Here is a 576,716-nt window from a genome sequence, read left to right as displayed (position 1 = left end):
TCCCTGGAGAACTCTATGCCTCTCTACATACCTCTCTCTTACTTACTGTATTTCAGAAGTCATGTTTTCCTTTCCTGGTAGGATAGATTTGCAAGCTCCTTGGACATAACTGTTCTTGGATTATTTTCACTGCTTGGTAAATATTTGTTGTATCAACAGGTCAACTAACCTCCTAAAAGAAGTCAACAAGTCATAGAGAAATGGAGAAGCCAGTGATTTAGAACATTGTGGTCTAACCTTCCTAATTTAGTATTTCAGTTTATGCTGAGAGGAAGCTGATGTGACTATCCTACTATTTTTTCTTAAATTTGGCTTTGAAGAGAGATTTGAATCTTAAAAATTCAATGCTTAATGATTTTGTTCATGAGTACTTGGGTAACATTGATTTAAACACAGGATTCAGGTTTTAAATAAGATGAATAAAAATTCTAATACATCATTAGTTACAAAAATGAACATTTATTTAGAATAAGAAAAGAATAACAAGTCACATTTGTAAAAAGCTGATAATCACCATATATATCACAAAATCTATATAAATATAATATTTATATTAACTACTTGATATGCCTTTTTAATACTTCTGCATTTTCTTGCACACATTTCTTATTCACTTTCTTAATTATCGACAATTTGTAATTTCATTTTGTATACAGTGAATTAAAAGATAATTTTTTCTCTGAAATTGTTGATCAGACTTTTTAAAAAAATTACTGATAGTTTGCAAAAGCTTCTTTCAGCTTTACAACTCATTTGTAACGTCAGGCAGGTTTTTAGGATTATTATATTATCAGGGCATTTTAACTTTTCTTATGCAGTGATACGTTTTAAATAGCCATGCAGTTGACAACTCTCTTCTTTTTTAGATAATTTCAACTTTTATTTTAAATTCAGGGGGTACACATGCAAGTTTCTTACCTGGGTATACTGGGTGATGCTGAGGTTTGGCGTACAATTGATTCTATTACCCAGGTACTAAGCATAATACCCAATAGCTATTTTTTAACCCTTGGCCCCTCTCCCTACCTCTAGTAATCCCCAGTGTCTATTGTCATAGTATGACTCATACTATGTCCATGAGTATCCATTGTTTAGTTCCCACTTATAAGTGAGAACATGTGGTATTTGGTTTTCTGCTCTGGCATTAATTTGCGTAGGAGAATGGCCTCTAGCTACATTCATGTTGCTGAAAAAGACATGATCTTTTTTATAACTGCATAGTATTCTGTGGTATATATGTACCACATTTTCTTTATCCAGTCCACCATTGATGGGCACCTAGGTTGATTCCATGTCTTTGCTATTGTGAATAGTGCTGCAATGAACATATAAGTACCTATGCCTTTTGGTAGAATTATTTATTTTCTTTTGGATATATACTCAGTAGTGGGATGACTAGGTGGAATGGTAGTTCTGAGTTCTTTGAGAAACCTCCAAACTGCTGTCTACAGTGGCTGAACTAATTTACATTTCCAGCAAAAGTGTACAAGCATTTCCTTTTTCCCGCAGCCTTGCCAGCTATTGTTTTTTGACTTGTTAATAATAGCCATTCTGACTGGTGTGAGATGGTGTCTCATTGTGGCTTCAATTTGCATTTCTCTGATGATTATTGATGTTGAACATCTTTTCGTGTTTGTTGAATGCTTGTCTGTTCATGTGTTTTGCACATTTTTAAATGGGATTATTTGTTTTTTGCTTGTTTATTTGTTTAGGTTCCTTATAGATTCTGGATATTAGACCTTTGTTGGGTGCATAGTTTGCACATATTTTCTCCTATTCAGTGGGTTGTCTTTTTACTCTGTTGATAGTGTCTTTTACAATGCAGAAGCTCTTTAGTTAATTAGGTCCTACTTATCAATTTTTGTTTTTGTTGCATTTGCTTTTGAGGACTTACTCATAAGTTGTTTCCTAAGACCAATGTCCAGAATGATGTTTCCTAGGTTTTCTTCCAGTATTCTTATAGCTTGAGGTCTTACATTTAAATCTTTTACCCATTTTGAGTTAATTTTTGTATATTATGAAAGATAGGGGTCCAGTTTTATTTTTCTTTCTATGACTAGTTGTATATTCTAGCACCATTTATTGAATAGGGATCCCTTTCCCCATTGCTTATTTTTGTTGACTTTGTTGAGGATCAAATGGCTATAGGCGTGTGACTTTATTGCTGGGTTCACTATTCTGTTCCATTGGTCTTTGTGGAAATTGACAACTCATTAGCCAGTTTATCATCAAAATCCTCATTGAAATGATCTTCATTACCACTAGTATTTTATTTCAAATCAGCAAGAAGATATTTAAATATTTTTCGAATATGTTCATGTGATTTACTCTTCATCATTAGCTATATTATTAGACAATCCAAAAGTCTGCTTATTCTCTTTCAAATGTATCATCACATCTTAATGAGTTAATTTTGGTATGATTTGAAAATGTTTTTGTTATAATTTGCTTATTGATAGAATAACTTTTATCCATTTTATATAGGAGTTAATTGGGAAAGTTATTTTATGATGAGTTTGTAATTGTATACTCTGAATTATCAAATATATTCTTAACAGGCATGAAATTCTCCCTTGACTTGGGGTCCATAAAACTGGAATCCCACTGCTTCTGCTTTTACATGTCTGATGGTCAGAACATCAGATTTCATATGTTTCAAATCATATTTTATCTCCAACACATTTATGCTTCTGGTGCCAGGCTGCATAGAACATGCTTATCTAGTGATACAGTGTTTTGCTCCACACCTTCCTCTTATGACACTTGCTAAGTGAGAGCAGTGGGTGGTAATGATATTCCTGGAATCCATTCTTCCAGCAGAACAGCTATCAGTAATTTAACCATATACAGAGTTGTCTGTAATCCATATAAATATATCCAGTTAGCCCAAGTTAAATGTCTCCCCAACTCAACTTTCCCTTAGCCAGATTGTCAAGGCCACCACCCTTCCAATGCCTGCTACAAGGGGAAGACAGGCAGAAGAGACGGTAGTTTTCACCAATCATGATTAAAATGTCTTTTTTCAAATTGTACAAAAGCATATGACCATACACCCGGGCAAGGAAGTGCCCTGAAGTTTAAGCCTGATTAGCATCACAGTAAATCTGCTTATAACAGGAGTGAGCGAGCAAGCGAGATAGAGAGAATAGAAACTACACTTTAAATTATTGGTTTGTTAATTTCCTCCATGGTTGAAATAACTCCAAAATATGTATGGGATAAGGGTATGAGTGTGGTGGGTGGAAAGGGCAGATTTTGTAAGTGTCTTTTTTCTGTACTGCTATAACAGAATACCACAGACTGGGTAATTTATAAAGAATAGAAATTAATTTCTTAGCATTCTGGAAGCTGGGAAGTCCAAGATCAAGGCACCAGAAGGTTTGACATCTGGTAAGGGCCCAATAACCACTTCCAAGATGGCGCCTTGCATTCTCCAGAGGCAGGAAGCAATGCTGTTCTTCGCATGGCAGAAGAGCCAAGAGGGGGCAAGAGAGAAAGAGGGGGTAGGGGGCCAAATTCAGCTTTTGATAATGAACACACTTTCAAGATAATGACATTAATCTCTTCATGAGGGCAGAGCCCCCATGGCCTAATCACCTCTTAACAGTCTCACCTCTAAATACTGTTTCGACATGACTTTTGGAGGGAACAAACATTCAAACCATAGCAGTAAGGAGGTATTCAAAATTCCCTTAAATATACTGTAGGTCTCCTTAAGTTTGCCAGTGTGAGCCTTGACCTAGCTTTGGGCTCAAATGTAAGTACACTTTTACTTTTCATTTTTAGTCATTAATTGTTCCCTGAGAAATATCAGCAAACCTTTATGGACTAGCAAAACAGCAATTCTCAGTTCGGTGTCCTTGGTTTTGTGGAGAGATGTTTCACCTTATACATTCAGGGACAGTTCCACTGATGCTTTATTTCTTAGCAGCCACTCCATGAGTTGTCCCAAAAGGGACTGAGTCAGTCTTGTATCTCAGCTGGCTGAAGGGTCGGTTTTAGATAAAAAGTTCACAGCAAGCTATCAAATTTAAGAGGGCCCAGCCGCTTCATTGGCTCCAGGATCATCTGATTGGGGAAAGTGAAGAGGTTTAAAGTGCTATTAAATTGATGAAATTCTGTTTAACAGGCTACAGTAATCATGTTTATTCCATCTGGTACCAGTTCCAGAAAGAGAAGTTCATGATGTCACCTGTGAACTCTCATTTCTATGTGCCAGCCTTCCCAAAAGAACATTAAGATCATCTGAATATGAGGAACAGTTGGAACTAAATTCTTTTATGTAAACAAAAAAATCTAGAAACTTTATCTTCTCAGTTAGAACAGAGTACTGATTAAGCCCAGACACAAGTCACTTACCACTTTGTGAAATTTAGGTCTATAATATTCATTGAATCCTTTAATACTATCTTCTGTATTTAAGTGAACTGTTATTTATTTGAGGATGAAAATTAGGAAATTACTTTAGATCTCTAGTCATAAGTGAGGAAACTGAAGCTTTTATTTTACTGAGTCTTTTGGGATAAAAATTAAGTAGTTACTCATTCCTTGGGGGAAAGTATGGTGTGTAATACTCATTTTTCACACTCAGCAGCTCACAAAAATGAAAAAAGCAATCAACAAGTAATTTTGAAAGAAAACATTAAACATTCTCCAGACTTTAATCACACGAGGATGGATAGAGGATGAGAGTTGGGATTTATTTTCAACTTTTCCCCAAAATGTCAATAACAAATCATAAAACACACATACACATACACATACATTTCACATTCCCTACTTCTAAAACCAATGCCATCTGGATCTGGTCCTCCCTTTCCATTTCAGTAACAGTGATGTACTTTTCCCCAGGCTGCCCCCAATTTCATCACCTCCTCTGATGCCTGGTTGTCTTTGTCCTTCATTTGAGTCCCTCCCATCATTTGCATGTATATCATTGGTCCCTACAGTGGCACTGGCTCATGTCATCTGTCCCTTATCTTCTATTGTGTAGTCTATTCCTTCATCCCATCAAAGCTCATCTGCTAGGAGTCTTGTTTGCCTGATTATCCCAGTACCTCTTCCGGATGTTTTTCCAAGCTTTACTCATCTCCTTGTGATCAGGGTTCATTCTATTTTTAGATAGCCACTCAAAGTCCACTTCTTTAAGGAGACAATATGATATAGAGAAAACACCTTATGACTAGGAATCAGGTGGCCGCAATTTTATGCCTGGTCCTCTTGAAAAGGTGCTTTCTGATCTGTGTCAGTCACTTAGCCTCTCTTCACCTCATTTTTATGTGCACTAAATAGAGATCTGTTCATTGAACAGCAAAATTAAATTGTTTTCAGACATTATCCTGGGCACCGGGGCCCCAAAGAACAATAAAACATGGATCTTGTCCTTAAAGAACTTTCAGTTCAGTGGGGGAACAGAGAAGAAAATGGACAGTTGCAAATACAAGATGACAAAAACTCAACTTTAGAAGAAAGTAATTAGGAAAGGGAGCTAGAGGATGTAGTTTAGCATCTCCAAGCTCTTATTTTTTCATCTGCAAAGTGGGGGTCTGTCCCACCTGTGTCACCATCCTCAAAGTATTGTTCTGGAAATCAAAGAAAAGGGCTTCAAATGCTTGAAAGAACCCTAAAATCTAAGACTGTTGTTCCTTAGTGGTTGGAAGAGCAATTGTGAATTCTCCTTGATTAATATCTTTTATAACCATGAAATTCCTGTAGTGCTCTTTCACTTATCACTTCAAAATTTGTGTATTTTCACTTCTCCATAATGTTATGGAGAATGTATACTGTGGTACAGGGGTTTTTCAGACTGGCTGTACATCAGGATTGCTGGATAAGAGTTGGCAGGCTGTGAGGGGAGGGTTGGAATTGGAAATATCACTTGTATACATCCCATTTAGTGTAGTGCCACACAGAAAAATAATACCTTGTATAAAGTTACAAAAACCTCATTCACTTAAGTGGATATTTTTTGATCCTCACAACAACCTCACTATGTTTGCAACATACACGAAAAAAAATTAACATCCCAAGTCACAGATGGAAAAGTGTAGGATCAGAGTATATAGTATTCCCTTAAAGTGGCCCAGCAATGAAAAAAATAGGTGACCTGGGCAAGAAGCCAAGGCTTCTCGTCCCCAGTCCGGGGTTCATTATATCACAGAGAAAGACATATCATGAATAACACCAACGCATGGACTTCTACCATTAGTCTAGTTGAAGAATACATTAATGTAGAGCAAACTGTTTCTCAGGCTTTGAAGACTGATGTCCTAATTTAAGAAAGAACAACCATACACTCTGTTTCTGCATGGCAGGCTATATGCCATGACTAACTCTACCAGTTGACACAACTAAATGCTGGGAAAATACAATAAATGTGCTTTTTTTATGATATGCTGAGCCGTCATGAAAAGCATGAAAGCAGAAATCCTGAGAGGTCAGCCTGTGCCAAACCAGCTTTCACATTGATAGTTTCTGCTAAATTCTGTGTTGAACAACTTTATGCCAGTAAATACAAAAACTTCAATGAAATGGTTATTCTTTTTAAAATCCATTTTTAAATTGACTAAACAAGAAAGTGAAAACTTGAATAATCCTATAACAATTAAAAATATCAGAAGTTAACCTTGCCACAAAAAATACAATAACGTGACATATGACTTTACAGGTGAATCCTGCTGACATTTGCCTTATGGTTCCCATTACCCACCCTCTTTATATTGTAGCTTCTTGTATATTATATCTACATACATTTTTAGAATTCCGTCTGTACTTATATGGTCCCAGATATAAGGAGCTTGGAAAATGTCACTCTGTCCTAACAAGGGAAAACCTGAAAAAAATCAATAACTCTTCTTATCTGTCAGAGAAATGAGGTCAGAGGGCAAACCACTGCCCTGTGGTTTGGAGAAAAATACAGGTGCATACACAGAATCACAAGTTTTTGCAGCAGAAACCCATGAGCAGAAACCTCCATGGGAGCTAGTATCAGGGCAAGAAAACCTGAAGTGTAGTTAACTAGTTCCTGGAGGCCCAGAGTGGATAGGTCTGAGAGTTAAAAACTCCAGAAGACCCAGTCATAAGGGAGTCTCCACACTTTCGTGAGTTTTCCCTTCAGGAGCTTGACCATGTTCTCAAGTGAATATTTAAGGAAAATCCTTTCATGTTTCCAACAGTGGGAGAGGAAATCAAACCATTTTGGAATATGCCAGAGCGTCCTATCCTTCTTAACAAGGCCTTCCTTCAAGTGAAACTATTTTCCAGAGCATAAACTATTGGAGTTTTAACAGAGCCTAACAAACTTGAAAGATGGGAAATACCTGATGTCAGTCCACACAGTCAATCCTGTTTCACCAAAGGAGTGGAGGTGGGGAGCTAAGAAGGACTTGTGAATTTGCAGTTCAGATGCAGGCTGACTGCAGCACTGAGACCTAATCATAGGACTATAGAATGCCTTCTGTGCCCTCCCTTGCCCCACAACCTTAGCACCACATTACTAAAGGCCTGTTTACCACGATTCTTTTTACCCAGTACATCATATCCAGCTACCAAGAAAAACTTACAAGTCATACTAAACGGCCAAAAATACTGTTTGAAAAGACATTTCAAGCATCAGAACCAGAGTCAGATATGGCATCGTTGTTAGAATTATTAGAATGGGAATTTAAAACAACTCTAGTATGCTAAGGGTTCTGCACTGGATCAAATAAACAGCATGCAAGAACAAATGGGCAATGTAAACAGAGTGATGAAAATTCTAAGAAAGAATTAAGAAGTGCTAGAGATCACTGTAAAAGAAATGACGATGCCTTTGATGGGCTCATTGGTAGATTGGACATGGCTGAGGAAAGAATTTCTGAGCTTGAGGATATGTCAATAGAAACTTCCCAAACAGAAAACCCAAGAAAAAAAAAAAACTGGAACGAATATCCAAGAAATGTTAGACATCTACAAAGATGTAACTTACACATAATGGGAATACCAGAAAGAGAAAAAAGAAACAAATATTTGAAGCAATCATGACTGAGAATGTTTTCAAATTAATGTCAGGCATCAAATCACAGAGCCAGGAAGTTCAGAGAACATCAAAGTGGGTAAATACTAAAAATCCACACCTAGGTATATGAGTTTCAAACTGCAGAAAATCAAAGATAAAGAAAATTCTTGAAAGAGGCTAGAGGGGAAAAACCCTACCTATTAAGGAGAAAAGAATCCTATCCACTTCTCAGAAAACTAAGGAAGAAGAGTGGAGTAAAGTATTTAGTGCTGAAAGAAAAACTCACTAGCTTAGAACTCTGTACCCTGCAAAATGATCCTTCAAAAATGAAAAGGAAATAAAGACTTTCTCAGACAAACAAAACTGAGGGAATTTGTTGTCAGCAGACCAGCCTTGCAAGAAATGTTAAAAGAAGTGATTCAGAGAAAAGGAAAATAATATAGGTTAGAAATTTGGATCTACATAAAGAAAAGCATCAGAGAAAGAGTAAGTGAAAGTAAAATAAAAATTTTTATCTTTCTTAGTTTTGATTGATCTAACAGATAACAGTTTATTCAAAATAATAAACAATGTATTTAAAATATATATATGTATAAGTGAAATGAAATGTATATTGAATACATATATACACACACGTAGTGAAATGAATGACAACAATGATACAAGAGATGGGATGGAAGAATTAGGATTATTTGTTGTTATAAGGTATTTGCACTACCTATGAAAAAGTATAGTGTTATTTGAAAGTGGACTTGGATTAGTTGTAAATGTATATTGTAGATACACTAAGGTAACCTCTAAAAAGTTACATATATGTTATATAACTTTATATTATGTATGTACATATATAAAGAAAGGATAGAGAATGGAATCATATAAAATACTCAGTGAAACCACGGAAGGAAGAAAAAGAGTGAAAGAGAAAAGTAGGAACAAAAACGGGGGGTGGGTAAGAAATAGAAAACAGTAACAAATATGATAGATCTTAATCCAGTAATGTTAATAGTCACTTTGGGTTTTTTCATTTTAATTTTTGCTTTTTGTCTTTTCTTTTTTTATTTTTATAGATTTAGGGAGTAAAGTGCAGTTTTGTTACATGGATCTATCGCATAGTGAATGAAGTCTGGACTTTTAGTGTAACCGTCACCCAAGTAGTATACATCATATCCCATGTATAATTTCTCATCCCTCACCCCTCTCCCAACCCTCCACCTTTTGGAGTCTCCAGTGTCGATTATTCCACTTGCTATGTCCATGTGTACACATATTTAGCTTTTGCTTGTAAGTGAGAGCATGTCGTATTTGACTTTCTGTTTCTGGGTTATATCACTTGAGATAATGACCTCCAGCTCATTCAGTGTTGCAAAAAAAACATGACTTCATTCTTTTTTTAATAAATGAGTAGTATTCCATAGTGTGTGTATATATATATATATATACTATATTTTCTTTATCCCATCATCCATTGATGGACAACTGCGATCAATAATCACTTTCAATGCTAATGATCTAAATACACCAATTAAAAGATACATTGTCATAATGAATCAAAAAACAAGACCCAACTATATCTTGTCAACAAGAAATTCATTTTAAATATAAAGACACATATAGATTAAAAGAGAAGGGAATAGAGAAAGATATACCATAACACTAATCAAAAGAAAGAAGAAGTCGATGTATTAATTTCAGACAAAGACTTCAGAGAAAGGTAAGTTATCAGGGATAAAGAGGGGCCTTACATAGCGATAAAGAGATCAGTTCTCCAAGAAGACATAAGAACCTGTAACATGTACACCTAACAGTACATCAAAATATGTGAGGCAAAAACTGATAGAAATTCAAGGAGAAAATAGATGAATTCGCTATTATAATTGGAGACTTAACACCCCTCCATCCGAAATGGAAAGATATAGTAGGCAGAAAATCAATAAGGATAGTTGAATTCAACAACACCATCAATCACTGGATATAGTTGATATCTGTCAACGATTCCACCCAACAACAGCAGAATACACATTCTTCTCAAGCTTATGTGGAACATTTACCAAGATACACCACATCATAGGACATAAAACACACCTTAACAAATTTAAAAAAATGAAAATCTTACAGTGTCTACTCTTAGAATACAATGGAATTAAACTAGAAACCAGTGACAGAAAGATGGCTACAAAATCTCAAAATACTTGGATATTAAACAATGCACTATAAAGTAACACATAGATCAACGAGGAAATCCCAAGAGAAATTTTAAAAATATTTTCACCTAAATGAAAATGAAAATACAACTAATTAAAATTTGCACATGCAGCAATAAGAGTTTATAGAGGGAAATTTATAGCATTGAATGCATATATTAGAAAAGAAAGGCCTAAAATCTATATTCTGTTTCCACTTTAGAAAATATGAAAAAGAAGAGCAAATTAAATACAAAGTCAGTAGAAAAAAAAGAAATAGAAATTAAAGCAGAAATTAATGAAATCACAAACAGGAAATAGAGAAAATAAATGAGGGAACAGCATGATTCTTTGAAAAGATCAGTACAATCAGTAAGCCTCTGCCCATGCCAAGTATTTTAAAAAGAGAGAACACAAATTACTGCTATCAAAAATGAAAGAGGGTCATCACTACATCCCATAAATGATAAAAGCATAATAAAAGAATATTGTGAACAACTCTATGCCCACAAATTTGATAATGTAAATTAAATGGATCAGTTTCTTGAAAGACACAATCTGCTGAAACTCAAACAAGAAGAAATAGACAATTTGAATATGCCTATATGTATTTAAAAATACATATGAATCAATAGTTAATAACTTTCTAAAATAGAAAGCATCAGGTCTTGATGGGTTCACTGGTGCATTCTACTAAACATTAGGTTTATTATACATTAGTGCCTGGAATGGAACATTTGTGGGGCAGAATTTATAGAGGAACTCTCTGTACTTTTCACTCAATTTTTGCTATGAACCTAAAATTGCTCTTTAAAAGCCTATTTTTTTAAAACAAAATAAAGGTTTATTTTTTTAAAACCTGAGAATGTTGTAATTTTTGTTCTTAGCTTGCAAACATTTTAAAGAACTCAAGAGAAAAGAGGACTATTATTTTTACCAAGATATTTCCCATTTCTCTTGCTCTCCCTACATTCCTGCTGCCTCAAGTTTCTTTTGGATATTATCTCATTTCTGAAGAATTTCCTTTAGTAATTCTTTTAGAGAAGATCTGTTGACAACAAATTCTTTTAGTTTTACTCCAACTGAGAATGTCTTTATTGCACCTTTATTCCTTAATGATCTTTTTGCTGGGTATAGATTTTTGAGTTGACAATTCAAATTGTTCCTTTATAGGTAATGTGTGGTTTTCCTCTGGCTGCTTTAAATATATTTTGTCTTTAGTTTTCTGCAGTTTGATTTTGATGTCTTGGCTTTACCTTGCTTGGAGTTTACTAAACCTCTTGAATGTGTAGCTGTATGTCTTTTGCCAAATTTGAGAAGTTTTCAGCCATTATTTCTTCAAATATTATTTCAGACTGCTTTCTTTCTTTTTTTCTCCTAGGATTCAAAAACCACGAATATTGAACTTTTTGTTATGGTCTTGCAGATCCCCGAGGCTCTATTCCCCTTTTTCATTCTTTTTTTTTCTCTCTCTGATGTCCATATTGAATAATTCTTATTGAATTATTTTTCAGTTCCCCGACTTTTCTATTGTCTTCATTCTGGTATTCAGTGAGTTTAACATTTGGTTGTTGTGTTTTTTTCAGTTCTAAAATTTCCATCTATATGTTCTACTTATTTGCTGAGACTTTCTATTTAATTTTTTTAGTATTTTAATTATTTTTCTTATTTACTGACTTCCTATTTTTTCATTCCTTTCAAGTGTGTTCTAGATTGTTTACTGGAACATTTTTATAATCACTGCTTAAAATCTTTGTCAGGTAATTTTAATCTCTGTGTCATCTTGGACTTAGAATCCATTACTGTTTCCCTATGCAAGTTGAGACTGTCCTGGTTCTTCATATGCTGAGTCAGTTTAAATTGTATCTGGACATTTAAAATATTATGTTATGAGATCTTGAGTCTTCTTTAAACGCTTTGAAGATGTTGACTTACTAATTTAAAAAAACAAATAATCCCAACTTTATGCACATTCTTATAGATTAGAAAAAGAGAATACTCTCTAACTAGTAGAATCTGATATCAAAATCATGCTAAGAAAATATGTCAAAGAAATATAAGCCAATGTCAAACATGAAGTTAGATGCAAAAAATCTAAACAAAATATTAACAAATTGAATGCAGCAATATATTAAATATAAATTATATCCAATTTTTATTTACCATAGGAATGCAAGGTTGGCCCAAAAATACAGATTGGCTAAAATTAGAAAATTGATTAACCCATGATCTTCAGATGAAAGGATAACATTATACAATTAATACAATATTAAACATATTCAAAAGTTATTGCCTTTAAGCAACATTAATTAATGATTTGAAAATTAGCAAATTAAGAATAGATTTGTTAATGTGCTTAAAGGCACCTACAAAAGCCTACACAAATACTATACTTATGACAGCCTAATGCATTCCTTTTGAGATCAGAAACATTTTCACCATTCCTATTCAATTTTTTACAGGAGGTACCAGCCAAGAGCAAGAAAAGAAAAAGATATAAAAGATATGTGGATTAGAAAGGAAGGTTCAAAACTCTCATTATTTGAAAATAATATGATTGTCTATGTAGAAAGTTCCCACTCAAATTACAGGTTAACTATTAGAATTGTTAAGAGTAAGTTTGCTTGGTACTGAACTAATATGCAAACATGAATTTTATGTTTATGCAATAGCAATTAGAATTTAGAAAAGACATTATAATTTTAAAAAGACAGCACTTAAAATGTCAATGAAAATATAAGGTGCCTAAAATAAACTTCACAAAAGATATATAAGCACTTTATGTAGATATACATTAAACTTACATGAATGGAGAAAGAAAATGTATCTTTTTGTTTATTTTTATGTATTAGCTTTTATTTTAAAATCAATAGATACATGTGCAGGTTTGTTAGAAAGGTATATTGCATCATGCTGTGGTTTGGAGTATGAATGAATCCATCACCCAGGTAATGAGCATAGAACCCAATAAGTAGGTTTTTTCAACCCTTACCCTCATCCCTCCCTCTCCTGTCTTGTGCTTCCCAGTGTTTATCATCATTCTTATGGACTGGTGACTGGTGAAGGGTTTTTACTGCTGAAGCCCAGGTGTAAAAACAGGAATTGATGCCTCCTTCTTCAAATGTGCAAACATCAATGCATGGCCACAAGGATCACAAATAATCAGGGAAACCTGACACTGTCCAAGGAGTAAAATAAAGCACCAGTAACTAGCTCTAAAGAAATGGGGCTTTATTAAGTGCCTGAGAAATAATTCAAATTAATCATCTTAAAGAAGCTCAGTGAACTGCAAGAAAACACAGTAGACAACTAAACAAAATTGGGAAAACAATGCATGAAGAAAATAAAGTGTTCAACAAAGGGATAAAAACCACAAAAAAGAACCAAACAGAAATTCTAGTGCTAAAGAATACAATGAATGAACTGAAAACTTCAAGAGTGCTTCAATAGGAGACTCAATTGAGCAGAGGAAAGAATCAGAGAGCCCAAAGACAAGTCACTTGAGATTACACAGTTAGAAGAACAAAAAGATAAAATAATGTAGACAACCTATATTGTGGGATATAATAAAGCCAACTAATATATGCATTATGGAAGTTCTTCAAAATTGAAGGGGAGATAAGGATGTTCCCAGACAAACAAAGGCTGTGGGAGTTCATCACTACTAGATCTACCTTACAAGAAATGTTAAAGAGAGTTCTTCAAGTTTAAATGAAAGGACACATGCTGGGCATGGTGTCTCATGCCTGTAATCCCAACACTTTAGGAGGCCAAGGCAGGATGATTGCTTTAGGCCAGGAATTAGAGACCAGCCTGGGCAACATAGTGAGACTTTGTCTTTACAAATTTTTTTGTTTAATAATTAGCTGGGCATAATGTCACATGCCTGTACTCCTAGCTACTCTGGAGGCTGACATAGGAGGATCACTTGAGCCTAGGAAGTTGAGGCAGCAGTGAGCTGTGATCACATCACTGCACTCCAGCCTGGGTGAAAGAGCAGAAACTTGTCTCAAAAAAAAAAAAAAAAAGACATTAACTAACAACATGAAAACCTATGAAAGTATAAAACTCACTATATAGATGGGAATGTAGTTAAATTGAGACTACACTAATACCATCATGGTGGTACATAAATCACGTTGACCTCTAGTATTAAAATTAAAAGACAAATGTAATAAAAATAACTATACTTAACAATAATTTGGTAATAGATACACATTATCTACAAAATGTAAATTATGGCCGGGCACAGTGGCTCACACCTGTAATCCCAACACTTTGGGAGGCTGAGGTTGGAGGATCACTTAAGCCCAGGAGTTCCAGACCAGTCTGGGCAACATATCAAGACCCCCATCTCTATTTTTTTTAAATGTAAATTATGACATTAATAACATAATGTGAGTGAGAAGTTTAAATTTAGATTTATCATATGTAAGTGAAGTTCTTTTCAGCTTAAAATAGACTTATAACTATAAAATGTTTTACATAATCCTCATGGTGACCACATACACACATACACACACACACACACACACAGACCTGTAGTGGGTACACAAAAGAGAAAGGGAGAGAAAGCTTACCACTATGAAAAAAATTATCAAATTACAAAGAAGACAGCGAGAGAGGAAGAATAGAACAAAAGAACTACAAAACAATTAACAAAATGGCAATAGAAGTCCTTACTTCTCATTAATTACATTAAATATAAATAGATTAAATTCTTCAATCAAAAGACAGAGTGGCTGAATGTATTAGAAAACAAGACACAACCATATGCAGCATAGAAGAGACTCACTTTAGCTTTAAAAATACAGATAGCCTGAGAATGAAGGAATGAAAAAAGATATTTCATGAAAACTGTAGACAAAAGAGAGCAGGGGTGTCTATACTTACATCAGACAAAATAGACTTTAGTCAAAAAATGTCACAAGAAACGAAGGTAATTATGTACTGATAAAGTGGTCAGTTCATCAAGAAGATATAACAGTTGTAAATATATATTTGCCCAATGTTGGAACACCTAAATACATAAAGAAAATATTAATAGAACTGAAGGATGAAACAAATAGTAACACAGTAGTAGTAAGGGACTTCAGACCCCACTCTCCACAATGGATAAATCATCCAGGCAGAAAATCAATAAGAAAAACAGCTGACCTGAACAACACTAGTGACCAAGTAGATCTAACAGACATATGTATAACATTCCATTCAACAGAGCAGAACACATGATATTTTTGAATGCACATGGAACATTACCCAGGATAGATCATATGTTAGGTCACAAAACAAGTCTTAACAAATTCAAGAAGATTGGCATAATATTAAGTATCTTCTTTTACCTCAATGCTATGAAACTATAATAACAGGAAAATTGGAAAATTCACAAATATGTTGAAATTAAACAAAATACTCCTGAACAACCACTGGGTCAAAGAAGAAAGCAAAAAGGAAATCCAAAAGTATCTTGAGACCAGTGAAAACAGAAGCACAACACAGACAAAACTTATGGCATATAGCAAAAGCAGTTCTAAGAGGAAAGTTTATAGCAATAAATGCCCACATCAAAAAATATGAAAGATTTTAAATAAATAACCTAGTGTTACACCTCAAAGAATTAGAAAAGGAAGAACAAACTAAGACCAAAGTCAGCATAGGAATGAAATAATAAAGATGAGAGCAGAAATTAATAGAGACTAGAAAAATAATGGAAAAGATCAATGAAGAGTTGCACTTTTGAAAAACAAACAAAATAATGCAAACCTTTAGCTAGAGTAAGAAAAAAAGAAGATGCAAATAAAATTATAAATGAAAGACGAGACATTACAACCTCTACCACAGAAATCGAAAAGATCTTAAGAGACTAATATAAAAACTATAGGCCAGCAAATTGGATTACCCAGAGGAAAGGTACAAAGTCCTAGAAACATACAACTTACCAAGACTGAATTATGAAGAAATATAAAATCTGAATAGATTAATAATCTTGTGTATAGTAGATCCTTTAGACTCCTTAAAAAATGGTTAAATAAGCCCTTAAGACTCCTTTTAAAAACTATTAAAAGCAATAAATTGAGTAAAGTTGCAGGATGAAAATCAACATATAAAAATCTGTAGCATTTCTATACACTAACAAGAAACTACCTGAAAAAGAAATCCAGAAAAAAATCCCATTTACAATAGTAAAAAATATCAGGAATAAATTTAGCCAAGGAGGTGAAAGATCTATACACTGAAAACTATAGAGCATTGATGAAAAAAAGGAAAAAAACACAAATGAAAAAATATCCTGTCTTTTTGAATTGGAAGAATTAATATTGTTAAAATGTCCATACTGTCAAAAGTGGTCTATAGATTCAATACAATCCCGTCAAAATTCCAATGACGTTTTTCACAGAAATAGAAAAATCAATTCTCAAATTTGTTTGCAACCACAAAAGACTCTAACTAGCCAAAGCAGTCTTGAGCAAAAAGATCAAAGCTGGAGGCATCACACTACCTGATTTTAAAATATACTACAAAGCTATAGTAATCAAAACAGCATTGTACTGCAATAAATACAGAAACACTGACCAATGGAACATAACAGAGTCCAGAAATAATTCCATATGTTTACAGTCAATTGATCTTTAACAAAGGTATTAAGAATACACAATGGAAAAAATAAATGGTGCTGAGAAACCTGGGCATCCATATGCAGAAGAATGAAAAATTGCCCATTATCTCACATCATATACAAAAACAAATGAAAAAAGACTTAAAAGTAAGATGTGAAACTGCAAACTACTAGTAGAAAACATAAGGAAAAGCTTCTTAACATTGATCTGGGCAGTGATTATTTGGACATGACCCCAAAAGCACAGACAACAAAAGCAAAAATAGACAAAGGGGATTTCATTAAACTTAAAAGCTCTGCACAGCAAAGGAAACAATCAAGAGTAAACAGACAACCTATGGAATGGGGAAAATATTTGTGAGCCATATATCTAATGAATATCTAAAATATATAAGGGAAACAAAAAACTCAACAGCAAGGAAACAAAGAATCTGATTGAAAAATGGGCAAAGGATCTGATAGACATTTCTCAAAAGAAGACATACAAATGGCCAACAGGCATGTGAATAAATGCTCAACATCATTAATCATCAGGAAAATAAACCACAATGAGATATCACCTCACGCCTGTTAGAATGACTATGATCAAAAAGACAAAAGTGCTGGCGAGAATGTGGGGTAAAAGGAATCCTTGCACATTGTTGGAAATGTAAATTAGTGCAGCCATTAGTGTAAAGAAAGCAGTATGGAGATTCCTCAAAAAATTAAAAATAAAACTACTATATCATCCAGCAATTGAACCATATCCAAAGGAAATGAAATGAGTATGTCAAAGAGATACCTGTATTCCCATGTTTATTGCACCATTATTCACCATAGCCAAGGTATGGAATTAACCTAACCTGGATAAAGAAAATGTGGTAGTACATACAGTGGAATACTATTTAGCCTTTAAAAAGAAGGAAATCCTGTCATTTGTGAAAATGTGGATAAACCTAGAGGACATTATGCTATGTGAACTTAGCCAGGCATGGAAAGACAAGTACTACAATGGGCTGGGTGCAGTGGCTCACACCTGTAATTCCAGCACTTTGGGGGGCCAAGGCAGAGGGATCACATGAGGCTAGGAGTTTGAGACTAGCCTGGCCAACATAGTGAAACACCATCTCTACTAAAAATACAAAATTTAGCTGAGTGTGGTGGCACGCACCTGTAATCGCAGCTACTCCAGACGCTGATGTAGGAGAATCACTTGAGCCCAGGAGGCAGAGGTTGCAGTGAGCTGAGATAGCGCCATTGCACTCCAGCCTTGGTGCTGGAGACTCAGTCTCAAAAAAAAAAAAAAAAGAAAGAAAGAAAAATACTACATGACCTCACTTATTTGTGGAATGTAAGAAAGTCAGACTCATAGAAGCAGAAAGTAGAATGGTGGCTCTCAGGTTCTAGTTTGTTAGTTTGTGGGGTTGAGATGAAGAAGGGGAGGTGTTGGTCAAAGCATACCAAGTTTCAGTTAAACATTGTGACTATAGTTAGTAATAATGTATACTTGAAAATTGTTAAGTGAGTAGATCCTAAATACTTTCACCACACAAAAAATGAAAAGTATGTGAAATACTAGATATGTTAATTAGCATTTCACAGCATATACACATTTGATATCAAAGTATCACTTTATATACCATAAATATATACAATTTTTATTTGTCATTTATACTTTAATAAAGCTTGAGAAAATACATACATAAAATACAATTTACATGAAAGAGCAAAGGCCTCAAAACAGCCATTCTTGAAAACTTTGCTCCACCAGATATCAAGTCTAATTGTAAAGCTAAAACATAGTATGGTATTAATGTAGGGATATACTAATAGACCAATGCATCATAATAATGTGTCCAGAAACAGAATGTCCAAATATGACAGAGATAATATTGCAGATCAGTGGGTAAAAATAGTTTTCAATAAATGTTGCTGAAGCAATTGGATAACCATATTGAGAAAAATGAAATTAGACCCATACTTCAACCATACAGAAAAGTCAATTTTGGTTGGATTAAATACTTAAATGTGAAAGACGAAACAACAAATATTTTAGGAACACATGTAGGAGAATGTCTTTATGACCTCAGTGTAGTGAAGGATTCCTTAATTTCATCATAGCCTAAAAGAAAAATACTGATTGTCTTAAAATTAAGACTTATAGTCATCAAAAGACACTATAAGAGGAGATAAAAATCGTGCCATAAAGTGGAAGAAAATATTTCCAGTGCATATAACTGGCAAAGAATTAGTATTTAGAGTGTCTAAGGAAACTCCAGCAGTTTGATAAGAAAGCAACATCTTAATATGAGCAAAAACATACATGGATGGCTTACAGAAGATAAACAATTAATATGCTAAAATTGGAAAAAAGACTTAATCTCATTAGTAATTGAGGAAATGCAAATTAAAATACAATATGTTTTTGCATCTACCAGATAGGAGAAAAAGGAGAAGTCTACAAATACCAGTTGGAAGGGACACAGAACAGAAAATACCCACATCCATTGAACCTGTTGGCTCAGCTCAGCTGTTTTGGCCAAGAGTTTGGCATTTGTTAGTAAAGTTGCACGTGCACATAACCTATCACCAGGAATTACATTCCTAGATATATACCTTAGAGAAACTCTTGCCCAATGGGAATTTTGAGAATGCTCATAAAAGCATGATTAAAAAAAGAAAAACCGAAAACCCCAAACCATCTAAAAAGTCATCAGCTGTAGATTTGACCAATTTCAATATATTCTTACTATGGGGTACTACACAGCAACAAAAGTTAATTAAAGCTACAAGGATTAACATGGATGAATCTCAGAGACAAAAGCAAATTATAGAATGTATATATTATGATTCTGTTTATGAAAGTTTGAAATCAGGCAAACATAACAACATATTGTTTTAGGATGTATACCTAGATGGCAAACTGTAAGGCAAAGATTAACAAAATTTTTAAATTGAGGTTACTTCTTGGAAGTTGAGGAGAAAGAAAATACCACTGGGGAGGGGCCAGAAGGCCTGTTTTATTTCCTAAGCTGGTTGGTGAGCAAATCTTTCATTCATTCTATTATTTAAAAAAAAAATTCATGTAAGTCTTACCCTTTTGGCTGTTTAATTTATTTTACCATAAAAAATTTAAAAACAGAAAATGACATGCCTCTAATTTCCCTCATGATTCTGATAAATTTCAGCCCTTGAGAGAGATGTGCCCAATTTGCAAATCTCTGTGAATCTTGGCCAAAAGTGTTTTTTGTCAGACTGTATTTCCCTTGGTTTAAGAAAACAATGGCTATTTTAGTTTTCTAAATGTAAAATTATATATAATACTATACTGAATATGACTTTTGTAACTATAAATACTTATCCTTGTCTGTTTAGATTTCTATTTCTTTTCCACCCACCACCTACCACCCACCTCTACCCTCAACCCTTGAATATTACCACACAGTGGCCACATTAGAAGCCAAGGATTGCTAGTGGGCAGAAAATTTTGCAGCTGTTAACTTCTGAGCTAACAATCCCATCTGTATCTCCTCATCCTATAAACATTCTGTTTGGCAGTACTGTTGAGATCTATTTCTCCTCTTTTACTTTCTAATTAACTTTCCATGTGTTTTCTTTAAATTCACCACCAGCTTGGCATAAAGTAATTTGCTTCACCAGGTGGTGTTTCACACATTCCAGATGTTAATATAGGTCTTAACCCTGTATCAGCTTCATGAGTAACAACAGTACAATAGTACTTTATGACAGCCACCAAATGAGTTGCAGAATATAGTTGATAAAGGATAATTGCAAATAGAGAAACCATGTAATTGATTATCCAAACTGTAACATTTTGGGGGAGTTAAAGAGGGGACTATTAATAATTATGCTGAAATAACAGGTGTAAACTAGAATAGTCCTGGGGTGTAGGTCATCCTGATTATAGAGGAAGCTAGCTCAGTGAGCACCCAGCCGAAGGCACATCGGGTCTGGTACAGGTTATCCTTTCAACGATTAAAACATCATAAACAGTAATCACCCTGGGTTAAGAAATATGTACGACCATAATTGTAGTACTGAACCAGTACTCTCGGTAGATGTGTCTGCTAGGCTCCATTGACACCAACCAATGATGTACCCGTTTACTGATAAGGAGTTTTACTGGAAATTCATGTGAAGCAACAAGTGCCCAACTATTCTATGCGGGAAAGGTCATTTTGTATGTTTTGTCATTTTTTTGTTTGATTACCACCTGAAGAAGCACAAAATTATAGTACCTTGGGTCCTATTCTATATGGGCTCAAAATCTAGAAATATGACAAGAAGAATGAAAATTTTATCTGGAGATGAAACAGAAATGAGTTGTACAGGTTTATAAATAATAATAAAATTATGAAAGTGAGACTTTATTGTGTTCCTACTATGTTCCAGGCACTGAATTCTACTCATAGCACCTACTCATCTTAACAGCCCTATGAAGAAGGTATTATTTCTATTGTCCACATGAGGAAACTGCCAAGAAATTTGCCCAGGGTTACATAGGTGGAAGACTTAAGGAAATAAATTTAAGTCTGTTTGATTTAAAAACCTGTCTTCTATCTACTATGACTACTGATTCTCTGGATTTTTTCTTTTATTATGTAGATTACCAGCTGTATCACTGCTGGTGCAAGGGTCAGGCACCCTTTGCACATTCCTAAGGTGACTCTTAGGTTTCCTCTAAACAACTGCTATTGTGATTAATACATTAATTTCAGGAAGCACCTTACCATAATGTTTATGTCTGTTAGCAATGGAGCCTAACAGATCCAATTCTCCTACTTAGGTGGGTAATGCTGACATTTATTTTTCCTCATAAAGACACGCTCATAAGATATGCTTAACTGTTTACTTAGCCACAGTTAAGGATTAGCAGTTGTTTATAACTTATCTTAGCAATTAGAATAAATATATAATCATCTTAGTTAAGCTCTCATAACATTTCTAAGTTGTCACACTAAATTATATGTCTGAAAATTAAAAAGAGAAATCACTAGGATGGTGGGTAGTCTAGTTTAACTAGACTAGTTATGAATATATATCCATTTTGGAAGTGATATGGTTTGGATTTGTGTCCCCACCTAAATTCACATTGAACTGTAATTCTCAGTGTTGGAGGAGAGGGGCCCGGTGGGAGGTGATTGGAACATGGGGGTGGACTTCCCCCTTGCTGTGCTCATGATAGTGAGTAAGTTCTCACAAGATCTGGTTGTTTAAAAGTGTGTAGCACTTCTCCTTTCTCCCTCTTTCTCCTGCTCTGGCCATGTAAGACATGCCTGCTTCCCCTTCACCTTCCACCATGATTCTAAGTTTTCTGAGGCCTCCCCAGCCCTGCTTCCTGTACTGTCTGCAGAACTGTGAAGTCAATTAAACCTCTTTTCTTTATAAATTATCCAGTCTCAGATGGTTCTTTATAGCAATGCAAGAACAGATTAATGCAGAAAATTGGTACCAGGAATGGGGCATTGCCATAAAGGTACCTGAAAATGTGGAAGCAACTTTGGAACTGGGTAACAGGCAGAGGTTGGAACAGTTTGGAGGGCTCAGAAGAAGACAAAAAGGTAACAGAAAGTTTGGAACTTCCTAGAGACTTGTTAAAGTTGTGACCAAAATGCTGATAGTGACATGAACAATAAAGTCCAGACTGAGGTGGTCTCAGATAGAGGTGAGTGAACCAAAGGTCACTTTTGTTATGCATTAGCAAAGAGGTTGGAGGCATTGTGCCCCTGCCCTAGAAATATGTGGCACTTTGAACTTGAGGGTGATGATTTAGGGTATCTAGCAGAAGAAATTTCTAAGCAGCAAAGCATTAAAGATGTTGCCTGGCTGCTTCTAACAGTATATGGTCATGTGCATGAGCAAAGAGATGTTCTGAAACTAGAACTTATATTTAAAAGGGAAGCAGAGTGTGAAAGTTTGGAAAATTTGCAGCCTGACCATGTGGTAGAAAGCAGAACCCATTTTCTGGGGAGGAATTCAGGCTGGCTGCAGAAATGTGCATAAGTAAAGAGGAGCCAAATGTTTCTAGCCAAGACAATGGGGAAAATGCCTGGAAGGCATTTCAGAGAACTTTATGGTAGCCCCTCCCATCATAGGCCCGGAGGGTTAGGAGGGAAGAATGGTATTGTGGGCTGGGGCCAGTTTTCCACTGTCCTGCACAACCTCAGGACACTGCTCCCAGGATCCCAGCCACTCCAGCCCCAGCTGTGGCTAAAAGGGCCCCAGATACATCTAAGCCGCTGCTCCAGAGGGTGCAAGCTGTAAGCCTTGGTTTCCACATGATGTTAGGCCTGCAGGTGCATAAAGGGCAAGAGTTGAGGCTTGGGAGCCTCTGCCTAGATTTTACAGGATGTATGGGAACATTTGGATGTTCAGGCAGAAGTCTGCTGCAGGAGCAGCGCCCTTATGCAAAACCTCTACTAGGGCAGTGTGGAGGGAAAAATGTGGGCTTGGAGCCCCCACAAAAAGTCCCCTGTGGGGCACTGCCTAGTAGAGCTGTGAGAAGAGGTCCACCATCCTCCAGACCCCAGAATGGTAGATCCACTGACAGCTTGTACCATGTACCTGGAAAAGCCACAGGCACTCAATTCCAGCCTGTGAAAGCAGCCAAGGGGGCTGTACCCTGAAGAGCCACATAGGCAGAGATGGCCAAAGTCTTGGGAGCCCACCCCGTGCATCAGTTTGGCCTGGATATGAGACACTTGATATTATACTACAAAACCAATAGTGATCAAGTAAGTTGCTGTAGTTTGTTTTAGGATTTCTCTAAATAAATATTTACACCACACAGGCTGGGCATGGTGGCTCATGCCTGTAATCCCAGCACTTTGGGAGGCCGAGGCAGGTGGATCACTTGAGCCCAGGAGTTTGAGACCAGCCTGAGCAACATGGTGAAACCCCATCTGTACAAAAAAATAAAAGAATTAGCTGGATGTGGTGGTGCATGCCTATGATCCCAGCTATTTGGCAAGCTGAAGAGGTCAAGGCTGCAGTGAGCTGTGATTGTGCCACTACATTCCAGCCTGGGAAACTGAATGAGACTCTGTCTCAAAAAAAAAATGAAACTTGCAATTTAAAAACGTCTCAGATGGTAAATTCACTGGCGAATTTTATCAAAGATTTAATGAAGACATATCAATCCTACACAAACTTTTTCAGAAAACATGTCAGAGGAAACATTTCTACCTTTTTTTAAAAGCCAGCATCATCCTGATACCCAATCAGACAAAAACAGTATTTAGGAAACAATGGCAATAGCAAAACACACAAACAGAAGAATAAAAAACACTAGAGACCAATGTCCCTCATGAATACAGATGCAAAATCTTGACTAACACATTTCCAAGTAGGAGCCAGCAATATATGAAAAGGATAACACATCATAACCAGGTGGGGTTTACCTCCAAATTGCAATGTTGGTTTAACATTCTGAAATCAATCAAGATAATTCACATTCTGTATTAACAGAATATGGGAGAAGAACACTAAGATTATCTCAGTAGATGCAGCAGGAGCATTTGATGAAATTCAGTACCTAGATTGCTTAAGTAGAAGTAGAAGAGAACTCCTTGAAGGTGATAAAGGGCATTTATGAAAACCTAGAATCAACAACATACTTACCGGTGAAAGACTGAGCTCTTTACTTTCAAGAGTGGGAATCAGGAAAGAATGTGTCTGTTCTGCCTTCTATTCAGCGATGTACTAGAGATGCTATCCAGTACAATGAGGCCAACAGGTGGTACACAGAAATTGGAAAGGAATAAATAGAACTGTCTTTATTCCCAGATAATGTCATCCTCAGAAACTAGAATTTAGAATTTCAAATTCTTATAGAATAACTGAATTTAGCAAAGTTGCAGAATACAAGCTTAATATAAACAATTGATAATATCCATATATTACCAACAAACAATTGGAAAGTAAAATTGCAGTACTCTTGCCTGCTTTCAGAACAGGAAAGACACAAACAACACAGTTAAATGCAATGTAACAAGCGCTTCACAGTAGTGCACCCAGAGAACCATGAGCATGAGGGGCTCCCTAGTTAGCCCGGGACAGGTACTGGAATGGGAATTCAAGGAAGAAAAAGGGATGAACTCTGGTGCAACTGAGTCATTGTCCTTACACAAGTCCTTATTGAGTGCTCATTTGTGCAACCTGTTGAATAGAGCCTGTACGCAAGGAGAAAAGTAAACACTGACCTCTAGGACTTAGCACATTAAAGTCCCCATACAGGGGCAAAAACACAAATGAGGAGAATGTACATTTTGTGTGAATTAGGGAGTTAGTTTCCAGAGCTAAAGAATGTCATTTACATAATTGCTCTTAAATCCTGCATGGGGGGTTCTTGCTAAAATACTCATGTGTGAGCTCATTTAAAAAATGATTTAACAATTTTTGTTTCCTTTGTTTTTTGTTTGTTTGTTTTTTTAATTCTAAGTGACAGTGGAAAGGGCAAAGGGACTCAGGGATAGACTTGGGTGGCAATCTTAGCTCTGCCGTTCGATCGCTATGTGACGTCAGCCAGTGAGGGACTCTTCCTGAACCTCTGTTCTTAGCATATGTGAAATGAGTACAAAAATGCCTCCCTCAGCCCTTTGTGTGCTGACTAAATTGTGCTGAAATGTATAAATCGTTCGGTATGATGCTTGACACATAGTAGGAGCGCAAGTGATACTCTTTTGCTTCTTTCCCTTTTAGGTATTTTGAAATGTTAGTCACTGAACTTCGTCAGAAATAAGGTACTTAAACTTCACAGGTCAAATATTCACTGTGACATATCCTGATTCAACGTTAAAATTACATTTCTGTGAAACCATGTATTCAGCTCAATGCTCTTAAATCAATACAATCTTTCTTAAATGTATCAGCAAATTAAATTTCAATAATTACACTTGCTACTGTGGTTACCTCTGAGTTCCTCTAAAACTCCTCTGTATTTTATTGCTGTGTAAATATTTAAAAGACTTTAAAAGGCTAATTTCAGATTTGGGCCTTCTCTTGTCAACAGTTTATATTTTGAGACCTTTCATACGGTTTGGATTCTTATTTGTGAAACCTAGCACAGCTCCCACGTTGTTACTATTTACATTTTTTTGTAATGTGCCACAGGTTTATAAAACTTTCCATTTGAATTTTTGATGTGATTAGCTGCTTTTAATTACATCTAAAGATCCCTTGTCAAATAATGATTAAACACACAGAAACGAGACATAAGCAAAGCAAAACAGATCCACATGAAAACCACTTCAAGCCATGTAACAAAAGCAAATCCATTTAATTTACACATATATGGAGGATTTATTTCAAATTGAAACAGAACAAAAAATAAATGAGGTGCGAAAAGCATGTAAGAGAAATTTAAAGTGTACAAGTTCAAATTTTTCTTTTTTCAAATCAGAGCATAATTGATTCTTCTGGGGAGATTTTTTGGAGTAAAAAATTAAACTCATATATAATTATGGTTCACAGTAAATTGCACTTACTGCCTGTTGAGCGAACTCAACTGGATTACTAAACCACAATGCCTCCTACCTCTGTGTCCGTTAAGGATCAAACTCTCTCCTCGTGAGTTCAGTAAGGCCCTAAATACGTAAGCACACTGCATGTTTTCTATGAGTTAGATTTGTCAGGCAGCCAGTCCCCTGTTGAAGAGTCTTCAGCAGATCCTCACAGCTTTCAGTATCAAGTTCAAATTCACACCCGCAGTGGAGCCAAGTTCCTTCATGACCCCTCTTCCTCTGGCTTCCTCGCTGGGCATCCCTACCTGCCCATGCACACCTTTCCCTCTGGTGACATTACACTCCTCTGGATGCAGAGGCATGGTTTCCTGCCTTCTGCACTCACTCATTTATGCATTCTTTCAGCCATTCAGACATTCATCTCATAAATATGTATTGTCTACTATGTGCCAGGCACTGTGCTTAGTGGTGGGGATACAATAGTCAGCCCAAAATAAGCCCTCTCCCTGCCCTCATGGGGTGACAGCCAAGTGGGGGGAAATAGACTTTACTCAATGAATTCCACAGACAACTACAAAATGACCATTCTGAGGAGTGCTACCGAGGCAAAGCACAGGCGGTGATGCAGGCCCCTGCAAAGTGCAGGGACTTGATTTTTGTTGGAAAGTGGGGAAAGCTTTTCTGAGGAAGTGACTGAGGCCCTGAGACCAGGAGGCTGATCAGAGTGTGCAGAGTGGTAAGTTGGAGGAAAGGCGAGAAGGCCGTGTGTCTTGTCCACAGAGAGGAGGGAAGCATAAGCATGGCGAACTGCACTGTCCCAGGGAGACCCTCAGCCCATGCCGGCCCTGCAGGCGACTTAAGGATGGTGATATTTATCCCAGTAGCGTTCCGTGCCAGCGGGCTCTTCCTTCTCTCTGGATCCTCCTCTCCCATCATCTTCATCCCTCGAGGCTCAGCTCTAGTGTCCCCTTCTCTGGAAAGGTTTTAATGACCTTGTCCTCTCCAAAGGGTGAAATGTCCCCTCTCTGGCCTCATGGCCTGTTGATCTTTGCATCCTTAGCTCCTTTCACAGGCTCCCACACGCAGCAGGCATCATGAAGTGGAGGAACACGTGTGTAGAAAGCAGGGCCAAGCATGATTTCGAGGCTTGGTTTGCTGAGCATGCATGGACACAACTTGGCCATCTGAGTCCAATTTTCAGAGGCCTTCCCAGTGGTGGCCCGGACTCATCTGGTAGCAGTGCAGAGGCCCCTTGCCTCAAAAACCCCTCCCTTTAAATCCAAACCAAATTCCAGCTCGATACAATTTCAGATAGTAAGGAAACACTGGATGTGTGGTGGAAACGTGTGGTTTGTACAGAGGAACTCAACCTTGACGTGCTCCACACTGTCGGGGCCAGGCCTGTTCCCATCCTTGTTCCCTGCTTGGTGTTCCCATGGTGGGGATTATGAAGAGAGCCTGGAGAGGGAGGCTGTGCTTTTTGGGGATGTTCCAGTGGGCAACGGTGGACCCAAAATGGGGAATCACAGCCGCTAATTAGTTCGTAGAATGGAACAAATTCCCTCTCATCACAGAAAGGTATTGTATTTCGTGTTGAGGGAAAGGAGAGATTTGCCTACAAATTAGGCTGGAAACTGTAGGGAAGAAATTGTTTGTGGGCCAGACCCGCGTGCCAGGAATGTAATGGAATATGGCATAAGGAGAACGGGGTAGGTGCTCTCATAAATGGGTTTTCCTTAGTGTTTCCCTTCTGTCCTTCCGAAGTGCTTAGTTCCTGCTGTCCTCGGTGTTACTTGGCACTCACCCTGCCTGGACAATCGTAAACCCTTTTGCTCAGCGATTGCTTCCCAGCAGCAGCAGCAGCGCCCCCTGAGAAATGTTCACTCTTCAGTGTTCCACCGACCCTATGGGGGGAGATCGCTGCTTTCCACTTATTTCAAAATCATGGTGTGAATGGAAAGGCTTTGTTTGACATTATCTTCTGTTTGTACAATGAGCCACAAGTGAGCACCGCCTTGGCGCGCACCCACCTCGCCCCGGCCTCTGTCCCCTCCAGCCCCGCTCCACCGGCGCCCTCGCCCCGCTCGCGGCTGCTGGGTGGCTTGCTCCTTCGTTCTGGTGGACTTGCGACTTTGCCTTGTCCTCTCTCTGGGTTCGCCGGATCCTGTGTTTTCCTCGTCCCAGAATGACCCATTCGGGGTTCGGTGTTTGGCTTCAGAACGACCACTGCCCAGCCCCGGGGACTCCAGGCCCCAGCACCTCCCGTCCCACCCCTCCCGCCAGTCTCCGCAGTAGAGGAAGACAAATGACTAGGGGCCTCCGTGTGTTGGCTTTAATGTACACAGCGTATAACAAGGCCACACTACTCAAACATTCTTAGTTTTTTTTTTAAAAAAAGGAAATACAGAGATAGATGTAAATGAAGCGTTGGACTGAGTTGTGGTTGCTTTTGGGGTGAGTTTGAATGAGGGGATGGCTGGAGGCTGTTGAAACCAAGTCTTCATTTTAGCCTTAAGGAAGAATTTCTTTGGTTTGTGACAAAGGATCAAGGAAACCTTTCAGCTGGGTGAGTGGTCGGCAGTCTACCCTTTCTAAAGCTTGGTGTGACCCAATCAGGCGGCCCAAACTAGGATTAAACAAACCAAACAAGGCCTGTGAATTAAGACAATCTGCTTTGGGGAATCCACTTGCCCCAAATACTTAATCCCTGAAAGAGCCGCTTGCGTGCCCGAAGCATTGTCCTCACACAGCATTCCTTTCTTTACACTTCTTACTTCTGATTTGATTGAATTGTTTGTTCCTATAAGGCAAAGTGGAAATGTAGTCACCGGTTTTACTAGAAAATAGTTCTATATGTTTGGTTTTGTTTTGTTTTGGAAAATATTCTAAGAAAAGACTTTAAAAAAAACTTTAAAAAGCACTCGATTGTATTTTCTTCTGAGAAAACTGCCAGATATGTTTGGAAAGCAGGGCTACATGTTGGAACTATTTCTTGGGGAAAATCATATTACTCAGCTGACAGGTTTTGAAGGTTGGGAATGCATGAACACCATGAACAATTGCTTTGTATGGTGAAGTTGGTAAAGTTAACTTTTTTCTTTTTTTTTTTTTTTTGAGATTTGCAAATCCTTGGGATAGGGATAGGAGAGGAGCTCTTTACCAGGTAAATGCCAAAATACAGTTCTCCTGTGATCTTTACGGGTTTTACTACAGGTAGTGGCTTCCCACGATCTCTGGAATAGCTTCCTCATAAACTATTAAAGGCATACTTGCAGTATTCCTTTCTGTAGACTTTACAGGTTCTGAGGAAAAATTATTTTCCTCTTGTAAAAACTGTGTTCCTGTAATTATCTTGGGTTATATGGTTTTGAGGTCAATAAAAGGGAGACTTTTTGCCTGCAGCCTACGTTTCCTCCGTGTGAGTTGGAGTTTGTCACTTGGACCTCAGAACTGTTTCCTTATCCAACCCTCTTTGCTCTCTGCCAACCCTGCCCGCAGAGTCTTCCCCTACTCGTGAAAATAGTGCTGCACCTAATGCCATGGCCCCTCTCTTCACAATTCAGATCTGCGACCTAAGGACTGTTTTGGGAATCCGTAGCTGGCTCGAGCCCTGCACAGCCTCCCGCTGGTCCCCAGCAGTCTGGCCCACCCGCCTCAGGAAGCTGCACAGAACATCTTCCTCACGCAGTCCCCTCTCCCATGGAGATCCGCGAGTGGAAACCTGCAGACTCCCTGCTCTCCCAAGTCCCTGCCTTCCCCAGGAGTGCCTAAGCCTTGGTAGGGAGGTGGATGGATACAAGGCTCAATTTTGGCTAAAGCGCTCTGCCAAAAAAGAAGAGGACAAGACCCAACAGAGCCTGAAGGCTCCTGTCCTTGCAGTATGTGAGTCAGGGGAGGTGGTGCATGGAGCTTGCTTGGACTCTGCAGTGGGCAACCTGAGGTCAGAATTGCAGCTCAGCAGTCACACTGTTAAGCTCTCTGAGCCTCATTTTCCTGTCTGTGAAGCAGAAATAATAATGCCTATTCACGTGGTTGTTTTTAGGTTTAAATTGAATAATAAGTGTAAAATACTTTGCATCCTTCCCGGCACATAGTAGGAATCACATAAGAGCATTTCTAGACCTTTCCACAGACATCCTGTCAGATGCCCCTACCCTCAGTGCTATCTTACCTTGGTCCTATTACCCCAGGTGTGAGTTTCTGTCCAGGCCCAGGCTGTCACATAAAACAGATTCAGTGCACATTTATAGGTAACGGCTAAAGAAACAACCACAAAGCCCTGCTGGGGAGCCCCTGAGCTGAGGATGTGTAAGCATGCGGTGTGTATGTGGACAGGGCTGGGTGTGAATAAAGGCTGGAGTAAGACTCGGTAAGAACTTGAAAGCTGTCAGGCTGAAGGAGGAAGAGTAGGCCCCACAGTGGGTTAAATGACATCAAGAAGAGATGCTCCAGCCACAGGCTTAGTCCCGAGTGTGGGGTTAGAGATGGGCAGTGGACTCCTCACACATCCCTGCTCAGAGGTGCCGGTGCCTGTCATGGGCAGTTGAAATTCTCTTTTGGTGTCCTTGGCCTTCCCCACTCGCAGTGGCTCTCTTTGAAACCATCGGTACCCAGTGTCCTTCCTTTTCCCCCAGTTTAATCCTGTGCTCAGAATTAGATGCTGTGATCTGTGTGAGGGACATGGCATGGATATGGTAGCTGTGGGTGTTGGATGCCTCCTCTGCCATTACTCCTTCCATCTCTCTCTGCTCACAGACCCCAGGACTGGACAGAGGATCGAGGCCTGGACCCTAAGAATACCCCACTCCCTGAGCCAGCATCTCCAGTTGATGGAGGGACCAAAAAGCTAAGTGGGGTCAATCAGACACCTTCCCTGGGAAGGTTAAAACTGGGACAGGCCAATGGAGAAGGTCCTTCTGTCTTTGGTCTGTGATGCGAGGAACACAGGGATCTTTCCTGGTGTGTGGAGAAAGAGGAGCCCAGAGCCGTGCTGAGCCAGGGGGGTGCCAGGGAGAGGCTGCCAGGCCTGGGCCCTGGAACCTGCCCCCCCAAGGCCCTGGAACCAGCCTGCTCCATGCAGTGTGGCTCTTCCAGTCTGTGAGCTACTCAGTGCCCTTTCAACAAACCCCACCTTGTTTTGCTTTAATCAGTTTGCATTTTCTGTTGCTTCTTTCTGGAAAAATCCTCTGTGCTTTGACTGACTCCAAGGTCTTCCTCCTTGAGGTGGATTTCTTAGTCACTATTAGGTATCCAAATATAGGAGAGTGTAAGGCGTTTTTCTTTCAACTATGTATTTTAATGAATTACATTCAGGAAATAAGTAGGAAATTAAATTCATTGAAAGACTATTGGTCTGTATGTACTTTTTCAGTCTAACATGCTCAAAGTGTAGGTAGCAAGCAGCTATAATACAGACATTTTATTTTTTAAAGGGCAAAGACAATACTAATTTAATTTTAGGTCATTCCAGATGGAGTTTAAGTCAACATGCCAATGACTGGAGACCTGACAGAAATTAAATGTTGGTTATTGCATCCCAGTTTCAGATTATGACCCAATCAAGGGTCACTTGAGGATATCCAAAAGGGTGGGAAGATTACAATAATTTAAAAAACACAAAAAAGTGGTTTCTACCTCTGAGCTATACATATTTATTGGGTTGGAGGAAAGGGATAATTTTCTGAAGGGAAGGGGCACTGCAGAAGAAGAGGCAGCTCTGGAAGCCAGCCAAAGGCAACAGCAAGAAGGCAGCCCTGGCTGAGGGCAGGTTTCTGAGCAGAGTGGACACCAGACAGGAGTTTGTAGATGGTCCATTGGGTAGAGCGTAGGGTAGAAAAGTAGGTTTCATCCTATATGACAATTTTTGACAGATAATGAAGACTATGGGGAGAATTGTGTCCAGAAATAGTCTGAGGCTGAATGTGGGCTTAATGGGGCAGCCATGATTATTTATCAGTGGCATGTAGTCTGAGCAGAGACGATTCTGGTGCTCCCACATGGATCAAGTATATCCCATCTCCAATTCAGTCTCCAAAGCAGTGGGAGTAAACAATTCCACCTCACCACAACGGAGCCATACTTGATGAGTGCCCACTAGTTACATGAAATTGGGCAGGGAGGAATTTATGTTAGCCTACGTACAAGTCTGACCAGAACTCACGTCAGCATTGCCATGAGAAATCAATATATTGCTGGGTGTTGGCAAATGTTGAGTTTAGATGACTCTTCCTGTAAAGGATAGAAACGTTGTTTTTAAAACTTCAATTTAGGCTGATGAGAAAATACTATAGAATGAAGGAACAAGAACAACATCTTGAAGATTTAAAAAATGGTCTATAAACTCTGGAAGGAAATTTTTAGAAAAATGATTGAGGCACCAGCAATTAGCCTAAGCAAACAAAAAACAAAACAAAACAAAAACACAGTCTCTGAAAAAAAACACACTCAAAGGAGAGTTCAAACTGACATTAAGAGACAATGGAATAAGATGACATTTACTTATTTTATTTTCCTTTAGGTTTATTTGGTCTTTTTCTACCTTCTTTTAGCTGAATTAGTTCTTTTGTATTCAATTTTTTTTATTTTCTAATACATATAGTTAAGATGATAAAATTTTCTCTGAGTACCAATTTGGTTGCATTCCATAATGTTTTCAAATAATTTTTTATTTTGAATTTTTGTGGGTACATAGTAGGTGTATGTATTTATGGTATACATGCTTGCAAACCTTCCATAACTTTTGCTATGCTGCATTGAAAGTATTGTGATATTGCAGGTTTGATTTCCTCCTGTGTGCAAGGTATTTAAAAGGAAGTATTAAATACATTCTAAATGAAGGGGACTTTTTCCTCTATGTTTTGAATATTACTTTCTAGTTCTATTGCATTATGATCAGGAAATGAGCCCTCTGTGACTTTTACTTTCATAATTCATGAAGGTTTTTTCCTTGAGGATCATTACATCACCATTTTTTGGTAAATATTCTGAAATCTTACATTTGTAGATTTGTGAGAGATTAGGTTAAAGTTTTCCACGATGACATTGGATTTGTTAATATCTCCTTATCCTTCCAAAATTTTTACTTTATATGCTACTATTTAGGTGAATAAAGATTCACAAAAATGTTTCCACCTTCTATCAATGTCATCTCCCTTTGTCATGTTTAATATTTTCATTTTGAGTTATATTTTGGTGATACTAATATATTAAATCTAGTTCTTTTTTTGAAAACATTCACCTGGTGTATTATTCCTCATCTCTTCATTTTAAATCATTCTTAATAATTTTGTTGTAACTGTATTTTTTTCTTTTTTGAGACAGGATCTCCCTCTGTTGCCCAGGCTGGAGTGCAGTGGTGTGATATTGACTCACTGTGATCTTGACCTCCTGGGTTCAAGCAATCCTCCTGCTTCAGCCCCCCAAGTAGCTGAGACTACAGGTGTGTGCCACCATGCCCAGCTGATTTTTATATTTTTAATTAATGGGTTTGTATTTTGAGTTCATGCATTTCGTCATGTTACCCAGGCTGGTCTTGAACTCCTGTGGTCAAGCGATCCACCTGCCTCAGGCTCCCAAAGTGCTAAGATTACAGACCTGAACCACCGTGCTCAGCTTAAATGTATCTCTTTGAAATATCAACATAGATTATCTTCCATTCCCTCAGTCTGTATCTCTTTCAACAGGAGAAAATTTGTAATTTTTTTTACTGTGGAAAATTTCAAACATACACTAAAGAAGAGAACTGTGAATGTGTCACTCTGCTTCAAAAACAATCAATTCTCACCAATTTGGATTTTTTGCAGCAAGATTTTTTTTAAAGTTTAGGAAAATTTATGGCAGAGCTTTTCGTTTATTTGGCAGATGGGAATGATTTAGCTGAAAGAAAAACTGATGATAATACTTAAAGTATTTTTTATATTATGCTTCTACTTAGGCATAATTTCCTGACAAATGTTTGAAGTGCTGGTCATATTATCAATACATTTTTAGGTTTACATATGAATTTTTCTAATTTCTTTATTTATTGCTTTTACTTGTATCCCATGCATTCCTCTTTTGGATCTCTGTTTTGGATTTTTTTTCCTAGAAGATATCTTCTAATAATTCTTAGAAGCAAGAACAGAAAAGTTCTTGTTTGATAAACTTTCAGTGAATAATATTTTCCCTATTAGTAGAATTTTAGTTTAAAATAACTGTTTTTTCCTGGTAAAAATGCTATTTAGAACAACATAATTTTCCCTCTTAACTTTGAAGTCATTACTTTTTGTCTTCTTGCATCTGGGGTTACTTCTTTCATTGTAGGTAAACTGTTTTTCTTATTAGTTTTGGGGTGCCCAGTAATTAATTTGTAAGCAAAGTTGTTTGTAATGTATTAAACCAACAGAGAGAAATTCATAGTGCTGATTTGCCTGATTTTAAATATTTACTTGAAGACATGCCCACCAAGGCATGAATTAAGCAATAATTCAGAAATAAGGGATTCATGATCTACAGATTTCTCCCCTCACTGAGTTCTGAGCCCCCTAAATGAGGCCTCCACATGGGTTATTTGTTGTCTGAGGGATTCTACTCCTGTGGGAAGAGCTTTGGTCCCATGGGGTCTCAAGCAAACATTTTTGTTCTATCTTTATTCCTTTTCCACTTGTGAGGAATGTATGTTTCAAGCTCTGTCCTTCACCCCCAAAATTCAGAAGTGTCTTTTCTTGTTTAATAATTGCTTAAAGCAATAATTGTGCCATTCTGTTCTAATGCTTCTAACATTGGCTAAATATTTTGCAAAGGGAGCAAGGGGGTATGGCTGGGGAGAGGGAGGAGGGGGAAAGAGAGAGAGAGAAAATCCCATGCCATTAGCTCCTTCCACTAGGGTTTCCCTCTTTCCATTTATTGCTTCAGAAGCGCTTCATTATTTTCCTTCTGTTTCCTTCTGTTTTGAAATAATGCCCCTTCTGTCTCACTTTTCATGGAGAATTTGTCCTCTTTCCAATTGGCTGAAGCTAAAAACTGAAAATAATGGAAGGGCTAAAGTTATATTTTCAGTTTCTGGTATTAAGGGTGTGAATAAGTAAGAAAGAAAATACAATCTAGATTTGTTTTGAATGAGATGGATGCAGTTTTTACTTCTTCCCTAGTAGACTATCAGAGGGAGACAGAACTGAGAGCCACGAAATGAGGCCTCAAACCCGGAATAACAATAATTGTGTTATGTTGTCTACTCCAGACTCAGTGCATCCCATTCCAGGATCCATACTGCTATTTTCATAACACTCTAAATGATTTCACATCTGTAAGTAATTAGTTGCAAAATAATCTGTCTTGGGACTGTGGGTGAGAGAAGGGTTGGGCAATAGAAGTTCCAACTGTGGTCTAACAATGTGTAAATCATGTATTCCTTCCTTCTGCTTTGTCTGCCTATCAACTGTAAATACATTACACTGGTAAAGGCTGGTCCTGCAAAACATAGCCCTTTGAGAAGCTCAGTATTGATGTGATCCGCCATAATGGCACCACCAGCTTCACAGTTTACAAAGCCCCATCCCTGATATTATCAGAATTCTTTTTCACAGCAACACTGAGAGACAGGCGAGGGTGAGGTTTCCATCTAATGTGTGAGGAACCTGTGGCGAAGTCAGTAGATGACATGATTTGTTTTGTTGTTTTCTTGCAAACATTTTCTTAACAGTTCATTAACTATAGTAACGCACATACGGAGGAGTGCAGGAAATTATAATGTCAGAGATTGATGAATTGTCACAAAGGGAACACTCTCATGGAATCAATACCCAGGTCAAGAAACAGAACAGTGTAACACTTTCGTGCCCCCTTCCAGTCACCACCCCCAAGGGTGACCACCATGCTGACTCCTAAATAGGTGACAGGATTATTCAAGTTAATTTTGTATGGCATGTGGACCAGGACCTTGCAACACACAGATGTGTTATAGAGGTCTGCTTGATGCATTTAGGAATACATCTTTACATGAAATGCAAGGCACATGAGGAATCAATAAGGGATGAAAATTGCCCAATGTGAAGAAAGCTCATCTGAGGGGACTAAATAACACTCTCCAGTGGATGGAGGCTGAATGTGTGTGTGGAATATTATAGGAAATTTTATCCATTGCTATCAAGAACTGATGAAAAGTTTACATAGAAAAAGGAAAATATGTTTCTTTCATTTTTAGAAAGTTGTGGACGAGGAGAAATCCATTTCTTTCTGTGGACATTTTAAACTTTAGGCTGTAAGTGCTTATTGAAAGATAACTTTGGTTTAATCTTAACCAGAGGCAAGGATTTGTGATTTTTCAAGTGTTTGCTTTCCCACCCTGTGCCTGGCTGAGCATTTCTGTCCATTTCCATGGGAAGACTGCATTGTGTTCCTTTAAGGGAAATGATGTTTCGCTGCAAAAGGGAGGCTGTGTCTATTTTACTTCTTTCCCTAGGAGATGAGTGTGTCGCCAGACATGAAGGCTTTGCCTGTGAATGTGCTGCCTCTCTCTGGGATGGGCAGAGCTGAAGACCAACAGTAATTGCTCCAGCTGGTATCTGCATCAGGTGGATTTTGAGGCTTACTCTCCCGTGTCCTCAGCACTATTCTCATGTAAGTTTTTTCCACTGTCTGGAGAATTAGAAATCTACAGGCAACCCACGACTTGTTTGAAATGGCTGGGGCTCCAGCACATGGAGGAGTAGACTAAGCCTCTGCGACCGACGGTCAGTGCTGCCTTTGAATGGAACCCTTCTAGACTTTGGTGAACAAGGTCTGTGTGGATGTGGCCTCCACTAGAAAAGACTTTCTTGGCCGGGTGCAATTAATCCCAGCACTTTGGGAGGCTAAGCCAGGTGGATCACCTGAGGTCAGGAGTTTGAGACCAGCCTGGCCTACATGGTGAAACCCCATATCTACTGAAAAATACGAAACATTAGCTGGGCGTGGTGGCGGGCACCTATAATCCCAGGTACTTGGGAGGCTGAGGCAGGAGAATCGCTTGAACCCAGGAGGTGGAGGTTGCAGTAAGCCAAGATTGTACCATTGCACTCCAGCCTGGGCGACAAGACCGAAACTCTATCTGAAAAAAAAAAGAAAAAGAAAAGGCTTTCTTTCTCTTTGGAGTCAGTGTTGTCCCTCTGCTCCACCTCAGACCCACTGAGCTCTGAACAGAGGTACGTTGACATGAAAAGAGACTGCCAACATTTTAAATTGCATCCATTAAGAGATGAATTATTCTCTTAATCGTTTGTTTCACTCCTCAAATAATTAAAAAGCTTTTAATTCAATGAAGACTTGAAAAATAGGTAAGCTTATAATTTTACAAAAAATGTGATCAGAGAAGTAAGAAGAACACCCAGGAAACTTTCTAGAGGATATTGAGAATGACCTAGTGAGGCCTCATTCATCTCTCATTTCTGCACTACAAGGATGCTGCCCAGTTTGGGCTCTTTAATCTGTTTTAGAAGTGCTTGGACTATCTTTTTTTCTCTTATCAAAAAGTTTAAGTTAGAGTGTGGGTTAGAATCTTTTTTAAAAAGCTGACATTTCTTCCCTTAGAAAACTGGCATTCTTCTCTACACAGATGTACCTGCTTACAGAGATATACTATTTTTATTCACTTTTTCATCTTTACCCTACAGATACATAAAAATGTAGATAACGAATAAAATCTGCAGGGTAATGTTATGAGGTCAGTTCTAAAATGAATGAACAGAAGGAGAAGGGCATGTTTATTACTCGGATTTTATTATACTATGTATTGCAAATAGCTTTGCCCAAGTTGGGAAGGGAACACAGCAGGTCTTGATGCTGCTGCTAACCTAGTTGTTACTTTGTCCCTAGATTCCTGGGTGTGGCATCTCTGTGCCAATCTGAAAACATAAGAGAGTTCGAAGAAAAGCATAGACTCAAATGCAATAATCACTTGGGGTAAATATTCTAAACATTTTTTTAACAAGCCATTGTTTAATCACCATGAAATATGGTCACTTATCTCCAAAGGGAAATATTTAGAATACAAACCTCTCTTGCTGTCACGTGGTATACATGGAAATGCAGTGATGTTTCCATTCAAGAAGGGCCCGGATCAAGCCTTTCCTGAACGACAGGAAATGGAACCTGGACACCCTGTTACACCTTAGACCATCACACTCTCTTTCATCTCTGAAGAAGAAAAGGAAGATTTAAACTTCAAGACATTTATTTATAGCATTTGAATTATAAACGTGAGTTATTTAGCAGACATTTTGAAAAATGTACAGAAAAGTAGCTAAATAAAATAACAAAATCTCCTTAACCTCATGACTCTTGCATTAAACAAACAATAAATACAGTTTTAATGGAAGCCTGGCTCAATTAAATTGTATGTTTACAGTTCTCTGAGTTGAGAACCCAGCCCTGGGTTGCCAGTGTCCAGAGCAGTGGAGACATCACCAGTCCCAGAAGTCCCTGATGTCCCTTCAAGTCACGACTCTGTCCCCTCCCCCAGGTAATCAATCACCAGCCTGCCTCCTCTTCTAACATCTTTAAATAATTTTCACTATTTTTTTAATTTCTTTTAATTTTGAAAAATTTCAAACTAGGAAAACTGAAATAACAGTACAATGAACACTCACATTTTCTTTACCCAGATCCACTGATTGCTAACATTTTGCCATATTTTCTTATTTCTCTGAACCATTCTAAAGTTGTGAACATCACGTTTTCCCCCAAATGCTTTATGAGTTATCACCTAAAAACAAAGACTTTCTCCTGCATAACCCCAATACCATTATCACCCTCATAAAATTAATCATTGATGAAGCAATGCAGTTATAATAATAGTCAGATTTCCCCAATCATTTCAAAAATTTTATAGTTTTTTTAAAAACTACATATGATATGATTAGTCATCTACTATAATTTAATTGCTTGACTTCATTTAGTCTCCTTTAATCTGGAATAGTCTTTCTGCTCTCTCTTTGTTTTTTAATAATGGCATTTTTCATGTCCAGGCTGTTTGTGTAAAATAGCCTTCAATTTGAATTTGGCTGTTTCTGAATGACTCAATTCAGATTAAATATTTTGGCCAAAATACCCCTAGTGATGCCATGGGTTACATTTCCTGAGGCAGGGTGTTTTTTTCTCTCATACCTCCAAGTTTGCTTGTTATTTAATTAAGACTGGGGTGTTCACATTTTCTCATGCTTCATTATTGTTTGGGGAGGAAGAATATTCATCAGCTAAAAGGTTTTTTATGATCTGCTTTCACCTTCTAGTCACTTTGTATGGATATGTTGCTATTTACCCTTCGTTTTGAGATGTTTTCTTTCCTGGATCAGCCAGCAATGACTGTCACATGTAGACAGAGGTGAGGAGGTGAGGACCGGGTGATACATGAGGTTTCTGAATTCAAGAGATTCTTCTGTTTGTTTGTGAAGTGCAATTTCCTTAAAAATTGTCCCCCTTTTGGGGAGTGGCAGTTTGCCTTCTGATTTTGTAATTCTCTTGTTTTTCCAGTACTTTAATTTCCAGTTCTTTCTTGTTTTTCTTCAACATCAAATCTCTGAAGGCCTCCCTTTCCAGTTAATCCTTTTCCTACGGAACCCCTGGCTTCCCAAGATGCCTACCTCTGTTCCTGCAGACTTTCAGTCACCTTCCTTGTGATTCTCAGTAGCCAGCGCCCTAATCTGCCGTGTCTCACAACTGTATTCAATGTTTTCCCATTCGGGATGAGACATTCTTTCTCTGGGGGGTGTTTTCTATACCTACTCCCCTGCTTTCCTTTCTTCTTTTCTGCACTTGTTCTTCTGAATTTGGTCATTTATTTACCTGTTTGGACATAATTTGAAGTTTGGAGTATTCTCTGTTCCATAGTTATGCTACAGGCATGTGTTCTTGGTGGTTTTACTTGTTCATTTTGTTGATCTATTTGGTTTTCTGGAATATTTATGAAGAGATTCAGAATATAGACTATTTGTTTCCTTTTGAGTTTTATTTCCTTTCCGCCTTTTTTTCATTATAATTTTACATCATTGTCATCAAGTGTCTATTCAATTTGTTTCTTTTTAACTTAATATCATTTTAATTTTCCCAATTTCCTGTAGGTGCTATCATTATTTGTCAATGGGCCCATAATCTTTTTCCAAGTGGGGATGCCATGCTATATTTTATTACTTTTCTATTGTTGGATATTTACATTGGAAAAGGATGATTACAAGTGTGTTTGGCATGAAGAGATTTAGCTCAGGCCGTTTTGAGGGATGAGCACTTGGCCCAGGATAAGCATAGAATAAATCTGTGGAATCAGTGATTCAAAAGAAAAATAAAACTGAACAACATTGCCCAAATGTGAAGAAAACTGAAGTGTCTTTTAAAATGTCCAGTTAAAACATATAAATCCCATATCCTAAAGGAATTTCATTAACTGTTTAGGACTTCACTTGGGGCCCACCAGAAATAAATGCTCTGGGATTGTCAGATTAAATAAAGTTGATAACTAAGGTGTTTGTTGGAGTCAAAATGCAACAACTGTGTCTTAGAGTGAAGGTCATGAAGAAGAACTTCAATCTGAGGGTAACTTTTATTTGGGGTGACTCCTGAGGATAAGTAGCCGTGTGACCTTGTCAGTTTGTTCTCCCTCCATCTCATGGGTGGTGACGACTGAACCAGAGAAATGAATGGGGCTTGTAGCGCTGGATGTGGTCAGTCTCCATAAATCATTTCTTCCATTGTCTGAATACATTTGGGCATCCACAGTAGTTTATTTCCAAAGTATATAAAGAAGCAGAGGCCAAGGGTGTAATCTTGGAGCTATTTAAATAGAGTAGTTCCAGTCCAGACATGCAGCTGTTCCCAATTATTAGTCCATATATTCTAGGTGCCAGGGAAAACCCACAAGGGTGTCACTAAATTGAATTTTAAAGTGACCTCCTGTTCAGATGAAAATCTCCTAGCTGTGGTTTTTTCCCTAAAGACTGGTCTCCTATTGAACGAGTTAGCAACACTCTTGTTATGAATGAATCATTGCTACTGCCTATAGAGGAAATCTGGATTGTTCCATAGGGGTTTCAAGGAACGTGAACTTACCTTCCAGGGAACCCTTTGTAAATGCTGCTAGCCAAAATCCTGAACACAAGGACAAGTTGGAAATCTTCAAAAAGGGCAAACTCTGATGAGGGGGCGTGGTTTTAATATTTTAAAGGCATGTGAGTTGTGTCAAAACATGATTCCAAGGAGTGCCCTGATTCCTGGCACACCATTTGAGAGTCCCTGTAGGCACACAGGACTTGTGGCTCATTCTACTTAGGGAAGCAGATATTTCTCTCTCTGAAGCTTATCACAGATGACAAGAGTAGCTCCTGCCAGAGCAGTCCCTGAAAAGTAAGATCCCTTGGAGACGCAAAGGCCATCTTCTAACACAAAACCTTACCATGGGACTCCCAAGTGTCCCTTCCACCTGATTTCATCAACTCCTGAGCCAAAGAGCAAAAGCTCTGCAGTCACATTGTCTGGGATTACACCTTGGCTTTATCACTTATGTAGTGTGACCCTCAGGCAAGCTGGTTAGCCTTTTTTTTTTTAATCCCCATTGTTCTATCTGTAAAATGGAGATAATAAAGTACTAACTTAATAGGGTTGTGAAAATTTAATGAGGTTATCCATTTAAAGGGCTTATCAAATGTTCATGGCCAGTTTTCTCCTCCTTCCCCTCTCCATCATCACTGACCATTGTCATCCCTCACAAGGGAAATACACATGAAATTAAAACCCTGCTTTTCTTTATCTGACTCCCTTTATTGAAGTTAATCCATTTGCTGAACAGGGACTATTTAATTTATTCAAGGCAAACTATTTTCCTTTTTCTCCTTCCACATGTGTAGAGATTAGAGGGAGATGCCCGGGCCACTGTTTCACAATCCACAAAGCTAAGGGTATCGTTTGTTAAGCCAATGGAAACATCTCCTGGGGTCAGTGGCCGAGCCAGAATGTCACCCGCACAGTTTTCGAAACTGACCTTAGGTCAGTGAAAAATTCCTCATTGTACGCACTTTCCTTAGGCAATTTCAAGAATTAAAGCTTGAGAAAAACACATTTGGTGAATATCAATGTAAAACATGAAAGTGATGTATATAATTCTACATGCCTCAGAGAGATATAGCAATAGAATATTTATTTCACAAATACGAACAAGGCCCATTTAATTAGTTGTCAGAGCTAGTGAGTTTATGTCTTAAAGCACATATGAAAGCTCTTTGAACAGCAGCACAGGGAGTTTATTTAGTTGTTCTGTTTTACTGTGGTGAGGTGCCAAGCTGACTCCAGAGAAATCTTGCCATGTGGTGCCTAAGAGTCTAAGTCCTAAATTGAATGCCTCGGCTGCTCTCCGTCCTTCCCCTGTCAAGAGTAAGAAAGCAACCTCAAGAGAAGTGAGCCTTTTATTTCACACAAGTGAATTTCTGATAGTTGATGTTTATGATTGTTTTTACATTATAATTTTTATGACTTATTTTACTTATTTTCTGTAAGTTTCCTCGATTATATGTCCCTGAGTTCAGTTTTCCCCCTTTATTCCCTCAGAGCTAACTGTGTTTGATATGCAGCATTTGATATGCTATCCTTTATTATACAGAAGCCCTTTGATCTCTACAGAGGAAAGGCGCCATATAAATGCAGAAATCCATTATAATCATACAGAAGAGTGGCTTTATGGGTGAAGTCCAGCTTAGCAAAGCTGTTGGATGGAAGAGTGTACTAGACTGTGGAATGCTAATGCCAAAGTGTCTACTCAGATGGTGGCTGGTTTCAGGAGTTTATTTTTCAAGTATGCTTTCTTACTGAAGTAAACATACATACAAAAAAGTACACACATCGTAAGTATTCAGCCTGATGAATTTCAGCATACTGAATACACCCGTGTAACCAGCACCCACAGCCAGAAATAGAACACTGCACTATCCCTCATGCCCCTTCTCATTCCCTACACCCCCTAAGGTCACCACTGTTCTGACTTCTATCACCATAGATTATTTTCACTTGATTTTGAACTTCATATAGCTCAAATCACACAGAATATACTCTTTAGGACCTGGCCTTCTGTTCTCAGCACAGTGTGAGTGATGTTCATCTGTGCCGCAATTCTTCAGGTCTTTTTGTTATGTGAGATTTTACTGTACAAGTATACTATTTAACCATTCTCCTACTGAAAGATATTTTAGTTGTTTCCAATTTTTGGCTTACATATAGTGCCACTATTAATAACATTTTTTTATATGTCTTTTGATGAACATATGTATGTATTTATTTTGGATAGGTACATACGAGTGGAATTCCTGGGCCATCAAGTGCATATGCACATGCTTGACGTTGGGAGATATTGCCAAACACTTTTCAAAAATGGTTGTACCAATGTTTGCTCCCATCAGTGGTGTGTGAGTGCTCTGATTGCTCCATAACCTTACTGAGGGACACCAGATTATCTGCCTGCCCCCATTTGCCTCTTTGGCATAGAGATTATTTTGAGCTAAAGGCCATTGAGAACAAGCAGATGCTGGAAAAGCTCTTAAAACAGGGCACGAGTTTTTCTGTTGTAAAGCAAATTTACATTTATAAAGAAAATTCCATTTGTAGAAATGTCTTCCTCTCCCATACCGGGAAGAGGAAGATTCTTAACAACTCTTATCAATGGAGAAGGAGCCGACTTAAATCCACTTAGCACACTTTATTGAACAACCCTTGTTTACCATACTTTTCCCAGTCATCTTCCTGTAACTTGTCTCCCCTATCAAGAAGCCCCAAGCCTCTTTTCCTTTGTTTTGGCCTAAGATGGTGTATAAACCCAAGTTCTAACCACCCTTGGGACTCATCACTGGGCACTCCCATGTGTAAACCCCATGCACATGCAAATAAACCTCTGTTTGTTTTTCTGTTGTTCATCTGTCTTTAGCCAGTCTAATAATTTACAGCACCCCACTGGAGAACCTGAGATGGTTCCAGGAAGAGATTTTTTTTGTTTTGTTTTCTACACTACTCACATTGGCGTTGCCAGTCTTTTAAGTTTTAACCATTCTGATGGATGTGTAGGGGAGAAGCAGTAATATCTTTTCCTCACCCATTGCAAGGCTCATGGCTGAGACCCCTGTAATAAAAACAGATTAACATGAGAAAAGCATAACAAGTTTATTTAAGTTTTACATAACACAGAAGCATCCAGAAACGAAGCCCCAAAGAAGTAAAGAAAGCTGTGTATTTTTATGGATGGTCAGGCAGAAGTATGACTGGAGAAAAAAGGGTATGATCTACTGGCAACAAACGGGGGAACATAGTGAGGCCTGTTTGTTCAGATTCTTCTCTGTGTCTTCATTTCTTACAGGGAAGACTGATGGAATGAGGCTCTTGTAACTTACTTTAGAGGAAGGTTGAATGATTCTTTTATGGTCTCCTTCAGGGGAGAATGGCTAGAGAAAGTCGGAGAGAACTGCCTGCTTTTGCTGATTTCTCAAATGCCGACATGCCATAATTTGGGGATAGCATGCCCTGATCCATCTCATTGTGGTTTTAATTTTCACTTTTTTGATAACTAATGATGCTGGTCACCTTTACATATGTTTACTGGCCATTTGTATATTTCCTTTTGTAAAGTGCCCATTCAAGTCTGTTATCTATTTTACTGTAAAGTTGCCTTTTCCTTATTTGGTTTATGAGAGTTTTTAAATTTATTCTTGTGGGAAGTCCTTTGTCAGGTATGCTATCTGTATCATAGATAACTCTTATCCTTCCTGTGGCTTGGATTTTACTTTCTTAATAGTGTCTTCTGATAACACAAATTCTTAATTTTAATATATTCCAATTTATATATATTTTTCCTGAAGGAAAAATTATTTAATGCTTTTGTGACCCATTAAGAAATTTTTTCCTACTCCAAGTTGTGGAGCTATTCTTCTATGTTTTCATCCATAAGAGCTATTGTTTTGTGTTTTATATTTAGATCTATAAACCCTTTGGAATTGAATTTATGTACATGGTTTGGGATGGGGGTCAATATTCACCTTTATTTCTACGTAGATTTGCAATTGCTCCAGCGTCGTTTATTGAAATTATCACACTTTCTCCACTGAAATTTACTTTTGAAGCAAGTTCAAAGTCAGAATCTATAGTAGGGAGATGACTCTCTTATGCATAGGTTTTCAGATTGTTATGCATAGGCCATGGAATGTGTTTAAAATATAGATGCCTAGGCCATCCCCAGGGACTCTGATTCACTGCTGATGATTCTCATGCCTTGAGGCTTGGCCCATGCTCTGAGGATTGGTGCTTCACTCAGGACCACCCTCAGTCAAGCAGACTGCATTTCTCTGCCTCATTCATCTATGTATAGACACTGTGTCCCCTGTAGATTATTGTGGCAGCTACAATCAGTTTAAAAATTAATTTTGGGGGACTCTATTTATCCTACCAACTCAAATATTTTGCTCAATTAATATTCTCTCATTCCATTAGTCATTCATCAGTACCTATCAGTTAGTTATTGACTTGAATTTCATGTGGGCATTCCACCACTTCACTTGCCACCCCATTCTGTTACTTAACAAAGTCTACTGCAAAGCACATCCATTAAGACAACTTGATTGTCTCCTTGTATAGCTTGCCCCATTGTCATTTTGTCCTTCTCTTAGGATCTGCCACATTCAATTAGACTTTATTGAACACCTACCCTTTGCCAAGCATATAATCAACTTTTTATCCTTAAGGTTCTTACAGTCCCTGGTAGAAGTGTGGGCACTGACCAACTTCCTGACACATGAGTGCAGTGAAACGTGATGCATGCCATAAATGGCAGCGGTGTGTGCTTGCTCAGAGGAGAAAGCAATTACCCCTCCTTGTAGAAGGTCAGGGATGCCTCAGCAGTGGTGGCTGAACTGGGTCTTAAAGAGTATATAGGAATTCAGTGAAGGATAAGTGGATGAGGGTATTTCAGGTAGAGGAAAAAGACATAAAACAGCTCAGCACGGTCGAGGAACTGCAGATGATTCTGCATGCGTGCATCCCCTCAGTAACTCAAAAGCCCATGTAAATTGGGAGGCAGGAGCACTGTCCCACTGAGTTTCAAGCAAAAGCCATTCCAAACTGCCAGATAAAATTCCAATTTAAATTAGTGAAATTTGTGGTGAGACAGCCTGTGCACTGCAGATGCCTGTGGTCCTAGAAGATGAAGTCTATTTCCTTTTGAAAGACATACATGTAGATCAACATGGAAGGAGTAGCCCTTGACCATCAGTGTATGACTCCATTGCATGGTGCTTGCTGCAGAATTGCCTTGCCTGTCAGATGACACAGCCAGTGCTGAGGTGAGCTGGTATTACCCCCACCCTCCTTTGCCAGAAGTACAGATGATGAGGGGGAGCCCCCTTACTGACCCTTGCTGGGGATGGATGGATGGTGAAGGCTTCTGACAACAGCCACCTTTCCCAATGAGGTCATAAGGACCTCAGTGCTATATGATGGGGAAGGATATGGTTATTTTTGTACCATGGATAATAAAAGGGGAAAACCCTGCTAATTTGATGTAAAAAAGATTCAAAGTCATAAATATCCCAAACTGAAAGCAAACCCCAGAAAGACTAGTTTTGAAATTGGAGGTAATTAATTCCTCATGCGATGTGCTGAAATTCAACCCAGACATCCCTTTTTTTTTATTTCTTTCAGACAGTTTACAGTCCAGTGGAAAGTAAATCCATGCAATCCCTTGGTGTGGTACAGTTTTACTATGTGTCTCTTTTTATTATTTTGCTCATTTTGATCACTTTTTACGTGAACATGCATATAATGAATTCAGCTCCTCTTGTACATGAGATTTATTTTACCCCAAGGATCTCTCCTCTCTCCATCGGTAGTCAAATTGTTAGTGCATTTCTCCATAAAAGAAAAGATCTGCAGACTAGAGCATCGAAGGTGAATGACAACATTAATTTGAAATTTGGATTTATTTTTAACTCAGAAAAAATGCTGCTGTTTTGCAAATCATACTTGAGTTTAAAGTCAAATAATAAGGTTTAAACTCCATATTCAGGGAATTGTAAACCTCCATATTGCCCTGACCTTTGAGGGTCTTGTTCTTAAACTCTCTTCTATAGTGAAGTCGAAAATCTTATAATTCCCAAATGTGGTGCTCATATTCTCAACTCCATACCTTTGCTTTATTCATCCTCCAAGCCTGGCATAGCCTTACAGCCATTCTTTTTTTTTTTTTTTTTTTTTTTTTTTTTGTCAGTTGGATTGTCCACTGCAATTAAGCTGTGCAAGAGCAAAATAAATTTTTTTTGTTTGTTTGGTTTTTTTCTCTATAACTATCTCATGCTCTGCAGGAGCCTCTACCCTTCTAGGTAATAGGAAAGAAAAAGACAACTAAGTACGTAATCCACCTTCAATCTTAGCCCGAGTAGTAATTTTTCTAGAGTCTCTGTAGGTAAACCTGTCTTTGATGATGGTTGTTCAGCCTCTCTAATTTCCATTTCCTGTCGCCTGCTTGTCTTTAGATAGTGGCTGGCTGTGTGGAGTGGACACAGCGCTTGCTCTCATGAGCCGGTCCCTGGATCTACATCAAGATGGTGCCTGGATCTATGGATGGACTCTGGTCCTACCTTGGCCCCTGCTGCACCGAAGCTCCTGGCATTTCCAGGGAGCCTTGCCCCTGTGTGTTTTATTGGCCTGTTTCTCTGATGTCTGCAGCTGACAAACATATCACCTGGTCTTTCTCAGCTGGACGGCTCCTCTTTGTTGATGCAATGCCTCCTGGTCTTGCACCCACTCCCCGACTCAGATACTCTGCTTGAGCTCTTCCAGGAGATCAGTGTGCTCTGCCAGGTCCCAGGGCAGACCTGCTGGCTCTCAGCTTGGCACTGAGGAAGCCTCTGAAGTAAACACTAGCCCTCCCCACCTGCTACATGCTCTGCCCTCTCCCCTTTGCCCTGTTGCCTCATGTCTCAGTCATTTCTGGTTCCTCGTTACCTAGCAGAATGTCTGGCACTTTTGCTCAGTAAGATGCTTTTGAAATTGAACTGGATTGTGAATTCCTTTCAGTGAGTGGTCCATGCTTTATTTGGCAAATAGATGCCAATGACTACTATTTTCTCGAAATTTTATAAAGTTAATTATCGATACACCCAAAGCAGAGGGATCTTCTGATCCCCAAAGCCTGGCTTTCAGTGTTGTTTTAACCCTTCTAAAATCTCAAGTTTCTCTAATAAAAACCACGATAGTCTGAAATGCTGGAATTTGGAATTTATGCCTTCCTAGAGTGCTGATACCCAAATTTTAAGGAATGTGGGGAAAAAAAGGAAATAAAAAGTCCCCCAGAGGTTGCTGGAGTTTTTAGTTTTATTTGAACATATTTGGTGGGAGAAAGAAATGAGAGTTTGTGATTTACTTTCTTTCTGATTTCTTCTTTGCTGTTTTTTTTTTTTTTATTTCATCTGAGCACCTATAGAAAAGTTTCCTTAGAGCACTCCTATGTGGGCAAGTACCCAGTTTGAAAGCCAGGCCAAGGAGGTATCTTGACCATTTGAGCAGAAAGTCCTGAGGAAATGAACTTTCTCCTGTTGAGCTGTGTCAGGATGGAAAGGTGTGATTACTTTCCCCGCCTATCATCAGGGTCACGGCTGACACTGCTATAACAAAAGACAGATTAACAAGAGAAAAGCATAACAAATTTATTGAGAGCCTTTAGAAATGAAGACGCAAAACCCCAGGGAAAACTGTTTTTTATGCTTAGGTTCCATGAAGAATGGATAGCCATGTAGAACTGTGATGGGACAAAAGGTGTGACCTCATGGCAATAGACCAAGGGGGGAACTCCAGCAAGGCCTGTCAGTTCAGATTCTTCCTGGCCTTTCTGTGTAGCATTCCTTCCTCCTGGGGATGGGGCAGGACCGAAGGGAGAAGGAAGAGAGTGACCTTGGTAGGTTTTCTGGCTTACTTTTGGGGAGAGGGGTTCTAGTTTTTATGACTCCACCTTGGGGAGGAGGAATTCTGGTTTCTGTGATTCACTTCAGAGGAAGAAGAGGGATGGGAGACAGGAGGATGGAGAAAGTCAGAGGGACCTTGCTTGTGAGACTTTTCTGATGTCTTTCAGTTTAAAGTACTTAGCACACCAAAGAGCTGTCTTTGGGAGTATTGTGCTCTGAGTCCCAGCATTTGTAAGGCCAGATGGGAGAGGAGTGCTGGCTCATTAACTCACACAACTGTTTCTTGAGAGTCCTGTGTGTGTCTGGTGCTGTTTGATGCTCTAAGCAAAGGTTATCTTCAGAGAGAGTGACTGTCCAAGATGCTGATGCCACTCGGGATGATGAAGGGAGGTTGCAATGGGAGAAGGACACAAACAGCCCCCAGATGTTTGCTCAGAGGCCCCCACTTAGACCTCAGAAGATTGTCAAGGGGTAATCTTGTGGCACAGAAGGCAAGAGACAAGTGCGTTGGTAACACTGTGCATGTCTTAGCTAAGTGTCTATTTTTACAGAGGTTTCCCTTAAAAGTTTCCTTTTCTGGCATTCTTTGTCAAGAGAATGTACTCTTTTCCTTCACTGCTGTCTTTGTGACTTAAAGCTGTGGATGGTTTAACATTTTGAAGTTCAATTATAGATAGGAAACCAATGTTGAAACTGGAAACTGATCTAGAGGAATCCTTTTGATTCAGATGTGCTATGTCCCTTTTAAATTTGTGTAAGTTTCTAGTAAGGGAGGTAAAGCATGATTTATCGTCATCACTGGGATTTCAGGACAGGTTTGGACATTCAAAATAATGTTCAAAAGTAACGAAGTCCTCTTATAACAACAATGTCTTCCTGATTCTGTTTGTTTTAGGAGTAATTTTTAATAATGATATTCTTTCTTGATTTTATAGCAGGTTAAGTGGCTTTAAATATGAACACATTTATTCTTTTTCAGCATAGCATTTCAAAGTTTAAAGTGAGCTGAGTTGTTAAAACTTCCAGTTTTTGTATGCTTAAATTTTTATAACTATAGCGAAGCAGGAAAATATAAAAATTTGGGTTCAATTTTCTTCCTGTGTATTATTATTTTCTCATATTATTTCCATTCGAAATGGTAAATTTGATTGGAAGTTCACATATGTGTGTGTGTGTGTTAGGACCTTTTGAGGAAGAAAATGAAAATTGGTAGGATGGTGGAAAGATGGGGGCAAGAGGACAAGAGGATAGGATCTTTCTTACAGAGCAAGGAAGTAGGTGATTTAATTTGCTTCACAGTTGGTGTGCTGATAAAAAGGGGTTACTATTCATGAAATAGTAGATCTTTTGTATACATTTCAGCTTTATTATTTCAATTATCTAAATGCACATGGTAAATGACACTGATTCATGTGCTTTGTGTGGGCAGGAGTTCAAAGGCCTCATCAGCAAAAGATCTGGGAACTGAGAGGGAACAGCCCCCACACTCACCCTGCTACACGTTGACTCTGTAATAAATTCGCTTCATCAAGCAACTCCATAACTTTTATGCGGAGAAATTAGGAGACTCAATTAACATCATTATCTTCCTCCTTTGGGGCCCACTTTAAAGCTTGGCAAACCTAAAAATGGCCTAGAAGGAATAGAATTTGGTGCTAACAGAGCGCTGCTGTTGTAAGGGGCACAGAGTTTCAGTGAAAGCTCAGACCCAAAGCATAAATTATGATCACTTTAAGTGTAAGGGAGTAGAATTGTTTTTTGTTTTTTTTTTTTGAGACGTAGTCTCGCGCGCTCTCACCCAGGCTGGAGTGCAGTGGCGCGATCTCGGCTCACTGCAAGCTCCGCCTCCCGGGTTCACGCCATTTTCCTGCCTCAGCCTCTCCGAGTAGCTGGGACTACAGGCGCCCGCTACCACGCCCGGCTAATTTTTTTGTATTTTTAGTAGAGACGGGGTTTCACCGTGGTCTCGATCTCCTGACCTCGTGATCCGCCCGTCTCGGCCTCCCAAAGTGCTGGGATTACAAGCGTGAGCCACCGCGCCCGGCAGGGAGTAGAATTGGTTTGTTTCAAGGAGGAAGGATATGGCAAAGCTGTGTGGAAGGCTTGAATTGCACATGGAGAGCCCTGAATCACCATTCCTGTCTGCCCCAGACTGTGTGGCCGGCTGTTCTCTTTTCTGGACCTCAGGAGATAGGGCTTGGTAGAGCTTCTAAACTCAATCTACTTCCAGCCCAGAAAGGCCGTTTGTACAGGTAGGTGCATTCTGTAATGCTGTAGTGCAACCACCTCAGCCTCAGATTTTATTTTCTTTGCAGTTTTGCTTAACCCGAGGGAACTTCATGGGGCTCCTACTGTGAAGTGTTCGTTCCATCAACACTGAGGGCCAACATCACATGCTGATAGCTAGTGGGCCAGTCAGCGCTGGTGGGGACCAGCCCTTCTCCTCACTCAGATTTACTGTTCTTCAGGCTTTATTATAATGCCATTATTGGCATTTCCAGTGGCCTCTGGGATACAGAACCCATGGGTCAGAGTTCAGTCCTGTCTCCTCACTCTGAGCAACATGAAGCAATTTAATTCCCAGCAGGCATCATGTCTGCTCATGACGAACAGCATGGCAGATGACTGATGTGGAACTGGTACCTACATCATTCAATTGTCTATCTTCAAACAGATTTTAAACCCTGTTAGAAGAATGTAAATTTGAATTTTAGCAGTTTCATTCCAGACTATTTTATTTTTTTGAATTTTTTCCCTATTATTTTAAATCGCAAAGCAAATAAACCATCAGTCTGAGATTTTGCTAAAAATGTTTTGGCATTTTGAGATTGTTTTTTTCAATAAAGTTAGGAGACGTTCTTTGCCAAAACAGACACTGAGGTTTGTTGTGAAAGTCATTAAAATATAATTTAAGCCTAGTGCTGTTTTGAGTCATTTGGAATTGTTTGCACTTTTTCTCCAATGGTCCAGTTTCAAATTTAATAAACTTGGAAAACTAGGTTGCCATCACCTATATGATCCTGAAAAATACTTTTGAAAGAAGTAATATCTCGCATATCCTATACAAATAGACCACAAATTTGGGCTCGTAATTTGATGATTTAATAGAAAAATCATTGTATTTTAAGTAACAATTAATCTAAGTAAATACTCTGGTTGCCCATTGGTAAGTAGGTAGCAAGGAATATAAAATGCTAAGAGGTAAAAACATACCATGAGCCTCAGTATTGCCAAGGACAGAAATCAAACATAGCAAACTCTTGATTCTGCAAATGATGATCTCATACTGTCTCCTTTTAAAACTTTTCTTTGCACTTGATTCTTCAAAGAGTGGGAGGAAGTATATATTTGTAGACGAGAATAAACATCTAAATAAAATCTAAAAAGTGCAAAAGCAAGAGAATACAGGAATGTTGTATATTGATTCAGGTCTAACAAATACAAAACCAGTCATTGGTGAGGAAAGGATTTTGGCATGGTCTTTAGAATTCTTTTAAATATATGTTTCTATAAAGTTGGCTGTAGAAAACGTTTTCCTGTGGAACATAGTGTTAGAGGTGTACATTTTCAAAAGAGAAGGAAGGAAATAGTCCCACTATGCAATAAAAATCAGTGTTGAGATTGAAGCGACTTTTATAAATCCCACGTTTTAGGATATACATTATACTTTCCTGCCTAATCGTTCTAACAGTCAAATATGTAGCAATGCAGGCACTGCATGGAAAATGAAAATAAATTACAATCAGTTACATCCTCCCAAGGCTAAATCTTCAGATTGCCTCGAGTTTGACATGAGAGAGAATTTTGCTAAATTTAGCCTTTAAGGTAAATAAATGGCCCTTGTGGAGATTTCTAGCTTTTAGTTGCCTTTTGGTTCTAGTAGGAGCCATCTTGGGCTCCCTTGGTGCTACTGAATTGTGTCTTCATCGGTCAGTGGGATCTGTTGTGACTTCCTTTTTTAAGAGTCTACTTGTTACTGTAATCTCAGGTTTCTGAACAGTGGGTTTCCCTTGTTAAGCAGGGGTCGTTGCACGAAGAAAATGGCTACTCATATTTTCTCATTCTCTCCTTCACTCCCAGGAAACAGGAAAGAGTGGTAGAGTCTCATCCATTCAGCAAATATTTGTTGAGCATCTGTAGGTGCCAGGTATGGTGCTAGGTGCTAGCACATACTCCTGGCACTCACAGAGCTTTCTGGAAAATATAACAGGCTAATAGTCTCTCCCAGGCTAAAAATCTTTCTTTTCAGAACACTGAAAAATACATATTCTCAATGTAAGTGGCCTAATAGCATAAGTAATGCTGTATTACTGACTGACCTTTAGCTATTTGTGCAGTGGATTGATACTAAACTAAGTGTATTTATTTTGGCCTATTCACTATATAATCTAACTAAGACATCTTTTACATTTAAAATCGGAGACAATTTAATGGAACTGACTAGTCTACAGCTGACTGGATATGTGCTCTGTCACGTTAGCTGCTGTCTTGAGAGTTTCAGTACCCACTGTAGGTCACAGTGAGGGGGTGTCATCTCTGTCCCCTGATACGAGAGTCACTGACACACATGGACTCTATAATGTGGTAATAAAGGGTAATGGGGATTTCTTCTGTGATGTAGACTTTTGGGCACTTCCAAATTAAGTGTCAGAATCCTTAACATGCTTTGGAGAAAGGCATATGAGCCAATAAATTAATTGTAAAAGGGATAATAACAGACCCACTTTATTCGGTGGATGTGAGTGTGACTGAGAGGACATATACCCAGGGCCTGGCTGGGGTGAGAGCTCAGGGGAAGGCCCAGGGTGGTGAGGCCTGCAGCTTTTGAAATTTGGGGGGATCCCATAAGAAAAAGAAAAAATACAAAAATCTGAATTAAAAATATAATAGATCTCAACAAATTCAAAAATGTTAAAAGCCAACCATTGTCACAAACATCATAACATCCAGAATGATATAATATTTGTATTAACTGCTGGATATCCAACCTCATTAATACATTTTCCCTATATTTTTGAGCTACGCATTCTTTGACTACCTCTTCACATGACAATTTGTGTTCGATTTTCTGTGGAGTGAATAAGAAGATAATTTTGTTTTTCCTCTGGCATGGTTGATGAGATTAACTTTTTTTTGCTATTGATAATTTTCAAAAGTTTCTTTCTGCTTCACGAATTGCTATTAGGAATGTCTTGTTAAATTTTAGAATTATTGTCAAATTTAGGAAAGCCTCTGTCAAAGCTGTTTTAGGGATCTCGAAGTGTTCTTGCACAGTAATGAAACCTAAGTATTTGAATTGACAGCACTCCTTAAACAGTTTGTCATTCACATCCTTGTTTCAGTGGAGCATTATAAGGTTTTTTGTTGCTGTTGTTGTTGTTGTTTCGAGATGGAGTCTCATTCTGTCACCCAGGCTGGAGTGCAGTGGCAAGATCTCAGCTCACTGCAACCTCTGGCTTTCGGGTTCAAGCAGTCCTCCCGCCTCAGCCTCCCAAGTAGCTGGGATTACAGGCATGCACCACCATGCCCAGCTAATTTTTGTGTTTTTAGTAGAGACGAAGTTTCACCATGTTGGCCAGGCTGGTCTCGGACTCATGACTCAAGTGACCTGCCTGCCTCAGCCTCCCACAGTGCTGGGATTACAGGTGTGAGCCACCGTGCCCAGCCAAAGAATTGTAAGTTTTATGTGATCTTCATCCATAGCAGTAATTTCATGTCAAACAGCAAAAATTTACAAAAAAGTGCCAGGCGCGGTGGCTCACACCTGTAATACTAGCACTTTGGGAGGCCAAGGTGGGTGGATTGCCTGAGCTCCAGAGTTCCAGATCAGCTTGGGCAATACAGTGAAACCCCTTCTCTACTAAAATACAGAAAATTAGCTGGGCGTGGCAGTGTGCACCTGTAATCCCAGCTACTCGGGAGGCTGAGGCAGGAGAATCGCTAGAACCCAGGAAGCAGAGGTTGCCATGAGCCAAAATTGCACTACTGCACTCCAGCCTGGGCGACAGAGTGAGACTCCAGCCTGGGTGATAGAGCGAGACTCTGTCTCAAAAAAAAAAAAAAAAAAGTAAAACTCTTTCTGTATTTATATGAATCCATTCTTCTTGTTAGATGGAATATCAAATCTACAAACTTCTTCATGACTTCTCTGCAATATACATCTCTCCTTCTTAAGGAATTACTGATTTTTGCGTGCTTTGAAAATGTTTTGGTTACAGTTTGCTTTCTTTCTTCTTAGAGACAGGGTCTTGCTCTGTCACCCAGGCTGGAGTGCAGTGCCACTATCTTGGCTCACTGCATCCTTGACCTCCCGGACTCAAGCAATCATCCTACCTTAGCTTCCTGAGTAGCTGGGACCCCAGGCACATGTCACCATGCCTGGGTTTTTTTAAAAATTTTTTTGTTGAGACAGAGTCTCACTATGTTACCCAAGCTGGTCTTGAACTCCTGGACTCAAGCGATCCTCTGGCCTCGGCCTCCCAAAGTGTTGGGATTACAGACGTGAGCCACCGTGCCTGGACCAATTTGTTTCTTTATGTCAAAATTGTTTCTGTTGATTCCATCCAAAAATAAATGAGATGTCCTTATCTGGTGCATTTATAATTTATATGGTGCATATTAAAACTTTCACTTTGATCAGCATTGTTGAGAAATGAAATTCTCTTATACATCTGATTGGAAGAACTTTCTGCTGAGTAGTTTCTGGCTCCATATATTTTAAACCTTGTTTCTCCTCCACTACCCACATATTTTATGTGCCAAGTGCCTTGGGCTCGTTCCCATCACACATAACCCCTCTGGCCTTGCACCTTCATCTTACACAGGTGAATCAATAGAGATCTGTGGAAGTTTTCCCGGAAAAACTTCCTACCAGGATATCTGGGAACTTAATTGTGCATGGAAGTAACCATGAACCACAAAACTATATTCCACTATAAACCCCAAACCAAATGTATTCAATGTCCCCCTAGGCCAGTGGTTCTCAACGACTGGGAATTTTGCCCCACCACTGCCTCAGGTATTTTTGGAAATGTCTAGAGACATTTTTGGTTGTCATGACCGTTTTGGATGGTGTTGGTACTGCTGAAATCGAGCAGGTAGAGGCCAGGGAGCCTGGAAACATCCTGTAGTGCACAGGGTAGCTCCAATAGAAAGGAGGATCCAGCCCCAAATGCCAAGAGTGCCAAGGCTGAGGAACCCTGACTGGAGGGGTCCCCCAAAGGCCACAGCCACTCCAGTGCCCCCCGACGTGAGCAGAGCTGTGATGGAGGTAAAAGTGGAAGTGACTGCAGTTATCATTGATTACAGTTAAAATAGTTTGCTTTTGCAAATATTGGGAAACAGCAACCACGCAGACATGAACACCTTTCTGGGGGTTAGGGGCTTTGAAGGGGCCAGTGGAAGTGAGGTGCCCTGAAGCTTCAGCTTCATTCGTTTTATAGTAATAACGTTTTAAGCCTCTTTGGTGCTTTACGTTGGATTCTTTCTCCCTTCCCTACATCCTCCAAAGATACAATGTGAGTTGTGCAGATATGATGGTAAAAGCCCACTAAGCACTGAGCTGGGAGACTTTGCCCTTTTCCCAACTGCATAACGATCTGCTGCAGGTGGGAGAGGCCACAGCTGGTCTTCCCTTTTCACTTGAAGTCCTGACCTCTCCCAGTTTTCTCACAGGCCCTTCTTCTGGGGGATGGTGCTGGTTTCTTTGCTGAGATGTTGGCCTGTTGTGTTTTCCTTCACCATGTGTTTCCCCAAATGTATTGTCTTTATTATGTCTGAATCCACAGTAGCTCTTTAAAATAATGCTTTTCCCTTCTGTTGATAAAAGCAGTTGTGCATATGGAAGAAATTTAGAAAGTGCAGAAAATATAAAGAAAATAAAAGCATCCTGTAAATCATTAAAATTAGTATCACTGATTAACAATTTGATGTATGTATTTCCTTCTAATCATTTTCTGGGATGTGTGTGTGTGTGTGTGTATTGTATCAAGTTTTCTGTCCTTTATCTCTTGTTCTATTTAACATATATCATACTTTCTCTGTCATTAAATATTTTTTGATACAGATATTTTTTCATGACTATATAATATTCTACCTTATGACTATATCATAATTTATAGAAACATTTCTCTTGTTAGATGTTATATTTACTCCCTGCCCCCCACATTTATAAATAATGCTGTAATGAACATCCTTGTACCTAATGCTGTGACCACATCTTGATTATTTTCTTAAAATGAATTCCAAGAATTGGACTTCTGGGCCAAATATTGAACATTTAAGGTACTTGATCCCAATAACAAAATTAGCTTCCAGGCTACAATGTAATTTAAATTTGATTCCTGAAGTCATCTTGGTGTTAAGAGGAGGAATGTAAACCCATGATGTTTAATGAGAAAATCAGATCTCCACTGAAATAGCCATGATTATGTACAACATATTTAAACTTTCCCGCCAGGAACATGTAACGTTTGTTCTGAAGGTGGCTTTAGACACTGCGTCATTTTATGTGAGCCTAAGCTGAAGCCTCCAGAGGCAAAGTACTCACCTGAGGTTGCACAGTGGATTGGTGCAGGGATGAGATGAGAACCACTGATGCTAATGTCAGCAGAATATTGCTTGATTTTAAAATTGATCACACTCTATATTTTGTGTGGTTTTTAACTTTATCTGTTTGAACATAGCAATCCCATAAAATAGGCAAGGCAAGAGTTATGATGGCCATTTTACAAATGGGAAAACTGAGGCCCCCAGACCCTGAGAGTTTTTTGTGTAGCCCTACAGGTAGTGTGGTTGAGCCTGCAGGCAGGCTTGAATCCTCTGTTCCGTGATGCCAGCATCTGTTGTTTTTTTGACTTTTTCATAATCACCATTCTGATTGGCATGAGATGATATCTCATTGCGGTTTTGATTTGCATTTCTCTAATGATCAGTGATGTTGAGCTTTTTTTCATATTTATGTTGGCTGCACAAATGTCTTCTTTTGAGAAATGTCTATTCACATCCTTTTCCTACTTTGTAATGGGGTTGTTTTTTTGTAAATTGGTTTAAGTTCCTTGTAGATTCTGGATATTAGACCTTTGTCAGATGGATAGATTGCAAAAATTTTCTCCCATTCTGTTCACTCTGATGATAGTTTATTTTGCTGTGCAGAAGGTTTTAGTTTAATTAGATCCCATTTGTCAATTTTTACTTTTCCATGGTATTTTTTTAAAAATCCTCAAATGAGTCCAGTGTGCGGTCAGGGAACAGAACATGGCACTACACCTGAGATAGCATAAGAACTCACCTCTCCTGCCACCTCTGATCATTTTATAGTCTTGCCTGGAGCCTCGTGTTAAGGATTCTGATGCCTTCTTATCTTAGTGAGAAAGTGAGCTGGGACTCATTTTCTATAATGTCTGCCATGAACTAGGCGGGGAGGGACATCAAAACTGTCCTTGCTATCTTGGCATTACATCATATTGCCATTCCATTTAGTTTCTAGAAAGTATATTCTCACTAAAGACACATAAAGACAGGGCACAAATAGGGTTAGTGTGAGAGTATGACTGACAACCAGTCATGAAAGTTCTAAAGCAACTTGCTATGGCCTGCTAAGAATTTCAGGAATATTTTCCTAGCAGTGGTTATCTTTAAGACAAACATGGATCAGGCACAGTATTGCCAGGTTATATTTTGGGGTATCTCTCCACAGAACTCATGAACTGACCTTTTATTTTGCTAGGCTTGGAATTGGTTCTGAAACCTTCCAAGATATATTCTAAACAAAATGGAAAAGTAAAGACAGAAAGCTGAGTGTGGCTTTTGGGGACTTGTATTAGTTTGCTAGGGTGATCATAATAAAATATCAGAGACTTGTGGCTTCAACAACAGGACTTTTCTCACAGTTCTGGAAGCCCAATGTCAAGGTGTCAGCAGAGCTGGTTTCTTCTGAGGCCTCTTTCCTCAGCTTGCAGATGTCTGTCTTCTCACCGTGTCCTCACGTGGGCTTTCCTCTGTTTGTATGCAACCCTGGTATCTCTTTGTGTGTATGAATTTCTTCTTCTTATAGGGATACCAGTCAGATTGGATTACAGCTCACCCTAATTAACTAATTTTAACTCACCTCTTTAAAGATCCTATTTCTATATACATTCCCATTCTGAGCCACTGAGGTTTAGGGCTTCAATATGCGAATTTTAGGGAGACATAGTTCAGCCTACAATAGGCCCTTGTGAAGTGTTGAAAACTAATGCCTGCCCTTGTTTATTAGGGGCTCAGGCTTTGGGTTAGGATGGTCTCAACCAGGGGCAATTGATCTCCCCACAGGACATTTGGCAATGTCTGGAGATATATTTGTTTGTCATAATCAGGATTAGGGGTTGCTAATAACATCTAGTGAATAGAGACCAGGGATGCTTCTAAATATTCTACAATGCACAGGACAGCCCCTCTGCCCCCAATAACAAAGAATTATCAGGGCCAAAGTGTCCCTTGACATTTTGCTGAGGTGGAGAAATCCTGGGCTAAATAGACTTCAATTTGAATCCCTGTGATGATACCTAATACAGGTGTGACTTTATAACATACTCCATCTTTATGAACACCCTCATCTGTAAAGTCCTCACAATGGGTTAAATGAGATAATCTATTACAGCTTTTAGCACATAGCCTGACTCCTGGGAAGCTCTCAACAACCTTTAAGTGCATTATAGATTTCTCACCCGCAGATGCCTCACTTGAGAGCTCAGGTTGGAATGAGCATTAGGAAGTATCCAGCACGAGGAAAGAGGGACGACCCATCCGGGCACAGGGAGGTAATTGGGGCCACAAGAAGGCAAAGGCCACGACCTACAGAAATATATTGAATTCCGTATCTTCTTTGGATGTTTTCCAGTTTTAAATAAGTCTACTTCATTGGGTGAAATATGGCTTGAATTAGGGACAGCCCTTTCTCTGAATGTAAAAGCTTACATCATGCATTTCCAGTATCTGTGCAGCTTGCTGCCTCTTCCTTGAAATCATTTAGAGAGAGGGTTGTTGGGCACATCAGATTTCTTGCTCACTGTGTCAGGTCCAGAAGGTCCTGGAGGAAAAGGGAGAGACAGAGGAGTAGAAAACATTTGTTCAAGCGGTGAGGACTGTTTGACACACACACAACATCCCCGGAGTTTTCTGTTAATTAAAAAAGTCATCAGAATGCATTTCCATGTGAGATTCTATGTTGCATTTGTACAGAAAGAGTGACTTGAACTATAAAGTAGCTTTGTCCTCTTTCATTAACTTCCTTCACCCTACAAAGTGTGAACCAGCAGCATTTGCTTCCTGGGGGTGGGGTTGAGGGGAGCTAGTGAGAAAGGCAGAATCTCGGGCTCCACTCGAGGACCTGGGGAGGCAGGACCTGCATTCCAATAAGTTGGCAAGTGATACCTCTGCAGGGAGAGAAGAGCTGCTCTAGGCTGTGCACGATTTCTCTCTCCCCCTTTACTGGAATCTTTTCTATCACTCTTGTTTAATGGTTTCATGGATTTCTTACACTTGTGTTTCTTATTGTGGGCCACCTCAAATCCTTTTTGGGCCTTGATGTTGTATAATATTTAGTAAATGTTAAGAACCAACTGTCCTCCAAACCAGGGTTTGATAGTCCAGGCATTTTCATATGTATTAGAGAAAACATTTTAAGAACAGCTTTATGAAGGAGAAAGAGGAGCCAGAAGTAGTTTTAACTCAAATTTAGGGTTAATAAGTAACCACTATTAATTGAGCACCTACTGTGTGTTAGCCCTGGATATGCAAACTCACTCAGTCCTCACAAAATTCTATGAAGTGGGTGTTTTTATCTCCATTTTGTAGGTTAGGAATGGAGGCTCAGGAAGGTCATATGCCTTGAATGAGGGGGGCATTGCTAAGCAGTGGCTTCAAGGGCTTCCCTAGCTCCTATCACCAGCACCAAAACACCCGCTAAAAATTAATCTAATAAGTAATTATATAATTGAGATAGTTTTGCATACAATTGTGCATAATAAATAAAATTGTGCTTGCTATACAAACGTGCTTCAAGACACTCCCTCTCTTTGGACTTGCTCATTCTCCCACTGCCCTTCCAAAGGGAACCCTTCGAGTGAAGCTGCACCCAGGGCCACTTAGCTCCACCACAGTGATGCCAAAGTTTCGGCTGGAAACTAAGGAAGTGAAAGTTCTAAGTTGCTTGCCAAGTGTTTTATATTTTTTTTAATTTTTAAAATTTTTGTACTTACTAAATTCGAACAAGTGTCAGTAGCCAAATGCCTTAAAATCAGGAAGGGCTTGGGAAGTTTTCTACAGCATTATGGGAGACCTTCCAAGGATGCCCTCAACTTGCTAGTCTGTAGTCCTCTCCCGTCTGGTTCCTTTAAACAGGAATTGATTGTCTATCCTGAAGCATGTTGCTCCCCTTTGATTCTAATTTTAAAAGCCCATATGTCACTGGTGTATGGGCCTATCATCTTTCCATCATGCTCTGGGCAGGGTGGAGGGTCCAGCATGAGTTTCTGTGACTAAAGGAGGACTTACAAGACCTAGAGTAGAAGTCAAGATCTGTAACTGTGGAGCTGTGGCGAGGAATTGCAAGAAAAGCCTGGGCTGTAGGGTCAACCAAGTTAGAATCTTGGTTTTGACACCTGCTGGAAACCAGCGCTTGGGCAAGTGAGCTCATCTCATTGAACGTTTCGTTTCTGGATAATGAACATCTCAGGCTTTTTAAAATTTCGAAATATTTAATTGATGAATAAGAATTGAATATATTCAAGGTGTACAATGTGATGATTTTATATAAGTATGTATTGTATAATGATTATCACTTTCAAAATAATTATAACATTCTTCACCACCCATGATGTACATTAGATCCCAGAACTTATTCATCTTATAACTGAAGGTTTGTACAGTTTAATCAACATCTCCCCATTTCCCTCATCCCCAGCCTTTAGCAACCACTATTTTACTCTCTCCTTCTATGAGTTTGAGTTTTTTAGATTCCACATGTGAGATAATGCAGTATTTGTCTTTCTATGTCTGGCTTATTTCACTTAGCATAATGTCCTCTAGGTTCACCCACGTTGTAACAAATGGCAGGATTTCCTTCATTTATATGGCTGAATAATATTTCATTGTGTATATGTACCACAATTTCCTTATCCATCATCCACTGATGGACACTTAGGTTGTTACCATATCTTGGTTATTGTGAATAATGCTTCTATGAACATGGGAGTGCATATATCTCTTTGAAATACTGATTTCATTTTCTTTGGATACATACCCAGTAGTGGGGTTTCTGGATCATATGATGGTAGTTCTATTTTTAACTTTTTGAGAATCTCCACACTGTTTTGCATAAGTAGTTGTACTAATTTAGGACCCACTAGCAGTGTACAGTGCTCCCTTTTCCTGCATCCTTGCTAGCCCTTGTTATTTCTTGTCTTTTTGACAGTGGATTCCTAACAGGAGTGAGGTGATATCTCATTGTAGTTTTGATTCTCATTTCCCTGATGATTAGTGATTTGAGCATTTTTTTTCATGCACTTATTGACTTCTTTGGAAAAATGTCTATTCAAGTCCTTTGCCTATGTTTTAATTGGGTTGTTTCTCAAGCTTACTGTGTAGAATTATGATAAAGGATCTGATACATAGTACAGGCTTAGTAAATGGTAGTTCTGATTACACCAATGATCATGACAAGGAGAAGTGAAATATCATCTGAATATGGAAATATTAAATGACTAAGGTTGTTCATCTCTAGAGGGAGTGGGTCCTTAGAAACAGTGTGAAACAAACAGAGGTTTTCATGCAGAGCTGGTGCCTGCTTTTTCTGTATTCTGATACACTGAGTGTGGAGACCATGGATTCTGTCCAAATGTAGCGAATAAGAAAATGTGCCTAGATGTTAGACAGGCTGGGTTCAATCTGGGTCAACTCCATCCTAGCTCTATGATTCTCAGTTTATTTGATTCTCAGTTTATTCATTGTAAAATGGGGATAATAATCCTATGAGACTCGAGTTTTTGTAAGGACTGTGCTTAACACATGTACTTTAAGTGCTGTTCTTTGAATTTGCATTTAAATACATGGCCAGCACTCCCAGATCGGATTAGTTGCTGCAGAATGGCCTACAGAAAGATCTTACAGAGGTCTCTCTTGAAGACGGCATTTCATGAGCAGTACAGGTTGTCAGTGTGGAATGATTCAGAGGGATTCCTGTTACACCAGATTTCCTACGGACTCAGACACAGAGAAGGAACACCCATGGACAGCCTAGTGTCCTATGGAGACACAATGCCTTTTGCATGAGCCTCAACTGCAGAGCTTCTCAGCAGGACAGTTGCTAAGAAAATTGGTCATCTACTTTCTAATTTTGCCTGCTGCCATATTGCCAGTCCAGGTAATTTCCATATTCAATATTAAAAGGTGGATACTTCCACATTGGTCTTCACTTTGAAAGCATGTTGTTTCTTCATGTTTTACCAACCTGTGTGATCAGAGTTTTTTATGCAGGAAACTTTAGGGTGGGCTATTGCAAAACAACCCCTGTGAATACCCATGTATCATATAAACAGTGTGATTCTGTGCTTTCTGCCTTCCCATTTGTGTTTGATACAGGAATAGAAATAAGACCTTCATGATGATAGCTTAATATTTTCCCTCTTTGCACCTTGGCTTATTATCCGTCTGAAGTTTTATATATATATAATTTGTGTGTGTGTGTGTGTGTGTGTGTGTGTGTGTGTGTGTGTGTGGAGCAGGGGGTGTGGGTACTGTGATTTTCTCTAGTGCTGACCAGTTAAGGACCAAGCTTTCCGTTGGGGAGGTGAATGAGCAGAAAAAAAATGAACTTGGAATCACGTAACATCCTATTTTTCTGAAAATAGTTTTGGAATAAGAAACAAGAAAAGGAGAATGCAGAAAATATGATCTGTTACCTCAGATTGTTTCTAAAACAAATGCTTTCACAAAGTAGGGATAAACTCTTTTTTCTACTCTGTAATTGCTCTGACCTGTGTAAACCCGGTGGGCACTTTCAGCTGGGCTGGAATGTCAGAGAATTCCCAGTTTGTCTAGGTTACAAGATATTGTCTTCATTTCTGTTGTTTTTCTGCATAAAGGCCATTCATTCGTTATTCATGAACTGGTTCAGTCATTCATTCAACAATACTATTCAGCATCTAATGTGGAGATATGAAGGAATTGTTAACCCTGTTTGAAGAAATTCATGCTTACTGGGACAACAGACACATATGTCCATGATTTACAGTGAGGGGTCATTACAATGAGCACAGCTTTAGGAGCACTGAGCAGGGATCTCCAACTGGTTTGGGACTCTCATGGAAACCTACCAAGAGAGGAGAATTGAGCTGACCCTTGAGGAATGATAAAGAATTTTCCATTAGGCCAGGTGCGGTGGCTTATGCCTATAATCCTAGCACTTTGGGAGGCCAAGGCGAGCGGATCACCTGAGGTCAAGAGTTTAAGACCAGCCCAGCCAACATGGCGAAACCCCATCTCTACTAAAAATACAAAAATTAACTGGTGTGGTGGCACACGCCTGTAATCTCAGCTACTTGGGAGGCTGAGGCAGGAGAATCACTTGAACCCAGGAGGCAGAGATTGCAGCGAGCTAAGATTGCACCACTGCACTCCAGCCTGGGCGACAGAGCAAGACTCTGTCAAAAAGAAAAAAGAAAAAAAAAGAATTATCTGCTAGATCTTGGTGTAGTAAATGAGAAAAGAAAAGGATTTGAGGGAGAGGAAAGAGCATGGGCAAAGAGACAGGTAAGAAAGTGTGGTGGTTTAGTGGAACAGGAAAAGGAAGGCAAAGTATTTTCAGAAGGCAGTGGGGTGCCATTGAGTATCATTAATTAAATGCTGTTTAGTGCTACAAAAGAAAGGAATGAAAGAAATACTGTCTTATAACTCCTTGGTAGATCCATGTTTCCACCAATTTCAAGACATGTTTTCATATGTGTTTAATCCCGTCTTGAGAAGGGTCTATTGTTCTCCGTTCTCCAGGAAATGCTCCATAGTCAAAACATCACTTGACATTCCATCCTCTGGCAACAAGCAGGACGGCTGAAGCTATACTTTGTCTTGTAGTTATGATCCATGACAATTACATTACCAAGAATAACAGTCTTTAGAGCAAGATCAACAAATTTATCACTAGCGTTTAAATCAACACCCAGTCACTTAAGTAAATATCCGCTTTGCTAAATTACTTTCTCTGTCAGTGTCGGGGAGGAAAGGAGTGCTTGAGAGCTTTTGTTTGAGGTTAGAAATGAAGACCCGAGGGATGGGCAAAATGAAAGATAAATTTCTCAAATAGTTAAAATAGCAATGTCATGAAGTAAGTGGAGTATTTCTGAGCATCTATGTGAAAGTGTTTGGCTCCAAGCTGTGAATGAGTGTCCCAGTCACCTGGAGGCAGAAATCAGGAGACTAAGTTAAAAAGCACAACAAAACCTATTCTGGTACACATCTGTTTGGAGCAGTTGGGTGTGTTGTAAATGTCTCGCAGGTGGCTTTTTAAGCTCCCCATAATCTCTAATGCGTCTGCTTTATTTTCTTACAATGTGGGTAGGTAATGCTCCTCTCAGGCTTGGCAGAGGGTATTGTTGATAAGGTATAACCAATGAGGCTGAAAGGTCTTGTATGTGGCAGTTTTCTCTGTCTGCTGAAATGGTCTGCCCTTTAATAAAAGTAATAGCCAACATTATGTGATGGGGTACTAGGCATCAACCCTATGAGACAGGCATTGTCATCCCCATTTTGGGATGAAAAAACATAGTTCAAATGAGTTTAACTTGCCAAGCTCACGTAGCTCCTGAGTGGTAGGGCTAGGTTTGAACCCAAGCAGTCTGACATGCAAACCATGTTTCTACCTCAAGCACTGTCTCCCTGTGGTATCTGGACTTGTAGCATAGGATTTCTGTCCCAACCTCTTAAATTCCTAGATTAGGTTTCTCAGAGCACACTCTCAGAGCACATTGAAACAAGGGTTACCCAATGAGAAAGAGAGAGGCAGAGAGAAAAATAGAAAACTTGTAAGACTTTTGCCTAAAATATTGTGGCCGTAATACAAAGCTTCCGGAATCTTCCACTATAAACAAGGTGGTTTTGAGCAAGTCACTTAACCTCTCTGGTTCTGCATCTATAAGTGGAATGTGATCAGATGTTCCCTATGGTTTTGTCCAGTCTTCCCATCTATAAATCTAATTTATTCAACGAACAGAGAAAGAGAGGTGGTGGTGGTAAGGAACATAGGGCTAGACATCACAAATACTATCTAATTTAGTTTTAGGGTTTATATTACAGAACTATGTTAATTGGGGCTCTTCAGGCTGCAATTATGAAAATCTATCCTGACCTAAGCAAGCTTATATTCAAGCTAGGGGATTTTATTGATTTCATGTTGGTGGCACATCATGAGTTCTAAGAACTTGGGAGGCAGCTGAGCTTCAGAAAAGGATCCTGCAACTGGGACACTGAGAGCCTCCAAATCTCTGTCCTCTTGACCTCTCCTCTCTGCTTCCCCTGGGCAATTAATTGTAGTCAAATGGTCTGTTCTTTCTTGAGGAACAGTCTTTCCCATTTACCTATCCAGGTGGCAGAAAATGACTCTTTCGTAGATCTGATAGAAAATGTGTAGAGACTGATTTCCCTAGCTTGGATCCCATTGGACCAGAGGGTGGGGGCATATAGTAGGGACAAGGTGGCTCTCATGCACCTTTGAGGGTAGAGAGGAGCCATCACCTGGTATTAAGCCAGGTTGAATCATTCCAGAGGCTGAGAACCATGGCTCCCACTTATACGAGGTGGTGGCTGAGATGAAGAGATGTTGAAGGACTTAGACATACTCAGACAGCAGTAACTGAATGGATTAAGAATGAAACACAGATCTTGGCTTTTCGTTCTGTCTACTTGAATATATTGAATTAGATCTCATTAGGGAATCTAATGACTCATTTGAATAGATTCTATAACCACTTTGAGAGGTAATTCTGTACACAAGGAGAAGGAATCTAAGTGAATGACTCCCCCTACCCTCCCAAAGAGATAAATCTTTTCTTATGAACATTTAATTGGTCAAAAACAAATTAAATTGAAATTGTTTCCCTATGCAGTAAGCTTCCATTCAAACTCTAACATTATAAAACTGTCAGTAAAGCTTTTTATCAATTTTATAAGTGAGCAATCCATAGATTCCACGTTTCTTATAAATCTTAAATCTCACACCTCAGTCCTCAGGCTGGGGCTACAAGGTATCATTGCAGCTTCCTTGAAGCACCTTATGTTTCTACCAGTAGGATGTGATCTTGCTTGAGGGTCCCAGGCACTTGGGATTGTGGAAGAATTTTCTTTGTGTGAAGCTGAGGTCAAACATGCTCTGTCACGCTTGATGGAGTTGTTTATGGACTACTTCCTTTCAACCCCAACCAGCAGGCCCATGGCTGCATTTCACAAGCTATTAAAAACACGAGCACTCTCCTTTTTTGTGTGTGGTGTGTGTGGCATCTGACCATTTACTTTGAATACTACATATTTGGAAAAGCATTCAACAGAGAAAATGATGGCTTTTGGGGGATTCTGACTGTGCCCTGAGTAAACTAGACCTATAATCTGAAACATATTCACATTATGCAGGAATGAGGACCATGGTCTCTTGCCATGGTTTTTTTTTTTTTCAATACTTGAAAGCTTCATTTCTCTGTTTTTGGGGAATTATGTTTTGATTTCTGTTTTCCATAGACAGTAGCAGACACTCACCTCCCTTAATCATTCATGACCTTCCCTCGCTGTTTTTATTTTGGCTCCAAAGAGTTTCACTTCCTTCAAAAATACCCTCCAGAGCATACAGGATTTTTCTCAGTAGCATTTAAACCAATACAATCTTTTGTTAAACTACATTCTTACACTTTATGAAACACTTTCAGGAGCAGTTTATCATTTGATCCTCTCCTAAACCCTGTGAAATAGTTATTGTTCTCCTCTGCATCTTACAGATGAGGAAACTGAACTTCAGAGAGTTCCTGAAGGTCACACAAGGTGGGATTAGTGCCCAGGGCTCTTTCTGCAGAGCCTGTTGTCTTTAATTTTTCTTTCCTTCCTTCCCTCCCTCCCTCCCTCCCTCCCTTCCTTCCTTCCTTCCTTCCTTCCTTCCTTTCTTTCCTCCCTTCCTCGCTTCTTCCTTTCCTCTCTTTCTTTCATAATAATTTAGTACCAATAATATGGCAAATATGTCCCTGCCTCTAGAGGCCTAGCGGTTCATGGAAATCCAGTGGGATGTGTGAGGCCTTCCGGGAGGATTAGTGCATTGGTCTTGGTTGAGGAGGCCATAGCTAACTGTGACTGTGCCTGAGAGCACGATGCTTGATGTGCTGCAGGCTATTCATGCTACCTTGAGCACTCATTCATGCATTGCGCTAGGCCTGTTGTTTTCCCAGGTGAAAACCAAGCTGATGGCTACAGAACCTAGTGGGAGAGACTCTTTTACCCTTCTATTTGACTCAACTGACAGGGTCTTAACCACAATATCGTGCTGATGTCAAAAGATACACTATGCTTCTATTTTTCTTTGCTTTTCCTTTGAGCTTATTTTCAGTGACTACTGATTTTATTTCTCACTAGAAGGACAATTCTGTCGGCCTCCTCTATGTTCTAGCCAGGGGTCAGCAAACATTCTTTAAAGGGAGGGCTTCAGGTGCAGGGTGAAGTGAGTGAGGCACTTGCTTTGGGTGCAAACTACAAGGAGGGGGTCAAAAATTCAGTCAACAAGATAAAGAATATGTTACTGCAGTATTTTAAATAATCAAAATTAACACAAAATCCAAGACGAAGAAAATATCAAGATTTTAAATATGGACCAGACACTTGCAGTGCCCTTCAGAGCCATGCAGGAATGTGAGGCAAAAGGAACAACCAGGGATACTGCCCCTCAGTTAGAGTGTTGGAATCCTACTTAGGATTTTGTCTTTATTTGGCTTCATCATTCTCCAAAGACCTCAAAACTGTCCTTATGCTCTTCCCCAGCAGAACTCCCTGGGAAATCTCTTTTCTTATACAGGAGCTTGCCTTGCTGCTTCTGGCTACTTCCAAATTTGGAAAACCCAACTTTTGATTTCCAAGGAGACTTCAGAGTCTGGAAAATGTCTCTGAGGATTTCCTACAGCAAGTGGCCATTCCGAAGAGCTGGGCAGACAGGAATATCTGTGGCTTCCTGGGTCTTACACGCCTGCTTGCTATCTCATTATACCCCTGGCTGTGGCAAAAGGGAGCAGGTGTTTGGGGATCTCTTTCTCTATGAATTATTGTTTGATCCCAGAGCCACAATTAAAAAGTATGCTTCATTCTCAGTACTATGCTTGATCTATTTTGGATTAATGATAAATATGTTTGGTTTATTGATAACATCTTTTTTATAGATTTTGAAATGCATTGTAGATATTAACTGGCAAAATAAGGTGAGGGAGGAGATGAGGCTTCCCTCTTTGATGTTATGTGGCAGATTCATATGTTGGCTTGGGTCCTCTTTCTATTAGTTGTTAATTAGATAAAAGGAGAGAGAGAGTTGTTGGGCACCGGATGCCATGGAGCAGTTGTCCAGGGTGTCCATAATGTTGTTTTCACAAAACTGTAGTAAGCTGGGGGTTCCAGGCCAGGTGAACCAAGGGCTACATGATATACAAAAGTGAGGAGATTCCTGTAGATTCACTTTATATGAATCAATAGCTTTCTGGGAATAGCTCTTTCCAGCCATGCCCTCTGTGTGTCCTGGCAGTGGGTTCCCATGAACCCACTATGAAAGGTTAACAGAGCCAAGAACATGGTCTCTTTCATGTATCTGTTGCCCCTGAACTAACCTGGATGCCTCATTTTCGAGATGGAAATCCATTCCAGGCAAGGCGAACTCAAGGGGCAAGGACAGACCTTGCAGTCCTTTCTGTCTTTGGTCTCTGGGGCTGGGCTTCTCCAGCACCACTTGGCAGATAAAGAGTGACCACTTTGTTCACACCGTGATAATCTTAACATTTTGCCTACTTGGGCAACCTATGGTCTTATAGCTGCTTAGAGAGTTTCAGCTGGCATTCCATATAGAGTGACCACATTTTCTGAATCCAAACTTGTTTGAACCATAGTTGATGAGCTATAATCATATGTTGGAAGAGAGTACATTAAATCAGGAGTCTCTAGGAAATTTAATATTAATCTATGTATCTTTGATAAATGTATGGATTTGAAAATTACCAATTTTTATTCCTATACTAGTACTATATCAGTTTTATAAATAACAGCGATATATGGTTTTCTGGAAGACCAAGAATGGTAACGAAAAATAGATGCTGTATACACACATATGCGTAATCATGTTAATACAGAATTTATGTTGGGGGGGATAATGAGAGTTGTTCTGTAGGGGGAAAAATGAGAGTTATTATTTGGTCCGGGAATATTAAATTCAGTAACTTCTTGTTATTGAAGTTAACTGTTTTTGAGTTATGTTTTCAGAGCTATATCTGATTGAGTTTACAAAGGGGACCAGCACATAAATGTGCACTCTTAATACTTCCAGGAGACTCTTTATTCTCTAAAATGTAACAGTGCAGACTGAGCCGAGTGAATAAGATACTCCCCAAGGTCAAGAGGGCTTGAAAGACCAATCCAGGGAATGCCCTTAAGTTTTAGATGAGAGTCCCCCAAAGACTAACACACCTGTGAGAGAAACAGAGTCACCAGCAGAGGGAAGGGCCTCCTTGCAGGCCCTGGCCAGCTAAAAACAACAGCACAATAGTTGCTCTCACAAATTGAAAAAAAAGAACAAGAAGACAAAAGGTATCTATTCTCTCAAGCTCACAGTAGCGGTTTCTGCCATTCTTTGTCATACCTCTGTGATTTGAAAAATAAAACCAGTGCTATCTTGTGAGAAGCCACGCCTTCCTGTCCCCTGGTTTCTCTATCTGCCCTTTTTTCCTTCTCTATTTGTTAGAATAAATGTCCTTTTCAAGTTTTTCTCTGTATGTGTGTGCGACCTTCTTAAGGATGACTCCCACAAACTGCCCACAGATTAAACAAAAGATGACTTTTTCTTTGAGCCTATTTTTGGGCACAGATATATAAGCTGATTTGTATCCCATGCCTGCCTGATTCAAAATGCACAGCAAACAAGGAAAGAGAAGCTGAAGGGCAGATCCTAAACTCGAGCCAGCAGCCCCTCAGCCCCAGTGCACTAACTTATTACGACTGAGAGTTAGGACTGGGTGAGGTGAGCTGCCAGAATTGGGCAAATCAAAGCTATGAGCAAATCTACACACAAGGCATCATCTTCTGTGCACTAGACAGGAGAGGTGATTTGTTGGAGGTGACCGTGTTTGTTTCACGTTTTGAAAGCTCATGGGAGGGTGATGCAGGAACCAATCAATATCCTTGAGATGGATTTCAAGTTGGGAGAAGCAGCGCTGGTTCCTAGGTTTCCTCCCACTTAGTGGGGTCAGCTCAGAAAAAGACTGATGCATTTGGAGAGATCGCAGCCTTTACAGAGAAATAAGTGACCTTTAGTCTTCATTCACTGCTTTTAACATGAGCTTCCCTTCCAGTTAATAGTTTTTCAGAAACCTTAATAATGTGTTTGAGAGTCTTTTCCTCCATTGGGAGGCAGTGCTTCATGCTGGATAGAAGCTTTTAATAGACAGAATAAATATCAAAATTTGTTTAGACATTTACTATCTACGTGACCTTGAGTGAACTATTTAGTTTCTCTGAGCCTACATTTTCCCATCCCATCTATAAAATGGGCAGGGTAATGTCCTTTTCATAGGATTGTGGTAAGGATTAAAGGAGCTAATATATACAATATGAATGACATTGATTCATTCTCTCATACTTCTCCCTTACCTGCCCCCAGTTTAAATGTTTCTAAGTGATGATTTTTAAAAAAGATAATCTGACTAATCAAATAATAATGAATTTCCAAGTGAGGTTTGCTTACTAGCATTATAAACAAACTTACATACTTAATTTTTTAAGAGAGGAGAAAAAAGAATGAAAGAAACTAAGCCACAAATCCAACTTACTTTGTTTTAAAATATTCCTGTTTTAATTTAAGTGTTTATATCTGGCTTTGTCTGTTTTAGTTAAGAGCTTCATCTCTCTGGCAAGCACATGCTGTCATACTGAATATATACTGTGTTTTGTATTCACATCCTTTAGATAGCTAAAACGTTAGAGAAATGAACTGCTGCAGATTAAAATACCTTGCCTGTTTTAAAAATCTTCTTTCTGATTTGCTAAATCAAGAAGGGGGGCCGAAAAACACAGGAACAGCATGGAGATTTTTGGCAGAGAAACCCCTATTCCAGTTTGAAACCACATACAAAGAAGACACATGTCCGAGATACTCCCTGTTTGTGCCTGGTCTTTGCTGCAAAGAAAGGTGTTGTTCGGAATCCAGTGTACTTTTTGGGGGTCATATTTGCCAGAAGAGTCAACTCTTGATGGTTCAGGATCAGGAATATGTGAAATATTTGTGAAATTAATCTAGAATCTCAGTCTTATTTTAACTACTGATTTTGATTTCCCCTAATATCAATTTTTTAAACTGCTAAAGGAAAATGAAATACTAGACATGAGATTTTTTTTTTCTCTTTATTTTCACCCAACAAACCATTTGGAATCAGGTATAAAGGGTATCAATCAGGAAAAAACAAAGGGCCAGGAGACAGAGCCCAGCAAGGAAGAGCCATCCCAGGGAGCCTGGGAGTCAGTGGGCCTGGATGCACCTCCCAGTTCTGCCTCTTACTAGCCAGCAGTGTGTTAACACCTCATCTGGTTTGCTCAAGGTAACATGACCATCACAAAAGCAACAGAAACAGATTATTTACTTTCAGATTAACTTGTGAAAATGACAAGTTGAATATTGTCATTTCAGTATTCAAGTTGAATATTGTCATTTCAGTATTCAAGTTGAATATTGTCATTTCAATATTCAAGTTGAATATTGTCACAAGTTGAAAGATGAACTTGTGAAAATGACAGTTGGTTGAATATTGGTATTTTCTGCCTCCAATTGTTGCATTTGTTATTTGCAACTTTTAATGCACCTTAAAAGCATTTTTGTTTTGTTTTAAAAACATTTGTTTTAACGCACCTTACAGGCATTTTTGTTTTGTTTTAAAAGCCTTTGTTTACAAATTTGTGTTTTGTGACTTCTGGGATGATTTAACAACTTTTAATGTACCTTAATACTTTCTCTGTTAGCTTTTGAGATTTAAAAACTATTTCTAATGCAATTTTAGCCATTTATGAAAATTGACAATATTAATAAAAGGTAAAAGATAATAGAAATAGAAGATAAAATAAAGCCAAAAGAACTATAAAGAGAAATCAATAGCGGTAAAGCTGTGAGTAATGCCTATTTTTGCCTCGTTAGTCATTATTTCCACAAAATTTATTGCACAATGTCTTATTTCATTTTTACTTTTTGCGTGCAATTTTTCTTGGATATTCCTTAGTTGGTCACCAAAATGTTATTTTTTTAATTGGAATGTAGAATAAAAAGTTGATAAATATTTGCCTAGACAGTTTGTCATTATTTGCTCATCCCAGTAGACATTGTTGTACCTTTTACTCACATTTGCTAATATGCATTTATGTAGTGCAGATCCTTTGTTTCACAGTTACTAATAAGGCAGAAGTGGTGTGACTGTTGCAAAATATGTTTATACTTTTTCAAAAGCAAGATACTTAGAAAGGGGTAAACTATCTAAACAAAAATTAATTAAAATTAAAAATTATAATTAAAAATCAGAAAAGTCATACCAAGATACACAGACATCATCAATATGTGAATTAATGATCAGAAACAAGTAATTTTGGACCATTTTACTTTCAGTTAGTTCATGTAGAGCTGGAGATAAAAATGTAAAGCAAAAATTATTGCCAGACAGAGTAGACAGAACTGGCTAAAGGTAAATCAAATATGTAAAAAATCAAAGATCTGAAAAGTGAACCAAAATCCAGAAATACCCATAATATTTTGGGTTGCTCTCCAAATAAAAAAACCTGCAAAAATGCATAAAAATTTACAAAGAGTGCCAAAACAGCTTAATATGCACCAAGATGACTAATACAAACACAAAAACCTATATATCTGGAAATACTCATTTTTACCTAATTAATCATTTGACTAATTTTTTATTTCAACCCGATTTATTTTAAATTTATGTATAGTCATAATTTTCTACTTTGTAAGATGGTGAATAAGGATAAAAATAAAAGTTTGTAAAGTGGCTCAAAATACACCCTTAATAAAGCATAACTCTCCATATTTTTTTAGAAGCTAAAGAAACTGGATGGCATGCCAAAAAAGTATAACAAAAAAGTGTAACAACTGAAATAAACTTCAGGATGTTGAGAGTTTCTACAAATCATCTTTCATTCTGCATGTCTGATGTTTGCATACTTAATGAAACTGTGTCTTTGGCAGAAAGAGAAATACACATAGAGTTGATTCAATTCTAAGACTCATTGATTTACTTGTCAATTTATGCAAAGAATATTTAGTAAGCCTTGTTAAAGGAAGTGTAACCAAAGGCTCAGGAGCTTCAAGGCTGTCTCCATATTCTCTCCCTAGTCATCCTGTTGTTGGCTTGTGGTGACCAGCACTACTACTGTGTCCTACAGAACCTGGCATTACGGGCAACAGTATCAGAATTTGGGATTAAATTTATATTTAGTGATATACACATCAGCTATGCCAAGTAATATATCATGACTCTTTTTCCTGTTATTTAAGAAGTTTTTGTTCTTTCTATAGTTAATAATTATTTCATTTGCCACTCCAAAAACAACTGTCACTCTCTGGGCCTGTTGCCCAGGTGTCACCTGTTGCATCATCTGTTTTCCCGATCCCATTTCTCCTCTTTTGGCTTTACTCCCTCATTTTGGTGAATTGTATCCTCTGGTAACATTTGGGGAAAAAAAGTCCATGGGTAAAACACTTTCTTGAGACTTGTATGTCTTAAATTATCTTTATTTCTTTTTTGCACTTGATTTATGGTTTGCCAAGATACAGGATTCTTAAAATTTTTTTTCACCCAGCATATTCAGGCCTAAAATTGCTTCTAATACTGGTATTAAAAAGCCTGATGTCACTGTGTTTCCTAGTCCTTTGTATGTGTCTGTTTTCCTTTCTGGAAGCTTTTAAGATCTCTTTATTGCTAGTATCCTGGCAAATTCATGAAAATATGCCTTGATGGGTACTTTTTTGTTTATTGCACTGGGCACTCAGTAAGCCCTTCCAATCTGGAGTCTGGGAAATTTTTCTTGTATTATTTCTTTGTAATTTTCTTTCTGTCATCTTCTCTATTCTCTCTTTCTGGGATTTCCCCTTCTGGAAATTAGACTTCCTGAATAAAGTCTCTATCTCATCTTTTCTATGATGTATCTTTTTTATTTTTTTATTCTACTCTTGGGGAGACTTTTTTACCTGACATTTTAATTTTTTGCTGACTAAAAATATTTAGCTATTTTTAATATTCAAGAAGTCTTTATTCCCTGTTTATTCCCCTTACATAGCAACCTGTTCTTGTTTCAATATTTCTTTGAAATTTCCTTCCTAGAGAATCTCTGAATTCCCTTATATTTATTTGTTTTGTGTCTCTCTCATTCCTCTTGGAAGCTTTTCTCAAATGTCTAGTGATTCTTGGCTGCCTTTTAATATGTAAAAAGTAGCCTACCAAAAAGTTGATTGTAATTGTGTATAGGTGTTGCTTCCCTGTAATGGGATCTAGTTGCTAACTGATCTTTCATATGTGACTCAAATGTATCTATAGATCTTTTCAATGGTATGGTACCTCTGAAGAGAATCCTCCAATTTCCTTCCTAAGGCTTTTAAGTTTGGCTGCTGGTGTTGAGAGGTGGGTGGGAAAGGGAGCTTGGAGTAAACACTGTTCAATATTTAGTCTGATGTCCTCCTGAGTGTCTGTGTCTTTGTTTCAGGAGTCTCTTGAGTTCCCTTTCTCCAGAGACCATACCACCTACCTCCAGTGGGGGAAGGGTTGTCAGCAGGTAAAGATGGAACCTCGAGTTATAACTGACTCTAACACAGACTTAAATAATCCCTGTTTTCAGCCTCTCTCCTTACCCATGCCATCTTGGTGTTTCTGGTGTCTGAATATTTCCAGAGTTTAACATGGTGACTTAGCTTTCTTCTCATTGATAGTGCCATTGAGGCATTATTTTGACCCTCCTGCACCCTGTTGGTCCATCTTGTTTCTGCATTTGTATATTACAGCATAAGGTTATAGGTGTCTCCTAATGCTATTGAAGATAGCTTCAATAGCAAGTTTGTGTTTCTGTTTCTCATCCTACTTACAGTCTGGGGTAATTTTGGAGAAAATAAGGAGACAGAAATGTCTTTACTGTCTTGAAATGTGAAGATGTTGATACTAACTTTTACATCAGATTACCTTAGGAATGGAACATTGTACTCTGTGGCTAAATAAAATAACACCTGGATATTAAAGAAACCCAGAAAGCCTTCTTTTTCTTTTTACAATAATTGGGTTTGATTTTCTTGGAAGTTTGAACTCCTGCTTACTATTGACTGTATGTTTAGTTGCCTTAGACCATCAACATCAAACGTTAGCTAAAGGTGCCAGGCATTTCTGGGAGGAGAATTGATGATAAGGGAAACAGAGCCTCCTCTTTGAAGAGGCTTTCACTGTGTGGGTCTCTCTCTTTGAGATCAGTGCCCTCATGCTACTTGTGATAATTTATAAGAGTTAAACTCTCTTCATCTTTCCTTCTAATCTCTTAATCTGGTGCAAAAGAAAAATGATTGCCTGTATAATTATTTCAGAATGTGAATTCTGACTCTGCCTTATGAACTATGTGAACTTGGGCAAGTTAAACCATTCTGGAACCTCAGTTTCTTCTCCCTTCAGTCAGGAAAAATAATACCAGAGCTACTGATGATATTAAATGAATCAAGAAATTAATCCATTTATTTATTGAACAAATGTATTAGTCCATTCTCACACTGCTAATAAAGACATCCCCGAGACTGGGCAATTTATAAACAAAAGAGGTTTAATTGACTCACAATTCAGCATGGCTGGGGAGGCCTCAGGAAACTTACAATCATGGCAGAAAGGAAAGCAAACACATCCTTCTTCACATGGCAGAAGGAAGAAGTGCTGAGCAAAGGGGGAAACCCCTTAGAAAACCATCACTCACTATCACAAGAACAGCATGGATGAGGTGAACCATCCCCATGGTTCAATTATCTCCACTTAGTCCCGCCCTTGACACGTGGGGATTATTACAATTCAAGGTGAGATTTGGGTGGAGACACAGAGCCAAATCATATCAACAAACATTTCTTGAACTCCCTTCAAGTGCCAGGCATAATACTTGATGCAAAGATGAATAGGCCAAACATTCCTGATGACAGTTCAACAGAGGAGGGAGGCCCAGGAGCAGATTATTAGGGTCTAGAGTGGTGAATGCTGGGATAGAGAGATGCATTATGGGAGTACAGGTGATGAGTACCTAACCCCACCCTGGAGGGTGGTGGCATGTCAGGGAATGTTCTCCAGAGGGTGATGCTTGGAACTTGAATGCCCGATCTTAAAAGAAGGTCGGGCATTACCTCAGTGAAGAGGAAGGAAAAGAATATTCCACATCATGGGGACAGTATAAACAAAGATTTACAGAGGCCAGATTCAACATTGTTTATATTGGAAGGTAAACATGATTTTGTGTTAATGACTTGCCTAACGAGGTCTCTGACACTGCAGAAATATTAGTCACATCCTCCCTTCAGCCCCTAAATGTGGTCTTCCTAAAAATTCAAGGGGGCCGGGTGCGGTGGCTCACGCCTGTAATCCCAGCACTTTTGGAGGCCGAGGCGGGCAGATCACTTGAGGTCAGGAGTTTGAGACTAGCCTGGCCAACATGGTGAAATCCCATCTCTACTAAAAATATAAAAACTAGCTGGGCGTTTGTAATCCCAGTTACTCAGGAGGCTGAGACAGGAGAATTGCCTGAACCCGGGAGGCAGAATTTACAATGAGCTGAGATCATGCCGTTGCACTCCAGCTTGGGCAACAGAGCGAGACTCCATCTCAAAAAAAAAAAAATTCAAGGAGTCAAGATGTAGAGATATCCATCATATGAGTCAGGTATAGCCCCTGTGGGATGTGTGTGTGTGTGTGTCTGTGTGTACAGAGATATGTGTATATGTGTGTAGATGGGCTTGTGTTCTGTCATCTTTGGTTGATTTTATATTGGGTTTCATTAGAAAGCCAGTTTTTTTCCTCTTAGCAGTTTCAGTTTGACCTCTGTCATTAGTATATTAGATTAGGGTATAATCTAATATGCAGGTGTATATTATACACACAAAATATATGCTAATGTGGTCTATTAGGTTACACTCTGCTGCACTTCTCTATGTACTCTCTATATAATTCTCTATAAACCGCTGTCATGTTCTATGAAAATCCTTGGGCTCAGACTGGTACTACACAGGCGACTTTTTCTTAGCAGTGAGCTGGGTTTGCCTATTCCTGAATTCCCTGAAAAGGTATTCCTGCCAAGGGCTGCGATGGAATTGAGACATAACCCCCTCATTTGAGGCACACAGGGAATTCTAGCTCAATATGAAAACTCTGCTGCTGAGGTTAACGTGGATTTTTAAAATTATATTGTTCATGAATGGGGATGGATTAATCACCTATAAGTTCTCAGTACTCTCTCTTAGAGTCAGAGGTGAGCCGACATGGACACACACATATTGCTCCATTAGTGTTTTTGGCTGTCCTTGTATTTTCCGTGAACAACATAGTGTGGCTTGGTCACTGCTGAGTTCAGCTAATTTCAGAATATTGGGAAGCATTTTTTCCTATTAGGTGTAGAGATAAAATGATGATGAAAATCATAAAGATTAGTAGGACCTACATAATGGTTGTCCCTTGGGAAGGTGGATTCTGGTGCCAAGGCTGTCTTTAGATCCTGAAGCATGGTTTATTGAATATCCTCAATTGCTTTCATCCTTTTAGGGGTAAAGGTAAATTCCACCATGGAGGCCTCCCAATCATGTCTTGTGAAAGAAGCATGAAATATAATTTTAATTTATCCATGAGGTGTCACTAAGAAGTCATGAGAAGCATTTTCTTGGATGCCTTGCAAAAATGGTTCTGAAGGTAGTTTAGAAAGAAGTTTCAGAAAATATCTTTTTAGCATTAATTGAATCACTCAAGTTTATTCACTTGCTTGTTTAGTCATCAGTTATTTATCGAGGGCCTATTATTATTCTAATGCAATATTAGGTGCTTGGAATAAAGAAGGTGAATAAGACACAGTTAGTTCAGCTTTTTTTTTTTTTTTTTTTTTTTTTTTGAGAGGGAGTCTCGCTCTGTCACCCAGGCTGGAGTGCAGTGGCATGATCTCAGCTCACTGCAACCTCCACCTCCTGGGTTCTAGCAATTCTCCTGCCTCAGCCTCCTGAATAACTGGGACTACAGGCGTATGCCACCACACCCGGCTAATTTTTTTGTATTTTAGTAGAGACGGGGTTTCACTGTGTTGCCCAGGCTGGTCTTGAATTCCTCAGCTTAGGCAATCCACTTGCCTCAGCCTCCCAACGTGCTAGGATTACAGGCGTGAGCCACCGCACCCGGCCACTATTTAGCTCTGTTCTTTGATGAGTGCTCAATCCACTTTGGGTGGGGGAAATGGAGGAGACAGAAGAAATACATGAAATACATCACATAAGATATGAAGTGCTATGGGTTAGATATATTATTATATCATATATATTACATACTGTTCAATAGTGACCAGTTCCTGGGTTGTTAGGGTAGACTGAACAAAAAAATTAAGGATTTCCTTCCAAGCTGACTCCCCTAAAGAATTAGACTCTGTTAGGAATATCTAAGTTCTGTTTTTTTTTATACAGCATCATGACTTTATAGATGTATTTACAGTGACATAATCTGTACTGGATATTACATTTTAAGTGGTATACTGATGGAAAGAAAGATTTCTGGATAAATTAGAAGAGAAAGTCATTTGTTCCATTTCTTTTAGAAAGAGTAAATTCTATGGTTATTTTCCTAGGACAAAAATGAACATAAAAATTATTTTCAGATTGTTCAAATAAGAGTTGCAACTGCTATTATGATATTTATCTGTACCCATAAATACTTTAAATCCACTGTCAAACGCAGATTGTCAAAAGACTAATAGTGATGGTCCTTGAAGCTTTTTTTTCTTGTAGCAAAGAATTCACCAGTTGAGACTAACAGGAAAAAAGAGCAATAGAAATGACTGAAAAGCACATTTTATTGCAGATTTTTTAGGGAAATTCTATTTTATTACTTTGGGGTAAAATAGAGAAGCAACCCATTTGCCAAGTATAAATTAGTTAAAAACAAATTTAAACAAGTTAAAAACAGGTATCAATTTATTATTTACTTTGGTTGTTCTTGTTTTCATTAATTTCTTTCTACACAACTTTCTTGCATGGAGATAAAGGTTATCCCAACCTAAAATAAATGTGACTGAATTCATAATTTATTCATCATTCATAACATTTTGGAGGTGAAATATTGCCTCCTAGCCAACACCAGAATTGGTTTCAGCTAGTGTTAAGCTCTGAGGGGTTTAAAAAAAGACACACGAAGCCTAGATCCTTCTGTAAAGAGTGGGAATTCTAGCTGGAGAGTCAAGAATTCATGGGAGTCCCAGCAATTTAGTGATACTGCCAGATTCATGTTAAAAGCTTGCAGTATTCCTGCGGCTCTCTCATGAATAAACTCTTGGAATATTGAAACCGTGAGAAATATTTCAAGGTTGGCTTAAGTTAATATGATGTATGCATTTATTAACTAAGAAGTACAGCCCTAACCTTTGCCAGGCACTGAGTTAAGTTCTTGCCCTCATGGAGCTCACGTGCTAGGAGTTGGAAGAAATGGTTGTGTAAGGTGTGGTTTATGCTCCTTGTTGATGAGGCAACATGCATTAAAATTCAGTTTCGGGAGCTAGGCGCTGTGGCTCATGCCTGGAATCTTAGCCCTTTTGGAGGCCGAGGTGGGCGGATCGCTTGAGCCCAGGAGTTCGAGATCAAGCCTGGGGAACATAGTGAAATCTTGTCTCTACAAAATCAATCAATCAATCAATCTATCTACCTACCTACCTACCTACCTACCTACCTACCTACCTACCTATATTCAGTTTCAGAAAAGCATGAGTTTTAGAGCAAAGGCTGCAGGAGAGGTAAGCATAATAACGCTGAAGCTCTAAAACTGGACCCAATTTTTCGTGATGATTGGTTTCAATCTGGAAATCTCCCAGGATGACAGGACAGCTAAATTTCCATGTCACAAAAGCGTGTGACCGCTGCTCTGAAGTGCTCCAGACAGGTTATCAAGTTTCAGGGCTACGCTCCGGCCTGAGGAGTGTTTCTAATGACATGTTTTCACATATGTTTTCCTGACAGCTGTATATTTTGCCCATTGTTTATACACATGCTGTATAGGAAAAAAAAATACGCTTGACAGGAAAATTAACTGACAGACTCAGAGCCTGAAATCTAGTGAGAGATGTGGGTCAGAGGGGTTAAGCAAGTTCGTCTTCAACATTAAGGAAAAAGTTTCCTCAGATGTGTTCTTCAGCGCATAGGCTTAGTCTGTGCACAAGCCCACCACCAGCGCAAGCCTCGCATTCTTTGCAAGCCCTGAACAATAGCTGCTCTAAGAAGATGACATCACATTGCATGTTTTTGCTCAGGAGAAGACATATTTGTGAATGGGTTGGCCTGCAGCAGTTTTCTGCCAGTTTAGTCCAATGATTGACAAGTACAAATAGCTCCTCTAGTGGCAGCGCAATTGGGCATCCTGGCTGCTGTGTGTGGCGCACGCAGCCCGGGCCTGAGTGAGGTGTTCAGGAGGCAGGAGATCGCTGAGGCTGATTCTGCAGGGTATTCTCCTTTTGTTCCTGTTAGAACTCTCTCTTACCATCTGTCAGAAAGACAAGCTTTCTATTGAGAAAGATTACGCCAGGTCCCACTCGGTAAGCACTGAGGTAGTAACCTAACACTCTTGTGACGTACTTTGGGCTTAGCTGGCCGATTCCTCATTGAATGATGTTTGGTAAATCTCAAGAGGCGGAAAGAAGTGCAGAATACTCCCAGAGTCAGCCTGTAACTGAGCTCTGCTCGGAGCAAACCTAGACGAAAATCCCGAGTTGTGAAACTGTCTTTTTCTTGGCAAACACTCCTCAGACGTCAAAGGTAGCAAAGTAGAAACAAGAGAATGGGCCTGGAAGCCCAGGGCATCTGGAAGGCTTGCTAGCAGATACTGAGGCAATGCCAGGCCATGCTTAAAAGGATTTTGTTGCAATCCCCCCTATAGTTTTATTTTTCGTTTAAAAGGCAGATCCAACATTTCGATCCCTTCTTGGTCACATAAGTCACCACCTCTGCCTTGTCTGGGATCTTCTCTCATGGTCACAGATTAATGCATAGGAAAAAGAAGTGATCATGAGGTGGCTTTCTGTTGGAGTTTGTCTGTTTTCTGCATGTTTGGCCTCTGACATAATTACCTTTCCTAATGTAATAAACATATGGAATTACTTTTTCTAAGCATGACTGAGGGGTCAGAGTTTATGTTCCCTTTAATAAGATTATGAAACTTCTTAAAGTTGAGAGAGAATCTCCCTCATGTGATAAAAAGTTTTTGTAGGTGTCTTTTTTTTAATGCAAAGTCTTGAACACATGTTTTGATTCTCATTACAATACCTGTGTATAATTTTAACTATTCTTCATTTGATAGTTTGCATCCGTAGGAGACATTACAGCATGTGCTAGTCCCAGCTCCCCATTTTAAAGATGGGGAACTTTGGCCGGGTGTGGTGGCTCATGCCTGTAATCCCAGCACTTTGGGAGGCCGAGGCGGGCCGATCACAAGGTCAGGAGATGGAGACCATCCTGTCTAACACGGTGAAACCCCATTTCTACTAAAAATACAAAAAATTAGCTGGGTCTGGCAGCGTGCGCCTGTAGTCCCAGCTACTCGGGAGGCTGAGGCAGGAGGATGGCGTGAACCCGGGAGGCGGAGCTTGCAGTGAGCCGAGATCGTGCCACTGCCCTCCAGCCTGGGTGACAGAGCGAGACTCTGTCTTAAAAAAAAAAAAAAAAAGGTGGGGAACTTTATTTGCAAATATTCTGGCTGTTGTTTTTAGATTTTTCTTTTACTCCAAACATCTAGATATAATTATATATTTTAAAATATATGTAAACATACAAGATAAAAGCAACCTTTCAAATTAATTTTAGTAGAATGGCATATAAATTCCAAATATGTGCATAGAAATCACAGCCTGTAATAACAGCTGATTTGAAGGTGGATTTTTTTGGCGGTATAATAGAATTCTTTGCCTTATAAAATAACTCTCCATAGAGTTGATTTAAGTAGCATTCCCACCCAGTATGTTTAACAGAGGATTATGAATATAAAAAATTCCTAAGCACTTTGATGTACACTTAGCTTCTTAAGAACATGCCTACTGGGTGAAGTAAGGCATCTCTATATTTGTCTTTCATTAAGTGGATATTTTTAAATGCATTTTCTACGTGCAGAATCCTGGACTAAGTGCTAAGCATGCTATCACGACATACCCTTGTCTTTGAGTCTTGTGGGGGAGACTGACATGTAAGCTGGATGACATGTTCAGCAGGATAAGGGCTATGGTAAATTATGCCCAGGGTTGTGGAAGCACTGTGTTGTCTAACTTTCTCCTGAAGTACAAGAAGAGAGTTGGAAAAGTCTTCAGCAGAGGTGTGACAGAACAAACTTCTGTTTTACATGGAGTGTTGTAGACTACATCATGTCCCCCCTCAAAAATATGATCACATCCTAATCCCCAGAACCCATGAATATGTGACTTAACATGGTAAAAGGGGTTTTGTGGATGTGATTAAGCCAAGGATCCTGAGATAAGGCGATGTTGTGGAAGCACAAAGACGGGGCATCTAAATCAGGATAGAGGGGAAAGGTGGGCTTCTTGCGAGTAGTGATACTTGAAGGATGAGGAGTTAACCAGCTGAGAAAGGAGAAAGCACATTCTAGTGAGAGAAAACAGCATACAGGAAGCCTCCTTAAGATACGGCACACCATGGCACTGTCTGGGACCTTCATGTATGATCAAGAAGGTGAGCTTGGGAGACTGATAGAAGACAATAATAATCTCTCTTGGCTGTATTCCTGTTCACTGGATACCCTTTCCCAATCTCCTTGGTTGGTTCCTATTTTTCTCCCTAAGTTCTTAACTTCAGAGTTTACAAGACTACAGTCCTTGGTCCTCTCCTCTTTCTGCAGTCATGCCTTAGTGATTTCATTCAGTCTCGAGACCTTCTACCACATCAGGACACAGGGATCCTCCTTTCTGGAGGACACAGCAACAAGGTGCCATCTTGGAAGCAGAGAGCAGCCTGCACCAGACAACCAGACTTCCTGGCATTGTGATCTTAAACTTCCCAGCCAACAGACTGTGAGGAAATAAATTTCTGTTCTTTATAAATTATCCAGTCTCGAGTGTTTTGTTATAACAGCATAAAACATACTAAGACAAATTTGACTAAGACAGAGCCATGCTAACAGCTCTCAAATATAGATATTCTAGCCTAAATACCCTTCCAAACTCAAAACATGCATACCAAATTATCTTTTCAACATTTCTATTTGTGTACCTAATAGACCCTTCAAATTCAAAATGTCCAAGGGACATGGATGGAGCTGGAAGCCATTATCCTCAGCAAACTAACAGAGAAACAGAAAAAAACAAACACTGCATATTCTCAATTATAAGTGGGAGCTGAATAATGAGAACACGTGGACACAAGGAGAGGAACAACGCACCCTGGGGCCTGTTGTGGGGTGGAATGGGAGAAAGAGAGCATTAGAAAAAATAGCTAATGCATACTGGGCTTAATACCTAGGTGATGGGTTGATAGGTGCAGCAAACCACCAAGGCACACATTTACCTATGTAACAAAGCTGCACATCCTGCACATGTACCCCAGAACTTAAAATAAAAATTCTAATTAAAATAATTCAAACTGTTCAAAGCTAAACTGTTAGTTTACCCCTGTGTGGTCTGCTCTCCCAACAGCCCTTCCACCCCAGTTGATGGCCACTCCATTCTGCCAGTTGCTCAGATCAGAATACTATGAGTTACTTTTGTTTATTGACGTGAAATTCACAGAACATTAAATTCACCATTTTAATTAAAGTGTACAACCCAGTGGCTTTTAGTACATTCATAATGTTGTGCAAGCATCACCACTATCTAACTCCAGAACTTTTTCATCACTCCAAAAACTAATCCCTTTACCCGTTAGCAATCATTTTGTGTTCTGTTCATCCCCCTGGCCATGGCAAGCACTAATCTACTTTCCATAGCCTTAGATTTGCCTATTTTGGACATTTCATATAAATGGAATTATATAATGTGTGGCCTTTTGTGTCTGGCTTCTTTCACTTAGTATCATGTTTTCAGTGTTCATCTATATTGTAGAGCAAGAGTATTTTTCACTTCTCTCTCTAACATCTCACATCCAATCCAACAAGAAATTCTATTGGATCTATCTTCAAAATGTATCTGGAATCTGAGCCCTTTCAGTTCCTCTGCTGTGACCACCCTGGTGTGAGGTATTACCATATCTTTTTAAAATTTTCAACTTTTATTTTAGATTCAGGGGTACATATGCAAGTTTGTCACATGGTGTATTGCTCCGTTTTCATGCTGCTGATAAAGACGTACCCGAGACTGCAGAATTTATGAAGAAAAAGAGGTTTGACTCACAGTTTCACATGGTTAGGGGGCCCTCACCATCATGGCGGAAGGTAAAAGGCACGTCTTACATGGCAGCAGACAAGAGAGAATGAGAACCAAGTGAAAGGGAAAACCCCTTATAAAATCATGGGATCTCATAAGACTTATTCGCTATCATGAGAACAGTATGGGGAAAACCACCTCCATGATTCAATTATCTCCCACTGGGTCCCTCCCACAACATGTGGGAATTATGGGAGCTACAGTTCAAGATGAGATTTGAGTGGGGACACAACCAAATCATATCACATGGGTACATTACCTGATGCTGAGGTTTGGGGTATGATTGATCTTTCTGCATTGTAACCACAGCTTCCTACCTGTCTCCCTGACTTCAGCCTCACCTCCCTGCAGTGGATTCCCAACACAGCAGTCAACCCAAGTCAGGTCATGCCGCTCATCTGCTCCAAACCCCACAGTGGCTCCCCATTTCATTCAGAGTAAAAGCCAGAGTCTCTACTGTGTCCTAAAAAGCCCTGGGAACCCTCATCACATTCCAAAAAGTTGATTTAAGTAGCATCTTCCACTCAGACTGACCTATTCTTGTCCTTGCTCACTGAACCACAGAGGTTTTCCTGCTGCTCCTGCAATGCACCATCGTCCTCTCCTAAGGATTTTGCTTTTCCTTCTGCCCAGAATGCTACCCACTCATCCCCTTCAGTCTCTGGCTCGTGGGTCACCTACTCAGTGGGATACACTGACCTCCTTCTTCCACATTTGAAATTGCACCAATATCCTCCCACTCCAGCATCCCAGTCTTCCTTACCTTGCTCCTGTAAACTTCTCTAAAATGTGTACCACTGTCTAACTTGTGCTATTATTTATTTCTTTGTTTCTTCTGTGTATATCTCCCATCAGCATGTGAACTCTACAAGAGTGGAAACCTTTGTCTCTTTTTTATTGATGTATCCCAAGTGGATAGAACAATGCTTGGCACATAGTAGCTGCCTAACAAATAGATGACTTGACTAAATCAATAATAGTAATATGATATAGTATTTGTATAACTAACTACCATTTATTACCTTTTCTATGTACCAGGGACTGAGTTTAGGGCTATACTTACATGATTTATCTCATTTAATCCTCACCAATAACTCTGTCGGACAGATGGTCACTTCTCTCACTTCTAGATGAGAAAACAAAAGTTAGGTCAAGTAACTTGTCCAAGATTTCATTGCTCATAAAAACTCAGAGCTGCTGGACTTTGAATCTGTGGTCTTAACAGCAACTTTGAACTACTAGAGAAGTAGGAAGAGTGGGTTATTGAAGGGCACTGTGTTATCTAACTTTCTTCTGAAGTACAGTAAGAAGAGAGTTGGAAAAATCTTCAGCAGAGGTGTGACAGAAAATACTTATGTTTTACATAGAGTGTGGTAGACTACATCATGTCCCCCCTCAAAAATGATCACATTTTCATCCCCAGAACCCGTGAATATGTGACTTAATGTGGTGAGAGAGGTTTTGCAGATGTGATTAAGCCAAGGATCCTGAGATACGGCGATTACCCTGGTTTATCCAAGTGGCCCAGTATAATCCTAAGAGGGAGGCAGGAGGGTCCGAGTGGGAGAGAGAAGACAAGAACAGAAGCAGAGGTTGCAGTAGCATGCTTTGAGGATGGGGGAAGGAGCCATAAGCCCAGGAATGTGAGTAGCCTCTAGAAGCTGAAAAAGGCCAGGAAACTTGCTTTCCCTCAGAATCTCCAGAAAAAGTGCAGCCCTGCTAACACCTTGATTTTTGCCCCTGAAGCCGATTTTGGGTTTCTGACCTCCAGAACTGGAAGATAATAAATTAAGTTGTTTTAAGTCATTACATTTGTGGTAATTTGTTATAGCAGCCATAGGAAACTAATAAATTGACCACCCCCATTTGTTAATTGAGAATTAATTGAGAATTGATAAAGATGAGGTTTATCCCCAAACCAAGGATTAGATGACTTACGATGTGCAACTGCAGTTATCTTAATTTAGTCACTCTTTGTGCATCTATATCAAGTCTCTTCTATGTGCTAAGGATACAAAGATGAATTAGACATGTTCCCTGTGCTGTCAAGGGGCTGGAATAGTTTCAGATGTTTGTGCCGTCATCAGTACCCATTAATGAGTTAGCTGTAGGAACTGGGTTATTTTAAAATGTGTTGAACTAGAAGATGCTAAGTTTGCACCGGCCCATTTTTTGAAGGCAGTTTTTCCTCCCATGTGATTCCTACCTCCCCTTCCCTGGTGGGCCCAGGTTCACAGCGGAATGTGCAGAGCCTGGTTCTTCAAACTGCCTCTCACCTCAAGGTTTTCTGACTGCCTCTCTGATCACCACTCGAATCACCACTTGGCGACTTTAAGCCAAGAAGAGCTGATAACACCACTTTTAACAAAACTGAACTATGCCCATTGCATCTGCAGCTGCTCATACAAGCTTTGAAAAGTTAGGCCAGATAGAAAAGCCCTCCAGGAAAGAACTTATTTGGAAGAAATTTCAGGCTGGTGTTACTTTGTAGGAAGGGAAAAATGTCAGAGGAGGAAGCCTATGAACCCATTCAACACAACTGGCTTCAGGTGTAATGTTTCAAGTGAACTGAGAGCGATTGTGCCAAGGTCTTTGGGTCCAACATCTAATGTTAAAAAAGAAAAGAGAAGGAATGAAAGTCTGTCTTTCAGCATGAGCAAGGCTCTTTTAAAAATAATAAAACATAGTTTGAGGAGGTGGCTATGACAAGACTGTGACACATAATTTAGCAGGTCTTCAAAGCAGTAACAGAGAGGGCAAGCTATGGTGATTAACAGCAGAAGCAGGGAAAGCAGGAATAGTGTGAGGAGGAAGGAAGCTTGACAGCACAAAGCTTAGGGGAATGGGGTGGTGTGGGAGTGAAGGATGAGTTTGTGATGGATAGGACTCTAGAATACCGAAAGATAGGGTGAGGTTTAGATATCCTACAAGGCAGAGAATGCCACTGAAAGATTTTGCAATTTTTATCCATTACGTTGCATTTGGCTTAATGCATCCACAACTTGATCCCATGTGCCAGCTATTCAGAGTCAGAAGAGAAATTCTTTTCATCCATCTCCGGATTTAAATGGTAAGGGAACATGAGTCATCTTCCTCATGGCCCATGGAAGAAGCACGTTTCATACTGCATTCTCACCACTGTGTAGATCCTCCTCCAACAAAAACTGTTTTCTTCAGAAAAAGAAACAAAACAAGAGCTCATCTCCTCCCTGGACAGACAGAGTCTGGCTCAGTAAGAGTGGCTTGTAGAGCTCAGGACAGTGGTACTAAAGGTTAGGAGGGGCCACCAGAGTTTGATGGGAGGGTGGGGGGGGGTGATGGTGCCAAGGGGCTTCACTCACCATCTTTTGGTTGTACATCTACCCTTGACACCATCCCCCATGGAGCAGGAGGGGGGTTCATCTGCACTGCAATGGGCTAGTGCATTCAATAATAATAGCTGTCTTTTTTTCTCCCAAGGTGAAGGCTGGATCATACAGCCCCAGAATTATGTACGTATAGAACCAAACAGATGAGAGCTGATGGGTACTTGGAGTTTTTCTGATAAAAATCCCATCAAATAAGAAAGTAATTCTTCTTTCTTTTGCATTCTAAAAACTGTCACCAAATTAGGACTAAGTTGGACTCACATTGTCCTGGGATCCTGGGACACCTCCCTGAACTTCTTCCCATTGAGGTCTTGAATTTGAATGCAAGGTGGCTCAAGAGGACACGTGAAGACAGTACTTTGGAAGGCAGTTAATTCAGGGCTGCCAGAAGTCCGGCCATGTGCTAAGCTACTCAGAGATAGGAACCAAATAAAGGCAACTTTTCGCCTCTTGGCAGCATTTATAGTTGATAAGGAGTTAACCTAAGTTTGTTTGTTGCCTCCTGACCCAGTCCCAACTCGTGAAAGAATTTTTCACAAAAGCAAATTTAGAGAAAACAGAGTTGTGTTAATAAAATAACAGTCCCTTTAGACTTGGGTCATCTTGAGGATTCAATTTCAGGAGTGCTTTGTTGTAAACACATTTCTAAGATTTCCTAATGCCAGCTGATAGAGTCCTTGTGGGAGAAACCAAATGTGCCCAAATAAAATAGCAGTAAATGCCATAGAGAAACTCTTATAGGAGAGAAACTACTGCAAAAAGATACACACTTTTTTTTCCCAACAGCTTTGTCCAGAGATTGAGCAAAGCTAGTTCAAAATAAAGGAAGACAAAATTTAAACAGTCATACTTTTGGCTTAAAAAGGCTCAAAGTATCTAATCTTTTCATCTTCACAAGGGAGTCACCTGTGGTCTGTGCATTTTGATATGTCACTTGTGTGTGCCCAGCAAAGGACTTACGTAAACAGCTGGAACCTGTCCGCATGGCAGGTAGCAGTCTCAGTGCAACTCAAGACCCTTCTTGCTTCTTCCCTCTATGGTCTCCTCAGAAAAAATGGAGGATGGCTGTGCCTCTTTATTCAGGAGGGACAATTAGGTGGTCACAGACTCTTTTGTATTTTATTTTTTGTAGAGACAGGATCTTACCATATTGCCCAAGCTGGTCTTGAACTCTTGGGCTCAAGTGATCCTCCCGCCTTAGCCTCCCAAAGTGTTGGGATTACAGGCATGAGCCACCGCACCTGGCCAGCTGACTCTTGAGTTAAGATGGTCCATTTTTATCCAATTTTAATTCTGCAAATACTTACTAAACTCCTTTCCTTTAACACATGTTTACTGTATTATTCTTTGCACTGTGGCTGTAGTGATTAAGCATGGTCTCTTTTGTCAAGGATTTCAGTCTGTTGAATGAGCCACGTCAGGAACACAAAATGTTCGGGAGTTCAGGTAAAGGCAGACAATTCATTCTGGTAGTGGGGAGCAGAGGAAGGGTTCCCAGAAAAGGATCCAGAGAAGACCACACCAGGGCTAAGTCAAATACTCTGAATGGTACATAAATGAGATAAAATAAGCCCTAAACCTTAGTACCCAGTGGGAAACATTTGTCTGTCTTACTAAGCAAGGTATTGTAACTCAAACAGAAATGTGTTTGAATGTTATTTCATTGGTTCCCCAATCCCAATCCTGTGTCTTCCTCCTTTTAGTTCAGAGAGTTAGATACCCACTAAGAACAGGTTAGGCATCTCAAGAGTCAGGGTGCCATCTTGTAATTCATGACTACAGTGGTTTGAGAGTTTATTTGCTTAGGGGAAAAAATTTGCAAGGTGATTATAGACACAATACTACCTATTTGTATAAGAATCTTAGAAAGTGTGTTAATGGGCATGACAGTTTTTGGCTAATACTCAACTCATCCTTTCAGTGGCTGGAGCCAACCTCTTCTAGGCAACATTTCAGAGCCATACCCACCATTATGGGTTGAAGTGTGTCTCCCCCAAGTTTGTATGTTAGAGTCCTTATCCCAAAACGTGACTTTATTTGGGTCATTGCAGATGTAATCAGTTGAGGTCTTACTGGAGTAGGGTGGGCTCCTGATCCAATATGACCTCTATCGTTACAGCAAGGTGAAATTTTAGCCGAGTGCAGTGGTGTGCACCTGTAGTCCCAGCAACTTGGGAGGCTGAGGTGGGAGGATCACTTGAACCAGAGTCCAAGACCAGCCTGGGCAACAGAGTGAGACCGTGTCTCAAGATCATATATATATATATATGATCATATCTATATTTATATATATCTATCATATATCATATATATCATATATCTATCATATCTATCATATATCTATCATATATCATACATATATATCATATATGATATGATATGATTTCATATATATATATGTATATATGAAATCTGGACAAAGACACTCATAGAGGGAAGGCAATGTGAAGAGACACAGGAAGAAAAGGCCACCTACAAGCCAAGGAGAGAGGCCTGGGACAGATCCTTCCCTAAGGACCCTTAGGGTCCTTAGAAGGAATCAACCCTGCGGACACAATAAGTTCAGACTTCTAGCCTCCAGAACTGCAAGGCAGCACATTTCTCTTGTTTAAGCCACCAATTTGTGGTACTTTGTTACAGCAGCCCTAGAAAACTAATATACTGGCATCGTGGCTTCAGTAGAGGGAATGGGTCTATGTAAGCGTTGCTTCATTCTATGAGAGCTGCTCACTTTCCACCATGCTGCCAGGAGGGGCCTCGAGACTTTTCCCCAGAGATGCCTAACATGGGCTGTGAATGCACATGGCCCAACATGGGGACCTTTTATTTTTGAAAAATTGTGTTGGAAGAGAGTAAGAACTTGCAGATTAGCTTTCTTTTATTTTGTGGAATGTTGGACAGGGAAGAAAAAGAGAAAGAAACAGCCCCAGGGCACTTTAATAATACTTACTTTTAACCAGCAGTTAAAAGAATTCACAGGTTATTGAGAAGGTATTTTTGAGAATTTCCTTTTCAAATCACCAAAAAACCCAAATAACCCCCAAATCTTGACTTTGTTTTCTTGAAGATTTAGTAGCAGTCTCTGATGTTTATCTCAACTCCCTCACTTATTTTTTTAGTTTCTCTCTGAATTTCAGCCTTTAATGATCAGTATTCTTTAATTTCATGCTTGTTTCTGGATACTCAATAGGCACAGAATTTACTTTCCCTCATCGGCAAAGTCATGCATATTTTTCTAAGGGACAGATTATAATAGGATTCTGCTTTTTGTTTTATGATGTGATAAGCTATTGTTAGTAAAGACTATGCGTCCTATAATCTGAATTTTGAATATGACCTATTAGGAACTAAAAAGGAAAAGAAATATGGTGTCTAGATTGAGTATTGCAATAGGAAACTCTGAGTTCAAGTGCAAGCCCTGATACTTCCTACCTCTGAAACTTTAAACTAATCACATAATATCACTGAACGCTGTTCGAAGCTACAACATGGTAGTCTCCTCCATGTATTGATTCTGAGAATTAAAATTAAATGATGGGCTGAGTGCGGTGGCTCATGCCTGTAATCCCAGCACTTTAGGAGGCTGAGGCAGGCAGATCATGAGGTCTGGAGTTCAAGACCATGCTGGCCAACACGGTGAAACCCCGTCTCTACTAAAAATACAAAAATTAGCAAGGCATGGTGGCATGTGCCTGTAATCCCAGCTATTCGGGAGGCTGAGGCAGGAGAATTTCTTGAACCTGGGAGATGGCGGTTGCAGTGAGCTGAGATCGTGCCACTGCACTCCAGCCTGGCGACAGAGTGAGATTCAGTCTCAAAAAAAAAAAAAAAATTAAATGATGTACATTAAATTATCTGGCATGCTCACACCTAGGTAACACGCTAAATATATTAATAGCTATTGGGAATTTGTTCAACTGAGAGCTTCGTTGGAGCAATAAACGGATGTTATTTGCATTCTAGTTGTTCTGTTTTTAAAAAGCATGTTCCTCCTTAAACTTGAAAACTGCTTAAAATTAAGTTAAAAAGACCTAACCCATATCTATTTTCTAAAGCATCTTGTTTCAGGAAGTCATTTAATATTTACTGAAGGTTTACTATGTACCAGAAAGAGTTTATTATCTATTATCTCATTTGGTCCTTACCACAACCTAAAGAGAGAGACAGCATCATTATTCTCATGATGAAACTGAAACGTACAGAATAAAGCTAAGTACAAAGTTCCCAGCCAGAAAAGGGAGAACTTGCTAGGAAAATTCAAACTAGGGTGGTATGATGCTGAGACCAAGCTTTAAACCTCTGCACCAGGTTGCCTCTCTATAGTAGAAAAATTATCCAAACCAACACTGCCCTCTCACTCTGTAGAGGATGGCCTATGGGTAGAATTTTTTTTTTTTTTTATTGAAAGCGATAACCAGTGGAAAGGTTTAGATTTATTATTACTGCAGCATAAAGAATGAAGGAATCTCAGAGATCACTGCTGTCTTTAATCTCCTCTTGGAAGAAAAACCTTGGAAAAGGATAAATGAAAGTGAACTATGCCCAGCCTTGGGCGAGAAATGGTTTCCCACATCTGAGATGACTCACATCTTAACCCTTTTACTCCAGTTTCTCTCTTCGTATGTATCCTGTGATACACTCTCTGGAAGATGGCTCTGCAGTAAATACCGGACCAACACACGCAGGCATTATCCATTTTAGAGGAGACACGCACTCTGCTTTTAAGTGGTCACTTTCCCCAAGCTTCCCACATTTCTTTTCCCCTGAGAATACATCATCTACCGTGAAGTTGGTCAGGAAGCAGACCCATTTCACACAATAAAAACGGCAGGTTGATTTTGTGGATTTTTGCTACACCAGCTACAATCATTGATCCTAGGTATTCGGGACTCCTATGAAATCCTTCTGGTACTACGGCAGTGTTTAAGTGACACCGGTTTTGTAAAGCGGCATATGCAGCGTTGATCCCTGCCTGATAATTAGGAGCTTGTTCTCTTAATTTTGTCTCATCAATGTTGTTCATTTTGCCTCAGATACGTTTTTCTCCCTAAGATCATCTCCACAAACCCCAGTGCTGAGAAGAATGAATCCCACTAAGACCTAATAAATCTGACAGAAAAATGTGGGGTTAGAGATCCGCACAGACCATGAGGACTGTCACATTAAAGGCTCCTGGGGATTTTGTTTACGACTTTTTTTTTCCTCCTTCTAATGCTTGGTCTCTTGCTTCCATAAATTGTGCAGGCTGGCTTTTCATTAACTCAGAGAGCTGAAATAATTCTTTGTAAAGAATTCTTTAGTCACACATGATTCAAAAGTTCACCAAGATCAAAGCCAGCCTGCTTTGTGGCGGGCCCAGCACCGTATATTTCATGTAAATGGTGTGGCTTGGTGCATTCTCAGCTGGAGTTGTTCCAATTTCACATCCCTTCTGCAGATAATGGGACCCTCTGATACTGTCCCCGGCACAAGGGGCTGCTCTGTGCCTGATCCCGTCTCCCTTAGAAGCCTGTACAGATGCTGTCTGTATGGGCCAGTGAAGTCATTCTGACATCCCCCTCAATATTATCTGAAATTTTATGAAGCATGGGAGTCATTCTTGGCCCTAGGGGGTCTGGGATGGTGGGGCGGGGGAACTGGTGAGTGGAGCACAGAAATGCTTCATTGTTCAATTTTTCTCTGTCTCTCTTATTTTTCCTTCAGGAGGGTGGGATGTATTAAAGAGGCCCAAAGGTGAGATTAAAGTAAACCAAGAACAACAAGAACAGACAGTCTTCCTTCTTGCGGCTATTGCTTTCTTGTTCTTTGTCTGTCTTATGTCCTTACATTTTTCATTTAAGATATACGGGCCCAAGAGGAAATGATGTGTGAGAGACGTGGGAGAAAGAGCTTGACAGTCAAGCTGTAACAATAACAGCTCTGGAATAATAGAGGGCCTTTCAAGGGGCTGGCTACTTCCATCACCCACCCACCCCCTCCCCAAGCATGGGCAGAAGCACAGAGCCATTAAGAGACGTGCCACACACACAGGCGGAAGCAGAATAGAAAGGCATGAAGAAAAGTAAATCCTTCATGATGCAGAGAGGGAGAAGGCTGTCTGGCAGGTATACCCCAGAGGCTCTTGGTGACTGTTTTCTGTGTGCCTGTTGGTCACTGTATTGATTGACTGATTGCCTTCTAAGTCAGTTTCAAGATGAGGCCATGGGATGCATGAGTACCTTGTCCCATGGGTGGTTGGCCATGGCTGTGATGTCTGGGCTTGGAGAAGGCCCAGAGGTGGAGGACAAAGATGAGAAATGACTGAGAGGCAAGGGATGTACCTGAGACAAGGAGAGAGAACACTCAAGGAGGAGAGGTGGGAAGTCTCCAGTTTTCTGCAAGTAACATGGGCATCGCCACTTAGCACATCTCAGGGTGTTGAGTGCAATTGGCAGTTCCAGTTCCATTTGGTAATCTGGGTAATTTCCCAAAGACTTCATCAGTCCAGGTAACATGACCTTTCCATTCTACCACAAAATTCAAACCATAACAAAAAAGTCAGATTCTGGTTCAGCCTTTCCTCCATCTTTCCTGACCTGGGGCTGATTGTGTAAAACCTTCCTGCCTTGGCTTTCCTATCTCCATTGTGCAGATATAGTAGTTACCTTAGCTTATTTCATCGGAATGTTAATGAATGCAATAATATAGGAAGTAATTCAAACTTGTAGAAAAATGCTGTGTTTGCCAACATGGTGGAAATACTGAGAATGAAATTTGATGAACAAAGACTGGTTTTCTGTTACTCAACGTTAGCTCATACATCACAGAAGTTGCAAGTCAGCCTCCGCTCCCTCTTCTGTAAGGAGCAAAGTAGATTTTCAAAAATGGAAGCATCTGGTTAAATATTAAATAGAAGAGTCATTCTTCTGAGGTCTTGCATTGCCAGCACTTAGGTAGCAGTTAAGTCAGATGGCCGTTGACTTTGACGGCCATGCATTTATGGTGATGTATAAATAATAACTGACAGCAACCCTGTGGCAATCTTTCCACCAGTCTTGCCCCTCTTTGCACTTCCTTCAGAGGTTTATGCACCCACACACTTTGCCTGACCATCGTAATAGCTATTGTCTTCTCCCCTCCCCATTTCTTTCAACAGATGTGTCCATTTTTTAGTTAATGCAAAGGAAATGACAGCTTTTAAAGGTAGTCTTTCACAGTGGGAAAGAGCTGCATTAACTAAAAACCTTTTAGTTGCACAATTTTTATATTCAGACTCTCCTCCCTAGACATTGCTTCCCCATGTCTGCATTTCCCTTTAAGCTTACTGGTTATTAGAAGGGATTGCTTTGGGGCTGCAAAGGAGGAGTTCACAGCAGCAGCAGCAACAGCTGAGAAACTTTAGCTCTAGGTTCCTTGGCCAGGGAATAGCTGCATTGAAAGCCTTTGACAAAGTAATATTTGTGTGTTCAAAAAACGTTTTATGGAAACGTTTGTTGTGCCAACCTGTGCTTAAAATGCTAATGGTATTTGCCTAGGCCATCAGCCAAATAAAAACAGATTCATACATATAAAGTAGAAGGACACTTGAAATAATAACTTACACTTTCAGATTGTCTCAAAGTGTGATCAGCATGTGAGTTAACGAGACTGTGAGATCCGCAGGGCCACTGCGGGGAAAAGCTTCAGCCATGAACTGACCCCAAATGAATCCATCTAGGAGTGAAATCTTGCATGTTTGCAGTGTGGGAAAATCTCCTGTGACAGTTTTCAACTGGTGTTGCTGTGGGAGAATCCACACAGGAGCAATGATTCTCAGGTATTTGGAATGTGGAAAAAGCTTTCCAGGAAATGGAGAATGTCAGCTCAATGTACCAACTCATGAGTAAGTGAGAAGACCCAAGGATGCAGTTCATGTGGGAAAGATTCTGGAAGGCAGTTGGTCACCCTGAACCCACCTGGCATGGAAGGGTTCACATATTAGCCAGAGGATGCATCCCACAGGACATATTCAATGGAAAACATTACCATAAAGACAAGCCTCCTTCCCTGCCCCATGCCTTGATGCCTAAGTACTGAGAATGCACAGAGTAATTTGAGAATTCTAAAGCACGCTGTAGAAATTTACAAATGTGGGAAAACCAGCCACTGGCCCAAGTTGTTCAACTGTCAGTTCCATCATGGCAGAAGCCTTGTCACCCATTGGAAAGAAACCCTCTACAAGGGTTACACCCCTGTTGGTATCCATACTTAGGATTAAGAAAGAGCCTTGTGATAGATAGCTTTCTACTCTACCCTCCTCCCCATTTCTGAGCAAAATCTTCCATGTCCTCCTAAAATGCTCCCTGCAAAGGAGAGCAGAGGGCCTTTCCACATTGCAAACACACACCCTGTTTTATATTAGGAAACTCTGCAATGTCTCCATACTCCTCTGAGTGGAACTGAGAATTACTGAAAAGACAAGATCATTAGTGAAACATTTTGAGCATCAACTATGTGCCAGGCATTCTGCCAGTTCTGGGGAATATGACAGTTTTCAAGACAGACAATGTCTGCATTTTTCTCTGTTGAGCAATCCATGTCAACAATGAAGATAAACTCCATCAGAGCAACCTGCCAGCACCTGAATAGGAGATTTTGTTCTTGAGTATTTCCTACAAGTTCTACCAGCAGACGAAATCTTCCCCCACCTAGTCAAATTTTCCTCTTCCCTCTTGCCTAGACCAGTGGTTCTCAATGTTCACTTTCATTGGAATCACCTGTGGAGGTTTAAAATGCGTGGATGCTCATCTTCCTGAAATTTTGATGTAATTGGTCTGAGGTATGAGTTGGAATGGGGATTTTTAAAAAATCCCCAAGTGAATCCAATGAGCAGTCAATGTTAAGCACCAAGACTAGACTCACATTGTTCTCCCCCTGGCTGTTTCCAAATATCAGGCTGTAGCCCATCTAGCCCCTGGCAGTGTCTTCTCCGTTCTGACCTGTGATGCATCCTCTCACCCGGCTTCTGCCCAGCGTGTGGGTGCCCCATATGTTTGCCAAATGAACTGGACTGAAACAAGATCTTCTAATACTAAGCGTGATCTAGTTTCTCTAGAAGACTGCAGGTGTCAGGAAAACATTGTGGGTAGCTGTATTAGGTTTCCATTGCTGCCACAGTGAGTTACTACCAATTTAGCATCTGAAAATAATACCAATTTATTGTCTTGCAGTTGTGTGAGTTAGAAGTGTGAATTGGTCTCACAAGCTAAATCAAGGTGTGGGCAGGGCTGCACAAGGAGGCAGGGGCACTTGTGGAAAAAGTGCTTCCAGGTTCATTCAGGTGGTTGTAGGACTGAGGTCCTTGCTTCATTCCCGGCTGTTGATCAGGGTCATTGTCAGCTTCCAGAGGCCGCCTGCATTATTTGAGTCATTGCCCTTTTCCTCTTTCTTCAAAGCCAGCAGTATGGGTTGAGTCTTTCTCATGTTTCAAATCTCTCTAACCACCCATTAGCTCATCTGTCCCCTACCTCCCTCTTCCACCACCTCCTTCTTGTTCCCTCTTTTGCCTTCCTCTTCTGCTTCTCAGGACCCAAGTGATTGCATAGGGTCCAACTGGATGATTCAGGATAATATCCCTATTTTAAAATCAGCTGACCAGTAACCTTAATTCCATCTGCAAAGTCCCTTCATAGCATCACCTAGATTTGTGTTGAATTGAATGACTGGTGGGTAAAATTCTTGGGGACATCTTTAGAATTCTGCCTACTACAGTAGTGATTTTTAGAGAGATCAGGGATCTGATCTCTCTAAAATTTACTGTCCCTTTGTGGACAGTAAGTTTCTAGAGGTCAGGGCTAGGGTCAACTGCAGTAGATGAATGTTTTGAAATTATTATTTTAGTTGTGGCCGTAGATGTCTACAGATGACAGACCCTGTGGCTAATAGAGCAGATCTGGGGAGAATAGACTCGTGTTTATCCTGGGCTTTACAGTTTACAAACAGCTTTTTTAGAATTGGCTTAGATGTTTGAATACCGGGCTCTATGCAGAGGGCAGGCAGCGGGATCTGAGAGGTGCCTCAGGAATTGCTGAGGGGTGGGGAGTGTTTAAATACCAGAGGGGTTAAACTGGCAGGCACACTCCTCCTCAGCCCTCAATCTACTTTGATGTGTTTTGGATAATGGACTCCAATACAAAAGACTTCCGAGGATACATCAGAAAATCAATTTTTTTGCTCTAGTGCAATCTCATTTTGACCCTCAAATTCTATGCTCCAGCTTGATTATTTTTTAAAGACATCAGACATGGCACTGAACATCTTGGGATTTTCCCAAAAATCATAGTATGTTACCATGAAGTGTATTCAAAATGATGTGCCTATGCTGAATGCAACTGCAAAAGAATTTCCCACACACATAGATAACTGTGTGTGTGTGTGTGTGTGTGTGTGTGTGTGTGTGTTTCTGTGTGGAGACCTCCTTAATATAAGCCTGAGTCCCATATAGGAGTCTACTTTGAAGGGGATGAGACTCATTTGGATGGGTATACTTTTCTATATTTGTTAGGAAAAAAGTCACCTAATTTTTACCATCACGACTCATATTTAGGTTTTGATAGATTTAATAAAGGCCTTAAGATCACTGGAAAAAGGACAAAGAGGAAATGGAAAATACTCTGGATCCATGGCATGTTATCAACCAAAATGTTAAAGTTGTACATTGCTAAGCTTTCAGACTTTTCTCTTGCATTTGGAAAAGGGTGGGTTTTCCTTCTGGCTGCAGAATTTACAGTATTATTGAGGCTAGCTGTTATTTCAGTGAGAACTCTGCTCTCTATAAGAAAAGCATTAGCAGTGAGAAGTTAGTGAAGTAGTTGATTTGGGGGTATTTCCTGGAGAGAAAATAACACTTTTTTTTCCCCTTGAAGTGTCTTTTCTTCCCTTGAAGTGTTCCTCGTGTGGTATTGCTTTATTTGGGGGGCGGGGTGCTGGAGAAGGAGGGGTAACTCGATTGTGGGGGGATGTCAGGCCAGGGAAATGGATGGAAGAAGAGCTGGCTTAGGATGCTGCTTCTAGTCCCCCTCCCCTCACCGTGCACACACAGACATATGCACATTAGTGGTCAGTTTAGCTGCAATATTCACAGCACATTTGCTGGGGTTCAATTGATCACTCCACATAAGAGATAAGAGTCAGCACGGATGTGGTGTGGAGAGGCCAGGGGCTTGGGGGCTTCCGCTCTCACACATCTTCAAGCCCCATTTTGAAATGGTTTGAATTAATGACACTTATTCAGACAGACAAAGGAGGTAAATGGAAATATTAGACAAGGCTTTGCACCTACTTTGCTCAACATTTCCCGTTACCTTGAGTGCTGGAAACGCTCCACATGAGCGTTTTGCCCAGCCTGACCCAGGAGCCACATGAGCTCACATGCTGCTGGCGGACTAAAGCCAAGGACCCTATTAGCAGAAGTTCACTAGACCAGTCTCAGGGACCTGAGCCCCTGTCCTCCAGCATCAGGGCTGCCCTCTTTGGGAGTGCCAATCCTCTCACTGATTTTACCATTTTTGTGATATTTTGCTGGCAGTGCAGGGAGTAAGGGCACCATTGAAAAACTCATACCAAGTGGCATTTGAGGTTGCTGGCTGGACTGCCAAGCACCACCAAGCCAACAAAGCAAGGGCTAGGAGTCAGAGCTCAGCTTGAATCCTCACTTTGCCATTCGCTATCTATCTGTGTGACTTTCGTCAAGCCACTTATACACTCTGAGTTCATCAGCCACACAGGATCCTGTGAGGTTTCACTGAGACAAGCTGCATCAAATGCATGTAGGAGCATGTGCTCCCGAGTCCTTCTGCCTTTGTCCTCCTGGTCCACCTCTGCTTCCTTACCAGATAAGCTGGAGCACAGGTCGTGGGACCCTACAGGGAAGCAGAATCACTAGAGCTACTTGATCTGGCAGGATATGCTCATTTGCAGAGTTTGAACTTGACATCGATGGCCTGCAAAGCCATCCTTTAGCCAAGCCTGGGAATTTGTTCCCAGGGAAGCAGCTGGCTTTGTTTTTTTTTTTTTTTTTTTTTTGTTTTTTCCCTGCTGGGCTGTGAAAAGCTATTCCATTTCACCCTTCTTCCACAGGTAAGGGGCAGGAGTCCCCAGGGTAGGCAGGTGGGGAACAAAGGATGGCAGTACAGATTGAGTGGATGCAGGACCCCTTTGTTTCATGGCCTGCTGTGTGAAGGGGGTGAATGGGAGGCAAAGGCCTGCCAATGAGTAGATCAGTTTCACCCTGTCTGCTCCTAGGACTTGCTGTGGGAAACTGCTCTGGTTTCCTGTGTGACACCTCTCTTGCCTATTTTGTGTACACTGGGGAGTAGAATAGAGCATGATCGGGAGTTGGATGGTCCAGATTCCAATCCAGGCCTCTTGTAGTTCCTGGCTGTATGATCTTGGGCAAGTTACTCAATCACTCTGTGCTTAAGTTTTCACATCTGCTAAATCGAGATAGTAATACAATACCTGCCTCAGTGTGGTTGCAGAGATTACATGAGAAGTATTTAACTTAGTAAGTATTCAATATGTGTTGACATTTTTTATTTGCTATTTATCTGTGGCATCATGTCTCCTTAGATTCTAATTTATGCAATTAAAAAATGCATATAGTAGACTTTCTATGCAAATTGATAGTTTTGCAATATCAACAGGTTATTGATTTGGTTCCAGCACCCATTGTCAGGACTGTGAATGAACGAATCTGCTAAGCCTTGATTCCCCAAGACCTGCTCTGTTCACATGTCAGGTGAACCTTTGGCTGACTTTCCCAAGACTGAGCTATAAAACTCCTTTTACAGATTGAAAGATTTTTATTCTGAAAATATTATTTTCACTTTCCTTTCCACAGGGGGTTTACTCTTCTCTAGTGGGCCAATCTGAGTTTTCTTTCAGATTCCATGTTTTTAGTGTAAATGTTCTAAGGGGAAAAGTATATGGTCAGATGAAAGAGCACAGGCTGAGTTCTGGGTGTGTGTATGTTAGTGGAGGTTTTCAAATGCAAATATTTGATAAAAATATGTGGTTTTGTTTATTTTATGTATATCTATATATTAGAAATGTTAACTTGAACTGAACCGTTTAACACGCTTAATCTGAGGCAGATGGAATGGTCAGTGAATTATTTTTGTAAACCACTTCTGTTGGCATTCAGAGCTTCCTTTCGTATTGATTCCATTCTGGCCAACCACTCGAGGTTTCACCAAAATAAGCTGGTGCCAGACTCCACTTCAATGACATACGTGTTTGTTCCCCTGAAACACAACACAATTGCAGATTTCTCCAGCCCATAGAACTGCTTTTGTAACTAATTAGACCAGACAGGGTGCTGCGGAGAAACCACGGACACATCACTGCATCCTGATGGATATTCATAAGGGCTGTTCCTTTAACAAAGTGAACAATTGCCCAAATAATTATTTCCTGCTGTGGACTCCCTCTTTTTTTAATGCTTTGTTTGTTAAATCCTATTTTTCTTCCTACTTTCCTGTTGACTGCAGCTAAATTGAATTTGGTCCAACCCATCTCACACCGGGTCAGCAAAAAATGCTTCACTCTGTTGGGGGAAAGGAGTTAACCCTTTGAATGCTGCCTTGGTAAAGGTAAATGAGGAATGAGATAGAAATTGAATATGTTATATTAGGATCATGACCATTTTTGGTGAAGAAAGTTTGTCATGTTTCATGTTGCTACTCAGAATACAGAGTTATGGAAAGGTGAGTAAAGTATCACAAAGAAGGAGGGTATCTTTGACCAAAGGCCTTCTCTAGAAATGTGGTATATATTTCATGGGAAGGGCAGGTTGTCAGCAAAGTTTAGGACAACTAGAGTAATCACCCTTGGGTAGCAAAATTAATAGAGTGGCCTGAATTAAAAAGGGGAGGGAAGGGCAGCTTTAATTCATATCACATCTTAAAGCAATTAGTGGTGGGAGTACACTTCTCATTTGTGGTTTTTCAGTGCTTGAAGACTGAGAGGTGTTGTGTTGCTGAGATCATATGGCTGGGTCTGTTCAGTGCACAAGATCCCTCGTTGTCAAACCTAGGAAAGAGAAACAGCTGTGAGAAATGTTCTGGCCAACATCAGCAAGTGTGATTTTGTTGGGTGTGTTGCAGCTCCTGTCCTCTATTGTGTGAAAACTGTCCCCATCCGGTAAGAGTTTATGGGACTTGCTGTAAGCAGAGATGGTGTCAGAGGCTGTACTTGGCTGTCAGTCCCAGCTGGCCCAGAAATGTAGCTGATGTTTCTGCAGGTGGAATGTCTTGGTCAAAGCATTTTCCTTTTTGATGGAGAGTCTCAGATTTCCCTCCTTAGGTATTGCATGAAATTTTACTTCCACTTGCAATATATGAGGCTACCTGTTTCCCCTAGTCACTCCACAAAAGCACGTAATCACACTTTAACATTTTTGCCAATATATATTTTAAAAATGGTCTCTCAGTTTTGTTTTAATATGAATTTCTCTTATAAGTGAGATAAACATCTGTTCATATGTTCCTGAGCCATATGCAATTTATTTCTGAACTATATCATCATATCTTTTGCTAACTTTTCCACTGGATTTTTTTCTCTGTATTTACATAAGCTCTTTTAATATATCTTATACACATGTAAGGATATTAGCCCTTGATTGTGTAAATCGCACATTTTTCCCAATTTGTTGTCAAACTTTAGACATTGCTTATAGTGTTTTTTTTGCTGTGCAAAGTTTTTTTAATATATAAAGTTTATGTGGTAGAATTCATCTGTCCTTTTTTATGGCTTTTGGCTGTTAAGTCATAGTTACAAAAGCTTTCATTTTCTACTCTGAAGGTAAAGAAAAGAATTTTCCTATATTTTCTACAAAAATGGCAAATGATAAAGGAAAATAAGTAGAGGAAAAATTTTAAATAATAAAATCTGTTTGGTACAACTGTATACAAATAAATTTGACATTTAGATGAAATGGACAACTTTCCAGAAAAATATAACTTTCCAAAACTGACTCCAGAAGAGAAAGAAAATCCAAACCAATATATTACCACAGAAGAAATAGGGGAAGTTTTCAGAGTAATCTGCTACATAAGCATGAGGCCTGGATGATTTCACAGGGGAATTATATCACATATATAAAGAAAAAAAATAACCCCATAACATAGAAAAAGCATGGCACATAGAAGAATAAGGAAAACTTCCAATTTTTACAAAGAAAGTGCATTACATTGATATCAAAACCAAGAAAGATTGCAAAATGGAGTTTTCTTTCTTTCTTTCTTTTTTTTTTTTTTTTTTTGATATGGAGTCTCACTCTGTCACCCAAGCTGGAGTGCAGTGGCGTGATTTCGGCTCACTGCAACCTCCGCCTCCTGGGTTCAAGCGATTCTCCTGCCTCAGCCTCCCAAGTAGCTGGGATTACAGGTGCCCACCACCACGCCTGGCTAATTTTTGTATTTTTAGTAGAGACGGGGGTTTCACCATGTTGGCCAGGATGGTCTCGATCTCCTGACCTCATGATCCACCCGCATCAGCCTCCCAAAGTGCTGAGATTATAGGAGGGAGCCACCGCACCTGGCCACAGTTATCTTTCTAATAAATATTTATTTTAAAATCCTAAATTAAATATTAGAAAATATGATTCAACAACACATTGAAACAATAATATATCATATCTAAGTAGGTATTCTAGGAATGCAAGATTGTTTCAATATTAAGAAATCTATAAATAAATTTATTATGTCAATCTAAGAAAAACTGTTTATTTTCATAGATGCTGAAAGATCATTTGACATAGTCTCATATCCATTCTTGATAAAACATTCAATACATTAATAACAGATACTTTATTGACATCTATTATTATTTCAGGTCCAAATCCAGTATAAACCATGCTTAATGTTAACAGCATTACCAGTAAATTCAGGAATATTATATAGATATCACTGTTCTTTTTATCATTTTACTAGAAACACAAACTGATAGAATCAGAAAAGGGAAAATGTGATAGCTACAAAAATTGGAAAGAAGGAAATGTAACTATTGTTATTTGTAAAAGATAAATTATTTATCTGTAAAACCCAAAAGTGTCACCTGAAAAAGTTAAAAATGAGAAAATTCAGCAATATATTAGACTGCAAATTAATAAAGATAAAAATCGATTATATATATAAAATAACAATCAGAAAGTATAATGAAAAATTCCCATGTTTAATAGTACCAAAAGGGATAAACTTCTTAGGAATAAGCTTCATAAAGATAACAAAAAAAAAAGATATGAAGGAAACTTCAAAATCACTTCTGAAGAGAGCATGAGTATGTTCACACACACACACACACACGAACACAGGAAATATCTACCCATTCTTGGTTAGGGAGACAACACCATAAAGTTATCAATTTTCACTAATTAGAAATTTAACATGATTATAACAAAAAAGAGCCCACTGGTTTTATTAAAAAAATACTGAGATAACTATAAAGCAAGAAAAGCAGGAAAAATTCAGAAAAAATAAGCCAATGGAGTGAGGTGTCCTATCATATATTAAATTATATTGTAACTGCTCAGCATTGACGTGTGCATGAATAAGCAGACAGAAGAATGGGACAAAATGAAAGGTCCAAAAATAAAGGAATGTATGGGAATTTAATATATGCAAAATTTAATACATGCAACATATGGGAATTTAATATATGGGAGGAAGCACGTACTACTCAATAAATGGTGTTGGGACAAATTATAAAATGGGTAGCCAAGTGGGAAGAGATATATTTATATCTACACCTCATGTCATATACAAGAATAACTTTCAAACAGGTCAAAATTTAAATGTAAAAATGTATTATATAACTGGTATTTATTGTTTTTTGCTCAATGGTAAGTATATTGTGAACATAGGGCCATGTCAAGAAATAAGTTCCATACTTCTGCCATTTCATTTTTAATATTTGCATAGTACTTCACTTAATACATTATCATAATTTGTTTAACTGCTGTTGATAGACATTCTAGGATGTTTACAATTTTTTACTTTTATACACAAAGCTTAAATGACTGCTTATGACTATTTGGGGATTAGTTAACAGAGCAACACAACAAATTTCTCAAAACTGAATTTTAGTTCTATTAGTGTTCTACAGCTGCTGTAAGAAATTACCACAAATGTGGTTGCTTAAAACAACAGGAATGTATTCTCTCACGGCTCTGGAGGCCAGAAGTCCCACATCACTACCACTGGACCAGAATCAAGGTGGAGGTGGGGCCACACTCACTCTGGAGGATCTAGCCTCTTCCTCTCGTCTGCCAGCTTCTGGTGGCTTCTGGCATTCCTTGGCAGGTGACCACAGCTCTCTGATCTCTACCTCTGTGATCACATTGCTTTCTCTTCTGTGATCAAATAATCCAGGATAATCTCTCCATCTCAAGATCCTTAACCTAATCACATCTGCATGGTCCTTTTTTTAAAAAAAAGAATTAATATAAGGTAACATTCACAGGTTCCAGGAATTACAACTCAGAACTCTTAAATGTTTTCTTTAATTCTTGAGGAGGGGCCATTCTTCATCCTATGACAGTTACCTATGTTCTTGGACATTTGAAGATTGTTCCAACCATGGAGAAATTATCAGCAGTGTTAATTTCTTTGCGGATTCTAAACTCTTGCTAAATTACTGGGTTCCTTCTTACTTCTTACCTCCCCTCCCCTTTGCCTCAAGCTTCCCTAATTCCTGCTCATCCAGGATACACGTTAGGTATTCCTTGGTCTTGCTGTAGGTCACATGCTCATGCCCCCAGAGCTATTTTTCCAAGGGCATATCATAATGTTCTGTTTCTGTCTTTCCTGAAAGGGTTTCTCTTTGGTGTTAAACAGACACATGTTCCTCTCAGCCTCAGCTGGTGTGGCTATGGAGTTGATCTTCGCCACCACACTACATGCCACACTCTGGTACTTCTTCAGTTGTTTCTCTTGCAGTTTCTAAACAATTGTATTATTTACAATAACAATAGCACCGTCTCCCCCTTTCTCCAACCCGTATACTTCAGGTCTTGGAAACTTTAACAGAAAGAAAAAATAAAAACTGCTTACAGATCGCATGTCCCCTGCAAAGTCCCAAATCCTGGGCTTTGTTTTTCATGCTAGGCAGTCCTTATCTACTTATCATTCACACTTTGTTTGGCCTCTGCAAAGCTAGGAACCAGGGAGCCCTGTGACCCTGGGGAACTGAGAGCTTTGCTGGAAATCCTGCTGATTAGACCATGGGTGTTGGGATCTGCTGTCAGCTTCCTACTTACTCTGCATCCCATCTTGGCAGCCTCCACATTTGTCAGCAGGGATGTTTGTTTAATAGGTCAATGACACAGTCCCCAGCCCTGGGACAGCTTCTGAGAATACATTAGCAGGAAATTCAGTGGCAAATCCAGTCCAAGATGTGGTGAGGTGCAGGCCCATGTCACCCTGACTTTCTTTGTAAACCCTTCCAGTATCTGTATAGAAACTTCCTTTATTTCTTTACTTCTTAACTCACTGTGATCCAATGTAAAGAACCTAAGGTTTGGTGTCAGACAAGCTCGTATTTACATCCCTGATCTTCCATTGATACAGATATAATTTTGTCCAAATTACACAATCTAGTAATTGAGCCTCAGTTTCCCAGTGAGGGAAATGGGCCCAATAAAATTGTGACATAGGTTGCTGTGAGGACTCAAGGAGACAATGGATGGCACACATCTAGCACAATTCCTTCCTGTTGAAGGAAGCACCTCAACACATATCCCCCTTTTTTCGTGCTCAACCTTAAGCATTACTTTTTATTCTGTATTCTTCCCCATAAAGTTCAAAGCCTCTCTCTTAGACTATACTCATAACCTGCCAGTCAGGCCATAAGTGAAGGGGGTAGAGATGGACTAAAATTTGAAAGTATATAAATTTTTTTAAATGTGCCTAAGAATTCATCACTTATGGATTTGTCTTAAAAAATAATAACTGAGAACAAGGAGACATACACAAGAATAGTAAGTTATAAGTACTTACGTATAAGTATATACTTAGGTAGCAACATTATGTTAATAGTTGATATTTCTATTTATTTAGTCAGATACTACACCAAAGGCCATAATGCATTTTCTCATTTAATTCAACCTTTTTTTTTAAAGGCAACAAAACATCATACACACAATATTCTCATCCTTCTCCTTCAAACACAATTTTGAAGTTGATAAGTATCTTTTACAGCCATTTTATGACTTTGCTGCATATCCATGAACCATATGTAGTGGACAAAATAATAACGTTTTCTGTGTTTTTAAGATTTATACAGATGCTATTATGCTATACATTTTCTTCTCCAACCTGATCTTTGGCATCAACAGTGTATTTGAGAGATTTATCCATATAGATCTAGTTTATTCATTTAAACTACGATATAATATTCCACTAGATAAAAAACACTCCTATTTATCAATCCATTCTTCTATTAATGAAAAATTAGCTTATTTCCAAATTTATACTCTTCCAGGCAGTTATTCAATTACTATTCTTGTGTATGTTTGTTCCCGGATTATTATTTTTAAGATAAATCCCTAAGTCATGAACTACTGGGCACATTTTAAAGACTTTTGTTATCTACCAACAAATTTTACTCCATTCTCCACCACCTTCATTTATGGTCCTATTAGCAGTTTATGAGAAAGTCTATTTCTCCACATCATTGCTAATGTTATATATTGTAATTCATTTTAATTTTTGCTGATCTAATAGATAAAAACAAATTAAAAACAAAAAGCTAGCATCTCATTTTTGTTGTTGTTGTTGTTGTTTTTATTTTTTTTTTGAGACAGAGTCTCACTCTGTCGCCCAGGCTGGAGTGCAGTGGCATGATCTCAGCTCATTGCCAGTTCCACCTCCCAGGTTCATGCTATTCTCCTGCCTCAGCCTCCCAAGTAGCTGGGACTACAGGTGCCTGCCACAGTGCCTGGCTAATTTTTTGTGTTTTTAATAGAGACGGGGTTTCACTGTGTTAGCCAGGATGGTCTCGATCTCCTGACCTCGTGATCTGCCCACCTCGGCCTCCCAAAGTGCTGGGATTACAGGCGTGAGCCACCGCACCCGGCCACATCTCATGGTTTTAATGTCAATGTCTTTGATAAGGATGGGACTGAATGTCTATCCATGTACTTATTGGCCATTTGTGGTTTTTGTTTTGTGCATTGCTTATTCACATCTGTCCTGTTATCTTTACAAATATGTTGTCCAATTTGCCATTAACTTTTTGGCTTGATGGTGATTTTTATCTTACAAAACTTTTAACTTTAAAAAAAATGGTCAAATATATCAATATTTTCAACTGGAACTTTTAATTTTTTTAGTCACTGAGCTCTGTTCAATTATTATAAACTCTGCAATTAGACCTGCTATGGGAAAGACACCAAGGGTCACAAATAATAGCCCGTTATGGCCTCAAAAGGAATTTATAATTTAGTTGTGGGACAAGATACTCAAAACTATAGTCAATAACACAAGCTGTCTATGATGAGTGTCAACACTTGGCACAAAAAATAGGTGATTTCACTTTGGCTGTCAGGAAACAGAGCAAGCAGCACAAGTGAACGCTGAATCACAGTGACCAGATCGCTTAGGCGACTCCTGGAAATGCGGAATATTAGGCATGGAATTGGCCTGTGACCCACCTAATCCAATCCCTCCATTTAAAATAAAAACACACATTTTCAGAGGTGACTGCCCCCACACCCAGCAGCAGCACCAGCCCCCGCCAGGTGCTCTCCTAAGTGCTCTCAAGGTGCCTGAGTCCATCTCCTCCCCAGGCTCTTTCTGCTGCAGCCCTAGCACTGGGAGAGGCTGCCATGTGAGCTGCCACGGAGATCCCAGCGACACCTGCACTAGATCTCTGGCTGCTAGGTCTGGGGGCCCTGGCTGTCTGGCCCTGCTCCTGCTGCTCCTCTTCCTCCTGCTCTTCCTCCTCCTCCTGCTCCTCTTCCTCTCCTCTCCCTCCTGCTCCTCCTCCTTCTGTTCCTCCTATTGCTCCTGCTCCTCTTCCTCCTCCTCCTGCTCCTCTTCCTCCTCCTGCTCCTTCTCCTCCTGCTACTCCTCCTTCTCTTTCTCCTCCTCTTGCTCCTCGTCCTCCTGCTCCTCGTCCTCCTGCTCCTCTTCCTTCTGCTCCTTGTCCTCTTCTTGCTCCTCTTCCTCCTCCTGCTCCTCCTCCTCCTGCTTCTCCTCCTCCTGCTCCTCCTCCTTCTGCTCCTCTTCCTCCTCCTGCTCCTCCTTCTCTTTCTCCTCCTCCTCCTGCTCCTTCTCCTTCTCTTTCTCCTCCTCCTGCTCCTCGTCCTCCTGCTCCTCTTCCTTCTGCTCCTCCTCCCCCACCTCTTCTTCCTCCTCCTGACCCTTGTTCTCCTGCTTCTCCTCCTTCTGCTCCTCCTCTTCCTCCTGCTCCTCTTCCTCCTCCTGCTCCTCCTCCTCTTTCTCCTCCTCCTTTTGCTCCTGCTTATCCTCCTCCTCCTGCTCCTCCTCCTGCCCCTCCTGTTCTTCCTCCTCCTCCTCCTTTTGCTCCTCCTGCTCGTCCTCCTGCTTCTCCTGCTCCTGCTCCTCCTGCTTCTCCTCCTGCAGCTCCTCCTCCTCCTGTCCTCGCTTTTTCTTCATCTTTATCTTCTTTTCTTCTTCCCTCTCTTTTTCTTTTGAAATCACTATGGACCACAATAAGTTGTCACAGTAGTGCAGAGGTCCCGAGTACCTATCATCCAGCTTCCCCCAATGATGACTTCTTACATCATGAAGCAAGGACATTGATTGGCTCCAGATCATCAACTGGATTACAGCTCTTACTCATGTTTCACCAGTGTTCACATCCACTCATTTTTGTATGTTTTTGTATCTAATTCCATGATGTTTTATCGCATATATAGGTTCGTGTAATTACCACCACATCAAGTTCCAGAGCTATGCTGTCACTATGGGAGAAGGCACCTTGTATTCCTCCTTGTAGTCACACCCTCCTCCTCTTTTCTATGCATTAGCAACCACTCCCCTGAACTCCGTCTCTACAGCAATGCCATTTTGAAAATGCTATATCAATGGAATCATGCAGTGTGTAACCTTTTAAGATGGGCTTTTCTTCATTTAGCATAATTCCCTTGAGCTCCATCCAAGTTGTTGCATGTATCAACAGTTCGTTCCTTTTTTGTTGCTGAGTAGTATTCCATGGTATGGATGCACCACACTTTGTGTTACCATTCACCAGTTGAAATTTGGGTTGTTTTCAGGTTTTAGATATTTATGTATATAAAGCTGCATGAGTCATATAACTGGTTGAATAAATTTAAATGAATATCAGTCATGCAGATCTTTTAGAAATGAGCTCTCTCAACCTTAGTTAATAGAATAATATACACATTTCAAGGAGAGGTCTTTCCTACCTACATACTTCGGAGGTTTCTTAAAGGGGTGTCTGAAAAACTGACCATCTCCAGTTCACTCCTCTGATATCTTCCAATGATTTCCAGACTTATATTTAGGAAGACCAAGGCTGGTCCTTTTCTGTTAGAAGTCACCTGTCTGAAAAAATTCTAGCTACCAAAATTTGTCATCTGCTAAGTTCATTTTCACCTTGGAGCCATTGTAAATCTCCACCTTGTCCTATTGCCTTCGGACCACTCTCTGACATTATGATCCTCACTGATTTGTTCCCTTGTTTGTTGACTGCCCCATGAGAGCTTCATAAGAGCTAGACTTTGCCTTGTTCTCTGCTATTCCCTAGTTTACAATTGAAGGGCCAGACATGGAACAGGTGTATGATAATGTTTGTGAATATATGTGTTAATGAATTCTATCTTCAATACAGAAAAGAGATTTTAAAAGCTCTTCCCGAAAGATTGGATTTAAGTAAATATAAATAGAGCTTGCCAAATAAATAGAGTGAAGGGAAACCATTCCAGGGCTTGGACTTAGAAAGCCTGAGTCAGAACTTCAGCTCTGCCTCTTAGTGTCTCGGTATCTGTAGGAACTGATCTAATTTCTTTGCCAAAGTCATCTCATTTGCAACATCACCTTCTTCCCAGGATAATTGTGAGGCTCAAGTAAGTCAGTTTGTGTGAATGTACTTTGTAAGACACTAAAGTGCTGTACAAATCTAAGGGATTCTTATTGCCGTGGTTATCACCTCCTCCTTCTCTCTCCTCCTTCCCTCCTTCTCCTTCATCATCATTTTCACCATCATCATGACCATCTGCACCCTTGGAAGGATAAAAAACATCCAGGCAACTGCAAATATGAAATCATGGCATTCTATGACACTCCAGCCAGTAGAGGGCAACAGTTCCTACCTGCTAAGTCCAATGTCTTTAAACATCAAGTTGAAATATGCATGGCAACTTATGATCATTTATATGTCTTTATTTTTAAAGGAAACATGCTCATCCACCCTAATCATCCATCCATTCAGCAATTCCTTCCTAATATTCTTGTTCAGTACATTCCCTTAGCACAAACCTCTTAGAAATGTCTGGCTGCTGTGAAAGAAAGTTATTTTATTTACTTATTATTTCAATGGGATTTGCATTCTTGTCCTCCCTTCCTGGTTGCCTGGGTGAGATGCAGTGCAAAATTTGGCTCAGGAATGATGATACAAGCATGCCTTCTCTTTTGAATATTTGTATTCTTGATGCTGGCATTAGAAGATAGTGTAATTGCTTGTGTTTGATTAGGTTCTCTGAGAATTCTCTCACTCTTTGAGGTGATTCCTATATTCCCTCTTTGCTAGACTGTCACTGTGTGTATTTCACCCTAGGACTGGTGGAGAGAGTTGTTAAGCTGACCTCTGGAGTCTGTCTGGTACAGTCTGACTTCCCCACAGTGTGAATCAGCAGGCAGGTCATTGGTGTAGGGACAGACAGACTGGGAAGTTGCTGAGGGGCTTTACTCCAGAAAGTAAGGGCAGCTGGGTTTTTTTCTTTTCTGTCTCTGGTTCTTGAATCAGGATGGATTTTTTATATACTGCTTAACCCTGCTGCTAGGGGACCCACTAGGGTAAAGCAGCACCCCTACCTCAGGAAAAGCAGAAAGAAAGAGATACACAGGTAGCCCAGTTTTTTCCATTTAACAAAAGCCAGTTGGGGAATAATCAAACATTAACATTTGCTTACTCACTTTAAAGAGGATAGTGTTTGCTTCATCATAGGGTAGAGAGGGGTGGCTACGCAGTCCTGGCATACTTTTTTTTTTTTTTTTTGAGATGGAGACTCACTCTGTTGCCAGGCTGGAGTGCAATGGCGTGATCTCAGCTCACTGCAACCTCCACCTCCTGGGTTCAATCAATTCTCCTGCCTCAGCCTCCTGAGTAGCTGGGATTACAGGCATGTGCTAGCACGCCCGGCTAATTTTTTTGTCTTTTTAGTAGAGACGGGGTTTCACCATATTGGTCAGGCTGGTCTCGAACTCCTGACCTTGTGATCTGCCCACCTTGGCCTCCCAAAGTGCTGGGATTACAGACATGAGCCACCGCGCTCGGCCAATACTTCTTTTTTTTTAATGGAACTCTATTAACCTTAGCTTCACACCAGCCCCTTGTATTAAGGAGAACACCATGATATTTAAACAAGAATGTTTACACATTTGAGTATCAGTCATTCACTCACTTATCCCATGTCTATAGAAAGCCTACTATACCCTGGAGTTAGAGATTCAAAATGAGAAAAAACCAGGACCCTTCCTTGGAGTAACTCCCAGTCTCTGGGGGATGCCAATGTAAGTCATTAATGTTTACAGAGGAGCAGGTGGTGTAACCGTAACCCAGCCAAGAGCACAGGGCCATTGCAGCTCAGTGGAAATGGTGGTTTGCTCTACCAGCCAGAGGCTTCTAAGGAGACACCACTGGAGCTGTGTCTATGCAGTATGAGGCATGTTTGGGGGTGAATTTTTATCTTGTTTTACCCCCTAAACAATCTTGGCTCATATCTATAGGAATGCTGACTGGGAAGGATATAGTAAATTCTGATTATCATTCCTCATCCAAGTCTCACCCAGTTTCACATGGTGTATGTTGTGATTAGGTTTGGCAGTAGTGAGTTGGTGACCACTTTGTGATGTGCTGGCATATACTTCCTGAGAGTTAAGGATGGGAAGCCAGATCTTTAGTTTAGGGCACCTTTGGTTATTTCTTGGCCAAGCCGAGAAATAACAAACTTTTTTTTTTTTTTTTTTAAGTAGAGACCATACTCACTTCTCCCCAAGACAGGGCATGCCTCTTAATATTTTGCCATGATGGCTTTGGGGCCACTAAGAAAAAGTGCTGATGTAGGGAGAGGACACTGCAAGCTTCAGATCGAAGGGGTCCTGCCCCAGGGAAAAAACCTCAACTTTTCCACTGAAGCTCTATGTGACTGTAGGTCATTTATCTTGACTTCTCTGGAGCCATAATATCCTGTATACTGATTTGGTCCTTTTGCAAAGCATCGCCTTCTCAGTCATGATTCCCAGGATATCCCTAAGAAAGTTTTAAAGGCAAAGGCCTTCTTGCACCTTGCATCCTCTGTAACTCTTAGCCTGCTCTATGGAGTAGTGGGTATTGGGCTGCTACTCCTTAGTGGGGAAAGCAAACAGGCTGACACATCAGCAGAGTGACCAAAGCTGCATACCCTCCAAGATGTGATCCAGCCTGGAGCAGAGCCTGGTCCCAGGGACTGCACGGCCCACACTCCTAGACTCGGAACATTTCAGACTCATGCTGACTTGGCTCTGGAGCTGGCTGTAGCCAGCTGGGACACTGAACCATTTGCTTGTTCTGCTGACAGCCCTGAAGAACTGGAGCCCTTTGCCTGTGGGCGAAGTCTAAATTTAGCCCCAAAGAAGTTGCCTTCCCATTTTGCTGGAGAAAAGCTCTTTTCACGGGAATGGGCCTCTGCTTTGATTAAGTGGGAGGACCCACATCTGGGAATACATAAACTTTATTGTCCTTGGATGACAAAACGGTTTCCTTGCCTACTGGTTTTCCGCCTTTTTAGCCTGGGGTGTGATCATCTGTGCTTATGACTGTGTTGGCCGGGGCAAGTCATTTGGCTGTGGCCAGGGCTCCCGACCCTGAGCCTAAGCTGGAGTCAACACCTGGGGATGTTGTCTTGTCCCCACTTCACCTCCTGAGGCCCAGCTCTGTAAGTGCAGATGTGACAGAGAGCAGGAGTCTGGGTCTCTGTGAATGATCCTGGGAGAACATGAGGCCCAGGTTTGTACCCCCTTGGACCAGATCCTGGGATGGCAAGAGGCCTGAGACATCCCAGGGCTTTTCCGTAAGGCTTCAGGGTCCAAGGTCCCAGTGCACACCCTGAGCCCATGCTAGAGTGAACACAAGAGTTCCATCTTGAAAAGACACCAGCCCTAAGGGGTTCATTGGGAAAGGCTTCTAGAACCCCTCCTGGCCCAGAATAGGCCCCTTCAGTGATTCCCCACCCTAGAACCCCCCTGCCATTTTCATCTTGTTTGAATACTTTGGGGAGTTGTTGAGTGAATATTCTCTTAAAAGTCAGTTCTCCTAGGGCACGTTCAGATCCCTTTGGATCAATGTTTCCTTTGTTGTTCAATGATGCAGAATCTGGTTACCTTGTCCATGTAAGAACTTCTCAAATGTAGGGCAAAGAGCACTGGACCTGGATTCAGAACAACTGGGTTGCTGGGTGGTCTGGCTTTATTTCTTATTAGTGGTATGACATTGGGCAAGGTACCTTCTCCGAACATCTGTTTCCTTGTCTGGAAAATGGCAATAATAAGACCATATTCACAGCTTTGCTGTCAGCAACAAGTGAGAAGATGTCACACATTTTCAAATGCTCTTTGTAAAAGTAGATTGCATTCTTTACTAAGTAATCTTGGCTGGTAGCAAATGTTTGCTTGGATTTGACTAGTTCCTTCCACCACATGGAAATCTCTTTTCTTTCAAAGAGTCCCCTGAAGGAACACTGGGCGCTTATTAGATCAAGGGAACTCCTGCTTTGTTTGGACCTTCTGTTTCCACTTTTGTTTGCTCTCTTGAATCTCACTTTGTTTTCCAAAGAATGATGGTGAGGAGGACCAAGATGTCATAACCTTTTGGATTGGTTCAGCAGATGTTTTGCTGAATATCCATAAGCAGATTCTATCTGGCCTATCTTTATAGTTCAGCTTCTTGATCTGTAGAATGAATACCACACCCATAAGCAGGTCTTGAGAAATGATGTAGTGGGAACTCAGAGAGGCAAACTGTAATCATTTCAATGCTGTGGTCATTATCCAAGTCTGGCATATTTTCTGATCAGAACCTAGCATTTGGCCATGTTTCCATGCTCTTCTGCACAGCACTCAACAGTAAATATGCAGTATCAAATTTTCCCATTTAGTAAGAATTCATGGGATAGAAAGCAATTAGGCTAGGTCTAAAAGAAATTAGGCTCTGGACAAGGAAGAATTGGAGGGATACCCTCTTGCCGCAATTTTCCAGGATGCCCTGGACATCCTCCAGAAGTCATTAGTATGGAAAGATCTCAGGAACATTTTATAAGCTAGTGAAACAATGCTTGAGGGGTGATAGATTCTTTAGAATTTATCTGCATGGCTGACGTCACCCTCTCAGCACAGGGAGCCAAACTGTCTCGATTGTCTGTGGCCCGTTTCTGAAATTATTTCCCAGTAGTTAATCCCAAGTGACCCTTAAGACCACTTCCCTGTCAGAAATTGTTGGTTTGCAATGAGAAGTGGCCCTTTCTGGGCCAATAAAGCTCCTCCTTCCAGCTGAAATAGAAGGGAAATTGATGGCTTCTCTGGCTGAGGACTTCTCCCCTGCAGACCCATGACTGGACTGCCCAAGCTTCCTAGTTTAAGTCTTTTTGCTTCAGCTAGTTGTAGTGACTGCCACCCTCACTAGCTGTATCCCTGCACGGGGGGTCAGCGTGATTTTTGGCTCCCTGCTTACAGGACTGGAATGTGGCTTCCTTCAGCAGTAGACAGGGAAGCAGCTTGATGTCTCTAGAAGCTTGTTTAGTCTCCAGCTTTGTGGTAGTTGACGATGTCACATCATCTTTTCTAAGTTTTAATTATTGCAAAATGGTGTTTATTTTTATTTGGGGATTTGGAGGGAAAAGAGAGGGCAAGGAAGAAGGAAACCAATGAATATTTACTGAGCACTTACTATACACCAGGCACTGTGCTTAAACATTTTAATGTACACGATCACTTAGTTCTTAAAACAACTCTCTAAGCTAGGACATTACAAATCTCACGTTATGGGCCTGGAAACTAAGGTTTGGAGAGATAAAAATAAAATGAAGAGTTATGCCATGCAATAGACTGAATGTGTATGTCCCTACAAAATGCATATGTTGAAACCCTAACCCCAAAACTGATGGTATTAGGAGGTACAGTCTTTGGGAGGTGATTAGGTCATGAGGAAGAAGCCTTCATGATTGGGCTTTATAAAGTGAGTGATCTTGTCCCTTCTACCATGGGAGGACAAAGCAGACAGGTGCCTTCTATGAATCAGAAAGGAGGCCTTTACCAGACATGGAATTGGCGAGTGCTTTGGCCTTGAACTTCCCAGCTTGCAGAACTATGAGAAATAAATTTCTGTTGTTTATAAGCCACCCAGCTTATGGTGTGTTGTTACAGCAGCCTGAGTGAGCTAAGGCATATGGCTTTGCTTGGATGGGGGGTTGGCTTCTCAATAGAGGTGGTGTCATGTTGTGCTGGGAAGATCGGGACAATGATTCCAATGGCACAGTACCAGCGACCCACTAAGATCCTACTTGACAGGTCTAGTTCTATCAAGAAGCCAACATGAGGCAACCCAAAAGCGTGATGGAGTTTTCTAGGCAAACCACTCTCCCACTTAACCCCGTTGCCCCAAACATTGCCATTCCTTGCCTCTGTGACAGGGTGACTCTTCAGAGACCACCGGCTCTCAGAAGCTGCTACAGATCCCCAGTGCTGGGAGCCAGCAGTGTTCCCAGATCTTTATGTTGTCCAGACCAGCCTCGGCAACCAGGCCCCACTCTCCAGCTGGCCAAGCCCTGGGAGTGACTCATCCGGCCCCTGACACTGTGTCTCAGCACGCCCTTCTGCCTGCTGCTGCCTCAGTGTGACCACAGCTGCCTCAGGGGATGGCAGAGGCTGGCTCCTGACCCAGGCTGCTGGCAGGGAGTGTTCTGGAGGCTGCGTGCTCAGCCGGCATGTCCCCCTCATTCCGCCAGCCCTGCCCACCTTCCTCGCCTGCAGCTCAATCCCCATGACTGAGGGTGTGGAAGAGGATTCGTTTTTCCACAAGCCCGTGACTGAGCTGGGACAGGAGGGATCTGCAGTCCCCCTTCTCTCAGAGACAGCAAAGATTTTTATCCCCCAGAGACAAGAATCCCCTGGCTGTAAGGTGGTAAGCCTGGGGAGCGGCTGCCGCCGGCTGTCCTCAGGAAAGGTCTGCCACTCTTTGACCTGCTGTTGACCTGAACTCCAGGGACAGCCACTCCCCTGCCATTTGCTCCTGCAGACAGTGGGACAGATGACGTCATGGCACTTTTTGGAGTGCTGAAGTGAAGTTTTGACAAATTCCAAGGGACATCAAAGTGCAGAACAACAGCCAATACATCATAGCCTGTCACCAGGGCCCCCACCCCTGATTATCACATTAGATCAGCCGGTGGGCACATTTCAGCTGAAACTCAACAGACGCCTACTAGAACTCACAGTTTCTCCTTCCAGAGTTCAACAAATATGGCAATGGTTACATTTTAAAATCTGTGTTTTCTATTCTACATTCAGTTTCTCTCTCTCTCTCTCTCTCACACACACACACACACACACACACGTTACTAACTAAAAAACAGAAGCATGCTGCTAGAGAATACCAGATAACTAGGATTATGTCATGCAGTAGAACAGAATGCTGATTTGGATTCTAATCCTAGCTCTGCCACTTAATAGCTCGATATATTTAGCAAGTTAGTTAACACCTCTGAGCCTCAATTTTCTCAGGGTAAAATAAGCACAATAACGTTTCTATTTCCAAAATTGTGAGCATTGATTGGGAGAGCAGTTCAACCGTAGTTCTTGCCTGGTAACTGTGGACAATGTTTGTTAGTCATAAAGTTTTGTATTTATTTCTTGGTGTGTTTATTGTGTGTTCCTTTTTGAGCATAAGAAAGAGAAGACATTATTTTCTCCTCTAGGTTTGCCGAGAAGTGCTTGTGGGTGAGCTGAGGGTAGAGCATCTATGGCTTGGGTTTCAGGCTATGGAGGAAATATCTGCTGGGCTGCTATTTCCCTGCGTAAGTTCTCATTGGGGGAGGGAGCAGAAGGTAATTTCAGAAAGAGCTTGTGCTGATCTTTCGAACTGTTTCTCCCAAACTCTGGAGTATCTAAAGAAAGCAGGGTTATCTGCCAGAATGTATCAGAAAGATAGAAGGCATGTGAATTCTACACTAACAATAGGGCATAAGAAATTTCATGTTTCTTTTATCACTTTAAGCTAAATTTGATATGCTATTGTAGCCATCCTGCCACGATGGTAGGAAATTCAGTTGCAGACTTTCCTGAAATGCCCCTTCCTCTCAGTTCCTGTGGACATTCACCCAGATCATTTGGATAGAGTCCTCTGGTCTTCGGTCCATAGGGGTGACTACTGATGTGCTAATTTGCTAAGTCCTCATGCTCCTGGGAGGCTGGTGGCTCCACCATTCCTTGGCAGAACTTTGCCATTGCTATGATTTCTCCCTGAGGCCCTGTTGCCTCCCAAGGGTTGCCAGAGAAGGAGAGCCTCCACACCTGGGATCACAGCTCCCTTCCCTTCCAGTCCCGGGGAGGCACTAGAATCCTTTGAAGGCTCCCTTTTCTATCAGGACTGTCTCCTTCTCCACCTTTTGGAGAAGATGAAGGGTAATCTCCCTTGAGAGAGCCTGTGGAGACACAATGATGGCCTCTGTTCTTTAGGAGTGGGGAAAAGATAAGTTATCTAGGTTAACTAGGATTAACTATTCTGTTACTGAGCTGGGTGACAAGATGGGATTGGGGAATTTGTTTGGAGAGTCAGTGAGGACATGCAGGAGACAGATTTAAAGAATCACATGTGAAATGGACAGGGCTCTGATCCCTCTAAAATATCTGTTGCTTTCCTTCTTCCACTTCGACCCCTATCCCCCATAATTCTTCTGTCGTTTTTTGGAGACGGAGTCTCATTCTGTCACCAGCCTGGAGGGCAGTGGCGCGATCTCAACTCACTGCAACCTCTGCCTCCTGGGTTCAAGAGATTCTCCTGCCTTGGCCTCCCAAATAGCTGGGACTACAGGTGTGTGCCACCACGCCCAGCTAATTTTTGTATTTTTATTAGAGATGGGGTTTCACCAGGTTGGCCAGGATGGTCTCGATATGTGGACCTCGTGATCTGCCCGCCTCAGCCTCTCGAAGTGCTGGGATTACAGGCGTGAGCCATCGCGCTCAGCCAATTCTTCTATCTTTAAAAGGTAACCCAGGTTGGGAGGGAAGGCTGGGAGCACAGCAGAAGACAGAACTGCTTTGTTGAGCCCCAGAACCAGCAGCAGATACTCCCTGCCAATCACATGGCACTCACGTCTTTGTGTAAATTTAGAAGGTGCTTGCCCAGGAACAATCTGGCTTGACTTTCACAGCCATCCTGCAAGCTAAGTGGGGCAGTCATTAACCCCATTTTCCAGATAAGGAAGCTGAAGCTCACATTGATTAAAAGATTTGCCCAAAGTAACCAAGCTGTTGAGGGGCAGAGCAGCAGGACACAGCATCCAGGTCTCTTGACTTTTGCTTCAAGAGCCCACAGCCACACTCGGTGCTTAGATGAGGCTTTGGCTCATCAGTGATTTGTGATGTTTGCCTTTGCCAAAGAGGAGGATGGCTGAAGAGCCAGTGCCCTGGCATTCCGGACTCTTGCCAGTAGATTTTGTCTGACTCTTGCTCTGATGCTATTCTTTGTTATTTTCAGGAAGGGGAGCTAGATGTAGAATACATTTCTTTTTCTTGGTAACGTGAACAGCAAGAAGCAAGTAGAGTACATTTCTTATGAGAGAATATGCTCGGGACTTTGATTCATATCTGGTGGGTCCCAAAAGACCAGGTTACTGCAGATTTAAGACCATGTTGCAAATTCGGCATGCATTCAATAGGACTACCTTAGTAAGGGGAGTAATTTTATAAAATTATCAATTCAGTCTCAAAGAATAATAGCAGGAAATGCATTTCTGACTATTTAGAAGTGACTCATTATGGGACTATTTGAAAACTATATATCATTTTTATCAGTAAATAGAATTGCCTATAGTCAATGTTATCTCTTCACATCCAGGGATTCTAAGATCCGGTTACCCATTTCCCTCAAAACAGCAGACAGCAAAGCCAGGGAAATGAAAACCCACCAAACTTTCTGCAAGGCTGACACCACCCCTAAACCTGACACCACCCCTAAACCCCACCGCAAACTGATAACACCACACCCTCCTCTGCAATATAACAGAGGGGCAGATAAGATGAAAATTTTCATTCCAATTAGCAATCATTTCCAGTCAGTGAAACGGCAAATCAGAAGAGGTTCCACAACCAGAAAATCTTGGATGGAGTTTCACCGTCAGGAGTAAAGCAGAAAAACTAAAGAGTGCCCCAGATAGCCTTTTTTTAGGGGGCTGTGTCAGATAGGTGCTTTTGAATATTTAAAACAAAGGATGACTAAGAGTTCTGCAGTCATTTCCCAGTTAAATATCGGATGGTATAAAATATTTTTATAGAAAGTACAGGCCAGGTGCGATGATGGCTCACACCTATAATCCCCACATTTTGGAAGACCGAGGTGGGCAGATCACTTGAGGCCGGGTGTTCAAGACCGGTCTGGCCAACATGGCGAAACCCTGTCTCTATTAAAAATACAAAAATTAGCCGGGCGTGGTGATGCGCACCCATAATCCCAGCTAGGTCAGGAGGCTGAGGCATGAGAATTGCTTGAACCCGGGAGGCAGAGGTTGCAGTGAGACGAGATCGCACCACTGCACCTCCAGCCTGGGCGACACAGTGACACTCTATCTCAAAAAGAAAAAGAATTCATAATCCATTTTTCATTAGCTGGCATTTGGCCTCACCAAGGTGAAGCAGGAAAATGAAATTCTATCTGTATCAGCCAGATTCTCTCAGACATAGGTATTCACTGCATGAGGGACCCTGGTCTCCAAATTGTTGAGCATACTAGACTCTAGTGAATGCCCTTCCGAAAGGGCCATCATGCAGCAGGCCTTCCCATCGGAGAACTGTGGTCCCAGCCAAGGCAGCTTTCAGGGCTTGCTCCACCACTCTAGGGAGGCGGCCCAGATCTGTCTCTCCCAAACAATGCCTGGGTTTGACACTTCCTGAGAAAGCAGAGATTGTTCCCTTTGTATGCCATGGCTCTGGAATGCAGCTCTTCCTGTAAGGAAGACAATGGTCTTTATGGGAAGGCTAGGACTTTGAACAGATTTGAACAGCGGAGCTGGGTGCTAGCTTTGCTGCTGAGGGAAATGGTGGGCACAGAACCCCCACGGTGGGCAAGCTGGGGCGTGGGTGTGCCTGTGGGCTGGCAGGTGACTCTGCCTGGAGCATCGCAGGGGTGGGGAGGAGATCAAGGAGGTAAGAAACGTAGTCTAGGGGGAGGGGCCTAGAGTTTTGAACACCAGACTTAGGAATCTGGGACATAGGTACTGGCCTTTGCCATTCAAAGTGTGGTCCTGGGACCAACAGCATCCTTGGACTTGAAAACTTGTTAGACACACAGAAGCCCGGGCTCATCCCAGGCCTGCCGAATCACAACCTGCATTTTAACAGGACCCCCAGGAAATTTCTATCCTCCTTCAAGCACTGCTCTAGGCTAAGAGGAAGCAAGAACAATTTTTAGAGCTGGGGATAAAGTGATGGGAGGAGTACTTGGGAATGAGACCATTGGAGTGCTTAGAGAACACTCACTTGGGAGCCTCGCAACAATGAGTGAAGGAAGGGGGCGGGGGGTGCGAGGGAGACAGGTTCCCCCGCCAGGCCCCCCCCCCCCCGCCACCGCAAGCCACAAGGCCCGAGGCACACCTCCCGCCCTGCCTCCACCTCAGGTCGCAGGAATCTTGTTGGTGATCCATCCAGACGTTGTGTGTTCTGGAAGTGGACATTGCGGCTCTGTGTTTTTGAAGTCAGATTTCATTGCTGTGGTTTCTATGCCTGACCCCTTGAAGTTCTTGCTCCTGTTGCCACAGGGAGCCGGGAGAGCACAGAGCGCTGCTCCCGGTGCCCTGCAGCCACACAAACATGCTTCTGCTCCTGGCGGAGCCAGAGCTGCTGGGAAAGACATTTCGGAAGTTTCCTGTGGCTGCAACAAATTGTTCAAATCTGCACTGGAGCACCGCTGTGACCTGTCTTTCTCCATCTTAGGGCAACCAGCTCCTGAAACTGGAAACTCCCCAGCACCTCCTCACCCTACCCCGCAGGCTCTCCTTGTGGGGGTGGGGCGGGGGGAGTTGTCTGGAATGCCTAGCCTCTCCGTCCAAGCATGGCAGCCTTGCCCCATGGGTGGCGCAGACTCAGTTTTCCATGCACCTTGCCCCAGGGAGGAGGTGGGGGTTCCTTCCATAGAGATGGTGAAGAATAAGGGAGGTAGTGATCGTCTCTGGGATCCAGTTAGATCTGCATTTGCAGGCAGAAAGAGGCTGGGGCACATGGAGAGAGTGATCAACTGGAAGATTCTAGGGTCCTCAATTTTGAAAGGTGACATGATACCCTGGAAAGGGCATGAACTTAGTTGTCAGTTCGTCCTTGCCTTTTCCAATCAATGCTGTGTGGCCACGGCAAATTAATGAACATCTCGGAGTTTCGGTCTCCTGTCTAAAATGAGGTGATAATAGCTTCTTGAAGGTTGTGAGGCCCTGAGCATGCTGCCTGGCACATAGATGGCTAATCAATATTTTCCTACCCTTCCCTTCTCTGAAGTTGCTACCTCTCTTCTCCTGGGGTCTTGCAAATAAACTTCTGAATTAAATAGTTCCTGCCTGGTAATTTGTATCAACTGAGGGAAGACAAGTCTGGAATATGACTTTTTTTTTTTTTTTTGAGGCGGAGTCTCGTTCTGCTGCCCATTTTGAGATTGAGGGCTACATTTAAAAATAAATGTAACCATTGGCTGAAACCAGACCGCTTTCTGGAAGGGAGTCTTTTGGGGCTTCCTTCAATGAACAGACTGGAGTGTAATTAGTTATTTGATAGCAAATGGGTTCTCTCAGGACATAAATACAATTTAAAGCAGTTTGTTCTAGTGTCTACGGTTTCAACATTGCCCACTGAATTCATGTTTCTACTCTTAACTTGCCAAGTAAACCCATAGTTTGTTAGTTCAAACACTAATCTCTGATCAGTCCCATTTATTCTAAATTTGTTTTCACATAATGCTTCCACAACTCAAGGTATTTTCTATTCTTTGCTCTCTGGAGACTGAGAGGTTATCAGTTGTGGAAAGCCTTCCAGGAAGTTTTCCTCTAATGTAGTCCTGGGGAATACAGAAGCCGCCTCGAATGAATGGTCGGACTCACCTTTTCCCAGGACCATAAAAATATATATTTTTGTTTCCTACTCTAAACACAGTGTAACTCACTCCTCGTTTTTCCTGGGAGATTGTGGTAACATGGAGAGGCCTGGGGGGTCTCTGGGATAAAGCAGCTTGTAAAACGACTATAGGGGGATTCCAGATCTGACTTAATCAACATTTCTCAAGATCCGTAGACCAATAAAACTGTTTGCTTTCTTACCACAGTTCCACCAGCTGATTTATTTCTCTTACTTGGCTGAAGCTGTCGCTGCTCAAAGCAGTTCATTTGTCAGGTCGAGAGAATTACAATTCACAGGACCTCTTGCTAGTGCTATCTCAGTTTATAAATTTCACGAATCACAATTTATTGCGGTGCACCCCACAGAGTCTCCTATTAATAAATTGTGGCTCATCAGCAAAAGCACGTGTCTATGGCTCCCATGGACATAGGCTTAGGGTCCTGGAGCGGCTGCACAAGCTGCATGTGGCCAACACACAAATGTAGCTGGGCCGGCTCCCGCAGCCTCTGTCTGAGTCTCCCTTTACTTGCAATGACTCTCTGCATGGCCTGGTTTCTTGTTTTCACCTCTGCAGGGATGCCATGTAAAGGAGGCCAGACACCACCTGTGTATGTTTGTGTTGTGGTGGGGAGGGCCGGGCCATAGGAAGAACTTAACTCCTTCCAAAATCTACAGATTTTCCCCTAATAGATTTCATCAACCTGTGGGTACAAACAGAGTTGCATTAATAATGCAAACCTTTTGTTCACTGACTCTTTTCCTTCCCAGCCACCAGCACCTCAGCTAGAGCTTTCTGGAAGTCCTTGGGGTTTTTCACATGCTCTCGGAAGCAAGGCCAGTAGTGACTTGCCCAAGTAGTCAGGTTGGCTCCTCCAAGGCATCTTCCATTTCCTTCCTTCCCCCTGTGCTGGCCTCTTCTGCTGGGTGTGTGCAGTTCCCACGGGGCATGCTATGTCTTCTATTCTCTCTGTCTGCTACTGATACCTAAGTCCTGACTAGGGGCTGCACTTTGTTCCCCCAAATCCATATGTGAAATCCTAGCCCTCAGTACCTCGGAGTGTGACTGTATTTGCAGAGATGGCCTTTAACATGTAATTAAGGTAAAAGGAGGTTGTTAGGCTGGGCCTTAATCCCATATAACTGATGTTCTTATAAGGAGAGGAAATTTGGGCCCAGACACACACAAAGGGAAAGATCATATGAAGACACAGGGAGAAGACGTTCACCTGCTAGCCAGGGACAGGGGCCTCAGAAGGAACCAACCCTACCTTGGAAGAAGTCGACACGCTGATCTCAGACGTCCAGCCTTCAGAATGGTGAGAAAATATATTTCTGTTGTTGAAGTCACACAGTCTGGTACTTTGTCATGGTCATCCCAGACAAGAAATGTCATGCTACCAAGAAATGTCTGGCACCTTCATGACGACCAAGCTGGGTACCAGTGGATGTCAAGTCAGGGATGACAGCTTGCAGCTTCTGCTGATGTTTGCCCTCGGAGAGGAGCCCCCAAACCCCGCTGTTTGTGCCAATATCATTCAGTGTTTGTGGAGTAGCCCAGGGGTCTCCAACCCCGGGGCCATGTATCGGTACCAGTCTGTGGTCTGTGGCCTGTTGGGAACAGCAGGAAGTGAGTGGCGGGTGGGCAAGCCTTCCTGCCTGAGCTCCCTCTCCTCCAGATCAGCTCACTGCCGCATTAGATTCTCATAGGAGTGCGAATCCTATTGTGAACTGTGCATGTGAGGGATCTAGGGTGCATGCTCCTTATGAGAGTCTAATGTCTAATGATCTGAGGTGGAACAGTTTCATCCAGAAACCATTGCCCCCTTCCCCCCTAGTCTGGAAAAATTGTTGCCTTCCCTCCCCGCATGCGCACTGTGCTCTAGTATCTCTGGAGTAGATATCTTCTGGGATAATTCCCAGAAGCTATCATGACTTTTAGTTAGAGTGAGAGGCTGGGGTCACTCAGGGCACGCGGGAATCACAGTGATCCTATGTAGTGGCAGCTGGAGCCGTGGAGGAGATGGACACTGATTGGAGATGCCACTGCAGGCTGAGAGAGGAGAGAAGAAGTTCCCTGACTGCTCTCTTCCTCCCACCCTCAGACTCTTGTCAGTGTCTCCTTGGCTGAGCCCTGCTGGGATCTGGAACAGCTGGGGAAACACAGCCTGCAGGGGTCAGCCCCTGCCATAGACAGCAGAGCAGGAAATGGATGAGGAGTGGCTCTCGGGGCAAACAGGCCCAGGACTAGGGTTCCTTTCATAGCTGTCTGTTAGTTTCTTGTGGCTGCTGCAGCAAATGACTAGACCCTTGGATGGCTGAAACAGCAGACATTTATTCCCACAGTTCTGGAGGCCAGACTTTCAAAATCAAGGCATTAGCAGGGCCGTGCTTCCTTTAGAGGCTCCAGGGAAGGTCCTTCTATGCCTCCTTCAGGCTCTGCTGACTCCAGGTGCGCCTTGGCTGGGGCTGCATCACTCCAATCCCTGCCGCCTCCTGCCCGTGGCCTTCTCCTTTCCTCTGTGTGTCTCTCCTCTGTGTGGCATCTTTCTCTATGTGTCATTGGACTTAGGGCCCACTCAGATTGCGAAGATCCCTTATCCAAACAAGGCCACATTCACAGCTTTTAGAGCTTAGGATGTGGGCGTATCTTTCACCATTTCACCCACTGCAACCTCCTTAATTTTGTTCAAGCTGTTCCTTCAACCTAGTGTCCCCTACCCTCCTCCTTCTAGAAAAATCCTTCAAGTCTCCTCTCAAGTGTCACCTTCAGCATGAAACCTTGCCTGGACTACATGATCAGACCCACTTACCATCTCTCCTGGGCCCCCGTAGTTCCTCATCCCTGTGCATGGCACTTATTGCCTTGATAGTCCACTGGCAGCTCCTCAAGGGCAGAGCAGGGCCTGTGGCTTCTGCTCCAAGGGCCAATGTCACATCTCAGTTCCTTTCTCCCATGAGGACCAAGGCCCTTTTGTCTGGGTTCCAGTCTTCTCTTCTTGTTTTGGGTCAAAACAGCTTCCTTACACCCTCCTGAGCCTCACGTGGCTCTGCCCTGCATCTGCTGGACACTCACTAGGCACCTCATAAGTCTGAGATTTGTCTCCAGTTTGCCTGAAACCCCCTGCTTCCTGGACCTACATCACACATGGCTGCCCAGAGCAGTCCTCATTAAGAAGTACTGCTGTTGATGAAGTCTTGTCAGAAACAAGCATGGTCAGGACCAGAAGTGGGGAAAGAAACATTCGATTTAGATTGTCACAGTACTTCTGGTAGAGGAATTTGATCTGGAATCGGGATAAAGAATGGGGCTATACCCTAAAAATTCATTTAAAGCTGGTAGGTGCTTTTCTTTAGCAAGCAGTTATTGTATTTTGTAAGTATTTTAAAAGCCTCCTAAGGTCCTGTAGAGATAAGCTTTGTTTACCTGGAACACTTGGGAAATGGAGAGCACTATTCTTTTAATTTTATGGTAACCAAAACCCCCTTTTGGGTTTTAATTCCTGATGCAATTTTGCCTTAACTACATATATCTTTTCTGTTTTAGGAAGCAGAGCAAATGGAATGCACGCTTTTTGCTCATGCAATAGAGGACGAGGGGTGTAGCTTTGGAAATTGAGCTGAGTAATCTTGGGTCATGACCTTAATAAAATATTAACCAGGTGCAGTTGCTCTTGCCTGTAATCCCAGCTCTTTGGGAGGCTGAGGCAGGATGATTGCTTGAGTCAGGAGTTCAAGACCAGCCTGGGCAATATATATACATATACATCATATACATATAAATATACAAAAGTTAGTAAGGCATGGTGGCTATAGTCCCAGCTACTTGGGAAGTTGAGGCAGGAGGATTGCTTCAGCCTGGAAGGTTGAGAATGCAGTGAGCCATAATTGTGTCACTGCATTTCAGCATGGGCAGCAGAGAGAGACACTGTCAAAAAAAAAAAAATCCTTTTTTTTTTTGAGACAGTGTCTCATTCTTGTTGCCCAGGCTGGAGTGCAATGGCACGATCTCGGCTCACTGCAACCTCTGCCTCCCGGGTTCAAGCAATTCTGCTGCCTGGGCCTCCTGAGTAGCTGGGATTACAGGCATGCACCACCTTGCCCGACTAATTTTGTATTTTTAGTAGAGACGGCGTTTCTCCATGTTGGTCAGTCTGGTCTTGAACTCCAAACCTCAGGTGACCCGCCCACCTCGGCCTCTCAGAGTGCGGCGATTACAGGTGTGAGCCACCGTGCCTGGCCAAAAAAATCCTTTTTATCGACTTGTTTTTTGGAGCATTTATTTTTTTCTCCAAAAGTGGAGGACAGAAAACAGCCAATTAAGCGAAGGTTTCTTTTGCTGATGTCTAATTTTGGCTTTTCTTCTGAAGTGTTAATAATAATTTCTGAGCAGTAATCAATTGCGTCTCTATAGAGGACAGACAGTATTATAAATATTGCCATAAGAAAATGTTTTGGCCACTTTTCTGTGTTTCCATTTGGCTACTGGTAGTGTTAGGGCTGTGTGTGTGTGTGTGTGTGTGTGTGTGTGTGTGTGTGTGAGACTGTGCAGGTGCAACTGAGTTAGCCTAAGGTGAATAAACCCTACAATGGACTGAATGGGAAAAGCAGTGGATTAAATGTCAGAAAGCCAGGACTTTTTATCCTTCTCTTTATTACCCACCAGTGCTATAACCTTTGGCAAGCACATTTAGCATATCTGTTTTCTCATCTAAAAATGGGAGTAGTTCTTATCTCAACCTGCCTTATGGGATTACCATGGGAATGCAATCACATGATGTGAAAATGCTTCATCAAGAAAGCACCATACAGACTTCCTATGGCATTACTACGACACCGAGTTCTGGGAAGAAAAAGGGAGGGTTTTCTAGAGGACCACTCTTGGTCATTCGTCTTGTTGCCATTTTCCTTCCCAATACCAATCCTGCTTTTGTCTCACTTGGTTTGTGCGTTGGGCTAATCACCTACAGGCTACATCATGGCCTCATCTCCAGCCTTGCTCCTCCCCTCCCTTGCCTCTTCTTTCTACAGCCAGTCCTGTGCTGCCAGCTGGCTCCTCCCTGGTACACGGCCATTTGTTATGTTCCAGGAAGAAGCTAAACTCTGCTCCCTTTCACCCAACATAAAACCTTGATGTCTCCCTTCTGTCAAAAAAAAAAAAAAAAAAAAAAAGAGGATTAGACGCCAGAGAGACACTATATATAGTTTTTCTTTGACTGCTGGAAAAGATAAGTGTCTGACAAGAGACAGGAATTGTTTGCCTATAAATTGAGTGCCAGCAGGTTTATCGCTGACCGCTGTAGATTATGTTGAGCAGAGTAATCAGAAGGAAGAATGGGAGGCTACAATAACACCGCGATAGCGGCGATTTGGACTCCACAATCAAACCCTCCTTGACTTATGCACCCTGGGTGGAAAGTACTTATGTTACAAAACAACAGGAGGTCCTGGCCCCGAGTTACTTATGTGTCTCACGGGCAGTGAGGCGGTTCCTCGCCAGTTAGATTGGTAAGCTCCTTGGCTGGGTCCGATGTCACCTGAGAGGGCTGGACGGGATGGTGGGGATGGAAAGGGCTTCCTCCCACAGGGCATGGCACTGGCCCAGAGCCAGAATCCAGAGGGCTGCTGAGAAGGGCAGTAAATGCCTGGTGCAGAATAATATTTGGGCAGGGTGTTTCCTGAACCATGGGTGGCTGGTCGTTTTCTATGCTTCCCTCCTCCTGCAATCCTGGATGCTGCAGGTGATAAATAACTTCTTCAGTCCTAGTGGCGCCCAGTGTCTTCTTGGAGGACCTGAGTTGGCCCCCAGATGAGGTCTCCGTGAGGGCTACAAATCACATTGGTGGAGCCCGAAGGGCTCATGACAACTTCCGTGGATTCTAAGGCCTTTCTGCTTGGTTGGTGTGCTCTTATGGTGCTGTGGTCTAAGACGTGAGGTCCCCTCCTAAACAGTCCTGTGGATGGCGGGGAGGCACTGGCATGGCCAGGGAGCTGCGATGGCTCTCTGACTGTGGAGCTCAGTGACGTTAATGCTCTGCCAGCAAGCGTGCATCAGCTCCAGGAGACTCCTGCTCCCCCAGTTTGGCAGTGGATTTGCTTTCTTGATAAATCACCCTCATGAACAAATGGATTTGGCCCAGATAAGTGTCTCTTGATCATGTGTGCTACTCCCATTATGCCTCATTTGTGACTCCAGTGGGCTCACAAAAGGGACAGACTCAGTCCCTAGTAAAATGGATGGTCTGCGTTTGCCATGGGATTCTGCGGGGTGAACAGCCTCAGTACTGTTAAGACAAGACATGGTGTCAGAAGGAGGAGCCCATGATAGGTGCCTCTTCCAAAAGCCAAAGAGTTGAATTCGGTGCTCACAAACTTCCCAGGTGCTCCTCACTGTCTTTGAAATGAAGCCTCACCTCCCTCTCTGAAGAGGCATCTAGGCCTCAGCCTGTCTTTCCAGCCTCATCTCTTGCTACTCCCTGCCTAGGCATGCACCCCTCCAGCACTGTCCACATTCTTTCAGTTCCTCAGCAGTTCAGTGTCTGTGCTCATGGACATCACTCATGCTACTCCCCTTTGGCTCAAACAACTTCCTTTCTGGTGAGCTTCTACTCATCCTTCAAAACCTAACTCTAGGGCACCCTTATTCTAACTTTGGGGTCCATCCATCCTCCTCACTGACACTCAGAACTACAATGAAATATTTCCTTGTCTGTGCTCTTCAGGGCAGGTTGCTTATCTCTCTAGGGTACGGTTTATCATCTGGCACACTAGGCATTCGTTCAAGGCCTGTTTTCCCCACTGAATACTGGACTCCTCCAGGGCTGAGATCTTGCTTGTTTAACTTTACACACTCAATAACCAACCATGTTAGAACCTCAATTTCCTCTGATAAAATAATGCACCTGTAACAAATATGACAAAGCCAAGTGGCAATTATTGCTTACTCACTGGACACCTATGAGGGTAAAGTGAGATAATTCACAGAAAAGCATGATCCTCTTCGACAGCACCTTATGGTACATTACGAATAAGAGTAAGATGGAGTGGCAGTAAGATGGGTGGAGATATGATTTGGCTGTGTCCCCACCAAAATCTCATCTTGAATTGTTCCCGTAAGCCCCACATGTTGTGGGAGGTACCAGTGGGAGGTAATTGAATCATGGGATAAGTTACCCTCATGCTGTTTTTGTGATAGTGAGTGAGTTCTCACGAAATCTGATGGTTTTAGAAGTGGCTTTCCCCCCTTTTGCTCAACACTTCTCTCTTGCCTGATGCGGTGTAAAACATGCCTTTCGCCTTCTGCCGTGAATATGAGGCCTCCCCAGCCAGGTGGAATTGTGAGTCCATTAAACCTCTTTTTCTTTATAAATTACCCACTCTTGGGTATGTCTTTATCAGCAGTGTGAAAACGGACTAAACAGGTGGAGATGTGGATTGAGAGCAGGGGAGAGAAGGCTGAAGATGCATCTTCTGGGAATAATCCTGTGCCTTTATTTTGATTGTTTATTTTATCTTTCATCAGAATTTCTTAACTTTTATTTTCACTACCAATAGTGTAATTGCTTGGCTGCATGTCATTGCTTATTGGAGCAACATTGAATTGACAATCAAGACACCCAGATTCAAATCCAGCTGTGCCATAAATCATAAATCATCTTTGTTAGGGTTTCCTTACTTGTGAAGCGGGTGATTCGGCCCAGTACCGTCTTGCTGACTAAACAGTTTTGCAGATAATGAGACAATCAACTGAAGAGTAGTAGGTAGATCCCACCACTTGCCAAGCATTTTGCTGGGATCTTTACATAGGTTATTTCTGAAGCTCACTCTTGGCTATGTGGTAGACTCCATCATTATCCTCATTTTACTGGAGAGGGCTCCAAGGTACAGTGGGTCTCCAATGGTGAGGCGTTGCCTCAGTAGCAGAAACTGTGAAACTGTCTTCCACAGTGGTGGTATCAGTTTGCATTCCCACCGGCAGTGAAGCAGCATTCCTGTTGGCCCACATCTTTGCCAGCATTGGTGTCAGTGTTTTGGATTTCAGCCATTCTGATAAGTGTGAAGTGGTATCTCGTTGTTGTGCATCAGGGTGTGTAGCAGGGTGTAATTTAGGCTGAACTCTAAGTCCAGAGTCAGGCAGCTATTCTCTGCCTATTGTACATTACTTGTATTTTGGATATAAGGATGCACAATTTTCTGCTACTTTTAGGCATCATGAAAGGGCCCATGATCTCTGCAAAAACTTGAAATACCTAAATGTCATGTGGTTGCCAAGTTTTGTTCATCTAATTTCGTCAATAGAACTTTCCTCTAAATGGTCTAGGAAGTCTGTGTCTAGTTTATGCTCCCCACTACTGCCAATGTGATCTTTTTCAAATAGAATCTGATCATGAGTATCCCCTCTTGAGAGCCTTCAGGCCCTCCATCAAAACTCCAATCAAAACTAAGATTTTAAATGAGAATTTCAAGGCCCCTTATGATTCAGCTCTCACATACATCTACTGCTTCTTTCACTTTTCTCTCCCCAACACCACCTCAACCCCCACCCTGCTGGTGCCACCAATGGACAAGCTGGAAGTAGCAGTGCTTCCTCTAAACCCAATATCCATACAGTGTGTGGGCTCAGTTAACTAGGCATGGATTCTCCTTATCTAAAGGATTTCCCCATGGACTTTCTTTCTCAGCCTGGCAAGCTGTTTTATTATTGTACACCTTGTTAAGATATTATTTCTTCTTCAAAGATTTATCCAACTCTGAAAGAAATTTCTAACTATTCTCTCTTTGTGGTAGGCATGGCTAGTTGCCCAATCCACATTTCTCCCATCTCTTCTTTCTCATTTTCTGCATTAGTCTTGAGTTAATCCATTGCTACTTAACAAATTAGCCCCAAACTTCATTAAAACCGCAGCAATCACTTATGATCTCATGCCATTTCTGAGAGTTATGAATTGCTATGCTGTGAACGTTTGTGTCTTCCCAAAATTCATATGTTGAAATTCTAACCCCCAATGTGATGGTATTAGGAGGTGAGGCCTTTTGGAGTTGATTAGGTCATGAGGGTGGAGCCATCATGAATGGGATTAGTGCCGTTATGAAAGAGACCCTCTTGCCCCTTGTGTCATGTGAAAATGCAGCAAAAAAAATGGCTGTCTATGAACCAGGAAGAAGGCCCTTACCAGACACTGAATCTGCTGGCACTTTGATCTTGGACTTCCCAGCTTCTAGAACTATGCTAAATAAACTTCTGTTGTTTATAAGCTACCTGGTCTATGGTATTTTTGTAATAGCAGCCCAAAACAGACTAATACAGAAATCCATGAGGGGGTTAGTTGGGTGATTGTGGCTGAGAGTCTCATGACATTGCATTGGGTTACAACTGGGGCTGTAGTTATCTGAAGGCTTGATGGGGCTGGAGGAACTGCTTCTAAAGTGGCTTGAGCACACAGCTGATGTGTTCGTGCTGGTGGCTGACAGAAAGCCTCAGTTCCTCACCACATGGACCTCTCCATACAGCTGATGGAGTGTCTTCACCACATGGTGGCTGGCTTGTCCCAGATCTTCCTTTTTCAGTGATCTCCAATTTTGTTCAGTGCAGCAATGTGCCCACTTTATAAAATTGAATTCCCAGCTCACTTGTGCCTGGTGGCCCCATGACATCATTCTAGCCGATGAGGTGTATGTGGATGTCTATTGGGTGGAGCTTCCTGAACAGCTCTTAATTTCCTGGTTAAAAGAGACAGTCTCACTTGGTACATGCCTTTTGACCTTCACTGTTAGCTGTTTTTCATGCCCACAACCCACATTCGATGTCTGGATGTGCAAGCAGTCATCTTATAGGCATAAAGATGAAAGTCACAAATGAGGGATGGTGTGGGGGGAATGATAAAGGGAGTTTGAGACCTGATGGCTTAATGGAGCTTCTGGTGCTACCTCCCTGGACTGACTACATAGCTCTGCACTTTCTGTTATTTGGGAAAAATGACTCCTATTTGGTTATGTCACTGTTTCTTGTTACGTGCACCTGGACACAATCCTAGCCCCAATACATTCTTCTGTCATCTTCTGACTTCTATAATTACACAGTACATCACACTGAATTTTCATTCCTTATTTACGTGGATTTCTCCTCAACTTTTTAGTGAACTATTTGAGGGCAAACATTGGGTCAGATTTAGCCTTGTACAGTACATTTTTATTAAATTGATGAGTTTATATTTAAAATTAACCTTTAATAAATTCTTTGAACATTTCCCTCAGAGAATAAGCTCAATCATACTATTGGTGATCAGCAAATCTTGTCTCATCCTGAGCTTCTTTCCCACCAGTGCCAAGACCTGGGTCATAGAAGAGAGACATCAAAGGCAGACGAGGGGGTGGGGAAGGAAAGACCTGTTTGATGTGAAAATAGAGGGAGGGGTCTTTCCTGGGTTGACTACAAAGAAGCATTTCTTCTGTGAAAGTGGCTGCTGGCTCACCAGGTCATTATTTTTGCCATTCACCTTGCATGGGTCAGAGGACTTGAAGATAGATTCCCGCAGCCAGAGAGTCTACAATCATCGCAAACATGACTCTAACCTGTCACTGCCCCCTGCCCCCTTTTAAGGCCTCTGCCTCAAAGGATAAGAAGGGAAGAGCCAAAGTTGATTCCAGGGTGATGAGGTGACTAGGAGGATGGCTTGTCATTAAAAGAAATAGGTGGTCAGGGGTGGGGGGCAGAGACACACAATACAGTGGGGTTTCTTCCACATCCCAGTGGTGCTGGGCAGCAGGCCAGCAGGGAGGTGGCTCGGACAGTTGTCAAGATGGAAGTGATCCCTGGAAATGTGGGGAAGAAGGGATCCCCCAAGGGCATTTTCTACCCAGGTAAAGCAAGGAGAGAAAGAGGAGAGGGCCAGAACTCTGGGAAATCTCTAAACTTGGGCGAATCAAGAGAAACAAATGGGATTTTTAGGGCAGTGGAATGATACGATTCTGTAGTGGTGGATGCCACTTTATACATTTGTCAAAACCAAAAGAATGGACAAGACAAAGAGTGCACCATAATGTAAACTGTGGGCTTTAATAATATTGTATCAGTATTAGCTCATCTCTTATAACAAACGTACTATGCTAACACAAGATATTAATAATGGGGAAGTTGGCAGGGGTAGGGGGGAGTTATGTGGAAACTCTCTCTACTTTCTGCTCAATTTTTCTGTAAACCTAAAACTGCTCTAAAAAATGAGGTCTATTAATTTAAGAAAACCCACAAAAAATAGAGAAAGAAAAACGGAAAGGAGGAAAACAAAACGAGTTCAGTCTTGGATGCCAAAGGAGAAGAAGAGGAGAAAGGCAAAGGAAGATTAGGGACAGACATCAAGTCAGGAATCAGAATAGCCTCTATCAAGCCATTTACTATGTGTGACCTTGGGGAATCCACTTATTACATCTGTTATGTCTGGGATTCATTATTACTCTCCTTATCTGTGTAATAACTATGTAAGATACTAGAGTGTTTCCCCAAACTTGGTAAACATACCAAAATCAGTCGGTGGTTTTGAAGATACTGGAATGTGACCTTCAAAATAATATTGAATCACACGGTAAGAAAGTAATCTGCTTTTCAGTTCAATTTCAGTCCGAATTTGGTGAAATAGAAAGTTTCAATTTGATGTTAGTATAACTGTAATGCCTTTGCAATAATTAACTGCTGAGCTCAATTTTTATTGTGATAAATAAAATATATACAATATAAAATACATATAATATAAAAATCACCACTTTAACCATTTTTAAGTGTACAGTTCAATAGCATGAAGTACATTCACATTGTTGTACAATTATTATCATTATCTCCACAACTTTTTTTTATTTTTTATTTTTTGAGACAGGGTCTCACTCTCCTACCCAGGCTGGAGTGCAGTAGTGTGATCATAGCTCGCTGCAGCTTTGAACTCCTGGCAATCCTTCCATCTCAGCCTCTCAAAGTGCTGGGATTACAGGCATAAGCCACTGTGCCTGGCCTATCTCCAGAACTTTTTAATGAACCCCAACTGAAACTCTATATCCATTAAATAATCATTCTCCATTCCCCCGCTTCCCCAGCCCCAGACAACCACCATTAATACTTTCTGTCTCCATTACTTTGACTACTCTAGGTATCACATATAAGTAGAATTGTATAATACTTGCCCTTTTATATCTGGCTTCTTTCACTTCACATAATATCTTCAAGTTAATCTGTGTCGCAGCATGTGTCAGAATTTCCTATCATTTTAAGGCTGAATAATATTCCATTGTACAGATTGACCACATTTTGCTTATTCATTCAACTATCCAGAACACTTGGGTTATTTCTGTCTTTGGATTTTGTGAATAATGCTACTATGAACATGGGCATACAAATATCTCTTCAAGGCCCTGCTTTTGATTTCTTTGTGTACATGTCCAGAAGTGAAATTGGTGGATCAAATGGTAGTTCTACGCTTAATTTTTTGAGGACCCTCCGTACTGTTTTTCACAATGCCTGCAGCATCCTCATTTTAAGATAAAATGTGACTGGACTGTGGGCTCTAAGCCTTGTCAGGAAATCGTTTCTGGCTAGACTTACAAAGGAAATGCTGGAAACGTGGTCACTCAAGCGTGGCCCCCACTACGTCTTCCCAATGCCCCATTCTTTGCCTCTCCTATGGGCCATTAAAGAAATCTGTGGGCACCTGGGTGTGAGGCTCCACTGGGATCCTTATGGGGGGCACTGGGGTGGAGCTTCCTCCTCATGGGTTGGACAGTGGTTAGAAAGCAGTGTCTGGGACTAGGTCCTGGGGAAAGTCTGGCATTTGGGGACAGGGGAAGGGTTGATATTGACCCTTGTGAGTGAGACAGGCCTCTATGGACCTTGAAGGGCCAGGAGGAAGCCCAGTAGGTGGGGCGAGCCTTCCTCTTCTGGGTGGGAGCAGTGGGGGAAACCAGAGAGCTGACTTTCTCCAGGGGCTCAGGAGTTCACCTTCAGCCACAGGCCAGAGTCTCTGACTTTAAAATTGAACAACACTGTTTTGTTTTCACTGAATTTCTTTATACTAGTGCCCTTATTTAAGACCAATGATATTGATTATTAATAAGAACATATACATTTTTCTTTCAAAACAAATTTGTTAAAATAGGTGAGTCTATTTAAGAAAAATGCTTAGTAAATAACTGAGGGGCAAAAGGATACGGCAAACCTTGGGAAGGTGGTATGCTCATCTAGCCTGAAGTTTGGGACTGAGATATTACATGCTTTTTTCAGAGTCATGAGGTTCAAATGACAAAACGTGTGTGAAAGTGTTTCATGAGCTATAAAGCACCCTTTGGGTGTAACACAGCATCATTTTCATGACAGATGCTGCCGGTGGTCCAGTAGAGTGGTGCGGGCAGGCAGTAGGACTGGAGAGTAAGGGGGCGGTGGGGAATGAGGAGGACCAGGGTAGGCAGGAGGTTAATGGGTTTGGTGGTGAAGGGAAGACAGACCTGAACTTTTTTTTTTTTTTTTTAAGAATGGGGACATTGAGTGTGATCTCTCACATGGCGGGGAAGCAGCAGAATCTCATCTGACAGCACACTTGGGCAGCAGTGATGGCCTGGTGGGGCAGTAGAGGTGGGATTATGGGCAAGACTGGGAAGGGTGTGCTCCTTTCTCAGAGGCCAGAGCTCGCTGGTCTGGCAGTGGTAGAGAGGGGAGAGGCTGGCCTGCCAATGGGTGTCCTCAGGGAAGCAGGAAGTGAGTGGGTGTGGGCAGGTCTGCAGTTCACTCTGGATGGAAGGAAGGCTGCCGGGAGTAGGAACCTAGGGCAGCATTCTTCACACCCTTTGTGCAGAGCATCTCCTGGGCAGAGGTTTCAGAATGCAGATTCCTGGGCTCTCCCCTCTGTCTCTACTTGTGAATGTCTAATGGCAGGCCTGGGAACTGTGTCTGTAACATACACTCAGAGAGGATGATGCTGGAGAACAATTAGGAGATCCAGTGAAGACACCAAGGGGAGCAAAAGAGACTGTCAGCACTTTGGTTGGAGCTAGAGTTCATCAAGGCATTATTCCATGTATTTCACCTGGTTTTCACTCATTTGACAGGGATCTATTGTGCTTTGGTGTGTCCAGTACTGTGGGAAACACAAATAAACGAGGGAGAGCGGTGGGGAGAGTGAGAGTGGTGAAGCCCCAGCAGCTGTTCCAGGCGCTGTTTCTCCCTGGCAGAAGCTGGATTCATGGCTGGTGCTGGTACTGAGGGGTGGTTTGATTTTGAGGAGCATAAATGCCTGGCCTTTGGTATCTAGAGAGATGAAGGGTACAGTTTCAGCCTGGACATTCAGTTTTCCCTGCGAAATCTAGGTAGACAATGACTTGAGTTCTTAAGTACACAAGGAGCAGTCCAGGGTCCTGGGTGTTGGATGATTTCTATAATGCCAGCTGGCATTTTTGCTCCGTTAGTGTGCCACAGATGGGGGAGTCATTGGTGAGCGCCACTGAGGGCAGGCCTTATTCTGTTTCCTTTCTTGGGACAACATTGACTCCTCTGGTTTAAGCTGACAGAGACTTCTCCTGGAGTTGGTGCTAGCCATCTTCCAGATGAGATTAAAACCTAAAATGCACATTTAGTTTGTCTTAAAAGTGTCTTACAAGCAACTTGTCTGCTGAGCTCTGTGTGCTGCAATCATGGCAAGAAATGGAATCTCGGGTTTCAGGCAGGGGCAAGTGATACAGTTTAGAGTTAGTGTTGAGGCTTGAAGACTGTAGGGTTACAACATTCAGTTGGATGTGATTCAGAGCAAGTTCGGACAGCCTTTCTCTCAGAAATTGACGCAAGGCTGCTCTCTATTTACCGGAAGGCTTGCAGGCGGTTGACTGCTAATGTGCTCATACAGAATCCGGGCAACAACACCTCTTGCCCCCTCTAGACTGTCACTAAGTACACACTCCAATGCTTGTCATGCTGGCTTGGTTTCCTCTGTTCTACTGAGGACTTGGTTGTCCTTCCTCAATCTTTCCCTTCATGCCACACATGGTATGACTCTTACCAACCTTCTCCTTAGCTATACCACATCAACTATTCAACTGCAGTAGCTGTTGGGCAATTGGAGACTGTCTTTTCTTTGCCTTCCTGGGAAGAGGCCATGATGGTTCCACGTCAGCGGCCCTGAGGTGGGAGGGGCCTGTTGCTTTCGCCGGGGACCGTGGTACCACCATAACCTTGGTGGGTTTGATGCAACACGAGGAGGTGGATGATGGAACAGGCGCCCCTAGATTGGGTCCTCTGCTGTGGGGGAGGGGTCATTAAAAGATCTGCTTTAGGAGAATAACTCTAGGCTGGGGCAGGGTCCCAGCAGAATGTGATTTCTGCTTCTAAAGGTACCCAGAGGTACCAATTTCACTCTGAAAGGAGCCAGTTCTTGCTCTGCTCCAATTTGCTTTTTAGTCTTTTGGGTTGAGACAAATCTGTTCAACAGAGCCCCCTTGTGGAGAGAGACAATGTACAACTGTCTATCAAAGGTCCTGAGAAGGCCTGTAGCAAAGAAGCCCACTGCCTTTAATTCGGCATTTCCCAATATTGTTAAGCCATAGAACCTGCTTTTCTAAATTTTGCTATGTACTCCTGGGGGAACTAGTGTTCCACAAAGTACCCTCTAGGAAACACTGTTCTAAGAATTTAATAATTCCAAAACCTCCCTTGCCCTTAAAAAAAAAAAAAAATCTTATATCTGGGGTATATACCCTGGTGACTGGTAATCATAATCGTAAAATGAAAAAGTTAGAAGGGCCCGCTTTTCCTTTCTTTAGAAACAGAAGAAAAAATGAGTACATAATTAGCATATGCTAACTGCTATAACAGACAACTCCCTGAATTTTGATGATCTTAAACTACATACATTTATCTCTCTACCATGTCACAGCTCAGTGCAGTTAGTAGGGAGCCCTCCCCTGTGCAGTTATTCAGGGTTTCATTCTTCTCCCACTGTGTGGCTTTGCCATGTCTAGAGTGGGACTTCAAGGTCACTTTGCTGTGGTCCAGCTGGCAGATGGGGGAAGAGAGAGAGTAAAGAAGACACACCCGCTGAATTCCTTGGGCCCAGCAGTGACATAGCCAGCCCTACATACATGGTATGGTGAGACCCTCTGTGGTGCTCCACCTAGATACAGGCATGCCAGGAAAGGCAGCTTAGTCTTGTGTCCAGAAAACTGAAACATGCATGGCGAACATCTGAGTCCTCTCTGCCACTATGAGATAAGACATTGAGTTGAGGTGTCTGAATCCTAGTCTCGGTGGAGGCAGAGGGAAGGGACCCGAGAGATGGTGAAGACAGAGAGAAAGGCAGGACCAGGAGCCTGGAGCAAAAGGAAAAGGACACCCAGGAGCCAGCCTAGGAGAGGCAGAGCCAAAGACTCCAGGGGCTCCATGAATACAAGGTGCCATCCTGAGGCTCTGAGAAGGGATTGGATGCTTTTAAAGAAGCATGGGCGTCGGGTGTGGTGGCTCACACCCGTAATCCCAGCACTTTGGGAGGCTGAATCAGGCAGATCATGAGGTCAAGAGTTTGAGACCAGCTGACCAACACAGTGAAACCCTGTCTCTACTAAAAATACAAATAAAAAAATTAACTGAGCATGGTGGCAGGCTCCTGTAATCCCACCTACTCAGGAGGCTGAGGCAGGAGAATTGCTTGAACCTGGGAGGTGGAGGTTGCAGTGAGCTGAGATCGTGCCACTGTGCTCCAGCCCAGGTGACAGAGTGAGACACTGTCTCAAAAAAAAAAAAAAAAAAAAAAAAAAAAAAAGCATGGAAGAAAAGAAGGAAAAGGACATGGGTGAACACAAATTCCAGAAGCACGTAAGGGTAGCAGCTGTCTGTAGGTAACTTCCATACTAGGGAATCATTCTCGTTTTCTTTATAGTATATTGAAATAATATACATTTACTTGAGGGGAAAAAAGCATTTCTTTTGAAGTAGGAACAAGTCAGGAAAGAATTTACTTTTAATAGCTTTACTTTAGTAAAGTATTTTTGTTCCACTGGTCCAGGGCATCTCAACTTGTATGCCACCAATGGTCTTCCCACACCTTAGGGAATGGGATGGGGTGGGAATAGAATCCCTCAACAATTTCCTCTGGCTCTGGAATCTCCTCCATTTTCCTGAGTGAGTCATACCAACATCATCATTTTCTGTGTGTACCATAACGCACAAAACTCGGGGAAGCTCCACGTTAGCTCACTATCAGTGTCTGCCAAGGTATGGGGTGGTACCCACCGTAAAACTCCACAATCAACCCATCAATTACCATATTTTATCTCTTTACACCCTGTGTTGCATAAATGCCCAAGAAGCAAGAAGCAATCCAGTTAGAAATAGTTGCAGAAAATATGACAAAGGAAAAATAAAGATTGGAAAGACAACAAGGAGACGAGAGAGGTCGGGTTGGTACCCAAGAAGGCATGTGGAATAGACTTGAGTGAACTGCACATTCCACAGCATCAATGAGATAAAAATAAACTGGATATTCAGAAGCAGCCTATTCCACTCACTAAAAGAGGTCCTAGAAAAAGACATCTTTCATGATGATCCAAACCCTCCATAACATTCTTATAGTGAATACAAACACACACTTTGTGGGACTCTTCTTCAGAGTGTTCTTCAGTGTACGTTCAGGGCAAAACTCCAAAGTTCAGGCTGGGAAAAGTAGTTTGGGAAGAGGTGAAGGTGGGGCCAGGAATGCATCTGTGTGAGATGATGTTCAACATCCCAGGGAATCCATAAAATGTAAATAAAAATGCAATGCTACTTTCCAGCTGTCAGATTGGCAAAGATTACAGAGACTAATTCCAAAGAGGAATAATGCCTCATACCTGTGAGGATGTATAAAAACTGGCACTTCTGATATTACTAAATTGATACAACCTTCTCGCATAGCAGTTTGGCTGTGTAAAAACACATCAAGGCAAGTATGGCCTTGAGGAAGACTCTAGAAAATTAACTGAAGGATATAATCGTGGGTGTGTCCAAAGATGTACTTACAAAGATGTTCATCATTGCGTTGTTTCTAATGTCTAAAAATGAGAAAATAGGGGATTGAAGAAATTGTTGTTTACCTATGAAGTAGGATAGACATTAAAAATCATGTTGAAGAAAACAATGTAAAAATAAACCATGTTGGATGATTTTTTACTGACATGGAAATCCATTTATAACTGAACAGATGAGACAAGCATATTACTATGCAATATAATTTTATTTTTTAAAGAAAATGCACACAAGTGTACACACACACATCCTAGAATTATATACATTAAAATGTACATAGTGGTTTTCTTCGTAAGGTGATATTTTGAGTAATATACGATACACAGTTTTTCATTTTCTCTGTTTTTCCTTGCGTTTATTTTCCAAATTTTTGACACTAAGAAATAAAAATCCATTTTTATTTTTTCTTCATGATTATTTATTTTTAACTGACAAAAATTATACACAGACAGTCCTCAATTTATGATGGTTCAACTTATGATTTTTGACTTTCTGATGGTGGGAACACAAGGTGAGTTCAGTAAAAACAGTGTTTTGGGTACCATTCTGTTTTTCACGTTCAGTATGGTATTTAATAAATTACTTGAGATATTCAACACTTTCTTATAAAAAGATCTTTGTGTGAGATGATTTTGCCCAACTCTAGGCTAATGTAAGTGCTCCGAGCACGTTTAAGGCAGGCTTGGCTAAGCTATGGTAAAACTCCATTTTTAAAGTGAGGGATAGGGGCTAATCATTTTTATACCATTCAGAGTCTCTTCAAAATGATGATAGAGAGCAGAGGAGCAAATTCTCTATACTATGCCATCCTCCCTGGGCAAGGGACATGAACCACGCTGTCCCCAGAAGCATGTCTCACATTGATGCAATGCCATCGCCTCTGTAATAGTTTGGGGTGGAATTATCCATTTCGGTTATTATACCTAATAGAAATCACAATAGTAAGAAAGTGGTTCGCTTACCATAGAAATCACTTTCAAGCAACTAACCCATCCACCATCCCCTCTGTTCTGGGAATATGTCATCTTTTCCTCTTCCATCCAACTTTAGCAGCTTCCTCCCATGGTTACATCCTGATCCTTGTCAGTTCCAGGAACTTCTCCATAGAAAACAAACATCCCACTCTTGAACTTGGCCTCTTGTCCTCTCCAGCCATCTATTCAACACCCCTTCCATCTTTGATTGCTCTTAGAATTAATTGGGACCTTTGACCAGCTCCCCATATATACATTTTCTCATTATCCATCACCTGCCTCCTGTCTTTATTGTTCAGTTCAGATTTCATAAAACTAATCCTTTACATATTAAATTCCTATGCATTTCTGTCTTTCCAAAATGGAATTAGCAAGACTCCAACCCTGGATCAATCCATCCTCTACCTTCTCATGGCGTCTGAAAATCACCGGAGGAAATCTGCACAACTGTGTCAATTTTTAACATCATAAATTCTGAAATAACAATGCTAACTGGGATCCCGATGGAGTACAGCAAACTTACTTCATTTTTCCAGAGAGCTCACTCTTCCCTCCCTTGCCAAGGTGCCTCCATTCCCTGTATGCTCTCTAAAAGTTGGTTCCACTGGAACCCTCCCTCAGTTTCAGCCTCATAGTGGAGCTGCCAGATGGAGCCTGCTGCTGAGCCTAGGCTCTCACTTGCCCCTACGTTCATCCTCCACTTCTTGCTCCTAACCACACTGGAGGAACTGTGCTCAGATCTCTCTCTGCTGCCTTCTTGGGGCCTCCTTCAGGTAGGAAGGCCCTCTCCTCCTTCATCTTAGCTTCTCCCCTTTATTACATCCCTTTCAGGATTCAAACACACCCTCAAGTCTTAAAGAAAAAAAGAACAACAGATCAGCAAACAAACCCAGCATCAAAATCTATTCAAGAGCCCAGTGTCCCAGGCCCTTTTCGTGGAACTGGCTGAGCTCCAAGACAAGAATCCATCTGATGAAAGCCTCACTCCATGGGATCCAGAGCAGCTGGAGGAATGCGTCCCATGGCCTCACTGCACCGGGCAGCCACTGCGGCCATGTTGCCTGGTGGAACAGCTCATCCCAGCTTTGACAAACCTGACTCATCCCACCAAAGGTGGAATGCGACTGTTCCCTTGCCACGGTGGGGCTTATTCGTGAGTCGGGCACCTAAGGAGAGTTTCCAGGATAATTCTGGAGAGGAGTATTGGAAAGGGTGAGAGAAGTCTGAAGGTTTCTTAGAAAAGGACCAGAAGCATCTTCCTGGGTAGGAGACACACACGAGTTTTACAACAGTCGGACAACAGCCATCTTTGGGAAGGGGACACCCCCTCAGCAGGATGCTGCAAAGGGAGAGTTCTGAAGGCAGAATCTATAAAAAGATTCAGTCCATATAAGCTTGGTGAGTGCTTCTCAAAGTGTAGCCCATGGGCCACCTACTTCAGAATCTCCTGGGGACATCTGGCAAAAACTTTTTGGGATTCTTAGACCCCATTCTATTGAATCACAATCTTTGGGGAGTGTCTGTAAAATCTGCATTAAAAATTTCAACTTTTGGCCAGGCTGGGTGGCTCACGCCTGTAATCCCAGCACTTTGAGAGGCCGAGGCGGGCAGATCACGAGGTCAGGAGATGGAGACCATCCTGGCCAACATGGTGAAACCCCGTCTCTACTAAAAATACAAAAAATTAGCTGGGCGTGGTGGCGGGCGCCTGTAGTCCCAGCTACTCGGGAGGCTGAGGCAGGAGAATGGCGTGAACCCAGGAGGCGGAGCTTGCAGTGAGCCGAAATCGCTCCACTGCACTCCAGCCTGGGTGACAGAGCAAGACTCCATCTCAAAAAAATAAATAAATAAAATAGATAAAATAAAATAAAATAAATAAAGTTTTTTTTTCAACTTTTATTTTTGACTCAGGGGGTACATGTGCAGGCTTGTTACAGGGGTATATTGCATGATGCTGAGGTTTGGGATATGAATGATTCCATCACTCAAGTAGTGAGCATTGTACCTAACAGGAAGTTTTCCAGCCCACGTTCCCCTTCCTCCCTCCCCCTTCTAGTAGTCTCCACTTTCTATTGTTCCCATCTTTATGTTCATGTGTCCTCAATGCTTAGGTCCCACTTATAAGTGAAAACATGTGGTATTTGGTTTTCTGTTCCTGTATTCATTTGCTCAGGATCATAGTCTCCAGCTGCATTCACATTGCTGCAGAGGACCTGATTTCATTCTTGTTTATGGTTGTGTAGTATTCCATGGTGTATATGTACTATATTTCCTTTATCTAATCCATATTTGATGGGCACTTAGATGGATTCCATGACTTCACTATTGTGAATAGTGCTGTGATGAACATATAAGTGTGTGTGTCTTTTTGGTAGAAAAGTTTATTTTCTTTTGGGTATATACCCAGTAATGGGATTGATGGGTCAAGTGGTAGTTCTTTTTTAAGCTCTGAGAAAACTACAAACTACCTTCCACAGTAGCTGGCCTAACTTACATTCCCACCAGCAGTGTTTAAGTGTTCCCTTTTCTTTGCAACCTCCCCAGCCTCTGCTATTTTTTGACTTTTTGATAATAGCCATGCTGACTGGGGTGAGATAGAATTTCACTGTGGTTTTGATTTGCATTTCTGTTATGATTAGTGACAATGAGCATTTTTAAAAATATGTTTGTTGGCCACTTGTATGTCTTCTTTTGAGAAGTAACTGTTCATGTCCTTTGCCCATCTTCTTTTTTTTTTTTTTTCTTTTCTGAGATGGAGTCTTGCTCTGTAGCTCAGGCTGGAGAGCAGAGGTGTGATCTCAGCTCACTGCAACCTCTGCCTCCTGGGTTCAAGCGATTCTATTGCTCCGCCTCCCATGAAGCTGGGATTACAGGTGTGCACAACCATGCCTGGCTACTTTTTGTATTTTTAGTAGAGATGGAGTTTCACTGGATGTTGACCAGGCTGGTCTCGAACTCCTGACCTCAAGTGATCGACCCACCTTGGCCTCCCAAAATGCTGAGATTACAGGTGTGAGCTACTGCTCCCAGCCTTGCCCGTCTTTTAATGAGGTCATTTGTTTTTTGCTTGCTGATTGAAATTCCTTACACATTCTGGATAGTAGTCCTTTATTGGATGCATAGTCTGCAAATATTTTCTCTCATCGTGCAGGTTGTCTGTTTACTTTGTTGCTATTTTCTTTTGTTGTGCAGAGCTCTTTAGTATAATTAGGTCCCACTGTTGTTTTTTTGTTTTTCTTACAATTGCTTTTGGGGACTTAGCCATAAGTTCTTTGCCAAGGCTGATGTTGAGTAGGTGAAATCTGCATTATTAACAGTTCCCTAAATTACTCTTATGTGTACAAAGCAGCCTAGACCTTGAGAGATGATTAAATGATCTTCAGAAATTCCATTATCCTCAGAATAACATTCTGTTCTTTTTTGGAAGACAATAAAAAAGTGGAGAAGCTCAGCCTTACCTACTTCTCTCCCTGAGAACTACTAGGGGAGACCTGGGAGCGTATCCTCCAAATGCATGGGCCCCCCTTGCTCTTTGATATCTGATGTTCTGGGAGAACACGTATAGGTTCTGACAATGTTTAAAACCTCCTAGTAGGGGCACAACAGTCCCTGATAACACACACACGTGCACGCGCACACACACACACACATGCACGGATTCTAAACATGCAAAAAATTCCTGTAAGGCCTGGTAGATATGATGTCAGAAAGAAAAACCATTGCAATATCTTTTGTGTACTATGTCACAGAACTGCAGCCAGGGAAGGGGTTAACACGTTATTCTCTGCAGGTAAATTTCCTCTCTCTCTCTCTTTCTCAATCCATTCTTTAAAGGGCTGAGTAAGTCATTGGTGGAGCTGGGTGGGATAGCAGGCAGAGGGAGGGTATTCAGGTTGCATTTTAGGGGAAGCTGCAAGGACAGTCGGGGCAGAGCCATGCTGGGGCAGGAGGGTCCGCAGAGCTACCCAAGGGGAAGAAGGACATTGATCCAGCTGCCTCTGTCTGTGGAGTAGCTTCTCACCATGTTCCCTTCTCTATCAGCATTTGTCTTCTCCGGACATTAAAAAAACAAACCCAAATATGGTCAAATAGAAGAAAAGGAAGGCAAAGAAAAGGAGGAGGAGGAAAAGGAAAATGAAAGAGAAAAGAAAAAAGAAATTCTTTTAAAAGAAAAAGGAGCTACAAAGTTACAAGGTGAATAAAATTAAAACACTGCCAGAACGGCCAGAAAAAAAAAATGTAAGGAAAACACAGTATTAGTTGAAAATAAAATTTAAAATGCTTGTAAGATAAGGTACATGTGATAAATGAGTGATATTTAAAATAAAAGATAAGAGGCTTGAGGTTAATAAGATAAAAGTTTAAAAGCATAAACATAGAGGAGGTAAAATATTAAATAAAAGGCTCATAGATGAAAAGCTGAAAATGTAAAACCACAGTTACATGCTATATTATGATGTTTTATTAAACCACAGGACCACATAGATGATGGTGGGCTCATAAGATTGTAATACAGTATTTTTACTGTATCTTTTCTGTGTTTAGATATCTTATACACAAATACTCACTGTTGTGTTACAGTTGCCTACAGTATTCAGTACAGGACCATGCTGTACAGGTCTGTAGTCTAGGAGCACTAGGCCATACCACATAGCCTCGGTGTATAGGAGGCCCTGCCATCTAGGTTATGTAATGCACTCTGTGATGGTCACAACAACGAAATCACCTAAGGACACATTTCTCTGAATATATCCCCATCATTAAGCAATGTGTGACTGTAGATGGGATTAGCAATTAAGTTCAGGAATTCAGAATTAAAAAGACTAGGATAAAGATATTAAAACTCTAAGATTTCAAGTGTCCTTTAGAGTTGGGTGCTTCAGGAAAATAACAGGTTTCCTGGTGACTCCTGCAGATTTTCTGTGGCTTCTGTGAAGGCTGAATCCTGGAACCTCCCCACTGCCCTGCAGCCATGGTGGCAATAGACGCTTTCCTGCTTGCAAGTCTTCCCTCCTTCCTTCCTTTCTTCCTCCCTCCCTCCCTCCCTCCCTCCCTCCCTTCCTTCCTTCTCTCCTTCCCTCCCTCCTTCCCTCCTTCTTTCTCTTTCTTTCTTTTTTCTTTTCTTTCTTTCTTTCTTCTTTCTTTCTCTTTCTTTCTTTCTTTTTCTTTCTTTCTTTTTCTTTTTCTTATTTCTTCTTTTTTTCTTTTTTTTCTTTCTAGATAAAGTTTTGCTCTGTTGCCCAGGCTTGAGTGCAGTGGCTCAATTTCGGCTAACTGCAACCTCCACCTCCCGGGTTCAAGCAATTCTCCCGCCTCAGCCTTGCTAGTAGCTGGGATTACAGGCATGTGCCACCACGCCCGGCTAATTTTTGTATTTTTTTAATTTTTAGTAGAGACGGGGTTTCGCCATGTTGGCCAGGCTGGTCTCGAACTCCTAACCTCAAGTGATCTGCCTGCCTTGGCCTCTCAAAGTGCTGGGATTACAGGTGTGAGCCACTGCACCTAACCAAGTTTCTTTCTTACCTGTGCCTCCATCATTGGTGTTTGGTTTGGATTAAGAATGTAAGGTTGAGATCCAGAAAAATAACTGAATAGAGCCTATCTCTTTAGCCTATTATCCGCCTCCGTGTGCCTGGGAGTTGAGCCACATCAAGCCACCCGTCAGGACACAGACCTCCCTCTTGCCTCTTTGCCCACTGGGTCCCAATCCCTTTGCTTGGAATGCCATTCCTCCCTTCTTTTGCTGGCTGGGTTTTACCTACCTGATAAACCTTAGCTCAAGAATCATTTCCCTTGGAAGCCTTTTCCGAGTCTCACCACCGCGCTCTCCCACCCCCAGTTTAGTTTATTTTTCAGCCACATTGCAGAATAATTGTTGATTTGCTTGTCTGCCTTCTCCAGAATACCAAAGGTCGGGGACCACTGTATACTAATGGAAAAACAGCAACAGCAATAAAGCACGATCTATCCATTTTCTCATCACATCTTCAACAACCCCACGAAGCAGGCTCTGATAGCCACATTTTATAGATGAAGAAACAAAAACTTAGTTATTTATTTCCTTGACAAATCGGAACTGACTTTCCACTATGTGCCTGGTATACAGGGGTTAACTAATCTGCCCAAGGCTACCCATTTAGGAAGTTGCAAAGCCATTCATTGAGCTCAGGCCTATCAGATTCTAAGCCTGTGCTCTCGCCAGGATGCTTTTTCTCCTCAGCACATAGTAGGCCTCAGTAGATACTTGTTGAAGAAGCAAATGGCTACATATGAGAGTAAAGGCCCTGGAAACCCAGCCCTCTTTCTCGGAGACCCTCCTCTAGCAATGGGCTCTGACAGTGCTACTTGGAGGCACTGCAGTTGTGTCTTTTGATCTTCCATGCATCCTTCTAAAGGAGGTACTGTGTTTTAGGAAGATCCCAAAGGTAAACACACAGGTTGCAATAAAGCTTTCCTGAGAATCTTCTTTTGAAAAAGCAAACAGGACACAGACTCCAGAGTTTTCAAATTATTGTGATTTCTAGGATTCGTTTTTATGGTTTGGGAGTGGAATGTATGGCTTAAGCAAACACAATTAAATCCAAATTACCCGTGGCCATGTAGCCACTGGCTGTCTTTCCGTGTGGGAAAAGACAGGGCTTTGTAGGGCTAGAAAATATCTGAAAAAAATATGAAGTGACTCTGTCTTTTTTTCTTTCCCTTTTGCAAATGTTCTTTTAAAACACACCAAATTCCTAAGGAAGTTGCTGTTTTATCTGTTTTTTTTTTTTTTGATTTGTTAGTGTCCTAGAGCATGAAATCTTATTTAAAAGGCACTGTTCTTTCTTGAGATGGATGCCCATGATTTTCATTCTTACTTTCTAAGTCCAAAAATGAAATGCAGTTTGCCTCATTGGGAGCATTTCTGTATTCTTAAAATGTGCTGGTGTTTTTCCTGCTAAAGAGGCTTCAGAAGCAGTGCGTAGGCAATTTGCTGTGATTCATAGTGAATTTATTTATATGGAGAAAGTTGAAAGCAGCCTCCAAATTTTAAACACAGTGTGCCCTTTGGTACTTCGTGTATGTGCCAAAGTGTCATCTCCATATGACTGGTGCAGGCCATTTGAATAAAGTTCCAGATGGAAATCATTGTTCAAATTATTCCTTTCCCATCATCTAAATACAAATAGCAAAAATGGAAAGCCGTTTTCCATTGCTTCCCAAACAATAATAATAATAATAATAGTATGAAAAAATCCTGACAGATACCTTCAGATAGTATGGTATTATAATGACCGTAACTGCTATAATGGGACTCTTTTACAGATGGCAGCCGAGCCTGATCAAACCGTTCATTAGTCCTTCTAAAAACTGTCATATACATTCTCTTCTTTATGGTTCAAAACACAAAAGGCCCTTTGTGCCTTTAGAGACGTAGCTGCAATTTCAAATAAAAAGAGCAGCACATTAGCTGCCATTATGCATGAGCCATATCATCAGCATAAAAATGAATTTGTAATATTTTGCCACATGTGATGTATTATTGCCGGGCTATGTAAACAATACTGGGTCTGAAATTGAGCCTTGGGGACTCCCTTTACAACCGACAAATTGAGAAACAAGGCCATCAACTCTCACACATTGCATCCGGTGAGTTAAATAACTCAGCCAAGATCCATTTCCAGCCCAGTCTGAGATAATCTCTGTCCTGTAATAATAAATCATAGTCAAAGGCGTCGGATGCCCCAGGCAGATCTATAAACCCGTAAACAAGGCTATGCTCCACAATTTTGATCACTCTTAAAAGCTCAAGCCAAATCATTCATGGGTTTAATCTCAGCGTTGGTCACAATTACATTCACGGCTCCTGTCTGCCCATGAAAAACAGCAGGGTTGCTGTTTAGAAATAGATCAAGGTAGCAGCTTTCTCTCTTTGTTGATTTTTTGGCTTTCCCCTCTGTACTCACGAATTCAGTGAAAGCTGGCGTCTGCACTGGGGATCAGCCACAGAGAGCATGGGACAAGTTCTATTTATTCCAGAGGAAGGAGGCAGAGGAAGATTGCATGGTAAAGCCGGGTTGCTGAGCAAATGATTCCATTGTTGTAGAACCTGGAACCAGAGTTTTGGGCAGAAATGGCCTGGGGAATGGTGAATTTGCTCAGTTGTGCCTCCTAACTGCGTTTTTTCACTTTGCGTTGGTGGCTTATGTTCATGGTTTCATAGGTTTAACTGTCTGATTGGTGGCTACTTTGGGCACAATGGGATTGTTAACACTTGTTGGTTGTATAGGGTCAAAGCTTATACATGGATGAGAATTGACTGCTCAGACCAAGTGTTTGGCAATTCTCAGTCTGTATGTTGTTCTTTAACTTGCTCTAAAATTCACAATAGAGTAAATCTATTCCTCTTCTTGAGCTTTACTTATTTTTGGAATTAATTATAGTTGGCCCTCATTATCCACAGTTTAGCTTTCCCGAGTTTCTGTTACCTCAACTGTGGTCTAAAAATAGGTGAGTACAGTACATTAAGATATTTAGAGAAACAGAGAGAGAGAGAGAGAGAGAAAGACCGTATTAATATAAATTTTATTACAGTATATTATTACAGTGTCCAATTTCACTATTGTTAATTTTTTCCTGTGCCTAATTTATAAATTTATCATAGGCATGTATGTATAGGCGGAAACAGTATCTATAGGGTTCAGTACTATCCAAGGTTTCAGGCATCCGCTGGGGGTCTTGGAATGTACTCTCCACAGATAAAGGGAGACTTCTGTTCACACAAGAGCTGAACAGCCAAAACTGGGGAGATTGGTAGGGGTTACCGAAGAGAGAATTTGGAGTTCAAAGTAAGATGCATAACTCCTTTTATGATTAATATTGGCAGGAGAGGGAATTAGCGTTTGTTAAACACATACTCAGTTCAAGGCACTGTGCTGCCTGACTTGGAAATGTTATCTCACTTAATCCTCACAGTAATCCTGTTGGGTGATATAATCATTATTTAAGAAAGAGGGGGCTGGGCGTGGTGGCTCATGCCTGTAATTTGTTTTACACTTTGGGAGGCCAAGGTGGGCGGATCACAAGGTCAGGAGTTCGAGAACAGCCTAGCCAATATAGTGAAACCCTGTCTCTATTAAAAATACAAAAACTAGCCGAGCGTGGTAGCACGCGCCTGTAGTCCCAGTTACCTGGGAAGCTGAGGCAGAAGAATCGCTTGAACCCGGGAGGTGGAGGTTGCAGTGAGTTGAGATCGTGCCACTGCACTCCAGCCTGGGCTACAGAGCGAGACTCTATCTCAAAAAAAGTAAAAGAAAAAAAGAAAGAGGAAAACCAAGACTCAGAGGGGCGAGGTAACTTGCTCAAGCACACATAGCTAGGTGAGTGACAGAGCTGAGAGTTGAAACTAGGTTAGGGTGACTGTCAACCCACAGTCTTTCTCCTGTGCCTCACTGCCTCCCAAGAGTGAGATCTCAAATTTATGTGACATCTCTGACTTAAGGCTGGGTAGGCAAATAGGATTTTATGTCAAAGTTGCTGGATTAGTAGTAGTGCCTGGAATGCTGTGTGGAGAAAGATTGTCGTTGGGTGAAATTCTCCAGTTGATGAATGGTGTTGGCCACGTGTTTGGCTGGGGAGGCCAGCAGGCGGCAGGCCGGCTGAGCGTATGCTGGGTTGGCCTCAGATTACCAGGAGGCATAGTCCATCTTCAAGCAGAATTGTGCCTGTGTGTTGGGTAACAATGTATACCCACAATAGTTATACGTTGGTAGGAATATTATTCATAACCTGTTAGGAAGAAAATTCTATTAAAAAAAGCCTCCTAATTGCCACTCTGGAAAGTATCAAGCTGTGGTCCATCAGCATTTCAGGGGCTTATATTCTTGTGAGTAAAACACACTTGAAGGCACCCTGGCAATACCTAGGGTATCCTGCCCTTAAAGCATCCTATGTAGAGAGTAATTATTTTCTATCTTTGTTGCAGTAACAATAGGGGAATGAAACCTAAATGAATGATCTAAACAAAAACTCCTCCAACCACGAGGTGGCGCTATAATCTATTACTCGATTTATAAATGCTTCGGGGATTGCTTGCTGACTACTCTATTTTCTTTGCTTTTTGTTCCTGTTTTACTTGCTTACTTTTTAAAAATTTATTTTTAATTGAAAAATAAAAATTGTATCTATTTATTGTGTACATGTTACTTTGAAATATGTATACACTGTGGAATGCCTAAATTGAGCTAATTATCATATGCATTACCTCACACACTTTTTATCTTTTGCGTGGTGAGAACATTGAAAATCTACTCTCTAGGCAAATTTGCAAGAATACAATACAATACAATACAATACAATACAATACAATACATTGTTATTAACTATAGTCATCATATTGTACAATGGGTCTGTAGAACTAATTCCTGCCATCTAACTGAAATTTTGTACTCTATTTTTCTTTTCACACTCATTTTAGTTCTTTCCTTCATTTCTCCAACCCTTCTCAAAACAAACTAACGAGCCAATGGTCCAACAAGGAAATATCTCCTCCAAGTACCTTTTTTATTGTTATTATTTCCTCATAGTCCCCATATTTTAAATGCCTTAATCTAGCAAACAAACCTCAATTAGTAACAATAATTCATTTGGGGGTTTTCATTAATCAAAGACTATCAGAGCTTCTCCTCAGAATATGTGTTGTCAGGTAAGTTATGTTTCTCCAGCTAAAAATTAAAGACATTTAGTATTTTAGATAGCATGCCTATGTAATTTTATCAAGGATATAGCTATAGATCCTACTGGTTTTTTTCAAGTAATGGAAATTGTTCACCAATACTCATTACTGCCTTTAAAGACTTCTGGGAGGGGTGTCTTTAAACTCTTTTTGAGAACCAAATTCATTCCTGGGTCCCTGGGTAGAAATTTTGTAAATATCAGGATGGTGAGGCTGCCTCTCCAAAAGCAATACCTACTGGTTCTCTTTCTTGGTCAAGTTTGCTCACAAATTCGAACTCCTTGCCCAGGATTTAATTCTCCATTTCAGAGAATTTAATCCTGAATAACACTTACACCTGAATAGCATCTTTAATTCTAGGTTCTTGTATGATTAGTTGGTAATAGTAAAAGAGACTAGACTCATGAAATTAGGGATCGCTCACAGTTGTAACAATTAGACCACACTTCCTCCCAGATACAAGTTTTAAGACCATCAATTAAATATAAACAGGTTTTCTGGCTGTAGGATTTTAGCTTTTGTGTCATTTCCAGTTAGCCTAGAACCCAGCAGTCCAGATGTGCCTGAGAGAGGAAGAGATGGTAGACCACATGTTGCTCAAAACCTTGGAGACAAGTTTGGTTCTAGCATGAGCCAAAGTTTTACTAGATTAGGAATTTTTATAGGCTATGTCCTTCAATTCGTCTACATAATTGCCCACTGCCTAGTGAGCACTGTAGCTCAAGGACCAATGGCATCCAACACCTTAGAAATAAAATTCTTGAGTCCAAAGACAAAGCATGCTATTGTTTGGCTCCTTCCACTGCCATGGGAAGACTTTCGTTATTGGACTAAACTTAGAAGAAGTGAAAGTTTTATGATAAAAGCAATTCTAAGCCAGTCTTTGCATAATGAGCCAATCCCAGCAGTCACCTAATAATATTTTCCTCCCTGAACTCTACCTTTGAATTAACATCTTCCTAATCATGTGCCCCAAACTGTTTCTAGTGAATTCAGGAAGAGAGCAAAGTGCAACTATATCTGATGTATCACCCAAGTGGTCCAGAGGTAGATGGCTCGATTGATAAAAACCCAACATAAATTCACAGATTTCAGTCATATTATATTTATGATCAACTGCGACCCACAACGTGAAAAGTGCGTGAATTGGTGAAGTTTGGTGGTCTTCAAAAAGGAAGGGAGGCCCTCAGCTCCCCCATAATGGTGCTGAATGTGGCAGGAATGTAGCTAGGTGTCTGCCAGCTGCCATCCAGGCATAATCCAGGTGGGAGGCCCATCTTGGTACAGAACGTAGGAACACATCTATAGTTCTGTGGCTTTCCTTCCCCAGAGCTGTGTCTGGCCTGAATGTAAAGATGTTTGGAGAAGATGACAAATCCAGCCCATGACCCTGGCCTTAGTCCAGTTCCTCTGACCCCCCTAAATCAGGTCTCAGAGCAACTTGGAGCTTAATGCAGAGGAAGATAATTCTTCTGACTGTGGAAAATATTAGCTAAATAGATGACAAAGATCAGTTGTAAAATCTGTCTAAGAAATGAATTGGATCAGTTCTGTCTGCCTAAGGTGGTATGGATGTTAATTAGCCTTACAAGCCTGTTTCTTTACATATAAAATGGGGATTATAGTGGTACCTATATAATCTTCACAATGGTGGTTGTGCAGATGAAGTGAGTAGTGCAGGTAATGTACTGTGCCATGTTGTTGTAAGTGGTCAGTAACCAATAATATAAAGGGGGACTCCCTTTCTATCCTAGGGGTGAGACATTCTAGCCAACTGTTATTGAGTTCAAGAAGAGTCTCTTTCTCTTGTTCTCTCTCTCTCTCTGTACACACACACACACACACACACACACACACACCCGGGGGGGTATTAAACAAAGTGTTCCTTTAAAGATGTATTGTGGTTAATCTGTTAGGGCTTGGTGAAAGAGCCTCTCTGTTTGGACAACCCCTAAGTTCATAATGGCCGTAAAGGACTGAAGGATGGAGACTGAAATGGGGAACCAGTTTCTCATTGTACTGAAATGTATCATTTTTGGGATTCTTGTTAGGAGACAATGTCTTCAGTTTCATCATGCACATTTGTTGTGAGTCCAGCCAAATATGGCCACATACAAAGACCATAATACAGCAAGGTGATAATTTTCTAGCACTATGCTAAATGTTACATACATGTGATATCATGTAACTTTTCACTGAGACCCTAAGAAGTAGCTACTATTTGTCTACCCATTTTACCAATAAGAAAATTGAGACTCAGAAAGCTTAAATTGTTTGGCCAAGCTCACAAAAGCAACATGTGCAGAGCTAGGATTTGAACTCAGATCTGTGAGAACCCCAAGCTCTTACCACTCCCTTTTCTTCACTGCCTCCCATCTGCCTCATTCATGTGAATGGCATAAAGATACTCCAGTATTGACTAGGCTTGGAGCTTCAGAATGGGGGCCTGCAGAAATGTCTGGAGACATTTTTAGTTGTCACAGGTTGAGAACTCTGCCCTGATAGTATACAGGGGAAGCTCTGTGGTGTAGTGTAGTAAACAACAGGCTTATAAATGTTAGATCATCGATAGAGTGTGTATCTCATCCCCCAACTCTGCAGGGGAGGTCTGATTACCACCTTTAGCACATAGGAAACTGAAGCTCAGAAAAGATAAGTCACTTCCTCAAGATCACATGGTTAGCAATCATTGGAGCTGGAAATGATACTAAGGACTGCTGATTCCAAAGTAGAGATTTTCTCCTTTATCACAACGATCCCTGGGCTATTGTTTTTCTCATCAAATTTAGACTTTTAGTTTACCTAAACATTGTTTAGCTTGCTCGGTGGTTCTCAAGTGATAACATGCATCGGATTTGCAGGAGGACTTGTGGAAGCAGATTGCTAGGCTTCACCATAGAATTTCTGATGGGGCCCTGGTGGGGCCCGTGAATTTGCTTTTCTATCAAGCTCCTGGGGGATGCTGATGCTGCTGGACCAGGGCCACACTGACAACCACTGAGTTAAGTCTCAAATGTGTTTTCTTTCTTCTTCTCTTCTGAGTCTTCTCCTGCCTCCTTTTTGCTTCTCCTCCCCCAACTGTCTGGGGACATGAAGAGTGCTGAATTTGCAGCCTGGCTCCTATGGACAGGCTAAGGCTGACAGGCTGGTGAAATATTAGTGCAACATGTGAAACCTACAGCCTTCCGAAGGCTCACTGCAGAGCGCAACCGATTACATGCGTCACTGGTCCAAGTGTTCCTTACAGTCTCCTGGGAGTGAATTAAAATCCTTTGCTGGTGACATAGGGGGGTGGACTTGTTCTGGGTCTGGTCTAATCTGGGTCAGAGAGCATGGGCTGATCTGTCATCCGAAACACTGAAACCTCTCCTAGGCGTCTCCTGGGGGATGATGGCTGCCCTCTGTGCTGGAGGCAAACGGGAGGAGGTACAGATGGAGGCCTGTCCCTTGTCCCTTTGTCTGGCAGCTGCTCTCCTCACAGGGTGGTTGCTGCAGGCAGCAGTAGGTGGTCTGCGTAAGGGGCTGGGAAACCAGGCTTCCCACAGCCCTGGGGGTTCCCTCCAATTTATTACCTCTGAATGCTTGGAACATCTGATGTGCCAGAGGTCCAGGAATTTGTGATGAATGTACAATGAAGACATATGCTGTGCTCAAACTAGCAAAAGAGGCCAAGGAGGGGAATCTGGAAACTAGTATTTATTGAGACTGATCATGTGCCAGGCATTGTGTTAGACGCTTTACAATCATCTCGTTTAATCCTCATAACAGTCTTGCAAGTTAGATGTTCTTACTCATGTGAAGAGAATGGGGTTTCAAGAAGCTAAATAACTTGCCTGAGCCCATCAGCCTTGAAAATGGAGAAGCGAGGATTTCAGCCCAAGGTAGTCTGACCCTAGCAGCCGTTATCTTTCCATTTAATGAGAGAGAGAGAGAGAGAGAGAGAAAGAGAGAGAGAGAGAACTTGAAGGCTTGAGGTTCAGAGGAGGTGAGGATGCCTTATGACTTGTGATTTACTGGGCAATTACTAGGCCAGTTTTGACTTTAGCCAACCTTCGTCCAGTAATTTTGAAAGAGCATGTCTTCCTTCTTTTGCTTGGTGCAGAGAAATTTAGAACAAAGGGAAATAATGCATTAGTACATGCTGTAAGAAGTTTGCTTCCGTCGTTAGGCAAGTGACTTGTGGAGTGAATATTCCCCTTAGAGCTGTAGGGGGCACAGTGAATCCCAAAGCAATTGAAGGAATTTTAGAAGCAGGATAGTACAGGACATTAGGACATCGAGGCCTGATCAGGGGAGCGATGCAATTTGTTCTCCTCTCAACCAAAGTTTACCATCTCTTCTTAGTAGATAAAAATGGAATGCCACTGCTTTTTTTCTTTTTATGAGTAGGAAAAACAAATCAACATGCTCCCTATTGTTTCCCTGACTTGTGAAAATAAAATCCGAACGTATATTTGTGATTTCATCCAGCCCAGAAGACCATGAAAGAAACATGAGCCTGAGGAATTTGTTAACCCACTCTCTCTGTGGTCTGCAATGCCTGGGTTTTAATTGCAAGTAGGAAGGGCGCTTGAATTGGCAAGACTTTTTTAGTATTCATTCATCTTGAGCAAATTGTGACATCCATGGGGTGGGGAGAACCAAGCATTTAAACTACTTTTTGGCATAATTGGCCTTGACCTTCATAGTATCATAATATGCTTAGTGGTATATGCAACAGACCTGACTTCCAGAGCCTATCATTTGAAATCAGACCCAATCCACAACGTCAGTAATGATACCTTTCTTTATTCAATGCCTGTAAGGCATTTTCAGTGGCATTATCTCACAGAATCCTTAGAACAACTCTATTAAGAAGATATTTTCATCTTCAATTTATAGATTAAGGACACCAAACCTTGAAAAGATCACACAGTTTGTCAGGAGCAAAGTCTCAACTCAGACCTAAGCTGCTAAGTCCTATTTGAGTGCTTGTTTACTATATTCTTATTTACCTCTTTGTTCTGTAAATTTGACTTTGGTCTTTCAACTTAGTGATTAGATTTTGTTTAAAATAGCTTTTCCCTGATATAAAATGAACAAGTAAAACAGTAAGAGAAAAACAGTAAGAGAAATAGAAAGAACTCTGTCCCTTTAAGACAATCACTATCGATATTGTGCTGTGCTTTTCCCTAAGCGTGTTGAATCAGCAACTTTTCATTTTGATCGAGTATAAGTTGTGTATGTATCTTTCAGTTTTATTTCCCCAGGAGCACGCAGCACAGTATCTGGAGTCTTAAAGTTGCTCTGAGGAGGTCTGTGGAATGGATAGAGGAAGGATGAACTCATGCGTCCATAGGCTTGTATGGGGGCACCAAAGAGTTAGAAGAAATTGTCCCTGCCCTTGAAATCCTTGCCATCTAAACATGGGAAGACCAGGCACTTATTCCTGTGGCAAGTTTTTGGAACAACTAACAAAAACATAAGGAAATACTTACACCCGAAGTTAATAATGTGGTGTGTGTCATATGCCAGTGCTGGGATTGAGCAGCATAAATCAAGACTAGTCAGGTGAGAGCTCCTGGAAGAAACAGTATTTAGTTAAATGTTGAGAGAAACGATGTTTGTGGTTGACAGAGAAGTGTATGGCTGTCTCTGGTCTTTTCCAAAATGATAAACTACAGAAAAGTATCTGTGTCACTATTACTTGAAAACTGGAAATTTCTTATATTCCAGCAATTTTCCTTTGGTGTTTGCATTTCTGGAGTGAGAGCACAGTTCACCTAGTAGGCCAAGGAAATCTATTCTTTTAGTCCATTTATCGAAAATATAAAAGTGGGGCCAGGCACAGTGGCTCAAGTCTGTAATCCCAGCACTTTTGGAGGCTGAGGCAGGCAGATCACCTGAGGTCAGGAGTTTGAGACCAGCCTAGCCAATATGGTGAAACCTTGTCTCTACTAAAAATACAAAAGTTAGCCTGGCGTGGTGGTGGGGGCCTGTAATCCCAACTACTCAGGAGGCTGAGGCAGGAGAATCACTTGAACCTGGGAGGCAGAGGTTGCAGTGAGCTGAGATCATGCCATTGCACTCTAGCCTCGGTGACAAGAGTGAAACTCCATCTCAAAAAAAAAAAAAAAAAAAAAAAACCAGAAAATATAAAAGTGGCTCATGTTTCTGAAGAGTGTTACTTTCTAATCACTTGGAGAAATACAAAAGGAAACGAAAGTGGCTGCGTTACTATTGGCTTTGGGAAAAAGAAATACTGCAAGCTAAATAATTTACAGATTAAATATCTGAGTGTTAAGGAAGAGGTCAGCTTTGTTGCTTTTAGAAGAATGATTTACGGTTCTACTTAGCTTTTAAAGTCCTGCTGTGACATTTGGGAACATGCTTTTCCATTGATAAGTAATACCGTAGTGTGATAGATGAGGGAACAATAGCATGAGTTTGGCCAAATCGCTATTCGTAATGTTTGTTTAACAGATAAAGAAGTCAGGTGACATTTTCCATCGGTGTGTTGTGCAATGCTGCAAAACTAACAGCTCCAAGATTTAGCGTAGAAAATGAGAAATTCCCAGGGAAACTCTGGGTTGGCAGTTTGGAAAGACCATCCACCATCAGTTGGAGTCCTTCAATTCCTCTTCCTCTGGTTTTCATGATTCAGTGGAAAGAGCATGGACTTTGAAGTCAGATCTGTGTTTAAATCTTAGCTCTATCATTTTCTAGAAGTGGGGATTTGGAGATGTTACTTAACCTCCACAAGCCTGTTTTCTTATCTTCTAAGTGAAGTTACTAATAGCCATGTCAGAGGATTGTTGAGAGAATGAAAACAGTTACTTGTGTAGAGTGACTAACACAAAACTCGGTGCCTAGTAGTCACTAATATATCCATTCATTCAACAACTATTTGGCATTGTGCTAGAGGCTGGGGAATACGAGAACGATTAAAGCGGTCTGTGTCCTTGTAGATTTAACAGTTTAGTAAGAAAGGGAGATGAAAAATAAAAGTAAACAAATATATATAATCATGATAAATGTAGCCAAATGTCATAAAGGGAGTAAAGGCTGAGATGGAGAATATTTGGGGTAAAAGTGAAATGACTTCACATAGGGTAGGACAGGGAATGCCTTTCTGGGCAGATGACTTTAAGCAGAGACCTAAAGCATGAGAAAGAGCCAGTTGAAAAAAATTGGGGGTAAAGCATTCTAAGCAAAAGGGATTGCATGTGCAGCAGCCCTGAGGCAGGAAATGGCTTGGAATGTTCCAGGAGCTGAGCAGATGAATGGTTGCAAAAGGTGAACCACTAGGGATGAACCTGGACAGCAAAGAAGCAAAGATCTAGAGATGAGGTGGGAGAGATCAGCAGGATGGATCTCGCGTGACCTTGGTAGAGAGTTTGAATTTTATTCTAAGTACCATTTCATCATTGGTTTTCTTCCCTCTCCATCATAATTGCAACAAGCATCTAGCACCAAGAACCTGCTGGCTGTCATCCAGTTTTGCAGAAATTCTAAGGAATACACTCCAAGGATTAGGGAATAAATATCAAGGTGGCAGAAAAGCACATTCTGCTGTGAGGGTAAGGCCCTGGAGTCTTCAGTGAGGGGCTACTTCTTCAGTATTTGTGGCACTAACTCGCAACGGGTCAGAGCTGCAGGGGCCTGGAACTCCCCTAATCTTACCCCCCTGATTTGATAGACAGGGCAAGGGATCTGTATAAAGCATGGTGTTAAGGGAACTAGGAGAAAGATTTAAGTGCTTACTTATTGATAATCTTCCGTTTTCTAGAAAGGTTGCTGGATACTTTCCTGTTAAACTTCTTTAATCTTCATAACTATCTATAAGTTAGTCATTGTAGCCAGGCTTTGTGTGTGAGAAAACTGAATAAATTGGCTAAGAAAATGACCAATTAGTGCAACTGCTTTGAAAAATTATGGTTTTATTCTGTTACATTGAATATTCACATGCCCTTACAACCCCAAATTTCCAATTCTTGGTATATTTCCAAAGGAAATTTTTATAAAGGAGTACTAGGAAATACACATATAAGGATGTTCAAGATAGTATTGTTCTTAATAAAGAACTGGAAATTATCCAAATAGCTATCCTCAGGAAAATGTGTGGAGAGCTTATGGTAAAATCACATGATAGAGTATTACACAACTGTGAAGTGGAGTGAACTACAGCTACCCACAATAATATGAATGTCATTCAATATGATATTAAATTAAAACAAGTCCCACAAGACTTAGAACATTTCACTCTTCTTCTACAGTTCACAAAAACCCCACAAAACTATATAATTTAGGCATATATATACATGTAATCAAACTGTTTAAAGCAAAGGAGTGATAACCATAAACTTCTGGATACTGATTGCTGCTGTGTGGGGAGGCAGGAGGTAGGATAATAGAGGAACATATAGGTAAATAACGTTTAAGTTCTTGAGTAGAGCAGTGGGTGTATGGACATTGATGGCACTGTAACTGAAAGAATAAATGAATGAGTAATGAATGAATGAAATAAAAATTCAACCTACCTGGACCAATGATGACAATGTATTATGAACTGAAAATAATGAATGATTCAGCTCTGCAATTGAAGCCCATTAAAAGAAAAAAAGAAAAAAATGACTTATAAGTCTTTGTATTATGCTCTGATGCTTAAGCAGTAAAAATAACTATCTGATAATTTATTAGCACAGCTCTGAGCTATTCAGTTGGTAGCTTCATTGTGTGACAGTAGCCACCACTACTCATATACCCATAACCCTAACACAATATTTTGGATTTATATTGTCTATTGTATAAATTTGTGCTCTTCAAATTTTTCTAATCATGCACCCAATCAGAGAAAAAATTTAGGGCATCCACTCCTAATATCTGTGAATTTGTGTACATCTACCCTTATCAATATATCTATATATTTTTCTTTGTTTTAAGGTAAAATGAAATACAAATAGAAGTTTGAATAATTTCTTCTTATACTTCAGTGGATTATCTTGTGCATTCCACTTTGGGGATATCTATAGATAACTAAATCATATTATGCAAATAATTTACTTTTCTATTTCAAAGTCTCTCCCCAACCCCTGGCATTTATTTTCTGGAGTGAATTGGTGTGATCTTGGCTCACTGCAACCTCCGCCCCCACGGGGTTCAAGCAATTCTCCTGCCTCAGCCTCCCAATAGCTGGGATTACAGGCGTCTCTGCCACCACGCCCAGCTAATGTTTGTATTTGTAGTAGAGACAGGGATTTCACCATGTTGGCCAGGCTGGTCTCGAACTCCTGATCTCTGGCGATCTGCCCACCTTGGCCTCCCAAAATGCTAGGAATACAGGCATGAGCCACCACATCTGGCATCTTTTCTTATTTGATGTTCATGATATTCCTGAGAGGCAAGAAGGCAGGCAGTGTTATTCTCATTGCACCAATGGGAAAAGAGAAGCCCAGATAATTCTTGGCTCTTCCACAACATTAGCAAGAGAGTGGCAAAGCTTGTAATAGAAACAGAACTCTCTGCCCCTCCCTAGGGCTCTTCCCACTGTACCTGGCAGCTTCTAGTCTAACATCTTAACAGAGTTATATGATTCTTAAGGTCAGACCAACCTGGCTTCAAATTCCAGCTCTGTTATGTGCCTTCAGATGAGTTATTAAATCTCTCTGAACCTTCATTTTCCCACCTGTAAAATGGATATAATAATATCGGCCTCACATGGTGGTTGTAAGAACTTAAAATAAGACCAAATAGATTACAATCTAATAGAGAGGACAAGATCGTCAATAAGTGTGTTTTCCTTTCCTTCTTATTTTTGCTTCCCTCTTCCATTATATTGGCATTACTGACTTAGTAAGTTTTGAAAGGTAGAGAGAGGAAGTGGTCATGGTAAACAGCCATGAAATATATTTTTGAGTATTTGATTTTCAATGCAGAAAGTCCTAGTAACAATATTAATCTTGTCTGTAAATCTCTCTCATATTTAGATACTAAATTGGCTCTACATGGGCTGTTTTGCAAAGCAAAAGAGATCAAGGATGCTTTAAAGCAGTGTGGTCCACACAGACCTTGTGTCTCTTTGGCTTTTTGGTGTTAAATATGATGCCACGTTTCATGAGTGCATCCATTCTTCAACTAAGCTCCAACTCTTTACATCGTAATATGATGTTTTTCCTCCTTATCTCTATTTGAAGGAGTGGAAAATAATTTTTGCATCTGAACAACTGTGTGTACCAGGATCTGGGGGACCAGCTAACCTGGGCACCAGAGAATCATGAAATTCATATGTTGGCCTTGTCTGTGAATACAGTTCCGATACACAAGATATAATAACACATCTTCACTGAGCTGACCTACTGAATGCCTGCACGTGTTTCTAATTTGTGTGGGATTGTTCTCTCAGTAGATTCCATTCTCCCTTAAAAAACACGCACGTACAAACACAAAACTTGTTTTAAATGAAACAGACACCTTAAGAATCTTAACAAGTAGAGTTGACCTTTGAACATAATTCTACAAAACTGCAATGTGCTTCCCAAGTGTTGCCAGGAGGCCTCGGAGAGATCGATGGATGACAACCCCACTTCCTGCACTTCTGTAGGCACAGATATTAGATCCAGAGGGGAACAAATTCCATGAGACCCAGGGCAAGGGTGACGTGGCCAAAATCAAGTGGCGCTGCCTTTCCCACTGTGCCAGGCTGTCATCAAGAGCCCTTCTTTCAAGTTTCAAGGAAACTTGCACCATGCACTTCCTCTCATCTGACAGTAGCAAGGCCTTTCAGGGCAGAGACCATGGAGTGTGGCCCTTCTGTGAAAACAGAACATCTATGTACAGTAACATATGCATTCGTACACAGGTGCATACTTAGCCACATGTAGCCATCCATGCATGCATGTTCTCATTGAGTAAGAGTCCAGGTTTATTGCAATGCCACAGATAGATTTTAGGGAATAAGATAATAGAACAAAACAAAACATACTAACTCTACCATGAGGGCAATTTAACATTTTGCTGAAGAGACATTGATATCTTAAAATAGCTTGGGTCATCTTTTGGCCATCCTTTCTCATGGTATTGTCCAAGGGCAAAAGTACTCCTTAAGGGAATCCACTTGTCCAGGATTGGCAGATCCATAGACAGAAGTGGAGTAGTGGCTTCTGGGGGCTGGGGGCAGCAGAGAATGTGGAGGGACTACTTAATGGGTATAGGATTGCTTTTTAGGGTGATGAAAATATTCTGCAATTAGATTGTGGTGATAGTTGCACAACATTGTGAATGTACTAAAAGCCCCTGAATGGTATGCTTCAAAATGGTTAAAATGGCAAGTTTCATATTTTGTAACTTTTTCCTCAATCCAAGAAAAAAGAGGTAAGATGAACTAAGAGCATTGAACCATGGACAAACGTCGGCTCTCTCAAGTGCTAGGGAATGGTGGGGATGCCGCCTGCATCCTGGAGATTGCTAAGAGGGCCTCCTGAGGCCTGGGGCAGCAGCAGGGCCAGAGAGGAGTGTGGTTTGATTCCAGCGTTGGAGAGAGGGAGGTGAATAATGTCAGGGTCAGGTCTGGTGGGAATGCGCTCATGCAGTGTACACACAGGTGTGTTCTGGAAAGCACCCATTTACCTTTCCTTGACCACTGCCTCCTGCTCACCTGCCCCAGTTTGGCTGGCTTTTCTGACTCTCAGTGAGGTTCTGGAGACTAATAGCAGTGACTGCTCCCTCAAATGCTTGGGTGAGATGTCTCAAAGCACATCTTCTGTTTTTCTTTGCCTGGTAGAGAATACAGGCTAGAGGGGTCCTAGTTCTGACCCAAGTGGTGTTGCTCGTGTGTCTATGAAAAATCTTTGGGATCAACCTGATAGTCTGTGCCTTGTGAAGCTCGAGGTGACAACTTTCCCGATTTCTTGTGGCCAGAGCCTTATCCCACACAAACTGATTCAGTATGCACTTTGCCTTGACAAGTGAGCTCAATGTGACTTCTGAGTTCAGTTCAAGAGGAAACTGGTTTATTCTTAAAGTTAATCAAGTTGCTTTTTTTACTTGGGGAACTAGAAAGTTGGGGATGAGTAACTCACGTAGATTTTTAAAAATCAAGCCCTCTTACAAAATGTTAGTGTTAGACCTGAATTCGGAAGTGCCATATAAAAGGTTTTTTATTTTGCTCATATAACAGGACTGAAATGGTCTCCTGCGGCATAAACTCTTTTGTCTTAGAAAACACTCAGTCATGAATGCTATGAATTTCTGTATCGGAAAATCTGAATCATCTTGAGACCCACACGAGTTCCTTGATGAAAATGTGAAATTAATTTTGTACTAAATAAAACTTGAAAATGGTTTCAATTACAAGAAGAAAAAAACGTGAAACAAAGACAGTAATTCCACTGTATCAGATTCTTGTTTCATTAATTCTGAATTTTGAAAAAAATCACCATTTTCTAGATACTGCTTTAAAGTTGTTGAGACTGTGAACATCAGGGGTCACGGTGATACTTAATACAAGCCTCCTACCACCTTGTAAAGAGTCTGTGAATGCTTTGGACTTTGGGGAAAGCACAGGAAGAAACAAACATTTATGGCACATCCATCGCATGTCATGATGTGGGCTAGGAAGTTTCACATCTGTTGTTCTCTCATTTAATTCTCATGACTGTCTAAGATAAGTATTGTTATCTCCTTTTAAGTGCAAAATGGAGGCTCAAAGAGACCATAGAAGATGTCAAAAGTGACACAATTTGTGTCAGAGTGGGGATCCAAGCCCAGGTCTTCAATGCTCTAAAGCCCATTTTTCTTTGAAACCATGCAACCAATCGTTGAGGAAACCCAGGAGATGCACTTTCCACCCCACAGTGAAGGCCTTTCTCTGGAACCCCTCTGTCTTCTGCGTGGGACCACTCACCTTAAATTTGGCCTGAGTTTCTAATCTTATGTATCATAGTTGTGTCTACACTTAGCTGGACCTTCTGGAAAGAATCACCATGATGCGTGAGGGAGTGTGACCCGGGTACAAAAGTAAGCAAAACACAGTTCAACTTGCCAAGAGTTAAGCAAGAACTTTGCAATACTTGGCCTCATTGTCTTCACCTTAAAATGGCAATAATGATACTTGAGCTTAAGGGCTATTGCATGGGTTCAAGTCGGGTTAAGTGTCTAGCACTGAGCCCAGCTTAAAGGAGAAAATAAAAATATATTCATTCTCTCCCCACTGCTACCTCCAGTTTTTGGCAGGAGGCAGACGGCGAACCTTCCTAGAGGCATTAAAAGGTGAGATGGAATTAGAGGGCAGACAGCAATTGCAGTTTTCTTCTACCAAATGCTACCAAAATCTACATGTACTCACATAAGTGTGTGTGTGCATACATGCATACATTTGAATTTTAAAATAGAAAACGGAATGCATTATAGCTACTAACTATTGGATTAATTTGAAAACAGCTTTGCAGTAGAATTTTACAGTGGGCAGCATGAGGCCTGAGTGGAAATGGCTTCTTTTGTCCCACGTTAAATGTGATGCCACTTGAGGTCCTGGTCAAAAATGGATCCAAATCAGAGGAGGAAACGGGAAACATTTTCCTTGCTCTAACATTCAACTCCACTGTTGGTCAAAGGAAACCCTTTCTGAGGAGTCACCTTTTCCGGAATAAAATGGAAGTCTGTATTGTTAGAGTCAGAACAAAGACACATCATTGCAGGTGTGGAAGGTCCCTCACTCAGGACTGACAATTGAGGAAGAGCTAGTGAATGCTGGTGTGTCTGAAGATGAGAGACACAAATAGGTTGAGCTCAGAGGGCTCCAGTGTAGAGCTTTACCCATGGTCTTGAACCTGAGAGTGCTAAGCACTTGCCTGCTTTTAGTTTTCTAAATCATTCAGAGCATTTTTACCCATGGCCTCTAATATGGTTTGGATCTATGTCCGCACCCAAATCTCGTGTCAAATTGTAATCCCCAATGTTGGAGGTGGGGGCTGGTGGGAGGTGATTGGATCATGGGGGTAGTTTCTCATGAATGATTTAGCACCATCTCCCTTGGTCAAGACAGTGAGTCAGTGAGTTATCATGAAATCTGTCTGTTTAAAAGTATGTAGTGCCTCCCTCCACCCTTCCTCCTGCTCTGGCCATGTAAGATGTGCTGGCTTCCCCTTCGTTTTCCGCCATGACTGTAAGTTTCTTGAAGCCTCCCCAGAAGCTGAGCAGGTGCCAGTATCATGCTTCCTGTACAGCCTGCAGAACTGTGTGCCAATTAAACCTCTTTTCTTTACAAATTACCCTGTCTCAGGTATTTATTTATAGCAGTGCAAGAATGGACTCACACAGCCTTTCATGTTTCCCTGGAAGGTATGTGGAAGGACAGAGGAGAAAATAACATCTTAAATCGAATTTTCAGGATGTACTGGACACTATGCTTTCACTTGACCTTATTTCACTTGGTTCCCAGGACTACTCCAGAAAATACAGTGTATTATTCTTCCCATTTTGCTGGTAAGGAAACTGAGTTTCCATTGGCTCTGTGCTTTTTCTCTTGTTAGGTGTGTCTGTTTGTGAATGACTACAGTATGTTGAGGAGAGTTAGAATAAAAGAGACCTGAGAAAATGATTCATTTGGAGCCATACATAGATACAGGAGAAAAGCAAAACAAAACATTAAACACATAAAGGAAACATAATTTGTCATTGGGAGTGAGGGAGTATCTATTGTTTATGACTAAGCATGACACCACAGAGGTTGTGTCCCCTAACCTAATCCAGTCCCTAATTCTGAATCACTGTGTGATTTGGTCATTTGCCTATATAGCAAGCTCATTATTTTTCAACTTAGAAAATGTTAGGGAGCCATGGTAATGATCCAAATCCATTTAGGTTTGGCAAGTCTGTAAACTTTCAAGCCCATTGAAAACAAACCCAAACAACAAAAGATAACAAGTGTTGACAAGGATATGGAGAAAAAGGAACCTTGTACACGGTTGGTAGGAATATAAATTGATACAGCCATTATGGAATACAGTAGGTTCCTCAAAAAATTAAAACTACAACTACCATATGATCTGGAAATTCCTCTGCTGGGTATATATTCAAAGAAAATGAAATCAGTTTCTCAAAAAGATATCTGCATTCCTATGTTGATAGCAGCACTATTCACAATAGCCAAGATATGGAATCAACCTAAGTGTCCATCAACAGATGATTGGATAAAGAAAATGTGGTGTGTATACACAATGGAGTACTATTCAGCTTTTAAAAAGAAGGAGAAAAGAAGGAAATCCTGTCACGTGCAACAACACAGATGAATCTGGAGGACATTATGCTAAGTGAAATAAACCACACATGGTAAGACAAATATTACATGATCTCACTTATCTGTGGCATCTAAAACAGTCAAACTCATAGAAGCAGACAGTAGAATAGTAGTTTCTGGGAGATGTTGATCAAAGAGCAGAAAGTTTCTGTGAAGTTCTGAAGAACTAATGTACAGTATGGTGGCTATAGTAAATGGTACTGTATTATATACTTGAAATTTGCTAAAAGAGGAGATGTTCTCACTATACACATGCACACACAAAAGTAACTATATGAGGTGGCAGATATACTAATCAGCTTGATTGTGATACTACTTTCACAGCATCCACATATATCAAAGCATCATGTTGAACACTGTAAATACAGAATACTTTTTGTATATCTCAATACAGCTGAGGGAATAAAGACAGAAAACAAAATGCAAGAGGCTTGAAAATGGTCAATATAATTTGGAAATGAAGGGAAGGTTTTGAAATAGACTCTTTTCATCAAGAGTCCCCAGTGTCCTAGTGATATGGTTTGGCTGTGTGACCATCTTGGACTGTAGTTCCCATAATCCCCACATGTCATGGGAGGGACCCAGTGGGAGGTAATTGAATCATGGGGGTGGTTACCTCCATGCTGTTCGTGTCACAGTGAGTGAGTTCTCACAAGATCAGATGGTTTTATAAGGAGTTTTTCCCCTTTTGCTCAGCACTTCTTGTTCTTCTCTTTCTTGCCTCCATGTGAAGAAGGATGTGTTGCTTCCCCCTCCGCCATGATTGTAAGTTTCTGGAGGCCTACCCAGCCATGCAGAACTTTGAGTCAATTAACCCTCTTTCCTTTATAAATTACTCAGTCTTGGGTATTTCTTCATAGCAGCATGAGAATGGACTAATACGCCTAGATTCAATGTGGTTTTAGCTTGCGTATCTTAAAGATGATGATGAAACATCTTCTTGCCACTCTAGGCCTACTGGCAAAGTGGTTTTCAGGCTGTATTCCCAGGAATCCTATGGTTCCTTGGAGGATTCTCCATGGAGATCCTTTTGGAGGAAGGGTATGGTTAACCTGGAGGGGCTGTCAATGGTCTTTCCCTCATACTCTTCACCCTTGCAGGCCTCCACTTTAATCAGAACACCTCCACTTTTATTGCTTTTATGTATTGACTTTCTCTATTTGCTTTAGTTTGAAGCAGTTACATTGCAACTAACACCAATTTTTAAATCTAGGCTATGGGAATGGTAGCTCTTGGAATCCAATACAAAAAGCCCTCCCACAACGAGAATTGCCTTGAGGTTAATGACTTGGAGAGTTTCACCTGAGGGGGTATGAGCAAAGATTTAGCGAAGCATGTTTCACTTTCCAAAATCATGTCAGCTTTCATGACTAAAAAAGAACAAAACCATTGTGAACACAGAGCACATTAGAAAAAGAACAAAGTGTGGCAACACCACCAGTGAGATCAGACTGCATTTAGCCACAGACTCACTGATTGGAGTTTTCTGACGAGGCAGACAGAGTTGTGGAAGGCTGCCAGGAAATTCTGGACATCAAATTGCTTTCGCTAAGCCAGCTCAGTGGTATAGTAAAGAGCTGAGGAGTCCCAGGAGAGGACTGGGAAAAGATCGGTCTCTGTTTCTTTACCCCTGATGTGGGCCTTTTTCGATTAGGAAGTAGAGTGTGAAGGAAGTTATCAGGGGTGAAATCAACTCAGCAAGAAACCTTTTTAGACCAAAGCCCAAGGAAAACTAATAAAACCAGTTGGGCTGCTTCATGCTTATCATACGTTGTGCATGTATGTAGATCAACTGGCTTTACAGCAAACACAGACACCCCAAAACAAAATCTCAGTTGTGCAAAAGGATTTCTAAGTCCCCGAAGAATGATGGCTGGGTTCTTTCAAGGAACAGTGGCTACATGAAACTCTAGTACATCAAATATCTGACACACTATTTCTAAATTAATGATTGAAATGAAAAGTTGCTTAAGGTATGAATTGGGGATTATATTTGGCTGGGAGAAACCGAGGCCCCCAAGGCAGAGCCCTACACAGATGACTGGTTCTATTTTTCTTAGGTAAGAAGCAGTCTGTAGCATGCAGCTGTGATCATGGAGTTGTCCTCAGGGACATTGAGATCCAGGTTCCTGGAGTTCTCTTGGCTTTGTTTACCACTGACCAAGTTATTCCCACTTCTCCTCTGGCATCTTCCCCATGTTCTAGGCAAGCAAAGGGGGCAGATGAAGCATGAAACAGCTGGAGACAGCTGAGTCTGTGCTCCGCCTTCTTCCTCTACTCCTGTCCCCACATTTTAAGGAGATTTTCTGAAAACTTCATCCAATGACTTCAGCTTATATAACTTCGCTAGAACTATATCACACACTATTCCATCTGCACAGGAGGAATGCATGTATTGTCTTCTAGCTGGGCATGGTGTTGTCCCCAACAAAAGTAGGACTCATTTCTAAGGAAGAAGGGGAGAGAGCATAACAGTTTGACAACCAGCAGTGCCTGCCAGACCTATCAGAAAAGTCTCTCCTGGCTCCTGGGGATACATCCATACTACCTCCTGGCCTGCTCTATTCCACTCTTTAAATTACTATACTCAGCTCTTGCTGTGGTTTTCTTTTGCTTTTTGTTTGTAACAGATTCTGCTTGCTTGCTTGCTTGCTTTTTTTCTCTTTCTTTCTTTCTTTCTTTCTTTCTTTCTTTCTTTCTTTCTTTCTTTCTTTCTCTCTCTCTCTCTCTCTCTCTCCTTCCTTCCTTCCTTCCTTCCTTCCTTCCTTCTTTCCTTCCTTTCTTTCTTACTGAGATGGAGTCTCACTCTGTCATCTAGACTGGAGTGCAGTGGCGCAATCTCAGCTCACTGCAACCTCCACCTCCTGGGTTCAAGCAATTCTCCTGCCTCAGCCTCCTGAGTAGCTGGGATTACAGGCACACACCACCACGCTTGGCTAATTTTTCTGTAGTTTTAGCAGAGACAGGATTTCACTATGTTGGTCACCTGGTCTCGAGCTCCTGACCTCATGATCCGCCTGCCTCGGCCTCCCAAAGTGCTGGGATTACAGGCGTGAGCCACTGCGCCCAGTCAACAGGTTCTGCTTTCTTTTGTGACCTCAGGTTCCTCACTGGAATACCATCCCATGCAAGTTTAGGTAACAGGCGCATCTCTTCTCTGGCTAACCGTGCTTACAAGTGCAGCTCAGGCTGGGTCACATTGCTGAATTCAGGCCTTTGCTGATGAAGCAGATGGTGCCAGGCTTGGGAGAACTGATTGGTGACTGCTGGGGTTCCTTAAAGGTTTTGCTGTCATAAGGTCAAAGGTGCACCAGTGCTGAGGTCACAGTCACGTGTAGCCATTGTTCTACTGACACAGCTAAGATGTGACACACTTCTCACCTCGGTTATGCTAGGAACTACTCATTAATTTCTTATGAGTTCTCTGGCTAAAACCCTACAGCAGATGTTTAAAACTTATTCTACCTTCCAGAACTCTGACTGTATTCTTGCTCCCTTCTCAGTCATAGGTGACCTCAAATCTTACTTTACAAAAAAATTTAAAAAGATGAGGTTATTTGACTTGTGCTATGTCCCTTGTACCCCAGAAATCACTATATTTTCACCCTTTTTCTTGTTTCATTTTGATTTTGAGAAATCTAGTCCCTTCTTTGTTCCGTTGCTGGGCTCTTCCCATAGCTCTTTACACCATCCCTCATGCCATCCCTCTTACTTCCTTAGTGCCTTCTGTCACCATCTAGCCCTTTCTTTCTTGCATGTTCAGTCCCTTCATTTCAACGAGTGCCTTCTTATCTGCCTACAGACCATGGCTACTGTGGTCTAGATGAAGTTTCTCTCTGTCCTGCTGTCCCTAAGCTCCTGCTTATTCTCTCCCTCCCTCTTTTTTCCAGCAGGTGGCTGCATCCCTGTACCCAAGGGCCATCTCTTGATCTCCTGTGGGATGGCCTTCTCTCACACAGCATACACGAGCTCTCTCTCTCTCTCCCTCTTTGGGTTCTAGTACCCACTCCCTCCCTCTCACACTTAGGAGTGGTAAGTGCCCAGGAAACACACACACACACACACACACACACACAGGAAATCTAAAAGTTAGCAGCTGCTTGCTCTGACTTTGGAAATTATGAATGATTTTTAAAAAATGTTTATTTATTCTTGTATATAGTTCTTAATTTTTTTATTTTTTTGAGACGGAATTTTGCTCTTGTTGCCCATGCTGGAGTGCAATGGCGCAATCTCGGCTCACTGCAACCTCTGCCTCCCAGGTTTAAGCGATTCTCCTGCCTCAGCCTCCCTAGTAGCTGGGATTGCAGGGATGTGCCACCATTCCCAGCTATATACTTTTTAATTTTTTTACACCAACCATGGGTTGTTTCATAATCAGAAAAAGAACATAAACTTAGATAAATGTCCATCTACTTGGAAAAGCCAAAGAGAGAGAACAGAAGCCAGGAGAAGAGGGCTCAGACTTTATTCTTTTATAACTCACTAAATAACACTAGACTGGGCTACTTCATTCATAAAATCTATAAAATGGGAAACAGACCACTTACTTTCCATACGTCCCAGGGCTTTTGTGAATATTTAATAAATTAATTTATGTTGGAGCAATTCTTAAATTATCTGTGGGAAGGACTAGTTTTTTTCTTTTCTTTTTTAAAAAAATAAATTAAAGTCTATAGTTATTTCTATTTCTTTAGGTTTTTACCAAATGTCCTTTGTCTGTTTCAGTATTCCCTCCAGGACACCATGTTGTATTTTCTCATCATATATCTGTAGCTCCTCTTGGCTGTGACTGTTTCTCAGACTTGCCTCTTTTTTGATGACCTTGACAGTTTTGAAGAGTACTGGTCAAGCATTTTGTAGAATGCTCCATTGTTGGAGTTTGTGTGATTTTTTTTTCATACGAATGGAATTGGCTGGGTGCAGGCGTAATGGCTCACACCTGTAAATCCAGTGCTCTGGGAGGCTGAGGCGGGAGGGTTGCTTGAGGCCAAGAGTTCAAGAAAAGCCTGGGCAACATATAAGGGCCTGTCTCAACAAAAATAAATTTTAAAAATTAGCCAGGCTTGCTGGTGTGCACCTGTATTCCCGGCTACTTAGGAGACTGAGGTGGGAGGATTGCCTGAGCCCAGGAGCTTGAGGTTGCAGTGAGCTATGATTGTGCCACTGTACTCCAGCCTGGGCAACAGAGCAAGACCCTGTCTCTAACATTAAAAAAATTGGAATTAAGGGTTATTAGCAGGAACACTACAGAGGTAAAGTGACATTTTTATTACATCGTATTTAAGGTCACAAACTATCAGCATGACTGTTGGTGTTGACCTTGATCATCTGGCTGGAGTATTTGTTTCTTTTTTATTTCCATTTTACATAAGGTCCAATTGTGTACAACATAGTTGATGCCACGACCAACTCACCATGCAAGCTCAAATAAACGAGGTCCCTAGTCACTTGCTTGGAGGTTTTGGCCATGTCAAATTGCCATAGTTTCTAAATGCTTACTTTCAACTTTCCTAGTTATCTTAACACAGACCGGGAACAATGTGCAGACAGGCCTGGGGCTGTGGCCACACTCTGAGTGGCATTGCACTAATGCACACATCACAGGAGGTTTCCGTAAATAATTTTAAATCAAACTGGAGATGATTCAGAAACAAAAGGTAAATTTGGCTGGAATCTTGAAATTATAGCAGTCAGGGTGTGAAGAGGTATTGGTGAGAATCCTTTGAATCCCTCATCCTGCAGATGCGGAAGCTGAGTCTTGGGGCATGTGAGACGTGGGTGCCACATAGGAACTCAGCGGCAAGCTGACGCTAAGCCCAGGTCTCCTGTCCCCACCAGGGGTCTTCCCACCATCTGCTGCTAATCAGAATCATTTCAGGTCCCCCACGAGGAAGAGCAGGGAAGAGCTTGGTGTAGCGGGAAGGGGGAGGGGGCTTAGATCTACAGCAAAACTCAATTTCTCCCCAACTTTCTAACCTCTCGCTTCCCCATTAAAACTTAAATGAACAGCTGAGAAAACCAAAATGTTTGAGGAGAGGCAGAGGGGCTTACTTGGATGTAATTGGGATTCTGATAGTTGGGGTAATTTACGCTTTCGGGATAAATAAGTTAGTCTCCCTTTGGCACTATTCCATCTGTTCTGTCCCACTCAGAGAGAATGAAATCCAGGGCTAAGCATGGAAAACGAATTAGTAAGTGACAGGATCCTCCTTCTCTCCTCCCCATCCACTTCTACTTCACCAGGAGAAAAAAAAAAAGAGAGAGAGACAGAACGGAGATGCGGGTGAAGGCCTAGAGAAACAAGAAATCAGGAACATAGAAGAGGTTTACTCATTTGACTCCTTTTTCTATGGAAATGTATTTAGGATTAAATTAGACATGACATTTAGTAGACTCCCAGTGGAAAAATATTTTCTTATGATAGCTGAAGGGGCTCTGGGAAAATGGATGATGAGAGTCCTTGATGGAACAGCCTGGCAACCAGGCATGGCCTGGCCAGGCTACGGTGGGAAGATCACGTCACACAGAGCAGTGACCAAGGGAATTCTGGGCCACCTGCTTCTTGGCCACCCTGTGCTTACTTTTCTGTAATTGTGAAGGTTTCAGGTTGAGAATGGAAAGGGGGCATAAGAAGGTGACGTTATCCGACTGAGGATCACCCCTAGTTCACAACCCTCTGTGGTTGCTCACTGATCCTCCCTGTGGCACACAGGGTGCCCCCAACCTGGACCCAGCTGCCCTGGTGCCTCACTGCCCTCCCCTCAATTCCCTTCATACCTCTTTCCATCTCCTCTGTTTTGCACATGCTCTTTCTCTATCCTGGAGAGCCTCCCTCATCATTAGCTGCTGAAATCCCATTCTTTTTTTTTTTTTTTTAAGGCAGGGTCTTGCTCTGTCACCCAGGCTGGAGTGCAGTGGTGCAATCATAGCTCATTGCAGCCTCAACCTCCTGGGCTCAAGTGATCCTCCTGCCTTGGACTCCCAAAGTGCTGGGATTATAGGCATTTGCCACTGTCCCCAGCCCCGATTCATTCTTGAAGTTACAGCTCAAACATTACTTACTATGAGAAGCCTAAGCCACAACAGGCTAAATTAATAGCCCCATCCCACCCCTGGTACCTACTGAACTGAATGTGTCTCCAGTCTAGCACTTCTAATACTGCTTTTAACATTCATTACATACATACAAGTATCTATGGAGCACTACTGTGTGTGCCAGGCACAGTGGTAAGGGCTTTACATAACTTTTTAGGATAATCCTCACCAGGATCTCTCAACAGCCACCATCACCCCTCTTCTACAAGCAGGAAATAGGGTCTCTGAGAGGCCCAGTAGTTTGCTTAGAGTGATAGGATCTGTAGAGGAAGGATTTCAACCCAGGGTGCTTTACCGTTGAGCCTTCTCCCTTCTCCCGGCTAAACTGCCTTAACCACCTCCAGCTCTGTGGATTATCCACCTATCTAACTCCATCTGCAGCCCCCACCCTCAGCTGCAGCCTCTTGGGAGTAGAATCCCCCCAAGATTGTCCTCTGAGTCCCCCTTGGCCTCACCTCATAGAGGGAGCTGGGGATGATCTGTTAACTAACGTCAACTCAGTGCTTGAGCTTTCTTATGAAATTGTATGGTGGTAAAAGCTTTGGCTCCAAAGACTGTAGCCAATACTACATGCGTAAAAATAGTCTAGCAGTCAGGAAAATCCACAGTTGAGTGTTAGTGGCTAGCACATGATTTCCTTGACACTCAAGGCTTTTGTGGTTGAAAACAGGGGCTTTTGAGTGCCAGCAAAGCCTTTTTCTTAAAGACTAAACCTAAATAACATCAGTGCTATTCAACACAAGGCTTGAAACTTCTGATATCACTTGTTCACCCCTGGTCTGGGCAGCTCTGTGTTAGGTCAAATTCACAACCAAGCAGCTGACACAGCTTCTGCACAACCAGTGCATTTGGAAGCCACTGGTTGCCTCTTTCTGTTCCCTCTTGCCCAGGGACAAGCCCTAACTCCCAGACTTTTGAAGTAGCTTAAAGAATGGAAATTGTGCCTAAAAAAAGAAATTCAAACAAATGTTTTTTAAAAAAGATTTTTATTTGTGTGTGTGTGTGTGTGTGTGTGTGACTATGTGTTTATCTCATCAACTTTTATTGAGTCTCTTTATGCAGGCTTCATTGGCAAAGAAGTGAAGGTCTTTGAGGCAAGGATTCATGGGGTCCTGGGGCTAGAAGGACCCTCGCCATCAGAAACAGTTTCAAAGATTCAAAAGATCTTACCTCTGAAAGGTATTTCTTGGCTATTCTAACACATTTCACTTTTCTCATGATGTTACCAAGCTTTCTCCACCCCAAAATCCCACTGGGATTTTAAGTGGAGTTACGTTACATTCATAATTTAATTTGGAGAACTGGCCTCTTGTCAACACTGTGTCTTCCCACGTAAGAACATTGCGTGCCTTTCCATTTATTCATGTTCCTAAGTCAGATTTTATGTTTGTCTCCATGCAGGACTTTGTTTCTTTAACTATTTTTCTCAAGGTTTTGTATTATTGTGGCTGTAGTTGGGATTAATGTTGAATTTATACATGTACACCCCAACTGCTTTTAAAAAGGGGATTCCCAAAATTAGGAGGATAGACTAAATTCTTGCTTCAGAGTTTCAGTCTTCATGGCTGTGTGCTTATGGGCAATAGGGGCCTGGTACCTTGTAGGAATTGGGGATCATGAGAGGGATCAGTAGTTAGAGGGTCCTTAATCATCAAAGTCAAGGTAAGTCTGTATCAGGTACTTCCCAAAACTCAGTGCCTTCAACAATCATTTATTGTTGAGCATACATCTGCAGCTTGGCCCCAGTTCAGCTCATCTAGTCTGGGCTTGGCTGCCGTCTTCTGCTTTAAGCTGTGGCCACTGAGGTTGCAATGGGCTTGCTGTACTTCTCACTTCAGTTCTATGCAAGATAATACAAGTGGTCAGGTGGAACTTAGAGTCTCTTAAGTTCTGGACATAGATTTGGTACACAGTCACCTCTGTAAGTCACATGGCTGAACTCAAAGCCATGGGGAATTGTGGTGGCTTTAGCTAAGCTGAAACTGTGCTTCCAAGAATGCCCCTCTCTTTATGGGTGTGAAGTAGGGTTGGCTGAAAGAGAAATTTGCAAAAGATCTGGAAGGTGGAAGTGAAGCCATGGTCATATCTATGCAGTTGCGATCACCGGCGAGGACCTGCTGGCTCGTCTTGTTGGCGTGGGGGCAGCAGCCAGCTCACAACCTCCTTTAGCTCCCAGCTGGTCTCCTTCAGCTTCCTCAAATCATGGGTGTTTTTCAAGGGCCACTCCATGGAGAAATGCATGAGCTTTTCTGTCATTCTGTGTGAATGTTGGAGGCTTGGAGGCAGTGAGACAACCATGTGGCATCTCCTCATCCTGTGGCCTCCGGTTTACCACTGCTCTTCCTTGCTTCACATCCAGCTTTCCTTCCTGTCTGCCAGTCCTCAGGTCTAGCACCAGATGCAAGGACAACATCCTGAAACGCGCTGCTTACCCCACTCCCAAGATTACATAAGGTCTGATCTCTGTAAGAAATCCAGAATGCCCCTCACCATGATTATGCTTCTCTGATTGAACCCTACCAGTGCAGGCAGGGAGGTGCACCCAGCCACAGTGGGACTAGAGAAGGGAGCAGTGAATGATGGGAACCAGTATTTCTCTCTACTGTGATTATGACATTGTCCTTACAATGACAGGCACGCACATACAAACCCTTGCTGAATATTTTTTGTAAGGTTTAAGGCAAATGGGTTTCCAATTCACTTTCGGAACACAGCAGGTCTAATAATCAATAACTCCCACATTGGTTAACTACAGATTTACCTCTGCTGCACTGCCTTTTTTTTTTTTTTTTTTTGAGATGGAGTCTTGCTCTAGATGGTCTCCAGCTCCCAGGCTGGAGTGCAGTGGTGCGATCTCGGCTCACTGCAAACTCCGTCTCCGGGTTCATGCCATTCTCCTACCTCAGCCTCCTGAGTAGCTGGGACTACAGGCGGTCCCCAACACACCCGGCTAATTTTTTGTGTTTTTAATAGAGACGGGGTTTCACCGTGTTAGCCAGGATGGTCTCGATCTCCTGACCTCGTGATCCGCCCACCTCAGCCTCCCAAAGTGCTGGGATTACAGGAGTGAGCCACTGTCCCTGGCCTGCACTACCCATTTTAAGTGATCTGAGTGACACCTCAAGAGAAGTTGCCAATACTGTATTTCATTATAAAGGGATTTTTAAAAAGTAGGCTGTCTTTTCCATCAAAGCATTCTAACAAATGCTCTTCCAACAAAATTATGTATAGTAATTAAATTTCTAAGGTCTAAATCCTGACCCAGTTACTTCAAGGAATATTTGATAGAGTAATAGGGTAGAATAATTAAACAACTCTGGTCTCTTTAGAGTTCTTTTTAACAGGATTTGATCTTTAGTATAAATAATTTCTTCTTTCATTTGCCTACCACCATCCTGGATTTCCCATTTCTGACAGGTCCAAGCTGTGAGCTTAAGTAACACTTTAAATTTGAGTTTCCTAAGAAGCCTTTTGTGCCTTTATTTTTTCTTAAAACAATTTTGGCTTGCTTGGCCTGGGACACTGGCTTTGGGGCTTTGGGAGAGATAAGACACTTCAGCGTTTTCCTGACAGCTGAACTAAAGAAAACCTCTTAGACACACGTCATCTGATTTGCTTCATGTCATTTTGATCACTCCTTCTGACAGTTCCAATCTAATTTTTCTTTCAAAAAAGGGTATCAATTTCAAGGTTTAGAGTTCTTAGGATTTAGAATCCATGATTTAAAGAGTGAAATTTAATCTTGAATCAAGGGTAGGGAATATGAGCAAGGTTCGCAGCTTTCTTCTCGATAGAAGACTCTTGTGACCACTATTTATTATGGTAATGCTTTGTTATTATAAACCTCCCACGAATAATATTTTGGGGAACTACCACACAACAAGGCGCACATTATAACCCCTGGTTTGGGGGTTGGGTGATATCAACGAACTGAGAAGCACAATTATCTCATGGTTATGCATGTCTATGAAGTGTGTTAATACTTTTGTTTTTTACAACTTGTAGAATATTTTCATTGTAGGTGAAGCATCAGACACATTTTTATTCAAAGGAAGAGAAATAAAATGAAAGTTGTGTCTGCTGTGTGTTCTGAATGATACCCTGGTGGCCCCATTCCTCTACGCTGGGGGCTAATTTCCCACTGCGCGTCTCATGGGCGCCAGGACAGGATACTTTCATGTTTGTGTCATGGTACATGACATCTGTGATATCCATGGCACAAAAGGAGTCCTTATTTGGAAATAGTGATCAGCCAGTTTGAAAAGGAGGGTTTGATGGTGTGCCCATAGTAGGTATTGTTTCAGGTCAATTTTGTCAAACATTTCAGTAAAGTGTAATGTTTGTTTGGTGCCCTAGAAAGCGAGTTGTCGTGCCGCTGGCATTTGCTTCTTTGCCAGAGGTTTTAAGGCCATGTAGACATGGCTCTATTGTAGACATCTAGGGTGACACCAGGGAAAACAAGCAAAACTAGCAATGATTAAGTATTTAATAAGCGCCAAGTGGTTTACTTAAGGTGTCTCTTTTAATTTTCACGACGACCTATCAGGCTGATATAACTGTCCATGTTTTGCAGAGGTGAGGGAACTTCAGTTCAGATAATTTAAATGAATTGCCTTCATTGTTAGAGATGGCGAAGCAGATACTGAAAGCAGGGTCTGCTTGATTCTGTGGCTTACACACATTTCCATTAAGCTGGCATTTACCCATATGTGCTTAGAATGAAGTCCTCTGGATGATGTGCAGAAGAGGGAAGGGGAAGGAGGGACTGTGATCAAATGCATACCAAAAATGTTAGATTAAAGACATACTCAGGAGGCTGAGGTGGAAGGATCACTTGAAGACAGGAGTTCGAGACCAGTCTTGTGTTATTACAAGACCCTGTCTGTAAAATATATACATATATACTTTTAATTTACTGCAGGACCTCTTGGAGCTTTCAATATAACACTATGCAGTATTTCCTAAATCTGTTTGACCTGCAAATCCCTTTATTTCCAAAAGGAGATAATAATAGTAGGCTCCTCACAAAGCCATTTGCCCCTCAAATGCCAGCCTGATGTTCTTCCACATCTGCCTGAAACATCCTCAGTAGATGTGTCTGAATTGAACCTGGAAGGAAGCTTTCTTTCTTTTTCTTTCTGCCACTTCGGTATGGTTGTGTGGCCATTTTGCTGTGTGAAGAGAGAGAGTGAGCAAACCTGAATCTGTATCCAAAGCGGGTGGGCATGTAAATCCACTGTTTTGCTTGTGTTTTCATTGTGAGTGTGAGTACTCGTCTGGCCATTTGAGCGTGGACAGCATGCCTACTCTCAGTCTTCTGTCCCAAGTTGGTGTGGAAGGTAGGTGCCCACATGGATAATGATGCTACAATATGATGTCAGTGGTGGCAGAGAGATGCATGCCAGGATGCAGTGGGACCACAGAGGAATGAGGGACTGCATTGGAGAGGGGAAGGAGGAGCAGGAGAAGAGAGGAGGAGGGGGTGTCTGGGCCTTAGAAATGGGGTAGGATTAAGTCACATGTAGGAGAAAAAGCAGGCACTTTGTGTGAAGGGGACGGCATGAGACAAGGTCTGGAAAGTGAGGCAGCATGATCTATCTAAGGAAGCAGAAGCAGTTCCAGCAGTGGCTGGAACATGAAGTAAGGGGCGGAGAGTGGTGAGAGCTCAGGCTGCTGAGATGGATGGAGGTCAGGCCAGCCTTGTAAAACCTTGTATGCTATTGAAGAAATGAGATTTATCCTGTAGTATAATGGATGACATGGTGGGGTTTGAAACACATGTTGGGGCCAGATCTGGGTTTTGACAAGTTCACTCTGAAAAAGACACAGCCCATCTCTAGGCACAACCCCAGATACAAGGAGGCCAGTTCTGAAGCAGGCAAGGTAAGAGAAGCTGTCACCTGCACTAAGGCAGTGCCAGTGGTGATGGAGGGAAGAAACAAATTTGCTTCATATGTCTAAGAACAAATCATGATGGGGGATTGAGTGGATGTGAGGAATGGAGAAGAGAGAGAACAATTACTTCAGCTAGAGCTAGACTGGAAATGAGGGGTATGCCTGTCCATGTTGATCTTTTATATTAAAAGGTCTGAGATGATTCCAAATATGAAGTGCCTTTGCTAATATTCTTAGAGTCTTGATCATTTGCTTCCTGCTGAGGCCTGGAGAAAGTTGCCTGGGCAGCCTGGGATGAGGTCTGAAGTTGGACCTGCGTGCTAAATAGTCAACAACTCGACTTGGGATGCAGAAAAGCACTGAGTATGATGTAAGACCTGGTCCCAATTTCCACTTGAACCATGTCCTGGCTTTGCTACCTTGAACTAGCTTTGCAAGTTTTAGTGTCCTCATCTGCAGAACTGGAGCTAGCCTCTGCTCTGAGGCACACATGTGAGAGTCATCTGCATTCAGAATTTCTCTCTCTGTGTTGACCAGGATTGATGCAACTGATCTGGTTCCCGCCACGTGACTCTTCTCTGTGGACCAGAGCTCCCAGCTCCTGCTTGTCTGAGAGGGAGATAAGATAGGAGCCAAACTCAGGGCAGCACCCAGAAGAGTCACATTTCGGTTTCCTAAGCTTGGCAGACTATTGGTTCACAATCGATCCAGACTTTCTTGAAAACAAAGGCCCCTTTGCCCCCAGCCAAAAGTAAATAACAGGTTGTGGCAGAAATTCTCTCTCCTTGGCTGATGGTTCTATCATTCCAAATTTTTATCCATTATCTCCTAGGAAAACTTGCTAAAGGCTGAGCCATATGGGGCCTACGATGTCCTCGGTAAGATTTCTAAATGAATCTTTAATGCCTGGAGAATCTAGAGTGACCTGTTGTTTCTACAACATGTAAGCACTCCTGTCTAACAAAGTTGAACATTTCCCTTTTGGGCTTGCTAAATTGTGGAAAATAAATATGAAAGAGGTTTTAAGATGCCTCCTAATCCTAGGGTGTGCACAACCACCCTTCTGTTTACTTTAAGGTAATAGGATCATTATCTAGGTGCCCCATTTGGATGAAGCCTTGAAAACATATTAACCTGTTGACTTTGTTAATAGTAATTTAGGAAAACGTTTCAGGCTCCAAACCCAGCTTTTTAAAGCCAAGTGTACCCTTGTTTTCTATGTTGACTTTCATTGCAGATTTGTGTAAACATGGCTGAATGGTGACTATGTTGCTTTTTGGGGCCAGCAGTGTTTGTTGGTGGAGGTTGATTTTTATCTGCAGGGTCTGTAAAAGGTGGAGTTTTGGGTGTCTGTTGACCTTGATTTGTAAAAGGGAAGGACTTACCTCTATATTTTATGGTCCAGTAACAGACTGCAGTGCTCAATTACATGGGGGGATTAATAGCGGGTTAATTGATATCCCTCTCCAAGTGTGTGTTGCTGGTGAAACAGAATAATCAGTGGCTCTCTACCCCAACTCTAACAGTCTCACTCCCCAGAGCCCCCACAACTGTCAAAAGGAAGTTCTGTGCCTCTTTTCTCACTGACTCGCGGCCTGCCTATATCTGCCCAATTAAAGCCATGGAGGCTGTGACCCACCCACCACTTTCCTGGTTCCATTCAGCAGACCCACCCTCTTTGCCTTCGGAAAGGCATGATGGATTGGTTTGAAACAAAACCATCTCGTTCCCAAACTGAAAGGTTCCTTTTTACGTTTGGGAACAACTCGAAACCGCTGGAGAAAATCATGTGCCAATTATGTCTAAACTCCTTTACCACAAGGTATAAAGGAAGCCATAATTCGGGGGCTTATGTTTGATTGAATTCATCTGTTTCCATTTTGTAACTGGAGACGAGGGAGAATCCACAGCGGTGGACAGTTGATAGAAGGCAGCTTCTATTTCTGGCAAAAGAAGGGGTGGCCCTGTCGCTTCACTCCCCCAGAGCAGGCTTTGTGGGTGCAAAGAATCCCAAGAAACTCCTGGACTGGGAGGGAGGTCAGCCTGTGCACGGCAGTGCCAGACTGTTCCAGAACCATAGATGTACAAGAGGAGGAACAATGTCAATGTTTTGTCAATTATTCAGCCAAGAACAACACCCTTCAACTGAGAAATACCCCACTCCCCCACCCAGGAGGGGATTTACACTGATGGGTCTGTGTTCTCCAGCAGCTGACAGGTCAGACTTCACCCTTCACATCCCTAAGCGTGTTGGTGCTCATTAGGTGAAAAATGAGATGCATTGTTAACATTGGCTTTCCTTTCCTGCTTGGCAGTGTGACATTAGGGGACACTGAAACCTCAAATTGCCTCCAAGAAATGTGCTCGAGGATAACTGTGCATTATGTGGAGAGGGAAGATTCAGTCAGGGAAAGAATAAAGGTCCCTTCACCGTCACTCCCATCTGTCATTAATGAAAGACGGGCTTGTTGAGGAGCGTAGTAGATTAACTGATATTCCCCACCAAATGTGTGCTGCTGGTGGCCACAGATGCTTGGATGCTTTGGTTGGAAGTGAGACATACTTGGGTTGTAATCTCAGCTTTTCCACTCAGCTGGTAGCATGACTTTTGGCTCCTCCTGGAGACTCACTCTCCTCATCTGTAAAATGGTGAAACCTATGTTATTGGGCTGCTATAATATGAACAATATTTGAGAATCTCACAGCATAGTAACATAATAAATGGGAATCACGGGCCATCCCTTTCTCTTCTGGGACTCTTGTCTCCTGAGAAGGTCTCCATGATCCCCGTATCCTCAATTTTAAACTCTCTATAATGGACCAAGAGGATTCCTTGGCATATAGTAGGGAACAGCCACACTCAGAGGCTGCCGTCAAGCCTTTTCTAGATATTTTTGTATTCTCCTGAGGCCACTTTGGGTCATGCGCTTCTATTTTGGCAACTGTGATAACTGGCCCTCTTCATCCCTCCCTCATTCACTATTTTCTCTTAATTTTTAAAATATGAAAATATGTTTCCCCAGCTGAAAATGCATTGCTTAGGTCCTCTCTCGATTACCCATGGACTAGGGCTAAAGGCTTATGTTTTATGTGTGACACAGACCCTTGTGCCTTCCTTGCCTTCTACTCATCTCTAGTCTGTTCTTAATTCAATTCTGCAAATATTTAATGATAGCTAAGCAGTTTATATGGATGAGCTAATTTAATTTTCTTGACTACTTTATTGTTATTCCTTTGTTACTGAGAAGGAAAGAGGACACAGAGTTACTAAGTAACTTTTCTGAGCTAATCCAGCTCATAAGTGGTGGAGGTAGGATTTGAACCCAGGCAGTTGGATTCCAGAGCATTAAGAACTAAGCCTTTACGTACCAGGTGTTCCTTTACCCCATTAGGAGAAATTGCACAAATAAGGGCCAAAATCGTGAGGCTCACATCAGACAAACCAAATGACTTAGTCGTAAATGGTGAGAGCAGAACAGGAAATGCAACGTGCTGTTCAGACTCAACTGGGGAACTTGCTGCTGCAATTAATCCAGGCCTGTTCCCTGCTTCGTTCTCATGGTCATTGAGACTGGAATGCACTCTACTCTCAGAAGGAATCGACTCCCAATTTCTCCAATATAAATTTTACTTTATTTCAAATAAACAACAACAAAAAACTTAAACCCACCATAGCTCCTCGGGACAAGTCACTCCTGACATTCTAAAATAAACTCGGTTACAAACTGCCTGCCTCTCCGTGGTGAAAATTGATTCAATAGTTATCAAGATTTGTGCTCAAGCAGTCGCTCCTCCTGCTTCTGTGGAGTCTTATAATTGTGTTTTTGTTCATGATTTATGCCATGACCACACATCTGACATAGTTTTCCTGTTATTTGTTTCAGGCACCAGAATCTCTCAGGCTTTCCCTCAGCGTGAGACATAATGGCTCTATTTTGCTTTTAGGATTTTCACGTCTTGGGGCATTCAGAATTTCCTGGGCTTGCTTGATGATTTCAATGCCATTTTTCTCTTAAGGCGAACTCTTGGACTTTCTGCTTAGCCCTTCACCTCCACCTGTGTTGTGAGCAGAAGTAGCCCTTTCTCCATGGAGCAGATGGAGCCTTTTTAGAGGCTCACTCCTTTCAGCATTTCCAGGGTAATTTGTCTTTGTGGGATGGGTAATGAAGGGGTCTCGGAGACTGAACAGCACAGTAATTTGGTCCTTTCCAGACAAGGATGATCTTATCAGGGGTTGACTATCCATGCTGCTGAGACTGAGACTGTGGGGCTCTGACAATATTTGCTTTTGAAATGCTTGGAAGTCAGCAAACCCCAGCACTCTGGCTCCCTTCAATGCAGCTGACCTAATCTTACCCTGATGTGAGCCATTTTAATTCATCGAGATTCCGCTAATGATCCTGGCGATTTACATTGTTGTCATTCTTGAGCGTTATTATGCTTTCAGAGAAAGGGATCAGGCTTGTGGAGACATTTTCCTCTAAATGCTTCCTTTAAGGACACTGCTCACCCTGGAAGGGAGAGAAATGAAACAAAAGAGGGTCTTCTGTAAGACAGCCAAGTTATCTCCTAGGAACTCCGGGAAGAATGGTGTCTATTGTACTCACATTTTGATATCTGTCTTTCCATATCTCTGGTACTGAACCGTAAGAGCAATAACTGGGTCTGTGGGAACTTTTAGGGTACCCTCATGATCGAACTTGGCTTGAACTGGTATGATTCTCCAAAGCAGGATCCCCTTACTTGATTTCCAACTACCCCAGAGATGGGGCAGACACTCTGCAAAGCACTTAGATCCAGAGAGGGTACTATGAAGGGAAACTCGACAGGCCTGTTGGTTATTTGAAGACTTAGAGGAAAATGAGCACAATACATGGGAAGACAGAGATTCTGACAGCTGCCAAAGGAGGGAGAAGGTTTGCTCTGGCCAGGTGGTTAAAAAATATCACGAATGGCTGGTATAATTTAACACTGATTGTACATCTGCTATATAGCAGGCTCTGCTAAAATGAAGGCAGTGATGATTTTTTTTAGGGGCTTGAGTCAACAAGCCCCCATCAAGTTTCACTTGAATTTTGCCATAATCCCCTAACTGGTCTCCTTGCTTCCATTCTCCCCCTCCCAATCCCAATCTGTTATCAACAGAACAGCTAGAGTGATCTCATGAAAATGCACATTCGGATCATATCACACCTCTGCCCCACACCCTCCAAGGGCTCTTCACGTCTCTCGGAGTAGAAGTCTCTACAGTGGTCTATAAGGCTGCACAAGATTGCTCCCCTGATACCCCCCACCCCCCAGCCCAACCCAAATTCTCATTTGCGTACTGAGACCCAGATCCCATACATCTCCTCCTGGAAGAGGGCCCTGGATCTCTGTGTACCCCTTAACTCTTTGTGTCTCAGTTTTAGCACTTAATATACTATAATTTGATTTTTGTCCTTCTGTGTTCCCCACTGGTTATTGAATTTCTTGCTAAAGGGACCATGTTTTACTTAGCGCAAAATCATCCCTGAGACCAAGTGCTCAGTAAGTCATTGTTGAATGAATGAACAAATAAATAAGCATGTGAGTGACTGAGTGCCTCCTCTACACTGGCGTGCCTGTGGCCTTGGTTGTGTTATGTGGAAACCAGCAGATAGAAGCCACTGTTAATGGTTCACGCTGCATCTTGCATTCCATGGATGCCCAATAGCTGCATCCAGTAGCTATTCATTTTCCTGCATCAAGAGTGACCTAGGTTCTGATGGTAGTTCCATTCCTGGCCCCTGGAGAAGTGACATGGGGCCAGATGATCCTTCCTGGCTTCCTCAGTCCCCAGGGCAGGCCCCTGAGAGGATAGGAGGGCTGAGGAAAACACCTCTGGAGTCGGTGCTGGGCCCAGACCCTCCCTCCTGCTCTGGTGGAGCCCAGTTTCCGCTTTGTAGCCCGGCCCCCACTCCTGCTGCAACATCAGTGTAAATATTGTTCTTTCAAACAGTCCACTGTGGTGGGACAGGGAAGAAAAAACCATCACCAGGGGATATGTGTGTCTGCTTTGCCTTTTGCAGATGATAAAATTTAGTCTGGGCAGAGCCAGCTTTGCAGTCTGCTGTACCCTGCTCCAGGGCAGAGTGCTGTGCTGGAGGCTCTTGGGGTGGCCCCTACACCTCCTCACCCCTCTCGCTATATTCACTGGTGGCACCTACTGTGGGTCAGGTCTTCCTTGGGGGCAGGTACACGGTGGGTTCCTGGCACTGAAGAGTTTCAAAAAATTATAGGGGGAAAAGCCATTTGCTCATGGCACACTGCCCAGGTGGGTTAATCCGATCCCTCAGAAAGCGCTCTTCCTGTACAACTTGTAATTAATACAGAGTGCTTACAGGCCCAGAAGGCTATGAGGCCAAACTACTCAGTTGGTTTCAAAAAGCAAGCTGTTGTCCATGCCTAAGAGTAGCATCTTTCTTTAGACAAGTTGGGAGTAAGGCTGCAGGGGCTGTCGGTCTATTTGGGGCAGTGAGGACATGCAAGGGCCTGGAGTAAAATAAAGGCAGTGACGATGCTAAGTGAGCCATTGTTATGTGCCTGATCTCCCATGCAAAGCATTTTATTTGCATCTACTTGTGCAGTTCTCATAAGCAGTGGATCCTGTTGTCATTCCCATTTAACAGAGGACTGGAAAGGAGCCCAGAGATATTAAATAACTTGCCCATGGTCACACAGCTAGGATGTGCTGAGCTAAGGTCTACACCAAGGCACAGGGTCTCCAGATCAGCCCTTAATCAGTGGATCTCAGTTCTGGTGCTACCATGGGTTGAATAGTTTTGGCCAGGGGGCACATGGCTTCTCCTCATGACTTTGCACCATGCGTTAGAGAGTCCTGGGTTTGGAAACTACATTTAGTCATTAGCAGTATGACCCTAAAGCAAGTCATTTACTCTTTGAGTTAGTGTCCTCATCTGATAAAGCAGATATTAGAATATCTCTCTTGCCTATTTTGGGTGGTTAAATGTAAGAGTGTATTAAAATGCACCATACACATGAAAGTGGTCTTCAACTGGCAGGTTTTGTTATGAAACCATAATCATCAATAAAATGAGAGCAGGAGAACTGCACTGTTCAACCTGGCAGTCACTGGCCACACGTGGCTATTAAAGCCCTTGAAATATGATTAGTGAGATTGAGGAACTATATTCTTAATTTTATTTCATTAATTTAGATTTAATCAGCCATGTGTAGTTATTTGCTATAATAGTGGACAGTACAGGAGATGGTTTCAGCTGGAGGGGATCTTGGAGACCACTTAGTCCAGTCCCTTGATTTCATAGATAAGACTGAAGTTCTTAGTGGGGCAGCAACTTGCATAAAGTCATATGGTAAGTTAGCAGAGAGAAGGTTCAGAACTAGGTCTTCTAACACCCTGATAGTCTCCACTTCAAAAAAATCTGAATATCCCTAATTTCAACCAGGAGATTAGGAAAGAAGATTGATCATCACCAACCTGCAGTTCATTGAAATAAACAGCAAGGATGGATGAGGTGGCATAGGCCTGTGGTCCCAGCTAGTTGGGAGCCCTGGGGCAGGATAATGGCTTGAGCCCAGGAATACAAGTCCAACTTGGGCAACATAGCAAGTTCCTGTTCTAAAATATCAAAAAAAGAAAGAAGCAGCTAGTGAAATACCAAGATGGCCCTGATTTTGAGAGCTTCCTGAAGGCTAGAGAAGGTGCTAAGATGATCAGGCCCACACCTATTCATGGGAAGCTGTGTGTGACTGTCTCTACTGCAAGCCGTGCTCAGTTCTTCCTTGAGCAAGTCGAGATCTTCTTAGGGTCAACACGAAGGAAACCCTTTGTCCACTTGCAGCGCATCCTGACAGTGACAGAGACATCTCTGGATAGGTCCCTGTCTCTGAGGAAGGCCTTGCGGGTGGCAGAGGGCTCAGGACTTCAGTGTGCTGTAACGGTATATCTGTGGAAAGAAAGAAAAGGCCTGTGGTGAAGCTGCAACCTCGGTGCCAAATCACAATGCATAATTGGCCCTGATTTTTTCCATATGTATCAACAAAAACAGCCTTGCTTTCATGGGAGATGAAAGCAACCCCTTTCTTTGGTCCTGTTTCCTTTTTGGGTATAGTTCCCAGGTCTCCACTGGGTTCATCATACTCTCTTTAAAACAAACCAAAAAAAAAAAAATCATAAATTAGGGATACAGAAGGACTTACGGAGAAAATCTCTTTACGTTTTCCATGGCAAACAGATATGTTGTTTTGATGTTTTCTTCCTTTTCTTAACGAACATTAAATTAAACTAATTTGTCAGAGTTTTCATAAAATCATACTCTTGGGATAGTGAGAAATAAGTGCTTAATAGCAGCAGATTAATGTATATGCGTGAACTCTCTTTCTTAAAGGACTTTCATTCATTCAGCACTCTTGTTGGATTAGTCTGCCTGGATTGCCATAAGAAAATACCACAGGCTGGATGGCTTAAACAACAGGAATTTATTTTCTCACAGTTCTGGAAGCTGAAAGTTCAAGATCAAGGTGCCAGCAGGTTGGGTTTCTTCTGAGGCCTCTGTCTTTGGCTCGAGGACAGCCACCTTCTTGCCCCGTCCTCCCATGGACTCCCCTCTGTGTGTGCACATCCCTGGTGTCTCCTCTTCCTATAAGGACATCAGTCATATGATATTAGGCCCCACTATTGTGACTTCATTTAACTTAATTATCTCTTTAAAGGCCCTATCTATCTCTAAATATGGTCACATCAAGGGTGAGGGCTTCAACACATGAATTTTGGGATTGGGGACACAATTCCATCCTTAACACCTTTATGGAATACTTTTCATGTGATGGTCACTGTAGATACAGAAGAAAATGACAGAAACCTTGCCTTTGGGAAATTGGGAGTCTTACAGACATGAAAAAAAATGCCATACGATATGCAATTTATACACATGAGGACACTGAGGGAGAGAATTGACTTGGTTTTGGGGAATGTGGGAGAAAATTAAAAGAAGCCTTCAAAGACAAGGAGCTGCGTGAGTTAAGTTCTGAAAGAAAGCCTGGCATAAGTGTGATAGCAGGAAAAAGAATAAAGGAGACATCCTCATCATACAGATGAAATAAGCTGAGTCTCCTGAGTTTTGAAAGATTCTATCTAAAAATACCAACTCTAACTTCAAAAGCCTACAATTAGAGATAATTTTTTTTTTTTACAATTAGAGATGAGTTTTTACCATTAAGCTATTTTCCTTAAAAAATAATAAAGATTTAAAATATTGTATTGTTTGAATTGGTCTTAGTTATAAACATCAGAAACCATGACACAAGCTGGTTTGAACAATAGGAGCTTGAGTTATTTTTGTCCGAGCAGGAGATCGGGGTGGGGTGGGTTCCAGGCAGTTTGATCGCAACTGAGTGATGGCTCAAAGATTCAGGCTCTTTCTGTCTCTCCATTTGCCTTCCTTTCCGCTGGCCTTAGCCAAAGGCAGGATCCTCTCCTTGTTATAATAGCTGCCAGTGGAAATCGGGCTTTATTCGCACCCTGCAGGAGAGAAAGAGAAAACTCTCTGTCTTAATCACTGGTGTACTAGAATTGGCTTGTACGGACTGATGAGATCTGACTGTTAGATTTTCAGGAATTTTGCAAGCTGGTTGTTAAACACAGCTGTTCTTAAACATTAAGTTATATAACTTAACAATGAAATGAGTTACATTAAAATAAAGATAATACTCAATATGCATCACTTGTTAATTATTTTCCTATTATTATGCCTTTGACATGACATGAATATGAAGTCTATTATATTTTTAGGACGGTGACAGTATACAATGGTATGCTACTGTATATCTCTTCCAGCTCCAAACACAATGATACCACATTGGTGGCTTGAAATCAGCCATGATGGTAGTAGTGTTTCTAGCATGGAAGTAGGCAATTGCTATAAATCAGATTTTGATTTTATCATCTGAACTTAAGAAAGTGATGGAGAAATGTAAATAATGCAGGTTAAACTTTCAAAGGTTTGGCTCTAAACTGTCACATTGTGAATGGCCCAAAAATTAGAGGAAATATTCTTCTAGTATTATTTGATTCAGCAAAGTCACTCACATCATTGACAGATGAGTGGAGTTCTGACATATGTCTTCACACACAAACAAAAGCAGCCCACATTTGTGTCAGTATTATACTCATTTGTCAGTTGCCGCGATAGGTTGGCTGTAGATGCATGAATTGCAAAAGTCAATGAAAGTATTCTGTGAAAAATTGATTGGCAGTGTGGTACAATAAAGAGCATTATATGTTTTATTTTATTTGTATATTGGGTTCTACACATCTACTATGTCAGTAAAAATTTATAATAAATGTATGTATGTGTGTATGTAAATATATGGACATAATTTTTTCCTGGACAACCTTTTGTTAAACATTTATTAGCACCACTCCTTCAATCTTTTTGTTTCACTGGGCCAACCTAGTTTATATGTCTACCCCTGTGTCCGGAATTTATTCCTTCCGGTGGGTTCTTGGTCTCGCTGACTTCAAGAATGAAGCCACAGACCCTCGCAGTGAGTATTACAGCTCTTAAAGATGGTGTGTCCAGAGTTTGTTCCTTCAGATGTTCAGATGTGTTCAGAGTTTATTCCTTCTGGTGGGTTCGTGGTGGTGCTGACTTCAGGAGTGAAGCCTCAGACCTTTGCAGTGAGTGTTACAGCTCTTAAAGGTGGCGCATCTGGAGTTGTTTGTTCTTCCCAGTGGGTTCGTGGTCTTGCTGACTGCAGGAATGAAGCTGCAGACCCTCATGGTGAGTGTTACAGCTCTTAAAGGTGGCATGGACCCAAAGAGTGAGCAGCAGCAAGATTTATTGTGAAGAGCGAAAGAACAAAGCTTCCACACTGTGGAAGCAGACTGGAGCGGGTTGCCGCTGCTGGCTTGGGTGGCCAGCTTTTATTCCCTTATTTGGCCCCACCCACATCCTGCTGATTGGTCCATTTTACAGAGTGCTGATTGGTGCATTTAGAATCCTTTAGCTAGACACAGAGCGCTGATTGGTGTGTTTTTACAGAGTGCTGATTGGCGTGTTTACAATCCTTTAGCTACACACAGAGCGCTGATTGTTGCATTTTTACAGAGTGCTGATTGGTGGGTTTACAATCCTTTAGCTAGACACAGAGTGCTGATTGGCACGTTTATAATCCTCTAGCTAGACAGAAAAGTTCTCCAAGTCCCCATCTGACCCAGAAGCCCAGCTGGCTTCACCTCTTACCCCTAAGCCCATAGTACCATGCACTAGTTATCTTTTGTGGCTGTCAATGGGTGATTTCCTGAACTATAAATAGGGTTTGTTAGGAAAGAGGAAATAGGAAATTCATTTCAGGTAGGAGACCAAAAGTCTTTGCAACTGTAAAGATTACCCCCCCCACACACACCCCGCAGCCCAAAAAACACATTAATAAAATATCAATCCTTAATATTTTAGTGGAAATTAATGTATGACACCTTTTCCAATAGGATAGATGGCTCAGAGCAGATTGGATGGAACTACTGATATTTTAGGCTGGATAATTCTTTGTTGTGGAATTGTTGTCCTGTGTATGGTAGGATGTTTCCCAGTACCTCTACACACATTTTTTGACAACCAAAGATGTCTCCAGACAGTGCCAAATGTCCCCTGGGAACAAAATAGATCTCAACTATTGGTTTAAACCACTGGTTTACATCTAGGACTTGGCTCCAAACCTGGAAGTTTTAAATTTCTGTTCCTCTGCCTCTAAAGTAACGCCATATGCAATTGAATGTTAAATTGAGAAGTCAAAGGCAGCACAGAGGAAGAGGCACATACTTGAGGGCTGGAACCCTGGGCACCAAAAAGTTGAGTCTGGACAGAAACCTCCTGGGCTTAGGAGGAGGGGATTTGCTGCTTGGGGAGACCACAGACTCCAGATACTAACCTCTCCTCCAATGTTCAGATTTTATCAGCACATTTTCCACCTTTGGAACTCAGGATATGAAGCTCTTTTACAAACTTTTATCTTAAAAGGGAATTGGTCCCTTTTAGAAAACTTAAGAAGTTTTTTACACTGAGTTAGAAGGAGCATATCAGTTGGTTTGTCCCCGGGCTCTGGAAGCATCAGCCTTTCAGATGATCACGCTGATGTATGCGTTAAAAGAGCAAACAAAGGCATCTGAGCAATTTGTAAACCAGGCAGAGTCTGGGAAACGTTCTCATGCCAGAGTCTACTGACAGTTGTGTGAAATCAGCTTCGGCAAAGCTCCCTTCTCTTCAAGAAAGCCCCTTTAGACCTGCTTCCCCTTCTAGCTCCCTGCTGGCCTTATCTTTCTTTGATAGCAAAAGACCTCAAAGGATTCATCTTTATTTGCTGTTACAACTTGCTCTCCTTCTGTTCATTCCTTGCATTCTGTCCCTACATGCCTGCAATGATGCTCTGATGTGTTGAGTCAACTGATCTCCGTCTTCCTCATTCTTAGGACAGCTTTCCATGCTGGTAGCCATCCTCTGTCCCTTATGTTTGCTGCTTCCTGTTACTTCCATGATGCCGTAGTCTTTCTCCTGCCTGTCCGTTGAGTTCTTCACTGGTTCCCTTTTCTGTGTCAGCTGCTTATGGAGATGTTTCCTCCAGGTTTCTGGCCTGTTCCTGTTTCTCCTCTCCTTTCTCATCATCTCTCAACTCTGGACATACAGCCCCAAGCCTGCATCTTCAGTTGTGCCCTCTCTTGTTTGCTGTAGTGTTGGACACATTTATCTTATTTTCATGTTGGTGTACCACGGGGGCCTAACACAACACGTCTAACATGTAAACTTTTACCTGTTTTCCTAGCCTGTCTTCTCCTTGTCCCCATTTCAGTTAACAGAATTGTTTTCCAGGCTAGAGACCCTAGAGATATCTTGATGTCAACCTTCCTTGTAAACCAATCCTATGATCTGCCTCTGAATTATGTAGGTTTCACTGCCACTGTTTCCCTGATATGTATTCCACCCTTTCTACTCCCATTGCTCCGGTTGAGACAAGAGGTCAGCAAACATTCTTTTTCTGTTTAAAAATTTTTAATTAAAAAAATTTCTTTTTAGAGACAAGGTCTTGCTGTGTTGCCCAGTCTGATCTCAAACTCCTAGGCTCAAGCAATCCTCCTGCTTTGGGCTTCCAAAGAGTTGAGATTACTGATGTGAGCCCACTCTGCCCAGCCAACAAACTTTTTCTTGAAAGGTCCAGGTAGTAAATATTTTAGGCTTTGTGAGTCACACTCCCTTTGTTGCATCTATTCAACTCCATCCATATAGCATGAAAGCAGCCATAGGCAATAGGTAAGTGCATAGGCATGTCTGTGTTCCAATAAATCTTTATTTATAAAAACACTCTTCCAGTCTGATTCAGGGCCATAGTTTGCCACCTCCTCTTTTAGATCATTGTTATCTCTCATCTGGATTTTATCAATCCAGAAGCTGATCTCCCTGCTCTAAACTATTTTGTTGATCTTACCATCCAAAGTAAATATTTGTTGAGGAATATATCTTCCTAAAATCCAGGCCCAATTAGACACAAGGGACGTTGAGACCCTAGAAACTTAACTTTATTTGAATATGCCACACATTCATGTTCTATAAATCACCCTTAACTATAGTTTCCAGCCTGTAATGCTCTTCCTAGCCCTTAAATATTTATACGTGCTAATCTATAAGACCTAGCCTCTTCTATGAAGCCCTCTATACTCATATTCACAACTCAGAGCTCTTCTCTGAAACTGTCTTGAATAAGAGTATACCTCCCTGACAGTTTTATCTCATAGCAAGTCTGCCTCACAGTGAAGTTACTTCTACCTGTGTTTGTCTATCTCTGTCAATCCAAAGCTCTCTAAAGGGTGAAGGTATCTTTCTTAACAATTTTTCTTCTTCCTCAACTTACTAATTCCTCAGCTTATTACTCTGTTCAAGTAGAGAAGTTCCTCTATTATGTATTCTCTAATTTCAGATATAAAATATACACATTTCCAGTTTATAAGATGCAAACAAGCTACAGTCCAGAGCTAAAGCTTTAATAAGTCCACTTCACTCACCACCGACAAATGGTGTTTGGGATTGATTACTTCAGTCTCAACCATCTCTTGTTTACAAGTAGTCTATAGCATGCTTACTGAGTCTATAATTCACTTTTAGCCTTTTTTTAAATTAAGAAAAAAGCATCAAATCATCAAAAAAAAGATAGAAATTGAGAGGATATTGAAAGGCCTGGGAAGATGAAGTCATGATGAAAATAAAACAAAGAAAAACTCATTTAAAAAATGAAAAGAACAGGAAAATGGAGAGTGTTGTATACATAGATTGAATCTTTGCTGCTAGACATGATTTTAAAGGATGAACCACACCAAGTGTGAGGAGTGCCATGTCAGTGTGATGCCAGTGCAATTAATCACAAGTAATAAGAGGGGAGGTATATACTGAGGAAATGAGAAAATATTTTAAGGATTTGTTTAGAAGCGGCACTGTTCAATATAAGAACTACTAACAGCATGTAGTTATTTTAAGTAATGGAAATAAAATAAAATTTAAAATTCAATTCCTTGGTCCCCAGTAGTCACATCTCAAGTGCTCATTAGCTACTTGTAGCTAGTGGCCACCATACTGGATAGTGCAGATATCGAACATTTCCATCATCGTGAAAAATTATATTTATTGCAGCACTATTCATAATAGCAAAGAGATGGAATCAACTTAAATGCTCTTCAAAGGTAGACTGGATAAAGAAAATGTGGTACATATACACCATGGAATACTGTGTAGCCATAAAGAAGAATGAGAGCATATCCTTTACAGCAAAATGAATGGAGCTGGAGGCCATTATCCTAAGTAAGCTAACATAGGAACAGAAAATCAAATACCACATGATGTCATGTAAAAGTGGGAGCTAAACATTTAGTACATACGGACACAAAGAAGGGAACAACAGATGTGAGGGCCTACTTAAGGTTGGAGGGAGGGAGAAGGGCGAGAATCGAAAAAGTATCAGGTATTATGCTTATTAAGAGTTCTATTATTGGCTGGGCATGGTGGCTCACACCTGTAATCCCAGCACTTTGGGAGGCAGAGGTGGGCGGATCATGAGGTCAGGATATCGAGACCATCCTGGCTAACACAGTGAAACCCCGTCTCTACTAAAAATACAAAAAATTAGCCCGGTGTGGTGGCACGTGCCTTTAATCCCAGCTACTGGGGAGGTTGAAGCAAGAGAATTGCTTGAAACTGGGAGGCGGAGGTTTCGGTGAGCCAAGATCGCACCATTGCACTCTAGCTTGGGCAACAGAATGAGACTCTGTCTCAAAAAAAAAAAAAAAAAAAAAAAAAAGAAGTTCTATTATTTAGAGTTCTATTGGATAGAGTGCTGGTCTAGAATTAGCAAAGCCAAGTGCCTTGTAGCCTCAAGTCACCAGAGGGGGTTTCTTAGAGAATGTAAAGGCCAAATATGGCAAATATGCTGGTGATAAAATTTTGGTCAAAAGCAACAGAGGGCTCCACAGAGTTGAGGCACATCAGAATCTACTCAACATCAGTGGGAGGGAGGAAAGAGTCAGTTCTGAATTGAGGACCCAGAGTCAATAGTATGGAGCACATCAAGAGCACCAAGTATTACCACTGTTATTTGCTTTTTTCAATCTAGGGTTTTTTTGAGATGGAGTCTCGCTCTGTTGCCCAGACTAGACTGCAGTGGCATGATCTCGGTTCATTGCAATCTCTGCCTCCCAGGTTCAAGTGATCCTTCTGCCTCAGCCCCACTAGTAGCTGGGGTTATAGGCACGCGCCACCATGCCCGGCTGATTTTTGTATTTTTAGTAGAGACGGGGTTTGGCCATGTTGGGCAGGCTGATTTTGAACTCCCGACCTGAGGTGATTCACCCACCTTGGCATCCCAAAGTGCTGGGATTACAGGCATGAGCCACTGTGCCTGGCCCAATGTAGGTTTAAATGTATGTTTTGGGAAGAGATACTAGATCACAGTATTTATCAAACTGTGGGGCAAAATCAATTAGGGGGTCATGAATCATTTAGGACCCAGCAGACATTTTAAAATGAAACAGAACAGACTAGAACATATCAGGCCATGTTCCATGCTGCAAAGTCAAATATTGTTGCAGAAACTTCTGCGTCAATGAAATACGTATGTATTTCTTAACGTGAGTCAGTTGCCAAAAGTTTGAAAGCCACTGCTTTTCAGAACATAGATTACCAAAGAAGAGAAAAGTATGTCTAGTTTTTAAAATGCAAAAAGACAGACTCACCTTGCATCTGGAGAATACAAGCTGGAACCTTTCTCAGTGCCTCAGGCTTAGGAAGAAAACCCATCAAACTTAGAAACAGCCTCAGAATCTAACCTGTTTGTTCTTTGCTCTTACTTCCTAGAAAGGTCAGTGGATTATTACCGATTCCTGGATTGTCTGCATCCCAGAAGAAATTTTTTTTTCCCTTCCATGGGGGATATCTTGCAAGTAGAAACTGTCTGTGTTAGCCTGGCAGAAGTGGACTGACCTGGGGAGTCAGGGTTAGCAACTTATAAAGTGGGTGCATGTGAGAGGCAAGACCAGAAAGCCTGTGACGTATTCCCCAGCTGCACAGCCCAAGAGTCACCTTCCTACTTGGCAGAAGCAAAAGCTCTATTAAATTTTGAGAGAGAATAATGCTTGTCTTATTCACATATTAATATGATTTATTTAAAAACCCTGATCCTGTTGCCTCAGAACGACTTATAATGCTCTGTTTATCTCTTGGATCGCTGACAATGAGAGTTCAGATTTCTCCCTCCAGCCTTCTGAATGATCTTTTTTGGAGCTAGTGGGAGCCTCTTGTACTTGCTACCCTATACATTACATAGTAACATGGAAACCTTGATTGCTGACTTAGGCCAATTTAATTAAAAATTAAAAGAACAGACTCTAGCTTAATGAAAATTCCTATGGATGGCCACCCAAATTTGCTGAAACCCTGAAAACTTGATTAGTCCCTTAAAAATAGCATTGATTACTTATAATTGTCATTGGAAGTTCAGTTTCAAAATTCTTTCCTCAGGTTAAACAAGAAATCAGTTCTGACTGAAATTTATACATCTGCTTCTTCTAATTATCAATGTTTCCACAATGTTGCCTGTGGAAATGTTGATAATTTAGAAGAAGCAGATGTATAAATTTTTGCTCTGATGGGAGTAGATGTTAATGGAAATTTTAGAAGTAATTTTCTCAGGGCGTTTGAATGGATGAGATATTACCAAGTTATTTGGCCTGAGCTTCTTGTACTTAGTTTTATAAAGGTAGTGACTAACTAAGTTACACTTCAGAATGTTTCTATGTGTTTTCATCTGTCCCTTCAGTTTTCTCCAAGAGGTACTGTCATTATGACTAGGGCTCAGCTGCCAACTACATGCATTAATCCCAAATTACATCAGTCCTCAAATTATATTGCCTTAGGAACTTAGACTCCTGGGTCCTGCGTTCCCAGGGACAGCGGACAGCTCCACCTGAATCTCCAGGGGCACCTCAAATTCAACCTGTACAAACCTAAGTTCATCATCTTCCTGCCTCAAACCTCTGCATCCTCCAGTGGAATCCCTGCCTGAGGGGATGGTGTTCAGCATTTACCTCATTTCTTAAGCTAGCAGTCTTGCAGTGGTCTTGAAGGTTTCCCTTGTCACCAGCTTCCACATTAGAGTTTTATCACTTCTTCTTCAGATATGCCGCTCACATCTCAGACCCCCTGGCAGTGTCTGGCTCCGGCTTCACTATCTTTACCTCCATGACAGCCACGGCTTCTTAAGGGCCTTCCTCTCTCTTCTAGTTCCTCGTCCATGTGTCTTCTGTGTTATCTTCCTGAAAAACAAATAAACATATTCCTGGTGCCCCTCTGTGTGACTGTCCCTTGTAGGATAATTTCTGTTATCTCTCTGTTGTCTGTAGGATGAACTGGAACTCCTTGAGAAGACAAATGCCTTTCACAACGGGCCCCTCTGTTCTCTGCTCCTCTCACCTTCGGTGCTTTGGCCACCCTGGGTTTCCTTCCACTGCCTTCAGATGAAAGGTGTTTTCATGTTCCCTGTCTTTGCAACACTCTTTCTCTCAGAATGCCCATATGCATTTTCAGCAAAACACCTTTTTATCCTCCAAGAGTAAACTCAATGCCACCGCCTCTGGATACCTTTTGTCATGACTCCGCGAAGTTTGTTAGTTTGTTGCTACCTCTTTTTTCCAACTTTCTATTAGAGCACTTTTCACATGGTATCATAATTACCAACTAATGTGTGTGTGTGGTATTCATTAGGGCTGCTCTTCAAATGTCGATGCATCTTCCCAATCTAATTGTAAGGTAGAATTGCTCTTTCTGGGCTTCTTGTGGTTGGATGGGCCAATAACCAGTACTGGGCAACAAATTGAGAGCAAAAGAGATGAGTGTCGTTTCTAGGATGGCACATTTAATTGCCTGTACAAGACTCTTGAGAGATCTTTTTTCTTCTAGCGTGGTGACTAGCAATGTTAAAGGTGGCCCCTGCTCCATCAGCCTTGGCACCTCCCAATCCACAGTGCATGCATAACATGAGCAAGAACCTTTGCTAATTTAGGCCAAGGAGATAGATGTTGGTATTGTTTGTTACTGTAGCACACTGTAGCCAGTCTTTCCTGATACATTGTGTGTCACTCCCATGGGATGGGACAGTGGACTCCTCAATGGGCTCAGTGTATTATCTTAGTGTCCGTATTGTCTTGCAAGTGCCTGATAAGGGTTCAATGACATACTTGTTGAATGAATGCATACAGAAATAAGGTATTGATTATTAGAGAGATAAGGAGAAAGGCATTAATAAAATTATTGTCTTTCTATGTCTGTTAAAAATAATGGTCACTTGAGAAACATACTTAAATAATTCAAAACTGCTGTCTTCGATAACAGTTTTCGTTCAGTTTTCTGTGCAGTTTTGTATTCTGGTTCTGGACCTTGCATTGCAAGGTGGGGAATATTTGCTAAAGAAATGGCACAAGATTAACATGTTTCATTTGCAAATCTTGGTATGGTTGGCCGACTTTTCCTAATGGACCCTCAGTTCTTTTTAGGAAACAGCTGTGTTCATTACCTTGATGGGGCAAGCCCCTGGATAAGCCAGAAGTCTGCGGAGACCCAGTACACTGGCTTCAGATGTCTGCCCAGTTATCCCCACAGAAGTTAAGGAACTAGCTGTTCTGAAGCAACTCTAACAGGACTTTTTTTTTTTCTGGTGTGATGGAAAATGACATGGAGCTGTCCTTGAGCCAATCGTGTGTAGCCTTTGTAAGTGACCAACACTTTGCCAAAGTCCCACACACAAACTAATCATTTGCGTTTGGAGCTGCCTCCTCTGTCTTCCTGGCAGAAGCTCAACATTAGGAAATTGTGACTAATGGCAAGGAGAGAGAACCCTTGAGGCTTATCTAGCCAGGGAGAGTTTCAAGGAGCCAGGAAAAAGTAAAATCTGGCTCAATTAACCAAGATAAGATAGGAACAAGCAAACTGGACAATCCTTTCAAAAGGGACAAACACAGACACAGGGATTTCTGAAAGGAATCATGGTAATTATTAGCGTCTGGTTATTATTTTATTGCATGGAAGCACATGCAACTTGTGCTTCTCCAAACCTGTGATGCAGGCAAGAGATTCTAAAGCCTTTGCAAGCTGTAAATACAACATTTTTTTTTTTTTTTTTTTTGTAAGAAAAGGCGAGAAGGAGTGCACTTAACAGAAGAGGACCAGCCTGGTAGCACTTCCCAGAGCTACCACCTGTCTGCTGTGCTTAGGCAAGGCACCTCACCACACTGCATCTTGGCTTCCTCATCTGCAAAATGCTGTGTTATTACAGCAGTGTGTTGTAAAGATTCAATGAGGGAATGCATGTGAAGCTCTTACTGTTCTTATTAAGCACACACTGAGCTCTCCAGTAAGCGTTAGCAGTTACACAGTTCTGAGATATGCATTAGGAAGTCCATTACGTAAAAATCCTGCTCTGCTCCTTAAAATGAACAAGAGTGGAGGGGTTATGGTTTAGGGGTGAGGGGCAGAGACGTGAAGCATAGGAGATGAGTGAGCATTTCTTGTGGCAACTTGTGCTTTTGGTTCCTTACAAGTAAACTGTCTTATAAGACATACTTTTTGGTCCTGTTGTCTCTGCAGAAGGCAGCAGCAGCTCAGAATGGCAAGCTTTCTGCTGACGGTAACAACCTGGTAATCGAACAAAGCCCACAGTCTTTGCTTTGAAAAACCAGAGGCCCAGGAGTAGCTGTTTTCTTTCAGACTGCATTTGAGCTTTGTCAGCTGGCTGGGCTGAAGTTTATCCTGTGTCCACTTCCCTTATCAGCCGCCCATGGCAGGCACACGCTTCTTTGGTCAGTGAATGGCAAGACTTCAGGACTCCCCGTTGACAGAGCTAATCCATCTTTCTGCTGCTTCCATCTTGAAATAACTTTTGGAGCAGCTTGTCGGGAGCATGGAAGCAGCCATGACAGCTGGGATATTTTCTCAGGCAGGGAGTAGCCTTTTTCTGTATGGAAACTCCAACGAAGCTATGTCAAGGGGATGGCCCGAAACATCTGGGCTTGTTTATGGGGGGAATGGGAGACATTCTCACAGGACAGCCCGATGTACCCCACTGATAAGCCCTCTAACACATTATCAGGAAAGGAGGCTTCATGGATAGGAGAGCCCCTGACAAAGTCAAGATATCCCTCATCCCTCCCAGCCTACTGGAGCCAGCTATTGTCCACATCACCCACTGTCACTAGAGCAGGGATGCAACTACTTCCTTTTCCTGGAATGGGCTTCTGGCACTGCCCCCACTTCAGGGTCCCCATGGCTCCAACATCTGCAGATGCACTGACATAGAGTCATTTCCATGTGATCAGTCTTAGGTTTTGGGGACCTGTTTTCCTTTGACAATAGAAAGCAAGAGAGTGGAGACCTGCTTCTCACCATTCATTCTCCTCCCTCTAGAGCTTGATTTTCCTCCATATTAAAGATCCCAGATTCATGAGAAACCAAGTCGTCTTAAAAGCTGATTAGAGTGAAACCAACCTTCCTGCTTTTCTCGTCTTCCCTACAAAGTCAGAAGTCAGGTTAGAAACTCCCTTGCAGAAAAGAGTCCATGTAGTTTGGCCAGACGGAATGTTGCGATATGGAAGCTTAGCCTGCTCAAAGCAGGTGGGTAGGAGGTTTTCAAGCTGGGCCCAAAGTCCAACTTGGGTAAGACCACCTGATTACACAACTCCAGTGGATGGGGGGGCGGGCCTTCCCCATCATAGACTGTGCGAGTGGCGCCCTCTGGAGTCATGCGGTGCACAACATGCCCGGCAGGAGGCAGCAGCCTGAACTTGAGGCTCAGTTCCTACAAGACCAGTGATTTTCAGCCTCCTGTGATGCTCCACACACTGGCATGTCAAGACAATAGGAGGTGGTTGCAGGTCACTGGTTACTAGTAATAAATAAAGTACAAACATTTTCAAACACATTCCTTCTTTATTACAAGTTAAGGGAAGCTAAGATCATTGCTAGATCACTCTCACTGTGAGGGAGATATGCTGGCTTTGTTTTTCATATTTAAACATTAGATAAATGAGAAAGAGAGCAAGAAAACAAAGACAAGAGAGAGAGCTAGACCGAGCGAGAGAGAAGGTGGTGGAGATACAGCTCCAGAATGCGAATTAGTTGTAACTGAGCACTTTATCCTACTGTGCCAGGGATATGAAAGTCATTAGTCAAATGCGTTGCCATGGAAACAGAGTCAAAGATCACCAGACAAAACTATGAGCTCTTAGGGCAAGAATTATATCTTAGCCATCTTCCTAAAGTTTTTCATGCTGCCTGACACAGATAAAATGGTCAATCTACATTGAATTTCAATTGTCACTATCAGTACTTCTGGCACCACTCTGCCTATGGGGATCTAGTGAGACTTTAGCTTCCATACTTCAAAGGTGGGATGTCACAGCTTGTGAGGCTGTGAGACATGGGGCTACCCTTGAGCCGACTGTGTGTTGCCTTTGCGAGAACCCATTTCTTATCCCTTGACTCAGATGACATTTCTCTGCTTAGTACATAGTGACCAGCCTTTTAAAAATAATCCGTTAAAAGAAAAGTGAAACCCCAGCTGGGCATGGTGGCTCATGCCTGTAATTCCAGCACCTTGGGAGGCCGAAGTGGGTGGATCACCTGAGGTCAGGAGTTCGAGATCAGCTTAGCCAACATGGTGAAACCCTGTCTCTATTAAAGAGACAAAAATTTGCTGGGTGTGGTGGTGCATACTTGTAATCTCAGCTACTCAGGAGGCTGAGGCAGAAGGATTGCTTGAACCTCGGAGGCAGAGGTTGCAGTGAGCCGAGACTGCGCCATTGCACTCCAGCCTGGGAGACAAGAGTGAAACTCCATCTCAAAAAAAAAAAAAAAGAAGAGTGAAACCCTTATTAAATTTGGCAACATTGTTTACCCCTGCTTTTTCTCATGGCGTTATTATTTATCTTTATTTTAAAACATGTTATAAATGTATCTGTCAGCAACATGGTATGTATTTGAAGAGAAGTAAGTGGTGTGCTTGGTACAGATCCATTTTTTGAAATGAGAAAATCAAAGCAGTAAATTCAGAGTTACATGGAAGGAGGATCTATAAAGGCAGGTTTCTCCTATGCTGTGTTGTGAAACACATCTTGGCTTAAAAATCACAATAAGCTTTGGCAGTGCTAGAGTTCATGGGGTCCTCAGAGATCACCTAAAGCAGCCTTCTCTTCACAGAGGAGGTCATTGGAGGGCAAGTGAACTTGATCCTTGAGGAAAAACATGATCTGCCTTCTGCAGTGTGGGGCAGTAGAAACGTGGCTGGGGATATGGGGGTTGAGCAGCTTGGCACTCATGCTCACATCTTGGCTCTTCTACTTGCTGTAAGATCTCTGGCAAGTTCCTTAACCCAGTCTCTTCATACCTAAAGTAAGGGTACAGTCTTACTTTGCCTGTGGGGTTGTAATGTGAATTAGCAGAGAGAGCACCTTTTACTGCACTGGCCATGTAGTAGTCACAATTGTCATCATTAAAAAGTGCTTTCTGCTAACTGTCTTCAAGGCTATTCCCTGTCCCTGATTAAATAAATAATCAAATTCTCTATAAAGACCATCTTTTCTTTTCATGGTTTTTTTTTTTTTTTTTTTTTTTTTGAGATGGAGTTTTACTCTTGTTGCCCAGGCTGGATTGCAATGGTGCAATCTTAGCTCATCACAACCTCCTCCTCCCGGGTTCAAGCGATTCTACTGCCTCAGCCTCCTAAGTAGCTGGGATTACAGGCATGCACCACCACACCCAGCTAATTTTGTATTTTTAGTAGAGACAGGGTTTCTCCATGTTGGTCAGGCTGGTCTCGAACTCCCAACCTCAGGTAATCCACCTGCCTTGGCCTCCCAAAGTGCTGGGATTGCAGAAGTGAGCCACTGCGCCCGGCCAAGACCATCTTTTCTATGCAGGCAGCCAATAATTGGCAAAAACTCTTTCCCTACCACTGCTACCTGTGTACTTGGAGACAAAATTTCTGGGCTTAAGGACTGGGTACATGGCTTTTGTCTCAGTGTTTCTTCATAACATATCTTGGGGAGTTTTCAGGTCATTTGTAAATGAGGGCAAGGCTCTCTCTCAAATGGGACTTCAGCTTCTGCATAACTCTCTACCGTGCTGTTTGAAGTTGTTGATATTTTGCAAAATGGTGCAGTATATTCTTATTCTTTTTAATACACCTGAACCAAGGCAGATAACCGTAGATTCACGTTCTAGTGACGCTCCACATCTTACCCGAGATCACTCACTGAGTTTGCTGCAAAGCCAGAAACCTATGATGCAAAACACAAGACCACATTCCCTCCCTTCCTACCACATAAACTAAGAAAATCTCATGAAGCAGATGGCTAAAGACAAATAAATGATTCTCATGCAATTTGAGGCTATGCTAAGCAAACAAGATGCTCAAGTATGGAAGGCTGTCCTCTTTGGGGCTCTTATTGTATTTTTTCCTCTACAATATCTTAGGCCTGGACTTGAAGTTAGGATTTCAATTTTAAGGTTTATAGTGAAGCACTGATTTCTGTGGTTGCTTAATTGGCCAATGAGTATGTAGAAAACTAAGGGATTTAGAACAGCCTTCAAGTTCTTCTCTCTAGCCACCTCTCTTGTTCTGCCTTGTATTATGGCTTATTAGGGGCATGACTGCTGCATTAAAGCCGACCAGGAATAATGCCTTATTCTTCTTTGCAAACTTTTCTGTCTGACTTAGTGCTGAAATCTGAGCATAAACAGTACTCTACTGTTAACTAACGGCATAGCTTTGGAACTCTGATTTTATCCCTCAAAACACATCTCCTGCAGTCTTTCTTGTTTCAAGAAATGGCATCACTATCTACCCAGTTGCCAAAGCCAATGCCTATGTTATACATTATTCCTCTCTTTTTTGCCCACCACCTCACCACGTCTAATCCATCAGCAAATTGTGTCAGGTCCCCTCAGAGCTGGCATTGGCTGATGTGGTCACACAGATTGTCAACATGGGAAAATTCTCTCAGACTATTTTGTAAGTCATCTCTTCCATGGACCTCCTGAGGGTCTTCATCCTCCCATCTCAGCACCCCAGTCCCTTCCACCAAGCCCCCATCTTCTATCCTCCCTCATGGTCTAACAACCAAATGGTCAATTCCTAGCCCAGGAAGAATCTAACCTTTCTGAGCTCCATTGTTCTCATTCATTGTAGATGGGGACAATAATGTCACAGTTAGCTTTACTATGAGGATTAAATAAGAGAATGTATTCAAGGTTGTAAACTCATAAGCCCTGGCCTGCCCAATGTGGGCACTCATAAGTAAGCTTACTTCCCTTCTGCTTTGATTAATATGGTGGGAGAAGCATGGCCTTTGGAGAAAGATAGACATGAGTACAAATCCGGGCCTCACCTCCTGACCTGTGTGACCGGGGAAATGAACAAACATATTTGAATCTCTGTTTTCTTGTTTGTAAAATAGGAATAAGGAATATCTAGTGCTGTTCCTGGGCTTAGAGGGTATCTATCTTCATTAAATATCAACTTCCTTTGGCTAACTGAGTTTGCATTAGTGGATGGCTTTGTAATTAAGAAATGTAATGAATGCTTAAAAAGTCTCCAGACTCTCTACTAAAAATTCAAAAAATTAGCCGGGCGTGGTGGCAGGTGCCTGTAGTCCCAGCTACTCGGGAGGCTGAGGCAGGAGAATGGCATGAACCCGGAAGGCGGAGCTTGCAGTGAGCCGAGATTGTGCCACTACACTCCAGCCTGAGCGACAGAGCAAGACTCCGTCTCAAAAAAAAAAAAAAAAAAAAAAAAAGTCTCCAGACAACAATGAGATACCACTGTGCACTTTTAAGGATGGCAAAAATATCAAATGCTTGAAACACCAAATGCTGGCAAGGATGTGGAGCAACAGGAAGTCTCATTCGCTGCTGGTGGGAATGCAAAATGGTACAGCCACTATGTTAAAAAGTTGGCAGTTTCTTGCAAAACTGAACATACTCTTACCATATGATCCTTGGCGTTAACCCAAATGAATTAAAAACTTATGTTGACACAAAAACTTGCACATGGTTGTCTATAGCAGCTTTATTTGTAATTGCTAAAACTTGGAAACAACAAAGATATCCTTTACTAGGTGATATGGTTAGGCTTTGTGCTCCCATCCAAATCTCATCTTGAATTGTAGTCTCCATAATTCCCACATGTCTAGGGGGATACTTGGTGGGAGGTGATTGGATCATGAGGGTGGTTTCCCCCATGATATTCTCATGAGAGTGAGTTCTCACTAGATATGATGGTTTTATAAGGGGCTTTTCCCCCTTTGCTACTCACTCATCTCTCTCCTGCTGCCTTGTGAAGAAGGACGTGTGTGCTTCCCCTTCCACCATGATTTTAATTTCCTGAGGCCTCCCTAGCCATGTGGAACTGTGAGTCAATTAAACCTCTTTCCATTATAAATTACTCAGTCTTGGGTATTTCTTTATAGCAGTGTGAAAACAGACTAATACAGTAGATGAATGGATAACCAAACTGTGATACATCTAGACAATGGAATATTATTCAGCTCTAAAATGAACTATCAAGCCAGGAAAATATATGGGGAAACTTAAATGCATATTACTAAGTGAGAGAAGCTAGTCTAAAAAGGCCATATGGTTCCAACTACATGATATTTTGAAAAAGGCAAAACTGTGGAGATAATGAAAAGATCAGTAGTTGCCAGGGGTCAGGGGAAGAAAGGAATGAATAGTCAGAGCACAGAAGATTTTTTGAGCAGTGAAACTTTCTGTATGATACTACAATGATAAATATATGTCATTACACATTTGTCAAAACCCATAACACGTATAGCACTAAGAGTGAACCATAATGTAAACTATGGACTTTCGGTGATGGTGTGTCAATGTAGGTTCATCATTTTTAACAGATGTACCATTTTGGGGGGGCTGTGCATCTGTGGGGGAAAGGGATATATAGAAACTTTCTGTACATTCTGCTCAATTTTGCTATAAATCTAAAACTGCTCTAAAAATAGCCTATTTTTAAAGAGTCTAAAATTCAGACTTTTTCGAAGAATTGCCCTCTATCCTAAGAATTATTTTAGACACTTGTAGCTTTTTGGTAGGAAATTGGTAGACATCATATGTCCCTTGATAGTAATTGTCTCTTCCCATGCCCAGTGTACCATAGCTTATTTTCCTTTGGTAAAACTTGAATGTACTTGGCCTTGCAGATATTTTGCTGCCTGTGGTTAAGTCAGACATCACAGTGAATGAAAAGGAGCACTGGTCTGTGGTAGATACAGTTTGTTCTAGCACAGGAATGCCAAAACAGAATACTTTGAACCACTGGAGCATTTTCCACCCTGGGACGTGTAGCTAGTGGAGCTTGTTGGCATAAAGGTGGTGATTGCTTTCCTGATTTTGTCCTTTGTTTTTGGCAACCTCTAGTTTGAGTCAAGATAATAACCCTCTGGAAGAGTTTCATTGAGGCTTTGAGAATGAACAGTCATTCCACCTCAAATCCTTTGTAGAATGAGGTGGACTATAAATATATCCTATGTGAACAAGTAGGTAAACAACACGCATTTCTGTTGATTACCTTGTATCACTCATTTTATTAGGTGAATCTCATCACTAGATAGAAGAGTTGAGGTGCTGTGAGTTTACTAAAGGCTGGGGTACCAGGAATTTGCATGTGAACCTATAAGACTAACTCCTCTGTTCCTCACACCTGCCTCTTTCCTGAGCACCAGGATGGTTGAGGAAAGGGAGGGTTAGTTAGGAGAAGGTGTGCCTCTGTCCCCTCCCACCCTGTATGTCCAGGCCACTCAGTTCCTGGGGTATTCCTTATCAAGGGATGCAACCATAAGCAATCAGGAAGGAAAGACAGTGCTGATACCACCATGGGTTCCGCTTAGTTCTTATGGGTGTTTCCAGTGTTCTCATGGAGGACAGTTCATGGGCTCATTGAGTAAATCCAGGAAGAACATTCTTACATCTGTGTGATTAATCAGTCGGCATTCTTATGTTCTCAGGGCCTACCTGCCAGGATTTGGGTTCTCAGTCAGAGAAGCATCAGCGAGTAAAGTGTAAGAATCCCCTTTTCTACTTTCCTTGCATTCCCTGAGTACCCCAATAAATGTAGGAACATCAATCAGGCCCAATGCTTCCCTACACGGAGTTTTAGAAGGGTATCATACATACCCTGTACTTCAAATACCCAATGCCCAGTTCTCTCTGTATCACTGGACTCTAAGGGAATGAGGTTTTCCAGAGAGATTTATTTGGGCTTCATTTTGAATGCACTAAGAAAATGAGACCTGTATGAAAGTGAAAGTAGCCTCGTTTTCCACAGGAAATCAGATCTAAAATGTGAGCGTTTTCGTTTGTGTTGGCTTTGAGTTTGGGGTGAAGGTTCGTTTAGATTCTTGTTTTCCTTAAAATGTTCCTATCCATAGATGTCCTGGCTAATGAGGCCGAGTCATTTGATCTAAATTGGCAGATGTTTCACTGAAGTCACTAAGAGTTTGGCATAAATAAGGATTGAACAAGAATTTAGGATTAATTTCCTTGGTCCCAAAAGGCGGACTAAGTTTTTGGGACCCTTGTTTTAAGGACTTGCATCCAGATTGCCATCCACCATCTGGGTATTTGACAAAAAGAATTTGGGTTTTTAAAAAAAGTCTCCCCTTAGTCCACTTCTAAACCCACATAAAAGCAGTTTGGGACTGGTCAGAGCCCCACAGAAAGAAACAGGAGACTGAGATTTTTGGATAAAAGTTTTTCTTTTTTACGGAGATAATTGGCAATAATACTGACTTTCAGCCTAGACTCCATATCCTTTATCTCGATCAGAAAACATTTTGGATAGAAAGGTGGGGTGGGAGTGAGCTCATTGCCTGCAGTGACTCCCGCACAGGGCCCCTGAATAAGACATTCATTGGCAGAAAAGCAGTGGTTACTGAAAATGGCTGGGGGAAGCCTGGAGAGGAGGGGGAGTGGAGCGGGGCTTGGGTTCCTTCCTCCTCAGGGGACCTATTTTTTGCTTTACATGCAAAGAATTGCTTTGTACAGCCAAGTTGGTCTTGATCTTGTTTACATAAAAAAATCGAACATTTATTTTGTGCTGGGTTATTTTTTTCTTCCTTTGTCAGCCAGAGGGTCCTAGGCAAATCAATAAACAAAGACCCTGCTCTGTTTTCACTTTGTGGTGGGGGATTGGACTGGGTAACCCTTCAGTGACTGGATTAGCTTTTTCTGTGGGGACTGACATTTGCTGCTTTGGTCAGATGAGTTGTCAGTGACATGCTGGTTGTGCTGGAGACCTAGAGCCTCACGGGACAGTGGAAGGACATGCAGGACCTCTGTCCAGAAGGTTATGTGGCAGATGGTGAAAGCAGGAGAGAAAGAAAACTCTCCTCTCTGGCCTCTGTGGAAGTCAGCTGAAGCCCTGAGGCATGGGATATGGTTACTCTAATCTTAGCCCAGTCAACAGCTAGCATTATTGTTGATCATTAAATTAACCAAAATGCCTTTAAAAACTGCAGCCCTGATATTTGATCTGCAGTGTTTCATGATATGAAATTCTATAGTGGGGCTCCATGCTGGGGGCAAAACAATTTTCTTTTTTTTTTTCTTTTTCTAAATTTACCTGCCGTGAACTTGGACTGACCCTTTGTTCTTTTTTTTTGGAACAACATGAAAAACAAGGGAAAAACATAATCATTGTAAAAGCCTTCTCTTAACCAATGTTGAGCTAGTGACTCTCCAGCTGTTAAAGTTCGCCACAGTGGCTTTCATAGTGGTTCATCATGTATTCATCCGACCATTTTAGTTCTTCTTTAATTCCCATTAACTTTGATTGGAGCTGCATGGTTGAGGTGGGGGAGAACAAGGGTTTTGGTGTTAGGCAGACCTGGGTTTGGGTACTTATTCCATTCCTTAGACAAGTTATGTAACCTCTCTAAGCCCTGTTTTCTCATCTATATAATAGAAATACTGAGACTTATCTTAGAGATAATATCTACAAAGAGCTTATCATAGTATAGCATACCACCCACAGGCTCCCAATACATGGTCCTCATTACTGGTTTCATTTTTCAAACTCAGAAGTGTGTGGTGACAGGGTTTCTCAAAGCAAGAGGGCCTGTGTCACCACTGGTCTGGTTTCAGTGACTTTTCATTCTTCCAAAGGGTTCTAGAACAATCGTTAGTGGTATGATCAATGGCATGTGTCATACATAATATATTTATTTGTGTGCATGTAAATATATCAAACATGCCCTACCAAACACTCCCCAAAAATGAAAGTAAATTAATTTGAATTAAGCATATTTTTTTGGTCAAACTATATTGTTGCCCAAATTGGACATAGCTCATTACTTTGAGTATACACATGATTGAACAAGTATAAAGTAGTAGAAAAAATATTGAACTCATCAAGATATTTATGAGTCTAGGTTCAGCCACTTACTATCTGTATATATTTGGATAAATTATTTAACTACTTTGTTAGCTGGAGAAGTATATGGATACTAATTAATGTAGGTTGATACAAAAGTAATTGCAGTTTTTTGCCATTACTTTAAATGGCCAAACCTGCAACTATTTTTGCACCAAGCTAATAGCTAATATTTAATGAGAATTTACGAGTGGCCAGGCACAGTTCTAAACTCTTCACATATATCAAACGCGTTTAACAATTACTTACGTACAATCCCATGGGATAGGAAATATGCTTAGCCCCATTTTGCAGATGGGACTGCTGAAGTTCATGAGATTAAGTGTCTTGCCCAAGTCACACAGTTGGAAGGTGGTAGAGATAAAATCTGAACACAGAGAGTTTGACTAGAGTCCATTCTTTTAGCCACTTTACTAGTCTCCCATTAGCAGTGATACAAAGGACTGGGGGCCACAGGTCTGCGTGTGAGCCCAGTAGCATCCTTTGTAGCTATGCCATCCATATGAGATTTCTACCTAGACATTTTCACCTAGATTTCTACCTAGAGAATTTATTGGCTTTGGCTCAGATAAGGGGCTTGCAGCAACTTGAGTGTAATAACATGACATGATAAAAACCATGTGAAAAGACCAAGTTAGCGTGAAGTCATACCTCATGAAAGGATTACAGTCTAGAAGTCATTGCTGGGGGGGTGAAAATGATGTAGAACCAAAATTAACCTTGAAAATCCCTTAAATTGCTCATCACATTCTGCATATCTAAGTCCGTGCACACAGCCTGTTACAACACTGATAAACCACAAGGCCATGGGCTTGCTACAAACTTGGGTGGGCACTCCACATGTTCCAGTGACCAGGCTTTCCCTCCCTGTGACAACACTATTTAAATTCATGTTCTTTCTTGCTGACTGTATAAAAATTCAAGTCATACCTTTATTTTTTATTTGTTTCTTTCTCTAACTCTAGTTTTCTTTCTGTCCTGTAAATGTAGTATTCAACAAGGTTTAAAGCATACTTCTTGAATCTTTGTTCTTCTGCAACATGGTTTTCAGCTCTGACACCCATTGAACCTACCACTTAGTCCAACGCCACAAACAGTTATTGAGGGGTCCCCTGTGTGCCAAATTCTGTGTTTGCTGTTCTCCTACCCCTCAGAAAGCTCCAAACCTACAACCTCCTTCTGAACATTTCCACTTAGAAGTCATGCCATGTCTTCATCTTAGCCTGTTTAAACCTGAGCTGGTTGTCTCTCTTGCCTTTTGGGAGTTACTTCCTGACTTCCTTCTCTCTGTTGCTGGCAGCAGCTTCTCCCTGTCTGTTGATCCTGACACCACAGCAACATCATAAGAACCTCCTCTGTCTTGTCCCCTACGCCTGAAAAGGCACCAGGTCCTGACTTCTGTAATCTTTTATTTCTTTTGCCTCCAAACTATTCCAGGAGCCCCCGTCAGTATCTGGCCTCCTGTACCTCGCCAGTTTCATTAGGACATGCATGTTTGTGAGACTAATTTTCCTTAAAAATTCTTTGTACTGCTTCCAAGATAATCTAAATGCAGTTTGGCTACAACCTAGTGATCCAGGGTTATCTGTATCTCTGCTTCTACAGAATTCTACAGGAATACTTTTCTTTAGTCACACAGTTGTGTTTTTTACTGTTTCTCTGTTTCTCTGCCTGAATACCCTATACTTATTGTAAAGATGGCAGTTCTGAAAATTAATCTACAAATTTAATGGAGTTGCAAATTGAGGTGCAAATCGTTTCATTTTTGTAACTTCTAAAATTTATCTGTAGGAATAGATGAACATGAATAGCAAAAAATATTAAAAAAGAAGAAATTGAAGGGAAATGTACACTAAATATTAAATTGTGAAGTTACATTCAAATAAATATGCAGAAATTTTATCAGAATAGATAGAACAATGAAATAAGACAACCCTAAATGCAAGGATATCTCTCTTTTTAGTAGTGAAAAAGTATTTTTTAATGTGAAATCATGGTTTATCCACTAAATGAAGCTAATGTAATTTTGATTTAAAAAATCAAGAATCTTTTACCTCTCACCAATAAAACAAATCTTGGGAAGATAATAAAATGAAAGATAAAATATGCCACAAAAGCACTGGAAGAAAGAAATCTTAGTTAACTATTTATATAATCTGGGTATGTGGGAGGGCTTTTTAGCCATAAACTGAAGGCAAAAACCATGAAAAACACATTTGGATATGTAACTACATAAATATGAAATTATGCATCAAAGTTATCATAAACAGAATTGAAAAGCAAATGGCAAAACTGAGAAAAGTATTTGTAACATACGAAACAAACAAGAGATTAATATATTCAATATGTAAAGAACTACTACGCGCCTATAAGAAAAAAATAAACACTACAATTGAAACAAAGGGGCAAAGGCTAAAAATAGGCAATTCATAGAAGAAATATAAATGGTCAATAAAATATAAAAACATGTTTTTATATGTTTTTAACCTTGCTTCTAATCAAATAGATGCAAATTTAAACAAATTACTGCTGATAAGTAAGACTTTATTTATTAACTTATGTACTTCTTGACAACTTTTAAAAGGAACATGCAAATAAAATAAAAAGAATAAAATGTGCTACTGTGAAACTTGTGTAAACCTGTAAAGCACTTACTGTTTTCTAGATCTTAAGAATACTCTTATAGGAGTATACTTATTAGAAAGCTAACTGTTAACAAATACATTGTTAAGAGAAAAAAGTAGCCTATAAATCAGAATGCATAATAAGATCCCATTTTGGTGAAAATACACGTAGAAATATTAAAAGATGGAAGAAAATCTAGATGCATATATAATAAAATTTTAACAGGGGATGTTTCTGAATATTGCAAATATGGATAATTTTTTTATTTTCTTGTTCTTGCATATATATTTTCTAGTTTTTCAACCATGAGCTTTAATGCTTGAAAAAAACTTTTAAGTATAACATAAAAAATTATGTAACTTGTAAGTGCCAGCTTGATGTATAACCACAAAGTGAGCAAAACCACTGTATTAGTTTCCGAATTTTAGCATCTTTTGCAATCTGGATAGGCCAAGAATCTCTAAAATTATCAAGTGCTAGTTATTTGTTGATTAGCAGTTCTTTCCTCAGTTTGTCTCTTTCTTCTAGTGTTTTACTACAAGCAGCAGCAAGGAAAAGCCAGGCTGCACCTTCCATACTTTGCTTGGAAATCTCCTCAGCTAAATATTTAAGTTCATGGCTTAGACATTCTTCCTTACACTCAGTGTTAGAACTAAATTCAGCCAAAAAAAGAAAAAAAAAAAAAAAAAAAAGAACTAAATTCAGCCAAGGTTTTCCCACTTTATAACAGGCAGAGCTTTTCCACCAGTTTTCAAAAACACATTCCACATTTCCTTCTGAGACCTCACCAGAAGTGTCTTTACCATTTGTATTTCTTTTAATATTCTATTTTTGATGAAATATGTATTCTCTAAGATGATAGAACCATTCTCTTTCCTGCCCTTCTCTTCTTTCTAACTCCTCACCAGAATGACCTTTAAAGTCTGTATCTCTGTCAACCATCTCTGTAGGTTAAACTACATCTTTCCTATCAGTTGCCTCAAAATTCTTCTAGCTTCTGCCTTTTAGCCAATTCCAAGGCCACTTTCACATTTTTTTAGGTTTTTGTTACATCAATACCCCATTTTCCAGGACCAAAACCTGTACTGGTTTCCTAGAGCTGCTGTAACAAATTACCTCAAACAGGGAGTGGCTTAAAACAACAGAAATTTATTATCTCACATTCTGGAGACCAGAAGTCCAAAATCTCTAGATCTTGGCTGGGCTAGCCCACTTCTGAAGGCCTAAGAGAAAAACTCTTTCTTGCCACTTCCAGCTTCTCTGGTGGCTTCTGGTGTTCCTTGGCTTGTGGAAGCATAACTTTAGTCTCTGCTTCAGTTTTCACTTGAGTTTTCACATGAACTTCTCCTTTCTGTATCTCCCTGTGCCTTTTTCTTTTCTGTCTCTTATTAAGACATTCATCATTGGATTTAGGGCTTGTCCTAATCCAGGATGACCTCATCTTGATTACATTTGCAAAGACTTTTCTTCCAAATAAGCCCACATTCCAAGATTCTGGGTAGACACTATTTAGTGTACTTTAATTATACAGCTACCATCTAGGTCAAGAAATAGAATGTCCTTATGCCCTTCTAACAATCCTTATCCATCTCTCATCTCCATAGGTTATTACTATCCCTCCTAACACAAGAAATTGTCTTACCTGTTTTTAAGCTTTATATAAATAGAATAATATACAATGCAGCTTTTTACATCTAATTTATTTGGCTCCATATTGTATTTTTGAAATGTCCCTATGTTTTTGCATATAGTAGTGGTTTCTTAATTTTATTTATACATAGTATAATACATGGTATATCACATACTTTATTCATCTATTCTACTTTTTTTTACTTTAGATTCAGAGGGTACATGTGCAGGTTTGTTACCTGGGTATATTGTATGATACTGAGTTTGGGGTATGAATGATTCCCGTCACCAGGTACTGAGCATAGTATCCAATACCACTCTACTTGGATAGATATTTAGGCTTTTCCTAAATGGGAAAAACCTAAGTTTGGGGTTACTATGAATAATGCTTTTTTGAAAATTCTTGCACATGTTATTTGGTACACACATGTAAGTGTTTTAGTGAGATGTATACTTCAAAGTAGAATTGCTAAATTATAGGGTATTTGTATGTTTGGATTTAAGAGTTACTTCAAACAGTTTTCTAAAGTGGCTGTGTGAATTTGCACCCCCACAGCTATCTGTTTGAAAATTCCAGTTGCTTCACATCCTCGTCTTTATTTGGTATTGTCAACCTTTTCTTATTTTGACCATTCTGGTGGGTGTGTAGCAGTATCTCATTGGGGTCTTAATTTACATTTTCTTGATGACTAATGACAGAGCATACTTTTTCATATGTTTATGCATTGCTTTTTGTATATAAATACAAGAGTGTAAGGTTGTGTTGAAAAAGTGCTCTCCTGTCACAAACATTTCTACGGAGCCATCTAGGAGAGCTTACATCCAGAGAATCCCTCAAAAATAAGCTGGTGAGAGAAAACTCACTTTAGTCTAGAGATGAATCCCCTTTTCTTCCCTGCTTGTTTTCCAGCCTTCTCCTTTGTTCCAGTCAGAAAAAGATTATCTAGGTGATGTTTGGCAAGCTTTTTAAAAAAATCTATTAATGGCAAAATTCTCTTGAATTACTCTTAAACTTTCAAAAGTTCACTCCTTTCCCTATACACACATCCCACTCCTATAAGAAATGGTCTCCAATACCACGGAAGCCTAAGTGAGGCATAGTTACCTAATTTAGGCTTTTGCCTATTTGGGTTATGTAGTTGTTTTTCATCACTCATCACTCCTGGCAGAATTAGAGATCTAACCCTTTTTCTGCATTAGGCTGTGATGAATCATGTCAATTGCAAAGAATTTGTCTTGTTAAAGAGGACAGATGTGGCTATGAATGACTCAAATATGTGAAAGATCATTAGTATGTTGGATGACAGGTTTGGGACTAACAGTGGCAACTGCTGACATTTGCTGCATGGTTGCTTTGAGCCAGGCCCTGTGCTAAGACCTTCATTGACATGACTGAAGTATTCTTCACAATAGCCCCATTAAAGGCAGTGAAGGGAAATTAGAAAGCAATGGACTGTCAGCCAACTTTGCAGGAGCAGCTTATGTGAGTTCTGGGCATTTGACTTGGCTTCTTTCACTACCATGATCTCTATAAGAAGAGCAAGCCCCAGGTAGTTGTAGCCATTTACCCTTGGTATCAGCATGGATCTTCAGGTAGAGCAGACCTGAATGCATCTCGAAGCCTGAGTTCAGCCTAGAACACCAGAATCCCACCCCAATCTGCAGACCTATGAGTGTAAAATAAATATGTGCTGCTTAAACCTTAAAGCTTTATGCAACAATCCCTTGTGTTACCTTTAAGCTACTGAAATTTTGACAGAACGTTTGTTATTATTCGATAGAAACAGAATAATAGAGCAGTACTCTTTTTACATCAGTTTCCTCAATGAGTAAATTTAGGCTTGGAGAAATTAAACAATATCCACAGATCACAACCTAATAAGAGAGGGAGCCAGGATTCAAGCCAGGACTGCCTTATTTCTGAAGAGTCCATGCTCTTAACCACTACACTGTATGTCCTTCCAAATTTGCAACAGGCTAGGGCGATGGGTCAAAAACAATAGGATGGAGTTTCACTGGAAGGAATGCATGGCTCAATGTGTCAGTTAAAACAACAGCAACAAAAATAATAGTAAGTAGGATACAAGCAGAGCAAGAGCAAGGTGCTCCCTGACCACAGGCCTAGTGGTGAGAATCGAAGACTCAAAGCTCAGCTGTTGTGGAAAAGTGGCTCGATACCAGGCCATGTTAGTGGAAGTCTGCTGTCTGGAAAAAAAGAAAACGGCAATTGTTTTTTCTCTAGCTGATCAAAGGACACCTGGAATATTACACTTAGTTCCAGGCAACAGATTTTAAGAGGAATATTGGCAAGCTAAACTACGTCCAGATGAGAGCAAACAAGATGCTGAGAAAACTCATAGCAGTTGTAAAGTGAAGGAGCATAAGTATTTAACCCAAAGAAGAGAAGCCTCTAGAAGGAGTGATGGCTGTCTTAGGACACCTAAAGTGCTAAAAGGGGCAACAGGGAGGCCAAGTTGTAATCCCCTCTCTCCTGGATGATCACGACTGCCCACAGCAGCCATTGCATTCACCATGTGCATGGTGACCTTTACCAAACACAAATGTGACTTTATTATCGTGGTTCCCCATGCTTCTTCCCTTAGCAAACACTCTCAGTGCAAACACATCCACATACACAGCCACAGATCCACATACACACACACACACACACACACACACACCTACATATATGGTCTTCTACATACAGTTTCTTCAGAACATAAGGGCAAAGCTCAAAAGATAATGCTTTGTTAGAGGTCTGGGGACAAAGAGCCAGGTAGAAGAGAATTAAGTTATGGGACAAAGGGAAAAAATATGAAGTGATGGTGTGATTATGATGCCAGATACAGCTCCACAAAGAGACACACATGGTTGGTGGCTTGGTCAATAGTATATTACCAGACAGGCCGTAAGGAACCACTAAGCCTCTGATACTCCACTAAAGGGAGGAAGAACAGGGTGGAAGAACCCATTTGTTGAGTCTTTCCCATTTCCTATGGATGCATTCCCTAAGGAAGTCAGATCCCAATCCCTCTGACAGCTGATAGGACGAAACTCTAGTGGCAGGAAGAGGCACAGCCTCCATGGGATGGCAAGGTTGGGTCTGGGCACCCAGGGCCATGCTGGAGCCCACATTGGTGGCCTATGTGCATGCAGGTGGGGCTAGGGTGAGGCAGCAGCTCCTGAGGCTGCATCATCCAGGGCGGTCCGGGAGTAGGCAGCCAAGGGTTTGGGAGAGGGTTGAGGAGAATAGAATCTGAAGGTACATATATAGGGTCCAACACACACACACACACACACACACACACGCACGCGCACACACACACACACTCTTTAGTTGTTCCCACTACTTTTAGAATAAGGAAAAAATCCTTTGCATGCCTCTTGCCCACTCACTTTAGGTTGGAGTCACTCTGGGTTTCTTTTGGTTCCTTGCATCCATTGGGATCCCTCTTGCCTTGAGCTTGTTCTCTCTGGAACATCATTGGCCCCTAACGCCATCCAAGAGTTAATTCCTGTTCATCCTTCAGCTCTCAGCTTGTTATGACTTCTTCAGAGGAGCATTTCCAACAAACCACTTCCCTGCCACCTATCCTGCAGCCTAGGTGGAGCTGTGTCATTGAACTATCTTTTCTCTTTCTTTCGCAGTACTTAGTCCATACCCATCAGTCATGTTTGACTAATGTCTGTCTCCCAAACTATACAATAAGCTCCATGAGTGCAAGAAATGTGTCTCTTGTTCCCCAGTTTTCCAATGCACCCCCAGTTTCTGCCCAATGCCTGACACCAGAGCAAGTGCTCATTAAACACATAAAGAGCTTCAAAATAAGAGAGGAATTATATAGACATTGCATGACAAATTAAGACCAGTTTATACATTATAGTTATCTCCAAAAGAGTATGGGCTGCCTCGGGTGGATTTCATTTCTCTGTTAGTGAATTCTAAATTGATTCATACATCAGATAAGTGTTGGCTGAGATAACTTCTAAAAGTTAGTTCTGAGAATCTGTGCTCTGAATACTCCATGCATTCAAATCATGCCCTGGCATTAAATTATTGTGAGACTCTCTTCCATTCTTTCCACTGGCACTATCACTTTCCTTTTTGATTTCCCAACCCATGGAGCATCCCGGAAGCATTTGACACTTCCAGCTTGAGACTCAGGAGTCTTGACCCTGTGGGTCATTCTTGTTGTCCTTTCTGCTTCTTGTGGTTTGAGTCTGTGATCCAAAGAATGGGGCTAAATTTGTAATCAGCTCTGTTTATTCTGCCCATTCCAACACCCAAATTTGGAGAGGATGTGTTGGTGGGGAATCTCACAGAGTGTCAGATTCAGTCGGGGTAGGATGCTGAATAGAGATCGGGAGGAGGTGAGCAGAAGCAGAGAGAGACAGCACAAGGCAGCCTGTCACTAGCTAACATGATCTGAGCAGGTCTCTGCAACTTCTCAAAGGCTGGATCTTGGGGAATCCCAAGGATGAACACATAGTGTTGCTTAGCACGCTTCTACTATAGCATGTTGTTGGCTCTGGCCAGCTTAGCATGTGCAAAAAGCAAGGATCCCTGAAGGATGGCCTGTGCAGCAGCTTATTTCTTTAAGAGTTTGTTATTTTTTGCAACGTTCTAATGTTCATGGCCTATGGTTTGCCCTGGTGAATGCTTGTTAATGCAGTTTCATTGTTGCCTAGGGAAAAAGAACCCCAGTGACCCACTGTAATAACCACTTTAATGTGGGGCCTTTGCTTTGGGCCTGTGTAGGATCCTTTAACAAATGAGCAAAAGTGGCCAAAGTTATATGAAGCAGCATTGCCAGAGGTTTGTGATAAAATCTCTAGTCACTGCCAGGGACAGTGTGAACCCTGTCAGTCTGAGGATTAACTTTTCTGTAGTAACAGCTAAGATTTTTTCTTTTTAAGGTTTCACTGCATGCCAGGCACTGTGCTGGGTGGTAGGGATGAGGATAGGGAGATACTTTCATTTGCATGATTTCAATTAGTCATCTTCATAACTCTCTAAGGTGGATATTATTATTCCTGCTTTACCAGTGAGAAAATGAAGACTTAAATGGTTCAGGTGACACATCCAGGGCCACAAGGTCACAGAGGTAGCAAATATTGGGACTAAGATTCTGCTCCAGACCCATTACCTGTCCCACACCAGGCTGCCTCAGAAATAACTTGAGCCATTTGGCCTAAGGCTGGGTATTTGGCCCCATTAGTAACAGGAGTGAGGCTGTTTCTCCACCTCACCTGAGACCTTTCAAAGAGTGAATTGGGGATTGTATCTATGAGCCTTTCAGCTGGGCATTCTCCATCTTCCCTAGGAAACATATAGAAGGTGTTGACAAATGTCAGAATAAATCAGAAAACTTTTGACCAATCATTGCTGTTTGTTCAGCTACTCGTCTTAAATTTCCATTCCAGTGATGAACTAAACATTTTCCTTTGTCTCTCAGATTTCAACGGGTACTTTAAATCCCCAAAATAACACCCACTTCACTGGGTTGTTGTAAGGAGAAATGGAAACTTATAATGAAATGCACATATGACCATATTCTCACTATCACCTCATTACATTACATAAAAGTTAAGATCTGTAACATGCAGAAAGTTGAAATATACATATACAGACAAAAGAGTCTGACACAATTTTTTTTTGTTTGTTAATTTCTTTTTTTTATTATTATACTTTAAGTTTTAGGGTACATGTGCACAAAGTGCAGATTTGTTATATATGTATACATGTGACATGTTGGTGTGCTGCACCCATTAACTCGTCATTTAGCATTAGGTATATCTCCCAATGCTATCCCTCCCCTCTCCCCCAACTCCACAACAGTCCCTGGAGTGTGATGTTCCCCTTCCTGTGTCCATGTGTTCTCATTGTTCAATTTCCACCTATGAGTGAGAGCATATGGTGTTTGGTTTTTAGTCCTTGCAATAGTTTGCTGAGAATGATAGTTTCCAGCTTCATCCATGTCCCTACAAAGGACATGAACTCATCATTTTTTATGGCTGCATAGTATTCCATGGTGTATATATGCCACATTTTCTTAATCCAGTCTGTCATTGTTGGACATTTGGGTTGGTTCCAAGACTTTGCTATTGTGAATAGTGCCGCAATAAACATACGTGTGCATGTGTCTTTATAGCAGCATGATTTATAATCCTTTGGGTATATACCCAGTAATGGGATGGCTGGGTCAAATGGTATTTCTAGTTCTAGATCCCTGAGGAATCGCCACACTGACTTCCACAATGGTTGAACTAGTTTACAGTCCCACCAACAGTGTAAAAGTGTTCCTATTTCTCCACATCCTCTCCAGCACCGGTTGTTTCCTGACTTTTTAATGATGGCCATTCTAACTGGTGTGAGATGGTATCTCATTGTGGTTTTGATTTGCATTTCTCTGATGGCCAGTGATGACGAGCATTTTTTCATGTGTTTTTTGGCTGCATAAATGTCTTCTTTTGAGAAGTGTCTGTTCATATCCTTCGCCCACTTTTTGATGGTGTTGTTTGTTTTTTTCTTGTAAATTTGTTTGAGTTCATTGTAGATTCTGGATATCAGCCCTTTGTCAGATGAGTAAGTTGCAAAAATTTTCTCCCATTCTGTAGGTTGCCTATTCACTCTGATGGTAGTTTCTTTTGCTGTGCAGAAGCTCTTTAGTTTAGTTAGATCCCATTTGTCAATTTTGGCTTTTGTTGCCATGGCTTTTGGTGTTTTAGACATGAAGTCCTTCCCCATACCTATGTCCTGAATGGTAATTCTTAGGTTTTCTTCTAGGGTTTTTATGGTTTTAGGTGTAACATGTAAGTCTTTAATCCATCTTGAATTAATTTTTGTATAAGGTGTAAGGAAGGGATCCAGTTTCAGCTTTCTACATATGGCTAGCCAGTTTTCCCAGCACCATTTATTAAATAGGGAATCCTTTCCCCATTGCTTGTTTTTGTCAGGTTTGTCAAAGATCAGATAGTTGTAGATATGTGGCATTGTTTCTGAGGGCTCTGTTCTGTTCCATTGGTCTAAGTCTGACACATTTTTTAATGTTGAGCAAGAAATTTGGCTCTGAGCTTCCATCTGGTTTAAGTAAAAATGGAAACAAGATCAGGTATACAGAACCAATTTTCATACAGATAAAAGCTATAGAAAATGTAGTTTCTCAAGGGACATGGAAATATCCCTGTCACTTAGATCTGAAATAAATTTCTTTAGAATATTGAAAAGGACAATAAATTATGTAGTGACTATTGTCCTCATCATCCCTCCTCCTCCATTTAATTCAATAGTACTCTTATGGTGTCTCCATATTATATAAAGGCAAAATACCAAAGTGCAGTCATTTAAAGGAATTCTGAAAAAGGACTACAAGATTATGGTTCCTTGGTACATATTTCTAGAGCTTCAATGAATCCAGGATTAAAATCTAAAATAAAAAATAAATGAAATGCATATTTTTTATTTATCCTCTGTAAATAACATTTTAATCAATAGAACTTGAAACAAAAGTTGAACAAAAGTGAGTTTGATGTTATATAAGGACAAATGTGGCCTCAGAATTTCTTCATGAAGGTAGGCTTAAGAGAGGAAGCTTTGTGGCAAGTACAGGTGCTGGGTGGGTGACCAGTGTTTTCCAGTTTGCCCAGAACTTTCCCAGTTTTGAGGCTAAAAATTCTGCATCCTCACACTCTGCTACCCTGCCCATCTTAGTCCCAGGGAAACTGGGACAGTTGGTGATATGGTTTGGATTTGTGTTCCCACCCAAATCTCATGTCAAATTGTAATCCCCAGTGTTGGAAGAGGGGCTTGGTGGGAGGTGATTGGATCATAGGGGGAAGACTTCCCCCTTGCTGTTCTTGTGATAGTGAGTGAGTTCTCCCGAGATCTGGTTGTTTAAAAGTGTGTAGAACTTCTCCCTTCACTCTCTTCCTCTTCTCCAGCTATGTAAAACATGCCTGCTTCCTCTTTACCTTCTGCCATGATTGTAAGTTTCGTGAGGCCTCCCCAGCCCTGCTTCCTGTACAGCCTGCAGAACCATCAGCCAATTAAGCCTCTTTTCTTTATAAATTACCCAGTCTCAGGTAATTCTTTATAGCAGTGCAAAAAAGGACTAACACAGTTGGTCACCCTAGTGCTAGGACAGGTGTTTCAAAGCCACATTTGCATAGCAAGCACACTGTTTTGACTTGGATTGCATGTTTATATAGGGGTGGCTTTGGGGGAAACTGATGGCTTTCTCCCTCAGAGCCAATGCAGGCACTCTGTTGTCAAATCTGAATGCTTTACCAGTGTGATGAGTGGTGGAGTCCTGTCTTTATGTAAACCTGAGGAACCTAAACAAGACACGTTGCTGACTATACATCCATCCCACTTTGCCCTTCAGTGAGTAGAAAAATCCTAGGTCAAAACAAGCATGGGGGAGTTTTCTTCACTGAATGTCTTTTGAAAATTAAAGAGAACAGCCTAATGTAGTGAAAAAACATGAGCTTTGGAGTTGGCTTACCAAAGTGAGCCTCCCGGCTTTGCCACTGATTAGCTGTGGGATTTGGAGCCTTTCACTTAACCCCATTGAGACTTAGTTTTCTCATCTGTAAAGTGGTCACAGGGATGTTATGAAAATTAACTGAGATACTTGAAAGCCCTTGGCATAGTGCCTAGTTCAACAAATACCTGTTTCCTTCTCCTTTTCCCTTCTCCGTCTAGAATGAATAAAGTTTGCCTGCAGGTGGGAGATTTGAACCAAAACAATAATAGCTCTTTAGATAAACCTCAGCAGTTGGAATATTCCCACTGCACCACAATGATGAGTGGAGAACTGAACGTCTTGGGGCCGTTCCTAAGTTTGGTTTGTCTGCTTGCAAAAGATGTGATTTTGCAAAGTACTTTATAGATACTAAATATTAGTTTGGCTGTATCTAAAACATGTTTGGAACATAGAATCTCTTCTTTAGCCAGTAAAAGTGTGTGTACTCTCTTTCTCTTTCCTTTTTTGGCAAGAATCATTTTTTCTCCACTTTTGCCTTCTATGTTGTTAGACTTACTAGTTGTGGGCTTTTGGGCAAGTTATTTCCCTTTAGTAGACTTAAACTCCTTAAAACAAAAGGGTGAAACTAGATAGTTTATAAGGGCCCTTAAGATTCAGCATAATGTTATGTGGGGAATAATGTTCTTTTATTAATTGAGCAGATATTTCTTGAACACTACTTAGTCTTAATAGTACTTGGTACTACTTAGTCTTAGTAGTACTTGATACTACTAAGTACCAAGCACAAATGCACTAACTGAGGATACAGCAGAAACTAAACAAGCAAAATTTCTGCTCTCATGGAACTTACATACCAGCGAGGGAGGCAGAAAACAAAGTATAAATGAGTATATACATTTAAGGGGTGGCAAGTGTTGCAAAGGAGAGCGAAGCAGGGAGAAGGGAGAAGGAGTGACAGTAATGGTGAGGTGGGGAGGCTGAATCTGATGGTGCTTTTGAGATGTGGTGGGTGGGAAAGTTCTCTCCAGTAGCTGCACAAATGTGCAGAGACCTGAATCTAGTATAGAACAAGCCATGCAGACACAAGGGAAGGGGTGTTCTGAGCAGAGGATACAGTATGTGCAAAGGCCCTGAGGTCGGAGCATGTGTGCAGTTACAGGGGATATCAGGGAGGCCAATATGACTCTGAGTTGTGTGAGCCTGGGGAGAGTAGTTAGGGATGAAGCCAAGGAGGGAGTTGGGTGTCTGATGACATAGGGTGACAAGAATATGTCACCATCGGCTCAGAATCTGTACCCAGCACACATTCTCCTGCTGATCCTAGCATAGGATCAAAGCCCATCTGCTTCTCCTCTCTAATTTCTAGGTGCTGGCTTCCCACCATCACTCTTTCCATGACACTGTGTTTTTTAACCTCATCGGATCCATGAGGAGGTGTCTTCAGAGATCATCTGTCCCACTAGGGCACGAGAGGGCTCAGAAGTTCGACTATCTGGCCTGCTATTCCCCATTTTTATAGGGATGAAGGCTGACCCTGGGTGCCTTCTTTCCTCACCTCCCCACCTGGACTGGCCCTCAGAGGTGTGGAACACATGCAGTGTGTTTAGTAAGAAAATTAACACGTGCTATTTCCTATCACATTAAATATGAAACTGTGGTGGAAAGCAAACTTTGGGGAAAGGTAAACCCCTGTTTTGTTAATGCTTCGGCAAGATTTCCCCCAATGGCTCTGTGCTTGCTCTAAGCTGGATTTACACCAAGCTCACCCTTCTCAGCACCTGTTTTTCTCTTATGTAAGGGAAAAAAAATGTCTTGAAAATCTGCACTGGGCATTTGCCATGCTAGACTGAGAAACACCAAAGTTTAACCTTTGTTTTTTCAATTATCTGGCTAGTCACTAAGGACTGGCCTCCTACATCCAGCTGAAGCTACGCTATATCTTTAAGGGGGATGTGGAAAATCCTCCTCTTTATCAGAGTACTCAGTGAAGATATTGACAGAATATTTCTTTCCATGGGATTGACTGCCTCTTTCTTATACTCCAAGGAACTGGCAGAGTCCAGGACAAGCCACTCAAGCCTTAATGCATTTGAAACCATCCCTAACCATTTCATGTTCTGGGAATTCTCTGTGTTCGGTAAAGGGATGTTAATAACATATTTTTGAGTGGCTGCAAAGTTCTAGGAACAATGCCAGATACTTTTTACATAAATCGTCTCCTTTAGTCTTGGCACAAGACTAGGATGGTGGATTTGATGATCCCCACTTTTCAAGTGAGGCTCAGGTGAAGCACCTAAAGTCTCATCACTGGTGGGTAGGAGAGCCAGGATTTTTTTTCTTTCTCTGCCTCCCTTTGAAGGGTCAGTCTCCTGTTATTCTTTCTAGACATTATTGGCCTTCACACTAATGAAGACTGGCTACTTGACCCAATCCATTCTCTCTTCGAATGCCAGCTGGATTGGAATTGAAGTTTTCGGGAAGACGTGGCACAGCAGAACTTGTGTTTCAGACAATGGTCTTTAAATAAAGATGCGCTGGGCTTGGCGCCACACCTACGCCCGGCCTTCCCCAGCCAAAGCAGAAAAAGGGTTGCGCAACTCTTCAAGCAGTGCAGGGCTTCAGAACAGCTGGTTCTGCTTCCTCACCTTGCAAACAATCACCAAGAGTTACAGGAATCTCACCAGGGGCGTTCGCTTCTCTTGCCTCCTCAGCTTCACTACATCCCTGAGCAGTTGGTTGTGCTTCCAATTGCCCTTCTTCATGCAGAGCTGCAGGAAGCCTGGACAAGTGACGTGACTGTCCTGGCTCCAACAGTCTTGGAGGTGGTCTTTGAGTTTTGGTTTCCAAGCACCCAGGTGTTTTAACATCTAACGCTTTCTCCTGTGGGATTTCAGCCGGGATGGAACTTCTCTGGCTAAGTATGAGTTAAGTGAACCCAGCTGTTTTGGAGATTGGGTCACTGAATTGTTCTTTCTGGCCCCTTCTGCCTATTACTTTGCTTTGGAACAGAAATTCCACTGCATCTGCCTGCGGAGAACTCAGCTGGTGTCAGCAGCATCTTCTTGGATCCATCAGCACTCACTGACAAACAAGGAAACTAGATCCATGTTGGACACACACTCTTCTCAGTTATGTACTTTGTTTCTCTGTAATCCCTCTGGTATTGACAAATAGAGCTCCAGGATGCGGCGGCTGTGACAGCTCCCGCAGACAGCATGTATTAGCATCCGCATTATCGTCCTGGCCCTGACAGCCTGGGCACTGGAGAGAGGATTAAGTGATTAGTAGTGTGTATGTTACAGCCATCTTTTTATTCCTTGGGACTTTTCAGTTTTGCTCACTTCATAAAGACATAAAAGAGGGCTCTGAGTAAAAACAGATGCATTTATACATTTCTTTGGGTCTGATGGGCAGCATATGTCGCAGACATTTGGATGATGTTGAGACATTATCAAATTTCTTCATGAACACAGCAAATCATCTTGCCTTTGTGAAAACTATTGTTTTAAGGGCTGGCTTCAAGGTATATTAATTAAAAAAAAGATCTGTTTGCATCTCCAGTGTATTATATTTGATGAACTGGCCTTTGAAGGTGTGTAGGTTGGATAATCATTTAGTAAACTTTGTTCCCTAGAAATTTACTAAAGGGGAGATTGGTGTCAGGGCGCTTTGACCCTGAGATGGGTTTAATGTGATTGTTAAATATTATCATTTTAAATGGAAATTTTTTTTCCCGATTTGATCAAATTCTCTAAAATATTCATCCACAAGAAGTGGTCCAAAGAAATATCAGTCATCTCTCACACTGTCATTTTTATGAGTCATATTATCTTACACATTTCTAGAGTGGAAAAGCCTATCACAGTCATTATAAATTAGAACCTTTAGTCTGTATCATAGAGTTTGATTTTTACATTGTAAAATGTTGACCTCATATTTTACGTTTTAATTCTTCTTACTTCAGTCATTCAACAAGCTTTTTTTGTTTGTTTGTTTTGTTTTATTTTTTAGATGGAGTCTTGCTCTATCACCCAGGCTGGAGTGCAGTGGCGCAGTCTCAGCTCACTGCAAGCTCCGCCTCCTGGGTTCACGCCATTCTCCTGCCTCAGCCTCCTGAGTAGCTGGGACTACAGGCACCCACCACCACACCCGGCTAATTTTTTTGTGCTTTTAGTAGAGACGGGGTTTCACCATGTTAGCCAGGATGGTCTCGATCTCCTGACCTCGTGATCCACCCACCTCAGCCTCCCAAAGTGCTGGGATTACAGGCGTGAGCTACCGCACCTGGTCTCAACAAGCTTTTTATTGAGCATCTACTATGTGGAAGTGGCAGAAATCCAGAAAAATTTTAAAAGTATTCTTTGCTCCCCAAAAGTCCACATTCTAGTTGGGAGAAAATACTATTATATTGGTTGTAGAGATGTTATAAGAGAGTTCAAAACTGAGTGCCAAGTGGGATACAGCAACAGTCTGTCGAGTGGATTCAGTGCAGGGATGAATCTGTCGTGGTGGAGAAGGTAGACAGGGCTCCATAGAAGAGGGGAGATTAAGATGGCCCTTGAAGGAGAGTCATGCCGGAGGGGTAGGGGAAGCAATTAGTAGTTCATATATGGGGTTCAAAGTTACATTGGAAAGTGAGATCAGAGCAGGCTGACCTTGAATCATCCCATTTGGGGAGTTTTTACTCAGAGCCCTCTTTTACACCTTTATGAAGTGAGCAAAACTGAAAAGTTCCAAGGAATAAAAAGATAGTTGTAACATAGACACTACTAATAACTTAGTTTTTTCCTGTAGGAAGAGGGAGCCTCTAAAACTTTTGGAGAAGAGATGTGAATGAGAATGCCAGTTTAGAAAGAGAATGCTAGTTTGTTCAGAGTTCACAGGATACACCAGCGGGTAGGATGAGGCAGGTGGCATGGAGACCAGGCAGGCGACCTCTGCAGTGATCCAGGGGTGAGGTTAGGAGGGCCTGAACTCTAGTTACCATGGGAGAGGAGGGTGAGGTTTTACAGAGGAGGAAGTGAACTAAGCTAAGTTATTAAGAGTAGGAGTAACTGACATTTTTGGTCCCCTTCCTCTCTGCCTGAAAAACTGTTAAGCACTTTACATGTTTTTAACCTTTACAGAAACTCTGTGAAGTGAGAACTCTCATTAGTCCCATTTTCACATGAGGAAACTGAGGCTTGCAGGTGTCAAGTAACTTGACCAATGTCACATTGTAGGAAGTGGGTGAGCTGGGATTTGAACTTATACTTCAAACTCTTAACCCCCAAGTGTGCCTTACTATCTGATCATTGAGGGGATGGGGTGGTGGGGAGTGGAGAGGAGAAGTAACTTTTAAAAAAATACTGGAAATGTAACTTTTCAAAATAAATTTTTTATTATTATTTTCTTGGCCTGAGTTAAATAACTAGTTTGAAATAGAGATGAATAAATTATATTTTCAAAAAGAAAAAAGAATAACTCTATGGGTTAAAAGTGAAGTTCATTCAAAATGTGCTATCTTAAAATAGATGCGAATTTCAGAAATGCAACATGATGTTGATCTTAATCCTCTTATTTACATGTTCTCATACACAGAGTACTGTATAACGTGAGTCTGCCTGTGTGTACATGCGTGTAACTGTCACCCAGGGACTCAAACAAATGTAACCTTGATTCAAGCTTGAGAGAAAAAATGGCTGTCATTTTGACTTTTTAAAAATTATCTGTTTATTTCCCTTTCTCTGTCAATAACTCCTAGTTGTAATGCTGAAATCTTATAAATACGGCACAGTTAACTTGCAAAAGGAGCTTAGTGTTCTCAGGGCAGTCCAAGTTGAACAACACATAATTTGGCACAATTTGGCGGGCCTGAGTTTAAGACAAATACAAGACTGAGAAAGCATAGAGGCTTTATTATTTCTAAGTGAGTTCATGTAGTGTACATGGGTTGAGCTGATCAGAACTCCCACCCGACCCTCCCTCTGCCCCATCCAAGGCGTTTATTCCTTATGCTTTCATAAGTGTCACATTCACAGCACAACGTTTCTCTTTCCCAAATAGGCATGTTGCTGTTTCAAATTAACATCTGTGCTTACTGCAGAATAGTGAATGCCATCTTCTTTTGCCCCGCTGACCCTGATGGTGTCACTGAGGCTTTCAAAGCAGAGTGACCAGGCACAGCTATAGTTTTCTGCAGTATCAGGAAAGGGGTGGAGGAGGGGAGGGCTTCACCGTCTAGTCCTAGTGCTCAAAATGACACTGACACACAGAAGAAAAGGATATATATGTAGAATTGCTTGAATTCTGGAGAACAAGACAAAAGAAAACTGAGATGTGTCAAGTATCTATGTACCAGTCACTATATTGTATAACTTGGTGGCCATATACTCAGTTCCAGATTTTGCCTAGCATAATTATCATATAATTCCCTTTCATTTTCAGAAATATCCTGGTTTGGATAATAAATTATATTGTCACCCTATGTACACTCTGAACAAGGACTCTTTAGGCAAAATCTTATTATTTCCATTATTTCTGGGAGCTGGGTCTCTGAGAGGTTACCTATCTCAAAGCCACACAACAAGAATCTGGCAACATAGATTTTTCTTTTGCTTCATCATGGTACTTCCCAAAGAGTGTTTAATCTATACCAAAAGACTAGTACTCATCTAATAATAGGACAAAGTAATGTATTTTCAAAGCTATTTGCAAGGAAAGCATGTTCCTTCAGTGTTTCCCAATGGTGGGGAGCTGGATTTGTCCTGTGTTTCCAGACACTGTCTCTCACTTTGTCCCCTTGTGAGACTAGGGGTGAAATATGGAGAAACAGATGAAGAACTGGTGGTCACAGTGGAGGCTGTGATATGAGCTCATGGATTTCAAGAAAAGTAACAGAGCTATAATAGAATCAGACACAGAACTGTTCCTGGATATTATAATTATAAAGTTGGGGACTGAGCCAACCTACATGCCAGAGCCAAGGATGCTAGTAGCATTTACAGTGTCATGCTTTTGCACTACATTCTGTCAGAAAGTAATAAAGTGCTTTATCCAGTGCGTGTTTGATATTAGCCAATCATAGACGACTAAGGTTCTTTCAGGCATTTTGAGCAAACTTACACTACGGGAAATATGATGGATAATAAATAGCCTGATACAGTGGGTCTGAAAACCTTGATTCCACCTCTGCATTTCACATTTACTAGACATGTAATGTTGCTCAAAGAATAGACCTTTCTCGGATTCTGTTTCCTCATCTTAAAAAAAGAAAATAATCTGACATTAGATTATAAGGGGTCCCTACCAGTTTTTGTAAATAAAGTTTTACTAGAACACAGCCATCCCATTTGTTTACATATTGTCTGTGCCAGTTTTTCAGCTACAATATGAGCTGAGTAACAGAGACTTCATAACCCACCAAGCATGAAACATTTACATAAGGCCTTTTACAGAACAAGTCAGCGGACCACTGGATTAAGTGATCACTGAGGACACCGTCACACTTTGTATGTGTCTAACTCCAGGAAAGGAGAGTGAGAAAGGGAAGAAGGTGTAGTCAGAGTTATAAATCTGAGTAAAAAACCCAGAGCCCACCTTGCAAGCAATCCGCAAGTCGATCGTCCTAACAGTGAAAGGTGCAGCATCCCCTATTGGGCAGGAGGACTTTTTGCATGTAATATGGGCTGGAGGATACAGAGAAAGGTAAAAGCTTTGTGCGGGTGTGTCAGATCATTAAGACTCGTGTTCAATATGATGGCCACTGCAAACCAGCAGGGAAGTTTCTGTTTGCCCCTGATGCCTTTGAATTCATAAAGCACATGCTTTAAGTAGAGAAACGTGGGGAACTTGGGTCCTCCACCTAGAGTGTAAAGCTTCTTGGGAGAGAAGTAAGACTAAGAGGACAGGGAAAGCATGCTGAAAAGGACTTAATCATGGCGAGTGAAGCCAAAGCTAATAAACAGTGCTGGATGGGTTCTCATGGCCTCAGACAGTGGGTGAGGATGGTTATTGTTGCAATTGCAGTAAATCATACTAATCCCAATGCCAAAAGCCACTTTGAATGATGAAGTGAAGCAGCCTGCGATGGTGACCAGGAGGCTCTGAGTTGCTGCCCCAGCTGGGTGAGGCTGCTGTCAGCCCTCGCAGGCGAGCTCTGGATCCTGTCTTAGGGGCCCAACTCTGCCTTCAGAGGAGACTTGCAGAACTGGCAGATTTCAGTTTGATTTGGAGTTTTGTTGTGTGTGTCTTGGCAGGAGGCGACCCTCCTCCATCCACAGAGCGCCCCGGATTAATGGCTAAAGTAACACCTACTGGCGGGACCAACCCAGGCTCAGAGCAGGCTTTCTGCTGTTGATTCACGACTCCTCTTGACTCACAGCCTCATTCCGTTTTGTTGGCTGTTTGAGGCTCCTGCCCTAACGTCCAAACTTCGTGATATGAAAAACACCCTGAAGAGTAGGTGTGCTTTCCTTCCCAGCATGGAGCACGTGCTCTGTGGTGGGGAAACCTTATGGGGAGACAAGAGGACAAGTTGTTTTGCACAGTAGTGAATCTCAGGGCAAAAAATAAAATTAGCTTTAACTCACAAAGTTTTGACCTGGGTGCTTTCTTTCTTAAGTTGCCTTGAACTTCTGCTCACAATATTGGGGAATGGTTGAAATGAGGTCCCAGGAACCCAAATCCAAATGGAGACTTGGGTTTGTTCCTTTTAGTGCCAATGAATTGAAGTGAGAGTTGCCACAACCTCGATGTGTTTGCTTCTCCTCCATGATAAACCTTTTTGGGAATAAAGTTGGATAAGGAAATATATGACTATATGTTTGTTTACTTATATATATTTTGCCCTTTCTCTGAACCCAAATTGTGCCAAAATATTCTATTTTCTTCTACTTGGTAGAAGGGTGGAGATATTTATTTCATCCCAATCTCCCTTGGGAATCTAAAGAAAATAAAAATGTTTCCTGAACATTTTTAAAATGGGTTAATTTACCTTGGAATGTGGCAATTACACTCTGCTACATATAAAGCATTTATTTATACCATTGGCAGACATTGAATAATGTGAATTTTCTTCATTTTTGAAGGCTATAATCCCCAAACCAAAGGAACGGTGTGCAGCATCTGTTGAATTTTCTTAGTCCTTCCATTACAATGACGCTAAAAAACAGAAGAAATAGGAATGAAAAATGAACTGAATTTCAGGTAAAGTAAACAGTAAGTTCCCACTATGCAAAAGGGCATGCAAAATGGAACTGCCAGGCACATGACTCTGCCTGTGTGTGTTTGTGTGTGTGTGTGGGTGAGAAGTATGGGGAACCTGAGTAAGGAACCAGGCCTGGAGTGCAGATGCAGGAGAGAGTGTTCTGGAGTTCACGACTTTTGGAATGGGAATGATTCTATGTCTGCTAGAGCTCTTTTGTGGCTTATGCTTGCTGGCCTGTGTAAGGGCAATAGCCATCACCTATGAGTTTTTAGGCAGAAAATCTGACCTGGTCCTCCTTTGTCCGTGTTAGAGCTGTAGGAAAAACCAAATGTTGGCACATATGAAAGGGGAAAAAATGGACTTGCATGCTGGGTCCCTGAGAAGACAAAGGCAATGAGATCCACTTAGGCCAACCCTTCCCCACCACCTCTTACCTGTCTTGGCCAAGGACACTAGGCACCGAAAGGTAATCCAGGTTCCCACATGAATAATTGCCTAATAAGTTGCTTGATTATCCTGTAGTCTGGGCAACATTTCTTATTTCTGCAGTAACTTAATTCAACTGAAATTTCCCCTTCGTGGTCACCTTTAAAGTAAAGATCTCAAAGACGTTAAAACCACCAACTAAAGTTAATTATTTTCCAAGTGACCTAGACCTCAAAGAAAGAGACTTGTTTTCATCTCACCTTCTCACCCTCCATGAGTAGTAGCTGTATATGGATTATGGGAATTCCCATGGAATCATCGTTCTGAAAGGAGAATCTAGCTGGAGCTGTGACCTTGGCATTGGAATTCATTTCAAAATTGACACTCCAGGGGAACTTTCCATATGCCCCACCTCCAAGGCACAGTGCGCACTTCTAAAAGTCTCAAAGACATTATTTATAACAGTGTCTGACAAATGGTGGCACTGCACCAAAACGTGTAGTGTGGATTTTCCTCCTCTTGGCTATATTTGCAATTTTGAGCCTCCCAGGCACATGGCAAAGTCTTACTTTCTATGTGAGCCAAGAAATTTCATCAAGCTGATACTGCCTGAAGGGATGGAGAATTGAGCACCTTGTTTGCACTAGTAGGTGGTCGATATATATTTATTCAATAAAATATTTTTGCTTTTAAATAGAAGTTGAGTTTATAGGGAGGTGTTGTTTTAAGAGAAGCAAAGTGACTTGCAGAGAGGTCCACTGTCTTTAGTTAGCTCTTTAAACTTAAGCAGTACTTTATCAAGTTGACATTTTTTTTAAAAAAATAGTATCTAATATTGGCGAGGGGTTGGGAATGGACATACTGCTTCTACATTGCCAGTATGAGTGCAAATTGTTAAGGGCTTTTGAGTAAAAGTATTTGTGTACTGCAATAAAGTAATACCTCTTTTAATAATTTATCTTAAGGATGTAATCAGTGATACAAATAGAATTACATATATAAGGATTTTCATAACATCATTCTAAAAATGAAAAAATGGAAATAATAAAATGTCCAGTAGAAGGGGGTAGTTAAGTAAATTATCACATAGATATTCTGCAAACATAAAAACAATTTTTGAAGACTATTGAGTGTCAAAAAGGATTGTTACCCCAATATAATGTTAAGTGAAATAAAAAGCAGGGAATGAAACTAGAATTAATGAAATAATTTTAGTAAATAATATCTGTAGGAAAAGGATTAAAAGGACATAATTACCAATATTTGTTGGTTTATATCTGGCTGGTAAGATCATAGAAATTTTTCTTTACCCATCATGTTTTCAACAACAAACATAGCATTTTAAATTAACACTTATAATTAACTCATAATTCAAAAATTCCTAAATGTAATTTTTGTTTGAAGAACTAAGAAATTTATTAAAGGATATAAACAAAAGTAACTTTATTTATTTGACCAGTCCCTGTTTTATCCATGAAAGTTGAGGCCTTTTATAAGAAATACATATGGTAAAATGATGAAACATAATTAAAAAAATCAGGATTGAAGAAAAAATAAATTTGAATGCAATACTAAGACTAAAAGGTAAAAATAGAACCCAGACCTCTAGGCCATAAAGGCATACCTAATTGCATTAATTGGTCCATAAATTGGATGATGGTTCCTAGTGGCTGAAGCAGAGGCAAAGCCCCTGAGCAGTGGGTATGATTTTTGCTGTGCCTGAGTAGTAAAAATTTCCTTAGGGGAAGCAAAGTTTTTCAGCCCCCAGCTTAAGAGGCATTAATGTGGGACTTTATCTGTGAAATGAGGTGAACAGATTCCTTGGCAATTTCCCTATTGCAGAAGTTTCGATAAGACTGTTTTTGTAGTACCCATCAATGAAAGTCAATGGTGGGTCTTAAAACATGATTTAGTGAGTAATTGTATGGGGCCTGTCCTACTTTGGGTCCTTCCTAAAACAGAGACCAAGACAAGGACTTGTGTAATCACTTCCCCTTGAGAGTAGGGTGGCTTAGTGACTTGCTTTTTAAGAAACAGGATATGGCACAGATGATGGGATAGCAATTCCATGATTATAGTCCAAGAAATTGCTAACTTTTGTCTTGTTGGCAAACTCTGTGCCTTGCTGGTTTTGATGAAGTAAGTTGCCTTGTTGGGAATGCCCACATGGCAAGGAACTGAGGGCAGACTCCAATCCAAAACCAGCTAGAAACTGAGGCCCTCAGTCCAGCAGCTCAAAGGAACTGAATCTTGCTAACAACTGTGTAAGTAAGCTTGGAAGCAGATCCTTCTCCAGATGAGCATTCAGATAAGACCCAGCCCTACGTGATAGAGTGTACCTGGTAAGTGGATTGTAGCTTCATGAGAAACCATAAACCAGAGGACCTGGCTAAGCCAGGACTGAAATTCTGATCCACAGAAGCTATGAGATAATAAACATGTATTGTTTTAAATCATCAATGTTGTGGTAATTTGTTATGCAGAAATAGATAATTAAATACAGTCATATTCCTGAGATCCTGGGACTCGCTGACTAAATCCACAACCCACACTATCAGTCACTTCCCTGCTAGCTCTGAATTTACCTCCTTTAGGAAGTTTTTCTTAACTACCCTAGATATAATGAACTCGGTTTGTGACCTTTATCACTGTAAATATCTTATTTAAGCACTTTCTATATTGAATTGTAATTTTCTGCTTACTTATCTATTTCGTATTAGACAGTGAACACTTCAGGGACAGGGACTGATTCGTCTCTGTAATGCTGGCACCTAGCCCAGACCTGACACTCAGATTCTTTGGAAATATTTATTGAGTTAATGAATAATTAATTTGTTTTGTGAGACAATGTAAACATACCAACAACTCAATTCTAAAGATGTTTATTGATTTCTGCAATGTGGCAGCTGTTGGGCCGGGTGCCAGGGACTCAAACTTAAGCAAATCACTATTTCCTACCTTAAAGTTGCCAGAGCCTAGAAGAGGAGTCAGATATGCAAAAAACTGACAACACAGAACAGTAAGCAATATCAGAGAGGTGTGAAGTTGAACCATATAAAATGGCTATTAGTGTAGGTCAGAAACAATTGAATAACGGCAATGTCCTATGATTCAACCTATTAAAGATTCTGCTGCCAGGACACAAGGTAGAATAATTAGCGAATCTGATACGGTCTTGATCTGTAAGGGTTTTAATTCTAAGGCTTGGAAAAATGACAAAGACATTGAAATCCTTAGCAGACGGTAGAGGATACCTTGGACAGATAAGCCAGAGCAGATAATCCAGGCACAGCTTGGCTGGGTCATTTCCCACAGGCTGCAAGCACAGTGCCAGCTGGGGCTGCAGTCCTCCTGAGGTAAGACTGGGGCAGGATGCACTTCCAAGCTCACACACATGGCTGTTGGCAGGATTCAGTTTCTCACAGACTGTTGGACTTAGGGCCTTGGTTCCTTGATGGCTTTTGGATGAAGACCACCCCCATCTTTGCCATATGGGTCTCTCCATAGGGCAGACTGCATTATGGCAGCTGAATTCCATCAGAACAACAGGTGAGAAAGCAGGAGGGAAGTTACAGTCCTTTATGACCTAATTTTGGCAATAACATCTTGTCACCTTTGCAATGTTCTATTTGGTAAGTTTTGAAGCAAGTCAAGTCACATCGAATGCAGGTCCAGCCACAATCAAGGGTCGGGGGCATTATTGGAAGCCATCTCAGAAGTTCCCTGCCACAGCAAGCAATTTCCAGACTCTACCAGGGACTTTTGTCTTTGTGGTGAGAATCTCCTGTTCCCTGAGTTTTGCTAATCTTCTGCTAGACCATAAGGAAATGTTCTGGTAAGCAGGGAAGGGGATGAAAGGATTACAGTCAGAAGAATAATCATTGACTAATACCCAGTTGTGTGCTCAGAGTTATATCATGACAGAAGGGAAAGAAACTCCAAGGAGCATGAAGTCAGTACCCCTTCTACCTTCCCAGCCCATTTACAGATGAGGGAAGGAAAAGCCCTGGCTGCTCTAATGAAGTCAGCACTTTCATAATCATAAGACAGCAGTGAATTGGGATGCAGTTCAGGTTGTGTGAACTGAGTCATGATGCCCACCATTGAGTTATGCTACTCAAGGGGCTCAGGTCTGACTACTTCTGGGAGCACATGCTCAGCTCTGGGCCACCAGTTTTAAAAGACACTCGGGATTACCTGAAGAGGACCAGCCAGGATTTAGAGGAGCCTGGACTCCACATGAGAAGAGGAGCAGTAGGAAGGATTGGGGTCTCTTGCATGTGGAAGAGGAGACTACAAGGGAACATGAAAACCATTTTAATCAGTCTGGGAACAAGTGGACTTCCTCTGTCTAGCTTCGGGGGACAAGAACTAGGGAGAGAGAAGAAGCTGTCGGGGCAGTGATGGCTGATTTCAAGGCCTCTCTCTCACTAGAGGTGTGTGAGCTGAGTGAGGCTGGGTTATGTGGAATGATGTTGGTGCTTTCTTGATTAAGTAAGAGCACCCTAACTCTAGCAAGCTTGAGCAGAAGTGGCTCCCACAACTGAACACAGGGAGAACAGAGACAATGGGAATGGCCTCAGTGTTCTCCACTCATCTGTCTTCTCTGACCCTGTATGCAAACCAACTTTGCCATGAGGTGGGATTCAGGAATGTCGACAGATACGGGCTCATATCTTAATAGCCTTATGGTCAGGTAGGAAGGCTGTTTCCAAGTTCCTGTCCACAAATCCAAAAATTAACTAAGTGTCTGTCATACACTGGACACAGGCCAAGACACTGAGGATGCATCAGTGAGCAAAACAAACATCCATGTCCATGTGGAAGTGACATTCTCGAGGAATTGGCCTAGGGAGATTTAGATACCCATCCCACCTTCAAGTACCTCTCTGGTCCATCCTTTGCACTCTGGGAACCTCTGACCATGTGCCTGCCTGTCCTAACTCAAAAACTTGCATGGCTGTACTTTCTTAGAGCATCTCATTCAAAATCCCCAATATGATAGTCAGGGCCCTCTACAATTGGGCTCCACTTTCTCTACTTTATCCATCATGCACTTGGCTAAAAGTAGAAAGGAAAAGAGGCCTTTGTGGTTCCCCAGGCATGTTCTTCACTTTTGTACCTCTGTCCTTTATCAGATTGTTCTTTTAGCCTAGAATCTCCCACTACCATCTCTCCTGGAAAGTTTAGCTTTCTCTTAAGCTCTATCTCAAATACTTATCTCCCCTATGAAGCCTTTCCCAATTTCTCTGCATCTTCTATCATCCTTTTCCTCCCCTTCCCTGTCTGTACATAGTTTATTTCCCCTGCCAAGGTCTAACTCATTTTGTGTGCTCTGTAATACATAGTAGGGCTAGGTTCATCGTGTCCCTGCCATTGCTCATGCTGTTCCCTTAGAAGCATCAACCCTTCCCTTCCATTCCTACTTGCAGAAAGACAACTCCTTCTTCACCTTCCATTTACTCCCTGCTCCTCCTCACCATGCAGCATTCAATCCTCTACAGAAGGAATTATATATCTTAGTACATCTCCCTTTGTCATTGAATGTTCTGAGTACGACTAATCTTCCTGTTTGATTATAAGCTATTTGAGGGCAGGAGCCTCCTCTTTTCAGTTAAAAAAAAAAAAAAAGTCTCCAAAGTGTGAAGCCCAGTCCTTTGCACATGGCACTGAGTTAACGAAATGCATATTGGCTTGATTGCAATTAGGTTGAATGTAAAACCCTTAAGACCTGTGCTTTCTGTGGGTCATGGGTCCAATGTGAATACTTAGAGAATGTTGAACCACACTAACATAATACAGGTAATTTTGTTTGTTGTAAGAATGTATTTTCTTTCTCTCTCTCTTTTTTTTTTTTTTTTTTTTGAGATGGAGTCTCACTCTGTTGCCCAGGCTGGAGTGCATTGGCACGATCTCAGCTCACTGCAACCTTCGCCTCCTGGGTTCAAGTGATTCTCATGCCTCAGCCTCCCAAGTAGCTGAGACTACAGGTGTGTGTCATCAGGCCTGGATAATTTTTGTATTTTTAGTAGAGACAAGGTTTTGCCATGTTGGCCAGGCTGGTCTCAAAGTCCTGGCGTCAAGTGATCTGCCTGCCTCAGCCTCCCAAAGTGCTGGAATTACAGGTGTAAGCCACTGTGCCCAGCCTGGAAATGTATTTTCATGTGTAAAGAGTTCATATGCAACAAGGATCGTTTGTCTTGTGCTGTTGTTGCTGGAAGTCTAGCTTGCTCATGCAACAGGAAGATGAGGGTATAGCACCAGTGTTGGCTTTTTGAGAGATAACTGAGGGGCTGAGGAAAGTATGAAACTAAGGCTATGCCACGATGTCGTTGATCCTGTGACAGAGTTCTGTCCCTTTTCTCCAACTCTTTCGGTCCAGCAATATGGTCTATAAAAGGCTTTTAGATTGGCCAAGCTCTCTGGGTGGCCCTGAGCTAAAGCAGTGCGTGAGCCTCTCATTCATTCACCCCACAAATAGTTATTGAACCCCTATTCAGCATCAACCACTGTGCTAGATCCTGGGGGTGCAGCAGTGTTATGGGTTGAATTGTGTCTCCCTTAAAAATATATGTTGGAGTTTTAGGCCCCAGTACCTCAGAATGTGACTGTATTTGGAGATGGGGGTCCCTACAGAGGTAATTTAAACCACCAAAAAAGTCTATTCCAGGGAGTCTTACACTGGCAGACAAATGTGTAGTAGATTTAATCTGGGTCTTTTTTATTTGTTTCTCTTGCAATTCTCTACCTAGTTCTTAAGTAATTACCTGACAGGCAAAGGGGCTGTAATGCCTTCTTTATGTAGGCCTGAACTTTCTTTAAAAAACTGATTATGGAAGGCTAATAAATTAAGATCTTTAACATAAAGTGAGGTGACATTTAAAGCAAAATAAAAGTTATTTAGGATTTTCACATTCGGAAGCAGGAATAATTGCGTTAAAAAGCTGAAACTGGAGGTGAATTCAGCAACTGGCAATCTGAGAGACTATTCTCTTCCCCCATGACAGTACTTGGCAGCCCAATTGTTGCAGAGCAGAAGCCGTTCTTTCAGAAGGTTTCAGAAGCCATCTTGGTTATCTAGTTGAAAAATCACAGTGTTGATAGTTGATTCAGTTGGCATATGAGTCATCTTATATTAGGCCTTTTAAAACTCAACACCCGAAATCTTGGATGCTCAAATTTCAGCTGGATTGACCTTCAAAATCTGGGAAATGTGTCAAATGGTGTTAGCAAGCCAAAAAGCTCGCTTTTGTTTTGGTTTCCTACATGCTCCTCTGAATGGACACAGCTTAGAGGCACGGAGGGCCTTTGCCATGTGGGCCTGGGTCATTGAGATCTGATCTGTCAGTTACACTGGGTTGTCTAGACGTAGGTGTCGTTCTGGATTGCCTCCAAGGTCATGCAGAGCAAGGGCGGCCAAGTAGGAACAAACCAAACACGCCCTCATTCTGAAGCTGGGAGAGCTCAGCCTGGCCTGTGAAGCAGGCAGGGAAGCCCCGACTCCAAGTCTTTTGCTTTTCTACACCTAGCACCTTCTGCTCTGCCAAATTTGTCTGAGTTTGGTGCCTTATTTCTGTCCACTGCAGTGGTAGCCATCCTTTCCTCTCATAACCTTCTGTTTGTGGGCTCTCTTCAACCTTGAAGGCCTGGAACCTTATTTATATTTGAACTCAATTTTACATATTTTCGTTCAGATTATCTGGGTGATTCCCTGATGCCTGCTGCTGTAAAACTTATATCTCATGCCCAGAAAAAAAGCATATCACATTGGGAAACATTTCTATTTTGAGGGGGCCAAATGAGGTAACTAGTCGTTGATTCTCGCCAACCCTGTCCTGTATCCCCAGTGTCTGTGTGACCTCTGATGATTAAAGATTGTAAAAGAGTCTCCAGTCTGGGAAGGGAAGCTCAGGTCCTCCCCAGGATCCAGGCAGCACAGGTTTGAGAATAGCTTGGTGGGTGGGTGAAGGAAGGCCATGGACTCTTGTACATTGTTGGTGTGCTTAAATATGATGGTGTCAGACTTCTGGTGTTTAAAATAAGGCCTTGAGCCTTATAGATGCATCTTGAAAAGCAACAAAGGACAGCATGAAACCTGAAGTTAAAAGTGCTGGCCCGGCCAAGTGTGGTGTCTCACGCCTATAATCCTAGCACTTTGGGAGGCCGAGGTGGGTGGATCATCTGAGGTCAGGAGTTTGAGACCAGCCTGGACAACATGGTGAAACCCTGTCTCTACTAAAAATACAAAACTTAGCTGGGCATGGTGGCACACACTTGTAATCCCAGCTACTCGGGAGGCTGAGGAAAGAGAATCACTTGAACCCGGGAGGTGGAGATTGAAGTGAGCCGAGATCGCACCACTGCATTCCAGCCTGCGTGAAGGGAGTGAGACTTCATCAAAAAAAAAAAAAGAAGTGTCGGCTGGGCATGGTGGCTCACACCTGTAATCCCAGCACTTTGGGAGGCTGAGGCGGGTGGCTCACCTGAGGTCAGCCTGGTCAACATGGTGACCAGGTGAAACCCAGTCTCTACTAAAAATACAAAAAAATTAACTGGGCATGGTGGCAGGAGCCTGTGATCCTAGCTCCTTGGGAGGCTGAGGCAGGAGAATAGCTTGAACCTGGGAGGCAGAGGTTGCAGTGAGCCGAGATCGTGCCATTGCACTCTAGCCCGGGCAAGAAGAGCGAAACTCCGTCTCCAAGTTAAAAATAAGTATTGCTTGGCAAGGAATGATGTCACATGCTGAGGGTCTGTTTTGTAGTCTCTTTACTGTAAAGCTCTACTTGAATTGATGTACTTGTTCTCATTCCTTCTGTCTTCCTGTCTTCAGTCTTACACACACACACACACACACTCACACTTACACACACACACACATGGCCAGGATTAAGGTAAGTTGAGTAAAACACTTGCCCTGGGCACAAAACTTAAGGAGATGCCATAAAAAAACCCACAGTAATCAAGATAAATAATATTTTAATGCAATCTTTTTTAAAAATCAGAATTAATGTTAAAAACCCATGATTCACAGAATATCAAAACTTTAAACAGAGGCAGGATCAGTATTATTGATTTTTCCTTTGCCTCAGGCTCCAATACAGTTTGTCATGGCATGGTACTGTAACTGATCCTGCCTTTATTTAAAATGTTGATGTTTTGTTTATTATGGATTTTCATGTTGATTATGATTTTGAAGGTATCACATTAAAATGATGAAGACAAAAATGATTTATCTTGATTACTGTGGTTTCTGGAGCCCCCTTCAATTCTGAGTGCTTTACTGGCCACCCCCAGTCCTGGCCCTGCAGACACAGGAGTCAGACAGACACATGTAGACAGGCACAGGTAGACACACACAAATGCCCTCTCTACAGTTCACAGGAATGTCGTTTTCTTAGTGTTAACCATTATGCTGGCCATTATTTTATCTTTTTCTCATGCTTTGAGGAGTGCAGCTTTATATAGTAGTTCTCTCGTGAGAATCACCTTGACAGGGAATATACGTTATATTATTTTCTTTATCTTGATAGCATCTTATCAGCTTATATATAAATTGTGCTTTGGCCCTCAGGAAGGGATCTCTGTTGATGTAAACATTTTTCAAGCCCTTCAATCCCAAACTCACCTTGTAGATGTTTCCACAGTAGAGGTCCCCTGGGGCGTCAGACCTAATAGGCCCCCAAACAAATTCAACATCCCTGCTGTCCCAAGCCTCCAGCATATTTACATCTTTCACCATTCACACAGTTAACCAAATCAGAAACCTGGGACCCTGATCAGCCCTTCCTGCTCCCCTTCCTTCATTAAGCCCTTTCCAATCTGCTTTTGCAGGAGCTTTTGATTTCTTCATCCACCGTCACTGCTGGTTGAGGCATTTTCTCTCTGCTCTCCTCCAAATGGACTAGAGCCTCTTTACCCCACCCCTCCAGACCTCCCATTGCATTGCAGCTGAGGGACATCTTGAAAAGCCAGGCTGGAAGTGCCTGCTGGGTGAGTTGATCCCTTTGCATGGTTGTTGAAGGGGTGCTGGGGTGTGTGCTTGGATTGAATGTCTTCATGTATCTGGCACTGGTTTAGAGCGGGGGAGCACACAGATGGCTCAGCTGACCTCATCCCTCACCACCCTCCTCTATGCCACCTGCTGCAGCTGCACGACACTCACCAGATGCAGCATCATCCTTTCTAGTCAGTGGTGGAGATGACAAATCATTCTCTTGGCTTTAGTTAGCCACTCTCCATGTGGTACTCCATGGTTGGAAGTGTATTTAGCTTCACTGTTGCTAAAGCTGGTCCATTTCCACCCGAACCTGTTTAGTTTGGTGCAATTACAGGTTAGCTTAGGTTTGGGGGAATGGGAAGAAGACCTAATAGGAAGAGAGGAGAAAAGGAGGGTATTAGAAATATTCTATCCAGAGGAATTTGTCAAGGCTAGGAGAAGATCTGGAGTTTTCTCAGAGGCCACAGGAGACACCCATTCCAGAAGTCCCTAGAACTGAGAACAGAGTTGGCATGGGTGGAAGTTGAAGTCTAAATCTTCACATCAGGGAGCTGGAGAGTTGCTAACCAAAAGGTGTCACATGTAGGGATAAAAGCCAGAGTATGGGATCAGAAATCCAGAAACTAAGGGATAAAAGCAACTGGTAGGAGACCAAGAGTGGCCTGAAAAGGGCATTGAGTGATTGCCCAGGTGGGATGTGGGGAGGTGGTGTCAGCCACTGGCTTGTGCCTGTCTGGGACAGGGTGCAGGTCAGATGTGATCAAGGTCTGGGGATAGGATGTCTCAGATATGTTAGGTCTGACCCCAAGGTCGTAAGGGTCCACTGGGTGAGAGCTGGAAGGAGGGATATTCAGTTGGGTCAGACTGCTAATCTACTACCTGTATCCTTAGAAAATCAGTTTTCTGAGAATCTTCCCTGAACCCTTCTTAAATCCACTATTAATAAAATATGATTGCCTGCTAAAAGGGCTCAGTAGCTTCTCTTTGGAAAAAAGAGAGAATCTGAATCACTTTGGTATTTAGTTCGTGTGAATTCCCTAGAGTTGAATGAAAGAGAAACCTGGAACTGCAGTAATGCTGCTTTTCAGCACATTTTGTTATTCTATAGACCAAGAACTAGATCTTATCTCCCCAAACATAACTATCTGTCATATGCATTTCTACATTTTGGATTAGCCATGATAGATGGAGAAGGAGGTGGTGTTGATTCTAAGCACCACGTTTAAACACCAGAGTTGTTTCCTTTCCTTCTATCATTTTCACAACTCTGCTAATTGCATGGCAAATGACTCACTGACAACGGTCAGAATGAGCAAGGGTTTCATAGCTGGACAAGATAGACTGGGCACGGTGTGGCTGTGGACCTGAACTTCACCCTCCTTGGAGGTGGGGGAAGGAGCATGGGGAGCCCTCATCCCACTGCACTGAGAAGCCTTAACCATTCAAATGGACATGTCCAGCCATTTTGCCCTGGAGAAAATTGGGCCTCTATTTTTCTTGCATGGTTGGGAAGCTTCCTCAGGGGCTTTCAGGGAGTTATTTGGCAGGGGGTGGGGACCTAGTGAGGGATAAGGGAAATGGCATGACCTGCAGCCATACACTTATGCTCTGGAAAAGGAAAGACTGTCCGTCTGGTTCAAAGTTGCATCCTAGGGCCTAGCACAGCACTTGGGACATAGTAGGTGCTCAGCAAATACTTGTTGAATAAATGAGTGGGAACCCTTTATCAGTTTTGTGAACCCAGGCATATTTAATTATGTAAGACTCAGTCTAATCACAAAGAAAGTAGGGACATTAACACCTGCCCTAACTTTATTACAGATTGTTGTCAGAAATTGCTTTTTAACCATGTACAAATGTAAGTCATTATAATTAGACTTCCTCTGTAAAAGAAGCACATTGCTTTATGAATACCATAAAAATGCAGCAGATGTCAGAAGGGAAAAATTATCCAATATGGGATGATAAATCCCTGGTGAGCCAGAGTGCTCAGAGAATGAGGTGTTCTAGCTAACTGAATTTCTGTTTAAGTAGGAAGTAAACAGAAAGTCCTTTGTTTCAATCCACAGTGATACTCCAATTCCTTGTGCTAGGAAGAACAAACTGATCATAGTACCCCATTAACAATGAAGGCTACTGCTGCATCTTTTGGCCATGGTTCTTAACACCATTTCTTCTATGCTATAAAAATCGCTGAATGAGGACAAAGCGGAGACATGTTTCTGCCATCCTGTGGACAGGCTTAGCTATAATGCTTTTTGAGTATTAAAAACACAAAGTGTTGAGGAGGGTGGGACCAGGCAGGGCAGAATCATCTGATTGTAAGGTAGCTGTTATATGATAGTAGGGCAGTCCAATACTCAAACTCCAAAGAGCATCATTGCTGTTCTGTTTTTCAGTCAGGAAACATTTATTGTGTACCCACTATATGTGAGGCATTGGGCTAGGTTCTGGGTTTACAACTATGAAGTTGGCCCAGGCATGGTGCCTCACACCTGTCATCCCAGCACTCTGGGAGGCCAAGGCAGGTGGATCACCTGAGGTCAGGAGTTAGAGACCAGCCTGGCCAACATGATAAAATCCCGTCTCTACTAAAAATACAAAAATTAGCTGGGCATGGTGGCACATGCCTGTAATCCCAGCTACTCAGGAGGCTGAGGCAGGAGAATTGCTTGAACCCAGGAGGTGGAGGTTGCAGTGAGCTGAGTTCGCGCCACTGCGCTCCAGCCTGGGTGACAGAGCAAGACTCCGTCTCAAAACAACAACAACAACAAAACAAAAAACAAAAAAAACTATGAAAATGACATGGTCCCTGCGCTCTACAAATCAACACAATGCAAGGGAGATTTTTGTTGTCTTATTGCTTTAAGGTCTAAGAGAGGTTTTTTCATCGTCTTATTGTGCTGTGCTTAGTGAGATGGTAGGGCTGATCACAGGATGCCAGATAAGCACTGAAGTGTGTTCAGCTGGCCTCCTGGCAGGGACGAGGGGACACACGTGTCCGGTGTGGCCCACCTCTCAGGAGATGATGATACTCAGGTGGGCCAGGGTGTGGTGCTGGGTGACTGGCTGGATTTAAAGCCCGTTGCTCTGGGTTTTGGAGAAGGACTCTAAGCCCAAGAGGTAGTAGAGTCATGGGCAGGGAAGCCAAGGTGCACACAGCAATCTCTAGATTAGGCTGGGGGCATGGAGATCAGATCTGGCCAGACACGTGATGCCTTGGCCATCAGATACCAGGACCCCTCAACTCCACTTAACATCATGTTTATTCATTCAAGCATTCCTTCAGTAATTTAAAGCTTTGAATGTCTGTTCCTTCATCTGCGATTTGGGGAAAATAATGTAATAAATATACACTGTGCCTGGCACATAGTTGGTACCCAATGAGTGGTAGCTGGATAGCTAACCTCTTGTAATTTTAAACGGTTTTCCTTTTTCTCTTGTTGCAGCTTTCATTCTTCACCTTCTCATGCTCCAAGGGAGATGTTTTGTTGTCTTATAGCCAGAATCTTTTTCCTTTTGCAGCATCACTATGTGGTACATTTTCTCTTTCTCATGTGTAAGAAACCAGAGGGGAAGGAAGAGGCTGTGAGAGAACAATTGTGAGATTCGCCTGGTGATATGCTTTTGATAAGAATATGGAAGATGAACTTAATTTCCATCTTAGAAAGGATGTAAATGCCTGAATCTAATACATTCTCAATGAATTTCCTTCATTAGGAAAAGTATTTCGAAAGGAATTCCCCAAATTGAAAAGAAGAAAAGTTTAAAAATGTTTTTTTAAAAATTATATTGATACCATGCCAGCGGCTGAGTGAAGAGGGACACTTCCATTCTCATGGAAGAGTCTAGTGGACATTTTTTGTTTCTTGGCTTTAATATCCAAACCCCCAACCTTCCTGCTGACACTTCAATCTTCCTTTGTGGAAATGTCCTTTTGTGTGTGAGTTGACATGAGAGCAATTCCCAGAATATGCCTCACATTGTGGGACCTGGGTGTCCAGATTCTTCCTCCCTACTGCTCATTGTCATGTTCAATGGCCAAGCATGTGACCTAAAGGCCAAGAGTGTGATCTTAGAGCCAGGCTCATGACTAAGCCCCACCAATCAAAAACCATTTCTGGGACTTTGACTCTTCAACAAGTAAGACAATGGAGAGGAAGCATTTCAGAGCCAGGTTCATTCCTGGTTGCCTGGAGTGCCAGGTCCATTGGGGTCCCAGCCACAGGACTCTCACTTCTGGCCCTCAGTGCTCCTTTGGTTCCTGCCATTGCCCAAACCTAGTCCTTCAGCATCCCTTTGATCCTATGAGTTGTCCTGATTTCTTTCTAATTTTTTTCTTTTCTGCTCAAGTTAGTAAGAATTAAACTACTATAGCATCGCTGTTTAAGTGCTACATTGGTGATAAGGAAAAATCAGGTGAAGAGGTTAATCCTTTATATTTTTTAAAGTATCTCTTAAAACAACTGTTCTTAAGACCTCCTGGATTGCATCAATTCAGTGATTTGACTGGAGACGGTGAAGAGGTTGATCCAGTTTTAGGGTGTTAGTCAGTGAAATGTTGGTTAGGGAGATCCCAGAGCCTTCTATATCTTATCTCTTTCCTGAAATTCTCCACCTCTAAAAAGATAAAGGTTTCAAGCCATTAGTGTGGATCTTTGCATTACCTTATTACCTTTTAATTATTTCTTTATCTTTGGCTGAATAAGCTCTAAATAGAGCTTATTTAAGTAAATACTTTAAAATAAGTGTAAAGTGCCAAGACACTGAGGTTTACAAAATGACCACCACTCATGTGATCCAAGCTGGTCTACAGATGGAGGTTATTATGAACATGCATTTGTGTTGAATGAATCAGCCCACTGCAGAAGAGAGAGTAGGAGGAGGTCTCGGCAGAGGCGGAAATATTGTTCAGAGTTTGCTCTTTTAATGGTACTTGGCTGCCTCCTACTCCAAACCCTGTCACCCTTGGATGATGTTTCTGAGAATAAAATATAGCAACGTGTAAGTAAGATGGTGATGGGTTGGGTCTCAAATACAATTTTTCTGAGGTCTCTTTAGGTGAACTAAAGTTCTGGAATCAGAAGGAAAAAATAATAATCAAGGTAAAGGACTTCAACATAAATAAATTCAACAGAAAATTATTGATGCCCTATTCTGGGCCAGACACTTTGCCACGCCCAGAGGGTATGGAGATGAAGAATGACCAGTTCTTGTCCTCAAGGAGCTTAGAATCTGCTGTAACTTGCAAGTGTGGGTGAAGTTGATTTGTGCTACATAATCACTTCAGACCAAAGGAGATGCAGGGCTGGAGGTGGCTCACATAGAAGTACTCATAGTTATGCCACCCCAGACCTGGCATGCCTTCAATTCTGACCACAATTGATTGTCCAACACCCATGGATCCTGTAGGGTCAGTCAACAGATTTGTGAGTAAAAGAGACAAGAAGACAGGAGGAAGACAAAGTGAGAAAATAACTGCAGAGCAGTAAAGAGGCAGCTCTGAAATGGGGAAGAATGAAAAGCAGAATCAAAGGTCAAAGATTCCAAAATGTCTAATCTCTGGACTGGTGCCATCTTGGTGATTTTTTTATCATCTATCACAAAATGAGAAGAATAAAGACAATGTAGTATTTTACATCATAAAACACCTTTGGCAACCTTAGACCCGTGTATCAGTCTAAGGTCACCAAAGGTCTCCTGTGGGAAAGATTGTCATTTAGTTTAGGAATATCTTCTTCCTAATTTGAAACACCAGTGATTTCAAGATAGCAAGCCATGCAACTGGTGAAATTATAAAGTTGACAGCTCCATGAGAATCCCCACAATGCATTATCCAAATCTGCAAAATCTACAAGTCGGGAACCACTGATTGAATGAGAAATTAGGACACAGTTCCTACTACCTGAGGTACTTCTGCTCTTCTGAAGACTGAGGCATTTCTCAGGGTGGAAGAAACAGCCCTGGATTCTTCAAGTAGAAAATGAAGAGGAACTGGCAGATGAGATTCTGAAACCAACTTCCTTCACAGCCTGCAAGTGTGATATGTTCAGCCCATTGGAGATTCTAATTTCAGGAGAAGCCAGCCTGTGGGCAAAGGGTCAGACCAGTGTTTATGCCTCAGAGTGGAAGAGTGGAGGAAAAGAATGGGTGAGTCAAGATACCTCATTCCCTCCCACTGGAGTTAGAAGGAATTCCTATCTTCCTCAGCAACCTCACCCACAAACCAGCTACAGGAAAGACTAGAAAACCATTCCAATAACTGGTGGGGAAAGTTGCCTTAACTTTCTAAGATGGAGTTAATAATAATTCTTCATCTCAAGTAAGGAACTCTAAATCAGTGAGCTTTCACCTCAAGACTTCTTCTTGGAGGCTGCAGAAGTGAACAGCGCTTTCCTTGGGTCACTGACAGGGGCTCTGAAGAAATGCTGTTGGTGTGAGGAAGCAGATCCATGAGGCTTCTCACATTGCACAGGAGAAGACTCATGCTGCCCTCTTCTTTTTTCATGATACGTCCAACTTAGCCATAGGTTAAAAGCATCATACTGCCTTTCTCTGCAGGAGAAGACTATTGTATTAGGGTTGCCTTATTAATATTAATCAGTGCTATGGACTGAATCATGTCTCTCTGCCCTCCCTTCCAATTCATACATTTAGGTCCTTACCTCTGGTGTGACTTTATTTGGAGATAGGGCCTTTAAGGAGGTAATTAAATGAAGTCAAAAGGGTAGAGCCATAGATGGCCCTACTAATCCTATGGAAATCTCTGCTTCCCTGTCTGTACCACGTGAGGATACAGTGAGAAGGCTGCCATCTACAAGCCAGGGAGAGAGTCCTCCCCAGAAATGGAATCAGCTGGCACCTTGATCTTGGTCTTCCCAGCCTCTAGATATGTGAGAAACCAATTTCTGTTGTTTCAGCCACCCAGGCTGTGATATTTTGTGATGGCAGCCCAAGCAGACCAATACAATCAATAATTATCACACAAATTGACATTTATTCTTTAGGAATAAAAATTTACCCCTAGGAAGTGGTTGAAGTCTCTGTGGCCACCACATTGCCATTCAGAAGGAGAGGGATACTAATACTATTCATATTTTTACCTACTTGCTAGGTATGATGCTAATAATTTTATATGCACTAGAGATAGGAAGCTGTGGGTCAGAGGGATTATGGAACTTGCCCAAGGTCACAGAGCCAATAAGTAGAAGGTTCTGACCTGCTAGGTTTGCTGGGCTCAGAAGCCAAGCTGTCCCTGTTTGCCTTGCCTCTTATACCATCTGAACCTGCATCCGACTGAGCTCTTCTCACCTTCCTCATCTAAGCTCCTGCTTTTACTGTAGCAATTAGTATCACCTAATAAACTTGTGAAGGTTCTTTTGAAGGTTCACTAAGATCCATTGTTTATGTGATCCCAATTTTGCAAGAGTAAAGAAAAACCAAATGAAAATATGTATTAAATAAAGCTTATGTTGCATTAAAAAATATTGTCATCAAATGGTAATTGTGGTTATTTCTGAATAGTAGGATAATAACTGATTTTATTTTTTTTACCTTTTTTGATACTTTTATTTTACACTCTTAACTTTTGTAATTATAAAAACATTTTGTAATTATAAAAAATGTCTTCATAATGAAAAGCAAGATGCACTATCCCCATCCCACGGCATTTATGTGCCATGCCACAGCACAGGAGGGTTGGATGGCTTCTCATCTGAAAGCCTGAGCAGCAAGTTCAGGGTGCCAGAGACCCACAGAAGAAAATGGCAGGAGCTGGCTCCAGAAAGTCCCATGATGGAGGGGTTGGGGCGGGGAGGAGACAATGACACTGATTCAGTTCCAAACCTGACTGGGAAAACATGAAAATTATGACCATCTGGAGCCTCAGTGACTGGAGGTCAGGTGCGAGGTGATCTTTGGCCAGGGCCTCTATGGCTGTGACTCCAGCTCAGACACCACCTCCTCGGGTGCCCCCATCTTTTCTCTGTACTGAGACATGGGAGAAAGAACCACACCTTCTTGTGACCTTCAGATGACCCAATGACTTAAGTGGGATGGCCACTGTCAAAGTGACAATTCCAAATAAAAGAGAGTTCCACAGAAGCCAGCCCATATCTGTGCAGGTCTGCCTTTATCAAATAGTAAAGGCGTGAAAGGCAAATTCCCTGTTTGTGCTCCAGAAAGTGTGTGGCCAAGATGGGTGAAATTCTCCATGATTTTCTTGGCAACGATCAGCTGTTTTTCCCCTCTTAGATCTTCTGAAGTGCCATTTTTGGCAAAGGTGCATGAGAGAAATATTATATGTTGAGGAAAAGGAAACAGGAGGGTTCCTACTGCCCCCAGTTTCATAATGAAAAGCTGTGAACAGTCAGGGGCTAGGGTTTCTTTAGAGAAAACTTGGTGAATGAAAGCTTCTTTGAAGTGCTAGAATATTCTGGACAGGATCTTGCTAATTAGGAAATAAAAGGCCTATTGTGTTTTTTCCAGGGAAATTTTGGAGGAAGGCTGTGACCTGGAAAGAGTAGTGCTTCTAGAAGCAGTCATAGCTTTTACCAAGTCCAGGCACTCTCCTGAGTTATTTGTTGATGTTGGAGGAGCGTTGTGAGGGAATTACATATTTTGTGAATAGTAGGATATTCTCCATAAATTTGTCTGCTTTTTTTTTTTTTTTTTGAGATGGAGTCTCACTCCATCACCCAGGCTAAAGTGCAGTGGCACGATCTCAGCTCACTGTAACCTCCACCTCCTGGGTTCAAGCAATTCTCCCACCTCAGCCTCCTGAGTAGCTGGGATTGCAAGTGTGTACCACCACGCCCAGCTAATTTTGTATTTTTAGTAGAGACAGGGTTTCACCATGCTGGCCAGGCTGGTCTTGAACTCCTGGCCTTGTGATCCACCCACCTCAGGCCTCCCAAACTGCTGAGAATACTGGCATGAGCCACTGTGCTCAACTAAATTTGTCCACTTTTGACATTAGTTTTTTTCTGATTCTTAGAAGGCAGGGACCCTGTTCTGTTTGTCTATTTGCTCCTTCAACAACAATTATTACACATTCATGATGTGAACCACTTGTGCTACACACTGAGAATACACACACACATGAGCGCACACACACACACTGCCTCATATATATGTATGGCTATATTAAACATATATTCGGTATGTATACTATAGATACGTATATAGTAGTGGGCTGAGTGGTGGCCACCCAAAAGATATATCCATGTCCTAATCTCCAGAACCTCTGAATGTGACCTTAATTGGAAAAAGATTCTTGGCTTATGTAATTAAGTTAGGGATATTGAGGTGAAATCATCCTTGATTAAATTCAGTGCAGTTGTCCTTATAGGAGGCATGCAGAGAAGACAGACAGAAAAGAAGACAGTGTGACCACAGAGGCAGAGATTGGGGCAGCTACAAGGCAAGGGATGCTGGAAGGGGCAAGGAATCGGTTCTCCCCTAGAGCCTCCGGAGGGAATGTGGCCCTGCAAACACTGATTTTGGACTTCTAGTCTCCAGAATAGTGAGGAAATAATTTTTTGTTGTTTTAAACCAGCCAGTTTGCAGTACACTAATTGGTTGCAGCAGCCACAGGAGACGAATGCACACAGATACACACACACACACACACACACACACACACATACATACATATGTTTTATATATGAGAGCACAAGGCAGACAAAAAGGTTCCTGCTCTCATTGGACAATGAAACATCGTAGTTCACAGGCATCAAACACGTAATTGAAATAAAGAGCAGTGAGGGTTATGACAGAGGAAGAACAGGGATCTTGTGGGAACATATGAGAAAGCCTTACTCTTAGGTCAGGCAAGGCTTCCCCAAGGAGAGGGCATTTAAATTGAAACTAGAAGGTCAATAAGAGAATCTGCCACTTATTGAGCATGTGCTTTGCACCACATGATGTGTTCGGTGCTTTGCATAAGTTATCTCATTTAAATCTCTTAAGGTAGGCACAACTATTTTATCCATGTTACAGATACGGAAATGAAGACTTGGAGACTTGGAGAATGAATTATTCAAAATTGCACACCTAGGAAGGGTTATGGCTGGGATCCAATCCCAGGTGCTCTGACTCTGGAGCCTTGACTTTTCATCATTATTCCCCACTTCTCTTTAGTCTATGGGAAGATGAAGAATAGGATTGAGCCTGGCTTTCTAAGCAAAAGCAGTGAGCAGGGGCCTTGGCACATGTGATACGTACAATAACTACTTTTCACATGAATGACTACATCGAAGTTCACCTCTTATTTTGGAAAAGGAGAGCTTGTAGCAAAAGGACTGATCTCTTTCACAAATGATGTCTTGGTTTGTGTGCCTCCAGAAGCAGATACTAAGATAAGGACATTAATGGAGGTGATCCCAGGAAACACTGGTAGGAGAGTGGGAAAGTGAGGCAGGGAGGAAGGGCAGCCAAGATAAGGGTTCATCATCAAGCAAGTTACTACTGGGAATCTAAAGCTTAGTCCTGCTGTGGATCTTTGGGAGCCAGCATAGAGCACACCCTGGGGTAGAAAATACTAATACCCATTCGTTTTTTTGTTGAGGGCTATTCATGGGGAGCATAATTCCCTTGTACTTTTGGCCTACAAAGTAGCAGCAAAGCCCTTCTGTCAGAGAAACACAGCTGCATTTCTCTGGGAGCTTGTAATTTGGGCTAGGGACCCTGAGATAAGGAGGAAATGGGGCCATGGGAGAGTACTAAGAACATCAGCTAAGGTGGTTGGAAGGATTCACTTTCTACCTTCCTGGTTCTAAGGTTGCACATGGAGAAAGAGGTTGGGAATTATATCCCAGAGATGCCAAGCATCTAAACTAGGCATATTGTCTCTGGGGAGCCTGAGTCTCCCAGCCCAAACCCAAATTCAGTCAAAAGCCCTTCAACAATGAGCAGCTAGATCAATTCTATGTTTTCTTCTTTCTTCTCTCCTATATTATTGAGTTATGTTTATTGTGGCTTGAACATTGCCTCCATTTCAGGTGAAATATTACAGAGAAATAGGCAACCGTGTTGGGGTTTATATGGTTTGGCTGTGTCCCCACCCAAATCTCATCTTGAATTCCCACATGGTGTGGGAGGGACCCAGTGGGAGGTAATTGAATCATGGGGGCAGGTCTTTCCTGTGTTGTTCTAGTGATAGTAAATAAGTCTCACAAGATCTTATGGTTATTATCAGGTGGAGTTTTCCTGCACGTGCTCTCTTTGCTTGCTGCCATCCATGTAAGATGTGACTTGCTCCTCCTTGCCTTCCACCATGATTGTGAGGCTACCCTAGCCACGTGGAACTGTAAGTCCAATTAAACCTCTTTCTTTTCTAAATTGCCCAGTCTTGAGTATGTCTTTATCAGCAGCATGAAAACAGGGGTGGGGGTGGATGGGCCATAAGCTAGGGAAACATAGATAAGGGGAGGAACCCTACACATGGAAGTCACCTTAGACTCCCAAATCCTGTGATACAAGTTTAGCATTGGAAAAAAAAATCTTTCCTTTTTCTTTTCTTTGGAGGGTAGTGGCTGAAGGGGAGCTGAAGCCAAGCATCTCCTTGCATATCTCAAGTTCAGTGACAGAAGAGCTTTTGGACTCTGCATACCTTTTAAAAGCAGTTACCTTGGCTTTCATAAAATTGAATGTGAACGTAGGCCCTCTTTGTGTAGAGAATTGTTACCAAATCCTCCCAGAGGAGAACAAGCACATGATGAGAGTTTAAATAGAGGGAAATGGATCTCTCCGCTCTCTCACACTGGTGGCAGAGGTCTCTTTCTCAAAGGAAATAAGGCCACAGAGAAATTAACTGTTTGGGGAAGGAAGGAGAGAAATATTTTCTTTGCCAATCCAAAAACCCTCAATATCCATAGAAAGGGGGTCATTTTCAGAGGCTTCCAAGGAATTTCCAGATGGGGAGGTGTAACAACATCTCTGTAATCCCCCCTAAGGATAAAATGAAATAAACCCAAATCTTTGGCAGAAGTAATTGCAATGAGCAGCTTCAGAGTTGTTTCCCAAATTGGGGGCCAGGGATACCTGGGAGGTGTTGAGGTTGAAGCTGTCAGAATGTCAATGTATTGCCTAATGGGAGTAGCAAGTCTGACACAAACCATCCTGGTCAGGAGTGGGGGCATAGGGAAAGAAGCCTATGGGGAAACAGGATGACAGGTGCTCACTGGAAGAACTGGGGAATAAAAAAACTAGAGATGTGCTGCTCTCACCTGGTGAGCAAACAAGGTGTCCAGCACTATAAAGTCTATGCTTTATAACTATGTTTTAAAATAGTTATAAATTTCTATAAAGTTAATAGAAAATTTGAGGTATGGTAACACCAGCACAGCAGGAGATGACTACTATTGAAAAGAAAGTGTGTTACTCACAGATCCCAAGAGAAGGGGCATGCCATGTCATGGGGGGTACACAGATCAGTGATGGGGTCAGTCAGGAGGCAGAGGTGGGACAGCATGGGGGGCAGAGGCCTTCACTGTGTTTTTGTGAAAAGGAACAGGCAAGGCAGGGTAAGCAGGCTGAGGATTGGCTGATTGGAACAATTTCAGCAGACTCTGGGGCACAGGGACTGTCCCTAGTTGTCTGGTACCTGGCCCTGGGGTGATTAGGGCAGGTGGATGGTAGCCTGGAGTGCGAGAGGCCTATAAAGGAGATGGCTGGCCCTCTGGAGTGGTTGGTTTGTATTTTAAAATGCTCTGTGCTGAGTCATTTACTACCTCTAGGAATTGGCTAACACTGGGAGGGGTCGTCTCTTTAGGGTGAGCAAAGCCCCAGATGTCAAAGCATCAGAATACAGAAAACAAAAGACATTGTTAATACAGCAAAACAGCTTGAAGGTTGTCAGCACTATTTCTTTTTCCTTTTTCTTTTTGATCCTTTGGTAAAAGGTTAAAATACTTTGTATTTTCAGTCATGACTTCTGTTGGCCACACAGACCAGCCCTAGAGTATCTACTCATGATGGGAAGTGGTGATGTTTGCCCTGAGCCTCACTGGGAACAGAATTTGAAATCTTTCTCAGCAGAAGGCCTCATATGCCTACATACAAAATCTTATTCATTAATAATAAGCTCCAATGGAGACTTTTAATCATGTTTGTAAGGGCTGCCATTTCACAGCAACCCATTAGAACCAAAGCCTTCATTATTTGAGAGATGTTTTTATGGGAAGTCTGTTGATATCACACTTTGAAAGTGAATTAGTGATGAGCTTGGATAAATTGAATATTCAAAAAGAAGTCAAGGAAGGCCCCCATGGGAAATATGGCATATGGTGTGGTAGTAAATGGGGTTCCTGTCTCATCCTCGTAGGTTGCAGCTCTGAACTCTGGTTCCCCTCTCTCTCTCGGGTTGCTCTGCCAAGAAGAGACCAGTTGAAGAATTACTCATAACACTGTATTTCACTATATGGCATTGTTATTACTTCTATTTGCATATTAATGTTCTAGAATCGGATGGCAGTGCAACTACATACATGACACCAGGGAGTATAGGAAGAAGGAGCGGGTGGTTTACTACAGGACACAGATTCCTGTGTTTGATCTAAAAAATAAAAAGGCAGTAAATACAAAATGTTTTTAAACAAGAGAAGCTTTAAACCTCAATGGGCTTTGGTTCTTGGGCTTGTTAGAACAGTTTGGTCTTTGAAACACTGAGTGAGCTCTCAGGGAGAGCCGAGTGCTTGGAAGCAGAAGCACATGCATTGCAAAGCCAATGCTGGCTCTGAGCGCTGAGGGTATCCTGGTGCAGTGCAGCCTCCAGAAAATGGAGCCAGCAGTTCACTTGTGTCCAAAAGTCTGATGCTCACATTGCAAAAGTTCTCTTGGGTCGTCTCATGCAAAGCAACCCTCTTCAACTCTGGGTCCTTGGACTGGGCTAATCCTACCCGTTTTAGCCTCTGAGGGCTGCTGATAGGGAGACTCTACCTTCTCCCTCCTAAATACCGCTGCCTGGGCAGACTTCATGGGGATACCTGGAGCTGAATCCTTCATGATGGCTTTTTGCCACCACTGCTGGTCTTGTCACGGGCTCCCACTCCTTCTTGTCAACACTACTCCTCTAAGTGCAGAGTGAACACTGGTGTGATATGGTAAGAGGGAGAACTTTCATAATTTGCAAGAGAAAACATTCTCACTCTTACTTGTTCAAAAGCAGACATTGTAGGGTGAGGAGAGGGAGAACAGTAAGAAGGGCTGGTCCACTCTGCTCAGAGTTTTCAGCAGCACAAAGCCACCCAACTACCCATGGCCCATCTACATAAACCCTTATCACCTGCAGGTGTTCACAGTGTCATTCTTTAACAACACAGAAAATGGGCAGAAGAGAACATGGAACTGCTAAAGCTTTCATTTTGTCATATGAAAATTTAAAAAAATTTTGTCTACTCTTCCCATCATTTCACATAAAAATGGGCATTGTAATACCAAAAACGTTGATTCATTGTCTTATATTTTCTCATTTACTCACTGTCTGGTGAAAATGTTGGCACAACAAATGTTGACAATGTTGCTAGGCTAGACAGAAATAATGATGACGTCTCTTTATTGAGCGCTTACTGGCTACTAGGTGCTGTCTAAGCACTTACACATGCTATCTCGTTTTTCCCTTTTAAAGTTATTTAGTGGCTCCCTTTGGTCTCTTGCAGTGATGGCAAATGCTCATTTCTGTCAACTTGGATCCATTGATAGTGCCCTGCCTGTGGCACTGTGTTAGTAAGGATCATAAGGATGAACACAGGCTCAGCTGGAAAGAGCCTGGATTGATTAACAATGCCTGACAGGAGGTTGGGGAGAGAGGGGACAAGGTGCAGGGAGGGAAGGGGACACAGGGGAGGGTAGGAATTTTGGATATTTGCCACCCCACAGCCCTCTAAAAAAAGTTTAAGATCAAAGGGCTTGGTGGCTCATGCCTGTAATCCCAGCACTTTGGGAAGCTGAGGCGGTCTGATCATGAGGTCAGGAGATCGAGACCATCCTGGCCAACATGGTGAAACTCCGTCTCTGCTAAAAATACAAAAAATTAGCCTGGCGTGGTGGCACGTGCCTGTAGTCCCAGCTACTTGGGAGGCTGAGGCAGGAGAATTGCTTGAACTCAGGAGGCGGAGGTTGCGGTGAGCAGAGATCGTGCCACTGCTCTCCAGCCTGGGCAACAGAGCAAGACTCCATCTCAAAAAAAAAAAAAAAAAGAAAAAAATGTTCAAGATCCTTAGTAGGTAAGTCAGGCCCTTTACTATCTGGCTTTTCTTGCCCTTCCAGACTTGCTTCCAGCCCCTGTCTTTAAATATGGTGCCAGCACTTCTCCAACTGTAAGGTGCCCAGAAATATCCAGGGGATCTCTTAACATGCACATTCTTATTCATAGGTCTGAGGTGGGGTCTGAGATTCTGCATTTCTATCAAGCTCCCAGATGCTGCTGGTCCAAGGACCACATTTGCAGTAGCCAGGCTCTATGCCACGTCAAACCCGTTACCGTTCATTCCCTGAACCTGCTGTGTGCTTTCACCCATCAGTTAACAAGGGTTAATTACCATTTATAATTTACTAGGTGCCAGGTCCTGTGCTAAACATTTTACATAACTCATCTTATTTGCTCCTGACAACACATCTCTTAGATAGATAATATTATTACCATTTCATTTTACAAATGAAAAAAAAAAAACAGATTCAGAGGTTAAGTAACTTTTTCAAGATTAGACAGCCAGCAAGGGGCTAGAACCCAGGCCTGCTGAACCACAAAGCACACACTCTAGCTTCTTGCTACTCAGCCTGTGGATTGGCAGTATTGATATCACCTGGTAAGTTGTTGGAAATACCGAGTCTCAGGCCCTACCCAGACTCACTGAATCAGGATTTGCATTTTATCAAGAGCCCACATTATTCATGTGCACATTAAAATCTAAGAAATGCCATTGTAAACATCCATGACTCTTCATGTTTTCTCATTCCATTCTTTCAAAATAAGAAGTCTAGAATCACAGGTCACAAAATCAGGCTATTTTGATAAGGATTTAAAAATATATATACTCTGACATTTTGACAGTGCAAATTTAGCCCAAAGGGCTCTTTTACTGAGTAGCTTGAGAAAATTTTGGCTTTTCAGAAATTATCAACACAAAATAAAATTGACAATGGCTACAATCTGCATATAAATGAATACAATCTGTTATACATACATACAATCTGTTATAAATTATACACACATACATACATACAATACAACATACAATTTATGTTATACATACATACAATCTGTTATAAATGAAAATCATCTAAAAGATCATATCATGTTGGTCATATTGGATACTGCAAAAATTGGCTCAGGAAAACAGACTTGTTAGAAATAATCAACATGGAATAAAACTGTCCACAACTAATATACAGATGAATAAACAAAAAAACTGATAGAAGAATCAAGTCTTCTTAACCAAAACTAAATCACTAAAATTGGAGCAAAAACATTGAACTTATTAGAAATAGTGGTCTCAAGAGGAAAATTCACATAGGAAGAGATTATTACGCTAAAATTATTTCTAGACAACAACAAAGCCCGATTCATGATTCAATATTAAATTGCATGAGTACAGGAATCTGTATCTGTCTTATTTATTCCTATATTCCAGTATCTAGAACAGTGCCCAGCACAAAAAAAGTAGCTCAGTTAAAAACATGGTTTGGCTCTGTGTCCCCACCCAAATCTCACCTTGAATTATAATCTCCATAATCCTTAAGTGTCCAAGGGTGGGACTAGGCGGTGGTAATTGAGTCATGGGGGCAGTTTCCCTCATGCTATTCTCATGATAATGAGTGAGTCTCACAAGATCTGATGGTTTTATAAGCATCTGACATTTTCTCTGCTGGCTCTCATTCTCTCTCCTGATGCCCTGTGAAGAGGTGACTTCCATCATGATTGTAAGTTTCCTGAGGCCTCCCCAGTCATGCGGAACTGTGAGTCAATTAAACCTTTTTTCTTTATAAATAATAAAAAAGTGTTGCACAGCATCTTAAAATTTACAAGGAAAATAATCTGATAAAACTTCAGAACAAAAATGAAAATGGAAAAACTATTTTAAAAAGTTTAAATGTGTGGTATATAATTTAAAAGAAGTAAAATGATTTAATAGCATTTGATTCAGAAAATACATTTCATCCAAGAAAGATTTTATGAGAAGATGATTTGTCAGTGTTGGCAAAATGTGGATGAAAAATATAAAACATGAGTCAAAATGGGCTAGAAGGGTGGGATCAGACTACCACCTGGTCAAATGGTGGAGTCAAAGTTATGGAGCAAAGTAGCTGCATGAAAACCATCTGTACTCCTTCCTTCTGGCAGCAAATCTTAATTATTCTTCCATGCCTAACTGAAATTTAACATCTTGCATTGAGCCTTTTCTAATCCAAAGCAGAACATTTTGACCCCAATGTTTGCACTCGTACCATTTTTACCCAAGGATGTGTTGATTTTACCATAGCACCTTTCAGAATTCATAAAAGTTGAGAGAAGATTTTGAGAGTGATAGGGTACTTTCATAAAAGAACAACCTTCCAGTATCTGAGAGGAATCACAATTTTGTGACAGTTTAATAAAATAAAAACTGTTATTCAATTCATACTATATATTACCAAAGATTCAGTGTTACATGATTAACTGCCTAAAAAGTCACTTCTTGTTTGTAAGATTAAAAATGACAAAAATTCACCAAAAATGAATAACTTAGGTAAGAAATACTCAAAATAAAATAAAATTGTTCATAGTTAAACTATACATGGTAACATTGGTTTTGACTAAAATTGATGGAATAATAAAAGCAAACATCTTTTAAAATGTAAATCTGAATAATTGATCTCAGGAAACTGAACTTGGTGGAAATAAATAATCACAGAATAAAATCTGTAGTAGACAATGGCTTTAATTTGCAATGCTTAATACAGAGAAAAAATCTTTATTGATTAATCAAAAATTGGTCATGCAATTTAAGGTCAAAGAATTGACTTTGATGAAGACAATATTGGTAAAATAAAAATAATAAGAAAAAGTTTGGAATTTAAAAAATTGCCTTGTATAGAAATTGATAAAAAAACTCAATAAAAATTCATCAGTGTTGTTTCATTTACTCAACAAATAGTTATTGAGCATCAGTTACGCACAAGGCTGTAGTGATTAAACAGTGAATAAGATAAGGGCTTTACATTCTCAAAGGAGAATCTAAATTCCTGCCTAAAATGTTGGTATTCTTCTACATGAAGTTAAAATATCCATTGCATGAAAATGATGTGTTCTCCTTCACTGTTAATTCTTTTAGGAAGAAATTTACAACTATGTATTAGAAGACTTAAAAGGGTCCATAAATTTTGATTCAGTACTTATGTTTTTAAATATGTTCCACAAATACATTAACTAAATATAAAAGAGTTATATCCTAAAACGTTGATTGGGCATGGTGGCAGGCGCCTGTAATCCCAGCCACTTGGGAGGCTGAGGCAGGAGAATCGCTTGAACCCGGGAGGCAGAGGTTGCAGTGAGTCGAGATCATGCCACTGCACTCGCCTGGGCAGTGAACCTCGGTGAAAAAAAAAAAAAAGTTACTTATAAGAGAGAGAAATTAGCACATACCCTAAATATGGAGTATTTGGAGGAATATTAAGGAAACTATGCCACATTCCCTTGATGGTTGATGGTTATTTTCCAGAGCAGCAGCTCCACGCTTATATCTGATCATTTATGTTTGTGTGGAAATGAAAATAATATCCTCAGGCTCCTTAACAATTTCGCAAGCTGGCCTGTTGTGGGTGGCTGTGTGATGTCGCTGAGTGACAGAGCCTTGGAAACGCAAAGGCTGCTGCTGTTTCACCTCCAGGATACCAAACACTCAGGGCTTGGGAGGGCTGGAGTTGGGGCAGTGCCACGGGATCAGAATGTGATCTCCGTGACTGCTTGGCCTGCTGAGACCCAGAGGCTCAGAGGCTGGAGGATGGAGGGATGCGACAAAGAAATGTGAAACATGCTCCATAACCTCAACTAAAAACCCAGCATTCCTTCTTTCTTGTATTCATTTATTCACTCACTCAACAAAGATTTATGGAGTGGCTGATGTTCCCCAGACATTGCTTTAGATGCTGGAGATTCGGTTGTGAGCAAGAGAGATGAAAATTCCTGCCCTTATGGAGTCTGCATTCTGGTAGAAGCAGACAGTAATGAAACAAAATAAATAACTAAATTAAATAGTATGTTAGATGTTGAGAAGGAGGATGGAAAAAAAATGTAGCAGAGAGAGGTAGCACAGGGGATTGGGTCTGTAATTCTGGACTGGGCAATCAGAGAAGGACCTGATGAAGAGATGATGTTTGAGGAGATTTGAGGGAGGAAAGAGAGCCAGCCATGCAGGCACCTGGGAGAGGGTGCACCTGACATGGGGAAGAACTCCCTCTGATATTTTCTAGCCTTGGACTTCATCTCTGCCTTGGTCTGTCTATGGTGGTAATAACCTAATTGAAAAACTGACTCTAGGTTAATGGATTATTGGAAATTTGCAGAAGGGACCCCAAGGGAACAGAAGTATCTTAACACTTGTTAGAAATTATTTTTAAGTCTATGGCTTTCCAACCTGTCCACGAGCTTCTGAGGCCTCACAGACCCTCTCTCTGCCATTAGAGTTTACACTAATGTTTCCAAACTGTGGTCTTCAGGGGCTTATTCTGAGAGATAGTTGCTCAGCAAAAAAAGGTCTTGTTTCTAAATAAAGTGGGGAGATACAGTGCGCTGTCTTCCCAAAGCGAAGATTACCTTTGAGAATCCCTACAATAAAGAAGCCTGTTGAATTTTCTTTAACCCTGGGTGTCCCTAACTTATTCTCATGCCATGACTATTACGATACTATGGAACAGATGTTCATCAGAAGACATTGGCTCACACAATAGTGTTCCATGCTGGTTATAGACTGTCCGGTTCATTGTTTCTTCACTCGTCCTTGATGTCAGTTTTGTTGTATTGTCAGGCAGGGCTTGGGGATAAAATTCTCCGGTACAACTACTGGGTCCTGGACACAGAGGACAAATACACGAAATCATTATGGACCAAATGTAGATGGTTGCAAATGTGGTCCTACAGAAAAGGTTGCTCAGGGCTTCTTCAAAGTGAGTAGAAAAATATCTGGGTAAGAGAAGGCCTTCTTTCCAGTGTAGACAAATGCAAAGACACAGTTTCATTGCACAAGTAAACATGAATTTGGGGCCAGGAGGTGGGGTGGGACTGTGAGGAATTTAGGGGGTAGACCAATTCTACAAGGAAAATATCTCGAAGTATTCTCTTTGCTGTCCATCTGCTGTGCTCACATCCACCTCTCCTTACTGTCTCTGCCCCTTTCTTATTCTGTCTGTGGCTGCCGAGAGAGTGCTGGGCTCTGGTTATTCTTTTCTTCCTCAACTTTTCTGCCATCTTTAGTCTTGTTGCCTCCTATTTTCTTCTTTCCTTCTGGCTGGACTTGTGCTTCCCATTCCTAATTTTCTGTTTCCTTTCAAACCTCCTTGTATTCCCTTCCTCCACAAATGGTTCCACGTCCTGTGTATGACCCACCCACTCTGCTGCCCACTTCACAGAGTCTGTCTTTTAACCCTGCTTCCATTTGGCCTTTTTATTCTGGGCCCTTGCCTCAGAGGAAGACAGACCTTTATTTCTTTGGTGTGTGTTTTTGCATCACCCGTGTGACATCTATGTTTGTAAGGCAACTTCAGCTTGGCTTACATTTTCAATCATGCATAGGATTTACATGATAACAAAATCTCCTGTCTGGGAATGTGAGACAGATTCCTGTAGTCACTGCATTCATCACTCCCAGGGATTTATTCAATCATTCCCTCACTGAGTAATGTTTATGTGTGAGGTACTAAGGACAAGGAGATAGAAGACATAATTCTGCTTGGAAGGAGCTCATGGTCTAGTGAGAGACACAGTGACCAAAGCAGATAATCTCAATAGAACGTGGCAAGTGTTGCGCCAGCGGCCAGGAAGGGATGCTATTCCAGGAGAGTCCCTGACCCAGCCTGGGAGGGTCAGGGATGGCTTCTCAGTCTCAATGGTAATTAGAACGGTGCAAATTTGAGCTTTCAACTGAAAATTGAATTTGGAAAACTTTTATCTTTTACTTTGAGTCTGAAAGTTCCTCAATACTTAAAGAGTTTTCTGATAGGATCAGTGGCATTATTTATAAATGGTATTTTAAAATACTGTAAATGAAAAGTGTCAACATTGGGAAGATTTGCATAACTCAGTGTAATATTTTCCAATATATTATGTTATAAAATCATGCGTGGATAAAATAATACACTCAAAATGCAAGATAGGCAATGGATTTAATGTAATTGAGTATAAAATGCTCAATTACCTGGTTTCAAATTCTATTCTGCGACTCACCTTTATTAAAACTAACATGCGTAGAGTTTTGGAGTATAGTGAAAGAAAAATATCTAAAATTATTTGAAAAAATTGGAACATATTCCTGCTTTTCCAACTATATAACTATGTGAAGCTGGATTTTCTTTCTATACTTCAACCAAAACAACATATTGCAAAGTAAGGAATACAGAAGCAGAGAGGAGAATCCTGCTATCTTTATTGAGCCAGATATTAAAGAAATTTGAAAATATGTAAAACAATGCCACTATTCTCTCATTTTTTTCTGTTTTGGAAAATATAGCTATTTTTCATAAAATGTGTAATTTAATTTAACATGTAATTGTTACGTTACAGTTAAGTAATTAATATTTAAAATTTTTCTCAGTTTCAGTTTCTAATATGGAAAATATTGATAGCTATACCCCACATAAACTAAGCTCTTTGGAGTCCTTAGTAATTTTTTTTTTTTTTTTTTTTTTTGAGATGGAGTCTCACCCTATCACCCAGGCTGGAGTGCAATGGCATGATCTTGGCTCACTGCAACCTCCGCCTCCCGGGTTCAACTGATTCTCCCGCCTCAGCCTCCTGAGTAGCTGGGACTACAGGGGCGTGCCACCACATCTGGCTAATTTTTTTTTTTTTAATTATACTTTAGGTTTTAGGGTACATGTGCACAATGTGCAGGTTTGTTACATATGTATCCATGTACCATGTTGATTTCCTGCACCCATTAACTCGTCATTTAGCATTAGGTATATCTCCTAATGCTGTCCCTCCCCCCTCCCCCCACCCCACAACAGTCCCCAGAGTGTGATGTTCCCCTTCCTGTGTCCATGAGTTCTCATTGTTCAATTCCCAGCTATGAGTGAGAACATGCGGTGTTTGGTTTTTTGTCCTTGCGATAGTTTACTGAGAATGATGTTTTCCAGTTTCATCCATGTCCCTACAAAGGACATGAACTCATCCTTTTTTATGGCTGCATAGTATTCCATGGTGTATATGTGCCACATTTTCTTAATCCAGTCTATCGTTGTTGGACATTTGGGTTGGTTCCAAGTCTTTGCTATTGTGAATAGTGCCGCAATAAACATACGTGTGCATGTGTCTTTATAGCAGCATGATTTATAGTCCTTTGGGTATATACCCAGTAATGGGATGGCTGGGTCAAATGGTATTTCTAGTTCTAGATCCCTGAGGAATCGCCACACTGACTTCCACAATGGTTGAACTAGTTTACAGTCCCACCAACAGTGTAAAAGTGTTCCTATTTCTCCACATCCTCTCCAGCACCTGTTGTTTCCTGATTTTTTAATGATGGCCATTCTAACTGGTGTGAGATGGTATCTCACTGTGGTTTTGATTTGCATTTCTCTGATGGCCAGTGATGATGAGCACTTCTTCATGTGTTTTTTGGCTGCATAAATGTCTTCTTTTGAGAAGTGTCTGTTCATGTCCTTTGCCCACTTTTTGATGGGGTTGTTTGTTTTTTTCTTGTCAATTTGTTTGAGTTCATTGTAGATTCTGGATATTAGCCCTTTGTCAGATGAGTAGGTTGCAAAAATTTTCTCCCATTCTGTAGGTTGCCTGTTCACTCTGATGGTAGTTTCTTTTGCTGTGCAGAAGCTCTTTAGTTTAATTAGATCCCATTTGTCAATTTTGGCTTTTGTTGCCATTGCTTTTGGTGTTTTAGACATGAAGTCCTTGCCCACGCCTATGTCCTGAATGGTATTGCCTAGGTTTTCTTGTAGGATTTTAATGGTTTTAGGTCTAACATTTAAGTCTTTCATCCATCTTGAATTAATTTTTGTATAAGGTGTAAGGAAGGGATCCAGTTTCAGCTTTCTACATATGGCTAGCCAGTTTTCCCAGCACCATTTATTAAATAGGGAATCCCTTCCCCATTTCTTGTTTTTGTCAGGTTTGTCAAAGATCAGATACTTGTAGATATGCGGCATCAGTTCTGAGGGCTCTGTTCTGTTCCATTGATCTATGTCTCTGTTGTGGTACCAGTACCATGCTGTTTTGGTTACTGTAGCCTTGTAGTATAGTGTGAAGTCAGGTAGCGTGATGCCTCCAGCTTTGTTCTTTTGGCTTAGGATTGACTTGGCGATGCGGGCTCTTTTTTGGTTCCATATGAACTTTAAAGTAGTTTTTTCCAATTCTGTGAGGAAAGTCATTGGTAGCTTGATGGGGATGGCATTGAATCTATAAATTACCTTGGGCAGTATGGCCATTTTCACGATATTGATTCTTCCAACCCATGAGCATGGAATGTTCTTCCATTTGTTTGTATCCTCTTTTATTTCATTGAGCAGTGGTTTGTAGTTCTCCTTGAAGAGGTCCTTCACATCCCTTGTAAGTTGGATTCCTAGGTATTTTATTCTCTTTGAAGCAATTGTGAATGGGAGTTCACTCATGATTTGGCTCTCTGTTTGTCTGTGATTGGTGTACAAGAATGCTTGTGATTTTTGTACATTGATTTTGTATCCTGAGACTTTGCTGAAGTTGCTAATCAGCTTAAGGAGATTTTGGGCTGAGACAGTGGGGTTTTCTAGATATACAATCATGTCATCTGCAAACAGGGACAATTTGACTTCCTCTTTTCCTAATTGAATGCCCTTTATTTCCTTCTCCTGCCTGATTGCTCTGGCCAGAACTTCCAGCACTACGTTGAATAGGAGCGGTGAGAGAGGGCATCCCTGTCTTGTGACATCTGGCTAATTTTTGTATTTTTAGTAGAGACGGTGTTTCACTATGATGGCCAGGCTGGTCTCAAACTCCTGACCTGAGGTGATCCACCTGCCTCAGCCTCCCAAAGTGCTGGGATTACGGATGTGGCCACCATGCCTGACCCTATCCCCATTTTCTATAGAAGGAAACTTAGACCCAGAGAAATTAGGAAGTGTGTCCATACTCACTACAGTGAACACCCTTGGCACCCCTGTCAAGTGCCCATGTGGTCATGATCACCAGGGCTCTGCACCCATTCCCCAGTTCCGTGTGCCTTGCTGCCAAGGGCTTATGGCTGGAAAATTCTTCAAAGGCTTGCCTGTGGGCTGCCATAGCCACCTCACCTGTACCCAAGCATCCAGGAGTTGATTACTGAACCTCCATCTACTAGCTGATGACCAATTGGTGAACCAAAGATCAGCTTCTTTGCCTCTGGATGAATTCTGGGGTGCAATTTACACTTCTGAGTTCCCTGAGAATCAGGTTGGGACTGGCCTTCAACCAAAATCACACCTCTTTACTTCTCCTTCTGTAGTGGGCTTCTCAAACATTTACCACTTTCCCTGGGGAGTTCTTTGTTGATGGATCACTTGAATCTTTGCCTTGGGGTCTGCTTCTTAGAGACTCTGAAGACTGTCACTCACCTAAGTGGCAGAAGTCAGGATTTGAACCCAAGGCAATCTGACTTGAGCACAGGTGCTTTTAGCTAGCACACTGGACTGTGTGCTCTCAGATTACTGGTGTAGGCCTGTTAACAGGTTAGTCCATCCAGTTGCAGAGTCTACAAAACTATGCTTCTTATTTACCACACATGAAAGTGTCTCTTTCTACCGTGTGAATGGCAGATGCACCTGACAACAATAACTTAAGCAAACCCAGAGAATGGCCGTATGATCTAGGAAGAATTTTGTTTCAGTTTCGAGCTAAGGAATATGGGAGTGGCCAACCTGGAGATTCACTCCTTCTTTATGAAGAATATCTGAACTGGCCTGTTCCTTGAAATACAGGCCATCCGGGGAAGGGAAGGCCCTTCGTTCTGGGTTAAATGGAGGTTGCTAGGTGGAGGTTGCTAAGCCAAAATGCTATATACACTGCATACTTTTTACAAATAATAGTGGGTCTTCCTGCTTAGTCCACTGTCCCTGGAGCCCCGATAGGTAAGTCTTCAATAAAGCCTGTATTTCGTTCGCTGGCTCTAGGTCTTTTCTTTGGCCTCTCAGACACAGTGCCATCCCTACAGAAGTCAATAGGGGTCCAGCAGACACCTTGAGAATGTATGTTCTTCACCTCTTTGGAAAAAATCCTTCGCAGAGGGGAAAGTAACACTCCACTAGGTCTTCATGCTTATTTAAATCCTGTCAATCTAATATAACTGTGTGTTATAGGCACATGCCAGCTTCCCTCCACCTCTCACACCAAGTAAAAACAAATGCAATATTGATAAACTTTTCTTTCCCATGACCCATGGTGGTTATAGATAAGTTAATGGAGAAATAGTAGGTTGGCAATAACATTCCATGGACTCCTTCTGCTGAATCAGCAGTAGCAGCTAGAATTTCATAAGCTGTCACCACTTCAAGAGAGGAGAAGCAGTAGCCTGGTGTGCATGTGTTGGTCACACCCACACTGTGCTGAGCTCTGACTTCTGGGCAGTGTTGAATGCATTGGCTGTTATTCCCCAAACCCCTCACCACTCCTGGATTTAACCTGAGTCAGGGTAAGTCTAACCACCCGTCAATCGCCTTTATAGAAAACACTTTGGGTCCTGACTATTGGTTGCCCCTTTGTTTTTTGAGGTCCTTGAGTTTGTCTTGTGCTAAACTTCATGGAAGGCACAGGAAATGTATCCCTAAAGCAGCCTTAGCATCAAAGACATTTCTGTGAAAACACCCCTCTCCACTACAACAGAACTGTTTATTTTTTCAATTAACAAAGGATAAGGTGGTCCACTGGGGAATTTTGGCTTAGAGCCCCAGAATTTAAATATGTATGCAAAGTAGGGGGTTAAAAAGACCTTAGATTAATCCAGTTTTTACAACTCCTGGGGCTGTGGTGGGGATGGGGGCAGTTAATTTAAGCACTAACTTTTGAAGGAGCAATTTTCTCCCACTTTGGCTGCCTGGGCTCAGGCCACAGAGGCAGGCTTTAAGTATTTCACCTAACTACACTCAGGCGACAAGCACAGGACCCTCTTTGGCATGCCTTGGTATCTATTCACATTCTTCTGTTTAGATTTGTCTCTCTCCCTGGACAAATGGCACCTTATTATCTAACTTGAGCCTTCGCATTCAGACTTCAAGACACAGTCCATGTTTTGAATTAAGGAAGAATGAGCCTCAGCATGAGCCCTGGGGAATCTGGGTTAGGTGATCCAACTCCCCCTTGGGTTAGACTGAATGCAATACTTTTCTTCTTTACCCTGCTAGCGGGTCTATTGAGTTTCAAAAGAGATCAAGCACATATGTAGAAATTCTCTAAATTCTATAGCTCTGCTATGCAAAATTTTCTTCGAAGAAATTCTCGAAAAGAAAGTGAAGGGGGGTCTCATCAGGATCTACTAAGATTGTTTAAGAGGGTAGAGTAAGAGGCCACACATTGAAAGCATTCCTTTTTGTTTCCTTCCTTACCTTAATTCCTCCAGTCTAAAAGTACAGATGTTTGAAACTCTTCTAGGAGTGGAGATGACCAATGACTGGTCTGACTCTCGGAGAGGCTGGACTTCTACTACCTTTGGCAGAGAGCCCCAATATGATTTTTAAAATTTACTCTCAAACCCATGGAACTGGGAAATATTTTCAACACTTAGCCATTTGTTGACTTGAATATGTGAAGTCTTGCAGAGGAGCTATTTCTTTTCATTGTGACCTCAATATAATTTATAGTGGATGGCATTCTGTACTTGATTTTGTCTCCTTCTCTCCCTTCCTCCACCCCATTTACATTCACTTGAAAGAAAAGTCTCTTAAAAAGCATGTGAGTCATGACCTGAGCATCTATGAACAAACTGTGACTCTTCTTAAGACACAGGACACTTCCTGGGCATTGTGTATTCATATTTATGTAATAAAACTTAAAAATATGCAGAATGCAAAAGTCTTCTGGCTTAAAGTTGTTTAGAGTTTGCACAACCCATATAATAGCAACCACCTCCAGAGGTGGATTTCTATCTCAGTTCAGAGAATCCACTAACATGTGGACCAGCCTTGGGCAAAATTGAGAAGTGGGAGAAAACTTGGTTTGCTTCCTTCAGCCCCTCCACTTCTCAGCGAGTGTCTTGCTCTCTTCTCCTCTCCCTGTATCTCTTGCTGTGTGCTCAAACCCACCCATCCTGGTGTTAGGTAAGGCTGGGTTTAGTTTAACATGTTAATGTCCCTCTACATTTAAATCTTATATTTAATTATAAAAGGAAAGGGTCTGTCCGTTTAAAGGCATTGTGGGGGACCTAAGCGGGGATGGAGGACACAGAAAAGAAACTTCTCGAGGAACTTTGACCAAGAGAAACACCATCTGAAAATGCCTAAGCTAACAAAACTGAGTTTAGGACATCTGCCTTTGGCCCATTCTCATTAACCACCACGTCCCTGGAGACTGGTTTTCCTCCTAATATGGTGAAATATGCCAAAAGCAAGTAAATTCTCCTGTGGGATTTAAAGGATTTAACTGAATCACATGGAAAGTTACCAGATTTTCTGAGTGATTTATGTGGTAGAAGCATGGTTCTATTTGGATGAACTTTTTGCTGTCTCACAGAAAAAAGAAAGTAAAATATTCAATATATACTCACCAAGTGGTTCCAAGAACCTTGTCTTGAAAAAAAGAAAAAAGACATAGCCTTTTTCAAAGGTTAGTTTAGAAGTATTAAAAAATCATATTTTTATGGTAATAGTTATCACATTGCCAATATTTTTCCATCAGCATTGTAAATAAAGTAACTTTCTTCTTGTTAGTGCATCATTGAATTGCTCGTAAGTAAGAAAAGGGTGTGTAAGTGTGGTCTTAATCTAAGTGTTAACACACTGGTTAGAAATGTGAAGTCCCTTAAATTTATACAAAAAACCTTAAACACATGAGATAAATTTTAGAAGCTGTTAACCACACGGAGATGCTGGGTTCCAGACACAAGCTCTTGCCCCCTCAGAAATCTATAGCATCTCTTCAAAGTTGAAGTTCAGTTCCACTTAGAAAGGCATTATTTCCATTCTCAACCCTATTTTAAAATGGAACAGCAGAAGTGAATTCTACTGAGTTCAGTTCATATCGCAGTGACCCTAAAAAAGTCCACAGAAAGTAAACTTCTCAATCAAATGTTTAGTTACCATTGACTGCAAAGACCCCAGAGAGAGCACGATATTTTTCAATGATTGTAGCAAAATATATTGCTAGGAAATCCAGAAAAAAATATAAGACTAAAGTCTGGCTTTTCAAAAGCATCTTCAACCAGAGAGGCAAGAAATATTAAAGAATGTTTCATTATAATAAAGAAAAGAATGACCTGTTTTTAAAAAGAATGGAATTATGGGGATCCAAATGGAATTCAAGTAATCCTGGTTGCATCCTGCACTCCAGTATTTTGGATGCATTTGGGAATGCTGTTGGATCACTCTGGATTTGCTTTTTCTCTATATTCTACCCGACAAGTTTATATTCAGCAGTATCCCTCACACTGTGTGAAAATTAGCAGTGGTTCAAGGAGGAAATTTGGGGGTTTATATAAAGTAAGTGATGAATCTTCTTGGCTTAGAAATGTGGTTCTTAAAATATAAGGTTTATAGATAATTTTGAGAAACTTATTAAAGTCAAGTAAAAGAAAACATGCATACCACATACACATTGCATTTTGCATTCAGTTCCAGGTCTAGAAAAATAAGAAGCTTCAGGTCTAGAATGTCATTATGGGAAGATTTCCATTTAGTTCTGTTTTTAAAATATCCATAGTAGGTGAGAGGAAAGAAATAGGATCCTGACCTTGGGCAGCGATATAATTCCTTTTACTAGTGACCAATTAATCCAACCCATCAGAGTAACATTTAATCTTTCTTTTATGTGGTTTCTGAAAAGGAACAACAGAAATGGCACTGCTAAGAACTTTACAGAACTGGAAGTAGTATCAAAGTGGCTCAAAACCAAATAAATATAATGTAATATACACCAAATTCAAGTTTTAAAGCTAGTCAAGCTAGGGAAGCAAAGGAGGAACTGCTGATTATTTGGGGGAGAAATGGTAGAAGGGGGGTAGAAAGGGAAGGCCAGATGTTCAGTTTTCAACATCAATGTTTCTGAAGCCAAGAATATATTGCTGACCGAGGCATGATAAAATGTGCAGGGATTTCCAGCAATCCACAGTCAGCTGACCTGCTAAGGAGAAAAACAACAATTTTAAAATAATAAAGTTAGGCTGTAAATATAATTTTCTTATCTGGGGTTCTGGTTATTTATACCTCAAAGTGAATAGCTGCATAAAGAACTTATTGTTTCTCACTGGAAAAAGCTTGAAGCCAGGGAATGCCTTGACTTCATGAGATTATGAAAAAAAATGTTGTATTTTTATGTGACAGGTTGACGTGGATTTTATTCAATAGACAATCTGACATTTATCAAGATGCTTTCAATTACACCAGAAGAAATAGAAGTCTTCATCTTATTGCTGTTTATGTGGCAGTATTGTTCTCCTACCATGAGTTGATGGAAATGAATCGTTTTATTTTTCATTTTAGCCATTTTACAAGTTTGCTATTGTTGTGCTGTTTTTAGAATAAAATGATTTTACCAATAACATTGAGTGGCTATACCTTTTCTTAATAATGGGAAATTTTATAAATTTGGCTGCTTAATGACATGATTTAGAAGTTTGCACTCTGCTCACTTTTGATTTGACCTTGCAATTACCAAGTTGAATAAAAATGACTTTTATAAGGACATGAATCCAGCTGAAACTTCGCATGATTGGAATCTTTTAATTTTTGAAAGTTGTGTTCCATCCAAAAGCCTTCTGTGGTTTGTGTACCCCAAGAATAATTTTCTATCCAAGTCATATTTGAATAAAGTAAAGGATAACAATACGTCCTATGTTTCCAAGAAACCCAATCTCCTGCAGGGGTGAGAGTCCATTATCTTCTTTTCTGCCACCCTTTACAATGTAGGCTCATAGGAGATTTATTTGAGAGCTCATGTACACAAAGATGATATTATTGCATTACCCAAGTCACACAGCAGAAATTGTCAATTTTATATCAGGTTTTAAAGATTACATCCTAATAAGTATATTTTATTTCTTGTCAAAATATACTGTTTATGGTTTTCAATACCAAAGAGAGAGTAGATTATTTTCAGTATAAGTAATCCTGTTGTTCTTTTTTTCCTCCTCTACTCAAGATAGACAGAAATTTGAGGGCTATTTTCTTAGAAAAAAATGACCTCAATGTCAACTGTCTTCTCCAGCTATAATTTTGGCAATCTCAGTAACTACCTGGTGACTTTGTATTGTCCCTTATTGTGGATTTAAACATTCTGTAATAAGAAAAAACTCAACTTTTCAAGTCTTTGGCCTATTTATTTATTTTTTTAGCTTAACCTGTTCTGCCTCTCTATAAGCCATACATGGAAATAAGGCCTGTAAAACTGGTAAGATAAATGTAAAGATCAGGGATCATAGGAAACTCTACTGAGAAATAAAATTATTTTTAATAGAAATTTTTAAAAATATAGTTTGGTGTCTTGGGCAAATAGAGTAGCAGTACTGTTATTCTGTCTGTAATTGATTTTAAAATATTTCAACGTAGACTTCAAGGTGATAAATACTTGCATTGATTTGTTTCTGTACCTAAAGTAGAGGGTGGTTGGTTAACATTTGAAAGACTCTAATCAAGAGTCCATGGGAAGCTATTATAAGGTATGGTAGGCAGTCTCCCAGTGTTTCCACCCTTGTGCAGTAATCCTCCCCACTTGAGTATAGGCTGGACCAAGCAATTTGATTGAACAAATAGAATATAGCAAAAGTGTTGAGATGTTCTGAGAGATCAGGTTATAAAAGATTGTGACTTCCATCTTGCTAGCACTCTCTCTCTCTCACCTTCCTTGGAAGCTGATCCTTTTGCGTCGAGCCGTGAGATGACAGTGAACCCAGCTGACGCCTTGATTGCAGCTTGTGAGATACCCCAAAGCAGAGGACCCTGATAAATTGTATTTAGATTTCTGACCCACAGAAACTGAGATAACAAAATGTTGTTTTAAGCCATTAGATTTAGAGGTAATTTTTTATGCGACAACAATAGATAACTTATACACAAGAGCTACAGGGATCACATTTTGATCTATACTAGTTGATCTAACAGTAGGTGAATTATATGGTATGTGAATTATACCTCAATAAAACTGTTTAAAGATTTATATCAGGGCATTTGTTAAATAGCATAAATAATATTAGAAATGCATTCATCTGTGAAAGGAGTGGTGTACAAAAAATGTGAGTTGACTAGAAATAATGGACAGCAGAATACCTCTGTTTTTGCACGAGAGGCATAAGAATGTGGAAAGCCCAGAGCCTTGTACTCTCCCAAGTGGTACCCTAGGCCCAGGACTCTCATTCAGTTTTAGATTCGGCCATAACATGGAGGGATCATGTGGCTTGAATGGACTCAGGTTAGCTAAGATCTACTGTTAGAGCACAGTGGCCTTTGCCCCAAGTAAAACCCTCAAGCAAGCTACATTTCAGGGAGTCTGAAGAATGCAGTGATGCCTCCCTGAACTTATATGAGCAGAGCTACTTTTCAGGGAGTCTGAAGAATGCATTGATGCCTCCCTGTACTTACATGAGCAGGTTCTGTGATATTTTTGTGCCTATATGTTAATAATTGCTTGTTCATGAGGCAGCATTTGGTCAGAGATTTGATTTCATTGTAACATATGATCTGCTTTTGAGGGTATGAGAGACTTGCAGCACTCAATAGAGGCTAAAGAAATCAACCAAAAAGAAGTGGACAATTGTGAATGACCAAGTTGACTCAGGCCATTCTGCAACAGAACTGATGAGACAAAGTCGACGCATGAGACAACTGACTGCATCCCTTGCAAGGTAAAGTAGCCTCTGTGTGTCCCCTAGTGTTTGTCTTTGTTGTGGCAAAATGATTAAACTGGCCCCTCATCCCAACCACCAGTTAATTTAAGTAATGTTAGAGGCACAACAGTACCAGTCATTCTCTCACTCAAAGACCTTTCGTGGTATCCTATTTCCCAAGAACTAAGTCCAAGTCCTTTGTCTTGAATACAAGGCTCTTACAACTTTTGTTTTCTACTATCCATCATACACTAAATTGAACAACTTCGGGAAATTGAACAATTCTTGTATTTTCTTGCTTCCTTATCTTTGCTCATTTAATTCCATCCATCTGAATGATCTTTCCATCCATTAGCTTTGGACAAATAGTGTTTGATGTATTTCAGGCCCTTGAGTACAAAGATAAATAAGGCACAGTCTCGTCCCATAAGAATCTTATTTAGTGTGTGAGTGTGTGAGTTGGCCATATCAACAAGCAATTCCAATAAAATTTGGTGAGTGATTTGATAAGTTTCTATGGGTAGATTAACTGTGGTCACCAATTCTTTGTGGCTCCTCTTATGAAAAAGAGGATTCTCTCTCTCCTCCTTGGGCCTGGGCTGTCCCTGTGTCTTGCTTTGACCTATAGAATTCAGTGGAAGTGACACTGCTGTCATTTCTGAGCCTTGGCCTCTAGAGGTCCTGCCAGCTTCTGCCCTCCCTCTTGGATCTCAGCTGCCATATTAGGACACCCAGTGAAGTGGACTGGATAATGAGAGGCCACTCGGAAGAGAATGGAGGTGGCTCAGCTGATGGCAGCACTGTATTAATCATGTTTTGTATTTTCTGTATTGTTAAGATGTTTGGACATCTTGCAGGTCATTCAGACCTGGGGAGACACTACCCCTTGCAGAGCTAGCTTACTCCTGGGGGTGTTCGCCTTTCATGTATAGGCTGTTCGGTCCAGTGCTGTCCCCCAACCCCCTTCACCTAACTCCCACACACCAAGCCAATATCTCTCCTGTCCTAAATCAACCCAGGGCCAGGTATCAGACAACCAGGGACAGTCTTTATGTCTCTGAGCCCCCCAGAGGTATTCAAATGAGATGATTCTAAGCTTTGACTCTGTCTTGCCTTGCTTTTTTGCAAAAATCTCGATAAAGTCTTAGGTCTAGGCTTCCCGCTTACTCTTGTTTCTGCCTCTAAATAAAAAAAAAATCAGTTCTTTGCCACGTGGTCCTGAGTGATTTGGAGTGCCCCCTTCTCTGGGGAAATGTAAGTAACAAAAATCTTCTCTCAAGGTCATTAACCTCTCCATGTTGTCACTCAGTCTCTTCTAATAATTAAAATGCTGTGGGTACAAATTTTAGAGCCAGCACTAATTAGTGGGGGGGGCTATCCAGCCTCAGTCAAACCTTCAGATGATCATAGCCACGGGAATGATCTCAGGTGAAACTAGCAGAGCTTCCCAGCTGAATCCAGCCCAAATTGTAAAGTCACGAGAAAGTGAAGGTTTGTGGTATAGGGAAGAAATTCAACAGAAAACTGCGCATTGTCTATAGCACACCCTTCCATGTTATCAGATTCTAATTCTATGGAAGCTATTTCACAGCCCTGTGAAATTGTAAACAACTGATCTCAACCACAAATAATTCTTGTCTATACAGATTTAAATAAATTCTGTGCAGTGGAGGAACAGCACTCTCTTTTCCTGCAAAAGTCAGTTTTATCCCATTTTTGCTTTCAACATTCCTTTGCTCCATATACATTTATGCTTCTTTGACTTCTTTGAATTAGTTATAATATCTATCTGTTTCCTTTGTTTTATTTAACATGTGCTTATCCTATACTTACATGAGATTATGGTTTTACCTTATTTTGAAAATTATCCTTTAACGTAGCTATCTTAAACCATTCAGTTTTGTAGTGTAGCAACAGATGCAGGAAGGCAATAATGGAGAGCAGAATCAATTGCTTACATCCCATTGGCTTATACTTCTTTGCTACTTTTATTACTAACAGAAAAATGTCACTTCTGTATAAAGAAAAATATTGGAAGCACAGCCTGGAACTCTGACTAAAAAGAAGCAGCAGAATCATGAGGTTAAATGTGTGAGCTCTCCCCATTCAATATGCCTGGGTTCAAACCCAGACTCCACCATATATCAGCTGTGTAAACTTGGGCACGTTTGTGGATATCTGTAAGTCTCAATTTCTTCATGAACCAAAATCATACACACTGCATAGTAAGCACTAAATAAGACCATGCAGCAGACACCTTTGATTGCCCACCTGACGTTCACTTCCTGATTTCTGAACAGAGCCCTTGGTTCATCTAGGTGTCCACATTGTCTCCAGCTCCAGAGAGGTGTTCTGAGCAATGTAAACCAAGAAGCCTATGGTCCTTCCCTAACATCTGCAGTTATTTAGGAGAGGGCACATGATTGAATTGACTCAACCATGCAAACAGGAATTGTTTGCATCCCATGTTGGGAGAAAAGTGTTCTTTTCTTGTTTTTGTCCTGTTGGGTGGAATTAGGACAAAAATGAATGCTGATTGCTGCAGGCAGCCATCTTATAACCAACAGGCAAAACAGCCTTGGGACAGAGGCTCTGTTGAGAGTCAGAAGAGCAGAAGGACCAAAGCTGTGAGCCCAGAGCCTGGCCTATGGCCAGTGTTCAGTCCACGTAATCTAAGCAGCAGTCTGGGTTCTGTTGATTTGGAGAGGAACCTTCCTTTGGATTTGTACCAAAAGGATTCTGGCATGTTGGCCAGTGAGAATTGGAAGGGCTACTCTATTTCCCGTAGATTGTGTAAGAAAAGAGGATTTTTATCATGTGACCAGTCCTAAATGATTGTTCCCCTTAAAACCAAAACTCAAATATAATCGAGACATTGGCCTTTGTATTCAATGCCTGTAGCCATAATTCATTTTCTGTCAAAATACAGGGTTTTTTTCCTGCCAAACTGTTGAAATCACAATTTTCAAAAGTTTGGCAAGGAGCATTTTCCAATCAGAGATAGCATATTTTTATGGTGATTTTTGCCCATTACATTGTAAAACAATAATAGCCAAAGTCTTGCTTCTGGTCATTGAGTACTCTGAGTATTTGCTAGCACCACCACAAAGTGACACTTCTATTTCAAGCCCTCTTTTGAGGATATGATAACAAAGTGGAAAAATTTTGCTACTGGCTATAATTTGGCAGATTAGACTTAAGCTTCCAAGGATTCTTCTCAATACAGTTTTGCCAAAATTCAGACACGCACACATACACACACACGTACACACACACACACAGAGCTTGTTTTTTTTCAAGAAAATAAAATAAACAAAAAACTGCATGAAGAAAGAAGCAAACCCTTCTACAAAGTGCTGAAGTCTTGCTTTCTTCTAGTCTCTCATAAGCAATAACCTGGTTTTAAGTAATGAGACAAGACAGGGAGTTCATCCAAAGTGATGCCCTCCCCCTGCTTTTTTGATGGAGTTTTGAAATAAGGAGACTAATTGGCAAATATTTAAAGTTGAGGAAAACGGCAAAATTTGTATGCTTTTGAAATAGAGTCATAGGATTCATCATTGTGTGATCTTTATGGTGATTTGTTTTATCTCCTAATGAGAAGAGAACCCATGCTTATTCAGGCTTGCCGATTCGGGCAGGTCTTTGTATGTCCCAGTAGTATCCAGGTGAATCTCCATGGTCCAATGTCAGCTTGGCTTCTGCACTAGCATCTAGTCCCTCTATGATCATCAGTGTCTGAGAAGTCTGAGTCCTAGTTAAGGTTAACTGTAAAATCCAGTCTGTTGGTACAATTCATTAAAAGACAATTTACCTATAATAGCTACTTAATGTGTCTGCAGTATATTTTCACCATAGACAAAATCAATAGAGACGATCAATAAAAAGAATTATCACAAATTTCCTGACAACTCCATGGTGGCAGCAGCTGGGAAGCCACGGCAAAGGGGCGGGCCTATTGGTCGGGCTGCACTGGGTGAGAGTTTGTCTCTCAGCCCTCGGAAGACAGTCTAGACTGGTTATCTCATAGTGCCAGCCTTGTGGCTCCCCAAGAGAGCTGCCCACAGTTCCTTTTCTGGTTTATCCACAAGACCCTTTACCTTGATCTCCTCCTACTTCCTCCCCTGGCTCTCAGCCCTTCCCTGAGTAGAGACGGGATGGGGTGAGGCTTTGAGTCTGGTCTGTTTTGATTTTCATTCTTGTTAACCCCAACCAGGAAACTCTTCACAACAAGGGCAGCCAGCTGCCCATTCATGCACAGTGAGGTTGCCCTGTGGAGTTACAGTAGAACAAACATATGCTTTCATTCCTGAGTTCCTCATATTGTTTATTGTGTTTACCTACGTTATCCATGCACAAAAGATTTGAGCCATCTTACTATCATGACAACACATACTACACAGTACAAATGGAATCGGAAGTCAAGGTCCTGGACCAAGACATATGGGACTGTTTAGTGGCTACAACACAGTTGCACAAAAGGAGATAATGATTGCAGACAGACTCCCGAAGCCTTCGAATGCTGAGTCTACCTGCCATGAGACTACTCTCTTGGGACTTATGGTTATGTGAGTGAATGAATGCTTATATTATTTTTAAATATTGGAAATTATGTTTATTGCAGCTAACCATGTTCTACTTGTACAGATAGTCCCACTAGTACAGATTATCTCTATTGTATGGGTGAAGGCAATTGAGGTTTGACAAGTTGACTCAGCAAATGAGTGGCAGTATCTGGGCTTTTTCCTCCTGTCTGACCTAGAGTAATTTTTTAACTTTCCCTGGAGTCCTGATAAAAAATGCAGATTCCTCTACTTCACTCCCAAAGATTCCATTTAGGAACTGAGGTGGAGTCCCAGGAATCTCCATTCTAAGCAAGCAACATAGATCGTTCTGATGTGAGGGCTTCTTGAACCCCATTTGAAGACTCATGTCCCCATGTCATCCAACCCCTCAATCAAGCTCATTTCTTTCCAAAGCCTATTCTTTCTCCAAACATTTTGGGCTGACATCACCATAGCATCCACACATCCACTCCTATCCCTCATCCCAGTGCCAGAGTAAATGCAGACACAGGTTTGCCTCAATATAAAAGCAGAAGGTCCTAGTTCTCTGGGATCTGGGGTTAAAAAGTACGAACAATCAGGAAGGGTCAGAGGGTGGGAGTACTGTCTCCTCTGTCCTCCACTTGGGAAGTATTTGTCAAAATGGACATCCTGGGTGGTCACAGATTGACACAATCAGCTTTACTTATTCAACCAACCAGCCCGCCCATTACTTGGGTGTCAACTCCCAGGAAAACAGTGAAGTGAAATGTTCATGAGTCTTTGTGGGAAAGGGGAGGGGAGGAATTGGGGAAAATTGCGCACACATTCATTTTTATTTCAAAAGAAACCCACATGGTTTGTTGTCATTCAGCTCTTTGGCTTTGCCTGAGAGACACAGAATCCAAATGTAATATTGTAGAAAGCTGTGAAACCAAAGTTTTGAATTTTTCTCAAGAATCTCATTTTTAATAATAAAAAATCACCAAGCCCATGTGTCCCATAAAAATAAATGAACGTTTTCACTCATGAACCAATAAAGCAGATTAAAGTTGGAAGCCACATAATACTTTCTGTGTAGCTCATCCAGGCCATGCAAGGCCTTGGAGAAGAATTCATTTTATGTTTTGCAGATGGGGGAAACTGAGGAAGCACCAGGTCCATGTGCCTGGGAAAGTAACCTGCCAGCTGCTCTAATTTGGAAGAGCAGCTCTTTGGAGGGTTGGAGAAAAGCCCAGACCCTGTAGCATGGCATGTTCCAGCCGAGTCGGGGTGTCCAGCTGCACTTCCGGCTGGGACCGTCTTGCCCCCGAGGACCTGTGGTTCTTCAGAGGGTCATGTTGCTTCATGCCTTGTCCCTGCTGCCCTTTCTTATGGAAATATTCTCCTGCTGTTTTCCAGATAGCACATACCCACTTAGCCCTCACTCATCACCAGAAGCTGTGGGTCTTCCCACGTGGCTACATTCTCTGGCCCTGCCACAGCACTTTAACACCCACTGACATTTACGGCCACCCCACCATCCCCCTACCAAACACACATGGAGTCTGTTGAAGGATCCTGCTTAATTTATCTTTAGGTGCCCAGGACCAGTCACATGGTCAGGCACATAATACATGCTCATTAAGTGCTTGTTGAAAGGATAGGTGAATAAACTCATGCAGGCATGGGGTAATGTAAGAAAAAAGATGACACCTTCAACCTCTTGTTGTTCTCTAAAAGAAGTTGGAGGAAGAAACAGGAGGGAGGAAGCCCATTCAAGTTTCTGGCCAGCCTTTTTCCAGGGGATATGTCTCCTCGCTTGGTTTCAGGAATGTAAATACTGGAAATATAGTTCAGATTCCTTTCACTGGTAAATAACTTCTTCCACTTAAAAAAAAAAAAAAAAGGAAGATGGAAAACTGACAGTCATTGGAGGGGAGTGATTTTTGCTGGGCTGCCAGGGAACATGTTTGTGGCTGTGATGAGTATTTGGGCAAAGACCCTACACAGAGGGCTGGGATCACTTAAGGCCTACCCTATTTAGGGGGAGAATTTTTGAAAGCTTTTTTTTCCCTTGAGAGAAAGACTTACACCCCAGCAGCTGCTGTCATGCTACTGCCAGTTTAGTCCTCAGTAAGAAAACCCCAGGCTTTGACACAATTACCTCTCTTGCTCCTTCTCCACAAAGGCTGGAAATTGAGTCCCAGTCCCACAGTAAGGGGGATGTTCCTTCTAGCACACAAGTGTCAGCTTCCCCACCAGGGGGCTGGAGCCAGCCTGGGGCTGACATATTTACCCAGGCCTCCAGGCAAGGCAGCCGACTGTGACGCGGAGCTGCCCCCTGCCTAACCTAAGCTGTCCTGCTGGCTTTCTTCTCAAGGATCAGGTAGGCCACACTATCTCCAAGCAACCTCCCCTCACAAAAGACTGAGATAGTTGAATTTTCATGGTGAGAGACTGGGAAATTGGGAATGGTTATTGATGGGAGAGGTGTATGAGATGGAGCTGGGGAGAAAGTTCTGAATCTTTAGTAGAATGAACTTTGCTCATTTCAGGGAAGCCCATGATGTATGAAGGGGAATTAGGGGGTGGAACAGGACAAGGAAGGGAATTAGCCTTCACAAGAGCCTGGTGTGGTAGTGCTGCTTTATATGTATAATTTCACTTAATCTACCCCAATTCCCAAAAGACTTGCATTACTATCTGCGGTATGCATATGACAAAACCGAGGCTAAGAGGGGCCAAGAGACAGCCTCAGGCACCACAGTTATTAGGTTGGTGCAAAAATAATTGCTGTTTTTGCCCTTAGAAGTGATGACACAATCGCAATTACTTTTGCATCAACCTAGTATGCGTGGGGGCCAGGGTGTGAATGTGATCTGTTTGCACCAAAACTATGAACAAAGAAAAGGAGTAGGAAGATAGTTTAAAAATGAAATAAAATAGATGGTGCTAGAACAGTTTCAAATCAGGTCAGCTTACGTTTCCTAAGTGGCTTTTCTCTGCCGGGCATCATCCCATTTAATCCCAATAAAACTACCATAGGAAATTTCGATGGAAAACTGAGATTTGAAGAGATCGCTCTATTTGTCCACAGTCAGAGGGCTCAGCATTCACGGAGTCAAGACTTAAACTTGGCGGCAGAAATTCTAACCACTGTGGTAAGGCAGGGAGGAACGCATGTCTGCTGTGACATATAGGAACAAGAGAAAAGGAGAATGGGACTGCAGACTGATGAACCATCAGGAAAATAATGCCCTCTCAAAGGCGTCAAGTTAGGTGGGGCAGAATCCACAGGGTTTCAGAAAATAAGTGAGGGGAAGAGAGGAGGAGAGGAAAAGGAGCCTGGATGCCTGCTACAGTTCCTAGCACCTTCCCACTCTCCTCCCAGATCCCAGGGTAAGTGCAAGCTTCCCAAATGCCAGGATATTTTAAGCTCTGCTGTGGCAGTTTTAAACACGAACACACATTATTTGACATTTGTCTCAGTGAGAGGGAGTTTTATGTCCCTGCCCGTTGAGTCGAAGTGGGCTTGTGACTTGCTTATTTATAACCAAGAAAATGCAGCAGAAGTGACAGCAAGTTTTCTAAGGCTTGGTCAGAAGAGTCAATGCAGCTGCCACCTTCAGAGGCCTGAGCTTCTGTGTGAGAAATCTGACTACCACAGGGCTGCCATGCCTTGAGGAAGCCCACGTCACATGGAGAGGTCATGCATTGGCTAACAGCCCCAAGTGAGGTCCCAACCAACAGCAACCATAAACCACTAGACATGAGTGAAGGATTTTCCAGATGATTCCAGTCCACAGCTGTCAGGCCACATCACCACCCTCAGCTCTGTCTTTGTATTTTTGCAGTCCAGGCCCCAGACATCATGGAGCAGAGACAAGCTATACTGCTGTGCCCTATCAGGATTCCCAGCACACAGAATCCACGAACATAACAAATTGGTAGTTAGATGCCACTAAGTTTTGGGGTGGCAGCAATCGTCACCAGAACATCAACTCACTTCATTTATTTTTGGGAGGAGCCATATTCCCTCCCTTGTCCTCCAAGGTGGGAAAGACAAGCTTTTACTTTTCAATAAACTGTGGTGGATACACATGGTGACAGTGCTCCACAGTCTATGTGGGCTGATTGCAGTGGCATTCTTTCATGACGATGCTTTCAGCCTGGCTAAAATGAGCCAGGTGCTTTACAACTGTCCCTCCTATCTGGGTTACCAGGTCCCACTCCCAGCCTCTTGCCCATCCTTCACTTCCAGCTGACGACTCCTCACCCTTCCCCTGCCTTTCCCATTGGGTTGGCAGATGCCTTTCTTAAGTGTTCAGGCCCCAGGGCGAAAGCTTCCAGTCAACTCTAGAGCCATTTACGAAGTTCATGGTAGTTCACGCCTCCATTCACCACAACCCCTGGAAGCAGCTAGTGGCTCCTGGAGTCTGGCCTTTTGTGAAAGTGGCTGAGTATGAAACCACTGCAGTGAGTATCTATCTGGCTCAGGTTCTATCCTACTGGCGCAATTCCATGGTTGTTAAAATTCTTCAAAGAGCTAGGTGAGCTCATTTCTCCTAAATTAGTGCCTGGTAGGAAATCTTTCATTTTCCCAGCACAAAGTTCATTATCGTGCCCCAGTGCTCACTCATTATTAGCATCCCTTTTAGCTACTAAACAGAGAAGAAAGTTTAGAGTCCAAATCAGGCTTTTCTTGCTCTCTTTTATCTTCTTTTTTTGAGTTGACGCTGAAAACTAGCATCTTCCCTGCATGATGTGCCAGTAAGATTTTGGATCTACATAGATTAACATCTTTCTACTGATAGTTAGTGCCCTCACCACATTACATTAACTGCCTGAGCCCCAGTTTCCTTATCTGAAATATGCAGATGTTAATTCTTACCCAGGGTTACTGCGAAGATGGACTGAGATAACACTGATAGCCAAGCCTGCCAGAGGTTACACTAGTTGAAGGACATGGTCAAAGATCTTATTATTTTTCTTGTGGTTGCTATTGTTTGTGGTTATCTTTCAGCAAATTTGATTGGCTTTACCTTCCAAATAATCCCCAGATCTAGCCATTTCTTACCACCTCCCCTGCCAATCACCTGGTACTCTCCTGTCTGGTCTCCTGATTTCATCCTAGCTGCCTTGTACCTCTGCACACAGGAGCCAGAATAATCTTGTTAAATCTTGCCATGTCATCAATCCCAGACTCCAAACCCTTCAATCACTTCCCTTCTAACAGTTTTTATAAACTCTCATTACAAAACTTGGCCTACAAGTTTTTAACTGTGGCCTACAAGTCTGTGCAAGATGGGACTCTTAGTACATGCATACCTTCATCTTTTTCTCCTCTTTCTTCTTCTCTCTCCCTTTTTGCTATTCCTCAAATAGCACACACCTGCCTTAGAACCTTTACACTTTCTGTTTCTCAGCCAGAGAATGTACAGCTTGTGCCTTTACTTCCCTCCAGGCTTGCCTCAAATGCCATCCCCTCAATGAGTTCTTCTCTGACCATCCTATTTAAAATAGTTTCCACTGCCTCTTTTCTGCTTTAATTTTTGGCAGTTGGTCACTTTTTTTTAATATATAAGGCTTAATTTATTGTGTGTTTCTCCCAACTAGAATATAAGCCCCATTAGAGCAAGGGTTGTTACCTCTTTTGTTCATTGTTGTGTTTCCAGTACCTAAAACAGTACCTAGCATATAATAGAGCCTCAAGTTTAAGGTGAAATTAACCACAGAACATAGAAATAAGTCACTTAGCTGTTTGCTAGTATTTTATCTTTTTTTATCTTTTTTTTGGGGGGGAGACAGTGTCTCACTTCCGTTGCCCAGGCTGGAGTGCAGTGGCACGATCACAGCTCATTGCAACCTCGACTTCCCGGGCTCAGGTGATTCTCCTGCCTCAGCCTCCTGAGTAGCTGGGACTACAGGCGTGTACAACTACACCTGGCTAATTTTTTGTATTTTTAATAGAGACAGGTTTTAGCCATGTAGCCCAGGCTGATCTCAAACTCCTAACCTCAAGCAGTCTGCCCGCCTTGGCCTCTCGAAGTGCTGGGATTACAGGCATGAGCCAGGGCACCTGGCCCTGCTAATATTTTATCTTAATGCAAATAACTCCTGTACAATCACTGCATCATCAACAGTTTTGTTTGACAACATTGCCACTGTGATGCCCTTTTCTAGCTTGAGAACATGCTAGTAATAAACGCTGTGAGTAAAAATCCAGCTGAAGTCAAAGGATGCAGGAATAATAAGGCCTGGGTCTTCTACTTGTTGGTTTAGAAGGCCCCCAAGAACCAAGGCGAGACTCTCATTTTCAGGACTGGCTATATAATTGGCAGGGCCTGGTGCAAAAAGAAAATATGGGGATAGGCTCTTGTTCAAAGTTATTAAGAATATCAACACAGCAGTGGTAAAGCAGTAAACCAAGATGAGGGCCCTGTGACTGCACAGATCACAGCACCAAAACGCTGGTCCTGCTCATGTTCTACAACTGTGTACACACACACACACATTTGCATCCAATAAAAACAATCTTAGCAGATTTGCTTATTTAATGAACTTTATCCACATTATCTCTTCAAATTGCCAGGAGACTGGAAAAATTAAGGGTATTCACTGTGCCCAAAGTCCACTGGTATTCGGGCTTCAAAATTTTTTTTCTTTTTTTTTTTTCTTTTTTGTTTTCAATGAGACTGTGAAACAACTTCAGTTTTAGTGCAAGAAGATTAAAAGTTATCTGAATTACTGTCCCTACCCCTTGGGACAATACATCACAATCTTACTGTGCAGACAGTGCTAAGTGCTGAGGCCAGAAGTGTTCAAGGAGAGGAGCAGAGGGAAGCAGGAGTTCCTGCTTCATTTCTGGTCCACTGACTATTACCCATGGTCTCACCATCAGCATCAGCAACAATCTTTGGCTTACTGGTTTGCAAATACAGATGAGCCTAAGAGAGTGAGGAGGAGGCTGAGGCATGGCCCAGCGTGGAGGCAGAGCCTGGGGACCAGAAGCCATCAGGTAATTTAGTTAATGATGGTGATACCTGCTAGACTATGCTAAGGAATTACTGGGGAAGTCAGCTCCCTTCCTTGGAATTTATTTTCTTCATCTTTCAAAGAAAGGCCATGCTGTTCGGAGGTTATTTTTGAATATTAACCAGACTTTAAACATTCTCTTGCATTTTGATTTTTTTGGAGTTAGGGATTATAAAAAACATAAGCCACTGGGCCCCTTTATTTACATTTTCCTTAAAAACAAAGAGAAGCCTTTTGCATATTTTCATAACAGGTCTGTCTCAACATCTTAAATTAAAAAATGACCTGTTTCTTTGGCTCTGAATATGGTTTGGATGATTAAGTCTGCTTCTAGGCTCTCCCATGAATATTTTTAAAAATGTAATTGCAAAAATCACAGTTGAGTGTAAGAAATATGTAACAGAAACACATTATTTAAACCCTAAGGTTTCCAGATTTTTAGAAAATTCCGAAGATGAGATGATTTGGCTACCAAGGTTTTAAAAGTATTAAACGAAAATATTGAAACATTAATTTAACATTTCAATGCCAATTTATCACAAAGCAAACTGATTTGAGCCTATGGAGATCTTTCTTGCAAGACTTCAAAGTCTTTTTGTAAAGATAACTAAAATAAATCCATACACTATTTAAAAAACTCTATCTACACTTAAATCTTAAGGTGAGTTGCTTTTTGTAGGTCAGAAGTAACCCATTTGTATGAAAAGGCATATGACCATTTATATTTACAAGAGTAAACTTTGCTTTGTGCTCGTTTTTGTCTTTGATATGGGCTCTTAACAACATTTCAAGGTAGCTTGGCTTGTAGTAATTGCTTAAATGTGTTCATTAAACTGCGGGCATCAGTTTAATATGAAGAAAAATGTCACAGGCTACTAGAGCCTGGTATTGACATAAGAATTCTGTACTCAGCTAAACATGTTTGGTTTCTCTGGTTCTACACCGGGTTCTCACAAAAGTAGAACCAACTTTCATTTTGACCATTCTGATTGTACCATTGTCAGAGGAGGAAGGAAACTTGCTCCAGGAGTGGGAAACTGGGGCAGGAATTGCCTTGTTCTGTACAACCTTAACAAAATTGCTGCACTTTTTAGGGAAGGCTAGCCGAGCACAGGAATTCCTTTGCCTGAAGAAAAATCCACAAGAGAAGCTGAGTTATCTGTGATCAAGGAGTCAGTCTAAGTTGGGTTATCTTAATGGCCCCCTAGCCTGGTTCATCTATCTGTGCCAGGCGAGCTCTCCCTGCATCCTAGAGCACAAGACCAGCTTCTGTCCTGGCTCAGGCTGTGATTCTCCTTTTTTAAGATTCTAGGGTCTACCAAGACCCTCCTCTTCTTCTGATCTTCATATTCTTTCTTTAAATGTGTTAATGTTCTCTCCTCAGGTCTCCACCTCTCAGTCTCCTTGAGGGGATTTTATATCTCTGCTTAGATTATATATGGCTCCTATAGAGTTCTGAAGGCTCAGAGGGTCACCTGGTCACCCTGTTTCCAAGTTCAGATGACGGTTGCAGGCAGAGGGTCCCACTTCTGTACCTGAGACATGCCTGACAGGGGTTTTAAAGACTTCATTCTTGAATTGTGTTAAATTCGGGTCTAGACCCCAAAATAATCATCGTTTTCGTAATAAAACCTATTGGGTTGGGTTGAATCATTGGATATTGCCAATATTCAACTTTCTTTTTTTTTTGTTTACAAATATGGTCGATTCATATGGTTCTACCTAATATACCTAATACTGCAAAATGTTTTGAGACATCAACGTAGAAATATTGAGACTTTTGTTTAATCTTTTTATTGTATGTTTCATGTCCCCTAATGCTTTTCCCTGTACCCTGCATACCTGTACTAAGACTACACATTCTCACACATAAACAAGCACACACATGACTTATTCTTCTGGGACCTTATAGAGTTAAGAAGTCAGATGACAATGAGGTGACACATTTGCATGAATGAAAGGCTCAGGAAGTTCTACTCACAACACTCTTGTCCTTTGTTCAGGATATCCACCCCTCCTCAGCTCCACACCCCCACTTCCAAGCTCTGCCAGAAATCATGTTATTAGCTTCAAAGAGATGCAGACAACGTCATCCAACAGGCTTGGTGGCAGGCTGCCTGCGTATGGAACAAGCCTCAACTTTGAGTCACAGAGATCTGGCTTCTGCATTTGATTTGATTATTTCTTGGTGGGTGATCTTGGGCAAATTACTTCGCCACAGTGTATTTCAATTTTCTTACATGTTAGATAGGGATAATAACATCTACTTTATAGAGTTGAGGGGGCCAAATGAGATAATGTATGTAAAGTGCCTGAAATGGTGCCTAAGACATACAAAATAGGTGTTCCAAACTAATGTGAGAGCAAAGCAAGAAAATGGAATTTCCTACTTCCTGGACCTTCTAGCCTCCGTACCTACCCATATCGCACGTGGCTCAGAAATCAAAGAGCTGCTTAACTTGGAGAGACACGTGGCCTGGGACAGTGGGTGCCTTCGTGGTAGGCAGTTAGGTGAATGAGTCATGGCTGGCAGCTGCTTTGGGAAAGGAAACTTGTAGCTCAAGAGGCACAGAAGCAGTGTTGTGGCATTAGTGACATTTGGACTGTTCCCTCAGAGTAGTTAGGATTTAGACATCCCCTAGAGGCCAGCACAGTCTCACTAAATTTTCTGCCATGATGGAAATGTGCAAAAATCTGCACTATCCAAAACGTGGCTACTGAGCACTTAAAATGTGGCTAGTGTGGTGGAGGGGAGAATTTAAAATTTAATTTTAATGCATAAAGTTGCGTGTGGCTATTTGTTACAGTATTGGCTATCTCAGAACTAGGCAGAGGAAACCACAAAAGTGAATCATAAGAGCAGAAAGTCCTGGAGCAGACATGGGGCAGCCGCAGGTGATATAGCTTGGCTGAAGCATAGGCTGTGGGAAGGCAGTGGGAGAGAGATGTGAGGCCAATTCTTCCAGCTTAAAGAGTTTAAATGTTCTTTTCTAGGCAATAGGAGCTACAGAGGGTTTGTGAGCAAGGGAGTTACACCATGTGGCTCTACTTCAGCGTGGTTAATCTAACAGGAGGTAGGGGAGTGGAGTCTTTCTGATGAGACCAGATAGAGGCTGGAAAGGGAAACACTTAGAAGTCTTACTACAAAAACCCAGGTGGAGCTCTCACAGCATGCTGGGCATCGTGCGAACAGCTGTAGCTTGTTTATTGTTGGTTAAGTTGCATGCCCTCAAGTAAATACAAAAATAAAAATCAGAATCAAGATGTTTGTTTTTTAATGGGCAAAGCCCATTAAAAATGTATTTGCCTTCACTATACCACTGTTTTAAGTCTCCCGGGCGGAAGAAAGGAAAGCCGGGATAGATGACAGAGCTGACACCTAGATTAGGCCTTGATGTTAATCTGGCTGGATGTGGCTTTTCTCATGACTTGATAGGACTCTTTTTTCTTTCCACATGCATTTCTGAATGAGACCCCCTACTTTGCTTCCAGACCCAAAGCCTTCTACCATCTTACTGCCTTGATGAAAGCCCAAATGATGCCGTTGCAGAGCCCAGTAGTTTGATTATTTGTGGACCAGTAGAGTTATTGTCTGCACTTGAGGAACTCTCCAGAAAGGTAGAGATATATTTTCTCCTTGAGATCTCTTCAGTTTGCAGGCAATTACATGATGGCTTCCTCTCCCCGACCCCTTTTATAATCTTCCCTTGAGGGGCACTTCAAGAATCAGGCTGCTTGGGTTGGAACCCTGGCTTACTGTTTGAGTTTGTGCAAGTTACTGACATACCACCTGCCTCACGGTCTGGTTTTAAAGACTTAGTGAGTTAAGGTACCCAAAGTGCTTAGAACTGTGCAAGACATTTACTGTATATATATTTATAATTATTATTACTAACCAACAATTATTTGTACACCTGCCTTGACCTACCAGTTTGCAGTGGGGTCCGGGCAGGAGTACTCTAAGGTGGGAAGAAGCAGCAACTATCAAAAGACCATTTACAATATTTGGGTGTGAATCTAAAGGAATTGATAGCCCAGTACTGCGGCTCAAGCCTGTAATCTCAGTGCTTTGGGAGGTCGAGGTGGGAGGATTACTTCAGCCCAGGAGTTCCAGGCTGCAGTGAGCTATGATTGCACCACTGCACTCCAGTTCGGGTGACAGCTGGGAAAGAAGCCATAGAAATGCTAAAAAAAAACGCAGAGGAGTTAAGCTGGAAGGGAAGGGGAGAGGATATCTTTCCAGGAACTGGAAAGCACAGTTTTTATATGCGTGGGAGCAAAATTTGCACTTTCAGGCAGATGACCCCGGCTTAACCACTGTCAGGGGCGCAGCAGGCGCTTCTTGAGTTGCTGCAACCGGGGCTGTGCTTCTCCGGCGGTCCCAGTGCTGCCACCTACAGGGTCTGCGAGGCAGAGCGCGCCGCCCTCGTGTCTCTCGGGAGTCTGGGTGCTGGGCAGGAAGAGCAGGACCAATACGCTCCTCACCAGCCATGCCATTAGCTTCTTTCTCTCACAGGCTTTGAATGCATCTGCCCCTAGACACAACAGTTCTGGGACACATTTCTAAACATTATTTCTAAAAGGGGGGGATAAAGAAAGAAAATAAGACAAAGTTCCACACCCAGAAGAGAAAGTGCACATCGACATGTCACCATGTGCTGGGTGATGAGTTAGTGGTTTGGCATACGTTACTGAATTTATTCCACAAAATAGATATCATCAATATTGTCATCCACACTACAAGGGAGGTTAAAGAATCCAGTACACAATTGTTTAGAGCCTGGGCCACTCCAATTCTGAGGTCTGTATATGTCAGAACACACTACCTGACTTAAATTATTTTTCTATCTTTCCTAAGTATAAAAGCACACATAATTAAGTTGACCAAACACGATCTTTGCACATGGTAAATGCCTCTTACCTTGACCTCTTGCTTTAAAAGCTGAGACATTTCTAATGAAGATGTTTTAGCAGATAGAGTCACTTACATAAGTGAGTCAGCTTCTTCTATGCCAGGGCGTAAATCTTTGTCCATTAGTACATTATTTTTTATTTATTCAAGCCAACTTGAATGAATTAGTGTAGGAGATAAGAATACCAAACAAGGTGCCCTTTCTGGCTTTTACTAACTCAAACTGTCTATTAATTAATTGACATCTGGGCACACTTGTACTACAAATTGACCATCCTATGGTAGTAGCAGTGCTTCTCAAGCTTTAAAGTACACACCAATAACCCAGGAATCTTGTTAAAATGCAGATTTGGATTCAACCAGTCTGGAGTGAGGTCTGAGATTCTGCAATCTTCCCAGTGATGTAGACGCTCCTGGTTCAGGAAACACATTTTGAGTTTCAAGGAGCTAGAAGATCTTGAAGTTCTTTTGAATCACCAAAATAAATTTTAATTGGTTTGCATATTAATTAACTGTGCAAGCAATTAAATTATAATTTATTATTAATTATATTTTATTGTTTTCTAATGCTTTGAAAGTCAGTAAACTATATATTCCACTTGCATATGTCATGATAGCAAAGATATGGAATCGACCTAAATGCCCATCAATGATAAACTAGATAAAGAAAATGTGGCACATACACACCATGGAATACTATGCAGCCACAAACAATAATGAGATCATGTCCTTTGCAGGGAACTGGATGGAGCTGGAGGCCATTATCCTTAGCAAAGTAACAGAGGAACAAAAAAGCAAATACCACATATTCTCCCTTGTAAGTGGGAGCTAAATGATGAGAACACATGGACGTATAGATGGGGACAACATACAATGGGGCCTATCAGAGGTTGGAGGGTGGGAGGAGGGAGAAGATCAGGAAAAATAACTAATGAGTACTAGGCGTCATACCTGGGTGATGAAATAATCTGTATAACAAACCCCCATGACATAAGTTTACCTATGTAACAAACTTGCATGTGTACCCCTGAACTTAATATAAAACAACCTTTTTTAACCCATTAGGACATTGAAGTTACCAGAACATTCTATTCTTTCATCTAGGCTGGATTACCACGTTATCTTTAAGAACTCTGTGGCTTGAAGGAATTTTGCCTTCAATCAAAGAGTAATTTAGGCACCATGAGAATTACTTTCCAAACTATAAGGGAAAGTAATGACTATACTAACAACAAGTTGTCAAAATTAAACTTCCAATTTTTCAGGTTTTTCAAGCCCACTCTTTTGCCCCTGAGGGAATTAACTGCACAGAAGAATAGAGGAGGAGACCCTGTGGCCCACTTTAGAACCAAGACGGCAATCCCAATCACCTAGATCTTGGGGGTTCATTAATGCTTACGCTTATCAGTCTCCAGATGTTCACGGGCAAAAAGTAACAAATTCACAGATGATACAGAGCAAACACTTATTATGATGCCCAAAGAACAAAAGCTATTGGTAGCAGTGAAGAATAAAGTGACCCACAAATAGGCTTCTATTTACTTGTTTGTTTTGTCTGGGGCCCATTTAATTGCATCTGTTCGCACTACAATAGCTAATGCCCAGCCATTATTTCCATCATAAACCTCACTGGGGATGAGAAATGCAACAGAACGAGATCCTCATGAAATTGATTTTTTTCCTCCATCAGTTAAAATATTCAGCAAAGGTGTTGGGTTCTCCTCAACTCCTTTCCATTTACACAGATAAAAAATATATATACATTTAAATGGTTAAAGGCCATTTTAAAAACATAAATGGCTACCTTCTATGTTTTAGAGAATATAATGTCTCAAATTAGAGAAGTGGAAACTGTGGGACTTTAATGTGAACAAAATGAATGTATGGCAAATTTAGTGGGAATAAAGTACGTATTGAATTGAAGGGCCTTAGGATTGATTGCTAGGTTTGCCTAGTAAAGACTGACATGGACTGTGAAGATAAGGGCAGGCTCTAGCATGGAGAAAGAGGCTGCTGACATCCATGCCCTGTGATCTCAGGGATCCATCAAGGCCAACCTTTCCTGCTCTCTTTCTTCCTCTGCAGTTCTCGTTCTAGTGCCTAAAAAATGTCTACTTATAGCCTTAGTCCTTTAGGTGAAGGCATTGCTTATAACAGATGCTATAGTACCTAGATGTTGGATGTATTGATTTTGCAATATTATTATTGTCAATAATATCTATGCTGACCAACATTTACTCAGAGTCACCCATGTGGTAGACTTCAGGAAGAGAGGAAAACTCCTCAACTCAAGTTTTAAAAATCCAGGGGGAAGAGCTGAGGTCACTTCCCAAATCCTGGAACAATAAATGTGGTCAGAGAGATGAGAAGCTGTGATTGGCCCAGCATGGACCTTACGACTTCTGTGTTTGCTGGAAGTGTGTTTGGGAATGGGGAGTATAATGATTGTGGCAGAGTTCACTAAGACCACATATTTTGAGGAATGTTTCCTAAAGAAGGTGCATGCTTTTCTGGAAAAAAATTCATACACACCACAGCTTTGGGCAAGTTCTTAATTTATTTGAATTTCAGTAGGATCGTCTGTAAATGGAGAAGTTGGATTAGATGCTTTTTGAGGGTTCTTTAATATCTAAAAGTCTCTAGTTTTGTTACCTTCTAAAATATAACATTATATAAAATAATTTCATATTCATCCCTGACAAGCAAGCAGAGGTGATGCTATCTCATCCTATTGGGTGGGAAAATTGAGGCTCACAAAGTTAATTAACTGGCCTCAAATCATTAGAATGTCAAGTGGCAAAATTAGGACTAGATATTAAGTCACTGGATTAGTTCCAAAGAATTCTCTTGGAATGCTTCCTGCATTAGTGAAATTAGTTTTATTCATTCCTTAATGACACTAACTAATCCAACTAGTGGTTAGCTGCTATAAAGTAAGCTAGGGTTGATGAGATAGTTTTGATACATTAAATCTTGGGCATTTCAACTTATTATTTTGCTGCCTTCTGAGATATTCTGAAGTTGTTCATTAATGTGATGTCTTTCTAATGGGAGATACTGTAAAGCATGGCTCAGGGAAGGAAAAGCTACTCAGAATTCAAGCTGAAGCAGACTGCTTTTAGGAAAACATTGAGGTAAAACATGGGAGGCACTGATTATGATCTTCCAGCTCCCAGACACTTGATATTATACCACAAAGCTGATAGTGGTCAAATAAGTCACTGTTGTTTGTTTTAGGATTTCTCTAAATAAATATTTGTAACACACAATCAATGAAATCTCGAAAGTCTATGGATGTGTTTTATTTTTAATAAGACCTACTTTAATTGTACATTCTCTCATCTACAAACATTTATTAAGGTAACTAAGAAATAGCTTAGAGGTCCTAATTGTTCACTGTCTTTGTTATGCTACATTATATAAGTTTAGCCTCAAAAATATTAAGTCTGAAAGAGAAAACAATCTTTAATTAAGAATTACAAAAATATAATTCAAAAGCCTTAATACACGTGCCTTTGGTCTGCTAGTTATTGAATTTATTCTTAATGAAATAAATATGAGTATTAGAAAGATGTTCACTGAAGCATCTTTTACAGTAGTAAAAAGTTGGAAATGACCTAGGTGGGAGATTATTTAAGAGGATTATAGTACCTTCATCACATAGAATATGATATAGTTGTTAAAAATGATACTGTCAAAGACAAAAACATTCACAATAGCTTAACCAGTAAAAGCATGAGCTCGGGAATTAGCCTACCTGGTTTCTGATTCCAGCTCAACCAATTCCCCATTGTGTGAACCTGGACAATTTCTTACCTTTTGTGTTTAATTTTGCTTGTATATTCAATGGGGCCAATGATAGTACCTACCTCACGGAACTGCTGGGTGAGATGAGGTGATGTATGTAAACTGTTCAGCAACAAGCCAGACACAACGATAAGGTTATAAAACAGGAGAATGTTTTGTTTTTGTGAATCTGTATTTCTAACTTTTTGGCCAAATGATTATATGTTAATTTGGTAGCAAATAAGAAAATATAAAAGTTTTTTATTTAAACATGTTTTAAAAATTTCAATTATGGTAAAATATATGTAACATAAAATTTACCATCTTGTTTGTTGTTGTTGTTGTTTGTTTTTCGTTTTTTGAGATGGAGTTTCACTCTTGTTGCCCAAGCTGGAGTGTAATGGCATGATCTCGGCTCACTGCAACCTCCGCCTCCTAGCTTCAAGCGATTCTCCTGCCTCAGCCTCCTGAGTAGCTGGGATTACAGGCATGCACCACCATGCCTGGCTGATTTTTGTATTTTTTTAGTAGAGATGGGGTTTCTCCATGTTGGTCAGGCTGGTCTCGAACTCCCGACCTCAGGTGATCCACCTGCCTCAGCCTCCCAAAGTGCTGGGATTACAGGCGAGAGCCACCGCACCCGGCCCATCTTAACTGTTTTTAAGCGTACAATTAGTACTGTTAAATACTTTCACATGATTGTGCAATCAATCTCCAGAACTCTTTTCATCTTGCAAAACTAAAACTCTGCCCGTTAAACAACTCCCCATTCCTCCCTCCCTACAGTTCCTGGCAACGACCTTTCTTCTTTTTGTCTCTGAATTCGCTACTGTAGGTGCCTCATATAAGTGGAATCACGCAGTATTTGTCTTTTGGTGATTGGCTTATTTCACTTAGCATAATGTCCTTAAGTTTCATCCATGTTGTAGTGTGTGTCAGGATTTCCTTCCTTTTCAAGGCTGAATAATATTTCATAGTATATCCTCACCACATGTTGTTACTCATTCATCCCTTGAGGGGGACACTTGGGTTGCTTCCACATTTTGGCTACCACGAATAATGCTGCTATGAACATGGTTGTACAGATATCTGAAAGTTGTTTTTTTTTTAAAAAATAAAGAACATTGAAGTTCCCTTAAATTTTATAAGATAGACGTAAATTACATAAGATACTTATATCTTGTAAGATATTTTTCTTGGCTCTGAAAGTGCTTTAAACATTAATAAATACAAAAATATATTAATTAACATAGATAGCTATTTACTGAGCACTTATTTCTTGTCTTTGGTATGTGCTAAATGCTTCAGATGATTTCAGGTTTAGCTGCCAAGTAACAAAACACATACACACACACACACACACACACACACACACTAACAAGCATTAAAACAATGTAGGTGTTACTTTTCCCCTCACATTCAGGAAAGCCAGAGGCATCAGCCCAGGCTTCCATTGCACTCCATGGTGTCAGAGTCTAATCTCATTTCTTGTCTGCCATTTCCCAGAGGCATTTTTCCAAAGGTATCTCCAGGGGAAAGATTTTGCTGGAGCCTTACTTACATTATCATGTCTGTATTCCAGGAGGAATAGAAGAAGAAAGAGCATGTCGTTCCGTTAGTGACATTTCTCCGTTTCTATCCCATTGGCCAGAAGTTAGTCATGGGATCACTACTACCTGTATGAAAGACTAAGAAAAGTGATCTTTATTGCTGAGAGCCATATACACTGCACAAACTGGGGGGCTCTATCTTGAGAAAGAAGGAAAGACTAGATGTTGGGAGGCAGCCGGGAGTCTCTGCCAGATCGGCCATACATGTTAAATATCAGCCTGGTAGTATACATCCCTATATAAGTAAAGTTGAACTGTTTCTGAGTCTATAGATAATCTTGAATAATAATTCTGCAGTAACGCTGATTGTTCTCTCTCTGTTGATGTTTACTCCAGTGAGATCAACTTAAAGGCTTGAAGCAGGAGAGCTTAAAGTAGAAGAGCTAGTGAAACCTAGAACAATAGGAGTGAGGCATTAGCTTAATATTCTGGTACCCTGGGTTGGTCTTGAGAGCTCCTTGGCCATCCCTCACTTCGGATAGATAGGGCTGCAGCTTTGGTGCCAATGAAGCTGGTGATTAGGTAAGCTTGTTTTGGGGAGTGACTTCTGGATGGAATGTGGAGAAGAGAACTCTTTTTCAAAGATCGTTATCTATGAATTGGCAACACTGGTGCCTCCCTGACAGTGAAGCCAAATTTATATCTGATTTTTATAACTTCCAATATCAAAATGACTTATGTATTCAGCAAGCCCCTGAAGATGAATCAGTACATAGAAATATTTTGGATGTTTTGATGGAAATTGTTAAAATCTTTGTTTTAACTATGTAACTTCATTTTATTTTAGTTGTATAACTACAGAATTTGTGACACTCCAAACCAGTTAGTTTGGCTCATGGACATTGAAATGAACGAGTACTGTGTGAAACAGCGAACATTATCCCATTACTCACAGCATACCATTGTCCTTGAGGCAGGGATTGGGATGGACTCAGGGCCAGGGAAAGAGTGAAGCGGGCTTTATTTATTACAATATTAATTTTAAAAAAATATAGTAATTTTGTTATTTCCAGGAAACTGTGTTTAAAAATGTCACTTTCCTATCCTCATCAAAATGCCCTGCTTTAGAAATAAACTCTGTAATGAGTACAATTATATGAAAAGAATCTTAAGGCTACAAAGAATGAAGAAAAATGATTAAGTAAGAAAAGATCAGGCCAATGATTTAATAATTTAATTTTAATAATTATCATTTATATAAATTATACAATATCATGGGGATGATGCTTTTATCATTGTCCTCACTCCCTCCTATCTCCTCCAAAAAACGTCATTTCCGAGTCTCTTATTTTTTGGAATGGCATTAAAGCCCCAGGCAGAATCTAGAGGACTTCTCACCAGCAGCCTCAATGGTGCCCACCCCTCTCTGAAACTAAGCGAACCTGTAGCAAAGCCTAGAAGAGAACTGCAGTTATTCAACATTTTAGCCGAGTGACTTCAGAATAAATTCAGTTTAACCAGTGAGCTAAGTTGTGGTCTGCTTTTTATGGTGTTACAACTTATATTCTTGGTACCAGTTTATTTCAATAAATATTTGAGTACTTATTTCACCAACTCTGTAATTTTAATTTGCATCATATCTAAAATATTCAGTGGTCCTTTCCTATAATTCTTATGACTCATAATCTAAGAAGGAAAAACGTTTATAATGGTAAACATCATGATCAGGGAGCCAGAGGAACCCTGTTTAAATGGATTATGCCATTAACTAGTTGTGTGACCCTGGGCAAGTCATTTACCCCTTAACCTTTAGATTTCTCATTTTTAAAGCGAAAGGGCAGGGAGTTGGTTTATATGATGTCTAAGATCTCCAGTGCTTTAAATAAATAGTTAAAAGTGGCATTTCTACTTTCAACCCAAGAAGAATCATATAGCCATAGCTAAAGAGGTTGAGAATAATGATTCATATAGAGAATCCACTCCATCACCTTCAAACACGTGAAGGTGGAAATGGTGCTCTCTAGTATTACATTGACCACATGTTCAGATTGCTGAATACACCTGCAGAAAAAAAATCCATTCTAAAGAAATGCAGTCTGGTTGTTTCAAAGAAAAATTAGGCACTTACTCTATGGTAGATTTCCTGTTGGTCACCTGGGAGTGAATCCTTCAAGAACCACCTGTACATTTCTCCTTATCTCCAAGCCTCCCAACAGCTCCAGCTCAGTGGGCAGATGGGGCCAACGGAATTCCTGTTCCTTGTTCTCTTTGTAAACCCTGAGTCTCTCTGCTGTTACTCCCTGCTGTGCCCAGGCTGCCCTTCCCTCACTAGAGCCTGCCTCTTCATTCAAAGCTCAGTTTCGAATGCCACCTCCTCCAGGAAGCTTAATCTCCTCTTTGAAATTTCCATGGCGTATTATCTTCTCTTCTTACCTTCACTTCTACCTTTTACTATATTCATTATAAACATAGTTTATCCCCCTTACTAGACTGTAAGATCCTTGGTAGCATAATCCTTTATCTTTGTCAAGTGTAAATGCCTTTTTTAAAGTGTAACTTTCTCAAGTTTATGAAATACCTTGCACCCTGCCCTAGTGGTAGGTATCACAATCTCTTTACCCTGTTTCCTTTGGGAAGGGTCTATTGGTTTCTATTTTTAGGAAGCTGGGTTGATGTGATTTCTCTAGAAGCATCTTTCAGACTTGAATCCACGTAACTAAGTTGTATGTTCAGTTGAATTTTTCAGTGAGAATGTAGCATCATAGTTTTGAGAGGAGATGAAGAAAGTTGCTCTTACCACAGCCCTGGCCCCTTTTAATCTGATTAGGTTTCACAGTTTATTTTCCAGAGAAAGTGATGAGTTTTGTCTAATTGAGACTGGGACAGGCCCAGAGTTAAATATTGGTCTTTGGGCCCCATCACCTCTTTCCCCTTGAAAGATGTCATAAGCAGACCCAAACACACATTTTTTTCCCTCATTTTGATTTCAGCCAAAGCCATTTTGGGATTTGGATGGTACCACTATTTATTTAGTTAAACTGTGAAGGCAGATCTATGTGCTTTTCAGTGCAGGCATTCTTTTTTCGTTTTGACCTGGAATATCTCTGTTTTGTGTAGACAGAGACCAGTTGTCAGCTGATAGATTATCACTTGAAGGGGTGGTGGCAGCAGTAGATGCATGGGAAAACATCTTGATAAGGCCTTGGAGAAAAGGCTGCTCTTTCGGAAGCGGGGCCCATTTGCCAAGAAGGCAGCAAGGGAAATCGCTGGTGGCAGAGGCTTATAACAAACAGGAAGAAGAGACAGGTTTGCCAAAGGCTTCTGTGCATTTTTCCCCTTCGCAAACTTTCAGACAGATGAAAATGTTTTTAAGGTGGTTTTTGGGTTTGCACCTACAGGGAGAGTTACAGTGCATTCCAAAGCACCATGCTGCACATTATGGAAATGCCACACACAGCTAGATTCTGTCATAAAGAAATTTGTCATGCAAATTCTAAGGATGTTTGGCTGGTGTCAGGGAGGGAAGGCATATCAAAGTAACTCAGGCACACTCTTCAAATGTCTTGCAATTTCATAGCATGCATTTATCCAAATTTATGGCTAAGGCAACAAAAGGTCTCCCAGCTTCCTTATTCTTCGGCTTTCCATAATTAAATTATGATAAACAACTTTATCTAAAAGCCTCATCCAGGGACAATCTTTTTAGATAGAGGAGATAGTGGTTTCAACTGATTGTACTTATCTGCAGCAATAAAGGTTTCTATTTATTTGATTTTTAATTTTAATTTTATTTATTTTTTAATGAGTCCCTGGAAAGTAAGGCTGGATTTAGAGATTTTTCTCTTTTTGCATATTATCTTTATGATTAGTAAATACATAAACACACTGCTTTCCGAGAAGCTGCCTGGCTATGGCTTTATTTGGGTGGGGGGAGGGAGGGAAGGAATCACACATCAGCCTTCTCTTTTAATTTAAATTTTACTGTAAGAATCTATTTTGGGAGGGAAATGGAGCATGCTAAGCTAATGACAGCTTTCCCTTCTCTTATTTTTCCCACGTCAGAGCAACGTGCTCGGATCAGCTCCTCGGTGTGTTACGATGTTGGCAATGTTGCACTAATTAAGTGAAGTCTCCAAATCACTCGAAAAAACGAATAAAATAAACAGTCAACGAGGCAGGGAAGGGTTAAGGTGAAGCTAGATTAAACCTGTCAGCAAACAGATTCATTTATTTTCAAAGCTATAGTTTCCACAATAGAAACAACCCACTTTGCCTGGAGACCCTTAGGTCCGTTCCGTGGGGACCCAGTTTCAACTCTTGGACACAGGAAGTCGGTGGTCCACCGTGAGCTCAAGGACAGCTAGCTGATCGTCAGGTCCTAACACTTGCCAAGCGTCCCTCACTCCCACCTCGCGCCTTCGTACTTTGGTTTCAAAAATTATCTCTGCGATTTGAGTAGAGGATGCCACTGCGTGGGCAGGAGGAGGTGATTCAGCAGGGGGATCACAGGAGCTGACTCCCCGACACCCAGTGCTGCAGAGGCGAGAGGGCGCAGCCGGGCTGAGGGAGCGACGGAGCTCTGAGCTGCAGAGGCGGCCGCGCGGCGGCCCCAGCCAGAGATTAGCGGCGGGGCGGGGGTCCCTCCCTCTTTTCGGGTGAATGAATGATTAGTCAAACACCACCTCCCCTCCCCGGTCCGCCCGAGATTGGAAGGGAGGAGTCTCGGAGCGACTGTTCTTTTTTTAAGGGCGAAAGTCTTTTGCCTCGGTACGTTTTTAAATCGATCTTGTGTGTGTTTTAACTTCGGTCATCCCTAGTGTCAGGACGCGCAGACAGATAAGCACCGAACACTGATCTCTAAGGCCACTTGCCCCTCAGTCCGCTCAGCCCCCTGAGTTCGCTGTCGCGCCCTCGCCAGAGGGAAGCAAAGCAGGGCATGAAAAGTTGCGGGGGCCCTACTGCCCCGGGTGTGTCGCTCCTTCCCAAAGCTGGGGCACCCGGGAGCGAGCAGGGTGGTGGGGCGCCCCTGTGTCCCGTTTGCTGCTCCCTCGCAGGATTAGGGCACCCGGGCCTGAGCGCTAGTGCTGCGGCATCCCCGGGGCTCCTCCAAGAAAGGGAGGAGGCGCCGCGCTCGCCGTACAGTGGAGACGCGCCTTCCCGGCTCTGGTCCGCGCCCCGGGGCCGTAGCCTCCCTGGAGGGGCTGGGGAACTGAACGCTGGGCCGAGAGAGTTCCCGCTGCAGCTATCGCGCAGTCCCTCCTGCGCCCGGGCGCCCCCAGCGGGTTCGGGGAGGCGCCCGGTGAGCCCACGTCTCTCGCGGAGGAGCGAGCGCGCTCCGGGCGGGCCGAGAGCCGGCGGGGCTGGCAGGAGGTGGGGAGTGCGGGAGTGGAGGACGCTGCGGCAGCGACACCGACAGCCCCAGGAGCAGTAGCGGCAGCCCGGGCGGCGGCTGAGCGGCAGTGCGCAGTCGGCAACGCCGCAGCTCCTCTCAGGCTATCTCCGGCTGCCGCAACACCCCCTCCTCCTGGCGCCCTCTCCGGCGCGGAGGGGCTGACTGCTAAGCCACTGCAAGCAACTCCCTCAAAAAAAAAAAAAAAAGAAAAGAAAAAAGCCGCATCGGTGGAGCCTGGCCGCAGGACCCCTCCTCCCCGGGCGCCCCCCACCCCTCGCCTCTCCCCCCGCCCTCCCTCACACCCCCCCGCCCCCCAGCTCCCAGGCGCCCGCCTCCCTCCTTCGCCGACTGTCTCCCGACACGCCGGCTGAGAGCCCTTTTTGACTGAGAGCTGCGGCAGCTGAGCAGAGGCGGCGGCGCGGGACCTGAAGTCGCCAGGGATTCCCTCCAGGTGACGATGCTCTGGTTCTCCGGCGTCGGGGCTGTGGCTGAGCGTTACTGCCGGCGCTCGCCTGGAATTACCTGCTGCGTCTTGCTGCTACTCAATTGCTCGGGGTTCCCCATGTCTCTGGCTTCCTCCTTCTTGACAGGTAGGGGAGGGGGCGGGAGGGACCGGCCCTCCGGGACGCGGGTTTGGTACCTGGGAAAGGTGGCGCTGGCTTGCCCCGGGGATGGGAGGGTGGGGAGCGCGCACCTTGGCGCTTGCCCTGCGCTGGTCGATGGGGATGAAGCGAAGCCCCGGGAGGGCTGGGAAGGCTGGGAGTAGGTGAAGAGGTTGCGGGCTGAGAGGCTGCTGCCTTCAATGTAGTAATAATAGACATTCTTCTATTTGAATTTGAGAAATTATTTTATTTATTTTTAATGTTTTCCTCAACTTTTGTTTTAATCTTTATCTCTCTCTGTAGAACTCAAGAAAAAAATTTGTGCAGTTTTCCGCACATCTTCCTTTCTCATCTTTGGGGTTGCAATACATCCACTGTGCTAGGAGTGCTTTTTAAAGCACTGGCTCTCAAGACCTTGAATTTAAAGAAACTATCATTTAAAAAGGGCACTAATAGCGGGATATAATAATTATATGTTTTCAGGCAGGTGAAAACCTCAGCTGCGATTCTGAAGGACATACTTTACTGACACCTGGTGCAGAAAAGAAAATATCGAGTCAATTTCTAAGAGAAGGGAAAAGAGGATTGCGTTTCAAAAAGTGATTTAAACCTAAGACAATGCGAGACAGATCCATAGAAAGGCCTGTTCATTGACACAGTTCTGAGTTTTGGTCAATTTAAAATCTGCCCCAATTTGAGGTTTATTTATTTATTTATTTGCGTATGGGGCTGTGTGCTTAGTTGAAATATCTTCATAAAGGAATGTTATTAAAAATCCAGTGAAATACTTGGAATTGTGCTTAGACCATCTGAGAACAGGTAATTTATATCATAGTCTTTTCTTTTTTAAACCTGTTTAAATAAAATTATTGAAAATGGAGTTTGGGGACAGGGGTTTTGCTTTGGTGAATTTAATAATTTAAACCACAATAAGAATTCTGAAGTTCGGGTAGAGGTTTCAAAAAGGATTAGTGTAAAAATTTTAAATGTTGAAATCATACTACTAAGCTAACTTTAAATGAAACATTTTTTCCCCCTGAATTTCAGGTTCTGTTGCAAAATGTGAAAATGAAGGGGAAGTCCTCCAGATTCCATTTATCACGGACAACCCTTGCATAATGTGTGTCTGCTTGGTAAGTGTGGAGATCAGGTAATATGAACTCAATTGCTCTCTCTGATAAGGTGAATCCATTAAATGTGATAATATAACCAGATCTTACAAATTGTCTTTATCATTACAAAATTACACATAACTGTACATAGTTTGTGAGTTGAATCCAGTTAATTTCTGAGTTTTATGGACTTTGGCAATTTCCATTTCATCCAGCTGGAAATTCTTATCTTTGACATCATCCTTATAGAAGTAAATTTCAGATAGGCTTTGTATGACATCTCAGTGAAAATTATAGTTTGTAATATCTGTTTCCGGTAATGATTACTACAACCAAATCCTTGGGACAACAAAACTTTCTGCGTTGGTTCTGTCATCTAAGCTCAGTGGGAAAATGATGAGATAAGATTTAAGTATGAAGGTTAGGAATAAGGTATGCGACAAAGGGAAAGAGAGGTGACAGCCACAAAAAACAAACATGAGGACAAGATGTAATTCTGGATTTCTTTCTTGGGTTTCTTTGCCTGTTTTACCCTAAACTCTCAAATACTGTCTTTATTTCTGATTTGGAAGCATGAGTTGGAAAGGACAATTCCATCCTTAATAGAGAATGACACTTGGCTGTCAGCTGCTTAGTTAACACTATCAGTGATTAGAAGACTCAAAAAATAATTTGTTTCCATTTATTTTAGTTTAGTAGTTAATGATAAGTCTAATAAGTAACCACCTGGGGGAGATTAAGTAATGTGAATAAGAATTTCTGAGACAAAATATAGACCTACAAGATAAACATTTTTGCTTAGGAGTGTTTTACATGCCAATCACTTTTGGCAAAATTTGGTTAGAAACTACACGTTATAAAACCTTGTTGGAAATACATTAAGGCAGTCAAATGCAAAGCCCCAAAATGATAGAGGACTACTTGTTACTAGATCAGCATGCTGTATGGAACTGGAGAAGGAATTCACTTCGGTTTAGGCAAAAGCCAAGCCATCTGAGTTTATACTACCTAAACTTTTTCATGACAAGAGTTGAGGTCAATGTTTTGAAGTGATAACTGGGTGAAGGTAAATGGCTGTATCAAACGATTATCAGGTTCGGAAGACTAAGGAAATCAACAGAAACAAGTAAAAACGCACTGCATTTGCTGACACAATAAATATTGCTGATTAATAAAACAGAGCTGAAAGAGGGTGTATTATGATTGCGTATTTATGGGTTGCCGTGTTCATTGATGATCTTTTACTAAATAATTTGTTGAAAAGAAGCTTTCAGTTTAAATTTTGACTCAGTTGCAGATTTACAAATGCAGTGTGTGTGTATGTGTGTTTAATCTTCCTTTGTAATTTTTCTTATCTGTATAATGTGAGCGAATTATTTTATCTTAATCTATTAAGATTTCAGAGGAAATTACCTTGACCAAGTAATATTTAAATGTGCTGAGAGCTTCCCATGTAAATATATTGTTTTTCACTTCAGCAATATTACTACTTGTAAAGTTTACGTACGTAGTTTGAGTTTTGTAAACTGTTCCCAAATAACATTATGAGAAATTCTCCCCACAGCATTCCCCCCTTTTCAGTACTCCTACCCCTGCTAAAAACAGTGCCTTTCTGTGAAAGTGGAGACTTAGTGATAAGAAGATAGATGTTAGAGTCCTGCAGTTTTGAAGGTAAAGAGTAAATCTGAAAAGAGGCATCAGTTGGAATTCAAGTGGGAGTGATATTTATTACAGAAAAGTATCAATTAAATTCAGAAGGGCAGTAGGTTTATTTATGTCTTCAACATTTAAGTAACAGTTGTAGGTATCTGCCTTGGGTGAGTGCTGTCAGAAATCCTTTCTAAATATGTAATATTAGGACTTTGGCTATCAGCTTCACCCGTTACAGAGCTCTTTCATTGGCCGAAAGGCTCCGTGATATGTTATCATGACCTTTGCAGGGGTTTAGAATTATGGGGTCCAAGTTGTCACAGTCATTGCTGCTTCCTAAACATTTGTAATGACTTGGTAAAATTGAGTAATAATAGATGGATGACCACTTATCTCTTTGTATAACACTCTTGTACATTTCCAAGAACCCACTGCAGTTCATGGATTTCAAAGCACTCCAGACAGCCAGGAAGCTACTTGGCATTTTTGTACCTAGGCTGGAAGGTAGACCTATTTAGCAAACTGATAATAATAGCAATGGTAAACATTTATGTTTACTATTTTTATTTTATTTTATTTTTGCTTGTAGGGCCTCATCTAAGCCTGCATTATTTCATTTAATCTTCACAAAAATCCTTTGAGGGCTTTTACCTTTATTTTACAGATGAGGAAACCGAGGCGTAGCAGGCTAAGTAGCTTGTGAAGGTTGCATTTGAGTAAATAGTGGAGGTGAAACTATCTCAGTTTTGTCTGCCTCTAGAGCACATGCCTATAACCATAAGAAATAGCCTATTTGTTGAGTTAAAGACGTGAGAAAGTAAGGAGAAAATAGAAAGAACATCCAAATTATTTTACCTTTTGGCGTTCCTTGGGTTATTTTGTTTTTTCTTTTGAGTCTTTCAGGAGTTCAGTTAGTTGACATTTGTTAATCGCATTATATGAAAGGAAAATCTCGTTATGATTTCAGTTGACCTGCAGGGAGCGTTAGTGGTTAGCTGGTTTTATGTATGTACATTAAGAGGGTATGTAATAGTCTCAACTGTACTTTGGATAAAGAAAATAGTCATATTTAGTTTGTATTGGTCCAGCCTTTTGGCAGAAAGGTACCTAAGGCTGAGTATAAGCTCATATCTTATTTCATAACATGTACAAAAAAAAAAAAGAAATAAAAAGCTAACGTCAACGTATGCTTAAAAAGGATGTAAAATGTTACAGTTGGGAGGAAATAGGTGGCACAAAGTCCTGTATATAATTACAGAGTAAAAACTTAAAAAAACCCCACAAAAATCAACTTGGCCTGATTTAAACTTTTAAGCTGTGAAATATTTCAAAGGTTGGAGTGAGCTCATTTCTGTGGAGTTTTTGAGGATGACAGTGGGCGCAGTGGCCACTGTAAGCAGAGCTGAATAATTTTATTCTCATTTATCATCCTCTGCGTAGACCTGAGCATCTTGCCAGAACCAGTCCCAGTCCAAGAATAACTGGTTTGTTAGGGTGATGGAATCTCGTTTTAAAGTGTGTGGCCCAAAAAGCTTCAGTTCATCTATTTAAGGGGGTAGGTGAGAAGTTGGATCATGGTCCTAAAATCTAGGGAACTGCGTAGGCAGTTTAGATTAAACTGCATGTGCTTTATTGTTTAGTCAGAAAGCAAAGCATAACTTTTCCCCACCTTACAAAATGGTCTTTTATGGGGCCGAGGAAAGGAGGCCAACACTTATTACTGTTTTTGTATGATATTTTCCCTGCTTTCTTGCTAGAATTATTTTTCCCATAATGTCTAGGAAAACACGTTGGTGCCTGCCCTGGAGTACAGCTGAGAAGAGAGCCAGCCACACCTAGATAAATGAAACTGAAGCCATTCTCTGATCTTTGGGACATCCCTAGGTCCACCAAGCACACATGAGAAGTGGTGCTTGATCTTCTCAGCCTTTTCCACCTAACTGTAGAATAGGAGGACATGGCGGGAGCCAGTGAGTTGGGCCCAGTGCTGGAAACCTGAGAAAACTTTGGAGGCTGGGACTCAGAAAACCTGAAGTCAGAGCTTAGTTTGGCATACATTTTGTTCAGCAAAAAACATTATTCCGAGGTTGAAATTTCCTCTTTAAAATCCAGAGGTGCAATGTAGAAATGGACCCTTTGCTCATAAAAAGCAACATGAAATTCAATGTTACAAGAATCAGGGCTCCACCTGTCTTGGAGCCAACCAAATAGTGAAGACAGAGAGACCTTGTCTGCTGTCTTCTACTTTTTTAATCACAAAAATCTAATATCGCTGAACAAGGAGCTCCCAGCATCTTAGATTCTCTCTGGTGCCTTATCTCCATAAAATCCTCATGTTCTTCGTTGTTCAAATTAACTGGCTGGAGAATAGATATCTATTATCTAAACAAGTGTTAGGCACATGTTTGAGGATGAGGGAGATAACATTGCATGAGGATTCAATTCATGTGTGTGTGCATGTATGAAACAGAAAGAGAGAAGATATAAAGTAGACCAGATGTGGTCAAAGAGGTACTGCACTCAGTATATGCACAAATACTTAGATTGCCATGCTTTTTCCAAGTTGTTTCAGGTCATTTCTAGACTTTGGATGCTCACTAAGGAAGCAATCAGATTTATTTATTTTTACTCTGTTTAGAAGGTGATGTGACCAGTTACCTTTCAACAGAACAATTTTTGGGAAAGGTAAAAATTAATGTATAGGATTGTGTCGGCAAATTCACAAAGACTAGTTCTGAGAGTTATTCTTGTCCATGCTTTATTCAGGCTCAGAGAAGTAGAGCAAGTCTCATGAGATCACACAGTTACTAAGAGACAGAACTGGGATGTGAAGTCAGTTCCTTCTTTGCTAAACCAGAGTTTCCCTCTGCTGGAAATGTTTACTACTTAAAAACTTCTACAGATACCTTCAAGAGCTTCAGAGAGTCCTTTCAACCTGCACAGAGCTAATGTAGGCTCTCTATGGAGGCAGTTATAGTGGTTTTGATCTTGCAACCCAAACTGTCTAGAATTTGGAAAGCCTATGGAAGACATGGGTTTTGGCTGGCATCATAACATTTTGGCAAAGAATTTTGGCCCAGACATCAGACAGTCTTGGGTTAAAATCAAACTGGTGGTGAAGTTGAGACAACTACCTCACCTTTCCAAACCTCAGTTTCTTCATCTGGAGAGTGGGATGGATGTCAACATCTAGTTCACAGAGTTGCTACGTGAATTAAATGAGATGTAGCACGTAAAGTTTGGCCTGGGGCTTGGCATAGAGTAAACACTCTGTAATGATTTTTTATTGCTGTTGTTGATGATGGCATTATTTTTAAAAATTCTTATTTCCTCACGTGGACTAGGATGCAAAGTTTCAAAAGAAAATGATAAAAGGGACGACTGATGAGACATAGAGATAATGATGGCAAACCCACCCATTGTTATGCATGAACTGCATGAACAAGGTTTGTCAGAAATGTTTAGTGAGTTTTTCTGTCCCTCCAGGCTTGGACTGGGCTGATCTAGGCTGCTTCCTTATTGGTGCAGTGATCCCAGTGATCTTTGGGCCCTGGTGTAAGTTTTCCCCTCGCTTTCCATTAAACATAAAAAACAAACAAAAAAACCCACAAAAAACAAAACCGACTTTCCGTGGAAGAGGGGCCTGCTTTCTTGCAGAGTATTTACATTTCTATGCCTGTGGGGTCACCTTCACTTGTACTTTTATTGGCAGAGGGATTGGGTTGGGACTCGGTAGCACTGTAATTCTGGAAAAACTGCCTAGTGGCTTGGCATCATGGGGATTTTCCTGGCCCACCTTGTGGAAGGCTCTCGACCCCTTTCCAGAACCTAGTATGTTTTTTTTGCCTACTTACTCACTGCTCCCCTTCCCATCCCATTTCAAACACTGTTTATTTTGTTTTGAGGTACTGGACTTGACTGTGGGTATCAACAGTAAATTGTGTTTTAAGTGTAGGAAATAATGTTGAGGAAAGAGAGCCCTTCCCCAGACTAGAATGCAAATAGGGGGAGGGCAGTAGAATAGGAGATAATGGGAAAAGTCAGGCAAGGCAAAAATGATGGAAAAATAAAACTAGTTAATATGAATTTGTTGGGTAAATAAAGGATATCAGTTTTTCACACCCTCTTCTATGGCCCTTCTGTATAAATGATGATATATTGAGTCCTTTGTGCTATAAAAGAATATGAGTAACACCACCTTTCATGGCACTGGAAGGTCAAGTGTGCTTGTTGAACTTAGTTAAGATCAGCAAATGAGCTGGGTGTATATTTTAAGACCTGTTGACTCCCAGTTCTAATTCTATAAAACACCACTCAAGGCACTAGGGATAGCAGGTTATAAATTCAATAATATTATTCTTTCTTCCTTCTTTCCACACTTCATCCCCTCTTCCATTTTATTTTATTATTTTTAGCCCTTTCTGTGTTTGAAGCATTGTGCTGGCTGGGGAACTTTGAGGAGACAAAGACCAACAGGACAGATTCTTGCCCACAGCCTAATGGGGGAGACGAACACATATATTAATAAGAAATTTTATAGGAGTGACAGAAAAGCACTGTAATAGACTCAAACCCATGTACTAAGGGGGCTGCCAGTGAATTCTGACTAGGGTATCTGGGACCATGATGCGAGAAGAAAGATGATCCAGGCAAAGCCTTGCTGGAGGAAGGACACAAAGAGAGTGTGCTTGGGACTGTGGAAATGGCAGCGTCTATTGTGCCCAAAGCTGTGATGGAGCTGGAGTTAGAATCTCCATGGGAACCAGCATGGGGAGCACCTTGCATGTAATAATAAGGATATCAGTTCCATTCATGTAACTGGGAGGAGCCACTTAATATTTTTGTGCAAACACATGACACAATAAAATACATTTTATATAAAGGTCTCTAGGAGCTTTTGTACGGGATATACAGAGTGTGAAGAGGCTGAAGTTTGGACAACAGACTGCAGGGATATTGTGTGGTCAGGTGAGAGCAAGCAGCCTGGAGTAGGGGTGGGCAGTGGGAATGGAAAGAAGGTGTTGAGATAAACCAATGTTGCTCAGTCTTTTGAATTTCTTTGACTACATTCCAGTTCTAGAGTATTTATGTGAATACCAAAGGTATTGAAAAAATTAGAATATTTTGATAGACTCCAAACCATGCCCAACAAGACACAGTTGCTAAAATGCAGCAGTAATTACAGTGGAGTGATTAGTAGCACAGCCACTTTGCTTGTCACTTGGTGTCTCTAGAGCAGGGCACTGCTACTTGAATAGAGTAGTTCTCTTCCCAGAGCTCACTCTCGAAATTACATTTGGGGCACCAGCTCTCTCCTTTTACTCACAGTGACACCCTGCCTTACACTGCTGCGTGATCCATTTGGTAAATTATTCAGTCTGGTAGGTATGTTCATGATAGTAATATATGCTCAGTTTTAGCACAATTTTTTTTTTTTTGAGATGGAGTCTTGCTCAGTTGCCCAGGCTGGAGTGCAGTGGCATGATCTCGGCTCACTGCAAGCTCCGCCTCCCGGGTTGACGCCATTCTCCTGCCTCAGCCTCCCGAGTGGCTGGGACTACAGGCACCTGCCACTAAGGCTGGCTAATTTTTTTTGTATTTTTAGTAGAGACGGGGTTTCACCGTGTTAGCCAGGATGGTCTCGATCTCCTGACCTCGTGATCCGCCCACCTTGGCCTCCCAAAGTGCTGAGATTACAGGCGTGAGCCACCGTGCCCGGCCTTTAGCACAATTTTTATACACTAATCAGGATTGGGTGGCTCACCTTTAAAAAGTGCACCAACGTGCCATGACTTTGAGAACCACTAGTCTTGCAGAAGTGTTTTGGAGCCCACGTTTATAGCGCTTGGCAAGAAAATAGATGGCAGAGGTGAGAAATGGGAAAAACTGAAGAGAATTTTGAGAAGTCTAGCCAATGTCATAGACACTGTAGGAAGAGAAGGGGCCATGTGGGTGGGCGGGGAGTAATCAGTTTAGATGTAATGTGTTGGGCTTGATAGACCTTCAAGGTAGAAAAGCCATGTAGGCTCTTAAAAGATTGTGAGTTTGGTATAGAGAAATCAGGACTAGAGGTTAGCAATTTGTTACCTGTCTGCATAGAAATAAACTTCAAAACTTTGGGAATAAATTATTTGCCTTGGGGAGGGGTCTAAATTGAGATTTTAAAAAAATGGGCCTATAATATTAATTAGAAGAAGGGTTATATCTAAGAGAAGGATAGAAAAGGAGAAACCTATGAAAGAGATGGAAAAATTATAGAGGCAAGAGGAGAACCAGGAAGGCACATGCCAAGGCAGAAGACATTTGAAGAAGACAAAGACTAGTGGCATTAAACATTGCAAAGAACTGGAAGATTCTAGGAGAATGTCAAAGAAGGAACTTTCTCATCTTCTTGGACTATTTGAAACAATGAACAATGGTCCCTTCTCCCCAGACCCTGCGTATTTGCACATGGGATTGAATTGATCATAGATGAGATTCAGTGGATCCCCAGTTGGCAGGAATCCAAAACTAAGATTGCTGTAGGGATTTTGAAAATTTAATGCAAAAATCACAAATTTTCCCAACTTTGACTTTAAAAGATCTTAACAAAAGTGAATAAATACCACATGAAATTTTAAAAGGTACCCAAACAAAACTAATTTCACGGATAACAGTAATATGCTTTTTGCAAACGTCATTGGAATGTTTCTATAGTTAAATGTAAAATGGACCAGGCCACATTGAGGGATTTTTTTTATTAGGAATAAAAGCAATAATATAAAAGAGTCTGACTAATATAAAAACTTACTATTATAAACTTTTAAGTTTGCTCTATTAAACTGTTAATGATGCTTTAAAAATATTATGATATAATTTAATGTCTTAAATTCTAGGTCTTCGGGTAAGATATTTTCTTTTCTCATGAAATGTTTAAAGCCTATTTTGTCAGTGAAATGCAGCTGTGGTGTGGGGGCCTGAATGTATGTGTGTCTGATTGTATGGGTTTGAGTCTCACCTGGTTGCCTGGTAGCTGTGCACCACTGAGCAGACACCTTACCCTCTCTGAGCCTTCATTGTGAAGTCTGGGACAAGTCTCAGTGGTATGTGCCCTTCAGCCGACTTAAGTGATTGGCTGTGGACATTAACTGGGGTGATGGGAATGGGTTAAAGGCCAAGATGCGTGTGAAAGCTGTTTGTAAACAGTGTAAATGACATTGTTATTAGGGGCAAGAACTTGAATAGAAGAAAGTGAAGTGTATGCCATAAACCACTTTTCAGCAACTAATTCAGTGAATATATTCTTTGGGAACGATAGCTTAGTGGTTCTCATTTCTACCCTTTAATAGTTGTATGGCTTTACGTAAATTGCCTAACATTTCTGTATCTCAACATCTCTATCTTCATCATGAGGCTCTTGTCAGAATTGTAAGTTATAGCATGAAAAATTCTCAAAAACATGGTCTGGGCCATGATCAGCACTTTAGAAATGATAGCTACTTCCACCATTGAAGTGTCATGGAATGACTGCCTTTGCCATACTTTAAATTAAATGGACTGTATGTATGGCAATTTATTGTCAACACCTATGAAATGTGTTTATTCTGAATTTTTCTCAGGGTAGACAGTGGAAGGGCAGAAGAGGTGACTGCTGCTTTTCTGTTAAAGATGGGAAACCCTGGTACTGTTTGGGGCTTAGGAAGATGAGTTGCTCCTCTATTTTTTCTTTTCAAAGCTTCGCCTGCTTAACTCGTGCCAATTTACAAACACAGTGTGGTTTTCTCAGTGAGGCCCACTTGTCCTCTGCAGTCCTTGCCATTAAATCAGGAAGTGGCAGGTAGGAGGCAAAAATGTAAAACTAGTGACCAGTGGGCCTGCTGAGCCTGAAGCTTCTGAGTCCTCTCCATTTTAAGAGTGTGATGTGGCCAGCATCCTGCTTTCCAGCAAACCACAGGCACTAGTGCATACCTGTGGGATCGGGCCTCCTTCTAGAAAGGGCAAGCCCAGATGAACTGGTGTGACTGGATTTGGACATGTAGGCCCTGCACATTCATACAGCCTTCTGTGCTTGGGACTAGAAGTCCTGCCAACTCCTCTAAGAGCCTGCTGCTTCTTCTTCTCGGTAATAGCATGTTCTGCCTTGTAGTGTAGTGAGTTGGGCGAATTCACGTCTTAAGGGATGGTGTCTTAAAGTGTAAGAACCTCGTCGTGGTCATCTCCGTCAGCTCCGTAGCTTCAGCAAGAGGTCCACAACCTTGGGACTTGAGTGGGAGTTAGACTGGAGTTTCCTGTTTATAGTTGGGGTTGTTAACACTTGGGATAGCTCCCCCCCAGAATGGAACTCCAAGTTCCAAAACATGATTCTCCCAGAAAGTTTATCACAGAAGGTCAACCTCCTCTATAAAAGACATCCTAAATAATCATTACATAAACACTGTCTTTTTTTTGAAAGGAATGTAATCACATTTGAAAATATAAGATCATATTGATATTTACATCTGCTCTTATTTGTGATAAAAGGAACATTCCCTTTTATAGAAGTAGACTGTTGTCAAAAGCAGAAATGTCCCCGACAAGGCAGGAGGTATAGACAAGGAAGGTTCTGGGACGATCTGGCTTCCACTTTCAAAAAGTCACAATGAAAAATGTCTCCTGAACCCTGGAGCTGGCATTCTCCAGTCATTTCCAGCCCCTTTCAGTGAGACTAACTCTGAAATCTTGACACAAGCCTTCATGTTTATATTAGGTTTTGGATGTTAGCTCTGTTGGCTTCTGGTAGCTGACTCTGTTGAAAATTATGTTTTTCTTTTAAGGACAAAGGCCTTATTGTATGTACATGTCGTGTAGTGTAATGAGCTTTCTTTCTTTCTTTTTTTTTAATGTTAGGTAATGGGTGGTACTGACCTACCTCTGCCAAATGAGAAGTTCAAAGATCTGTAAACTAATGGGCAATTGTAAGGTTTCATGCAGGTAACTCAGCGAGAGAAAATGAGAGGGCGGGATGGGTGGTATCTTCACTGACCACAGCATGTCCCCCAAATGCCCTGCTTCAAGGGAATAGACATAACATGACTCTGGGTGAGGATCTGCAGATAAATGATGGTACCCAGAGACACTTCAAAGAGAAGGACAGAATACAAATAAGGAAGATAATGATCATCGCATTTTAACTTATAAAAACACGCCTTTCCAAAACAACTCTTGTATTCTTGGTCACATATATAGTATTTGACCAGATGATTTTTCATGGCTGCTAATGCTGTCGGCATAGGCCAAGCACCCTATTTTTAGGCCCTGTGTGGTCAGTTGGCCACTCTGGTGGCACTACTGGCCTCTTTGGCTGTGGGTGACCTCAGGAAGGCTATTTTTAGTAGGGACAGCTTGGCCCATGGAAAGGAGGTATGAAAACCCAAAGCTGCTCTTCCACTTCTTTGGGCCTCTATAAGAAACATTTTTAGCATCTTTTATTTTTATTTTTATTTTTTGTAGGACAGGATCTCACTATCACCAGGGATGGTCTCAAACTCCTGTCCTCAAGCGATCCTCCTGCCTTGGCCTCCCAAAGTGCTGGGATTACATGAGTGAGCCACCACACCTGGCCAGGATCTTGATCTTAATTTCTTCCCCCTTTTCTCCTTTTAAAAGCCTATTTTCTGAGGTTCCTCTTTGAGGCATGTCTATGGACTGTAGCAATAACATTAATGAATGACATTTTCATTCTTCGCCATGTTGATTGCTCCATATCTTATTAAGAGATACTGGGGGATCCAGTTTCCATTATTTTCTAATTGAACAGAGCCATTTGTGCCAAGATACTAAAATTGCTCCCCCTTTGCTCAGAGAGCAGAGGCTGCTCCGCATCAGTGGCCTGTGGGGCTTGCAGCTTCTGCCTCCGGTAAAGCCTGCCTCATTTTGTTCCTTTACCGCCCAGAAATTCATGAATTCCAGAGACACTCACAGCCTGCTGGGTCTCTCCTGCTTTGTGGATTTATGGTGTAAAAGCAGTAGCATCAAGACATTCACATAGCAGTGTTTCTTTTGGTCTCAGGGGAACACTATTTTCCTGAATGAGAGAACATGAAAGATGAAGCAGATATTCTCCCACTTGGGAGCCGCTATGCCAAAACAGTTAAGGTCTTGCCTTGGGCTTGTGTTTATGCCCCTTGGGGGGAATGGGGCCCATTAGACTTGAGTTGTGGTAATTTCCTGTTTTCAAGCACATGTGAAACAATGATTCTGGTGCCCAGTGGGACCCACCAGAGGTCAGCTAGCTGCAGCTCCATTAGCACATAGATGAGTACCAGGATGAAATTCCTTGTCCCTTAGAGGTGACTCAAATCAGAAGTTGTGGAAGAGCTGGCTGGCAGGGAAGGGGGCAGGAATCTACCCTTTTTGTGCATCTCATTAGTCTAGGGTGGCTTCTGTTGGAGGAACCAGCCCTTTTATCTCCCTGCTGGGATGTGCTGGAAATGCATATACCAGATGGTGTTGCTTCCTTTTCCTCCATGGGTGCATGTGTGTGTAGGGGGATTGTTAAAAACTGTGAACTTTTTTTTTGTTTCATATAAACCATATACTGACTAAGGGCAAAAAAAATTTCTTAAATTACTTTACATGCTAATGGGTCATGTTACACAAATCTGGAGTCCCTAGATTTTGGAGTTATGAAATTTTTGATAGTTGGCTGATGTTGACCTATAGGAGCAGCAGTTTTATGTGGTTCAACCTAATGTATGCTTTGAGGACTTTAGACTTTTTCAAGGGAGATATTTATCCTCTAGGTTATTGCAAGGGATATATAATCCTCCAGGTTATTGCAATGTACCTGAATGAGGGGGTATTTAAATTCAGTGTGAATTTGCACTGGGTTCATAAACTAAAGCCAAAATGTGGTGGCATAGTAAAAATGCCTCTCAATCTGTGAACCTCCAACTGAATTAATGGGCTCTTCTGTATATATCCTCAAGACCCCTCTGAGGGTGGTGGGACTGGGGGAGGGAGGGGAGAAGCAGCGCTCAGCTTAGCACATGGTAGGAGCTCTGCAGGAAATGTGGGAATGGCATTGCAGGACTGGAGTAGGCAAATGATTGATTGATGGTCATTAAACTCAGCACACATTTATTGAGCATTTATGTTAATAATATCCTGAGGCATTGCAAGACAGGAGCAGTACTTTTTACATGAAGAGAAGGGGATTAAATTATGGTTGAGATAGTTTTGAAGTTAGATGTCTTTTATTGCTTTAAAGTTCTTTGAAAATTGATTAACTTATACAAGCCAGAGATATTAACTCTTGTTTGGAATATTCAATTAGTCAGAGCAACCTGTTATTCCTTGACTGTGCCAGATTTTATAAGTTTATGTGTCTGTGTACATATATACATATATATATGTATTTATATAACATTTGGATAATGGTTTTAGTCTGGAAACTACCCTCTATCATTAGAATCTTAAATGAAAGTGTGAATGAATGTGTGATGAAACTAATAGTTGTGTATGTGTGCTGGGGGCCCATACAATGGAGCCTGAACACTAGTGACAAGGGGCACACAATTCTGTTGCCTGATGTATCCCCTTCCCTGGGCCTCTGCCCCTTCCTCCCTCAAGGAGCCAGTTTGGCTACTTGTCTTCTCTCATACAGTTGTAGGTCATTAACAAGTCAGTGGTTAGAATTTTGCCTTTAGTTTTTTCTGTTATCCCACCAGGGGCCCAGCAGTGGTGGCTCTCAGATTTTAATGTGTGTAAGAACCACCGGGGAAGGCTAAAAAATGCAGATTTCCTGTGTCCTGGTCCAGAGATCCTGATGGAGTAGGTCTGGCTGGCTCCTGTGCAGACCAGGGAAACTCCATTTTTTTTTTTTTTTTTTGAGACAGAGTCTTGCTCTGTGGCCCAGGCTGGAGTACAGTGGTGCGATCTTGGCTCACTGCAACCTCCACCTCCTGGGTTTAAGTGATTCTCCTGCCTCAGCCTCCTGAGAAGCTGGGATTACAGGTGCATACCACCATGCCTGGCTAATTTTTGTATTTTTAGTAGAGACGAGGTTCCACCATGTTGGTCAGGCTGGTCTCGAACTCCTGACCTTACGATCTGTCCACCTCGGACCCCCAAAGTGCTGGGATTACAGGCGTGAGCCACCACACCTGGCCAGAAAGCTCCATTTTTAATAAACCCTTCCAATGACTTTTATGCAGCGGCCAATTTTTGAAACACTCTTTCTACCTGACATGTAATGGAAAGAGAAGGGTATATGAATATAAACATAAACATATATGTTTATATTTAAATCTTGGTTAGGTACAGTTGAAATTCTGTTATTGATGTAAAACTTTATAATAGGTCAACTATCATTTACATAATGTTGCTTTCGTGGAAATTTTACACAATTATCTTGCACATTAGCTGTCTTTATTGAAGTGTTCTTTTCCTATTCATGTCATCTTTATCAAAACTCCTTTAGTCACCCAATCAGAATGAACTCACTTGTTCCTTGAAGACTTTATATTGGTTACCTTTTTATTATACCCTTACTCCTCTCTCCTCTAAATTTTTATTGATTAGTTACATGACTTTCTCTTCTACTGGACTTGAAGCTTCTTCAGGGTAGGAATAGCATCTAATTCTCATGATCAAAATATCTAGAACAGCACCTTGCAAACTTTAAGTCTTAATAGATATTTTGCGAACAAACACTGTATTCATAAATTGGGGATAGTCCAAACTTCATTTTCCTCAAAGCCACCCTGTGAGGTAGGGCCGGCATTCTTAAGAAACCAGCTTCATAGTTGAGCTCATTAAGGCTCAGAAAAGAAAAAGCAAGGCGAAAGTCCCACTGCAATCAGCGAGAATTGGGACTGCAATTCAAGTACCAGAATTCTGTCCCATCTCAGGCAGAATCCACAGAGCTCTTTCAGAGAATGTCACCTAACCACAAGGGTTGAAAGAATACCCCCCGGGGTCAGTGAGAGAGACCCAGCAAGTAGCTTCCCTGGGGATTATGTTTTCAACAGTCCTTGCAGTCCAGTTAGGTAGGGTCCTGCCTGGCGCCTTTGGGTGGGACAGGCTGACCCGCTGGGCTGCTGCCAGTCTCTTCATGGAATGGATTCCCACAGGGATACACTCTGTTTCCTGTGGTCTTTCTGGGATGGGTAGCAGCTGCAGGACGAAGCTGACGTGACGTTATGTTTGTTGCTTCTTCAGCATGAGCCAACTAGATGGAGCAATCTGACACAAAACCCAGGGTTTTATGACTGACCTAGTGGGCCAGCCGCATCTGGAGGAACCAGACGCAAACAATGCGGAGTTGAGGGCCAGGTGAAGCGGGATCCAGCTCCCCACTTCACCCCAACCCCTTCGACTTCTCAAAACCTCTGCAAGAAGCTGTTTCCTTCGGCTGGCAACTTAACAGCCAGCAGGTTCCTTCCTTGTGCGGAATAAAGCCATTCTGGGAAATTTTAGTTTTCTTCTCTCCCTTTTGCTGCCCTGTTTCTGCCCACACCTTTCTTTCCCTGCTGAGAGAGAGTGTAAAGTCAAGCCGACCAGGCTCTGATTCCCATCACCTTCACAGAATTCTGGTCATGTTGCCGGACAATTTCCCATACTTCAAATGGGTATCCTTTAAACTTTTTTTTTTTTTTTTTTTTTAATTAGCCTGGCATTCCGTTGTTCCAGGGATTCATCTCCATCCTTATTATTTTTTACCATGTTATTTTCTTTCTTTGTCATTAGTGCAGAAATTCCATGATGTCACCATTCCCCAAGTTTTGTGTCTAGTTTTTCTCAGTCTCAGCTTTTAATTCTTGAGTTCAGCCTGATACTGAAATATACAAAAGGCATTACAGCAGGCTGGCTGTTCCTCCTCCATGCAGCATGGCGGTTAGACATTTGTAGGGATGAGCTTGTCCAACTCACCTTATTTTGTTGTTGTTGTTGTTGTTCTGTTTTGTTTTGTGTTAGGCTTTTAGAATCCTGAAGTCACGGTTTTTAGTTTTGGTCTCTAGTGATAAGCAGAAAAGAGGGATGAGGAAGGGGCTTTACTGGCCCAACCAGAAACAGAAACTAAGAACCCATGACTGTATTCTCTCCCTTGGACACCCCTCAGTGTGCCACGTGGAACTGCTATCTAGGCAAAACTGGATCATCTGGTGGAGAGCTGGTGGAGACCCACCTGTGATCTTGACCCAAGGCTCAAGAGAAGGATTACTGGGTTAGCTAACGGGCTAGCTTGGAGCAGTGTCAAGTGTTCAGGTGGGGGTTAGTAAATATTTTTTTTTTTACTAATGGTGATGTGCTGATATAATTTAGCCTGGTGAAGATGATGCCCAGGGGAAACTTTAACAGCCTTCTAATATGTGGGAAGGAAATATTATGTTGAAAGTACAGAGAGGAGTACTAATCCCAAAATTGCAACACATTGCTAGCTTGTTTCTCCATTGACCTCTGTCTCTTGCTTGCTTCCAGACTTGAGTCCCAAGATGGTTGTGGGGTCTTGGCTTCTCTGCTTCTTGGCCAGTGCCTGCCTGTATGTGTAGACTCTTCCCTAGATCCTTGGATCCTAGTTACCCTGCTGTAGATGAGTATCACGGTCCTAGCTTTGAGCCACATTTTTTGGCATGAGACATAATTATAAGAGGCCTCTGACTGTGGACTCTGTTCACTCCCAGGCTTTGGCTTCAGGACTCAGTATAACAGAGAAGAAAAACTTAAATTGAGAGATTTTCCCTTTCCCTTTCTTTCTATTACTCCCAAGTGTTTAACGTCCCCTCTGCCACACACACCCATCTGTGATACTCACCCAGCCTTTGGTCACTAAGCTCTAGTGGGTCTGTGCCCTCTTCTGTGGGGACATTGGTCCTAGACCTTTTCCCTGGAATTCTTAGCTCTTCTAGCCAACCAGAATTTTCCTAAACTTAAGTCAAATCAGATTTCCTCTGAGACGTAGGTTGGAAGGTGTGATAATTAGTAGTAGTGGGAGTAAGGAGTGGCCAGCAGTAGTCTAGGCAGCCTCTCCTGTGAGCCTCAAGTAGTGGGTAGCAACCCTCCCAACCTGGGGTATCTTGGTTGCTAAAATACCTGGCACAGTGGCAGGTGCTGATAGAAGGTGACCTCTGGTGGTCACTGAATTAATGTAATGACTGCAGCCAGGGTCACTTACAGTTGTTCATGCACACATTTATGTGTCTATGTGGGTAAGGACTCATACATATGGCGCTCTCTCAGCATTTGTGTGATGGACTTATAAGAATTATGTTTTATTGGTTTATTTTTCTTTTTGGTGGATCTTCCTTATCTTTTCAAACTTTAAATATTTGAGGGTCCCAGGATTCAGCCAAGACGTTTTCTCTATTTATATTCATACCCTAAGCAATTTTATACAGATGCATTGCCTAAAACCACTGGTATGCTGATAGTTTCCACATTTATGTTCCCGCACACCCACCTCCAGTCCAGCTGCATCTGTCCACATGTCTACCTGGTGTCTCCACGTGGCTGTTGAGCAGGCATCTCAAACTGAAAGTGGCCTGAATGGAGATCTCCTTTGTCACCACTCCTTAAACCTAGTTTGCTCCAGCCAGTGACATCAGCTGCATGGCTCCATTTTTTCAGGCCATCCATCAACCATGGGGTCCTGGATTCCTCTTCCTCTTACATCCCATGTTCAATTCATTAGCACCTTTTTCAGTATAGTCTTGAAAATATGTTGGGTTATTTCTAACTAACTGTTACTTCTCTTGACTTCGGACAATATGTTATCCACCAGTGACCATTTGAAAGTATACAAGTTATTTGACTTACTTGAGCAAAATCTTCCCGTGGCTTCTCCTCTCACCCGGAATCCAGTTTGAAGAATAACCACTGCCTACAGGGCCCTGCACGCTGCGGCTCCGGATGCCATCTTGGCCTCAGCTCCCAAAACGCCCTCCTGTCTCACTGTGCTCCAGCTGCGCGCTGGGCTCCTCCTCACTCCTGCGGGATACCCAACCCCTTCTCCACTGCAGCTTTACTTTTTCCAGTGCCTGGAGCACACATATCCAATATATTGACGTATTTTCCTTCCTTCACTGAGGTGTAGGAGTAAATGTCTCCTTAATAGAGGGTCTTTTCTTTCTTTTTTTTTTTTGAGGGGGGAGGACGCAGTCTTGCTCTGTCGCCCAGGCTGGAGTGCAATGGCGTAATCTTGGCTCACTGCAACCTCTGCCTCCTGGGCTCAAGCGATTCTCCTGCCTCAACCTCTTGAGTAGCTGGGATTACAGGAACGTGCCACCAGCTAATTTTTGTATTTTCAGTAGAGAGGGGGTTTCACCATGTTGCCCAGGCTGGTCTTGAACTCCTAACCTCAGGCGATCCACCTGCCTTGGTCTCCCAAAGTGCTGGGATTACAGGCGTGAGCCACTGCGTCCGGCCTAAAGGATCTTTTTCTGATCACTGTCCCCAACAGCCTCACACCTTGTTATTCTGTTCCCTTGTCCCACTTGATTTTCTCAGAGCCCTCCCCAGTGCCCATGAGATCATGCGTGGGTGTGTTCCCTGCAGTTGTCCCTGCTAGAACGTCAGCTCTGTGAGGACATGGCCTTCCCATGTTCATTTGTACCCTCAGTACCTGGGACAATGCTGGGCTCATTCAGTGCATATTTGTTGGGCGGATTCATCTTTGCCATTGGGTTTAATTTTTTGATTTGGTAATTTGAAGATCTAACGATTTCTTTTCCCCAAAATAAATGATGAACTTTTCTTTGTACTCTAAACTTTGCTTTTTCTGTCATGATGACTTGCCCTTTTCATAGCTTACATTATTTTGGGTATCAGTTTGATGGTGGGAAAACTAAACAAATCCACTGAAAGATGAAAAGTCGTCTCCAATGAGCACTAGTGTAATCATAACAAACTGTGCAATGAGCAATATAATTCTAGAATAAAATTATTTCCTGTAGAAAACTGTTTTTTAAAAATAGATATTACCACTCATGGTAGACTTGGTAGCGTGATAATTATTGGTTTTAGAATGTAAGTTAAAATCCAGTATGTTATGTTTTATATTTTACCTAAAACATAGACGAAAGACTAGCAAAGTGTGTTAAATATTACAATTTCATAGAGCAAGAAAATCATGGCACAAGATAAGCACCCATTATTTTCCTATGATATATGTGAAACAAACTGTTCTACTGCTCAAAATACCGGGTGAAGGTGCTACACTTCACTTGGAGCGCACTGGAATGTCATCATAGGAGATTCATTTGTGAATTGTCAATCTCCAAATGCTGACAGATGTAGGTCAGATTCTGTCTCAGTGAGATAATTGTTTAACAGAACTTTTTAAAGGCTCATTTCAGTGGACCATGAACCAAGAGACTTTGGATGATTTCAAGGAGTTTGTGGCAGTGGAATTTGGTCAAAACTGACGATTCCTGCCTCGCGTCTGAGCTTCTCTGAGCTGGTAACCAGCACTTCTTGCCCCTCATGTTGCAACATGGGAGGTGCCTGTGCTGTGTTTATGCTTTAGTCTCTCTCCCTCTTGGATTGTAAGCTCTTCTAGGGCAGAAGATGTGTCTGATTTATATTTTCTATTCCCATCAAAACCTGGCATAGTGCCTGGCCTGCCGTAGGGGCTCAAAAATATTGGTTAAACAGATTCGTGGATTTTTAGTCAGATAGATCTGAAATCTGCAGTGATTAACCTGCAGAAAAATCCAAGTTTATAGCCCCATGCCACATGTTTCTAATAGCCATTTGTTTTTCTGCAGAAACTTTTGCCTTATTTTAGATATGCTAAAGCTTCTGGAAGCCGTTTTGCGATGGAACCCTTGTTAAAATTAATGATTAAGGGTTCTAATTATGGTTGATATTTTCCTTTTAAAAATGGGCACATGTTGTGAATCCCTTCAGCAACAAGTTTATGTCGATAATGTTTTGTGTGTAATTGGCCACTCTCGTTTCTTTATAATACCTTAATCTCAGAAATGGATTATTTGCAAATCTGGCTTTCTTTGATGGTTTAATGAGTTTGCAAATGGACACTAGTGGATTAAAATTACATTCTAAACCGAGGAAATAAATCTGTGGCTTCTCCAGTTTTTTTCTGACATCTGCATGTGACCCTTGGGAAAGCTTTGGTGAAGAGAACACAGTGCTAATGGCCTTGGTGAATGAGTCAGACAAACCTTAGCTCACAGAATTGCCTTCATACAGGGGACGCTGTCCAAGGCTGACATTTTCAGTTCTACGAACTTCTAACCAGCTAGAGAGCTCCTATTCCCTTGCTTCCCTACCTGACATTACTTGGGCTAACTGGACAACCTGGTACCAATGTAAATATAGCTTGGGAGCAGAGATCTTTCCAGCAACTGAGATGTCACCCCGCTCTTACTGTTACACAGAGGGAGGACTGCAGGATCCAGCTCTAAAGCTGATCGGCTTTTCGTCCCAGGGGTACCTTTGAAAGGCTCTGTGATTGCTGGTGGTCAGGGTCAATTGTGCAGATGTCTTTAAGAGTGTCTCACTGGTGACCAGAAAGTTGCTTTGTCAAAATGACAGATGGGCTGTGAGTGGCTCCTCTGCCCTGCCTATTCCCATGGATGTCAGCTCCATTTACTTGTCAAGATCAGGTATTTTTGTAACTCCCAACAGCGCGTGGGCTTTCACGGGGCAATCCATGAAAAATCTTCTGTTTCATTGGCTCTGTGGCTTGTTGTTGACCCACAGGAATGAGGGACACCTGAGGACCTGGTGGGTTCAGTGTAGGTACGTTATCCAGGAAGGACACATGTGCTGATGACAAGAGTGACAACCTTCCAGGGCTGGCCTCACAAAGATGTGGTTTTGCCACCACCAATTGCCAAGGGAATCTAAGACATTTTGTTTCTGTGATTTGTACGTGCTCACTCTTCTACCCTTGACAGTGAGTCATTTTTATGCATATTTAAAAGGTCCATTGAGTCATCTTTCTTTTGATACCAGACAGCCCATCTTCCTATATTGCAGTAAGTCAAGAAAGGGGCTGTCAAAATAATATCTCCAGCTATCACCTTCTTTAATGTCAGGTCTCAAGCTTTCCTATGGAGTTACCTAATATTATTACCACTTTTAAACTCTTTACCCCCACTCCCCACTCCCTCCAAAATCCCTGCTAACCTGGCCAGAAGATTCTGCACTGTCACCCCAGGACTGGAAAGCCCCACTAATGCCTTCTGAGCCCTGGATCCTACAGGTAGTTGGAGTTGGACCCCCAAAATGTGGTTCATCATCTTCTACTTAGTTCAAAAGAACTCACCAGAAAGGTATAAAAATATTCATAGAATTTCATCACCCCTTTCCTTTTTGTTTTCCTTTTGGGCAGAGGAAGAAGCAGATTTATTATTTATCATGTGCTGAAGGGCGCCCAGCAGTGTAAAACAACCAGAGCTGTTGAGGAGGCAGCCGGGCCTCCTGCATGCAAAGCCGCATTGCTTTGCAGGGCTTCCTTCTCCTTCACCCCTGGCCTGCAAATTCTTCCCAGGAGTCTTTTGGAAGTGTTCTCTGCAGCACCGACCCCATCCCACATCCCAGCTGTTGGAGTCTCTTCTGTCAGGAAGAGAGAAGGGTTGACTGAGGCATTTGGGCCCAGTAAAGGCAGGACACCACCATGAACCCTCTCGGTTCACATGCCTGGCAGAGTGAGATGCAACCTACCTGTTGTTTTTTTGGTTTGCTTTTGGGAACAGAGCACGGTGGCAGAGCTGCATCTGTGGCAGGGCCCATGGGACTCGATCCCTGGCTCTGCGTGTTCCCTCCATTCCAGTTACACAAATGTGCCGTTGCCAGCAGACCCTTTGCTTATACGACGTGCAGTCTAATAAAAAACAGGCAATGCTACTCTCTTTTGGGCTACTATTTTTATTTGGTGGTTTTTTTTTGTGTGTTCTGCCATCTCTAATGTTTTGGTTCTATTTCAAAATATGAGTAAACAGAATGAGGAGCTGTTTGACACTGCCCTGTTTTAAATCAGACTTCTACTTGAGCAGCCAGGACACTCTAATGGCCTGTGTTTCTTTGTTCCATGAGTTTCTTGAAAAAGCCAAAAAAAAAAAAAAAAAAAAGCCAGACCTAAACCCTTAAACAGAATAGAACCCAAAACAATCCCTCCAACAAACTAAAGCCCATTAAAAAAAAAATGGAATAGTTAGGTAACGTAAATATCAGAAGGGCCTCCTTATTAATCCCCCATTGCCTCTGCTGGCACATGTCATATTTTCAAGGTATAGGATCAGGAGAACACTGTCATTTAGTGATGTATTAGGGCCATATATCATCAGAACATCATCTTTGTAGGGGATATGGGTACTAAAAGACACGATTCTGGCCAGACAGAACCGCGGGGGTCTTACTTCTTTCCTCCACCCCCCTGCCTTTTTCTTTAATCTCCCTCTGTTTTGTGTTGCAGAGAAGTGAATTTCTTCATGGGATATGACTTGTTGCAAAATAATCGGGGGGCCCCAGTGGGCTTCATAAAGTCTTTTTAAATGTTCGGGCTTCAAGGGCAGCTTTGTTCAGAGTTTGCACTGTGAGCTGGGCTGGAGGAGGCGGTGTTTGCCAGGGCCTGGGTCTCTGGGGTAAAGACTCGTTGAGCCTAGACAGGAGGGAAAAAGAATAACACTCCCAGATGGAGTGCAATGAATTGCGTGATGTTCTTGCAAGACATTTTAACATTAAGTCTACAAAATTATGGCCGTGGGATGCTGCAAGCCTCCCAGGAGAGTACACCCTTCTGCTCAAATCAAAGAAGAAATGAGAGGACTTGGCAGGTTTGGGTCCAGGTTTTGGTCAGCCTTGCAAATGACCAGGCACTCAGAGACTGGGACTTGTTTTGAGTTTTTAAGTCAGAGACTTAATCTGTCTTTCCTAAAAGGCACTATTTTTACTTCTGTATTCAAAATGAAACCATAAAGCACCAAGGTTTATAAAGGTCTGAAAATGGGGTGCTTAACAAAGGCAAGCATTTAAATTCTTAGTTGCAAGGGAAAGGTGGCTCACTTAGCCTCTAAATGAAGCTATATAGCACACTGATGAAATCATAGGCTTTGATATCAGAGTCCTGCATTTGAATCTCTGCCCTGGCTAGCTATGTAAACCTGAGTGAGCCGTTTAACCTCTCCGTGCCTCAGTTTTCTTACCTATAAGATGTGGTGGGAGGTAAATCAGTGCCTTCTTCCGGCTTGTTTGCAAGGGTTAAATGACAAAATACACAAAACATGTTCAGCATGGTGGGGCATATAATAGATGTTCTATAAATGTCAGGTGTTATTATTCTTAATTGTCCAGCAACCTGCCTGAAAACAGTATGTTACTTCATTGTTTGGTTAGAGATGGATCAGCTTTGTTTGTGGCCCTGACTATGGAAGGGATTTGCAAAAGCAGTGGAGGTTGGGGTTGCAGAAAGGTCTGGAAATGCCACTTTACGTTAAAGGCTTGAGGTATATCGTGCAAAGGCCACAGTTGACACCTCCCATCTCTTGGACTAAACTCAGTTGGGAAAGAGGTCTTGGGTGAAACCACTTCTTTCTGCTGGGGAGTTTGGGTCTTTTGTCCTTTCAGCTTCATGTTCTTCATCTTAGAGATGGTTTTCTTCACGTTGTCTTTCTATTTTTTTTCAAGTTCTGTTGAGTTGAGAGACATGACCCAGAGCCTTGGACTTGTACACTTAGGGTTTGTGGCTGCCCAAACTGCCTTTTATTTTTTTCTTCCAGATATTTCTGTGTAAGAGTTATGGGGAAGTCAATTTTACTATCAGTAATGAAGAATGAGCAAGCAAAAGCTTAATTAAAATAATAAATCATCAATCAAATTTAATACTGCCATTGGCAACCACTGGGCTATCTCAGGGCCCCCCTACCCATGCTCCATTATTATTTTCCAAGAGACTGAGAACAGACTTTGTCCAAAGGAGACAGGCTGGAGCAGGTACAAGCTTGCATTCTCTCCTCTCTGTGAGTTCATGCTCGTTTGCTCAGGATTTCCCCTGACCGAATGTTCTAGAGAGGTCATCACTTCATTTTACAATTTCCAATGATCAGAACTGCTGATAAACAATGAAATCTCACTGGGTTCAGTGGCTCACAGCTATAATCCCAGCACTTTGGGAGGCCGAGGTGGAGGATCACTTGAACCCAGGAGTTTGAGACCATCCTGGGAAACACAGGCCTTGTCTCTACAAAAAAATAAAAATAAAAATAAATTAGCAAGGTGTGGTGGTACATGCCTGTAGTCCCAGCTACTTCTGGAGGCTGAGATGGGAGATCGTTTGAGTTTGGGAGGTTGAGGCTGCAGTGAGCCATGACTGTGCCACTGCATTCCAGCCTGGGTGATGGAGCAGGGCCCTGTCTCAAAGAAAAGCAATGAAATCTGGCCCATTTGGGTCTTTGGTTGCTGCCAACACAGTTCTTTTTTCAGCTTTTGTTTCCATCTCTTCATTCTAGAACCTTGGCTTAAAGTCTGGTCTGCTTACCCAAGTCCTGGGTAATCCCTTCCATGGCACCTCTCATAGGTTACCTTGTACTAGGGCAGAAACGTGGCAGGAGACCTCTCCTGTTTGGCCCAGGTGGCCTGTCCAGAAAATCTGCAGACTAGCCTAAGTACATACTAGTCTATTCCTAAAGTCTCAACAGCCTAGTGGAGCTAACCTAATTTGAATATGATACTTCTGTACATTTTACTGCTGTGCCTTACAAACTAACCTTCCCAGCTGATCCCATGAGCCAGGCTGGGAACTGGGTTCTGTTCCCAGGTCCACTGCTAGCTGCCTCTTAGAGGGATCTGAGTGAGACAGCCTCATTGTGTGCCATTTCTCCATCTGCAAATCTTAAGAAACCTGCGAGGATTAATGAAATAGTGTCTACAGAGATCTTTAGATGAAAGGTGCTATGTAAACCTAAAGTATTATTCTTCTTTTTATGAGAAGTGGTATAATATTGCCTGGGAGAAATTGTGACCTGTCTTCAAAAGTGCCAGAAAGTTCTCTTTGGCTCTTTGGGATCTGGAATTGGGTTACAATGGGGATACTTCAAGGAGAAGTTGACCTCTTTGACTTCATACATAGACTAGAAATTCCAATAAGAATATACACCCTGATGTGGGATCAGCTTCCCCTGCTCCCTCCTCCTTGAAACAAGACACCCATATTCCTAACAACAAATTCCTATTTGAGCCATCTTGAGACTCTCCACATGGAACACTATTGTGTAAGTTCTCTGATAATAAAAATTTGAGTAAGCATCAAAGTGTCCTATTTGTGCTCAGCAATGGTGATGGCTTTTGAATCAAGGTGAAGCTCTCTTTCGTGCTTCTCACTGTGCCAGAAGTTACACCGCAGTGTTTGTGTGATTTGCTGTTGTCTGTTGTCTTATTTTCCCCAAGAGCTTGTAGGTTTCTGGAGACTAGGAACCTTGCTGCATGATTTCTGTCTCCCTCCCGCAGCACTGAGTATAGTGATACGTGTGCCAAGGCTTTGTTTTTCAGCTTTGGAGCCTCCACTGCTAAGCAACTTTCCCTCTCAGAGTCGCCAGGCTGGGGGATCTATCCCAGGAAATTGGCTATTTGGGATGAATGTGGGTCTACCCCCAGGGGTATTTGTATTTTGGTGGGGAATTCTTGAAGGCAGCAAAATCTGTAAGCTCCTCCCCAAAAAAGACTACCGGGATGGAATAACAGGGGACTCCGCCACTTTATTCCCAGCAGTCACACTACCTGGCCCGTGTGCTTCACTGACATATTGAGTATTGTTCACTCGGGCAGAAAAAAATACCACAACCTCACAGCCTTCTTGGTTTCCTGAAAAAAGATCTGTCACTTTGAATTTGCTAGTTTGCCAAATGACAGCTGTTTGCCTCCCAGGCAGGCTTTACTGTCATCAGAGACAGGGATGGCGGGAAAATAATGCCATCATCTAGGGGAAGGGTCTTGTGTTGATCTGCCACCTTCAACATCGCTAACCAAATGGACGATCAGCAGGCAGACACGAGGTATTTTCATTTTCACTCTTATTTCAAGAGATTTGTGATGGTGTTTCACAGTCTAAAAATAAAGGATCCGCCCGCAGACATTTCTCCCTCCATTACCCTCATCATATTAGCTGCTGTGTTTTCCTCTCCAGATTTTGATTCTATTATTTTTTATTATAAATGAAAGGTCAAGGAATACTTTTCGTATTCCACAATAGGATTGGTTCTGGAAGAATCTTTGAAAAAAAATACGTTCAAGACGTTGGGGCTTGGAATAGAACAGAAGCATCTCAAAAGCACGTTTTTCTGGTTGAGGAAGGCACACAAGAACGTTTCACAGCGGTGCTCTGCTATCTTCTCTGTACCCCTCCGCCCTACGCTCATGGGAGAGCTCATTTCCCTCCCCACCAGACACTGGGAAATACTCCCAAGGCTCTGGCGGTCTCAAGGCTGCAATTCCTGAGACCGGGGACTCTGTGCTGCCATCTCGTGGCAGATCTCAGACACAGCAAGCTGGCTGCCGGAATCCTGTTTGAACTTGGCTTGCGGCGGGAGCTGTGGTTTGGCTCAAATCCTTATAGAGCTTTGTTGCCAGTCATGTTGATTTTTAAAAAATGTTTTACTCCCTATGCTCCCCTTTTCGTTTTTCATGTTGGCACTTCATTTAATGTGCCTCCAGAGGCTACGTTTTGGGTTTTGATGTATTTGATCAATGTTAAAGAATCGGTTAACTATCTTCCCGAAAGAAGGCAGTAATGCAGACAGACGCCTTTGACAACAGGTAGACCACTGGCTGGCAACCCTAGAAAGAGGGACACACGGGAGACTGAGAATGAAAGATGCAGTGAGGTTTATTGCTCTTATTCATTGGTTAGGTTTTTTTTTTTTTTTTTTTTAGAGTATTCTGACCTTTTCCTTGAGTGTATTTTTGCTACCATTTCTCTTGTTTAGATCTGGAGAAGCTCAAACTCAAGCTGGGATTTGGGGAAAAGTGTTTGAGGATGCCAGTCTGGCTTTCAGAGGCATGATAGGCACATCCCTGTTGATATCCAAATTGGAACAACTTTCCTTGTTACCAGAAAACAGCTGGTGTCTGCAGACCTTCCCATGGTTGGCCATGACACAGGCCCCTGGAGTTGCTCTGCTCTCGTTAGAGAGTTCCTGTCTGGAGCCACCAGGAAGGCACCAATCTCCCCTGGGGCCTGAGGGCAGGATCCTTATTTTGTTCTCTTCTGCATCCTGGGAAGTAGCAAAGTACGGCATTTAAATGACAGGCCTCTATTTGTATTCTAGATCTGTGTCTTACGTGACACTAGGCAGGTTTCCTAACCTTGATCCCTCCTCTGTAAGATGGCGATCATTGGGAATTTTTGGTGAAAAACATGCACATAAGATTCTTAGCACAGAGCCTGAACACAAAGAGAATGAGTTCAGTAAGTGTGAGCCAGTATTAGAAAATGTTTCTTGAATGAAGATGTGAATGGAATGAGCCCTGACCTTGAGTCACAGTGGTGACACGTACTGCATGTGGGGATGAGGCAGCCCAGGGGGTGAGGGAGTCCTGAAGGCATGGCTTTGCCTGTGCCACTTCTCACCAGAGCCACTGGCTCAAGAACAAGTGTTTTTGTTTCTTGGCAAAATTGGGAAAGTGAATGGAGTGGTCTTAATTAACCTGTGTTTGAATTTACTCTGTAGCTGCTGGACTCAATTAAGGAAATGGAGCAATCAGGCTCTCACCAGCAATTCCCTGAGCTTTTAAATTTTTTTCTTGCAAGGCCCGGGATTCCAAAGACTACTCCACATTCCCACCAATCAGACACCAGGGCAATGATCAGATATGGCAGTTCGGTACCAATGTGACCGTTGATAGAATATTTAAACACTCCCAGTGTAATCAGAGGGGGAAAAAACCCACTAAACCTACAGCTAAGGTTTAGGTTTGTTCTATGTGTGTGTACAAAAAAAAAAAAAATCCAGATGTGAATCTATAAACCATCTGGTTGGAATAGCTTTTGTGCTGGACTGTAATTACAAGCTATTTATTATGAATCTTGGGATCCTGTTATGGATTTTGACTGGCTCCCAGGTTTCTAAGTCAGCAGAGTTCCTATATTTAAGCGAGTGTGTGCCTTCCTATTTATCAGATCCCAGATTGTGTCATCACTTTGACTGCCCCGAGAGCTTTGAACTCTCTGTATGTGAAGATTCTTCCCTTCAGAGAGGAGATGTGCTTGGGAGTGGACCTTGGCTAAGGCCGCAGCCAGGTTGCAGCCAGGTTTGCTGAATGCATAAAGCCATACAGTCCTGGTAACAGAAGCTCTGTTAATGAAGTTCTTTCACAATTCTCCTGGGGTGGGAGAGTCGGTATAAAATATGGCTTGCAAGAGCTATGATTTTCAAAACGAAGTGACTGTCAACAATACCAAGCAGCATACATACCTGGTGGCTATCTTTGATGACTTTGGTGGGAGTTGGGGGAGATTATCAATTTTTAAAAAATATGTCTCTTTATTGTGAATGGTGACCATAACAATGTATGACCTTTGTAGTTTAAGAAAAAATTATAAAAATAAATCTAAGGGCTGTGCCTTATAGTTAGCCTTGATGCCACCATTATCATGGAGAAAAGGGGGTGAGGGAAGGAGTTCTGGGGAGCGTGGGGCCAGTATGCTTGGCTTCGGATTGTAGGTCTGCTGTTCACAAAGGGACTGTGGACAGCTCCTTATCCCAGCTCAGCCCCAGTGGCCACAGAAATACTCTCCCCTGACAGCAGTGGTTCTCAACCCTAGCTGATCATTGGAATTACCTGGGAGCTTGAACAAATACACATGCCTGGTCCTTAGATTAACCAGATCTGAGCTTCAGGGGGTGGGAGACTGTGGCAGTCTTTGTTAAGAACTCCACAGGGGGTTCTAATGTGCAGCTAAGGATAAGGGCCACTGTATCACAGGATTTTAGGAGTAAATGAGGTCAGTCCCTTGAGGGCACTTACCATATAACAGATCCCAAAAAAAGAAAGAGAGAGACAGAGAGAGAGAGAGAAGGAGAAAGAGAGAGAGAGAGAGAGACTGGATGACTCAGGTCACCCTCCCATCATAAGGACAACCAGTAAATGAAAAAACAAAACAGCAGCAGCAGTCCCTACAGGTGTGGGGTGCAGGTGGCTGTGGATTGATGTCCTTTCTCTGGGTGTCAGACAACTCCTAGGACAGTTTCAGGAGAATATTCGCCACATTCATTCCAGCGTTCCTTAACAGAAATGAGTGTCGTTTTCTATATGTGCCATTCAGTGGACAAGTTTGAGCAACACCTGTCGTGGCTTATTGTTTCTGTGCCTCAGCTGGCCTTGCAAAAGCCACGAGGGCAGGGAAATAACAGGACTGATGTGGAAACAGCTGTGGGCAAGGCAAGGCCCAACCCTCCCCGTAGAACTCACTCTCAGGCAGTTGTGACTGTGAGTCAGAGGGAGTGGGATTCTGGGACACACAGACGTTCTGATCTTTGAAAGGAGAGGGGATGGCAACCTGGATTTATTTTAGAATTAGACTCTGGGAGCATCTGAAGCTCTGGAAATCCCAGGGAATTTCAGGGCAGCATAGAAGGTGACAAGTTTTATTTTGGAACTACCTTGGGGTTGGACTGTGGTGCATGAACTTGGCTTGGGCTCCCAGACTCCAACACACACACACACACACACACACACACACGTACACACACACAAGCTCTCAGGCACATACACACACACACACACACACACACACACACACACACACACACACCTGCAGGCTCGCATGTGTCTCCTTGGTTCTGAGCAAGAAATGGTGAGATCTTCTTAGTCTCATGACATGGAGGCGTACTGGGTACACTTGAGAATCTTCTCAAATTTGTTGTCAGGGCTGAGTTTGGTTTTCTTCTTTATTAATACATATTCCAAGAGAGTTCTAGGTTCATTTCAAGGTGAGCAGAGCCGGCCAGTTGCTCCTCTCCAACCTGCCCCCAAATGAGGCACTTGCTGTCATCCAGGGAAGGGCATAGGTGTGCACATTTATGTCTTCATCTTGAGTTCCATCTCTCCCACTGGAAAGCTGAGTAATCTTGGAAAAGTCAGCTACCTTCTCTGAGCAGCAGTTTTCTTGTTTGCAAAATGGGGATAATGATACTGACCTCACAGAATTTTAGTGAGAATGAAAGCCACATCACCTAGCATGTGGTCGCCACTTGGTAAATCTCACATTTTGTTGAATTTTTTGAGACAGTATTTTTGGTTCAGGTGCATACAATCCATATACAAACAGGCATATCCATCTTTTTTTTTTTTTTTTCTTTTGAGACGGAGTCTCGCTGTGTCGCCCAGGCTGGAGTGCAGTGGCACGATCTCGGCTCGCTGCAAGCCCTGCCTCCCAGGTTCACACCATTCTCCTGCCTCAGCTTCTCCGAGTAGCTGGGACTACAGGCGCCCGCCACTACGCCCGGCTAATTTTTTTTGTACTTTTAGTAGAGACGGGGTTTCACCGTGGTCTCGATCTCCTGACCTCGTGATCCGCCCGCCTCGGCCTCCCAAAGTGCTGGGATTACAAGCGTGAGCCACTGCGCCCGGCCATATCCATCATGTTTGTATCTTCTTTAAGACATTTTAACAGCTAACCTTTCAGGAAAAAACCAAAGATGCAAATGTTTGCCACACGTTCATTAGCATAAGTGCTAATATAAGGCAGCTGTCCCACAGCTAGAAAACACTGACGTCCGTGTCTCTGCTTGGCATGTGGAATATTATTTTTTCTTTTACCAAGCCGATCTAATACTCAACTTTGTCATTATTTGAGTTGGAACTTTAGATTGCTGCATTTTAATGCACTCTACTATTAAGGATTGTTGGACGGCCATGTGAAAATATTTTTGTTCTCACGATGCAGTCCTGGCCCAGGTAGCCCAACAGGCAAAATATGGTTTACACAAATATTATCGTTTCTGTACTAAAAGAAACCTTAGAATCTGAAGGAGTGGGAGAGAACTTCTCCCTTGGCAATCAGTTATCTAGGTGAAGCTGGCTTTGTAAAGAAGGGACTTTTCATCTCCTCTCATCTGACTCTGATCTCCAAAGTCCTGTGTTCCTGGATGGGTATTTCTGTTTCAGAGATAACAAAATCCTATTTGCTCTCACAGCATTTTCTTGCCAAGTGAAGGCCAGATAAGAGGGGGGCTCGGAAAACCTCTGTGGTGTGTTAGCATTTGGGGAATTCTGTTTGATGTCTATTTCAAATGTCTCGTGTCTCTTTTTGTCTAGAACAAGGAAGTGACATGTAAGAGAGAGAAGTGCCCCGTGCTGTCCCGAGACTGTGCCCTGGCCGTCAAGCAGAGGGGAGCCTGTTGTGAACAGTGCAAAGGTGATTGATGTCTTGGCCGTCTTCTCTCCTGGCTGCTGCTTCAGACATTTTTATTTCTCTTTCTCTCACCTTTCTTTTCACTCAGCTCCTGGCTGGGGTGCACATGGGTGGGGAGGAGAAGTAGGGTGTGTGTGTGTGTGTGTGTATGTATGTGTGTGTTTGTGTGTATGTGTGTGTCTGGGGCTGGAAGGAAGGGGGCTCTCCTGGAGGAGGGATGAACGTATGTGAGCATCTTCGTATTTGGTTTATTTTCTAAGGCAGGTTGTTAAAATGTTGCAGAGAAGAGGCAACCACCATGCCCCTGCATATTTGTACACACGCACATGAGCATATTTTGTCAACAAGTTTCAACACTCAGTTTTTCCAGGCTCCACACTCACCCTGCCCACCTCTGCCAGAGATGTCTTTAAGCCTGTATTTTATCATTTTGGTCCTCTTTAAAATTTTCCTTTCCTTCCAAATTAGATCTAAGTCCCTCCGCCTGTCTTTGAAGCATCTCTAACGTCTCCTTACTCCAGCCTCATTTTCCATCACCCTCCAGCCCCATGCTCCGTCTGGAATGTGCTGTTCCTGGTCTCACCTTTCTCTTGGCCTTAGTGCAGCTCTTTTTCCCCAACGTGTCCAGGTGCTGCCTGTGCTCAAGGTGCCCAGCCCTCATCTGCCACGTTCCCCTTTAGATTTCTATGGCCTCCAGAAGCCCACATAGACACCGCAGTGGTGTGATTTTCCTTCTCTGCGGTTTCATGTGGATCGTCAGCTCCCTGGGGATTTCACACCGTGTAGATGTCAACAGCGCTTCACAGTGTGGGGCCACGCAGGAGGCAGCATTAGCCCAGTGTTCAGGGTGTGGGCTCTGGAGTCACCTTGCTGAGTCAGAATCCAAGGTTACTGGGTGGCAGAGTGTTCCCTAAATTTCACATCTACTTGGAAGCTCAGAATGTGACCTTGTTTGGAACTAGGCCCTTTGCAGATATAGTTAATTAAGATGAAGTCATACTGAATTTGGGTGGCTCCAAATCCAATGTGACTGGTGTCTTTATAAGAAGAGGAAGAAACAGAGACAGACAGAGACAGACAAAGAGTGGCAGAAGCTGGAGTGATGCTGCCACCAGCCTAGGAGTGCCCAGGGCCGCCAGGATCTAGGAAAGGCAAGGAGTGATTCTTCCCAAGTGCCTTCAGAGGGAGCATGCCCTACCGACACCTTGATCTTGGACTTCTAGTCTCCAGAACTGTGAGACAATAAATGTCTATTGTCCTAAGCCTCAGGAAACTCATCCACCACATTTCTATGTGAGCAGCGGGAGACATGGACCCTTTCTTGATCTCATCACGTCATTTGTTAAGTGAGGACAGCAGGTTGGGCATGGTGGCTCACACCTGTAATCCCAGCACTTTGGGAGGCCAAGGTGGGCAGATTACTTTAGATCAGGAGTTCAAGACCAGCCTGGCCAACACGATGAAACCCCGTCTCTACTAAAAATATAAAAATTAGCCAGGCGTGGTGGTGGGTGCCTGTATTCCCAGCTACTGGGAAGGCTGAAGCAGGAGAATCACTTGAACCCAGGAGGCAGAGGTTGCAGTGAGCCAAGATTGCGACACTGCACTCCAGCCTGGGTGACGGAGCAAGACTCCAGCTCAAAAAACAAAAACAAAGACAAAAAGCGAGGACAATTGTGTTGGAGGGACTCACATGGAAAGATGTATTCACCGTACTGCATGTCAACATCTCTCACGTAATAGAAGTATAACTGGTGCCCTTTGCATGCTTGACAAGCTTTCGGTTTGCTTCTCCATGATTGGTCATGCAGAAGGGAGCTTTCTTATGCTGTAGTGTGTAGCCTTCTTTCCTTCTTGACCTGCTAGTTCCTTTATCACCACCCTTTCCTCCTCTTATCTTAATCTTCAAGGGAAAGAGATACCCAAGACAAACACATTTCCTGAGCATTCTTTTTGGGCTTAAGATGATAAGCCTCTTCTAACCAAACTGGACCCAAGAATAGGCCAGTGAGTGCAGTGTCCTGAATTCTCTTTCTGATGGAAATCCCAATGCATTTGGGGGGAGGTCAAGAATCCTGCCCTGCCCTAAGGTGGACCTTCATGAGAGGGACTCCTGAATGGGTGATAGGGTTTGTCTTTGTGTTCCCACCCAAATCTCTTCTTGAATTGTAATCCCTGTATGTCAAGGGAGAGACCAGGTGGAGATAATTGAATCATGGGGGTGGTTTCTGCTATGCTGTTCTCATGCTGTTCACAAGATCTGATGGTTTTATAACGGGCTCTTTTCCCTTTGCTTGGCACTTCTCCTTCCTGCCACCTTGTGAAGAAGGTGCTTGCTTCCCCTTCACCTTTTGCCATGTTTGTAAGTTTCCTGAGGCCTCCCCAGCCATGCTGAGCTGTGAGTCAATTAAACCTCTTTCCTTTATAAATTACCCAGTCTTGGGCAGTTCTATGTAGCAGTGTGAAGATGAACTAATACAGTGAGTCTGACTTTTCAGGGGCCCTGGGGTGGATGTTAACATGCACCCTTTGTTTTCTCTCTTTCTACCTCATAATACAGTGCTTGTCTCAAGGGTTTTAAGGGACACAGTCCTGTTCACTCTTAAATACTGGAGACTCCCAGTATTTTGGTGAGTTTTTTTTTTTAATTGGAATTATAACTTATGCTCATAGGAGAAGCCTCAAAAAATAGTCTAAACCATGGAAAAGCAGGAAAAAAATACAGTCTCACCATCCTGAAATAACAATTGCTATCGTTTGATATATTTATTTCTGTATTTTCCCATGTAAAAGTGTTTACGGGGTTGATATTTTGCTACCCATATTGCATTATTTATATTTTTTCCTACTTAACATTAGGGCATAACATCTCTGTTATTTGGACATATTGTCCTTAATAGATGCATAAGATTCTGTTGTAAGAGTGTACCAACATTCATTTGGTTGTTTCTGACCACATTTTTGGGCAGTTAGGTTATACCTTGGTTTTTAGCTTTGAATGTGAGTAAAGGCAAGAAGCTAAAACCAAAGAGCCTTGTGTAGTTAAGGAATAAGGACTGGAGGGAGACCCTTGGGAGGGCATTCCCTGAGGTCCCTCAGATCTGAATGTTCACCCAACCTGGGTTTGGCCTCCCAAGGAATCCCAGTAAACTTTTCTGTAACTCTTTCACATTCTGTATTCATATAGGAGAAAACAGCAACAACAAAACAACAACAGATCAGTGGGTAGCAGAAATTCTGAGACAGCAGTAGCAGCTGCATTTCTGATAAGTCCTCTGACAAAAGCCTGCATGCTCATGCTGAAGATTTTGACTGTTCTTGCTCAATGAGAGTGATTTAGTGAGGAATCATAATAATGCAGAAGTTTGCTGATAATACTTTACTTTAGAACTAAATAATGTCTAGGCATGATTGTCTCAGGGTCAAAGAATTTATATATAATAGAATTTATATATATTATATATATTTATATATAATAGAATTTATATGTATTATATATTTATATATAATAGAATTTATGTATATTATATATATTTATATATAATAGAATTTATGTATATTATATATATTTATATATAATAGAATTTATGTATATTATATATTTATATATAATGGAATTTATGTATATTATATATTTATATAATAGAATTTATGCATATTATATATTTATATATAATTAATATATAATATATTTACACATAATTTATATATTATATATTTACATATAATATATTTATATATAATTTATATATTATATATTTTACATATTTATATATAATATAATTATATATAATATAATTTATATGTTAGAAATAAAAATATAATTTTAATACAAATATATATTTATATTATATATATTTTTATATATGTAACATAATACGCAATGGAGTCTCCTTAGCGAAGAAATGGAGCCTTGTTTTTTCAGATCATTTAACACAGTGGTTCCCAACCTTTTTGGCATCAGGGACCAGTTTCATGGAAGACCATTTTTCCATGGACCGGGGTGGGGGGATGGTTTTGGGATGATTCAAATGTATTACATATACTTCACACTTTGTTTCTATTATTATTACATTGTAATGTGTAATATATAACTCACCATAATGTAGAATCACTGAGAGCCCTGAGATTGTTTTCCTGTAAGTAGATGGTCCCATCTAGGGTTGATGGGAGACAGTGACAGATCTTCAGGCATTAGATTCTCATAAAGAATGCACACTTAGATGACTCGCATGTGCAGTTCACAATAGGGTTTGTGCTTCCGTGAGAATCTAATGCTGCAGCTGATCTGACAGGAGGCGGAGCTCAGGCGGTAATGTGAGCGATGGGGATCAGCTGTAAATACAGATGAAGCTTCTTTCATTTGCCCACCTCTCACCTCCTGATGTGTGGCTCAGTTCCTTACAAGCTACAGACCAGTACAGGTCCGTGGCCCAGGCAGGGGTTGGGGACCCTTGACTTAACACATTGTAACAGGAGCACTGATAGCTGAATTCTCCTGTATTTTGAATGGTATCTGCATTCAGAGGTAATACCTTTTGCAGTTTTTAAAGCTGCTCACCAGGCTGTGTGGTCAGGCCTCTTGTGGAGGTGCACACAGCGTGTACCTAACATAGTTCAGTGGGTGCCAGGCAGAATGGGTGCAGGGCGTGGCTCTATCAGCAAGCATATGGGAAGGTGAAATCTGGTATTGTTAGTGGATGACCAATAGCAAAAGCTTACTAGATGCTTCAAGTTACCCTTGAATATTGTTTCCTCTTTGTTTGTTCTTCCTTTTACCTGAGGGAATGTGTATAAACAGTGTTCTCAAAATGTAATGGATCACAGAAGCAGCAGTTAGAATGCAGATTCCTGGGGCTTGCCCAATATAATAGCAGTCAGCAAGATGACCATCCTCTTCATCAAAACAGCAACAGGTAGTACTCCTGGTGGTACTTTCTTGGAGCCAGGCACTGAATCCTCACAAAGTCAGCCCCATTTTATAGATGGAAAAATGGTGACACTGAGGGCCTTAGTGACTTTCCCAATATCACAGAGCTAGTAAGTGACAGAGATGGGAGACAGACCCAGGTGGTCTCACCATTAGGCTTGTAGGCCTGCTGTATCAGCAGCACCCGGCCTGGGCCCCTGACTGTATATTTTTAAGTCTCCACTGAGACCCTTATGCAGACAGGCTTGAGGACCACAGCTATCAGACAAACAACGGAAAGGAAGAGAGAGGGTCGGCCTCGCTGATGGAGAAAGGAGAACCACATCCCACAGCTTTTAGAGGCTGATAGTCATTACCTATCCTGGTCAATATACTTGAGAAAAATCAAGCATGAGACCATGTAGGCGTGAGAAATCTCTTTACCTTTTGTAGTGGGAGGCTGTGTTTTCTCTCTGGCCCTTTGCTGTCCTCCTATTTTGAAAATCACTAGAATGATTAAAAAAGAAATCAAGGAAAACAGCAGATAATGACCAAGAAAACATCACTCTGATGTTGAAGTGCTGGGGTATGCTTATTGGAAGTCTATTCCAGTTATTCGATTGTGTAAGTAAATGGGAGTGGGGGGACTTGAACCCCAAGAACTGGCTCACTTCCTCCCATGATTTGTTGGAACTTTCTTTTCTTTTTCCCTTCTGACTTCTCTCTCTCTTTCTCCTTTCCTTCCTCGGCACAATTATGTTTAATTTTAAATTTAATTAAACACTACATTAATACATTATTGTACTAAAGAAGTTAAGAAAGGAGAAAGAAGTTCTTTTTGAGCCTGTGAAACCCACTCTGCTCAGAAATAACAACTGTTACCAATTTATTGTGTGTTTTCCAGACCTTTTTCAGTTTATTACATGTATATGTAATTTTGTCTGCGTACTTTTATTTTTACATAAATGGAAAGAAATGGTCTTTTGCAGTTTGCTTTGGCCAACCCCCCCGCCCCCCAGTATCAAAAAACAAAAAAATCTAAAAATCAACAACAATGTGACTTAGGAATTTTCCCAGGCAAGTTCATGCTTTTTCAACTCGTGTATGGATTCCATAGTATAGATATAGAGTAATTCATTTAACACCTCCCTGTTGACAGTCGTTTAGATTTTCAGTTTTTGCAAGCTGCAGGGAACCAGCTTGTCATTCCTGTCAGGCCCATGTGTGTCTGTTTCTCAAGGACAGAGACCTAGAAATCACAGTGTTGGAAGAAAAGGTGTGCATGTGTCAAACTATGATGGACATTTTTACTAAATGGCTCCAAAAAAGACAAGGCTATTCTCTTTCCCTCTTCCCTGAGAGTTTTTAAGCCTTTTCTCCATAAAAGATGATAGGGAAAGCTGGTGTCACATGTGGTAAAATTTAGACCTGTTTGGATATCTTTGCCTTCCCTCATTTCCATTCCATCTAACGGATTCCCCCACTTCAGACTGCAACATTCACACTCTTGACCCAGTTCTCTCCTGCTCTGCATTTCCCCATATTACCAGGGATATGTTCCTCCCCCTTTTGGTGGTTTGGTGAGAAGTGGTATCAAGCTCCATTTAAAGAGCCTAACTGAGTGCCATCAATTGCTGTTGTGTTTTCTACAATAAAGTGCAGAAAGCACTGACAGTTGTCAACAAGTTAACACTTAAATGGTAGTGTTTTCATAGAATTTGGTGCAGTATTGCAGAACTTCAGTGACAGAATGGACTAAATTTAGAATATAGGCTAGATGAAGAATGTGGGGAATGTTTTACTGGCCTCATTTTTAAGAATAATTTTTCTTCTATTTTTATTTATTTTTTATAATAATAATAATTATTATTATTATTATTGAGACAGGTCTCACTCTGTTGCCCAGGCTGGAGTGCAGCAGTGTGATCTCAACATACTGCAACCTCTGCCTCCTGCGTCCAAGTGATTCTCATGCCTCAGCCTCCCAGGTAGCTGGGATTACAGGTGTGTGCCACAATGCCCAGCAATTTTTTTGTATTTTTAGTAGAGATGAGGTTTCACTGGGTTGGCCAGGCTCATTTCCAATTCCTGGCCTCAAGTGATCCACCCACGTTGACCTCCCAAAGTGCTGGGATTACAGGCGTGAGCCACAGTGCCCAGCCTAAGAATGATTTTCTCAATGGGAAATATTATTGTTATCATCTTTGTTATCCTAATCATAAAACATATTCTGCATTAGAAACCTTTGAAATAGCTCAGAAATTATTAATTTTTTTGTTTGTTTTGAAACTTCTAATACAGGGTAAGTATGAGAGAAGAAGGCATGTTATCATCTCATTTTTTTCTTGATTAGTCTCTTAAGAAATTTGGGTTATTTAAAATTCCTCATATTTTATAGTTGAGTTTCTATTTATAGTTTATTCTATGTGTACTTATCTATGTGAGCTACTTCTATAATTAATGTGCATGGTTTATTTATAATTACATGGAACGTCATTTTATTCCTTTAAATAATTACAGAAGTTTATATATATTGTAAATTGGTCTTTACTACTATGCTCATTCTTCATGGGTCTTCATGGGTCATTCCTATTCTTTAAGGCCAGGATGCTGATCAGAATACAGCTCCTCAGAGATGACATTGTTCCCGCAGGCAAACATAATTTTATGACAGTCTCGCTCTGTCACCCAGGCTGGAGTGCAGTGGCACGATCTCGGCTCACTGCAAGCTCCGCCTCCCGGGTTCATGCCATTCTCCTGCCTCAGCCTCCTGAGTAGCTGGGACTACAGGCGCCCACCAACACGCCCGGCTAATTTTTTGTATTTTTAGTAGAGACGGAGTTTCACCGTGTTAGCCAGGATGGTCTCGATTTCCTGACCTCGTGATCTGCCTGCCTTGGCCTCCCAAAGTGCTGGGATTACAGGCCTGAGCCACCGCACCCGGACTTTTTTTTTTTTTTTTGAGATGGAGTCCCACTCTGTCGCCCAGGCTGTAGTGCAGTGGTGCAATCTTGGCTTACTGCAAACTTCGACTCCTGGATTCAAGTGATTCTCTTGCCTCAGCCTCCTAAGCAGCTGGGATTACAGGTGCCCGCCACCAGGCAGGCTAATTTTATTGTATTTTTAGTAGAGACGGGGTTTCGCCGTGTTGGCCAGGCTGGTCTTGAACTCCTGATCTCAGGTGATCCATCCGCCTCGGCCTCCCAAAGTGCTGGGATTACAGCTGTGAGCCACCATCCCTGGCCAGTGTTACTGCTTTTATCTACCAAGAGCTCTCATCCTGAGGCTCATGAAAGTTGTGGCATCCATCTGTCTGTCCATGTAGTATTGTTGAAGCACTGTGGATTGTGAGGTGTGATTATCTGGTTGATTTTAAGACCTTTACCTCTATCTGTTTTCTTCATGGAAGTACCAGAAGGACTTATGTTCCCCATTGCTGGATAACAAATTATTTGGTTTATGCTCACCACTAAGTCTTCACAACAGTGAGGTAATTTCTGTCTTATTTTATATATGAGGAAAATGAGGGCCTGGAGAAGTTCAGTCATTCATCTGCCAAGAGGTTAGTGACCCAGGATCAAGCAGAGGGTGACCATATCCTCAAGGAGCTTGCTTCACTAAAGGGACACAGAGAAGTACCATCTGGTTGGGAAGTTCTCTGGGTAAGGCATGCCTGAGTGCAGGGGGAAGGTGTTTTAGTCCATTCCCACATTGCTATAAGGAAATACCCAAGACTGGGTAACATAAAGAAAAGAAGTTTAGTTGACTCAACATGGCTAGGGAGGCCTCAGGAAACGTACAATCATGGCAGAAAGCACCTCTTCACAGGGCAGTAGGAGAGAGAATGAGAGCCAGCAGGGGAAATGCCAGACACTTATAAAACCATCAGATCTCGTGAGAACTCACTATCATGAGAACAGCATGGGGGAAACTGCCCCCATGATTCAATTACTTCCCACTGGGTCCCTCCCATGACATGTGAGGATTATGGGCATTACAATTCAAGATAAGATTTGGGTAGGAACACAGCCAAACCATATCAGAAGGGAAGGAGGATAGCTAGCAGGCAAGGAATCAGGGATGTGCCTGGGAAGGCTTTCCAGAAGACCAATGCGTTTTTATGAACAAGTAAAAGGTAATCACATTCAAAAGGGCTGCTCTGCACAAGACTACCGGATGAAGGTTCTGGCACACACAAAGGCATGACATAGGTCTTAGTCATTGCCTGCCACTCAAAATCACCTGGGGAACTTGTTAAGGTACCAGTTTCTAGGCTTCCTTGAATTAAACAAATCTGATTTAAAACAAATCTGTAATAAGTTTTTGTTTGTTGATTGTTTGAGGAGGAGTAGAGGGGTCACACAAAAAGATAACAGAATCCTATCATGACTTTTACTTATTTTCCTCCAAAAAAGATGCTGATATTGAAAAGGCAATGGTAGGAGAGTACATCTGCTTAAGGACAGAAATATGAAAACCCATAGTTCAAACGTATTCTTAGAAAGGCTTTGTGTGTGCATGCATTTGTGTTCCTGTTTTCTTTAATTGCATTGCTCAGATGTTCCATTCATTTATTAATTTAACAATTATTTGTGAATCCACGGGCCAGGTATTTATAGAATAGTGCTGCTTACCAAATTGTCCTTAGCTTTTATGAAGCCAGAATATTCTTTAAAAGAGAAAGGTAATTAAATTATAACTAATTTCTCTCAGGCAAATATTTCAGTGTGCTTTTGAGATTATTTTTATGCTAATAATAATTATACATTTTTATCCAAATAGCCTAACAACTGGGCAGAAGATTAATCTAATTTGAAAAAACTCAGTATTGTTTGATGAAAACAAATGAGATCATCGGGAGTCAAACAGATGGTTTTGGCAGCTTTTCTGTATTTACTTGGACTGAAAATCACCCTTTAATGTAGGGTTCTTTCATGAACAATAATGTGTTTGTTATCTGAATATATGTTTGTTATTAGTAGATCATAAATGAATAAGGTGTGTTTCAGACATTTATAGGTCAAGTTCCATCTTCTTTCCTCATATAGAGCATGAAATATTAATTGTCCACAAGAGTTTGATGAAGGATTGAAAAAAAAGTCTTTCATTTGTCAAGTGGGGTTTATTTTCCGTAACCTTTTCTTGTCTTTGATTTTTCTGTGTTTTGTCTTGTTTTTCTATGGGTTATGTTCCCATGGGTTGCATTTTTTAATAGTTTAACTTTTATATTTGATTTTTAAAATCCTATGATGTCTCATGAAAAGAAAAAGGCAAAATATAAATATTTGCACATCAATTTCCAAAATGAGGTCAACTGCCCTAGGTTCTGATAAATAAGAATTAAAGAGCAAAACATGCATTGTGAAATTTAAGAGAATTGAGCTCATGTCTATAGACCAATTACTGACCAATGTAAAGGGGGACTATGAATAATGGTAATAGATTAAGCATTATTAATTATAGGTTGCCTTTTCTATAGTACAAGGTCATGAATAAGGGACCTCTTCTCAGTGCTGCTTTGAGAATGACCTGGAAGATGATCATGCCTTTCAGGATATTGCTATGTGGTTGTTTTGGAGGGAGCCAGCTACTTACCATATATAGAAACAAACATTTAAAAAAACTCTTATATGAAGATAATGACACTTTCTGTGTTGACAGAGTGAATTGTTTTATTGTTGAAATCTTTTAAGATGGAAAGATTGAGTTAGCCATGTGCCAATCTGGTTGCTTACTTTTAACCAAACTTATTTTGGCAATCATAACCATGCATTGTCTGCTGCCCAAACAAAAGAGTGGTTCTTTCCTCAACCTCTGCTTTCCTTTCTTTTAGACATGGCCAAATTCTCTGGTAGTTATTATATCTAATCAACCTGGATGCTGTTTGCCCCAGGTTTTGCCTCCCGAATAAGAAATGAGTTGCCTTCCCCTAGAAGGTCTGCTAATCATGTAAACTATACTGTGAAAGAGTTTTAGAGAATACTTTGGAAGAGAAGACAATCCTCCAATCTTAGGCTTTCAGAGATAGAGTTGTATTCAGCCCTGAGGTGGTGGAGATTACTCTTCTGATTTAGCAGATGGGAAAACTTATGTGATGAGAGAGATTGTACAATTGCTCAGATGCAGAGGGGATCTTCTGACTCCCACTGTCCCATTCTTCTTGCTTGGCATATGATATGGTTTGTCTCTGTGTCCCCACCCAAATCTCATGTTGAATTATGGTCTTCAGTGTTGGAGGAGGCACCTGGTGGGAGGTGATTGGATCATGAAGGTGGATTTCCTGCTTACTGTTCTCATGATAGTGAGTGAGTTCTCACGAGATCTGGTTGTTTAAAATTGTGTGGCACTTCTCCCTTTGTTCTGTCTCCTGCTGGCCATGTGAAGATGGTGCCTGCTTCCTCTTTGCCTTCCGCCACGATCATAAGTTTCCTAAGGCCTTCCCAGCCATGCCTTCTGTACAGCCGGAGGAACTGTAAGTGAATTAACACTCTTTTCTTTATAAACTACCCAGTCTTAGATATTTCTTTATAGTAATGTGAGAGTGGACTAATACAGTATCATACTGCCTGTGAGATAAGCAGGAAGGAGGAGAGATGAGTTGTGATGGCTCTAGAGATAAACGAGAGAGAAAGAGAGAGAGAAAGTGAGAGAGAGAGAGAGAAATGAACTTGGCAGTTCTTCACCCGGGCACAGCCCCCTTCTTCCTCCAGAACTGATTATAGTCTGGGTGGACCAACAATTTCAAAGAAAGTATGTAGGCAGAGAGGCTTTTGGAGGTGACTGACAACATGTAGCTTAGGAACCAGTGGCTTTTCTTACTAATTGTCCTTTATCTGGGAACCCTCAACTCAATTTTTTCTTTCCTCACTAGTACTCATGACTGCTTATTACTGCAGCAGTGTTCCAGTGGGACAATTGAGATGAGCTTTGCTCTTATGTGTGTATGTGTGTGCTTGGCTGCATACAATGTCTTAAATAGGTCATGCAATTACACACTTAAAAGCACCCAAAAATATCTACAGTAAAAGTAAGTTTCCCTCCCACTCTTGACCCCGGCGACTTTGCCCTGGAGACAATCTTTGTACCAGGTTCTTGGGGATCCTTCCAGAGCCAGCCTCTGCATACTCTCTCTCTCTGTGTGCGTGTTTCATTTGTGTGTGTGTGTGTGTGTGTGTGTGTGTGTGTGTTTCATTTCTAACCAAATAGAAGTCTCTAGCTTTACTCTTAGCTAATTTAATGCTGAGACTCTAACCTGTCACTTAAAATGTCTTTGGAGATTGCATTCCCTCCCCACCATTGAGCTACTCACTTCCAGTGCCACTGTTTTTTATTTTTCTCATGATTTTGCGCTTAAGAGAATTTCTCACATGCTTCTTGATGAAAGTTGTTAGATTCTGGAATGCTTGCATAGATATTTTAACCTATGCAGTTTAACTAATTTTATCCACCTGGCCTCAGAAATTTGAGTGGAGGTTGTTAATACATTTTTCAAGACAAGAAAAAAGACAAAAAACAAGAGGGATTTCTTTCCCCTGCTCTTTTTCTCTAACCAAAAAAAGATGTATAAAATGTTACAATTCATAGATTGGCTACCCATAATATAAACCAGGCTATTTTGGCATTTCAATAAAAATGACCCTACTTGTTTAAAAGGACCTTGTTAACATTAAAATCATACTTCACAAAAAGCTGTTTTTGTTGTTAAAATTAGTAAGGAAACTTAAAACAGAGATCAGCTTTCCTTGTCAAATTTGTCTCAACCCATTTATTCCTGGGCTTTGTTTTTTAGATTTTGTAGACTTTTGGAAGGCAGTTTAAGGGGTAAGTTTGTGGTTGCCTTTAAGTTAGAAGATTAGATTTCTAAAGCTTGCTGTGGACTTCTGGTGCATCCGTTTTCACTTTCTAAAGTGGGCCAAGTTGCGAATGTTCCTGGCCACGATGGAGGAGCGTGGTAGTTCTGGTCTCCCTGATGTCTCATATGCAAAGTGCCTGACAGCCATATCAGAATGGGGGTAGTCTCAGAGGCTCCCAGACTCACAGAGCTTCCTTCTGCTGCTGATGGCCAGCGTACTAATTTTCTATTGATAGACAACAAGCTATGACAAACTTAACAGCCTAAAATAACATCATTTGTTAACCCACAGTTTCTGTGGGTTGGGGCTCTGGGCATGGCTTAGCTGGGTCTCACAAGCCTGCAATTAAGATGTCATCCAGGGCTGGTCTCATCTGAGGCTCAGGGTCCTCTTCTAAGCTCATGTGGCTGTCGGCAGAATTCAGTTCCTTGCAGCTGCAGAGTGGCTTCCTTCTTCAAAGCCAGCAAGAGAGGACCTTTATGGCTTGTAGACCCTTTTTAAGGCTCACTTAGTAGGTCAGGCCCACTCAGGATAATAACTCAAGTTACACCTGCACAATTTCTGGTCACAGCCTAATCACGGGAGTGACATCCATCACATTCACAGGTTTTGCCCACACTCAAGGGAAGGATTGCACAAAGTAGGTGTATCAGGGGTTGGATACGTCTTAGAATTCTACCAACCGTACCCAGAGCAGCTTTGGGACACATGGTTAAGTAAAAGCATCTATCGAGAATGATAGTTACAGCTAGAAGATAGCTTGCCCAATCAGTGCACACAGTACAAGCTAGCAAACGCTTGCCTGCTTTTGGCCATTCCCTCTCCTCCTCTGGTTAGGTGGCCACCAAGCCCTGCAAGATCTGGGTTTTGCTCTCCCCTGTCTCCCCATCTTCTTCTGCACTTCTCCTGGTGGGATTTTTTTTTTTTTTTTAGATGGATTCTCTCTCTGTTGCCCAGGCTGGAGTGCAATGGCAGGATCTTGGCTCACTGCAACCTCTGCCTCCCAGGTTCAGTGGATTTTCCTGCCTCAGTCTTCCGAGTAGCTGGGACTACAGGCATGCATCACCACGCCAAGCTAATTTTTGTATTTTTAGTAGAGATGGGTTTTCACCATGTTGGCCAGGCTGGTCTTGAACTCCTGACCTCAAGTGATCCACCCGCCTTGGCCTCCTGAAGTGCTGGGATAACAGGTGTGAGCCACTGCACCTGGATGGGAGGCTTTCTTCTGTTTCCCTTAATGTTTTGTGCTCACTTCCTGCTGTGGAATTTTGAACATACTCTAACCTTTGCTTGGAGGGCTTTTCTACCCTATGTTGTAGAGCTGACTTTGACCCATTTTTTAGATTTCACTTTGGACATTCCTTCCCGGCATCCATGGGCACTTGCTGTACAATTAAGTATCTTTTCTTCTTAACATTAACCTCAATTGTGATTCAGCATTTTGATTTTCTAGAACTCCTGCTAAACTGGAAGTTTTGGGAGGGTAGGGATGACAGTATTTTCAGCTCTGATCACTGTGCCTGGTACAGACTGGCTGCCCCCTGAATATATGTTGGATAAAAGGGAATAAGAGAAATATGGGAAAATTGGAACTAAGTTTCAATCTTCCTAGTTCAGCATGTGTCTCATGATGTCATGAGCATATTTAGTTTAGTACTGTTGACTCACATTAAATGATTGCAACTGTTCCTGGCCATGGTGGAGGAGGGTGGTAGTTGAAGTTGAGTGAGAGTGACAGGGAGAGAATGAGAATGGATAAATAGGGATGAAAAATGACTGAATGTCTACCAACGAGTTATAGGCCCTTGATATTTTATTGTTCCTTCTTTGAATTCCATAGAGGTTAAAAAAGATAATTAAAACCACCACCGCTTAAGTATATTTTCATATGGTAGTGGCTGTAGTATAGTATAGTACTAATAAACTTACTGATCACCTAAATGTGATTTTTAGTAGATCTTTCATTGTTTTGTGCAAAGCCACCAGTAATATTCTGCAATTAGGACTTCAGATTTCCAAGGTACCATAATTTTGGTGTGATTATCTGCTTTCTTTTGTAACATCATATAGAATGAACCTTTAATGTAGCTTTGAGTTTTCTGCAGCTGCTCTTTAAATGATTCTGCGACTGCTTATAGCGTGCCTATCATGAAGAGTAAACTGCTCAGCACTTTAAGATGATTTTTCCCCCTCCTGTCTTATAGTATATTTCACTGTGAGAATAAAATCACAGTGATGCTTATCATCTCAAAATGTTTTGGAACCAAAACATTCTTATCTCCTCTGAGGCTTCTAATGACATTCTTTCATGGAGGGCCATAAAGCTGAGAGAATAAAGTGAGGTATTCTAGGTAGAAACTTGGGGTGCATCATCAGAAACCTCGGGAAAGGAATGATTTGACACTGAAGCCCCTGCAGTCTGTCTAGGTTCTCTTTTATTTGCTGCTTAAATTCAGCAACTCTGAAACTGAAAGTATGTCCATATATGTGACATGCATCTATTGAGGAAGATGCATGAGTGTGCAGGCATCTAATTGTTATTTTAAAAATGATCATGATGCTGAATGGTAAATGTTCCTACTGGACTTTGACCAGAGAATACTCTTGTAGTTTCTTCAGAAGCTGATTCCTTTTTTTTCTTTTTAGAATTAGATGTTCTATATTTCTTTTGGAGAGGAACCTCATCTTAGAGTTAATTTGTATTGACTTAGAAATCTGTCTGCTAGAGAGATTGATGTTTAACAAGACTAATATGATAATGAAGGTGAACAATGTACATTGGTATGTTCATGAACTTGAGTGCCTCCTTCTCTCAGTATGAGCTTATTTACACCAGAGCCAGCTAATTATGTTTCTAGTAGGTTGGTGGTTGGAGGACTGAAGATGTTTATCTGCAGACATGCTTGGGCATTGACTGGCTGATGCTGAACACATGAGGCAGTCCTCTGACTGTCCGAGAGTGTCCAGGCATTCTCCGAACCTGCACTGTGAGTTTTAATATATTGGGTTCCGGAGACTGTGGCATGGCCACCTTGATGAGGCTGTGAATGCAGAAGCAAGGCAAACATCTTTAAACCTCCAGAGGCAAGGCCACACAGAGGAGCTGAAGGCAAAACCCTGGCCTGGTTAATATATTCAGACATCTAGACAGGGAACTTCTAAGCCTCGTAGCCTGAGGATTGTATAATAGTCATAAAGACCCTCAGTTATTTGAAGAATGAAGTGAAAAGAAGACAGGACTTGGAAGTAGATGGGGAATCAATTACTGACTCTGCCACTTCTAGTTACTTGACCTTGGCCAAGACATTGTTTTCAGAATGTTTGTTTTCCCCTCTGTATCATGCAGGGGCTGGACTGGATTAGTGGGTCCTGAACCTGCTTGTGTCTTGGAATTGCCAGAACTGCTTGTAAAATACTCAGATGCCTGAGCCCTACTGCAGACCAAATGAATCATAATCCCCAATGAGTGAGGCCCAGGCAACTGTGTTCTTTTTTATGGCAAGACACATATAACGTAAAATTTACCATTTTGATCATTTTAAAATATACAATTTGATGGCATTAAGTACATTCACATTGTTGAGCAACCATTACCACTATCTATTTCTAGAACTTTTTCATCATCTCAAACTGAAACTCTGTACCCATTAAACAATATCTTCTCTTTTGCTCCTCCCCTCAGCCCTTGGTAGTCTGCATTTCACTTTCTGTCTTTATGAATTTGCCTATTCTAGGTACCGCATATACATGCAGTCAGACAATATTTGTCCTTTTGTGTCTGGCTTCTGTCACTTAGCATAATGTCTTCAAGGTTTATCCATGTTGTAGCGGGTATTAGAATTTTATTCCTTAAAGGGCTAGATAGTAGCCCATTGTATGAATACACTGCATTTTGTTTATCCACTCATTTGCTGATAGACATTTGTGTTTATTCCACTGGGCATCTATATTCTGAATTAGCCCCCTAGGTGGTTCTGATGTCCAGCAGGCTTGGGAGCCCCTGGAATGAATGTTCTCCTGGTTAAATGATGTGTTGTATATACCAAGTTTAGGAGAAGGAGAGCCAGACATAATGCCATAAACTGAAAATATGTGACTGTTAGTATGCTTAAGTATTTTTATCTAGGTATATGGGATTAACAGCATGACCTCTAATGCTAATAAAATACCCTAAACTCTACCCAAAAGTTCGTGGTCTCCTATTAGGAAGATAAAAGGTTTCACACAGCCACTGGCATCTAATGTTAAAATATATAGTACTATAAACCGTGATGTGCTGAAGTGGTTATCTTCCTGACACTGTTTTTGTTGATATCACGTTAGTTGCCAGGAATGACCATGGTGGAAGTATTCATACCTTGGAAATCAGAATGCATTTCAAAGTCAGGGCTTTTTCCTCTTAGAGAGCTGGCTGTTAAATATGGGCAGCACACCACTGACTACAAGCCAGGTGCTTGATACTTCTCTTCTTTTTAACAAGAGTTACTAATGAAAGAAATATAATTTAAAAGTATAAGCCTTTGTTGATAAACTAAAATTCAGAAATCAATGGTTGCTCTGAGATTCAGGGAGTGCAGGAGATTCCAGTATAGCTCCCATGAGTGCCTGCTTTAGTTACAGCTTGGATGAGGTGTGGGCTTATGGTGTGGAGGTTTCTCCTCATTCCTCTCCCGGTGTGATCACATGGGTCAGTAGCTGCTTTTCTTGACAGATATTTGGCAGTGTCTTCCACAGTTCCTGCCCATAGATTGAGGCCTTTATCAATTTTTTTTTTTTTTGAGATGGAGTTTCACTCTTGTTGCCCAGGCTAGATAGAGTGCAATGGCGTGATCTTGGCTCACCACAACCTCCGCCTGCCAGGTTCAAGCGATTCTCCTGCCTCAGCCTCCTGAGTAGCTGGGATTACAGGTGCCTGCTACCACACCTGTCTAATTTTGTGTTTTTAGTAGAGATGGGGTTTCTCCATGTTGGTCAGGCTGGTCTCGAACTCTCGACCTCAAGTGATTCGCCCGCCTCAGCCTCCCAAAGTGCTGGGATTACATGCATGAGCCACTATGCCTGGCCAAGGCCTTTATCAATTTTGTCCTGTTTTTAGAATGGGCGAATTTTTCTCTTTAATGCACTTATCTACCCATGCTTCAAATGTAACAAAGAACCCCTCTGATCTCATGGCATGAAATCAGAGGCAGCCACACAGACTTCCAGAAGACTCTGTACAACGTTGCGCTGTTGAATCAGACATCTCTTCTGCTGGCTGCACAGTTCTAAAATCATCCCAAGCAAATGAGTCTCAGCTCAGACTTTCCAGCAAAGAGCCCAGGTAAAAGAGGTGGCAGATAGGAAGAAAAATAGGGGTGCAGGAATGTGTGTTTTCACAGGCCCCCTAGGAATGCCCTTAGTCCTTGGACTACTCGTGGAAAAACGCTTCCCAAAAGTGTACTTGGCAAACATAGGCCGGCTTCATCCCACAGTGAAAGAGGCTTCTCAATGAGGCATAGATCAAGCCTGATATTTCCATATAAGTAATTTTTTAAATGGTCTAAAAAGCACCTAGCAGGGGTATTTTGTAGACATAGATAAGCTTATTCTAAAATTTGCATAAAAAGGCAAAGGACCTGGAATAGCTGAAACAATCTTGAAACACAAGAATACAGTGAGAGGAATCAGTCTACCCAATTTTAAAGTGTGTAGTACAGCTACAGTAATAAAGACAACATGGCATGGACAGAAGCATGGACACACAGATCGGCGGAATAGAATGGAGAACCTGGACTAAGACAGAAATATATCCACTTGATTTTTAACAAAATGCCAAAGCAATGTGATGGCAGAAGGCTAGCTTTTTAAACACATGGCGCTGGAGCAGTGAGCTGTTCATAGACAAACAGACAAACAAGCAAACAAAAAACCACACAAAAACAAACACCTCACCTAAACTTTATACATCATATGATTAGGTCAAAATTAATCACAAACTTAAATGTGAAATGGAAAACTGTAAAACTCGTAGAAAACATATGTAGGAGAATATTTGGGACCTAGAGCTAGGCAGAGTTTTCAGACTTGACACCAAAAGCGCTGTTCATAAAAACGAAAAATTGATAAATTTACCTCATCAATATAAAAATCATTTGTTCTGTGGAAGCTTTGTGAGGACAACAAAAAATCTAATTAGAAATAGGCAAAAGATATGAAGAGACATTTCATCAGAGTATATACAGGTGGCAATGAAGCACATAAAAAGATGTTTAACATCATTAGCTATCAGGAAAATGCAGTTAAAACTACAGTAAAATATTAACTCACCTATCAATATAGCTAAAAATATAAACATCGAACCCTTGGACAACATGGGTTTGAACTCTGTGAGTCCACTCACACGCAGATCTTTTTCAATAAAAGTTATACCCAAGTGTCCCTGCCTCTCCTGTCTCCCCTTCCGCCTCCTCCACCTCCTCCACTTTGTCCACCTCTTCCACCCCTGAGACAGCAAGACCAACCACTCCCCTTCCTCCACCTATGTTAATGTGATGAGGATGAAGACACGTATGATTATCCACTTCTACTTAATGAATAGTAAATACATTTTCTCTTCCTTATGACTTTCTCAATAACATTTTCTTTTCTCTAGCTTACTTTATTAAGAATACAGTGTATAATACACATAACATACAAAATATGTGTTAATCAACTATGTTATTGGTAAGGCTTCTGGTCAGCAGTAGGCTATTAGTAGGTATGTTTTTGGGGAATGAAAAGTTATATTGAATTTTTGACTTCAAGAGGGTTGGTCAAGGGTCAACTGTAGAGTGATAACACCAAATGCTGGCAAAGACGTGGAAAATCTCTCATACATTGCTGGTGAAAATGTCAAATGATTGTTTAGCCACCCCAGAAGTCAGTATGGCAGTTTCTTAAAGAACTAGACATACACTTACCACATGACCCAGTAATTGCACTCTTGAACATTTATGCCAGTGAAACAAAAACTTGTGTTCACACAGAGTCCTGCTGTGATGAATAAATGTTCATCACAGCTTTATTTGTAAAAGGTAAAAAACTGGAAACAACCCAAATGCCCTTCAGTAGGTGAGTGGTTAAACCAACTGTGGTATATCCATACCAAGGAATGGTATGGATACTCAGCAATAAAAAGGAACAAACAATTGATACATGCAACAACTTGGTTGGAGCTCAGAACAATTATTCAGAGAGAAAAGAGTCAACCTCAAAAGGCAACATACTAGATGATTCCTTTAATATTCTGGAATAACAAATTATAGAAATGGAGAGCTGACTAGTGGTTGCCAGAGATTAGAGACAGAGGCAAGAAGCAGACTGAGTGTTGCTATAAATGAATAGCCTGAGGGAGTCTTGTTGTGATAAAACAATTCTGTATGTTACGTGGTTACAAGAATGTACACGTAATAAAACTGCACAGAAACACACACACACCCAGACAGACACAAATGAGTGCATGTAAAACTGGTAAAATCTGAATAAGCTTTGTGGATTGCACAATTGTCAATTTCCTTGTTTTGCTGCTGTCCTGTAGTTATACAAGAGTTAACACTGGAGGAGGTTGAGCAAAGGGTGCATAGAACCTCCCTGTATATTTGTTTGCACCTTTCTATGAATCTATATTTCAGAATTAAAAATAAAAGATAAAGAGTGATGGTGGAATAATTTTGAAAACTTTTCCTGATGAGCCCTGAACACCCTAGTTAATCAACCAGAAAGTTTACATTAAGTAATATGTTTTCTAAAGTATAAAAATCATGCAGTATAATGCATTAGTGACACAGATGGTGTTTCATATGTGTGTTGTAGATAACGCATTTATTCTTTACACTGTCACTGATGTCTTTGAAATTACTTTGAGGAAACTAAGTGTTCCATTCTTGACTTTTTGTCTATAGCCACCGTAATTTTTCTTATGAGGTTGTTGGTTGTTTGTTGTCTTTAAATAAATCTTATTTTCTTAGGCTGCTATGATGCACCCCAAACTAGAAACGTGTTCCTATTATGAAATGCATTAAGGGAGAAAAGTCCTTGCTGCAACTTTTTATACATCACCCACCATTCTTGCATTTGCTCTCTTCTTAGCATAAACGCTTCTAAATATGGGAGTGCCTATTGCTCAGGGCTGAATCCCATTGCAAAACATGTTCTTATTATGAAAAATGTATGAATTCACCCTTAGATGTTTGAAGTTGATGCTTTGAGCCCTCATTATTTGTTGCTTCCTAATGTTGAAAGGCCCAAGGCTTAGCATAGTTGGTAGCCAAATGTAAATACATTTAGAACAGAGTTCAAACATAAATCTTCAACCTCAGCTCTTACCACTCCAGCCACAAAATCTGCATGTAACCTTAAATACTGGCTTTGTACCACCACTGGAACATCCTTTTAAAGTATCATTGAAAGGCAGCATGCCATCTTCCCCAGGCACAACATTTTTACTACTGAAGCTATCACTTTCTGAGCTCCTTCTTTGTGTCTAGCACAACCCAAATAGTGAATGGAACATGGCTTTTAGAGTAAGGCAGAAGAGTGGCTGTTTGTTCCCAAAGTAATTGTGCTTTTTTGAAGCTTGGTTCCCTCATTTCTAAATACTGGGGGTAAAATGTTATCTGTTGTGGAGATAGATGTGCTAACTTTGCGTTATGAGGTCCTTGTTATGTGTTCTATAGTGCTAATATGGTTTGGCTCTGTGTCCCCACCCAAATCTCACTTTGAATTGTGATAATCCCCATGTGTCAAGGGTGGGGCCAGGTGGAGATAATTGAATTGTGGGGGCAGTTTCCCTCATACTGCTCTCTCATAGTAGTGAATAAGTCTCACGAGATATGCTGGTTTTATAAAGAGGAGTTCCCCTGGACATGCTCTCTCTCCTGCCGCCATGTGAGAAGTCCTTTTGCTCTTCCTTTATCTTCCACCATAGTTGTGAGGCCTCCCCAGCCCTGTGGAACTGTTGAGTCCATTAAACTTTTCATTATACATTATCCAGTCTCGTGTATGTCTTTATTAGCAGTGTGAGAACAGACTAATACAAGTGTTTTTATGAGAATAAAATTAAGTCCTATGTGAAAACTCTAAGTTCAATGCCTCACCTATAATAATTATGCAATTATTTAAATTTTCTTTCCTTTTTTTCCCTTTTTCCTCTTGGAAGATTATTTGTATAATATTTTTCAAATTGTTTTTTGGTACCTCATCTTTGGAGGTGGCCTTCAGTGACATTTTCCTGCCTTATAATCTCACAGGACTGTCTCTCCTGGTGTAATATTATTTTCCTTCTTTCTCCACTTTTGTTCAGCATGAACTCAACTTAGTTCTTCCTTCTTTGCCTGTTGAGAGGCAATGAGGGCTGACTGCTTGACAGTGGGGTGCTGAGGGTAGGATGGTTTTTGCAGTGGGATTCAGCCCTGAGCAATAGGCACTCCCATATTTAGAAGTGTTTATGCTAAGAAGAGAGCAAATGCAAGAATGGTGGGTGATGTATAAAAAGTTGCGGCAAGGATTTTTCTCCCTTAATGCATTGCATATTCCCTTTATTGTATTAATTACATTAAAAATTCAAAAGCATATTTCATTGACTAGAATCCCAATTTATTTGTGGTTCATAGAATGTATTGTATTACCTTATGGTCAATGGCAGATACTGTATCTATTATGATACTGTAAAGTTATGCAACTGAGCCACAATTTCATCACTTTACAGTCTCCAATAAACACAAAGATTAGAAATCCAAGCAAGTCATGTGGAAGTTTTTTTTTTCTTCCTTTATACTGGTGAAGTCAGTTGAATTTGCAAGTGATTCACTGTACTCATCTGAAATTTCTGCATATTTGGGGTTTATTCATTAAATCATAAAAAATTAAGTGAAATAGTTTTCTATCATTTTTTTCTATTGTCAATTATTTCATTTCAATCACATATTGAATTCCTAATTGGAAGCGAAACGAAAAAAGCAATGAAAAAAATTTTGTGGTGAGGGAGCACATGCTACTATTTAAGAACTCAGTTCATGGGCCTGATTCTTTCTCTTGGGACTGAGGAAATGGTTTGGCTATAAAATTCCCATTAGCCAAAAATAAGCACAATTGCCTCCAGGATTCACGGTAGGTACAGCCTTGAAGAGTAATAAAAGCCTGTTTTAAATGAAGTCTTAAGGACACTGTTTAAGCCCTAGAATGGATAGTCAGATTTTATGTTTATCCCTTTTGATTATACTTCCATATGTTTCTGGAGAACAGTGTCTGAAAAGTGGTTCATTAAAAAAATTGTATTGGGCTGGGGTAATTTGGGGCTTGTTGACCAAGTCCAGGGGAGCAGGGGTGCCCTATCAGGTGGCCTGGAAGCAGCAAAGCATGGCAGACCTGTCTGGTCTGTTTCCTTGTGCCATGTGGCATGAAATGACTTCAAAGACTCCCAGTTTGGTTTAATTTAAATAAATCTGACTGTTTGTGTGCTTATTAAAAAAATAGTTGAGAATAAACCAGTAGTTAGGGAACCAAAATAGATTTTGAAAGGAAAAGGCACTCTATTGAAAGTTCACTTATCTGAATAGCTCCAAGAAAGCTTTCCTGTTTCTGGAAGAGGAGTGGAATGGGACCACATACCCAAGAGAAAACAGGAGATCCAGTGAATGTCACCCTTTCTATGTTCTATTTTTGTAGTTTGTAGGAATAGCTGTATGTTGGTGCCTACTATTTTTACCAATGAAATTAAACATTTATCAAGTCCTTGCCACAAACAAAGGGACTTGGAATTCACATTGTGCATGGAGAAAGAACACAAGAGCATACCCTGAGTGGGGAAGTTTCATGGAAGGCTTCCTAGAGACTGTAATTTTAAGCTGAGTCTTGAATAAGGATGAGTTAGGCAAGGAAGGAAAGTTTGGGTGATGTAGGTTTCCTTGTGGGGTAATGGAGATGGAGAAAATGGATGAGATTAAAGCTTTCCATAAGGGACCGGCATGTGCAAAATCGCAGGTTGAGATCTTCTGGCCATGTTTTGGAGAATTCTAAGTACAGCTTCTCTGCAATGGAGAGAGTACAAGTTTGGGAACAGCAGAAGAGAGGATGAAGAGGTGAGTTGAGGCCAGGCCCGGGATATCTTTGATGTTTACAGTAAAGGTTCATGGTTTTCAATCCTGGCTACATGTTAGATTCCTCTTCCACTTCCTACTTTTGGAAACTCTGATCCAATTTGTCTAGAATAAAAGGGCTAGGGGTGGGTGCCTGGTCTATACCTCAGCCAGTCTGTGTACCATTGGTCATTGTGAATGACATGAGCAGGCCAGAAAGAGCACACAGTGAAAGCTGTGTAGAAGGATGGCTTAAGAAAGGTCCCTACCACAGCCAGGAGAAACAGTCAGTGAGCCTGTTGCAATAGTCCAGGCAGGAGAGAAATAACCAGCAGCTTAGCTGAGGCTGGAGTAGAGAGGTTGGTGAGGTAACTGGGAGAGAGCATCTGGAAGGTGTGGGAGGGCATTGAAGAAGGAAAGCCCGGTCAGTCCTCCACAAAGAGGCTCCAGACAATAATGACTGAGTGTCTTTTGCTTGGGCACTTAGAAGGCAGCTGTAGCGCAAGAGAGTAAAGTTTTAGTGGAGGGATGGTGGGGTCAGAAGCCAGATTGCCTTAGTTGAGGAACTTGAACATGCATTCAGAAGCTTGTGAGTTCATTGTGAAGGTAACTCCAGGCAGTGACATGGAGTTCTAGGGATGAAGGGAAAGAACTGGAAAGGTACGTTGGGGCCATGTGAAGGCTTTGGGTACCAGGGGGTAAGTTATTCATAATGGTAAGATCCAGTTATTTGCAATTTGACTGATGTTAATGTGAAAAATGAGAGGATTAAGACTAAATAGGAGAAACTAGGCACAGCTAAGGCTCATTAGAAGGCCAATGCCATTTTTTATGGTCCTGATGATTTTTAACAGCTATTTTAACAACAGAATAATGAAAATGTGTGGTATTCTTTCTCCCTTGGGATAATGTGGCCACTGAAAAAGGTCAGAACTAATAGGAAAAATGAGTTTTATTACTTAACTGTGGATTCAATTAATTTGTGCTCTTCCTGTTTTCATTGCCCCATTTTCTCAGTTGGCTAAGCCAAGCTTCTCTACAAGAATATGAATGTTAGGACAAATACTCTGGAGTTCTTTCCCACCCAGAAAATAATTAACATAAAAAAGCCAAAATATATACAAAAGAAAAGTGTGGCTGGTTTAGGCTCATTGTTGTATTATTTTAGATGTAAGGAAGAACCATATTGAGCTTTGCGTGATGGTTTAAATCAGGGTTTTTCAGCCTTGGCACAATCAAAATGTTGAGCTGGTTAATTCTTGGTGTGCATTGTAGGATGTTTAGCATCATCCCTGGCCTCTACCCATTAGATGCCTATAGCTCTCCATATCTTCCAGCTGTGATAACCCAAGATGTCTCCTAATGTTGCCCAAAGTCCCCTGGGTAGGGCTTAGGGTGAAAGGCAAAATCACCCTCACTCGAGAACTGCTGGTTTAAAGATATCGTAGTGATTTTTTCAGAAAATTACCACATCTCCCGCTGCAGTACTGATGATTTTAATGAAGCTTATAAAATCTCAAATGCTTTTTGTCACTAGAAGAAAACTAATGAATGTTTATAAATCCCTTGTAGGGAGTTTCTTGTAAATATTTAAAGAAAAAAAAGCTACTTTACTGCTTGCTGCATATTTACCTGATCAGTCATCTAATTATTCCAGTCACTTACTCTTTTATTTAATTACTAGATCTGCTATGATTTAATTTTATATGGACAAGTGCTGGTTTTATTCCTAGGCCATGAAGTCCTCAAAGCAAAGGATATTATGCTGAATTAGAAAATGCTAAAATAATACTAGCAATTTAGACCTGGATGTAAAAATGTAATTTTCACATGGCACCTGGATTCTAGTGTTAGTTTCATATCTAATTTCTTCTAATTTGGAGTAAGCCCTTTAGCCTTTTTGTGCAAATTTTCTCATCTGTAAAAAGAAGGAGATAAACTATGATATCTGTAAGTTTGCTTCTATTCTAAACGTCAACACTTGAATATATTTATATTATTTCATTGAGTTGTTCCTCCTGCTCCCATAATGTGCCTCTCAATGCAATTAAACCCAGAATGTGTCTCAGAATGTGGTCCATGGTGCTGGTCTACAATAAGTTGAGTACAAAAATGGACAGTAAACAGAAATGTTTAATATAATTTGGTAGTGTATTCTGTGCCTATTACATGTAATAATAAAAGTTGGGCTTATATTTTGTCTCTTTGAAATTCAGTTTTTTCTAGTAAATCACTTTAATTATATTTTATAAAAGTATCAGTCCACACTGGATTAACAAACAAAACAAAGGCTGGGCACAGTGGCTCATGCCTTTGGACCAGCACTTTGGGAAGCGAAGGCAGGCGGATCACTTGAGGTCAGGAGTTCGAGACCAGCCTGGCCAACATGGTGAAACCCCGTCTCTACTAAAAATACAAAAATTAGCTGGGCATGGTGACAGGTGCCTGTAATCCCAGCTACTCAGGAGGCTGAGGCAGGAGAATCACTTGAACCTGGGAGGCGGAGGTTGCAGTAAGCCAATATCGCGCCATCACACTCTAGCCTGGGAGACAAGAGCAAAACTCCGTCTCAAAACAAAAAACAAAAAACAAACAAAAATGAAAACAAAACTGGCCTCTCACTAGAGGGAGTTTGGGAAGCAATGCCTGGATGTATGATGGAAAATTTTGTGTGCATCTCTTTCTACCATGGCCAATAAGAGATAGTATATTCCATCTCTCTGGAACTTAAATAAAAACAGGGCAAGATATTGTCTGTTTACCCTATTAGCAGCATAAAGTTGGTGGCAAATAGAATTAATTGTAAAGAAATTTATCTAACAGAAAATAAGAAGTCATTTATTTTTGAGTACATATAAGGTTTTCTTTGATTGTATCTATATCTGAGTCTTCATTTTGCTCAAGTTAGTTTCATGAATTAAAATAACATGTTTATCTTAGAACATAAACCCAAAGAGCGATGAGAATGTCCTTTCTTTAATTATCTTTTTTTCTGAGAGTCCTTACATATGAAATCCATTCTAATGCTTGATATACTGAAGTCTCCATAAGTAGTTGATGGTAGTGAGGGTAGGTGAAGAAGGAAAAGGTGTGGATTACATACACTAAAGAGATTTTCACAGATGTTTTGGAGTCTGTTCAGTCACTCAGATTCATCCATCATTTGAGAAGACCTGTTATATGGACTCAGATGTGATAGAATGACACATAAACAAGGGTGGTTAAGCAATGGAGCACTTCACAATGTGACCTTCGTCTGATTTTCCAGTATTATTGTCCAATCTTTCTTTATGTGGTAAATTATGGTGGAGAAACAAGGCTTCCCACTGACAGTTATTTGAAGCAGAAAACACTGTTGGGTTCCTTGCACTGTGGACCATTTATTCCAATACCTTTTATCCCATAAAGAGTGGAATAATCCAGACAAACTGGTGCTCCTCCTGGGAGCCCTTTGCACATGACCTGGCATTGCTTGGGAACAGCCTCTTAACCCTGGCCCACATGGATTTTGTAGTACACTTCCTCCTCTAAAACAAAAAAGGCAAGATCTTTGCTTGCACTATTAGCAGCAAAAAATCACCCTTTCTTTCAGTTTTTCAATTCAGATAATGAAAATATATAACATATTCGGAAACTCCACTGGCAGACTTGGCAGGCGTTTCATATTTACTTGGACTTAACATGAATTGGATTTGGTTCTCTGATTTCCCTGCCTCCATCTCTCGGAACAAGTTATTTATTATCTGAAAGTTTCTGTGTTAGTGGATCAGACATGCACATGGCACGTCTCTTGTAAGTGCATTTGTTCAGTAAGATTTATGCTAGCCCAAATTGTTTTATATTGGTTTTCATTGTTGAAAATTTACTGTATTCATTCTCGGTTTGGCGTAAGTATTTGTAGTGTGCTAGGGGTTCCTGTGGTTGAACATTTTATCTCTGTAACACTTCATGCAAAGGAAATTAAAAAATATATAGTGAAAGCATTTCCCTAATGTGTTTCCAATCAGTTGTGTACTTTAGTAATTTGATTTGTAGGAACTAGAGAGCAGAGTATTACTGAGCCATTTTCAATCATTCATAATTCTTTGGGAATTCAGATCATAGTTCCAAGTTTATGAAAACATTTATTGAATTTTTTCTAAGTCCTTTGTTATTCTGCTTGAATGTATTAACAGGGATTTTTTTTTTTTTTTTTAACCACAGCACTGTCTAAAAGTTCTGATGGAAGGAGTGAGTCTCTTTTCTGTCTTGGACAAGAAAAACTTGATGTGAATTGAGGTTGATTAGCTTGCCAGAAATCAGTCATTGAAACAGAGAGCCAGGCCCTTTTATTTCTGCATTATCACATGTGTGTGTTCCTGCTTCTGTACTTTTTGTATTAAGCAATCCAGACTATGTATTGGTAAATCTCTTTGCCTAGTGGGCTTCTAAGGATACAGTGACTATAGGCATCACCAAGTGCATCTTCCTAGATCGTGTAACCCACAGTGTGGAGGGTTATTTGTAGAAACTGACTCAGGACCTAGGCTGTGATTTCCACACTATTGTTTCTTTGGCCTTTTTCCACAGAGACTCAAGCTAACTGGCTTATTTCTTCTTTTGAGGATCTCTGGCCTTTGACTTCTGTTTTTGCCAATGAATAAACATGTGATAATCCATACTTCGGTAGTTTCAGATTCACTTAGTCTAATTTACTACCTAAAAGTAATATAAAAAGTAAGTATGAAATCATAGCTCTTCAAATTGGAGGTAAGAGTTGGAAGGTTTTATCTAGTGAAGACAGTAGCTCATCAACAATCTTAGATAGGTATAAAATTTTGTGTTCAAGTCCTATATTTTAATTTTCTGCTTTTATTTTCTATCATGTTTTAAGCTTCACTTTTGATCTTGAGTTAATTTATTCTCATGTAAGATCCCTTTTAATAGTGGTGTTTTTAGCTCTGTTACTCCTCATACATCATTAGGCATAAATCAAGTCACGAGGTTATACATTTTGGCCATGAGAGTTCATCAATCTATGACTTGGCACTTGATAATATAATTCAGGAGGTTAATCTTCTCAGTAGTCAATGAATTAATGTAAGTGAATGTCAAGTGGATACTTAAAAGGCTTAGTTGTGTTTTGGGGAAAAATAGCCAAAGAGCATGGTGGTTCCTGTGATCGCTAATCTGGGCTTAGAGAACATAACTTATTTTCCTCCAAAAGGTAAAGGAAACCCATATCCATTCTTGGCCTTTCTTCCTGCTTCTGTGTCTCCTGTCTAGGTTGCACCTATGAAGGAAATACCTATAACAGCTCCTTCAAATGGCAGAGCCCAGCTGAGCCTTGTGTTCTACGCCAGTGCCAGGTAAAGTTCAATTATTTCTCTCTCCAGTAGAAAGGAATCCATAGAGTCCTCTTTAGTCACCCCTTCACACAACATAGAACAAAACCCTAAAAAGGCCAAACGGAAATGAAAAAACCAATGAAAAAGCAACTGTATCCTTGTGTGTACTTACTGTGACATTCACCACAACGAGACAGGTGCAGCATAGATATTGTGTAGAACTTGCTTCCAGAAACACACAGCAGAGTTGTCCACCATTGTTAAAATGTGCCTGGGAAAACTCCAGGAAGATGCACATGTCCTTGGGGAAAATTCATGTCTTCCTGTGAAGTCATCTTTGAGCAAAACATGAATTCTTCTTAGCAGAAAGGGGGTATTGTTAAAGGATGTATGTTTCCCTTCTTTGATTTAGAAAGATTTTGAACTGGATCCAATCTGTAAACTGTTACATTGAAGCAATTAGTATACTGTAACTCGATGATTTCAACCTGACAAATTAAAAAACCACCAATTCAGCAACTAGGGAGTCCACTGTGGCTGATCCTTATTGAACTCTGAAAAGAGCAGTGATTCCACATGCTCTAACCCCATCAGGTGTTAAACACAGCAAGATAAACTAAAGCAGAAATGAAAAGCCTAAATTTTCAAACTCCTCCTTTAAAAAAACAAGCAAACAAAAACTTTTTATAAATAATCTGTGACAAATTATGCTCATCTAATTTTGACAAAACTTAAAAATTCTTCTTTGTAGAAAAGGTGCTGTTAAGTCATTTTATCCCTAACCCCATTTCATTGTCCAAGGATATGCTTTTTCATCTAAAGGAAATTGAAAGGTTAGTATAATAATGGATATTTCTCTTTGCTCTTATCTTAAGCATAGTGACATTTAGTTTACTAAAATCTAAATTTTAGGTAGTTATGTTCCTATTACATGCCATGATAGGTATGCTCATTCATAAGACCTTCAGCTATTTATTCAGTTAAATATTCAGCTTATTTATGTAGGAAATCTGTTGCTTGTTAAAATAAGCAGTGGGTAAACACATATAAATAATACATTATTAAATCAACAAATATTTGCTGGATTTTTACTCCAGGTTGCAGGTTCAATCAGTGTTATACTGCAAAGGTATGAGAGCAATAAGTTTCCATAACACCAAAATCCCACATTTGTTTCAAAATTTATACCACTTCACCCACACCTCTTGACCAGCAAAATTTCAACTCTTTGGTAGAGCACTCAGAAAACCAAAGCCATGGTTTTAATGCTAAACAAGACAATCGCATATCCTCTGGAGTCTAGCATAGTATTCCTATGTAACAGTCAGAGGTTTTGAAGATCCTCAAGTTGCATGGACCAGCCATGGGTGAATTTTGCTGCCTTTGGATGAAGACTTTGTTTAAATTAAGTGGAAGCTATTATATGGGAGGGACTATTTTGTTGACTGAATAACACATTAAGCCATTATCCATTGTTAACCCTGAAACTCCAGTTGCCTAGCATCCCTGGTCAGTAGGGCCTAGAAAGAGTGATGCAGGAATCTCTAATTACTGTTGAAAGAGATCTTAAAGTCCAGCAGCCTTGGGAGTCAGGAGATGCTGACCTGTAAAATGGGGAAGAGAAAGTGGATGTTACCTACCCAAGAGGAAGTTTGCCTTTCATTTTTACCTCCTTTCTAAAACCTTGTCTGTGCCCTGCTAGCTAGGATAATATTTTATTCAATACACAGAAAAGCAACCTGCGGTGAAGGGACATACCAAAGGCTGCTCCTTTGCTCAGCTGGGACCTTCCCTTTCCTGACTTGCTTCCTTCTTTAGGTATGAGACCTCATCTTGGAACGCAGGCACCTGTCAGGGAAGTCTTCTTGCTTCTCTGCAGAATGACACAGTGGCAACCTCTCTTTGCATGCTCTTCTTTTCTCGGGGCACAAAATCAGTAGCGGAGGATACAGTGTAGGGCAGTAGGTGAAATATGGATACTGCCACTCACATAACTTGCTGCTTAACCTCGCTGTACCTCACTTTAACTACCTATAAAACAGAAATAGTACTCTCTTCAGGGATAGTTGTAAGCAGAAAGCCAAACTGTTAAAAATGCTTCTGGTAGAGCGCCTGCATGGACTGGGTACAACAAGGTCTCAGATGACAGGAAGTCTAATGATCTGGCCTAGTTCCATTTGAATTGAATTCTACCTGTTTCTTATATCTTCCTACCAAGGGAGCTCTGATGGTGAGAAATTTACCTTTGTTTTCCTGCTTTTAATTTCTTATGGGAAGAGGAAAATTTGAAGATCATGGACAGGAAATTCATGCTGGGAACTAACCTGAATCCTCCATCTGGATTGCAGATACTGAAGAAAAATTGATTTGGGGCCATGCATAGCTTTTTGCATTGCTTCAGTTATGTAACTAAGCATGGATCTTTTTGTGATGTTATATATTGCTAGTAGTTTAGTTGTTTTTTTCTTTCCCATGTGATTCAAGCCATAACCAATTCTCCAGCGAGTGGAAACCTCAGGCCTCACATGATATGAAAACATTTAGGATGTAGCCCTCCTTGTTGGGTTGAGATGATGTGGTAGCAGACACGATGAAGAAAATGACCTAGTTGTTAATTTGTTATATTTGCTTTCAGCCTGTGCCACCCATTCCAACACAGACAACAAAAAACAAACCAAAAATAAAACACAAATCCATTTACAAAATGGGTAGAGAATCTGGAGAAAGCCCTTCAAAGGCCAACTCTGAAAATTGGTTCTAAAAATATTTCAATTGACATTAAGGTGATATTAGAGTCCCAACATCAATTTGCAAATGACTCAATTTTTTTTTTTTTTTTTTTTTTTTTTTGAGACGGAGTCTCTGTCATCCAGGCTGGAGTGCAGTGGCGCAATCTTGGCTCACTGCAAGCTCCGCCTCCTGGGTTCACACCATTCTCCTGCTTCAGCCTCCTGAGTAGCTGGGACTACAGGCGCCTGCCATCACGCCCGGCTAATTTTTTGTATTTTTAGCAGAGATGGGGTTTCACCACATTAGCCAGGATGGTCTCGATCTCCTGACCTCGTGATCCGCCCGCCTCAGCCTCCCAAAGTGCTGGGATTACAGGCGTGAGCCACTGTGCCCGGCCACTTGATTTTATTATTAAGCCCTAAAGTCCCTATTTTGACATTTATAATATGAACTTAAAAATAGTTTTATCTAATCCCTTCCTTTGATGCTTGAGGAAAACTGAGACCCAGACTCTGTGTGAGTCAGGGTGACATTTCTAAGATTACAGAGCTGGCCTAGTTATTTCTAGAAGGTTGGTAAGGATTTAGGATCTCCAGGTGCTAGTCTAGGTTAAGATGCTTATACTCTGACTCACCATTAATGGCTTGACGTGAATAACAATGATAGAAAGTACAGGAAGTGTGGAAAATCTAAAACAATTGTGAATGAGCAGCTAGATTCTGTTGGGTACTTACTGACAGCAAGAGGGTCTTAAAAACTAGATTTAGAAGGAAGCAAGAAATTAGGGCCAAAGAGAAAGCAAAGACAGGGGAAAATAAGAGGTGACAGATTTGCACTGAGTTCTAGACCATTGATTGGGGTGAGCCCGGATCTCACCTCGTTGGTGTCTCATACCTCTTGCCCTGACACCCACCAAGCACTGCGGTTTTTGTGCTTGAGCACTTCTCCTACTTAGGTCACTTTCCAAAAGTAGTAACTCCGTGGGAATTCTGGGCTGACTTTGCTTGTGGTGTTCTGTGTTTCAGGAGGGCGTTGTCACAGAGTCTGAGATGCGCTGTGTTGTTCATTGTAAAAACCCTTTGGAGCATCTGGGAATGTGCTGCCCCACATGTCCAGGTAACGTTCTCAGGAAGGGGAGGCTGGAAATCTCTGTATGTTCTCTCAGGAATGCAAGAATCTCCCAACCCCTCTGGTTGGAAATTTTCCTCACTTTACGTCTGTGTACCTAATGGGTTTAGAGAGCGAGCTCCTTTGCATAGAAATATCCGCTTGGCCGCCTCGGTGTGCCCAGCATGAATGCAATGTGCTGGAGGTCCTGGCATGGGGGTTCTCCAGGCTCCGAGGCCCGCTTTCCACTCCACAGGGCCACAGGTAATGCTTATTTTGGAAGAAAAGGTTGTGGCTTTCTCTGGCTTCCAGAAATGTCTTTTTACTGCTTCATATTGCAAAATCCTGGCCAGAGCTTGCCGTGGTGATGAGGTGACCAGATGTTTTCTGAAAACTGAGAGCTGTGTCCCTAAGTGAATTTAGCTTAGGGTTTTGCTGGTCTCAGTTTTCCATGTGGTTCAACAAGGTGGACCCTCTGTCTTTTTTAGAGGGCCCTGCTTCCTAATTGACAGCAAAAGGATCTTTCCTTTGCAGCGGCTGGAACATTTCCTTTTACTTTTCTGAACAGAATTACAAAGGCCTCCTGCATCTTTTCCTGCCCTTACATACAAGCCTGGGGCTTTTGAGGTGAGAGATTTTTTTCTGATCTCTTAAGCCACTGGCCAATAGTCTCCAACAGGTGTTCTGCGTTTGGGGTTGATTTTTTTTTTTTTTTCTGAGTGCTTTTCCTCAAGAATGGTGATACGACTACTGCTCTGCTTTTGAGGTTAATCTCCAAAGGGCCTTCTGTTCTTGGAAACTTCCTGTGAAGTGGCTAAGGCACCACTGGATGCTCTGCAGAGATGAGCTCCTGCTGCATTCTTAGGCACCTGTCACTTTCCTCCATGCAGTCTCAAAGGCATGGTCCCTTTCAGAGTTCAGCCTTTTCTCACCCTTGAATGACAAGGCTAGCCAGGTTCCACTTATGTCTAACCCTCCTCAGCTCCCCGGGCTGTCTTTATTCAGCCTCTTTTTCACACTGGGATTTCTGTAAAGCTTGTATTGTTCATGAGCTTACATGAAAGCCAAAAACTAGTTGAAAGTAAAATTATTTTTTCCATTATCCAGTTGTTTTGTGTCTATCAAGCAGAGATTGCTTGAGTGCTTTTCCCTCTGAATGCGTTGAAAGGTTTGTATTGCCTAACCGTGTCCTCAAATGCCTATAGGATCTTTATTCAATGAGATCAGTAGTTATCCAGGCTGCACACCAGAGTCACCTGAAAATCCTTAAAAAAATCAATCTTGATGATCAAGCTGCATCCCAGACCAATTCTATCAGAATCTCTGAGGAACATTTGGGTCTCAGATCTCCCAGATAATTTCTATACACAGCCAACCCTGACATTGATAACAGCATATTTTATAGGCCATATAGGTATAAAAATATCATAGCTCTTAAATATGAGTTCAGTTGTGTTGAGTAGACTGTTGCTTTATTATTATCTTTTTATTTTTATTTTTTGAGATGGAGTCTCGCTCTGTCACCCAGGCTGAAGTACAGTGGTGTGATCTCGGCTCACTGCAACCTCCGCCTCCCTGGTTCACACCGTTCTCCTGCCTCAGCCTCCCAAGCGCTGGGACTACAGGCGCCTGCCACCACACCCAGCTAATTTTTTTGTATTTTTAGTAGATACGGGGTTTCACCATGTTAGTCAGGATGGTCTTGATCTCCTGACCTCGTGATCCACCCTCCTCGGCTTCCCAAAGTGCTGGGATTATGGGCATGAGCCACTGCGCCTGGCTTTATTGCTTTATTGACACAGAATCAAATCAGAGCTGCCCACTCCTCATAACCATGGGATCCGTCATGGACCAATATAACCATGGGATCTGTCATGGACCAACAATAATGAAATGGAACACTTCAAGCCCAAGACCTCTCATCCTGTAGAACATTCTCCTCACTTAGGAGATAGTCATATTTTCAGGCTGCCTTTGAAACTGGGTACACAAACAGCAGAGTGATCTATTTCAGCAGTTAAAGTTATATTTGAGCCATTGCTTCTTCCACTCTCTTTTTGGTTGAGTTTCTAGGAAGGAAAGGGCTGAACTCCGTGACTGCTCATATTACAGTGCTAAGTCCTCACAGCCATCCACTGTTTACACAAGAAGAAATTAGGCCCACTGAGAGTAAGTGCCTGCCTGAGGTCCGTTAGTGAGTAAGGGCCAAAGATGGGGTTGGGATCCGGCCCCTCCTCTTTTCTGGCCACCATAGGGCACTACCTCTCATAGCCCACACACACTGCGAGAATTGAGAAGCTTAGGTCCAGGTGCTCTGGGAGGCAAATCTTTAAGAATTGGTGTGCCAGTGCCACCCACCAGCCCCCTGACACCTGGGCAGGCTCTGCGTCCTCAGTTATGGGATCATGAATCAATTTCATTCCCTCTCCTTAACTCCAAAGGCCAACCTTTGGGATGCAAATTGAAGGATCCAGAAGGAACTGTATCCACAAGGCATTATTTTTTTGTCTTGTGAGGGAGGCTTCAGGCAAATCTAGAGAGGGAGAGTCAAGAGAAGCCTTGGGTATCCTCCTTGGTGACTCAGAAGTACTGGCATTGATGGGGGAATGGTATTCTGCGTAATGACAAACACGTAGTCTGTGGTCAGTTTCTTCCTGAAGCAGATTTTAGGGCATTCTTGGTTGACTGCTCCTTCCTTTTCGTTGGGCTCTTTGCTCAGGAATGGTGGGTTATGATGGAAACAGTTTGCATAGAATTTTCATTTCCTTTAAGTGGTCAAGTGTAGATTGTTGTAGTTAATCTGGCAATGTGTATGACAAAATCAGTGGTGCAAACCTGTATGAAAGATTTAAAGCTGCGTTGTTGGAAGTGCACCTTAAAGAGAGATGACTGTGCATCTGCCATAGTAACAGTGCTGAGATACAGCCACTAGGAGGGCCCCACACTTACCAAACCTTCCAGCATCACTGAGAATACCAAGGAGCTGGTTGATTGCTAACTCTGCGTGTCATAGCATACAGATCTTATGCCTGGGGCATTTTTTAAGCCACAGTTTCACTTGGTAATGCAACTTCAGGCTCAGTAGCACTTGTCTGCATGTCTTCCATTTAACAAAGGGCTCTGTATCCAGCTTAAGATGAATAAGGTCAGTGGCCAGATCAGGTGGGGGTAATGCCCATTCTTCTTGTCAGGAGCCAGCTGCTCCAAGAGCTTGGTGGGTTCTGTAGATGGCTTTAGCTGGCAGGCCTTGAACACTCATTCTCAGGGGCGTGGAGCAGTCTTTTACAAGACCCCGCTTTGGCTAAGTTTTGCCCACTGCTAGCTTTGCTCCCAGCACTGTCTTCCATGGAGAAAGTGACCTCAGCTGTCCTGGCCCAGCAGCTTGTGAGGTCAGTCGTGAGGAAAGTGGCTTTGCTGTTAACTCATAGTTGTCCCATGGCCTGTGTGACATGGGGTTCCTGTTTGGTCTGTGCGTCACGCCATTTATGACCTCTCTTTGGAATTTGGCAGTGTCCTGGGCATCTTTCTGAATAGGGAACACCTCCTGGGTTTTGGTCCTATTATTAACTCAAACTTGGAGGGGGCCACAGTCCCTTTAACAGAGAGTGTGGGGCTGAAAACCCGTGTGATACCTCCTGTCCTGCCTCTGCCCCTTCTTGCCTTTGTACCTGGCCCTCTGAACAGTGCAGCAGATGGGTCAGAACTGATTTTGAATTCTAGCTCTGCCACCTGCCAGCTGGAGTGAGTTACTTTCCCCTCTGAGCCACGTTTTCTTTATCTGTGAAAAGAGTGATGATGAAAGTCCCTACTTTGTAGGATCATTGTGGATATGGAGTGAGATCGGGGTACCTAGGACATGGTAGAGGCTGTGCCATTCTTAGGTACTCATTGAGTGGGGCCCCTGGGGTCATCTGCTCTGAGCTCATGGTTGACTTCTCTCCCTTGGCCTTCCATCTGCCTCGTCTGGCCCCCCTGGGTTTGGTCCCTCTGGCAGTGGGCAGCATGATCACCATGCAGCTCCTGGACCCCATGCATGGCTCTCTATTGTGCACTGCTCCCGTTTGGGCTGACCTGGGTTCCACTGTCTTATTTGTTTTCCAGCATCTTTGAGGTTTCGGGTCCCATGCCCATCATTTGCCTCTGTTTTTTTCTTTTCACTATTCAGCAATCTTGTCCACTGGTTGAAGAGGACAATCAGCTGACTGGAGGTGGGCAATGGATGAACTGTGGATAGAAGGATTGTGTCAGGTTGAACGACGATGGCTGTTGCCCTAATTCTAATCTCTTGTCTGCTTTCCAGGGTGTGTGTTTGAGGGTGTGCAGTATCAAGAAGGGGAGGAATTTCAGCCGGAAGGAAGCAAATGTACCAAGTGTTCCTGCACTGTAAGTCCTGCTGTGGATGTTCCCAGGGTGTCCTTTGGGCAAAGCACTGCTTGTACTCACCAAGAGCACCCCTGGTCTCTACAGCCTCTCCCTCATCTCCTCTCTGGGGAAAAGTCAGTCCCTCCTGATGTGGAGCCGAGGGAAAAGCTCATCCACCTGGCTCAGCGCTACTGACATTCCGGGCTGGGAAATTCTTCTTCATGGGCCTGTCCTGTGCATTGCAGGATGTTTAGCAAGGTCCCCTGGCTCCACCAACTGGATGCCAGTAAACCCCTCCAGCTATATCATCACCCATGTCTGCAGACCACCCAATGGGCCAAGGAGGGCAAACTTGCTCCCGATTGAGAAACTCTGCTCTGAAGCATGAGGAAGAAAGGCTGCCTTTCCTTCACGTGCCTCCCTTTTTTGGGGAAAAGCATGGATTTTCTGTTCCTCAGGGGCTGAGGAGCTTTTTGCTGAGGCAGCTGCTTGGTTCTTTAGTGCGGCCAAATAAGAAGCAATGGGGACAAACACAGCTTACTTCTGTGCATCCTGAGGGGTGAGAACCGGGTTTGAGGGCCAATCATTTACAGGTTGCAGAGTGGACAGGAGGAAATGGCCTGAAATGTTGAGTTCAGGGCAGAGGAGGAATCAGTGAGACAAAGTCACAGGCTTGTCTTTCTAAGCATTGCTGAATTCTAAGCCATATACTAACGATCTCTCCAGCATGCTTAGATATAAAAAAGAACTTGGCACATGCTACAATTGTAAAGGGATCTTTTTAATTAATATATGTTAAATTTAGGGTGAAATCAGTGGTGGTGGTAGTGACGGGGAATCTAGTCTTAACCAGCTGCTTCAAGTTATTTACAGTAGGGAGTTAGTACAACCATCTATTTTTTAAGCCTTTAATCTGTTATAATAAAGAACATACAGTTTCCAAGTCACTTGTGACTCAGTATGCATCTCAGAATATTATTAAAAGGAAAATACATGGAGAACTCTAGCATCCTAATTTCACCAAAGCAGAATCATATTTGGAACATCACAAATCATAGCATTTGTCATTTCTCTGCATGTCTTTTCAAAAATCTTTCCTCCTTCCTTCAGCACACATGCACCCAACCTAGAGAATACAGATTAGAGGAAATATGACCAAGTGTGATGGATTTTGTATGGGGCAGAAGGCGGTAAAAAAGGAAGGGAGGTAGGAAGGGAGTATATATGTATATCTCTATATATCTAGATATAAAACCTATGTAATATACATAATATACATCATGTATATAATAATATATAAAAAACACAAAGTAATGTACTCATGAAAATGAGCATGAGCTTGCATATTCCAGCTCAACCTCCATGTTGTTCCTCTCCTGCTAATTATGACTAAATAGCTTTATTTTTTATTTTTTTATTTTTTGAGACACAGTCTTGCTCTGTCTCCCAGGCTGGAGTGCAGTGGCACTATGTCAGTTCACTGCAGCTTCTGACTCCCAGGTTCAAGTGATTCTCCTGCCTCAGCCTCCCAACTAGCTGGGATTACAGTTGTGCGCCACCATGCCTGGCTAATTTTTGTATTTTTAGCAGAAAGGGGCTCCACCATGTTGGCCAGGCTGGTCTCGAACTCCTGACCTCAAGTGATCTGCCCGCCTCAGCTTCCCAAAGTGCTGGGATTACAGGTGTGAGCCACTATGCCTGGCCTAAATAGTTTTATTTTTATATAAATGATTTATGTAAATAATATTTGCCATTAAATATTACCCATTTCTCAATTTTATTTCTTCCATACTGTAAACTATAAAGCTTTCTGATAATTTTTTAAAAATAATCTTGTGCTTTTGAGAGTAGACTGAGGAAAAACAAGGCATATTTCAATAGGTAATTATAAATGTGCATCTGAATGAATTTCCTTTCCAGGTAAAGGTTTGCCAAGGTCAGCTGAGCCTCCTTGGAGAGGAAATTTAGAAGGTGGTAAAGAGAATGGAAAGTTCCTGCAGCTGTACCAATGACAGCCAGCCAGAGTTATCCAGTGCTGGAACTGGAAATGAACTTAGAGATGATATGTACAGGGGTCACAAACCAAAATGTACTGCAGGCATTCTGATTTCGTATGTTTTTAAATACAATGCATGACGAATGAAACACCAAGTTTTCCTGCCTAGTGAGTTGTTGCCAGACCTAGAGTCTATTCCTTTCTTATATCCTTATATTCTAATGTCATATATTCCTGTATTCTTCTAGTTTTCTGCAGTGCCACCCTCAGCAATCAAAGGGCAACTAATGACATTGATTATATTCCCGATATCAACCTTTAGATTAATAGAATAAATGAGAGAGACAATGGAGTTCTTGCTTGAAGGCAGGACATTTGTGTGTCAGCTTGGGTATGGGGAGTGTCATAAGAGGAGTTTTTCTTTTATGAATACACACATTTGAGGCATAAGCTTGCTTTTTTGTAGCTTGTTGGTAAAATAATCTGGTTTTTAATATTCTTTCACGTTTGCTATCTTTTGATGGAGCACACTAAAAAAAAAAAAAAAGTAATGTCTTGGCAGCAAATGGCCCCCTCTTGAGGATGGTAACTGTGGAGATGTTCACTTTAGAATGGAATATTCCAAATGCATGGCCTGGAGGCATGGAGTTTAACTAGGAGGCATGGAGTTTGCCAGTGTTGCCCTGGCAGCCTGCTTGGAAGCTTTGGCATGTGAGGTGCGTGCAGGTGTGAAGTGCCACCTTGCTGCGTGAGAGGGCACAGCTGGAGAAGGGCTTTAGACAGGACCTGTGCGAGGCCAAATGCCCCACTGAGGAGGCTACTAGAGGGGTGTTCATAATGTTAGGCTGCAGCTTCCCCTGTACAAATGAAGACTGCATATAATAACCTGTTGTGCTTTGGTAAAGATAGAAAGATGTATATATAGAGAAATATAAACATATTATGCATTTGAGCATGTATATAGTATTTATGTGACTATATATTTGTATATCTCTATATCTGTAATTGCATGTATCTATACACACATATATATAAATATATAAAAACATGCCTATAAATACAAATGCAAACATACACATTTCTCAGATACTTCTCAACACATTTCTAACATACACATGTTTAAGATTGGATGCCCCAGAAACAGACCCTGAGACAAGTATATATGTGTAAGTAGTTTATTTGGGAGATACAGAAGGCTCTGGCAGAAGATTGTGGAGGGGAGACAAGGATGAAGAAGCAGCCAGTTGAGGGAATGTCACCAAGTGCTATGGTCTGAATGTCCCCCAAAATTCATGGGTTGAAGCTTAATCGCCATTGTGGTGGTATTAAGAGGTGGGACATTTAGGAAGTGATTAAGCCACGAAGTCTCTGCTATCATGAATGGCCAAGTGTCCTTATATAAGGGCTTGAGGGAGGAAGTTCATCTCTCTTGCCCTTCTGTCACTCCCGCCACATAAGGACACAGTGTTCCTCTCCTTCGGAGGTTGCAGCAACAAGGCGCCATCTTGGAAGCAGAGAGAGCAGCCCTCACCAGACACCAAACCAGCCAGCACCTTGATCTTGGACTTCCCGGCATTCAGAACTGTGAGAAATTCCTGTTCTTTCTAAGTTACCCACTCTCAGATGTTTTGTTATAATAGTACACATAGACTTTGACACCATGTGAGCTAGCTACCGTTGTGTGTAACCAGAGCTTAGTCTTGCTGGGGAAAGTCTGGAAGGCAGTGTAAAATTCATACCTCAGAATGTTTTCACTGAAGGAGTGAGAGAACTGAAATATCTACACACCAACTCCAACCAGGGTTTGGTTGAGGGCTGCTCCCGTGAGGTCTTGATTGGGTAGCATTTCCAGCCTGCCCCTCAAGTGGCAAAGTGGTCTTTAGCAGCAAGAGGAAGAAACACAAAAACAGATACTTCTCAACTTACAGTGGAGTTATGCTCTGATAAATGCATTGTAAATTGAATATATCTTAAGTTAAAAATGCATTTAACACACTTAACCTACTGAGCACCGTAGCTTAGCCTAGCCTGTCTTCAGCATGCTCAGAACATTTATATTAAGCATATGGTTGGACAAAATCATCTAACACAAAGCCTATTTTATAATTTTATAATAAAGTGTTGAATAGCTCATTAAGCTTCTTGAAAACTTTACTTAAAGTGAAAAGCAGAATGGTTGTATGAGTACTAAAAAGTACATGTTCTACTGAATGCATATCGTTTAAGTCAAAATATCATCAGGGACTAACTGTACTGGTAGTTAGAAGTGTGGGCATGTGCACACACCCAAGTGGTAAGGATGAGAGGATGTGGGTAGGGCAGCGACAGTCAGCTACAACATATATATGTGTGCATATGTGTCCATTTATATGCACGTAAACATCTATACATTCATATATTTGTGAATATGTATGCGTATATGTGCGGGCGCATATGCATACACGCATATGCATACACACATGTTTGGAATACTAAACCATTAGCTTTTTCCCAAACCTATTCCCAAAACCTATCTGTTTTGCCTCCAGTCCTCTGCTCATGCTGCTATGCTGTCTGTAATTCCTTTCTTCTGCTTGTTCACCTGGCGAATGCTTGATCTTTCCAAGTCTGTTATCACCACTCCCCTGCAACTCCCTGAGAACCTGATTCCCCCAAGGAGAAGCAACTGTTTTCTCTTTTGTATTCCTGAGGCTCCATGGCTCTCATTTGCTATAGCTTCCCTGCCATCTTTGCCTCCCTCCTCCTCCGTGCTTAGCACCACTGGCAGGCGCTCAGCAATGTTGGCACCCTTTTTCTTTCCTATTGCTGTCTTTTGATGTAGTACACTAAGAAAGAGTAATGTTTCCTCTTCCTTCCTGAGACTTCTGCCCTTCCAAGCTGGTCAGCCTATTCTCCTCTGAGAGAGTAACTCTGGTCAGATATCCCCTTATCAGTAGCTTACTGTTTGCCTTGGGGGCACACCCTAGGGAGTTGTGTGTGTGTGTGAAGCATCCCTCGGGGGTATTATCCAGCTCCAGTGGATGAACTGCAAACTCTTCATGGTGTACCCACTTGCAAGTGGCTTGTATATGCCATGTGGCTTGTATTTGAGGTCCAACCCACTTAGTTACACTCTCTGAATTTGTGAAAATCTGTGTGCTGATGTTTTTGTGATGTGGTGACAGAGAGGCAGACCACCAGGAAGACACTCGTCTTATTGAGATGGATTCCTAAGATAAAGAAACAAATGCCTCACACATGATTGTACATCCTGGTTTCAGCTGGTCCGTCTCTACGGCATTCCAGACAGTTGAGAACGTGGTAACGTTTGAGGATTATCTGGAGAGGATTTCACAACCTTTTGCTCTTACCCATTCCAGAAGCAGACCTAACATTTTTAGGCGTGACTATCATCATGACTCACTCAGAAAATGCGGTGCTTTCTTACCATTTGTTAAACTGCATCATCCCTATTTACCCATTATAGAAATAAAAGAGCCAAGAGAATCACTTCTTCAGAGTCCCAATATTCATCAGGGGAGTGACAGCTTGAGTCCCGTTAGCTGTTCCATAAAGCGGTCTGAGTCATACCAGAGTGCATTCTTTATGAGATGTGTTCAGTGCGAATAAGCACTATATTCATGTTTAAATGGAAAGAGGATTCTTTCCTAACACTGAAGGAAAGAATAGTTTTTAAAGTATCCTGAGTGTTGGTTAAAGCACACCTTGGCTTCCTACCTGCTTAATTGTATAGCAAACAGCTTTGTGTGCCTTTGTTCAGTCAACTTCTCAGGAAACAGGATGGTGGCAGTTGGCACAGACATTTCTGTAAAACCTGTCTTCAATGTTGTGAGACTAAAGACCAAGGTGCCAATGAGAGATGTTTGTGTTCTTTTTACCAAACTATTTTAAGAACCCCAGGGGCTCAGTGTTCTTGGAAATTGCTTACGGGAGGGAGTATAGCCCACAGAGTGGTAGGATGCTTTTAAAAGAGCAGCAAGTTCTCTGTCTGTAAAACCAGCCAAATTAACCGGCCAAGATCAATTACTTTTGCTGACAAAGGCGTATTAAGTTCAGAGGATTTTTACCAATAAACATGGGTTGTTAATGGGCTGTCTGTGATGAAGGAGCTGTGCTTTATTGGCTCTTAGAAGCCCTGAAGTCCATAAACACCTTTGCTCTCACTTACACTTTAGATATTGCAAAGTGCTGTCTCCCAGGGAAAATGAAACTCCAAGGAAGGGTATTTGAAGAAAACAAAGAAATTGGAGATCATCATGGCTTCCCTGTCTCTTAGACTGGGTTCTTGAAGATGTTCTGAGCAGCCAGGCAGGGTCCAGCCTCTGTCAACCTCTGTGACCTCATCACTGTCCCTCATCCTTGTCCTCTCTGCTCTGGCCACTCTGGCCTTCAGACAGAACCTCTCCATCTTGCTACACAAAGGGAGGACTCCCACCAGCAACGTGGGCCTCACCTGTGAGCTCATTAGAAATGCAGCATCTCTGTCCCTCTTCCAGGCCCACTGAATTGAAATCTGCTGTTCCACATGATCCCAGGGGTTCATTTGCCAAATAAAGTTTGAGAAGCACTGGTCTCATACCGCATGGCTTTTACCTAGGCTGCTTTTTCCTTTTCTTCCCATTTCTCCTCCTTCCCATCGCTCCTATACCTAGACAGTCTCTGCCCACTCATCCAGCACTGCAAAGCCCAGACATTCCTTCTTTAGGGAAGCTTGTTCCGATTCCCAAGACCAGATCACTTCCTGTTGGGAAACTCTTTTATAGCACCCCATACTTTATGTTCCAAACATCTAAAATGATTTGTAATTAGGTATTTTTGTTTGTGATGGTTTTATTTAAGTCCATCCATTAGGGTAAAATGGTGACTGTATCTTCCGTGCTTGGCACATAATGGGTATACATAATAATCTGCTGAATTCATGAACAAATGGATGCTAGTTTTTATTTTCCTTCTTTTCCCCCACTGCTTCTCTTCTCTCTCTGCTACTTTCTCCACCCACCCCAAACATTTAGTCTTTACCAATTCGGCAGAGAATAGAGAGATGCATGTCATCGTGGATGAGCTCAGAAAGGAGGAGGGATTCATTTCAGCTGCTCTAGAGCTTATGATAAATTGTTTGGTATGGAATGTGTATGACTTCCCTGAGAATGTCTTGTTTGAAAAGTGTTCCTAAGCCTCAAACATCCCCACAAGTTCTGGTGGCAGGAAACTGTGGTGGCAGGAAGCAGTCACCAACAATCAGGGCCACTCACTGTGGCAGAGCTTTTAAAAGAGGAGAATCCACTATCCTCAGAGTTGACCTTGCTCTGAAGTATATGGGAGACATGACTGACCTCCTCCTGCTCCAGCGTCTCCAGCTCAGATTGCAGTTCTCTGCAATAGGAAGCAAAGAGATGCCTCATCATTTCTGTGGTCACATGGTGCCCAACTGTGCTGTTTCTCCTTTGACATGGGGACTTGGGAACTTCAATGCCTGAACCCTCTCTCATGCCCTCTGCCTTACTTGCAATAATATGTGCAATTTGATGCATTTTAGTCGTAAGCTGTCATTATATCTTCCCTGTCCACAGGGAGAAATTTGGCTACATCTGGGCAATAAATTGGAGAATTGAGCAATTATTGAGCAAATTAGATCAATGTGGGCAGTTTATCTAACTAGTGTGGGCCAAAAAGCCCCAGAGGAGTTTTCAAAACTAGTCTGAAATATTGTTGTAATTGCTGCAGTGTTCCATTTTGCACTATGGTTGTACCATCACCCTGAGGACAAAAAGGTCTTGATTTTGAACAGTCAATTGAAAAAAAAAGAAAAGTTTTCTTATAGGGCTGGATAGCACTTGGCCACTAGGAGGGGCCTTCAACTTGCTTAGAAAAGTAGCTGGTGTTCTGCTTGTTTTGTGACTGGACAATGAGCTTGTGAATCTTGGTGTTTTATGTTAGAAAGAATCCGAATAGTTGTGGTTTACCTGTCAGCCAAGGCTTCTAGCGGAAGGTCTATTGTAGTGCCATTTTCATTAGATTGAATCCATAAATGCACAACTATTGTTATGGGATACCAAATTCTGGTTTCTTGAAAATACCACCAAAATGACCTGTTTATAAGGCAAAGCTGAATTACTTGCCTACCATACTCATTGATCATTACCTAGACAAAGCTTTAGTAGCTTTTTGGAAGAAAGAGGGCAAAGGTGGGATAAGGTTTTAGAGGATCTGGCTTAAAAGGGGTCATTCAGTGTGAGGGCTTGATTTGGACTGGGAAAATTTCATAGTATGTTAGTTTAGAGTTGCAGAAAACGGTAAGGCAAGAGCTTCAAATCACATCTTAAAACGTTCATGAGCATAGTTGAGTTATCTGTGTTACTAGACTGTACTTTCAGCAAGTTGAGTACTTTTAGCAAGTTCTTGAAACCAGTAGGAGGCTCAATTTTTTTTATATTAAAAATATAGGGAATAATTGTTCTATATTTTAAATTCTGCCTCATCCTGGACTTAAATGTTTTCAAGACAAATCCTAAATTTTAACCCTTATGCATGTCTTTATTTTATGGCTTATAAGATTCCTTATGATTATTTCTTTATATAATTTGTTTGTAACTGAAATATTCTGTAAAGCTATTCTTCTACACAGGGAGACATTGACTTCATAATGAGCACAACAGGGAAAATAGTTGAAAAAGAAAGTTTTTCTTTGACATTTGAGCATTTGTATGAAAATGCATAGTTTGAAAAGAAATCCACAAATGATTTATTTACAGAGGAATTATCGATAATAGTTATTATTACTGAATGTGTACCCTGTGCCAGGTACATATAGTATATAATGTTAATTTTCACAATTGTTCTGCAACCTAGGAGGTCTTAGCTTCTTTTTTGTTAAAAAAAAAAACAACCCAAGCTTCTGAGAAGTTTAATAGCTTGCCTAAAGTCAAAAAGCTAGCAAGAACTGAAGCCCTAAACTGCCTGATTATAACGCTACATGCCATTTCTCTCTGTCTATCCTCTCCCTGCACCAACCAGTGTAATTCTGAGATATTATCTATAATTGTTGGTGGAGATTTGAAACTTGGAAATGGCATTTGAGTCTATGGAGTGAAGAATGACCAGCCATTTTGAGAGAGAAGTAATGGTGATGCAAACGTTGGGGAAAAAAACCCAAATCTGGTGCAAGAAATATTAACAGAATAAAAGAATAAATTTACACTTCCTCTCTCCAAAGTTCACATGTCTAAGCAAGTTTAAACTCATACCAGATTTCAGCCTTCGGCATTCAGCCTAAGCATTTGTCACCATAATGCCAGTGTGGATGAAGAACACATATCTGTTACCCTCAGGTAAGTTGGAAAATTGAGACATAATCTATAATGCATCTCCTTACCAAGAAAATATGCATAAACAAAGAAAATGTGATAGTTTCTGGGCAGAGCCACCCTCATTGCCTCTGCGCCCAAAAATAGATAAAAATAAATGTTTATCCAGCCGGGTGCAGTGGCTCATGCCTGTAATCCTAGCACTTTGGAAGGCCGAGGTGGGTGGATCACGAGGTCAGGAGTTCGAGACCAGCCTGACCAATATGGTGAAACCCTGTCTCTACTAAAAATACAAAAATTAGCTGGGCATGATGGTGCGTGCCTGTAATCCCAGCTATTCAAGAGGCTGAGGCAGGAGAATCGCTTCAATCCGGAGGTGGAAGTTGCAGTGAGCCGAGATCATGCCACTGCACTCCAGCCTGGGCAACAGAGCAAAAGTCTGTCTCAAAAAAAAAAAAGTGTTTATCCAGTGGGCTTATCTTTCCCTTTCAGAGGTCCACTGAAGTGTAAGCATTAATAGCGATAGCTTCCTTGGAGATTTTATGGAGGAGATGGGTTCACCTAGACATGGCTTTCAGTGTTCTGTGAATGTAAATTTATCCTCCTGGTAGATGGAAGGAGAAATTGTGTCATTGCTTTTGAAGTTACTTTCTCTTATCTGTCTAAGAAGCAGATGTGTTTATAGATCTGAGTGAAATTTGGAATAGGAATTAGAGCTGGTAGAAGAATTAGCTCAATTGATTAAGTCTCACTTCGTTGTATCCTTGAAAAGATCATTCCTTTAATTTTCTTCTTCATCCTTTTATTTTCTCTAAGGTCTGTCAAATTATGAGTTCCTTTTATCCCCTAAAAATCCTAGAACAGATATGGATTTTACTAAATGCTGAAGACTTTTTTAACTATCTGTCCATTCCTCTTTCCATCTTTATATCTCCGTCTTGCCTGTACAGCCAGCCAGTCCTTTGTTAGCTTAACCATGTTCGAGTGTCTGTTTTGTGTTACACACTATGTTAGGCCCTGAGCGTTCAAAAATGAAGAGGAATTCACTTTTCCTTTTCAGCCAAATACAATCTATTGGCTTGTGAAAATAAAACCACAGTGCAGCCTTTCTTGTGCCACATATAAAGCATTGTATGATAATTTTTAAAAGCCTAGATATATTGAGAAATGAAAATAATTGTACAACTCAAGGATAACTACTGTTAATATGATTTAATGTATTTCCTTCTAACTTTTTTCCCTCCATATGTACATATAATTCTGTAGGTAGTTTTATATCCTTGTTATTTTCGTTTAACATTATATTGTGAATATGTCTCCATTTCATGAAAAAGTTGAGAATACTTTTAATAGCTACATAATATTTCCATAAAAGCATAATTTCATCATTTTCTGTTATTAAAAATTAACATTTTCAGTTTTTACTATTTTGAATAATGTGACAGATATCTTTGAAAATTAATCTTTTTTGTTTCTCTGATTATTTCTTTGGCTAAGTTCTATAATTAGTGGGTCAAAGAATCAAATATCTTAAGGGGTGTGTGTGTGTTGCTGAAGTACTTCAAATCAATGTCTTAATTCCCACTCCAATAAGCAGTATATAGGTGTATAGTATATATTTCCTGCACCATAACTATTTTCCATTTGAGAATCTTGTTTTCATGGCATTTGGCTTCTGAAACTGAGCATTTTCCATATGTTTATCAGCCATTTGTGTTTTTTTCTGTAAATTGTCTGTGTTTTTATTTCTAATGTTTCTATTGGGTAGTTAAAGTTTTATTGAAGTTTATATGTGTATGAAGGATCTTAATCCTCGGCTAGATATGTTAAGATGCATTTAAAAACACTGAAACTGCTTTGTGTGCCATTTGACCTTAGTATGCATATGGCATGGTAGATAATTGCATAGTTTGCTGAGATCCCGTGTCTTCTTCCAATCTTTACCCCTCAAATCTTGATCCAAATATATTAAAAAACAGAAAAGTGAGTCAGCATTGTCAGTTCCCACATTTATTTTGTCCAAGACTTTTCATTATTTAACCTCTTTCTTTTCCATCTCTAACTCCTTCATTTTGAGATTGCGACCTTCTGTACCTGCTCCCATATTGATATGAGTCATTCTTTTGAGTTTCTATAGTGCTTCCTCTCGTACTCATGGCTCTGCAGCCTCCTAACCTCCCTAGTCTTCTCTCTTTCCTTCTTGGCTCAGAAAGATAACTCTTCAGTATCCCTCTTCTCTCTAAGCCTGGTTCTCATTTGGGCTCCTCTGCCCATCTCTTTCTACTTTTCCTAGGATGTTGTTCTGGGTTTCAGATAATAAATTCCTAGTAGAAGGCATAATGTACCTCACAGCATGAGTACAGTGTCTTACACATAGGAAACTGAATATTTGGCTAAATAACTAGTCTTATAGCTGTTGATTTGAGTATCCATGTTCTTGAAAATGAGTTATACAATCTAGAACTTTTCTACCTTCCTACTTGGGTCTTGATGCCCATCTTGAAGGCAGTAGGAAAATATTCACGGTTTTAATGAGCATGGTTACATGAAAGATTCATGATAAATCTGTAGAGGAAGAGGCTCCAACCACAACCATTGCAAAAAGCTGGTAAGGAGACTTAAGAGTAGCTGTGTGAAGAGGATGGAACGGGGAGTGAGCTCAGGGGACAGCAAGTCTAAGAATGTATCATTCTGTGTTGTGGGAGGACGAGAATGGAAATATTAATGAAAATAAAAGAAATATCCTTTTTTGTCAACAATATAGGATAAAATATTAGTCTCAGAGTACTTTAGGACATTTCCAGAACTTTCTGATCTTTTTCTCCATTATTAGTCAGATAACTTCATTTAAAAAACCAGTTTGGTACCTCTGGGCCTGCGGCTTTCCCTGCTCCTTTGTTCATTTGTGCTTCATGGCCCCTCTCCCCTCCCGTGCCCTTCCGTTCCTTCTCCTTCACCGCCTGCTTCCACTTCCCTGTCCCTGGTGCTACTTGAGCTTCCCCTCTTCCATTCCCATCAGGTGCTCTGCACGATAGCCTGGTATTAGTAAAGTACCATGAGTCATTTTCATTGCTATCTTGGTCTCTCCTCAAATAACTATCCCAGAATTTTGCACACACTAGATATTCAGGAAATATCTTTTGAATGAATTGATTACACATTTCGGCACCTTTTAAATGTCATTCAAATGTTCGATTTGGAGGGTGGCAGTGCTCTTGTGGGCCTGTGAATGGCTTCAATTCCCACCATTCCCTCAGAGTGGAATTTTAAATGGTACCACTTGTTTGGTGTGTGAGCCACGATGTGTTTGCATCTCAGGGAGCCGCAATCCTCCCTAAAGACTGGAGGATACTGAACCACAAACACACAAGGAGAAGAGTACTTCCTGTGCACCGTCCAACATTCCCTTCTCAAGTCCATCTCTGAGCCTATACTGAGTCATATGCAGTGACTCATCCTTCTGAAATCCACCTAAGATCTCGAGCTGTGGTTTAGAAGAGCCAACTTGTAATACTGAGCAGACTTTGTTGTTTGGAGAGGACACGGCCTCCGTGATCTGGGTGCACCTTCCATATAAGAGGCCCCATGGCAGGTATAAGTGACCAGGAGTCAGCTCCAGTGTCAAACATGTCTATCACAGAATCCTACTGCTTTTTTTTTCCTCTTGTGCCTCTCTTCTGTTCTCTATGATACCCAGAGTCAGACAATGTGATCATGATTAACCACATTATGTTCCAGATGTTAAATTACAAAACTACGTGAGGACTTTTTAAACCTCTGACTATTGCTAGAATTGAACAACAGAAAAAAACTTGATACTCATAATGAGTAAAAAGGAAAACTATAGTTTATCCATGCCATTCTCTTTAGGCAAAAGGAGGAAGGTACCTGTTTCATTTTTGGCTTGATTAAATATAAATGTGTAATGTAGTCAAGCGTTAACAAAAGCAGTTACTTATTACGAAGGAGTATCTTTTGGTCATATTTTAAGAACTAACATTTAATGATAGAAAAGTTACTTTTTAATTTCAAAATGAATATGAAAAATTACTCTCACTACATTATTCATACTGATACATATCTTAATTTTTTTCATGCTCATTTTATGAAACAAGTGTTTAGTATCCTTTCACATATTGGATTATATGGCTGTATTGACTTCAGGGATCTTTTCCCCACCAGTTGGGGTGATGAATGTGATTGGCAAATGCTAGGAGTCTTTTTTGACATTGATGGGAAATGCATTTCTTTTCAGTGTCAAGTTCAAGAACAGGAGAGGGAGGGGACTCTTGAGAATTTTGGGTTTTGTTATTAGGTTTTCAGCATCCATAATATTCATAAACAATAGACACAGCTGTCTTTAATAACTAAGCCCACTAACTGAATGGACAGAACATATGCCCAGAAAAACATCAGATTGTAAGAGAATTTTTTTTTCTAACACAGAAATTTTCAGAGATTGAAGCAAGATTTCATTTATAACCAAACTGTGTGTTTATCTCAAACTTCTTTCATTAAGTAAAATAATTTGACCAAGGTCTAGGAAAAACGCAATGAAGTGTTTGGTATTTTTTAAAGTTTTGCCTTTGCTGTTAGATTGTTCTGATTGGCTTTAGGGCATGATGATGGATTCTATGTGCCATGGGGGGATTGTTGTGAACAAAAGGCCACTGTCCTGGGAGTGAGGAGACCTGTGGTCCTGTCCTACCTCTACCATTGGCTAGTTATGTCCCTTGGAACCTTCCAATTCACCTCTTTGGGACTCAGTTTCCCCATCAGTAAAATAAGGACTTGTTAGAATCTTTTCAATTCTACAATTCTATAATTTCCCAATTCAGAAAGGGCCTTCACTTTCCCAGGAAGCAAATTATTTGACGGACTCTAAATACCAGTTAATAGAAAAATTTTTTCTTATAGGTCACTGATACATTTTAAAATGTACATCTTAAAATTTACTTTTGAATTTTTATACTGTAAAATTTACTCTTTTTTGGGACATGGGAGTTTTTACAAATGCATTCATATACATTTTTAAATAGTCAATATTATCATAAATTATATTCAAAGATGCAAAAAGTCTTTACTTATGATTGTGGCCATGGTACAGCTTATTGTATTAAAAAACTAAAAAGTCTCTTACATAATAAAGTTTCTCTGAAATACTAAGACGTGTGTGGTACCTCATATGTATCTAGGATAAAGAGCAAGAGGCTGTCATCCATTTTAGAGGACATGAAGTTCTTCACTCATGAGACGGATTTGTGGATTCTGTTTGCAGAAATGCAATTAGAGGTGGAGGAAGCTTTCCTTTTCCTCCTGAAGGCAAGGAGAAGACAATAAAATAGGACAATGTTGAGAGCCAGGATGAGACCTCCTGTTGCAAGGCTGTATCATGGATGGTGCTGAATGGGTGGACCTTATATTTCTATGCTTGTTGTACAATCTTATATTCCTAAGCTCAGAAATGGAAAAGCATTCCAGTAGCATGATATGCCTCCGCATTAGCGTAAAACCAGGCCATGTAAGACTGATGATTTTTGGAAGAGCTTTGATGTTCTCTAAGGAGACAGAGTCCCCTGCTGTTTTTGGCAGCATTGGTTCCATGAGGCCTGTGCAGATGTTAAGGTGTTGCATCCTTCTCTGTGTTAATCCTTGTTGCTTCCCCATTTCAGGTGTTGTCCAAATGTACAAAAGAGGCCTGAATTTTCTATGAGTTGGGGTCCCATGTTCAGAGTCTTACAATCAGGGGCCGCCTCACAAGTTCCATATATTCTACCTGGGATCTGGCCCCACTGAGGCCATGCCCTGGTGGGTGGAACATGGTTTCTGGAGTTGGTCAGACAGGGATTCCATTCAGCTCTGCTCCTCGAGCAAATAAGTGTACAGCTCCAAGCCTCACTTTCCTCATTTATAAAATGGGGATACTGCTTCTTTGCAAACAATACCCAGGAACCTTCTGTTCTCTTCCTCCATCTCTAACATGGTTGCTGCAGCAAATAGGACCTATGAAGCTATTTCATGCATAAAAAGCTTTATGCAAAACAAAAAAGTTAAGATCCCTTGCTTCTCAGTGTAGAAATGAAAGAGTCGCTTTCAGTAAAACTGTAGGGCTTTGGAGCCCCAGAGAGTCCCACCCCCATTTTTTTTTTTTTTAAATAAAAGAAGTCCCAGATGGTTTTGAGGATTTCATGGAATAATACATGCTGTGCTTGCTAGCCAGCATCTACTAGGTGACTCCTTTTCCTGCATAGCTGAGTGATTTTTAGCTGTTGTATTTTTTATGGTTACCTGCTTAAATTCACTCTTTAGGACAATCACTTTTATATCAAACCCAAATATTTTAAGCCTAAGTTTTCTGGTTTGGTTTACTGAGGAGAAACCTACCAAATGGATTCTTGCTGTCTACAATTATTGCCCTTCATACAAAAGGCTATGCATAGGGAGATAGTGGTTTGTAGTCTGAGTCATTTCTTTTCTTCATGTAAGTAGCGACTGCACTTTATTTAACACCTGTTTATGATGGGAAGGTCTACTGCCATTCTAGTAATATTCTAATCTTGCACTGTCTGGTAGAAATATGGTGTGAGCCACATATGCAATTTTTAATTTTCTGGTAGCTGCATTACAGTAAGTTTTTAAAAAGTTGAATTATTTTTGCATTAAAATAAGTTTAAAAAGGTGAATAATTTTCATAATACACCATACCTAACCCCATATATCCAAAATATTATTGTTTCAACATGTAATCATTATAAAAATATTAATGGGATAACTTACATTCTCTTTATTTTTGTATTAAGACTTTAAATTCCAGTGTGTATTTCTCACTTACAGCATTCTTATTTCAGGCTAACCACATTTCCAATGCTCAGTCGCACATGTGGCTGGTGGCTACCATATTGGACAGTGCAAGTGTAACCAATCTTGAGGGATAAGGAAGGAGCAGGTCTTATGTTCATGCTCAACAGGACCCTCCCTCCTCCCTCCCACTTAATGCCATCACATCCCATGTTGATATTCTTTACCCAGTTGGTACTGATATTGTGTGGAAAGATCAGGATGAAAGTGAAAGTGAAAGTTAATTACCTGCCAGAGTGATCTTTTCTAAGTGTTGTGTCCCCCTCTGCTTCAGATTTTCTAATGGCATCATCTATTATTTTTCCAAGTTAAAGCCAGAGCTCCCCTCTGCCCTCAACCTTATCTTCCAAGACTCTCCCTCTGATACGGTTTAGCTCTGTTCCCCACCCAAATCTCATCTTGAATTGTAATCCAAGTTGTAATCCCCAGGTGTTGAGAGAGGGACCTGATGGGAGGTGACTGAATGATGGATGCAATTTCCCCCATGATATTCTCGTGATAGTGAGTTCTTACAAGACCTGGTTGTTCGATAGTGTCTGGCACTTCCTTCTTGGTGCTCTCTCTCTCCTGCTGCCTTGTGAAGAAGGTGCTTGCTTCTCCTTCATCTTCTGCCATGATTGTAGGTTTCCTGAGGCCTCCTCAGCCATGTAGAAGTGTGAGTCAATTAAACCTCTTTCTTCCATAAATTACCCAGTCTTGGGTATTTCTTTATAGCAGTGTGAAAACAGAGTAATATACCCTTGTATACTTTTTCCAGACCCTCTGGGCTCCCTGCTGTTCCTTGAATGTGTCAGACACGTTCTCACCTCAGTTCTTTTGTATTTGAATGTTCTGTCTGGAAGACTCTTCCCCAGATGCCCACATATCTGACTTCTTCAGCTCCTTGAAGGAAATGAAGGAGCCAGATATGTTTGAATGTCACCTGCTTAGTGACGTCTTTCCTATTAAAACGGTAACCCTGCTTTGCTCCTAAATCCCCCGCCACCAGATACTCCCTACTAAACTGATTTTGTTTATTTTTCCCCATTGCTTATTTATTACCCTCTGATGTGCTTTTTTCCTTTTGTCTTTCTCTTCTTTCCCTGCCCTGGTAGAATATAAGCTCCATTAGGACCAGGACATTGTTTTGTTCATTGCTGTATCTCCATGACCTAAAATGGAACTTAGCACACTGTAGGTGCTCAACAAATATTTGCTTAGTGAATGAATGAACAAATACCAAGCATTTGATATTTCTAAAGACATAAAATTCCAATCACAGTATTTATCAAAAGTTGATTAACATTTGGGAAAGTCCTGAATTCCATTCTATTACCCAAGATAAATGGAGTTACCTTGCTCAGTTTGGAAAACACTATCAAATTGTCTGTGCGTTATCCTTGTTTTGGTTTGGAAAACCCTCTAATGGGCCCTTCTGTGGGGTCCAGGTCAGCTAGACTTTGGTGGGAATCTGGTCATTGCCCTCAAACACCAGTACTGCTTGCTTTTAAATGGTGACTTGTTGGAATGTCAGAGCAGACTCTAATTTGTGAATTCTTGAATGCTTTTCCTTCTTTGGAAGTGAATACTCAGGAATTCTCAAAACTTAGGGACTCTCAAGTTGAAGATTTACTGAGGGCAGATTGGATTACCTCCTGTAACTTTACAAATCCACAAACACTTCAAACAAACCTCTCCCGTTCAGTTTCAGCAGACTCCCTGAGAACGTTGTGAACAAGAACACAGGGTCAAGGCTGAACGGTGAGCAGGGCTGTTGTTGTTGGCTGGATCTGTGTGGGGAGCAGCCCTAACCATGTCTTTGTGCAGCCAAACAGTGTGATGTGATCCCCCGGCTGCTGAAGGCCTGGCAGACGGCAGAGTCTGGCGCAGTGGCCGACCTGCTCATCAGAGGAGAGGCCCGTCTAATTTAGAAGCCAAACAACTTTGTTTTGTCTTAGTTGTTTTTCTTCCAAGAAGGTGAAGTTTTGAAGGCCTCAGCAGGAGAGAAGCCTCTAGTGTTGGGAAGGCTGTCTCAGGATTTCATGACTTGCAGTATGGAGGTGACCAAGGAGCTCTCAACATCTTTCTTCCCTGCCTGCCTGCTCTGAGCCCCTGAACCTAAAGTTGGCAATGACTGTAAATAAATTTCATGAGAAGTCATTCTTTCTAGCAGTGGAGTGCTTCGCACCATTCTCTTACATGTTCCCAGAGAGGAAATCAAACCTTTGTACACAGCTTTAGAGTCAAAATTCAAAATGGCAGTTTCTAGGCGCTGGTTCCCTTTTGACTTCGCTTTACCTGCCTGGGCACTGAGGACACCGTGGGCTTTGTCTGCAGAGGATGTGCAACTTGGTGAATGAGAACTTAGAATTCTAAGTCAAGAAGATCTTGCAGCTAGTTTTAAAAAATTGTAAGGTAGCTTTGAATTAAACCCAACAATTTCAAGCTTTAAAAAGATGTGTTCTCCCCGTAAAAATAATCAGATGTAGGAAGACTTGTTTGTGAACTTTATTTTTATTAGGAAATAATTTTTGTATGTTCAAATTTTGATTAATGTGGGACAGGCTTTACGTTATTTACTGGTTTGTACTGTTACAGCATTTATAGAAGATATAGTTTGACCACAACTTCTGAATTCATTCATATAAAGTATGTTTTGCCTGAAATCAGTTTCTCTTTTCTCTCAGAGCCTTTCCTTCTGGGACCTTCAGTCCAGAGCTGATAATCTAGATAAGAGGGTATCCAGCCTGTTGGCTGCTCAGTTTCTGACCTTCCCACAATCCTAGTTGAATGATTCCAAATGAGTTTGAAAGGCTGGAGTTGAATTCTGCATAAACCTGAGGCTTGGGAATGATGACAAGGCTTGAGGGAGGGCAGGGAGGCCATAGAGAGCACATCTTATCCTCCAGGCTTTTCTTTCTTCCCTTCCCTCAATTCCTTCTTCTAAATACCTCTTTGATTTCTCCCCCTTCTCAGAACTTAAAAGCCACCATATTCAGAAATGAAGTGGAGACCTCTTCAAACCCTCTAGGGGAGAGTGCTGTAACCAGAGCCTAATGATCAAAATAGAGTTTTATATTTGTCTGTCACAAATTGGTTAACATCTGTGTTCATATTTCTGATCTGCTAAATGGCCCATCTGTAATTCTTTTCTCCAACAAACTCATGAATCACGTAATAATCACATGTTGAGTGCACAGGCTGGAGAAGAGAAGGTGAAAAGAAGGGTTAGGAACAGTGTGACCAAGTTACGTTCAAAAAGGAGCTATGTGGTTCAACCATCCAAGGCCTCTAGTGTCCTTGTGACTCTGGCATGTTTTAGTGTGGGAGTGCAACCATTCATTCATTCATTCATTCAATGTTATAAAAGAAAAAAATTTGGATGGTGGTTTTAGATGAAGGCAGATGAAAGAGACTGGATCCTGGATTGAAAAAAAATACTATAAAAGATATTAGGACAGTTGGGGAAATTTGAAGGTTGACTATATATTAGATAATAGTACTACATTAATATTAAATTTCCTGAGTGTGTATTATGTTGTGGTTATAAAAGAAAAGAAAAATATTTTTAACCCTAAGAGATAACAGTCTTAATTAGGGGTAAGGTATCTACAAAGGAATCTTAAATGCTTCAGGAAAAGGTCTCTCTTTCTCTCTTCCTCTCTTTCTGTCTCTCTCTCCCAGCAGAGAGAGAAAATTATTAAAAAACACTAAAAATTGCTGATTCTAGGTGAAGGACATTTGGGTGTGCATGGTACTATATTTTAAGTTTCTGAAGGTTTGAAACTTTCCAAAATTAAATGTTAGTTTAAAAACTAGAAAGTTGTTGCAAAGGTATTTCTTGTCATCTTATCGGCCAATGGGATATAGCCCATTTCACCATTAAGTATGATGCTAGTTGTGGATTTTTTGTAGATGCCTTTATCATGTCGAGAAAGTTCCTCTTATTTTTAGTTAGTTGCGTATTTTGAACATGAATAGGTGCTGGATTTTGTCAACTGCATTTTCTGCATCTATTGAGATGATCATGTGGTTTTTGTCCTTTGTTGTATTAACATGATGCTTTATATTAATTGATTTTCATATTTTAAACCAACCTTACATTTCTGCGGTAACTCTCACATGCTATATCTTTTTTATATATTGTTGTACTCAATTTGCTAGTATTTTGTTGAAGACTTTTTGTATCTATATTCATAAGGTATTTGATCTGTAGGGTTTTTTGTGATATCTTTGTTTTTCTGTAACAGGTTAATAATGGCTTCATAGAACAGGTTGGGAAGTGTTCTCTACTCTTATTTTTTGGAAAACTTTGTGAAGGATTTGTGTTAATTGTTTTTTAAACATTTGATAGAGTTCAACAGTAAAGCTACCTGGGCCTGGGCTTTTCTTCATGGGAAGTTTTTTGAATACTTATTAAATTTCTTCATATAGCATGAGTATGAGTCTATTCAGATATTTAAATTTTTCTTCTTGAGTCAGATTCAGTAGTTTGTGTATTTCTAGGAATTTGTCCATTTCATGTAGGTTTTCTAATTTGTTGGCATACAATTATTCATAATATTCCCTCATAATCTTTCACTTTTCTACAGTCAGCAGCAATATTCTTGCTTCAGTTCTGATTTTAGTAATTTGAATCCACTTTCTTTTTTTTTTTTTTACTGTTCAGTCTAGTTAATGGTGGTGTTGAAATTTTAAAAGAAACTACTTTTGGTTTCATCGAATTCTGTTTTTCTGTTCTCGATTTCACGTATTTCCATTCTAGTCTTCATCATTTTCTTTCTTCTGATGACTTTAAGGTTTAGTTACTATTCTTTTCCTAATTTCTTAAGTGGAAGGTTAAGTTATTGATTTGAGATTGTTTGCCTCTTTAAAATATAAGCGTTTACAGGTACGCATTTCTCTCTAAGTACTATTTTGGTTATATCCCATAAGTGTTTTTATTTTCATCCATCTAAAAGAATTTTCTAATTTCTTTTGTTGTATGTTTTTTTACTTATCAGTTTTGGGAGTGTGTTGTTTAATTTCTATGTATTTCTGAATTTCCCAAATTTCCTTCTTTTATTGACTTTCAATTTTATTCTATTGAAATTAGAGAACATATTTTTATTATTTAAATCTTTAAAAATTTTTTGAGACTTGTTTTATGGCCAAATATATGGTGTATTGTGAAGAATGTTGTACGTGTACTTGAGAAGAGTGTGTATTTTGTTGTTTTAGAGTGGAGCGTTCTCTGTAGACAGATGACCTCTGACTTAATGACTGTTCAACTTATGATTTTAGGACTTTATGATGGTGAGAAAATGATACACATTTTGTAGAAACTGTACTTCTAATACCCATAAAATCATTCTATTTTTTACTTTCAGTACAGTATTCAATAAGTTACATGAGATGTTATTAATATTTTATTATAAAATAGGCTTTGGGTTATATGATTTTGCCCAACTGTAGGCTAATGTAAATTTTCTTAGTATGATTAAAGTAGGCTCAGGCTAAGCTATGAAGTTTGGTAGGTAGTATTAAATGCATTTTTAATGATTTTCAACTTATGATTGCTTTATTGGGATATAATCCCATCATAAGTTGAGAAGCATCTTTGTATCTGTTAGGCCTCCTTGATTAACAGTGTTTTTCAAGTCTTCTATTTCCTTGTTAATATTCTGCGTAGTTGTTCTATCCATTATTGAAAGTAGAGTATTAAATTCTCAAATTATTTTTGTTGTTTCTTTCTTCAATTCTTTCAGTTTTTGCTTCATATATGTTAGGCCTCTTTTAAATGCATACATGTTTATAATTGTTATGTCTTCCCGATGGCCTCTTATTATTGTAAAATGTCTTTCTTTGTCTCTAGCAACAATTTTTGTCTTAAAGACTTTTTTGTTTGATGGTAGTATGGTCCCTACTGCTCTCTTTCAGTTACTTTGCATAGTATATCTTTCTTCTATCCTTTTACTTTCAACTTACTTGTTTCTTTGAATCTAAAATATGTCTCTTATAGACAGTATATAGTTTTATCCTTCTTTTAAAAAAATCAATTCTGCCAGTCTCTGCTTTTTGATTGGAATATTTGGTCCATTTCCATTTAATGTAATTTTTGATAAGATAGGACTTTTATCTGGTGTTTTGCTGGTTTCTGTATGTCTTATGTCTTTTTTGTTCTGCATTTCCTCCATTACTATCATATTTTGTGTTAAGTAGAAATTTTCTAGTATACTATTTTAATTTTAATATAAATTTCTAGTATAAATGTGTGTACACACACACATATATACACAAACACATATATACACACATACATATATGTAAACAAAAAGAGAATGTTATTTTTTAGTGGTTGACCTGGAAATTCTGGTTAACATCCTAATTTAAGATAATCCAGTTCAGATTTATACCAATTTAATTTTAACAATACAGAAAAACTTTGTTCCAATGTATCTCTATTTCTCCCTTCCTTTCTACTATTACTGTTATACAAATCACATCTCTATGTATTATAAACCCATCAGCACAGTTTTATAGTTTTGTATTATGCAGTTTCCTTTAAATCCTGTAGAAAAAAAAAACTTAAATACTCTCTTTTATATTTACCTATGTAGTCACCTCTAATGGCATTCTTTATTTGATTAATGTCTGCTTATTTCAGCCTAGAGGAGTCCCTTAAGTATTTTTTGTAGGGCATATCTGCTAGTAATGAATTATTTTAATTTTTATTTTCTTGGTAATGTCTTAATTTCTCCTTTGTTTTGCAACAACAGTTTTGTTGCATGTAGTTAACATACATGTTGATTTATAGTCTATTTTTTCACCACTTTGAATATGTTCTGTCCTTAGTGGTTTTGATGATGAATCAGCTATTTTACTGATGCTCTCTTGTATATAATGAGTTATTTTTCTCTTGCTGCTTTCAAAATTTTCTGTCTTTCCACATTTCACTATGATGTGTCCACATATGGATTTCTTTCACTTTATCCTGCTTGAAGTTTATTGAATTTCTTGGATTTACAGATTAATGTTTTCATTAAATTTGGAAATGTTTTGGCTATTATTCTTCAAATATTCATTCAGATCCTTTTTCCTGTTTCCTTCCAGGACTGTAATCTTTGTCATGTTAGTACACTTAGTAGTGTTCCACACATCTCTGAGGCTCATTTTTCTCCACTCTTTTTCCTTTCTATTCCTTGGACTAAATAATGTCAAATGTTTTGTCCTCAAATTCATTTATTCTTTCTTCTGCCAATTCGATCTGTTGTTGAACTCCTGCATGAATTTTTCTTTACAGTTATTGTATTTCTCAATTCTAGTATTCTAGTTACTTCTTTTTGATACTTTTTTATTGGTATTCTTTAATTAGATGTGATTATTATACTTTTATTTTTCTTTAGACTTTCTTTTTTTAGTTCTTTGAACATTTATAATAGCTGGTTTAAAGTCTTTCTCTAATAAGTCCAACCTCAGGGCTTTCACAATGACAGTTTATATTGCTTACTTTATGTGTAGTCAAATAAACTTCCCTGTTTTTTTTGCATATCTCATTTTTTGTTGTTGCTGTTGTTTTTGTTGAAAACTGGATGCATTTATAATAATGTAATATAGCAAGTCTGAAAAATCGTATTTTCTCCTTGCCACAGTTTGTTATTGCTGTTTGTTTCTGTGGTTATCATTATTGCTGTTTGTCAAGTGACTTTCTTAAACTTATTCTGTAAAGTCTGTATTCTCTGTCATGTGTGGCCAGTGACTCTGCTCGGTTAGTTCAATGGTCAGCTATTGATTGGATAGAGATTTCCGTAAATGTCTTGAACCAATACGACTCCCAACTTTTGCCAAAGGGCTCTGTATGAGGGGCATGCTTTCAACATTCCAGTAGGAAGTTTACAACCCTGCTTATCCTTCACTTTCTGATTGCACAGAGCCTCAAGGTTAGCCAGTAATAAGAGTTTTGAGCCTTCTTAGGTGTTTCTTGGGCATGCATGGTGCCTTGCACAGTTATGTGACCTTCTGGATCCCAGGGTTATGTAGGAGCTTCTCAAAGCCCCTTATAGGCATCCTTAAATATTTTACTCAGTATCTTGTTAACTCCTGCTTTAATGCTGCTTCAGGTAGCTGCAATATTAAACAATTACCACTGATAGTTTTTAACAAATGCGCTGGGGTTAGGACAGAGTGACTCTGAGTGAGAAATAAATAATGAGAAGTTTTGAGAGTGGAGCTTTTCAGCAAGCTGACAGATAGGTAAAATAGTGACAGTACCCTAGGGATGGGACTTTTAGGGAGCTCTGAATCCATTCTTCTTTCTCTAGTGGCTTCTAGGTTGGTGGATTTCAAAGCAACTATGATTGTTAAGCTATTGTTTTTTAAAAGTACTGTAACACTGGGTAGAGAGGGACAAGATTAGTGTAAGTTAAAATATCTCAAAGCTTGCTATTCCCATTGAGATTCTCTTATTTTTTCTCAATACACACCTCAGATTTTTGCCTTCTTTTAACTTTGAGAGCTCTGACAATGTTGACTTTTTTATTTATTTTATTTTTATTTTTAGAGATGAGGTCTCATTCTGTCATGCAGGCTGGAGTGCAATGGTGGGATCATAGCTTAATGCAGCCTTGAACTTCTGGGCTCAAGCAACCCTTCTGCCACAGCCTCCTATTTTATTTTTTGTAGAGATGGGGGTCTCGCTTTGTTGCCCAGTCTTGACTCAAACTCCTGGCTTCAAGTGACTCTCCCACTTTGGCCTCCCAAATTGCAGGGATTACAGGTGTGAGCCACTGCTCTTGGCCTGACAATTTGATTTTGATAATTGTTGACAGTGTTCTTATTGCTTTATGGAGCAATGGCTTTTTGGAAGTCTTTACTGTTCTAGAAATTGTGAGTCCTTCAGAATCACTTTATGTTATTTTTGCACTTATTTTATCAATTATTTAAGTGCTAGGAAAGCTCTTGAGGTTAAGTCTTTCCTTGTGTTCTTAAATTTTTTCATAAGATAATACATTTAAAAAATATACTTGCTACGTCAATGGATATTAATATTCTTGAATTTTTTGTAATGCCTTGGCAATTTGCTTTCCACAAAGATTCTCCTCATTTACATTGTAGCCATTATTTGTAAAGGGGTATTCCCCTGCATGCTTGACAACTCTAGATATTATAATATGTATTACTTTACTGTTATGAATTAGAAAATATCGAGTTCTAATTCCACCCTTTGTAAAAAAAAATTAAATAAACTGCTCTAACAACTAAGATAATGGCCAAAAATATGATCGAAATAGGAATTTTTTTTCTAAAGTAATTATTGTATCTTTTTTCGTTTAAAAATCTATACACAATGCTAATTTCACTTTAAAAGCCTTAGAAAAATAAAGATAAACTACGAGGAGTTTTTAAATTCTGAGAGAGATTTTGGTTTATGTCTTCTTGAGGACCAGGTTTTACTGCATATTAGTGAATCCCTAAAATTATCTTGTATTTTTGGCTAGGTTTTAGTGGAAAGGAAACACCTTCCTAAACTCTATCATTTGCCAAAAAAGAGGAAGAATAACGATAAAACCAGAAAGCAGAGCCTATGCAAGCAATCAGAGCAAAATTTGATGTGTACTCCAGAAGTCAAAATTGCTAATTTGTGATATTCTCTCTTGGGTGAAGCTACTGCTTCCAGGAGCAGGAGGTGCTTTTTAGGAAGCATATTGTTCTTAACTAGCAATAAGCCAGTGGTTTGACAGTTGAGCTTTGCTTAGTCACCAGGAACCCTCAGGAGATAATGCTGCTATTTTACTTGCAAACAGAGATGTTTCAGTTATGGACGTCTGTGTATTGTAGTTTATCTCTTTCTCTTTGCGATGCAATTTGAGAGAAGTTCGTGAATTTGGTGGCCATAGTTTGATCTGTAGTGCAAATTAGCATAGCTATCAAAGCAATCAATCTGTGTTTTGATGTGACTGTTTTTCTCTACCAGAAATGGAGAACAGGGCAGAATGAAGGAGATTTGAGGAGAACGTCAGGCTAAATGTCTCTCATTCACCTACTTCAAATTCAAAGTGGATCAGCCCCTCTCTGCCAATGCACCTTCCTAGTATAATTTTCTGAGAATCTTTTTCCGGGTTAGGTTAGAATTCAGTGAACGGCAGAATTCAATGAGTGAATGAGGGCAATAAACCTTGCCTTCCCATAACTAATTCAATGGATTCCTTAACATCACTAAAATAAGATAAAATCATAGGACCTAAGCATTGAAAAGGACATTGAGATAATCTTAGTGATCTTGGGCAAGTTGCTTAATTGTAGATGAATTTTCTCATTTATGAAATGAGGGGATTGCGATAGTCCATGATTCTCAACTTTTCCTATACTTTGCTCTTAAGGGGTTGAATCTTTAGGCATATTGTATTAAAATCAAAATTTTAATTTTATTTTTTAAGGGATTTCACATGCACATGCACATTCCTAAGCTGCACGATAATAAATGGTGAAAATACAGGCTTCTACCCACCAGTATTGCTTAGTCTCTTAAATTTCTCTGGAGGTAATCACAATTGACAGATGTTTCTGTATTCTCCCACAGATGGTCCATGCACTTATGGCCATAAGCATGCTCATTCCTATTACCTATCCTTACAAATCGTAGTATTCTATATGTTCTGTTCTGTGTCATTTTTTCACTTAATTATACATCTTGGATGTTGTTCCAAATCAGTGTATATAAGAGCTGCCTCATTTTTTTAAATGGCTACATGTTATTCCATTGATAGATACAGGATAATTTACTCATAGGTATAGGGGTAATTTATTTATGCATGTAAGTATATATTTTTCTAATTTTTTCTATTATAAACAATGATATAATTAGTATAGATTTGAATCTGTTTCATTTCTGAATATATTTATTTAGGATTAATCCTAGAACTAGAGTTATTGGATCAAAGAGCACATGTATTTTAATTGTTTTAGGATACTGTGAAACTGCTCTTTTTGAAGGCTGCAGTGATATTCACCTCCACTGAGAGTGTATCAGGGTGCCTGATGGACCATACCCTTGTCAACAGAGTATTTTTATTGTTTTTTATGGTCGGTTTTAATGGTGATAAATGTTAATTTATTGTAGTTTTAATTTGATTTTATCTTAATATGGAGTATAGTTTAATATCTTTTTATGTACAGATATTTATCAAATTTAAGAAGAAATTGATTGTAAGTCTCCTCTGGATTTTAAAATATTAAAATATAACAATCAAAATGAGAACTAATGAAATACGGTACTTAAGTTATATGTATTTCCACTTTCGTGAAGAGTCTTTTGTTTCTTTCTCTACTGGGTTGTTCGTCTTTCGTGTTGATTTCCAAGGGCTTTTATAAGCAAAGGAAATTGGCCTTTTGTGACATGTGTGACATTTCTCAATTTGTCACTTTTGATTCTGTAGTAGTATTTTCTCATGCAGATATTTTAATTTTAAGTTGTTAAATTCATCCACTTTTCTTTAACACCTTCTGGATTTAGTGTCACTGTTAGAAAGCCTTTCCCACTTTGAGATTAAAAAAAAATTTCCCAGTTTTTTTTCAATTATTTTGATGGTTTTACATTAATAATATGTTTCTCATCTTTTTATGATTTTCCAGAATTTTCCTAATATTTTTGAAGGAGGCCATGTTTGGACTTTCCATGTAAATCAACATATCACCTAACAATAATAGTAATTTTTACTTCTACTGATATACATTTTAATTCTTGTAAAACTGCTGGCTAGCCCCTCAAGAATGACATTAAATGTTACCGGTGTATTTCTCAAGTTGTTCCTAACTTGAATGGCAATGTCCCAATGTTTCTCTATCACGCACAGGACTGGCTTGGAGTTGATATAGATAACATCTTGTTAGGGAAGTATCCACTCAGCCCTACTTTCTTTTTTTATTTACTTTTTTCTTTTTAATTATTACTTCTTTTGAGACAGGTCTCACTCTGTTGCTGAGGCTGCAGCGCAGTGGTGCAAACATAGCTCACGGTAACATTGAACTCCTGGGCACAGGAGATCCTCCCACCTCAGCCTCCTGAGTAGCCATTGTGCCTGGCTAACTTTGTACATTTTTTGTAGAGATGGGGTCTTACTATGTTGCCCAGGCTAGTCTCAAATTCCTGGCCTCAAATGATCCTCCTGCCTTGACCTCTCAAAGTCCTGGGATTACAAGTGTGAGCTACTGTACCCAGCATTTTTTTTTTAATTTTAGATGATCCTTCTACTTCAGCCTTGCAAGTAGCTGGGACTACAACCATGTGCCACCAAGCCCAGCTTCAACCCTATTTTATTAAAAGTAAAATTAACATAGTAAGACAGAATTTTTGAATGTGTCTTTATTATTATACTTTTTCTTGATTGCATATTAGAATGTTCTGAGATTAGACCTTATTCTTTCTGAACTATTAGGGGCCACAAGATTAAATAACCTTCGCAAACCTACTCAGATTATGTTTTATGAGGGTGCTCTGTTAGTGGAAGGGAGGACTTGCTTTTGGGGAAGAGTCTCCACTTGTTCTAGTAAGGACCACCTTGGCAGTTGCATACAAGACAGGTGTATTGGCCTTATTGTCCACCTCAAAATGCAAGTAGCAGACTTAGCTGTTGGGGAATATCATTACTACACATATAATAAAAGCTAATGCTTAATATGAAAAATAAATATAATAATGGAAAAGAGTATCCTGTGGATAAAACTGTATAAATGTGAGAGAGAGGTGGCATTCTGCTGCTCTTTTGGAAGAGGGGAGGCATCCCTGGACAAAGGAAAGAGATACGATTTAAAAACAAACAAAAAAAAACTATTGTCAACTAAGGCTAAGATTTCCAAGTCTCCTCTTTTGGCTTGTTCAGCAAGTTTCAGCCTTTATCTCTAGACTTCTCAAAGCATTTTTCTTCAACAGCATCACTTTGCTTTGTCTCTAGGCTTGTACTGTGATTCTGTGTTGACTAGCTACTTATACATAAGAGCAAGAAAATGACCGTCTTATATTTTTGTTGAAGTAAGACAATGATAGAAGGAAGGTGACCTTCTAGGTAATTGTGATGAGATATCATGTTTTTCCCAGCTTCCTCCTTCCTTATGCCAGTGTCAGTGGGTTAAAAAATTACTTCCAGCTCCAAATACTTTTATTTATCCACTATCCCTCATACATCTTATAAACCACACTCTTCTTCAAGCCTGCCATGTCTTCTCAGCTCCAGGACTCAGAACATGGGATGTCTTATGTTTCAAGTCATTTTCTTCTGTTCCTTTTCTATTCATTTTTGAAATTTAGCTCAGATGTCATCTCCTATGAAGTCTTTTCTGGTCACCCTAATGACTTACTCCTTCCTCTATATGTAGTTTGAGCATAGTTCATTATTAGCATGTATCACATGGTTGTGTAATTATGTTTTTAGGAGTGTAGATGAGATAGTCAAAAGTAGACTTGTATGGTTTAACTTATTAATTTAGTTATACATACATATTTAAAATCACTTGTTGTATGAGATGATATTTAGGGAACATTGCCATTTTCCATTCTTACGTTTTGTAAAACAATTTCATTCACACTAATCATATGCAACTTTATCATTAATCTTTGACATCACTTGTGCTACTCTTTGAATCATCAAATATGATTTTTCAGAGTAAACCATCTTCATTTCCATTTAGGTTGCTTGAGATCCAGCATTTTTTAAATCAATGCATGATTGCTATTTTCACAAGTATCCACTGATATAACATTGGGGAGACTGGTTTTTCCTTTCACCTCTAGGGTTATATTCATGAGTTTCATAATGTAACTACATGCTATACTATTTCTTAATATGATCTTTCGAAGATTTGCGTGGGATGATACTCTACATTTATGAAATCTGAACTTTTGCTCCAGGAATAATTGTTATGTCCTTGTTAAATTTCTTTTCTTTTTTAATGATTCCATTGGGTGACTGTGCTTAGTGTTAATTGACATATATTCAGCCTAACAGGTTTTTCTGAAATAGTAATTTGGTGTTCAGAATTAAATAATTTAGAAAATGCCTTTTTAATATGTGAGATTTGTGAACACTTGAATTTAAGAGGAATTTCCTTTTCTAAAGTTTAAGTTCTGGTTAAAAAACAAAAACCTCCTCAATTTATTTTGGGCATATATGGTATTTTCTCTGAGAATGGAATTCGTCTTGTTTATTTTTATACAGGTCCTGATTTTAGTAAGACTACCTGTTAGAAAATAAGGAGATTACTGTAAGCAGCAACCTGGGATCTAGTTGCAATACTTCTTAGAGTATAATGTGCCTATTAATCATCTGAGGATATTGTGAACTTGCAGATTCTGACTCAGTAGGTCTGGGATGAGGCCCGAGATTCTGTATTTCTACCAAGTTTCCAGGTGTTATCAATGTTGCTGGTTCATAAGCCATACTTGAGTAGCAAGGACAAGGAATAACGCTGTATCTTTAAGAGTTTATTAGAAACTTATTTGACTTCCTCTAAAGGTATCATTGGAAGGAAATAAAAAGCATATTTTGTATATGCAAAGTTTCACAATACTCCACTGGGCTCACTCATCCTCATACCACTCTCTATGGAAGATGAGTAAAAATTTCCATTAAAGGAAAACCTTTTAAACCAGAATATAAATAGGGCTTTGCTGCTTTCAGTTGGTCAGGGCAAAAAAAAAAAAAAAAAAAAAAGAAAGAAAAAAGAAACAAAGAAAGCAAATTTACACTGTACCTTGAAATTCTTTTGAATAAGAAGAACAAGCACATTCCAGAAACCTGGACCCATCTTAGAAAAGACCATTACTTTGCTAGGATTTTTACATTGTTGGAGATATGAAAAATGAAAGCCAAATTCAAATTGCAGCCCAGAACTCAGTGCTTGAGGTTTTTAAGCCAGTAATATTTTGCCTGTAAAATCTCCTTGGAAAGGCTTTCAGATTTGAGTCAGCTAGGGTGAACCCATTTTCCGAAATTTTGTTTCTGGAAGCATTTAATTGAAAAGAAAAACCCCAAGAATGCACCAGAGTTGAATGTCATGCAGCAATTGGGAAAGCCTCGAAATAGCAACAATGAGAATAAATGAAGCCAAATGAAATCTGCAAATTATTAAGATAAAATTGGTAAGGGGCATAGAAACTTAATAAGAAGGAAATAAGAGAAATCAGTTTTCCAATACAAATTCTATACCGAGAGATTGTACAAAGGAGAATAGGGAACAAGAAACTTCTGTAAGCTAAAAAGATAGCAGAGGCTAAAAGTTCACAGAGACTAGATGACTCTCATTTCAGTTTAATTTCCCATGAGGGATTTCATGTTTAAAAATCTCATTTAAATTGTAATCTTCAATGCAACCTCTTACAACTTCTCACAAAAATAATCCCCCTAAACATCAAAGGATATACTCTCAAGAGTTCTGAAAACTGGGATAGGTAGAAACCAAATGTTGGTATCCAGAAGGAATTGGCATTAATCATAGGGCAAATAGGTCTTAGTTAAGGAAACTGACTCACTTTTCAGTTTATCACATATTTAATTTTCCTTTGTTTAAACTCTCTGCCAAAAAAGAGCAGAAGATATTTAGTAATTCCTGTTCCTTTTCCTATTACCTGACACACACATACACACAGAAAACCAGACAGAATTTTTTTCTATACTCCTTCTTAGAGTGCAGTTGGGTGAATAAAACCTGGGAAGAATAAAACCAAAGAAAATATCAATAATACTAATAGAAGAATTAAACCAGCATCAACCTATACCAACAAACTACTCATATAATAATAACACCAAATCAAATGATTGAGGAAATACGAACAACAAGCTTAGAAAAGACTCATGAAGGAAAATCAATGATATCAATTATAACCAAAAATCTGATTGGGTTAAATAATTAAACAGTTATTTTCAAAGACAATCTTAAATGGAATCAATGTGAAAACTCTAACCATCTGTTGTTTCTATGTGATATTAAAAAATATAAAAACCTACTAGCTCACATGTTTTTGAAAGGGCAGCATCTTTTGTGCCATTGTTTTGGCTGTCAGACTTCTGGAATCCCCAGATGTTTCAGCCCAGAAACCCTGGCTCAACAACAGGCAGACATTGCTGAAAAGATCCAAAGACCTAAAACTTGCACGCAAAACATTGTACTCAATCCCTTCTGGGCTCCAGCAGCCCCAGCTCATCTCTGCTTGATGCTTCTCAGGTACCATAACTGAATCATGATCATACTCCACTAGCCCTGTTTCTCTAAAGTTCCCTGTCTCAGTCAGTGGCACAACTCTCCGTTCTCTTTAAAGCCAGAGGCTTGGGAATTACATTTGGAACCTGCTTCTTCTGTCCTGTCCACCACTCACTGAGTCCTGTAGAGTTTGTATCATCAGTATTTCTTGAATCTACGGCTCCTCAACTCTACTACTTCCACCCTAGATCAAGCTTCTATTGTCTCTCAGTTGATCTCCAGCGAAGGTGTCCTAACCAATCTCCTTCTCTGTACTATAATTTATTTTATCTTTAAAATTTTAATAGTGAGAGCTCTTGTTTTGCATTCTTTTTAAAAATAGCTCTCTTGAAATATAATTTACATATCATAAAATTCACTTGTTGTAAGTGTACAATTCCATGATTTTAAAAGTAAATTTAGAGTTACAAAACCATTACGAAAATCCTACATTCCTTGAGGGTTGATCAGACATAGGTTTGATTTTCTAGGAAGACTCCATCATAGTTGGTCTCATGAGCTTCCATCAGGAGGCACCTAATGCCTGGTTGTACTTATTTTTGTGAGGTTAAGTTTGATTTGTGGGTTCAGGTGTTAGCATGATCCACCCATTTTAAGTTTCTCATCAACCTTCCCCCTATGAGTTATAGCAGCCATCAATGGTTATTGCCTACAGCCAGACCGAAGCTGCTATGAACTTTTTTCCTCTTTTTACTCAAAGAGCTTTTAAAAATGAAAATCTAATCATGTCCTTCTTCTGCTTAAAACATATAAAGTCTTGCCATAGCTCCATCTTCTTTCCCTCAGCACTTAATAAATATAGTTTTGTGGGATTCTCTCATTGCCTCTTCTCTGATTACTTTGCCCATCAGGGTAAGGACCCTCTCTGTAATTGCTCATCACTGAAAGCCTAAAACAGTGCTGTGAAATACTAGAGCTCATTTACTACTTGTTGAATAGATGAAATCAGTGGATAAGCAATTAATTAAATGAAAGGATGATCATAGCACCTATAAAAAAGGCACGTTGTGGGTTGCTGTTTTCTTACCTCTTTAATGTGGGGACACATGGGAAAGGCAAGTAGAGGAGATCAACCCAAAAGGAGGTGGTTTTGGAAGATTCTGGGTGTTTTTGACAATGGGTCAGTGAGGTCAGAGATGTGGAGCAGCATAGAGAAGAGACAGCAGAGGAGAAACTTCCTTGAATGCATACTAAGGCATTAATACTTAGAGAGCAAAGAGAGGAGAGATATCCTTCAAACAAGATGTCTGTGCCCTGTGAATGCATGCGAGGCCACCCTGTGTCCCATTTCAATGGCCTTGAAGGCATCATTGTGATGTGATAGATTCCAGCCTATCAAAGCAGCCCATTCATCCCTGTAGGTCTGCTGAGTCTCCTGGCCTTACTGTACGATACTGTGCCTGGCCAGGACCGTGGAGTGTGGAATTTCCTCCCCATCTGGGGAGATTCAGGCCCTGAAAACATCTATAGTATAAGAGTTCTTGTTCGGGCAACTTAAGATTTTATAGGAAATTGGGGAATTGAGGTTGTAAGTAAACCTCGAAAGCCTTCATAAATATTTTATATGTTCACTAAATAAAATAGTGAAGTCAGCACAATAGAGAGAATATCTGTATATTTTACACACCTTTCATTAGGAAGAATAAGTATCAAATGATCCATTTTCTTTTATCATTAATTTTAGCTTACTGGCATATTTTTAGTGTTTCCCTCGTTTTAAAAGGATGCTTACAAACTTGTTTTGTTTTCTTACCTGTAATATGCACACTCAGTAGGGTTTCTGCCCTCTGTGATGTCCCTTCTTCTAGGGGGGGAGGCTGAATATTGTATACTCTTGTGATTTCATAATAAAGAGTCTCTCATTTCATGCTTCTTATGTCATGACTGGATGTATTCTGAAGATTCATCTAAATGTGGATTGAAATTCTTCTAGATGAAAGAACAAACGTACCAAAGTAAATGTGAGTCGACTGTTACACAGAAGTTAAGAAAACTGGATTCTGGAGCCACACTACCTGGGTTTGAATTTAAATTCCATCCCTCTTTTCCTGTGTGACCTTGGACAAGTTACTTAACTGCTCTGTGCTTTTGCTTCCTCGTCTGTAAAATAGAACAATAATAATAATACTTCACAGTGTTGAGTGAAGATCAGATGATTTGTTAAAAGCTCTTAGAAGAGTAACCTAATACGAAGTAAAATGTATAAAAGTGAAAACTGTTAAGATTGATGTTATCAATGAAGTAAATCTATGCCTATGAGAATTCCACCTATGGGAATTTGAGGTTAGGGAGGGATGACTGCTGTTCCTAATAGCTAGCGTATGCACATGGACACAAGCAGCCCCACCATTGCTGCCTGTGACAGAGCTTCCAACTTTCTATTGGTGAGATGAAAAGAGCAGAAAGCAACAAAGCTTGGTCAGTTGTAAAAGGGAAAATGCACATTCCCTGTGCAGTTGAGCACATGAAAAACTTGATCTGTCAGAGTAATATCAGTTTTTCTTCATAGTCTGCTAATTCTGTCCAGAAAGGACATCTGTTGATGGAGCCCTCAAAACTGGAACAATGGTATGGGACTGAAGAATGGGGCATATTTCCTGAATCTAGAGATCCTGGACCTCGTTCTGAGCAATGTGGCTCACTCTGAGAGATCTGAGCGTGTGCCTCCACCTCAGCCACAATGCTCCTGAAAAATAGCATATGTTTTAGGAGCCTGTAGAGTAGCATTTTTGGAATCATGACTTTGGTGCTTCATTCAAATAGGACATTGGAAAGCTAGTACAAAAGACAGACAGAGAAAGAGAGAGAGAGAGGAAGAGGGAGAGCAAGTGAGCGAGGGAGAGAGACTGAGAGAGAGAGAGAAACACTGTCAGGTTTTAAGGCTTTTACAGAAAACTCCATCAGGACCACAGTCTATCCCCAATCCTATATATTGTGCTGATGAAAACTTTTGGGTGGCATTTATCATTTATCCCACATATATTTTATCCTCTCTCCAGGAAAATAATGTGATGTCTGCCAATTACCTTACTGAAATAAAGAGACAGCACAGCTGCACAGCTCAAAGATTCTTTGATCCGTAGTAACTAACTATATGAAACAGTCTTGAGAGGGTTTGGGGCTGTGATTGATTCTTGAATAATTCTTGCAAGTGCCCACAATCCCTTTACTTTCTTTCCCTAATCTTCAAATCTACCTGTGTAATGCAAGGCCTGAAAACTTTCTAAAGCAAATGGTTAAACTCAGTAGTCTGAAATTTCCAAAATTCACCTTTCCCTTCACTTTTAAAATTAGGATAGTACTGATCCTTGGCCTGTCTCTGGCACTTTTTCAACTCTTTATGATTTCTCAGATTCCTGACTGCATTTTAAGATCACACCTGCAATTTCCTTTTGTTCCTGGGGTGGAATTACTGAGTTTGAACCAATACTTGAATTTATTTTAAGCGATTGTATGGTCTTTTTATCACCTCACCTGTATTGGATGTTAAGTTGTTCATAATATATCAATCTCTGTGGTTCCTAATTTTACAGTTTTATTTGAGTAACTCCCTCATACAAAACGCTTCAGTTTGTTTTGTAACTGCCTTGACAAACCCATTTTTCCAACAGAAAAAACCTTTTTTTGTGAGGGTGGAAGCAATGGGACCATTTATTGTTTAATACACATTTATTGTAAACTTGGAATTTTCAGGTAAAATGTTGGTGTTAGTCAATGTTGTTGTTGTTTTATTAGAAGGAACATAAATCAACTTGGTTTTAAATCAGAAATCAACTTGATATTAAACCCAGAAGGAATTTGGGGGACATTACTGAGTTTGGGTGAAGGATGGCCTCTTTAGAAACTAGAACCAGGAATTGGAAAATTGTCAGCATTTTCCTGGAAGGCCAGTCACTCCAGAGGGCTTTTTTTGTTGACTATGCTGGTTCCATAGAGTGAGTTAGGTGGTGGTCTCTGATGAAGACTGATCATCTGAACTTGAGGAGAGTCTGGTTCGGTAGGTGTGTGGTGGCTTTCAGAATCAAGAAGTTTTAAAGTGCTGCCTTGTCATGCTAATGATGAGTGTGTTGGTCTGTTATTAGTCACACTGCTAATAAAGACACACCTGAGACTGGGTAATTTATAAAGGTAAGGGGTTTAATTGACTCACGGTTCCTCATGGCTGCGGGGGCCTCACAATCATGGTGGAAGGTGAATGAGGACTCACGTCTTACATGGTGGCAGGCAAAAGAGAGCTTGTGCGGGGGAGCTCCCATTTATAAAACCATCAGATCTCATGAGCCTTATTCACTATCATGAGAACAGCATGGAAATGACCTACCCTCATGATTCAATTATCTAACACTGGGTCCCTCCCATGGCATGTGGGAATTATGGGAGCTACAGTTCAAGATGAGATTTGGATGGGGACACAACAAAACCATATCAATGAGCCATGTTTGAAGCCATTGAATTAAACAGTGATTCTCAAACTTTAATCCCCTGAGTTCCTTTTAACATGCACATTACTGAGCCTTCACCCTGAGTCTCTGATTCAGTAGTTCTAGGGCAGGGCGTGAGAATCTGCATTTCAAGGAGTTCCCAAGTAATGCTGAGGCTTCTGGTCCATGCTTTAGGGATCACTTATCTAAAGGGAGAGCCAGATGTTGATTGGCATAGAAGCCTGAGTGTCTTACCTATTGTTTTCTGAATTTTAACCTTACCACCACCTGTGTTACTCTCTCCTTTGGAGATCCCAGGCTCCTCTGTGTGGTGCCTCCACCAAAAATACTTAAACTTGTCCAAAAAAAAAAAAAGCCTGTAGTTGAGTTTTATGAATAAGTATTGGGCAAGGGTGCATTACTTCAATGTGGCCTAAAAATCCACCACTTATCCTGTCAGTGCTGCCATCTAAAACCAATGTCTGTGACCTGAGCTGCATTGCTTGAGTTTGAAGTCGTCAGCCACCACATCCAGTTTTTACCCTTAAACTTTACTTGCTAGAAGAAAATAGAGGACATAATGGTTTGAAGGCTCTAATTATGGGCTGTGGAAAAGTAGGTGACTTCAAAGAGGAGATCTGGGAACATAAGGGAACGTTTTCTCTCTTAGCAACCACATGGAAACCTGCTTCCTCTATCCCTCTTCACTCCAACTGCCCTAAAATATAAAGAGAAGTTGCCCCTTTAGCACATATTGAGAAGATTTATATGGTTCTAGTCTTTCAAAGTAAAAATGGGCAAGCAGATATCTAGCACTGAAGGTGGACTTAGTTTTATAAGCTTCAGATCCTCATTTAGAAAAGCTGTACATGAATCTTATCATCGCCTTCAAAAGGGCCTGGCAAAATTCTGCATGCCTCGCAAAAGTTGAGAAATGAAACTGGACACCAAGACGAGTTGGCTGTGTCCCATTTTTCATTTCCAATCCGAAACGTGGCTTGCACTTGGTGAATGCTTCGAGTTTCTGATCCTTTTGACACAGGTCTGCCTTGACTTTTCTGCCTTGACTTTATCACAAATAATTCATGAGATGCTTCGTGCTGGAGAGGAACCATGTTACAGTGGAATTTTGCCTTGGAAGTTGTCTCACTTTTCCCCTGTAAATCTGGAAGATGAAAGACAAATTTCCAGGAGGTAAAATCACAAAACAAAATGGAAAAAAAGAAAGAAAAAATAAAAGAAAAAAATGTGGTTTATTTCACATGTTTCTTGCCTCACCTTGAAATTGAAATGGCCTGCTTGCCTTGATTCGGAGTGGGGTTTGCTGCAGTTGTGCAGCAAGAAATACCCCAGTACCTGATCTCCTTGTAAAATCTTCTTCAGTGCTCGGGATGGGAAAAGGCAGCTGCAAGTTTCCAAAGGACTGATGAGCAATAACCCCACAGATGGATGACTTGCTTGACAACTTATTTAATTACTCCCTGGAAGATGATAATCTTTGGGGAATGAGCATCTTGCTTTGGAGATCGAATTGCCTGCAGGATTGCATCACTGTGTCTAAAATGTAGCTTTGGAGAAACTGAAAGAGAACATTCCTTTCTTCCTTCAGCTTCCAAACAGTTTGCATACAGTGGAGAATTAGGTTCTAATTCTTTAATAAATCACACCATATAGACAGCTACGATTCAGAGGAAACTGTACATGTTAGCAGGCTAGGAGCCATTCTCTCGTCAGAGGGCCAAGATCAAGGGCTTCACTACCCAAGACTGACTCTCGTCTCAGCACCTCCAACTCAGATTTTACTTCTGGGAACCAAGACACATTAGAAATATTTTTTCCCTTCTCTGATCTGCATCATTTATATGCCCAACCTCAACATAGTCCTTGGAGAATGAGCTCATGCAGCCTTCATGGCAAGCTGCCTGATGTTGCTGAGTTTGATCTCCTTGAAGTGATGATGTCACAGGTACAAAAGCATCTCTCTCGTATCTGATGGAGTTTAGGCAGCAAGGATCATTCATCTGTTTACTTATTCATTTCGCAAATACATGTGAAGCTCTACTTTGGGGCACATCTTGAGTCACATGCTGGAGTACCATTGTGGATGGGACAGATGTGGCTCCAGCTTCACGGAGCTGTAATGAAGAATGGAAGTCAACACACTAGCAATTACAGAGTTGCATATAAAGGACTGTAAAGAGGTGTGAAGTACTTCAGAAGCTCTACACGTGAGTAATTGGTGCTCCAGAGGCTAGGAGAATGTGTCACCCACACTTCACAGGAGGGGATCTGGCTATAGTTGGGGATAGAGGAAGCTGTTCTGTAAGGTTTTTTTAGAAGAATTTTTTTTTTTCCGGGCTGAAATCTGGAAAATGCCAGAGGAATGTGGATACACCAGAGGAAAGAAGGATTTGAAAGGGAAGTGAGGGAACAGTATGTACAAAGGCTCAGGGCCCAGAGGAAAGATGAAATGTCCTAGAAAGTGATTTAGAATGAATAGAGTGAACAGTGGAAGCCAGAGGTAGGGTAAGAAGGCAGAAGATTTCCTTACTGACTTATTTTATCCTAAGGGCAGACAAGAGCCACTGAAAGATTTAATCCACGAAAAAAATCTGATCAGACTTCCCTGCAGTATTAACTGTGGATATGGAAGTAAAGTAATGGCAAATGTGTTCAGTGTTTCCTGCCTACTGGACATCTGGTATAGAAATAAGTTGGCAGTTAGCTTTAAGGGATGGGGGCAGGGTCTTACCTGGAGTTACAGATTTGGGAGATCTTCAACCTGTTTCACATCCAAGGGTGTGATGACAATCACCTTTGGAAGTATGTGCAGATCAGGAATGATTAAATTCTAGTGGTAAGAATTCCATGGGATGCTTGCTGAAATGAAGGTTCCTGAGCCCCACTCCAGAGATTTTGATCCTGAAGTTCTGGGTACAACATGGGAATCTGCATTTTATCCAAATTCCCCATGTGCTTCTAATGTATGTGGTTTGTAGATCAGATTTGGAGAAAATGAAACGTAGGAGTAAAAGGCGAAGTAGTCCTGGGAGAGAATTTGAAGAGCAGGATGACTGGACTGAATTATCCAGGATTATTTCCTTAGGGAAGTGTCTGCTGACTCCCAGCAGACAAAAGCGCCAGTTAGTAGTGGACAAAATAAGGATAGGGAAAGCAATTATCAGCGTGCTTTGCAGGCAGCATGGGGTCTTTCAACAGTATTTAACAGGATGAATTTCTTAACACACACACACACACATGCACACACACATATGCATATGTTATAGGGTGTGTGTGTATAAAGAGAGAGGCTTAAAACAAATAAAAGGTTAGTTTAAGTGGCCTTCTCCATTCCAGTTTGTTAACTGCTTTATAAATACTCACAACTGATGTAGGAGGAGATGCTTCACAAACCTTGATGCAACAGAAAATCACTGGCTTGTAGAAGAAATGAAATGGCTTTTTATTTGGACAAAGTTAATGGAAATATGAGAAGAGCATTTTTTATAAGTTTTGAAACTTTTGGAAAAATATTTTAGGATGCCTAGTTCTTTAACTGAGTTCTAACCACTGATGTTTGTTATCCCATGAATTCTTTGGCAATACTGAATGATCAATTGTAATGAAAATTTCCTTTATCTAATTAAGTGAGACTAATTGTCTTATGCCACTGTTGTAATAGCATGGTTTTAAAAAAAATTCTAAATATTCTCCCAATTAAAAGATTTTAATCTGACTTACTGAATTCAAATCTAATCAAAATGAGTAATTTTTATGTAGTCATGACCCTAAGAAGAAGTATTTATTGGTCCTATATATGCCAGGGACTGTTTAGGAAGGTTTAAAGTGAGATACTTTGCTTAGTTTTCACAGAAACCTTTGTATTACCATTGTCAGATGAGGCAGTTGTACCTATGGTCACACAACAATTAAATGACCCAGCTTGAACTGGAACCAAAGTCTGGCTCCAAAGTAAATTATCAAAGAATTTGTGGGAGAATTGTGACTCATATTCAGTTTCTAATGCTTTACTGAAGGCAAAAGATTACCATCTTTTCCCACTGGCTTATATTCATGGGATAGAAACATAAAGGATATCTAGCAGGTATCTTCTTGATACCTCATTCCTGCGGAGATGATTATCCTAAGAAAATACCAAGTTGTCCAAGCTCTACTCATCACTTCGTACTTGGTGCCTCCATCCATCCCTCCATCCATTGAATATTTATTGAGTGCAACATGACGCAAAATCTTGAAATGTAGCGGAAAGCAGAGATGAGTCCCTTCTCTCAAGGAACTTATTTTCTTATGGACTGTACAGACTCCTGCACTGTGATGGCAGTGATGAGGTTCCAGTGACCAACAAATAGTATAGGAATTTGTGGTGAAAACCTTTCTCAAAAAATTTAATAATTGTTCCGCTCCGTGGAGCTTATCAATCATGGCTTCTGGAGGCATCTTGGCTTAATGAAAGGTATCCCAGTTGGGTAGAAATTCCCACAGCCCTTTCATCACATGATGGGCGTTTTAGGAATTATTTCCAAACTACAAGGTTCTGGAAGCTGCTTTAATTTGGAAAATATTAGACTTGAAACTAAAACAATTCCCACTTAGTAAGATTTACTATCTTTGCCTCATTTTGCTGGTCATGCTCTGCAGTGGGCTTCTTCTAGGGATCATTTCCCATGTTCTGCCTTCCCTCATCCTGTGCCAGCTTTGGGGAAATTCCTAGTGAGGAGTGCTGCTCAGGCAACCTCTTTCCCCATTTCTACAGCCTCTCAGGGCAGAAAAACTCTTGAATCCACGTGGAAATGGAGACTTTAAAATATTTGAGACTTCAGAACATTCAAGGAAGAATCTGAACTTGTTCATAAAAGTTTTCTCTATCAGGAAACTTCAACTCAGTATTTAATTCAAGTCTTTTTTTTGAGGCTTTACAGGACACATAATGAACCCTTGTTACAGGCAACTTTCTGAGTTCTACTGCTCAGCCTGGAATAAGAAAGAGCCTGCGAGGGTAATTTAGATTTGGCTTCACTTAACAAGATTATGACTTGTTGAACCAATCCCTTTAAGGTTGCCAAAAAAAAAAAAAAGGAAGAGGAGAAGAGGCAGAAAAGGATTTATCATATTGGCAAAATGCTCAAGCAACGCCTTCCTTTTCCCTGCAGTGACCCGGAGTTTGTCTCAGATACAGCAGTTGCCTCATGCTCTCCAGGGTGATGCTATGACGGATCATCCTTCTGGGCTTCCTATTGGAAGTAAAAAGCGGACAGTAACATATCTCCTGTCATGGAGGTTGACACGTGATCTGAGGGGGTTTAAGCCAACTGAGAATGCTCTTTGAAATGAGCAGTGAAATGAATTAAGACTATTTGAGAAGGCTACAGGGAAGGGTAGAAACTGAAGAATCTTGGGCTACATTGTACTCGAGAAACATCTTCTCATGAAAGTGGCATCGCTTTGTACATAGCCAAGTTACTCTCCTTCACGTTGTAGGCCTTCAAATTTTCCCAAGTGACACAGAAGAAACAATGGCTTAGTGATAGATAACTTGTTGACCCTGCTCATAGCAGGATCCACTGCTGTCACAGTGTGTCCTCTAAGGCTAGTCTTCATACATCTTGGGGAACCCAGACTCTTCAGGTAAGAAATGTTTTTATTGTAACCCTGGACTGTGAAAGAAAGAGGTCTGATGGCACTAGGGTGACAAAGATTTAGCTTACTTAGTGTGGGAAATAAATCTAGTGTCATAGGGTTCTGTGCCTTTGTGTGTTTTCTTGCTGAAAGAGGAGAACCACTGCCACAGTGGCTGAGGGATGTTAGTCATAGAATCAGCTCCTCTGAGCTATCTGTCCTTCCCCCATGCTTGTCCTGTTCTCTGTCTCTCTCCATGTTTCTGTCTTTGCTGTCCTGAGTACATTCCTCCCAACTTCCAATATCCTTTGCCAAATGTTTAAATCATCTTCAAGTCTCCTGAGGAGGGCCTAAATGTATGAACTCCAACTCCTATTATAGAAATTTGACATTAAGAGTGGATAAGGAGAAAGTACAGGAGTTTCCAGAGAATACTGGACTATGCCTCCTCCTCTAACACTTTCATAGGAATTGTGTGGCTATCATACAAAACATTTGAAGTGTTCCAAGTTATGTTTAGAATCCATTTGTGATCACTTGGGTTTAGTTAGTGTTTTTGCCTATTTTATTAAGAGGGAAGTTTCTTTTATATGTCCTTATTCACTTAATGAAGCAGACCACTGAGAATTTAAGATGTAAAAGAATATGTTGGTAGACTTTGTCTTCTGTTAAAGTATGCCAAAGTTGAAAAAAAACAGCCTCCCTTGATTCCAGTGGTTATTTTTCAAGAAGAACCATCTTACTACCATAGCTTAATGGAAATTGGATGGAAATCCTAGTCTGAATAAGTTAAAAATCTGACGAGTATTTTACTTTCTTTATTTTTAATGGATTTTTATTTTTTCAGTTAAATTAATGTGTGTGGGTGGATCACTTGAGGTCAGGAGTTCAATACCAGTCTGATCAACATGGTGAAACCCTGCATCTACTAAAAATACAAAAATTAGCTGGGCATGGTGACACGTGCCTGTAATCCCAGCTACTGGGGAGGCTGAGGAAGGAGAACTACTTGAACCCAGGAGGCAGAGGTTGTAGTGAGCTGAGATTGCACCACTGCATTTCGGCCTGGGTGACAGAGCGAAACTCTGTCTCAAAAAAAAATATATATATATGTTGGGGAGGGGTATGGTAAAAAAAAAATCAAATAGTGCTAAAAGTTCATGATGAAACCAGTAATGTCCCATTCCTCTAATCTTTGTTTCTCATAGGTATCCTGTTCCTCATAGGTGACCAATTCCAGTGCTTTTAGCTGTTTCTTCTGATGTCTTTCTCCATATCACTCAATTCTATGCATGTACTACTGTTTCTTGATGTATCAGTTTAGATATGACCTATAGACTTCCTATAGTGGTAGAGATGGATTATTTTAGCTCTTTTGCATTTTATTCTCCTTACTGACCTCATTGTCTTGATATGTCACATTCTGATACTAATGCTAATATAATTCAAATCCTGAATATGCAAATATGTATCAAAATCCCAGGCTCTGCACTCAGATTCTGATACAGTAAGTACAAGGTGAATTCATTTTATGCAATAAACTTGTTTTTAGGGAGTGACTTGGATAATTCTGATGCAGGTGCCCAAAGAAAGAAAGTTTCTCAAATAGGAGAAACTTGAGTTTAGAGTTTTGCTCTTCATTCTTTGCTAGGTGTCAGGTAATACAGAGTTTTCAGAATTGTCAAGGATATAAAGCTGTAGTAACTTGTAAGCAAAGATTCAGGAGTTCTATCTTAATGAATAAATAAAAGGAATCTGTAGACTTCACGCAAATTGTTTGTATATAGTCATGTAATTGCTGTTTATAAACAAGCTTAAAAGTGGTTTGTTCTTCCTTAAACACAGCAGACATGGTCCTTCCAAGACAGTTTGCCATAAACTTTAACTTGACCTTTTAATCAAATGATTTATAATATTTTAAATGATATCTGAATTGCTTCTTTTGATTTTTAAATATACATTTTCATTTGCCTGGGAGGCTGTGGGGAAGGAAGTAGAGGGTAGGTTCTGCAAGTTGAAGTTCAATCAAGCACAGGGGCAGGCACACAGGAGAAAGACCTCCACAGCCCAGCCTCAGGCAAATGGTGGGTGTCTGGAGCCTGAGATGATATAGGGGATCCCAGGAGGGCTGAGCCTTCTTTTAGGAGCTGAGAGTGCATGGTATTCACACATCCAGCAAGGCAAGTGTCAGATCCTCTTTAGGAAGTTCTAGCTGCAAGGAGGAGGATCTACCCTTTAGTCTATGATTCAGGGGTAGAGATAGCAGTGGTTGTAGGTCTTGGATGCTAGGCAATTAAGTGTTCAATGACTAAAGGAGTGACTGAGGCAGAAATCCAGCCTGAAAGCATGAGCCAGTGTGGGTGAGAAGAGATCGGGAGACTCAATTAGCACTGAGTACTCATTGCAGGTCTCAGGCATGTTTGCTCATGAACCAGATTTGTGGAATAGCAGGGGAGCCTGGAGTGTGTTCTTGTGCTGCATTCCTAAAAGGACAAGTGCTGGATATAGAGCCCCAGGATATTTTTAAACTGCCTGTTAGCTTTTTGCATTTATTCAGAAGCTGGAACAGGTCTATCAGTTGACTTGTCCAGCTCCAGCTCCAGGGAGTGTATGAGGGCAGGGTGAGAGCAATGAGTTGGTCTGGAAGCTGATACCTGGGGTCAGGAGCTGTCAGGATGAAGGCTGAAGAACTCTTTTGGAGTTTCAGGAACAATTCTGGACTCCCTACTTTGGGTTCAGCATTAGAATAGTCCTTTGTGGCCTGGCATGGTAAAAAGGATAATTAGGGATCCAGTCCCTCTGGTGAGCTGGGATGAGGTAATGGGGTTGAGACTGGGTGATCCTCTTTCTTTAGCCCTGATTAGTCTGGAAACTAGGTTTAGGTTGTGGTTCTGGGGATCTGGATTTGGATCAGTGGTGGGGAACAGGATTAGGGACACTCGGGGGTATGAGGCAAAAGGATGACTTTATTGGACAACACAGACATTCAACTATCATCATTGTCATGCATCACAGGTTTTCCATTGGATTATTTCCTCTTCGTGGATCAACTTAATGCAAAGATTAAATAGGTTTTGTAATGAGGGGAATATGGAAACTTATCATGCAGTTTTCTTTGGATCAGACCTCTAAGCAAGCAGCTGAAAAGCCGTGTTGTTGACTTCAGCACACCAGGTCTGATTCTTTTAGTTCCTGGTTACTTAAAACAATGACCAACTTCTGAGGATGCTCTGCTTAAAGCATACTGGGGAAGGAATAGCGGGCTTCTCAGGGCCATCAGATTGATTACAAGAATTCAGAGTTACTAAAATGAAAATGGCCACTGTGTTTATTTATACAAGTGCTTTGTTGGTCTTCTAAGTTGAAGTTGATGACAGATGTGTTTTTAGAGAGAAAAAGTGCAAACTCCAGAGATATAAGCATCTGTTCTTTCTCAGCCTTGCCTCTTAGGCTCATACTTCATTTTTTACCCACACAACAGGCTTCACTTCTTTCTACTGAATACCTGAAAATATGGGTGTAAATGACTAATATGGATTCTTGACATTTTTACTGGAACAAAACTCATGTTTTCTGTCTTTGATGGCCCATATTTGGCTGGCTCCGTGGGTGGCTATTGACTTCCTCTTCCTTGCCTTGTAGCCTATATGGCATCACAGTCTGCAAAGTGAGCTTGCTGATGTAAGTGGTGATGTATGGTGTTTCCCTGGGACCGTAGAGTTCATTTGCATGACCCAAATGTGCTGCTAAACTTTGGTTTGCTTATCATGGTTATGAGAATTACTGCATGGAGGTAGACTTCAAGAATGTAAAAGTCAAAGCATTTATATAAGTCAGCAGTTCTCAAAGTGTGGTCAGTGGACCCTTGGGAGTCCCCAAGACGGTTCCAGGGGGTTCACAAGGTAAAAACTATTTTTATTATAACACAAAGACACTATTTGCCTTTTTGACTATGTTCACATTTGCTCCGACGGTAAGTAAAAGTGCTGGAGTCAGCACAGAGCAAGACAATGACATGAAGTGTGCTAGTTGTCATTTGTTAGTCACCACTGTGTACTTTCAGTAACAACGAGAAAGAAAAATGCCATTTTTCACTTAAAAATCTCCTAGATGAAACTAAAAATTATTAGTGTTTATTAAATCTTACTTTTGAATGTACCCCATTTAAACATGAGAAGTATGCAAAAAAAATTGATTGCATATTGAAATTCAGTGAATGTCTAGAGGAAAAACACTTTATGTGTTTATTTGAGTTGTGAACTGACCCAACCGCTATTTTCATGGAATTCCACTTTTACTTGAAAGCATGATTTGACAGACAAATTATGGTTATTAAGAATTGAGTATTTGGCAGACATTTTCTCAAAAAATTTTTAAAAAATAAGCATGTCATTTCAAGGAAAACAAGTGGCACTATTTGTTGCCAGTGATAAAATGTGAGCTTTCAAGTGAAAATTCAAATTTTGGAAAATTTTCATCTCTGTTTGTGAGCTTGACAGCTCTATAATACTCATATAATTCTCTGAAGAGATGCTATTAAAACTGTGATTTATTTTTGATATTTTATAATGAAGTATACCAATATTTGGAAGATCTGCCCAAATCAATATATTCCACATGACTGACACATGCTGTTACAAAAAATAATGCATGGGTAGAATATCCACTCAAAGTACGAGATAGAGCAATACATTTTAATATAACAGAGAATGGTTCATTGATATGGTTTTACATTGGTATAATATCAAGGAAGAGTACCCACAATTATATAAAATTGCTATTAAAACCCTCCTCTATTTTAAAACTACATTTCTGTGTTTAGGTTGGGTTTTCTTTTGATGCTACACCCAAAACAACATATTGCAATAAACTGAATGAAACAAATAGGAAAATCCAACGTCTTTTATTAAGCGAGACATTAAAGAAATTTGCAAAAATTTAAAACTATTCCATACTTCTCACTATTTTTTTTGTTTTGGAAAATACAGTTATTTTTCATTAAATTGGTTATTTATGTTAGCATGAGATGGATTTTTGTTATTTAAAAGGAACACTTAAAAATTTCTCAGTTTTACTTCTAATATAGTAAACATCAATCTGTAGATAAGATATAACTCGAGTCAACCAAAACTCTTTGGTAGGTTCAATAATTTTTAAGAGAGTAAAGGGATCTTGAGATTAAAAAGCTTGAAAACCACTAGTCTAAGCTATACTTTTTATGTGTGATGGCACCAACTAACAATTCATATCTAGTTTACATGCAGTCCAAATCATTTTTTCTTTCTTTTTTTTTTTTTTTGTAGCATTACCATTGTCCTTTGGTTTCTTCGTATTTGTCCAGAAATGTCCATAAGATGTCTTTGCTGGTCCTCAATCTTGATGCTCCCGGATATGCACATTGTGTACCTAGGAGGCACTAACCATGGGTTCTACTCACCTGAAGCAGAATAGAGAAGCCTGTGTAGAGTAAACACAAATTGCCAGTGTCTTTTCTATCTGGCCAACTCCTCCACATGGAGAGATGGACAGCTAAGCTGAAGACATGGCAATTAGTATATTGCCATGAATGATTTAGGCTGATTGATTCTACATGGAGCCTTTCTTATCTAAATACAGAATTAGAATTTGGAAAAGTGATTATGAGTTTATGATGAAGAATATTGTCATCATGGAATATTAAATGGGCAATAAAATGTTAATTATGAAAAATGAAAAGTGCATGCTGAGATTTCAAGTAGGGAAGGTAGAATACTCAATGGTATTGCAGTCTGTCAACAAAAACTTGTGACTATTTCTTAGAAAAAAACATTGTGCTGGACACTGGGATATGGTAGTGAGCAATTGACACAGTCTTTGACTCTAGATATAAAATTGTTTGTGCATGTTGTGCCAAATTTGAAGATCAAAAGTGAAAATGAAAATAGATGATTGAGAAAGCTGGTTCAAACCTCTCATATTTTTTCAAATTAATGTGTTTTGTTGATACTATTTTAATTTCAGCGTTGGGGGACCAGGCTAGAGATGGGAGTGAAATTCATGCAATTCAGCAATCTCCACCCCTGCCTCATCAGAAGAGCATGGCCCACATGGAGGAGAGGCAAAAGGAAGGGAGCTAGTTCTTGCTGCTCCCAGCTTGTTGTCCTTGTCTAATCCCAAAGCTCCTGCTTTACTGTTTTCCTTGTTTTCTCAGCTCCTTGACCCAAACCAACCCAGTCTCAGCCTCACTTGTGGCCCTATGAGGTCCCTGCTAAAGAGACCTACATGGGGTAAGCAAGCCTTTACTTTGGATCTTTATTTCTGCCATTACCACCTACTGAGGATTCTATAAGGGATCTATTTGTTTCAAATGTATCACTTTTTAAGGCCTTCCAGAGGCAGGACTAAGGGGCAAAGTTTGCTAGGCTGAAAAAGACAGGAGAAAGACCTGGCTGAAATATTCCTCAGGATAGCCTACAAATACCCCTTTTAAAGGCATGGAAACCACATATCCCACATAATATTCCTGGGGAATTTGTAACCAGCTATGTTTTCAGAGGATGTGGGAGGTAGAGTTTTTATACTATGGTTATTTATAAATATTCCAGAAATGCCAGACATTGGTAGGGTGACCTGGTTTATAGAATTGGAAAAGGGCCATGTTGAAACCTAGAATTCTTTTCTTTTTTCTATAGTTAAATGAATGAAAGTTCCAAAAATTCAATTCAATCCTGAGTGGGAATCTTGATGTAGCTTGTATTGAGAAGAGTGGTTTTTGGAATTCATAAAAATATAATCTTAAATGGAATTTGAAGACCATATTACTTGATATCATATATACATAGATGGGAAGAAAAAGGTTTTGGGGCATATGATCGATTGCTCAATATGTAGACTTGTTTAACTAATAATTGTCAGCAAGAAATTTGCCTCAAGGAGGAAGAAGCATACAGCTATAGATCCTTAGGAAAGGCCTATAGTAGTAAAACTGAAGTTGATCAGCATTTTCCAAATTTTTTTTCCCTTTATATCACACCAGAATATGTTCAAGTGCCATGGCAAAAGGGTTCTATGGTCAAATAAGTTTGAGAAACACCATATCCTGTATTTACCCAATGGAATATCCATATTTGTTAAAAGATTTTAAAAAGCCCTCAATGAAGGAACCTATTTAACTTGTTTAACCCAACATTACTCATTTCTTTGTAGAAGTCTTGTGTCATGGAACCACTATTAACATCTTATGAAACAGGGTTCTCTGAAGTACTAGTTTAGAAGATGCTGCAGGAGAATATTGATAGAAATTACATTGATTTTTTTTTTTTGAGATGGGGTCTTCTCTGTTGCTCCAGCTGGAGTACAGTGGTGCAATCATAGCTCACTATATAACCTGGACTCCTGAGCTCAAGTGATCCTCCAACCTCAGCCTCTTGAGTAGCTGAGACTACAGGCACTGCCACCATGCTTGTCTAATTTTTTATTTGTGGTAGAGACAGGGTTCGCTATGTTGCCCAGCTGGCATCAAACTCCTGGTCTCAAATGATCCTTCTACCTTGGCCTCCCAAAGTGCTGGGATTACAGGCCTGAGACACTGTGCCTCCCCATACATTGATTTTTTTTTGATGGAAATATTTGGCTGATCTGAGCTGCTTGTGTCTCTGAGGAAGACTGAGGTGAATGTTGGCATGTGTCAGTAAGGAATTCTCATTGTGTTTCACGTTAGGTCAAGTCCTTCATGTGGACAAAAGGACAGCCAGGCTGGGAATATGACAATTAGCTGGAAGAATTTCGTGTGCAAAAGTCACAGTTATCTATTTCATCCTTCCTTCTAGACCTCAGATGGATTGTGATTACTGCATCCATCAATGCTGTTTTTTTTTCTTTCAGAAAAGACATTTTAAAAACGGTAATAGTGGCCTACTATATCTGCAGGGTTGCCTCGCACGTTAATAGGGAACACCAGTCTATTTGTGTCATTGGTAAAGGATGCGTGTCAGCATGTGCTGTTTTTCACAGTGAGATGAAATGATTATCCCCCAGCCCTCAAACAAACCCCTCCTTAGGAAAACAAACACTTGCAAGTTTATTTTATAAAATCTGTGTTGAACTTATATAAATATATTGTGACAGCAGCTGTCATACTGCATATATCAAGAAAGTGCTTTGAAACTTTATGCAAATACATGGGTGATGTATATACACTGCTGTACACCCCAAAGACTACCCATGTGTTCTTGGTGCCAAGGAAAACACAAATGTTCTCCTAACTTTTCAGAGGAAAAGTCACCACAGCTCTGTACCTTTCATAGCCCTGTTCTCTTGGCCAATGAAATATACTTTGACTGGCTAAACCCAAACACAGTGAGGTGGGGAAGAGGGTGTCAGAGGTTCATTTTTAATTGATAACACTTATAGAGCAAGCACTGTGCTGGGCACTTTAAGCACATTGTTGCATATAATTTTCACAACAGCTTGGTGAGGAAAATAGCATTGTTTAGAGATAAAATAACCAAGACTCCAATTAAATAAACTGCCCAAGGTCACTCGTTTATTATTTTATGGAGCTGCATGGCATTTAAAATTAATTTGACCATATATATATATACACACACATACAAATATATCTTATATATATAAATGTATCATATATATGTGTGTGTATATACATATATATATATATATAAAATAGCTAACATTTATTGAGCATTTACTATGTGCCAGGCACTGATTTAAAAGCTTTACCTCAATTGTCCTATTCTTTGCATGAACTCTATGAGACTGAATACTATTGTTCTTCCCAATTTACAAATGAAAAAATTGAAGCTTAGGAGAAGTTAATTAACTTTGGTGCAAAGTAGCAAGGAATAGAACTGGGAATCTGAAGGAGCTCTTAACCCCATGAGTTTGTTCCCTTAACCATATGTGTTGCCAGCTTTCCTCCTTGATTTAGAATCTGGAACTATTTGCTTGTTTGTATTGAGTTTAAGGCATAGACCTTCTCGTGTCATCAGGAACTAGGGTTTCCATAACATTTTAAAGTCATTATTTTTCCTCAAAGTTTTTATTCATCACCCATTATCTGGAGTATGGTATAAGTTCTGCATGCATAGATATTGTTATTTCTACAAATCGAATGACAGAGAAGATTTGGAGTCTTCAAAAGTATTTTGATGCAGACACCTCACATCTAAGTATTGGATGAAAGAAATGTCCTCTTTACACAGATTTGTAGCTTTTTGCCCATTCCATTGGGCTACATGGGTAACTGTGTACCCTTTGGAGTTCGGAATGTTTGAGAAGAGAATCCTTTAATATTTTTACCATGAACAATTTTGTTTCAAACACTGCTCCTTTCATTCCCAAGTTTTAAGAATGCTTCTGCTTTTTAAAGTAAAATTCATCAGATCCTCCAAGAAATATTAATGTTGAACACTTTGCTCTAGTGGTTGCCCATTTCCCCACCATGGTGTGTTTTATTAGTGTTGGAGTGAGAACAACCATTTTCCAGCAGGACTGATTCTAGAGAGTGGGCCACTTTTCATTTCACAGTTAGAGGCTGGGAGGATTTGGAAAAGAAGGAACAAGAATTAATCCTCAAGGCTACCACAGGCCAAACCAGGTCAAAGGCTCAGTAGATCATACTCTTTGTCCTAGAGAACTGGACACACTTTCCTAAAACAAAAACACCAGATGGTCATTGTATGTGGAGGTCCACACAATGCATTTTAGGCAAAGTATCTAATATAAATGGGAGCGTATTTTCTACCTTAAGAATTTTTGGAAGGGGGATGGAGACCTTTTGTCTTAGAGTTTTATTCACAGAGTCCATAAACACTTACCAGGTAGCCACTTATAACACATAAGCGTTTAATATACTACCTAAATATTAAGAGAAATACTTCACTGAAAGGGCAATATCCATAATCCACAGACTTGGGAATGTGCAGGACATTCTTCACATCAAAAATATGTTCAACCACTTGGAGCTAGCAATGTTCTGATCATGAATGGATTATGCACATTGAGTTACTTGTTTATATCAGTTCTCTGAACTTGGCAGCCACATGTAGTACCAATGGATGAGGCTCTTTATAACTAATATAGACCAACTTAAGAAGTGATTTTCTGGTTAAAAAAAAGCTAAGTGTTCAGCCTTCAGTATATAAGCTTTCACTTAATCTGCCTGTTTTTAAGACATTACCATCAACTTTAAGTTAGGCTGGTAGAATAAAATGATGATCTTTCTGAGCTGCTATGTCCCTTAATTCTGGACATTTGCCCCAAGAATATTCCCCTTCAATACTGGTCTTTGAAGAGAGCCCTGGGCATTTTCTGAGGGACTTGCCCCTTGGCCATTGACCACAGAAGCCTTGACATCTCTTTTAAGTAGATTGGGCATTCGTGGATTTCTAATCAAAGGTGGCCTTCCACTTGTCTTCCATTATCTTCACAGGAACCATAGAGATTGTCTTTGGTTTTTAGTGCAATATTTAGGGTACTTCTGGCAAGCCCTTAAACTTCTATCCTTCTAGTTATGGTCTTAAAAGAAAAGTCCTGAACTGCTGTCCTTTCCTGTATCATTATCTGAAATAAGGTACTAACTAAGAATGTTCAGGTAGAATTTTCTTTTATTTAACTGGTTTAGACTTGTGTTTCTCCATCCTTCTTGAGAAAGATCTTTGGGGTTTAGCATGTTGTCACGGTTACGGAGCTGTTGTCCACTCAGACCTCACCCATGATCATAAGCTTTCCATCCAGCCATGGCCTCACTGAGGTGCCACTCCCTTCTGGCCTCTCAGCATATTCTGGCCAAGATTATAAGACAATGCTTCTGAACCTGGCCTAATATTATTCCAGGAGAACTTCAATTTAATATAACTTATTGGCCAAACACTTCTTCTTTCTGTCTGGCCAATACATGAATCAATTTGTCAGAGAATATGCCTCGTGGATTTGTGCTATACTGCCAAATGCTGAGTATTGCTGACATAGATCATCTTTCGGTAGGAAGATGGAGAGTCTTCCTAGGAAGTCGGAGTTCATGATAGAGGAAATACCACTTTCCTGAGCTGGAAAAGATTCTATCTTCTGCCATGTCTGTCTGCTGTTGTTCCCTCTGTTTGATGTTGCCACCATTTTTCCAAGCACTTTGATTCTCAGCCTGGCACAGCCACTACTTCCACCATCTTTGCACGTTTCAGCTAGTGTCCTGGAGGCCTCAGAAGACAAAGCAGTGTGGAAGTCTCCACTGAAGTGGCAAGGGCCAATATCACTTTCCTTTTTCTGTGTTTTACTCAATTATAGGACACCTAAATCAGTAGGGCCTATACTTGAATCTCACAAAGATTTTAGTTAAGCAATTCTTTTGTGCTTTTACTTTCAGTATTCTTTCTCCTCTAGGACAATACAGGCATCTGTGGTACTGAACTTGGGATGATGTGAGTGACAGATGCCAAGTTATACTGGTGATAGCATGTTCCTTCTGTCAGGCTCAGTCAGTAGGTGATTCTCTTGTTGTTCATCTCTTCCTCCCTCAGGGTGGATTTTCTCTCAGGAGAAGCCGACGGGTGAACCTCTCCCTTTCACTAGACCTGCCCAGACATGTCAGAACACTAGCTTTGGCTCATGCTGGGACCCTCCACTACAGCTGTTGCCAACAGACTGTACACTTATTTTTCTTTGATCATATATGGCCTAGATTAGGATCATCCCGAGAGCTTGCCAAGATTGGGTTGCAGCCTGTCTCAAAACACAAACTTAAAATTGTTTGACAAGACCAATACCCAGGAGCATCATGAGTTTGAATGAGTAGTGCCGGAAACCTCTAGTCTCTCTGCACAGTGTTCCTTGATGGAGGCCACGGAGCGTTTACTATAGAACTTCATGACATTGTACTTACAACATTTTAGATTTTGTTAAAATTTTAGGAAATTGCCACCTGATACAAATTAGAGAACTGCACATAACAATGGATACCAAATAGATATTTTGGATTTTTTTCATTTAAAGACCACAGTGTCTGACATACAGAAACTCAAATATATATTGAAAGGGTGAACAAAAAGGATGCCGTGACTTCAATTGCTATTTAGAAATTAAAATGAAGTTTAAATGTAATCTTATTTTTCCATAGCGTGTTCAGGCATACTAAGGAAAACCTCAAAGACTTTTAAGTATAATTTTGTCAATACAGTGAGAGAGATTCAGGTATATCTTAATTAAGAGTTATTCATGTCAAGATAACAGATATTTTTTGTACCTCAAGGAACCTCAATGGAGCACAAACATTTTTGAGTTATTTTCAGCTTTAACTGACAACCCAACAAGAAGGTGTTTAACTGAAAACCAAACACTTCTGATGTTACTCTGGCCTCACTGTGTGGCTAGGCACTGTGGAAGACAGAAGAAATATTAATGAATATGGCTTCTGCCCTCTGTGAACTTTCAACCTAGTTTGGGACAAACGATAAACCCATATGAAGCCTTGTGGGGACAAAATAAAACAATATAAACTATTTTAGGTAGCCAGAACTTAAAGGTCAACAGAAAGGTTTAGGAAAACAGTTGATTGGTGATGTCTTGGGTTTCTGTCTCTGCAGTTCAGTATTTGTAGAAGTCTTGAGCAGTCAAAGGCCTCCCTTCAGCTTTCTTCTTAGTGCCTATCCAATGTTGTTGTGATGTAGACAGCCTGGGGAACATGAAAAAATGCCCTTTCTCCTGCATAATGGTGTTATTTCCTTCCTTTTAGGAATGGCTCATAACTCATAGGAGGTGTGAGTTCTAAATGATTGTTCTTTTCATCTCCCTGGAAACGGGCCAGGCTGTAGATAAAGCGTTTGATGTGTCAGCGGTAGGCTTGTAACAGCTTTGACTACTTCCATGATGATGAAAGTTTGAACTTTGATAAAAATGGCAAGAAAAGGAAAAGGGCTCATTTTCTTTCTTTCACTTTTTTTTTTTTTTTGTTTCTGGGCAGCAGTTGAGAAACATCCTACCAGGGTGGTCTGCGAGGTCTCCAGGAATCTGAAATATTAGGAGGTGTTCTCCTGTGGATTTACTTGTTTATTTATTGATCGTTTCAGAGAGGGAACACCCAGGCTCTGAGGCATGGCAGGAGCTGGCTCTCAGGGCCCTTATCAGCAGGCCCTGCCTCTCCTCCAGTTTCAGCTCAGTTAGCCCTGGAAGGGGAAAGACCTTGCTGGGGGCAGATCACTGAGTCCAGCTGTCATTCAGCACCTGCTTCCACACACCACACAATCCAGGGCTGCAAATCTTCTCAGACTCCCAGAGCTTTGCCTCTCCTCTCAGTTCCCAGGGCATTTGTTCAGAGATCTCATCTGAGCTTGGGCCTATAGGGTGGGCTTATCTTCCTCATTCTAAAATAGACAAAGAGGAAAGTAAAATATCTGTGGACACCCAGAACCAGTTGGAATTTGCCTCAAACGATATCGCAGTCTTTCATCCGTGATTTGTGTGTCTGCCTGAGTGGAAAGCTTGAGTTGATGGAAGGAGAAGAATTTCTAAATTTTCTTTTTCAAAGAAAAAACGTAAAAGAAAACAAACACATGAACAAACAAACAAGGAAAACTGCCATTCAGCTAAGTGGCAGGAAGAGCTAAGATCAAGGACTCCAAGGGGAAGATGAGGCCAATTTTACCTTTAAAAATGAGACTTAAGCAAACACAATAACCAAATCCCCTTTTCAAATGGGGTTTAGTGGCCGGGCAGTGTGGCTCACACCTGTAATTGTTGTGCTTTGGGAGACTGAGGCAGGAAGATTGCTTGAGGCTGAGAGTTTGAGGTCACAGTGAACTATGATTGCACCACTGCACTCCAGCCTGGGTGAGAGAGACACGTTGTCTCTTAAAAACAAACAAACAAACAAAAAAGGGATTAGTGGAACTATGGTAGACATTTCCGTCATGTATTCATTTAATAATCTAATATTTACTTTATGAAATTATGATCTTTGGCTCTGCCCCTATATGCAGTTGAAATTTAACACCATCTCCATAGCTAGGCTGGACCTGCTCACTTGTGCAGCTGTAGAAAGAAGGCATCTAGCTGTGCTATCCACAGGCTGAGGCCTCACAGTGCCTGCTCCGTAACCCCTCCACCAAGACCAGTTGAGGCATATTTCTATAAGAATCTTGAAATATAGCAAACATGGTTAAACTCTTTGGGAGTCATCTAGCTGAGCATGAGCAGACATTGATGTCCCTACAGGGCTCTGTAGCCTGGGCCAGAGGGTGCCTGGCCAAGTCCCACAGCTTAGTGGGAACTTCAAATTAAGGGGTTGGTGCTGGCCAGGAAGACTGGCATAGTGCCCCTGAAAAGACCTGTTGGCAACAAGGACAGTTTTCTTACTTCATTAACACCGAAAGTTGCTCCTGAAGCTGTCCATCAGTGCTTATAATTTGCCTGTGACAAAAGGAGAGGGCCAATAAGACAAAAACATTGGATCGTCTGGTTTGAATTTCACCTTCTAACTAGACATGGGTGCAGGAAGAAGAAAAAATAAGTGGATGTGAACTTACTCAGATCACAAGCCATATGACCAAGATTTAAATCAAGCTTCTTGGCTATCTTTTCCTTTTGGAAAATATTGGAAACACTAGCTTTTTTGGTGAGGTGTGTTGTAGTCACATTAGGCCTGAAATATGACATTTGGGACTACACAGAGAAATTAAATGTCATTTATTTAATAATAATTAGGGTAGGCAGAATAATGCATCCCCTGGCCCCAAAATGTCCATGTCCTAATCTCCAAAACCTGTGAAGGTGAACTTACATGGCACAAGAAACTTTGCAGATGGGATTAAGTTAAGGACCTTGTGATGGAGAGGTGACCCTGGATTCTTTGGGTGGGCTGCCCACTTACAATAGTCCTTATAAAAGGGAAGCAGGAGGGTCAGAGTCGGAGGAGATGTGATGATGAGCAGAGAATGCAGTCAGAGGGAGGTCTGAAGGTGCTGCCCTGATAGCTTTGAAGATGGAGGAGGGGGCCATCAGCCATGGAAGGCAGGCTGCCTCTGGAAGCTGGAGAAGGCAAGGAAATAGATTCTTCTCTAGAGCCTCCAAAAGGAATGCAGCCTGCTGGTACCTGGATTTTAGCCCCATGAAACTGATTCCAGACTTCTGACTGTAAGAAAATAAGTGTGTGTTGTTTTAAGCCACTCCATTTGTAATTTGCTATAGCAGCAATAGAAAACTTAAGAAAATAATATAAACAATAACAATAATGCAATTAGACTTAGAAACATTAATTGGTGTGCAAAATAAAAGGAATTTGTTTCAGGCTTGGTTCTCAAGACAGGGCATTAGTTCATATTTCTCTAAATAGGTCGTGAAGTACAAAAGGGTTTTTGTTTTTGTCATCCACATAGACCCTTCCTCAGGGGTCTTTGTTTACTATTTTTATGGGACAAAATAAGTGTCTTCATCGAGCTTTGCTGACATGTTCTTGAATATCTATGTATAGAATCAGAGTTGAGTTTTATTTCATCACTTTGGATACCAAAACTCATATGTAGCCGTATGTCCAGGTTTTTGGGGTCAGAAAGCTTCCAAGCACAGGTTTTTATGATAAAGCCTGCATTGGTTTCAGCACAGACTCCTTGGAGAAGCACAGTTCTACCGTGTCAGCTCTGATCACAGCTCTGTCTCCACCCATACTGCTTCTCGCTGACCTCTTCCTTCACAAGCCTGAAGAAAAGTGGCTTCCAGCCACCAGGGAAGCAAATTGAGACCTGTTCTTCCCTCATTGAGAACTGCTCCACTTGAAAAATTGGCTTCATCCTTCAGAACACTTGTCTTGAACACATGTTAGAAGCTATGATGTGCGCTAGCTGCTGGGGGAATGAATAAGATAAGTAAGGTTTAAGTCTTACTTACTGGAAGCTCATGCCAGTGAAGCATTTGGCAAAGCATAGTGCCTTGGACAGAGGCATTGAATTCATCCAGGAAAGTTGTTAAAAATGCACGTTTCTGGACTGTGGTTTGAGGAATCATTGGCCTAGTACTCTAGTTCTCAACTGGAGGTGATTTTGTTTCCCAGGGGACATTTGGCAATGTCCAGAGACGTGCTTGGTTGTCACAATCAGAGGATGAAGGGTGCCACTGCCATCTAGCAGGTAGAGGCCAGAGATGCTGCTGTACATCCTACAATGCATAGAACAGCCTCTGAAGCAAATAATCACCTGACCCCAAATGTCAGGAGTGTGAAGGTTGAGGAACTCTTAAACTAGTGGGTAAGACACACACACACACACACACACACACACTCACAATTATACCACTGTGGTGTATACATGCCCAGATGTATCGTACTATAGTGTGTGTATATGTATATGTATATGTATATGTATATATGTGTGTGTATCTATATAAACACCTCTGTTAATGTATTTAAAGTATTATATGCTCTGGGGAAGTAAGTGCACTGCCCTTTAGCTTTGTCTGAGAAATCTAGGGTCGGGGAACAATGGGATGAGAGTAGAATTATTAAAACTTAGAGGAGGGGCTATGTGGAGCTGAAATTCAGACTTCTGAGGAGGGGGTGCCGGCTGGCTGGAGTAGGATGTTGGGATGAAGCTGGTTTTACTTGCATGAAATGTTGGAAAATCTCTAAACTGGGTTCAGTTGCTGATGTGGGAAGGAAGTACTGCTGCCTGGTGAAGTAGCATTAATGGGGACAGGAGGCCAAGGGAAACAAACAGAAGGAACCAGTCCCTTGTCTAGTGCCCCTGTAGGCAGAGCCTATCTTGGACTAAGCTAGCAAAGCAGAAATGTGGCATGCAGAGCCCCAGCTTCAGCACCAGAAGGCAGAGTGTGAATGAGGATGTGTGGGTTTGGTGTCTGGAGACAGTAGCTTAGTGACTGAGACGTAATTGCAGCTTTAATAAAATACAGGTGTCTGGGTTCTGCATCAGAATCTTGGACGTGAAGACCTCAATGTATTTTTTTTTGCAAGAGTCCTAAGAGTGATTCTAACCCACTGCCTAGACTGAGCACCCTGAACAGAATGAGGAGCCACTAAAGGTTTTAAAGCGTGGAAATGGCCCATTATTATTTGTAGATTCAAAAGCAAATTCTTTCCACTGAGTGGAAGAGGCGAGTAAAGGGCCTGTGTTGGTGGATTATAAATTACCTATGGGGCTGGTGGACACTTTATCTTCTTCCTAAGAGCAAGAAGAGAGAAGTCCCAAACTTTCAGATTTTCATATTAGGGGCATCTTGTTTAAGATTTTTAAAAGAGGGAGAGAAGGAAAGAAGGGAGGTGGGAGGAGAAGACAACATGAAAGGACAAAGCCCTGGAGGCAAAAGGTGGACGCATAATTTGGATTTTATCTAAGTAAATAACAAAAATGTGGACAATATATATTTTATCTAAGCCATTTTGATAAAAAAATAGACATAAAGCTACAACCAACATCTACCAGGGAAGACACAAGGAATGTCTTGAAGGAGAGAAAGTTCTGGCCATTGCATTGATTATACTTCACACTCCAGCTTAGAAACTGTGCTGTGGTTTTTGGAAGGAAAGGCCCTACTAGATGGAAATAACTCAGCTTGGGTGTTAGAACTCAGCTTGGATGTTAGAACTCAGCTTGGATGTTTGTTGGGTGGCATTTTTTTTTAGCTATTTCCTTAAAGCTTAGAGGCTCATTCTCTGCTGTAGGGGTGACAGTAGCTTGCCCACAGGTCTTCTGGAGACTTACTTAAAATGATAAAAGTACCTAAGCACAGTATCTGGCACAACCCAGGCTTGTCACTCACTACCTATTGGAGGTGTCCTCTCTCCCCTTGGCTACTCTGCTACTGTCCCCTCAGTCTGCCACTTCATCTGCTGTCCCTCTTCTGCTTTGATTTGTAGAGTAGACTATTCTTTGCAGACCAAGAACAGGGAAAACCAAATCCGAAAATCTTTACTTCTGGAAGTTAAGTGTCATGCTCCAGAACCTTAGCAAGATACAGATCTAGGCCAAAGTAAGGCATGGCTAAGGACATTCATTTTTTTAAGTAAAGTTTTTGACCCAATTTGTAATTCAGAGTGGTTGCTTTGCTCACATATCAGCTTTTCACCACCGGCTGATGTGATGTAAGATTATCAACCACACTTAAATCCTTTGCACTCAAGATGTATTTCTCCCCTACACTGCCCCTCCAGCTTCTCTCTCTTTTCTTCCCACTTCCATCTCAGAAGCAACTCTAGAGAAAAAATAGAGAACTCTATTTTTTTTTCCCAAAGAATTGGGCATAGGAAAAATTGCTCTAGAATGTGGAAGAGGGTAGCTGATTCATTGTAACGGGTTAGCACTGCACTACTCTGCTCCCAGCCTCTTGTTAGGGAGCCAAGCTCTGCTCCTGTTTGGGAGATGAATACCACATCACACGCTACAAGATGGTTTTCAGCCCCCAAGTCTCACTGGGCACTCAGCTGTTGGAGAAGCATCCTTCATGCACATGGCTGTTGTTTTATTGTCTTGAACTCATCACTATATTCAGGAAGATAGGTTTTTATTATGCCACAAAACTGCTGCTCTAGGTAAACTTTTACACAAAGCAATTGTGTTCTTAATGGAATCATCTAAAACAAAAATAAAGGGGCAGAAATAGACTTGGCATAGGTTTCAGATCTTTCTTTTTAAAAAATAGCTAATTTTTGAGAGAAGCACTTGGATATGCAATTTGAACAAATGAACATCTCTAAAGAACAAACTTACCTTTCTAAGGAAAGGCAGATGATGAAAATTATGACACACAAGTACAATGAAAGTTCGTAGCATTTCTTTTCTTGCTGACCGGGTAAGAACACAGTCATTTGTCCTTATGTATTTTAACCACTTAGGAATTTTCAAACATTTAACAAAATACATGAGACGTAGTTTTCAATTATGCTTATAGGCATCCTACCAGCTTTACATGCTGAAATTGAATGTTGCTTTTTGATATATTAACACCAACAAACAGTTAGTACATAAAATATGCAAAACACAAGGCTAGAATATGTAAAACCAAATAAAACACAACGGTAAGTGGATGAGACAGCCCAGAACTATGCCTGGTTGTCATCAGCATCCTGTAGTTAAAGTGGTCTGAAATACTCATTCAGATTCTAGAGCTCATTCTATGCGGTAGCTCTGCCTTTCATTCACTAATTTTTTTATTGAGGTTTTGTTTCATTGCTCTTCTGAAGGATAGTACGCACAGAGGACTGGCCCCTACCCCCAAGACAGTTTAGCTTGGAAGTAAAGTCAGTGTCTCCTTACAGGGTTGAGCCTTTATGTATGTGCCAAAAATTATGTATTTGTGTGCCCCAAATACAGGGGTATAGATGAGAACAGAGATATAGAAAGATGGAGGAGGTTACTAGGAACTGAAGGCTCTAGAAGGCTTCACAGGTGAGAAGAGGCTTGAAATTGACCTTGAACGAAGCAGGATTTTGATAGGGGTTAATGATGGGGGTGGGGTTGTGAGAGATGGGAAAGAGGTATGTTTAACGAAGATGGAAACCATAATTTATGTTTGGGGGCCACAAAGAAACTCTCTCTTTATGCTGGAGTTGGGAGAAAAGAAGATTGGAAAAGAGATTATGGAATGTTTTGACAAAGTAGGCTAATGAGATAATAAAGAACCAATGCATCTGAATAATGTAACAAAATGTATTTCTTGCTTATTTCACAGTTCATTGCAGGGATCCGGCAGGTAGACTTCCATGTGGTAACCCAGGGAACCAGACTCTTTCAATTTTTTGTAAAGTTCATGATGTCTTCTGCATTTAGCTGGCCATCCGTCTAGCAGAGAGAAAGAGAGCTTGGAGGATTGATGTAGACCTATAAGTGTTTTGTATTATTTCTATCCATCTCCCATTCAGTGCCTATTCAGTCATGTGGCACATATCACTGCAAGAGAGTCTGGGAAATGTAGCATAGCTCTGTCAAGAGAAAAAGGCAACAGATTTTGGTGAACACATGGTCTCTATTATATTGGCTTTTAGCTCGAGTGGGTTGAACTTTATCCCGGATGAAGTGGTAGGTCATCCTCAATCTTAGCAGGGGTGGGGCATGCTCATGGGTCATATATACTCCTTAAAGGGGATGATTTTTGTCTTATATTCACGGTTGTATCCCCAGGATATGATAGGCCTTAAACAAATGTTTGATAAAATAATGGAATGATGGATAGATGCTGGAAAGAAGGCCTGGTCACATTGAACCCTCCAGGATGGATTAGTGAAAGAGAGTTGAGGCAGAGAAGCCAATCAGAAAGCTACTGTGATCATCTGATAGTACATTTGCAGTAGGAATTTGTTCAGTTTTAGAAACAGGAATGTTTATTTCTGTGATTTTACTCTCTTAGCCTACAGCATAGCCACAGATTATAGTTTAATCAGAGTCCCTGCTGAGTTGAAATCTTAGAAGCAGGTTGTGAGCTGCAACTGTGTTCCTAAGAAAGGCCTGGACTTTCTTTGGAGGCATTAATTGGAATGCTGCCTCTGGACTTGGGCTTTGCCACAATACTGCAAACCAAACAAAATAAAACTTGACTAAACCAGCAAACCCAGATTGGAGTTGAAGTTACTTTAATGGACTCTTGGGAAGCACAAACTGCAGTTGTATTATGTATGCAAAATTTGCTCTTTGACCTTATTGTAAGGAAAATTACTTTAGTACACATAATCTTTTGCCAGCTTTCCAAAGCATTGGATGAGTTACTCTTTTGCAATTGTGCAGTATTTTTTAAATTTCAATTTCAAAATATGCTTGAAAAATAGATGCTGATCCAACAAGAACAGAGAATATGAATGAAAAGAATGTGTTCTCTGTGCACCTACAAGAGGCCAATACATAGGCAACCTTGTGTGGCCCGAGGCTTCAGGATTTTAGGAAGTTGCTTGCAGATGAATTTCTTTGAAATTAAAAGCTAAGGGCAGCATCTTGGGTCCTCCCTCTAGATTCGACTTTTGTGCTTCATGTCTAAGCTGGGGCTGACCCCAGGGCCTGGCCACGATTCAGGTTACATGCCCCTGAAGTCTGATGAAAGGCCTCTAACTTTAATATTATGCAGAGTTGAGTGAGGAATCTCAGAGCAGCCTGGGATTCTCGGGAGATTTTTAGCGATTCTTGTTGATTTGGAAATAATGTAAAAACAACAGAAGAGCTTTTTCTGGTATTTTTGCATGTTCTTTATTGGTTTGGGGGAAGAATCCAACATTAAAGAGGCGTAAAAAATAACAAATATTTTAAAAGACATATAACATGCCCTCCGCTTTTCATCCATCCCCACCAAAAAAAAAAAAAAAAAAAAAAAAAACTGTCATAATAAAAATGGCGAGAACAGGAAGGGAAAACAGAAACAACAGGCGGCCGCAGTGTGTTGGGATGGGAACGGACAGGCCCCTGGTGGCTGAGGCTAACTCTGCTATGGCCAGAAAGGAGTGGGGAAGGTGTGAGGAAATGCATCAAATGGAATCTTTCCCTTGCGGGGTCCACAGCTCTTTGAGCTGTGAGTTTCTCATTTCCTGAGGCCTCTTGAGATATAAATTATGCACTCAAGACAAGGAACCTGCAGGTACTAGTTTGGTTTCTAGCTCAAATCCCAGAGAAGCCAATTCATTGAAATTCCACTTGCTGAGTGATCTATTTACCAAATTCACTGATTTTCTTTAAGAAAAAAAGAAAAGAAAAGAAAACCTCAATTATTTATAAATTTTCGTAGCAATTTCTATTGCAAAGGATAGTTTTCACATCAGCTTTGCCAGTTTGTTGGATGTAAATCAACTGGAAAACCTTTTTATTTCCACCCCAGGTTTCTGAGTATGAAGTTACAACTTAACTGGGGCTGGGGAAGCAGGCGCCTCTGGTGAGGGATAGGAGGGGAAGTTGTCAGACTATATCCTTAGGCAGGGAAGAGGGAATGCTGAGGTTAAACCAAGAGGGTAGTGGATGTTGGAGGTATGGAGTGCTGGAGAACAGAAAGGGTCAAGAATGAGAATGAGGGAGCAGGGAAAATATTCAGAGACTCCAAAACTTCTCTGAATAGGTTTCTGAGACTCTGCCAGTTCTTCTCATATCAATCTTTATAATCTTATAATTAATTAGTGAAAACAGATTTGGATAGCTTGGTGAATTCAGTGAAATAGTTCCGAATATGGGCTTTCAGTGTATCCATTTTCAGCAGTTTGGCCACTTCATCTACCTGGAACCTCTTTGAGCCATTTTAGCAGCACCTTCCAGCTGTGGCAGATACCGAAGCCTTCCTGGAGGAAGATGTCTGCAGAACCTATAGAAAGATGGGTGTCTGGAAGATATGAGGAAAAGTCTCAAAATGCCAAAGCGTTCCTTTGCTTGCTTGGCAGGGTAGAAAGAGAAGGTAGTGACCTATTAGGATGGTCCACTTGTCCTGATTTGCATGAAACTTTACTGGCTGTAGTACTCAAAGTTTCCAATCCCAAGCAAACAGAGACAGTTTTGGTCATCCTATACCTACTGTAAAGGTGGTTTTGAGATGGAAAAAGATAAAGAAAAGTGGTGGTGGGTGAGAGGAGGTGATGCTGGAATCACCTCCTCAAAGGCAGTCTTTTTGCAGCTGCAATTTGTGTGGCCTACAGGGAAGATCAAAGGACGCTTGGGGAAAATCACATGGGCCTGAGCAGTCGGTCCAGGGACCTAATACTAAGGAATGGCCTTAGGTTTGTTCTAGATATCTTGGTTGTACAATCTACATGCATTTACTTTTCTAAATATGCTTTTTTCTCTCTTTTCTTAGGGAGGCAGGACACAATGTGTGAGAGAAGTCTGTCCCATTCTCTCCTGTCCCCAGCACCTTAGTCACATTCCCCCAGGACAGTGCTGCCCCAAATGTTTGGGTGAGTTACTATTTTCAGGTCAAAGAACAATGTAATTTCTTCTCAAAGTTTCTTCTGGGAGTGTTTATCCACGTTGTTGTTTTGAGATTCTCAAGTTGTCCTATTTCGTGGCTTGTTAGAGAACCTCTTCTAATTACAGAAGTGGAAGGTGTGTACAGGGTTTGCTTCTTAACGGAGGCCTCCAGGGAGGCTTCTCTCTTGTCCCAACTTGCATCTGTAACTGGGTACACCAGATGACCTGGGGTAATTCTCCCTTGTGGCTAGAAAGTATCGAAGAAACTATCTTTAATAGGGCATATGCCTATTAGCAGGAACATACTTTAAAGGTATTTGAAGTAAACCCATAGAGGAATATAGACTAGTGTTACTTTCAGAGTCAAAACCATGCAGGAAGAAACACATGCAAGAAAATGAGAGTTTTGGAAGGAAATAGTGAATAATAGCCAACAGAAAGAGAGTATGTTCTCTTTCTTATTGAACATTTAATAGGTATTAGGCACCATGCTAGGCACTTTAGATATGTATTTTTTCTCATTTTATCTTCTCAAGAAGCTGTGAAATGTAGGTACTAAATATATAATTCCTATGTGTAATGCAGGTGCTATTATTAGTTTTATTATACTGAAAAGGAAGTAGATTCCTAGATGGCAGCCCAGCCAGTGGGTTGTGGATTTGATATCCGACCACAAATCTGTGTGATTCCTTAGCCCAGCTCTAACCTGCTGCAGCTCACCTTCCCTGGTGTCACAAGAGGGCTGCATGCACGTTGCCAGCTGAAAGGGGACAACTTATGATGGGTATTTTCTAGAGAGTGAGGTTCTTTGGCTTTTGCTTATATGCTACCTTCTTCTTCTTCTTCTTTATTTTTTTATTTTTTTATTTTTTTGAGACGGAGTCTTGCTCTGTTGCCAGGCTGGGTACAGTGGTGTGATCTTGGCTTATTGCAACCTCCGCCTCCTGGGTTCAAGTGATTCTTGTGCTTCAGCCTCTCAAGTAGCTGGGACTACAGGCACGCACCACCACACCCAGCTAATTTTTGTATTTTTAGTAGAGACAGGGTTTCATCATGTTGGCCTGGATGGTCTCGATCTCCTGACCTTGTGATCCACCCACCTCAGCCTCCCAAAGTGCTGGGATTACAGGCATGAGCCACCATGCCCAGCCTATGATACTTTCTTAATGATTCCTGAGCCCTTGAGCTAGTCGAGGTCAGACTATTAAGTTTCAAATAAATGTGGTGGCTTGAGCCACCATGCAAATACGATAGAAGCTCCAGCAACCTCCTTAGAATCTCCAGGGATCCTTGAGGGGCTAATATTTTCCCTAATCACCTCTGGCTTCGTGTTTCTGCTCCTGCTATTTCTCTTGATTTTCTTTCCTTCCTTCCTCCCTCCCTCCCTGCCTCCCACCCTCCCTCCCTCCCCCCTCCCTCCCTCCCTCCCTTCCTTCCCTCCTCCTTCCTTCCTTCCTTCCTTCCTTCCTTCCTTCCTTCCTTCCTTCCTTCCTCACTTTCTCGCTTTCTTGCTTTCTTTCTCTTTCTATCATTTTGTCCTTTTAGAGGCATCTCCCCTCAAGTCTGTTTACATCCTGTGATGGAGAGCAGATTTCGCTGAGGGTTTGCAGGAAATAAGTGATTATTTTACACAGAAGCATAGTGAACAACATAAAATGAGATATTAAGCGCTCTCATTCTTAAAAGGTCTTAGTTGTTTTGCCTTTGGGAGAATTTTACTGATTGTAAAATTTACTATTTGAGCTCCAGCCTCCTCTCAGTTAATGCCCACGCCTTTTCCTTGAATTCTCTCTCCTTCCTTTCAGAGTTTACTGTCTTCAACTCTGAAACAACCTGTTGATTTATTTTTCTCATTCCCAAATTAGCACAGCCATACCATGAAGTCTATTTTTTTATGACCAAGTTGACAAATAAAGGTATTTTGTTAAACTAGGAGCTTTCTCCTCTTTGTTGGCTTCTTCTGCTAACTTCATCTAACAATGCTTGCCTTCCTGCTACACACACACAAACACACATACACCTGCTACACACATGTACACACACACACACACACACACGTTTAAAGTAAATGCGAAACAGAAGAACAAAGGAGAATTGCTTAGACATACCTGATTAAAGACATTTTCACTTCTGTGTGTTCTGTTTGGTTTGCCAGTTTGTATCAGTGTCCCTGGAATAGGGTTAGCCAGTTCAGTGTGGCACGAATCATCATGCTGTGGGCCATGGTGGAAGCAGTGGCCACTTAAGCAGGAAAGCCATTGCAAAGGAGGTGGCATTTGGGTCTGGCTCCACAGATAAGTAAGTTTGATTAATGCTTTGAAGCTGGTACTGTGGATATGCTGAGTCAACTCAGAAGCTTCCCATATGAGCAACAGCTATTGTATTGAATGCAGGTTTTTCTGTTCATTTATGGTTATAAGGCATACTACAAAAGGAACAATAAGTTTTGAGAAACTTGAAAATTGTAACTCCTCCAAATGAGATCTTTTTTGGTTGGGCTAGACCCCCGTGGAATGACATGGAAATGTCTTAAGTCAGGCTGTACACAAAGTCTCTGAACCACTCCCTTGAATGTTTTATCTTATGTTGGACCATGATGACTTTGGGATTAAGGTAAGATTTTATGCTCTTTGAGGGTAAAAGCAAATATCCCCACACAGCAAGAAACAAAGACAAAAAAGCAAACAAACACTAGGATGCTTTCTAGATGCTGAAATCTTAGTCTAATTAGACTTTAGATGACTGAGTGCTGTTTTGCTCTTAAATTTTCCCTTGGGCAGGGTTCATTCACATGATATACCTCTGCCTTTTGCATTACAACATTCCTTTCCTCGTTTTCCTCATTCTCAATGGAGAGTCTCAGCACAGGTCAGTGTACACAGAGCAGCACCCAGTGCACTCTAATTGACACAGCCCAGGTTCATATTTGAATTATATCGCCTCTAATAATCATAATACATACCATCTGCCATTTATTGAGGATGTGTAATGAACATCAGGCACTGCTCCAAGAGCTTTATATTTACAATTTTAGGTAAAATTTTCATTTTAGCGAGGAAGAATTTAAGCGATTGGTCACATTTGTTCAGGGGGATAAGCACATTGAAGAGTCTGTTTGTCAATCAGTCAATAAATCAATTGATCAATAGACCCATCCAGCCATTCCTTCACCTGTGGAACAATATTGGCTGCTATAATGGTAGTATAGGCAACAGGCTATGGGAATGCAGAAAGGGGTCATTGACTCTAAGAGGTAGAAGGGCCTTTGCAGAAACAATGTGGAGCTCAGCCATGAAGAAGGTGCATTGTGATTGGTGGAGGATGAAGCTTCTACATAGAGCTCTGTATCTATCTATTCATTTATCTTCTGCCTTTTGCCAACAAGGATTTAAGACCACTTACAAAATACATGAAGCACATGTAGATAAAGGATAGTAAAAAGGCAAACCAGATTATCACAATTAAAAAAAATTACTCAACTGAAGCAGAGATATTTTAGATTATTAAAGGACAGAAATACATCTCTGACGGACTGATTAAAAGGATGATAATGTTTAAAGCAGTGAAAAATGACTTCACCATCATTTTTATAGTAAATACAAAAAATATCTGCTCATTCATATTTCTTGTTATAATGTCCTAAAACTAAGGTGCAATTAGACAGAAGTGATTATAATGGGATGGGCAAAATCTATGTGATCCAGGCTGTGCACAGCTTTCTGATGCTTCAGGGTAAACCTATTTGGGTTCCTTAGAGGAATATTTAGGGAAAGAATGAATTTTTTTATTTTGCAGATAATCCTTTAATTTAGTATGTCAGTTCTTAGGAAGTTTAAGAGACTCAAGACCTGGGTGTGCACATAATACCTGTGTTAGTTGGGGAATTAACAATCATCATGCTAAATCATGCCTAGCCATGAAAGAGTTTTTGGTTGTATGCTTTAATATTAACACCATAGTTAGAGGTAGTGACATGGCAATGTGGTATTGATGATGCCATTTTATGAGTGAAGTCAGTGAGGCCTGGAGAAATCATACTCAATGGTCACGAGGGAGTCCATATGTAAGATCCAAATTATAACTCACTTCCACCTTTTGAGGGCCAACAAGTTTGCTCTTGGTGGTGAGAACCAAACTAATGATTTAGTTCTGCAACTATATTGTATCCTGGCCTTGAGGTTGGCTATGATAGGAAGATAGCATGGTTTTCTTGACTCCTACTAACAGTTATTCCAACAACTCTAATTCTGAGAACAGCATTTAGTACGTTTAGGTATTTTGAGCATTTCATTGGGCCTACTGATAAACAGAAATTGTTGTTAATCTTTTACAAGAAGAAAGTGTGGTATGAATAGAAATTTGATCAGTGAACATGAATTAACTTAGTCTTTAATTAAAGTAACATTGCATAGATGTTTTAATGTGCTTCAAAGAGTAGAAACTCAGTTATTAAAAGAAAGGAGGAAATTAGATTGTATTCTTTATTTGGGATTGCTGTTTTGGTCCTTTTGTTCACCAATCCGGTCCTCACGTTAGGGAAAACCAAGCCAGTTCTACAGAGATACTATGCCTATGAAAGGCTGGACACTCGACAAGTGCCTCTGTGTGCCCTTTGAATTAGCTTCACCCTTTATTCCTTTATGTAATTTCATGACTGAAATGCTATCTTAGTCTGTTTAGTCTACTCTAATAAAATACCATAAACTCTGTAGCTTGTAAACAACAGAAATTTATTTCTCACAGTCTTGGAGGCTGGGAAGTCCAAGAACAAGGTGCTAGCAGATTTGCTGTTTGGCTCATAGATGGTGTCTTCTTACTTTGTTGTCACATCATGGTGAGGGTTCTCTCTGGAGCCTCTTTTATAAGGGCACCAACCTAAGTCATGCGAGCTTTGCTCTCCTGACCTAATCACCTTTCAAAAGCCCCACCTCCTAATACCATTACATTGGTGATTAGAATTTACCATATGAATTTTGTGGAGACACAAATGTTCAAACCATAGCAAACAATATTTCATTAGTTCCTTTTGCTCATTCGAGACCTTCTTGAGATATCATGATTCCTCCTACCTCCACCCACCTCCCGCACTGCCCATACCCAAGTTTTAGATAATTTTACTCATTCTTTAAGAAGCTCCTCAGGCATTATATTTTCCAACAATTCTTCTCTGACCTCCTAATTCCCACAGTTTCTAGATTGTCTTTTTTCCAGAACTTACCTTACTGTTGTATTGAAACAGCCTTTGATGAGTTTGCCCTTTCACTGGACTGTGAGCTCCATGAGGGGAGCTCATGTGTTAGTGATTTTGGTTCACTGTGATGAACGCATTATAGATTTGTTGAACTTACAAGCTTCATTGTGGAATCAAACTCTTTTTTAACAAACTTTATCCAAACTAATGACTCCTGGGGATCTTTTAGGCCTGTCTGACCCAAGGCTCTATTTTTGTTCTCCAGACTTAACTGGTCTTATGAGAATGTGTAATGGACCTATGATGGAATCGCTGGTGACAAAATGGGACATCCCCGATTCTGTCTTACTTACACCGTGCTTCTGTTTCTCTCTAGGTCAGAGGAAAGTGTTTGACCTCCCTTTTGGGAGCTGCCTCTTTCGAAGTGATGTTTATGACAATGGATCCTCATTTCTGTACGATAACTGCACAGCTTGCACCTGCAGGGTAAGGCAGCTCTGAGAGGCTGTGGTCTAGCAATGACAGCGTTTGGGTTTCAGTGTTAACATCACAGCCATAGCCAAGGCCAGTGGTGTATTATTTATTGGGAGGAAGCATTAATGATGCCATTTTACAAGGAAAATCATACTCAAGGTCACCAAGAACTTACATATAGGACCCACACTATAGCTCAATCATCTTCGAAGGACCAAGAAGTTAGCTCCTTGTAGTGAGAATCAGGCTCCAAGGGCCGGTTCTGAGGTTTTTCTAAAATCAGACAAATACATATGGCAGTGCCCTCTGGCTCTAATTATCCAAGATGAATTCTCTAACACACCTGGCAATAAAAATTGCTTTTAATCACATTCAAAAGAAGAGAAAGGCATGGATTTACAGTTCATCACAAAGATAAACCTGGCAGTTTAGGAAGAGAGTATTTATGTGTTGTTTATTATATCTTGTCTTATTTGAAGCTTTGCTCATTTTTCTCAAAAGGCAACCAGAAGTCTAATTACTGCTAAAGAAAGAATTCCACAGCTTCAGAATTTTAAAGGGACACACATCCCACATTCATAGACTGTACTTATGCAGTAATTTATTTTGGAAACCAAGAAGAAATACATTTATCAGGGAGGACTTTAGGATTATTCATTAGTGAGTTAATGGATCACATCTGTCTGACAAGTTTAGAATACACTTTCGTGGTGATGGTTGTTGTTGTTTATTTTTAATAGTTAAAGGTCTGGAGAGGGAAAGAGGGGAGCTCTACTCAATGTCAGCTATGAGTCAATAGCTGGGATTAGAACTCAGTAGTTCTTGATTACATGCTTTGTTCAGTAGCATGCACCACTTCAGGGGGTGGTTGGTTAAGGGCTGAACTGTCCGTTCCCCTGAACAACGAACATGGAGTAATTCCTAAGCCTGAGAATACCTTACCGAAGCTTCTTCCTCCTCCCATGGTTTGTGTTATCCTGTGCTAAACGTATAGCACCCCCTTCTTGCCTTGGCCTTCATCCTCAGGACTTCTCCTCTCCACTAAGAATTTCGCAAGAGATAGCTTCCTCTTGTGGATACTGAGCCTTTGATGAAAAATATCACATTCCCAATTCTCTTGCTCACAGGAAAGCCTGGCATCCCATGAATGGGAGTTAGTTGTACTTGCTGTGCTTTGGGTTCATGGGTTCCTTGAGAGATGATTAGGTAATACGTCTCCGTGCATAGCAGGAAGTATAATTAATACTCTTCCTCCAAAAGGGTGTTTTACTAGAGTATGAATTCACAGTCATCTTGGGGATATTAAATGCTTGAAAAATCAAGCTGCAATCATTTTGAGTAGTCAGTATTATTTTCTGTCTGCTTTGAGCTTCCATTTATAGTGTCCCCACCCAGTGTTTCTTATGATTTCCATGGCAGGTGCAGGAACCTGCTGAATACGATTTAATACAGTTGGCTCTTCAACAATGTGGGTGTCGGGGCATTGATTCCCTGTACTGTTGAAAATCCATGTCTAATTTTTGACTCCTTAAAGACTTAACTAATAGCCTACTGTTGACTGAAAGCCTTACCAATCATATAAACAGTCAATTAACACATATTTTGTATGTTCTATGTATTACATACTGTATTCTTATAATGAAGTAAGCTAGAGAAAAGAAAATGTTATTTAGAAAATCATAAGGAAAAGAAAATATATTCACTATTTAATAAGTGGAAGTTGATTATCATAAAGGTCTTCATCTTCTTTACATTGAGTAAGCAGAAAAGGAGGAGGGATTGATCTTGTCTCAGGGATAGAAGAGGCAGAGGAAGTGGAAGGGGAGGCAGGAAAGGCAGGCACGCTTGATGTAACTTCTATTGAAAAAATTTCTGAGTGTAAGTGGACCCATGCAGTTCAAATCCATGTTGCTCAAGTGTCAATTGTAGTTTTCTGCATGCAGGATGGTTTCAGATCTCGGTGCCTTCAAATTTGACAATTCCTCTACCAGCAATGTTATTACCATCTTTAAATTTGATTAGCAGATGCTTCTTCATCCACAACAGCCTATCTCAGGTGTCATACAACCTGAGAGGCTTTCCTGACTTACCTGGATAGGTAACTTTCCCCTTGTCTTTGCTATCTTTACACCTTTGCTAGTCCTGTTTACCACATTATAATTGCAATTTGCTTGATTACACAGTTATCTACCTTCTTTCATTGTGAAGAACCCCTTGAGGACAGAAGTACATTTATCCATCTCTGTATTTGTGTTCTCATTGCTTAACACAGTGCTAGGCACCACAGTCTAATGATATGTACATAAAGCATGTTCTCTCTCTCCACACACACATACACACATGTACACGATGAAAGCAAGGAGATCTACGGTGAAGTATGCATTGTTTGAGAGCTAGGGAGTGCCCTTGTTTTTAAATAAGAAATCAGGATATGCAGTTTGACAAAGGATTATATTTTTTCCAATTGAAGTTGGTTTATAATAATTTCTATGTGCCAGGTATTTTACATTTAAGAGGCACAGTAAACCTGAGAAACAATAGGCAGAAGAGCACTTTTTTTTTGAAATCAAATCATACTTCTTTAACTTACAGATGATATAAACTCTTCACCTTCAGTGGATAAGTGGCCTGGTCAAAGTCACTCCACTACATTAGAGCTCTGGAACCCAGGTCCAGTTTTGAAACTGTTCGTTCAGTTCCTTGGTGAGCACAGAACATACTTGAGGAATCTTGTCCTGAGGTGGTGCCTTTGCTCTTAACTTTTACCCTCTGACCGAAGATATCATGCCTTTATGTTAAGCTCCAAACGGTGGCATAAAGCCATGGAGGAGACCCAAGAGAGCACTATTAGTGCAGGTTGCAAAGAGGTAGAGGGCAGGCAGAAGGAAACTGGTGGTTCGTGGGGAGCTGGGTGGTCTTGCCACATGTTGGTGGAGTGGGTTCATCAGTCTCTGGAATGTGAAATCATAAATCCTTGGGAGGTAGGGGTTGCATGCCATAGTTTCCACAGTGCCCTCATATTCTAGTCTAGATACTTAATCAACAATCACATTTTGAAGTGAATGATTTATTGCAATAAATTAAAATATGGTACCTTACAGACTTTGACACAGATAGTTATGGGTTATGAAAGGAAGGCCCGGTAGGTTGTTTGGTAGAGGTGAAAATCATTTTTAATTTCTAGTTTGCCTTTGGGCCCCCAGGACTCTACTGTGGTTTGCAAGAAGAAGTGTTCCCACCCTGGTGTCTGTGACCAAGGCCAGGAGGGCTGTTGTGAAGAGTGCCTCCTACGAGTGCCCCCAGAAGACATCAAAGTGTGCAAATTTGGCAACAAGATTTTCCGGGTATGTCATGAGACAAGCACATGGGAACTCCTGTATTACTACGCTGACAATTAAAAAGCTCCAGACACGAGGCAGATTGGGTTATCCCATAATTTCTGTATACATATACAAATGTATATGTGTGCATATATTAATAGAATGTATTTATATTACAGTATTATATATACATATATAGTTAGAATCAAGTGCAGATAGGGGCAGAGAATCAACCGTCTGAAAGATGTTTTTCTTGACTATATTTTTGCTGAAATATAGTCTGTAAAAAAAGCCTGTAAAACCTGCCTGAATAGTTAGGAGTACCTTGTCTCATTGGAGATGCTCAATGACACTTGTCAAGGTGATGATCCTTGTCAAGATCCTGATGGATCTATACAGCTTGATGCTTTCAGAAATTTTTCACAAAGCTACCTTTGCAAAGAAAAATTTTCTCATTTGGAAGATATTCAGATAAGGATGTTAATAGTGTATGTAGTTGAGCCAGGTGAGAGAGCTCTGCCCAGCTGAATGAAAAAGGTTGTCTTTTGGCCATCTGTTACCAATCTCAGGTGTATTTTACATTATTCTCTGAGGACCCCAAGTGGGAAACAGTGCAATGGCCATTTAAACTTCAAAATGCAAGGTGGTTGGCTTTGTCCAAAGTACCTCCTATCTAGTCCATTTTCCCTAGGGGTGGAAGGAGTCAAATCACTCTGTACTGAAGCTGTCACCTCATGATACCCATGAGAATCAAGACCCACATAAACAAGTCAGTTGTGGTAGCTCTGCAGGCATGTTGCACTGAGCCAGACTTCCTATCACACTGAAGTAGTTGGAGGGAGAGGTACTGGTTCTGATGGAATAGTAAGAAGATATGAGGTGTCGCATGGTCTCACTTATAAGTGGGAGCCAAACGATGGGATCACGTGGACATGGAAGGGGAACAACACACACTAGGGCCTGTTGCGGGGTAGGGTGGAGGGAGGGAGAGTATTAGAAAGGATGGCTAATGCATGCTGGGCTTAATAACTACGTGATGGGTTGATAGGTGGAGTAAACCACTATGGCACACGTTTACCTATGTAACAAACATGCACATCCTGCACATTTACCCACAAACTAAAAATAAAATTAAAAAAATTAAAAAAGAGAAAATAATTGAGGACAAAAAAGACATAAGGTGTCATGCCCAGTGAAGAGGGAGGCATGCGTGTTGTGTTTACACCAGACTTTCAGAGATGCTCATATGTCCTCTTGATATAAAGTCTCCTCCTCCTGTGTCTCCAGAACACCCAGATGAAATAGCCTCACTCTCACCATGGTGCTGTGTGCAATGCATTTTTTTTTTTAGATGGAGTCTTGCTCTGTCACCCAGGCTGGAGTGCAGTGGTATGATCTCGGATCACTGCAACCTCCACCTCCCAGGTTCAAGTGATTCTCCTGCCTCAGACTCCTGAGTAGCTGGGATTACAGGTGCATGCCACCATGCCTGGCTAATTTTTGTATTTTAGTAGAGATGGGGTTTTGCCATGTTGGTCAGGGTGATCTCGAACTCCCGACCTTGTGATCCACCCTCCTTGGCCTCCCAAAGTGCTAGGATTACAGGCGTGAGCCACAGCGCCCGGCTGCAATACACTTGTAAGGCACCTTGTAAAAACGGTTCCTTTAAATGACTGAGGCTTAAAATAATTCACAGAGACATAGATTCCTAGAAATGTGTACTCAGAGAACTTGGTACAGTCAGGTGTCCTTTAAGGCAGATTCCGTTAGGTCTTTCTCTCTTGAAAGGCACTAGAGGGTAGACAGTCCTTAAAATAGCTTCAAAAAGTCAGGAAGGGAAAGAGGCGGGGGAGTCATCAAATATCTCAACTGTTTCTGTTTTTAACAAAAATCTGCTGCTTGGATCTGCAAGCTCAGGAAGGAATCCTTGTTTTGTTTTCAGCCCAACTCTGTTGTCTGTGATCTTTTCTACCCACAAGCAAGGATGCACATCCCTGCCTGTCCTCCATAGGTACAAGGGCTTTTTGTGGTATTTGGCATTCACAGATTATACCTTTCATGAGTGAAAGAAATTCCTCAAATAGCTCTTTCTGTCTGAGCAAGGATCTAGTCTAGGAAATGCTGCCCTGCGTTTTGAGAGGAGAGGACTAGATAGGCAGGGACAGGATGTCCATGGCACTTGGAGTCTTCTCTCTGAGCTCTGCATTTTCAGTGGCTTGCCTCTGTGTCTGTCTGAGCACTGGGAGTCATTTGAATTAGCCTCTCTTTTATGCATGTCCCGTATGGGCCAGAACCATGGCACATCTGGTAATTAACCACCTCTGGACATCTCAGTTAACTATTGGTGCTTGGGACGGCTTAAATATTTTAGTCTTATCAAATAGGAAAATTAGATTTCTGTCATTGTATCATGTATGAAAATTCATGCTTGGTTTTCCCCCAGGGTGGAACTAAGTAAACAATGCATGACAAGAAGACATAAATATGGCTTAGTTAAACACACAATAATTATTTTTATATCCAGGAGGGGGAACACACACACACACACACACACACACACACATGCTTGCACACAATCTGAAATCTTCACTAATCTTTATCTTAAAGCAGTTGGGTGTAGACAGACACCTGAGTCATTTAGTCTAATGATGGCATCCCTCACTCAGGGCAAGAAATGCTTTCCTCCATGGAGAGATTACAGTCTGTTGCCTCAACTCCTGTCAGCCTCCAGCTGCTGACAGGATCCTGTGCCCTCTCTTGTAGGATGGAGAGATGTGGTCCTCTATCAATTGTACCATCTGTGCTTGTGTGAAAGGCAGGACGGAGTGTCGCAATAAGCAGTGCATTCCCATCAGTAGCTGTCCACAGGTATGTTTGGAACACAGATTGACTTTACCTTAGTGTCTTGAGAAATGTCCTGTGTGTGGCACGGTCGCATGCCATCTTCCGAACACAGACTCCAGCTCCCCCAAAGCCTCTACATTCCTGACTAGCCAAATGCCCCTCGCAAAGTTTGCTCATTCTTCTTGCAGATTTTATCCTTGCATGAAAATAGCTGTTGCTTTGCTCTTGTCCCAATTCTGATTTCTTATTGACATCTCCCATTCATTCTGTAAAACTTCTCCAACTCCTGCAAGATCTCTTTCTTTGTTTTCTTTTGCCAGGTTTTGTTTAACATTGTAACTGTCTTTTGCCTTTTCCTCTTTTCTCTCCCTTCTCAAATCAGAGCTTTCCTCTTATAGCCATTCAAAGTAATATGTGGTTGTTTATTAATACTTCCCCAAGGGGTTTCTCCTGCCTCATGGCATCCCCGATTTCTTTGCTGAAGTTTTCTCTCTCTAATCATGGCCTCCATTGTAGCCCCAAATGGAAATAGCATCCTTATGGAAATATCTCTTTTCAACTCATAGCTCCAGCACACTGAATAAAGCAACCATTATCTTCTAAAGCATGAGGTTCATTGAATTCACCTCAGCAACTTGAAACCTTTTAAAGTTTTATAAAATTTGGGAAAATGTCAAACCTATTCAACACCTTCCCGTGAATGAAAAAATATATCCATAAATTCAGGACATGTCCTCCCTTCTCTGTTATAGACAGCTTTTAGTTTTATTCACATCTGTTATTATTATAAACAAAAGTTGCTGTTTTTACTTGACTGCCAAATGAGGCACAAAAAAACAACAGCTGTTGCTATTGCACAACTGAATAAAGAGGAGAGGAAAAAGAGAAAAAAAAAACCCTAATTAGTCTTGCTTTAAAAAGCCTCAGACGTAAAACTGAAAGCCTCCCATAAAAGAAAAAAAAAAAGAAGATACAATAAGTAGACTTGAACATGGTCTGCTTATAAATATTCATTGGGAAAAATGGGATCACATCATTTTGCCAGTCCTCCGGGAACCCTCGCTGCTAATGAACTCTTGCAGCACATGTTAGTAATAATGGGCTTCCTTATTCTACAAGACAAAAACAGGATGCTGTGCCAACCTGGTGGCTCAAGTAACTAACCTCAGCAGGCCGCCGTGGAGTTTCCAGCTTCACTTGAATTCTGCCACTTGTAGCTGGATTGATAGTTTTCATTGTGCTCTTGCTGGAGGACGGGAGGGCGGGGGGAGGTCAATGTTCTTTATGTCACTGATGTCTCATTAGCCTTTCATCATTGTGGACCACATTTGGGCCAGGGGCCTCCATCCCTCCAAGCAGAGGCCTTTCCCTGCCCCACCCACCCTCTCCACGCCTTGTCAAAGCTTGTTGGTGCCCCTGCCAAGGCCCCTGCCTCAGGGGCCACCTTTCTGTTTCTAGGCTTCCTTCCAACCACTCCTCCAGTTCACACTTTCCCTTCTCAGGGGCCAGCAGGAGGTCTTTGGAAGATAACTCAGCTCTATCTACCATGGAAATCTTGTTAAAAACTTATTTCCCTTCCCCTACATTGTCTGGGGAAATTTTGAAAAAAAAAAAAAAGAGAGAGAGAGAGAAGGAGCTTGTATTCCCTGCTCTGTCTTTCCTGGCTACTGCATATCTCTTTTTCCAGATGTAAATATTTCTTGTAGAAGAAGGGTTTTATGATTGGATTCCCTGTCTATCCTGCCCCCCCTCCCCATCCTGCAACTCCCCCAGAGGCAAAGGAGTGCCATTTGTAAGAAGGGCTATGAGGGCTGTAGTGGGGACTGGGTCATCAGGACACTGTCATCTCTCCATCTCTAATATGTACTGAGATTTTATAGTCACAACACTAATCTCATTTAATGCTAACATCACCCCTCTGAGGTGGGTGCTATTTCTAGACCCTGCTTATGGATGAGCCTGCAGCATAACCAGAGTCTTACAGCTAATTGCATATTACACAGGTGCTCTGACTTTACAGCTTGTACCTGATTTATTCCCCCATCTAATTTAGTGATATCGTCACTGCCACTTTCATTTTCTGAAGACAAGAGATGGAAGTTTCCACTGCGATGTGGATGTAGGGAATTGTAGTCACGTTTGGTTGGGGCCTTGGCTTTAAGGCGGCTCTGCTGCGTTGGGATAGAGCACCTTAATCCTCTTGTGGCCGTCATTCCCTGGGCCTGAGCTGACCTCATTTGGCTTCATCTGCAACTGCTTTCAGTCTTGAGAAACCAAAAGAGACCCCTGTGCCAAATTGCAATTGACAGCAGAGCTCTAGGCAATGAAAATATGTTGTGATGCCCCCACACTATGGGATGGCTGGCTGGGGCTGAGTTTTAAGTCTCACTCAAAGTTGTCAAAGCCTTTAATGTATCATTTAGGCCTAGCTGATGCAAAAACAAATCAGACCTGATTAAAGATCTTCAATAATTAACCAGAAGTCTTTAAGTCAATCTGTTTTTTTCTTTTTGAGTACTTAAGCCTACTCTTGATGGAAATGACCAGTAGTGAGTGAGTGAATGAGCAGTGTGTGAGCCATGTGGCTTTGACATGAGCCTTGGCAACCTCTCTGTGGTCTCTGTTTCCTTAGTTCCCTGTAAACAGGGGATAAGGACAACTGCATGTGGAGGGTTATTGTGAAATTTAAATGATAAAGTATGAGGAATGCATGCATAGCACTCAGTCTAGTGTATAGCAGATAATAAATATTAAATTATCTTCAAGAGAAAGGACTCAAGAGGACAAAACTGCAGTGGGAAGAAAATGTCCTTTAGAGTCAGACAAAATTAGGTCTGATTTTTGGCCCTACCCTTGTGTTGCAAGACATCGATTTCTTTACCTATAAAAAGGGAAATACTCAGCTCATAAGGTTCTTGTGCATCTTAATAACAGTGATTATAAAATCTCTAATGTTCATTAAATCCTAATAGGTCATAAGTATTAAATCCTTATCACTAACCCAACGTTACCACATAAGTAAAATATCGAATAAGATGTTTGTTATATAGGAAGTGCTCCCTAAATGTTAAACTTCTTCTACGTTTCTTTTTCTCTGTGATTAACCACTGAGTCAGAGATAAGACAACTGATTTTCTGATATGAGTCCTGAGAATACGTCACCTCCTTTAAATGTCATGCATTAAAAATCTTAAAAGATGTGCAATGTAGGAAATTGCAGTGTATTTCCAGAAAGGTAATGAAGCATTACTCAGTGTTTCAAAATTCTCAGCTTCTTTGGCTTTGAGTGCATAACAGTGATTCAACATGGATAACATACCACTTTCTGAAACAACAAATCTGACTGAATTTGATCTGTAGCACAGCTATTGCCCATATCCATAGTGCTGATGATTCCTGAGCTTGGATTACAGTTTATCATTTAAGTTTCTCCAACAAGCAAAGACAGAAAGAAGATCTTGTAGGGATCGATAGGTTGACAGATAATTCTCATTTTTATGTGTGTGCCCTTGGTCTCTAAAGGGCTAGATTTGGATATCAATGAAAAGGTTGAGTCCAGACTGTCTTCATCTTCCTTCTATGTGAGAAAAATCATACTAGTGAGCCCTTTAGGTATTATATTTCTTGGAGGATAAAAACAGGAAAGCTTACTGAATGACTTTGCCTGGCCTTAGAACATGATACTTGAAACTTCATTTTCACCCTCTTCATCACCATCTGAGCATTGAGTTCAAATACAGCTTGGACTGATTTCATTGGTTTATCTTATATTAGATTTTAAAAAGATATTTGTCCTCAGCAGATTCTGTTTTTTTTTTTTTAACATTAACTTTGTATTTGTTTTTCTTCTGATTAGGGCAAAATTCTTAACAGAAAAGGATGCTGTCCTATTTGCACTGAAAGTAAGTTTATTCCTTTGAAAATGTGCTATTAGTATTTGTTTTGCATTTTATAGTGCAACAAGAAAAATAGGGGTGTATGTTTCCCACGCATTTTATTTTTGTAGGTATATATAGGATGGGATCATCTTACCTCCCTACAGTTACTTTAAGTCAGTTGTAATTCTCCCACAGAGGTACAATTGAGGCAAATATAGATACTTCCATCAGAATTTGTTGCTATGAGAAATTAAGAAGATAAATGGTTTGATTCGGTTTTAAAAAGGACCAGATAACTTAATGTGCATTTTAACTGCTAATAGCATTTGTAGTCATCGCGGTTAAGATAATGCTATCCAGTAAAACCAAACATTATACAAAGTCTAGGAGGGGCTTTCCTTCTCCCATTATAAAGCCAAACAGCTGCACTTCCTGCTCCCTCACCCCACCCCCACCTCATCACCACGTCACCTGGGTGCATCCAGTCTTGCCGTTGGCAAAGAGAAAACAAGAAGTCGTCGGGGTGTTGGTTTTGCCATCCTATTATAGTCATGCGTCGCTTAACAGGATGTGAAATGCCTTCTGAGAAATGCATCCTTAGGCGATTTTGTTGTTGTGTGAATATCATAGAGTGCACTTACACAAACCCAGATGGTATAACCTACTACACACCTAGCCTATATGGTATAGCCTGTGGCTCCCAGGCTACAAACTTGTATAGCATGTCGCTGTACTGAATACTGTAGGCAATTGTAACATATGGTAAGTATTTGTGTATCTAAGTAGAAAAGGTATAGTAAAAATACAGTATTATATTCCTATGGGACCACAGTCCTATATGTGGTCCATCATTGACCAAAATGTTGTTGTGTGATTCATGACTATTTTTAACTGTATTCTTGAAAGTTCCTTCTGAGCATGGCCTATTCTGAAAGCTGTCTGAGACTGTGCTACTGTTCATACAGACAGAGCATAGCAATAGCTTCCTATCATCCCCACATGTAGACGCATGCCTAGATCTATTAGCAAATTGCCATTTTAGTCCTCCTGAAATTCATATGGTTTTGAGATAGCTTCCTGGAGTGTTTTACTGAAAGAGGAGTATTAGTAATGTCACTGTCAATTAGTTCCCATGTATGATAAGTAGGATTAACAAAGTCATAAAGTCTATCAGTGTGTTTTCTGAGCCAGTTATGTTTACAGAGTGGTCTGGAAGACAGTTGAAAGCAGCTTTCATATGGGCACAGGTTTGTTCTTTCCACTTCTCTAAAATAGAGTTTATATTACTAGAATTACTAGACTCTGTTATTTTTTTAATTGATTAGTACCTTTGGACAATAGATATGCAGGGTCATTATATGTGTGTGTGTATTTATATAAAGCTATTAAATATAATGTTTATCTACTATATATGTTACTATTTTTAGAAGCAGCGAGCTATTAAACAGTTACATATTGGATAAAATGCTGGTTGAATGAATGAAAATTTAATTACAGATTTAATAAAAAACTTTGACTGTAAAGATAATGAAGTACATAAAATAACTCAAAGGAGGCCAATGAAGTACAACTTAGTAGAGAATAATGCAGGAAGACACATTAGCTATGATTAACACACCAGTTGATTTAAAAACACGTGTACAATCTAATACATTTAATCATCCTCCCAGAAACCCTGAGGAAACTTTGTTTATGGATGGTTCAGAGGCTGCCTTCCAGTTAATTCCTTTCTGGATGAGCAGAATAGAGTCTACATTGATGAAGTTTTCCTCTGTATCCATGTCAATGGAGATGTTTGCATTTCCCCATAAAGTGTCTTCCAGTTGAAGCAGAGACAGACCTCATAGGAATGCCTCTTATTTTCCAGTTAACTCTTTCAATTTGCATGAGCACAGACTCATTACATCTGCCAATCACATTGTTGTCAGGCAGGATCACTGCTTACCAGCTTCATAAAAACATATGACCAACTGGCTGCAGTGCCTTATGCCTGTAATCCCATGCCTGTAATCGGGAGGCCGAGGAGGGCAGATCGCTTGAGGGCAAGAGTTTGAGACCAGCCTGACCAACAAGGTGAAACCCCATCTCTACTAAAAATACAAAAATTAGCTGGGCGTGGTGGTGTGTGCCTGAAATCCCAGCTACTCGGGAGGCTGAGGCACAAGAATAGCTTGAACTTGGGAGGCAGAGGTTGCAGTGAACCAAGATCATGCCACTGCACTCCAGCCTAGACAACAGAGCAAGACTCTGTCTCAAAAAAAAAAAAAAAAAAAAAAAAAAATTACCAATCTTGTAAGAAACAGTCTAAATCTTGAATTATCTGACTTTATTTTGCAAGGATTCAATAGGTGATTATTGAGATAGTTGAGATAAAAGCTACATTATATTATTAGTTTATTCATTATGAGCTGGACTTTCCATATCTAGAAAACTGGTGACATCGTAAAGAAAAAGAAAAGAATACAAATGGAAGGGAAGGTATTATAAAATAGAAGCAAGCTTTAAACTGGTTATATTAAGTACCATATTGTGTTAACCATGTGAATGAGCTCATGCCTTCTATCACTGAGAGAGGCAATTGGCAAGGGAGAAAGCCACCCAGCTGGAGGGGCACCGGGAGGACAGTGACTCTGCACCTGTGCGGAGCAGGTCAGTCAGTGCTGGAAGAGCCCAGGCATGTGGTTCTCTGTCCAAGTCTCAGTTATATCATCAGATGGCTATTTCTCAATTTCCTTTGGTGTTCTTTCCATCTGTTTACTCTCTCCTGCTCTCCAGCAGTTCTTCCATCATTGCTGTAAAACGCATTCTACTTGGCGAGGCTTATTTGTTCAGATTGAGTTAAGAGATGGGATGACTTCCAATTTTTAAGCAATGCCCAGTTTTTCATAACACATTCAGGTAGATTTATTCTGATGTCCTTTAGCTGTGGCTTCGAGACCTCCTACTTTGAAATTTCTTTGTCATTATATCCAGGATTCAGAACAAACCTTTGGGCACATTTTTTCCTCCTTTGTAAATTATGAAAGCTCTCTTGATATACATATTTCTAGAGTAGAGAAAGCAAGGATAAAACTATAAAAAAATGTAGTGTTTTCTAAAGCCAGAAAAACAACTAATTTATATCTTATTAAAACACATACACTCTCTCCCTCTCTCACACACACACACACACACTCTCTCTCTCTCTCTCTCTCTCTCTCTCTCCATGATGTTACTGCGGAGTTTTCAACCTCAGTCTTACTGAGAGTTTGGCCAGATCATTCTCTGTTGTGGGGCTGTCCTGTGCGTTGCAGGATCTTTAGCAGCATCCCTGGCCTCTAACCACTAAATGCCAGTAGCATCCCCTGCAAGGTTGTGACAACCAAAAATATCTCCAGACATTGCCAAATGTCCCCTGGGGAGCAAAACTACCCCTCATTGGGTGCCACAGGCATTCCAAATAGAGGAAACAGCATGGGTGAATGCAGACATGAGCACCTGTGATACTAGTAGCAATAACTGACCTTTGGCACCTGTGGATTAGATGCAGTAGGAGAGTAAAGTGAGATGGAAGCCTCTGGGTTTAATTGAATATGTTTCTGTATTTTAATTCTCTAACCCTGCAAAAATTATGAAGGCATAATTATATCTTGAATGATTAAAAAAAGTTACTATCTTTGCTTCTGTTGCTAGGAAGCTAAAAATAAATTTATACTCCACCTCTAAAAGCATGCAGGTTTTGAGTAATAAGCTTACTCCTGACTTCATCATATGTGTTCACTCTTAGGTGTTTTCAGCTATTTACTTTTTATATCTGTAAGCTACTTCCAGCCCTTCTCTGAAAGGACGCAAGAATACCTCCATGCACACATACATGCATACGTCAGTTAAATGGATTGATTACAGAGCTTCACATACTCTGCAATTTATTTTGGTTACCTGTGGTAGTTAAATAAGTGTTGCATTATTTCTAGCAGTAGTGGCATTACATTGTCTGTTTCTAAAATCCCACAGAATTTCTCCCTTATTGCGTGGGTTAGTCTTAATCTTGGTAGTGTTTGGGGGCTGTCTCAGATCTCTGAAAGGAGTAACGAAGAGGAAACTTGAAGTGCATGTATAGAACATTCTTATGGGCCTCTCCTTACAACAGTCAGCAATAATGGTAATTTACAATTCTGTAGGTAAGAAATAATAGAGGAGACACAACACCGTTGTCCTCCCCACAGTAGGACAGTTTTTATAGGGTTGGCCTGAAGAAGCAATGATGATTCTCTCAAAATAGGAGAACAAAAGTCCTCTTAAAATCAGACCTGAGAGAAGTATGAAAAGCATTGCTGTCTTTTCATAACATGAAACAGCCTCTCTTTCTCCCTTTCCAACTGAAAAGAATTAGATTTGATTCTGATGATTTATTTAAAATAAAATATTTGAAGTGGGCTACACAAACTTTATAAAGCCTTCTTGCCAATGCTGTTTCTTGCCAAAGTGTGAGACTCTAGCCTTAAGCCAGTCTGGACTTGCCTCGGCTGGGCACACATGAGCACAGGGTAGGTGCCAGGGAGGCCACTTGCCTGTTTTGTGTGTAGCCTTTTGTTTATGCAAAATGTTGTTTTACTGTGTGTTGGCAAATAGTAGGTGGAATCTTGACCTAACCACCCAACAGAGACCTGAATCAGATAAATTCTTTGCTGGCAGGGTATCTGTTTTCTGACATGGAAATAATACATAGGGTGAAAGTTGTCACTAAGAAGAAAGGTGTATGTGAGGTGTGTATAGAGAAAGAAAGGGAGAGAGGGATGGAGGGAGGGGCAGAGAGAGAGAGACTGAGATTTACAGATTGAGTATATGAGAAAATTTAATCTCTCAGCCATCTACAAAAGCAGAGACAAAGGTGGCCCAGACGTGCATGCCCAGTCCCTGGTGGTTCATTAAGCTGTACCTGTAGCTACATCAGACCTAACCATCAGAATCCCAGCTTAAAACACAAGTTCACGATTACGTAACACTGAGGCTGATTGAATATGCCGAGCACAGATGTGCATTTAATTGAAATAACCTCAACTACATGTCCCACAAGTAACAGGAAATATCAAATTTCAGCAGCTCAGGGTGAGAGGAGGCTCACAGTCGCCAGGTGACTTTTTAAACCCCCCAGGGTTAGTTTCCAGCTGTGTGCAGGCTGCATTGGTGTGCCCGCTCTCTTAGGAGCCCTGCCTGCTGCCTACACCCACCACAGCCACTCAGCCACTCGTTTTGGCACATCTGACGTAAGCCCTCTGGGATGCGTACAGGTAGCTCCAGTTAAACAGAGTGGCTGTAGGAGGGGGAGAATATAATAACAATTTCATTTATTTCCCTAGGAAAAAAACCCATAATGAAACAGCAACCTAGGGGCCCATTTTATGAGAAATCTCCACTGACAGAGGTTCTGCAAATTAGTGATTCTGTGTTTGAGCAAGGTTTCTGGCCTCCGGGGCTATAAGCAACTCCAGGTCCCTTAACACCAAGAGTCTGTCCTTAACTTAGGAAAGCAAAGAAATTCGAAACCAGAGCTCAAGATGCTTGTAGAATAAGAATTTGTGGTGTTGACTTTAGCCCTGCCAAGGAGGTGTTAAGCTAAGTGGCCACTGAAGTTTCTGCTCCAGCATCTGGAGTCGGGCTTGACACTGCTCCTCAGGCCCAAACAGCAGACAGGGGTGGCAAATAAAACCCGCTGTACCACACATGGTGGCTGGGAGATCCCACACTGGTAGAAGCCACACTGGAAGGAGCTTGAGGAAATCAGTTTGTTTTCTGTTTTATATGCTGTTCTGCTCTAAGGGATACTGTTACTGTAATTTTTCTTGCTGTAAATTGGTACAGAGTGGAAGGAGACTGAAGTTATTAGGAATCACCTTTTCTCTACCACCTATTGTCAATTCCCACAGGGTGTTAGTACTCAGTAAGTCCTTGATAAGTGATTATTTGATGAATTAACAATCACCACCGTCATCATCCATAGATAACAATAATAGCAATAATAACAACAGTAGTACCACCACTAGCAGCAGCAGCTAATATTTATTTGGCATCTGCCATCTCTAAACACTATCTTGGGCAGTCTCATTTGGTTTCATTTGATTATCACAGCCGTCTTGTGGTCAAATAGTGCTGTTAGCTCCATTTTACAGTTGAGGGAAATGAGGCTTAGAGGTTAAGAAGAATGCTCAAGATAGTTGTGGAGCCTGAATTCCAACCAGTTAGCTGGCCCAAAAGCTTGGTCTGGAATTACTTCCCTTAGCTTCCTTGTCATTTTGTACAGTTTGATAACCAGCTGAAGTTAAGAAGGGGAAGAGAAGGTCTGGAGGGCTTTACAACTTGTAAGCATTGGAGACTGGCGAAGGACCTTAAGAGGAATTTCCAATTAACAGTGTTGTCCCTCCAACCACACCTTGGTGGAAATGGAGACTCAAGTCCCCAGGCTTTCTTCTACTGTGGCATCTCTGTCTTTCTGCTCAAGTACAGAGAAGTGGTGGTTGGTATGCTCTGAGCTCACTGACAAATCAAACTGGCTTGGTTTTCCATTTTGTTTGTTTTCCATGTCTACTAGTTTTTCCATTTTTTTTTTCTCTTGGTAACTCAAGTTACTGGGGTCAAGTGAAGATCTCCCCAAATTTTCTTTTTAAGTACATATACTTTTGAACTTGAAATAACTCTGTATATAATTTCCACCAGGAATGGGTAAGAGCAGAGTTGCCCTGCCTTTGGAGCTCATCACCATTTTAGCATCAGGAAATTTGTAAGTGAAGGGACCTTAATATGAGGTCAGACCTCTCACTTCACAGGTGAGGAAACTGAGACTCATAGCAGTACTAACTGAAAGAGCTGGGATGAAGACTTGAATATTTTTAAAAATCTCCTAATCCAGTATTCATTCTACAGGCCTCCCTGGATTTTTGCTTGGGAAAGCTATTTTTAATATAGGTGTAGCATTATGACATAATTCAGTTAAAAGCTAGTTTCTTGCTTAATTTCAAAAGAATGCATTTTATATAGAAGAAGATATGTGAACTCATTATTAGACATCTGGTACAATGTAGCCAAGGCTGCCATGTTGAATCTGAGGAAAGTTGCAAGTATCCAGTTTTGACTGAGGGTATGTGTGACAGAAACTCCTTGGTAATGACACACCTAAAATACAGCTAAACGACAAATGAACAATAGAAACCACAAGCTGTGAAACTTAAAAAATACACTTGGTGGAAAGTACTGTATAACTAATTATACATTACTATATGCAGAGCTGAGGCAGATTTATTCCTCTTTGGAGGTCACATCTCCTATGAGCAAAATAAAAGCAACAAAAATTGCTACTTCTGCTGCCTCTGCAATTGCTCCTATAACTAACAGCGACTTATTGAACATTAGTCCATATCAGTCAGGTATTGTGATAAATGCTCTCCATTTTGCCATTTAATCCTTACCATGTTCCTATGAATTAGAAGCAGTCGTTAGCCTGAGGGTGAAAGAAATTAAATAGTTTGTGGTCAGCTAATACACTGGCCTATGAGACTCCAAAGCCCAAACTTTTACGCACTATTCTCTGTTCTCTACTGACTACGTTTGTATTCATTTTGGAGGTTCACTTCCAAATAGATATGAGGTTTGCCAGTTACTTTCTTTTATACATGACTAGTGGCTTCTACTCACAAGCGGTTGTATTTACTCACTTTTTAAAAACTTACCTACATTTATGAGGTCACTTTAACCTCTTCAGTCTCTTGGGTTACAATACTTCAGTTGTAACCTTTGCTGGGAGTATGGAAAGATGACTCATTAGCTATGCTATGCGTGGCCCTTTGATGTGAAATTCATATTCATGAATGCTGTCATTCTTTCTCCTTATCTCTGTTCCCTTCCACGTTAGTACTCTCTGCCCTCACTCATTGCTCCACCCCTCTTCTCTGACTTCCCATATCCTTCTTTAGTGCAAGTATCTGTTGTTTTACTTTTTGCTTTTTCATCTTGTAAACCTACAGCTCCACTTTCATGGTGCCCTTTCTGTACTTTCTCACTCTGGTTTCAGATTTGTTTAAGCTTTGAGGTCCTTAACATATCACTTCTTAACAAGATGCTAATGTGGTAGATATCAGCTTCTTGGAGAACATGTTCTTCTTTCAAAGTATTGCATTTGAATTTTGTTAATAGTTTCTACCTTTGATTCCCCCAATTATTTGTGCTGGGAGTTGGATGGAGGAGTTAATGGCTGTTTCCAATCCCTATTTGTTGACTGAATTCTGGCGCCCCATATCCCAGCTGCACAAGATTTGAGCCTTAATGTTATTTCTCATACTTTTGGCATTTCTCCCCCATGTTGCTAATCAATCATCAGGTTTGCTTGATTGTCTCTTTGTGATGTTTTTCAAATAAATACTTTCCTTGCCATTCCCATGGCAGCTGGACACTCATCCTATTGCTTGCATGTAATCTCCATCTGTCTTCTCCTTCACCCCTTTTTGCACACCCCTGTCAGAACCCAAACTTGGCTTTCACGGAAACCTACACCAGCTTCCTTCACTTGCGGTTTCCCAGAGTTTGTTTTATAAAACACTAGTGCTGAGGGATAATAATGAGTAATATTTTCAAAACAAGGTTCTGTGATTAAATACACTCAGGAAATGCTGGGTCAAGTAAACTTAAATGTGTTTCCTTACTGCAGAATTCTCAGAGCCCTTAATATGCTAATGTGCATGGTGAAGGAGGTTGATGGAGTACAGAGCACCTCCCAAACTAATTTGAGCGGCAGAGTTGTTTTTTTTTTTTTTTTTTTTTTAATTCTACTTATTTTGGCAGAGCAACAGGCAGGATTGATGTTTCACAGGAAACACATCAAGAAATGCTGGTTGTTTGGAATACATTTAAACTTCTCAGGCTGGCAATAAATCTCAGGCCAATTTATTTAGACAACTTGGGTATCTTGTATCTTCCGAAGCAGCTCTGCACTCTGGTCTGATTGGCCTCCTGCTCTTCTTGTGTAAGCTGCCCTCTTATCTATGTCCATGACTTTATTTACATTCTTCTTTTGGCCTAGAAGGCTTACTTCATTCTAGCCCCAATCTGTATTTTATGTCTTTTATAAACTACCTCAATTTACATTGTCTTTTCAACAAATCTATACTTTCTAAGTTTGTTACAGTCTTACTAAACCCCATTTTAGCCAGCACTAGATAACTGCTTGCTAGATTTGCATAACATTTATAATAAGGAAATGAATAATGACTACTCTGAGTATCTCTTATGTTCTTGGCAGCTTTGCAATGCTATCTTTATAATCACCCTGCAAGGTAATTGTTCTTAGAGTCATGTTATAGGCAAACAAATTGAGGTTATGTAGGTAGTTTGTGCATGATTTTATAAGCCTTAAGTGGCCAAATCAGGATTCAAACACAAGACTCTTCTAAGCAATAATATGCTCAATGTCTGCCAAGCTCGGAGGAGGCTTTAAAGCTGGAAGCCAGGTTAACTTGGAGTTGTGAAACCCATCTCTTTAGCTCAGATACACAGTTCTCTCAATTGATAAATAAAAATTTCTGGTTTAAATAGAGAAGATGTTTTAAGGTCAGATCTTGGATAGTGAGAGTGGCAAAAATGCATCTTCTGTATGAACTGCATATTAACATTCAGTGAGCTTTTGGCATTCTGGAAGGTGCTCTGGAGGACATGAATAAAAAGTTGATACAGACCCTGAGCTCAGAAACATTTAATGTAGTTGGGGAGATGAAATAGAAACACATTATATAAGAGAATCACATATTATTGTTTATAATTAACTTATAGATAGGTGTTCCCAGACTCCTAGGACAGCATTGATCAGTCTTTTGACAGGGTCTCTATGAACCTCTACATTTGAGAGGATTCGAGTGTCTACCCATTTCTTCAGATTATCAAAGAGCTCTGTGACCCCAGCTAGTTAACAAGTTTGCAGGATGCTGTGGGGGAAAGGAATGGCCTTGAAGCCACAGTGTCTTGGGTTGGATTCCACCTTTACAACTATTGGCCGAGTAACCATGGGCAACAAGGCGACTTCTTCAAACTCATTGCTAAAAAATTAGAGTATGAATATACAATGTGCACAGACATAGTGAGGATGAAAGGGGATAGTGAGGATGAAAGGGGATACTGAAAATACAGAAAGCATCTGGCTTGGTACTTGCCATACACTAATTATTTTATAGTAGCCACGCTGGATGTTGCTAAGTGTGCTAGTTACCTACGGCTGCAGATGACAAATTAATACTCATTGGCTTAACACAGCACGAATGTATTGTTTTACAGTTCTGGAGGTCAGAAGTCTGAAAAGGGTCTCAGTGGGCTAAAATCGAGGTGTCAGCAGGGCTGTGTTTCTTCTGAATGCCCTAGGGGAGAGAATCCGTTTTTTTTTTTTTTTCCTTTTCCAGCTTCTGAAGGTTGCCCACATTCCTTGGCTCCTGACCCCTTGCTTCAAACTTGCAAACAGCAGGTTGAGTCCCTTTCACACTGTAAGGCCCATGCACCTGCCTTCCTCTTTTGCTAAGGGCCCTTGTGAATACATTCACCTCTTTCAGAAGTGCCCATCTTGAGATCAGCTGATTAGCAACCTTAATTCCATTTGCAAACTTAATTCCCTCTTGCCATGTAAATAACATAGTCACAGGTTCTGGGCATTAGGAGGCGGACATGTTTGGGGGTCCATTATTCTGCTGTCCACTCCTGGTCATATTAGGCATTAGAGGTAAGTTCTTTTCCCATGTTGTTCTGATTCTGATTTAGCTTTTTGATTTTGACAATAGTTTTTAGTGGGGTAGGTTATCTCTATTCAAATGGAGAAATTGGACTTCCATGAATTTGAATTTCTCAGCTAGCTTTCTTGGCACCAGACATAGCTCCCCAATAATGTTCCTGAGTTTTCAGAATTTTTTTCCTAATAGTCTCTTTATTCTGAGAGCATTCATTAATTATTCAGTTAATCGATTAGGAGATTTTGGTTACCTGCTGTATGTGTCATTACACTGAACTATTTTAGTAAGTTCAGTGTGGGCAATTTTTTTTCACCAAAATATGTTCTCAAATTAATTAACTCATTCATTCAGCAGATATTTATTGATACATAATATGTGTTACAGCAGTAATATTTTTTGAGTAATTAAAAAAAGAATCCATGTAGTACATATATACCGTTATATGTTGCTTAATGGTAGGAATATGTTCTGAGAAGTGCATCATTAGGCAATTTTGCCATTATTCGAACATCATAGAGTGCACTTACACAAACCTAGGCTAAATGTCACACCCTATTGCTACTAGGCTACAAACCTGTACAGTACAAATACTGTAGGCAATGATAATACGATGGCAAGTATTTTTGTATCTAAATACATCTAAACATAGAAAAGCTACAGTAAAAATACAGTATTATAATCTTATGGGACCACTGTCACTCATGTGGTTTGTTGTTGATGGAAACGTCATCATGAGGCATGTGTCTACCTGTAGACCCTTCTGTATACATGGCAGTGTGCCAGGCACTGAGGGGTACACATAAAACTTACAAGGAGTTTAAGGTCTGGCTTAGAAGTTAAGAATATGCTAAAACTATAAGCTAAGGAAGAAAATGATATATCATAAGCAGGCTATGAGTTTGGTACACCATATTTTTGACCCATAAAAGGAAAAACATAGTGTGACTACAAGATAGAGTATTTGAAATTAAGACTGTCCCAGAACATCTGGGCTATGTGGTCAGTTTTGCTTTTGAAATTTAGAGGAAATAGACGACTTTGGCTGAGGCACCAGGGGCGTTGCTGTGGGAAGCTGGCATCAGGCTGGGAGCTGAAGGATGCCTGTGCTGTGAACTGTGAGGGAGTGCTGGGCAGGCATGGGCCATTGTAGGGCCCAGGTTAGGGGGGCCAGCACTGGGCTCCATAGCAGAGGCCTGGATGGTAGCACTGGCTGTGGTTTGGATGTGCTTTAGATGAGACCTCGTAGTTAGGGACTGCTTACTTTGTTTGCTCTTTTGTTTCAAGTTGGTGAGCTCATGGAATTATGGAAAATATGTGAAAGCAAATTCATAACGTTTAACAATGTGCCTACACAATATTTCTTGAAATCAGTTTTTTATGTACAGATCGGTTACTATTTCTGGTGGATTACAGGTTGGTGGAAAGTGACCTACTCCTCTCTTTTCCACCCCCACCCCCATACGTGTTAGATTGTTTCCCATTTAAGAGGCCAAGGAAGGCACCCAGGTGCCACGTGGTGGATCATGTGCTGACCCTTAGGTCCCTTTGGGCCAACAGCTGTCAGTGACATTCTGTGCAAGATGGGGGGCTCCTGAGTGGAGAAGTTCGGGTCCTTCTGGGTCACACCACAGCCTCTTTCTATCAGAGGCCTCCATCACTGTTCAGGCAGGGCCTAGACAAACAGCCTTTCCTGATTCTTCACTCAAGCTTGGCATCATCACGACGCTTACCTTTCTGGGATTCCTGGAGTCCCTGCATGACACAGTGACCTCAGAGTCCCATGGGGCCTGTTTCCCTGCAGTTTGGGCTGAAAAGGTTTAAAGTAGTGTATTTTTATTTGTTGGGCTTCCTCATGGTTGGAGCATTATTTCTGGAAATGCAGTGATCCGTGTAGTAGCAACGTATGATGAGCTGGAGAGACCTTTCTCTTTGCTGAAGTAATGGACTGAGGATAGAAGTTCCATTCTGTGCTTTCAAAGTGAAAAAACATTTTAAAGACTGGAGAAACCTTATGACATGTTAAGTAAAAAATAGAAAATCAAATTTCATGTGCAGAATTATCTTAACTATGTTCAAATAAATATATGCACAAAATTATAAACAGTGGCTGTTTCTTAGTGGCAGAAACATGAATGATGCTTTTTTTCCCCTTCCTTATGCTTTTATGTTTTTGTTTTGTTGTGTTTGGGGGGAGTAGGATTAGAGTTTACTCAGTTTCTCTTATTTTTTTTTGAACATGTGATTGTATAATTTTCCCTTAATTTTCTTTGACAGATGTTTTGAAAATAATCACTACTCTCAGAAGAAAGGCATTTCATTAGAATAAATATATCCATGACATAAATAAATGTACCTGATGTGGTTAGGAGAAAAGTATTGGCACTATAATTTCAGAGGCAGTGTGACTCTTATTTCTCATAGCAATCTTATTAAGGTATGGAACATCAAAGTGGTATGTCTTTAATCCAGTATTTTTTAAACTTTTAAAGCAAATATTCTTTTTCCAAAAGTATACAGTCATTGTAAACAATGAAATGTAAGTGTAAATAACAATGCAAATACATAAACAAGAAAAAGGAAAAGAAATGTCACACATAATTCTATTACCTTAGAGAAAAAACACTCACTCCTATTATCTGGTTTTGTACACTTCTGATCTTTCTCCCCTCCTTTACCTGTGCATTTGTATCCATATGTTGAAAACAACTCAAAACAAAAATGAGATCTAATGATTTGACCAACAGGACTATGAAAAAATGTGCCACCAGTCATAAGCTGGCATCTTTCTCCCCATCTTCTGACTTACACATATTCAAACAAGGTTAGTTTCAGGATGGTCTGTTTCTGTAGCCTCCCTCCCTCTGCCTATCACACCAAGCTTTCCAAAAGAGTGTGACTGCACATCTGGACGTGTTGGACTGAAGCTCATTTCACTGGGTCCACTGGAAAAAAATTATATGAGGATGCTGTGTTCATTTCTGTCCCCTAAGTGTTCTCGAGCCTTTTCCTTTTGCAGCCAGGCAGATTCTTGTAACACTGAGAATTCTCACTTGCAGACACTGTCTAGTGCACGTGTTCACTGCGCCTGCAGGATCTGGCATAGGGACCTTGAGGTGCCAGGAAAAAGGGCCAAGGTTTCAAAATTATTTTAGTTCATGATACAAATGTCCCCAAATGCAACGCATAATTTTCAGGCATCTTCACATTCATGATATTTTGTTGGCCTCTTCAATATTGCTGTCACACAGGAAAATCATCCCGATTTCCAAATCCTTCTCTTCCATAAGTTAGGGCCTCTTGAAAAATATCTTTCCTGACAGCCCTGTTCTCACATGATTTCCCTTGCCCAGAGTCTCCCTGGACATTCTTCATTGCTTCCTGCCCAGCTATGAGCAAGCTCAGGCTTCCCCAGGGTCACTTGAGGCAGTAGATCTTCTGTTGCTTCTATGAAGACTTGCTTTGTCATGTAATTGGTGTTATCTACAAGTACCCACAGTTTGACCCTAAAAAACAAAACAAAAAATAACAACAAATCAAAAACAGAAAAGCATAAGAAAGAAAATAATGTCACTTATGGCTCTTCCACCAAGGAATAACCACTGTTTTCAATTTTGGGGTGTGTATGTTTTGGCGGGGGTTGTGCATATTAATTTTAACATAGTTAAGATTATCCTGTACATATAATTTTGTTTTTGATTTTTCACTTAACATGTCATAAGCATTTCCTCAGTCATGAAGATTATTCACAAACTTTTTCAGTGACTAGATCATAGTTTATTTTATGGATTCTTTTACAAAGTGCTCAGCTGTTTGTTTAATATTGGGAGACAATCTGAATACCAATTTTCTGATGATACATCCATGATCAGCAGGCGTGTAGAAGAGTGTTAGGGTATGTGATGAGTTTTCTGCAACTGTTAGCTATTAGTGCTTTAATTAATGATAATTTTAATGTAATTGTTGTCCCTGGTACAAGGAGAAGATTGCCACAGGAGAGTGTGGGCAGCAGGTTGTGGGCATTCCCTGTGCCTGCTCCCCACTGTGAGAGGACTTCCTCAGGAGTATAATTTCAAAACCTTATGAGGTACCTTGGCCTTTCCAAGCTGAGGTCCATCTGTAGCTTGCTCAAAAGCTCAAAAACATTGGTTGGTCTGGGCACTCTTGCTGAGAAGGTGGAGTTAAGGACCTGGAAAAGCCCTTCTTTTCGACTGGGTCATCAGGTTACTATGTAGTCCTTTTGTGGCACATGTTGGTATTACTTCTGAACTATCATTCTCCTGATGCCACTTGGGGTCCCAAAGAACTGCCTTGTTCTCCCTCAACCAAAAAGCGACATTTTCATGGCCAGGGAGAGATTCCATTTCATGGCCAGGGAGAGAGAATGTGGGGGGAAGTGTGGGATCAGATGATTTTGGAAGTAATCACATGGAGAAAGGACTGATAAATGCACTCTGAAGAGGTTAGATAGCTGGGAACTAGTTGAGAAGATACGGAGTTAGGAAGGTGGGAAGAGGGTAAAATGTGAAGCAACACACTGTGTAAAATTGGAGTCAGAAGGAAAAGCGACCAAGAAAGGAATAAGAAAGGAACAGAAAGGGAGGGTGAATTTGAGTATTACTGCTGAGCTTTCAAAATGTGTCTCTCCCACCTACTTCTTCCACCCTTCACCCTGAGGAGTGCCTTTTATGTATTCTTTAAACTATTTGTTCATTGAAATTCTCACAAATGCCAAAGCTTTTTCTTTTATAGTCTCTATTAAATATTGACAAGGAAAACTAATTTAGAACAAGAAGTTAATTTATTAAGTTCCAAATGTATGTGCTTTGTATGGAGTCATATGAAATTGACATATAAAATGACATAATATATCATAACATAAAGCAGCATTACTCTCCAAACACTTTAGAAATTAAAAGCAAATGTTTCCATTGGATCCCTTGGTGCTATCAGATCAGCTGGCACATCCTTCCTCTGTCTTGACTCAATTCTTCCCTTAGATATTCTGAGAAATTACTTATATGACATTCTCATATTCTTGATCTGGTATTTTTATTCTGGTTATTATTCTTGATCTGGCTATTATTCTAGTGTTGACTGGAAATTGTGCTTTTTATTTTTTTTTTAATTATTTAGGCTACTATCTCTAAATGGATTCCTCATTTCCTGGTTGTTTCATGCCTTTTTGAAAGCAGATAAAATATATTTACATGCAGAACAAACCAACGCCAAGATTTGTTTTAAAAAATAAACAATATTTAATTTTCTACAGAAATCTTAGGGCTGCCCTAAAGTGTAAAACTTTACTTTGATCTCATAAGTATTTGAATTAATGATATTTCAGAATGATGACTTTACTGGAATGTCTTAACTGTACTGAATTATATTTTGCAACTTATTTTTCATCCAGTTTTAGATCATGGTCCTTAGATCAAAACATAGGAATTTTTGGAAAACATATAAAGACTATCTGTAAATATTATTAGTAATTTGTTTCCTGACACTATTAAACTTGTACCTGTTTGGCAGTTCTATTGATTTATCTTACGTAAATACACGAGTGTTGAGTATCAGTTTTCCTTAAGAGCATGAGAAACATTTAGCACACCGTGTTTCTAATTTTTTTGAATTAGTTAAATGGAAATCATGCTAATGTCTTGGTGTATTGACATTGATGTTGCTGCCATTTGTTTATTTATATACTTACTTTGCTCTTGTATGTGTGGGTTGTGAAGTAAGGCCAGTTCTTAGTTATCTTAGTTCAGTTTCTTCATTCCCTACGTTAAGACCATGGAAGCATATCTAGGCTACAAAATAGGCATGCTTTGAAAATTCAGAGGTTTTAAAATAACTTTCAAATATAAAAGAACCAGAAGTATTCTGAGTATTCTGTGAGGTTTGGCATGAACCTTTAAAAACGACCACTTTTTTTTTTTTTTTAAGTTGATTTCCCTTAGTGCATCTCTGCTAAGGCCTCCCCTTACCCAGCAGGTGACCCTGATTTCTCTGTGAATCCTTGGCTTGGTTTTTGACCCGGCTTTTGTCTCTCACTCCTCCGCAGAGCCCGGCGTTTGCACGGTGTTTGGAGATCCCCACTACAACACTTTTGACGGTCGGACATTTAACTTTCAGGGGACGTGTCAGTACGTTTTGACAAAAGACTGCTCCTCCCCTGCCTCGCCCTTCCAGGTGCTGGTGAAGAACGACGCCCGCCGGACACGCTCCTTCTCGTGGACCAAGTCGGTGGAGCTGGTGCTGGGCGAGAGCAGGGTCAGCCTGCAGCAGCACCTCACCGTGCGCTGGAACGGCTCGCGCATCGCGCTCCCCTGCCGCGCGCCGCACTTCCACATCGACCTGGATGGCTACCTCTTGAAAGTGACCACCAAAGCAGGTGGGGCGTCTGTGGCCTCTCTCTTGCTCTAGCCTCCGCCTCACTTACCCGTTCAGCAGCACTGCTCGGTTAGAGCACTCAGGAGATGTGGTTCCTCCTCCGAGGAAAAACCCAAGGCAGAGCCAGGTTCCAACTGTGGGACTTACCTCATCCCTACTCATAGGGAAGGCACATCCTGAAGATGCCACAAACAGCTGGAGACATTTGGACCTTATGGAGTCTTGCAATTGGATGCCAGTCCCACCAGTATTGCAATCTTCCCACATCCAGAACCTTTCCATCCTCTGTCTAAAAATAGCAGTTGTACTCTCCACATAGCCCCTCTCTCAAGTTTTGTTGCTCTTTTAGGGCATCAATGCCCAGCTTGGAATTGTCAGTGTCTCCCAGCTCAGCTAGCTATGTGCAGTTGCACATCTGGGAGAAATAGTGTTTCTGTGTTAGCATCTGTCCAAGTCTTTGCAGCGGAGTCCTCAAAAGTAAACAGCTTAGTATCGGTGATGTTCAAAAGAAACATAAATGTCCACAGCAGAAGGGCTTGTTCTTGGCAAACTCTGGTATGCAGGAGTTGCCATATCTCACGTGGCTGTTCTGTGCCACTGAGGCCCCTTCTTTCTCAGCAGCGCATGGTGCTGTAGGTTCACTGGTCTCTGCCTTTCCCCTCCAAGAGCAGATATATTCCCCCTTGGGCCAAACTATTTTTGACTGCCAGTGGTCCACGAGGCTCAAACTCTTATCTGTTATTTGCTACCTAAGAAAGGCATTTTGGAAGCAGAATTCAGTTCTTGAATATCAGCCCCAGAGCATACATTCAGCTCATTTTCACACTTTGTATCTCATGTATGGTTCCTTCCGTGGTACCTTTGGTTAATATATCTTTTGTCAGTTGGATATTGCACTGCCTTTCCTTTGGCATACTCTATTTTTTTAAAGCATGATACTTTTAAGGAAATCAGTGTATTTCTTGCTGTTTGCATTGATAAGAATTTAACAAGTGTGAAAGTATCAGTTGGATTCCCATTTCTTTAGATAATGAAACATTTGACAAAGCAGGCACTTTTCAGGGGCTATAGAGACTGTTTCTACCATACCTTCAGAACCCTGGTAATTACTTCAATTCAAGGCAAAAGGTATTTTGATAAGTTGATTTGAGCTTATGGAATGCCAACTTAGCTAAACAAAGGCAGGAAACCAAGAAGCAGCCCAGGGAGCTTTTAGTTAGAGTATAACATGTTTTCAGTGACAGAATGTTAAGTATTAATATACTGGAACATTTTATAAAGGGGAAAAGATTCCTATTCTTTATTTCACAGTTGTGAGAGGTCTACTCATTCAAGTTTAGCGGGATTAGTCCTGCTCAGAAAATTCACACACCTGCTCTTATATCCAAAAGACATGGTGCTCTGTAAATGTAGGCCCCAGGACATTCCTTTCAAGGAGGCAAAGTTTTTTGGCTCCCTATAAAATGTGCGTAAGATGAGCCATTATTACACAGCACTAATTAAAAGCACCTTGACTATTTGCAAGCTAGCTGAACACAATAGATTCTACTGATATGGAAATTATTAGTCAACCACAGCCTAGTTCTCAAAGAAGTCTTGAGTACTTGAAGATTACTAACAGTCTAAGAGGTTCGATAGTGTTCCATTCGCAGCTGACACAACCTTATGGAATAAATGTACTCTTTACAAAGATTCCATGTTATAAAAATGAGCAAAAGGATGAGGCTAAGAGAATAATAATAGATCATAAATGCCACAATTAGATTAGTGAATTTAACTGTTCTGTGCCTTGAACTCAGTTTTACAATTTCTTTTATTTTTTTCCATCTCTCTCTCCAAGATGCAAGTAATTTTCATGGCACTCAATACCCAGCTGAACAATTTCCTGTAGCACACGAATCACACAAGCCCTCTGCTTCCTAGAGAAGATTCTATTCCTCTGGGCATTGAACTTACTTTACACTTATTCTTTGAATGAAACAATTCTATTTCCAGACAATGGTGTTTTCCACCCTAGTCTTTCCATCTCAGTTTGAACCACCCTTCAGGGATATTATCTTTTTACCACCTATAGATTATGTATTTAAAATATCACAGCATTTCCTTTGAGTGTTCTTCCATAGATTTAAAAAAAAAATTATAAGCTCCTGTGATCAAAGGGCACTTTCTTCAAAATAGCAAGTTTCTTCAAAAACTCAAGCCTGCAGCTGGAAGATGGGAGATGGCAGGAATGACTCTTTGACCCTGCGGTTTATGTACTCCACACTTACGATGGGATCATTTGGCAGGGTAACACAGGGCTGTGTAGTTTGGGTGGAATTAGGCTGTAGTTGCTTAGCTAATATAAAAAGCAGGGTAGAACTATGGCTTAGTAGCTCGAGAGAGCATTGCCCACTTCCACCACACACTCCCACCCCAACTCTTGACACTTAGCAAATAATTTCAAAATATTTCCTTTCTACCATCTGTTCACTTCATCAACTTTACCTGAAAGAATTACATCACATCTACCCGAAAGCATTAACACGTGGAGAACATGACTTTTTACTTTATTTTTGGTAGAGCTTTACACTTGGTGAACCCAGAGAATACATCCTACCTTCCCCTTTCTTTGGTGTAAAATTTGAATAGAAAAACTATCAGTTTGTAAACCTCACTATGGTATAGCTACAAATTTTGTACCTCCTCTCTCCTTTTTGCACGTTCTCTCTCCTTTCAGTGGACAACGGCAAAAGCAACAATAACAACTAGGAAACAACGCAAAACAACAGTATCCACAAAATTAAGCAAAAACCACAAAAAACCCAACTAGTGTTCTGGAGCTAGGTCACATATTTGAAGGGGGAAGAACAAGTTGGTAAAGCATTCACTAGTAAGAAGGGAAAATTGGAAGGCCCTTCCTGCAGTGGAAGGAATGTGGCTGCTGCTCACATCCCCAGATGAGACATATGCTTCAGCTTTAGCCTTCTGACTCTGCCAGTTATTTCTACCCAATTTCCCATGCAGAGAATGAAGAAACTCATCCCAGCTGCAGGAAGGACTATCACCAGCCTCTCAAACCCTTCCATGATGTTTTCATCTCATAAGATGCCTATTTAAAATATTATTTGGAAGAGCAATTCCCTCAATTACAACTTATTAGTTTGTTTTTTTTTTTTTTTGCCTTTCACTACTGTAATCTACTTTGTATGGATTTTGCTCATGTAGAGGGTAAAAGTATCCATGCAAACACATATGTAAATGATATAGCCAGACAAAGGCATCTGTAGTAGAGTAAGTCATCCCTTCACAATGCGAAGCCTAGCATTGGTCTGTGAAAAATCTTCTTAATGTAATAATAACAAGGAGAAAGAGGAAGACAGGAGAGTGAATTACAAATTATTCTCTTACTTTGGGGATCGTGTTTTATGAATGAGATGTCACGAGTTTTGAGAAGAGTTTACTGGAAACACGGCAGATCTGCATCTTTCAAAGTGTATGGACCACCAGTCCACTGCAAAGAAAGAACACAGTCATTCACTGTGAGTTGAATTCCCATGAACTCAGTTGCCCCAAGTCTCAAATTTAGTATATCATTGTCAGTAGTAAAGACGTTGGAAATCCATGGTGTGTATATTCTCAACCATTTGTGGTGCTTAGAAGAACAGTATTTGCCTGCTGTCTAGGAAAGAAATTTGTAGTTTGGAAAATTTTGCAACATGGAAAATCTTCAGAATTATGCTGTAAAATTTAGACTTTGTATGGAATTGATTTTCTCCCCTCATTTTTCTTGCTGGGCAGCTGCCTGGCTACAGGCTTGTGAGGTCAAGTTTTGTTCAATACCTGACGGAGTGTATTACAAATCATCTTATAGTTTGCTTGTCTTCTTTCAAAATGGTTATTTCAGTGTCTTGACAAGCATGAAACTCACGATGTCTTTGGCTTCACAGATTCAGTGTATCAATGTTACCAGGGTAATTCATTTATTTACTGAGTACATACTATGTGCTATATAATGTGTTAGATGATAGGGTATGCAGAAATAGAATTCACTTTCTATGATAGTTGTAGTTGCCAGAGTTGACATGGTCTTCTCACAGAGATGCACATGGGAGGTCAGCCCAGCCTGTGGGTTTCTAGCCATATGTCCCTTCTCTCATACCTGGTCCCATCACTGTCTTCTCCTTATCAAATTATTCCCCAAGGAGACTTTCCTATGGCTCTCTTTCTTCTTTATCTAAGTCTATTTAATTTCTTTTCTGAACTCAGACTTTTCTCTCAACCAAGAAATCTCTAAAATTTTTTTTGGTCTAAGAATGTTTCTATTTCTTCCATTGACCATACAGTGATTTCCTTATGGGTCTTCCATTTATTTCTTGAGAAACCCAGTTTTAGACTGTGGCTTATTCTACCAGTATCTCTCTTTGAGGTAACTCTTGTGGCAGTTGTATGACCTACTCATAGGAATGCTGTCTGTCAGCCTTCTCTCCTCTTGGGCTATATCCAAACTTCGGGTGTATTGGCTTAGGAGTCTTACCTCTGGGTGTTTCTTCCTGATCTTCCACACATCACTCTGATGTTGCTGCTTTATGCCAATTTCGTATCTAGACAAGATCCTCTCTCTCTCTCTCTTCTTCCCTCCCACACTTCCTCCCACTATTTCTCTTGTCCCATCACCACCTCATCTTCCAACTTCTGAACATTGGCTCATCAGCTTAATCTTGATCTTTCAGGAACAAAAAGCCTTTTAGGAGGAAAGTCATTTTGCTCTTTCCAGCAGCTCAAAACAGGCAAAATGAAAAAATGTTTTTGTCAGGATCACAAGAGGAAAGATTTTTTTTAAAAAAAGTCCGCATGCAGTGGCTCACGCCTGTAATCCCAGTGCTTTGGGAAGCCAAGGCGGGTGGACTGCCTGAGCTCAGGAGTTCGAGACCAGCCTGGCCAACACAGTGAAACCCTGTCTCTAAAATACAAAAAATTAGCTGAACATAGTGGCATGCACTTGTAGTCCCAGCTACTTGGGAGGCTGAGGCAGGAGAATTGCTTGAACCCGGGAGGTGGAGGTTGCAGTTAGCTGAGATCGCACCACTGCACTACAGCCTGAGCGACAGAGCGCGACCGTCTAAAAAACAAACAAACAAAACACATGGACACATGGAGTAAGTGGGCAGAGACCATTCTGTTAAAAAGAGGCTTCCTCTGTGGGTGCCAGTCTTTGGAGACAGAGAGTGAATAAGGAGAAGTCCCAGTGCTGAAATACACCTTGATCCACTGTAGATGTTTCCTGGTGTCCATGCCACAGGTTGGCCACTTGCATTCACTGGTACAGAGTTCACCCATTCACTGGGGAGACTCAGGCACTGCCAGAACAGTAAGAAAACACACATTTGAGACATAAACAAAAACTCAGGCTAGAAAAGTTTGTCATTTGTTTTGGGTTGAACCTCAGAAGACTTTTCATGAAAGCCTCTCCTTTCTTTTATGGGTGGTATCTTCATACACAGTGTCAGAGTGGATATGACAGCATTTCTTCTTGACCTTCTAGTCTGATGTATCTATGCTGTGTGACAGCATAACATGGCTGTTCTACCTGTGACATAAAAATTCCACCATTCAGAAGGGTCATTGGCCAGTGTGGCTCCTGGAAGTCTTGGGCCAGCATGTCTGGAGGTATATGCATACTTTCAGATAATTTCTTCAACATTTTAGATAGTCAGCTTAGCAAACCAAGAAGGGTCTAAGTTCTCTACATTCTGGAGTAAAGAGAATTTCCTTGATGAACCAGCAGTACTTGTCTGCTGATGTATGCACAAGAAGAACTCTTGCCCATGGCCTGATAGCCTCCACCACTGCCTGAAATGTTGAAGCTTTTGAGCAAACCCAGAATGGAGGCCTGAGGGTTAGCAATTAGAAGGGTTTCACAACAACTCAACCCCAAACCCCAAGAAATGTTAATCAAACAGTGTCCATGCCTCAGGAATGGTTGTAAAATAATGAGGGAGCAAATGTTTTCATTATATCAGTGTTGCCTTTGAAGGGGATATATTCAGAAACTAAATATTGATTGCTTTAATATTCTCATTATAGGAAATGATTTGGAAATTTTCCTTTGGCATTGGGGGAATAATTACATGGTGGAATTTCTGGCTGTAAATAATTGCATTAAAAAACAATCATCTTTTTTTTTTCCATTTGCACATTGTAGTAGTCATTAGATAGATGAAGGCATGATTTGGACCAACATGATTACTTTAGGAAAAGGGAAAAATATAAACCATAGAGTAGGATGGTCAAGGGATAGTCATCTGTAGGTCAAACCAGGAGTACATAGGATGTTATCAGGACAAACTTTTTATGGTTTAAAAATTCTAAGCTCCAACAAGCAAATGACTCATATAATTTCACACATTACTCACTATAGTGAGATTAAGAGGTAACCAAGAATTTGGACCAACCCTTGGTGCTCCTTGTTGGAGGACAGTCAGTCATATGTTCTGTGTAAGGATGTATACATTTGGGAATTATTAGTACGTTAATGAGTGATTGATTTCCTTTTCCTCTCCTCCTCCTCTAGGTTTGGAAATATCTTGGGATGGAGACAGTTTTGTAGAAGTCATGGCTGCCCCGCATCTCAAGGGCAAGCTCTGTGGTCTTTGTGGCAACTACAATGGACATAAACGTGATGACTTATTTGGTGGAGATGGAAACTTCAAGTTTGATGTGGATGACTTTGCTGAGTCTTGGAGGGTGGAGTCCAATGAGTTCTGCAACAGACCTCAGAGAAAGCCAGTGCCTGAACTGTGTCAAGGGACAGTCAAGGTAAAGCTCCGGGCCCATCGAGAATGCCAGAAGCTCAAATCCTGGGAGTTTCAGACCTGCCACTCGACTGTGGACTATGCCACTTTCTACCGGTAAGTACGGTATTCTGGGGGATGGGTTTGGGTTGCAGACCAATAATAGACTTGACCTTGGAACATGGTATATGAAATCTCTTGTTGTGCAGGACAAAGGTTCAAAACCCAGGGTAGACATCTTCTTGCTGTCCAGGAGCTGATCTCACCTTGAGTCAGCCCCACTCTATGTCCCAAATTGGGAAATTCCAAGAAGTATTTCGGAGCGATGTCCTCCAGGCAATTCCTTGCTTTTATAGGTCTGCACGTTTACTGGAAAGCTGGCTACACTGCAGGGTTTTTCCAGGTGTTAGCTTAACTCTAAGATTGAGGAGGGCTTCCCAAATTCTGGCCTAAACCACAGTAGTACAGGGCAGAGCTGGTTCCCCTAAATGGAATCTCAAGTCACTTGGCTGCCTTTGGGTATTTGAATGAGTCTGGTTATTCTACCTGAGGAAGAGTTTAGGTCTGCCTTATGGTCTAGCCCAAATCAAATGTGCACATGGAAAATAAGGAAGCAAAAATGAGAATTCTTTGGATCTTGGCCAACTGTGAGACTTCGTGTCGAGAGTCAGATGACAGTAGAAACAGGGCTTGAGGATGGAGGGAGGAAGGACTCTTATTAAGAATCAGGACTCCATGGCCTTTTCTAACTCTGTTTAACCCCCTTCCAAGCAAAGCAGCTAGTTACAAAGGAGACTTGGATTTGACTTCCGCACTGCAAGGTTGCGTTTCTGAGTTGATGAGTTTGGCCTGGGTGTACTTCCATTTACTACACAATTCCATGGGTTCAAGAGCTATGGCTGCCTATAACTTTAACCACTGTGGGTGTGGGAGGAAACACGAGATGAACACAGCCTAAAAGGCCTTAAGTGATTTGCCTGTGCCTCTTAAAATTAGAAAACTCCTGTGGTCTGAAGCCACAGAGAGGTTATTTTTACTCTTTAATTGCCACCAGTTTATTTCCCCTAGTTCTCATTAAATATGATTTTTTTATTTGATCTTTGGACATAAAAGATAAAGTTCTATAAAGGCGGCTCAAAGTGGGGTGGAAAAAAGACTGTCCCTGTCATCACAAATCCCCAAACATGGCTCCATGTGCCAAAGCATTTGGCTCCAAGTCATGGGTTTAGCTCCTTCAAACCATTTTCCCGTTATAATTTGAATTCTCTGGGTTCCCTTCTTTCTCCTTTCTGCACCACCCCTAGACTGACCTCTTGTCTAGTGAAACTGAGGGATCTTAACGTGAGACTTTGCAGTGAGTTAAGCAGCTAGATAGACAAACCTGGCTTTATTTGGAATCTAAAAGTCCTCACTTGAAGGTCTGATGGAAAGCAGTAGAATATAGCAATTTAGAACTTTGTGGTGCCCCAGGATTCAAAGTCCAGCCCAGCTATGCAACCTAAAACGATTACCTAAGCTCTCTAAACCTCAGCTTACTTATCTGTGAAATGGGGATAATAAAAGAACCTACCTTGAAGAGTTGCCATCCAGATTCAGTAAGATTATGAACATGAATGCATGCGCTTAACACAACGCCTGCACATAGTCAGTGCTCTATAATTGCTGCCCTCATTTCTTCCATGATTAATTAAGTAATGAAGAAGAGTAAGATCTCTTTTGGAAGCTCCTCTATCCTGTTTGCAAATTTGGATTGGATGCTTCTCTGCTTAAAACAGAATGGAAAGGCTGTGCTTCTCCCAGGGCCAAGCAGCCTACACCTTTGATTTTTATCCCATTTCAAAGGAATATATTGAAAACAGAAATTAGAGAGAAGGTCTGCAGAGTTTAGTTCCTTTTTTGAATTTCTATGTCTTTTGCCTTCGGTGATTTATTTAGTGTTATGATTTCTGGACTGCAACAGAAATGTGATGAGCACTTCAACAGAAGTTATGAATGATGACTTGGACACTTATGAATAAAGAGCACTGGATTCCTCAGGTGGCCAGGCAAATGCTCCCCTTCTGCCCTTAATGATTCTACAGCATCTACAATGGAGGATGCTTATCTGTGTAAAGGGCTTGATGCCCTGAGTTGGGCAGCTCATGAGAATGTTCTTGGTATCCTTGTGCATGGAGATTTAGCAGCCAGGATGTGGTGGGAAGCGGGCTTGTGCTGTCCTGATCAGTGTCATTGGGTCATGGTAGAGTGCCTTTCCACAGTGGGCCACTTCTTCCTGGAAAGGGCAGAGGAGCTCAGGAAGGAGAGCTGGGCAGTTCTGCCTGCCCCACCCTCTGCTGGTGATCTCACAGTCCAACAGGAGGATGCACCTTCATGAAACTGAAAGGGAGAGTGGCCAGTGTTGGCCAGATCCTGTTTCTCCCCCTTATTTCCAAGTGCATGTGTGGCAGAAGAAGAAAATAAACCAGGTGCAATGTGGAAAGATATTCTCTTCTCAGGGGAGCTCCAGAAGGGACCTAACCTCAGGGTTTGTAGGAGACTTTATGGAGCAATGGACTGAGAATGAGCTGTGGGGAAGGGGACAGCAAGCTGGACTCCAGCCCAGCTCTGCCACTGTTAGCAGTGTGCCCTGGTGGCTAGCTGAGTTCAACATCCTTTATCGAAAGAACCGATACACAGTAACTACCTGGCAGGATTGCTCCTCCGAGGACTGAGGCCAGTGGGCGGTACAGCGCTGGCACACGGTAGTCCTGGCACAGAGCATGCTGCTGTCCTGTGTCTCTTACTTTCTATGGAGAAACTTGCCCCTGGATTGGCCGTTTACTTTTCTGATTGTTCACATCTTCTCCTGATGTCATCACGGAGGACTGATTACATAAATTCCCCCTGATGAATCTGTGGAACAATCTCAAAATGAACGGTTTCTCTTTTGCGACGCTTCCTCCAGGTAGTGTAAGTGACAATTGCATTGCAATTGTTAAAAAACTATTGTTTTTTGTCTCATGAGAAAGTCATGTGTTCATTGTACTTGTAAATAATGTTGAAAAAGTAAGGCAAAATCAGCAATCATATGACATCCCACACATGTAAATTTTTGCTGGTACATTTGATATCATTGGTGGAATTTCTAAAATGAACCCAAAAGTATAGTCAGATCTGTGGCTGTGACACATTTTTTGAGTCCTTGCAGGACTAACAAGACTTGCCTTGATATAATGGATGGCCACATACATAAATTGCATTGGCATTTGATTTATTTTATTTTCCCCCCATTCTCCAAAAAATATCTGTATTTTCCTTTAAGGACAAAGAATGAAGTAGCATAACACACCCAAATAACTTTCTGAGCACCACTGTCTTGTAACAGAGGGAAGGGAGAATGCAAATAGAGTATTTTTTCTGAGAAAATATTACCCATTTTGGGTTTCCTTACTCTTATAACAAATCTCACAGGGCAAATTTTATGATAATTATGAGATAGTGCTTCTTATAAGGTAAAAATAATAATGACAATTTATCTGAATTAGGTTTTACTTTCGAAATGTCTATGGTATATTTTATTTTATTTATTTATTTTTTTGAGACAGAGTCTTGCTCTGTCACCCAGGCTGGAGTGCAGTGGCGCAATCTCGGCTCACTGCAACCTCTGCCCCACAGGTTCGAATGATGCTCCTGCCTCAGCTTCCCAAGTAGCTGGGATTATAGGCCCCCACCACCATACCTGGCTAATTTTTGTATTTTTAGTAGAGACGGGTTTTCACCATGTTGGCCAGGCTGGTCTTGAACTCCTGACCTCAGGTGATCTGCCTGCCTCGGCCTCCCAAAGTGCTGGGATTACAGGTGTGAGCCACCGTGCCCACCCTGCAATGTCTATGGTTTATAACTCCTATTTATTTTGGTCTTTTATTCAATTTAACATTTTTAATAAATGTCTAATGTATAAGTACTTGAAAAACTACCACTTTGTAAATGAATGAGAAATTACTTCATAGTAATCAATATTTCTTTATTTTTTTCTGTTTTGGGAATTTTTTTAAGCTTCACAAATCAATTTGACCCATTTTGGCTAATTTGGCATAAAAATTTGATATATAATTAAGTTCTTTTCAATCAGCATAGCTTGCTTTGATTAACTAACTGAATATGTTTGGGCGCAAAATAATTTAGTTACAAACTACAGAAAAGTTTTAACTAAATGCATTGATAACACGTCTCAAGTCTTAGCTTTGCTAATTGACTTCTCAAATTAGATAACCCTCTTTAATAATTTTTTGCATTATCCTTTATTAGTGCATTACAGAAATTCCCGGGAGCTAGAGAGGCAGTGTACTGTGTAGCCACCTGGAAAAATTAACGTGAAATTGTTTAGATTATATTTGGATTCAAATGTAGGCTACCTCGAAGAGAAAAAGCGTTAGGTGTGTTCTTGTCTCCTTTCTCCTTTTTCATCTCATATTCATCTCTCTCCTCCAGCCTCATATTGCCTCTCTCTTCATGTCCCAGGTGCCAACCGAGCAATCCAAGAGGAATAGGCAAACTCCCACCACAAAGGTTCTCTGGAGATCCTTAGCGGCCAGTATCAAACCTACCTTCCCGCTGTGGACTTAGGCCACAGGATAGGACAAGCCCTGGGCAGCCTGGGGCACAAAGAGAGGCCAGGAGATGAGCTAGGCCTTTGTGGGTCAAACTGGGGAAAGTTTTTTATTTCTTGTGCCTATGAAATACCAGCAATGGGCTTTTTCCCTAACTGGACTCACATATTGGAAGAAATTGTTGCAAGTTAAGTGTAACTTGCCCACAAAGCAGAACTCTTAAGGTAGGGCAGGACTGCATTACAGAGAAGTCAGAAAAATGAATGTGAAGTGCAGTGAAGCCCAGACATTTAGAGACCACAATCATCTCAGGAGTGTTTTCCTCTCTGCACTCTCTTTGATGGGGTATTTCACCAGAGCGAAAGCCCTGTTCACTTGTTCAGTTTGGGAAAGTGTCTGGGGATTCCCAGTCTAGGAAATGTTCTTTTCCTTCCATGCAGTGGTTTTTACAGCTGTAAGGAATTGAAGTCATGCCAGAGGATTCACAGATGTGTCCTTTCCTGTTGAGGTACTGGGAGGTAGGAGGTGGGAGGTCGTGCGGGAGAACACTGGAACTCTGACAGGACCTTGGTGTTGGATATACTGGGATCCTGGGACTGCCAGTGGCTTGCTTCCAGGGGAAGATCACAGACTTCCTGAATGACTGACTTTGTGTGTTCTTACAAAGGAAGCTGATCACTTATTATAAAGCAATAGAAAATATACAGGCAAGGGGTACAGACTTTACGTGTTTGTGTATGAGAAAAATCATATAAAGCTAAATGCTATTCTATAATTAAAATCAAGTCAATTTCCCCTACTTCAAAGAACAACATGCTTGAAAACATTTTTGTTTACATCTTGTAATGACTTGTCAAGAACTGCCATTAGAACTAGGGTCCTAAATCAAATGAGATGTTTTGTTTTAAAGTTTGACATTATATGCCTTTTATTTTTCCTTAGCCGACTCAACTGTTAGGTCACACTGAGTTCCTATTTAAGGTATGCTGACACCAGGTGGCAGTAGACACCACAGCTGTAGCACTTGACACATTTCAGTCCTTGAAAGTCTGGTTTTTCTTCACTGTGTCTAAATACACAGTGAACATCCCTGCCTCTGAGTTCATGTCATTCTCCTGCCTCCCTAAGATGCCTTCACTTTCTACATTGATTTAAACCACTTATGCCTAGTGTTCCATTTTTGGAACTCTAAGCATGTAGGAGTTATTTATATCCTTCTGCTCAAGGTCATCACCAAGGTCTGATTGAAAAAATTTAAAAAAAAATGCAACCTCAGGCATGAATTAAGCTGAAGACACAGCTCCAGTTTCATCCTAGACTTTGGAAAATGCTCTTTAGTTTTTTAGTTATTCCAATTGTGCTCATCATTTAACTCATGTTCTGTGTTGCACTGCTTCTTGTTTCTTCAGCATTGGATTTTAAGTTCTCTGGGGAATGGGGAGCCTCTTCTTTTCTGACCCTTTTGTATTTCACCCAGCACCACCCCTAGAAGGGCTGCTCCTCCTAGCCTGCCTCTCACTGGCATCCTCTCTGATCTCCTTGTGACTTTTGCTGTCCCCGATTCTGAGTTCATCTTAGATCTTTATCCCCGTGCACAATTAGACACTTACAAAGTGTGCACACTTCTCTGTCTTTTCATGGAATAAACTGGTCAGAGTGAGTGGAGTCTTTGGTCCACCTTTGATGCTCCAAATGCCGTGAGCACTTCTTATTGCACAAGTCTATTTGCGACTCTCAGTGGCAGGCAAGATGACCCTTCCGAATCTCTCCATCCACCTCTGCCTATTTATAATTCACAAGTCTCTTGGACCCCCTGGTTCCTCTTCTGTCCCTCAGGTAGTGTTTGGGCTTGTCATCTTCTTATGAAATACTCACATCCACAGATGTTTCAGCCCTGACCTCTCTCAGTTTGTCTGAGGCCCTCAAACTAGCCTCTTGTATGGTGTTACAACAACTGGACCTCCAATGGGGTGATTAGTCCTTTACCCTAGCATCAGTCAGCAATTTGCCTAAAGTCACATCCCTTTGGCTCTGAGCCTTCTGTCAGGCTAGACTCAAAGCTTTACAGTGATTTCCCTTCAATCTTTCATTCGTTCTTCTCCACCTCACCCACAAGTAGACTTTTTCCTGTTTGATCCATCCAAGTCACCCAAAACAAGGATCTTAAATAGCTTTCTAGCTACCTGGATTTTAGCTTCAAAATCTGGTCAGTCCAATTTTCTTGGAGCCAAAGTAAACAGAAAGACATGAATTCATTCAGAAAGGTATGAAAATATATGGAACATAATTTTATCCAAGTCTAAAATCCTCTTATGTTTAATTTTTTATCTTGAAGAAAGACAAATACTGTTTCTTTAAAAAGAGAAAACATAGAAAACTATTCATATCTTAACAGATAGATTAACCTTTGTGGAGAGATTGGGTCAACTGTATAGTTAGCCAACTTCAAAGTTAGAAACAGCACAGTCCACACAGGACTACTCTCACTTCTGACACCGCAAGTTTAGAGGTGATCCCAGAGCACTCTCAAGGTCAGGAATTTGCTAGAAGGAACTCAAGTGGCAATACTCATGGGTGCGATTTAAATTTATATTATAGGAAAAGGATAAGATCAAAATCAAAAGAGATACATAAAGCAGAATCGAGAGATGTTTAAACGTGGAGCTTCTGCTCTCCTTACCTCGTGGCTTCATGGGCTGGCATTAACTCCTCTTGTCCACAGTATCCACTGGGTATTGCCAACCAGCGATGCTCACCCAAGCCTTTGGTGTTCAGAGTTTTTATTGGAACCCAATCGCATGCCACCTGCATGGATGATCTTATCTTCTAGCCCCTCTTGGAGGTGTAATGTGCTAATACTTTTGGTCTTCAATTTCTCTAGATGTTGGAAATGTTATTGCATAGCCCAAAGCCCCATACTAAATCCTATTGTTAGACTGTCTAGTGACCAAATGCCTCAGGCAAAAAACACACTTCTGTCAGGCAGGACATTCCAGGGGCTTAACGATTATTCTTTGTGGCCAAAGGCAGAGGGCAAGACCGGACTCTCTTTGGGTAAGGTTAATTCTTTACTGCATAACCTTCCTAGCTCAAGGTTAAATGCCATTTTGATTTGATTTTATGTATTTAGCTTTAAGTTTATTTTAAGCATAAACATCCTGGAATTTTATAGTGTTTCTCCTCAGAAAATTACATTCTGAGATGCAATTAGAAGAGGCTTTTGAGCAAGATTTGAATGAGTGTCACTGTAGCAGGTAAAACACTAATTATTTTGTAGCATCTCTTTTGGCTGCTTAGGGGAATTCTTGATTACTTCTTAGTAAGCAGGAGGCAGAATGATGTAACTTAATTATATTTTCATTATTTATGGGTATAAAGATCTTTGCTTGCATGAGAATGAGGCTGACATGAGTAGTGTTTTCCTCATTTTACCGTGGAGCCAATTGAGGCACTGAGAGGGGAAGGGACTCATTCCGGGCCACCCGTGCAACTGAGCAGCTAGCCTGACAGGCACACCTGGTCTAGGGGCTCCTTCAGAGAACAGTCAGAGTGTGCACACTTCTGTCACTGTCCACTCAGGTTTTCAAATATCCTGCTCTGCCATGAGCTCTCAGAGGAGGAGTTTATCAGTTATTTAATTCACTCCTTTTTACAGCTTTCAGCTGAACACCTGCTACGTGCTAGGTTCTGTCATAGGGATGGCGATTTGGGACTTAACGAGACAGACAAAGCTCTTCCTTCAGAAAATCATTGCCTAGTGTGGGCAGACAGCTATGCATGAGAAATAAGGCCATACCTGAGTGCAAGAAGAGTAATGGAGGGAATAGGGTAGTGTGACGGGGTGGGTCTGGGGGTGGCCGATTTTGAGGTAGGTGGACAGGAAAAGACTGTGTGGGGAGCTCTCCCTTGAATGGAACGTGCCCTCTGGGAAGAGCCAGTGAGGAGGCAGGCAGGGGAGCAGCAGATCCCACACTGGACAGGGCAAGGCCTGTTTGAAGGCCGCCATGACTGCTGCTTTTAGAAAAGGACCAGTACAATGGTACAAATGAGTGTGGTACAGGTGTCAAGTTGACTTTGCAGCCAGACTGCCTGGATCAACTTCTGAGCTCCTTAACTTGCAAGCCCTTGCTGTTAGGCAGGCGAGTTCACCCATTGAACCCCGGATTATTCCCCCATGTGTAAAAGGGGATGCTGAGAGGACTTACCCCATTACTATGAGGGTTTGTGTGAGGGTTGCACCAGTCATTCCAGATAAGGCACTTATCCAGGCCTGGTACAGAGCAAATGCTCAGTCAAGATCAATTTCATTATTAATATAATTTTATTATAGAAGCCTGTTCTGTGTGGTGTTTACCTTCAGAACGTCCTATGCCATCTGGTGCCAGTATTTGAAGAGGTTTTCTTCTTTGTTTTACATGGTCATTGCTAGACTCATTCGGAATAACTTCTTCCCTTTCTGTGCAGAAATTGATACTGTTTCCTAAAATGAAACAAAAATAAAAATAAAAACAGACACTTTGGAATGAGTTAAAATCTCCATAATGCGCTTTTCATAAATTATTTCAATGGATAAGATTGAACTGAAGGGGAAGGTGCAGAAAAGATAATTAATTCCATAAGATGAATATACAGCTCTGAACTTGAGAAATAATCGACTCGCCCTCAGTGTGCTTTACAGGGTGGAGGCTGAGAAGGAGCTCAGGTGTCTTGTTTTGTTGTTTGTAGGGGTAGAATTCAGGCTGTAGGAAAAGAAGAAATACATGACAAATTTTAACTTTTTTGATGCCCATCTTCCTTGCCTTTGTAAACAGTAATATGAGTATAATTTAATTTTATGTGATAATTCAAAGTTAATGTTGGGGTGTCAGTTGCAGTTAGGACCACCTTTCCTAGGAGACCCTTGAAAGGGGAAGGGACTTCTGAGATCTCCTTGGTATTTCTATCTTTAAGCTTATGCCTTTTTGTTTTAGCTTCCCTTTGCCCTACTGCCTTCTCCTCATTGGAGGGAGAAAATAATGTTCATTTTGTATGCAAACGAAGTATTGAAAGATTCTGAAAGAAGACTCAAAGATCTCTCCTATGAGAAAAGTGAAAGAACCTGAGGACATAAGCTGTATTTTTTCCCCTTTCCCAGGAGTTATCAGACAGCTCAGAGCCAAGTTTATGACCCATTTCTATCCAATACACAGAACTTCCAGGCATGATTTTTTTTAAAATTAACCTCAAGCCTGGTTTTATTTTTATCTTTCCTGTTTCTTTCCTCTCATTCACATTTCATTTTATTTTATTCTGCATGTAGTTTTGTAAGCTGACTAAAATCCTTTCTGGAACAAGTTGGAGAGTAAGTGACAGTGGCCATTGGCAAAGGATCTAACGCTTCTGAATTTCCTTTTTTCTTTTCATTGTGAAATAGAGATAATATCTTCACCCAACAGGTTCTCATGAGGCTGGATGAGGTTTCCCTTGTAAATCCCAGATGGAATGACCAAGGTGTCTCTTTCTCCTGGTCATATCACCAGGAAGGTCTAGTGGCTCTTGTGAGTAAAGGCCTGAGTGCTGTGGTTTCAGGTCGCCCTTTGAAAAATCAGGATATCCACCTGGGTGCCAGAACTCCTTGCAAGCAAGAGGACCTGGGGTGGGTGTCCTCAGAGGCGGCCCTGTGTGGGCTGGTTTCCATCAGGCCACATACAGATTGGCTGGAGCTCTGATGCATTATGAGGCCAGCATCATGACTCAGTGAAACCACATGGGCAGGCACAGCATCTTGTGAAATCAGCTGGTGTTCTGGCAGCAGCAGGGGCCTCTCAGAGAAGGCACACTGGCCTCTGTGCTATTTGGGGAGCAGTATCAGGGCTTTGGGCTCGGGCTCAGAGCTGTGCTGGGTTTGACAGCCATCTAGGACTCTGTCCGTTTCCCAATCAACTTGGCAAAAATTAAAATTGATGGGGGCATGTGCAAATACGAAATAGGAGTGGAGGCTTTTGCATTCCTGGACACTCCAACACATTGTACTCTGTTTATGTGGAAATCTGAGACTCAGTCTCATTTTTCTTCTGACTTGCAAGTAAAAGGAGCAGCAGGGCTGCCGCACTGTCCGTGACACTTGCACACAGAGATGGAGCAGTTGTGTAGCCGAGATCAGATATTCAGAAGTGTACACATTTAAAAAAAAGACTTGGGAGTTGGCAGTTTTATTAAGGAAGAAAGTGCTGAGAAAATGATATTTGTGTATCCAAAGGCGTCTTTTCTAGATTAGTGGTTAATTATTCATGACTAGGAGTCCAATGAAAAAATCAATAAATTAAAATAGGCACATATTACCTATTACCAAAAAAGAGCATAAATTCTTTTACAGTCATGATTGATTGATTAAATAATGACACCTGGCACTGTTCAAGATGCTGGAATTGGAAAGGAGTCCTCCAGGGAATGAGAAAGGAGTCCTCTAGCTCACAGAGCTTGCAGGGCAGGTTAATGAATGAGCAAAAGGAGTTAACAGGGATGTGGAGAGAGAGGGTTGTGTTTTCTGATAGAGGATATGCTGGATGCTATGAGAAATGTACTCTGCCTGGGGGCTGGCTTCCTGGAGGAGGTGACTTCCAGGCCAAAACCAAAAGCATATGTAGGGTTTAGCTGGACAAAAAGAGGAGCAGGAAGCTGGGGAAGAGAACAAAGGAAAAGATTCCAGCTACAGAAGACTTCATGTTCTCAGCCATGGAGGCTAGGGAGAGCCTGGCACAGGCAGCTGAGAGACTGTTCTGTGAGGTGGTGCCATAGACTTCAGATTGTACAGACAGGAAATTAGAAAGCAAAGGCAGAGGCCAAATTATTACAGTTTCATGCACCAGCATTCACCAGACATGGAGGGGGCATGCTGCAGTGTTTTCCACCATTAACTATGGGCAGGTTATACTGAGCAGGGGTTTAATAAAGCTCAGGACTCTTCATTTGCTCATCATTCATTTATTTCTCAAGTAGTTTGTTATACCTGTTACATAGTTTATGTGTTAGGTCCGAAGTTCTCAAGCTTTAGCATGAAATGGAATCACCTACAGAGGTGATTCGGTGGGTCTAGGTGGGGCTTGAAAATTTGCATTTCTAACAAGTTCCCAGGTTGATGCTGGGGTTCAAGAACCACATCTTGAGAACCATTGTGCCAGGTGAGGAAATTACAAGAATAGTCCAGGATCATGTGGGTCCCTAGATTCCTTTGGATCACCAAGGGGACTTAATTTTCTGAGTCCCTGTTCACTCAAAGACTTTTTTTGAGTCTTTGAGTGAACAGGGCTCAGGTTTCTTTTGTACAATCAATTGCTAAACATTAGAGACAAGAATCCAAAGTGGGTCCCTGGTTAAAAGGGTTGGGAGCTAATCTTATGCCCAGCTAGATAGACCAAAGTGGTGATTTGAGTTCAGTGGCATTTTCTTGGCCTGTAGTGGTTTAAAGTATACTCCTGATTTTGTTTTTGGAAGAAAAAGGGCACTGGTTTTACTGCCTCTTCGTTCATGAAGTCATGCCCAGAGAAAGTGCTGGACTTACTTGGCTGGGTCATATGGGAAGCCAGAATTAGAATCCAGAGTCAAAACTCTCCTAGTCGCTGAGATGCTTTCCATAGAGAGGCCAGTGTGGGGAACCACCCTGGTAACTTTTAGATGAATTATCCAGGACCCAGTAAGGGAGGGAGGAGAAAACACTGGATACAATGCAGCTTTGTTGCTGGACAGAAATGAAGCCCAGTATTCCTGTGCAGAGCTGCCCAAATTCTCTCCCACCACGCACAGGAGGGAGAGGCCCGGAGCCAGGAGTACAGGCGCATGCACCCAGAACAGCCAACAGGATGTATCTGTAAAAATCTGCTTCCTTTTTACTGGCTTCAGGCTTTTAAAGAGTCTGGTCAATGGGCACAGAGAGTAGGGAAATATATGATTTGCAAGGAAATGGGGAAATCTGGTGACGATACTGGAATTAATAATTCTTTTAACATGAAAGACTTGTTCTTTATGATCCTTACCATCTTACCTAGTGTTTGGAGTTTAAAGGAGGGAGAGAGAGAGCGTGAACTGGTTTCTTCATTGTATCCCCAGCAAATGGCCCATCTGTGAGCATGAAGGTAGATGCATTTGAACTGCTGAAAGAACTTGGGCCAGAAGACCTTTCAGAACCCCTGAAAGCTTTTCCATATGAAGAGGAAACCAGGAAATTGAAGTCTTCATTTTGTCTTTGTGATCAAAGCCAGGGAGGAAGGATATTAAGCAGATACTGACCCATAGTTTTGTGGCCACTACTAGGATTTATTGACATACCTAGCAACTAAGGACTGCAGGAAAGCTGAGGTTGGTATTTACTTCAAGAGAAAAAAAGATCAGATGTCTGAAAACAGAGGGCTATATTGCTGTAATGAGCCCATTGCCTTTGATAACAGGAGGTAATGACGATCATGTTTACTGGCATTGATTGAACATGTGCGATGCGCCTGGAAGTCTGGGAAGCCTGATTTGTATTCCAGTGCCAATAATAGTGGACAGAATAATAATAAGGCCAGGAGTAAGAGCTTACATTTTTGAGTGCTCACTATGTGCCTGGCAGCAGCTAAGGGCTTTCCCTGCAGGTGTTGTTCCCCATGTGGATGAGGAAACTGAGCTACAGGAGTTAACAGCATTGTCCAAGGTAACCAGGCAAGAAAGAGGCAGAGCCAGGATTTGAAACCAAATCTGTTTGACCCAGGCAGCACTTATGCTTTTGCCCATTACCACCATAATCTGGTAATAGCTCTTGCTGGCAAGCCATCCTCACCCCCAAATTTTCTGTGTTTTCTAAACTACGCTAAAACACTAGGAATTTGCAAATATTTCTTGTGCTATAATGTATTTTCATTTTGAAGGTTTTTTTCTTGTAAAAGATTTTTGTCTTTTCAATAAAATTTTCTGTTTAGTTCTATTTTGACAAAATTGTCAAAATTATTTGGAAATAATATGCTGTGGTTTATGTTGACTGAATTTTAAATAAACCAATTTTATCTGTCTTTTAAGGAGAAATTTATGGATTTTGAAATGGTGGCCATTCTCTACTCACATTTTCATTTCTGGTCCACAGTGTTAATTCTTAAGATAATACACATTCATGTCTGACCCTGCTATAGAAGGCTGAATTCATCATGGAATTAGGATTTTTAATTCCAGTGTCATGTGCTTGTAAACTATTTCTTCCCTTTTCATCTTTTGCTTTCAAGGACCACTTAGTAATAGTTTCTAAAGAAAGAAACTGATTTTTTTTTCTCACATCTTGCTTAAGATGTTCTCAATTGATGTGATGTTAGCAACTCAGTGATTCTTGACTTTTGAGAAGCCACAGTTTGTTTTTTTTTTTCATTGTTTGCTTTTTTGAGATTCTGAGAGAGTTGAGCCTCCTTTTCCTGGAAAAATGCACTCCTACCTTTGCATACAACAGGGGATTCTCTGCCTGGGTTGCAGGTCAGTGGACACTGGGTCAAGAAATTCTGTTTCCTTCGTCCCTCCCTTCCTCTCTCTTTTCAACTGTTATGTAAATATTTTTTGAGCCCTATTAAATGCTAGGCACTGTGCTCTGTGTTAGGGTTACAGGGGTGAGATAAACAGCATGGTTCCTGTCTTCATGGAGTTTATAGTCCAGTTAATGAGGAAGACATTCAACTAATATCCTCAGAAATAAACATGTATCTATGCTATGATATGTATGCTAAGAAGGAAGAAAATTTGTTGTGTAAGAAGATCTTATACAGGAGGGTCAGACCTACTATGTGTATGTGTGTGGGGAGGGGAAAAGCAGATGAATCAGGGAAGGACCTCCATGAGAAAATGACATCTGGGCTGAGCTAAAAAGGATGGGTAGGAGGCAGTGGGCCCAGAGGCAGGAGGAAGGGGTCTGGCCAGGGAGTGTTGTACTGCATTCATGCACCTCCAAAGTACCGACGCAGCCAACCCCTTCTTGCTGCCTGTGCACCCGTCCCAAAGGCTCTGTGTGCTTCCTGTGCTGTACTCTTCCAGCATAATAAGATCAATTTCACAGAATCTCACCTGTCTATGATTCATTCATGTGAGGGGTCAAATCATTTTTCCCCTGAAGACAAATTCCTCTTGTGGAGTTTTAAAGTGGGTTTTCTCTTTGCTCTCAAAGGGATTCCGTTACTGGATTCATTATATCTGGTGCAGTGGCCTTAGGTTCCAATAACTGTTCTAGTTTATTTGACTTGCTATGATAAGCTTAGAGTCAGGGCCATGTTCCTTTGCAGAATACATCTGGGGTGAGGAGGATATGCTTGCTACCCATGTGCACACACAGAGACACACATGCTCAGACATGTCCACACTCCCCAGCACACATTCTGTAATGTCACCACACTGGCATGAGGTTTAAATCCGTACTATTCAAATCACCACCCTTGGACCTGCAGCATCATTAGCTTGTTAGAAATGCAGACTCCCAGGCCCCACCCCAGGCCCGCTAATCAGAATCTGCAAATCTGACAAGGTCCGGACATGATCTTTGTCCACACTAAAGTTTGAGCAGTGCTGGGTTGGTTTCCTCCATTTCCAGTCTGGCCTAGTCTGTGTTGTTGAATAGTTTAGTCCAAATGCTTCCACTTAAGGCTTGGGATCACATTGACACTTTTAATTGTTTATACTTTAATAGAAGCATCACTATGTTTTTTTCCCATGCAGGAGAAAGGAGTCCAGGTAACTGTTTTGTGGAATAGATGGAATGTGATTCTAATGTGCAACAGATGTGTGTTCCTGCAGGGAGCAAAGGCACACCAGTCTCAGGCCCACGGCACCCCTCATTTCTGCAAAAGGCATTTCACCTCTTCATGGCCTGTCACCTGTGTGTCACTGGCATCCTTCTTCATTAGCTACATCAGATGGAAAATCCCTTAACAGAATTTTTAAATAATCACTGGATGATGCAGAAATAAGGCAAGAAAATTGTGCACTAATCAGTGAAATTGCTCACAGTTATGAGTTGTAAGGTCACTTGTGTCTGCTTTGTCCTTGGTCCTTCACAGACCTTGAGCCACAAGAGGCCAGTGAAAGGCAGCCCCAGGCATTGGTGGCTCAAGAATTTGGCCTTTCATTTCCCTCCTGGATCCTTTCATCCCTGCTCTCTGATTCCTGGGGTCTGTCCTTCAGTTCTTGGGAACTGTGACCGACTTCCTGACATGCTGGTCCATGTAGCCACCCATTTTCTTCCATGGGCTGTCTTCAGGACTGGGTAAGAGGCCCTTCCCATATCAGCCTCAGGCCCAGGACCCCTCAAGTGGTGGAGAGTCACAGCTCAGGGCAGCGTACAACAGGAGCCCACGTGTGTGGCACTGTCACTTTCCTTTGCATTTTGATGGCGTCCCTTGTTTGCTATTTGGCTGCAATAGGTACTTTTACTCACCTTGTATTAATTAGATCTTTTTCTAGTTGCCTATGAAGGAAACCCATTAAAGTGGTTAAAGTTGTAACACATTTCATTTGTAAAAATGAAAATTAATTGACTAATGTAACTGAAAAGCCAGGGCAAATTTCACTTCACACATGACTTGATTCAAGGTTTCCATGAGGTCCCCCAAGTTTGCCTTTTCTCCATTTTTTTGCCACAGCTTCCTCTGCATTGGCTCTAGTTTCAGGTGGGGTCATGGTCCTCCTCCCAGTTCCTCATGGTTATTATAGCTTCGGAGAAATTAGACAACAGAGCAAGTCTTTTCTCCCAGAAACCCAGCAAACCTCATGCTCCTCATTGGTTCTGACTGGGGCTGTGGCCATTTCTAAACCAATCACCCTAGTTGGGGAAATAAAATGAGTTGCTCCATTTAGACCTGTGGTGATCAAACTTCTGCAGGCATCACATTCATCAGGAGGGTCTGTGAAGACGCAAATCATTGGCCCCACACCCAGAGTTTCTGATTCAGTGGGATGGAGGTGGGTGATGCTGCTGATGGTCTGTGGACCACACTTTGGGAACCACTGGTTTAGACCAATCAAGGCCCCTCCTAACCACGTACATAGAGTGGAAGAGAGGTGTTCTTCCCAAGGCCATTCTAGAGACTCTTACTTGAAGAGGGGAGAATGGATATTTCCCTTTCTCCTTATTCTAGAGTATTTGTGGCACTCTTATTTAACCACAGCTCCTGCCAATATGAGAGGAGTGACCTCTTTGCACCAGGTGCTCTGCTAGGCTCAGGCGACACATTATGATCAGGGCTGAGTTTGGACCCTCCTAACTTAGAGTGGGGGTGTGGATGAATAACAATAAGCAGACACATATGTAAAATATGAGGTGATTGCCACAAAGAAACACAGCAGGGGAGGAGATGGAGAGCGAAGCTGGGCTCTGGGGGCTGTTTCACATGGTGTGGTCAGGGAGGCCCTCTCAGATAAGGTGCCCTCTTGAGCTGAGCTCTGGAGGAAGAGAGGGAGTGTGCCATGCTGAAGTTTGGACAAAAATGCTTTCTGAGCAGAGTACAAAGCACTTGGTGAGTTTGAAAAATACAAAGGGCCACTGTATCTGGCACTGAAGGATCCTCTGGGAGAATGGAAGGGCAGATACAGGGCTGTACAGGCTGTGGGATGGGGGCTGGATTTTACTGTGAGGAAGAAGAGAAACTCCTAGGAGACATGAGCAGCACTTCTGAGAATAGGGATATGAAATATGATGGAACAAACATGGGTGTAGAGAGAATGAGCTGTGCCCTTATTTTCAGTTAATGCCCAACTATCGAAAAGCTAGTGTTGGGCTCTAAGTGGACCTGGCACTTCTGCTCCCAGGTCTGTTTAGACCTGTGGCTGTCAAACTTCAGCAGGCATCACATTTATCAGGAGAATCTAGATGTTTCCTGTAACCATATGTTTTGAAACCTGGTATTCTACAGGGGGAGCGATACATTACCCCTCTGTTTTCCAGTTGGTGCCTCTTGATGCCCAGTCTGAGTTCCTTTCTAGCTAAGTCTGAGAGAAGATTATTTTCCTCCGAATTTAAGCTCCAAGTGACTCCCCTAGCATCATATGCACTTGAAGCTCAGCCATTTCTCCCATTCCTCCTTGAGGCAGAGGGGGAAGGGGATTGCTATTGAATTTTGCCTGGGAAAAAGTCTTGGAAGCACATAGATTTTTAAAATAGCTTCTCTTTAAAGAAGAGAAAGACATGAAAAAGTAAGCCTGATTAAAATACAAGGGCAGCATCAGGGGAGCATGTTTACAGGTTTGAAGGGCTGCTGTAAAGGGAAGCCTCTTGTGACCTTCGAGAGAATGAATCCAAAAGGAAAACAGAGAACCAGTCTTCCTCAGGGTCAAGCTCACCCTGGAGGTGCAAGGGCCACCTGTGAAGCCCAGTGTGTCTTCTCCATGTTCAGAAGCACTTAGTGACTCTCTTTATTAGATCACGTTCACACTACTGAGCATGGCCTTCAATGCCCCATGCCATCCGGCAATAACTTATGTTTTGAGATTTGCCCATTTTTACCCACATTGTACTCCATCCAGTCTAGCAATCCCCAAATGCACTTGGTGCTTTCCACTGGACATGCCTTTGTTCATGTCTTTTGTCATTTGCTTGGACTGCTGTTCCTTGCTTCTCCCTGTTCCAGCCCAGGCTAAGCACATTTCTTTCTAGAAGTCTTTTCTCCAGTGAAAATTGATGAGTCGTCCCCCCTTTCTCTCTAATGCTTCGGTTATTCTGTTTTATGCACTAATTCCATTTGGCCTTAGATATACTACCGTGATTCCTCTCTATGACAGCTTCCCTCAAGAGAGATAAGCTCTTGAGGAAAGAGGCCATTTGTCATTCATGTTTATGTTCCTCCCCCTCCCAACATACCCCAGCATATGCTGGAGGAAGTCAGAGGGGATGATCAACAAAGACAGAGCGAGTTGTGTTGAACTGAATTCTAACTTTGGCTGCATAACAATGATTGCAGGGTGTTTAAACCTTGAGACTTGTCGAGCAATGTTCATGGGTTTTTTTTTTTTTTTTTTTTGGCATTTTGTACACCTCTCCTTTTAGGACACTTGGATTGCAGCTTTACTGAGCTCAGGGCCATTTTCCCGTTTTTTTCTAGAAATTTCTAGAACCACCTCTGAAAAAGAAAAATGTGGTTCAATCCAACCAAACAGTCTGACCCTAGGGTTGAAACATGGGTGTGGCATGGTGGCTGGTGAAGCCCCCAAATGAACTCAGACACATTCTGCTCTTAGACATGCTTAACTACCTGGCCTCTGGTAACAAACTGGCCTCCCCTCTGTCCATTGCTTGGGTGAGAGAAAGGACATGAGATGACGCCATCATGGATCTCCCAACCTGACAGATGGGTGTGAAATGTGTTCAGAAACACATTTCAGTTGAGGAAGGGGAATGGGAAGAAATGACTCATCTATTTTCAGAGCTAAATGATTCCCAGAGATGTTCCCTACCCCATACATGTAGATTTATTTGCTTATTTTCAATGATCTGTCTTCTGGATTTATTTTAAACAGAAATTGCCTTCAATATAGAAGCAATTGGCTAGGAATGTGTGGTGTGTGTGAGGGTAGGGAGTACCCAGTCTCTGGGGCGGAGGAGGCAAGTGATGCTGTATACCAATGTGTCTACATGTTCTGGGCTATTTGTGAGTGTGCTGGTAGAGTCATGTTGCTGCTAACTGCTTGTCCTTTGTATCCCATCTCATTGATGAATCACAACTGGAAGCATGACGTGCACAATGGGAGCTGTCAGGGCCATCATGTTGCATGAATTCTAAACACATTCCTTGCACATCAGCAGAGGCTGGCAACAGGTTGTGAACATGCCAGTGGAATCATACATGCCTTCATGTCCTGCCCTGGACTTCCTTAGCAAAGGTCTAAGAAGGCAGGTTCAATTTGGGTTTTGTTCTTCTTCCCTCTAGATGATGTTGGTAGAAAACTGAAAGCACCTGAAGGCCTGTCAAAGTCAATCACATTTATTCTTGGAAACCAAGTTCACCATAGAGGGCCAATCAGGGATATCTGGACTCTAAAATGATGAGAACAGTTTGATCGTCAACTCACAAGTCTTGTTATTTTTCCAATGGAGGATGAAATAATTTTTGATAGGTGGATTCCTTAGCGAGGATGAAGTTAGTCCCTTTTTGACTAAGAGACAATTTAATGTACAAGTGTATATTTACTTCACAGTTCCAATTAAGAAAGGTAGCTGTGTTCTTTCCAGCATATCCATTTTGCTTTGAAGTAAGTTAACTATTTTCCATTTGCACTGGGGACATGTCTTCTTTCAAACTAACATGGCCCGTGAGTTGGAGGATCATTGAAACAGTGTTCATTGATGCCCTTTACTGGATCACGGGAATGGAACAATCAGATTTTAGACCCATTTTCCCAAGGTGGCCTAGTCTACTCTAGGTAAATAAGCATTGGATTAATATTCAGGCCTTAAGTGTCCAGCCCCCAAAGTCTGTCTTCCAGATGGTATTGTTGATCCTTAGCAAAACAACACTTGCGCCACACAAGACTTGACACGCAAGCCTTATGCCGAGTCAGGAGCTTGTCTCAGTCCTGAGTGGGAGTAAACAGAATGTGATCTGTGTAGCTCTACTGGGGGCACACTGCAGACATTTCCAGGGCAAACAGCTAGCCTAGAAAGGGGACTCTACATATCCAATGTGCTCTTGTTGGGTTCATATTTTTATTAGGAAAGACCTTAAGTCTTTTACTGTTTGAAACCTTATAGGCATAATTAGGCATGATTGACTTCATCCTGCCTTTCATACCCTCTACTAGTTACCTACTCTATTGATTTATCCAAAGTGCACATGTCACTTTTCTTCCATTTGCAGGTCATACATTTGGATAACTTCCCTGACTTTCCTTGTCTGTAAAATGAGATGAATAAGAGCTACACTCTGGGTGGTTGTTCAACCCCAATGAGAAAATGAATGTGGAGCATGGAGGCATGGTGCCCTGCATGTAGACAGGGCTCAGCCAGCATTGGTCTCCTTCTCTCCTTGCCATTCTCACTTCCCGATAGAGTCTGAGGACCTCATTCCCCCAAGCCTGCTCTACAGCCACAGACTCCTAAGCTGTCCGCTTTGCCAGATTCTGTCTGCTCCCAACCTCTGCCTGGTGAGTGCCACACGCACGTGCTGCCTTAGGCTCTTTGGGCCTTTCATCAGAAACCTTAAGTGGCCCACCTTACTGGCAAGACAAAATTCCAAATTCTTTAGCTTGACATCTAAGGTTTGCTCTACTCTCTGCCTTGCCTACCTGTTCAAATAGACTCTTCCTTTCTCAAACCTCTGGTCTAGTCAGGCCGACAGGCTTTGAGTATAATGTCCTCTGTTGTGCCTCAGGCCATTTTTTCTAGAATATTCTTTTTTATCTTTCCAAATCCTACCCACCTTTCCATATCTAGCTCGATTTCATGATGTTTGTGCAGTCTTTCCTATTCACCAATCACACATGCTTTTACTTTTCTTCTGAACTCCTACGTGAGTTGTGAATAGACCACTCCATTGATTTGCTTGTTAACCAAACTGTCTAGCTTCTTGTGTGGTCTTTAATCAGAATTTAGGTCCTCTGTTGCTGTCCTTTCTTTAGCTTATTTCCCATCTCCTCAACCAGAGGGTGTAAATGCCACAAGGATGAGGACTAGATCACATTTGTATTTCACGTCTCCTAGTGTGAGGTTCCTGGCATTGCAGACTTCCAGTAGTTGATTTAATGCAGGAGAAGTTAATCAGAATTAGAATAAATCCTTTCTTTATAGAATTGTTTTTAGCATACAGAAACTATGGGTGTGGCAACTCAGCACACAGCATCTTAATCTCAATTGGGAGACGCCAATTTGGATGAGCTTATTAACTGAAGAGCATTCGCAAACTAATTTGTCACTGTATCCTCTGGACATTAGAATGCTAATTCTCTCAGATTTTTAAATTTCTGCCAAACCTCAGAGAGTAGCTCTGACTAACATCCTCCAGGGACCAAAATGGAACAAAGGCAACTGGCTAAGCGAGTCATTTGGAGCATTATGTAATTTGGATTTCGAGTTAGGTTTTTTTCCGGAAGTAAAATAGAAACCTGACACCAACTCAGGCCCAGGTGTTTTTCTCCTCTCTTCTGTGTTCTGGGCTTTAAAAAATAATCTAGGGCAGCTCTCTATGTTTTAGGATTGTTTCTCCAATGAAACTGCTTTTTATTTCATGTCATGTCAGTTCCTTATCTGGTAGAGGCTGTGTGACATATGAGCTTTGGTGCCCTATGTATTGGGGTTTTTGGTGTGTTGAGGCCTGGTGTAAGGGCTAAAATGAGAACTTATTGTCAAATCATTTGGGCTCAAATCCTGGCTTCACCATTACTGTATGTACCTAAAAGTATGGTTTAAATGTTCTAGACCTCAATCTCTGTATCTATAAAATGCATATAATCTAATATCCACCTCAGAATGGTAACCATTATATGAGGTATATATTTGAAGCACTTAGTACAATTTTTAAAAATGCTATGCATGTATACTCATTTGCCAGTGTTGAGTATAGGAAACAGCACAAAACAAAATAAATAAATACATTTTCAGATTATAACGTGGATCTGCAAGACTTGGTAGAGATTTGAAAATATTAATACCAGTGAGAGGCCTGCATTGATTCCATAAGTCCAATTACTAACAGTGCTATTGACGGGCTAATGGAGATTGTTTGTCTTTCGATACACTGATCCCTGGCAGATTAGACCTACATGCGGGTTGTACACTTCTGTTTTTTTCAATGTTGTGAAATGAACCTGGCTCTGTAGAAATGGACTTGCATCATAACCTTAGATAAGTTAAGGAGGCATGTGGAACCGGTCTCATGAATTGTTCCCTCATTGTGAAGTCAACTCATTCCTGGAGCCCACAGCCCACTGGCTGAGGTCACACAGTTTCCATGTTAAATTTCTTTCACTGTCTTCTCTTGGTCATTAATCTTACTGGGCAGTGTTCTTCACAATGCTGGAAAGCATTATGACATACTGAGTGACATACAGAGCATGTGGTTGCTGTTGGCTCTCTTACTTAAGGGTGGATGTTCCATGTTCTTACAAGTCCCTTTAGTGTATCCCTGTAAACTTTAGCATGGATTTTGATGATGAGAATGGAGAAAATGAGACTTTTTGGACTACATTTTTCTGTCTGTATGTTTTTCTTAAGTATTTACATAGGAAATAGAAAGCACATGCATTATTTAATGCTGCTTTTCACTTGATGCCAAATACTTGGCCTGCAATGGGAAAACCCCTAATAATCCCCATGGATTTTTGAATGTTCCTAAACATTAAATACTTCCTTAAATATTACATAGGTCTAATTTTCACCCTAACATAGGCTACCAGGTGCTTTATTCTTAGTCTAAGCTACAATATTTCTTGCAAGAGAGTGAGTGGTCATAGAAGGGGTTGGAGGATGATTTTGAGATGGATTCTCCAGAGAAACAGAACCAATATGATATGTGTATATGTGTATAAAAGAGATTTATTATAAGGAATTAGCTTACACAACTATAGAGTCTGACAAGTCCCGAGATCTGCAGGATGAGTTGGAGAGCTGGAGACCCAGGAGGGCTGATGGTATAATTTCAGTCTGAGTCTGAAGGCTTGAGACCCAGGAGAGCTGATGCCATAGTCCCAGTCCAAAGACCACTAGGCTTGCAAGACCCAGGGAGAGCTAATGTTTTGGTTCATGTTCAAAGGTGGCAAAAAGCCAGTGTCTCAGTTGGAAGGAGACATCCTTCCAACTCAGCAGGCCTATGTCACAGGCCTATGACTTCACAATGAGGGAACAATTCATGAGACCGGTTCCACATGCCTCCTTAGCTTATCTAAGGTTATGATACAAGTCCATTTCTACAGAGCCAGGTTCATTTTACAACACTGAAAAAACAGAAGTGTACAACCCCCATGTAGGTCTAATCTGCCAGGGGTCAGTATATCGAAAGACAAACAATCTCCATTAGCCCGTCAATAGCACCGTTAATAATTGGACTTATGGAATCAATGCAGGCCTCTCACTGGTATTAATATTTTCAAATCTCTACCAAGTCTTGCAGATCCACGTTGTAATCTGAAAACGTATTTATTTATTTTGTTTTGTGCTGTTTCCTATACTCAACACTGGCAAATGAGTATACATGCATAGCATTTTTAAAAATCGTACTAAGTGCTTCAAATATATACCTCATATAACGCTTACTATTCTGAGGTGGATATTAGATTATATGCATTTTATAGATCTGGAGATTGAGGTCTAGAACATAGGTCTAGCCTATGTTAGTGTCTCAGCAGGCAGGAGGAATTCTCTCTTACTCAGGGGAGGGTCAGCTTTTTTGTCTTTAATTGACTGTATGAGGCCCACATCCATTAGGAAGAGCAACCTGCTTTACTCAGTCTACCAATTTAAATGTTCATCTTATCCAAATACAACCTCAGATAAACACCCAGAATAATATCTAACAAACTTTCGGGCACCTATGACCCAGTCAAGTTGACATGTAAAAATTAATCATCACAATTGAGATATGAACTTCTACTTTGTTTAATTTCTGGGTCATCCGACTGCTCTCCTATTAATTTGTTATACTTTCTCAGGTTTCTCACTGGTATAATAAATAAAATAGTAAAAAGAGGTTAGCTCAGTGAACAGTTACTGAGTTCCCACTGCCTGTGGGTACCAGTTAGGCTCTGAAGGAGAACAAAGATGAACTAATTACGATTTCTGCCTCAAGATTAAAACTTCCTCCATGCCAGATGCCTGCCGCGAACCTTGTTTGAGAAATTCGTTTTATTTACTCCAATTTATTCTAAGTATGTCAGCACTTAAAAGATTTCTTTGAAAATTTGACTTTCTTGAGTATAACCAGTACCAATGGGTTAGTTCTGTTCCACTTGCTCTAGCTTCTTTTTGATCCTTTCAAAATCTCTTTTCCCCTGAGAATGGGCTGCTTTTTATTCTCCTGGTTTTTAATGTTATAGAGAATCTTGCTGACAGTCACTATACAGCAAGGGGGGAAATGCCATCCAAGGAAAACCCTCAGCTGTCCTAGAAAGTTTTCAAATGAAGTCATGCTCCTGATGAGATTTTGAAGCCGCAACCTGAATTTGAACTCTGTGTCAAGGTTTCCGCTGGCTCTTGAGTGCAGTGGACTTTGCTGGGCGTGTATCCATTGGCTCTGCACTGCAGTTTGCATTTTTATCATCTTTGGTCTTCTCATGGGCAAAGGACACCTGGCTTTATAAGCACAAAGGACATATTACCTCAAATTGTGGATCCCAAGCCAGCATGTTCCAACAACTTCCCTGCAGTCTGCTCCTTCCCCACCCTGCTTTTCCCACCTGCTCAGTGTCTGTATTTGTTGAAGGTGAGGGTACGAAACAGGAGGCAGAGTAGGAAAGTGGATGCACAGGTTAGCGTTTGCTTCCTGTTCTGTTTGATTAGTGTAGCACTGAGGGTGAGTGCCAGATTGCGAAGCCTCCAGAGGGTTCAGGAAAGGATGTAGTGATGAGAACAACAGCTGGCCTGCTGGTCTGGAATCACAGAAGTAGTGTGTTTGTCACTTTCCTCATCATTGTTGTATGTGCTTTCAGACTTTATATACTGTGTGTTCCTGTGATATTTGGAAGAATCTGTACAAATGGATTTAGGATGGAAAGGTTTAGTTGTATCATAGGGAGATCCAGGATGAGCTGCATCTGGGAAGGGTTTTCTATGGAAGCCAAAGGTGCAGGCCTCAAGCCCCAAGACTATTCTTTCCAATCTGGATCAGATTGTTTTTTAATTTATAATTTATAATTGGAGTAATAAATGCATTCAAACTGAATAATCGGACAAAAATGTGAAGAATTAGGTATGGAACAATTGATACTAATTTTAGGATTAAGAGATTGTTGTAGGTCTCTGGGGTTAAAGTCTCTCAGGAGAGATTTACGTGAACTCAAGAACTTGTGTGAAAAGATAAAGATGGCTTTTGCCCTTAAAATGTTTCCAAGAGAAAAAGTCCTTCTGGTTCAGTAGTTTTCTTTTAAGTTCAGTGGCTGAACCTGCTTTGAAAGCAAAACAAGGAAAGTAAATGCTGGGATTTCCATAAGAAAGATTGATGCTTAAGTTAGTTTTCAGTGACATGGTCCTGTTAACAACTCGTTGGAAAAATTATTGAGGAGAGACAGCTTTTTATTATTTTTTCGTAAGCGTTTATAGAATCTCCTGCTGTTTCATAGAATTTCAAATGGGAAATGAGAGACTCAGTAGCATAATTTTTTGGTTCTAGATTATTAGCAGAGGCTTTGTCCTGGTGAGCTGTACCTAAGGTTTTGCCCATCAGTGGCCCTGCATCAACTATTTTTGTTCAAATTTAATTGGTTCCCCAGTTACCTTTTCACGAATATGGTTTGTCTGCACAATCGATCAGATGGACTTTGCTGTTGATCAAATTGGGTTGTCAAGACTTTGTTGATTGGCCGAGGCTTGAATGTTACAGTCATTTGGAGGCAGTTGGGTGGTCTGTGGAAAATAAATGTGATTTGGGAATAATCAGGTGGAGTAAATCTGGATTCAAGACTTTGGTTTGAATCTCAGCTGGCATTGGAATATGATGAATAATTCCTTGGTAATCTGTGTGAATCTCACAGGCTAAGATACTTTTCAACCCTATAAAAAGAAAAAAATTTAAGGCAAAATTATGGTCTGTGGGAATTGCTATCAATTCTGAAATGAATCTAAAAGAAAAAAATATATATGTTTTTTTTCTTTGAGATGGAGTTTCACTCTTATTGCCCAGGCTGGAGTGCAATGGCACAATCGTGGCTCACTGCAACCTCTGCCCTCCAGGTTCAAGTGATTCTCCTGCCTCAGCCTCCCAAGTAGCTGGGATTATAGGCATGCACCACCATGCCCAGCTAATTTTGTATTTTTAGTAGAGATGGGGTTTCTCCATGTTAGTCAGGCTGGTCTCGAACTCCCGACCTCAGGTGATCTGCCCACCTTGGCCTCCCAAAGTGCTTGAAGAAAAAAATCTTGTATTATCTAAATGGTTACAAAAGAATGTACATGTCCATTGTTTTCTAGCATTTATAGAAACTTTTGTATAAATTTTGTTTAAAATTTTAGGGGAGTTTACAAAATTTATGAAATTTTCCTTTTAGCAAGTTAAAATTAAAACTTATTGAGCTCAAAAATGTGTTACACATGTATTATGAATGCTACAGGAAATTAGAAAACATAGATAATGAAGGCCAGGCACGGTGGCTCACACCTGTAATCCCAGCACTTTTGCAGGCTGAGGCGGGCAGATCACGAGGTCAGGAGATTGAGACCATCCCAGCTAACATGATGAAACCCCGTCTCTACCAAAAAAATACAAAAAATTAGCCGGGCGTGGTGGTGGGCGCCTGTAGTCCCAGCTCCTCAGGAGGCTGAGGCAGGAGAATGGCGTGAACCTCGGAGGTGGAGCTTGCAGTGACCCCGAGAGATGCCACAGCACTCCAGCCTGGGCGACAGAGCGAGACTCTGTCTCAAAAAAAAAAAAAAAAAAAATAGACTGAAGAAAGTAAAAATCACTTCATACAGAGAACTGGTTTTTTAATTTTGAGGTATACATGCATATGTATACACACATACACTTATTTTACAACAATCAAGTCATATTGTGTATACTGTTGTAGCATGTTTTTTTAGTCTGAGAATAAATTATTCACATCCGGACTCATCAGTAAATATTCCTTTATAGGATCATTTTAAATGCCTGTATAATATTTTATTTTTTCTTTTTCTCTTCATATATTAAATACCTATTAGAACTTATTGTGCACCAAAGTTTTCATTGCTTTACAAATATTAACTCATTTAATATGAACATAGATGTGACATAGTTTATCTAATCATTTTGTTAATGTTGAGCATTTAAGGTGATTCTAAGTATCATTACAATGAACATAATTTGCAGTTATAGTTGAGCTTAACCTCATTTCTTTAAGATAAAATTTTAGAAGTAGAGTTTCTAGGTCAAATGGCATGCACATTTTAAGGCGCTATATATATATAAAATATACAAAATATAAATATATATCAATATAATATAAAATATGTGAGCAAGCAGCTCATTGCATGCACTCTGCCAACACATTTTCATTAATATAAACAATAAAAATCTCAAAAAGAAATTCTTTTCAAAATGATAGGTAAAAATTGATTTCTCATTTCTAATGATATTCATCTTTTTTCTATTGATTTTTGAGAGTTCTTTTGGTATTAAAGATATTAGGCTTTTATAGTATGCTGCAATTTTTTTCCGTTTGCCATTTGCTTTTTTTCTCTGATTATAGTAGTTATTATCATATGCAAGTGTTACCTTTTTTGATAGTCAAATATATCTTTTTTTGTGGTTTATAGGTTTTCCCTTTCCATTTATGCTTATATGGGGCTGACTTGCCCCTAGATTAAATAAAAAATACACATAAATTTTCTTCAAGTTACTTTTATAGTTTATTTTATTTTATTTTAAATCTTTAATCCATCTGGAATTTATTTTGGTCAGCATTTTTTTTAAACCATCTAGAATGCTTTCAGTACATAGGAGCAAATGTCCATGCAGTTTTACAAGTTTTATAATAAAATATAAAACTTTGGGCTTAATAATAATAAGTTTAAAAAATTAACATAGATTAAGTTCTTCATCATGCGCCAGGTAGTGTGCCACAGGCTTTGTATATATATTTCATGGGCTTCTAATAGTAAGTGTGATTTAAAGTGTCCCATAGTTATCAAAGTGGTGTCATGGTGACCAGTTATCTTCGCAAAATGGCCTAGGACATTGTTTGGTGAGGGGCCTAATTACTCAACCACAATACTGGTTTTATTTGTAAGTTCCTTCTTATCTACTGCCATGGTAGTCTGAGTGATGTTTCTGTCTCTTGTCTTTTTCCTGCTAGTTTCTTCTTCCAGTGGTTTTAAGTACAACTGTTCCTGTGATTGAGAGTATTGGTGCCATCTTCTCTCTTACTGACAGCATTTATTGACACAATCGGCATTGTTATTGCCTTTCTGCTTTTAATCTAGAGGGAGAGAGACAATTCCTGCATAATAAGCTTGGGTTTCCATTTTTAGGCAGCTGTCTTCATGTGGCCATGTGTTTCACTCCCTTCCTCTTGTAATTTGCAGCACAAGCATCAACATCTGCACATGTTTTTCCAGGATCTCTGGGAGTTCACCTCCATCCCTGTGGGGGCCAAGGCCCCAGGAATTTAACCCTCAGATTGTGCTTCTGCAAATTCAGCCAGCCAAGGACCTATGCTAGTCTACTTTTTGGCCCTGGCTGTGTTCAACGGTTGCTGTTTATAGATTCTCATCATCCCTTTGTATGTCTGTTCTTCGAACCAGATTTGACACATGAATTGTTAATTTATGGAATCTTGCTCATGTTAGCACTGAGGTTCTTCTGCAGTTTGTTTTATTGATTGACCATTAATAAAACCCAATTCATAAATTCGTTCAAAAGTATTTGCTGAATGTCTTCTAGTTCCCAGGATCTGTGCTGGGCATTGGAGATGCTTGTGCAAATAAAAGAGGCAGTTTTGTTTTCATCACGATTACAACTTAGGGAGGAAAAATATATCAATTAATCATACAAGTAAATGTCATTGCAAACTGTGATAAGTGCAAAATGTCATAAGGAAAAGTGGGAAGATTTGTGAGCTACTATTATGTAGACATGATGTGGTCCTTGGCCACAGGAAGGCATCCTGAGGAAGGGAAGCTTGAGCCGCCATCTGAAGAAGAGTGGACACAAATCAGGAGAGGGCAGTGCAAAACTCCAGTGCAAAGGCCCTGTGGTAGAAAGGGGCAACACGTAGTTCTGAAACTGAAAGAAGACAAGGTGAGAGCAGAGGACAGGTGGATGAGTTGAGGTTGGAGAGATGGATCCAGGCCAGATTTTGCAGGCCACCCACAAAACAGTAAGAGAGAGTCAAGGAAGTGTGTTAAGTGGAAAGGCTGTCATTTACTATGTGTTTTTAAAAAGATTATTCAATTAGCAATTACCAAGTAATAAAATAATTCTTAATTTTCACCAATGAACGGTTCAATTACTCAAGAGTGAATTAAGTGCATACTATATAAAAATGGCTTTAAACTTGGTGCTTCAGGGGTTACAAAGCTGAAGTAGATCTCTTCCCTCCAGGTGCTGGAATTCCAGTAGAGGACATTAAATGTGTACACAAATGACTTTAATACAAGTAAGAACAGTACAGATAAACTAGTGCAAAAGTATTTAGAAATACAATGATTATTTTAGGAGAGAGATAACTAATCTCTTGAGACAGTAATCATGGCATTGATTCTTTAAAAACTAAAAAACACTAGTGTTATTTAGATATAGTCCACACACATATATAATTCACCCATTGAAAACATATAATGTAATGGTTTTTATTATTTTCACAGCTATGTGCATATAAAATTGATTGTCAGTTCTAGAACATATTTACTACCTGTAAAAGTAACCCTATATGCTTTAGCAATCACTCTCCTTTTCCACCTTATCCCTATCCCTTGGTAACCACTAATCCACTTTCTGTCTCTATAGATTTTCCCATTCTGAACATTTCATATGAATGAAATTATATAATATGTGGCTGTGACTGGCTTCTTTTACTTAGCATGTGTTCAAGGTTCAACCAAATTGTAGCATGTATCAGTAACTCAGTCCTTTTCATGGTCAAATAATACTCCATTGTATGGATGTACCACATTTATTTATCCATTCATTGTTTGATGGACATTTGAATTGTATCTATTAATACCTTTAGACTATTATGAAGAGTAATACCATGTACATGTATTTGTTTGAATATCTGTTTTCAATTCTTTAGGATCCATACCTAGAAGTGAAATTGCTGGGTTGTATGGTTATTCTATGTTTAATTACTTGAGGAACTGCCAGACAGTTTTCCAAAGTGGCTGCTGTTTTGCATTCTGAGGGTTCTGATTTCTCCACATCCTTGCCAACACTCTGACTTTTAAATTAAAGCCATACTAGTGGGTATGAAGTGGTATTTTATTATAGTTTTGGTTTGCATTTTCTTGATGACCAATGAAGTCCAGCATCTTTTAATGTGATGGCATTGGTTCTCACATTTAAACATAATAAATAACTCATTCCCTTTTAAGTTGATAAAAGAATGAGATAAAAAAAAATGAGGTCGAATGTAAACTACATGATGGTAGGGACCTCCCTGTCTTATTTATGACTGTAATCCCTTTACCTAGTAATAGGCAATAGTAGTATACAATAAAACATTGGCTGGCTGGCTGGCTAGTTAGCTGATTGACTACTGACCTCTTCCTTCTAGTAAAGGAAGAAGAGAAAAGAGGTATGAAATACAGTGAGTTTTTTTTTTCCACCTGCCTTTCCTCTGCCTTATTCAGCTTATTGACTCATTCCCATATTTACAAAGAAAGAAACTTGTAGGATATTAGATCTTTAAAGAAGTTGGTGTTTCAGAGCTCAGGGACAGCTCATTTTCTCTGTCTCTCTGAATGACTCATTTTTCAGAATTACAGAATTGTGGAAGTTAATAGAGAATTGTGAGACCCTTAGAGATTAGATTTTTAAATTAAACGTTTCATTCTTTTTACCTTTCCAAAAACTATTGTCATCTTCTTTGAATTGTTTATTTGTTTTCATGATTCTTAACAAAATCAAACAATAAACAGCCAAACAACAACAGCAATAATAAAGACCATCCTGGCTGGGCGCCATGGCTCATGCCTGTAATCCCAGCACTTTGGGAGGCTGAAGTGGGTGGATCACCTGAGGTCAGGAGTTTGAGACCAGCCTGGCCAACATGGCAAAATTCCGTCTCTATTAGAAATACAAAAATGAGCCGGGTGTGGTGGTGCACACCTGTAATCCCAGCTACTTGGGAGGCTGAGGCAGGAGAATTGCTTGAACCTGGGAGACAGATGTGCAGTGAGCTGAGATCGCTCCACTGCAACTCCAGCCTGGGTGACAAAGGGAGACCCTGTCTCCGGGGAAAAAAAAAAAAAAAGAGAAAAAAGGAGATTGGGATTCTTAAGCCACTCTTTTTCCTTAATGGGTATTATTATTGGTACATAGACAATAACAATTATTAAAGGCTAGAGGGGCAGAGTCTTAAGAAAAATCAATGTAAATCCATATCCCCCAATCAGAACCTCATCTACCCTTATGTTTTTGGAAATTATTTATAATACAAAATGTTGGAGCATCAGTTATGCCAAAAGTCAAATTGCTTCATTCATCAATGGGAAGCTACCTCAGAAACTTAGTGTTTCCAAATATAAAGCTGTGTTATTTCCATTCATCGTAGTCATTTTTATAAGACCACCAGGATCAAAAGTACTAGGCTTACATTCCTATGAGGATGTCTTAAGGGTCCCTGGAGTCAGAAGCACCGAACTCAGCTGTCAGAAGGATATATCAGGAGGCCATATCTTGTCCCAGGCTGCTTCTGGGTAAAAAAGTAATAACTAATAGAAAACAGACAAAAAAGCTGTTAGGTTGATAGTCATTCTTGATACGCAGTCTCTCTAGGGAGAGACAATAAAACAATTATCCTCTCAACCCCAAAACCTTTATGATAACTCAAAGAAAGGTACCTAAAGTGTTGTTATGGTTGTCCTGTTTACTACTATAATTTTTTCATTCTTGTCAGCTGTTATTTAATACCTTGGACACTATGGGTCTCTGAAAAGTTTTTGCATAATGTAAGCCAAACCTGCTTCAAAAATCATTTTTCACCCAGAAACAGAAGGTTGGGATAGAAGAGGTTCTGCCAATTTGGCATCAGAGAGGTTGCTGTTAGGCCAGTTAAAAAGACACTCTGTTAATGTAATAAGCGCAGGCCATCCTAAGGGAATGGAAAAGCATTTTCCAGAACTTTTATTTCTTGTGTTAAAGATTTAAGCATAAACCTCTGAAAATCCCTGAGAACTAAATTTCTACCTTGAATACATTTCTTTGTTGTGGCTTTTCCTAATTTCCATTTACTTAACCAAACTTTGAATTTATTTATTCCATTTCATTAAAACAAAACAGGCCTGGCGTGGTGGCTCAGAGCTGTAATCCCAGCACTCTGGGTGGCTGAGGCGGGCAGAGCGCGAGGTCAGGAGTTCGAGACCAGCCTGGCCAACATGGTGAAACTCCATCTCTACTAAAAATACAAAAATTAGCTGGGCATGATTGTGCATGCCTGTAGTCACAGCTGCTCAGGAGACTAAGGCAGGAGAATCGCTTGAACCCGGGAGGAGGAGGTTGCAGTGAGCCAAGATTATACCACTGCACTCCAGCCTGTGCAACAAGAGCAAAACTTCATCTCAAAAAAACAAAACAAAACAAAATAAAATCTAGGGTCACAAAAGGTAATTTAAAAGAAAGTAGCTCACTGTTTATGTATGATACTGTTCATTTTTGCATCTTCTCATTTTTAATGCAAGGCCTTCCATGCTCAAAGAGGGGGAGCATTTCCAAAGCAGATTCCCAGTGGCTAGGAGGGTGGTCACTTGATCTGGGATTTATTGCCATGAGGCAGAAGCATTACCTTGGATGAGTGGAAAGACAACAGTGCCTGCCTGGCATGTATGTGGTATTCAATGAAAATTTTCTGGATGGTTGGGTGGATGAATGAATAGCATGAACATGATGAATATGATATTTAGTTTTGTGTGCCAATTTGGCTAAGGAACCATATACAAATAGTCAAATATTATTCTAGATTCCTCTGTGCAGATATCACTTAGATGAAATTAATATTTAAATTAGTAGACTTTGAGTAAAGCAGATTCCTCTCTGTAACTTGGATGGGCCTCATCCAATTGGTTGAAGGCCTTCATAGAAAAAGGCTAACCTCTCTCAAACAAGAGGGAATTCTGCCAGCAGATCACCATCATGAAATGCAGCATCACCTCTTGCCTGAGTCTCTAGCCTGCCAGGCTACTCTACAGATTTTGGATTTACCAGGCCCCATAATCTTGTCAATGAATTCCTTAAAATCTGTCTCTCTCTGTCTCTCTCGTTCTGTCTCTCTCTCTCTCTCACACACACACACACACACGCACTCGATACAATGACACATATACATGCATGCTATTGGTTCTGTTTCACTGGAGAACACTTGGAAGAACTGAATAATGCAGTAAGTTCAGGAGAACTTTCTGGATGAATATATCCATCACTGGCTAGGACTACTGAGAGTGAAAAACAACGAGGGATGTGTGATACAAGCTGAGTTAAATGTTAAGATTGCATGTGCCAGGGTACCCACGTAGTACCCACAGCAGAGGAGGGCAATGCTGCTCAAAGGAACCAGATGGGCTGAACATCTTTCAACCAAACACCGACATTTTTTTTACATAGTTGAAATCATGGTACACATGTTATACATGAAATTTTGTATTCTGCTTTTACTCCCTATAGCACATCATTAAACATTTTCTTGTTATACTACATAAGCTTCAAAAATACTTCTAGTGGTTGTAAAACATTTCATCATGTTCTCTACTGTTGGACCTATGTTTCCAATTTAACATTATAAGTAATGCTGCCTGGAACATCTTCATGCACATGGGCTTTCTGATCTCTTGTTTCTGAAGGATAAACAACCAGTAATGAGATTACTGGACCAGACATTAACAACATTTTGTTTTTCTAAAGGAAATAGAAGGCAGGAAGTAGAAAAATCAAGAAGAAAAACTATTATAAATAGAAAACTTCAAAAGATGAAAGACAAAAATTCAAATAGACCAGTGATCAGAAAAATCATAAATGGATTAAAGCTCCCTATTAAAAATTGGAGACCTATCTAGGAAAAGTAGTTATATATGGTTAAATGTGGTTTGCAAGGGGAATACCTAACAGAGTGACACAGAAAAGTTGAAAGTAAAGGTGTGAAAAAATATAACCTAAAACCAACCAATGAAAGTTGTTATAGCAAGAATATCAGATGAAATAAAATTAAAGGTAAAAAAGTGAAAAAAGTGATATTAGAAACAATATACTAGGAAAATATTATAATCATGTACATGCCCATTCCCAATAACATTGACTTCACATTTACATAAAAACTTGTCCACCTTGCAAGGATAATTTGACAACTCTTTAATCATAAGGGCAGATTTTAACACACTACTCTCAGAAATGGATACCTGAACCTGAGAAGATGTAAAAGTATAAAATATTTGAACAATTGAAATTGTGTGATTTAATAGACATATTTAAAACCCTGCGTTCAAGAGAAGAATACACATCTATCAATGACTACATGGAAAATTGTAAAAACTTGACCACTCAGACTCCAAAAGTCTCAACATATTCCAAAGATTGATGTAACATACAATACAATTAAATTTCAATTTTAAAAAAGCAAAAAAATACCATGATGATTATTTAGAGTAGTGTTGTTTGTTTGTTTGTTTGAGATGGAGTTTTGCTCTTGTTGCTCAGGCTGGAGTGCAATGGCACAATCTTGGCTCACCACAACCTCCTCCTCCCGGGTCAAGCGATTCCTTTGCCTCAGCCTCCCGAGTAGCTGGAATTACAGGCATGCGCCATCATGCCTGGCTAATTTTGTATTTTTAGTAGAGATTAGGTTTCTCCATGTTGGTCAGGCTGATCTAGAACTCCCGATCTCAGGTGATCTGCCCACCTCAGCCTCCCAAAGTGCTGGGATTACAGGTGAGAGCCACTGTGCCAGGCCATTTGGAGTAGTTTTAATAGTAGACCCCGGTTGGATATATCTTATTGTCTGTGATTAGGTAAATGAGTTTTAAAAAAGAATATTATACACTGATTAAAGTGAATGAACTAGATATACTGACATGAACGTGCGTAAATTTTGGAAACGTAATAATGCATGAAAAAATCAAGTTCAAGAGCAATATATAGAGTAATACCATGTATGTAAAATTCAATATATGAAGGAATATCACATATAATTCATGGATATAATTATATGTGGAAAAATTATTTTATTTAATGTTATATTAACAGTTATTTGTGGGTAATATATAATTATTTAATATATTATTTAATTACATAAATTAAGTTTATATTTACTTATTTAATGTATTCATATAGATTAATATATTATATTACTAAAATAATAATTAAACAAGGAATAGTTATTTGCCTTTGGGGAAGAAGGGAAAATAATGGAATTAGGGATGGAAGAGGCCAAAGAGATTTCTACTATCCTCTTCAAAATCTAAAATAAATATAGCAAAATGTTAACATTTGTTAATTCTGAGTGCTGGCTACATAGGTATTTGTTGTATTACTGTCTGTTCTTTTCTGTTTGAAATACTTCATTATGAACAAAACTTAAGTTACTTGCCAGGGATACATAGCTGGTAGTTGATATTTTAGTTTCAATATTTTGGTTTCCTTATTTTTTATTGTTTAAAAGTACTTAATGTTTATAATTTCAAAGTGAATTCCTTCCATTTTTCCTAGGTTTATTTAACTTAAAAAGTGACTTGAGTTTTAGTCTTCCACTCTTCAAGTTTATTCTGTTTGCATTCTTACTCACTTTTCTCCTTGACCTCTTGGGAGTTTTGGTCATGATTATTAAACAAGAAAGGATTACAGAGACAGTTTTCATTGGGAGAAGCTTGCATATGAGGATGAAATATAAATCTACTGTTATTATTGACTTGACTCTGAGTTACCATTAATTGCTAGCCTCTGGGCATTATCCAGAACTTCAGAAGGAAAAAGCCTTCTCCTCTTACTTTTCAATCACAGAACAATGATGTTTCTTTAATATCTCTGATGTGCCCAGTATAGTGCCTCAAATCCAGTGCATTGTGAAGGACCAAAGAAATATAGAGCAAAGGCCAGGTGTGGTGGCTCATGCCTGGAATCCTAGTACTTTGGGAGGCCAAGGCAGGAGTATTGCTTGAACCAGGAGTTGAAGAGCAGCCTGGGCAACATATTGAGACCCTGTCTCTACAATTTTTTTTTTTAATTAGCTGAGCATTGTGGTACATGCCTGTGGTCCCAGCTACTTGGGAGGCTAAAGTGGGAGGGTTGCCTCAGCCCAAGAGTTGGATGCTGCAGTGAGGTGTGATTATGCCACTGAACTCCAGCTTGGGCAATGGTGGGGTGGGGTGGGCAGGGGCAGAAACCTGTTCTAGACTACTGCCTCTCAAAGCTTTTTACACAAGACTCTGCTGATCAGATTAGTAAACTGTAGATATCTGGGCTCCAGGATCCACGCCAACAGATTCTGCTTGAATAGGTCTGGAATGGAGCCCAACAATTTGCATTTTCACCTAGCTCCTGGTGATGCTGATGCTGGTATTCTGCAGATCATACTTTTAATAGCTCAGTTTTAGACCAGAGCTTCTCAAACTTCCAAGCACATTCAAATCATCTGAGATCTTGTTAAAACAGAATGCGGCTCAATAGGTTTTAGGTAGGGCTGAGGTTCTGCATTTCTAACAAGTCTCAGGTGAGGCCAAGTCATGGCTGGATTTTGAATAGAGGGACCAGGGGTTATAGAGATCACTTATCACCTGGATCTAGAGTCCTTAGTGAATTTGCCTGCACACAGACACCAATCCTGTAGAGCAAAAGCCAGAAGAAATATAGACTCCTTTTGTTGGAGAGAAATCATTGTTAACAGGGAACCTCTTGCAGCCTTGTTATCTGCCCTTTGCTCCTTGAGAATTTTGGTTTTGCATTGGTCTTTAAAGGACAATTGTGAGTCAAAGGCTTTGAGAGAGAATATTACAGTTCTTTTTTCCACATGCTTTTAATAACAACCAAAGTTGTTCCTTTTTCTCTGAGTTTATGATAGGTACATACGGATGATTTTCATCCAAGGTCTGGAATAACGTTTTTTTAAATCAGTATTTACCCGATTCTTGTGCAAAGGTCAGTGGGAAGATATAATGCTCTTCTCAGAGTCCATAGAAGCTCTTCAGATTAGTTCTTATTTCACATTCATTAATATAATATTTCTTTATAGAATATGGCATAAAGGGATACAATTTTAAGAGCTCTATATCAGCCAGCATTTCTAAAGTGAACTAAAATTATTTTATCACAAATTTAGAGGGAGGAGGCCTATATGTTATCCCCACAATTTTATTTCTAAAACAGAGGTGGAAGAAAATCATTAGACTGTAATGTGCTACAGTCTAATGTGTGTAATCATTAGTATGTAACGTGCACTTTTAAGGTTGGAAAGGCTATTTAGATTGTAGAAGAACTAAAATTATGTATCTTAGTTTTTTCTTATAAAAACAGGAGTTTACTGGCTGTAATAGGGTTCCTGAAGAGAATTAGAGGCCAGTGCAATCTTTTAGCACAAAGATTAGGTCCTTGTTAGCTGTGTTCGGTTGGAGTAAATATCTAGATCATGAACCAAGGACTCCTAGAGATGAGGTCAACTCCTGGGGTATATATATTTCTTGGGCAGAACTGCACATTGGTGTCACCTGGGAGTTTTCTGATGCCCTGGCTACACTCAGGACAATTAAATCAGAATCTTCTAAGCTGTGGCCTGGGCATCAGTGCTATTTAAATCTCCCTGATGATTCTAAAGTGCAATCAGGAGTGACAACCAGCAGTGGAGAGGCCTGGTCTTCTTTCACATCTGAACTCCACTCTCCTGTATTATAGTTCTAACTTATGATTTTGCTCAGTCTGAGCCAAATTCATGGATGATTGGGCGTCTTTCTTTCCCTTAACTTCTACGTTATCCTTCTATGTTAATTAAACACATCCTAAATATGTTTATATTCTAAGAATAGGGCTATTCTTTAATTTGAAAGCATCATTTTTTCATAATTTTCAGCTAATTAGGATCTACATTAGACTTTTGTTTGTACTTAAAGGAATGCATGTAGACTTCTTTTGGGTTGAGACTATATCTTTTAATCTGTCTCCTTTCCCAGGAGGATGCTGAATTAATGTATCTTTTCATTTAATTATCCATGGTACACAGCATATAATTTAATGCCTGGCACATAGAGAGTACTCAGCAAATCTTCGTTGAATGTACATTTTCCCTTCTCCTTTAACTCTGGCGCTCAAATATTCAATTAGTTCCTGAATATTGTTGACATAGGCTCTCAAACATATTTAAATCTATTTCCTGGGTTGCATTAGCAACCATCATTGTCTTGGTATAGCTCATTGTTATCTTTCCTGTTTTCCAACGGCTCACTCTCCTCTTTCAGGTACATCTTCTCCCATGATGAACTAATGTAGCCTCTACCTCCACATCCCAGCTTCCTCTGTGCAGCCAAAGTGATTTTTAAAATTAATTTTCTTCCATGTATTGTGTTGTATTTTATTATATTATTAATACATTATTTAGACCTTTTTTAAAATATAAAGTCTGTTACATTAGCCCAGAAAATATCTCTCCATTTACACAGTACGTTTTATTGTTTGCTTTTCATAGGTTTTGCATTGTAAAGTTTATTTTTTTTTGTGACAGTAATGGATTAGCATTGTGAAGTGGGTCTTTTTGTATAGTTTAATGTGTTAAGCAGTTATTAATGGCATATAGGAAAATTGTTTTATAGCTGATTTTTTTGAAGTTTCTCAATTACAGGCTATCATGTCATTTGCAAGCAAGTAAAATTGTGTCCTTTACTTTCTAAAATCTATGCATATTATTTGTTTTCTTGTGTAATTTTAGAGACTATAACTTTAAGAATAATGTTAGTTAATAGGGGTAATAAAAAGCATCCTTTTTTTGAATTTACAGACATGCCTCTAATATTTCATTGTTAAGAACAATTTTGGCTCTCTAAATTGAGATAGACTCTTCACAGTGTTAAAGAAACGTTCTTTTGCTTTAGTTTTAACATGTTTGTGAAATTTTAAAACCAGGATTAATGTTAAATTTATTGTATATTATGTTGCATCTGTAAGTATGAATACATAGCAGTTCTTTCATCTATTAATGTGAAAAATTAGATCAGTAAATATCTTGAGATCAAACCAACCTTGCATTCCTAAAAAAAACCAGTATTTGCTTATGATATATTATTCTTCTAATATACTGTTGAATTCTGTTTAATTATGTTTTATATGGTATTTTTGCCCTTATATTTGTAAATAGATAGTCTATAGTTCTCTTGTCTATGCTCTCCTTGTTACATTTTGGTAAGCCTGTGGTCTCTTCCCACACATGTTCAACTACTTATGCCATATAAAATTTATTATAATTCTCTAGTGGGTAATGCCATTTCAGGGCTTAATGGCTTTCTATGTGCTGTCCTTCCTGGTGTTTTGCTTTTCCTTGTTTGCCTTTCACACTCATGCAAAACTCTGACCATTGTTGGTCGTTAGTCCCCTCCTCAGTGAAGTTTTCTCAAATATGCCCTCCCCATTTCCAGCGCAGCTGATCATTCCCTTTCCTGCTGTCTCTCAGTATTTTCATATCTCCATTGTAATATTGATCATATGGTAATAAAATTATTTTTCTATTTGTTTCTCTCATTCTATTTTAAGTCTTTGAAAGTGGAGATTTTGACACTTTATTTTTATATCACTAGTTCTTAGCTTCATGCTTATGAAATGCTAGTTGAATGCATGAGTGACTAAAGGAAACTCATACATACATTTACTTTACCTTACTGCAGGGCTTCCTAAGGATACTGTAAATTGCTCCCAGCATGACAGAGAGAAATAAGCACATTCTTTCTTAGTCATGTATCTTTCAAATGGCCTGACTATGCTCCTATGCAAGGCCCCAAGACATGTGTTGAATTATTCATTCAATATTCATTCAATATTGTTGTGTTGCTTAATGTGACATTATGGTGGCACAGCGTTATATTTAGATACAATGGAGGACAGAATTGTGAAGACATGGATCATTCTTCAATAAGATTTTCTTTTCCTCTGAAATGTATCCAATTAATGGGAGTGGGAGCATTTGCCATTTCACAGATGAACACCTGCAATGTGCTAGTAACTGTGCTGGATGCTGGAGATTTGGCAGGAAATTAAACAAACACAGTCCTTCATGGCAGCACTTACATTCTATTTGGGGAGTGCCACCAAAAATAATCAACTAAACAAAATAATTTCTGACTTGAGAGAAGGTGATAAAATGGGAGAATGGGGTCATTTTAGATACTAGTGGTCAGGGAATGAATGTCTGAGCAGGTAATATTGGCCTGAAATTTGAAAAGGAGAGAGCCACCCCTTCTCCAGTTAGCCTGGAAGATTGTTCCAGGTGATGAGCATGGCATTTTTAAGGAAAAGCAGGAAGGCCAGCATGGTTGAAGGTAGTGAGCTAGGGCTTCTAAATGGAGATGAAGGTGTAAAGCAGGAAGAGCGTAGCTCATCTGGGGACTTGTGGACCATGACTAGGGCTTAGTTAGATTGTACTTTAAATGTGATGAGATATTTTTGGAAACTTTTGATTAAAGGAGTTTTATGATCTCTTTAATACATTTGAAAGAACATTTGGCTGCTACGTAGGGAAGAAGAGTTCTGTTCCCCTACACATTATTATAAGAAATAGTTAGACAAAAATATTTAACTGGCTGCTGTGCCACCAAGAAGGCATATGATGATGTTTGTGCTGTAGTTGGAAATATATAGGTGAGAAATTACAACTTTTCCTATTGAGTCTTAATAAAATCTTTTTCAACCATTCTGCTTTTTCCTCTTTCCTCCTACTTTCTTCCCTAGTGCATGGCTTTCAACCATTATCTTTATATGGGTAATTCACTTTACTCACCTTTTAAATTTCTTGTTCCACATCATACTCCTTACCAATCTCATAGCATCATTAACTGTCCCAGTCTTTTTTTAAAAAAAGTCCAAATTGCATCCTATGAGTGACTAAGCAGAATTATTAAGAGCCATTATAAAACAGCAGACAGCCCAGAGCTACTTACAATGATAGCAATGAAACAAAGCAATCTTTAAATTGATTTAGCAAAATCCTTAGTTACTATTTCATGGTAGGCAAAACAGTAATAAAACTTAAAGGAGGAATCATCCTAAGACATTATGAAAAATAAAACCAAGCATGAACTCATTGGCTGCTGTCAGCCCTTGTTTTTATGGCTTGTATATGAATGTTGGTAAGAGAGAGTGAGAGAACCTGTTGGTGGGCTTTTGGCTGAAGTTGGATGCATGTCATTAGGGATGTCCAAGTCTGTCAGTAGTCATGGTCTCTGTTTTGCAGAGAATCACATTTTATTTACTGTACAATAGGAACACTCTGGCTCAACCCTGTCTCCCCTCTCCAATGTAGACACAGTGGTGTGATGGAGCTGGCTTGTATTGTCTCCCTACCACCAATTGTTAGAATCTCTCCCCAACTGTGTGTTAAGTGATCAGTGAGGCCATGTTGGTACTGTAGCTTAGAAGCAGTCACACTGGGTATTTACACCACATAAGTCAGCATGCACTACCAATCAGGGGTCCCCTTTTCTCCCTGATCCCACCAAGAACCAGTTGTTGAACATTTACCACCACACCACTGCCTGGATGTTCCATCAGAAACACAGTGTGTTTAAATACAAACTCATCATCTCTCCCCTGCCCCACCCCGCTCCTTTCTACTACCGGCTTCTTCTGCATCCCTCTAATTTCTTGGCAGACTTTAAATCCAAGCTTGAATCTCCAGATGCATCTTTGACTCTTCTTTTTCCCTTCTGCCCCAGTGTGAGACCCTTTTTCAGGCTCTATACATTCTCCTATCTCTATGCTTTATGTCCCCTCTCAATTTCTACTGGTGTTCCCCCAGGTAAGTGTTGTCTTTCCCTCTTGTAAAACCTTAGTTGGATCTTCTGAAATAGCTGCTTAATCCCTACATAACTTCTTTTCTCTACCTCTTCCATTCCATCCAAAATATTCTTATTAGCTCGCTTTCCTGATGCGTATTTTGAGTTCTATCACTTTTCTGCTCCAACTGTCAATGACTCCTTCTGATTACTTAAATAATGTTTGTGCTTCATAGTTTGGCATACAAGGAATCCATTAAATAAGCAACACTTAACTTTCCCATTGATTTCTCGTGATGTCTGTTCCCCTTCTTGATGTTCATGGGTCCCCAAATGGAACGTATGCCGATTCAAACAAATGTATGTCTAAAGTATACATTTTTCTAAAAGCCTTTTTTTCCTCTTTGCCTGGGTAAAACTTATTTTTTTCTTTTAGATGTAACTCAAATGATGCCACCTCCTCAAAATCTTTCCTAACTTCTCACTTCCTATCCTCCATACCAGAGTAATCTATTTCCTTGAATTCCTTTGGTAATGCTAGACTGCTTCTTGTAACACCGATTATTTTCCTCCTTTATTACAACCTATTTTGGCACATTGTGTAGTTTGGAGTAAGTACCCCGCCTTACTCATCTTTGTCCCTTGCTCAGACAAATGGCACAGTTGCTTGCTAAGTAGAGATTTATTAAAAGAATTAAAAAAAGGAAAGTAATGTTTATGTTTACGCTTAGGTGGAACACCCTTTAGCTGCTGGAAGTAAAATAAATAAAAGCAAAAAAAAAAAAAATGACATGATAGGAATACTTCTGAAAGCCCCCCAAAAGTTTAACTTTTAAGTGGAACATTTTTATGTTATGTAATGTGTTTGAAGAGGATGTCACATGGAAGCTGAAATAGAATAGAATAATTCTACAGTGTAACAGAAGGCAGGATCTGAATAAAGGGCTGGAAGTTATAGAACACATTTTCATTTAATATATAAGAAAACTTCCTGAGAGATAGAAGCTGTAATTGTCTATCACAGGAATGAGATTCCTAAAAAGCTACTGAGCTCCTATCACAGACATGATGCAGATGTACGACCATCTGGCAGGAGTATTATAAAAGGAATTCCTGCAGGGAGTAGATATTCCCTAAGGTCTTTTAAAACTCTGTGATTCTATAATTCTCTGACTTTTTGTGAGTCATCCGGCCTATTGGGTTTTTGAGCCCTCACAGCCCTAAATCACAGTGGGTTGCCATGATTGTTGCTATTAAGACTTTTATTGTATAGTGGGAACATAAAAATATTTAGGAAGAAAACATCTATAAACGTTACCCCTTCCCCTCCAAAAAAATGGCTTTCTCAATTTCAGGTCCCCTGCTTTGGGGAAAAATGTTCTATCACTACTCTTAGATCACAAGTTTAAATCTAGAAAACCTACCATATTAGGGACGGGTGTGGTGGCTCACGCCTGTAATCTCAACACTCTGAGAGGCTGAGGTGGGTGGATCATAAGGTCAGGAGTTCAAGACCAGCCTGGACAATATGGTGAAATCCCGTCTCTACTAAAAATACAAAAAAAATTAGCCGTGTGTGCTGGCACACACCTATAGTCCCAGCTACTTTGGAAGCTGAGGCAGGAGAATAACTTGAACCCAGGAGGCAGAGGTTGCAGTGAGCTGAGATTGTGCCACTGACTCCAGAGGTTGCAGTGAGCTGAGATCATGCCACTGACTCCAACTTAGGCGACAGAGCGAGACTCTGTCAAAAAAAAAAAAGAAGAAAGAAGGAAGGAAGGAAGGAAGGGAAGAAAGAAAGAAAGAAAAGAAAGAAAGAGAAAGAAAGAAAGAAAGAAAGAAAGAAAAAGAAAGAAAGAAAGAAAGAAAGAAAGAAAGAAAGAAAACCTGCCATATTATAATTTTGGCTTAGTTTTATTTCAATTCCATTGCCATGAGTCCCCAAGGGCATGGACTGAGCTGGGGAGTAAAATCTCATTCTCTGGTGGCTTTCATCTTGTCCCTTGTCTGGAGTCTTTCCTCACCTGGAAACACTATTTGCAAATTGCATTCAGTTCTGTCCGCTTCTTTGCTAGATATTTGGATTGGCACCTTGGTCTTCCTTCCTCCAACTGCTGATCTAGAGGTTACCTCTCCCTGTGTTGTCGTATATGAATATAAGGACTTCTACATTTTTCTTTTTCTTTTTTTTTCAGGAATTTGACTACTAGCAATGATAAGTGAATAGGAGGGTAATCTTTTCCCTGCATTCTTGACCCCATCCGCTCCTGTTTTCTTCCTGATATTATGTCACCAGTTACCCAAACCCTCCATCTCTTTAGCTTCAGCATCTTATCTTGGACTTCTTTCCCCGCTTTGATGCAAAATGTGTTCAAGTCTTCTTGATTCTGCCTTGCTCTCTCTCTCTCTGTCTTCTGGGTTCCCTTCAAATTATCTCCTCATTTCTCTCATCTGCTCTGACAACCTACTGAAAGAATAGCCTTTCCTCATTGCCTCCCATATTTTCCACCTGCAATACATTTCAGGATGATTGCTCACCCCACCACTCCCGTAAAATACTCCTGCTAAGACCACCATTGACCTCCTAGCTGTCTACTCCAGTTTTCAGAACTTACTTCCCGCAGTCTGTTAGTAGTAGTTAAATCCGTGGAATGCCTATTCCTCCTTCACTTTGAGGCCATTTAACCCTCTAAATCTCATTGTCATCTTAGGAGTCACTTTATCTGGACTTGACTATATAAACATCTATAAGTAATGCATTCAGAAAACAGGTTTTGAGCATGTACTCTAGACCAGGCACCGCACTAGGGCTGGGAAAAATTGGTGAGCAACACCTGCCAGCCCTGGGGCATGGTGGAGTATATGGTGTGAGGGATTGCTCCCATGGGGATGCAGTTGCGGGGTGTGATAAGGGCCATGCAAGAATGCCAGGAGAATGTTTAAGAGCAACCTTATCTAGTCTGGGGATCTCAGAAACCTTCCCTGAGAAAGCTACTCAGCTGCATATTGAAGGAGGAGTGGATTTTAACTAGGAGAAGGGGGAGGAAGAACACCCCAGCTAGAAGGAACAGCATGTGCTTTAGAAGGCGACCTGCCTTAGGAGAGAGGGCAAGGGCTCAGCTTTGAATGCTGTCTTTGCCACTTATTAATAATGTGATGGTAAGAAGAGAAAATCATGCGATGCCTTTAGGCCAGTGTTCTGGGGCCTTTTAGGCAATTATCTCTGCAGTTGCTTATAGAAAACAGGCCTCACATTCCAACTCTCGGGGGCTCATCTGAGGGTGCTCTCATTCTAGCAGAGGGTGTGGGGAAGCTGGCATGGAGGGGCAGGCCTGTGGTGTTTATGATTTGGCTTTGGGGAATGTCTGGTCATGGAGTCCTTTTTCTGGGATTTGAGGATGGTGGTGTGCCAGCCCCACTGATGGGTGGGGGTGGGCCTCTCGGGATGGGTAGCACCCTGTTTAGGTCCAGTGGACCGAGCTATCCCTGGGCAGCCAAGGCTGCAAAGGGCATTGAGTGTGAAAAGACCCTTTCTTGTGCAGTAATGGGATGTGAATGCTGGTTTATTGTGGAGCCAAAAAGCACAGCAGATGCTTCATGCAAGGCCCCCGGCATCTGAAAAAGTTCACCACTGTACCGCATGCTCCAGGGGCAGCCGCCTCTGCCGCCCTTTGATTAATGCACGTAGTGGAGGATTTGTGCCTTCGCCTGTTTGTGGGACTTGGCAGCCATCCACTGCCTAATGTGAAAAAGGCCTATGGAAGGATCGGCCCCTTTGAAGCAGGGGGCTGGTGGTGGCTGCTGCGTGTGGCTGGGGTGTGGCCTCCAGATGCTAGAGGCCTTCACTTTCATAAATTTTCCTCACTGCCACTTGTGACTCCACACTCCCAATTACTGCCCTCTCTGGAAGTGGCCATGGCCGACACAGGCAAACCCAGGCTGGTATTGTTCGGCTGCCCATGGGAAGACTAGAGACAGTGCTGGGGCTGGCATCCCAGGGGATGGGACCCTAGAGTGACAGGAAAGAAAGAACAAAGTTCAATTCCTGCACATCCTTCAAACTCTGAACTTCAGTGGGGGTGGAGATGGAGTGCTGCAATTTCTGTTTTGCTTAGTCCTCTAACCATTTCCATTTCCGTGCATGGATGAAGTTTGCTCTTCTCTTTAGGGATTCGTTGGGGAAGGGGAGAACACATTTTCATTTACCTTCTATGAGAACCCTAAGGGAGAGAGATTAGGCAAGGAAAGGAGAATGTAGAAAGGGGTAATAATGTGCCCAAGATAACACAATTGAGGTTCAACCTTGGTGTGGTGATCACTTACCTTGCTGCCTCTTCGAATAGATTATGCTGTGGGACACCTGTGTAGGCATGTTTTCTTCTCCTCTAGGGCCCAGACATGAGAAGCAACATTTAAGAAGGCATTTTATCTCAAGTGCCAGCCCTGTACTTACTGGAGCCTGAGAGCTAGTGCCCCCTTAACATGTTGCCCTCAAGACTCCTCCTTGCATGTTGCCTGGCCCAGTTCTGCCCTGCCCTCCCCACCACACCCCAAAGGCCCCAGGATCGAAGCCAGGTTCTTCTTTCTTTCTGCATTTCCCACAGTGCCCGGCCCACAGGTTGCACACAGCGGATATTCTCTTGGAGTTTGTTGAGGGGACTAGAACAATTTCAAAGATGGTGTGTATCTATGTTGGGAGTAGAATTATGATGAGATGGGCTCACCAAAAAGGAGACAGTGAGTTTCTTTGGGGTAAAGATCCCTCTCTCATTTCTGGGCTGGGGGCTTTTAAAATACATATACTACCTAGTTTTGGGGCTAGCTGAGCCCTGGGCAAATTCATATCTCGACAGAGTCTTAGAATATTAGTACTGTGGGGACCCCATCATTTTACAAACTAAGAGTCAGGCTTACCCCAAAACGTGGCTGAATATTGGCAACATGCTGATACCTTTGGCCCCTGATGGATTACCACCTCAGACTTGGTAGATGTGAAATGTGTATATTGAAATGTGTATTTTGCTGTCTGACATAGGGTTCCTAAAACTGTGTAGGTAAGGGCACTAGGGAAATCTTTTTTTTTTTAAATTTTAATTTGGTCTCTGACCCCAGTTCCTGATACAGAGCTCCTAAGACCTTTGCAATTAATTTCCTGAATGGTAGGAGTGACAGATGCAGAGCTCCTAAATCCCTTGTAATTTACTTGGTGATAGGAGTATCTTTTGTTGTAATGAGATGATCCTTAGGGGGCTCCTGGACAGCCTCAGGATGGAGAGGGGCTCTATTGCTAGAGGAACCAACCATGTAATTAGAGGGCTGGACTTTCAGCCTCTCCCTCTAGCCTCCAAGGAGGGGAGAGGGGCTGAAAGTTGAGTTGATCACCAACGGCTGGTGTTATAATTAATCAGGTCTATGGAATGGCACCTCCACGAACCCAAAGGTCAGGTCAGGGTTTGGGGAGCTTCTGGATAGCTAAACACACAGGGGTTCTGGAAGGTGGTGTGCCTGGGTTCTGGAAGGTGGTGTGCCTGGAGAGGGCACAGAAGCTCTGCATCCCTTCCTACACCCTCGCCCTGTGCATCTCTTCCATCTGGCTGTGCATCTGTATCCTTGGTAACAGACTTTGTAATCAACTGGGCAACTTAAGTGTTTCCCTGAGTCCTGTGAGTCACTCCAGCAAATTAACTGGATCCAAGAAGGGGGTTGTGGAAACTCTGATTTATAAACCGGTTGGTCAGAAGCACAGGCCACAACCTGGGACTGCAATTGATATCTAAAGTGGGGAGCAGTGCTATGGGACTGGGATCTGACGCTAACTCTAGTAGATAGTGTCAGAATTGAGTTAAATTTCAGGACACCCAGTTGGTGTCCACTGGAGAACTAGTGGTTAGTGGGGAAAAGTCCCTACACGTTTTGGTGACCGAAGTATTCTGTGTTGAATGAGTGTGTGGAAGTAGGAAAAACAGTTTAGTTTTTCTTTTAGTGGTAAAGAATGTTTCTCTTCTGCTTAGGTGAAGGGTTCTGACTCTCTTGTACTTGAGATTCTTTTTAGAGACAAGAACATATGTGAAGTTCGATGTAGTATATAGGTGAAATGAGATTTCGCAAAAAAGATAAAAAAGATAAAATAAGGTGGACGGAGCAGAGGCTTCTTCCTGGTGGTTGCCCACCTCGCCCTGCCCTTTCCAGGAGCCTGCCTCAGACGCACACACCCTTCTTGGCAGGCATCAGGGGTAGGTGTTTAGGATTACACAGGGGTTTAGTTCACCAGCCTTACAATTGTTTTACAGTAAGCATGACAGTGATGAATTGAGCACAAGTTTAAGAGAAAAGTGATTGATTTTTCTGCCAAGCACCATTTTTATGTTCCTTTTTATCAGCCAGCCTCCAAAAAGGTGAGTTGTTTGATTTAGAAGCAAATGCTGGAGTAAGAATTATGGTTACTTCATGCTCTAACTCTCAGCCACTAGAGGGGGGTCGTGACCAAGCTTCCCTCTCCCTGGCCAGCTCCTGAGACCATCTTGCAAGATTTGCTGGGCTCTTCTAGAATGGGGCCCAAAGTGAAATGAGGAGTTATCTCTAGAAGAGTGACAACTGAGCAAATGTCTGTTAATCATGGTCAATTTTTCCCTCCATGAAGCCAGTGTTTCCTACTTAAGCAAAGATAGCTTAACTTCCCAACAGAAATATTTCTAAGGGTACTGGTCATATAGTCTCTGGCTTTGGGCTCCTTAAAGATGTGGCCCATGGGTATAGAGAAAATAGCAAAATGGTGCACATCCCTTCCCTGTTATTAGATGGGCGAGAATTTAACTGTGGGCATGAGGATCATACTCTTCACATATGGTCTGATATATGGCCTTATCAAGGGAGAAAATATTTTAGATTCCAGACATGCGTGATAGCTGTTTAGTCACTGCTAAAAGCATACCTCTACTAAAAGTAAGTATGTGGAGCTTCTTCTAAAGCTGGCATCCATGGAAAATCCTAAGAATTGCTACTCTCTTAAAGGGGGTCTCTGTGTCCACAGATGCCTACATTATTCCACAAAAACAATCCACAACTTCAGAAGAGGGTCAGAGGCGAATGATATTTCTGGAGCTCCTGTGTGCTGCTGTGCGCATAATGCCATTCACCTCCTGGGGAAAGTTAGGAGGATTTAAAAATAAATATTTTTAGTAATTGGAGAGCATCTAAATTAGGTAAAAAGTGTTGGAATGTATAAGTAGGCAATGTATATAAGGTAGGGACAGTGGGCAGGCAATCAAGTAAGAGATTCACTGTGAATCATGAACAAAAATGGTTTGGTAGGTTTTTCTCCTGTTAATTAGTTTGTTGGATTTTTGTTCTTATCAAGCCAGGAAGCAAGCAGTTGATAGGGAGGCAGGAACACAGGAGGCAGGAACACAGAAGGCAGGAAGATGAAAATACGAGGCTGAGCAGGGGAGTGCAGGAAGGTAACTGAAGAGTCCTTAGGAGCGGGGACACGTTGACTGATTCTGTGTGGCTCCCGATGTCAGACCTGAGAGTTAACTGGAGATTATGAGGATTTGGATCCCTAGAAGAAAGAAATGTTATAACCAGCAGATCTGCTGAGCTTCCCTGCAAGGAAACCAGCCCCCTGTCCTGTGAGGTCTCAGGAAGAGGCTGCATGATTCTTTGTCAGGGACTTTTTTTGCTTTGTATTGTTTTTGATATTGGGAGGTTGACCACATGACTATCAAATCTAAGATCTGGTGGTTTGGAAATTCTGTGCCTCTACTCAGGCACCTCCCTTAGCCTGGAATTTCCTTTTTCTCATTCGTAATAGTTGTTTTGTCATTTGGAGTTTGGATTTTAATATCTGCACAATCCTGTTTTCTTGGAAGAGCCCATCTCTGTTAGCCTCTGTACCTTGTTTAGTGCCTGGAACAAACAGAGCTCCATGAATGCCTTCTTTTCACTGAAGAATGGGCGAACAATTTAACTTGAGTATAGGGGGATGAGGGGAGAATTTGGGAAAGCTGAACCGGAGATAACTTTTGTATCTACAACCAGAGAAACAGGCTGGACTCCCGTTCCAGATATCCTCCTGCCCTGTTTCCCCAGATCAAGGTTATGAAATCCACAAGCTAATGAAAATGCCTGGACTTACTGTTCTGTCCTGGCAACCCCAGGCAGCCATAGAACCTGGAATATTCTCAACAATATTTAAGCCGGCATGGACAGTAGCCACAGGGATGCCAAACTGGGGCTGGCCCGTGAAAGCTGTGGACAGAGCAGCAGGAACTCCCTGCTGGCTGGCTCAGCAGGCTAGCCCTGCCCTTTCATTGACAGCTCAATAAAACAGCTTCACAGTTCCCAGGATTGAACTTTCTGGTCGTGTTTTTCATGTGACAGTGGTGTTTTTTGTGCCCCTTCGATGGATGGATAAGAATGAGTGTGTGAACGTGCCTGTATAGGGCTGAGGAAAAAAGCATGATATTGGATGACATTGTTTTCATAGGTATAATATGACATGGATGTGCCTCCCTACCTTGGCTACTACCTTTAGTTGTCTCCATGCAACTCAGATTAGGGAAATTAGGGCAGGATTTCAAGGATTAAAATGTGAGTTTTTTAATAGGCTTGTGGTAGCTAACCACACTGCTGCTCACTCAGCTAGGACTCTGTCTTCCTTATCTTCTCCCTCCCCTGTTTTCCACTGATGCCCATGCACTGATAAGCCTAAGATGCCTTCACTCACTTCTATGACCTTCCTAGATATGTGGAACAAGGAAAGCCATATGACCAAATGGTGGTTTTCTTGCTATCTTCCTTGCACTGTTGAGTTCTGCCTCGATCCTGCCATTGCTCCCAGGAAAGCTGACCTTCAGATTGACAAACATAGTCCAGCTGAAGACCCTTTGTGGTGGCAGAGAAGACAGCCAGAACGCTGGATATCTGGCTCCAAGATGGAGCTGGCACCTGCCGCTCCTGGCTTGCCCTTCTGTTCTCCAAGAAGCAGTGTGGAGGGTGCCCAATGGGTAATACATCTGTCGTTCAAAGCTGTGCCTGGGAAGCAGAGGCACTTGCCTCTGTCTGACAGGCACGGCCCTTGTGCCAGAGAAAGCAGAGGGGAAACCACTCGGATATACTGTTGCTAGGAAGCATAGATGGGTTTGATGTTTTGATTTTAGCAGTATTGGAGGTTTGCCTTTTTATTAACATGAAAAACTATTAGTTTTTCTTATATCAAATATGTGCTTTATTGAAAATGTGTGGTTAAAGCAGAATTCTCTCATCAAATTCTTTTTTTCCACCAGTCATTAAAATTAAAAAAAAAATTCCCCTGGAGACAGGAGAGGAGTGCAATAAGTTCAAAATGAAAATGACACCAGAAAGGTTCTTGCAGAAGCAGCTTAGTTCAGAGGTTGTTATGGCCAATAGCCCCCGTGGCCTTGGCCATATTAAGCAGTGGCCACAGAGTGGGAGCAAGGATGGAATTCATGCCCTTCAGATATCAGTGTCCAGCTGTCCAATGCTGTGGAAGCTGGGAAAAGGTCATGAGGTTACTCTCTTTCACTCTTTGAATGATTCACTGAATATTTACTGAGCTACTTGTTCACGGCACTGTGCTGGGGGGCTAGATAAGCCAGACACAGTCCTTGTCCCCCAACAAGGAAAGAGATGATGTTTCAAAGGATCTGTGCAATAAGAAAGGTATGAAGGACATGGGACCCTACAGGGAGTGGCTAACTTTTGGGGGGCCAGTTGTCAAGCACCACTGAGGAATTTGAATTAAGTCTTAAAGGATAGACATTAGATTTTTCCAGTGGAAAAGACCTGGAAGTACCTTCCAGTCAGGAATAGCCAGGTGGATGGAAGTCCAAGGGTTGATGGGACATTCTATGATTTGGTAAAAGAATGAGTGGGGAAGAAAGAAATGGAGTTAGAAAAGTAGGCTGAAGTCTAGGCTGCTAGGAACCTTGAATTTGATGCCAAGAAGTTTGAATTTTTTTTTGTAGGTACCCAATCAGAGGTGAGCTTGATCCTAATCTCAGTACACCTATAAATCCCTCGAGGAGGATAGAAATGGATTCCCTGGTGCTAATGGAGCTGCACTCTTGGCAGCACCATCTAATAGCACTTTCTTCAATGATGGTAGTGTTCTCAATCCACTCTGTCCAGTATAGGGGCCACTGGCACCTGCTGCCATTGAATATTTGAAATGTGGCTAATGATACTGACAAACTGAACTTGTAATTTTATTTGATGGTAATTAACTTAAATTCCAATGTAAATAGCCACATGTGTCTAATGGTTTCTGGTGTGGAGTTTTCAGGAGGCAGTAGCTGTAGTTTGATGCGGGAGAATAGTTCTGAAGGCTTCTCTGCAGATGAGTTGTGTTTAATTGGATTTCAGGGAGGGAACTGACCACAGGTCAGTTCTGATCCCACTACTGTGCTGACTGCTGTGAAGAACAGGGTTAAAACATGCCTTCAAGGAGTCATTGAAACATGACACACAAACATCAAACAATGAGAGAAGGGAGGTATTGGATGTGTGACAAAGTGCTGCCCAGCCTGGTGCCAGCTCCCTGGGCCGCTGCAGCAGCTCTGGGCCTTCTCTTGCCCTATTGTGGCACTGAGCAGCTGTGTTAACCACACAGAGCAAGAGTCCTGCCTGAACCTCTTGGCTGCCAGGCGAGATGCCAGGAGTGGGGCAGATGAATCAGGAAACCATTTCTAGATACATTAATTTGAAGCTCCTGTGACAGACAGTTTGCTTTAAGGGGATTGCATGGGCCTGATTCCTCTGTTATTTTGCCAATTCCGTTACAATAGAAACCCAGTCAGGCAGGCACTCTTCACCTGCAGATCTTTCCTGGAAAAGCTCAGAGTAATGCAACCTGTGTTTTCCCACTGGAGCAGTGGGTGGCTGTGTTTCCTGACCAACTCACCATCAAACAGAACATAAATGTGACAGAACAATGTCATGAGAGCAGAGGTACCAAAGCCATAAATCTCAGTCACTCCCAGAAGTGATAAAATTCTGCTACTTATTCTATAAAATGAATATAAATGTAGACTATGGGTGCATACCGATTAAGAAAAGGACAACAATCTTCCATAAACACAGAAGAACTCAACTTCACTGTGTCATAAATTAGATTTTCCTCACACTGAATTATGAAGTGTGATAAACATGAATTGAATAGTTGAATAACAATTGTTTTGTCCCTCCCTAAAATTTGAAGTGCATTTGAAGATGCTTTTATTTTTCTCTTAATAAATTCCTTTGTAACCAACAGAAGCATGCAAAATTATTCCATTATCTATTCCACCACCACATTAGTAGACCAATGAAATGCAAGTGTGAGGGCAACGCAAAGTGAATCCAGTCGAAGTCTATATCAAGAGGCTGCCAAAGTACAGATTGGGCAGATTTTAGCTGGAGGAATGTTGAATAACTAAGACCTACAAATAGACGCTCTCATTTACTCCCATTCTTTACTTTCCCACTATCGTTCTGAAATTCTGATTTCAGTATTAATATCTTTCATAATATTCTTTTGTGTAGTATTAAAAGTAAACTGTGATGTTTCCCTTTTTAGAAAAGTGATATGTATCCACAGTGCCTGCCTGACTCTTTGGGTTTCTGTTGTAACAGAATTGGCAAAATAACAAAGGAATCAGGCCTATGTAGAAAATACAGGTAAAAAAATTAAGAAGAACCACAATCCACCACACCGAGCTGTCCGTTGGATTTGGTCATATCTGTTTTCAGTTATTCTTGTTTTCATTGTGTGATGACACGATGTTGAAACACAGTTTTGTTATCCTTCTCTTTTTTTTCAGTTAATCCTTCCCAAACATTTCCTCATATTTAAAAATATATTTCCAAAACATCATTGTAATGGCTGTAGGGTATTTCATCACAGAAGTCACCTGAATTTATCTAGCTGGGCCCTTTTTATGGAGAATTTAGGTTATTTCCCTTTTCTTTTTCAATTTAAATAGCATTGTGATGAAAATTCCTAGGTTTGAAGCCTATATTCACGGGCATTACTATTTCCTTAGGTGTAAAATTTTCATCAGAGAGTAAGAACCTTTCTCTGGGCTGTGTATAAATATAGCTCAATTGCTCTCTAGAAAGGTCTAACGTAGTTACTGTGAATATGGGTTCTGAGGTCAGAAAAAAACAAGGTGTCATCCTAGGTTTGCAGTTCTGGATCTATGATCAGCTCTGTGACATTGAGTAAATTATTTAACTTCTTCAAGCTTCAGCTTCCCTATCTATTAAATGGAGCAGTGAAAATCTCTGCCTCATATCCCATTGCCATATGGACTGTAGGAGACATTCCCTGAAAAACACTCTGTGTAAGAGCTGGCAGTTTCACACCACTGCCAGTGGGGCAGGGAGACGGCTGCTGCTCCATTCTCTCACAAACTCTGTTCATTATTTTATGTAAAAGTCATCAACTTGATAAGTGAAAAACAACATTTTTGAATTTTAACCTCCGAGACAAAACACAAATTTCAAGCCTATAAAAATACATAAAACATTTTCAAGTAAAGGTCTGGCTTAGACAAACATTTTTCTCTCATATATTGTTCCCCATAGTGGCTGATCATATAAAAGGCTCAAATCTTCCTTAGTTTTACAGGAAGGCATATCATTGATTGTGTCTGTGGAGACAGAGGGGCCTGTCTGTGGGTGAGGTGGAGTACATGTACACAGCGGTTATTAAATGTGTGCTTAAAACATTTTCTCTCAACAGTATTAATGAATTGGATTTAGCTGTCTATAATTTACCTTAAATTGTGTAAATAGCTTCATAAGACAAGTAGAAATCAAGAGAAAAGAAGGGAAACATTCACTAACAATCCCCTTACCCAAACAAATTACATTTTATTTGTTTATTGTCCATGGAATTTTACAGAATTATAGTAGACATTCGCTCAAATCTGAGGACACATTTTCTCACACTGAGACCAGCCTTTTCCCATATATGTGCCATCATTTTATCAGGTCCATGAGATGCCATTCCGTCCAGGTCTTGGCAGTGGGAACCGTGTATACAGAAAGAGACCACCCCCATGGGCCAGGAGAGAGGGTGGGGAACAAATTCTACTGGGAAAGTGAAGTAGGAATGGGATTAGAGGTTAGAACCTGGAGCAGCCAAAAATGTCGCTGTGAAGTCTGAGCATAAATATGATGGGTGTGGGTTATTCTGAAATGAAAATTGAAACAACAAAGGGAAATGACATTGAGGGGGATTCATACATTGGCATTTAGATGCCATTTTAAGGACAAGCTTTATTTGGCTTCTCTTTGGAATTCCAGAGGCTCTACCCAGTGTAAAGACAGTACTGTGTGTTTAATGCCTGAATGCATTTGCTAATGAAGGTGATTTCCCAAGATTTCTAAAATAAAAGTGTGGAGAAGTATTAAGAAATACAACCTTGAGCCAGGCACAGTGGCTCATGCTTGTAACCCCAGCACTTTGGGAGGCCGAGGTGGGTAGATCATCTGAGGTCAGGAGTTTGAGACCAGTCTGACCAACATGGTGAAACCCTGTCTATACCAAAAATACAAAAAATTAGCCTGGCATGGTGGTGGGTACCTGTAATCCCAGCTACTTGGGGGACTGAGGCAAGAATATTGCTTGAACCCAAGAGGTAGAGGTTGTAGTGAGCTGAGATCGCACCATTGCACTCCAGCCTGGGCAACAAGAGCGAAACTCCGTCTCAAAAAAAAAAAAAAAAGTACAACCATGATTACTACAAAGAAAGAAAGATCACTTTTTCTGTCCTGGTTATCGTGTCTTAGGTATCACTCATCAAATAATCTCTCAGTCCTTGACATGGAAGGAGGCTCTTTAGGTTTTACATCTGCTCCTCTTTTGTCCCTGTTTGTTCGTATTTCCCAAAACTGTGCCCTTGAGTATTGGGCTGCAATAACTTTGTGGGTTAACTGTGGGTCTGTTGCTCCTTGAATCTGTTTTTTGCTGTTTAGAGCAGATAGTGTGTCGACTTCTACCCAGAGCTAGCTGACTGCTCTTGACAATCAGTTGTGCACAGGTCCCACACCACGGGAAAATGACATTATTAATGTCCAGTGGCAGTGTCATGATCATTTTTCAAGATCGTAAGTGCAGCTTGTACTCTTGGATATTATTTTTTCTGTGTTCAGCCTTGAATAGCTTCTGTGAGGAAGGGAGTTTGCTGAACAAGGTTATGCAAAATATAAGGGTAGTTTAATTTTATTAATCTTGGAGGCCTCTTGGATAAATGTTAACCGGAAACTGTTAGGCAGTAAATTTGCTGAAAGAAGAAGATGAGATTGTTGTGTGGTATAATAAAAAGGACACTACTTTCAAAGCTGGGACATATAATTTAATTTGCTCTTTTCCACTTAAAAGTGCTGACTTTGGGCCCATGTATTTATTTGTAAAACGACCCCTTCATTTATGGAACAAAAAACTGTATTATGCCTTGTATACCATCCAGTGACAGGCTCCGTGTGAAAGCATTTTGTAAACTGTAATATTATACACTAATGTAAGGCCATTATTATGTCTTTGTGGTCAACATGTTTAAAAATTTGTTAGTTTGCATTTCCGTTCAATTTATGTCCTGGTCCATCATTTCCATATTTCAGCTGCAAAGACCTTGATTCAATCCTGTTCATCTTGCAGTCTAATTAGAGGCCTGAAATGTTTGCTTTACATTCTAAAGAATGAAGATTCAGTGTTCCTTAAAAGACTAAGGTTCTAAGATATTACAGAAGCGAATTCTAATTGTCTGTCTTCAGAAAGCCATGGGATTTTGTGTTTTCATCAAGTTGGTTACTATTTTTGGAAATATTGCAGTAAAGTCTCTTAGTTTTATATCAGTGCTTGTCACAAGATGGCGATGGTATTCCAGTAGGGTAGCCATTAGGCACATTGGGCTATTTATATCTAAGTTAATTAAAATTAAAGCAAATTAGAAACTCGGTTCCTCCATTGTGGTCCACATTCCAGGTGCTCAGTAGCCAAAAACGGAGAGTGGCTTTGCACAGTGGAGATGATAGAACATGTCTATCCTTATAGCAAGTTCTGTTGGATAATCTTGCTCTAGAGGAAAGGAAATCTAATATCACACTGTTCAGAGGTATCCAGCACTTAAGTTCCATGCAGAATTTTGCCAATTTAGATTTCCAATCTAAAATAGCAAATTTTAATGGGCCAATCAGGTTTCCCCATCTACAACCCTTTCTGAAGTTATATTTAGGGTGTTTATGGTTTGATATTTTTAAATGTTTCTGTCTCTCTGTTGGGTCCTATAGGTCCTGTGTGACAGACATGTGTGAATGTCCAGTCCATAAAAACTGTTACTGCGAGTCATTTTTGGCATATACCCGGGCCTGCCAGAGAGAAGGCATCAAAGTCCACTGGGAGCCTCAGCAGAACTGTGCAGGTAAGAAAGTCCTGGTGGATCTACCCATCAGAAGTTTACTGCAATGCCCAAGATGGCAATGAAGGAGACTTGTGGATGCTGACATGAGTGGCCACGTGCCCCCTTGCCAGAGGAAAATCCCTTCCAGTAGCCCATCTGGATTGCTACTTGATAAAACACAGGGACTTCCCACTGGGCAAGGTAGACAGCACTTAAGATAAATGCTTTGTGACAAGCATATTTAAGCAATTTAAAGATTTCCACTGTTGCAAAATCCTCTTGACCTCAAACTACCAGCTGGATATAGTTACTTAGCTCGTGGACGGTTATAGCTGTGGCTTAGGTTATGTGTGAAGCAAAGGAGATTCAGGACAATTACAGTCATTTAAGGTCTTCAGGATAAGCAAGATACTTTTTTTAAGAGATTATTATACAAAGCCTAGTAGAATTTTTTTTCCCCTCTGAGAGATTTCTATAATAGTTGTTGCCTCAGGCAAGTTGATTAGCTTATTTGACATCTGTAAAATGGACTTCTTTATTCATCCAAGAAATATTTGTTGCAAAGTGGCTAGGTACTGGGCGTTGTGCTGACACTGGGTACTTTCATGAGTATAAGAGCTGAAGCCCCAGTCATTGACGCAGTGGCAGCCTAGTGGGAGAAACAGACAAAAACATAACTCTACAATAAAAACTTACAAATTAGAGTAAGTATGAGGAAGGAAACAAACAGGGCAGAGTGATAGAAAACCACTGGAGAGGGCCGAGATGGGATGAAGAGGGAGGCTTCTCTGCAGATGATATTTCAGCCTAGCCCTGAAGGAGTGAAGGGAGTGAGGGCAAGCATTCTATGCAGAGGAAACATGTTTGATGGCATAAAGTAGGAGAAAAATTATTAGCATGCCCTCAAAGTAGAGAGGAGCCAGTGTGGTTTGAGCCTGAGGTGGGCTAGGGGAAGAGGGGCGCAAGAGGAAGGTGGAGTAGGAGCAGGAGCTGAATCACGCAGGACTTGGCAGGGCTTTGAAAGAAGTCTAGCTTTTATTCCAAGAGAAGTGGAAGCCTCTGATAGCTTTTAAGCAAGCCTCTTTCTGCTTTCCAAAGATGACCCTGGATATGAGATAGAGAATAAATTGGAAGGGGACAAGATTGAAACCAGGGTCCTAGGCAGGAAGCTATTGTGATAGTCCTGGTGAAAAACTGATGGTGGCTTGAATTAAGATGGTGACAGTGCATGTGGAGACGAAGGGAGAGAGTCTAGATTTTAGAAATTTGCGATTTTACAATAATACCTGCTATCTAGTTACAAACATTAGTGATATATGCTTGAACCATCTCAAAGAGTGTCCAACTCATAGAAGATGCTCAGTCAAGGGTAGCTGCTGTTGTTGTTTAGATTTGAAGGAGAAATGACGAATGGTTGTCACCTAGTTCAAGGATTGGCAAATTCTTGTTTTTAAAGGGCCAGATTTACCTGAAATAAAGAGACTGGGATTTTCAGCATGCTACCCTAGTCTTAATAGCCTTAGCTCACATCTCAGAAAAGAAGGCCATCCATGCCATTGCTGACTCCACATTGTCTACATTGGTTGAAGATAAGAGTGGTCACTTGGTTAAAAGAAGCATCAAGAATTGCCTTGAAGCTGTGATTGCAGTGTACAGACATTGCATTCACTTAGACCTGTGAGTTATAACCTGGCTGGACATCAGAATCACACTGGGAGCTTAAAAGATAAACCAGGAACCTAAGCCTGTGCCCTATGCTCTGATGTCTTTCTTCAGTTGGCCTTGTGTACCTTTTAAAGCTCCCTAGGTGATTCTGACCTGCAGCCAGTGTTGAAACCCCTGAGTTAGTTTGTGTGTTTACTTGGGTGGCTGTAGGGAGGTAGGATGGTGGATTTTTGGGGGTTGCTGAAGCTTCCTCAGCTGCTCCTTGGTGCAGTCACTAGTCTGTGTTTTTTGAAAAACACCAGAGCCCTTTCACCTTCCTCTGACCTCCATTTTGGTTGCGCCCCCTCCTCTGCAAACCCAAGTCCAATCTTTATATCAGAGTTCACCTTCCACAGCAAGTGTGCCACTCTATCAATGCTGCCCTTCTCAGAGAAGTATTGATTCGATAAAAATAATTCACTTAAGGTGTGGCTGAGGCTGCTAAAAGGTGAGGCAAATGGCCCACCTCTAACCTAATGCATCAGTGCTGGGTAGAATATGTGAGGGTGAGGTTTTTGAGGAACTGGGTCCTTCCAGCCATCTTGAATACTCCTAGCTCCCTTTATTTTGAATCCCCTTTCCCTTCAATTTACTGGAAAAATGAATAAAATAAATGGAGTCAAGCTTGATCCAGCCATCTATCCTGGTATAATGCAGGGCTCAGCAGAATTCTATTAATGTGATTAGCTGTGGTAGTGCTGTTGTTGGGATCATATTAGATACAGGATATATGATCCTTCCCTTCCTGGCCCAGAGCTATACTTAGCACCATTTTAGTGCACACGTTGTGTTTGAGGACTACACATTTCACGTCAGCATCTTCATTTCAGGGACTGAGTCTCTGGGCTAAAATTACTTTTCTAATGGAAAAGGAATATGGCTCCTGAAAGATTCCATTTACCTCTTCTTAGTGGAGCCATCTGGGTGAAGTATAACTCCATCAAATGAAGTTCAGTGGGAGGGGAACGTTTTAGACACAGACATTCCCTTTCTCTCACATACACACACACACACATACACACACCCACACACACACATTATGAACTTCCACAGACTGACAGTTGGTACATGAAGAAATAAATTTACACAGATCTGTAGCATCTCTCAGTAGATTCAGTTCAGATTCATGTAGAATATTGAACACTATAAAAGCCCTCTTTACTTGTTTTTAGCTCCCAGGTCCTTTGACTCATGATGGCACTTGAGGCCACATAAGACAAAAAGGAGAAATCTTCTAGAGCAGAAAGTTTGGAAGTTGAACATATAAGAAGTCAGCCAGGCGAGAAACTCTAAGTGAACCAGTGACATTTTAAAGTCCAGCCTGGATTTTAACACTGTCATGACTATAGACACAATATGTGCCTGCTACCTATGGCACAAAGGACTAATGGGACCCTAATTTAGCATGAGAATTACTAAATAAAATGTAATATGCTAAGGGCTATAGTGAAAGTATATAAAAGTTTAATAATAATCATTTATATTACTATTCACCCTTTTTAAGCACTTCCTTTCCCCCAAGAACTATATTAGCATTTTATATTATATTTTATTTTGATAATGCCCATAATACTTTATATGGTAACATTATATTACCCACATTTTACTCAGAGGAGCATTGAGACTCAAAATAGTTAAGTAATTTGCTGAAAGTCGCAGAGCTAGGAAGCAAGGAAGCTGGGAGTTGAACCCAGGTCAACTTGCATTGTTGCCCCGTCCTTAATCATTATGAGAACACAGAGACCCAAGAACACTGTGGAAAAAAAGGAATGCATATTTATGTGCTTATATTAGTGTCAACTAATTTATCCAAATATGTATCTAAATCTTAGTCACCTTAGTGCCTTTCCAATTTCTATTTGTTTGTTCCCTATCACTGGTGGTTGTTACTTGGTACCTTCTGACTCTAAATTTGTTGTGATCTTGTCTGCTGTATCTTACATTGTCATCCTTAGCAGAATGTCTGCCACCTGCCTATAACTGATACTAATTGTCACTGCACATTCAGTAATACATTTTATACATGGAAAAGGTGCTGGAAACGTGGGTGTTTTTGTCTTTCTGTAGCATAATGGATGGTTTGCTGGGCTATGCGAACAGTTTTCTCCCTCCTTGTTTGGCTCTGCAAACCCCAGATGGTTCTAGCTCCTTCCCTGCAGCAATTCTGCCCTAATTATATACACTGAGTTATTTCTTGACTGACTGGATGCCTCCTGTAAAAGTTCAAGAGATAAAGTCAGGTACTGTGACCTTCAGCACCCCACAGGGGGATGTGGAGATGGTTGAGTTCCAGAAGGCACAGAGCCATGCTGATTGAATGTATTGATAAAGCCGGCACATAATGTTTTTATGTTTCACCTGTAGCAGTTTTAATGCCCCTTTGAGAATAAATGCACTCTAACCCTAACCACTTTGGCAGATCCCTGTTTTTTTTTGTTTGTTTTTTGAGACGGAGTTTTGCTCTTGTTGCCCAGGCTGGAGTGCAATGGCGCAATCTTGGCTCACTATAACCTCCGCCTCCCAGGTTCAAGCAATTCTCCTTCCTCAGCCTCCCTAGTAGCTGGGATTACAGGCATGTGCCACCATGCCCGGCTAATTTTGTATTTTTAGTAGAGACAGGGTTTCTCCATGTTGGTCAGGCTGGTCTTGAACTCCCGACCTCAGGTGATCCGCCTGCCTCAGCCTCCTAAAGTGCTAGGATTATAGGCATGAGCCACTGCGCCCAGCCATGTTGTTTTTTAACTATTTAACAAAATAGATCCTTTTAAAGTACATGTGTGCCCATCATATCACACTTATGTTTTAAGAAATGATCTTATGCCTTTTACAAGTTTGAAAAAACAACTGAATTCACAGAGGGTAAATGAGGGCTCAGGTCAATGTTAGTATTCTAGGATAATCTAAAAGCTGTGCTGAATCGAAGCCAAATCTGATGATGTCACTCCACAGCTTAAAACCCTTCCAAGGCTTCCGTTCGCCAAGGCTTGTGGGGTCATTTGTGGTCTCTGGCCCTGGCTTACTTCTCTGCCTCTATCTCCTACCACCTGCCCTCCTCAAGGTCCATGTCTCTAACCCACCAAACCAAGGATCCACCCTTCCCTGATTAAGCCACAGTGCCTTGCTGTTGCCTGCACCCCTACCTTTGTTCCTGCTGTTCTATGTGTCTGGGAAGCTCTCCCTGTCATTGTCTGTCTGACAAGTTTGCTCACTTGATACTTACACAGGATCCATTCTCTCAAGTCTTCCTTGATCTCTACTCAACTCTCAGTGATGAACTAATGTCTTTCTCTCTTACTCTTCCCCTGTACTTTGTTATTGTCTTATGTGATACATCTTATATAATGTTAAGAATCTATTTACACATCAGCTTTACCTATTTGATTGTAAGCCCAACCTCCTGTAACTGGAGGACAAAAATGATATCTGATCACATTTTATTTCCCAGGCTTAAGAGATTACCTGGCACATAGATACTCAGCAGATGTTTATTGATTTAATTTGAATTGAATTAGAGATGGTATTTATAGGATGAAGGATCATATGAGAGAGAGATCTTTTTTTTTTCTGTAGTAGTTTTCATTTCCTGCAGTCTACTTTTGACTTGTAGACTGTGAGGGACATAATAGTCCTTCATAGTAGAAAGGTAAGATGCCTTAGAAGAAGTTGAAAGGTAGACTAGAAGAAAGAATTGAGAGGTCAGAGAGAGGAAAAGACATGGGAGACTTCATAGCTGTAGAATAGTCAGGGAAACACAAAGAATGTGGTGGGAAAGAAGAAATGCTGCTGAGAAGCTTTTATACTACCAGGAATCCTTGCAAGACTTAAAGGGGAGCAAAGCCTCTAGAGGGCAAGGTGAGTTGAAAGAGGGCAAGGTGAGTTCTGAAAGCAGCGGAGTGGAAAATGAACTCAAGACTGGCCATATGAAATCCACACTAGGAAAAGGAATGATGGATTGAATATCATTAATATGAAATCCTTATCCAGGAGGCATGCATTGAGCTGCTCCCCCATGCCAGTCCCTGTACCAGAACCTTTGGTTACAGAAGATAAGGATCCTGCCCTCAAGAGCCCAGGCCTCAGTGATACACTCTCTTCAACTGCGGGTGCTTGTCACAGTGACCCCCAGAAACTTTAAAATCAACAGCTGCACAGGCACCACTGCAGATTCAGAGCAAAAACCTTTAGGGGTGGGCTGAGAAATAAATATTTTTTAAAAGCACGTCAGGGGACTCTTAGGAATATCTCTGATTAAGAACTATAGCTGTACTGTAATTAGGGGATTAAGGCAAATAAGCAAATAACTATAACGTTAAAAGTACTATGGGTTGCAGAGGAGAGCAGGCATCTTGGGGGGATATCCAGAAACCCATTTGAAGTGGGGGACATCTGAATTAAGATAAAACTGATTAGACTGGGAAAAGAATCAGAACTAATGGTAATGGATTTCAGAGGTATCTAACTGGAAGTCAGAGATAAAACTGTAGTAATTGAGGAAGAGAGAGAGAGAGAAGAGAAAACAATGTTGGGGGGAGGTTCCAGGAGGTAATGTGAACATTAGTGCCAGGAAGTGGGTAAAGAAACCCAAGAGAGAGAGAGAAGGTGTTCTCCAGGAGTCAGCAGAAGAACCAGGAGAGTTCACTGTCATAAGATAAAATGGACACAAAGACCAAATATTTTGCAGAGTGGTCTTGGGAAAATGGGAGTTGCCAAGATGTTAGTGGATATGGACATTAGTGAAAACTTTGGAGGGAACTGCTTCAGTCACGGGGTGGGTGAGGAAGATGAGCTATCAACATTAATGAATTGCAGAAGACTAGGCTAAAATGACTGTAAATTCTTCCACAAAGTCTGGAGGTGAAAGGAAGGAGAAAATAAATCTGATAGTTTAGGGAATATTTGTTGTTGTTGTTGTTGTTAAATAAATAGGGAGAAGATTAATGTGCTATGACAAAGAGTAGGGCAAGTTCTGAAAGAGATGGGGCAGAAAAGAAGAATGGCAAATCCAGGATGGGTGCAAATGACAAGACGCAGTGAGGGGTAAGTTAAGGGTACTCCTGCAGATGACCTACTTCCAACACTGAAAGAGGATGAGTGCTCTGGGATCGGGAAGTGCTCCAGTAGGGCTTGAGGTAGAAGAGGATGGGAAATAGTAGGACCTAATTCTACTTTGGAAATAGTTTTCTTCTCAATTGCTAAAAAGGAATGAGTCTCTGAGTGACTGACGCATGAATGTAGGGTTTCTTTGCAGGATCAAATCTCCATCTTGGCCGCTCATTAGAATTGCCAGTGTGGGGCAGGGTCGGAAGGAAAGGGGGAGTGTTTTGTTTTGTTTTCTTAAATTACTGATGTCCTGATCCCACCTTGAGGGGTTCTAATGTAATTGATCTGGGATGAAGTCTGGGCATCAGGAAGTTCCTCAGGTGATCCTAAGTTCCATTTGTGACCACCATTAGTCTACTGAAGCATAACAACACATGAATACAATTACTCTGTGTAAATATGATATTCAGCTTGGATGTTTCCAAATCATTAAGCAAATGCAATGTATAGGGTATTCTGTTAGTTCACTGAGAAGAGGAAAAAAAGAGGACTTTGAAAGGATCAGTGAAAAGTCAAAAAATTATCAGAGAAGCCTAAATTGAGAGACTTAAAGGAAGGGTTATGTCAGTCCACCCACTCACTCATCCATGTATCCATCCACTCAATCTCCCAATAGTCCTCTGAGTATTAAATGTTAAACACCATACTCCTGCAGAAGGTAAAGAAACAGAACAGTGTTCCCCTCTAGTAGCCTATATTTGAGTTGGTGTGTGTATGTAGAGAGAGAGAGAGAGAAAGAGTATGAGAGGATGAAACTGATGACTACAATTTCATGTTGTAAATGCAGTGATAGGATAAGCAGCAGCTGCTCTTCTTATCAGTCAAGGAACATCCATCCCATCCACACAGAAGAGGTGGAAATTCAGTTGAAAAGGTTGGGAACTCAGTTGAGAAGAGTGGAAGATGGGGTGAATGGTGGTGACATTCACCAAGCTAGATAATGGCACCAGATCAAGGCACTGGAGTCCACCATGCATGAGGGAGCCCATTGATGCCATCTGTAGAGAAGAGCAAGGGCACAGATCACAGAACAGGGTAAAAAGGGGGTAGAGGACAGATCCTGAGATGCAAATGGAAAATTCCAATCCCCTCTCTTTTGTGGTTATGTCTGTTTCATAACAGCTTTATTTAGCAAGTATTTATTGCTGGTTTCCATATCTAATGCTCGCCAAGTGCCAGGAAATGTGTGTGCTAGAGATGTAGTGAGGGACCACACAAAACTCCGCCCTCAGGGAGCTTGCATTTTAGTGTTGGAAGACAGAGTAAATATGATATGATGTCAGGTAGTAGTATGTGTAAAGAAGAAATAAATAGGGAAAAGAGGTAGTGAATATGAAAATGTTATTTTGAATAGGAAGTTACCTTTAAGAAGGCACCTCAGAAAGCTGAGAGTGAGCCAGGTGTAGGAATCAATAAGGCATAGATTATATGGGATGTTTCAATATAAGTGATTAGTAATTAGCTGCTACTAACTCATCCCTCTGCTGGTGTATCAGACAGCAGCCATGTCATTTACCTCTATCCCCAAAGCATCTTGTACAGGGACTTTGTTCGGAGCAGGTGTTTACTAAGAGTCAATGGTTTAGTTAACAGTTGAGGCAGGGATAAATAAATAATGCACCAGTGCTTACTATGAATCTATACAGAAAAATGTTCATTATAGAGTCAAGTAGTTTAAAGTTGGTTTTATTTAGATGTTTTTTTTCGTACAACTCAGTTTTTGAATAGTAAGAGCTGATAAGAAGTCGTTGATTACTCCCTGGATAGAATGTGCTCTCATTTGTTTCTAACCAGTGCAATGGATATTTGAGAAGCCTTCATAGAATTTATTTTACGGTGCTTATTAACTTTCTTTTACTTAAATATGATCAAAGATCAACATTTTGTGGCAACTCTAAATGCATAACTTGAAAGACTCAAAGTGAGGCCCGTTTGCTGGCAAACCAGTTCTATCTTTAAATTTTACAATTACATGATTCCTCACCAGGTATTATTCTGCAAACAGCATAAACAATAGAGGCATTGAAGCTGAGAATGTCTTCCATTGTTATTACTTTTGTTTAAAGGAACTTTAAATGAAGATTGAATTGTTATTGGTGTTCTTGGAGGGTCCCTGATCTAAATTCCTACTTGTGTCAACATTCCTGTTCTTGAGGAATGAGGGGCAGCCCCTTCGACGGTCACTGGATGTAACTCAGATGGAAAAGGCTGTGTGTCACAAAACTTCCAGAATGTTTGCATTATTTTTTTCTGACAAGTCTAGTCATGGATTTTCAGGATCTCTCAGAATTTTGTCAAAATCACTTTGCCTCTAAGTCAATAAAGATAGTAAATTGGCTGTGACGTGGCAACATCATCATTTTTATATTGTTTGACCCAGCCAGCTGCTGTCCTCCCTGCAGTCACACATCTGACTTTTCTCTATTTGACTTACCCCAGTCTTGCTCCAACATGCCTTAAATTTATTAATTTAACACACGATTACATTGATTAAAATATATCACACATTCCCAATATCCTTGGTAGGTTTTTTCTCTGTGGGTAATTTCATATATTTGAATATTGATGTAGTTGCACAAAATATTCCTATTCATCACAGCTCAATAGCTGAAAGGACTATTTGCAGCAGATGTTTTATACTATTTAGTTATTTGTACAATAACTAAATAGCCTTAAAGATTTTCCTACAGCCTTACACATTTATAGTTTTTCTTATCTAAGAATAAGATAAATTCTTGTTCAGATTTACCTGCGTTTGTTTTTATAGATGTAGCTGATTCCCAGAGTGTTTGAGGAATGTTGGGTGTTTGTCATTCTCTTGTTAAAATGCAAATCTGATCCTGAGCTATGGAAACGTCTATGCAGTGTCGTGAGCCTGCAAGAATGGCATCTGGCTGAGGGTGAATTAATGGGGCCTTTCTCCATGTTATGCCTTTGTCTCCTTCTCTTTTTCAGCCACCCAATGTAAGCATGGTGCTGTGTACGATACCTGTGGCCCGGGATGTATCAAGACCTGTGACAACTGGAATGAAATTGGTCCGTGCAACAAGCCGTGCGTTGCCGGGTGCCACTGTCCAGCAAACTTGGTCCTTCACAAGGGAAGGTGCATCAAGCCAGTCCTTTGTCCCCAGCGGTGACCTTTGTTTCGATACTTAAGACTTTGAAATCTGGTGACTTTGACAGTGAAGCGGAAGAGCCAATGAAGGACTGCAGTATTTGTGTGCCTGATTCTGTAAACACACACACAGAGTATATATGTGTATATATATAGATATATTCAAAAACATTTCATCATTTATATAAACTATAGGGGGATTATTATATGTATATTTTTTGCTATAAGACATGTATTGTTTCTAGGATCCTAACCTGTAAGCCATTGAACATGTTGTATAAATACACCAGGTGTTTTTAATTTAATAAAGTGGCATGCAGATACATTGGATAGTGTTAACATCCCATACATTTGTCATTTTTAAGGAAGTTTTCTAAGAACCCTCAATTGCTTGCCTGTATTAATTTTAGTTTTGAGTCAGGATTTGTAATGGACTGGGAAATGTGTTTCTCCGGAGAAGGGCACATTTATCTAGGGGCATTTCAGGTTTCCAAAGAAAGGAATGTATGCCTGGGAAAGACAGCAGGAGATTGGTGACCGGCCCTAATGGTGCATGAAAAGCGAGCGATAGGCTGTTAGAATGTATTAGGTCATGGGCTGATATTATTTCCAAAATTGATTGGCTTGTTGCCAACAAATATATATTTGTCACTAGGGCATAACCAAAGAATCAAGTGATTTCTTGCCATCCTTGCGTAGTCCGCAAGTCTTCTAATCATCTATGTGTATATGATGGATGTGACCATTTATATGTCATGTGTTGAGATTAAAGGGTATCTGGATGACATGTTAATTTTATTGAGCATGAGAAAGTATTTGAAGAAACTCTTGCACAGCGTATGATGAAATTTTGATTTCTCTGAATCTCAGAGTAATTTCAGATGGGCAAATCCAATGAGTTGATGTACCCCATCTACATTTTGTGCCTGTTTCATCTATAGAATGAAAGGCTTTAGTTATTTCTAGAGGAGTCCCACCCAACACTATTTGGCGACTGTTAATATGTTATAATTATTAGACAGTGGAAAAGCCTTTATTGACTAATTGATTTAACCTCAGTCCAAAGAACAGTCTCTATACTTGCTCTCATTTACTGATAGGCTGCTACTAGTTACTATTTGATTGTCTTGACTTTCATCTTCAGCTGAATTGGTGAAAACATCAACAAAAACAAAACCCACTGTGTCTTAAAATAAAATGTTCTGCATTGTAGTCAATAAAGGGCTTAAGATGTAAAACAATGCATTTTCTCTCTCAAGATGTCCTGTGTTATACTTTATAATTAGTTGTATCAACTTCAGATTCATTAAATTTTAACAGCTTTATTTAGTTATAATTTTTTTATCTTACAACAGTATATATAAAGACTATTATTAATAGACAAAAGCAAACCCACGTTTTTGACAAGCCAGCATGTTGCCAACGCTTGTCAAAGACATTTATGTTTCTTTTACATTCATGACAGCTGAAGTATTAACTTGGATTTTTTTTTTTTTTTTTTGACTGGAAAATCCCTAGTTGTTTGAGTTAACTGAATAAAGTGCAGGGCGTAATAGTGACTGGCTGGAGGCACTGGGCCTTTGGTTTGTTTTCATTGCTGTGTTTGGATACCAATCACCCTCGTATCTGCAGCCTGAGGTAGTCAGGTCATTGTTTCAGTGCTGCCCTTGGAAAGAAGACTTTGACTTAGGTGCTTTGAGATCTAAGTGTGGTTTGTGACTTTATCCCCATTATTTAAGCATTTGGGGGTCTCACTTTTGCTTATCTGTAACACAAAGAGGCCATGTAGTATAGTGAGCAGGGTTGAGAATCGGGAAAACTAGACCCCTGCCACTAACAGGCTAGGAGACTTTGGGCAGTAATGGGAGGCACTAAGGGCTTGCAAACACTTTCCTACTTGTAATCTCATTGATTCCCCGCTCTGCCCTGACAGGAAGGGTAGGGAAAATCAGTTGACGTTGCCTGGTGGTTCCTATCTTCTGTAAAATGAACAGATTCCTTAAGATTAGCTTTAAATCCCTTTTCAGTTCACTGTAGGTTCTCCTCTGTGAAAGAGGGCAGCATAAGGGAAATGATGCAGAAGGGAGAATTGTGAATGGTTATTTATGGCTCATGATTCATCCAAGGACTGAGTTACTCACCCCATGAGGCTAACTGGCCTCTTTCCCAACACTTAATCATGGCAGCCAGGGTGGGTGAATGATGAAAGCTCCTCTGCATGAGCCAGTTTCATCATTTGGGGTGGGTTGATTACAAGTTTGTGTGGCATTCTTTTATCTGGGGATTAGCTTAATCTCTGTACAGTTTTCTCATTTCTAATTGAAGAAGACAGGGAGGGCAGAGAGGACAGAAAATTATTTGGGTTTACTAATTCAAAAGGCATCTCTGATGGAAGAGGGTGAGGAAATCAGCTGAATGGTTGGCCTGCATATTCTTTTTTAGGCCACAGGCTACAGCTGAGCAATGGCTTAGTCTAATGATTGGGCACAGTGAGGATTTACCAAGTGCTTCAATGAGAGCAGTCCTGTTTTATTCACATGGGATGTTTTCAATTGGTTCTTCAACTAAGCTCTTGCAGAGTGAGATGACTTGAAATAAAAATGTTCTATGAATATTGAATTTGATGAGAAACAAGGACCCTCGATGAAGAACAAGCATAATTATGATTCTAATTGCCCATAGTTGGTACTCAGTAAAAGTAAGTTCTTTCTTCTCTCCCTCTGTAAATAGGAATATTTGAGGGTCCTGACCTAAAATTTTTCAGCTGGGAAGAAAAGATATCTCTTTGGCATTGACAAGAGCAATTTTTGTTAAAACTGTGGTACACTAAGAATCACTAACTCTTCAGGTTAAAGGCCTCACTCATCTTAACTCATTGACTGCTTCCTGACCATCAGACCATCCCGTAAGAGGGCATCTTTCAATAAGAACGAGAAAGACCCAGGAGGTTGACTAGCTTCTCCCAGCTTTCACTGAAACACGGATAAACCATTTCAACTGGAAAACTCTTCCTTGTTATGAGATATTTCAGACATACAAAAAGGCATAGAGAAAAATGTTGCAAACACCCATGACTACATTACCCTAATTAAGAAACATAACCTGGTAGGTAGTCAATAAATTTTTCTTGAATCAATAAATAAAACCTGATAAATGCTGTCTCATGGTTGCAACAGCTGTGTGTGGATTTGTTCAGTTTGAGCCTGACTGCATTTCTCTTCCCTTTGCCACTCTTTGTCATTCACATTCATCTGGATCTGACAAGTAACAAGGACATGAGCCGGAAAGCTCTTGGAGTGGGAGGAGGAGACTGCCTTCAGGGATAGGTGCCAGGATATTTTAATTAGCGATCTCCTCCAAACATAACTCTCAGGAGCAAGCAAAAATAATCTCTGATTCTACATCCTGGAGTACAAGCCTTTGCAAAACTTGAGATTTTAATTCTGAAAAATGACAAGTTTCAAGTGGGCCAGAAGGAAACAACAGGGAAAAGGAGCAAATGCTGATGATTATTCTGACGCTGAGTTAAGAACCCGGACATTCATTTCTTTAAGGGGCTCTTTCTGGCTTTAGAGTCATGTTGCTACACTGGGTTTATTTAAACCAGTTGAATGACACGAACATGTATCAGATCCATTTTTATTATGGTCCCCTTTCAGGTTAATTTGAGCAAGCTAGCTTGGAAAAGGTCAATGTGGTGGAAAAGGATGAGAAATCTATATTAGAGAAACTTGAAAAGTAGGAAGGTGTTTCAGGTAGAGGGAGAGCAAATCCCCTGGTAACAAATAGCTGCATACCTGGGGCTGCACCATAAAAGGTGCAGGCTGAAGGGCAAGGGTGAAGCTTGTGGGTGTGAGATGTGGCTAGGAGGTGGGAGTGGGGTCTTAGGGGGCTGGGGTCTTAGCTCCTTGTCATGTCACATGACTAGGTCGCATCTGTCTATGTACTGGGCTGAATAGACTGAGGTGCTTGGAGCTAGATGTCACATCTGGGGAATCTTAGGTCCTGTCCAACTGCCTTGAGAGTGGAGGAGGTGCCAAAATCTCCATCACACATTCTCCACATGGCTCCCTGGTGGGCTGAGGCACCAGATGGGTAAGTCCGCTCCAGCTATGAGTGGTGTTAAGCAATAGAGTGACGTGACCAGCCAGGCCTTTGTTTCAGTGAGATCAGTGACAGTGCAATGAAGATGGATTTCCAGTCAAAAGACCAGGTAGGAGTCCCCTGAGATAGTCCAGGTGAGAGATGATAAGCCCCAAGACCACGAGGTAGGAAGTAAAAAGGGGAGAAGTTTGTGACAGATTCGATGGATAGGCCAGTCTCTGGCTTGAGTAACTGGGTGGCGATGATAGTGCCAACTTCCCACAGAAGGAACACTGATAAGGGAATATATCTACAAGAATTTCTACTGTCAATCAAAGGGTGTTCTGCTAAGCTATATTTGCTTTAATTCAACAGACATTCTGAACATTAGGTTTAAGACATGGTCCTTCTGCAGACAGTCACGGTGCAGGATGAATGGCTTGTGGTGAACCAGAGGGCCATACCACTGGCCATGGGAGCCTCAGGAAGCCCCATTTGAGGTTTTCTGTTTGGGAGAGTGTCAAGAGTGCCAGAGAAAGTGACTACTGAGATGAGTCTTGGTGGAGGACTAGTAGACTTTACCTGTGCAAAGATGTGTGTGCGTGTCTATGTGTGTATGTGTGTATGTGTGTGTGTGTGTGTGTGTGTATGTGTATTGTCGGGAGTGGAGTAGTCTGGGCATTTAAAGAACAGGTAACTAAGCAGATAAAGAGAGAGACAAACAGGCAGTGTGGGTGTGCAGGGAACAACAGGCTTTGGGTACTGCTGAGGTGTAACAGATTCACAGAACTTTTTTGAGCTGTGACAATGCAACTTACACACCCTGGGAGGCTTTTTCAGGCTTCTCTTGGTTTCTAGTGGGATCCACACAAGTAGGGCTTGACGCATTTTGTTGTAAGACACCTTGCCTCCTGCACCAGGCTGTGTTTGTGTTTCCTTCATCTGTCTTTTGAGCATCTAGAGAGGGAAAGAAAGGAAGAGGCTTCTAACAAGAATGTTCTTTCTGACCTTCAGTCTTCCACTGCATGGGGAGAGGCACTGGTTGCTTTAACAGAACTGCTCCAAGGTAAATACATTTCACCACTGCTTTTGTTGACTTGCTTGACTGTGGGCTGATGAATGGAGGAGGCTTAGATTTTAAACAGCTGGTCCTGCTAGTGTCGCCAGCTCGGGTCACACCTACAAGTAAAAGGCCAGGAAACACAGCTTGCCCAGAGTTCCATTGGAACAATTCTGTCATGTTCTAGCCACTTTGTGTCATAACCTAGCTTAGGCCTTAAAAACTTACATAAGCTACTTCTCTGCTTCTTCCAACTGGAACTTGGCTAACTAAGTAATTCCCCTGAGAAGTTTCTTCAGCTGTGAAATTTGGGGCTTAAGGAAATGTTTGTGGTGATGAAAAAGATTCACCTTGGCTCCAAGAGCATAAATACCATTTATTATATTGTCATTTTCACCACGTTCCTATATGTAAGTTAAAGAATCAGATCCTGAACAGCTCCTTCTGGCTCCAGTGGTTACAGGGACACTGGGGAGGAGAAGGAGGCAGCAGACTGGCTGGGGTCCCTCCACGCCAGCAAGCTGCCTTGTGACAACATGAGCCTGCAATGTGTTCCGGTCTGACTCCTTGCAGGCACTTCTGTGAAGAAGGTGATTCAAAGGGTCCTCTCTACTCGGTATGAATTCCCATTTTGCTCCTGAAGACAGTCAGGCCAGGGGGAGTCTGTCTTCCTAAACTTATTTGCTCACTTCACTATTTCCAAGAACAAACTGGTAGTGAGAAGAAAATGAAAGCTGGAAGGAGAAGAGAAGATTCAGGTTTATGCACAGCATCTACCATTCCAGACATACCCCAGGAACAGCAGAGAGAATACAGGACAACTGGCTTGATTGCACTGAAAAGTATTCTCCATTCTGTTTTATGGGATGATGTTTGAGGAATATCTGCTTTCATAGTCAGAGCAATGCGGCCCAAGCAATGTCATTTCCATGATGATCCACACACTGTCCTGATCCTGTGATTTTCTGAGATGTATTTGAAAGAATTTTTCTGATGATCTGCGAACATGCAAAGACACCCCACTCCATCAGGTCCTGACAGGAGAATTTAGACCCCAAACCAGGGTTGACTTGCCTGTTGAGAGCACAGTAACTCAGAGCAGGATTGCCTCACCCTTTCTTTGCTTTGTCATGGAGGTTCAGGCCATAGAATAGTTGGGTTGCTTTGGTTAAAGAAAATAAAGATGGCAGCTAGAAAGCCTCCCAGCGGAACCAGAACGTCCAGCCGAGCTGGGAGGTGTTTGCTGTGCCTGGACTGCTCCGGAGGGTCAGTGTGGATTCATCAGTTTCTCCCTCTTCTTTGGGGATGGTCAGCAAAGAAGAGAAGGCATTTTCCATACAGATGAAATTATTTCCAAATCTGTTATTTATTTCCTTTGGTTTTAAGTTGGGGGAAAAACAGTAGAAATGTCAAAGAACAATATGGTGCACATTTTAATTTTTTATCGTAAAAATCTTGGTAAAATAGAAATTGTTTTCAAAAATTTTGGAAATCTTGTTTTATTGGATTCAAATTCTACCTAATTGCACTTAATAATTGTAAATTATTTTTACAAGCTGCTTTTTTATAAGTAGGTTTCCAGTGCATATATTCTGAATGCAATTTTGCAAAGCAAAATTTGTTTTTCTTGAAATCGGTTCCATGAGTTATTGTTCATATCATTAGCCCAATTTGACTGTTTTGTGAGAGCGAGTGTATTGAAATGTTTGCCTAAATAATATATATGAATAATATCAACCCCACATCACTTAACATGTGTTATCTTTATAGCAGTAATGCTTGCAACTTCATTTGTTTCTGCTCCTCCGAGCCTAAGTACACAACTCTTTTTACTATGAAATAAGAGGCCCTGTAGGAGACAGGGAGAGACTGTCAGGCAAACAGCAAAGATACATCAGATACAACCACAGAGATATTTTTGCATCACAGTCTGAGAGGAGCTGCTTCACGCAAGAGTCATGCAGATGTGGCTTTATCTATGTCACCTCCGAACAACTGGAAGGAAATGAAATCCAGTTCCGAGACTCTCATCCTATGAACTGCCTGGTCTAACCCACATTGTTTTCAGGAATGTGCCTTTTGTGACACATGGCAACAGGTTGCCCTTGTTAAAAGCAGCCACTGAGCTTTATCAAAGCTCTGATCTGTCATTCAAATGTCTAGCCTGTTGTAATGGAGGCAGATTTCCAGATGGCCCAGCCTTCTAACTGCATGGGCTGGCTGGATGTTGGGGATGGCGACAGCTGGACTCCGACTGATGCCTGGACCTTGGGCAGTGAGCAGATGCTCCAGGCAGGCCTCCACAGCCCATGGGTGTGGGTATGCACATGCCTGGGGAGGAGTCCCTGCTGAATGTTCAGTGATCCTGTAGGACTGGCCTCACTGCCTGCTCATGCTCCTTCTCTGGTAGATGGGGAAAAGGCTTCCCTCACCAACCATAGGGTCTTAGTATTTCCAGCTAGAGTCTGGCAGTTGGAATAGAGCATTCAGTGCCAAGGGCAATTCTTCCACTAGGAGAAACGGGGCCCAGTGTAGCTCCCTGAGCTTTCTCACCAGGAATAGGAAAAAATTGTCACGTCAGCTATCAGCTATTGATTGTGTCACCCTCACCTCTGTAACTGCCCTCTTCCTCCAACCTTCAGCTTTGTCTCTTTGACTCTCTCCTCCTTGCCCCAAATGGAGTTGTCCCCTGTGTCTCTCTGCCATCTCCCATACCCCAGTTCCAAACTGGCCCATCCTCCTGGCAGCATTTTATGCTCTAGTTCTTTCCTGGCACTAAAAGAAATATAGCTGACCTGGCTGCTACTCCCTCAAGAGTCAATTTGCCAACAATGTCAGTGAATATTTTCATATTTTTGTCTTGGGTCTTCTGGCAGCAAACCAATGGTCTCATTTCAATGTGGGCATTTTAGGCAGCATATTAGATCAGAAGGGGTAACATTTAGAGAAAAGTTGGGCCTTTTGATGCCCGCAGCAATGTAGGCACAGTGTAGACACTGCCTGGTAGACTGGCACCGAGGGCTGGCTCTGTTTGCCACAGGCCATTTGAAAACTTTCTGGAAAACTTTTTTTTTTTTTTAAGACAGAGTCTTGCTCTGTCGCCCAGGCTGGAGTGCAGTGGCATGATCATAACCTCTGCCCCCCAGATTCAAGTGATTCTCCTGCCTCAGCCTCCCGAGTAGCTGGGCACCCACCACAATGCCTGGCTAATTTTTGTATTTTTAGTAGAGACAGTGTTTCACCACATTGGCCAGGCTGGTCTTGAACTCCGGACCTCAGGTGACCCACCTGCCCCTGCCTCCCAAAGTGCTGGGATTACAGACGTGAGCTGCCATGCCTGGCATGGAAACCTCTTTTAATTGTAGAACATTCTTTCCATTTTTAGGTAGAATGTCTAGAATTTTTTATATCAAAAATTCACTGATGAAAGAGATATTGTTCAACTTACTTTCTCTTTTTTTTTGACTCATATACCCCCGCCTCCTGAAGAGAAGCCTCAACTCTTTCCCTACAGCAAAATCAGTGAATTTTGTAAAGCTTTTCATTAGAATGGTCCTGGATGAAATTCCAGGGATATGGGCTCAAAGTACAACTCTGTGACATCAACTTTGTTGTGTATCTTAACATAGTTTAAGCAAATGGTTTTCCAGTCCACAGATAATACAAAAAAAAATTGTCATTCCTGGGCAAGATGGCTTATCTCTGATGCTGACTCCAATGGATTTTCAGGTGTTGTTTGTGTTCTGTGTCTGGGACTGTGAGGTCATCTCCAACTCTGTAGAAAGAAGGCTGTGAGCTACTGGCAAGGCCTGCATAAGAAATAACCTTTTCTATGTGCCCTCCTACATGTTGCTGGATGCACAATCTGACAGGATCTGACTTATTCTGTGCCCCCCAAGATCACGCTGTTAGCTTTCATAAAGACACTCTAAAAAAACAAAACAAAAGACACACATACAAAAGCAAGCAGAAATTCACTATCCCTTTAGGAGTCTTTTGGATAAAATCTTATGTTCCATTTGACCTTTTGTTTGAGATACAGAAATCCCCGACCGTGAAAATGCAGTGAACCAGCTCAAGCTGCTTGTCAAATTGCAGACTGGAAACTTCAGCTTACAACAAATTGGTCTAATTAAGCCTTATTAAAATTGGTGCCCCGAGGTGAATTTTTATCCCTTGCACAAAGGATGACATTGCAGATTTCCACATACAATGCAGGCGAGTCTGATGCTTTTATGGGCGAATTTTCCAAATGGGGATAGCAAATGTGCCAGGGACAGCATCCCTGAAGCACATGAGGATATATAACTGCTCAGTAATTGCAGTTTTCATTTGAGTAAATTAAATAGCAGTGAAAACAAAAGCCATGTCTTATCTCTGCAGTGTCTCAGAAATCCAGGCTCAGGCTAGAGGCAGAGGTTGGAGGCTGTCAGAGAGCTAAGAGGCCTCCTGGGGACATGGCACTTGACCTCCTTGCCTCCCCCAATTGCCTCCCATTTCACTTTCCTTTTCTCCTCCCCTAAAACCTCAGGGGGGATCTTAACAAAGGGAAAAGACTCCCAACAGACAATGTTTCTCTGCAGGGGTGGCCATGCTGACTTTCGACAAGCCTTCATTCTAATGTGGCTGCTCATCTGCTCTGAGGACATCACGTCTACTGGAGCTAGAAACAAATGAGAATAGTGTGGAAAAGCTGGCATCACAAGACTGCTGTTTGCTCTTTCCACTGTTCATTGCATCCTCTTCAGCTCCTCTTCAGGGTCAAGAAGAAGTCACCTGCCAAGGGAACAGTAGGAGATGGAGATGCATTGTATTGGTGGAGCTGTGAAGGTGGGGGTGCCTGGTACACCCCGACACAATGACCTTGGAAGACAAGTAGCCTGGTCTCTTTTGTATATTGTGTTCTGAATTCCAGATTCAAGTACTTCCAACTGCTTCCTTGTCATCTCCACTTGGCGATGGAATGAGCAATCCAAACTTTCATATACTCGAAGATAAACTCTTGATACTGTTTGGGTTTTAAGTTTATTTTTGGAAGGGGACCCAGGGAACAATAGTGAGGGACTAGGAAGAGTAAAATGGAAAGAGGAAAATCCATTCCAAGGAAGTATGGTAGAGCTGGTTACTGCTGTGGATGCCTGGGGGCTTAGTTCCAATGGGTGGTCTTTTAAAAGATATACAGGTTGAGCCTCAGAATTATCCACATGCTCTAAACCCTCATTGGTCAAAAACTGCCCCTGAGGTGTTAACTTCCTTGGTCTTCCAGGCTTACACGGGGACCTGAATGGCTGAGTGAGCTTCTGGAAGAGTCTCATGGAAAGGCTAAGAAACTCTGGGGCAAAAGGCAAGAAATGCAAGGTGCAGCTGAGGCCATGGTGCTGCCAGGCTTCACCCACTGCAGCTTGTTGCCACAGCAACTGCTGGAACAAAAAGGTGGGTGGTGAGGCTGTGAGAGGGTGCAATACCTGGGAGTCATCCTTGACTCTGCACTTTCTCTTTACCACTCATCAGTAACTTCTATTGACTCTGCTGATAGGTCTCCCACTTCATCCTTGTTTCCCTTCTCTTTCCCCCTCTACACATCAATGCATGTGCACATGAAGCAGCTAGACTAAACCTTTAAAAACTCATGTTTTTTTTTGTCCTCTCAAACCCCAATGGCCACTCACCTCACTCAGAATAAAATCTAAAATCCTGTCCAGGATCTACAAAACTTGCATGTTTTGGACCTTTGCTCCCTTTTTGCTATGGTTCTAACATCTTTGCCCCCTCCAAGATTCATGTTGAAACTTAATCCCCAAGGCAACAGTATTAAGTGGTGTGGCCTTTAGGAGGTGATGCGGCCATAAGGGCTCCAACCTCGTGAATGTATTTGTGCCCCATGAAAGGGCGTTGAGGGGGTGAGTTTGCCCCTTCTGTCTCTTCTCCCATGTGAGGACATAGCGTTCATGCTTCAAGAGGATGCAGTGTTCAAGGTACCATCCTGCAATCAGAGACTGGGGTCCTCAGCAAACATCGAACTGCTGATGCCTTGATCTTGGACTTTCCAGCCTCCAGAGCTGTGAGAAGTAAATATTTGTTGTTTATAAATTACCCAGGCTCAGCTCTGTTACAGTAACACAAGCAGACTTTCTGATCTCATCTTATGCTTCTTTTCCTCTCTCTCTCTCTTCTCCAGCAACTCTGGCCTCTTTGCTGTCTTCAGATTGCCAGGCATATTTCAAGATCTTTGCATTTTCTATTCCCTCTTCCCAGAATGTGATTCCTTCAGATAGTCATGTGGTTCAGCCCCTCACCTCATTCAAGTCTCTGTACAGATCTCACCTCATCAAGAAGTTTTTTTCTGATCATCTTATCTAAAATGTACTATTTTCATCCATCAATCCATTTCCTTTCCCTTATTTTTCTTCCTATCTAAAATATTATAGATTTATTCATTTGCTTTCATCCTCTTTTCTCTCATCTGAATGTTAGTTTGTGACAGCGGGGGTTTTGTTTGCTGATATATCTCCAGTGCCTAGAATAGTGCTTGGCATACAGGGCAAGACTCTACTCAACAAGAATCTGCCAGAGGGCAGGGTCACACATCAATCTAATCAGATACTCTTTTGTGAATACACAGAGAAGATGTCAGTGGAAGAGCAGATGGTCCCAGAGCTTGGCGTGTATCCTGAAGGATGCTGTACTCTTGATCTTGTCCTCCATCCTTCACATTTTGCAGTGCAGGGGCCAGGATGGCAGCATGGCTAAGAAGAAGATGGCAGTCATGGCCACCTCAAGTCCAGGTATCCCCAGCTAAAGCCCCAACACCACCTAGGGGGACCTGAGAATATGTGCCTTTTCTCTTTACTACAAGACTCTGACTAATAGAGCCATGGTGTTTATGAAAGCATTTTGGAGAACTCCAGTGACTAGGCTTCTCTTGGCACAAATATGCAATTTCTCCTGGGGAGACAGCACATGTGCTTTTCTGTAACTGGAGTACATTTCAATCTAATAGAGAACAGGAATATAATCCAGTACTAATTTTAGTTGCTGGATTCTTGTACAGAGCCACACTTTCAGGAAGAGAAGGAGGAAAGGCAAGTAGGTGTATTGGCATTGGGTTGGGGAAGTAATTACAGAGGAATGTGAGGACCTGCCTAAGGACACTAACACTTTCTGAACCAAGGTAGTGGTCTTCTCCAGGGATGGGAAAATAAGGTCTATGGGCCAAATCTGGCTGACTGCCTTTTTTTTTTTTTAAAGAAAAAAATAGTAATATTTTATAGGAACACAGCCATGCTCATTTCTTACAAATTGTCTAGGACTGCTTTTGTACTGCAAGGACAGAGTTGAGTAGTTTTTATGGACATAGTATGGCCTAACATGTTTACTATCTGGACCTTTACAGAAAGAGAGTTTACTGACCCCTGGCCTAGTGGAAAAAGCCATGTACTGGGAAACTGATTGATCTGGAGTTTGGTTCTGCTATGTAATCTGGTACTTATATGGGCAACTGGTCTACCCTCAGTGAGCCTCAGCTTTTTAACCTTTAAAATGCTACATAATTTGGGTTAATTTACATAAATCCATGCTTATTTAAAAGTTTCTAGCCTAAAGAAAAGACTCAATACAAACTGGCTAAACAACAATAACAGACAAAATAAATGGACATGTCTTGGGAATTTACTGTGTACTCTGTCAATTGCACAAAGTTATTGTGACAATAAAATGAAATAACAACTGGGAAAATCCTGAAACCCTGAAATTCTCTCCCAGTGACCACTGAAGCTAAAGCCCAAACTAGACCTCTGTTGTGTGCACACAGGTGTACTTGGGCATCAGGGGAGAGGCCATGGTTCCACCGGTGGCCCTTCCCTGACTTGGGAAATTCAAGTACAGTCTAGAACTGCCCTCACCATACCTCCCATAATTAAAAGGAAGGCTACGGAGAGATTTGTTAAAGAATACAAAGTTACAGCTAGACAGAAGTTCTGGTGTTCCACACCACTGCAGGATGACTCTAGTTAATATTAACACATTATGTAGTTTCAAATAGCTAGAAGAAGGATATTGAATATTCCCAACACAAACCAATGACAAATGTTTGAGATGATAGCTAATTACCATAATATGATTACTATACATTACATGTATCAAAAACACCATTATGCACCCCATGAATGTGTACAATCATTATGTCAATTTTAAAAAAATCATAAAAAAGATAATGAAATCAGAAAAAATACAGTTAAAAAAAGAGGGAGTTTTTAGATGATTCCAAATCATAGAAGTAACAGGGAGGAAAATAAAAATAAGTGGGTTAGGGGCTACGGGGGGCATCTGAAGCCCGTTTGTCTTCCTGGTGCCAGTGTCCTCAGGGACTGGTCTCTTAAGATGTGTTTGTTATTTTTCAGCTATGCCCATCCTTTTTCCATATCTAAGACTTGAAGGATTCTTCATTTTATTTTGTTTTTTACTCTGCTTTTCCTGCTAAAACATCCCTGCCTACTCTTGGTGATATCAGTGAGGTTCCTGCAGCCAGGGCCAAGAACATGGGATTTACAGTCAGAGAAAACTACCTTTATACTCTAGGATGTCTGTTAACATTGAGTGTGACCTTGAACAAGTTGCTTAATCTTTTTGAACTCCTGTTTCATTGACTATAAAATGAAGACAATTCATCCTCATTAAATCTTTGTGAGAATTTTAATGAGATTGGATATTTTCCCCCACCACTCCCTTCTCTGCCCTTTATAAAAATAGATGGACCACTTACAGATTAGATGTTTTAAAGCCTGAGGCAGCCTCTCTTGTCATTTCCAAGAGATGAAACTTGGCAGGCTAAGTGCCTGATTTTTAAAACTACTTTGCTAATACACACACACACACACACACACACACACACACACACACACTATGGGGGAGTTTGTCACTCACTTCTTTTAAAACAAGCTCCCACAGGTCTAAGAATGCTTAAAACAGAATGTATTTAAATACAGACACAGATCACAGAAGGACAAAATCCTCATGGACAGTCAGGTGAAAGACTATTTAATCAAAGAGTACATAGTCTGGAATCCCTAGATGTCCTGGGTTTTCTCTCCCTTCCATTTTTGGCTGAAGACCTGTGCCAAGAGAATCACAGGGAAGCCAAAAGTCCCTACAGGAGTAAATTTAAAATTCCAGATATAGAAATGCATCAGTTTTTGTTTGCCAAATATAATTTTTACCTCAAAGGCTGTGGCCACAGGGCTGTGATCTGAAACCTCTGATAGGGCATGGTTGTTCTTTGGGTCATACTATGTACATCACCCATTCGGGGGTCCCTTGTCCCTTACCAGCAAGCAAATTGAGGATTTGAGAGGTGGACTGCACTGCTCAAATATATGCAGCTATAATAATCCCATAATCCCCATGTGTTGTGGGAGCAACCCAGTGGGAGGTAAATGAATCATGGAGGTGTGTTTCTCACGTGCTGTTCTTGTGATAGTGAATAAGTCTCAGCAGATCTGATGGTTTTATAAAGGGGAGTTGCCCTGCACACGCTCTCTTCCCTGCTGCCATGTAAAACGTGACTTTGCTCCTCCTTTGCCTTCCACCATGATCGTGAGGCCTCCCCAGCCATGTGGAACTGTGAGTCCATTAAATATTTTTTTTGGTATAAATTATCCAGTCTTGGGTATGTCTTTAGTAGCAGCATGAGAACGGACTAACATAACAGAGTAAAACAACTTCTTCATAGTCACATCAACTCCCTTCCCCCTACATCCTTAACCCCTGGAAACCACTGATGTATTTTTCATTTCTTTAGTTTTGTCATTTAAGAATATTATATAAATGACACAGACTATTCATATTAACATTTTAACAGTTCAAGCAAAGTATAGAAACCTGGTCCTCATTTAAGTCCCTTTGCTTTCCCCCATTTATAATTATCTTAAATACTTTTTTGGCACACTTGGAGAAACACATTAAACGACATTATAATTTTCATTTCAACTGTCAAGCACAATTTCCTTCTCCAAGTGAAGGAAATTCTATGATACTTAGTTACATTTAGTCTTTCCATTGGTTTTTCTTCCTTCTTGATGTTCTAAGATTTCTTTTTTTTTTCTGCCATTCTAAGACAAATTTTCTTAGTGTTGTTTTCTCTGAAAATGTCTTGATTTCTTCTTAATTCCTGAAGGATTTTTTCCACCTGGAAATAGAATTTAGGGTTGATAGATTTTTGCGTGCATTTTTGTTTGTTTGCTTCCTTTTTCATCATTTGAAAAATGTGCCACTCCCTCCAGGTCTCCATGGTTTCTGATGTGAAATATGTTGTCATCCAAATTGCTTTCCCATGTAGGGATTATGTCACTTCTTACTTTCTGCTCTGCAGAATGTTCCTTGGTCTTTTATTTTCAGAAGCTTGGCTAGAATATGTCTTTGTGTAGATTTACTTGGACTATGCCGCTTGAGATTCACCCAACTTCTTAAATCTGGGTTTATATAATTTGCCTTGGGAAATTTTAGTCATTATTTTTCTACACCTTTTTTGGCCCCACTCTTTCTCCTCTCCTTTTGGGACAATGATGCTGTGAAAGTTAAATATTTTGTTATAATTTCACAGGTCCCTGAAGCCATGTTCATGTTTTCCCCAGTCCATTTTTTTTCTGTTTTTCAGATTAGGTCATTTCCATTGTTCTATCTTAAAGGTTATTGATTTTTTTTTTATGTTCTGTTCATCTGTTATTGATTCCATCTTTTAGTTTTTTAAAAAATTTTCTTGCTGTATTTTTCAGTTCTAAAATTTCCATGTAAGTTCTCTTTGTATCTTGTATTCCTTTGCTAAGGTTTTGTAGTTTTTCTTTTGTTTCAAACATATTCTTAATTGCTCATTGAAGCATTTTTATGATGCATGTTTAAAAATATTTGTCAAATAATTCCACCATCAGTGCCATCTCAGTTGGTATCTGTTGATTGTCTTTTCTCATTTACTCAAGATTTTCCTGGTTCTTGATATGATGAGTGACTGAATAATTTTCAGCTATATCCTGGAAATTTTGGGCATTATTTTATGAGACTCTTATTTAAACTTCCTGTTTTAGCTGATCTATGAATTTGCTAGCGCTGCCATAACAAAACAACACAGCCTGGGTGGTATGGTGTTTTATTTTATTTTCTCATAGTTCTGGAGGCTAGAAGTCCAAGATCATGGTGCTGGCCGGGGTGGTTTTCATTGAGGTCTCTCCTTGGCTTGCAGGCGACTGCTTTCTTGCTGCCTTTTCACATGGTAGTCTCTCTGTATATGTGCACCCCTGGTGTCTACGTGTGTCCATAATATCTTTTTCTTATGAAGACACAAGTCAGATTGGATAGAGGCACACCCAAACAGCCTCATTGTCACCTAATTACCTCTTAAAAAGCTCTATTGCCAAATATAGTCACATTCTGAGTTTCTGGGGATTAGGGCTTTAACGATATGAATTAAGAGAGCCACAGTTCAGTTCATAAAGAGCTGTCTTCTTCTAACACTGCACTGGTAAAGGAAGTAGAAATGCCTCCTTGTTACTGGAGGTGGAGAAGTGCATGTTTCCCACCCAGCCTCCACTGACACCCTTATGGGGGCATCTTATTTCTACTGCTGGGCAGGAGTAGAAGTTAAGCCTCCCCTCTAGGCTTCTGCTGACACCACACTGATGAGAGGGGACACCTGGTTACTGTTTCTCCCATGGCCTCCACTGACTGTTATCAGGGTGGTGCTCCCTATTACCACTGATGGGGAGGAGAGTCCTAGTTCCCTACCCAACCTCTTCTGATGCCACCCTAGCAGGAAACTTCGAGCACATGTTACAGCACATGGTGAGTACAGAAGTCTAGGCTCCCGGTTGGTCTTTGCAGATGGGATGGAGGTGGGCCCCATCTTGTTTTCATGGTTCGTTCTAGAATAGGGCAGTTATCATCTAAACATTTTTTGTCTTGGTGTTCCTTTCTTGTTCTAGGCTACAGAAATAATGCATTTCTTGGGGCTTTTTTGTCTATACTCTGTGGTGTTTTTGTGTTGCTAATTTCTCTAGTTTCTCCAGCTCCCAGCCTAGGATATAGTAGGCAAAAAAGAAAAAAACAAAAAAAAAGCCAGGGAACTAACCATTGTGTCGTTCCTTGGATCCCAAGGACTCTAGCCAGTTTCTGCCTTCTTATGGTCACATTTTAGAGTTTTCTTTTGTTTTACATATGATACCCAGCCCTTCTGGTACTTTCACAGTTCTATTTTTTAATGTTTAATCCATTTGGAAGCTATTGTAGTTCATGGTGCTGCTGAACCACTATTTTGACAAATGTCAAATCAACTTATCAAGGACCATAAAAAACCCTTTTGCATGTTGGTTTCAGTTGAACCCTTTTGCATGTTGGTTTCAATTGCACAGTATTTTGGAGATCTGTTTAAAGAGTAATCCTATTTTCATTTTAAAGAGTAACCTTGTTTTTATACACGAGAATACTGAGTCTAAGCACTGAATATCAGTGCTGTATATGCAGTATCTCATTTAGTCTTCTCAATAACCCTGTGCAATAACATTTTCATTTTACTAACAAGAACATTTAGAACCTTGCTTATGGCCACATATTAATTAGCAACTGAGTTGGGGTCATAATTTAAGTGTTCTAACTTCTACTCAATTTTTCTTTCCTTATGTGTACAGAAGCCAAAACACTTTTTCTCCTAGGATTAAAGATTGTTTAGAATCTGCTAAAATTAGATAAACAAAGCACTGTTACTGTACATCTATCATCAGAAACATGGCAATGCTTTAGAGAGATATGTTTTCAACATCCTTCTTTGTAATATATTTGTTACAATGAGATATTTTTAATAACTTGCCAGCTCCCGTCCCATGGGAGGAAAAAAACAGCAAGCATGAACAACTCACATCATGGAAATAAAAACAAAGAGGCATTTTAAATAATAGCCCGGATATCATTAAAATGTTTTTCCTTTATTAGATAGCATTATAATTGCCTTAAATGGTTATGGTTCAAAGGAGAAGAAAAATATGCCCCTTTCTTGCTATATGAAGTCCCCCACTCAACTTCCCTTCAAGAACCACCTTTCTAAAGTTAAGTGAATGGAACCTAAAGGAGAGATTAAATGCAGAAAAGAATCAAAGTACTTCTGAACTAGTGCAAACCATCATTTCCGTGCATGCTGGAGCAGGAGTAATTTGGAAATGGGGGAACATGGGCTGAATGTCCCACAACCCATGACAGTAGTTGAAATAATTTTCAAAGAAAATTTAACAGTGACACAATAATGTAGCTAGAGTTTGAAGAGAACAGAAAGGCAGAAGAAGGGATCTTATGAGCTGTAAGACGTGGCATTCGGTTTGAAGAGCAGGCGAAGACTCAGGCTCTTGGCCTGGAAATCACACATGACTAGACCAAAAAGGAATCTTCCATTTAGGTGGCTGTCACAGGTCTCAGAGCTACTCAGACGGTGCTCAGCATCCTTGGAATCTCCCAGTGCAGCCTGACAGGAATCTCAGGCCTAGGGCCTCTCATGTAGAGGCAACAATTATGTTCTGGGAGTGTATTCGTTATCCACTGCTGTGTGACAAACAGTGTACTCCAAAATTTAATGGCGTGAAACAGCAACTCTTATTATCTCACAGAAACCGCAATCAAGGTATCATCCTGGGAGTGCAGCAGATTTCAAGCCTCAGTGGGGAAAGATCTGTCCCCTAGTACATTCACATGGTTTGGCTGCATTCAGTTCCTCATGGGCTGTTGCATGGAGAACCTCAGTTACACAGTTGCTTTCTGTTCCTCACTATGTTGGTCTCTCCGTAGGACAGCTTACAGCAGTGGCAGCTTGCTTCATCAGAACCAGCAAGAGAAGGCAAGCACAAAAGTAGGCAACAGTCTTTTGTAACCTAATTTTGACAGTGGAATTCCATCTGCCTATTTTGGGGTTTGCTCTTGTCAGATAAGTAAAGAGAGGGCCATCTCTGCTATGGTTTGAATATTTGTGGCCCTCCAAAACTTCATGTGTTGAAATTTAACCACCAATGTGGTGATATTATGAGGTGACACTTTTGAGAGGTGATTAGGATGAGGGCTGAGCCTTCATGAATGGGATTAGTGCCCTTATAAATGAAGCCCCAGCGACCTGCGTTATTCCTTCCACCATGTGAGAATATGGTAAGAAGATTCCTTCTGTGAACCAGGAAGTGAGCTCTCACCAGAAACAGAATGTGCTACTGCCTCAATCTTGGAATTCCTAGCCTTCAAAACTGTGAGAAATAAATTTCCGTTATTTATAATATCTATTTTATAGTATTTTGTTATAGCAGCCTGAACAGACTAAGACAATTGGTACCAAGAAGAGGAAGAAATACCACTTCTACAAAATACCTAAGGGGAAATTTTAGGTATTTGTTACAGTGCTGCTAAAATGTGGAAGCAGCTTGGAACTGATAATAGGCAGAGGCAGGAAGGGTTTCTAAGTGAATACTAGAGAAGCCTATGTTGGTGTGAAGGAACCTTAAAGGGTGATTCGATTGCGGACTCAGAAGAAGAGTACTGTAGTGAGAGCCTAAATGTTCCTAGCAAATGCCTAAGTGGTTGTGAACAGAATGTTCATAGAAATATGGACAGTGAAGGCCATTCTGCTGATGTCTCAAGTGGAACGGAGGAACATGTCATTGAAAACTTGAGGAAAGGGGATCCTTGTTATAAAGTGGCAACAGGTTTGGCTGAGTGGTGTTTGTCCTAGAATTCTGTGTAAAGTAGAATGTGTGAGCAATTGGACATCTAGCTGGAGCTATTTCTAAGCAGAGTGTTGAAGCTTAGTTTCTTTTGACTCCTTATAGTATTCAAGAAGAGAGAATTGATTTAATGATAGAATTATTAATCAAAAGGGAAGCAGAATATAAATATTTGGGAAATTCTTATTCATATTGAAAGGAATGAGAAAGCATGTCTGGGAGAGAAAACCGAGAGTGTGAAAAAGTGACCACTTGATAAGATTAGCATGGATGAGCCATCTGAGCAGAGCCAGGACTTATCGTACAAGATAATAAAAGATTAATCTGGAAGGCATTTCAGACATCATGTTGCTGCTCCTCCCATCATAGGCCCAGAGTTCCAGGGCCTGGGAGAAAAAACAATTTCAAAGGAGGTGGCATGGGCACTTGCAGGACCTTAGTGCTTGCTACCAGGCACTGCCTCAAGGCTCTGTTCTCCATGGGTCATTGCCAAGCTTCTTGGTTGCCCCTGGTGCAGCTCCAGCAGACTCTGGTTTGGTGTGCACTGCACCCAGCAAAGATGTGCAGGCATGATTGCCTTCACCCAGATTTCAAAGGATGCCCTGCTGAGCTGTGGAGCCCAAGCAGAGATTTGCTGTGAGGGCAAGATCATTGTAGAGAGACTCCACCAGGGCAATTCCTGGTGCAGCCACGGGGGTAGAGCCACCCACTGTGACCTCAGACCCTTAGAGCCACTTGTGCATGATTCCCACTGGGGATGGGAGGACCACAGGCACAGAACCCTGAGGAGGTGGGGCTGCTGTAGAGAGCCACCATGGGGGTGTGGCCGCTCAAAGCCATGGGTCAGGACCGCTGCCACAGAGAGTTGGAAGGTGGGACCTCCACCTCAGTGGACCTAGAAGGTAGTAAAGCATCCAGTCAATGAAGGCTATTCTTGAGCTTTAAGGTTTTAGACTTGCTAAGAACCTGTTACTGTCTTTCTTTTCTGTGTATTTCTTTTGAAATGTGAATGTCTGTCCTATGCTTAGAGCCTCACTATATTTTAGAAGCACATAACATTTGATTTCACAGGTTCGCAGCTGGGGAGAGAAATTTGCCTCAGGATGAATCATACCCTGAGTCTTACCCGTATCTAATATAGATGAAATTTAGCTAAGACTGGATTTTAGACTTTTGAGTTGATGCTGGAACAAGCTAAGATGTTAGTGACTCGAATAGAATGCATGTATTTCACATGTGAGAAGGAAATGGATTTTCGGTAACCAGGGGCAAAATGCAGTGGTCTGAATATTTGTATCCCACACCCCTTCCCACCCCCCACCCTAATTCATATGTTGAAATCTAAGCATCAATGTGATGATATTAGGAAGTAGGGTTTTTGGGAGGTGATTAGTTCATGAGGGTGGAGCCCTCATGAATAGAATTAGTGCCCTTATAAAAGGGGCTCCAGAGAAAAAGCTGGCTTGTCCCTTCTACCACATGAAGACACATGGCGAGAAGTTGCCATTCTGTGAACCAGGACCTGAATACTTACCAGACACCAAATCTGCTTATGCCTTAATCTCAGAATTCCAAGCCTCTAGACTTGTGGGAAATACATTTCTGTTTCTCTATGCCACCAAGTTTATGGCATTTTGCTATAGCAGCCCAAATGAACTGAGTCATTCTTTTACCTGTGAATTAGTGGAGAAGGTTTGGCACCAAATGTTCTGAGTCCTGAGGATGGGATGAAAGATAAACTTCAAGCATCTTTTATCTGGAAAGCCCTCCCTCATTCTCTGAGTTGGATGCTATTCTCTTCCACTCCCCAACAGCATCAACTAATATCTCCAATATAGCCTGTGTCATTCTCCAGTCTAATTAATAACCTCGTATTATATCAGAAGCTCCATGAGGCCTGGTGTTATGTTTTGCTCATTTCTGTAACAACAAGACACCAAGTGGAGTCTAGCAGATATGTTTAATGAATGAGAGAGTTCATCTACTCAGGAATTGAGCCCCCAGGGGCTCTCTGCAATCTTATACCTCAAGGCTGCTCAAATAGAGTGGTCTTGAACATCCCAGGCAAGAAAGCTTCCAATTGTGACATCACAGTGGTTAAGTCACTTGAAAATTTGACCAAATAAAATTAACTTTTCAAATTTTTTAATAAAAGAAGAAAGAATATATGATTTTCCTAAGGTACTAAAGACAGAAGTTGTATAGGTTTCATTAAGTAACATGGCAAACACTATATAGTGCTTGGGAAGTTTCAAAGATGGGCAAGTTATATGGTTTGGCTCTGTGTACCCATCCAAATTTCATCTCAAATTGTAATCTCCAGGTGTTGAGGGAGGGCCCTGAGGCGAGGTGACTAAATCATGAGGGCGGTTTCCCCCATGCTGTTCTCATGAGAGTGAATGAGTTTTCATGAGATCTGATAGTTTCAAGGTATATGGTGGTTCCCCTTTCTCTCTGTCTCTCTGGCCTGCCACCATGTGAGGAAGGTCCTTGCTTTCCCTTGGCCCTCCACCGTGATTGTAAGTTTCCTGAGGCCTCCCCAGCCATATGGAACTGTGAGTCAATTAAGCCTCTTTCCTTTATAAATTACCCAGTCTTAAGTAGTTCTTTATAGCAGTGTGAAAACAGACCAATACAGCAAGCCACATTTTGTAAGCCTCACACTGTCATCATTACATAAAGAGAATTGTGAAAAGACTAAGTAGGAAGACAGAGTGTAAGAATGTAAAAGAGCATGTAGTATGGAGTTACAGTCCTCAATTAGACTTTAACAGCTATGTGTGTTTGGGCAAGTAGCTTAACTTTGAGCCTGTTTTTCTAATGTAATGGGAATAATGTTATCGAATCTCACTGGAATTATTGATTTAAATTGTATGTGAAACACTTAGCATAGTGGCCAGCACATGATATTCCTCAACAATTGGCAAATATTAATGTTTTATAATTATAAACCATAAACCATCTACTTAAGCCAGATAGTCTAAATATATAAATGTTAAAATGACAGCAAAAGATCCTGCCCAGTGTCCACCAATGACAAGTGAGTTTCCTCTTCCAAGGAAAGCTGCTGGAAACATCATAACTCTCCATCCCCTAGGCAAGAAGGTAATTGTTGGAGGTTTCTCCTGTAAGAGATGTTCCTCCTGCCACCACTAGAGCAGACTTCATCTTCTTTCTCTGGGTGTCTCATAGGAATTTCTCTCAGTTACTGCAGAACTCTGTTATGCCACTTCAACAAAAGGCTTTCCCAATAAACATACATTTCCCTTTGATGTGACTCATGACTTCTCTGTGCCTACAAGATGTTGCAGCTTCAAAAGGCATCTCTGTGTCTGCTGCTTGAGTGTTTATCGTCTCAAGGGGCCCTCAGATGATTTATAAACTAGGTTATATTTAAGAGATAAAAAGATATTTGTAAAATCCACATTTGGAATGCTACAGGACTTCTATAGGATATTTTAAGTTTTAGGAGAAATCAGAAACCAGATAACTCCAGAAAAGAACTGAATATGCCTGTCAATCTCACCTGTCTCTCATAACGTCACAGTAAGAAGCCAGTCCAGAGATAATTCTATTAGGTTGGTGCAAAAGTAACTGCGATTTGGGGCCAGGAATCTTAAATCATTGTAACTAGGCTCAAACACATCCTTATTAATCAAAATAGGAATTATTACAATCAACACATTTTTGCCAACAAGAAATAAGTTTGTTTATTCCTGTGGCATAAAAATCCATGCTTTGGGATTCGACAAACTCTTGGAAAGAATTTTCTGCATCCTGCTGGTTGTAGAAGTGATTTCCCTGCAAGAGTTGTCGAGATGCTGGAAGAAGTGGTAGTCAGTTGGTGAGAGGTCAGGTGAATATGGCGGGTGAGGCAAAACTTCATAGACCAATTTGTTTCACTTTTGAAGCATTGGTTGTGCCATGTGTGGTCGCGTGTTGTGCAGAATAGGGCCCTTTCTGTTGATCAATGCCAGCTGCAGGTGTTGCAGTTTTTGGTGCATCTCATTGATGTGCTGAGCATACTTCTCAGATGGAATGGTTTCACTGGGAATCAGAAAGCTGTAGTGGATCAGACCTGCAGCAGACCACCAAACAGTGACCATAACCATTTTTGGTGCAAGTTTGGCTTTGGAAAGTGCTTTGGAGCTTCTCAGTCCAACCACTAAGCTGATCACTGCCGGTTGTCATATAAAATCCATTTTTCATTGCATGTCAAAATCCGATCAAGAAATGGTTTCTTGTTGTTGGGTAGAATAAGAGAAGATGACACTTTAAAATGACAATTTTTTAAATTTTTGCTCAGCTCCTGAGGCACCGACCTATTGAGCTTTTTCACCTTTCCAATTTGCTTCAAATGCTGAAAGACTATAGAATAGTTGACATTGAGTTCTTCTGCCACTTCTCTTGTAGTTGTAAGAGGATCAACTTCGATGATTGCTCTCAGTTGGTCATTGTCAACTTCTGATGGCCGGCCACTATGCTCCTCATCTTCAAGGCTCTTTTCTCCTTTGCAAAACTTCTTGAACCACTACTGCATTGTACATTCATTAGCAGTTTCTGGGCCAAATGTGTTGCTGATGTTGCGAGTTGTCTCCACTGCTTTGCGACCCATTTTGAACTCGAATAAGAAAATTGCCTGAATTTGCTTTTTGTCTAACATCATTTCCATAGTCTAAAGTAAACATAAAATAAACAGCAAATAATGTCATTAGTCAAAAAAAAGTGAGAAATGCTCATTAAAATGATGTATAGAAGAACTATACATTAACCACATGTATTTAAGAATGTACTCCAATATCAAAAGGCAGATTCGAACAATGCAAAAACCACAATTACTTTTGCACTCACCTAATATGTTCCTTTATCTGGATTTGCATGTATTTTCTGGGATAAAGAGTAACAGACAGACTAGTATATTAGTGACACAATTTACTAGCTACATAATCTTGGACAAATTACTTGACCTCTCTGAATCTTACTTTTCTCATCTGTAAAATGGGTATTTGGAAATATGCTATGATATTTGAGGTTTTCTTCAGAAAGGGAAGATGCACTCTTCAAAGCCAGTCCTCCTCTTTTCCTTTGCAGTGCTGGACTATTCTTGTATTATCAAATATTTCAACTTACAGAGATGGCTGGGGCTGGGCAGAGAGCTGTGGATGTATAAAGAAGAAGTAGGCTTTGCTATAGTGAGCCAGGTCATTGCCTAAGACTTTGATGTTAACTTTTAAAAACTTTTAAGAAAAACTATAATTTCAAAATTTTCTAAAGTTATTTGGGGGGAAAAAATGTCTATACTCTTCAAAAACAAGCTTAGATTTCTTCAGGCATGTAGGCTTCATTCCCATATTATTATTTAGATAATAACTAGATAAACGTCCCTGGTATGTTAAATAATTTGAAAAATCTCAGGTGACATGGATACACCAAAAAGAAAAATTAAGTAATATTAAAAAATAAATGACTGGAATTTTGCCCCATGAAGGATAGAATGTTGGGAACAGACCAGTGCTTCTTCTAAAACAAGTAATAAATCAAGATGAAATGTAAGAATAATTGGCTTAAAGGCAATGGAGATGTGCTGAAGCCATGAGGACCTGAAGGTCTGAGGCTTTGGAGAGGGCAGAACCGCAGGGAGGTGAGCTGAAAATACGCTGCTGCTTTTTTCCTGTGGCCATTTGACTGACTATGGGCAAGAACAAGAGGCTGAGAATCTACCCTTGCTCAAGTAAAGAAACATCTTTAGGTGACAGAAAAATGAACAGGGCTTCGTGTGGTCTTAAAGGTTTGGAACGAAAAATTGGAGAGCTGGGAACCTCAAGCATCATCCAGCTTCCCTCTCAAGAAGTCTGCTAAATTCTGAAGCTCTGTGAGGCAGCAGGCTAAAAATCTAAGAAGAAAACATTTGAACAGAATTTTCTGCAGTCTTGCGCTGAGAAAACAAAGAGTAGAGTTTAAGGCCTACTAGTGGGACACACCAGGCCCTCAGTTAATAGCCTTGAAGAGCTATATGGTAGAAACAATGGCGAATCAAAAGTAGACTGAGCTTTACAAAACTTGCAAAAATAGCTGATATTCATCTCAGTGCCTGATTGGATTACAGGGATCAGCCTCTTCCTTTCTCTTCTTAGAAAAGGGAAGAATAAACATTTTTTGGAGCTCTATGTTTAAAAGATAGAAGAAAAGTTTGATCATTTTAGCAAAGAACTGAAAATTATAAAAAAATTAGAAATAAAAATATTAAAAACTAAAATATTCTGGAGCTTAAGGAATTCAGTATCTGAAATTACAAACAGACAGAAGCAGATAGGCGTGACGGGAAATAGGATTAGTGAACTAGAGTAGGTCATTAGAAAATATTCAAATTAAAGCACCAAAAGAAAATACAGTCATGTGTCAATTAATGATGGGGAAATGTTGTAAGAATGTTCTGAGAACGACGGAGATCCATTCTAAGAAATGCACCATTAGGTGATTTTGTCATTTCACGAACATCATAAAATGTAAGTACTCAACCCTAGATGGCAGAGCCTACTACATACTTAGACTATGCGGAATAGCCTATTGCTCATAGTTACTGTACTGAATACTGTAGACAACTGTAGCACAATGGTATTTGTATATCTTTACATATCTAAGAATAGAAAAGTTCCAGTAAAAATGTGGTATAAAATATTTCTTAAAAGGGTACACCCGTGTAGGGCACTTGCAATGAATGGCGCTTAAAGGACTGGAAGTTGCTCTGGGTGAGTCAGTGAGTGGTGAGTTACTGTGAAGGCCTAGGACATTACTGTACACTACTGCAGAGTATAACACTGTACATTTAGGCTACATTAAATTTCTTTTAAAAATTTCTCTTTTTTTCAATATTAAGTTAACTTTAGTTTACCATAAATTTTTTGTTCCATTAACTTTTACATTTTTTAAAACTGCTTGACTCTTTTGTAATAATGCTTAGCTTAAAACATAAACACATTGTACAGCTGTACAAAAATATTTTCTTTATTTCTATCATTATTCTATAAGCATTTTTCTATTTTTAAAATTGTTTGTTATTTTTAACTTTCAGAAATTTTTTGTTAAAAATGAAGACAGAAACACACACATTGGCCTAGGCCTACACAGAGTGAGGACCCTCAATATCACTGTCTTCCACCTCCACATATTGTCCCACTGGAAAACCTTCAGGGGCAATTACACGCATGAAGCCATCATCTCCTGTGATAATGACGCCTTTTTCTGGACACTTCCTGAAGGACGTTCCCCAGGCTTTTCTTGAGGAGGTGTCCATGGTGGTGTGCCTGGTTTCTTTTTTCCATCATAGATTTTTCATCATAGATTTTGTTTTCCATCATAGATTTCTGTGACTAATTCAGAGAGAGGGAGACCGGAGTTGAGACACTGACTAGGTGTGAGGGGGTTTGCTAGGGCTCTAATTCACTGCAGGCAGGCTTGAGTGAGCAAAAGGCCTCTGGGAAATTCTCTGAAATATTTATGGCTTGATTACATATATATTATGGGATGGCATGGTTACTGAACTTCCCTCGATGGTTGGGGTTTAAGCCTTTTTATTTGGGGATTAACACCCCTTGGAGAGCAGGGGAATCTGGAGGCCTGCTGGCTGTGCATGTAACGTGTCCCTGCACATCTGCGCCCTCAGTAAGTTCTCATACCGCCATTAGAGCATCCGTGAAAAGAATCCAGTGTTTGTGAGTCAATGTCTCTTCCATCCCTCCTCCAATCTGAGCAGATTGAATGATGTCAAGTTAGGAAGGGTTATCTGAGATCAAATGTGGAGGCTTAATTATCACAGACAAAAACCACTAATGAGGAAACAACATTATCTTTCACAGATGAAGCTGTTTTGATGGAAACTAATTTATGGCAAGTGTTCTAATCTCCAGGCTTCATCACGAAGAGGCTCTGTCCTCACCGCTTTCTCCTTCCCCCTCCCCTATCACTTCTCTGCTCTCATTAACTCAGTCTCACAGGAAATCAAAGAGAGAAGACAGTGCTTTCCACACCTTTTACAGGAAAGGAAAGGGAAGCAATGAGGTTGCCAGAATTGCTTCCAGGCAAGATTGCCAAAAATAATGTCGTCTTTGGGAGCCCCTCACTTTTCTTTTTGGCTCCTGTTCCCTCCTACCTATACCTCTCTCTCTCTTCCTCTGCGTCTCCCCGACCCTTTCCTTCTCTGTCTCTCTCTCTCAATCTCTTTCTCTCTCTCAATCTCTCTCTTTCTCTCCCCTCATTGTTGTCTGCTACTTCTTCTGCCTTGACCTAATCCTCTTCCATGTTCCTTATTTATAAATAAGGGTCTTTGGGGAGGGTCTGACCTGGGCTGGGATGCTGGCAATGTAGGTTCAGAGCAGAGGTTTTCCTGCCCACACCTTGGGAAAGGATGAGTAGCCTTCAGAGGGTGGGCAGGGGGAGAGATTATAAGGTTTAGAAATCAAGGCTACTTGTCAGCAAGACATCCAGGGGGACTTCCAAGTGCCACAGGGGGAGTTAGTAAACACCAGAAAGTGACCACGGCAGCTGGAAATATCCCTCCCACGTCTGTTTTTATGTTGCTTCTTTCTCTGCTGTTTCCCTGCAGTGATTCACAGTAAACCCACCAAACCCTGCAGCACAGGTGGGACTGGCCAAGGCCACCCCGTTGCATGCATGTCCAGCTCTGGAGAGAACCTTCAGGGATCAACTGACCGGTGGCCCCTGTAAGGCAGGAAGAAGGAGGCTGGGGATGTCCGGTCTCAGGGGGGCTGTGGCACAAAAGGAAGGAGAGAACTTAGTCAGTCTAGGGCCAGGCAGTGTGTCTTTTCTGCCTGACCGATGCCTCCAGAACACAGGTCAGGTCTTTCCCTTTCTGTATCCTCATTGCCTTCACATATTTTGACATACACAGCAGGGACTCAACACAGAGTCCAGTGAAAGAATAAAGAAATGAATGAAGGAAGGATGCATCTCTTCCTTAAAATGATGTATGCCAATGTTTTACCTAATCCGCGTGGCTCTTTAGCAGTTTGGGCCCCAGGGTGTCGGCACGGGGGCTTCCTATCCCCACCCTTTATGCTCACTGTGTTGGGAACTGTCAGAACCAGGGCAAACACTGCTGTGTGTGTGTTCCCAGAAGCAGTGGGCCAGGCTGAGGGCAGGAGTCCAGCAGGACCAGGAGCAGAAGCCAACAGTCTGAGCCATCTGAGCGCAGAAAGTGGAGAGCATGCTGGTGAGGGCTGGTGTTCTCAGCCGAGGCTAGCTTGGACTTGCCAAGTACCTGGGGCAATGTCACTGATTCTGCCATCCTCAGGCTGCCTGACCTTGGGCTGGTCACTCATTCCTTGCCAGGTGAAGCCATCCAGTTGTAGCAGCAGTGACAACACAAAGCTCACGGAGGGGCCGAGGCTGGGAGGGCAAATATGTTTTATGTCATGAGCTAACACCTTTCAATT

At 41.0% G+C, this 576,716-nt stretch overlaps 3 protein-coding genes across 5 annotated transcripts; all 3 read left to right on the top strand.

The window, feature by feature from the left end:
• The first annotated feature begins 123,641 nt into the window (after positions 1 to 123,641).
• On the top strand, positions 123,642 to 124,386 carry LOC100604859. The gene has a single exon (XM_012496959.2). It carries the CDS (start codon positions 123,642 to 123,644, stop codon positions 124,275 to 124,277), a length of 636 nt encoding a protein of 211 aa, XP_012352413.2. The 3' UTR covers positions 124,278 to 124,386.
• A 179,878-nt stretch (positions 124,387 to 304,264) lies between these two features.
• On the top strand, positions 304,265 to 548,634 carry BMPER (BMP binding endothelial regulator). Of its 3 annotated transcripts, XM_003279194.3 has the most exons (16): positions 304,506 to 304,735; positions 305,075 to 305,347; positions 306,407 to 306,492; positions 337,357 to 337,456; positions 366,574 to 366,656; positions 370,391 to 370,481; positions 374,773 to 374,855; positions 440,006 to 440,105; positions 445,686 to 445,795; positions 448,987 to 449,127; positions 451,867 to 451,971; positions 455,804 to 455,849; positions 472,620 to 472,949; positions 479,502 to 479,838; positions 537,361 to 537,491; positions 547,230 to 548,634. In XM_003279194.3, the coding sequence occupies exons 2-16, from the start codon at positions 305,215 to 305,217 to the stop codon at positions 547,409 to 547,411; spliced, it is 2,058 nt and encodes a 685-aa protein (XP_003279242.1). In that variant the 5' UTR covers positions 304,506 to 304,735; positions 305,075 to 305,214; the 3' UTR covers positions 547,412 to 548,634. The 3 variants fall into 3 exon arrangements, with proteins under 3 accessions (XP_030652234.1, XP_030652235.1, XP_003279242.1); XM_030796374.1 differs by lacking the exon at positions 451,867 to 451,971 and having other exon boundaries at positions 304,265 to 305,347; XM_030796375.1 differs by lacking the exon at positions 472,620 to 472,949 and having other exon boundaries at positions 304,266 to 305,347.
• On the top strand, positions 332,219 to 334,024 carry LOC115830899. The gene has a single exon (XM_030796376.1). The coding sequence runs from the start codon at positions 332,253 to 332,255 to the stop codon at positions 332,826 to 332,828; it is 576 nt and encodes a 191-aa protein (XP_030652236.1). The 5' UTR covers positions 332,219 to 332,252; the 3' UTR covers positions 332,829 to 334,024.
• Positions 548,635 to 576,716: the final 28,082 nt, after the last annotated feature.

This window comes from Nomascus leucogenys, chromosome 17 (genome assembly GCF_006542625.1).
Source record: "Nomascus leucogenys isolate Asia chromosome 17, Asia_NLE_v1, whole genome shotgun sequence".
Classification (NCBI taxonomy): domain Eukaryota; kingdom Metazoa; phylum Chordata; class Mammalia; order Primates; family Hylobatidae; genus Nomascus; species Nomascus leucogenys.
The sequence above is the reverse complement of the archived record's forward strand: the minus strand, read 5'-3'. Positions and strand labels throughout refer to the sequence as shown.

What these genes read in the sequence shown, in the direction of transcription:
- BMPER (XM_003279194.3), top strand. Translation starts at nt 305,215, where the DNA reads ATGCTCTGGTTCTCCGGCGTCGGGGCTGTGGCTGAGCGTTACTGCCGG. An exon ending in CTGTTGTGAACAGTGCAAAG is followed by an intron (nt 337,457 to 366,573) that starts GTGATTGATGTC and finishes TCTCCTGTCTAG; the next exon opens with GTTGCACCTATGAAGGAAAT. An exon ending in GAAAGTGACCACCAAAGCAG is followed by an intron (nt 472,950 to 479,501) that starts GTGGGGCGTCTG and finishes CTCCTCCTCTAG; the next exon opens with GTTTGGAAATATCTTGGGAT.
- LOC100604859 (XM_012496959.2), top strand. Translation starts at nt 123,642, where the DNA reads ATGCCTGACCCCTTGAAGTTCTTGCTCCTGTTGCCACAGGGAGCCGGG.
- LOC115830899 (XM_030796376.1), top strand. Translation starts at nt 332,253, where the DNA reads ATGAAAGGTCAAGGAATACTTTTCGTATTCCACAATAGGATTGGTTCT.